Source organism: Manacus candei, unplaced genomic scaffold (assembly GCF_025592945.1).
Source record: "Manacus candei isolate 608988 ecotype Guabito, Panama unplaced genomic scaffold, ASM2559294v1 h1tg000135l, whole genome shotgun sequence".
Classification (NCBI taxonomy): Eukaryota; Metazoa; Chordata; class Aves; order Passeriformes; family Pipridae; genus Manacus; species Manacus candei.
In genome coordinates this window covers 51448-628163 of record NW_026138183.1, presented here as the reverse complement: position 1 = coordinate 628163, position 576716 = coordinate 51448, and the positions used below count along the sequence as shown (strand labels likewise).

The 576716-nt window shown below is 37.0% G+C and overlaps 7 protein-coding genes and 2 long non-coding RNA genes across 22 annotated transcripts; 3 read left to right on the top strand and 6 right to left on the bottom strand.

Annotated features, from left to right (window-relative positions):
* Nucleotides 1–209963: 209963 nt before the first annotated feature.
* On the bottom strand, nucleotides 209964–341690 carry LOC127462682 (uncharacterized). The gene is made up of 4 exons (XR_007900523.1): nucleotides 341514–341690; nucleotides 334242–334308; nucleotides 270285–270369; nucleotides 209964–210293 (listed from the first exon to the last, which is right to left on the bottom strand). It is a non-coding gene; the product is annotated as an uncharacterized LOC127462682 (long non-coding RNA).
* Nucleotides 341691–349862: 8172 nt separating this feature from the next.
* LOC127462681 (uncharacterized) lies at nucleotides 349863–355967 on the bottom strand. Its single transcript, XR_007900522.1, has 3 exons — nucleotides 355097–355967; nucleotides 354394–354597; nucleotides 349863–352290 (listed from the first exon to the last, which is right to left on the bottom strand). It is a non-coding gene; the product is annotated as an uncharacterized LOC127462681 (long non-coding RNA).
* Nucleotides 355968–356047: 80 nt separating this feature from the next.
* Nucleotides 356048–441025, top strand: LCORL (ligand dependent nuclear receptor corepressor like). 9 transcript variants are annotated; one of them, XM_051771494.1, is made up of 8 exons: nucleotides 356048–356257; nucleotides 384306–384371; nucleotides 391086–391165; nucleotides 391392–391521; nucleotides 401230–401484; nucleotides 409987–410077; nucleotides 419323–424205; nucleotides 438402–441025. In XM_051771494.1, exons 1-8 carry the CDS (start codon nucleotides 356110–356112, stop codon nucleotides 438449–438451), a joined length of 5703 nt encoding a protein of 1900 aa, XP_051627454.1. In that variant the 5' UTR covers nucleotides 356048–356109; the 3' UTR covers nucleotides 438452–441025. The 9 variants fall into 9 exon arrangements, with proteins under 9 accessions (XP_051627454.1, XP_051627458.1, XP_051627457.1 ...); XM_051771495.1 differs by having other exon boundaries at nucleotides 356124–356253; XM_051771491.1 differs by lacking the exon at nucleotides 356048–356257 and adding an exon at nucleotides 356324–357026.
* A 3455-nt stretch (nucleotides 441026–444480) lies between these two features.
* Nucleotides 444481–468530, bottom strand: NCAPG (non-SMC condensin I complex subunit G). The gene is made up of 22 exons (XM_051771506.1): nucleotides 468339–468530; nucleotides 467524–467733; nucleotides 466369–466597; nucleotides 464945–465090; nucleotides 463928–464012; nucleotides 463650–463839; nucleotides 461247–461396; nucleotides 458829–458969; nucleotides 457754–457877; nucleotides 456335–456424; nucleotides 456022–456201; nucleotides 455464–455574; nucleotides 453295–453414; nucleotides 451540–451776; nucleotides 451034–451215; nucleotides 449353–449527; nucleotides 448778–448939; nucleotides 447777–447948; nucleotides 446261–446347; nucleotides 445741–445819; nucleotides 444714–444962; nucleotides 444481–444664 (listed from the first exon to the last, which is right to left on the bottom strand). The coding sequence occupies exons 1-21, from the start codon at nucleotides 468447–468449 to the stop codon at nucleotides 444836–444838; spliced, it is 3108 nt and encodes a 1035-aa protein (XP_051627466.1). The 5' UTR covers nucleotides 468450–468530; the 3' UTR covers nucleotides 444481–444664; nucleotides 444714–444835.
* Nucleotides 468531–475053: 6523 nt separating this feature from the next.
* On the top strand, nucleotides 475054–516361 carry FAM184B (family with sequence similarity 184 member B). Of its 6 annotated transcripts, none has more exons than XM_051771484.1 (12): nucleotides 475054–475772; nucleotides 487572–488336; nucleotides 495542–495652; nucleotides 504888–505100; nucleotides 506325–506478; nucleotides 507661–507773; nucleotides 508191–508375; nucleotides 511443–511487; nucleotides 512890–513007; nucleotides 513192–513296; nucleotides 513963–514168; nucleotides 515633–516361. In XM_051771484.1, the coding sequence occupies exons 1-12, from the start codon at nucleotides 475638–475640 to the stop codon at nucleotides 515721–515723; spliced, it is 2241 nt and encodes a 746-aa protein (XP_051627444.1). In that variant the 5' UTR covers nucleotides 475054–475637; the 3' UTR covers nucleotides 515724–516361. The 6 variants fall into 6 exon arrangements, with proteins under 6 accessions (XP_051627444.1, XP_051627443.1, XP_051627442.1 ...); XM_051771483.1 differs by having other exon boundaries at nucleotides 511440–511487; XM_051771482.1 differs by having other exon boundaries at nucleotides 475055–475772; nucleotides 511341–511487; nucleotides 513966–514168.
* Nucleotides 516362–517385: 1024 nt separating this feature from the next.
* On the bottom strand, nucleotides 517386–519596 carry MED28 (mediator complex subunit 28). Its single transcript, XM_051771488.1, has 4 exons — nucleotides 519381–519596; nucleotides 519201–519267; nucleotides 518166–518278; nucleotides 517386–517730 (listed from the first exon to the last, which is right to left on the bottom strand). The coding sequence occupies exons 1-4, from the start codon at nucleotides 519531–519533 to the stop codon at nucleotides 517533–517535; spliced, it is 531 nt and encodes a 176-aa protein (XP_051627448.1). The 5' UTR covers nucleotides 519534–519596; the 3' UTR covers nucleotides 517386–517532.
* A 1325-nt stretch (nucleotides 519597–520921) lies between these two features.
* Nucleotides 520922–536240, bottom strand: LAP3 (leucine aminopeptidase 3). Its single transcript, XM_051771487.1, has 13 exons — nucleotides 536042–536240; nucleotides 535443–535558; nucleotides 535035–535089; nucleotides 532915–533020; nucleotides 531695–531854; nucleotides 528977–529138; nucleotides 527815–527973; nucleotides 526938–527062; nucleotides 525476–525564; nucleotides 524040–524142; nucleotides 522317–522396; nucleotides 521561–521673; nucleotides 520922–521451 (listed from the first exon to the last, which is right to left on the bottom strand). The coding sequence occupies exons 1-13, from the start codon at nucleotides 536162–536164 to the stop codon at nucleotides 521253–521255; spliced, it is 1590 nt and encodes a 529-aa protein (XP_051627447.1). The 5' UTR covers nucleotides 536165–536240; the 3' UTR covers nucleotides 520922–521252.
* Nucleotides 536241–539970: 3730 nt separating this feature from the next.
* On the bottom strand, nucleotides 539971–545708 carry CLRN2 (clarin 2). Its single transcript, XM_051771490.1, has 3 exons — nucleotides 544549–545708; nucleotides 540659–540838; nucleotides 539971–540236 (listed from the first exon to the last, which is right to left on the bottom strand). Exons 1-3 carry the CDS (start codon nucleotides 544799–544801, stop codon nucleotides 539971–539973), a joined length of 699 nt encoding a protein of 232 aa, XP_051627450.1. The 5' UTR covers nucleotides 544802–545708.
* A 113-nt stretch (nucleotides 545709–545821) lies between these two features.
* On the top strand, nucleotides 545822–554906 carry QDPR (quinoid dihydropteridine reductase). The gene is made up of 7 exons (XM_051771489.1): nucleotides 545822–545957; nucleotides 546072–546164; nucleotides 547163–547259; nucleotides 548062–548202; nucleotides 550455–550563; nucleotides 551981–552064; nucleotides 554027–554906. The coding sequence occupies exons 1-7, from the start codon at nucleotides 545874–545876 to the stop codon at nucleotides 554133–554135; spliced, it is 717 nt and encodes a 238-aa protein (XP_051627449.1). The 5' UTR covers nucleotides 545822–545873; the 3' UTR covers nucleotides 554136–554906.
* The last annotated feature ends 21810 nt before the right edge of the window (nucleotides 554907–576716 follow it).

Sequence of the window (576716 nt, the reverse complement as noted above, 5' to 3'; positions counted from 1 at the left end):
TCCAAAAATTTGTTAAAATATTTGTCATTTTGTCTTCATAGAAACTTGCAGTGGCATCACCCAGTGGTGGAAACATATAAGATGGAGGTAACAATCAGTAATAAAGGCACTGAGGGACAGACTTTCATACTTTCTTTCTTTCTAATGCTTGAAGGCATTACAGACTCTTACAAAGTTTTCTGCTAAGATCCTCACCAGCTAAAAAATATTAGAGCTGCCTTAATCCTTCAGTTTAATTTTCAAAATCCTTGAGTGGATATGCCAGCTACTCTGCTTCACCTGGATCGCATGACTATAACCAAAACAGTTCTCTAAGTCTGTTGCCAAGGTTATTACAGCTTACAGAAGCTAAGCTACATTCTCCAGCTGAACTTACTCCTGAACTCTTGTACTGCAGCTAAGTTTTAGCATGGACAAGCACATTTGCCTTCCATTTTTCCTTATTTCACTATATTAAAAGTGTTGCAAGAGGAGAACACAGAAGAGGGCACAGGAGAAAATATTTCATCTGTGCCTGCTGGCAGATCCACCCCCGTGTAGCTCCCAGGCTGACCCACATCACTGCCTCCTGTGCTGAGGAGGAAGGCAGTAAGCCTGCCCCTGTATGACAGCTGGTAAAGAACTGACACAAATTTTCCTCTTTGAAGTATTCTTCATACTTTCCTATCTATTTCCATTCTATTTATTTTCTTAACAAAGCGAGTAAAGCATAGAGTGTAAAGCAATCATACTTCCTGTGAGGAAGGCCTGGGGTTTAATTCAACTGTCTGTTCTGGTTTTGTGTGTCTATTTTAGGAGACCTAAGTGGCAATCATGAAAGGAAACTAAACCACAAGTGCTTGTCTTTCCAACTCACATTCAATGATATAATTTCCCTGATAGCTCAATGCCTAATTGCTATCAGCACTACTGAAAAACACCAGTTGCACAACTTCAGATATTCCGTATACTGGTATTATTTTAGGTTGTCTTAGCTGTAGACAGTTGATTTTAAGTAAGACACTCTTTAACATCTTGTACCTTCTCCCTGTTTGTGTTCATATTGGTTGGGTCAGCAGTTTTGCCATAACTACGGCCTTGTTCATTAACGTCTTTATTGTCATTGCGACGACACTAAACTTGACACTGAGTTACTCATCAACATACTGAAAATCCTGTTCTGGTGGTAGGAGAACAACCAAATTTTCAACAAAGATCAGTAAATGAATGTTAACATTTCCTGTTTGAATTCTCCAGTCCTTCAAATCCTGTTCACAAAACAAGATGAAAGAATTAATCAAAAACATTGTAAAAGCCTGATTAGAATTTATGTATTGTAGCAGGCATAGAAAAGTTTTTGCAAAAATGAATCCTGAAGTGTTTTTACATATTCTTCTGCTTACTAACATGTTACCAGAGACTCAGTCATTTTTCACAAAAAGTTTTTTGACTCACTGGAATAATTTCTGTCTTTTCTCTTGCCTTTCTTTAGCTTTCCTTGCTTTCTGACTAATTTTGTATTTATATAGTAATCTTTTTTATGTACTTAGATACATTAGTAATATACCTTTTCAGTACTTGTAGTTTGGTATGAAGTCTTCAGATTAGTTTGTTTTTTTTTTTTGTTATACATTTTTGCAGGAGTAGAAATTAGAGGCTGTCATTATTTTTGTGAAAAGTTTGAGGATAGAGATTGTACCAAAAAATATTTCCCACTCTTTCTGATGTGCCAAAATATTTTGATTTGATTGAAAATTTGATTCCTTTAATATGCCCACTTTACCCCACAGTCTTTGTTTGGGCTGTATATAGTGGTTTTAAAACAGAGTACCAAGGCAAGACCAAAGGCCAGGTCTGCAGTCAAGTCAAAGATATAGCTGTAGAACAAGGTAGGTGATTCTTCACATGACTAATGACTCAGACGCAAATATTGAAAATATTAACATCCACCCATCATTTCTCTGTCTTCCTTTGACTTCTGTTGAAAAATATCTGCCCCTCAAAGTATGTATTCCCATACTGTGAAGTATCACCTGGAGCAGGAAGGGACAGTAAGCATGAACAAGACAGTTATTCATGATCCTCTTGAAAATAAGTGTTTCTTGCAAGTTATACAGATGTAGTTACAGAGATGCCTATTAACTCTCTAGTCAGATGGGTACTGATGGTATAAAAGTATAAGAAAAGTCTAAAAAATCTCCATCCATGGAAAGAAATTACAAGATTTTTTTTCCAAATACATAAATAAATTCAATTACAACAGTTAATTATTTTCCTTGCTGATTTTTTTCTTTTTTTTAAAGAGGAACATGGATTTTTCTATGTCCCCTCTTCAAAAAACAGTGCACTGTTTTTTCTGGGGGGGACAGGGCAGTGGCAGTGGTTGTTGTTGTTAACTAAACACAGCAGAAGCAAAGCCAATACCAGTAGTCAACTTCCTGAGTACCCAAGAACAGAGTTTGCAGACTGCTCTAGGATCCCTGCAGGACTTCAGCCTCTGTTGGAGAACTGTTGCCAGCAAAGCAGAGGCTGGATAAATCTTGCCACCAAAGAGGCAGAAGGGAGTGGAGAAACACCATTTGTATTTGCAATTAATCATAGAATCATAGAATCAACTGGGTTGGAAAAGCCCTTCAAGATGATCTAGTCCAACCTTGATCCAACACCACCGTGGTTACTAGACCATGGCACTAAGTGCCACATCCAGGTTTATCTTGAAAACCTCCAGGGATGGTGAATCCTGATATGTAAGGGCTTATGAACCTGTAATGCTGTATGCACAAGGTCTATAAAGATATTTTCCCAGTCTGTCACATTCTTAACATACATTTGCCATTCCTAGAGAATTGCTGTGATTGAAAGGATGGAGTGGATGGGAAGGCTGGTAAGGGGTCTTCTTACCAAGTATTTTTCCATTTGTTGAAGATATGGTTGTTCAAATTAAGTTTTACAATAGTCTTTACTTAAAAAATAAACTCTGTCAGCTGCATTTGGACTTTCAAGCTCTCATCTCTGTTTTTTACTACTCTGTGGATGGTATTTTCCAAAGGCTGCTTTGATGGCATGGAGGTGTAGAGATTTTTGTGTACCAAGAAATTGTGTGGTTTGAGTTCATTTGGGTTGAATGGAAATAAATAAAACTCACTCCTGTGGCTGTAACTGTTGTGTTTTCTGCTTATTTCATTCATTTTCTGCTTATTTCATTCAGGAAGAAGTCTGAGGATCCTGTGAAAAAGAATATTCTAGAATTGAGAATGATTATGCAAGGAAGGAGGAAAGAAATGAGGGGCGTCTGGAGGTAGTATGGAAGTCAACATCTTGTTAGAGCTCTGCCTCAAGCAGAATAGTCTGCAGAAAACCTGATGTTCAGCAGAATCACAACAGCTTATGCTAAAAAGCATTATCCCTTAGAGCTTCGGGAAAAATATAATAAATGTCCCATTTATAAAGCAGGGAGATAAATTTTGCCCTGGTTCTCAGTCAAATAATTCTGTTTAGACCTTGAATTCTCATTCAAACATTGGCTACATAATATCTTTTTCAGGTAGCAAGATGGTTAATGACCAGCTTGGTCAATAGGATGATCAATTCTACTTCAGGTATGTATTTGTTTTGCCAAAGAGTATTCACTGTGTAATATTTGTTATAAAAATGTGTGTGTGTGTGTGTAGAAGCATACTTGGTGATCATCAAATTTCCATATACCAGAGGCTCGGGAAAAACAATTACATAAAAGTGGAACATTAAATATGGTATATCCCACTTAGACCAAATAATATTGCTATTCCAGTTTCAAATCTGTGTAATTCATGCCAAAACATGATATAAAGTTAAATGGAATTTGTCCATTAAAAGCACAGCAACAAAAGTGGAAGGGAATATTGTTCTTTTGATAATAACTAGATTTTGCCATGCTTAGTTCTTTTGCATGTATGCTGACAACACCTAATCAATACTTTAACCAAGTACTAGTCAAAAAGTACCTGATGTTACCAGTAAGTAAAATAATATTTTGCTTATTTAAATTAAGTACAAGTTGAGCTCATTTTTGAATCTGTAGAGGATGTGATGAATATTGCAAAGGGTAGTTGTTTGTTTCTTTCACACTGTCCAGCGTTCACAAGAAATACACCATCTTAGATCCATAAGATAACGTGCCATTCATAGATCCATGGATCATTGTGGAGTGCTTTTTTCAGGTTTTTTGGCTGACAAAGTAATTGTTTTCCATATGATAGAAGATGTGTGCATACACTAAGCAAAAGAATTTGAACAGGTAACTTGCGGACTTTCTAACTTGGGAAGGCATGCTAATTTTTAGGTTTGCAGAAATTAGGCAGGCAATATATAACAAAGAACCAGTTCTAGTTCCTCATTTGAGTAACTTAGAGAGTAAATGTGAGAGTACTGTTAGTTCTTACCATACACACCTTTAAATCAACACCTAAGCTATGTAATACATTATTAAACACATTTAATCAAAGTAAATATGAATCCTTGGCTGAATATTATTCAAATTCCAACACTTGAAGGGAAGGACATGCTGTGATTTTACAAAGACATTGAGACAGCTCATTCTGGCTAACCACAAGGTGCAGTCTGACATTTCAATCAGTTTTTAATCTACTTCTATTATCAAATGAAGAGAAAAAATAGGTTTTTTTTGTTCAAACAACATTTCAATAGACTCAAGTGAATGAATTTGATGAATGGTACATCATGTACGTGCTTTATTTAGTATACAGATGCCTCCAATTTTCCCATATTAAAAAAAAAAAAAAGAATAATAGTTTTCAATCTACACAAAAAGACTTGTAATAAGTAATATGGCTTAAAACCTGCAGGTTTTTGAGTGCATGTTTGTTTTACTTACTGTCAAAAGAAACATGGTAATGTTATGAAGTACAAGTGCTGTCTCCCAAGATGCCTGGAGGGAAATCTTGAACCTACTGAGATAAACAGGAATTTTGTCCTTAACTTCAGTGACTTAAGCTTATGTGTGTTTGTGTGTCAGAACAGTGACTAGAAGCATAAAATCACAGTCCCACTTGGGAGCTATCCAATAGTACAAACCTAAGATATAAGTTGAGTAAATACAGAAAGAAAAACCTTTTTTCCACAAGATATGTAAGCCACAAGACTCAGCAATCTAAACACTAATGATTTTGCTTAGATTTTTCAAGTCTCTGTGTCATGTTCAAGTAGCAGAAATAGAAGTAATTTATTCCTAAATAGATCCAGTGAGAATATTAGCCTCTTATGACTCTGATTCCAGTAGACTTTGATTGTCTGCATTGATACTATGCTAATATTTTTTATCCTCCATTAAAAATGTGTTATAATGTTAACTAAAGTCTCAGCTTTTCACAGCAGTCATTGTAAGAAACAATAGATAGGTTGCTGAAGGCAAAGCTTTAATTTACATGTGGATTGAAGGTTATGACTAGTACTTAGGTTATCTGAACACCCTAGTAGTAATGTCTCCTGAACTCTATGGAAAGAAATATTTAGTTAAGACTGTATAGGCTTAAAAACACCTATGCCATATTATGCTGTCTGTAAAGATTAGACTTCATGTTCCATGAATGGAAAATAGTGTTTAAAAACTGCAGAAAAACAAATCGAGTTCCATGTGAAGCACATTTTTCTGCAGCAATAGACATACCATAAGTAATGGATTTATGTCTGACGCCTTGCACTATGAAGCAATTCTTGACAGAGATAAATCAGCCTGAGAAAACTGAAAAAAACATGAATCAAAAGAAAGGGGGAAAAAGAGAAGGTATTAAGACCAGACAAGTACAAAAATAACTAAGTTAACTGAATAAACATTATGAAAACAAAATATAGCCAAGGGAATAGTAAGGAAGTAGCATAAATACTTCAAAGTAAGTCTTATTTTCATAAAAAACAATATTATGATTAGTCTCAGTTTTCTAGCCTAAAGGTATTTTTTTAAAAATTCTTCTGTACATTATTCATATTCTTAGTATAAAGAGCCATGTTGGCTCTGTGATGATTGGTAGCAGGATAACAACAGAAAGAGCTGTTTTGCTTTCTGCTTTGCATTCTTTCATTAAAGTGGGCTCGAATGGTAAAGTGGCAATGGAATTTGGCACTCAAGTGTCTACCTTCAGTCTCACAGCTAGAATTTAATTCCCAGCATTCATAGCATCTTTTGAAAATGATGAGTCAGACAGATGCTGGCAGACTTCCAGATCTTGGTTACATGTGTGAAAGGACACTGTTTTTCTTTTAAAGAAGAAAAAAAATCTCAGATGAGCAGCCATAGTTTTGTGCCCAGAGAGAAGAAGGATGAACTGAATTTGCATTAGAAACCCCTGCACCCAATTAGGGAGTAGAGGAATGTACAGTACCCATAAGAATTTATCTCTTGCATTTCAAATTCTCAATAGCAGAGGAGGAAAAACTTTGTAATGATGATTTTTTATTTTAATGAAAAGTTTTGTAAGGTTGAAAACAATCCTTTTAAAAAATGAATATAAAATAGTATAAGAAATCTATATCTTGAAGCTCTCTTTTCACCTCTCCCCAAATGCAAATTAACTATATGATCTCAGAGATATTTTTCTTCATTGAAACCTACATGAGCCGGAGATATTATGTGAATCTTCTCCCAGGGAGAAATAAGTGAAAAGCTTCAGGCAATGGTGAAGGTTGAATATTACCTGTACCACCAGCAGAAGAACCACATTGCCCAAAAAAACAAAAATTGAGGTGTGGAACCTGGATCCAATCTGGATTCCAAAACTCCCCCAAATTCAGGAAAGGTTGGATATGATATCTTTCATTTAAACCGAAGTCTCTTATTTCTGATGAACTAGAGAAAGGGGTAAATGGTTCAGATTCGTTTTATGCCATACACAAGGATGACCTCTTCTGGTCAAGGACAAAACTGTTGAACATTCTCCACTGATTTTTCAAACCTCTCTTTTTAGCTTAAGTCAAATTATTTCCCTCTGAAAGGAAGTACACAAAACTTCCCTTACACTGGGACTTTACTCATCAGAAAGAGGAAAAGGCCAAATGTTTCTATTCTATCAATTTGAGGTGTGCCATGATTTACAGGTATTTACATTACATTCTAAGTTACTTGTCAACAGACTACTAGGTTCTCTGATTATTATTTTTAACTCTTCTAAAGTTCAGAGTAAAAATCTGCAAGAAAAAAAAAAGAAAAAAGTGTGGAATTTGTCAACTGTATTTGCAGATGCAACTGATGTAATTGTATACACAAATATAAATTCCCTGCTGTATTTCCAAAGGATGTGGCTTTGTCAGTAACTCCTGCTCAATGTGGTTGAAAGGAACTTTAGGACCACCCCCAAAGAGCATTGTAGGCCAGATAGTGTTGGATGAGAGTCCAGAAGACTAAAGTGAAACCATGACCAACAGAGATGGCAATGGGAGGTTTGTAATCAGCTCCAGCACACCACAGTTCATCCCATGTCTTTAAAAAAATTTAAACATATTTTAAACTATTCTAAACAGACAATATCACGTGCTGGAAAATTATTTCATGTAAAACAATAAACCAATAACAATTATTATTTTTATAGTATTAATTTACTGAGATTTTCTCAGCAGAAATGTTTTAAAAGTTTCAGCAAAGCAGTAACATGCATAGACCTGTAAATGACCATTTTCAAATAATTTTGAAAACTGGCTATCTTCTTTTGCTATTCAGATGAGAATACAAATATAAAGTCTTTGTTATGGTTGGTGGTTACCATAAGACATATAAAATATATAAAAGGCTGCTTAAATATTTTCAGTGCAATGATTGAGTCTTCTTAAATATTGTAGCTGTTACAACAGATGAAGTTCCATCTGTGGTTGGTAGTAATGCAAGTTTAATTCAACATCGTGTTAAAGTCATTCTCTTGTTGATGGAGTTTCAATCTACCAGGCACTAAAAGGGCCCTCTTCCAAGGCAAAGTTAGAATTTTTTTTCCTGGGAGTGATGAAAGCTGTGAATACCACTGCTGCCCTTTTAATAACTGATATTTTATAACATCAGTTCTCAGATTCTGAGTTCTTGAGACACAGAAGCAGCAGAAAGCTAAATTAATTCTTTATTCTCAATTGCTTTTTGAAATATTCTTTGCAAAATACGTCTGTCCTTATGTCTGAAGAGCCAATCCAGCATCCTTGAGCTTCCTGGATAAACATCTTGATTATTTCTAAAGTTTTATTTACTACCTTATTATTTTAGGCTTAAAAATTAACTTAATAGAAAATAGAAAATACCAATGCTGCAGTGTTAACTGTACTTGAGGAAAAAATACTCAATCTTAGCCTCCACTGAAGATTGCTGTTAGAAGCTACCAACAGATGAATATATCTGAATTTCCAAGAGGTACAAAGGGGACAAGTTTTACTGTAGATCCAATCCAGGAAAAAATTTGATCTTAACAGACTTAGATTATTCAGTGCTGTGAACTTCAGCCCAGCTTGGACACAGATAATAGAGTTATATAACTATAATTTTATTGATTTAATTCATCTAGGATTTCTCTTTGTGGTTGAAAAGGAGCTTTAAATATATAAGGGAAGATTTGGTCACTAGGAGTTGAAATGCTTTACTTTATTGAGGAAACATCTGGAAAACTTAGATACTTTCATATACAAAGTTGGCAACATCAAAGCAGAACTCCAATCATATTCAGATATAATTGGGAAGTCACTGAAAATCTTTCCATTATAACTTCTAAACTTCCCCAGCTGCTAAGAAAAACACTGTCGCACCACCACTGGCAGTCACACACAGACCTGTTTGAGGGCTCTGACTCATACAATTCAAGTGGCTGGGAATCTCTCTGCTGCTGCAGGAAATGGGCAATTTCCAGGATACCTCTATTCAGGGGAAAAGCCTTTGTTAAACACTTGGCTTTTTGATTGAAAATATGGAGCATGGTGGGATTAAAGAAAATCAATTCAGTTGCCTAAATGAACTCTCCTAAATTTGCAGCTCGTTTCCTGGTTCCTCCTGTCTCTCTAGGGGGAAGAGAGACAGAGAAGCATTACCACTATTGTTGGCTTTTGGTTTAATTTTCTCACATGGATTAATTCATTACATTTAACACTGAGAAATAACTTATAAGTAAGATGAGCGTGTATCTGTGGCTTTGAAAAGGAAATACTGGCCTTGAAACACTGCTTTCTTTTTTTTGATACTCAGCAGAAAATCCAGGAACAGTCTGTGAAATGCCTCTTCACCCTGAAGGGCTAAATGTTTGGTATGTGCTATCAAAAGTATTCATTAGTGCTATTGTACTGTCTGATGTCTGATTTTGATGTGTAGGTGTAGATTGACTTCTTATGAGTATTATCATTTATTTTGGAAATTTCAGTTGTGCACTTAGCCATAGAAGATAGAGAAATAGAGAAGCATGGATAGAGAATAAAATAGAGAAGCATGGATAAATTGTATGGAGGAAATATAATACAAAGTCTGAGACATTGCAGAATTCACGAACATTCTGACAATCTTACTTTGCTTCAGATTTTACTATTCTACATCTGAATTTGCATTAGATTTTGTAATGCAAGCAAAAATTCATAATTAATTTTTTTTTTTTTAAGAAACAAATGTACATATAAAATGGGGCAGCATGCAATAGTATTTTCAAAACTCAGGGTTTGCATCACAGCTGGATACTTTAACAGTGACAATTTATCAATTTAGAAGAACATTCACAGAGAGTTTTACAAGTTATTTTACAAGAAAAGGAGTCAAGTTTCATTTTTTATCAATACAGGAAAAAGGATATCCAAGGTTAGGTGAAAGACAATGTCATTAAATTGTTTCTTTTCTAAATTTTGCTTCTGCAATTTATGTGTTAATTGGTCTCACCTTCTGTTACTCTAGTGCCAAATTGCTTTGTTAATCACTCTATAGAAAGCAAAACTCTTTTTCTTTGAGGCAGCATTGGTCTTCAGTCTCTTTAGGTGAGATATTGAGTTTCTCTTTTAGAGGAACTGCCATCTGAGAAAAATCTAGGAAATATTTCACCTCTTACTCAATGGAAGAAACAGGGTACTTGATCTATATGCTTAATTTTTCTCCTCTACATTAAGACACAAATGTTATCTTACAAAATGCAAAATTGCTTTTATCTTTTTACCTGTGAGACTTACTGCTCTGAAGGACTCTCAAATTTTTCCTATCTTCTTTGAGTATTCTATTTTTAAGATGCTAATGATCTGTACATGTAATTTAGTTCCATGAATTAGTCTTGGAATGATCCTATGGTCAGTGTAGAGCATACAGAAAATGCCAAAATAGAAAATATCAAAACTGAAGCAGTTCATAGAGGAAGAAGAGCAGCCAGTTCTCAGGATCTCATCATCTATTTAAAAGTGAGTATAGTTAGATAGTACCATCTGAGCCAACGATGAGACACATGAAACCTTGATACTACATTTGAATTTCACACATCAGCAGAGTCTGATATTCTGAGCACTTTTGCTTAAAGCATCGCTATTACAGCTTATCCATATCAGGCAAACCTACCACCCTTTATTTCCTATATTTCACACTTTTTCACTTAATTGAATAACCACAATTATTCTATACAAGTACTTACAGGCTTCTGTCAAGAGATGTTGAAACAAAATCATCAAAAGCTTTGTCTATCTACTGTCTTCCCAAAATTCAGAGAAAGGTAATCTCAGAATTATTTAATTTTCTTTAGATTCCTAAAGATCTGAAGGTAACAGCAGTGAGATACCATTTGCCTGAAGTACATCCCTTGAGTCTTCTCTGGTTTTAAACAAAACAGCACGGTAACAACAAGGTTCAGATCTCAATCATCAGGAGAAGTTTACAGTCTGACTTCCAAATCTGTCTCAAAACCTCAGCCACTTGGCTATTTATTTCCCTGTATGAAGAGGATTTCTCATTCATATGAGAACAAGTGCATGGGCATTTATTCCCACCTTAGGAATCCTGTACTGGCTAAAGTCCTCTGACAAAGAAGTCAATCAGGTCTAACTTCAAAGCTAAATGTGTCCTCAAAGCTAGGACATATTAGATCCTCTTTAGACCATAGATTTTTTCTTTTTTGTGAGTCTGTTGGATGAATTTTAGGTTTTCATAAAGTAAATCAAGTGTCTAAAAGCCAATAAATATCTCTGATATCTTCTTAATCACAAAAGAGAGCTAAAGTAATATACTGTCCCATTTCAAGGATTCCATAATTGTAAATTTTGAAAACATTCCCAGTACATACCACTAAACGCTTTTATTAATATGTCAGGAGGGGATCATATTAGACAATCTTTTAACTGGGGCCAGGGTTTCTGTTTCAGACAAGACTGGACTTTAGAGTTCCTCCACTAATACACTGTTATATCATAACTTCAATATATGAGATGGGTCAGTCAATGCCTACTCATAGTGGCCTCCAGAAAACTGCCAGCTCTGCCTGAGCCTTTCAAATAATTTATATACTAGAATGAAGAGGACTGTGGGTTTAGGTCATCACCTGACATTCTGGGCAACACATTTCAGATCAGAGGTCAGGTCAGCATCCACTCCTCTGCATTCCCACAGATGCTTAGATATCACATGTCATAAATCAGGTAAAAGATCAAATTCTAATACATACAGTAAACCAAAAGGTGTATTTAAAAGTCTTATACCATCCTGACCAAGATTTCCCTTACCAAAAAAAAAGATTTAACCTCTGACTTCAGATCTGGAACCTACATCATAAATTTAGCATCTATAACCTCAGTGATTTGTTCATGCAGCAAGGTTAGCTTGCATTTTCTTGAGTGTCAATGTAGGTGACATGTTGGTGTATACATAGTCATCTGCTTTTCAAGATTATCCTCTAATGTTCCTTTAGAAGTAAGTCTTCTAGTCTGATACTGTTCCTTTGATTCTTACAGAATATTTTCATTTTGCTTCTCTTTCTGCCTTTTGTTAACAAGGCCAGTCACACCCACTGATACAGTTACAGAAGAGGCATCTTGAATGCCATAGTTCAGACATGGCAGTCCGCTAAATATAAAAGAAATATGATGATTGGTAACTACTTCCCAAAATTCAGACAGTGCTATTGTGTTATGGGAAGGGAAACCCTCCCATCCTACTGCTATCCCCAGTCCTCTTTATTAGTACTAACCTGCTTCAACCCCCACCCTCCCAGGCGAAGGGAAAATACCCTAAAACCTTCCACAGTCATAAACATATATGTAAGTTTCTATGACTTTTTCTATGACTTTTGGGGCTGGAAACCCACCAGCCCTGTATGAATCCCAGCACCTGTGCATGACTTCCTTGAAAAAATAGGACCAGCTGCCTTTTTAAGGGCCCCAGAACTCCCATGCTCTGTATTACTGGAGTGGGGGAGAAACAAATTTCTTAAATTTTACTTAAGCAAGCACTGGAGTAGAAGATAAATTAGAGCTTATGAACTCATGAACAGGAGGTTAAGCTGAAGGCAGAAATAGAGTAAGGGCAAAGTTGGGAGGGAGTAATGGGATCTGCTGTAAATCAGGAAAGAACAGTGGGGGGAAAAAGAACAATAAGGCTGGAGGAAAACAAGTATTCTGGAGAAGATGTAAAACATAGGCTAGGAAGGAAAATGAGACTAACTAGACATGCATAATGAAAGAGGCATGAGGTACAGTAGAAAAAGGTAGACTAGAATTAATATAAACATAAGCAGTGTATATAGAAAGTGGAAAGTCACTTCTGCACATAAATAAGGAAAATAAGATCCCAGCTGTTGAATTACTGTGTTATATTTACTTGGTTTAGAGTGAAAACTGGAAGAACTTGCTTATAAGAAGCAGTCAACTTAGAAAATAGTTCAAAAGTAGGGTTTGGACATGGTAGACCAGAACAGCTGTTCAGAAGCCATTACTGTCCATTGTGCAAATTTTTCTTAGTTCAGTGCTTATTGGTTTAATAGAGTGCTCAGCAGGAATCCTTATGGTCCTCTCTATTAATCTTGCTGTCAGCCCTGTACAAATTCCATACTTAAAAAAATATCCCCAGCCCCTCCCCTATACTTACAGCATGACAAGAATGCAGAAGGAGTCAGACCTACTCTTCCAAAAAGAGAAGGAGGCTGCACAGTGAAGATACTGTGCACTGCAGAGGTAACAGGACATTGCTGTGCCTGGCTTCTTCTCATTCCCTTTCTCTTTATCTAAACACCTTATTTTTTCTGACTCTGTGATGCTTTTCACCAGAGTTTTCATCTCTTCCAAAGTGAAAGAGATCTGTCCCTCATCACGCTTCACAACACCAGGGACACAAGAGTTCTCTTCACTCATCCTTATCTGCCTCTTCCATTCAAAATGACCATATAAGTAGAACTTCTAGCCCAAGGACTGATAGAAATCTTCTTAATGTTTGTTTGCATGAAAGATATCTTTAAAAGGATTACTGCAGGAGATGATATAATTTTTCATTCTATTATCAAACAGAGTGTATATATATATATGTATAGTGTATATATATATATAACTTTTTTTTTAAGCTTTTGGAATGAGGCTTCATAGACAATGCCCATCTACAAGGTAGTGGGTACAGTTGCTTCAAATAGCTAGAGCAAAGGTTGCACTGAAATTGTGTGGGATTTTTTCTAAAAATATCTTCATTATCCAGTATATGCAAAATAGATCCTGAAACTTAATTAATTTCATGTTTTCCCTTCATTCCTGTGCACGATAAATTGTCAGAGAGGTTTTTTTCCAAATTAAGTAAGCTCTGATTTATCTTTGAACTAGATTCCAGGCTGGGGTAAATTTTTCCTAATTGAACTGTAGTCCCTAGAAAAACTGCAGAGAAGTGTTGACACAATCTTAATCACTGTGGTTCTGACGGTTTGTTTAGCATAACTGTTTTGAAATAGTGAATTTAGAGAAAAAAATCTGTGCATATTGCACTCAGAAAAGCACATGAAGTTCTGTGACTGTATGTAGTAGTTATTGCAAAATGCTTAACTTTCATCTGGAGTTGATTGGTCCTCTGTATATCATACATATTGAAGATTGCAATCTAGCTCATCTCCTTGTACAACCAGAACTTTGGTATCACAGCAGAGCTTTGTCCTGGATAGTGCCCTGAAGTTCATCCTCTTCTGAGAATACTCTATGAAGAATGGTCATGATTACATTAGTTTTATATCTCTTCCTTTTAAAAATGCTTTTACTTACCAGAATCTTTCATGGTGCGTCTAAGTTGTGCATCAGAAGATGAGACTGAATTTTCCAAGTGTAGTAAACAGAATGAATAAAGCAAAAGACTACAGAATGCTATGTAAATTATTTACAGGATTTAGGATGTTTGGTTATGTCTTGAATTAATCAGTATGGTTTTAATTACACTTGCTACAAATGGAACACATTTTTTACTGAAGGATCAAGGAGCCAAATTTGAAGATAACAGACTTTTCACATGTTTTGTACCTTCTGTCATGACAGATCAAGCTATCATTCACTGCATGATGTGTATTACTCTTTTAACAGTAATGTTAGTTTTCTTCAGGGCAATGTCATAACAAATAAATATAAAGCAGAAATGTGATGTCTTTATATCCTTAGCATCTGAGGTGTGAGCTCGCCTACATTAGCAACTGCCCTTGAGCTAAACAAGATAGCCTGAAAATTCAGATCTGTAGAAGATTTTACTGTTATTGTTATGGTTAAGTATTTATAGATAAAGCGGTGCCAACTTTTACTACATATGTAGCTTGGATTTTTTGGATTTTGTTCAACTTCTAAAAGCCTGTTTTGACAGCACAGATTTGTCTATGGGTAAAATAGCTTAAAGACAGCTAGAATACAGCTTCCCATGTAGTTGAAAATAACCTATCAATTTGAAAGGCATTCTGAAAGAATGATATAAAAAAACATTAACAGACAGACATGGAGCTGCTTGGAGTAAATCAGCACAGCTCTTTCAAATTCAAAGAAGCCACACTGATTTATACCAGATGAGGATCTGCCCATAATAAAATCAGTTTAAAACTTAAATATTTATACATCTGAGGTATTACAGAAAGTTTAAGAGTAAAAGACTTTTCTTAATCTTTCCAGTCAAAGTCCCATGACTTCTTGTGGTTACTGCTGTGTTTCCACCATGCTATACTTTTAACCAAGTTACTGGCTCTTAATTTGTTGCAGGCCATGATGTATCTGTATCTGTGTGTAATTCTGAGATGAAAAAATTAAGCTGAATAAAAATAAAGTTATTTATTTTTCTAAAAGAGCTTTACAATTAACAAAAGATAATTGTCCTTGAATTACAACTAGATAACTAGCTGATAACTAGAAGGGTGAGGCATGCTAACATCTAACATCTGAGCAGTGATCTCTACAAAAAAATCTAGGGAAATTTCGGTGCACTTATGTCCAGCTGAAGGTTCTCCATAAATCTGATCTTGTCACCCTTTGAATTCTCCCTGTGGGTGGTATTTAGGCCCCAAGTTCTGTGTATTGCTTTTCACAGATATGTTCTTTTATGAGGCAATGGTTTATTCTGTGTTGGAGCCCTTGTGTGTAAACTGAAGATATTTTAATAAAACCCTCAATATTAAAGGTATCTTGTTCAGGATTTTAAAGTACAGTCTTGTGTCCTGGTCCAAGTATACCTCAAAGAACATGTGATCCAGTAGTGTTAATGTTTTGTATAGTTCTTTATGCTGGTCCGTAGTCCAGCTATATCAGGACAGAGTTTCAGAAAGTTAAAAGGTAGTTCAGCATTGCTGAAATGTCAGCCACTTAGTCTTTGGTTTTGCTTTTCAGGAAGCAAACATAAGGAGTTCTCCACTGCAGACCCATTTCCAGGGCTCACTTTTTCATACAAATATGCCTGTACATTAGCTGCACATCTGTAGCTGTTGATCTTTGATATTTATGTGGGTTTAATGAGTTGCTTAAACGAGTATGCACTTTTCAATGGTCTTTTAGGTCAGTATGTAGGCTAGCCACCTTAGTCACACTATAACCAAACCCTTCTACATATTAGTTAAAATTTCCCTTTGTAATTCAAACTATGATTGTTGCTGTTCTGACTTTCCAGATGTTTTACTTGGCTTAGATTAATTTTAAAACTTTTTTTCAATACTAATATCACTAATTTGAACCATCCAGGTCCACTAATTATAGATATTTCTGAAATTAGAATGACTTCCCCACATAACATCAGTACATACATGCTTGTTTTGGTAGCAATATATGTAGATGAAAAATTAAGGGTTGATCTATAAAGATAAATAATAAAATAGCTGTATAAGCCCCCTTCTCCCTAAAAAATTAAAATGCTTGTGGCCTTTTAAAATAGTAGCTTCAGAGTTTTTGTTCAGGGTGAGACACATTAGGAAATGAACTATGTCTATATGTTCATATTTTTATTATGTAAAATTTCCTTGAATACTCTTAAATGAGGTAGAGTTCAAAGTAGCTGTTACACATAGAATGAAAATGTTTTAGGCATTGTGTACAACAGCATATTTGATGAAGGATATCTTTTCATCATATCAAAAGATTACGGCCTGAAGTTTGTTTAACACCTCAAGCATATGAGACAAATATTTATTTTAGATATATACATTTTCATGAAGTATACTTTCAGTTTTTCATATATTTTCCTCACTTGTACAATCCTATCAGATATTACTTTATTAGTGTATTAATTTATTTTCTATTAATTAAGAAAGAATAATCAATGTGCTATTGAAATTCATGGATTATACCAATTTGGGAGAAATTTATTTGAGATTACAGTCACAACAGTGCACGATTTTTTATGGTTCCTTTTGTTTTACTCACATATGCCCAGAAAAGCATAATCGTTTATATATATATATATAAAGTATGACTTATCAGATTATAGTATTATGTCATTTTCTAACCACTCCTCTATAAGGTTAACCTTTCCCCTGTTAGAGGATCATGTTGCAATAAGGATGAATGGTAACTTCTGAGTTACCTTTATTGACATCAGGAGCCCTTAAGGGTGGGATCTGCAGATGACAAAAGATAATATATTACAGAAGCTGAACATGCCTCAACTAAATGGCACAGTTGCAGCTAGTAGTGTAACAGACTGTCACATTCAGTCAGACCATAAACAATTAGGCAAACAAAAAAAAAATATGGATGAAAGGGAGTCTAGGGATTTGTCCTGAAAGATATTGCAGCTAAACTTTGACAGAAAATATTTGGGAAAGAATTTTAATGCTGCTCACCCCGAGACAAAAAGGTCTCACCAGCTAGCCTCTCAGGGTTGTATTCCAGGGTACTCAACTACTCCATTTTATGTAACTCCAGCTGTCGTGATCAGAGACCAGGGAGCAGGTGTCCCTCCCTGGAAGGAAGGGTCAGGGCTCATGGGAAAAGGGGAACAAGGAGATTTTATAAAGCCCATGCATGGAGTTCAGCTAACAGCTGATGAAGAGAAGACGTTGCAGGTAGGATGCACACACTAGAAAGTGGATAGAAGCCATAAGAATCTTTTCAAAAGAACAATGTTAAATCTCTATGTGGCTAGAAAAAGATATCATTTTGGAAGGAAAATACCTCACTAGGACTATTTTTATGTCTTGCATATGAACAAGAGGGTGTCATTGAATGGGAAGTGAGCCTGAGGAAGAAAAAAAAGAAAAATATTTCTATCTCAAATATTCAGGTTTAATCCAGGATTGTGTGGAGAATGTAGATAAAGGCCAAATCTTGCTTAAATTTACTTTGAAATATGAAAACGTTTAGAGTTCAAAATGCCTTTCCTAACATATGTGGAATCATTACATCTTAAGAGTTTTATTCAGCTATTTTTCACTTTCTGAGATGAACTTCCTGTTGTTTTTTCTTTAATTTTTTCCTTATCATCTATAATGCTTGTCAACACTTATGACCTTAAAATGTGTAATAATTTCAGACAGAATTAATTCACTCATGATACTTCTATGCTGAAGCAAATCACCAGTAAAGTTAACACTCATTAAAATCAAAAGTATTTAAAATCTAATATCTCATGGCAAACCTCTCCATTTAATAAAACCCAATTAAAATGCAATTAGCTTTATAAGTGATGTATATAATATCTAAGAAGGTCAATTGCTCTGCACTTTATAACTCTAATTTGTTTTCAGATTAGCTAGTATAATACAATTTAGAATGGTATTTAAACTTTTCACTTTTAGTATTTGTTTCTGTACGCCTCCTTTATTTAAGCATTTTTTTAAAAAGAAAAATAAGAATAATTCATTGTGAATAATTCTGCATTTATTTTTCTATTCTTCAAGATAGCCACTAATAGTAGAATTTCTAATAACAGACACACCTATTTAAAGAAATCCCTTACTTTCAAAAATGCCTAAGTAGTATTTTAATCCACATAAATCAGCATCTTCTGACTTTCCAAGATACTCAGTCAAACTGTAAATAGCTATCAATGGGAGGTTAGACACCTGTTTTATGGTATGATGGATTACTTCTCTCTAGGTAGCTTTTTCTCCTTACTGCTCTGTGAAAGATCTGAACAGTTAGCTGAGATGAATGCCTGGGTTCCACATCTCTTACATGATCTGGTGACATGAATCACCACCAACTATATGTAGTAATTTTATTTGGAGAAAATTGGTTACATTATAAATCTTTTGTACTAACTCCTGACAGCAATAAGATCAAAAAAACTGAAAGAAAAAATCTGTAGCAAAGCCAGTGTAACCAGTTTGATTCTCATACACGATATAACAAATTATGAACCAGGTTGAGGTGGAAACTAAATTCTCAGCTATCTCTTCAGTTGGACTTCAGTGTAAACTATTTAACATCCTTATTTCCTTCCTGTTCATGTTACCAGGATTTGTTTTTCTTAATTACTGATGGGCTGAAAAGATATTCTCCCTTCATTTGATATGCACCTTTGAACTTGCTACTTCTGAAGGAAGGAAATACGTTTCAGTTCTTCTGCTTTTTATGTATCTGTAAAATGTCATCTTAGTTCTATCATTTTAGAATTTCCTTATCCTCCTATTATGTTTACACTACTTTAGGTGTTTAGCTATAAATTATCTCATATATTTCTTTCTCTTTTTTGCATTTGCATGAACACATTTCCAATGCTCTTTTTTTCCCTGTCAGTTGCTTTCACTTCACTTTGAAGCCAGCAAAGTTTCAGTAAAAGTTGTCTTTGATTTTGAATTTGGTTGAGGTTAGGGTTGTTTTGGTTTTTTAAATTATTTTAAAATATTCTAATAATTTAAAATACAAAGTAATTTAAAAAAAATAAATTAAAAATACTTTGTTGTTGGTACTAGGTTTTCTTGTTTCTTAGGTTGTGATGGTAGATGTTTTATTTACACTCATAAGTTGCATTAAAGATATAGTTCCTAGCAGGTAATTATACTTTTCAGTTTTTTAATAGAGAGAAAATTGGTACATTTTCTGACTTCACTGCTAGTTTTTATCTGGGAAACATTAGGTAAAAATTACCCTCTGGCCCTATGTCTGCTAAGTTATAATTACAGAGCAAGCCAGACATTGTCAAGCTTGGAAGAATTTAAATACCTCTTGTTTCGTTTTTTTTTCTCTAAAAGTCTTGGACAAGTTATTTGGTAGCTTCAGAGATAGGTATTACTTTTTATGTGAATGTGTTTTGTTATTTCGTTATGGAATGACTGAATCTGTGTGAAAACATTTTGGATGCTCAGGTTTTTAATGTTTACATACCTTTATGATGATAATTGTAAAAGTATCTTAGGAAGTGGGATTATGTGGGTATAAACATACACACACGCATACATACATACACACACACACATATATATATATATATTAAAAAAAAGTTGTATTTTAAGCAAAGTCAGAAACCTGAACCTAGATTTGTCCCATACCCAACACATCTGGGTGCAAGGTAAGGCTCAGACATGGGTTCTGCATGTTTCTGGAGCATGACGGAGGAGGCAGTGTGGGCATTCCTGCTCTGGGCAGCACAAACATGCAAAAGAAGGCAGCACCAGCTGTTCAGAGTGTGTTCTCCATCACCCCTCACAGTGATGTCAGTCATCTGCCCCCTCAGTGCACGAGCAGCCTGTGCCTCTGGGGCCTGTAACCTGAGCACTGGGCAAGCCAGATTTGTGTCATTCAAGTGTGGGTTTGGGGCAGTGTACCCTCTTCTTATTCTAGCTTCTTCAGAGACACAACATATTTGTAATCTATCTATATTCCACGAAATGGAAAACACTGCTGAAAAGTAGAACTTGATGACTTTGAGTTTCTAATGAGATAGTTTACTTTTTTTTCTTTTATTTTTTCCCCCTGGATTCTCATGCCTTACTTTTCATGGAAAAGTTAAAAAAAAAAAAAAAAAAGAGAGGGAGAGAAAAAGAGATTCTCATTTAAAAGCAGATGTATTGAAACTGATTAATATCTTTGTGCTTAGTCTTTTAAAGAGAAAAGTATTGCTTATAAAAAAAAACCAGCTTAACCCCACCAGGAAATTAAGACATATGTGAGCAAAAAAACCTGTAAGTGATTATTACATTCTCATCTGCATAGATAACTATAAGTACTCTCATGGAAGCTTACAAATAATGAAGAAATCTTTATTATTTCTCTAATTTTTATTTATTTTGTCATTAATCTCTTTCAACTGTCTGGACAAATAGAAGCAGATATCAAACACATTTTTGTAATGTTTAATTAGTATCAAAGCAAGCCCAGGACTAATTTGTACGAGAAAAACGGATTATAAATAAGTCTAGATCTATTTGTGCCCTTGTGACTAGAGTCAAAGTTGACAGCTTATTGGAGCACTGGTATGTACAAAAAATTTAGGATCACGACTCCAGAAGAATAGTATTGGCTTAAACAGATCAGAAGTTCATCTTTTTTATTTTGGCTGACTGATACCCTTGGAAAATAACTTCATGGTTGTTTTATTTGATGATAAATTTGTAAGTCATTGCCTGTAGGAATGTGGTAGATGAGAGGAATATGGACAGAAATAAAATCCAAGCAGAACAAAAGGTCCACAGAGGGACCTCTGTGACAGTTAAACCCTCTTATTGATTGATGTAGCATTTAGTGTCTTCAGTTAGGAAATAAGTATTTGGACACTGATTTTACTGTTAGCTTTTTACACCAGCTTCGTAAAAAGAAAGAAAAAGAAATACTGTTTCCTTAGTCTCTAATTTTGGCAAGAGAAAAGAAATGGTTAAAGCCATATAGTCACAATATCTGCATGAAAATCCTGGTGATTTTCATGAACAGTGAACCTTATATGATCTGTAGTGCTTTTCCAAGAATAAGGTAGTTTATACAGTAGATACATATGAAAAGATAACATAATTTTATTAGTATTATCATTATTATCGTGGCTGATGTTTATCATGCACTGATATAGAAATGGAGTTTGGATGGCATTGCAGAAGCTCAGAAAGAAATGGCAGTTCAAACAATAAGTTGTATGACCTTTGGATTTCAGAAAAGTGGAAGAGAGAGAACTTAAATACTTCCCCTATAATTGTATATTTGATAGAAAATATGCATAGAATTAAAAAGGACATACTGATGTCCTTAAAAATGTATTCATGTGTTCATGAAGGGTAATTAAAACAGATAATATGACCTGACCGGAAAAGGGAGGACAGAGTGCATGCATGAAAATTTAATGGAATATTTAAGTAGCGGTTTTGTAATTACTGAAATTGATTCTATTTTTTAATAATTTTTAATCTATTCTATAAAATTCTCTACTGGTACCAAACTCATTTTATAGGTTATTTTAAAAGCTAAGTTGATCATGAATAGGTAGCCAGAGTAGGATTTTAAGACTGTTTCTGGTTTTCTATTATTTTTGTTTAGTATTTCAGAACCACAGAATATTAACAAAGGACAATAGGCATTCAGTCCAAGGTGTGATTGCTGTGGGGCCAGGGCTTATTTGAACTTTTAGACATCACAAATATTTTAGAGGCATTGGAGGAAACAATGTAAAGTGTCATGAGTATTTTCTTTTTCTTCATTTTGGAAGTATTGTGTAGAATCAAAGACTGTCAAGAAATGATGTGTATGTGCTGTGGTGAATGGCACCACCACTGATAAAGGGCAGCAACTCTGGCAATGTGCTACATCAAGACAAACATTTGGAAGAAGACAAGATTATTCAAACACAAAACATTGTCATGTATTTGGATAAAAATATGAACAGTATTAAGAATTCTGGTTTCTAATACTCTATCCCTATGCATGATAAACCTAGGAAACAAGTAAGAGGAGATCCAATGATCTCCCATGCCCAGAGCTCATGGCAGTTCCCAGGCCCAAATTTGTGTGAAGACAGAAAACATAGTGGCCTAAAGGAAGGAAGACAACTTATTCATGCATTTTAAAAATGCATTTAAACCTTCAGTAGGATTTTTAATTATTGTTACAGGAGATGATACCCACATACTAGTACCATAAAAATATGGATAAGTACACAGTGAATATTCATTTTGCTGTTTTTGAAACATATTTGATCTGGGAAATCAGGACAGTAGTTGAATGCCAGGGAAATATATACACTATAAAATAGAACTTGGAATTCACTAATAATATCTCTCCTAAACACACAGAGTCTAAAATTCCTGAGAATAAAAGTAACAATCTGGTCAAAAAGAAAATTAGATTTACCCTCAATCATTTTTGTGTCAGGAAAGATCTTGACTCTTTGCTTGCCATAAGAGTCACTGCAAGGCAGGCAATGCACTTTCAAAATCCAAAGCCCCTCTGCCTTTGTAGCTTATTTTGTGCCAAAAATTTAAAAGCTTCCTTGATTTCTTTTTCTGCTTTATTGTCACATTTCTTCAATTCTGTCAAACTTTTTCCTTACAGTTCAGGGTTTTCAAGCCTCATAATGACCTTTCTAGTTGACCCTGTCCTGTTCTTCATGTTTTCATGATGTGGTGTCATACTGTTTCGATGAAGTGCATTCTCTTAAGGGGTTAATGTTCCCCTGCCATTCAGCTGTTAGTTTCTCTTGAATTTCCCACTAGATGTCACAAAGGATAACAGAGATGTAATAAAAAGGTCACGCAGGTGCTTCCGCAGAACATGTTATCAAGTCCTACCAGTGAAAGAATGTGAGTAAGCCTATTTGAATGAACAATGAGGAGACAATAAAAGAAAAGTCGAATTATAGACAGCAGGCAGGTTTGCACTAAAAGAGTAAACAGGATTTACTGTATTCAAAGAGTCTGAAAAATTACACTCATTAACCATGTATCAAGTAAATCGATAATATCATTATGTGTTACAATGAGAATTAGCTTTAACAGCTATTTCATACAACTCAGCAGGGACTCACAGCTAATTCAATTTCTACTGCATTGTATTCACACTAATATTCCTTCAAAATGGTATTATTTTTGGTTTGCCCTTCATTTATCTCCTCACCTTACTCAATACACCTAAGAATATAAAATATACAGCCATTAAGAGGTGTAGCCTTAACATAAGGTTCATTGCTACTGCACTTTGTGTCAAAATGCTGAAAACCAAACCTTGGTCTTACATACTCCCACTGATGCCTTCATTAGCCAGTCAGCTTTCTATTCTGCAACAGATCAATGACAGCCCCCCATGATTCCTTAAAACAGGTCATCCATGAGGAATGCTGCAGTAAGGATCCTTCTGTCTACCTTTCTCCTTGCCTTTGTTTTGTCAGAGGCTTCCTGGATGGCTATTATTCTCAAGTGCAGCAGCTGCATGCTTAATTGCGAGCCAGCAAATGAAAACAACTTGATGTTCACACCTTTACTGTGCTGCATGGCCTAATTTCATAAACAAGGGCAGGAAGGAGGGAAAGATACAAATGGGTGCTTTGTGAGAAAATATCCAATAAATATGGTTGATGTGAATCGAAAATTCATATACTGCCGACAAAACAGAATAAAATGTAAGTAGTGAGTTGTGGCAAGGCAATATAAGAATGACATTTAAGACTTTCAGTGTGCTAAGACTTGTGCCAGAAGTTTCAGCCTTTATGTGAGAGAAATCAAGGCAAATATTCAATAAAGTATAACCAAAAAAGTATGTAATAAAATGCCAACAGTCTTCCACAGGGTCATTTCCCTTGATAAAGAGATCATAATAAATTTATTTTATTATCTAATTTTGTTTCTTTTACTCCATGAAGATTTTTTAATAGAAAGTCATAAGCAGACCAAGTTTTTTTGTGCTAAAAAAACCCCACAGATTTCCAGAGAGAAAATGAGGAAACTAAAGAGATTTAGGGAGGAGGATTGTATATCACTTGTTGCATTGCAACCATTGTTCTTCTAAAATTTTGTCCTATATCTGACCATCTATTCCTCTAGACAGATACACAAGGTACTAAAACCTGAGATATATGAGATTACTAAATCTTACACAATAGTACTTAAAGTTCACATCCACAAGCCATTTCCAGCATCCTAGTGTATGTTGCAAATTAAACATATGCGGCAAACATGCAGCCCAGATTTCAAACATTGTTTCATAATGTATTTAGCCTATGGTAAGACTAGCAAACACTTCTGAGTTGCTTCTTTTTCTGAAATTTGAGGTTACTTTCATTGCTTTTGTGATTTTTATCCAAAATGACTTTTATACCACTCAAATTAAATAATTGAAAAATCTGATATTTCCTATTTGACACCAAGTGAAAGTCTGCCAGTGATCAATTTTAGTAATTGCTCATTAGAATTTATTTATTGAATTTTTTGTTTGTGCCAAATAGCAAATAGATTGAGAAAATTATGCACATATGATTCCAAGACCAGGATATTAACTGCTGGTGATTATTTGGTCATTACTGTGCATTACAAAATAATCCTTTAGTCATCTTTGATAAAAGTATTAAACAATTACTTCTCATATTCCATACAGTGTGTACAGGTTTTATTTGAAACCCAGTTGTCCTCTCAGTTTTTTATGTATACAGTGATTTTGGGGGATCCAGACAAACACCTGGCTTCTAAACTTGCTTGTTGCAGATTTTTTGCACATGATTGTGTGTTTAAAGTTTGACTGAATAATAATAAAGCAGTTACTAGGTACTATTGGGTAGTTAAAATATAGGAACACATATGCTGTTTTTAATTGTTTTTTTTTGTTGTGGGTTTGGGTTGTTGGTTTGTGGAGGTTTTTTCCCTGAGGGAATGCCTAACTGGATGGGGAGGCACCTCTACTGCAGGCTTGAACTGGAGATTGTTTTCAATTGAAAACAAAGTTGCAGAAGGTCAGAATGGGTCACTTGTATGATAGTGAGTGTTTCTAAATTGGTTGTTTTCTTGGTGGCTTATTAAGAGCTTGGTTTAATGTTTGCCAGTCTTTTCCATGTAGAATGTTGCTGTAAGGGACATAGTATCAAAATGCATAAGAAACTGTCCTACCTACGCAAGGCACAGTACCGCAGTTTTTATTTTGTTTTCAGTTTTCATTGAACAGCATTACTCGTTATCAGAAGACTGAGTAGGTTGCCAAATACGATTTATTTATTGAGAACTGATGACATCTGTACAAGTTACATGTTACTTCAATTGAAAGTATTAATACAATCAAATAAAGATTTTTTAAAATAGACAGAAATTGTAAGAAATTCATTTTGAGAGAAGTCACAAAGCATGAAGCAAAAGCCTAGAAGCAGATGAACAGAAGGAAAGAAGAAAGAAAATAAGACCAGAATTGTCAATATGTACTGTGAATAAACCCTTCTACCACCTTGCCCTTTTATATCCAAAGTTGCTGTTTGGGACCACATCCTCCCACATACTGTTATCTGACTGTTATTTGACCAAGACAAAACAACAGAAACCCACAAGATGGTAACATGCAGACTCTGCTTCTGTCTTCATCACTCTCTAGTTTCATGCATTCATTCATTTGCAGCTGCCTTCCCTCGTCTTTGAGGCTACATCAAGGCTTCCTGCTGCTAGGCTGTGGCGAGACGTCTCATCTCAGACATCCTGGAGGCAGAATGAAGGCACCCATGAGTGATTGAAGGTAACAGATAGATGGAGTAAGTGCTCATTAACAATACGTGTGCCTATGAAAAATCTGGTGCCCCAGGCCAACTGTCCATTTGGCCCAACCCCAGCATTTAACAGTTGCTCAAAAATATTTGTATTCCATTAGTTCATTTTTCCACATATTTAGTGTGAAGGATTGCCATAATGGGTTCCAGCTTTTGAACTGGATTGACCTATCTTGTCAAAATCAGAGTCATGTCAGCAGAAACTGGAGATTTGTGAAAACTACATGTGAAGCCTGCAGTACATGATGTATTTCAATACAACTTATTTTCTCTCCCTGTGTAGGCCACTGTCTGATGAGCACAGGGTATTCTGTGAGGAATTTGTGTGCAGTGAACAGCAACAGAACACAAGGACAGCAAGCTGAGTTATAAACCATTTTATTCTAGTAGAATGTACCTTGTCTTACCTTCACTAGGTACACAAAAAGTGTTTGAATTGTTGACCTATTCCTCTCTCTTATAGCTTGTTTTTGGGGAAAAAAATCAACCTAAAACTGAGCTGTGGCATTCTCCTATTTTTTAAGACATTACTTTCTGGAGAATAACTTACAGTAAACAAAATAGTGGAGGTTGGCTTGCCAGCTAAAAAAATTAATTACATGAAAAGATATAACTAAGATTCTAAGAATGCTATAGTTTCAGAAAATACAAGCAATGTTTGATTATGTGTGAACTTCCAAACATTTTTTGATAGCTCTGCACAGAATACATGAGTATAATTCTGTCAGACTTTCATTTCTCAAATCACTTTTGTTTCTGTCAGACTCTGGGAATCGATTTTGTCATGTGTGAACTCAAGAAACTCATTGCAAAGGCAAGTCCTTCCGACAGCATTTGTCTCATCTTACCAATTCTGGGCACTGGTGAGAAGCACTGGCCTTGAGTCAGCTGCTCAGAGGACTGCTACCTACCAGTTCATGTCTCTACACACAGTTCACGCGTGTTGGGCTCTCTCATTCTCCCTGCAGGAGATGACAAAGTAGACCTTTCAATTCTGCCATGTTTATTTTCCTTCTGTGATTATGTTGGAAAAAGCAGGCTGAACAAACGAGGTTGGTGATGTTTGAGATACTACTTACTTTCTGTAGGTACTCAGAGGGTCCAACAGCAGCTTGTGCTGTAGGAAACAGCCCTGTTTCCTACACAGTCATGCTTCCTGCTAATGGAGCAGCTGGAAAGTGACTCCTCAACCAGAATATTCCTCCTGAAGCTGTGGGCAATTTTTTTATTTGCTTGCACTCAGTATCAACAGACTGTAAGTCAATATTTACTGGAAAACTGTGCAGGAAGCAGACATTGCTGTTCTTGTAATATTTTATGATGTTCTAATTAGCATAAGGAAGCCAATAAAGCCCACAAGATGAAATTTCTCTTCAGACATGGGTTTTTAATCTATAATAAATTCTGCTTGCGTCCATTTCATGATAGCAGATGTCAATGCAAGGGGAAATACTAACAGACTTCTACTACAGCTACACTTCTTTCTGAAGCTGTGGCCCCTAACTCCGTAGGCAAGAGAACTGAGTGGCTCATGTCCCTTCTTTCCAAGGTGAGTCACTCTAAAGCCAGAAGGTTACTTCCACTTGTCCTAGCTTTTAGTCCAAGTCTGTGTGAGCTTTCATGATGCCCTTGTAGTCTTATAGGGGGTTTTGTTGTTTGTGAGATCATTCCTCATGTCGCATTATAGTGTCACCCTGAGGTTGCATGGTATGTCCAGCAGTGCCACTAAAGGGAGTGTTTGGTATCCACAGCAGAAGGCCTGCTGAAATAGCCTCTCAATGCTGAAAGGTTGGAAATAGCCCAGCCAGGTGTAGCTTCATCCTTTTACCCGTGCCATCAGCAAGGAGGGGTCTCTGAAGCAAATTATCCCTAGAACTATACATAGGTTTCATCTCAGAAAGGAATGCAGACATAACTGAAAGTTAGAACGTGAGTTATCTGGATCTATCTTACAGCCTAAAGTTGTCCCATGACATCTGTATGTTACCCAAGTGTTGAGCCAAAAAATCATAGAAATGTACAATAAATTATAAAAAAAAAAAAAAAAAGAAGAAGAAAGTTTATAGCTTTGGCAGTATTTTCAGGGATAGTGCCAGAGTTCTACATTTTGTCCCCTGTTCACAGCTTTTCATGTATAGTATTATCTGTATGGTAGGTTGTATGATGGTACCATCTTACTGCAAAACACTGTGTATAAAAGCAACTGCTAATTTCATTAGATACTTTTGACAAATTTTGTTCAATTTGAGCCATCATTTGTTGTCAATATTGTCCTTTTGTCATTCTCACATCTGTTTATAATATGTTTTATAAGAATCTTTTAATGAAGCCTCTACAGCAAGGATATCGCAATCCCAGGTTGGCAAAGATATCACGATCCCAGGTTGGCACTTCCAGGGTCCTGTAAAATTACAAGTAATAGTAAATATAAAAATATTGTGTTGTAAGAGTTCTTTTTTTCAGCAAATTTATTCATTGTGTATGACCAACCTGAAGCTGATTTCTACTACTTTTTCACAACAATTGCACTTTTGTCTTGCTTATCTTTCCATTCATTCCATTCCTATTTTTCTTATAGGTCTTATAAATGCTAATATCTGATATTAAATTAAACCATATATAACAATTATTTAAACTAAAAATTTTTGTGTAGCATTCAACCAATAAATGGTAAAGCGAAAGGTAATGAAATTTAGTATTTCTTTTATTATCATAAAAGAAAAAAGAGAAGCTAGAAACATAACCTGGAATATCTGGGCTATTTCCTATCAGGTAGAAAAGCTCACCTGAGTTTTATACAGAAATTGACATTTGGAGAAGAAGGGATTGAGAAGGTAATGAACAAAGGGCACCTCACAGAATGCTGGGGTCACCTCCATCATCCACCTTCACACATCCCGGAGGACACCAGCCCTGTCAGCCACCTCCTTCCTCATCATGTATCATGGATGTACCACCTTGTAGACAAGCCTAATCCATGTCACTTACTGTTGGGTCAAAATCTGACTCTTTAATTACAGCTGAGATAAAGTGGGCAGCTGGAACAGATAGAAGCAACTTTCATTACATAAATGATCTGGAACAGAAGCAGATGAATAGAATGAAAATTTTTGCACAGAGGTGATGGACACACTAACATCTCCACTTCAGAGGTAAAATGTGGATAGTTTGGGAGATTTTTTTAGATAAGCAAATTTTTGTGTAAATATGTAGCCCTCCTTACTGTTGCAAATAGTCAGCTACCATGGGAATGCTGCATGCAAGGTTTTGTATTTCACCCCAGAACTGTATCCACATATCCTGCTATAGCAAGCCTTAGGCACCTTGAAGAAACAGAAAAGAAATTAAAGTAAACAATCCGAAGACTGTATGACATTAATGACATTAATTTCTATTTAAAATAGACTTTGTAGATATTCCTCAGAGAGCTCTCAAGAGTATCTCGTCATATTGTGAGATTTTCTAAGCAATGACAGATTTCTAATGACTGATAGAGAGTGGTATTACTTTCCAAGTGATCAGTGTGGTTTCCTTTCATCTTTGAGTTTCTATGAAAGAAATCCCTAATTTACAGTCTAATATCTTTCTTCTGTTCCCATATGCAGCAGATGGCACATGCAACTACATCCTATTTTCTAATTCCTATGTGACATTTATTATTCATCAGAAAGGAAGTTAAAAAATATTATCTTTTCAGCTTCTGGTTTGGCTAATCAAATAAATTAAAGAAAATATTTCTTGAAAAAAATCATATTTGAAGACATAAAGACTATTAAAAACATAGCATAGGGGCCACCCAGTGGGGCAGCAGTATATTGTTCTATCAAGGAGTAGTTCAATGAAGAAAGCACAACTGTTGAAACCTCTTACAACCATTTTCCACTATGTATTTTTGTGTTCATCTGATGATATTTCTTGATTAAGTACTAGGGGAATTGGAGCAATGCACAAGTACCAGTGATCATATATTCAAACATACTCAAGTTTTCTTCTATTTGTGATCACAGAATCATTTTATGAGGCTCTAGAGAAGTGCTTATTAATGCCTCTTTCCAAACTGCAGGCAAGGTTTTCACTTATTTTTACAGGTAACTATCTTTGCATGTATCTTTAATTAAAGGAAATTATTGTTGTTCAATTAAGTGAAAATCTGTATTTTTAAGTGGGTATGTCATACTATAGCACATCAGTACTATAGTATATCAGACATAAAGAGTGGAAGAATCTTGGACAGCAAGGCAAATCTGCCTGAGAAATAAAAAAAGAATTCCTTGCTGGTAGGTAATTTTTCTTTAGGCTGAAGTAGTTCTAGTGTTGGGTCATCAAAGACACTTGAATGTTTTAGAAACACAAATTTTTGGTATTCAAAAGGAATTTTTCTCCTAGTAAATGATATAAGATTTTTATTGTTTAAATTATATTGTAAAAGCAACTAGATCTTTCTCAACTCACAGGACATGAGTTCCAAGTTTACCTAACACTGATACCATGTAGAAGTTCCAACCCTGACCTGGAGTTTGTACGCTTTCTAAACTGCTTCCATTGCTAATGATGCAAAAAGAATTAGAAGTGCAATTTAGCTTTCTGTTTTGGTTAAAAAAAAAACAAACTAGATTTAATCTAGAATTTGGTGTTCATTTAGTTTTCTAAAAGCTATGCCTTCCTGCTATATCTTCTCAGCCTCTTGAGTGGAAAGAGATCAGTTCCATGGTAATGTGTTTTTTAAAATCACAGACAGCTGTTCTTAAATACAAAAGCAAGTCACTGGGTAAAATATCTTACAAAATACCTGGCCCAAGGAAAGATAAAGAGTATTTCTTATTAATTCATACTCTTGTAATAATTGTAGTAATAATAATTAAAAAGACTTCCATGTGGGATCTGTTTATCTCCATTGCAGAAGTCACATGTATCTTGCTGTGTGCAAATAGGCATCTAAAGGACATCAGTGCATGGCTTCTAACAGATTCAACATTCTTGAATTCAAGGCATATATACACCAGTTAATCTTGTAATTATTCTTCACTGTACACCATCTCTCTGAGCAATCATAGATCCAAATTTCTTAGTTATTGCTTTGATATTGATAATTAAATTTCACTGGCTATAAAGTAAGGTGTGTTTAGCAGAGGTTACACTAATGTACAATTTTAATATCAATTACCTTTGAAGAAAGTCACCCTGATAATAGCAAAAGAAGATCAGAAGAGAAGCTATAAATTTACCTTACTTCCTAGTTATATAACATCTACTTTTATCTTTTTTTTTTCTTTCTAAGCTCTGGAAGGATGCAGTTCCTGATTACTTAATACCTTCAGTGATGCTTCTCAGTGGTCAACTGAGTGATTCTGATGCAGATGGATCCAGAATCTTCAGGTCTTGGAGCCATACTCTTCACCAAAAGGCTAATGTCCTTGTTAAACCTTGTAAAAATTTCTACCAGAATATAATTACCCAAAAATAATCATAGTAAGGGAGAAAATATGAATATGACTTCTTATGACCTTGAAAGTTTTTATATAAATGTGTGGAATTCTGGGACAGCTTCCCAAAAAGAGGTATCTTTGTACAAGAATCTTGAAACATTCGGAGTCACCAAAAGAGTTTTTTTAAAAGGTAGCAAACAGAAATCAGGATGATCACATTGGGCTAAGTGGTTCTGTTGTGATCCAGGTCTTCACTCATGCTGTCTTCCCAGTGAACAAAAAGGCTCACCTATTTTATTTAAGCTTACAAGATTTTGACTCCTTGGTTGATGAAACTTGTATTAATTTTCATAAGGCTTACAAAAGCTATTTTTCAAAAATTTTATAATACATTTGAAATTGACTGCTATCTTTATCTGTAGAGTATAGCTTCTTTTTTTTTTATATTTTCAAAGTAATGTTAACCAGTAAGAATGCACAATATCAAACTTTAAGAATAAACCCCTTGCATATAGTCCTTTCAAAGTTCATGTGGTAATAACGCCTACTATTAATACTCTTTTTATCAAAGGCAGTACATGTTTTCAATTTGAATAGTTTTCTCTACCTATGTCCCCATCCAGTTCTTAACTAGTTATTAAAATAACTGAAATTTATTTTCTTCAATATTAAAAAAGCTACTGACTGTTGGATTAATGGGATCATACTCTTCAAAGCTCCTGAAAGTAATTTGCCTCTGAGAGATGGAAATAAAACAGTAATTATTAGTCCAAGGATTCTGTAGGTTAATCTAATTAAGAATCCAGACTTGTTATGTCTTGGTTGGAGTCTAGTACCAAAGGAACTAATAGCTCATTTCACTAGAATTTTTTTTTTGCCATCTGCCTACAGAAAAAAAAAAAAGATTGCTACAGTACCTACAGCTTGCATCACACTTCCATAATGCATCATGTTTTTGCTACCACATCCAGATGGGCTGCTCATTTGCTCTGTAGTTAGTAATATTCTTCAGACCTGGTCATAATGCTGGAAGAAGATTTGTAGTTTATCTTGCAATTTTTAAATGTATTGTTTTCACATATCATGGCCAGTCTTCGCAAAAGAAGATTTGGGAAAGGTCTTTACCCTTTGAGCCTGTGCAGTGGATTTTTTAGGTGAGACACAGTGTGCGCTGAACTGAGCCCACCCTTTAATCCTGAGGTTCATCTGTCGGGGTTGAGTGAGCTCGGATGGTGGCAGCGAGGTCCTCAGGACGTAGGTTTGTTTAGAGTGACCTTCTCTTAGATGGATGGCCTTACAGGGCTGACGAGCTCCATCTGCCCGGAGGGGTTCCCCGACCGGGAATCGAACCCCGGGGCGTGGCGGTGAGAGCACCACATCCTAACCACTAGACCACCAGGGGGTCCCGTGTTTTCGCATATACAGCGGCCTTAACCCTCTACCTCACACTTTCTCCTTTTCCCCAGCTCTCCCTGTATCTCTTTCTAACACTGTACCTCAGATACCACTGTCATTCATAGTCTGACAGAAGTCTTGATAGGTATTAATGGAATAGCACAATCTTTTGTGTCTTTGTTTCCAAAATATTAAAATTTTTTGTTTTATTGATACGTATGCATATAATGTTCTTACTAAATTTGATTGCCATATAGTTGCAACGCTATTTATCTGGTCAATCATGGTACTTCCATAAAATTCTCATCTGTTTGGTAATAACTGACTTCATATTTATTATTTGCTAATACTGCAGTTCCGAAAAATTAAGATAAAAATTGATTTAGTCTTTTTCAGTAGAGCCTACCTTATGAATGCTCTTCAGATACAAATAAAATAATCCATTATTAATTTGGCTTCATTTGTTTTAGATCATAGCTTTCATTAAAAAAAATACTTAGTAAGTCTTTTGGTAAAGGAAATATTTACCATGCATATATGGGTGTTTTTTCTCTCAGATTTTCTGTACACTTCCTACTCATCAAATTTCATTCTACTGACAGGTAGGGGGGAGTCTAAATATTATTCTTTTTTCCACTGATGGTAGGCTGAGAATTAAAAAAGCAGATACAAATTCCTTCAGTCATTTCTGAAAAAGCTTAGATTAAAATGTTTCAATTAAACAAGGCTAAAGAGAAGACAGACAAAATATCTGCATTTGATCATCTCCTTTAGTATGATCCCGTTCTTTGTTTTCAGTTTTATCAAAAGGAAGGGGAAAGCCTTGTTTGACTCTTCCAAAGTAACTATTACTAACAAGTAATAAATGAAGCTTTTAATGCTTGAAAGATAAATATAATATAAATGTTTTGTGTTTCATAGGTCCCACAGAACAGTTCTTTGCTTGATCAAAGCCTAGTCTGGCCAACAGACCCACTTTTTCTACAAATATTGTCATTCAGTCATTGGTAGCAGAGACCTACCGTATGTTTATGGTCCTTTTCATTTTATCCTTTGTTTTTCCCATCCAAATTAAATAATAAAGTCTTTGAGCCACAGGGGCCCTTAAAGGCTCCCTTTCTCCCTACATTCATGTGCATGTAGGCACAACAAAATCAAGGCAAAATGGATGCTATCATTCAAACATATATGAGCTTCAATTTATAGCTAGTTGTTGAATTCTCCTTCCCAGCAAGTGTTCACTTTAGGAAATGGGTGTCCGAAATTAGTTTTGGATTGGGTTATATGCTCCGTGTTTCTAGAAATATAGGTCTTTGTAAAATGTGAATTAAATTGAGAAAGGCTCTCTGAAGCACACATGCACAAGGTATCTTTTAAGTTTGATCAGGGTGGAATTGTTCACAGTAATATTGTTCCTATGTTGATGCAGTGCTCTGCATCCATAGATCCAGAACTGCATTCATGCAGATGGTGTTCTGAAGACAAAGCTGCCTTCCAAATCCATTGGGTTTTGTCCCCCTAATAAATATTCTCAGAAAGTAAAATCTAATGAAATGAAATTAAATAGTTTCACAGGATTTTGTCTTTTTATCCCAGTAATCATTTGGCCTTTCTGCTGAGGCTTTATTATTCTCAAACATAATTCTATGATCCCCATGCAGATGAAACACTAACACAGATGATAATGTAAAACTCTCCTTATTATTCCTCATAAGAACTTCAATAAATCATTATAGTGTTATCATTATTCAGACTTGTTTTGACAAGGCTACAACCTTCATGTTTCAAAATGAGTTAGGTCTGAATTTATCTAAGCCCAGGGTACTTTATGTGTTCTGAAAATGTCATGAAATTTTCGCTACCATATATCTTCATAGTGCTAATTTACCGCCAGAACCATATGTTCCTAATCTTAGATTACAGCTGCATAAAACACTCAAAATTGTGTTCATTAAAAGTACGCCTGTGGTTAGGTCAGCCTATCTATATTTATTTTAGGTATGAGGTAGAATCCTTATTCTACCGCTAGTCACTTTGTAGGGACTGTAGCACGCGTAGGAATGGCACGGAGGAACTGAGAAGAAAAGCAAACGTGAGACATTTTGTTTGGCCATGAAAGGAAAATTCATATTCTTATTCAGAGGGATGTGTATACATTAAACATTTGCTCAATCCCGAAATATAACTTAGGTGTTGGCATAGAAAGAAAATGCCAAAGGTAGTGCTTCAAAATGTGAATTCCTTTTCATAAACATTCAGAGTTATAGTTTTCATTCTGTTTAAGAAGTTGGAGAAAAATATTGTCAAGTACACTGAAGCAAAAGAGCATCCAAAAGAAAAGCATCTGGCAAAAAAAAAAAAAAATTTGAACCTGTGAGCTTATGGTTGCCTTTCCTACTCTCCTCTCAAAATTGTCCATGAAGTAGAGAGGTGCTTGCATATATGTTGTTATATGTAAGAGAATTCTTCGAAAGGAATTCCAGTGCAGTGTATGTTACGAGAAATCCCATGCAGTAATGTTAATTTATTTTTGGTGGTGTTGTTTAAGCAAGTTAAATAGATGCATAAAACTTACATGAGTTGTTGGCACGCAAGTTATTGCTTCCTGGGGACTGCAGCAAGTTACTGAAACCTTTTTGAAATGATGTCATGATTTTTTTGTAATTGAATATGCATATTTTACATGTTAGAGCCTGAAACCCACTTTTTTTGGCAGGCTCTTTCAACAGATGCACGTGCTGGGGCCCTCTTCTAGGAGGTCTTACAACATACATAAGTCAATATTTGTGCATAATTTATAAAACTGAACAGTGGAACATGGCTTTTCCATCAAATTTACACAATCATATTTCCCACACTTTGTTTTTTGCTTCACAGAATGTAGAAGCCACAAAGACATCAAGATGTGGGAAAAAAACCTATAATATAGTATGAGAAACTAAACATTATTAGCTAATTCTAGTAGAAATTGACATTTTTTTTCTGAAGGAAAAGTACAAATGGAAAACAGAAACAAAGGGGAGTATTGAAAACTTGTAATTAGTCTTTCAATCCATACTCCCAAGTCTCTGAATGTTTCTCTTTAATTAGCCTGTCTTTCAATTTCTTTCAGGTTTTGATGAAAGAGATAAGCACAGGCAAGGTTGTACTGAACAGAAACCATTTTCAAAACATGTCTGAAGTGTTCATAATATCGAAACGTCTGAAGTGTTCATAATATTAGCTAAAGAGTTGTCTGCGTATCTTGCAGCTCTTTATATTGCCTTTGTTCGTTTCAACTATAAGAAAAGGAAGACACACAATAAACATGCTTGTGAGGAAAGTGAATTGCTGTGTCTCAAACATGATGCTATAGTGACAGAAGATTGCTGAATTCAATCCACTAATTTCTGCTACTACCATACTGATTAGAAATCCATTGAAAAAACCCCATGTGTTTAATACATCATCAGTCATTTTCTATACAGATCAAAAGTCAAATAGATATTAAGATAAACAGTTTGATTTGTTTGATTGCTGCCAAATTATCAACAAACAAATCCAAGAACTGGATTATTAATTTATTTCTAGTATAATAAAAATCCTGTACTAAGTGCCCTATATATAATATCTTGATACTTCTCATTTTGGAACAAGGAAATACTAAAATATTTTTAAAAATCTGAAAAAAAGAATTTATGATTTTTACAGATTCAGAAAACATCTTTCTTTGGCTTTGTTTATCTTACTCAAATTTTATAATGAGTAAATAACTTTGCTTTGCAGTGAAAATATATTAAATCTATTACCGTTGCTATTGAGTAAAACTCTAAATATCAAACCTTTTAGAAGTCACTAAAAACCATAAAACTGGAATGAATATAAAATTCTTTCATGCAAACTAGAGTCGATATCCAGATCTTGTCAAATGCACACTAAGTTAATTGTTTGACTGAAAACTAAGAGAGAAAATCTTCAATTTCAACTTAGATATTCTTTTGGTATGAAGATTTATTTATATAGCTCTAGTTTTTAGTTTAGCCTTCATTTTATACATTGAGTAGGAAAAACCTTTGGTAACAAAGATTTATTGCTCCACAGATAACAAATGCGGCAGTATCGCAAGAAGCTCCCGTTCTTGCGTGGTGATGAACAGCTATCCTGATGACAAGCATGGACTGCCAATTTTAGTAACAGTTTTCAGTCACAAAGTTTAGATTTAGACATGAACTTTCTAAAGAATATGAAATAATCAGCTACAAGCCTTTTAGTTTTGGCTCCTTTTAATATGAGGAAGTGGAGAGTTTTTCACAAAATACTTTAGGTATTGTGTTTCTGTGCACATTTTACCTATAAGTGAGCTGATGCACATAATGACCCCAAATCACACTGCAAAAATCTATGAGTGTCCAGCATATAAACTAGCTGTTGTCATTTATTCTAGCCACCAGATCTCATTCCCGCTAGTCAAAGGACTTTTTATTTCAGGAAAGATGTCTGGAGATCGGCTCTAACCAACTGTTGTTTTAAAACAATCCTGTCTTGAAATGTCTGAAAGAATAACTGGGAAACTAGACCAAGACTTTACAGCTTTCACATTCCTGGCAACTTTTATTGGCATTCTACTGCAGACACTGCTTTTAACATCTTGCCGTCATAAATTTCAAATAAAATCACAATGATTTCAAAGATATGGTGTTAGATCTGGCATCAAGAACATCGTTTACATATACAGTGATAAACTTTCTTATATAATAGAGAGAAGTAGCTAAGAATTCAGCTTTATCAAGCATATCATAATACAACTAGAATAATGAGTCTAAGGACAATTTCCCAGTATGCAGATGTGATTAAATTGGGTGGAACATCAAGTAATGAGAAGTAATAAAGAAGGACTTGAAGCACTGAAGAAATATGCCAGAGCTAATTTATAGTAAATAGGCTTTGACAAAGACTGATGTATTGTAAGTTGCTAAAAGAAAACTCATCTGTGTGAATGGAATGGTGCAGAATTCTTCTCATTTCAGACAGACAATCCACACCTCTGTCAATACCCTATACAGTATACTTTACTTATATAAATGGCACTTTATATGTAAATATTGTTCCAATTTAACATGCCATGAAAAGAAAGACTGTGAAGCATCATAAGGAAACCAATGGAAAGGGAAGAAAAAAGAAAAAAACATAGGAAAGAGTGGGAAAAAACAGAAGTACAAAATATTTCAAGTTCTGTTGAAACATTCAGAGCTATATTCAAAGAAAGATTGAAGAGAAAAATCCTGCTTTAGTAGGAAGAGTCAGTAGATTGAATTCTTTTCTATGTTTAAATCCTTATTATTCTTTGTGAGATTACTGAGTTCTGGTTGCTTTTTCAAGTGGAAAAATGTTGTTAAATGTTACCTTTGAAAATGTAGAAGCTTTTTCCTCCTTTCTTTTTTTCTGCATTTCCTTACCTTTATTGAAAATTTAAGTCTCAACAGAAATGGATTTTGGAAGTTTAGTAAAGATAAGTGTTTCAAACTTCAGCTGCTTACCTAAAACTTAAACCAAAGTAGCCTAGAAAACTCATCGAAATAAACACCCTGTACTACACACGTGTAACAAAACATACTGGTATGTTATTCTGTGTGCATTTGGTGACTGCTAGCCCATATGTTTAGATTTCACCATGGAAGGGCTCTTCAGTCACTCTAGAAGGCCTCTCTGACCCTTTTTAATTAGACTGTCCCCAACTGCAGTCTAATTCTCCCCTTTATTTACCACAGTCACCACCCTTGTCCTGAATGCAGTCCCAATTTAACAATTTGGTTTACCTTCAGAGTGAGATAACCAGTTGCTCTCTCTCATCTCTTCAGCCTGATGTCAGAGCAATAACCACGAATGAAAGTTAATGTTAAAACTGTGCTAGTACCTCCTTCCCCTGTGTAGTACAGAGAGGCAAACAGATTCAGGAGAGCTCTCATTTTGCGGCATTTAGTGTTTTCTTCATGGTTCTGAAATGTACATTTATGAATCCAGAAATGAAATTAAATTACCAAGTGGTATGTACAATCTTTATTGGTCAATGTACATAATTCCCAAATTATTGAAATCTAATGTAAAGCAGAAGAATTACATTTGTTTGCCCATTCTATTTTAATTTCTTGATACTTGAATGCTTGTTATAGCTATATCTGTGCATTGAGAAAGCAAGCAAGTGGGATAAGTGTTAGTGCTTCAGTTTTCTTGACTATTGCAGCTGGTCATTTGTGAAATCAACTGCAAACTGGATGTTTTTGTGATTTTCTATTTGTATCAATTTCTGGAATAAGTCTGATGATATATTAAGATGAAATACAAGTAGAAAAGACCTGATCTTCATATCAACTATTGACCATAAAATGAGTGCAATGTTTAACATAATAGAACTTATGCTATACTATTTCTTGTTCTTTCTGTGCTGAATTAATATGACAGTTCTTTATTGTTTAGGTTTTCATTGTTAGAAAACGGCTGCTGTATATAAAGTAATAGAGGGCACAGAAAGCCTGCCTGTCTCATTTTCTCTGTGTCTTTCAAAATAACCTCATCTAGAAGGAAACTAGTTTCTGCTTTGACTCTCTCTCTGAAGTATACCAGCTCCAAAGGGAAGGGGAAGAATCGATATATTTGTCAAGATAAAAAAACACACTGAAATATGTTTTATGATCTTATAAATTAACTTTTATATAATCATTGAAATTATGTTTACTTGAATAAGGTGTTGATTATGCAAAGTATACAATCAGCAAATTTCCATAGTAGTGGAATGTTCTGAAACCTGTACTAAATTAAATTAAATGTAATTTAATAAAAACAGGGAAAAATTTGTATTTTCAGGAGTAAAAATTAATTTGAACTGAACATTATAAAATACCCACATATCTCACCACTATCTTCATACTAACACAATAATATTTCAGGACTTCTGTCGCACCTCAGGAGGATGAATTCACTTCCAGAAAAGCAGCGTAAAGCAAATACAACCAATCACATTCTACTGTGGTTATATACGCATTTTTCATCAAGAAATATCATAGTTATGGGGTTTCAGCAGAGATATTTTACTATCAGGGAAAAAGGGAAACTCTATAGTAGAATTAATATAACCTTGAACAAATATCTCTTGAAAGAGTCATGAGCAAAAAAAAAAAAAAAAATTTAAATTACGACAACTATTTTAGGGCTGTGCTAATACTAGTACTGCTTTTGCCAATTTTCTGTTTTCCTTCATTTCTTTCCCCGACCTCTCTGTATCTCTTGGTTAACCTGATGACACTTAGACTGTTGAGATTGTCTTCTTGCTGTTTTGCATATGTCTAGTCTGTTTCTTTGATGTATAGACACATATTTCTAACAGTAATTATTATTAGAAACAGTGCTGATTAACCACTTGTTGTGGTACTTTTGAATTTTCTCAGTCTTTTTAATAAGCAAATGTATGAAGTCAGAGGGAACAGAAGATTACAATAATTCAAAATCATATGATTTGTGTCAGAGAGGGTGCCAGTGACTGACTCTTTTGGATAAATGCCCTGACTTGTTTATGTTTGGGGTTCAGAAAAATTAGTGATGAGAATGGAAACTGAAGGAAGCCATAAGATCTCTTCATTAAGAATCATTTTTTTTCCCCTCCAAATAAACAACATTTCATCATTCTGTAAGACCAAAGATATTAGGTCCAAAGAGTTCTACTATGAGCCATTGAATAACTGAAGTTGACAAAGAGACACTGATTTCTGTCAACCAAGGACACACAATCAAGGAGTGTTCATTAGCTGCAGAAAAGAAAGTGATACAACTGACCATATACTGGTTACTTAAGTGCCATTATCTGTACAGTGCTCTGACTGTACCGTATCCATGGTCACTGAAGATGGTACTTCATAAATTATTTATAAACTTGAAGATACTCTTAATGTTCAGTTGGAAAATTAAATGGATCCTTACCCCTGTCATACTTTAATTTTCTGCATCTGAGGTATCAGTTTTAAAACACCTGACAAACACACAGATGTGCCTTTGAGCACCAACAGCAGGATTTGCTGAGATCCTTCTCTGAACTTCATGGTTACTCACTCACTTAACCACCTGACTAAATGAACACATCACTGAATGCTAGCTCTACAGCTTCTCTGTGTAACTAATGAAACAATTGTCAGTGCCAGAACCACAGGCAGATTATCCTTTCCTTAAAATGGTATAAGAATGTATTTTACAGTACAGATGTTCAAAATGTTCTTCCAAGTAATATATCTTAGCTTGTTGGGTTTTTTACTTGTTATTGTTAATAATAACAGTAATAATAATCACCACCATCATCATCATTTCTATGCTAACTCTATCAAACACATTCAACCAAATTCTCTTTTCAGATGCATATCCCTCTGGACACAATATGCCTTTGAGGGAAACCTTCAAGCAGTTCTGGTTTGCTGCATATGCCCAAAGCATATCCAAGGTTGTCTGTGTTCTAATTCCAGCATGTGGCTACTTTGTAGCACTGCAAAGGATGTTTGAGCTCAGGTAGGAGTGAGTTAAGAGGTTAGCTCCTTTTTGAAGGAGCTATTTATTTTCCTCTTTAGACACTTGGCACAATAACAACTGTCATGGATTGCTGGGTTGTTTGGGTTTTTTTGCATAATAAATATAGGTTTGTTTTGATAATAGCTGGAGGGTATCTGTCAGTTTGTAGCATGATCTTGGAAATAAAAGAAGCATCTACCGTCTTGCAAAATAGAAAATAAATCTCTGCTCAATTTATGAAGCTCCCTAAGGTGTTGGTGTTGAATATTCAAATAAATTCAGAAAACACTGAACTACAAGAGTTTTAAATGTGCCTTCAAGAGGCAGAGTCCTTGCTTCTAAATCATATTTGTTGACTGTGATAAAAATATTTCTCATCTTGCTCTGATGAGACTCCAGGAAAATGAAAATATTCAAAGCCCAAATAAAAAACTAAAACACATAAAAACTCATTATAGCACTCTGGTCTATGAAGATAAAAACAATGCTACTACTTGATGATGTCAAGAAAAGTAATAAGAAAGTTGCACAATTGAAAACCATAAACATTGCTAATAAGTGTACTTTCAGCATGTTTAATGTTGGTAATCAGAAGTTTATTGTGCTGGGATCCTTGCTAAGAATTGACATGCTTATTATTTTTGTTTGACATGAATAAGCAAAACAGAATCACATTTATTACTATCTTGTTTTTAATGACACTTTTACACTAAACAGAGATTTCCAGGAATATGGAAAATATTTTTCAATACTGGCGACTCTAGGGAATTTCAAGAAATAGAGACTTATAAGATTTACTTTCTGGTTCTTTTTTGTCTGTCTGTTAAAGTATGTTAAATTCAAAATCTCTAGTACAAAAATTTGAAGTATTAATAGCCTCAAATTATTATAAATTCTGATTATAAATCAGAATAACAATTTAATAAAATAATACAATAAGTACGATTATACAGATGAACAGTTGGTTTTAACCCACAAAACCCAAATGTATAACCCAGCACCCTGGGGCATGAACAGAGTGGTGCTCTTTGGTCCCCCTGAGTCCAAAGTAAAGGGAGAGGGGGAAAACCTGTTGGTGAGAGTGGTGGTTGTAGTCCGGTCAAGAGTGGTGGTTGCAGTTTGGTTGAGAGCGGTGAGCTGCAGTCTTCCTCTGGATCCCACGAGTGGTTCAAAAAGTCCCAAGACTCCAAGATTATGTATTCTCCAGTTCAGGCAGGAATGCTCAGTACTTCCCTCAGTGGTGGTGGGGGGGGTGTCCTCAATGGGTGTGAGGACAAAAACATCCTTCTATCTCACAGGCCTCTTAGCACCTAGTTTGTAGCCTGAGGAGTCAGTCTGGGCAGAGGGTGCAAATAGTCTATTGACAACAGTTTCTGGGAAATGGCATGGAAGACTATAGAATACACAGTTTTGGGTTACACCCATCCAGTGATGAACTGGGCCCAGCTGTTCTAACTAGGACAGTCCTTATGGAGATAGAGCTTGAGCAAATTTTCTTCTCCACACCTGACCCTTAGTTTTATAATAAACTAATAGTTTAACAAGGGATTTAACCAAAAGACTGAATCAGTTAGCATCTTCATGTATAAAAATTCTTATATTAATAATTTTGTAAAATATGAATATAAAGGACTTGCAGCTGAAACATTCATTATTAAACAAGAAGTAATCAAATGAAAGATTTACTGAGGCTGGAGTATAGCGGAAGTAAAAGGGAAACATCTAAATCTTCAACAGAATAATGAACTTTTCTATAATTTGTAACCTAATGTTTCCACACACTAACACATGCAGCTCTCTAAGTGACACTTAGAGAATCATACTTTTTCTTACTACAGTAAAAGTTTACCATCATAAGACTAGAGAAAATATGGCCACTAGTTCCCCAAGAGACCTGGAAAACCTGAAGCTGTACAATAGTTCAGAAGATGAGTGATGGCAATATCCCATTTTTGAGCTGACACTTTCTTCTTCTATGTGCATCTGTAGAGTTCTCACCAATCACAATATAAGGTGATGCCATGCGCTAAAATAGAGTTTTCCTATTGACTTCAATGAAACAGGGATTTTACCTACCATTGCAGCATTTTCTTGTATCTAACCATGATCTGTTCCAGCACATCTGGTGATATCTCTTGTGAGACATGATTTTATTCTGGATGCATTACTATCTGGATATACTGAAGGCTGACTTGAGAGCACCTGGCCCATTGAGGTCACTGCTGTGGAAAGTGCTGCTGCTCTTGATGCCTTAAGGTTCTTTTAGTTTTTTGATTTTTCTAATTTTTATAAGTAGTTATTTAGCAGAAGTAAATTTAGAAGCAGCAGCATTTCATTCCTTTACCTTAGCACAGAAACTACACGCATTCTCCAACCCTATTACCCCATTCCACGCTCCCCATATCAATTCTATCCCTGGATTCCATTAGAACATGTTTAGTCTCACTCAAAGATAGGCCTGTTCTGTTTGGAGAATGCTTATATCTTAGGCTAAACCGCAGAACACGGTCAGAAACTAGGTGACCGTGTACCCCTTGTACTCCGAAGAAGATGAAGATTGATGAAAAGAGGGTCTCAAAAAGCCCCCAGTCCCAATTCCCACGGGGTGGACTGGGGGTGGATCAGGACAAAAGCCACAGGGTGGGAAAACCTCGGATTGGACAGGCAGTATTATAAATTGTAACATCTGAGACACGGGGGCGCATGCGTCTTGTAATCTTATGCCTTGTTACAGAATTAAATCCTTTTCTTATCCCCAGTTAAATTGCTTTGGAATTTTTTTTCCTCAGCTCCTTTAGGCATCATCTTATGTTGCTCTCCACAGTGACAGGGAGAGCGATAGAGATCTATCTGTAGAGAGAGAGATGAAACTCAACAGCCACACCTAGCAAGAGCTGCTATTGAATGTAGCTATGGTAATCAGAATAAAGTTATGGATGCTGGTGCTATCACTAGCCCTGTATCTAAACACCCTAATGGCAAGCCCACATCGGTGCAAGGAAGAGAGGTCTCACTAGCTAAGGAATACAGATATGGAAACGTAGGGTATCTTATCATCGGAAGTGTATTTTGCTGCCTTCCCAGACTACCAAGACACCCTAGGCAGAGTTCAGTGGAGGTGCCACCTTCCAGTCCAGACGAGGAAGACAGCCAGTTTTGTTCAGGTGACTGAATCCCTGGATCCTTCTGGCTCTATCCCAGTATCCTTCTAAGAGCAGTCTGAAACCACCTCCTCCTTGTCTCCTCTCTTCCAGACTGGCACAATGTGCTGCCACGCTAAGGTGACTGGAGATACACCAGCATCACCACCAACTGGAGCCCATGCTAAGCTGTGTGCTACAGCACAGTGTGTGTGTAGTGGACACAGATCAGGTCACAGCAAGTGCCAGAATCAGCTCAGGCATGCTGCAAAATTTGGTAAATGAGAATTCTTCTTGATAGTGCTGTCTGTGATACACTACAGGTGCCCCAACCAGGCACTGGATCCTTGAGTACCTCCACTGGAGTAATCTCCAAAAGCAAACAAGCCTATGAAGCTTTTGCCTACCTATTTGAAAGACTACATGTATTAGATAGCCACAGCCACAATACAGAGCACGTGAGTAACCACAAAATTACTCACAAAAGTATAATTATACCATGTTCTGAATAATTTGTATCTATTGCATTTACAGCCTTTCTTCTGGGTTTATTTCTTCTAAGAGTCTTTTGGAGCAGGTAAAAAGCCAGACAGATTGAAATGGTGGAATGGGATTTTGGTCTCAAGATAGAGCTGAATGCTCCACGTACAGTATGTATCTTTAAACAGCAGCAGGTAACCAGTATTTTGAGCTGAATGCTATTTTTTTTAAATATTACATAAGTTAAATTGGAATATATGAGCTGTGACAAATATTCTATGGTTACCATTTTTAATGTTAATTTTTTAAATTTTTTAATGTTTAATATCTTAATTGGATACTACACATTGAAAAAATTTATTCCTGTATATGTTATCAATTGACCTGTCATTGAAATATGTATACTGTTTCCATAATGTTGATTGTTCATTTTTACATTGTTCTAGGAACTCAAAATAAAGATCTGGTATTTTCTATATTTCTCTTCATTGTTTCCAGATATTTCAGTGTATGCTTTTGCTATTTTGTGTAGGTTTTGTGCAGTAAAGTTAAGTATGATTCTTGTGGGTCCCTTCCAAACTCAGCATATTCTGTGAATGCTGATTTATCTGCAAGAAACACATGGAGGGAGAAGTCTCATCAGGCACCTGGGGAAGAAAGCACACTTTTCACAAATGAACTGTTAATTTCTTTCTCATTTCAGCACCCATGAACTCAGGGACTTTGGAGCAGCTGTGAGGAGAATGATGGATATTCCAAATTGATTACCATTGAACTCCTACAATTTTAAAAGGTCATAGAGTGAAGAAAATGAAAAAACTTTGTTCTGGCTGAAACAAAGTTACCCTGGCATGGCAATCAAGCCAACAAATAGCTTTATGCTCTTATCACACAAAATCCTAAAACTATATCTAAAATATTTTTCATTTTTATAAGGCTACTTTCTCTTTAATTTTTTTGAGTTTGCTTTATTATTACTGTGTTTTCATTTATCTTGTGATCAAAATTTGATCTCAACGTATTTGTATACTTCTAATCTCTTATTTACACATATTTTGCATCCCTCAAGTATCCAGGCAGCATAAGTATTCCCACACAGTCAATAAATTAATTCTCCTTTTACCACTCCTTCTTCTCTATCAGTTCTGTACCTATGACCATAAGAAAGATAATTAAGATTTTGGGTTTTTTGCAGCTGTAGTTACCTGTAAATTCTTGTTCTTTTCAGCACTAAACCTTATTTTCTTCTAGTTGTCAGTCATATTTCTGTGCACGTCTAAAGAGAACAATACTTTCAGCTAGTATCTTACATGAACATTTTCTACTCATTGCTTTCTTTTGATTATGCAGTCACAGAGCCATGAAGGTAAATATTTGCCTAACTTCTGTTTAGGCCTGACTTTCTGATTAAAAAATATCAGAATACAGACCCCTGAATAAGAGTCAGGTGCACAAATATCCTTGTGAATTTTCATCAGTAAAACAGAAATATTCTCACTGTGCAAGCTGAACAGTTCAGATGGGATTCTAAGCAGTTTCCACTGAGAGTCTGGTAAAGATCTAGTGAGTGGTGACTCAGAGGATCCTTTGTAACCTGACGTTACAAAGAATTAGTTTTTGTTTTAGTGCCCACTTACATTTTTGTTATTTTTAAGCCATAATGAGTTGAAGCTGTTTCAAGGCTCTTTGTTCCCCATATTCATACTGGCAGAACTCCTAAAGAATCCCTACCTCTCATACAGGTAACAGTACTTAGCTGCATCTTTTACTCTTCCTCTTACACACAGGAGAGCTTTTCTCCTCTTGATCAGTACAGTTGTTTGGTTTTTTTTTCTAAGAACCTTGGAGTTAGCCTTTATTGAATAAGAGTAATCAGAACTTCACACAGTATTAAATGAGGATTCACTAATATCCAGCGCATGGTTTTACTGGAAACCTCCTTAAATGATAGGATTGAATTTTCTACAGCTGAAACAACAAATATTTTGCTGTTATTTTGCACTCAACTAATACATCTTGATTTTTTAATTAAATGTGAATATCCAATATTTGTAATGAGTCTTGGACCAGTTCACTTCATAGGAAGAACATGTTGTGGAAAAGTGTTGCAATGTTCTAGTGGACGAAATGGTGACCTATCAACCTCAGTATTCTCCACACAGATTTTAAGACATGGTATGGGCATGTAAATAAATGAAGAAAATAGATACCAAAAGACCTGAAACTGGCTGTTCTTATCACAGACTGTTGTGTGATGCTAAGAGAGATATAAATACTAACAGCATTGTCCCCAATAAATTATGCTTGCCAGCTTGGTTGCACTTAACCCAGTTGGGAAGTGTAAGGTAAACATGCAAATATTCTTTCCAAGAATGCCAAGCAAGTGGAAGGATTAAAAAAAAGTTTATTTCAGATGTAAGGACCACTTTTTTACAATCTAGCATGCATTGGACCTTCAGGGGCGAAGGAAATGCTCTGCCTCCTCCAGGCTTCTTGTGTCTTCTCTCTCTCTTCCCCCACCCTCTCTGGCCCAAGGAGGCCTTGTACATGTCTGCAAACATGTCATCTCTCTGTATACCACAGAGAGAGATATCTTGTTCACAGCTTTTCCCTGTAACTTTCTTTGAAATGCAGAAGAAAGGAAAAAAAATCCAATCAGTCTGAAAAGGTATTTTGCAGTTTTTCTAAGCGAAACAAGTCCTAGCTTACCCTTACAAATTCTTGTGCAATTACACCTATCCCTACCTACACAGGAAGAAACATCCTTCAGTGACCACTGCCATCCAGATTAAACATTCATAAGGTCCAAGAAAATGGGAAAGAGTCCTTTGACAGTTTGTGATTGATTTTCATCAAAAAGGGGGACAAGATCTCTCCCCACTGTCTGACATAAATATCTTATCAAAACAAACAAAACAAAACAAAAACCACTAAGTAGCCAATTCCAATCCTTCCCTCTTCCACAGATTTGTATTTGCTTCCCTGCTTCCTGTCTTGTGCATTGCTTTTGGGATTGAGAGGAAATAAGATGATCTCAGAAACAGCTTCATATAGATCAGGAATTTATGCCTGATTTTTGAAACTCAGAGATTAGTAGGTTTTATTACTTAATTTATGTCTTTGTTGAAAGGTTTTGCTAGTAGCTAATTTTACCTGCACAAAATTAGGTATGCTTAGACTTCAACAATTAATTCAATACAAAAGTTTGCAAAAGAAACAATGTCTTCCTATTTCCAATATTTTTTGCAACTAGATCTCTACAAACCCGTATTGACTTTCTGAAATAGAGTTTGTACCTCAAAGAGCCCAATTTTCCCAAGGTCAGATTGCTGTGCAAACTCAGATATGATTTATGCATGGTAACATAGATCAAAAGTGTGTCTGAAGAAGGACATAATTATATGAGACAAAATATGAAAAAATAATGAGGTCGTTTCCTATTCAGGTATCTATATACAGGTCTTAATCCTTTCCAGGGAAAAGAAGATCAAAAACAGGGTATTTCAGATCCAATTTTATGTCTTGTCCTCTTGATTCTGAAACAAGGCTTTCAAAATAAATAAATTAATTAATTTTGGACTGCACTGACCTTTTCTCTCTGAGAAATAATAGGATATAAATTAAGCCATATATACACAGACAAATATAAAAGTATAAATATATATCAGACATAAATACAGATCCAAAAGGTCTGTATCTGTATCTGGATGAGCACAATTTTGAATACAGTAATAATTAATGAAATGTATGAAAATCTCAATCTTGCATAATCATATGAGGATAGATAAGCAGATAACAAAGGATTTTGTTAATACAACTGAAAAATATAAACTTTTTCATTCATGACACTAAGGCAATTCCTAAAATCCTGTAAGTACAGTGTAACTTTAAAATTAAGCATTAGGAACACACTAAACCTTTAAAAAGAACAAGTCAAAGACAAAGTCAGATGCAAGTTATAATAAAGCAAACATAACCTTTTAGTAAGAGAAATTTGAATATTTCCCAAATCTGAAAAAAATTATACTCAGTACTGTCACAGGTGAGGTGAAGTAAATCCATAGGCAGTGAAAATTAAAAACCTGAAAGATTGCCTTATGCCACACTCAGTTATCTGTCACACTTGCTCACTGTCTCCCTCCATCACACACTAGGTTCCCTAGGTCTCCAGTCCCCAGATGGGAGGTGGACACTCACGCAGGGAAGTGGTGCAGAAAGTTGTACCAGTATGTGCTGTGCTTGGGCATCACCAGCCAAGGTCCCCGGACATCCCCCAGCATTTGCATCCACACAGCTCACTGATCTCTGCAACCTTTCCCTACTTCCCAGATTCCTTGTCCTGCCAGGATCCACACCTTCTGCTTCCTGTACTTCCTGCCCTTCCCCCTGACTATTCCCCCCTCCCTCCCCCTCCCCAGTTACATGACTGGCCATCTCTTTTTTCACTCAGTAGATTAAGGATGTGACACTTTTTTTTAGTCCAGGTGTTATAAAAAGGTATAGCCAACCCATACCAGCTGCAGGTAGCAGCTGCACCCTTCTCAGACACACACAGCCAATTGTCTTCTGCCTGGTAGCATTCACATTTTGAGCCACATTTTTACCTATGACTATGCTCTTTGATTACTATCCTGCTGAAGTTGAATAGCTAGTGCTTCTTTCCATAGCTGTATTATAAGACCTATCCAACTTAGAAGAAAGAGTTGGAAGGGACAATAGTATTTTATATTACAAGCATCTGCTATTCTATCATAAATTAATGTATGGCACACCTAAGAGTTTGACTGTTAGAGAATAAATAAATCATATTAGATAGTATAAAATATATAGTCACAGAATGTTAGACTTGGAAAGGAAGCTCATTTGCTTACTTCACCCTCACGGAAAGCAGAACTTAACCATATATTCTCTTGAACTTTTTCCAGACATGTTTTCATATGTCTGCAGTTATGAGATTTCTCTTACTTTTCCTGAAAGATTTTCATAATCTGGTATCTTGGAATATAATTCTGGCATTTTTTTATTATAAATATAGTGAGTCTTATTGATATTTAATGTTGTCCAGTAATCCACCTCATCAAGCTTGGTTGGTTTTGGCTAGTAAAATTTATGATATTGAAAACATAAAGGTCTTTTTGAAGCAGATGCTCATTTTGCACTCAGGCACAGCACAGACAATTAGAATTGCCCTTTACAGGCTAAAGAATACAAATATCTGTGAAAAAATATGGCTGTAATCTTGTACACTGAAGAGACAAGAACCAAAAGCAAATATTTTGTGCAGAAATGACTTTTCAGACAAACTGAAAACATACTTAAAAGTTTGACACAATAATTCTATCCCATCTAGTTAGTGCTGTTGTCTTTAAATATTAAAAATCTCATTAAATATTAATATCTGAAAGTTAATCACTGCAAATATTTTCCAGTAAACTTTTCTTCTTACCTCAAGACCTTGAGATTCATGGAAGTTTTCATTTTGTCAGTTACTGGTATCAATTCAACATTTTAGCATCTAAAAATTAGTTACACATCAGGAGACTCAGCATGAAAGTTAATACTTCAAAATAAGAAAGTAATTGCCTACACACAGAAAAAAAAATGCAGAGGAATTACTCTTTTTACCCAAATTAGAGTTTCTTCATCTCTTGGAAATTCCAAGCACAGTTCACTTTCAGAAGTGCACAAAAGAGGAAAGTGCTTTTTTCATGATATCTATATGGTTAAAGAAAGTAGGAGAACTTCTTTTCCAGGCACCCTTTCCTGCTAGAGATGTAGACCTGTAATTTCTACTTCCCCAAAATGTTTACTACTGATTAGACTATTGAAAGTAGCCTGAGAACCTTACAGCCAATGAAAGATAAACAACTGAAAAAAAAAAAAAGGCACAATGAGACTGGCTCTGCATCCTTCTCTAAAACACAGAGCTGGTACAGCGAGGCCATGGTGCAGTTACCGTATGTTACTATCCAGTGGCATATGATAGGACAAGGGGTGACGGATTTAAACTGAAAGAGGGGAAGTTGAAATTAGGTATTACAAAGAAATTCTTCACTGTGAGGGTGGCGAGGCACTGGAACAGGTTGCCCAGAGAAGCTATGGATGCTCCATCCTTGGAAGTGTTCAAGGCCAGGCTGGATGGGGCTTTGAGCAAACTGGTCTGGTGGAAATTCTCCCTGCCCATGACAGGGTGGTTGGAATTAGGTGATTTTTAAGGTCTCTTCCAATCCAAATGATTTTATATTCCATGAGTTTACTGAAAAATGCATAGTCTAACAAAGATGAAGGCCCAAAACTCTCTCACAGTTAAATGAGAGATTCTACTATAAAATTTATGTATTTCTGATTTTAAAATTTTATTTTAAAAGCACTGCACACATTTATTTCATCCCACTTACTTTTTTTTTTTTACATATCCCTCACTTTATAATGGAAAATAATTTGGAAATTATAAACTTGACAAGAAAGGGGTGTTGGTAATTTTCTTTCTAACAGTATGTCGTGTTGTACAGATGAGCCATCTTTTGATACATTATCTAAAATGTGTTCTGTCTCTTAATTTCTTCTCAGATGACTTCTGCCATCTGTCTAGAGTTGTAAATATCACTTGGGACAGAAAAATAAGAAGGAGAAGGAAGAACCCTGAAATCAAAGTATCAAAATATCAAGATAAAAGTATCAATATTGAAAGATACAAGAAAGTTTAAAAGAGATCAACAGAATTTATTAGGAATATAGTTACACAGGTGATATACAGGAAGAAAATTTAAGGAAAAACAAGATTCAATACAAGGAAAAAGAAATACTGAAAAATGTATTAGAGAAAAGAGTAAAAAAGCCAAATATGTGTTCATATATTATAGGAGCATTGAAATGGATATATTATGGAAGGGGGTTATAACATCTTATCTATTATATATTTAAGACGCATAATTGCGAGAAAAATAATATTGGAAGAGATTTACAGGTAAAAACCAAACAGTTTCTACTTGCTTTAAAAATATTTTAGTTCCTAAATCCAGGTAATTCTCTTTAGGGAAATCTTACCAGATCAATTAGAAACCTTTTGAGAAGTCATCACAATAACTAAACAAAGTTGACAGTCTGCATCTTAAACCTTTCTGGAACTTCAAAATACCTCGTATGTTTGTAAAACAAGAACATATTGGCAATGGCTTTTTTTTTTAATCAAACATATCTTTGCAATTTCTGTGCCACGGCAAATCACAGCTGATTATATCATATTACAGTATGTGTTGATGTAACCATAGCAATAATTAAATTCACTCTTGGAATTTGTAGGACTCATGGATTCTCCAGACTGTTCAAACATTTGTTCTAAAAGTGCAACATTTTCTTTTTAAAAATCATTTCTTTTTAAAGAAAATTGAGAGTTTTTATGGAATGTTCAGACATTAAAGGAGTGGTTGTTAATATGCAGTCTGGTCTAATGTACTTTTTTTGTGCTAACATTTCTCATTTGCTGTTAATCAATCTGAATTAAGCACAATCCATTTTGCCTGCTACGCATGATGTCTGGCATTTACCAATTAACTACACACTTACATACTGCTTTAAGACCTGATCTGAAAGATATGAGCAGTAATTCCCTGGGGAGCAAAGAGTCAAGACCCCTCAGAAATACAACAGTAAGTGACAAATTAGATTGTTTAATTATAAACATGAGTGTAGGTTATTTGTAATCTCAATAAATCATACAACAATATCTACACCAGGTAGAATTTTAATTCACCCTTTCAGGTAAGAGGTCTGACCTATAATTTGCCTTTATTGAGCAATGGAAAGATCTGATGATAAGGCTGAAGAGAGAATTCTCAGTTGTTAATAATAAGTCTTTTATTTCACTTTGCAATGAGAATTTTTAAATGCCAGTATTTGGGACATATTGAATTGTTATACTACTCCATAGCATTACAATTGTGGTAAGGAATATAAGTATATGGGTACTTGTTGAGTAATTTTCAGAACCTTAAAGAGTGGCAGGCAAGACAACCATGAGATCTTTGGAAATGGAAATATGGGATAGCTTTCTAGAACATGGTTTAATTTGGTGGGATGAGCAAAAGAGCAGCAATAAGAATTTTGGAGTCAATTCTCAATTAATTTTGTGACCAGGGCAAGTATCTCAAGCCCAAATGTAACACTACATTTAATGATATTTTTTTCAATGAGCTTCCATATGACCAGTGGCTTAAAAAAAATCCTCATTGTGTAGAGGATAATGCAAAAATAGGACTGTCTATTCTGACCAAAGTTGACATGCAATTTATTACTTTCAAACAGTATGAAATAGGGAACACTTCAGACTGCAACAGTATACAAGTTCTTTTGGTTTTTTTTTGTTCACCATCTAGTCTGTGCATGAATATCCACATGATTTTGATCAAAAACCGCTCTGGCCAGAATTGTAAAATTTGTTTTCTGAAGGTGGGCTACTAAAATAATGGCCTAATTTCGACTTCTCATAAATATACCAAAATTCACAATACCTCTCCCTGAAGTTTTAAAGCTATAGATTTCTTTTAGCTACATTTCAAACCAGAACAACTCTAGAAACTGAGCTTTTAATACATAATAATGATAGTAAAAGAAGCTCCAAAGAAGCAGTCTAAAATTCACATGAGTGGCATTGTTACATTCAATATCTGAGACCTAGCCTTCATGTTATAAACTGTTAAAGTGATTAAAAAGTGGTTTGCAGGCAGGGCAAAAAAAAAAAAATGAGTAGTGTTCTAGAGTTAGTACATCTTACAAGGCTAAGCAAAGGAGTGGTCTGTATCCATCACAAAATGACATTATAAATCTTTGTACCTTGCAAGGCAGTGGCATGAAAAATTAGACTGAACAAGGCAGAGATGCAGTATTTGTAAGCCTCAAAGGAAAGGTTAATGCAAGTTAAATATTGACATGTCAGCAATAAGGATTATAGCAATTATAAATTTGCACTAATGCCAGCTGCTGTTTAATTATTATGTGACACTGACAGGTCAACCTGGAAGATTGACAGCTGAAGGCATTTGCCTTACAGGAATTATTCAAGATATTTGGAATAGGCTCTAATCTCAGTTACACCAGTTCAATTCTACACACAAATCTTCTAGGGTCAGGGGAGTTAATTTATATTCCCAGTGGCAAGAGCAGAGTCTGCTATGTCACATGTTATATTCCTTTTACCCAGTGTCAGGAAAGTGAATAATTACTTATCATGTAAACACACAATAACGCACTTCTCTTTTCTTTCCTTTAAGCCACTCTTCTAAGAACTGCACTAGAACATATGTAAATACTGCTAACTTCTACCAGATAAAAGGAGGGGGGAGGAGAAGGAAGTAAGAAATGTGCATTTCTACTTTAAATGAGAATGTTTTCATTAATCTCAGTACTAATCATAAATCTTGAGCTCTTGGGATATGCTCAGAAAGAAAAAATATGTAGTCAATGAAGGAGAATTTCACTGGTTTATAAGGAAAAAAACCCCAAGAAGTAATTGAAACAGAAGAGTATTTGTGGAGAATAGGGAAAGTGGTAGATTCAGCTTCTCTGTTGAAATATACTGGGTCTGATTAAATTATTCATCTGGAAAAATTAATTCAATGCCTGCCATTTCGCTGCATGTGCATTGTTCACTAAGCAATCTTGACATCTAAAAGCACACTGAAATTATGGCAGTAAATGCCTGCAAATGATCAACAGAGTGCCCATGAATCAATTAAGTTCTAATTAAATGTTAACAGACTAAATGAACAGGATTTAACTTGTGGAGAGGTCTTATCTCCACGAATGCACCATACACTGGTGCATTTCTGAAAGATTTTAAAATTGAAAATTTGGACGGTCATATCTTTTCTCTCTTAAGTTGCATGAAAGAAAACCAACCACACAATTCAATGATTTCAGTGGGAGAAGATTAAAGCAAGTCTTGTCACTTTTGAACTTTCTAGATCATTCCTTTTCTATTTTCAGTGTCTAAATAAATCAGGAAACCTGGCCCAAAGCCCCATAGAATTCCTGATAAAGCTGCAGATTTCTGACTGACCTCTGTGGTTTTGGGCAGTTTCATCTGTTTACCTGTAGTAAGACATTTTAAATAAAGGAAATATGTTGAAGTTCATCATGTAACATCCTCTTAAATACTTTGCTTCAGCTGTCTCAGATTATTTGAAGGAGCTGCTAGCTGAGTCCCAGCTAGTAAGTGAAACCGTGTTTCAGTTCTCAACAACCATTGTTGCTTCCAATCCCTCAGGAACGTTTCATAAAAAATTATGGGGTTTTGCCTTTTTTGTTTGGTTTGGTTTTTTTTTAATTGAACATTATAAATTTTGTGGAAAATTATTTCTGGAGGCTTCTGTTTCTATGTTTCTCCTTTTCTTACACCCAGTCTTACTCATTCACTATGTGTAAGGTTTAAACCTTCCACGGATTCTCTACATTTCTTTTAGTATTCCAAGCTTCCGGTCTAATTCAAATATTAAATTTAATTCCTGGTAAGATGAAACACATAAGCACAGCAGCACATGATTAAACTGTAAAATATCTGGCTTTAAGCTTGAATTGTTGGCATTCTTCTTTCTTCATTGAAAAGAGGATCTTTCACTTGTTAAAAGAAAGAAATTTAAAAGTAACCTCCAAGTAATTTCGCATGCAAAAAATTTCCTGTTAACATTTTACATTTACAAAATTAAAACGACCACAGCAAAAGGACCTCTGAACTTTAGATTTAGGTTAAACTTCTGGTATAGAGTACTCAGAATGCATTTCATATGTTCAGTATAGTATGGAAACAAGTTTACATCAAGCTCACAAAAGAAGATTATTGCTCCCTGCCCCGAACAAAAGCAGAATGAGTGGTGACAGTCAGTGTATTCCTTTAAAAAAACACACTTCTAATTCAAACTGGAACAGCAACATAGACATATCCTGTAATATCATTCCACTGTGTTCTTCACAATAAATGAAGAGATTAATTGAGACTTCTTTATGGTAATGTGATGTGACAGCATGCCATCCTGGCAGCAACTCCAAAGCAGACCAAAGAGGTGACTAAGTCAGTGACTTTTACCCAGATATTTCTACAACTTTGGAGAAGAAATACTAGAGATATTCCTACACTTCTGTAGTTTAGCAGACTATTTTAAGAGCTTTTCTGTCATCAAAGTGTAACCAAGTTTTTGTATTATTATAAAAGTTTCAGTGTCAGTAATTAGCCTAATGTTTGCAGGTATGCTGATAGAATGAACTCAGAGTCCTCTCCTATCAGATGAAAAAATAAATTAATCAGATGGCTATGGCAGTTCTTTTTCTCCTACACCAAAACTAACAGGATCATCATTTGATTTAAAACAAATATATTTATAAGTGTACTTTCAATTAAATGGAGCAGACTGTGTTTTAATTAAAATGTTTTCTGAATTTCAATGCACAAATCCAATTTGTGCATAAAACTAACAACATTTCTCCAGTTTGAGGAGTCGTAAGGGAATTACGGCACAAGTTTCAAGGACACAAACTTTTAAAAGATTGACCAATCTCAATTATGTTGTTAATTCCTGAGCGTGCTTATATGAAAAAAGTCATAACGAGATTCAAGGGGTTTGGCAACTGAGCGAGTGCTTCAGCACCTGGCTTTGTACATGCTCTGCATCACAAGCAGGCAGAAAAGTAGAACTCTGTATTTTCTGGAGCACTTCACCCGGGTATAACAGGAGCAGTAAGTGCCATCATGAACGTTCCAAGACAGGGAAGAGGTTTCATTAATGTCCAGTTTGGAAGACAATTGTAAACAAAACTGGTTACGGCAAAATTATTTTTGTATATTTTTTTGATGCAAAAGTCATTAAGCTCAAGCAACCCTAAGCATATCTTCATAGTTCTTCCAATCCCCACTTGGTTCTCTAAGGTTTAAACAGTTTTTGTTTGTTGTTTGAAGAGTTTCATGTTGTTTAAAGACTAAGTTTTCCTCTGCTATTTGGTAGTTATAGGATTAATAACTCTTTCCAAACTTATTTAAATTAATTCACCTAGAAAAAAAAATTTTTTTGCTGTCTTTGTGCCTTTAATTCCAAGAAATTTTTTTTAGAAGAGTGTAAAATTTTAGCTTTTAAAAACTAGTTAAAAAAAGGACTATATTTATACATTTCAAAAACCAAAATGGAATTCAAAATGACCAGATATATTCCTTAAGATGCTTCTTCCTGTAGAAAAAGTGCTCTACAGAAAACTGGGAACTGCCAGGCTGGTTTGTACCTATCATACCTCTAATCTTGCATGCTGTCTGAAATAGTGTCCTACACCAGTTTGCAGATGTCATTTTATCTATGCCGCTGCCATTTTCCTAAACAGATTGAATCTTCTCCTCCTTTCCATTCAGACATCACAATTCTGGGGGCTTCTGATGATGTGCCTCGGAATCGGGTTGACTAGAGACTCCCAGGAATCTTTCCTGAGTTGATGCAATGCACCTGTAGTGTGCATAGGAAATCCAAATAGTCCACTCTACTGTGGACTAATCAGTACTTTTTAATTCTGTTTGACATGCCACCAAGTTACTATTCACATAATCCTCTAATATTTTCTTTTGACTTTCTCTGGATTTGACTATTCATTAAATAATTTCAATAAAAGCTGCGTCATTCATATTCTGAACACTTACAAATATATTAACACTGGACTTTTCATGGAGATTTGAAACATTTCACTGTCAATCTGATATGACACAACCTGACCATTTACCATGTAGTTTTTTTCCTTTTGCCATTCATGGAACACCTCTGAATAAAGGTTTGTTCCTATTTATAATTATTACTTCACAAAAATGTTCTGAGGACTCCAGTAATACATCACTTATCAATCTTGTTAGATCTGATATCCTGGAAGAGATATCCTCCTTCAAAAAAGCAAAATTGTTAAAAAAAAAAAAATTCTTAAATTGACTTTGATTTCAATAAAGTGGAAAAAACCAAATTCTTAGTCCCAGATAGAAAAAAAGAATGTATCCCTGAAAATCCTTTGTGATATGGAATGAGGTTAGAAAATCATTTAACTTCTGAGCAATATCCTTAACTTCTTTCAATGTTTCCTCAATCACACTTAAATATATAAAAAACGGCTCTGAACAATTTGGTTTGACATTTATTGTGCAGTTAGAATAATTGTTATGCACATGGCACTGAAATGATGAATAGAAGAGTTTTATTATCATTTACAACTTTGAACACAGCAGAGTTTAGTAATGTCAAAGATAGGAGCTGAGCCTGACAGGTAGCTGGAATCAATGAAAGGCAGAGGCAAACCATGAGCTGAAACAGATTTTTTCAAACTTTTCATGTCCCTTTATGTGTGAAACTCTCTCTCACATGTATCATGTGTTTGCAAATTACAGGATTTATAATATTTCTGGGATCCCTGTGGAAAAATGGGGACTGAAAGGTAAGGAACAGAGTGAGTGAATTTTCTTCTTTATTGTATGACATGGTGACTTTCTGCAGAAGGCAGGGAAAGGGTTCTGTAGCCTCTCTGCTTTCTCTCTAGCCTGGTGAGGCCCTGGGGATAAGGATTACCAGAAACTTATTCTTACCAATGGTACTTTTGGAAAGCCATCTTTCAGCATTCTTCCATTAGGATTCACACCAAAGCAGGGTCAGTGGGGATATGGTATTACCACTGCCCAGTTTATCAGTGAGTAGGTTTTCTTTACTCCCCTCTTCATTCCTGTCCACTGTTTTTTCACTGGCCAGATGCTGTGTTTGTGAGGACAGGTTTATCCTGTGGGTACCCAAATACCTGGCTCACCAAAAGATCTGGATGGAGCATTTATTATCTGTTTGGCATTTATTCTCTATTTATCCTCAACAAAATGGGATTCAGTTTGCATGTCTATAATTCCTACACACTACCATAATTGTGATGATCACTACTACAATATCCAATTAATCTAACAATAAAATTATATTTGTTGAACAATATATTTCCCACAATTTTTTGTTAGTTGGCATGAATTGTTCTCCTTTATCTCCTTATCAGCAGTGAAAGTTTATCCACTTTTTCATAATTAAGGACAAGGGTTTTAGGCTTATAAGTATCACACTCGTCATACTTGTAATTTCTGAATATTTGCACAATTTAAACTGTCCTTCAATCTTCTGGATTTTTTTTTTGCTATCCCTCAGTTTTATTACAAATCAACACTATCAGGCCTGAGATGTCATCAACCAGCTCTTTTGTATGCAACTCTACCAGTGTGATTTCAAATGTTTATCACCTCCAGATGTTATTTAACATACATATGAGTTATTAATCAACAATATCTATCTAACCAACAGACATATTAATTCTTTCCTGATGTAGGAGTGTTTCTAAGCTCTTTGGCTTTTTTATTTCTTAAAACATCTTAATCTTCTCCATGTAGTGAATGATCTCTCTTTCCTAAGTCTTCTATTCTACTAATTATCTTAATACATGTATTTTTATATAGATCTTAGCACAGAATATTTCACTATTAATATTCTAACTTGAAACCATCTATTTTTATCAGTTGAAATGTGATTCTACTTTTAACATTTTTTCTATTGCCTTTACCTTTTGACTTCTGCTTTAATTTCACTACCATACAAATATTAGGCATGCAACCAAATTGACCCCTTTCTCATTTTCAGAATCATATTTTTCATTAAATAAACTCTGCTGAAACATTCTGAATTTTATTTACATGGTCTTTTGTGTTCTGACTGCTGACAGAATTCTTACTGACAGTTTGTTTTCTGATCTGGTTAGACACTAGTAGGACAGTAGATACTAATGGGTTAACATCTCTAAAAAGGAATAATACATTGTTTAAGTAAATTTAGAAGAGAAATGATTGACATGATGTATAAAGGAAAGTCACAGAGATGTGAAGGAAGGCATTATCACCTGTCAGTCTTGACAATTATGATTCCCTAGTCTAAGTCAAACCTCATATATTATTTGAATAAACCTTTTTCTGTATGGACATCTTAAATTTTTCCTGCCCAAGGCCAATGACTCGATAAGTGCTGGAACTGGTCCATATCTAGTATTCTGAAGCTGCTGCTCCACAGTAGACTGTAAACTTTGAGTTTTGTGGCATGGGGTGAAAAGCAGCACATTTTATGTGGCACAATTACATCAAAATAAATATGAACTGGCTGTAGTGGTTAGATGCCCTTCAAACTGCTCAAAACTTAGAATGGTCTATGACAGGGGGAGTCTGTATTTCGCTTTGATATCCTTAATACATATAAACTGTGCTGTTCGTAAAGGCACAGGTGTACATAGTCTTAAAATCTGCTGAAGCACTTCTGCAAGATTTCAAATTTGTAAATTATAGTCTCAGTCTTGCAGATACTTATGAGTATATTTAGTTTACAGTAAGTAAATAAACACACTAAGGATAATGAGACCCCTTGCTAATTCTATTTACTGTTTAAATATTGAAACACATGTAATGTAATAATTTTTCATGAAGTATTACTGCTAACAGTTTTCCTTTTTGTTAACTTTTCACACACAGGCACTTGTTAATAATTCTCTGCAATCTCTTTGACTGAATAGGACACGCCTGTCATACAGATGCAGTCTCAGAAATACTCTAACTTGTCTTTTCTTGGCTAGAAACATGACAAAAAGTAGATGGGAGTCAATTTGGAAATGTGCAACAAAATGTACCTGAAAATTCAAGAAGGTGCAGGTATTTAGCATGAAAATTGAATACCTGAGCTGCAACCAGCCCATCAGCTCTTTCCATAGCTTTTCAGTGTTGCCTTAGATTTCTCTTCTAAGACAACTGGAGGTGATAGGATTGCCTAGAATGAGAGAATAACTGACAGTTCTGCTTATTAACCAAAGAAGAGCAGTTTATTCCATCAGGATGGAAAGAATCTTCTCTAGACTGACTCAAGAAAGCAAGAATTTCCACAGAGTCTAAAACCTATTTCAAACAAATTTTCTACGCAATACATAGTATGCCTGAAAATAAAGTTATAGAATACTGCAGGTATTAAAGAAGTAGAAAAAAATTAAATTTGTCATTTTTTTTGCTAGAATCAATTTTAGGATAATATAAAATATATTATTTTTATGGTATCTAATCAGATTCGGAAATGGAAATATCAAAATAAGCAAATGTTAAACATAATTTGATAGTCTACATCACACTTTTAAAATATTTACAGTAATTTATTCATGTCCTTACAAAAATTAAGCTGTCCTAACAGAGGAAACTGGTTTTAAATTAATTCAGTTAGTTTAAAATCAAGCATAAATAGTGTAAAACAGTACCAAGACTAATTCAGATAAGTATTCCACTTCTGACCCTGGATATTAGCTGAAAACAAAATGGGAATTATTCATTTCTGGTAACATCATCAGAAAGGTAAAATATAAATTTAGAGCTTCTTCATAGTGCAAATCCAAAGTCTGAGATGATTCTTACTTTCTAAATGGATAATACATACAAAATAGGAAGCTGAAGAGCTCTCCATGGAATGTATAAATAAGCCTTTAATAACCTGTAAGTTAATAAAAGTATTACAGTTAGAGTAATTTGCTCTGCTTTGAACGGGTTCTCCCTAAGGCTAACAATGAAATTGTTTCCGAGATGTTCTCTCCCTTAGCACAGTTGCACATGGAAAGGCTGAGAGACACCAACCTACAAACCAGGAATCTGGCATCAGGTTCATAGTTTGCTCAAGTAAATTTATGATGCAGGCACCAGTTCCCTGGCTGATGTCAGTCAAGACAATCTTGCAGATGTTTATGGAGGGAGTATCCTGTTACCAGTGCCCAAGCACTGGTTAGGATCTTTAAGTGGTCCCAGGGCAAAAGTATGCTTCAGGAATTACAGATTTTCAGAACTGCTTAACATTTTAGTTTGAGAAGGAAAGTTTTGACTCAAAGTATCTTCTTTTCTAGTGAAAAATACATTGTTTTTCCAAGATTTGTATTTTATGTGTTAATACAGAAGCTTATTGAGCCCTTCTCACTTCTCTGTAAATGAACTTTGAGACTCTAATCTCTTTGTGCCAATCAACACAGAGAACAAGGTCCTCCTTCAGTTACTCGTCCGTACCTCAGCTGTGGTACATATCTTACATGGGTTAGTATTACCCTGAGCCTGAGAGGGAAAGAGGAGAAACTTACACTTTGAGCTGCACCCACCACTAGCCAGTTGATCTGGAGATGAAGTTGTGTGTGTTTCCCCCATGAAATTTTTATCACTGTACACAATATATGGCTTTTAAAATAAAAATAAACCCAAATCCCTCAGACAACTTCCTTATTGAAAGGTTTGGCAATAAAAATGAGTGCAATGTGATGAACGGATGTAAACACGTTTAGAAACGCGCAATGAAATGCAATTTCCACTGTTATATACCTGTTCATATGATAAGTTGTATATTTTAAATAAAAGTTTGGAGGACAATGCTTTATTGTTTTAATTTCAGATCTATTTTAGTATCTGCAACATAATCTTTACCATTTCAAATGTTAGTGAGGCTTTTTAAAAAGGATAACTAACATCATTATAGTTTTAACAAAGTGAGAATATAAGAGATTATATATTTCATAAGTTCTTATAAGATAACTTTAATTTTCTTTGTAAAGCACCTTTTGACTAGGTAGAATGTACATGGAAACTGCATTATCCTACAATGAAAACATTTTTCTCTTTATGGGAATGCAGTGATTCTTCTATTTCCCCAATGGGATTTGAACTAGTTTAGCAAAATCCAGTTTACTCATAACAGCTGCAGCTTGCACCTGTGCAGTATTTCAGAAAATCATTAGGAATTGTATATTACTTTTTCATTCCTGTGTTGTGGGGGAAACAAATGGGCAGAAAGTGATTACTTAGACCTAATGAATAAGAAACTAATGCAATATCAGTTTGAAGAGGTATTTTTTTTAGGTAGGTAACTAAATGTACAAAAGGATCAAATTTAAGGAACAAAAATGCCATATTTTCACAACCTTTTCTAAATTGAAACAGCAGCCAAGCTAGATATAGAATATTTGATGCTTCTAATTTCTTTCAAAGTGAAGTTGCAATCTTTTTTTTATTTTGTTTTTTTTTAGAATCAGTTACAAAGGTCTTCATTCCAGATTTTAAAGGTATGGACACAGAGAAGCCTGATGTGTGGTGAACCAGTCAGTGGGTGAATTAAGCTCCCATGATGTTATGAATAGTGAATCAGGCAAGGGATAGTGCAATGAGGGATTCAAAGCTTTCTCTTGTCAGATGCTGATCTTCCCAACCTACACTGAAGTCATGGTGAGCTACAAGTTCTCATTGAACTAAGGGATGTGCATTTTGTTGTACCCAACCCTGTTTGGAGACGGGGGCTGCCTCAGCATGATTCACACCAGGTCAGAAAGCACAGGGTGCACATTGTGGCTGATGGAAGGGGCCAAGAAACAAAGAAAGCTGCAATACCCACTCCCCACCCCAAATACATCCATGTTTATATCTTCTCTAATGTGTTTTGTTAGTGACAATGTCACATGGCACAAGCCATGCCTTGGAAATCCAATCCTTTCGCTGAAATCTCAGTCTCCTTTTTTGGTGACAAAAAGACATGAGACAACGAAGAAAATTTCCAACAGATTTTTGTAACACTATTTGAAGCATTTTACTATTTGTTCCAGACAACAAATAAAAATAAATTCCATCCATGGTCTGTGGCAAGTTACCCTGCAAGTAAACGTAAGTGCATCCCAGCTTCAGGAAAAAAAAAGAAGAAAAAGGACAGAATATCTCCCCATTAAGTGAAGATACAGTAACATTCTTATTTTAGGTTTTTTAAATAGCTACAAAGAAATCACTTAAAATAAAGCATAAAAAGAATGAATGCTATTAAAGACTGTCACTAGGCTTGACAAGTTAATGAGGGTTAGATTAGGAGAGTATTATTGTTTTAGCAGAGTATTATATTCCACTCAGATTCTCCTCCTGACTTCATAGACAAAACTTGCTCAGAAATCTGTGCCAACTATTACATTAGGTTAATGGGACCCTGACACGCAAAACAAGGCAATGTAGTCCTGTTGACCTACCACATGGGAAAGGGATACTGTAGCTACAAATTCAGAAGGGGCACTAAACAGTTTTATTTTGTTCTTTTGAAATGTGAGAATGAGACAAAAAGATTAAAAATGTGTCTCATGTAGAGAACACCAATTAATTAATTGTACTCCAAGAATAAACATCTTTGTGCCTAAGTGAAGTAGGTTTCTCCTGTCCCTGCAATTTGCTTTTATCTTTAAAAAAGGTAGAATACTTCCTAGAAGACCCAACAACTGAGAAAGCCTCCTAATGACACAGTTTTCACTAGTACTTTCTTGAGGATCTGAAATGAAAAAGTCTCCTAAAGGCACAGTTTTCACTAGTACTTTTTTGAGAATCTGAAAATATATCCCTTTGTTTTCCTTTCTTACCTTAAAGGACAAATATGCTTTTGAGCCTAGGCACGTGAACAGCACTTCTATAACCTGCTAATTTCATTAAGTTCTGGACAAAACAACCACAATTACTTAAGCTTTTGTTCAAAAGCACAGCTGTGGCTTTGTTGCAATTTTGTTTCATATAATCTTTCTGTGGCTAATGCGTTCCTCTTGAATGCAATAATTTACATTGAAATGTCTTCAGCCTGACAGGGTTTATAGCCACAATCTGAATTCCAGGAACTGAAAGTCTGAGCTGTCTAGTCCAAGCCCCGCAGAACAGGCAAAGTCAGTAATTTAGAAATAAGTATGTAGAAGATATGTAGGACATCCTGGGAAGCAGTACCAGACAGCAGAGGACAGCATTGCCAGTCGTGATCCTGTGCAAGGCTGGGCTGCCCTGGGTGTTCACATGAGTTAAATGGGCAATTCACTAAAGTAATTGCTATTTCAACTCTCCTCCTGCAGCTGTGGTGGATCCAGACCTCTCTTTGGTTATGTGATCCATGTCCTATGTCTAATGGAGATTTTTAATCCCTTCTTGGGCTTGCATTCGGCTGAAGAGTTTCATTCTGATAATTTTTCTTTTGGCTGCTTAGGAGAACAGATTGTAAGAAAGCCAACCCTAGCCCGTCAGACATCCCTCCCAAAAGGATGGCTACAGGATCTGTCTTTACACATCCTATTTAGGCTCTGCTAAGATCTGTTGGCCCAGCAAGGGAAGATTACTCCTCTGTACTGTCACTATTTCATTTGTGCAGAAGAGGGTGATGGCTCTAAGTGTTTTTTCCTTATCTTATCATGTTTCTTTTTCAATTGTCACCTGTGTATGTTTGTGGTTATTGTTAGTAGGATGATTTGCTTTTCTTACTGACTGCTTATAGCCTCTGTCCTTCCCTATGTGGCTGCTCTACTGCATAACTACTTAATAATACAATTTATATCCTTCAGTTTGGGCTTCATCTGATTTAACCCCTTAATCATTAACTTTTTCTCTTCTCTTTGGCACATGTCTTGCTTACTTCTGTTGTGACTGCTGCATCTATTTGAACAGCTATTCCCTTCTCCCTTTGTGCCTGGTTACACTCCTTGTCTTTCCTTTCCCTCAGACACAAGTGGGCCTTTGTTGTCTTGTCATAGTTGAGAACTAGGGACTTCAGCCAATTTCTACAGTCCTTAATCAATGACTTACAGGACAGACACTTGATTAAGGAGTGAACTTAGGATCTATAATGTCTGACAGTGCCCATGAAGCTTGCTGTATCCAGAAAAAAAAAGTTTACACTAATCTTACAGCTAACATGACTGTTTTCTGATTTTAGAAATATATGTATTTTAACTATGCATCTTTTCCTACCCTTTTGCACATTCTGGTGATTTTAAAATCTAACAAAAGAAAATAAATTATAACTATAATTTTTCTAAATAGTTCAATATTTTAAAAATTAGATATGTATCCTTCTCCAGTTTCTTTTACAACTATTCTGTACTGTACCTTATTCCTTCCATTTACAGGATGAGAATAACTCATCTTTGGAAAAAAGACTAGTTTTATGCCTGTGCATGTATTCAAATAGATTAGAGAGAGAGAAAAAAAAGTGAGTTAGAATTGCAGAAAAGAAGTTTGGCAAATGAGTATCATATAACTTTTTAAGCAAAGAAAATTATTAATGAAAAAATTGAACTACACCAAACAAAGATTTATGAATGGAACTGTATGTGTGGCAAAACTAATTTCACCTGCTTTTGTAGGAGAGTTTGGACTTTCAAGCTGTGTCTGGGCAAAGAGCCATTCTGAAAGGCTTTTAAATCATGTCAACAGAATGCAAATCAAGCAAGATGTGAAACACTGGTATACTAGGTACAGCAAAAGTTTAAGCTTTGTGCAACATTTCATTTTACCACAACACTGTGACATTTCTCACTTACCCAGAATATTTCAAAATATGCAGATGAACTTTTCCTATAAACTGCAGGTTGATCATCTTTGCCTTGGCAACAGTATTTGTTTAATCAGCCTGCAAATGACATTTTGTGAAAGACTGATGTGCCAGAGTGTCCTGGGAGTGTGGTCTCTCTGGATTTTATTCGTGTTTGATCATTTCTCAGATGTACCCCCCACCCCATTACTCCTTAAGCTATGCTCTCTGTTTTTTAACTGATGGTATTTAAGCTGACATAGCAGCCAAAATGACAAGGCAAACAAAGCCACAGAAGCCCCTCTGCTTGCAGTCAGCCTCATCCTTGACAGCTGCCCTTGTCCTGCTAATTTTAACTGTCATGCCAATTGGATTTGAGAGCCAAAGCACAGATGAAATCAGTAATACAGAAATATTGTTCACATTTTATGTCTGTGCTCCTGTTCACAAGGAGAAAAGGTAGAAAGAAATCATGTTGCCCAGTCAAATTTGAGGATATGGAGGTCATTTTGTGAGTAGATGTATTCACATGGAAAGAATACTATTATGTTTCAGTCTGTGGAATAAGCTTATCAGACTGCAAAGAATAGATCAAGGTCTTCTGTAGTAGCAAATTGTAACTGTAGTCCTATCAGCAGGAGTAGCTTCTATAAACCTCTCTGATGACTGAAACAATACACTGTGATTTGCTTCTGATAAACAATGTAACAACTTTCTTCATTACATCTTTCTCATAAATTTTCTTTTATGTTTTTTGAAAGTTTATTTGGATATCATTTGTTTCTAATCATTCTTATGTTTTTTTCAGCAGTGCCTCTCAAAGGCATCTCAGCAAATATTTTATACTAATTTAAATATATGTGTACTATATATTTATATATGTCTACTTAAAATTCAGAAACTATTATATTTCTTTTTATTTTAACATTTGCTGAAAGCTGTAAACCCAATCTAATTTTTTAATAAATATTTCACTTTTATAAGAATTATATGGATAAAATATTGAGTTTCAGGTAGGCAGATGAGGAGTAAAATACAATCTCTTTCTTGTTAAGCTTACTGTACTGAGGGAATTCAATAACTCTGTGCCACCTAACATGAAAGTGTCACTTGAGACCCTCTTACCAGAAGAAACAGGAAAATCGCTATTACCTCAAGTTAAATTAGACAGGAAGACAGTAAAAAAAATTATATATGAAATAGAAAGTAATCACATTTCTCTACATTCTGTTCTGTCTCAGCCGCCAATTTCTTCTAATTAATCTGCTGAGTGAAGTCATATTTATTCATGATAAAAATTCATGGGAAAAAAAATCTGGCTCATGTCACTGGGGACTTCCACACGAAAGTTCCTGGTTTTGCAGGAACTAGAAAATCTCATGTATCTGTTATGCTTAGAAGTTCTCACAACAAATTAGAAAATGAGGATTTTTTTTTTTTATGTTTTCTGATAGAACAAATATTGACCAAATCTAATACATCTTCCTCTATGTTTGTACTCCTATTGAGTTTGTGTTTACATATGGTCTTTCGTTCCTCAATAAAATATACAAAGGAAACGAAAACAAGCCTTGAACACTTCCTTCTCCATTTATCTACAGAGCCTCATCTCAGTGACTGACACATTCATGTGTTTCTGAAAATCCAAGAACCACACAGATTAGCAATTGCAGACGTGCTGGATATAAGAGAGATTCAGGGTTTACCTACGTGATAGTGACAACATTCAATTCAGATATGAGCTTTTAGGAAAGGTGCTATCATTGTGGTATTTTGTTTATACAGTTTTCTGATCTCTGCTGGGGACTCTTACATGAAACCACTGTAGAAATTACAAGTAATGATTCAAGCAAAGGAAAGGTGTTTTGTTGTCTTTCAGACATGCCTTTTAGAAGTACTATCATGTGCCTGTATTTAGTTATTTATGGCAGAGATCTATAGTGAAAGCTATGGATTTTGAAGAAGTGGCAAAGATACAAGGTTAGAAAAATATTACAAAAAAGCTATGACTTATATGAACAAAATTCAAATATGATCATAGTTCTGGCTGAATCTTTTCTTACAATATGCCAAATTAGGATTCTATTGCTCTTCCCTAACTCTATGGTTTTCATAACTATCGGAATCAGTGGACTTGCAAAGGTATACCAATGGTATAAGGGAGCAAAGAATCAGACTCTCATTTTCCTGTCTATACACAATCTAAAGGATTCAAGGAAGTCTTTCCTTTTTTGATCATACTTTGACCCTAACATATAAGGGGAGAAACAGTCCTACTCACTCAAACAAAAAGTGTTGCAATTCAGTTGATGATAATAACAAACTTTTCCTTTCAGCATTCTTGGAAGCAGAAGACAACAAAACAAAAAGAACAATGTAAATCCTAGGACTTTCCTATTATGATTTATTTTTCTGCAGAATACCACAGTTTCACAGAATGAAAAATTTTACTGACATGACCTATATACATCATCATAAACTCTGTATGTATTTTTCTTTTAGAGATAAAACTATGCAAGTTGAGTGGTCATGAAATTTCCTGGTAGCTCAGATATGATCACTCCACCGATCTTTTCTCTTAAGGAATCTGATTTAACTTAAAAAAAAAACAAACAACTAATCTCTTTTTTTTGTTTTAAATGCTGTCTAGTCCTTGAGAACCACTTCCCTGGGGATCTTGTTCCAGGGACCAACCCTCTTATCAGTGAAAAACCGTACCCTAATGGCCAATCTGAACTTCCCCGGATACAACTTTATTCCATTTCCTCATGTCTTGTCACTGGTCACCAGAGTGAGGAGATTAGCACCTACCCCTTCACTAACCTCTTGAGAAAGCTGCCGACCCTAATGAGGGCATAGCCCAGCCTTCTCTTTTCCAAGCTGAACAAACCAAGTGACCTCAGCTGCTTCCCATAAGTCTTGCCCTTGAGGCTTTCACCATCTTGCTTACCCTCTTCTGGATGCTCTCTAATAGCTTTATATCCTTATATTATGGAACCCAAACTGCACACGATGTTCAAGGTGAGTCCACATCAGTGCAGAGCAGAGTGGGACAGTCACATCCCTTGACCTGATGCCCCCCAGGACATGGTTGACCCTCTTGGCTGCCAGGGCACTGCTGACTCATATTCAACTTACCATTGACCAGGATGCCTAGATGTCTTTCCACAGAGCTGCTTTCCAGGCTCTTATCCCCTGATTTGTACCCTATCTCACGTGAAGAATCCATCACTTGGTGTTGTTAAACTTCATATGGTTGGTGATTGTCCAGTCTATCCAGATCTCTGTGCAGGGGCTTCATTACCTTCAAGGGAGTTCTTATCTCCTCCCAATGTAGTATCATTGGCACACTTAACTAAATGCAATTCCTGCATCCAGATCATTTATGAAAACATTAAACAGCTCTGGCCCTAAAATGGAGCCCCAGGGAACCTCACTGGTGACTTGCTACCAGCTTGGTGTAACCCCATTTACTACGGCTCTTTCAGCGCCACCTGTCAGTCTCAGTTAACATATTATGTCCTGAACAGTTTATCCAGAGAGATACTGTAAGAGACAGTATCAAAACTGCTAAAATCCAAACCCACCACATCTGCTGGCTTCCCTTCATAGAGTGGGCTTGTCTTTAAAGGAAATTTTGTTTCTCAAGCAGGACTTTCCCCTGGTGAATTTGTGAAGTTTTAAATATATTACTACTGCTTCTTCTCCAAAATGATCCAAAACTAGTGTGTTTTCTATATACATGATTTAATAGGATGACTTTAAATCATCACCGTGTAAACACATTGTTTGTGATATTGTACTAATTACTGAAGCAAGACTTTCTTTTGCATATACAGAGTTAAATTACATGGGTACTATAAAACCAGAACAGATTCTCCTTTGCATTATCTCTGCTAACTTGGGCATATTTACCATAACTGCAGGTTTACTTAAAAATTACTAGGGTGATATGAACTTTAGTGAAGCCGTGTTTGCTTATGAAAGTCATTTTTCCTTGCAAGAGCAGGAAACAACTTTACAACAAATAAATAAATATATCTACTTATAACCTACAAATTGAGGCTAGAATGACTGAAGGATAAACATTTGCTACCTATGTATACTCAGTTCTGCAGTTTCTACTACAGTAGCCAATCACAAGTAGTATAGTACTTCAGTTTTAGTTCCAAAACTTTTGAGCATTTCTTTTTTTTGTTTGTTTCTTTATTTTTCCACAGGGACTCATATCCTAGCTATTAGTTCAATATCATTACTGTCACTTAATTCCCTTTGAGGTGTTTAAGTGGGAGGAGTTATTACAGCAGTACTGTGGCAATGTAGAAGTATATACTAAGTACTTAATAGAATCTATTATCTATCATATCATCTCAATTGATAAAGTTAAACAACTAAAATATTGAGACATGAAAGCACTGGCATAATTCTTATATACAGCAGTCAGCTTTCAAACATACACAGGCTTAAGGGAAAGAATTTTAAAGGCAGACTTAAAACAGCTACAGGTTTTAGAATGTATGTTGTTTTTGCTCCACAAGAATCATCATTCAGTGATGTCACATGCTGCAATAAGATTTCCATTAGCACAGACTACTTTCTTTAATAGCTTTGTTGGTGCATTGCCTATGTCAGAGTAAATTAAAAGGGAAGTTCCATGATATAGAGCAGAACAGTTTTGTTTGATAAGCACACATTTGGGGAAAGATAAGGGAGCATAACTGTAGGAAAGAATGAGATGCTAGAATCTAGATGCAAATTCAAGTTTTGCCTCAACAGCTTTCTCAAGAAACTTAGACCTGTGCACGGCCAGTCCAACTGAATGGGCTGAACTACTGAAGTGATCTGAATGCATGTTGTGCGTAAGCTTTGTACTTTTTTGCATTCTCAGGTAAACTGTGTTTTGCAGAATAATAGTATTTTAAAATGAAAGACCTTATGCTATACAAAGACCTTAAAATGTGTTTCCATTATCATCACTCACAGCCTGGACCGTAACATGGTACCCAGGGGACTACTGCAGCCTCCTTCTTACTGTTAGACTAGCTGTGACCAGTCTTAGCTCTACTCAATTCAGCTAGCAGGAAAAACTGAGTTCATATTTGAGCCAGTATAGAATGGTTTGCAAGTAAGCCAATTATTTTCAATGACACCAGTTAAGTGAGATGGTTTTATTTTGATGTGTATTCTTGTAATTGGCCATTAGTTCTTTTTCCTAAAGCAAGTTCATAATCCAAAAGCAGTCCTGCCAGATGTTCAGGCTCAGAACACCCATTTTCCAGACAGTGGCCCACTCCTCCAAGCCTGTCTTGGGGGCCATTCAGGATTTCCTTTTCTTTGAAAACAGCCTGATGTGGGCAGATTTCGTACTCATTACATGAGCTCCTCTTTTCCTTAGACAAAGTATCATAAGTATCTGAATAGTGCAGAAATCCAAGCTCCTTGTTATATAGCATTTTTCTAACCAAATCTGCAACGAAGAGCAAAATAGGAATGTAAAACCAATAGAACAAAAGCCTCTAACTTGCAATAAGAAACCACTAATTAGAAGGTATCAAGAATACATTCTTTTGATCTGCTTTACAGAAGTACTTCACACATGAGTGTTTTATTGGTGGAATCATTCTGTCCAATTTTATTTCAGTAATAAAATATCAGATCTGTTTTCTTACCAGTATTTTTTCATAACAGCATTTTTAATTTGCCAAATAGATTTATGTACATACATTTTATAATAGATAATTCAGCACAATATAACTTTTTAATAGGCTTATCAATGTTCTAACAAGATTTTATTTACTCTGTAGCCCCAGGTAACAGCAAGAGAGTGGGGAAGGTAGTACTAAGATGGTTTTTAGCTAGGTAGTACTCCTAAGCCTTCTAAAATATTTTTGATGCAGTAATTCAAAGGACTAATCTCCTTTTGTTGTTTCTACAGTTTTTACTGTGTAAATTTTGGTTTTCATCACAAATGCTGCAAGCTATCACCCATATCACTGTAATGTACAGTAATCATAAAGAAAAATCTTCAAATATAAAACTCCATGCTGAAATTGTAAAATACTTGTTCAAAAATTAATTATAATTCTGAAAGAAACATAGCAGCAGAAAATACTGATCAAAGATTAAAAATATTAGACATGTAGGTCTTCAAGAAAAACAGAATTTTTGAAACATCAGTGTATTTAGTTTTGATACTCTGTTTCACAAATCTTGGACACTTGTATTTTATTCCTATTTATAGCTCCAAATTGACATTTATTCCTATAACAACAGCTATAATGTAAGCCATTAAGAAAAATTTGGTATCACTGAATATATTACCTTATGTAGTCTTTCTCTTTGATCTGTCACTTTAACTTCCTCTGCAAAGCAGCATTATAAAACCCCAAGTGACTAAGGGCCAAATCACCTAGGATCCAAAGCAGTACAAGTGACAAGACCACAGAAATGTAAAACTTAAGAGCAATCTTTCCACAAGTCATTTCGTCAGGGCCTGGACTTTTACAGTGTAACTAATGTGCACATGGATTGAGTTCTCAGATCCAAGATTCTTTGAGAACAATTAGAAAACAGGACTTCTTGAGAAAGGCTGATCTTTCCAGTTAAATTTTCTTTTTTCTTCCACTATTCTGGACAAAGAGAGAGACCAAGTTCTCCTTTGGACAGACTTTTGGATAGATTTTACTTAGAAAGATGGACTGAACACACCTCTGCAGAGGCAGAAAAAGACAGTGGGGTCTGAACACAGCTTTGTCAGTCCAGAGGCAACCTGCAGAGGCATATCTCAGTGGGTGAAACTTTGGTCATGTTACCAAGCCACCATTTCTGGAATTAAAAATTGGGAATTGATAAGGGGGTGAAAAAGACCAAGGCTTGTGAAGCTACAATTCATGCAAAGCCAAACATTTTACTTTGATTTTGAAGAAATCTCTGGTAGTGAAACCAATTTATACCAGTTGAGAACTGGGTCTTCTCCATACTTCTTTACTGCTTAAATGGTGCATTTTCCATATTGATAATTGCATCGAGAAGTCAGCTTTTCCACAACCTTAGTAAGCAGAATTTAGGTACATTTTAATTGAGAAGCACATGACAAAAATAAGTACTTTACAGATTTCAGTGAGATCCTGTTAGCCATTTGAAATATTTTTCTAATTAATTTTCCATGAGCTGATTACAAGAATAAGCCCTTTACAATTTCAGAATTTATAATGAATTTTTAACTGCTATCTAAGGAGCAGAATTTTAAAAGTGCACTTATTTTAATCTGTTGGGAATACCTTAGATATAAAATATTTGTAATCAGAATAACAGCAGAAAATTTTTTCTATGCCTATAAACACAATAGCTTACTATCATCAAATGTTGACACATGGAGCATTGAAAGGAAACACTACTAATAGTTGTACTACAAATATAGATTTATCATTAAATTTTTCTAATTATCTGTAATGTTCTATAGCTTTCCTCAACAGGCATTGTGATTTTTGTTTCTTCAGGTTAAAATTGGAAATTTTCCCCATCTCTGCCTGATTGAAACTTGCAATTTAGAAGAAGGAAAGGAAGAGGTGGAAAAAAAGAGAAGAGGCAAAATAAACATGAGCAGTCACCAGGTTCTTTGGCAGGATATTTATACGATTTATAGTAATCACAGTATTGATACCAGAACAATGAAGGTAATAGTTATTCCCCATAGGAGAAAAAATCAAGGTATTTTTTAGCAAGTCAATGTAACTCAGTGTTGTAGTCTACAATTATGAAAGAAGGTTAACCAGGTTAACCTGGATTCTAAGGTGCACCCTTTTTATTTTGGTTTGATTTTCTTTTTTTAACGTCTAAATCAACTTTATGGTTTTAGCATCAAGTATTTGATGTGACTTGATTTCTATGAACCTGAATCTACCTAATTTAAAATAACCATGGGGTCTTCAAGATAACAAACAAGAGAAAGAACACAGATGAAACAGGATGGGATATTCAGGTGAAGAAGACTGTACAGAACCTTCTAGAATTTACTATTTCAGTAAGGAACTGAAGAGAACAGAGATGTTGCAAAAGACTGTATATTAAGAACACTTGAAATCTTCAGAACATTTTCAAAGTGTTCCACAAGTTTAGAAAAGCATTTTATTCATTCCTTTCCACCATTGCCTCCCCAGTGAAAATGTATTTTAAACAGTTGTAAGGATTTAGATCTTAAAGCGTGAAAACTTTGGGTTGTGTTACTTACCATATTGCAAAATTTTTGGTGTCTTCATACAAATCTGCTTTTCTCTACTGCCATAGCCCATAGTCTACTTTCAGTTTTTCAGTGTATGTCTGTAAATTCTGTCTCAGTTCTTCTACCTGAAGAACTCTGAATCAAAACTCTGTTTTCTCAGATGTGATGGTGATGCATTAATTTCATTTTTTTTATTATTTGTTTGTATAAGTTGTGTTACTGTGCAAAATAGTAGGTAAAACTAAGCCAGTGGAGTCACAATCCTCACTAGTAAAGGGTATTATCCAAAGATTGCTACTGTCAGTAGGTATACAAAGGATTAAACTGAGGGTAATAACAGAGATGGAACAGAAACATATTAAATTATGGGTTTGATTCCAATATTTCAATATATGATTTAACATAAATATAACGCTCTTCATTCTCTAGGTGAGAACTGATACCTGGCAATGGGTTGACCTTTGCTGGTTGCTAGGCACCCACCTAGCTACTTTATCAACTCCACCCCTCAACAGGACAGGGGGAGAACACAAGATGGAAAAGCTCATAGAACAGGGTAAAGGAATCACTTATCAGTTACCATCACAAGTAAAACAAACTTGATCTGGGAAAAACTAATATAATTTATTGCCAATTAAAATAGATTTGGTAGCTGGAAACAAAGAAAACCTAAAACGTATTTCCCCCACTCATCCCTTTACCAAGACTCAAATACACACCTGACTCCTCTACCTCCCTCCTGCCCCAATCAGCACAAGGAAAATGGGGATGAGGAGCTGTGATTAGTCCATAATGGTTCCTCTCTGCTGTTTCTTCCTCCTCATACTTCTTCCCTGCTTAAGCAAGGAGTACTTCCCATGGGACCCATGCCTTCAGGAAATATACTCCTGATCTGGCATGGGGTCCTCCATGAACTGCAGTGTGAATACTTGCTCCATCGTGGTCTCTTCACAGGTTGCAGGAGAATCTCTGCTCCTCTCCTCCTTATTCTCTGACCTCTATGCTCACAGGGTACACCTGTTCTCACACCATGCTCTTCACTCCTCACTGCCACACAGTGTGTTGGCTTTTCTTAAATGTGATTTCCCATAGGCAACACTAGGTTGACTGATGGGATGAGCTGTACCCTGCAGTGGGTCTGTTGTAGCTGATTGGAGCCAGCTGGAGCTGGCTGTATCTCCTCACAGAGACTTCTGCAGCTCCCTGCTCTGGTGCCAACACCTGGACACAACCTAGAGCAAATACACACCCCCCTTCCGACAAGCAGGGTCCCTTACCTCTGTAATCACACAGCTTGCACAGCTTTGCACACTAACCATATTGAAGAAAAGGAATCACAGAATCATGGAATAATTTAGATTTGAAAAGACCTGTAAGATCATCGAATCCAACCCTTAACCCAACACTGCCAAATCCACCACTAAGCCATGTCCTTCAGTGCCACAGGTACACACTTTAAAATACCTCCAGGGATGGTGGTTCAGCCTCTTCCCTGGCAGCCTGTTCCAATGTTTCACAACCCTTTCAGTGAAGAAATTTTTCCTAATATCCAATCTAACTTCCCCTGGAGCAACATGAGGCCATTTCCTTTTGTCCTGTTACTTGTAACCTGAAAGAAGACACTGAAACCCACCTGGCTACAACTTCCTTTCAGGTAGCTGTAGAGAGCAATAAGGTCTCCGCCAAGGTTCCTTTTCTCCAGACTAAACAACCCCATCTCCCTCAGCTGCTCCTTATAAGATTTGTGTTCCAGAGCCTCAACCAGCTGCATTGCCCTTCATTGGACACACTTCAGCACTCCAAAATAAAAAGCACTATCTATCCAAGATGAAACCAATAACATAAAGATATGCTTAAGTTACTTTTCTCACCTCCTATATTTCTAATTTAACAAGCACTGTCCACATCTCTGATTCCCATGGCAAGAAAATGTCCAAATGCCCTATTCCTCATCGGAACCGGCAAGGCTGTTGGATAAAAAGCAGTGATGATATTATCCTTTAAATACATGTGTTTTAATATAACACATTTTGAGGCTAAAAAAAAATATCTAATCAGGAAAACCATGATTTATTAGACTCTCTTTGGAGATTATTCTGAACTTTGTGAGGTAATATTTTTAAAGAAGACAAAAGAGAAAAAAAAATCACTCAATTTAAGTAAAACAGAAAGCAATTAGACATGTAGCAAATGAAAAAATACCTAAGCGGTAGAAACCATGATCTAATTAAGGTTTATAATTAGAAATAAATTGAGATTGAAAGGGGAAAAATACATCAAGATGCTTAGTGTCAGAAGGAAATAGTTGTCAGATTAGTTAATGTATTCTCAGGGGTAAACAGGCTACCAAGCAACTAAAATAGAGTAAGATATGGATTAATTTTGCATTAAAGGTAACCAAAGGGGTAGAAGAGAGGAGTACCCTGCAGCTGTATAATCTCAAATATAAAAATTAATTAAAGACCATGCAAAATAATGAGGGGAAACAGGGGGTGAAAAAAATAGCTCGGAAACTAACAGTGGAGGACAAAATCAGAAATTTCAGCCTAACAACACAGGACACATAATGGGAAATTTCAATGATGAGTAGCAGTAGAAAATAAAAAACTTTCTAAAAGATCTCTGATGCACTCAGTGATCAGCCTTTATGCTAAATTAAAAAAAATTTCCCACTTTACTATTTTTTTAACTAATGCTTAGATTCATGGAATATTACTCTATATTTTCACATTTTAATTTAGTTTTAAATTTCACATGCTCTACTCTCTGTTTAACTCTACTTTGAAGTCAAAATTATTCGCCGATCAAAAATATCTAGAGAAAAATATACAAGAAACGGCCTTTTATCCACATACTGCTGCTTACAGTTGGGTTATGACTTTTTAAAAAATGTTTTTCACCTCTTCTTGGAATCAATGTTCTGTTGGAATGAAGAAATTTCACTGAAATTATCAGGAAACCAGGTAGACCATTTTGGCCAGGCTGACTGTGCTGGTCAGCCTCGATCTTTTTAGATCCATAAGATCCAGCTCTCCTATGCTGCCCAGCAGAATTTTATTTCCTGCACAGCTAGCTGTGCCTATAATTATTATTTATTTACCTAGTAGGCAACAAATACTGTGATCCCTCTAGTATACTACAGATCAGAAAAACTGTGGATACATACAAAAGTTATGTTTTGAAGTTATCATAATGAAAGGAAAGACAAATCAAATTCCTTTATGGAAACTACCTCAGAAAGACAACAAACACAAAGATCCGTAAGAACCGTATAAAAGATCCATATACTGGGAAGAAAAAGTGGATAGTACTAGGTGACAATGTGTCTAAGACTTGTTCCTAAATGTCAGTGTAGGTGGACTCCAGAACTGTCCTGCAAGACAGCAGATGAGATAGTATTAAGAAGTCTGGACCATGAGATAGGGTCTCAAAAATGAAAAAGTAGTGTGAATGCTTACAATTTTGATGAGTTTAAGAGTGTTTAGTCTGTTAACCACTCACAGAAATATGTGACCAAAATAATTGCATTTTTAGCAGTTCTTCACTACTAAAAATACATTTTCCCACTTAATTTATTTTGCACATACCATTCCAGATTCTGAAGCCTGCAGTTCCAGCATGCCCTGTTTCTAAAACAAAAGAATATATATGTATTCTCTTCAAGGAACTTGCTGAAAGCAAAATTATAATATAGCAAATGACGATGTCACCAATAAGGAATCATGCAGAAGAGAGATTTGACAGATGGAGAGGATGACAGACATGATGAAACCTGAGAAGGTAAAAACATTGGTTAAATATTTGTGAGGCACACGAATTAATATGCAAATACCATCCTCAGGATCTGCTCAATATAAGTGGTTTTAACTTAAGAGCTAGTAATTTAAATGGCTCTATAGTATATGCTTGAAGTAATAAATATATATGTATAACAGACTGATGTAATAACATAAATAGCTGGAGATTTTTCTTTCATATTTTGGAACAGTTAACATTTACAGTTAAATACTCCTAATACCTTCAGAAATACCACTCATTCAGGAGTATATTTTCTTTCCCTTGTATTTAGCACTTTTTTATTAAATGAGATCTACAAAGATCCCAGGTTTTCTTATATCACTAGAACCAGGATTCAGACTTTCAAACACTGGACAGGACTTGAATAAATACTAATCAGCAAATCCGTGAACCAAAAGAAAAAAATCAAACCAATCTGAATATATCTTAATCTGCTAGGAGTGAAAATGAGTTTGAGTCATTATAAAAATAATAGTAGCACTCTGAATATCATCATGAAACTCAATTTCTGTTTATTCAATACCAAGCTCAACTAATCTATGGAATTGCTGAGTGAGACTTTTATTGTCTCTTTCAATCTCTACTTTCTAACACACTTATTAAGTATTTTAATAATCATATCAGGGTTTAAAAAATATCAGTAACTCACTTGAGAGTGAGTATATAATATATAATGGATATAAAGAACTTCATCCTAAGACAATGGTGTATGCATGACATGTCCATCTGTCTTGGTGATTAATCGGGATGTCCTTGACACTAAAACAATCTATGGATCTTTTCAGGTCACACTAAATTTAGCTGATACAGAAAGACTTGCTCTTTTTCAAGTGTGTACAGCATGCTTATTGGGACAGGGATGCAACTGGGCTGCAGAAGATTATTTGTACATCCTAGTCCAGTCTCTGCATCTCTCATGATGAAGTTTGGACTATGGTCCTCATTAGGATTAAATGTGTTTCTTTGATTGATTAGCCTTCCTAAGCTTTGTTTGCTCCTAATGAGAAACCAAGAGTGCAGACAATGTTATTCAAAATGAATATTCTTCAGATGCACAGTGAAGGTAAAGGAAGAGCAAACCCAGAATTATTTTACTGAATCATTGGTTAGTGGACAATTATATCAGTAAAAAGAAAATCACAGAAGAAAAATAAATCACTATTTCTGAGTAGAAACTGTTACCCTGACAAACAACACCTATGCTGATACAACAGAAAATCCCTGCCTTTTTCTCCTAAAACTCCCTTTTTATTTCTTTTATTTTTATTTTAAAATTAATTACAGATACTCAGGATAGGAAAAATTACACTGGTGTCAAATGTTATTCTGTCATACTGATATTTAAGTCATCATCCTGAATTATCTGTAACAGGACTCAACTTCTAGCTAATATAAAATGAGTGGAACTTCAGAAAGTTGAAACAAGCTAAGCCATAATCAGGGTCATCTCTAATACGAGTGGTATTTGGAGGTTGTCCAAGAACCTGAGTCCATGTCTGGACCTTCTCTTAAGAGTGGTGTTGCTGTCATTGTTTAACCTCTTATCTCTTGTGAGTCTTAAGGAAATCAAACTCAGTCTAAAGTTTTCCTTAAAATGGTATCATTGAAGGTTTAAGTCATGACTTGGAAATTCTCTAGAAAGGCATCTTCATAATCACAGAATTTAAGGCCAGGTAAGACTATGACAGTAATTTAATTTGACCATGTGCATAGCACAGGTCATAATTTTCACTTCATTTTGTTTCTGGTCAGCTTAGAGCACATGTATTTAAAACATCTAAACGTGATTTGAAAATGCAAGAAAATGCAAGCATATATTTTAAAAGTTACATTTACTAAAATGTGCACCTTATCTCCAGCTTGGGCACTTCTTATCTTTCAGTTTCTGTCTCCTGGTTCTCTTTTTTTTTTTTCTTCTGTTTAAAGGGTGTCTATGGAGAGAAAATTTTCCTTATGTAGATGCTGACAAGCATTCTCATAAAACAGAGTGCTGGAACTTCCTGAAACCTATAAGGCAACTTATCTTTTTCACTCATAAAAGCCTGGTTATGCTTACTTCTGTCTTTGCCAAAAATTACCTATTTTGCATAGCATATGTTGACTTAGGATCAAAATTTTATGGAAGATTCAGGTTTTCCTGGAAAAGACTCTAAGAAAATTAATGATGTTTCACTCAGTAAAAGGTCTGACTTCTTGCTTCACACTGTAGGAGTTTGTTGGATTATGCTGTATCACTAAATGAGGTGAGGGTCTGAGAAACTGAAAGGAGAGGCTCATGGCTAGGATAAATTATAGGATCACAAAATAGCTGAGGTTGTCAGGCATCTCTGGTCCAACCATCTAGTCCACCCTTCCCTCTCAACCAAGATCATCTGGAGCAAGTTACTCAGGCCCACGTCCAGTTGGGTTTTGAATATCTCCAAGGAAGGAATTGTTTCACAAATGCTTGTTAATTGTATAGTCTTCATTTTCTGAAGCTGTGGGGCCCAAATGAAGAACTGTTCAATATTTTCCAGCACAAAGACAATAAGAGTAGTAAGTTGAACATACAATGTTATATGTAAACACCAACATCCTAAAAATACCAGGACACTGGACAACTTGAACCCTAAAACATCTTTGGAGCTTCATTCATGTATTGAAAAGGGTATAGTACCATCCACTTCTGGTTTTGCAGGGTTGTGAAATAAAATTAACTTTGTCAAGTACTTATGCATTACTGTGATGAGTTAAAAAGAAATAACTACCATTAATGTTAATTAAACTTTGAATATAGAATTTGAACAGTACATGTAATAACCACACTGCAAAACACAATATGGATAAAGAAAAATTTTTCTGTGAGCATGAAGTAAGCACTAATTAGTCTGTGCAATGAGTCAGACAATTCTGAGGGGAAAAAAATTACATCAAACTGTCCAATCGAAACCATAACATAATGATTCTGTAGATAGGAACTGAGCTAAATTAGCCCAGAACATTCTTCATATCAATATTTTCCATCAACCATTTTGGGGGAAAGGGTAGTTTTATTAGTTTCTCTAGTTTTTAATGTTAGGCAGTTTTAGAGAAACAAAGATTTCCTTCAAATATTTTCTGAGGTACTTCCAATTCTGCAAGAGCCTTTTGAAGTCTGAAAACCAGAATGAGATAAAACATTGCAAAAGTATGGCCTTACTAAATCTATCTTATTATGCTTTTATATAAGAGAAATGAAATAATTTCCAAGACAACATTAATTTCCAAGTTCTGTGGTTTGCATGAACACACATGTTCTGACATTCTTTGCACTTTAATTTATTCTATTAATGAATCATCCCTAGTAGGAGTCCAAGAAACAAAACAACAAATACAGCATTAAGTATATTTGCTGAATAAAGAGCTTAATTAAAAGAATGTCTGAAATAAGCTTTTTATTTGTAATGTTTGGAACTGCTGTTTGAAATGCAGCAGACTGATTTTCAAACTATGTCCAAGAAACATTGAAAGAATTTTAAGTATATGAGAAGGCTTCGGGTATTTTTTTTTAATACTATTATTTTGAGAGTAGACATTTCAGAGGATGTAGAACAAATTAGAAAGCTGGTGAAATATGGTGAAAGAAAGAAACTTTGTTGGAGTAATAAAATGTCATTTCTTCCTGGTATCCCTAATGAATCCTAAAATTACTTCTGTTTTGCAAACAGACTTGCAAACAGACCCCATCCAGAACATTAGGTTTCTCATAAAACACATTTGTTTCTCAAGCTTCTCTTTCTGCTTTCTTTAGTGATGACCCTAGAAAAAGATGATAGAGGGTGCTACCATTTCTGGGAGACATGGACGTGAGTTTACAAACATGAAGAAAGAGTTATTCACCAAAGATAAGGTTTAATAACAGCAAAGAGTCTCAGGATATTTTAATGAAGAGGTAAGAAGATGATGGGAAATCATTTCCATTTCTAACTTTCCACCACTTCTTTTCCAGTCTTATGTATTCTTTACCATATTTTCTCTCTTCTCACAAAAATTCTTACTGTCACTTGGCTCCCTGAGTCAGACAGAATGTGCAAGGGATCATTCCTGTCAAGCTGCAAAGTGGTGTGAGAAACCAATTTTCTCAGTTGCTCTGTACTTAACAAGTGATATAGAGTATTTCTTACGCAGAAGGACCTAGATGGACCTATACCTATAGAGTGCATTGATCAGTCTAGAAAATAAAGCTGTTCCAACAAGGAGCTAATTACATATATTGCAAGAAATTAAGATCTTATGAGTCAGCACTACTAGTGGTTTATAAAATTAAATAATATTAATTTATTAATAAATTAGGTTAATTTATAAAATACATTTCTCACAGTTTTCGTGTGAAAGAAGATAGGGGTTTTATTTAATTAATGAAAGAATAGATTCTCTTGTGATTATAATAGATATGTTTTCTTTCAACACTGTACAATTATCTCATGTTAAAATTTTAGGAATCCAGTAAAAATTGGCACTGTTTGCTTTTTCTCTGTTCTTCTTCAAATCAATAAGAAATTCCAGCAATACATAATCAGCTAGGCTATTTTCCATTATCAGTAAAACACCAATGACTGAATCGTTCCCCTTTTCAGGTACTCCTCAGTGAAAAAATCATATATATTTTACTACATATTTTAGTGCCTATTTAGTAAAGAAATCCTACAATATCAATATCTGTTTCCTAGCTTTTCTAGGTCTTAGTCTAGAAGCTATTCAGGTCAACAGAATTCATATCAACTTAATAAGATTCAGTCAGGCATCAGCGAACAAAAATATACAACAGTAAATAAAATACACATGTTCACCTGCACTGGCAATGCACCCAGGAATTAAAAGAAAAAAACTCAATCTGCAAACAGTAAGCTCATAGGTAATATATTGTTGCACTTCAAAACCAATGTTTCATTTCATTTGAGGTATTTTCAAACAAAAAATAGCTTTTTCTCAAATAATAGTATTTCTTTTGCCCATTAGTTTTTAAAACATATTTTATCTTCTCTGCTTACTGAAAGAATAAATTTGATTAAGCATGATGCTAACTTGTCCAAGTGATAAGACTTGGCTGCCAGAAGCAAACAAAAAAAAGAGATTGTCATCAAGATTATCTGTATATCTAGTCTACACAAGACTTCAGAAGCCTCCAGATCAATTTTTCAGTACTTGAGAAAGCCTCTATGGTAAAAAAGATATTCAGGATATTTTTCTTTGCATAGGGTATCACATCACTCTCAGTTGTGTCCCATTGGACCACCCCTAACAGAGAAAAGTTCTTTTTTTTCTTTTATTCTTATGCTCTTCAATACTCCTAAGTGACTGTTACAGTCTCTCTTAAATGATCTTAGCCAAAGTGAGGTGTGTTCAAAATGTTGCCTCCCAGCATGGGAGCAATTAATTAAATCATAATAACATGGGTAAGGACTGTTTTCTTTCCATGAATTTTATCTAGCTGTGTTATTTTAATCATGGACTGGGCATCAAATCAATAGACAGTGAAATTCACATTTTCCTGCACTCTTTTGTCTTGGAAACCTTAATGGGGGTCTAATGGGCCTTTCAATACCTTTGAGGAATTTGAGAAAACCTAGCCAGAACCTTCACAGTGGTGTCTGACAGGAGGACAAAACCAACCTGAAACCGGAAGTTCTGACTTGATACCAGTGAAAGCTTTTTACACATGAAAACAGTCCATGGGGAAAAGGTTACCCAGAGAGTTGGTATCATCTTCACTCTTGGGTGTTCTCAAGACCCAGATGGATAAAGTCCTGACTAATCTGGATTGATATCATAATTGACCCTGTTTTGAGCAAGATGTTGAACTAAAATAACCTTCTAACATCACTTCCATTCCAGGAATTATCATGCCATTCTACATGAAAAAATGCAGAAGTAATCAAGTAGGGAAAAAGAAATAGAGTAAAGCAGAAAAAGAAATAATTTGCTTATTCAAAGTTTCTGGGGATATTATTTTATTTTTACCATATATACAAATTTAAGAAGTAAAGCCATAAAAATAAGTTTTCATTCCCTAAGGGAACATCTCACCATCACTGAATAACGGTTTTAAAAAGCATTCAGGTAGAGGGAGAGAGGAAAATTTTTAGTTTTTTTTTTCTCATAATTAACAAATCATGTAATATTTCTTGGTAGGACTCTCTTAGAAAGTCATTTGTTGAAAGAATAAAGATGCAGGTAACATGTACATCTGTATGGCTCATTGGAGCATTCAACTCTCTTAGCCCTAACTATTGTTAAAACCTGTTTCAAGAATTGCAGTGTTGGGCTATTAGGAACTCAATGTAAGTCACCATTATGCCTGAACTTAGTATTCTAAAACATGCGGCATACATTCCTGGTTATGTGTGTGCATTTTAATCCAGTTTGTCTCTGTGCTTGATCAGCTATTTAAATAATACTGATGACTACAGGAATTCAAAGAACGGACCTTTTATTCTGAGAAGGAATTGTTTTATTTCTTTCCAGCAACATTTTACTGAAATAAATGTTTAATTTTTTATTTCAGTGATAAATGTATTAGAAAAGATTCACAACAACTTTAATAATTTAGAGACTTATTTTACAAAAACCTTCTCCACTTTTTCAACAATGTCTGAATACAAATACAAACAAATTTATAACATAAAAAATTATAGAGTTTAAACCTTTAAAATTACTTATTAACTTAAAAAAAATATGCTTCCTTTAGTGCCATGCTTCTGGTTACATGGACATTTCCATATCTTCTTCAATTAACTGCCCAAACAAAGTCTGTGTGATTATAAAGGTCAAGCTGTTTTTTCTCTCATATTCAGCTTTCAGTCACATACATGAGACTCTGCTGTCTGGTTGCATGGTTAAAACTGGTATACTATTCCTGCTCATACATTAACAAGGTGTACTGAAAACTTATTTTTCCTTCAGATAAATATGACCCTAAATATACCCGTGCAATAACCCCATGGCTCAAGTATTTTTAGAAGGGAAAAGATGCTATTTTTGCATATATGTGTATGCACACATATGCATGACACTAAATTTCAACAATACTCTTCTGAGAACTTCTGGTTCAATAGTTTCCAAAAGGCCTTGCCTGTCAAATGTATTAACTGATTGTCTCAAAACAAATATACAGAATAATACATCTGTCATTACACCACATACTTCCTTAGCTGACTAATAAACTGAGAGTCAGACTGAGAAACAGTCACACTGATTGATGGCTCACTTTAAAGCGGTCTTCTCCTAATCTGTCTGCCATGGCACTCAAAGAGTGAATGCCAGGAATGTGCAAGAATTTTTACCAGTGCCATCCTTAGCTCAGCACTATGGAAATGGTTCTTTAGGGAACTGGTCATTGCAAGGTGCAGAGGAAAGCACTCTGGAGTGCTTAGTTTCTGCAACTTACAGTCACCCAGATGGGAATTAAGAACATCAAGTCCTTGGAAGGCAAGCTCCCACTCACTGATGTTGTAGCTTTGACAACTAATGTACTGCTTCTGAACCTTTTATAGATTTAGAGATAAATACCTTTAGCTCAGAACTGATGCCATTATCTCTAAGGAAATGAATAGACACTGTGATTATTTCAAACTTAATACAACATGAATTCATTGGGGAAAAGCTGTTGATGTGTTTTTCAATTCTAAACTAAAGATGTATTGCTAAAAAGAGATAAAAAGTTGTGCTAGCTTCTGTAGGGAATCTTTCATATCTATAACTCTTGTGCAAAGATTTATATGCTTTGATGGTGCAATTACCCACTATGAAGGATCTGCACAGAGACTAGAATGTTTGCCTCATTTTGTGTTTCAGTTTGTACTTGAAACATAAATATGTCAAAGACCAAGGCTCTTTTCTCTGAGCTCCATTCCCGCTCTTCCCACCCCCCCACCCCGGTCTACTGGAGAGTGTCATAAGCCTATACAATAGGTCTCATTTATTAAGAATTTAGGGTTTGTTGCTATGAATACCAACAGGTCTAGTGTGAAAATCTTTGGTTGCTGAATTTCAATTAAATAATCAACTCATAAAAGCTGTTATAGAACATGACCTACTGGCCAGACACACATAAATATTTAATCAGGAGTCAAGACTTCCTTACACTTGCTCTTAACACAACAACTTCTTAAAGTAAGAAAAATGGAGATTTTTCAAAATATATGTTTAAAATACCTCATAAGTGCTGTTAAAGAATTAAGTGTTCTTTGTTTTAAAAGGATTTCTGTACATCCAGGTACTGAAATATATAATATACAAATATTATATGCAAACAGAAAACAAAGATTTAAATAATTTTAAACCACTCAATTCAGGCCCAAACTATAAAGTTAAAATTAAAAAATAAGTTCACAATAATAAGGCAACTATGAGTACATCAGCCAAGACTTTAATAATATTTCCTTAAGGAAAAGTCAGAGTGATCCTAGTGATACTGTGTTGTCTCATGCTAACCAAACACCACTGTTAAGCAATATAAATGCTCAACTCCAAGGCTCCTCAGGGACATGAACCTATAAAACTGCAACAGTTGTTATACTGTCATGGGCTATTAAAGAGAAATCATCTCTCTAATTTACTTGTAGTAAAAGGGAAGTGAAAATTTTATAAGAAAAATGAGGGGAAAATATAACCTTGATAAAATGTATATTGAATGGAAAAAATATAGACTTTCTCAAAGCCTCTGATTTTGTTTAGTAACATTTGGTTTTGTTCTCAACTGAAGTGCTATACCAACCTCAGGACAATTCAGGCAGAAGGAATTAGCTTTAGTCTTTCAACACTTCTCTTTTATTATGGAATGTGAGTTAGAGTAGTTAGGTAGTACAAACAAGTTCTAAATGTCATTAATCTTGCTGCCCATTCTGTTCCCAGCTGTGCAGTCTCCAATATGGCAATCATATTTTGCACTTAGGCAGCCACCATCTACTCAGAAAGAAGAATGATGTCTAATTTTAAGAACAATTGCCCAAATGGTAACAAATACAATATTGCTTTTACCATCCAACATCTAGAATTACTATAGTAAGAGAAGTGCTTCTTTTCCTTTTTCCACACATAACAAGGTAGGGGTGGGGAAAAAAAAGTATATCAATTTCCCTGTTTTTAGAGATCAAGAAAATTTCCAATTGATTTCATTTAGCCTAAATTAGAGAGAGGATAAATGGAACCTCCCACACAACTGTTCTAAATGTCAGCAAGGGGTTGTTGAACTGATGTATCTCCATGGCTATGACTGGAAAGGATCTGTGCTTCCCTTCTCTGCTTTGAATGTGACAGTAATCATGTGAGAAGAATCATACTAACAGGATTTCAAACCAAACTGGTAGTCACCTCATAAGAAACACTAATCTCCAGAGATTTCCCACCAGTTAAGCCAAGAAACAGTGAGAAATATTTACAAGCTTCCAGCTAACATGTGTGAGTCTAAATCTACATCCTGGGCTGAATGAGAGCACTGCTTCCCTCACCAGTTTTTTCTCTGTATGCACATGCCATGGCTGTTTCATGGCACCAAGAAGATAATAAAGTAAAACAAAGAGGAATGGTAAAAACATCATCAAAGTTTAAAATAATGACTATTAACTATCCTTGACATTTCAGAACTAGTTTATAAAAGTATAATGGAAAAGTGCTGTTAAATAAGTAAATAATAGCATGTACTGCAATATTGAAAGAGAATGAATGTGTAACAAATTATATAGTATGTCTGAAGACACTATGTTGGCTTTATATGTACTTTTAGACAAGTGAACATTAACAATAAATTGCTTTTTAATTCTTCTTAAAGCTATCTTAAAATTCATATCATCTGCAATATGTGCAGTGATGTACAGTTAGATAAATAACACACGTTGTCATTGTCAAGAAGGAACTTATAAATTATTGCATAGAGATATATGACTAAGAATCTTAATTAGAAACTGGCTTAGCTCCACAAAAGTAGAGAAAAATAAGAAGAAAATAATTCCTAAGAAATGTCTATCATTCCTCAGGTTGATATGTCCAAGGTAGCTGTCACAGGATTTTCCCAATCTTTCTTGCTATAAATACTGACCTCCAGCCTGTCAGGTCATGACTACAGCCTTGCCCCTCTATAACCCCTGAGCTTATTCTATTTGACTTGCTTGACTTGCATCAGATGGGTGAAAGGTTTTGTTTTGCTTTAAAGAAGCAACAACAAAATACCCACCAGCAGGCAAAGGCCTGTCTAAAAATTAAGTGACAGAATTGGAGTCTCTTTGTTTTCCAAGACAGTTATGGCAAATCAAGTTTGAATATTGTTCAACTAACCCCCAGTCTAGATGTGTTATAAAACCTGCTAGGAGTGTTTATTGACATATAATAGGTCAACATGAAAGATGTTTTTCTCTGGAAGAATAAATGTGAAAAGAATGGGGATAGAAAATTGAACTATGCATATCCAAAAATTAAACAGTTGTCAGAATGAAAAATTGGATCATTTTCCTGTGGTTTGTAAGAAGAAAATGCATAGACCCAGCCCACTAAGAGTGTAGGCTTGTGTCATCCACAGTGAGCAGCTTGGTTGGGACACCATTCAGCTGCCACATCAGTTTTCTCTTCTACTAGGCAGAAAAAAACCCAAATAATATCAGTATTGTAATATTTATGTAGATGAAACTTTCTTATTTTTCATGCACAAAAAAAATTAATATGTAAAATTAGGTCTATTAAATTAAGTGTATAAAGATATTTGAACAAATTTCATTAGTTAATAATCACCTGAATTACATCATCCCATATTACAACTCTCTCTGCTCTGCATTTAATACCATAGTTACAAGCAGGAGACGTGGGCTCATCTGTTTAGGATTAGCACATTGCATTGTTGCAACAAGAAAAGAAGCAGCTAAGCTTTAAGAATATTTACTTAAACAACAACTGACTCTTTAGCAATATAACACCAGCTTTCTTTGGCTTTGCTATGATTCCTTGTTTTTTCCCTTTATTTACTTTTTGCCTTGCTATAGTGTAAGCCTACCTGGCTTCACCCAGTTATTGAAATCTCTTTGGGAAAAAATAGTGTGAAATATAATCTATAATTTGGAACAGAAGTACAACATTACCAAACACTAATTCTGAAGTAACTTATGTTGTTTATGCTGATGAAATTAGAACATTTCATGTGCAAATTCAGCAGCTACTGTTATATATAAATTATATAAAAATTAAATACATATGCTCTAACCAATATGAACAAAACCAATCAACTAGCATTAGTATTCCTGAATTTCAAAAAAATGTAGTCCTAAAGGATGTTCTAAGTCAACCATCTAAAAAACAGAATGTAACCAAAAGTAGTAGCTTCTCTTAGTGCATGTGGCAATAAGAATTATAGTCTGCCACCAGGTTTCTCTACTCAAGACTCACAGTTGCTCTAACATACATATCCAATCTAATGTGTCAGCTGTGTCTCATTATAAACAAAGCATACCAACTAAACTGAAGGATTTTTCCATTCTCTATTTCTAGTCCTGCCTTTAATTCTCAAAACCTATGTTGATTTTTTTTCCCAAGAAACACATTAAAGGAGTCATTGTTTGTTTTGTATTTATGGTCATATCCAGTGAAATATTTAAAAGGAACAATACCTAAGATTATATACCTTGCAATAAAGCATTAAGCACAATTATCCTGACACCTTATACAGCATATCTAAATATCTGGACATTTTTAAATCTTCTCAAAAAAATCTTAAAAAAAACCCAAAACCAAAAACAAAGTCACAAGGCTGTGCCTGAACGACTGTGCCCCATGGAAGAGTGACCTATATTGCAGCAGTTCATGGAAAACTGTTGCCTGTAAGACGGGCTCATGGTAGAGAAGTTAGTGTAGAACTGCCTCCCATGGAAGGGACCTGACACTGGAGCAGAGGGAGGACTTCTCTCTCTGAGCAATGGCAGAAACAACCTGTGATGAACTGATTGTAACCCCCATTCTCCATCACCCTGCACCACTGACAGGGAGGAGGAGAACTTGGGAAGGAGGGAGGGGTGGTAGGAAGGTGGGTTTTTAAGATTTATTTTCCTTTTCATTATCTTGCTCTGATTTTGTTAGTAATAAATCCAGTTAATATCCTCAGTTCAAGTCTGTTTTGCCCACGAAGATATTCAGTGAGTGATCTCTCCTGGATCTTATCTCAACTCATGAACCTCCATTATATTTTCTCTCCCCTGTCCAGTTGTGGAGGGGAGTAAAAGAATAGCTTTGGTGGGTGCCTGACATCCAGCCAGGGTCAACCCACTACATATTTAAAGAAAGCATTAATCTTTTTCTTTTAAAATAAACCATTAAAAAAGGAAGAGAGGAGAAGAAAAAGACAAACAGCTTTCTATGTCAAGCAAGGGAGCTAACATGTGGTTCCTTTTCCTGCCTGAGAAGACCAGCATCTTCCTTATTCAGTCTCCCTTCCTGCTGAAAAGAGGCTGAAATACTAAGACATATTGTACTTAAATACTTGCCACCACTGTTTATTCTGTGCAGAAGAATATCCAGAAGTCATTGGTTTATAAGTAGACAATAATTAACACTTGATTTTATAGGCTCCGATATACAGAACCACATGAAATTTTTAGCCTTGAGCTTTGGCAACTATTCCCAGGAAATTTCCTGCATTTTACTTTAAGCAGTCATTGAATAAAAGTCATGAATGTATCTCAAAAGTCAGAGATGGAACACAGATTCCTTCTCCCCTCAATGAGGGATGTAAATTGAGAGAAGTGCTCCACTTTTGTGCCTCCACTGTCAAAACAGAGGTGTTGATACATGTATGTAAAGAAATATTTGGGATTGAATCTGAGAAATAACTGTAATTGAATCTGGGGCAATGTAAGGTAAAAACATATAGAATCTGGGAAGCTTGAGCAATGTCATCATCAAGGGTCAGCTAAGCTTTCAGAGGCTTTCAGAATGGCGAGTTTATAGTCGTAAGCATCTAACAGTTGCCTGCATCTCTTGTTGGATCTGGTCTATAGTTTCTTCAAGCAAACTTGTATAGGCTTGAGTATAGTTTTTATTTGAAGACAAGTCCTGGGAGAGACCTCTAGTTCTTAAGCTAGTTCTAACCTTTTCCTGTGTAAGCAAGCATGTTTCATTCTTAAATGCATTTCTATTCATACACTGTGTGAATCTCCTACTGCAGAGTATTAATGTCAACAAAAGGTTAATAAAAAAATAAGGGTTTGAGCCTTTTTTCGTGCTCTTCTGCTCCCACCTGATTTGTTTTATTACTGAAGCTGATGGTTTTCAATAGCACTTACAGCAGCAGCAGTGGAGTTTAACTCTCACTTGTTATTGAAAAAGCCAAATCAAGAGCTGAGTAATATCTGTTACTTATCTGTTCTTTTTAAATAAAAAGCAAAAGTTAAAAGCTGACAGGGTCATGGGTAAGTGTTATTGAAAGTCACAGCCAGCAAGCATTTTGCAGCTGGAAGAAAAAAGTCCTTTCCCCTTCCTTTTCTGTAGTAAGTCATCGTATTGCTATTTTTCAGTGTTTTTTTTTCTTTTCTTCCCATGCCCTTTAACCAGCACTGATGGTCTGTCTTGAAATAAAGTTCACCTCTCTTATTTTTAGATAAAAGGTAGCATGATCTAAGGTTTGTTCTTGGACCAGGGAACTCTGCAATCTGGATTTTAAACCTCGTATTTCTCAATCACTGTGCCATGACCTCAAATCACTGTGCCACTGATTTTTAATTCCCTCCCCTCTTTAAATTGCCAGTTTTAGAGCAAGAAGTAAAGGATAACAGTTCTATAGTAAAGTACTTTGATATCTACAAAGAGAAGGGTTCAAATATTATTTCTTCAAGGCATATACTGGTATTACAGTCCATAGAGAAGACAGAAAGCAAGCTTGCAGTGTGGAACATTTGGAAGTTCATAGATCATTAAAAAAAAAAGTGAAATCTATTTTACAATAAAGAAAATCTGCCAAATCTAAAATGTGTAAGATTAGCTCTGACAAAGATACTTCTCCTCACTCTTACTGCTTGTGGAGTGTTAATGTTAACACTCCTAAACATCATGTAGGATATTCACAAATGAAATAAATAATTTGTAGAGCTCATAAGAAAAGGGAAAGACAAAGAAAGACACGCAAATACTAAGAAGAAGATATGGACATTTCCCTTTCACCGAATCTGAATGTTTTAGCAAAATGCTGTCCAAATGATTTATTGTGACACAAAGTTTCAACTACTACAAAAAAGATTTTTATCTGATCTTGATATTTAGCTAATCTCAATGAAAAATCTGTCTGACTGATAGTTGTAGGAGATCCTAAATTTTAGTTATATACAGAGCTTTGACAAACCACTACTACATTAATAAATACCTGTTCACCGACTCCAGTGTATTATATGGAATTATACACATCAAGAGAAAGCTTATCTAGGAAAGAATTTAGGTCCATAATGGAAGGCATGGACAAAATGAGCTATAACTTCCAAATAGTCAGCTGATAACAATGAAACCTGACCAGTCAGTTCAGACATTTTCCGTGACATGAACCAGACCAAGTTTCAGAGGAAATTTTCATCAATTTCACTTTCCCTCATTCCAGAAAAGTGACTTGGCCAAATAACATTATGGTTAAGGCAGAATTGTACTCTGAAATCTGCTTTCACTGAAGACACAGTAGAAGACCTTATTTTCATCATGCAGTGGAAAAGGACACTACTTTTTTTTTTTTTGAGATCTCAGAAATTTTCTAATAATCAAAAAAACACTTCCCACCTCTCTGTCCTGCCTGTATAGCTTGTTAAGTACATCAGTGTTAAAAATTGAGTTTGTATTTATTCATTTATTTTTTCACAGATTGAGCCTGCAAATATTGGAATATGCAAACTGCCTAGTACTGGCAAAACATGAAAATGGAATATTGATATTTTATTCACAATTCTTTTCAGATCATCAATTACATGTGCTTAGCATCCTTCTCTTTGACTGCAAAGTACAGTTCTTTCTAAAAGAACCATGCTGTTTCCTTCACAACTTTCTGCTTAACAAGGTTGCAAAGCATAATGTTACACTTTGTTACTCTCCTGACAGATAGAACTGCCAAAAAGCCATTCTCTCTTTCATAAGATTCATTGGTGTGTCAGTCTTTATCCTCAGCTGTTCATCCTCAGTTGTTCCCCTTCCATTTACATCACAAAATGAAATGATATTTACAGAAGAGAAAATACTGTTCACATTACAATTTAATTGCTGTTGAATTAACAAGTAAATTTATTAACAAGGTTTAAATCAACATGTTTATTATGGTCTGGTGGAAATCCCCAGAATTGATTAAAGCAAGCTAAGGATTAAGCTGGTGATTTACTGACAAGAAGATAGCCACCTTTATCTACAGACAGGGATGTTTGTCTCAGCTGGAGAGTTCCCAGTGCATTTCAGCTCTTTTTTGTACACTACCTTTCTTCTCACTTCCCCCATTTTCAAAAGAAAAATAAAATGTATTTTTAAATCTGGGGATTATTTGGGGTAACTGTAGGAGTGGGAGCTGCATCTAATTGCAGGAACACACAGTTTCTTGGGCTGATGGAAACAAAGTTTAAAGTAAACTAAAACCCAACCAACAAAACAACAAGAAGAACCCAACATAACAGAAAAGGCCTTTCCAAACATTTTTTCTCTTTTCCATGACAAGCAGCTCAAAACCCAGAGGGACAAATGAAGTTTCTTCCACCAGAAAACTTGACACAGAAAAAGTTGATGCCCTCTGTCTTTGTTCAGCTAATAATTGTTTCATTGGTTTATATAGTCTGGTGGACCATTGCTCCTGAAAGAGGCATTTTAGTAATATCTGTTTGTACATCACTTAATATCCAGCAGTGGTGATTCATCAAAATGCAAATCAGTCAGGAAGACTCTAATAACAGCATAGAGGAAAGTGATTATAAGCTCCTGTGAATCACAGCACTGGGTGTCTTATGTGTGATATTTTTTACAATAATCTGTTTGACTGCACTTTGCACTAGGCTAGCTGATTTCCCATAGGCTGTGTTTCAAGGCAATATCCAATATAACCTGCACAAAAAACCAAAACAGATATGAAGGTCATTTCAAGCAGAGTAGGGAGAACTTGCAAAAGTCTGCCAGCTGAGCACACTCACTTTTCCTTATAATTCATAAAATTAAGCTTTCTCAGCTGATGAGAATAGCTTACTTATACCTTTTGATTTTCTTATAGTGACAGATGAATGAATATCTTTACACATTAAAATCTTTTTCATACTTGTTCCATTCAAAAAAGTTCTTGCTACAATCAAAACACAGAAAATATACACAAATGTCTTTCTTACACTCATTTTCAGCCACAGATTTACTTGAAATCCATATTTCACAGCTATTCTAAAGGAAAGCACAATATGGGAGTGTCTAAAGAACTCAGCTAAATATTGTAACTTCAATCTTTTCTACCAATTCCCAATTGATGCAGAACACTCATACTATAATTAGAAGAATGTTATTCATGCTGCTCTTTGTTAAGAAGAAGACTAGACTCATTATTTGAGGTAACAATCTCTTCGCAGTAACCAGATCTGTACAGCAGGAACCAGCAGGTGCCTCTGGTATCCACAGTGTCACACCTTAAAAATTAAACTCTTGTTTCAGGATATAACTGTTAAGGTGGTGAAGCAATTCCGTGATTTCACAGAACTTTCCTCAGAATAATACTGGCCCCACACTACAAGGTATTTTGGCATCACACACTGATGAGCCTTTTAATTCACTTTATTTGAAATCTCTGATAAGCAAAATATTGTATAGCTGATTTCTGAAACTCAGAGATCTTCCAGAGGGGCACCAGACAGCACCTAGAAATAATATTAGCTCTGAGGCTTGCAATCAAGAGCTACTCGTGAACATAACATCCGAGTAGTGATAAAATATGACAGCAGGGAAGAAGGATTCCAAATGGTTTCACACTTCTTGTCTTTACTATTATGCTTTGGAAACAAGGCTACAAGAGTTTTTTCCTCAGAGAATGTTTAAAGCACTCAGTTAGGAAAAATCGGACGGACAAGCAGACTCTCACTCCAGGGAGTTGTAACAACGAATTACTTCTGAAATCTTTTGACAGATAGAAAAATGTAGGCTTGTGTTGTGTTTTAGACCACTGAGTCCTCTATACGGTTCATTTCTGTGGTGAAGGTTGTGAAGTGCTTGACTCTTGCTGTTTGTAAATCCAAACTCTGCAGCAATGGCGATAGTCGTCACCCACTGATCGCCCAAGTTAATTTTCCACAATTACACCATTCCCAATAACTCAGCCTTCAAAGGATGCACCCAGAACTTTAACAAATGCATTACCCTCAAGGCAGATTGTCTTTGATCTAATCTACTCAATACAGAAATCGGGTTTTGTGTGTGAGTTCTGTGAGGACCATTTGTTCAGTACACTTGAAAACAGAAAAAGGAAAAAGGGAAAAGGAAATAGGAAAGGGAGAGTAAAAGGAAAAGCAGAGGGGAAAGGAAAAGGGAAAGGAAAAGGAAAAAAGGAAAAAGAAAAAACTGTCTTCTGATTGTTTCATAACTCAGAATAGAAGGTCAAAATCTGCAAATTCTTCATCTGATCTATGACATAAAAGAAATGTCAACAATTATGATATTTAAAAAAACAAAATATATTAAAAGTCTTAGTTGTCCACTCTGCTGGACTTTCTAAAATAAATATACATTTTTCTCTGTGTTTCTGTTTACAACATAGAGGGTTTTGGTCTTCCTGACTATCAGTACTTTTTCATTTACTTAAACTGTTTGGAAATGGAGTGTTTGTACTTCATGCAAATGGCAGACTAAAAAATTTACACCTCAGGAAACTAAGTTTAAAGTACTTAATTTCAGGCATAGAAGCACAAGGCTGTTCAAGCTTGCAAAGGAATAGCAAGTTATATTAAAACTTGCTTATTCCCTTGGACTTCAGGGCACATTTAATCATTTCACTCATAATTTTTGCCTACACTGCAACAAAAATGTATACAGTATGTCAGGAGTACTTTATTCTCTGCATTGGACTGACAATCCTGGCCACCTGTCATGGTTTGAATCTTGTTTTCCCCCAGAGGCTAGAAAAGTGGTAGACCCCAAGGGGTGGAAACCCCTGGAAGTTTTGGAGTTCTGTCCAATGGGCGCTCCTGCAAAAATGTCAACATCCCACAAGCTCACCGGAAAAGAAGAGTTGTAGTTTTGGTTGTTGTAGGAGAGGTGGCCATGTTGTAGAGCCATGAGGAAGGGGCTCTGAGCCCCTTGGGCCCTCTGGGGCCTCCCAGCCCCTGGCTGGGGGGGGCTGCAGGGACCTGGAACAGCATAAAGCTGGGCTAGGTGCCTGTAGTTATGCCGGGAGATGTTTTCTCCATGGGCACAGAGCAGCAGCTGGCACTGGTCAGAGAAACGGTGGCAGAGAGCCAGAGATAAGAACACCTGAACTGAAGGAGCAGCAGAAAACAACATGCAGCACCAGAGAAAGGACTCCTGGAAGGAGAGTCAGGAGAAAGAGAGCCAGCAGCTGAGAGACAGAGTTTGGGGTAAGACTGTACCAGCCCCCCAAAACTCCTTTGAGACCCTCTTGGAGAAGAGGGAGATGGACTCCTATTAAGGAGAAGAGTTTTAGACATGCAGCACCGGAGAGAGAGAGGAGCTGAGAAGCTCAGAGCGTCCCGGAGCTGGACCGGGACGGCCAGAGGAATGCGGGGGGAGTTGACCTGGGTTCTTCCCCCCTTGCACTGCTGCCACGGTGGCAGCCTGAGAGACAGGGCACAGAGGCCCTGCAAGGAGCTGAGTCTCCTGGAGGTACCAGACCGTCACGAAGACCCCCCTGTGTCTTCGTGATATGACGTGGTGATACGACCTTGTCTGGGGTTATGAAGCCCACGGAAGACCCCTCGGTTGGAGGCGATGGGGCCGAGAGAGGTTTGAATACCTCCCTCGTGGATGCTGGCAGAAATCCAGCTATCAGCTGCTGCATGTGGAGAAGACAGACAGACTGCTGCCTCAGAAGATGCTGCTGTTCAAAGACTGAAAGGGATCTGCCCTTCTTTCCCTCCTGGACTTTTATTTGGAGGGGAGAAGAGGTCTGATCCACTGTAAATACATATGTCATGGTAGAGATAGCTGTGATCGTGTGTATAATGTGATATGGTATTTTATTTGTACAGTCATTGTAATATATTCCCTTTCCCCCACTTTGAGTCTGGTGTGTGTTTTGTCTGGAAAAACCCATCTCACATTAGGTTGAGATGTGGGAGGGGGGATGGAGCTAGGGAATTGGATTTTGGGGCCATCTCAAACCATGACACCACCTAAGGTGATTTCTGCTTGGCATGGCAGGGCCTTTACTTCATCCTACATCTTATATTTGTAGGACTGATCAAACAGCAGCCACAAATAAGGAAGAATAGTTTGAGGTAGGAAGAGAATGGAAGAGTAAGCAGAAGTGTATGGTCATCCCATTTTCTGGTCAGATAAAATGCCCTTAATTTGACTTTTAATTCACATTTATCAATAAAAGTAGAAATGTATTTCTGTTCTTGTCATCTTTAAGACCACTGATAAGGAATAACACAAAAGGTTTGGGGTGGTGAAACAGAAGAGAATATGGTCAATCTCCTGCTTTCTAGCTAGCTACTCAAAATGTTTGAGTTCTTCCTGAATAATCATGACATGTGGGAATATACAAACCAAAACACTAGAAATCTTTTCTTGGGTAGTTTAGCGAGTGTCAGCATTATTGTCCTTAAGATTACATGACTTAAAGGCACATTTGTAACTTACAGCTGTAGTGAAAGACATTGGAAAACTGAGAAATCTATGACTGCAAAAGATGGAGCGCTGAAAAAACATGGGATTTATGCATGGCACAAAAATAGTTCAGTATTTTTTAACTTTCAGAAGAATAAGTTATATTTTATTTCATGCTCTGTAGTTACATATGCATCTGCTTGAAACATACTTTCCATATGTCTTCTGAAAAAAGACATTATATAGAGTGATTTAGATTTAGTCATGCAAATGACTAGATCCAAAAAGACTTGCAAGATTTCCTGATTACAAGTAATTTCATAATTTTTTTTACCAACACTGTTTTGAAACAAAAAAAGTTCTTTATGCCTTTATGGATTTCTAAACAAAAAAAAAGAGAAAATCTGGAACATTTGGATGCCAGAAAGGCACTTCAACAAAGTCAGGAAATATGTGACAAATACTGAGCTAATACACTACGGTTTTACTTTGCTAATTAGAACTAGAATAATGCAATAATTAAATTAAGGTCTCTACTAAAATTGAATCAATATACTAATAGATTAAGTCACCAAATTAATACAACGAGTAATCAGATCAAATTAACAGATTGACTCCACAGTGAATTATTATGCATTGGAAGATTTTAAGGAGAATATACCTCCTCAGTGAAAAGCAAATTGTTTTTTCCCCAAAAAAGCTGGAAAAAGGTTAGAGAAGGAGACTTATAGGAATTGTTGTCAAGAAGTTGTCCTCAACCTCTTGGCTGAGGTAAGAGCTATTAGAACAACAATCAACAAAACACTCTTTTATAAAACGTTTAATGATAAAATAGATATTTTTTTCCATGCTTCCATTGTTAACAGCAATTGTCTCTCTGTTTTCAGCATTTTAAAAGTATCCTGGACCTTTTAATGTCAAGGAATTGGAGAATCAATTTGAGCTCATAAGTCATGCTAATGTCTGTTGATAAAACATGAGCTGCTTTTCTATTTATCAGAATTCTACTCATAATTAAGCAATTTTCCCAGCTGTACTTAAATTTCTGCTTAAACACTTCACATGATTAAGCACCTTAGTCCTGCAAATGTTGCATCTTTCATTAATTCCTGGCAAGTAATCCCTGGAGTCCCCATTTGTGGTAAAAAAACCAGTTGTTTAGTTTTCTAATTCAGAGACACTGTTTATTTCAAAGCACTTCCTATGCAAGTAGTTACTTTCTTCAGTTAAATCATGAGATGAGAAACCCTGCTGCTCTTGCTGCCGGAAGGTCAAAGGGTTGTGTGGGAGAAAATTTACCATGGAAGAAGCAATCTTGCTTTACCTGGGTGACAGCAATTATGCAGAATGACAAAAGGAGAAGTTAAGTTACAAGATGAGAACTCTAATACACTCTCCCCAGGGTCTGCCACTCACTCAGCCATGATAAAAACAATGCCAGACTTCATTTTAGTAGTTATGTCTCCATAATGCTGAGATAGTAAAGCCTATCATACACCCAGCAGACTTTGTTGTTTTACTTCCCGGGTGTCTGCTCCTCAGGTTGCTACCCTTAGCTTGTCATTCCTTGGAAGAAACAAAGAACAGCCCAATCAATTTTTACTTTAAGTGTCCCCATGAATAGATAGTGTAGTTATAACTTTCTTCAAAAGGCCAAACCTGGGCACACCTTTAGCCTGCGGTGAAAGAGAAATGTGGGAAAACGTACGGAACCACATTCACAGTATATTAATATCCAAATCAAGAAATAGAAATATCACTGGGGAGAGGATTGTAGAGGGCATGGATTCTCCAACCCTCACAATAGGAGAGGTGCAGCAGAGGGGAGAACACATTGTCTTGATTTGGGTAGGCACTTCAGGAGAAAATACTTGGAAGAAGTACTCACCCACTCACATTCCCCACAGTCATTCCCATTAAGTCCTGAATCTAATGAAAAGTGAACTACAAATGAAAAATAAACACACCTTTACCTCTTGTGTTTCATGTATGAAAGACACCCAAAGGTGCAATTTATTTATTTGTTTTCTTAGGTTGTTGTTTGCATTTTTTCTCACGCTCGGGCATTTTTGATCAATTAAAAAGTAGGTCATTTTTTATCTGGAGTCACAACTCCATCCCCTCCCCTGAGTATATTTCAATCACTCTAGCAATACCAATTATTATAACATGTAAGAATATTAACAATAATTGTCACTATTTCCAAGCTTGAAAAAAAAAGACTCAGAAAGGTCAAGATATTGCCCAAAAAATGTGCTGGTTCCATGAAATAAACTTCACTGCCCATGAAAGAAACTGAAGCACTCTGATGTGTTATCTTGTCTCTAGACAACAACAAAAGGCCAATTGTTCACTGAAGATCACATTACACAATTACTCAGACAATTACTTTATCCCTTTATTAGCAATTATTGACTGAAGCACAGGCTAAAGCCAATGGGAAATCTAAGAAAAAAAACTTTCAGACACTTATGTGGCAATTAAACACTGCTTTAGTTTATAATGAAATCATTAGAATAATTGTTTCTATTATCAAATAAATAAGAATAATAAAATACACCTAGGATAAAAACATTTTTCCTTAGTAAGTGATTAAATAATAATACATAATAGATAGTATTAATTCTTTGAATAAGTTTAGTTTACCTTTCCTTAGCAAAAATCCTTTCTCTATACATATTGATATGTACAACAATACGCACATTAATCTTTCATAATGTGATGAATTTCAAAGGGTGAATACTCTCAAACTGAGCAATTTTATTAGTTTCACTGTTGTTTGATGGGGCTTTTTCATTCTATGTGTAAATATTTATATTGATCAAATGGGCAAAAATAATATACTGCAAATCCTGTATTTTGATCCAAATGTTTGTGTTTTGGGGGTCTTCTTCTGATAAATACTACTAAAATGTGTGTTTGACTTATTAATTGTGAAAATGAAAAGCATGTCTTTTTCTAAAGGACATTTCCTCTGTGTTGTTTTATAAAGTTAAGATATATTTTTATTTTATTTTTCTTATTCTTCATGGTTCCACTACTTATTTTCAGCAAATAGAAAATACTTCACATGGATACTTCCTTTCTCTACTTTTTTCCTCTCTTTAGCTCCTTAGGTGGCTAAATATGGAGATTGAAAACTCTTCATGCTTTCATTTTCAACTAGAAGATTTTTCTAATGACATTTGCACCTGTGTCATGGGCCATCAGAAAAATCCTGACCACAAACATCAGTAATCTGAAAGGCAAGCAGAAAACACCTGAGGTAAAGCCACATTCTCAGCTTTCATTAGAAACTTATGTTTAGACCTTCAAGTGAATGCTTCAGAAGGAATGAAAAAGTTTTCTCAGTGTTTTGCAATACACATTGCATTTAAGAAACACATTTATGCATGTGTTTTATGACTATATATGACCACATTTTAATTATGTTATGTATGTATAGGTATCATATCCATGATGTATCAAAACTTACTAGTCACCAAATACCCTGGAGGTTTTACCAGCTCCTGGAAGTAGCATCCTCAAGTCCAAGCCTGGATGGAGCAAGCTACACTCAGGAAAACACCGTTCCTGCTACAATGTGGTCTTAGTAGCTACTAGCACTGGAAATCAGCTAACATGTCACTACCAACTTAATTTGGAGTGTCCAGGAGTGGGATAAGTGAGCTAGGACTCAAACTGTGTCATTAAGGCGTTTAAGTTACCTATGAGGGTTTTAATCACCTGCTTTCTGGAATCCATATGGTTCTGGAAAGCACACCAAAACGATGAAGTTATTGGGCTTTTTCTATGACATCTGCTCTGCATTACTTATCTTGCTCCTGCTTTACCCTCTGAGCACTGTAAAACAATGGGTCATTTCTTCCTCTGATGTAAATTGCAGTTCACCACTGCCTTAGTGAAGATAGAATAAAGTAGTGGAACCACACAGATGTACACCAAGGATCTGTGTATGCCATATTTTTTAAGTCATCTTACCATGGAAACAGTCTCTCATTCCAATCTCAATGAAGATTTTAAGAATTTTCTTCTAATTTATTCTGTCCACTGAGCAAAATGGATGAATGTTACAGCTAAGAAGCAATCTCTCAAGATTTCCCATGTCTGGGAGAAAAACCTTTGTCTTTTGGAAAAAAAATATTTTTTAACTCTTGTTTTCTCAAAGGTCTGAGTTTATAGGAAAATTTATATTATTGACCATAAGGATCCAGTAGAGGATACCCATCCCTCTATTGCCCCTATACATTTACTAGGGCACGCGATATATTTCTCAAGGGGGTAAATTATTTCTAAACCAAACTGCTGTTCTGAATCATTCTTTGGAAGACACAGAAATGCACAAATATTTCTGGTCCCTATGATTTCCCCTTATCCATCTATAATAGTCAAAAAGTGGAGGAAATAATCTCCTAAGACTTCTGAACTAGATATCTAAAGAGAAAAGTAGCTGGAATATCCTGCATTCTTTCTATACTTGGAAGGTCCCAAAAATACCATGTAGGTAAATAATTTCAGGACATTTATAAAAATGTTTTTTCTTGTTGCAACTTTTAAGAATTTTATATATATAAATGAGTGAGAACAAGGTTACAAGTCAAAAGCTATGACTTGGAAAATGAGGGAGAGAACATTTTAACTTGAAGTGTATATTGTTTTCTGTGATTTGTGGTTTTTAAGATAGTATTCTCCACTACCCTTTTCCTTGAAGATGCATTTGTATAATTATTATGTTTGTAGTAAACACATGCACAGCAAGCACTTTCGGTGATATATCAGAGAAAATCATCTTGGCAAGGATATTTGCTTTCCCGGAAACAGCTAAGACTGTGTAAATATTTAAGTATAATTATGCTAAATCAGTATTCTTTTACGCCACAGTCACTCACAAAATACGATCCTATAAATTCTTTTCTAGGGATTTGTTACATGCTGGCTTTCAGGCTTATGGGAACAAATCTCCCTCACTGCTATTGATCTGTTCTTTAAATTATTCTCCCATGAGGCTTTCAGCTAAGAGCATCTTTTTCTTGAATCCCTTTGTATTTTTAATTGGCTTATGTTTGTTTAAACAAAATCACACCAGTGCCTTAGGCTGCAGCCATCAACTCATTGCATTCAAAACCAGACACACTGTACTCTAGCAGTCTTCACTTCTGTCCTCTACTGGACTCATCTCTTTGGGGATGAAATCTGTCACAAGGACAAAAAAAAAAAAAAAAAAAAAGGCATACAAAATTGCCTTTGGATTGGGTTGCCAGGGACATTGCTGGGATTTGCATAATGCTGTTAGAGTCCTAAAGATGAAAGGAAGGGTAGATTGTGCCATTTGTCTGCAAGTTCTGGCTGGCAGGTGGTGAGTAGACAACTGCCCCAGGAGGAGTGCTGGAGAGATGCTGCCTCGGGCAGCCCCAGACCTTCCTTCCCTCAACGTCTCTGAGTGTGGGGATAGGCTTTTTATAGTCTGCGCTTTTCTCTGACGTGTCACTAAGGGCTCTCTGCCTTTCACCCATCCTGCTCCCTCAGGTGAAGTGAGGCTGTCAGTGCTGCAGACTACAGCTTTTTCCTTAACTCTGTGCATCAGTGGATGAGTGGTTCCCAAGCTCCCCCCATTCAAGGGAGCACAGGAATCGCTGTTGTGTGCTGCCCTCATGCCACTGTACAAAGAGAAAGTTCTTATTTCCCCTCTACCCCTCCTTGGCGGAGCAAGGAGGTTTCAGAGCCAGAACAGAAAATAAGACAGAGAGTATGGGTGGCAAGAAAAACATTTCTTGTCATTCCAGTTTATTCTTATGCACTTCGATCCCAGATTATTTTTGCATAGTGTGAAGTGAGGCATTTTCAAGGACTTTTAGCTTTATCCCATTCTTTTAACTGTTTCCAGTCAATTACCAGCTGCTAAAGCACTTTTCTTCTTCAGTGCCATAAAAAGAAGAGAAAGGAAATACAGTTCTGCTCATATTCTACTATGTTTCAGTTTAAATTGGTATGGAGCCAAGTCTTTACAGATCATATGGGCATGCTAACTATACAGTCCAGTCTGGGCTGTATAGCCCACATCTGGGCAGTACAGACTCACTCAGCATTGTCTTCACGTCACAGTCTCTGGTAACAATTAGTCCCTAAAAACCTCCACTCCTGAGTGCAAACCTGTTGTGCAGATAATAATATTTTTCAAGAAAAATAAAAGTACACCTGGCATACTCTTCTAGAAGACACATACTTCTTGGACTGTAGGCAAGCATCACTGACTATTGATGACATCTGAACTAATAATGTTTGTGGCAAGGTTCCAGATCCTCCATGATACCAACCTCTTGGTTAGCTCCATTCAATCCAAGCTTAAGAATACTCAGTCTGCTCATTCTTATAGGAACTAACCACGAAAGTTTGGTATTGATCTATTAATCTCAAATAGTTAAGTTTATGCAAAGGAATGAGAGATAGATATTGAGTCACTAGACTAGAGGACAAAGTGCTGGGCTGTGGGAGTGCTGCACTGTGGTTTCCCATCTTGGGATTTAACCAGTCAGCATCATGTTATGGAATCACAGAATCAGGATGGCTGGGGTTGGAAGGGACCTTAAAGATTATCTAGTTCCAACTCCCCTGCCATAGACAGGGACCCCTTCCACTAGACCGGGTGTCATCAGATATTAAATGAGTAGAGAATAAGGCAAATTACTCACTGAATGCCATAGTATTAGAATAGAACAGCATTCAGTTTGATTCAGTCAACTGATTGACTAATAATAGTTAAAGGAGCATACTTCCTTGTGCAGCCAGTGGTGATGTAGAAGTTGCTTCCACTGCAGGTTGGGGAAGGTGTTCAAACCACATCAACAACAGAAAGACACTAAAGCAAACAACAGAAGATATCCTCTATGATCCTTAACCCACCAGCTGTGAGTGCTGGGACAGGAAGGACAGAGTGCCCTGCAGAGAGCAGCCAGACTCACAGGCTCTCCTCAATTAATATTAATAGTTTCCCTGCAATCTTACCTAAAATATTGAAAGGACCTACTAAAGTCACACACTACACAAGTGTGAAACTCAGACCAGCCATGCAAACTAGGAATTTTACAGACTAAATACTGACACATTGTCATAACCCAAACCATAATTCTAAAACTCTGGAATATTTGCAGATCAGTCAGGCTTTCAGTCATGAAGGGATGACAAAAGTTCTTTTCACAAATAAGTGAATCATAAGTGGCGATGCAAATTCACCATCAAAAGTGAAATTAATTGGAACAGGTTGACAAACATTTAAGTATAAGAAAAAAACTGAACTGCTTTGATAAGGTGTTTTACTTCTTGGGTTTTTTATGGGCTCTGGTGACATGAAGAATTAATAATTTTGCATTTCCTACTTAAAAAAAAAGAAGATAAACAGAAGATCACTAATATTTTCAACTCACAGTAGAATGCAGTATAAAACAAACTTTATCTCAGAGCCCTAGAAGTAAATATATTCCTGCTCTTGATTTCGTATCCTTTGTTGTGCTTCTTCATATGCTGTCCTCTAAATAAAATCATTCCAAACCTCTGTGCTGACAGGGTTGATAAAAACATTCAGTTAGTGTCAGATGTCAAAACTTAAAAGGGAAAATTTAATTGAAATTTACATCTTAAAGGTTTGGAATCTGTTTTTCCAATGGTAGAGGTAATGGCTCCCAAGATGCAAAAATCATAGGATATTTGAAAGGAGAAGCCAGGAGGTAACCATTCCATAGTTTACTTTTCAAAGGAAGTGGCAAATATGGTTAATTATTTTAAAGTCTGAATTCAGGTAAACTTTTGAAACTTACAGTGTCAACATACATTGTTTCCATCATTTCCCACTTGCAGAACTCTCTGTAAGATTGGTTATTAATTAAAGTGTGAATTCTTCCATTAAAGAAAAGTAACATCCTGATGATACAAAGTCAAAAAATTGCTACTGGAAAATGAGAAATATTTAATGTTATCATCTTAAAAATATACAGATGGCAGTGAAAATGCCTATAAATCTGAAAGTTTTGGATCACTATTATTGTTTCAGTCATATTTTTCCAGTTTATTCATTAACAGAATGGTTTCTAATGCACTTATTAAAAAATCCAATGCCTAATGATAAGCTTTACATACAGTAATGTAAATGATCTATAGAGAGAAGAAGCATTTTACAGAAGTGTAAGCTCTGGAAGTGTTTTACTTAGTTTTAAAAAGCAGTGCTACTTATCACTTGATGACTATTGAGCCAGATGGAGATAGTTAAAGTGACAAGAGGCTGCCCAGGGGTACAGTTGCCTCCCAGACAAGCGACACAGAGGGCATACCACAAGAAGCAGCACTAATGCAAGAGGGGAAAAAAAGAAGCCCTCTGGTAAACCTGTCACTGACCATTGTCATGTCCTGTGCATGTTAGTCTTCTCTATCCAATTTTATTTCCTTCTCCAGTTGCTGTTCTTATCTATACTGATGTTTACCCTTGGAATTTTACTCTGTCAGATCAATGGGAGCTGATTTAAGAGGGCATATCAATGTGATGAAAATATGCCTTAGCATTTTTGGCAGTCCTAAAAAGAAAATAGCCGATATTATGGGTCATACTGGAAGTTCAGTGGGCTAACCAACTCAGTTGAGATGTGGGACAAGCACAGGAGCTAAAGGTTTGAATTGACTTTGCCATGACTGTATGCTTATATTCACCATTATCTTAAACAATTGGCTGACTCAAGACCAGGGAATTTTTAATGCACTAAGATCCAGAGACCAAAAAATCTGTCTGAAATAAAGGCAAAGGATTAAGAGTCTAAGATAGGGGACCAGACTAGCAAATTACTCTCACACCCTTTACTATTACTTCAGTGTCGTCTGATGCAGAACATGTACTGCAACTTTTTCTCCATTTTCTTTTCCACAATTCTTCGCACTTGCTCCTTTACTAGCTCATGAATCCATCTTGCATTTGCCAAGTGGATTTTTGGGGAAATACCTGGCTGCTAAATGTGCAAATCAGGGGTACATGAGAAGTACAGCCAGGACAGCTGACCTCAACTGACCAAAGGTGAGGTCACACCTCAGTTTCATACCATATGATATCACGCTCAGTATAAAAAATTGAGGGATGAAGGAAGAAGAGAAGGAAGACAGGGGAAGTTTGTAGTGATGGAATTTGTGTTCTCAAGTAACCACTACACATGATGGAGCCCTACTCTCCTGGAAATGGCTGAACACCTGCCTGCCCATGGGAAGTAGTGAATAAATTTCTAATAGTTGTTTTGCTTTGCTTGTGTGTGTGTGACTTTTGCTTTCCCTGTTAAACTGTCTATATCTCATCCCACAAGTTTTCTAGCTTTTATCCTTCAAGTTCTACCCTCAAGCTTGCTGGTTAGGGAGTGAGTAAGAGACTGTGTGGGGGCTTGGCTGCTGGGTGGGGTTAAACCACGACAGTAGAGAAAAATCTTCCTCTCCCTAAGAGGCAGTTTTTAAGTTTTCTGTTTATAAGGGACGCTTTTAAATAAATACCACCACGGTAATGTAAAAAAAGGCCACCACTTAAAATAGAATAACATCCAAATATTAACTTGTACAAAATAAGAATATAAAGTAGACAGAAGCCTCACAGAAAATTTAGATGTCAGAAACGTGAAAATTTAGATACAGTCGCATCTGAAGCAGAGGAAATAAATAAATGCCCCATTGAAGCTGATGCAGATGAAACAATTTTTTGCTTCATATTGCTGTTCAGTTGTAAATATATTAAATATTTTTCCTGCCTTTCAAATATTATTCCTCACTAGATCAGTGTTTTCATTTTCATTGGTAGCAATGGTAGCAACTGAATAGACACAATCCACAGTACCGAAGTCTCATGCCTACAAATATCATGGACATTCAGAAAAACACTTCATCAATTCTGTTCTTGTGAAAATTATTACCTTGTGAGCGAAAGTGTCTGTGGTAACCAAGGAATCTGAGATAAACCCAATGAGACTTTAAAAGAAAAATAAATAAAATAAAATCTGTTGCTAGGGTTGAATACTGTCCATTCAACATGTATAACAATTAAGTCTTTCAGGTCAAATGAAATTATAGTCAATGGTCATCATATAGCTTATATTTTCCTAATTCTTGCTTTGAAGTGGTTTCAATTACGTACTCTTAATAAAAGCAAGTTTTAAGCACCTTCTTGTTATGTCTGCTGTAAAAGAAAAGCAGATGGAAACAGAGTATTTAAAGATAACTGAATAGGAATATTTCTTTAGACAATTATTTTTTCTTAATGGTTAATCAAACCTATCAAAAATGCTAAGGAAGACAAACATCATTCTTGGGTTAATATTCATATCTCTTTGTTGCTTAGAATTTCTAAAGGTCTGAGCACTGCACTCAGTCACTAAGAACAGAATTCACTAATGGTGTTGAAGGATGCTGCCCACTCAAATCTTGCAGAAGGTTTACACCCTCTTCAGAAGGAGGAGATGGGAAAGATTGTGAGGGGGGTGTTGTGGAAGGCGACAGAGTGCTGAGGGCAGAAGATTTTAGAATGAACTATAAAGTAGAGAGCAATGATAGGCAATTTGCAGCTTAAGAGTTCATTCAGGAAGAGAAGTAAAAATCTTTAGACAAACTTAGATAAGAGAATTATGTTTAAGCTGAGGAAGTGAGTTTATTCCAGATGTGTTTGACAGCATGAGAACAGAAATGGAAGTAGTGCTTTTGGTAAGGAGCCAGTACTGGGGATTAGTCAGGTGGAGAGCTCTGAGAGGGGAGTGAGGAGCTGAGAGCACAAGGGTGGGAAGAATTGAAAATATAGGCTCTGGCAGCAAGCAAAGGGAATGAAAACAAAGAGAGAAGGAAAGGAATTAGAGAAGCAGAGAAATCAAAGGGAGGTTTAAGAGCAAAGCCAGCTTTGGTAGAGATCACAAGGAACGAATAAAACCAAGAAGGAAGGGAGAATAAGAGCTACTGAGAGAGGGATGGTGATGGTTGTGGGGAGGTAATAAAGGGACTGGAGATGATTTGGGGCTACATTTCAACATGTGAAGATGAATCTCTCAGACTTTCCCACGTTATGCCCTGCAGAAGGGGTTTTATGATCACTGTTGTGCATATGTGCAATTAGTTCTGTTAGTCTATCTGATTTTGGCTTTGTTTTTCCTTCCATTTTGTCTTTCAAACCTACTCTCTAAGAACTTTATTTTTATAACAGTGTCGTTTGCTTATGTACAGTCTTCCTTTTTCCTACTTTTTAGCATATGGCCAATAAATGCAAGCTGTATTGTTTACATTTTTGCTGTCAGCCTACTTCTACCCAAGCGTCTCTAAGAGGCATTTAGAGGAGTAGCAAGCTCTCTACCATGGAAGAGCATTGTGATCAGAATTATTTCTTAAGGCAGAGATGGCTGACCTGGGCAATGAAGTACATATGCAGTTCACAAATGGGGAGGTGGTATGTCATCTGAATACATTTTTTAAAAAGGATTTTTAATTTAGGCAACTCATGTACCTACACCCATGTCTGTCTTTGGATAGATTACAGGACTATATTCTAAGTATCTGTCCATCAGCTTGTATGCATGCACATGTGATCTATAGGCTTTAAACTTATGTTGAATGTATTACACTTCAGGCACATCTAAACTCAAGACAGCAATTGCTTTTCCACAGAAGAGTAAACTCTGGGCTGAGAGGGAAGAAGCAGAAAATTATAGTAATATTGAAATGAGATTCTGGTGTCAGAAGAAGGGATAATTCACCCTCACCTTGGTATCTGGACACCTTGATGTCTTCACAGAAATATTAAAAATGTAGGAGATTTAATTCCACGCAAAATGTAAGTCTCAAAACTCATTGGTTTAGACAGTTGTTGACATCAGAAATAGAATAGCTTGTGAGCCCTCTGGTGGTATTTATTTTTTTATTTCTCAGATATTAGCAGGATCCTGCCATAGGAACAACATGTAAATGTACTTTGATATATGTGCAGTGGTGTGTGTCGCTGTGCATATTTACATATGCATACACATACATATATACACATAAATATAAATATACAGGATTAATTTACAGCAGACAAGAGTATCCTGGTGCATTTTAAGAGTTGCTGCCAGAGCAAGGGAAAGAAGAAATCACCTAACACCATGATCTGAGTATTTATGTGTAAGTGTCCTCTGTACCTGAAAGAGGAAACATGACCGTATACTAAGACTATTATAAGAAATTTAGGAAAATCTTTACTTTTTCACATCACAGGCTCTATCTATATTATAAATAGATAACACCTGCTGAAAGCAAAAGAAATCACTATTATGATACCAAGGAACAAAATGTAAAATTATTTCCCTATAAGGTTCCAAATGGATTGACAAATATAAATGCTTAAAAATAAGACAAATTGCTCTAGATCACAGTAAGTTTCTCTTAATGTAGTAATAATAGCAGCTTTCCAGTTAAGAGTGATAGACAGTTTCCATTTTTCCTTACATCTGCAAAACTGAAACATATCAAAAATTTTTTTCCTATACTGAAGAATTTCATAATATCACCATGCTACAGACATTCAGACATTGTAACCTTAAGAAAAAGAAACAGAGAAGAACCTAATAGAATGTCATGTCATTCTGAAATTGGTCTACAGCAAATTTCAATTAAGTTATAAATAAAGCTCCATGTTTTCTACAGTAATTCATCACTAGCTTGTCATTATCATCCCTTTACCTAACTTGTGAGGTAAAATTTACGTTTTAGGTGTTACTCTTTGACAAGGATAATAACCGAGTTTCATTTTCAGAATACTCTTTGTTGTTATAAATGATTGGGGATTCCTGGTTTAAATTTAAATTTAAATGTAACTGTAATACTTCAACAATTACTATTGACAGTAGAGATAGAAACTCTGCCATAAGGGAATTTTCATAATCCCTCTCTTTTGGATGTATTTAAGTATCATTTGTCTTTAGGAGGAGCTTTAACTAGCTTTCACATTCTTTTGTATTTTCACCTCATTAAAAACCCCAAACATATTAATCAAAAAGCAGGTGACCAAAGAGTATAACTAAGTTGTTACATGCACGTAGGGTTTGGAGGGATTTTCACTGCCATACTCTTTCATTTATGGCTTTCATTGGTAGGATCTGGAGTAAAGCATTATGCTTAAAAATTGACAAATTTGCTTGACTCTAATCATCCATTTCCTATTGTCCAGTGCAGGTGTTCCATTTTCTGGCACAAAGAAGGTTTGAAACATCAGTGCTGTGCATTTCATTTAATGCTCCACTATGTTTCACGTCTGCTGGGAGTCAGGAGTGGTGAGTAGTTACACCTCCCCAAAGAGCTCTAGGAAAAAACATCATCTCATGAGGATACCCTTGAACTTCTGGACTGCATTGCACTGTGGTGCAGCTGTGCTTTTTCTGTTTCTTTGGACGGGAAGAGAATAAATGTATTCCTGGAACTGCAGTGCCTTTGGAGCTCCTGTTCTTTTCCAGGAGGGAATATTTTATGTCAGACCATCACTAGAGGCAGCCCCCTTTTCCACCCATGCTCTACACTGTTTAAGGCCTGCCATTGCTTCTAAATACAGTGTGTTGTTATCATGAAATTAATCCAAATAAGTTTTACTATTGGAGTATGTGATGTGAATCAGCATTTCCAGATGCCATTTTCAGCCTTTTCAATGTGCTGATGAGTGTCATTGGGAAATCACTAATCTAAAGGCTTCAGTGAATTCGGTTGGTCTTTACTCTCTGTGCATTAATCAATGTACCTGTAAAATGTGTTTAACAATTCTTGGATTATATCCCAAAAAAGGCTCCCCAAAAGTTTAGTCACTCTTCTTTCAAAGTACCAAGCTCTTATTTAGTGTCGTAGTTTAAACCCAGGGAGCCGCCAAGCCCCACAGAGCCACTTGCTCACTCCCCTCTTCTTCCTTCATCCCCCAACTTTATATACTGAATATGATGTCATATGGTATGGAATGCCCCTTTGGTCATGTTGGAGTCACCTGTCCTGGCTGTGTCTCCTCCCAGTTTCCCAAGCATCCCCAATCTCCTCACCAGCGTGGCAGTATGAAAAGCTGAAAAGGCCTTGGCTCTGTGTGAACTCTGCTCAGGAATAACAAAAACATCTCTATATTAGCAACCCTGTGTTCAGCACAAATCCAAAACACAGCCCCATACTCATTACTGTGAAGGAAATGAATTCTACTCCAGCTGAAACCAGCACAGTTAGTCAAGTATGAAGCAGAAAAATAAAACATGGTTGCAATCTTGACAGTTCACACAGGACACATCTATGCTGAGTGATAAAGTTGGAAGATTCTTAGAGCAGTAGTGATAGCCGTGACCTTTGAATTTGAACTTTTGACAGATGATTTCACTGAGCTCTTGTCTCCACCACTCTTAGTGCAAGGATAATTCTGTCTGTTTCAGACAAAATAACACACATATCTTCTCAGCTCTACCTCATATAACTTAAATGTTTGAGTGTTAAAAATATATGAAGAATTAAGAACTATATTGATAGCATTGAGCAAATTTCTTTGAAATACTATCCACATAACCAGTGTACTGAATGTGACTTTCTTACAAATGATTTAGTTATTTTTGAATACCATTTGTGAAATAAATAGACATGGGCTCAATTTAGTAAGGTAGTCATTTGTCTTCCAGAGCTCCAAACTGGAAATCAAAATACAATAAAATATAAAATGTTTATTAAATCCAGATGGATCTTCATATGAAAACAAGACCTATGGTTAAGACAGCCTTTAAAGGGCACTGCCAACTTAAAAAACATAAAGCAACTGAAAATCTTTTATATCTTTTTGTTGTGAGTAACCACTTTTTAAATTTTAAAAATACAGAACGAAGGAGTTTTCTCAATGTTCCTATTGTTCAGTGGTTTTTAAATTTCTTAACAGTAATTTTTACTGTTTTTCCTCTGTAGTAACATAATTTTATTTTATTTTTCTAATTTCAAAATCTACATACTGAGATCCAATGGGAATTATATAAACATTTTAATATTTGTACAGAGGTACCTAATGGGATTTAGGCCCAGAACTATTTTGTTAAAAAAAAAAGAAAATGTCCTGTAGAAGTTCACAGTTCAAATTTTTCCAGATAACTTCATTTGTCTCTCTGTACTCACAGAACTGCAGTAGTATTCTTTACAACAACCTTAAAAGATAGATATCGAAAGTATTAATTCCTTTGTGGGATATGCAAGATACTTTAATCCTTCAATAAATTCTACCAAAAGTGCTCTCTAATAACTTTTTTTAAGAGATAATATTGTTTGTCTGATTTATTCAAATATTAGCAGTGAGCTATTTGCTGCTGGAAATGTCAGGGGACTAGCCAACAATTTGCAATGATGTGATACCACATTTGCATCCATAATGCAAAGTGACAGAAAGCAAATCAGGGGCAGGGGCATGGCTGGAGTTGGAACTATATAAACAGCTTTTGAAACCATACACTATGGTTCCATTTGTATGCATTGCATTCGAAATGGAAACATTTGTGTTTGGAATGGGTCGGTATAACATCATCATGGCAGACAGAGGTAAGTTCTCCATAGAAAAGGATTTAGAAGATCAGCTCACCTCCTCACACAAAGAAACCATCAAGATCTTCCCTTTGATATTTTACCTTAGTACCATCTAGGTTTCTGCTGAGCTGCAGTACTATTTTTTTTGTCATTTCAGGAACTGTAGAGGTGCACAAGATTATCACAAACAGATGGCAGCCAGTGAGACACATCACATCAGTCCTTCCTCCTCATTTCTCAGGATAGGAGTCCAGTAAAGAAGTCACAACTTGGCACTTCCTAGGAAATGATATATATTATACTCAAATAAAATTTCAGAAGCCAAAAAAGAGAGGCACGTAAAGATTAGGCAGACTGAACTTCCTCACTGCCACATCACTCATCAAAATTTTTTCTTTTCGTGTGTACATATTTATACTGTTAGGAGTAGAGGAATATATTAGTTACCCAGAACATCCATTTCAGTTCCTACCTTGTCTAGCTGAGGAAGTGTTTGAGCCACGTGTGGTAGACCACATCCTTTCTCTTATGCTAGCAGATGATGAAGGAACACATCTGGATTCAAAATTTCATTTTCACCCTCAACATTTTTTGTATTAGCACACTGTCATACTTAATATAAATTGGAAAACACTTAGTCCCATAGCACTTGATTTTCTGGAAGAAGACAAAGCATAACATTGTGGAGTCCATAAACAGCAGGGGGTATAATTCATAGTAAAGCTATATAATATGTTCCATATACATTGCAGCTGTTGATAGATTTTATTACATTTCAGTTAAGGGCCTTATTACATTTGCAGGCAAGATTTATTATATTTGGTTGTATTACTTCTAAAGTTCAGGATATTTTCACGTTTGTAGCTGGCTTATTTCATCTATGATCACGGAGTTTACATCATAACCTTGTTATAACTGTAGGTTATGAATAATGTCACCTGTTGTTATGACGCTTGCAGTCAGTTTTCATTACAACTGTTTCTAATACTTCACAATATTTTGCAGGTGCTGGATATTAGATTGCGGTTTTTAAAGACATATTTTGAAGTCAACGGAAACATAACAGAGAAATATCTGAAGTAAAGCCTCTTGCAATAGAAATGAGGATGCTGGTCAGTGGCATGAAAAGAGAGGTGGGAGATTTCTGCTTATACACATGCAGATTACTTAGCTACATATTTATGAACTGGAAAGTACTTCTAATTTCAGAGTTTTCAGGTATAATAACATAATGAATAGCATCCTATCTTTCTTTGTTCCTAGAAATCTAAAGTTCATCCATACCTTAATGTCCCAGGGCCTTGGTGTGGCGAAGAAGTGCTGGGGTTTTTGGAACATCACACGAACATGGCTGTTTTTTATGCCCGTCTTTACCTACCAGGTCTCAGTTTTTGCCCATTAGCACTTAATGCCTTCCAGTGCTAAACAAACACTGTAATAGTGTCTTTCATCCTGTGTCACCACTCTTAAATCCACAAATTTTAATGAGAAATAAACCACTTCATAAACAGAACTTATAAATTGTAACTAGCAAAAACATTGAACTAGCTGTGCTATACCTAAATTCTGATTGAATAATTGGAATTTATTTACATTGTTGCAGTATAAAATAAAGATTCAGAGGATCCAAGTCCCTTTCTTCTAGCTGCTTCTTTATATGTCAAGACAGCTTTTCTACCCTTTATAATTTTATCTATGATAAGATGGAAGCATGCTTGCCACAAAGGGAGGAAACAAATGTCACGTTGATTTAATGAAAAATCTTCAGTGATTTACCATGATAGTAAATGTATAGTTTCAAGAAGCATCAATTCAAACTAATGAAATCACTCTGTTTCAATTGCAGAAAAGGCAACCATCAGTTATTAACCGTTTTTAGGAACCACATTAAACTGCCTAAGAGATTCCATTGTGATTCCATTGTGCATTCACATATTGAAAATTGTTTCAGTCTTGTGTGGGGAGATAACATGAAACAGCTCTATTCTTTTGCTAATTGCTCTTTTCATTTTGCATGCTGAATCAGTTGTGTCCTTAGTATAGGAGCTTTTTTCTACCTGATGACTGGAGCAGAATATGTTGACCAGAGAGTGTACTTTAAAGGAGTCTATAAGAACTCTTCCTGCATGAGTTTAAGTCCTGTCTTGTATGATACAGAAAAAGCAGAAAAGGCACTGTGTGCACCAGATGAGTGAAATTGTACAGTTCATATCCAGGAAATTGTGCAGTTCTGCTCATCCTTCTGTACTTTTAGTCCCACATATAGCCCTTGTCCTAAACAGTCTTCAGGGGTTTAATTGTCTGATTAGACTTCAACTGAGAAGAAAGAAATGAAACTTTTTTTTAAAACATAAGAAGTTTTCTAATTGTCTTATCCTTTTAGTTATCTAAACCTGGTTAGAAACCTAGCCCTGACTGTAATCTAGGAACACTTTACAGAAGAAAGTGCTTCACTTGAAACCATATCAAAGGAACAGGATGTCAGTGCTCACAAACAACATTCATAAAGGAAAGTGAAAATCAAAGACAAAGGGAAGTTGTGATAAAGAAAGGGGATTTGGAATTCTGAAATTATACTGACTCAAATCCTGCAGAACATTGAGAAGCAAAGACACAGAGGAAGGGAATTACATATAGGTATTTTATTGATTTATCTAGAGTCTGTTTAATTTTTGTGCTAATGAAAAAGACTGTAATTTTGGTGCTATTCTTGATATATGTTAATATTTGATCTATCAGTTACCTTTGGAAATTAAAATGTCCCTGTCCTGGCTTTAAACTGAGAGGCTGTACCCAGAAATATGTCAAGAAGGTCAGAAAAGAGAAACTACATTGGTCTGGAGAAGCTTAAAACCACTTGGGTCTAATGTGATATGAACTGTACAAAGAAACGCATCATGCATCTGTCCAGAATTGAAAGTTCAGCAAATCCAATGAAATATATTTATATCTTCAGCATATTAACTTTTAAATGCAAAGCATTACTGTTTCAATCTGCCTCCCAAAACCCCAAGACAAAGCATTTAAAGCCAACTCCCATGAAATGAATAGTTGCACTAGTTAGTTTTCATCAGCAGATTTTTTCTCCTTTTTTTTCTTTGTTTCCTTTTCATAAAACTTAAATGATCCTGATTGTGAGCACAAGTTGCAATTCTTATACTTAGAAAGACAGGTTGCACTGAGAACCATTGAGTAGAAGCCCTTCAGCGTGCCACAAGCAAAGCAACTTTGCAGACCAGGCCCTTTGCAGATTAATTTCATTCACATAATTAGTGATGCTTCTTTAAAGAATCCTTCTTTTTTGTCCTTTTGCATTCATGGTTTAGGTTGGAACAGGCTTATGTTTTCCAGTTACATGTTCTCCAACAAGCAGAACAATAGAATTTACATCTGAAAAGTTCACAAAGCACTGTGTTGTAGAGTGAATTAATCAGTGACCTTTCTCTACCAGAAGTGTGCATGTCCTGATAAAGCTGAAAGCCCTTCTGGAGGCAGGAGAGGGGAAATAAAGAACATTGTAAATTAAAGGATGTTGAGACCGGGAGTCTCATTTTCTGTCTTCTGAGTTCAAAGATGACTATTTCTCACCTTAAAGACTAGTCTTAGCAGGCAATTTTTCACCATAGCCAACATATTTAAATGACATAATTGACAACATTTGTTGAAAGGACTGAAGAAACTGGGATGATAAAAGACTTTCTTGCATGACTTTGGTCATTCTAGGTCAGGGTTCAGGTGGCACAACAGAGTGTCTGGCACCCGAACTGTGAATAAATGTAACATATTTCAGCTGGGGTGTCTGGTCTTTGAAGAAGAGGTTCCACTCTTTATCAGTTTTCCCATTATTTTGTGTATGATAGCATATATCTAAATAGAAGGTACAGACGAATGTTTCCAAGCAATGAAGAAACTGTTAATGCTAAATACAATAAATCAAGATAAAATTATCTTACCTAAGCTATGTAGACTGGATCAGTGTTGCTAGGCCAAGTGGTCAGAAAAAATTTTACTGAGTCCTGTAGCAGATCTAGGACTTCATGCCTAAGCTGCAGTGTTATTAGCATTCTGTGTCTGCTCCTTTGAAATTATAAATGGATGTATTCATTGTGTCTCTGTTTAAACTTTTCAGAGGCACAGTCTTATGGATTTTACTTCACACATATGTAACTGGGAAGAGCAGGGGGAATTAAGGTAGGTTTTTTCTCCTCTTCAGTTATTCAGTCTCATCTTTTCAATTTGAATTTCCTTTTTTTTGTTTTATCCATATGTCCATAGAACATCTGATTAGTAGTTTCAATATCCTTTGCAAGGTCTACATCAATTTGGGTTCTTGTGGTTTTTTAAACTTTATCTCCAAATATCTAAAATATATCTTTTTTTGTTCGTCAGTTCATTCTTTTCCCATTCCTTATAACCTCAATATCCTTTCTGAGATTACCAGGTGTTCTGAGCAGATCTGCATCCACATAGATAGTCTTCTTTTTATTCTTTCTTTGGAATCTATATTGGAAATAGTTTATACACTTCTAAATGCCAAGTTTTTCAGTCAGCTTTTGCCCCAAGCTTCTCAAATGAATGATTTTAGCAAATTTCTTACACTGACAAATTTATTTTTATGAAATTTTGAAGCAGTGTTAGAGGATCTACTTCTGGTTTTCCATATAATTTCTGCTTAGTTGGCCTTGGACTGCTCAGTGGAGAGAAGTATGTTTACAAAGAAATTTATAATTTTCCTCAGTATTTACATAAACCACCAAAGATTGCTGGTTTGATGGCTATTTCATAACATTTCAGCAGTCACCTCTAGGAATAAGTAGGAACTAGCATTATTCTTACCATTTTTCCAAATCACACTCAGGAACTTTTGAAATATTCCAAATAATATTGTATGGGAAACATTGCTGTTGTGGGCATGAACAGAAGCACCAGGCAGCTGCTCGCTCACGGTCCCTCACCTCCCCACAGTCGGACAGGAAGGAGAATCAGAAAAATGTAAAACCCATGGGCTGAGATTTTTTAAGAACAGCTTAATAATTAAAAATGTAAAATAATAATAACAACAATAACCACAATAATAAAGGGAAAAGATGTAGAGACATAAAATCCAAATGAAACAAGTGATGCACTGTACAGTTGTTTACCACTCACTGACCAATGCCATTCCACCCCTGAGCACCAGCTCACCCTGGCTAACTCCACCCAGTTTATATACTGGGCATGATATTCCATGGTGTGGAATATCCCTTTGACCAGTTTGGGTCAGCTCTCCTGGCCATGATGTCTCACAGCTTCTTGTGCACCTGCCCACTGGCAGAGCATGAGAAGCTGAGAAGTCCTTGACTCAGGGTAAACACTACTCAGCAACAACCAAAACATCAATGTACTATCAGCATTATTCTCATATTGAATCCAAAACACAGTACTATACCAATGACTGGGAAGAGAATTAAATCTATTCCAGCTGAAACCAGTGCAGTATTCATCCCTTACTCCACACCACTTATGTCATGTCAGGTCCCACACTTTTCACTATACCATCACCTTTCCTGTCCTTTTATATATGCACACAGATATCATTCCCTTAGTTTATGGTCTATCCCTATAAGAGTCCATTGAGTTCATTAAGTTCTTGACTTTGGGTTCCATCTTCCATAAGTCTTTCAGGGTAGCAAAGATGATGTGAGGTTCTGGATTGTTGCATCCTGAAGTGAGTTCTGATTCCATCACCACTGCTCTTGTCCAGTTTCATTAAAGTTCATTCTTCATGTTCAAAATCCCAAATCTGAGAAGGCAGAGAGGTGCTGTGTTGTGATGGGCATATAGTCACCACAGAGGTGATAATATACAGTGTTATAGAGCAATTAACTTCTTAAAGCAAAGACTTTTTCATTGTAAAGTCCAATCAGTGCAACTAGTTATCCTTCTCCTAGCTTGAACTCAACACTTTTCACCTCACAGATCATTAGGCATAGAGAAAAAATAATTTAACTTATCATTATCCATTATTCTTAATAATTCATGCAAAGTTTTTGCAGTCAACTCCATGGATGACTGACATGCTCAGGAAGATGGTCAGTCACGCTGAAAAAATTTTATTCTTTAAGTGGATCAGGGTTCTGATGATCCTCAAGGGAAGGAGGAGGCCAAGTTACAGAAAATGTTACAGTGAGTTGAAAAATATTCTACCCACTCTGTCACCAAAATAGAGACTTCAGCCTTCTACAAGTAATACTGTCTAAGACCTCAGGACAGGACACCAGCCTAAATGAGGACTAATTCCTTTCCTGATTCTAAAATATCTACCTCCTCTGCTAATGTTGGTTAAATAGGTAGAGAATCTATAGTTGGAACTCTCATGTACCAGTTTTAGGATCTGTAATGAATATTAAATTTTTATAGAGGTTTCTTCTCAGCTACTGTTTAAAAATGGCTCTGCCTGAAGTCTATGTAGTTCAGGTAAGAAGTAATTTGTTTCAGTTTTCTCCAGTGAGAGATTTTTTTCATCGATAGGCTCAGCAGAGAAAATGGTAGCTTTGAACATTCAAATTCATACATATTATTGTGACCACTGATCAGAATACATCTCCTATTCACTATTCAACTAGAGAAAGAAGACTGGGAAGAAAGCAGAAGGGCAATTTTGGCATGACAGGGAGCCATAATTCTTTACAGTTATTTTTAAGGTAGCTTTAGACACTTTCTTAACATCAGCAAATGAAAGCATCAGCATTATGAACCCCCATCAACTTACCTGGTCTATCTACTTCAAATACCTTAATATTAATATAGATAATTAATTAACTTAAGTCACCATCAGTTCTTTGGCATGACTCCCATCATAACCTTCAGGTTAATAAAGCAATAATAATTTGCAGGATGGGGTTAAAATATTTCTTTGGTAATTGAAAAAAGTGCAAAGAATTCTACAATTAAATTTACTGATATGATTTGGCCTAAAAATCAAAACAATAAATTTGAAAAGAATATTTGACAAAAGTAATCAGTGCACAATCAGAGCAAAGCATATTCAAAATGAAGCAAGATGTTTCAGAAGTTTTGACTTTCTCATGCCAAAGAATTATGGTCAATACTTGCTAGATATAATTTGTTTTTTATAAAGAAACAATCTTTTTTTTTAATAGTTTGCAGCAACTCTACCACTGCTCCAAGCCAAGAAAAAGCAGTAGAGAAAGCAGCTGTACCTCACCTGAAAAGCAGCTAAATTTGCAACTTTCTCCAGGCTGAACCTGATAAATCAGTTCAGACTACTGCGAATAGGAACGATAACTTGATATGGTATTGCCATAAAATCTTTATAATCAGTCAGACCAGTACTTCTTTTAACAAATGGAATTATAGAACCAGTTTCTTAACAGTAACAAATAATTTAGCTCCTCTAATTCAATACAATTTATAACCAGCTTACTTTCCAATAAACCCCTTGAAACATAATAAAATTCATTAGTTTCCCCTAAGAATGTACATTCTGTGGAACCAGTTACACTTTAGTAGTATAAATGTAATTGCTTTGGAAGAAATTCAGGCCCCTATGCCTCATGTATCTCGCACCAATGCTTACGTAACTCTATCAAAGCTGGATGTCACCAGACTTTCCTTGTTGTATATTGCTTCTCAGAGCTATGCATTACTGAAGTATAATCTTACTGTGCAATAAGAATTGGATGATCTGCAGGAAAAGAAAAAGAAGTGGGGATAAAATTAAATCAGATGAGACATTTTTCTATCATAAGAGGGAGACTAAGGTATAGAAAAAAATAGTTAAAAATATTCACAAATTCATTCAGTGATTTCAGAAGTCAGTCATTCTGATTTCCAGATATTTCCACCAGCATCAATTTCACTCACAACTGTGCATAAAGGACAACACTTGAGACAAGGACTCCTCTTTCTCAATGATAGATCTATCCTGCCCGTTGACACCATACCCTCTGTCTTGGTGGGAAAAGTATCAAATCATCTTATGGATGAGAAACATCTATCACTTCAGCAGCTGTAGCAGGTGACACAGAAGTTGTTCCCCCTACAGAAGAGCAAGAGGTTTGGTGTTTGCCAGGCTTGGCAGGAGGCAGCTGGGTGAGGCACACACTGTGCCTTCCTCAGCCCCAGAAGCAAAGCTGGCACTGCCCCCTCCTGTCAGTTCTCGGCAAGAACGAGAGCTACAGAGCACAACTTGAGAGATGATGAGCAGGTTTGTTTCTGAGGATGTCTCAAATTAGACATCCTCAAAAATCTGTCAGAACAGGGACTGGATCCTGTGTTGATCTTTCAAGTCAGTAAACGTCACCCCCACAGTGTATTACAGCAGAGACTTTCTTCTTTTAAATTACTGCCTTTCTGGGTTTTACCGTAGAAGGGTCACTAGTCCAAAGTTATGCCACCTTTCAGAAAGCCACAAATCACCACCCTGGATGCACAACACAAGGCTTTGCCTCTGTCGGACCCACAACACATGTTCTGATGAAGGGCTTCTCATTGGGAACAGCTGCCATAAGCCCATTTACTTCACACACCTCTCCTACAGGAGACAAGGGCTGGCACTACAGATGCTTCAGTACTCTGAGCTGTCACACAGAGGAGTTACAGTAGAAGGAGAAGGAAAGTATAATTACAGGATGAGGAATAATGGGATTAACTAAGAACTAATGCCAAAGTAAAAAGAACAAAAGCTTTTATATGAGATATGAAGTTGGAATTCAGTGGCAAGGTATAACAAAGAGAGTTAAAAATGTAAGTATTTTAAAAAAGGGTTATAAGAAAAAGAAGTTCCAAAGTAATAGAAATGAGAAATATAATCAGGTATGTCAGGTACAATAAATTAATGAATTCTATGTTTTGCAAACTTCTAGAAAAATGTTGAATTGTGTTCAAAATTCGAATAACAAAGAAGCAAATATTTTGGCAACAGTGATAGGATCCTTAGAATGAGAACCTGTCTGTACACCCAAAACTCAAAAACTGAACTGAAGGCAGTATTTAGCAAGATAGAAAGAAAGGAGCATAGATCTAGATCTCAGTTTTTTATACCAACAGTAAAAGTATATATATGAAATTTGAACGTTAGGCAAAAGTATTCTGAATAATTATAGTTATATTTTCAAAATTTGGTTAAAATTGTTCCCTCAAACAAAATTACAGTTCTGAATGGTTTAGAAATTAATTAGTTTTTAAAAACAAAAGTAAATGATGTTTCTGTGAAAATTATCTTCCCTAAATGCATGAGAATATTCAAGCATTAGCTTAAAATATATAGCACTAGTGAACTACCAAGTGCTTTATCTTCCATAGATGGGAATAAACTAAGCAACTTAGTATTTTAAGTTCCATTTTCAAAATTTTTATGTCTAAAAATCACATTTCCCAATGTTTTCAAATGCTGAAGGATATGAATAAGTATCTAGTAGGATTGTCAAAAGCCTTTATTTGGGTTAGACAACTAAAACTTATTGATCTGAAGAGATTTTTCTGCTTGAAAATTTCAAGAAATTTTTATTTTGATCATGACTGCCTATAAAACTATAAAAAAATCTATTCCCACTGTACTTTTAAATTTTTATTTACCTGTTTTGAAAAATGTACTTCTAGAGTAAATTCTAGACACACATCTAGTGGTGAGGAAATCAAAATACGTATTAACAGTGAAAAATTTGAAATTCTGGTTTGGTGCTTGATTTTTCCAGGTTTTCAACATAGAAAAGTTTTTTTCAAGAAACAATAACAAAGATGTTTACTTACACAAAAAATAAGAGTTTTCTTTTTTTCCTTTTCTTTTTTTCTTTTTCTTTTTTTTTTTTTTTGGCATTCATTTTTGGTATAAACTGTCATATCACAGCTGTAAAAGGTCAAATTCAGAGTCCCGGAGGCAAGCTCTTCATTGCAACCAGAGCAGATACATTCTCTTTCAGATGGCAGGTAAGATTTCAGACTTCTGATGACTAGCAAGCTTCATTTTGTCATTCTGCAACCATTGTGCCAACTTATTATGTAAATGAAAACACTTCAGACAGGCTCAGAAAGCCATGGTAAGGACTGTCATGTAGAGAAAGCAATGTCATTGCTAACCTCTAAGGTCAAAGTAGTCTATTATCAAAGTGTTAGATATCAATGTGTTGATAAGTAGCTTAAAAGTATTACTTTATTATTATGTGAACAAAAAGTCTTATCTGAATAACTTTTACATTAGTTATATTTTCCTCTTTTTTTTCTGAAGCATTCTTTCTTCAAATCAGCCAAGAATACTAGGGAGACAAAGAGACATCTTTTTTTTGTGATGTTGCATGAACTAGTAAAAACACTAAACAATCTGTCCTTTCATGTAAGACATGACATCAAAATTAATTGTATATATCCTGATGTAATGGAATGCATTGAAACAATGTTGTATATTTTTTGAGTTTAATCTAGGATTAAATTACTCTGTAAAAATAGAAAATCCTTTTATAAATTATAGATATTTTATTCCCTTCCAATCCCCTTATTCCCTGTACCAGGTGAAATCTAAAAAGCATCCTTGAAAATGTAGAGTAGTACATGCTACATGGTAAATGTTCAAAGCATTCAAAGCTAGAAATTGCTTCTCTGGCTTCTGGTATCATTAGAACTTGTTGTTCTAATTCACAATAATTTGGGTTATGGCATTATATTCATTTATAGTGAAGGCTAAATGCATAGAACTGCATTTTACTAGCAATTATTTCTGCTGTATGTTATGACTTATATCTTTCTCCCATACCTAGGATAGGACAAAGCACACTGAGCACTTTCTTGTAATATATTTGTGCTATAGATGTATTTGCCACCTAAACAAAACCTCCTAAAGACAACAACCAAATAGAAAAGCATCATCAAGGAAACAACAAAGGGAAACAAAATAAAATTTTATATACACCAAAAGATATACAAAAACATATGCTGGACAGTATAAGAGTATACAATGAGTATACACTCATTGAAGTCTTTCATGTTCTTTCTGCTGATGTAAGTGAATTTGGCCCATGGTCAAGAGAAGTTATCTCTCTCATGAGTAAAAGTGAGAAGAAAGGCTAATACTGAGTGATTTTAATCAGATTATTCATAAATTTATCCTGACTGAAGTTTTTATGGCACAGTAACACACACTTAAGTATCATGGACCTGTTGACAATCAGAAGCAAAGTGACACCACTTCTCTCTTTTTTGCAGACAGAAGGAAAACATCTGCTTTGTTTCTTCTGTCCATTGCTTCCTCTAGATCTGTACTCGGTCACTGATGCAAGCTTGTATCAGGGGACTTGCAAAAATGTGGAGTAAATCCAAAAAGAGATTCTACAGAACACTGTAATTACAAGATAAAAAAATTATCTTTGTTTTTCTACTCCTCATTAGTTTGAAACCAGCTTATTACTTGATGGAAAAGGGGTAACAATGGCAAAGCATTTAAGAGGAGTCACTGTGGATCCACAAACTGATGTGAGTGTGTCTTGTTCTACTCACCTGCCAAGGCTGACACAAATTATCCACCCAGATGTAAGTGGGCACCAGGGCACTACAGGTCAACAATGAAGAGTAGCCACAGGTGACAGTAGTCAAATTACCTGTGTGATGTTTCTTCTGCAAAACTGGATTCTCTAGCCATCTTTTCTTAATTAGCCAACCAGGTTCAAGCAGATCTGTCTTTGCCTTGTTTCTCTGCAGTAGAGGTGGAGAACTGTGCCTTGTCTACATATATAGGTTTTTAACTAATTTAAACACTATAATAATTTTTTGCTGTACTTCCATATTTTTAATCCAGTTTCAAATGAATCCTGGTTTAATAAGCATGTCTTTCTGTTTTCCCCTGCCTGATTTACCTCAAAAGAAATATCTTTCTTCCCATGTACTTCTATCTCTAGAGTTCTATAAAAGGGGCATGATCAATGCACAAAGCCAGATACACGGAACAAAAGCTGTAATAGAATACCTCCTTTTTGATTTTTGTGAAGACCGAGCTTCAGAAAGCTCAAGATGAAATGTAAGAAGATTAACTTCCAATTATTCCTATCCTTGACCTAAGGCTGGAAAGGAGAAACTAGCATATTTTAAACATCTTTGTCACATTCAGGTCAGGATCTCACAGTTGCTTGAACTTATATTTTAGCTCCTGGGGCCCCTTATGGGTCCTGCACAGTAGGCAATAACCAAAAAGGAATATAGCCTGTCCCACCTCACCTGTGGCACACTCCTTTTTGTTTTCCTGGTCTGTCTGAGGAGCAGAAATTTTCCAATTAGTAGCATTTGCTAAATCCATACTCCAGTTCAGCCAGGGAGTATCTCTGTGCAATTAGCATCCAGTGGATATTTTTCTCATTTTATAATGATCTCTTATCTTCCTGGTGCAAAATTACACTAGTTCAAATAAGCGAGATTAAGACCCACACAATTGTACATTTTTCCTGCATAAAACAAAGGTATGGGGTCTGACTTTACTAGTCACACAACCCCATATGTATTTGATGAGTCATTTTCTAGAGAGGTGATGAAAGGAAGAAAACTTGTGAAAAGCATGCTAAAACCTACCACAGATAATTAGCTTTATTACTACTCTGATTCTTTGCAATGATGAAGACATTTTGCATATAGGACAAGTCTCCTATTTCAAAATAGTTTAAGGTCCTAGTGTAACCTATTTATTTATTTAATTTATATTGAGAATTTTATTTCTTAAGCTTCCTCAGAGCTTTAATATAACTTGTTACTTCCTCTAAAAAAGAGCCTCTGATCTTTGGTCACTGGGAAGTGTATCTGCCATATCCTTTGGTGAGTGTGAAGAAATACTCCTCTTTGAGACTTAATTTCTGACATTGATCAGAGGTGAAATTTTGACCAGTAGGTCAAATGCTAAGGAAAACGCAGTGCACATGAAAGCATCATTTTTGCAAAATCTGACAAGGAAAAAGGTAACTGCATTATGAAGGCCAGAATATATGAGACATTTTTTGCTTATTTTTTTTTTCACAGAATCAAAGAATCATTAGGGTTGTAAGTGACCTCTGGAGATCATCTAGTCAAACCTCCCAGCCAAGGCAGGGACACCTACAGAAGGTTATACAGCAACATGTCCAGGTGGGTTTCGAATGTCTCCAGAGAGAGAGACTCCATGACCTCCCTGGGCAGCCTGTTTCTGTGCTCTGTCACCCTCAATATAAAGAAATTCTTCTTCATGTTGAGTGGAACTTCTTGTATTTTATTTTATGACCATTACTCCTGTTGCTGGGCAGCATGGAAACAGTCTGGCACCATCCTCTTAGGATTTGCCTTTGAGACATTTTTATGCATTAATGAGATCCCCTCTCAGTCTTCTCCAGATCAAACAGGCCCAGCTCCTGCAGTCTCCCCTCATAAGAGAGATGCTCCAGACCCCTCATACTTTTTGTGGCCTCCACTGGAGCCTCTACAGCATCTCCTTGTCTTTCTGATACTGAGGAGCCCAGGACTGGACAGAACACTCCAGATGTGGCCTCACTAGGGCTGAGTAGAGGGGCAGGATCACATCTTGACTTGCTGGCCAGACTCTTCCCGATACATCCCAGGATATCATTGGCTCTCCTGGACACAAGGTCACACTGTTGGCTCATAGTCACCAAGACTCCCAGCTCCTTCTCTGCAGACCTGCTTATACTGCCCCCAGCTTATACTGGTACTTGGGGTTATTCCTGAACAGGTGCAGGATCCTCCATTTGCCTTTGCTGAACCTCATTATGCTCTCTCTGCTCATCTCTCCAGACTACCAAGGTCCCCCTGAATGGCAGCACAACCTTCAGGTGTATCTGCCACACCCCCAGTTTCGTATCATCAGCAAACTTGCCAAGGATCCATTCTAACTGTACTTTTTTGTTTTACTATTGCACCTCTTATTTAAAATGTGCTACCTTATTTCTACTGCTTCTTTCGTTTTCGGATGAAAGAAAACTCAATCCTAAAAATAAGTCCATCAACTCTCTTAATTGAATTAACTACAAATAAAATTCTCCTTGCAATATCTGAAGTTAAATCAACTTTATTCATAGAGAAAATAACCCAATACCAATTTCTGCAAATAACTCCTGTCTACTGTGCTGGGAATATTAATCCCCAAATACAGAAACTTGCTCAAAAAAACACAGTTTTTGTACTTTCTGATGACTGTTGAAGTCAACATCTCATTAGGGATATGTTTAATTTAATCTGAGATTTTTTTGGTACTCTTTCATACCTATCAATTTCCTAATTCATTATCAAGACCAAAGAGGTAGATAAGGTTAGAACAGACTGAAATCAAAGGCATTCAGGTGATTCAAAGACAATTGGAAGCTAATCAGGACAGACTAGCAGAAGTTGCCAGGTGAGGGGAAGCTCTCTGACAGCATGAAGCTGTTGGAGACAGCTTCTGTTGTAGTTTCCCCTCCTGGCTCCCCAGTACTGGGGAGAAAGAACAATACCAGAGCTCCTCAGCAGCTCTTCCATGGCAGGACAAGGCCTAGGGTATTTGCAGCTCTGGAGTGAAACACTCCTGGATTGCTGGAGACAACCTCATTCACTTATTGGCTGCTGAAAAGATTTGTAAATTCTGTTGTTCTTCTTTATCATGGACATTAGATGTGTGTGTTGATGTACCTATATCAAATTCTTCCATTGTCTATTTTTGATAAAGATCCATAGGTAGAATGAAGCAACTGAAAGATTAATACATAAATTTTTATCCAACATTTACCACCGAAAGATAGAGCAATGTCTCTGAATTTATTTCTCTCCTTAATTCTTGCTTGTCCTCAAATAGTGTTCTCACTGCAGGAACCCCGGAGTGGCATCCATTCACTACCTATCCAATCCTTTGAGCAACTGATTAAAACAAAGTCAGCTTCTTAGAATCTGGGACAGCAAAGGTCTAAGAAAATATGCACAGAACACCAAGTGGGATTTAGATCATGGGAAGAAAACAGCTCCCAGTAAACAGGTATTCTAAAACTTAGAGGCTCTCTACTTTTCAGAAAGACAGTCATGCTCTAAACAATAAGTATTAATTCAAAATAACATGCAGGATAATGAACCAAGTCAATAAATAAAAGCAAAAATAATTTAAAAAAATTGATCTTTGTATCAAGTCTTTAAAGTTTCACCGTTTTCAAAAATTCCTTATAAAGACAGTTTGCAGTTGAGACATGAACATCACAGATGACAACAAAAAAACCACCGCTGTGACCTTCCCCTCAATAAACAGAGGCCTCATTTCCTTGAAAAAGCCTAGCTCTTAGATTAACAGAAATTTGTGTGAAGGTTGCCATACTGAACTCAAGCCTTTAGTGCCTTATGTGATCTGTTACACTGGATGAAAGCTGTGAGAATGCTCCAAGCATTCACAGAAATTGTTTAGTACAGTTTCATTATGACAATACAAAGTGACAACTCTAGTAACATGAAGTCTCTTTACTCTGACAGTTAAGATAGAGCACAATGTAACCTTACCAAACTTTATTGCTAGGAAGAAAGAAAAGTAAAGCAATGCTTATCATCATAACTTCTCCCAATTAATGAAACCTGTCTGTAGTCAAGTTTCATTTTGTGAGATATAGGTCTTAAATGCTCATTTGAGCTCTCATGAGTCCTTTTCAAAGAGTCAAAGTATGAATTTAGTCAAGCTATTCAAAGTTTTCAGAACAAGGTTTTTCATGTTGGTATTTCCTGTCTGGGAGATGTGGTGCAAAGGATTTGATAAAGGAGTTTCATTTTAGGACAATTTCCAAATATCAGTACTTGGGAGAAGACATATGTCTAGTCTAGACTGTTGAGGAATGTTGCAAGAGCCAAAAGACAAGCATAGCACCAAATTATTCCCTTATAATCCAGGAAACATAAATCTAGGAAAAATTCATCATTTTAGCCATACCATTCTTGTCACTATTTTATTAAATACTGTAACAGAAATGTATGTATTCCCTTCACCCATCCGATAGAACACAGAGTAAAATCTAATACACTGTAGCAAACAAAATCCATACTATTGCAATCATAATCCTAAACATTGCTGTTGCACAGCTACATTTATGTTACCAGAAAAATAAAAAGGTCAATGAGCATCACTGGACAGCTGCCCACAAAAACCCCTGTACATGCAGCCCTGTAAGTAAGCAGTACATGTCACTGTTTAAACCACCTGCTACCTAAGAATACCAGGGGTGTCTACAAGCATTAACCCTATCGCACCATAATTTGTGGATTGTTTTGTTTGTTTGTTTGGGTTTTGGGGGGATTTTTTTGTTGTTTTTTAAAGTTTTTTGTGTCGAGTTTTTTAAATCAAATGCTGTTAAACCTCCTTTTATACAGTCAGGAAATGAAGCACAAATGAAGGACTTAACTAGAGAATCTTTGGCAGCAGTCAGAACACAGTCGATTTTCTAGGCCCTTTTTAAGTGCAAAACTTGACTCATAAATATGGCCAACATACTTATCTTGATTGCATAATTTTTTTTTGCTATAATAAAATTAACTGGCTGTAGCACATATGACATATGAGACATACGGAAAGGATGAAAGAAAAGGCAATCTTGACAAAATAAGAGATGCTCACGTTGCAAAATCCTGGAATTATGCCTCAGTATGATCTTTCTCAAAATTCAGATATGTTTGGACTCCAGTGTTCACTGATATTCGAAAGGCAGATCTAACATGGTTCTGTAAAAAGACAAAAAATGAAAACATTACAAAAAAGCACTTACGCATTCTCCTGTGTATAACTCTTGATGTCTCATCAGTGTTAGTACTTATTTGTTCTCTCTCATCAAATTTCTGTTTTCCTGATTGTATTGGCTTTTTTGTATACTAATTAGATCTCAATTTTTTTGAGTAGATCAGAATTTCAGAATTTGTTTCTGAACAAATACTTTTAAATTCTTCTCCAGAAGAATATGGAGGGGTAACTAAGAGCACAACACATCTGTATTCTCAGTCATGGATTTCCAGAGGTACTGCATAGTTACAACTCCCTCTGTGAATAGTTATATTTCATTATTTTCATATTTGTGAACAGCCATTTCATAGCAATATAGGTTACCAACTGACACTAGAGCCCAGTAGTGCTAGGCACTGTATTTATGAGCAGAAGAAGAAAATTCAGATCTTGGTACTGTTTGGAAGGACAAGACACAGAAGGAATAAAAGTGGAAAGAGCACAGGGAAGTTAAGTGGCTTTCTCAGGATCTCATGGTGCCAAGTTCAATGCTGTTTAAAGTGGACAACATGACAGCTCAGGGACTGTGTTTCAGTATTTTCACAGTACGTATTTGGGCTTACAGATTTCTTGTCTCACTTCTAAAAACCAGTTCCTGTAATGTGCAGAAAACTTTCTGTGGGTTGAGGTCATTCAGCACCTTGCAAGACTGACCCTGATGTTGAGAGGTGCTGAGCTCACAGAGCTCCTGTTGACTAGAGGTTCACAGTACCTCTGAAAATCAATTCATGTCTAATGGCCTTTTCACCTGTCAGAAATAATTGCTGTTTCACAGGAGCATACTAACTCAGTCACCATTTTGTTTTTAAAGGAGACTATTTATTTTTAGCCTCCTTGGAAAATGATCTACTAAGGAGAAATATCAGGAACAAATTGTGTCCCAAAGGGAAAAATACATTTTATATGAAACGCTAATTCTGCTGATAGTCAATCCTAAAAAATACATCTTTTAATAGTTCTTTCCCTTGCAGAAAAATCTGTTTAACTAATCTGATCATATAAAAAAATCTTACTTCAAACATTAGATAGTTAGCTGGGTATTCTCTGCTGGGATATATCTTTTACAGTCTAAAAAATCCTTAATACCAGTAGAAGCAGCAAAACATGTAACAGGGGATGCCCTTTCTTTAGCTGGATCAGTGCCCATGTGTTGGAGAGCCTTCTCACTTAAAGTTATTATCTTCATACTCCTGATGCCTTCCTAGCTTTAATGTTCCAGAGGAGAACACCTTAATGTATTTTTCTGTTGTTGTAAGACAGGTTGGGAAATCAAAGCAAAGCTTTTACATGAGTAAAATGTACACATCTGAAAGGATATGACAGCAGGACCACATCATAAAGTGCAAGTCTGTTCAACGGAAATTAAAATTCACCTCAGGAATTAGTAAACTGCATGCCTTGGCTGTAATAGTTAACAGACAGCTCTACTGGGATAGCATAGTGTGCACAAACTTAACAGAAAGTTCTAGATTTCATGTCCCTGCAAATCTTTCCTCACAAGGTTAAATGTGTGCATGGCTAGAGGCCTGTATTTTCAAGTGCAGAACCAAGGGGGCATTTGTCTTGTCTCCAGATCTTCAGTTCCCTTTTCTGCTAAACCCATATTTCAAGGACAAAACCAAATTTCACTTTGAGAATTTAACAAAGGTGAAGAGTTATGAACACTTGATTTTCACTTAAAGCTTTTTAGTCCAATATGTCTTAATATCTATTTATAGATGTAGAAGTTCTGAGAATGATTTGAGTGATTTAGACAGACTATGCAATGCAAAAAACCCAAGTACAGGGTTTTGATGCATAGAAAATTTTTCCATATGGAACTTCTTCACATATATTCCTGGGTAAATGATGTGGGTATTCAGATTCTAAAAGCTAGAATAGTAAATTAGTAGTGTGCATTTATCATAAGACTTATTAGCCCCTAATGTCTCCCTGCTGTCCCGGAATGTATTATAGCTCACTCCTATTTTCAGGGAAGTCAATGACTAAATGTTATCAAGGACCAGAGCTCCCTCCCTCATGCAGATGTTGGAGATTGAAATTAAGAATTACTGCACTTTGTACCCTGGAGGTTGGATGCACCAGAGCAGTAGGGCTGTATCCCAAGGAAAACAGCTGGAGACTACTGTGATGAACACTGCATGGGGAAAACTGAGCAATCTGAGTTTTTAGTATAATAGTTTTTCCTCGTGATTGTTCTGATACTGCACACCACCAGCATTCTGCATAGGCATCTTTTCTAACCTAAAACATTCTCTATGCTTCTGAAGAAAGAATATGTTTCCCTTTTACTTTCTCAATTTGACAGAAGATCACTTAATCCCCGTGGTCCATCCTTGGCCACAGTTACAAAATGAGAAAACTCCACTCGATGGTCTGACCATGCAGTTAATATGAGTTGTGAATAGGTATTTCCAGTGGTTTATCTCGATATTTTTATTTTATTTATGATCTGTTGTTTGTTGTAGTTTATTTGGGTTTTTATTTCAGTCCAGGTAATATTGCAGTGTGTAACTTTCTTTCCTGTACCTTATCACTATAATTCTTATTTTGCTTCCTGGAAAGGAAAACTATGCAGTACTATGGAATCATGATGTCTTTTCTTCCTGACCTGTGCTCTTCATCTCCCATTGCCTTGGGGCCATTATTTTAATAGAATAGTTCTTCAACTGAATTAGGAGATTATCTGTTTCATTGTTATTCTGTCTGGATGTCATTCCGATTGAAAATATTCATCTGCTTAGAAATTAACATTGAAAATGGCATTGACTAAGTAATTCTGTTATGGATGAAACTGCATGTCAACAGATGTCACTTCAGTTCCTGATTTAAACAGATGAATTTATTGATACAGTAAAAAAATAACATGCTCGTAAAGCTCTCCTCCACAGTACATGCATGCACTGCATTGTCACTTTTGCAGCTATTTTTGTGTCACAACAATATGTATCTCTTCAGCATATAGTATGAGAAATGTACAAAAATATGCATTTTTTGGTTATAAAATCTGTCTTCCTACTTCCAAGCTAATAACCCTGGCAGACAAGTATGATGAAATAGCCAAAAAAAATGGTGTAATTATATTATTTAGTGATTTTGTTCATCTGCAATGCTACATCTTAACAACTATCTGTTTTGGTACATGTAGGGTGTGTCAATTTGTGTGATATGATAAGACTGTGTGTTTCATGGCGGTATACCCTACCTCATCCTTTCATGTTACTGCAGAAATGTAATACTGGTCCACATAAAGGTCCCTTAAATGCACAGATTCCCTATGCATATATGGGAAATGTAACACTGCAATATATTTCAAAATTTCAATCAAGTAAGAGGTGTTAAACTAAGGATGAAAAAAAAAAAAGAAATTAAACATCCCCAGTAATTATTCCTTGTCCTGTGGTCCTCAAATGTCCTAACTTAATCAAAAGAAAGTATTTCTCCTATGGTCTCCATCATAGCATTTCAACAGCAGATTAAAAACAATTTTCAAGTAAAATAATACTTATAACCATTTCTTTACATGCTCCCCAACATCCAATTGCAACTCTATACTAAGAAAGATTAACAGCAAGCTGACTTCTGAAGATGAAGTGAAGATGTAGTGAAGATGTAGTGATCAGGCAACAATCTATATTTCAGGTCACTGGGAACACCATGTAGAAGAAACATTGCAGACTTTTGCTGGATTATGTGAAGCTGAGTGTGTCTCACATTAGACCAGAATTTATTGCACTCCATCTGTCAATAAAAGTGGCTAATCATCGTAGGTGAGGAAGCTCTTCCCAACAAACAATATCGTAGAGGTCATTTGATTGGTCATCCATCTTTACTTCAGCATTTCAGTTGAATATATTTGTAATTAATTTTGTATCTTTGAAAAATAAAATTGTAGAAAATTGATTTCTGGCTTAAGAAAAATGTTTTCTATTTTTACAGGTTTTGATTACTCTCTTTTGACCAACCTGATATAAAAAGAGACAATGCTATTCCAACTCAGTGTCTGTTCTTATTTTAATAAAGTCATGACTTTACATGGATTTAAGCTTGCATCAAAGCCGTGCTTGCAATGCAACTTGTGTTAGCAAAGCAGGGTGTTCTGGTTTCAACTGGGATAGAGTTAATTTTCTTCCTAGTAGCTGATACAGTGCTGTGGTTTGGATTTAGTAAAGAATAATGTTGATAATGCACTGATATTTTGGCTGCTGCCCAGTGGTGCTTACTCTAAAGCAAGGACTTCTCAGTTTCTCATGCTCTGCCAGTGAACAGGTACAGAAGAAGCCAGGAGGATCCATGACTAGGAGATCTGACCTGAACTGGCCAAGGTTATATTCTATTCCATAGGATGTCATGCCCAGTATATAAACTGGGGGAAGTTGTCCAGGAGGGGCTGGTCACTGCTTGGGGATGGGCTGCATATTGGTCAGTGGGTGGTGAGCAATTAGTGTGTGCAGCACTTGTGTCTCTTGGGGTTTATTCCTCTCTCTGTTTTTCCTTTTTCATTTATTATATTATTATTATTATTATTATTATCATCATCATCATTATAGTTATTTTATTTTACTTTATTTAAGCTATTAAAGTGTTCTTAATCCATGAGTTTTATCTTTTGCTGATTCTTCTCCCCATTGCGCTGGGGGCTGGGAATTGAGCCATGTGGTATTTAGTTTCCAACTGGGGTTACACCACAACAAAGTGCTGTAACTTGTCCTTCAGTGGGAGTCGTGTTCTGATACTGAAATAAAATTAGTTGAGATGGAGTTATAATGCTAAAAGTGGCTTATATTTTGATGAAGGTCAAATACTTCAGTGTAAACTCATTTGCCACGGTAAGAGGCAAAAAGAATCCAAAGTCCCAGAAGTAAAGCTCTCAAAGTTAAACATCTGAAGATTTGGAGTTAATAATGTAAATCAGAGGGAAAAAAAAAAAGGAATGTGATCCAACCAGGAGAGGTTATACGGGAAGAGGCCTTTTCTTAAGACTTTTCAAGTGCACGGCGTTCACTAAAGCTCAGCTCAGCACACAAAAGGAGGGGGAAACATTCTCTGAAAGGCCTGGAGTCACTTTTCCATCTGTTTTAAGGTTATAGCACAGACAAGGAAAGAAGCTTCTTGATGGTACCACTAATCTGCTTCAGTGTAAGGACGTTACACAGCTCTTCACCTTTTCAATTTGAGTCTTAGCCCCATGTATGAATGCTGTTTCCTGCTCTGAAATGTACAGCTGTAGTATCACCTAATAACTAATACAATTTTATAGCACTGTATTGTCTCCAGCAGTGAACTTCCCTCACATAGGAAACACAGGTTCAAATCCCATTCCTGAAAGCAGCTTCTGAGTTTATTTGCACTGCTCTCAGCCATGGAGAGCTATACAGGGCAGTACAAACCTTGGAGACTTGAATACAACTCTGCTGAGCTCACTGGAGAAGCAATTTCTCAAACCATTCCCAGTGTCTTTTTCATGGAAGTAAGCACCAATTACCTAACAGTAACTACAAATACACACATGTTCAAGAGCCTCAGTGGGAGTGCTATAAATGCCAAAGGATTTGGATTTCCAAGAAGAAAATAGTAATTGAAGATCTGTAGAGACCAAATCTTCTTCTGAACTCCTTGCAAACTTTCAGTTGGTACTTGGAAGGAAAGCAGAAAGGTGATCTAATGCTTAAAGAGCATTTGTCATTTGTCTCAGAATTGAAATAAGCAACGTATCATGCAAAGGTATCATGCAAAGGTTCGTGCAAAGAACACAGCAGCACAATGCAGTTTAAAGCTCCCTTTATTCAGAAATTGAACTTTTCTATGAAAATCTTAAAAAATCTATTGATACAGAACTGTTTATTCCTTTTTAAATCTCTGACTAATGTCAGTGACTAAAATCCCAAGAAAGAAAATCAATGTAACTGGTGGTTATCTGTCCTCAGGTGTTATTTACAAAGATTATACCTGTTCTTAACACTCCCTATCTAAGCATGTATTTAAGTGTCATATGTATAATTCCATCTCTTCATTTTTTGGTGATGCGTGAAAGTCAAAAGATTGAAAGACAAAGACTGAAATAAAATAAAGATTTCAGGTTTTCATTTTCAGAAGTATTCAGGAACATTTTTAGTTATAGAAAGGGGCCATTCAGATGTTGTTATGTAATTCTGACTACAGATTTCATAATGGTAACTAGGGACAGATTTAGGTGCACATGATTATAGCAATTTGACTTTCGACACATACCTTAATTTTTATTTTATTTATAAACCAGTGGAATTCTATGTAATTGGGTAGGAAATATTCATTCAATCTCTCTTGGGAGGATTTCACCTCCCCACTTTTTCTAGGGCTTGAAATATCATATGAACAGGCTTATCCAGAGATATTTCAATTTCCACACAAATTATGAAGTAGAAGACACAGCAGTACAAAACATATCAGCTAACAAAAATGAGTATATTACCTCTGAAATATGTGGTGTTTCAGACAAAGAGTCTTCCAGTTACTCAATTTATCCTACTTCGTCCTATGATGAATTCTTACTTTGCATAACATTCTAAAACTTTGTCATTTCTTAAGCCAAAGATAAGTTTTTGCATTGTTGCTCAGATGCTTTTCTTAGATTATTGCAATCTTTTTGCATATATACATATATATACACAGATATGCACATATATATATATATATACATATAAAGTTGGCAATTACTGTTAAAAATAAGGGGTGACAGAAATGCCCAGGGCCCATGGTCTTCTTGCCTTGGAAATTCTGCATTCACTTTCTTGTACAACATTATTATTCAGGTGCAATGATTCATTTCTCAGGATACAAAAGATAAATCAACACCCACTTCGAATTTAGCAACACTGAAGAGTTACAACACTCATTGGAATTAGTGGTACTTGGGAACACTCTGCCCACAAAGCCATAATATTCTACCAGTGAAAACTCAAACTGCCATATGAAAATTAAAACTGTTTGTTCGAGTCTTTTCTATCCGTACATATGTATTGTAGGAGCAAATGCTTTACTACTGACAGACACTAAAATGTTCATTAAATCAAAAACTCCTAAAACAGACTTGCAAGAAACATTACTAGTATGTTTTCAAACAATAAATCCAGAATGTCTGTTACACTACTCCAGTGTGATATTTTGAATGCTGGGCTTTTTTAAACTAGTTCTTGTGACGTAGAAGATAACCCTTAAAAACATCCAAATTTATGATGAGGGGAAAAACAAACAAACAAAACCTGAAGTAATGGAAAATGTACATCAATATCTGGTAAACTGTTTCAAATTACTTGTTTCTGGTCTGGATTGATCTAGTTGCAATGCCTACAATATTCTTTCAAACAACTAGTCTCTTCATCATTAGACCTTACAGCTCCTTTTATCAAGTTTGTGCTCTCCTTTACTGGAGAAGCTATGCAGGCTTTATCTCCTACATTAACATTGCAGATAAGATACACAGATCCATCTCCTGTTATGTGATTTTGTCTATGCACCTCCTGCATTCAGATTGCAGATACCCTTACCCCAGTTACCACCAAGGTCCCACTTAACTGTTACTGTCTGAGCTCACAGATCTAGTTCCTCACAATTCTCAGTGCCAGGTACATTTTTAAATCTTATATCATTGCTGCAGATCTTATCTGAAGACCCTCTATATTGGCAAAATATTTATCTCTTATGAGATGGGATAATAATGCTGCAATAGGCCATACTTACGTGCCAATATAGAATTAATATAACCCTACTTAATATTTTTCTTTAAAACAAACTATTTAATTTAAATAGTAGCTTTAAATAATAGTAAATAATAGTTTAAACTAAGTTGTTTAGGTCAATGTTTTAAGATAAACTGCTTCCAAGGATAGTACCTCCTCTTTAGCTGTCATGCTATACTAGAAGCCTGCATTTCACCATAGCCGGGAAATCACACAGATACTTTTTAATGCCCAACAACAGCTGCATTTGAGGACCTGTCGGTTAGATAGTTTGTCTGTTCAGTGTCTGACATGTTAATTTTGATCATGTGAGTTGGACTACACTGAGCAGCATGTGAAATGTTTTGGGACAAGGTCTTTCTGTGGTTCTTCCTGTAGGTCTTACTGATGAAGACAGGTTTTTTTCTTCTAATTCTTGCAATCTTTTTTACTCATTCTTCCTTGTTTTGATGTACTTACTCCTGTAAGAGGGCCTTGTTCCCTATAGAGAACGCTTAAAAAATTCCAAGATTCTTCTCAAGAAAGATGCAATAAATGAACAAAGTAAGTGAAAAGACATTACAGTGAGGAAAGAATGGTTGTGTGTTTGATATGCATGCCAAAACCCCACATTATGACCCTTAGAGAAAATTCAGTGAAAGTAACAATTCATGAATGCCATTCCTATGGACTTACAGTTAACTTTCAGGTTGGAGCTAACCTCCAACCTGGTTTTAAATGTCAAGAGAATTTTAATATTTTCAAATGTTTTCCGATGATTCCATAAATGTATAATTCAAATCCAATGTCAAAATAAAGATGTTTGGCTTGAAAACAGAGGGACAGAGTTCCTGTCTGACATTTGTATCATAAATCCAGCCAGGAATCAGAGTGCACTAGCCACTGAAAGCTGGAAAACTCTAACGATAAACAAGCACACTGGGAGGCACAGCATTATCGCTAAATGGATTATTTATGCTAGTTCTCGAAAAAAGGAAGGGAGGTGAATAATCCTCTTCATATCTCAAGGCTGCTGATCAAATAAAAATTTCCAAGTACAATAAAAAATTTGGCTCATAGAAATATATTGGAACTCCTTGAGCTTTTCTTCCCTCAATTCAGGAGAGAAAATTGTTCCACAGCTGCAAAGAATCAATTTTTGTTACTCCTGAATTAGGATTTAAGTTCCCTGTGGGACTGCTTAAGCTTTCCATCCCCTTCAGCTCTCTGTGGGAGGCACCCATGGTTCTGAAGAAAAGCACTTCTGAGGCCAGGCCAAGTTTGGAGCTATACAGCATAGCCAGGTGTTGAAGCCAAGTCTGTGAACCTCCATGGCACAGAGGTCCTCCAGACTCAAAAGTGGGGCAGGTCAGGGGGAAGATTCACATCCTGCTTTTCCTACTTTTCTTCCCACTTTGTGCTGGACTTGGCAAGATCTTGTCTCAGGTACACAGGGGAAGCATGTTTTTCACTTAACTTTTAGTTATGTATAACCTTGAAAAATTAGGCCGGTCACAAACCTGGTAGATTCGCACAAGATTTAAAGGTGAAATTAGCATCACGTGTACAGGCATCAAAAGCCCAGTGGAATTTGTGGGCAATTTTCCACTGAGATCAATGGGCTCTGGATTACACCCATAAAGCCTGACTAACGAGGCGTTATGTGGATTAAAGCACAGGTTAAACTAGGAAACACAGTACTTCTGTGCCAATGGGATTCTGGATCTCCTTGACTTCCCATAGACATAGCAATGAATAACATAAAGGGAACAGAAAGTCCCTTGCAAAGCTGTTGCATGCAGTCAGACTCCAAGCTTTCACAGAGCCCATGGGCTCCAGGTCTGCAGGAATAAGGACCTAGCTTGCAAGCTCACGGAGAGTGCTTTGGTGTCACATAAATTACCAATTTTTCATGAAGAATAACATTAACAGTGTTTTTCCTCCTCTCTTATGTATTTGCATCTGCTGTACATGGGAAGGTGAGATTATATATATTTTAAAATGTCTATATATGTCTAAGGTAGGAAGAGAGAAACCACATTTTGAAAATATGAGTCAATACCTGAAGGTCTTGCAAAACAAACTTATTACCAGACTGGTTTCCACAGGTATCTTGTAAAAGGTACATAATGAGATGAGATGCGATTATCTGTGGTAAGAAGAATCTTACTCCTTTATGTTTAAACGAATTTCACACATCAGAAAGGAATGCCACACTCATTTTCTACACCAGCACTGCTAAGAGGCATTAGATAGTGGTCAAAATATTTATATACTTCTCTTTCTCACTGTAGGTCTGCAAAAGCATGATTCAGGTCAGTTAGAGAACAAAGGGGTATTATAATGTCCAGGAGCTGTAAGCTTATTATCTTTATCATTATAAAAGATTTTAGTCATGTCCATGCCCTGTAGGAACAATGGTTAGGCATCCAAAAGTATCTCAATTCACAGAAACGAAGAATGCAGCTTGCAGTGCAGACCAAGAAGAGGAAGGTGGGCATTCCTGCCACCTGCAGAGGGAAAGTATTGCATTTCAGCTGTTCCCACCAAAGCCAATACAATTGGAATGAATCATAACCTTGCAAGAAGTAGGTGATTTTCCCTTCCACTGCAGAAGGCTGCAAATCCCATTGGCCTGCAGGGACTCAGAATTCTCAATCTAAAAAGTGCCAGTAAGTTGCTGGTTTGTGTACTGTCCTACACAGACTGCTGGTGCTGAGTCAGTTCTCACCATCTTCTTCTTTCTTTTCTTAACACCAAGCAGCTTGGAGAACTGCTGCCTCACCTAACTGGTTTAAACCAAAGCTTTAAACATAATATCAAGAAATTTCAATAAAATCAAAAATATCATATCTGTCAGCTAGATAAGGTTTAATAGTGACTAAGAGTCTTAATATTTTAATGCTTATAAAGCAGTTACATATCACAAGATATGCCATAATGTGCATCAAAGGACCAATCACACCCTATCATCTTCACAACATAGTCTATGGAACATTATTGAAAAGAAGACATGATGGAAGCACAAATTATCGTGCAAACCACAAAATTATCACATAGAAATAAGGACTGCGTATAAATTGATGGTTTGCATTTAGAGAATCTCATGAAGTTTGTATGTCTCTTCAGAACAGTCACAAAGCTGAAGCAACAAAAAAAGGCTGTAAGTACAACAAAACAGCTCATGAGGCAGAACTCCTTTGTTTATTCAAACTCCATTTCTTCTCTAAACAATATGAACTTTGTCTAGTTTCAATATTCTTGTACATCTAAGCAACATAAGACTACAGTGTAAAGAGAAATGCTGGTCAAAACACTGCAATTCTGTAGATAGAAACTTAAATACATCCAACTGAAGCGGACTACATAGTGTGCATTTCTGAATCTGGATCAAACTATTAAAATCCTATTGTATTCAACTATTCAAACAGCATTTGCAAACAGTGTGGCATGAATTTTATGAAGAAATTTATAAGTAACCCTGTAGCAAGAGTTCCCAAAATAAATTATTCAAGAAAGATAATTTATAACGTTGAACTTAGTTTTCCTAATTTCGTCACAGTCACTGACCACTTGTAATCAATACTACGTAAAACCTTCAGAGAAAACTACTATTTGCAGAGTTCCTTGGCCCCCTTTTCAGCGAGCGGTGCGTTCCTGACCGTACTCAGCATGGAGCATGGGAAAGCGTGGGTGTACAGTTCTCAGCCCTGAAGTCAGGAGCTACTGATGAACTTGGCAGGGATTGGGATCCAGCAGCAGCTGCTTCTCACGAAGGTCATGCAATCCCTCCCATGAGAGGCCAGACAACCTGCTTCTTCACTCCTGCTGGGTGTTCAATGAAGCAGAACCTGAGATATCCCAGTGTGCACAGAAAGAAAAACTTGCATCTCTGAATGGGCAGATGCGTGCCCTGCTGCTGAGGTCAGAGCTCACCAGGAGCTGTGATACAGGTCCTGTTGCTCCTCGGAGCAGGCTGCACTCCTGTCATGCCAGAAGAAGCTCACGGGCTGGTGCCAGACTCCTCTAATGGAAATGCCCGTGTGATTCAGATGAACAAGTAGGTCATACTGATTTCCCTTTAGGCAGGATGGACTCTCACCCAAAGAACAGAGGGATCCATTCCCACCAGAGCTTTACAAACCTCAGTAAAATTTTTATTTATTCATCTCTCTTAACTGCTACACACAGTCACAGTAAAAGGCAGCATGTAAAAAGTTTTCCCACGCATTTGCATTTTGCAGATACTGCACCTGCACAGTAGCCCTCAGTGGTTTCATAGGTTGTTCTCCAGGTTACAAAAGCAGGCATGTGGCAACTCAAGGGTATAAAAAGGGCGATCCTGAGGAATTTATAAGCTTCTTTACAAAGTAATGATCCCTTTATCTGCAATCCTTGTTCTCAGTTTGAGAAGTGTATACGTATAAGCTCTACTGAGTCATAAACGAGGACCTCTACTTAGTTCAAAATAAAGCAATGAGAAGAGAGAAGTGTGGCTGGTGTCATGCCTAGCACAGACAGGACACTCAAGTAAGCCCCACTTCAAAGCTTCTTCTGAGTAAACTTGTTCCGGGTTCTTGCATGCTCTGATCCAGAATGGACCTACAGACTCAGACCAATTTTATGTTTGTATTATCTCTATACGCACTGGTTTTAATGTTTAGTATTCTGTAGACTTTCACATTGAATTACCATCTTCCACAACAAATTTCTATTCCTGGGGAACTGAAAATAAAAATACCAGATGTGTCTGCTCAAGCAGATTGCAATTCCTGTTCTGAAAGTGTATAATTCTTTTTTCTTTTTTACTATTTAAACGACCTCCATGCATTCTCTAAGAAAAACATACTTAAGTGGTTTCTTTAAAAAAAAAAAAAGTTAAAGCTTTGATGTGATGGATGCATTGAACATGTCAGGAAGAGTATTATCAAAAGGAGAAGTTTAAAGCCATTCCCTGGGGTATATATGTTTTGATGTCCTACTGTCCTTGTCATACATGAAAGTATTTGGTCTATCTAGAAATTCATTTGACCCAGAAAAACAAATTGTTCAGAGTTAACAGGGAAAAAAAAAACCCACACAGAACAAGGACTGGGACTATGATACACTCACTATTACACTGCACTCTCTGTTTGAAGTAGATTAAGAAGAAGCAGTAATAAGTAATTAAAATGTGTCCCATTGGGCCAGTACTACTGTCCAAACACTTCTGTAATAAAATAAAATAAAATAAAAAAAACCCCACATTAAAAAAAAAAAACCCACACAACAAAGGACTGTAACTCCCAGATGTCTTGAATTGGTTTCTTCAGGTCGCTGCCTGAGGTTTCATTCATGTGGCACAAGCTTCCTGCGTGTCAATATACCTGGAAATTTTTTTTAATGAAGGCTAAAAGTGATCTAAGGACAGGATAATCCTATATTTCTTTATGAAAATATAGCCATTAACACATGATTCAGATAACAGAAAAAAAAAAGGTTTCGCCAAATGTAATTATACAGCCTCCCCAAGGATTATATGATACTATTATTTCCCTGATATTAAATAAAATATATTATTTTTATTTTTAATAAAATCAAATTTTAAGTTGCTCTTAAGCTTCTGGCAAAAGTGTTTACTCCAAAGGTGTCTTATAAAATGCAAGCTGAGAAATTTTTCCCTAGGCTTCAGATTATTTGTTGAAAACAGAGACAACTCAATAACAAACTTCAGTGCAACTTCCAGGACAGCTTCTGTGTCCTAACAGAGGGTAAGGAGAAGACTTATTTGCCACATTTTTGGGAAGTCCTGATTAAGTCCTTTTTATAGGTAGCAGACAGACTTCCACAGACTTCAACATCAGTTGAGTCACAACTTTATTTGGAAATGACACTTGCTGACTGACATAAACTTCTTCAAGAATGAGTGAACATGAGGGTTAGAGCAAGGTATAGCAAAACTGAGTGACTTATGGATAAAACTGGTTGCAGCCAGATTCACAGCACAGAGCTAGAAATAAACTCTAAAAAAACCAGTTTGGCTATGAAAGAGTGAATAGCATTTCAGGCAAACCAACAATTAGCCAAGATTAAGAAGTATTACAAGTTCAATGATATTAGAATAATTTTCTCAAAATAGCAGAACAGCAGAACTTGCCTTGTGGGCTTCGACAAGCTCTCCAATTTTGTCTTTTGGCAGAATGATGGTACAATTGGAGAAAACTTAGAACTGAAGTAAATCACAGAGATGCCCCTAGATCTGATACATCACATGTCTAAGGAATGATGAATTACAGCCCTTTAGAAAGGTTCGAGTAATGAAAAAAGTGACCTTGAATGCTAGTGATGACAATCCACCCAGGAGTGACTGCTCTGGTCCAACAGCGAGAGTCAGTCATTTGTAACTTTATCATCCTGAAATTCATAGCTCACCGCTGGAAAGAATTTGAAAGAGACAAAGCTGCAAACTTTGTAGTAGTTCCAAACATATCCCCTGGCTCTGGGCTTCCTGAGCACTTGCACATTCTCACATGCTAAAATACAGTTTTGGAGAAGTGGAACCAGGCTGTTTCAAACAGCCCTTGCTTTCAGGATGAACGGCATGAATGAATGCACACAAAAAATTCCTCAAGAGCATCACAGATGTGTCTCAGCTTGTACAAAATAAACACACCTCAGACAGACACTTTCCCACACCGTAAAAGTTTTGGTACTATGTAGAGAAATCCTAAAATACAGAATTTAGTAACATATGTACAAACCCAATATTCACATGAAAATATTTAAGTGTAGCAAATCTTGCCTCACTAAAGTGATTAATTCTTATTATCATTTTTCCTTTATGTACAGATCACAGCCTAGCAACAGACTTGACCATGAGGTGCATGGTTAAACATTGAAAATTGTGGTAATATGAGTATATTCCTGACTTGTCTAATCATAAAATGTTCTGACAAAGTATAAAATGCAAATCATGTGTTATTGCCTTAAATCGTTCCAGTTCATTTACCTTGCTATGAGCATTCATTACAGCTAATTATTGCAATAGATTTTTATTATTCATAATTACTTTTTCACATTGTAATGATCATAAATTTTGAAAATTCTGGTCATCATCTGCCAACATTCATGCTTGTCAGATCTCTTTCTCGTACAGAACATTTTGCATACTCGTTATCATTAATATGTTTGTAGGTTGTTATTATTAAAACGTAGTAAGGATCATTTAAAGAAATTCCAATACTGTTTCTTAAATACATCCTTTTAGTCCTAATGACAGACTGATGCTGATCTTAATTTAGAAAATGAAACAAAATGCCACTAATTAGATGTACAGTTTATTCCTTGCACTAACTCTACCAGGCTCATGAATGCACCTACAGTTAGGCAGAAATTATTTCCCTGTTATTATCATCCAGGCAGCAAGGCATTTTAAAGACCAATTTGTAAAATTAAAAGGCTGAAAACATAAAGCATTCCTTTCCAGCAAAAATGGAGAATGAGAGAAACAGCAAAAGAGAGAAAGAAAACTGCCTACACAGCTGTAAGCAACAAAATGTTCACAGAACCAAGAAACACTCAATAACTTAAGCTCATCAATCTGGTTCCATTTTATGAGGTAGCTGTAGATGTCAGATAGCTGTTTCGTCAGGCAGAATAAACACAGTGGTTTTATTGTTGGGACTAACATTATTCTGCAGTTGCACTTGGTTTGCTAGTTCTGAATAGACCAAAATACAAAGTGAGTACTTCCCTCAGAAGGGACTCTGATTTACTCTGCGCAGAACATCAGATATTACTGGATGATTTCATAAAAGTTAAAAAAATAATTTAGGTGACCTCAACTGGCAGATGAAGCAAGGGCACAGAAATAAAAGAAATAAACCCAACTAATGAAAGAAACATCTTGATTCACTGTGTCATTCAGTGCCATGAGAAATTCTGAATTTATTCATTGCTAACAATGACACTTTAATGACTGTACATTGCTAACATATAGTATGGTCGACAGAGAAAAGGAAAAAAATACACTGCATGTCAAAAATTAGGTGGGTCTTTTATTAATATTTCTCAAGTGTCTGAGGAAGTTACTGTGGATTGAAGCTTACTAGCTATACTTACTATTCACAGAGCAGATTAGATGATAGGAAAAAGAAAGCAATTACAAATTTCACTTTTTCATTGAGCTTGTGCATAACATGATGCCAGCAAAGTTAGGGTATATCTTCCTAAACCATTTGGACAGAACACAGTCTGGCAGCTTTAAAAGAAAATAACTGCACATGTGGTGATGAAGCTGCTGTACCTCTGACACGAAAAACAGAAGATAAGGGGGTTACCAGTCATGGTTGACTAACTAAAGCCTTCGACAGAACTTGACATTCGATGATCCAACTTGAAAGGTTATGGAACACATTCCAGACTGATTAAATGGGTCAGAGCTTTTCCTATGGACCATAGCCAGCAGGTTAAAGTCAATTGTGTCCCCTCCAATTGGCAAGTGATTAATGGAGATGTCTCCCCCGGGCACTAAATTGGGACCTTTACTCTTTCTACTAATGATTAAGAATCGGGTATTACACGGTGCAGCAGTAAAGAATATGCACGTGATGCTTCCCTCACACAGTCTCTTTTAAATCACTTCATTATAGGTCTCAAACTTTAATAAAAAGATAAAATAAATAGTTGTGCATGATTTTAAGAGTTACTAGCCAATAAGACCTGTACACTCTGTTCTTAGCTGAGCAATACAAACACAGAACAAATCCACTTATTGCATTAATTTGCTTGATTTACACAGTACAGTTGAGATTATTATCTGTGCTTTTTCCTCATATTTCTTGGAGAAATATATTAGAATAATATACAAATTCAATTAGGAATAGATGAAAATACCTCCTTTTCATTTCCCTATTAAAAACAAGCTTGGAAAAATCAAGTTAAAGTTCTATCAGCAAATAATTTAAGACATCTTTAAGGAGAAACTCCATCCCTTAAAGAGATTGTGGTACAAGCATCATGACCGTTTTTTGAAAAGTCACAACCCATGATTTGGACACACTTCATATGAAGTGATAGATAATTGAAAACTTTCCATTACAGTTAAGAAAAGAGAGCTGGAGACAACCAGATTATATGTTTCAAATGGAAATGAGCAGCAGTGTTTTAGGAAAAAGTCAAATATTAATTGAAAGAAGTCAGAGGAATCTGACATTGAACAGTTACCTGAAAGCAATTTGTTAAGCTAATTCTTCACTGATTTTGTTCATATCTCCATTTCTCATGATGTAAGTAAAATATGTGTTTATATCCTTAAGTTCCTTTCAAACTCCTGTATAGCTTTTAAACCTATATACTGGGGGGGTAATGTCTCTTTTATTGCTAGAAATAGAATTTGAATGCTCTATTTTAGAAAAAGCCAGATATATTGAGAAAAACTTCAGATAAAATCAGTCTGAGGCTTGATGTGTGTTCAAAGGACATCAGATTTAATTGTGTTCATCAGTTTAGGGAGACATAAGGAGATGAGCTCATGGCTGACTCTGAGCTAATGTGCCCACTTTTTTGAGCAGATCAAAATAAAATCACCACATATAAAATTTGTGGAAAACCTCATCAGAAGAAAGAAAAGGGTAAAAGATACATGGAAGAATTGATTGCAGTTTTTCAAACTGAGATATGACTCTTATCTAAGTAAAAAAAAAAAAGCAAACACATTTCAAAATATTACTGGATATATCTGCATAAATTTGTGAGCAGTGAATGATTATCAAAGATTATGTTTCTAATGAGGAAGAGGGTCTCAGATTTATGTTGGTTGATATCTTTATCAATGAACAATAAAGAAAAACATCACATCACTGGCAAAAATGTCTGAAAAAAATTAATGAATGAGAAAATGAAAAGGCTGAAGAGATATGGTCACTGTTTCGATTACCAGTCTTACAAGTTCACTGGAAATGTCATATCACATTTGAAAGTCTTTTCCTAAATGATGTGTCTAGTTACACAAGTAATAACTTGAAAAAGCCCTGCAGTCAGGAGGTTAGATTAGGTGCTGATAATTGTCCTTTGCACCGTCACAATCTGTGAATCTCTAAATCTAACATATTTATTTCTTCCTGTTTGTAGAGTTGCACTTGACAAGAAATGAAAAGTTTTGGGTTTGTGTTATGACATTATTATGTGAAATATTAAGAGGATAAAAAACTTGTCATCACTATGTTAAGGTTCAGACTTTTAATACAGCCATCTGATAAAATATATCAAGAAGGTAAAACAGTAATAAATTAAAACTTGTAGTAATTAATTTAGTATCATTCATTTCCTCTTCTTAGAAGCATAGAAATGTTGATTGGAAGTGACCTCTTGATCACAGCAAGGCAACTTAAACATCTCAAAGTACAGTCTGCAGCTGCTGCCCTTTGTGTCATCTGGTGCTACCAAGAAGGTTATGACTGTGCCAGCTTTGTGACTGCCTCTTAGGCAGCTGTAAGCAATCAGATCACCCTTTAGGCTCCTTGATATCTGGCCTTATCACTACCTAGATACCTGTCAAACTCTAAAAACAAAACTGTCAAATACCAAAATTCATGTACAAGTGAAAAGGGACGATTTATTCTTTTTCTTGGGAACTAAAAAGATAATTAGCTTGCAACTTTCATGTTCTAGGATGTATGACCAAGATTCCATACCTCTCCAGCCTTTTCAAAAATAATTAAGTATCCTTCCGAAGTTGCCATGACAAACCTTTCTGATTCCTAGTATCAGGCTGCTCTGGTGAAAAAACATTTCTTGTTCTCTGCTTCTTGGTCTAAATACCCAGTAATCTGGGGATCTAAATATGCTGTTAGAGGCCTGTTAGATGCAAGAGATAATACAAATGTTATATATGTGTAATATGTATATTGAAACTCTGAAAGGAAATATTTAATAGCCTTTGATGTTCTTTCAGACTCTCAGCAGCCCTCTCCAAATTATCTTGTCTGCCTTTTATGACACATCTTGCTTCAGAAAGGCACAAGTGTGAAGATGTGTAGCAGAAAATGCTCGCAATAGGATTAAACCTCAATAGTATCCCTTTTTATTGTCAAAGGACTGAATAGATATTGAAAAGGTACATCTAGAATATTCTTCAGATCAAGACTATCACTTCACTGAGTGTCTGATATTAATCATCAGACATCTTAGAAGGTTTCTTGAAGGTTAGAAATCCAGGAATTGCCAGCAGGCTATTGTAATCAATGGCAGGAAAAAAACAAACAGCAAAACAACCATAAACAAACAAACAAAAAACAACCTAGGGAGTGGCCCATCTCTTTCATCACTATTGTTGACAGGTATATTATTAGGAACTAAGACAGCTTATTTGAATAGACAATGTTTTACATCTAATATGCATAAACCATGATGAATTACATGGCATCCTTTGAGTATCTTGCCATAATGCCTACCTTAAAGGCAGCTCTAAATTGTTGTTATTTCAGATCATCTCATGCCTGAACTGTAAGGAAGAACTTGCAACCTAAGATAATGACATGAAGATTTAAAGTAGCATTGTCTCATATCTTAAATCTCTCAGGTAATGAATTAGACGGTAATGATCTCTGCGAGGCACAAGTGAAAGCATGAGACAAACAGAGTCTACATTCTGAACCGACTGCAACCTGAAAATTAAATGAAACTAAATGATTACCTAAACCAAACATACAGTAACTCTTTTTCTCTGTAAGTTCACATGGAATAAGTTATTAGATCTCCCTATTTAAAAATACTGGTTTTATTTATCATGCACTATTGAATAGAGCAGCGGAAAGTAACACAGACCTTACATAAAATATGCAAGATAGCCTTGAAAGATCATCATTATTAGTCTTTAATATCCTGTATTGTTTGTCTAATAATGTAAGCACATCTATTTTGCCAACACTGCAAGATATGCACTGCATAAATGGACATCAGTGTTACTCCTGCTGTCAGTTTGCACTCACAATGACCAGGATTGATAAGTGAATTCATTAAAAAACACACAGGAAAATACACAGATTGGCAAGAAGAGTGTGCTAGGTCTTGTACACAAAAGAGAATTCATAGTCAAGAAACCAGGGCAGAAAGGAAGATATCTCAAAAAGTATGGGGACTGTGCTTACACTTTTCCAGGGAAATCACCATCTGAAGTGCCTGTACAATAATGTACACACAACATGGGCAGTGAGAAGGAGGAATCAGAGGTCTGCTTGCCCTTGCAGAGCTACAAGTTCATTAAGATCACAGAGACATGGTGGAATGGCTCACACAGCTGGAGTGCTGCCATCACTGGGTACAGGAACTTCAGGACAAACAGGCCAGAATGGGAAGGATGGACAGTTGCCTGCATAGGGACAGGTGATGAGCCAGCTGAAAACTTACAGTTTGGGGTTTTAGACAGTGGACCAACAAGAGTGATGCTGTAATGAGTGCTCCTGTAAGTAAATCAGCTGACTTAATACAAGATAGTAGTTCTCCTGAAAAACCTTGGCACATGTATATCTTTAGACCATGTAACACTATTACTGCTTTGAGTCTCCACCATACCTTCAGAATACTGCTAGGCATTAACACCTTGGATATCATGGAATGTTTCAATTTTTCAAGAAATTTAGCTTTTGTCTTGATAACGAATGAACCAGTTGTTGAAATCTTAGTTTTCATTTGAGGAACAAAATTCTCATTTTGGGAATATGTATCTGTGGGGAACATGTTTTAGGGATGCTGGGTGATGCATCCTGGGAGAGGTAGTTCCCAAAATACACTCTAACGCACATGGGCAGTGTTAAGTCCCATGGTGGTTGGCTAAGCGAATCACATGTTGTCCAAAGGCATATAAAAGGTGCTGTTTGCTTCTAATAAACAGTTTTGGTTGTTGGAAATCCAAGCAATTGGGTCGCGTGGTTTATTTATTATATTAATAAAGCCACATGTATCAATAAATCTCAAATAGTCAGAAAACGAAACCAATTTTTGTTGGTAGAAAATGAGCAAGACAACCAACAAAGTCCACCAAAATGAAAAGCTAAAAGGTACAAGGAGTTACATCCCAAAGACAATTAATTAGAATTCTAATGTGCACTGGGTAAGGAAAACTAGGAATTTATTTCTTGATTTAGATTAAAAAGCATGGGAAGACTTAATGAATGATGATTATCCTTAATGTTAAGCTTATGACCAAACCTGGAGCTTAAGGCCACTTGAACCCACTGCCCCTCTAGAGCCAATAAAGTGAGATGCTGAGATTAAGATTGAATCTATGTGCAGTGAGAATGCAATTAAATTAACTAAATTTCAATAGTCTAGTTTATCTAACCTCTTTGTGAGGTATTTGAAGAATGCATTATTCTTAATTTGTTCTTCTTCACAATAGCACAATGCACTTTCAAGTTTACTTATGTTTCTTTGACATTTAACAAGATTTTGGATGTCACCCTAAGCACTAAACACAAACAAAGCATTAAATTATCATAATTAAGTTAAATTTGGGGCAATTGTTCTCAATCTGTACTCATTTTAAATTTGCTACTTCTCCTGCAGACATGAAGTACATGTGTGTGCATAATTGTGGCAGTGCATTTACCCCACCCCCTACCAGGCCGCACTATGATCTGAGAATAATTCTAACAATTATTCCAACATAAGATATTTTTTCTCACTAGAAACCCTTGCTTGCTTTACAAAAAAAAAAAAAAAAAAAAAAAAAGGGTAAATATTGGTGTTTAACTCAGACAACCAGAGTTCAAGATTTTAGCCTTCTTCCTGAAAGATGTTCCCTATCAACCTAATTAGATGTCATGTGCGGTTTTTATCCTTCTTGCACAGTATATACAGACAATAAGTACTTGAATTGACTCATTTCATGCAGGCAACACAACTTTTCTTGAAAACAGCCTGAAGCAAAATTTGAAGTCTTTTTATTTTTCAAGGAAGATGAGGTGTTACAACCACTCTGGAGAAACAATTTAGGAAGAAATTGTGACTAGGTGCTTAGCCAAGCTAAACAAATAAAAACAACTGCAAAGATGAGCAGAACATCCAGAGGTTAAGACAGCACTGCACCCTGAAGGCTGGAGAGATCATTCATTTATTACAGTAACCAGTTTTTGATAGTTGAGGTTGTGGACTCCATTCCCAACCTGTTGAGTAGCGGACTTTGTTGAGTGTCACTTTATTAGCAACCATGATGTCAACTGATCCTCCAGCACCTCATTAAATCATTAGATAACCAGAGTAGCAGCTCAAACAAAGCTGAGGTGCTCCCAAATATTGTAAAGAAATTTAACATGAAAAGACACTCTGCTTCCTTGGCCAGAGATATTTCATGTAAGAACCTTAGGTATCTGTATCCTGATTTTTCTTGGTACACAAAGATGCTGAGCGTTTCTCTTATTAATGTCCCACATTCTGCCAGCTTCCATCAGGCACTGACATGGCATAGCACTGTCTACTGGAGCTGGAGACTCCACATGACAGAATCTAACCAGACAGTAGGTTGACATTGTCAGTGAGTCCAACAACATTGCAAACACAGTGACAATGTGTCTAAAGTGGTAAAGGTCAACACTAAAATTTTTAGGTGAACTTTAAGTTCAGATGCTAATCCAAAGCTACTTGGAAGTTACACAAATGTGATTTTGGTTTTGTGCTCCTTCTCCAGGTCACAAGTTAGCAACATTTCTTTTAAATTAGTCCTCAAAATAGTCAAATTCTTACCCGGAAGACATAGAAATCACTTGTAAATTATTTCTGTGAAATAAAAATAGATTTGCATCTTCATTTATTTTATCCTCTTCTAAGGAATTTTTCCTTCCCAGAACCACAGTTTGCTGATACACTCATCCTCAGCTCTGTATCCTCAACACTACTGGCCAGCTACTGTACTCAGATCTTTAGGGTCTGCCTGGCTCAGACACTGTTGCAACCACCAACCTCTCACCAGTCCAGAGAGATGTGTATCACAACATTTTCACCAGTCAGAAATCATCTTAGTCATTGCTCAATTTCTGATTCAGATTTCTATCACCTTGCCCATTCTAACTTCCACCACCACTATCTCTCTACTGCCTTAGCCACGTTACCTCCTATACAGAGAAGCAGGAACCAAACCCAGGACCCAAAATGAGTGGTGTATTGTGTAAACACAAAACACAGAACTGTCTAGCAATGAATCTAAATAACTGTGTGTTTGTAAAGGGTAGTCAGACGAGTAACCCACAGAGAACATACATAATATAATTTTGGTTCTGCCTACAGCAAAATGTCAGCTGCTCTAATTGTGGCACATCCCAGCAAATATTGAAGGTGAGATGATAAATACAGATCAGCTTGACATCAGCTGTCACAAGGAAAACAAATGAACTCACAGTGATGGAAACGGTGGAGAATACCAATAACATAGGCAAATTTAAAGGAAATAACAGTGTCAGATCTTGCCTAGTTGTTTTAATTGAAAATTGGACAAAAATACCGTGTTTAAAGAAGAACATATAAGGCACTCAGGAACAATGACAGCATATGTCTATCAAGCGTAGAAACTTGCCTCTGAAAACAAGGTAAATATACAGTGATATCTCTCCAGCATACACTCACAATGTCCAACAGACAGTTAAATTATATGTCATGTAATTAAAATACATGGGGGCTGTGTTTCCAGCCTTTGCTGACATTTATAAAGCACCAATTCTTGGAGTCTCAGACTGTTTCAGTAGAAATACTGGCTCCTCTGATGTTACCCACTCCTGTTTGTGCACCATATTAGCCTTTCAGTTCTTACAGCAAAACCACTTCTATGCTTCTGCTGAGAGCAAATCTGGGCAATCACTCTGGCTTAAAGTACACTTGGGAGAGAAGAGAGAGAGGGAGAGAGAGAAAAGTGTTTTCAAAGCCAAATCAGTTTGCTGCAAGCTGTCAGTGTGGGTGCACAGACATTTGTGCCAGCACAGCTAAGAGACCCATTCATCACAGCATGATGAACAAGCAATTGAGAGTGTTTCTACCTCTTGTGATTGTTGACAAAACCTTGACAATGGAGGGAAAGAGGCTCAAGTTTGTTATTTTTTAAATCTTTCCCTTACAGATGAGGAGATGGCAGCTAACTCACAGGACAGGAGCTTTTGAAGGAACTGGAAGTGCCAGTAAAGGAGGCAGATTTAAAAGCCAAGGGAATCCTTAAAACAAAAGATACTGAAATAATTCCTTGCTGAAAATTGGAATGAGTACTTGTAACTGTGGACCCTTCTCATAGCAGCTGGTCTGGAACCACTTTTCTTACTTTTTACCAAACTTTTCAGGCCATCTTTACCCTGTCTTTCCCTCACAATTGTTGAATACTGCCTCAGTCATAAAACAGACACAAAGCAGGTATACTGCAGCACTCAAGCTGTGCCTGTTTTCAGCCTGTAGTTTTCAATTTTTCATACAATAAGCAAGTACCCTTTCCTACTGAGATACTTTCAGTTATAAATGCCTCCATTGTAGATGGTGCTCTGGAGGGAACTGGTTCAGATAATGCAATGCTGAAAGGCAGGGGAACATTTTTCCTAATTGGACTCTTGAGTTTGGAAAGTCTTTCTTTACTGGCTGGAGGAAATACTTCAGACTCAATGTCAGGACAAGAGATGATATATAAGAAAGGGAGACGGAAGGAATCTAAGGTAGAGCCTAATTTATGACTCTTGAATAAATCTTTTTTGATTGATTGCATTCAGTCTGTTTCTGTGCTCAGTTGAAACTCCCTTAAACAGCAGTCCTGTCTCTTTCATTTGCAAAGAAGTTAGAAATATGCCTCTCTCTCTTATCTTTGGTGTTCAAATGCCTGTAAGCATTTTTTCAGTCTAAGAGTACTGGTCCATATTAATTCCTGGTTTAATACTGTGGCTCTGTGCCAGAGATCATTTTGACCCATTATACATAACATAACAAAAGAAACACTGTAGAAGGAAAAGAGATTTAAAGAGCAGAATGAAGACTTGCAGCAGTAGCAAAGGATAAAAATAGTTAGGTGAAAAACACAAAGGAAGGAAAACAGTCTTGAGACAACACGTAGAAAACTGCAGGGCAATAACCCCACTGTTAGAACAGTAAACAACCATTCCAGCTTTCATTTGAAACACTTAGGAAAAACTTGAGAAAAATAAGCTGACAAAGCTAAAGAAAAGATGAAATTTGCACAGGACAGTAGATCTAACATCAGGCACAAAGTATCTACTCCTTCTAATTGCTTTTCATCTTAACATATGGAAGGTCTATGTTAAGTCCAAGGTTAAATGAATATTCTTTAAGTAAGTCTAAGAAAATAACCCCAGAAGTCCCTATTTTGGTGACCACTAGTCTTAGGAAAACTCAGAAGTCAGTTGGTACCTGCCTGAAAATTCTGTACACACCTAAATAGCATACCCGGATGTGCACATCTTTCTGATTTTTTAACATTCTGAATGAAGGAAGATGAAGTAATCTGGGCAAGTTAACTTGGAAGAGAGAGAATGGCAGGAGGAAAGTACTTTGATGCTGTGTTTCTTGCATTAAAAGGACTGACTGTGTTTCTTGCATTAAAAGAGCAAGGGACCACTTCAATGAGAATATTGTGTGCGTATCAATCAAATCTTAATTCATGTAGTTCAATTGTAGAATTTGTTGCAAAAAGATGTCTTAGAGGCCAAAAGGGCCACCAGGTTCAAAACAGAGTCAGGCAAAGTCACAGATTATTTTACTTTTACTGGTGGTTCTAAATGCAAACTTCAAAAAGCAATCTTCCAAACTGGAACAATTATATACCGTGGGAGGATTGCTCTATATTGCTAACCATTTTTGTTCTAAGTGGAGACAGTATACTAGTTTAACAACTCATATGTTGAAGGCTGCTTTCCTTCAGACTATCTCGTAATTTGATGATTAGTATACTGTGAAGAGAAAAACTAACAGCACACCCCTCACGACAAGTCAGAAAATTCTTCCAAGATTTCTACTTCTGGGTAAGTCATCTAAACATTAGTAATACTTATATGTACATGTATGTGTGTGTATATATATATAGTGGGAAAGAGCACTGCCTATAGTTGCAGGCATTTTTAAATTTCCCCTCTTTAAAAGAAAGGCAAATAGATTTAGGACCCTGAGCTTCCTACTTAGCAACAATATGTGGAGATCGGAATTATAAGAAATACTCTAGTGCAAAGTATGCAGACAGCCCACGCATATATCTTGAAACTACCCATTTAAAAAAACTAAGAGAAGCTTAAACAGATAACTTCTTTGAGTCTTATGTGCTTTTCAGGTGACTGTACCTTTGATTTTGCTTCCTGACTGTGCATTTTGTATTGTCTTCTACATGATGTTCATTTATCCAACCTAACTACTATTTTGCTGCTCACATTTTTTATTGTAACATTGGTGAAACTTCACCAAAATCAACATCTTATTTTCCAGCTAATTATTCATACACAAATTTTGTGTTTGCTGCAAGGATATAACTAGTGAAAACAATTAGTATTACTGTGTCACACAATATTATCATTATTTGAGTTCCATAACTGACATGCACTAGCCAACAATGCACATGGTTTTATTATTTTTTTACCCTGACCAAAGACTATCAAAGGATGATAACTGAACAGAATTATTTAAAATTTTTTGTCAAAAATTAAATGCTATTTAATGGAAATTGTTCAAAAAGTTCATCAGTTTCAAGCCTAAAATAAGTGAAGAAGAATTTTTGACTGTACAGTGGCTCAAAAACAATGAGCTGGATTACTTCATTAAAGAAATCCAAAAGCAGCCAGATTCAAAGTTCTCTATTTGGAAACTAAGAATGCAAGCTATACCACAACAATTGTTTAAATAACAAAATCACAGAACGGACTGGCTTGGAAGGGACCTTAAAAAACAGGGACAACTTCCACTAGACCAGGTTTCTCAGAGCTGCATTCAAACCGGCCATGAACACTTCCAGGGATGGAGCATCCACAACTTCTCTGGGCAATCTGTGTCAGTGCCTCACCACCCTGACAGTAAAGAATTCCTTCCTAATATCTAATACAAACCTACACTCTTTCACTTTAAAGCCACTCCCCCCTTGTCCTGTCACTACATGCCCTTGTGTGTCCCTCTCCAGCTTTTCCCACTTTGTCGCTGACAAAGATGTTCAGCAGGGCCCATCTCAGTACAGACCCCCGAGGAACAACATCACTACTTGTCACTGGTCTCTACTTAGACATTTGGCTGTTGAACACAACTCTTTCAATATCAAATCCCTGTCTTTCCTGTTTAGGGACAAGGATGTTATGCGGCACAATGTCAAATACTTGGAAGGCAGTGATTCAAAGGAAGACATATGAATTACTGCAGATAATTACATCAGCACAACTGTCAGAGCAATCTGCAGCACAGAAAGCTAATGTAACACTTATGGGCACAACCTGAAGAACATCAAGTAGAAACAGGGAAAGTTTTACCTCTGATGTAATTTAGCAGACCAGACTACCTCTATGTTTAGTTTTGTGGTCCACACTTGAAGGATATGGAAAATACCAGGTCAATAAGGCAAAGAGACCAGGATGATGAACAGAAAAGAAACATTTCATAACAGAGTTTATGAAGTCCATCTAGCAAGTTAGGAGGCAAAATAGTATTCTAGACTCATACCTGAAAATATAGAAAGAAAGTTTTGAATATTTACTATGCATAGTGTTAACCAAATTAGGTTGGTGCTAACTTGTCCAAAGTTACTGAAGTGTTCTGAGAATTAAATTTGCCCAATTCTTTTCATACAGAGAGATATCAGACAGATGTTTCACAAAGGTCAATATTTCACAAAGATTTAAGACTTTAACAAAATTTGCATATTTTGGATGCTGAGCAGTGAGCAGACAGCAGTGTACTTACATGATCACTCACTAATGGACACCAAGATGTAATTGGGAGCTAATATATTGAGACAACCCATATTTTTAATGTGCTATACATCTACAGAGAATGACACTGGGAAAAAAAAAAAGGAAAAATATTTCAAATAGGAGTTAACTGGAAAGCATAGAGGAAAGAAACCACTGCATAGTGTCTGGCTTGGAAAATCTGTTGTGCTACTGGTGAAACAGTATTAATGACAGACCTAGAAAATTCAAGTGCACACTTTAATACTACTTTTTTGCAAAAATCTGTGAGTGTCTAGAACAGCAAAATAAAGATCCAATTTAGTGTGGTGAGAGTGTCTCTTGTTAGCCTTTTTGCTTCCTGCAAGAACCATGACAGCACCCAGAAAACTGTGGTTCCTATCAGTGAACATTTTAAATGAATAGACAAGTATCTAGATCTGACAGGTGAAGTAGAGAAACACAGTGTCAAACGGTGCACAAAAAATTCATCTAAATTCAGGCTTAAGAATAAAGAACCTAAAATTATAGCAAAGGTGAAATTACATGACAGTTCTTCTATAATGCCCTGTAAACATAGGCAAATGAATGTAATATAAAAGGAGTATTTTCAAAGGTGCTCTGCCTGCTATTTCCTTCAATAACACAACAACTAAGGCAAGCAACCTTCCCCCTTCCCTTAGTATTGACCTAGAGCTGTCATTGTCGGTATCCATGTACTAAACAAGACATTTTTAATGTAAACCCATCTCGCAGTGTTCAGAAAATTGGTAAAAAAATGTATAATGCTTTGCAGTAGACTTGTCACACTAAAGTACTACTCTTAAAAATTAAAAGCCTCGCAACCCTGGGCTTGAATAAACACCAGAGCATCTTCAACATCAATGAGAACAGAGTGGAACTATAGATACTGAGAGCAAAGAGTTCAGAATTACATTTTTACTCTGTTTTAAACATTGACTCACACATACTTTTTGCAGATATACATCTATCAGATGTGCATTTGTACATCTTAGACATGCAGTTGTGACACAAATGTACTGTCTGGCCCTCTAAATATGTATATTTCACAAGCTTCTGATGAAATGCTCTGTACTGTCATGACCAGCAGATTCAAAGCTCTGTGAGTTTACTAACTAGTAAAGAACAAATGTGAACACACCTTATGAATTTAACCTTTATGTCTTGCATCTTTCAGAATCAAAACTTAGCACTCCAAAAGAAGTATTGAAATAATCATAAGTGTGCCATATTAACACTTGAAATATGCAGACTGATACTGAATCATCAATGCACTCTATGATATTTTGGAATTTAAAGTTTTAAAATGTTTCTTCTTGGATCAAATGGCCTACCATAATCCATAATCATTACTTCACATTTTTCTAGACAACATATTATTGTTGTTTAAAGGACTATACTCTGATGAGACATAAACCCTCTAACAAAATTGTTTGCATAGCAGTCTATAGCAGTTTGCATAGCGAATGGAGGAATTCAGGAAGCTTTATCTTAAACAACCAACTTTGCAATTAGATGCTAACTTAAGAGAGATTTGGATCCAAAGAACAACAATTAATGAAATTAATTTGGCAAAGCGAGTAGTTCCAGAGATTTGCCTTTTACTAACGAGGCAGCATTGATGCAAGTGAAGTTTTCTGAAAAACTCTGTGATGGTATTTTAAGACCACATCTACTCACAGAAATAGCATTTATTGGCATTACGTAAGCAAAATTACATAAGTGCATTGACACTGATCAGCCTTCTTGATTTTCCATGAGAGATGAGTTCAAAATACCTTTGAAAATCTCCTGCTGTGGTTGGAAACTTTATGTCCACTGCATCACTTAAGTAATTCAAAACAGGCCTGTAGCTGCACTATCTTAGGCTGTGATCCTGTCAGATTTCATAAGGTGAGCAATACCAGGCATTGAAGAGGAGACTTCTTCAAAGCAAAACCAGACAGTACAGGAGGTGGTGCTGGCGACTCAGTAATTGACATGCTTCCCTCTGAGTCAGAGCCAAGCTGAAGTTTCCATGTCCCAACATGGTGCTAGAGGTGCTGTCCAGAATCCTCTCTTTCAGATTCCGTGTGAATCCGCATCTGTGGCTAGTCCTCCTCCTTCAAGGTACAGCTTTAAAAAATCCAGGGCTGTCAGGAGAGGAAAGGAACTAGTTTTTAACAAGAACAAAGGCGGACACATGCTTTTCCAGATTAGGGAACTGATTTCACAGATGCATCTTCCTGTATATCTGATGGGACTCTGTGCAAGTCTGAAAGCGCAGGGATTTTGCACAAAATGTAAAATGTGCATTTCCTTAAATAAAATAATCTGTTGGTACCAGTAGCCACTCTCTAGTGGAATCACTGTATTTCCATTCAAGTTATATTTAGAGGTTTTTTCACAAAACCAGTGAAGTTTATGCTGTTGATTGGGTCCTACATATTCACATTACTTGCAATGCTTCTCTAGTACACTTGCCCATTCTTGGGGCAATGCTTTTTTCTACTTTTTTTGTTGAGAATATAATCTGGCTTGTAAGGAACAGATTGTTTCAAAAATGTACACCCTGAAAAGGCTTGTGAGCCAGGTAATTTTCATCACAACAGCTTCACAGAGTCCAGTTCCAATGGCTCTTTGTGGTGGGTCTGGCTCAGCTGGAATTTATTTCCCCATAGTAGCTCTGCATTGGTAGCTAGAGGAGTGTTGATAACAAACCCACGTTTTGGCTGCTGCTGAGCACAGCACTGCAACATTCAATCAAGGGCGAGATCCTGGGAGGGGACACAAGTAGGCCAGCTGGCCCACACTGACCAAGGGGATATTCCATACCATATGATGTCAACCCAGATATAAGAGCTGGAGCAGGAGCAGGAGCAGGACAGCAGGCACTCATTGTCTCTGATGGCTGCCTGCTGACAACGTTGCTCGTGCTGGAGCCCTGCTTCTCAGAGAAGTGGCCGACCATCGCTGCTGATGGGAAGTGGAGATTAACTGCTGGCTTCTGCTTCGTGCGTGGGCAGCTGCTTTTGCTTTCTTTTTTTTGCATCAAAACTGCCTTATTGCAACCCATGATTTGTGTTGTTTTCTTTTCCCACCTTACTGTCTCCCCTGTCCAGCTGAGAAGGGGAGAGATAGAGTGGCTGGGTGGGCACCTGGCGTTTAGCCAAGGTGAACCTACCACACTCTTGCAGAACTGATGTTGCAGACAACAGCTTGGAAGCATACTAAACCCTGGTGGCATGCATAAAAGATCATTGCTATAAGGTGTTCATTACTTAGATGCCCTCAATCCTTTTCTACTAACCAAAATAAGAAACTGATCCTCATTTGTTCTTCATGTTCATTCAGGTGAATATCTACAGTGAACGCCACAGATGGCAGCCCGGATGGGAAAACATTTCTTTTACAAAGTCCACCAAGCCCTCCAGAAGCCCAAAGACTAGAATAAACCTCAAGCAGTCAGCAAATACAAAGCCTTGCAGACATGTAGTCAGAAAGAGAAAAGATTAGTCAAGAAGGGTCCAATATTCTTAGATACAGCATATGTGCTGTCTTTAAAATCTGAGGTCAATTTTGATGTGGTTGAAACAACTTGTCATTAGGAATTCACTAACATAGCCATATATAGCCATATCCATTCATGGACAATGCATTCATCTATTAAAAGCATATGTAAATATCACAAATGTTTTCCTAAGTGATCTACTATTGTTTTAGCTAAAGGTAGTTAGCCCTTCAAAGCAATGTGGAGTTTGACTTTCAGAACATTTGTGATAAAGTCTTTCCTTTTCAGCTTCCTATAGTGTGCTTTTCCTGAATCACAAACAGGCAGCATGAAGGAAATAGTGGTGATAGATGCACTAAAATTTGTTCTGGAATTGTCGACCTTTTTTTCTGGTGTCCTTTCTTTGCATATGTGCCCCAACTGTGTATTGAGTAGAAAATTATTCCTATCTAGAGAGCTAATCCTATCAGCCTTCTAAATTATTTCTTATAACAGTTTGTTTTCTTTCCTCTATCCTCAAAAAAGCCTAAAAAGCCATGCACTTTCATCACATGGTGATTACAATTGGTGTAAAAGACTGGAAATGCACTATGAGTAACAGATTGTGTTCTGTGTTAAACTAATCCTCTATTGAAAACTAGAAGAAAAATGCTATCTCAAATCATAAAAATAATCAAAATCTTAAGAGATTAATTGATGGCACTTTAGGCCTTCCCTGCATTTAGCTAATTCACTCCTGGTTCTTATTTTGTGTAAGGCACAGACTCTTTTATTCAACAATTTTTAGTCTGACACAGTGATATTTCTGGTTTCCATGGACTTGCATTTTATTGAAAACACAAGGAAACAAATGCTGCCTGAATGATAAAAGGATGGAAACAATGCCAATGAAGTATTCAATCTGAAAGCACGTTTTATAAATTTCCCTTCTGAATATCAAGATTGGGAACAGGGATGAATATTTTATCTTTTGAATTGCGCTTTAAGCACTGCTGCTTCTGGACTACACAGGCATTTATGGGATTTTGCTCTTCTTACAGTAGTATTTTTACAGTCATTCCTAAATTTTTCTTTGTCCTCTCCTCTGTAACAGTTGATGGGACATTGGATTTGTTTGTTTGTTTTGATAAAAAAAAATTTCTATTCACCCCACATAAATCCACTAATCTCCTCAACTCAGGGTTTAAGTCTCACTTACATTAAGAAAATAAATACAGCCTTGATAAATTCAGGTGCACAGACATTTCCACAGAAAGCTAAACATAACCTAATGTGAATGAAAGAAAGAATAGGCCTTCCATTTTCAATTAAAAACAATTAATTTTTAAGCTTCATAGGAAAGGTGCCAGTTGGCTATGATTTTTATCTATCTGATCATTTTTCTAATATATTAGAAGAGCAAAATAGAATTTTATTTCCAAAAAACTCTCCATTCAACAAATATTTTATATCACTGGTTGACTACTCAGCATGCCTGCCTTTTGTTAACATCATTGACAAAGGAATAGACACACGTCTGGGGTACCCAACTGTGTATTATCTACACTACAAATCACCCGTCTTCACTCGTTAGCTCCTGCATTGAAACACACAAGGGAGCTCAGGTGTTCGTATCACCAAGGCATGAATTCTTAAAACTGTTTTTTCTTAAACTGACTGGTGAACTACCATGGATGAATGGGAAAGCCAAAGCAAGAACTGGTGTATTTGAAACAGAAGTTGACACTTACAAAAACAGAGATTGAAAGCCTAGCTGCAGTGCTGTTGTTCTGTATCTGGAGTCACAGCAAAGGCAGAATGTGAGCTGACATCTTCATTCCATTTATGCTTAAGGGCAGAGGGCAACCCCTTCTCTTTTTTGATCCCATCATCTTGCAGAAGCTCTGCAGGACTTAGGATGTATCTCTATCTACAAATGTATTTATGTTTTCATTTTTTAACTATGGTGTGTTGAAAATCCATCCTGTAATTTCAATAAAGGTACTGACATCACTGTTCTCTCTTAAGAGTTCAAGAACAGTTGAACAAAATACTACAAATTTTCTGTTTAACTGATAACAATGTTGTGTATCTTTTCTGTCTAGTGTACACAGTAGGCAAATAACAAAATAAGGCTCATGATCGTCTTACAAGCATTGATTTCATGTGTGACTTATTCAAACTAAAAGATTAGATTTTACTGAATTACTCAAATTACTTGTTAGGTAATTGTCATTCTCACAAAATCCATATCCTCTCATTTCTCAAATAATTGTAAATGGTCAATAATAATAGAGCTCCTAACATTCCCCATAGTAGTCAACCAATTACTGAATTAGATACAGCTGAACAACATACACCATAACTGCATTTGATACTATCCTATTTGTCACTTTGTAATCTTTATAATATTTGGAAGTTTTTCTATAAAAATCAATGACAAAATAAGCAAGTCCAGTATATTTAAAAAATAACATAGGTTATCTGCCAAAAAATAGTGAATGTCATCTCACATTGTACAACTTATTACTTGAAGATCACTTATTTGACAATGTGTTGTATACTACACAGGTGTAATGCAATTCTGTTGCTGTGTGAAATTCAAGTGACTTTTCCGTGCACTGCAATGGAAACTCAGAGGAAGCTTATGGCATCGCACGGGCAAACTGATTTTGTTTGGGAACTGCTTTACTCCACTTGTGCAGTGCAGCTCTTAGAAACACAGTTATAGGCTCTTTTCCTCCAAGAAGGCCATACAAGGAAACTCACACCACTTTGTGGAATATCATATTACCTTAAATCATTCTTCATCTGAGCATATAGGTTTTACTGGATGTCATCTACAAGGAAGCATTAAACCACCAAAAAATATTTTTAAGCTTAAACATGCATGTGGTTGTGTTGAAGCCTTCCAGATCACTCACATGCTTAAACCTCAGTAACTGCCTAACAGTTTCATTAGTGGGAAGCCACAAGAATCCGTTTCTCTTATTATTTCTGGTAGTCTTCCACATAGGTACAAAAGAAAACAAACCAAACAAAACAAAACAAAAGAGTGACAAAAGAAAAACCCAAACAACAAAGAAACAAAAAACAGGAAGTCATCATGATCATCTAACCACAAAAATCTGGGAAGATAATTTCAGAGCGGTTTGGTTGTTTGGTTTTTTTTTATTCATAGTTTGATGCTGACTTGTTTCTGCCTTTCTACCTTTAAGAGTTTAGCTAAAGTTTCTGTTCCTTTGTTTGCTTATTTTCAAAAAATTCTTTAAACTGTTTATCCAATTGTTGTGAGCTTACATTTCACACAAACTCACACACAGAGATCCCTGTTTGGAAGTTACAAATCCCCTGTGTTGTATGTGGATTGGAATCACATACTATAACTTTGCACAGGACAGAGAGACAGTGGTTACTTGACATGCAGTTCTTCAATACTTTCTCTGTGCTTTTCAATATGTATCTATAGGCCTTATTTATTGGACAGTATTCAAATCCTCCTTGTGGACCCAACCACTCATTTTCCCAGGGGCTCTTCAGTCAGGGTCTCAGTACTCTAGAATCTGAATACTTTCCAAACCTTAATTAATGTATTGTCGCAGAGCCCTGTGAGAAAAGAGGATTATAATATCCAATTAACAAATAGGGAAACGAGAAAACATAGGTAAAAGCATCCATTACACAAAATGCCTATTCTAGTATACCTACATCTGTTTTTCTCACAGTACTGAAGCTTAGACAGCACTATGTATTCTTAAGGCATAAGCTTCCTGGATTTAGGTATAGCTAGGAGTACAAGATTAAATGTTTTCAAAACAAATATGTGTTCTAGAAAATGAAAATTAATATGTGAGTATTCTGGTTTAATTGGCTCACTTGCCATTGCAAAAATTCAAAGGTAGTTAGAGTTCATTTTTTTCACAGCAGCATATTCATTTTCTTCAACTGTGAAGATTTGCTTTCCATTCCACTGGATTTCTCTTTCAGATGTGGCAAATCTACCCACTTCTGTAGTAAATCAGGCAGATATTATACAGACAACAGCTCCTCTCTTACTAAGCTGCAGAGAATCTTTATCCAGTGAGGTAGGAGCAAAATATTAATTAAATCAATTGATGATGAGACAAAGTGTTTGATATATGCATATATACACTGTGATGGCATAGATTTTAATTTCAAATCCATCAAAAGGTGTCTCATAAGCTCTAAAGATTGATTTCCAGTATAGTCAATTCTAATCAGTTGTCTTGCCACAAGTTTTCACCTGAGATATGCAATTGAATGACACTATCAAGCACTTAGGCAATATAGGTCAAGTGTAGAGGTTGTAACTTATTACAATCTAATTTCTTGATTTCACTGCTGTTTGACCTTGCACAGGTGTCAGTGTCTACACAGATAGCAAGGCAGGTGGGGCAAGGAAGGAGGCACTAGGGTTATGTCTGTTAATTGCCTAGATACATTAGGAACAGAAATCACTGTCAGTAAATATGCAGGAGTTCTGTGAACTAATTTGCCTGGATGGCTTTTGTGTGTTGTTTTTGCTGCAGAGGAACATTTTCTCTTTGTTTGGGAGCTGTGAAAAGGATGAAAGGAGTGCTCTCTCACCAAAGAGAATAGACTCATTGATGAAGGAAAGAAACAATTTGATAACCCAAGACAAAATTCAGCCCAACTGTAAATCTCGTGGCTCCAGCTGTATTATATTAAATGCACCATTAATATTAAAATTCTTAGTTTAGCAAAATGAAAGATATTCTAATCTTGTATACCTGGAAAATGGCCACCAAAGAAAATATTACTACACGTGCCAGCTAACTGTCATCACTCAGACAACCACTGGCACCAGAACTCCAAAACCTGAGTTTTTCATTTAATTTCTTGGGCTTTCTTTTTCTTCCATTTGTTTCTAATGTTGTCAACTATTTTTGTATATAAACTACAACTGAAACAGAACAAAATGGGGAAATTAGTAGAATATTTTATTTCTTACTTTCGTACTGGCAATCTTACCACAAATCCTGACATTTTTCTCAGGTTGAAGCAGAAAATAAAAAGCAACTTTTATGACCATTACCAGAATAAATTCAAAACTTCATTCATTTGAATCATGAAAATTATTTGCATATTAACCAAAAACAGATTATGTTGTTTTTCTCTGAAGTATTGTATCACTGTTTCATAAATAACATAATTCTCATTATACTGACAGGGTGGGAAGAATTTGTATATTTATACTCTATATGGTACAAGTACCAATCTTTTAAATGTGTACAGTTCAGCAATCTGTGTGTATTGACCTTGTCATTCTGATTCCACTGAGAAAGTGGGAACTGTATTTTCACATCTTTTATTTACTCACAGGCTGAAATTAGTTCTATGGCCTTTGGGCTCCCTGAAGCTACTTCTGTGATTCACTGAATTGCTTCTGCTGTGTTATTGTGCATTAGAAATGAAATAACTACCAACAGCAGTTGCTTTCTGACCAATACTGCAGGCTAGATATACATATATTAAAACATGTTACAAGAGGTGTCTTCAGAACAAAATGATTATTACAATGTTTAACTAGCCATTGTGGATGAGAGCAAACTACACTTGAGTTGTATTCAATTCTGAGCCCAGGAGAAGGTTCTAACTTAGGTTTGGAACTGTTTTTATTAACTCTGTCAACATTATTTGCCTGTATCTTACTGGAACATTAAACCACTTTAGCCTGAACAACTTTGAGCCATACTTGAATAAAATAATTTACAGCTGCTCTTTAGAATACATTTTAAAGTCAAAGTGATCAAAAATGTAGCAAATTAGAGTATAACAATCCTGTGGTATCCAAGATTGTTTCTAAAATCTCAGAGAAGGTGCACATGCAGCCATATCCCAGTCCTGGCCTAGGGTGAGTGGGAAACCCAGAAGAGGAGCAGAGCTGAACAGACTCCCAGGCAGGATAGCCATGCAATTAGCACTAAACATACATGTCTCTGCACATAACTGCAGAAAAGCATCCTAAATAAAATCTCTGAATAGCGGTAAGTCAGAAAAATATTTAAATGTTTGCTTAAAGACAAGTAAGTCCACATAAAAAGGCTTTTCTAGATCAAGAACTCCATTGGTACCTGCAAAAATTTCGCAAATAAATCTGTACTAGGGAAGGGTGTTTTGACTTCTTCATTGACATGGACTTGCCAATGTCACAGCATTGTCCATTTCCATGAAAGCACAGTGTATTTATTTTTTTATTTTTTTTAATCAGCTTATAGTAGATATTAATTTAAGCTTTGTATGCTGCCTGTTTTAAGTATGCCCGTAGTAATAATAATAAACGTTATTTGGTTAAAGTAACGTTTAGCACTCTGGAGCTTCTTATATTTATGTGCACACACAGATAGATAAAATACCACAAGATGCACCATTATTTTTAATGGTCATCACTTGCAGTGATTGCAGTCCATTCTGAACACTTTGAAGTGAAATGCTAGCAAAATATTTTAAGTCATTTCAGATTGAGAAAGATAATACAACTTTCTGAATCAGTGTGGCCATTTTCCAATGTCAATAAATTCTCATTTCTGTAACTCATAACCCTGAGCCACACAGCCCCTTAAGTCTCAAATTATTTCATGACAAATTTGACATACTGGGTTTTATAGGCCTAACACTATTTGAAACACAAAAGAAATAACAACTGTGATCATTTTTAGAAACACTTAACACTGTCACAGCTGTTTAGGTCTTGTCCTGCTTGCAAAAAGCTTTATTTTTCAAATTTAATGCAACAATCATGGAAAATATCAATAGATAGTAATATTAGTAAAGGTATTATGTTAACATATAATACATTTATGTCACATTGGCTTCTCAGAGATAGTAAATCCACCAACACCAGCAAAATGAAACAAATATTATGATATGATCAGTTTACAGATCTTAAAAGTTGAAAACAGCAAACCTTGGAAGCAAAGTTTTACCATTAAGAATTTTTGACCATTGAAAGTTAGTTATGCCACTCTATAAACACAATAATCATGTTTGTGAGATGCTACCACATGATTTGATATCAAAAACAAAAGTTTTAGAATAACTGTAAAAGGTAGAGCTTTTTTCCCCAAAGTTTAAAATTGTCTTCCATAGTGACTTTAGCTGTACATGAAAGAAGGGGAAAATTTATGCTTCCAACACATAATAAATATTCAGTATTCTAAAGAAAAATTACTTGGGGCATTTTTGGCAAAATTACAAACACATTCTCTACTATTGAATCAAAGCTTTTATCATATGATTCATTAAAAGTGTGAATTAACAAATGCTATATTTGGAAAAAAATAATTTACTAAAGTTTATATACTCCTAAGATTTCAACAGCAATAAACATCTTCTTATTAAAAAAATGCTTTGTGTAAATGAAAATATCTAAGGTGTCAATCTTCACAAGAATTCATCAGATCTTATTTTCAATTCTTGAAATAAAATACTAATATAGAACAGTCATATTATTTTATGGCTGATTGTTTATGACTTCTGTATATCGAAAAACAACACTCTGGAGAAATGTTTGTTAATGCACTGGCCCAACTCCTCTAGCATACCTGGCCATTGCACAGCTCAGAATTATCTACAGAGCTCCTTCCTTGTGCTCCAGCTCTCTGGCTTTCATCTATGAACACCTGAAAGCCACATAAAATTTGAAGGATCAACTCATTTCCCTCAAGATCTTCTACACAGATCTTAAACAGTTATGGGCCTTTTCTCCCTTTTTTTGGCTTACTTTGGAAAGGGTTCACACTTTAGCTCCTTTAATTTGATGTCCCAGAAAGAGCAAGTCAACTTCAAGCCTATGTTCACAATCTCCAAACAAGGCTGGAAGAAAATATGCTCACAGAATTCTTGGTCAGGACAATGCAATAACTTGTGTACTGTTTACAGTGTTATCATAGAACCTGAATATCATATCAAAATGAATATCAAAAGAAGGCATCATTAGGCCTTGTAACACTATAAATTACATATAAATTAGCCATTTTCCAAAGAGTTTCCTCATTATTTCACTGACTGATGAAACTATATATAAAAAGACCAACTTTCAGAGCAGCTTATGCTATTTCTCTGAGTTATGCTACTAAAATGCAACATGAATAATTGCCTTTGTTCTAGTTCATGGTAATAGCAAGGTTTGCATACTGATTTTCTGCATATGTCTTGGCACAGTGCCTGCACCCCCCAGACAACGTCACAGAGAACACTGGACAATTAAATCATCACAGGAACAGTGAAACTAAATGGACATTTCAATACCAAAAAGCAGTGGTTTTTTCATCTCCAAGAGGTGGGACAGCGTCCAGATATGCCAGATTTGGTCTGTGGGAAGTTTCCAAAAGTCTTATTGGAAATCTCTCTACAGTTAGTAATGACTATTGGAGAATGTTCATCTGTGGGTGGATGAGGTGGCTGTGATGGTGTTGAGAAACAGTTTGAGCATCAGTGGAAAAACACCTCTATCTACATAAATAAGATTTCATTTACATAATGAATAAGAAATGATGTAGAAAATTTGAAGATATTCATCATTATGGCAGTGGCAAAGTCCTCTCTATTTCACATTACTAGAGTTTGCATGAAAAAGACCTGATAGATTACCGACCAAAAAATTTTAGGTCAAAGTCCTGAATTGTTTAAAATGTTTTTCTCCAGGGCAGAAATTAAATCAGCATAAGAAAGGGAAAGTCAGTCACATATACTATCTGCATGGGTCCTGGTAAAATAAATAAATAATTCTGGGGGAGAAAAAAAAAAGCAAATAAAAATCAGTTCTATCTTTGTCCAAACTGGGAAACAGATTTCTCAGGTACATAATTACTCAACAGAAAACACACAGTTTGCTCCTTGAGGTCCTATTTATACTGGAATACACTGAGGTTTGCCATATTACATTAGAACATTTGGTTTCTCTAAGCAAAACTTTGTTGACTTGCTTTTGTTAGTACTAATGTTTCCCATAAATGGCCTACAAGACAAGGAAACAGAGTACAGAGAAGACATAGGTCTCCAAACCATTTAAATCATATGCTTGATTTTACTTCATTGGACTAAAATGGCACCCTAAGATGAAGAATATTCATTTGGCATATAAATACTTGGAAGCATATTTCCTATAAAATTAAATCTAGCTTTTAGTATGATTTTGGCAATTATTATAAAATTAGGTTGCATCTCTAAATCAACAGTTCTGGCATCATACCTCAGATCTTAATTTTATGCCTCCAGAGAATTGGAGAAAATGAATAAATAACACCGTGTAGTTCCAGCAGCAGGAAAATAAAACTTGAATTCAAACACACTAGTATTTAAGTTAAGGGCTTTATATATATATACCAGAAGTATATTTGTAATAAAATTCACCATCACACAAAAGAATGTGTTCCTCACCTTTTTGTCATGAGAACAAATCAATAAAATGAATAGTAACAAATCACCAAAACAACATGATATTCACCTATGAGTTAAAGAAAGTCAAATATGAAATTGCCAGATGATTAATGCTACTGAAAGCCATCTCAGGGCTGAGAGAATCAATGGTTACAAAAGTAAGCCATTTCTACTGACAGGTTTAGAAGAAAATATGCCTGAGTAAATCAGAAAAAAAAAAGAAGGAAATTAAATGTAAAAAAATGGTGGACCTATGGAGAGATATGATATAATGAGAAGAGTTAACTCAGCTTTTGTAGTGTATTATTGTGCCTCACAAACCTACTGGAGCTCTTTGAAAAATCGAAGAGCATAGTAGCATGGGAGATGTGGCTGACAAAAAGGTTTTAAAAAAGTTCCTTGCCAAGGGATCTAATAGACACTATGGTACTTGGAATAATAGGACAAATATGGAAATCGATAAGATCCTTGATCCATTAGAGGATAAGACATAAAGAATAACAACTTAAAAAAAAAATTCTTGCATGAAGGGAGTTTTCTAGAAAATACCGACAAGAATGTGGATATCTCTTCTATTCAGAGTTTATATGCAGGATCTGAGGCCACTGATGAAAAGATGACAAATTTTGCTGACAATGCTAAATTATTTAGGGTTATCAAAACAAAAGCCAGCTGCAACACGCTACAGAAGGTTATCGTAATAAGGAGTGTTTGGACAAGAAAATATCTGAGAAATATCAACATCCATTAATACAAATCAGCTTTTACTATGATGAGTCTAAATTAGCCATGTTCACTCAAAACAGAGTTTTGTGAGTCTTTAACACATCTATGCAAGCTTCAGTTCAATACTCACGAGAAATCATGAAAGCAACTGAATGGTAAACATAGTTGAATAAGAAATACGAAATAAGTCTTGTTGAATATTGAATGCAGTTCTACTTCCCCACATCTGAAAAGGGACTCTGGAGAACTAAAGAAGGTACAGAAAAGTGTTCCTAGGAGGACAAAAAGCTGTTATTTGAAGTAGAGAGATGAAAAAGTCTAGGTGGAAAAGAAATGTCCATGAGATTAATATGATGAATACTTATAAAATATTGACTTGAATAGAAAAAGTATACAGAGAACTGTTCCCTCATTCCCACCATGAAGGAATTTAGGAGACTTAATTATCAAGTGGCAGGCTTAAAGCAAACAAAAGGAAACACTTTTCACAAAGCACATAATTAAACTGTAGAACTCATAGTTACAGGATGTTGGAGATGTCAAAAGCTTAGGTGGGTTAAGAAGTAATTAGAAAAAATTTATGGAAGAAAAAATTCTTCCAAGGCTATTATATAACACACACACACACACACAAAAAAAAGTTTCCCACTCACAAAGTCCTTGAGTTACGGTTTGACAGAAGTCAGAAGCCATAGCAAGAAAATTTTACTTTCTGCTTGGCCTGCTCTATTATTCTCTCCCAAAGCTTTATCTATGGGCCACTGCCAGAATACTGGTCTACTTAAATCTTTGTGTGTGTTCCTATATTTATGGTCATCACTTTTTTTCACAAAGGATTTGCCTTTGATCTTTGATATAATAACTTGATAAGAAATAAACTTACTAAAATAAGAGCAAGGATTACTCTGCAAACATATTTCTGCTAGAGGATCTTGGGGAAGCCATCTTTTGCTTAAACTAAATATCTCGCAATTCGCAAGGAACATCATTATCATTTCTGGTGGTCTCAAGACATCTTTCCTTAACAATCTATATCAAATAGAGGTCATTGCCCACTCATCCTGTAATCTGCATTTTTCTACAATCTGTTTCTAGGTGCATCTCCAGGCACTGGCTCCTTGTTTCACAACAAAGTAATTTTAATCAGTCCAGGAACTTCAGCTGGTAAGCTTGAGTTTAAACAAATAAAGCTGCTCTGAGGGATCTGCCCTCAACTCCTGAAGAACTTTCATGAATTCTGTATTCACATGCTTTCTGAGCTGACAGTTGAAAATAATCAGAACCTTATTAGGCATTTTTCTCTTGAGCACAATGAATTATCATTTTGGCATTAAAAAATAAAGCTATAAAGCACTGTGTCGGGCCTTTAAGAAAGAAGTTAATGTCACTTGGTATTGTCAGGCTTCCACAGATTTCCCAAGAGAGGTTGCAGTTAATGAAATTCACACTAATTTGCATACATTTCACAAAAAAACCACTTTTGGTATGAATTTCTAAACATTTTACCAGTACCTGTTTAGCAGCAAAAATTATGAGAGAGTATGATTTCTAAAGTTTTTCTCAGATGCCAGACCAAAGCTATCTCATATAGCTCATATAGGGTAGCATTACATAGTATGGGTCAATATTCAGTTGATGCAGAAATAATCCACATTTTGGAACTACACCATTCGCACTTAGAGACAATGTAACTCAGTCGTTAGCCTGGCAATGCATGTTAGAATTCATCCTTTTATATTCTGTCACACGATTAATACAGGTATTGATACCCAGATGCTTTGAGGCTCTTTCTTCCCAGAAGGATGTTACAACATGCCTTGTTTGAGTAACATCTAGAGCCCTTAAATTGATACCAACTTGACAACATGAGACATCTGAAGGAAGCTGCTATCCCAAGCAGCACTGAGTCACTGACTAGAAATAAAATTCAGATTGCTTACCTTGTTTGTCCTCAAGCGAATGATTTGAGGAAATACTATTGCACATTGACTCTGCCGATTTTACTCAGTGAGCAACATACACAGAGAGCACATTGCAGGTCTGCTCTGTTGCCTGTGCTGATCTGAAAAATATTTTTGATGCTATTTTAAGTTGTTATAAGTTGCTAATATTTTCTGCAGTACAGGGGTATAAATTTATTTACACTCTTGAACTCCTTTTCTAACCATTCTCAAAATCAAACATTTTCTGTATCAATTCTTGCTTTTCTGTGCTTTGGGCATTGTGAACCAGAGAAGCATGTGGGTGTTCTCCTGATTTCAAGACTCTGCTACTAAGTGGAAGGAATAAGAACAAATAATCCAGAGCCCTTTAAATCAACTGGCAACAAAATTCATAAAATCATAGATTCATAGAATGGTTTACATTAGAAGAAATCTTAATGATTATCTATTTCTAATCCCCCTGTCACAGGCAGGTAACCTTCCACTAGACCACTAGAAAGACTGTGGATGGCCCATCCCTGGAAGTGCTCAAGGCCAGGCTGGAAGGAGCTTTGAGCAACCTTGTCTAGTAGAAGATGTCCCTGCCCATGGCAGGGGACTTAGAACTAGATGATCTTTAAGTTCCCTTCCAACTCTAACCATTCTGTGGTTCTTCATGACTATATGAACCTGTATCATGATTACTACATTAGGCAACAATTTAGGAAGTCTTACTGAATATCCTTGTGTAAACAATTTAATGGTTTCAGACATTACCTTACCTAACTTGCACCTTCCTCCACAATCCTTTCAGATACATAAATGAAACATAATGCATTATAAAGCAGAGAGAAAGAACTCTGCAATTTTAAGTACCAAGGACTTTTTGCTATCAGCTCTACTTCCTATATATTGCTATGCCTCCCCAGAAAAAACCTACATCTAAAGTGAGTAGAAAGAATGTTGTCTGTAATTTTGAATCATTTGTTATCATGAAAAATTTGAGGTTTTTTTTGTCCATTAACTGTTTGTTTTCCTTCTTTTTCTGCTTTTGTATGCTGTGCAATTTTTAGTCTGAAAACTGCACTGAAGTCATGCAGAACCTGAACTATATAAAAGTGAGTTAAGTTTGAGATATCCAGCAAGATTAAGATAGCCAGGCTAGCAAGGAGATGAAAAGTTCATGAGTGGTGCACAAAAACACAGGCATAAAATAGCAGTGTTCTTAGCAGAATGCTTGCACAGAGCTCATTTGTCGACTGCAGACAGATGTTCATCTAGCAAAGAACAATGACAATTAAAGTTATGAGCAACCCTAAGAGCTTCCTCCTGTCTGTTCCCAAGAGCCTGCCACTGCTGCAGCTTCTTGGCACAACGGATCATATGAGAACCCCAAAAGGAGTCTCACTAGTATTAATCAGCTGACCAAAGCAGTCTGAAAAGGGAACTGACTTTGCCTGAAGTGGATAAAGCAAAGCTCTCAGACTGCTTTGTCTGGCAGAGCTGTGGGAATGGCAACTTCCAGCTGGCAGATTATAGTTTGGAGAGCTGAGCACAGTAACATCCTCATTCAACACTGCTACATCTAGAAGAGATCTCATGACCCTGTGTAGATTAGACAATTAAAAATATTTAGAGACTTACTTTTTTTCATGAAAATATCTCAGTGAAGCAGGTGGGGGGGAACAAGGAGTTTGGATGTATGCCTTTTTGTCCTTTTATGATATGTAAAGAAAGCTCGAAGATTTTTTCTCTTCTCTTTTCTTTTAAAAATGAGAAAATTCAGTCTTTGCTTGTAGACTAGAAGGAATAGTAAAACAATCATTTCACAAAATTCAGAAATGTGTCCAGAGAACAGAAAGTATTATTCATGTAAAATCTAGTATTTTAATATTTTTGATAATTGTACAAAAATTAGGTGGCATTTTTCCATATTATCAACAAATGTATGTAAGATTGCAAAAAGTAATAAAAAAAGATATGCCTGTTTTCATGAATTCTCTGTAAATCACACAGACTTCATCCCTTGTGTTTATCCCAGATCTCCTTCATTATCCAGTCTCTACAATAGATGCCAAAACATTCTGAGGAATTTGCTTAACATCATTTGGTCAGCATCTGTTATCACATTATAAAACTAAAGTATCTCAGGAAAACAGAGTTTCTTTTACAGTAGTACAAGTCATATTAGTCCCTAAGTTATTTTACACTTAACCTTCAAGCCACCATGCTCTAAGATATAAACCAATCATCACTGACAGAGATTAACAAGAAATTTCCTCTACGGGCAGAGTATTTCATAAGTGCTCACTGCAGGGTTTCTTGCACTTTCCTCTAAAGCATCTGGTAACGGCCATTGTCAGATGGAATAATAGCATAAGCAAGCTGTTTGGCTGATCTGGAATGGCTTCTCTTATATGCTAAAGATTTCGTCCCTGATCTGCCTATATATTTTCCCTGAATTTTGAAAGAGACGATGCAGATAGCTCCACAATTATTACCAGTTACCTACCAAAATCTTTTTCTTATCCTTGCATACTTTGGTAGAAATGTAGCAACCGTCATTGCAGAGAAGCATAATTCATGTAAGCTATCATGGGCAAACTCCAGGTATTCCTCTGGACTAGCTTTTGGAAATAGTGTATTAAATAATGAAATTTAATTTAAGATTCATCTTCCAAGTGTTCCTGGAATTTTTACTGTTCCCAGAAAGAAGACATTACATAAATATTTCTTCCCTTGAGAGAACAGAAGCAAATAAACAAGATTAACAATAAGAATGACCTGCATACAGTCTCCTAAGCTTTTGATTTCCATATGTTAAGTTAAATAAAGTGTAACTTGCTTCAGTAGATACCTGAATCGAGAATCAACATTCTTTTAAAGCAGTGGTCCATATCATTAATTTTCCTAGGAATGAACTAGTTCCTTGAGGAATATCTCGTATCAGCATGCAGAAAAAGAGAGATGCTAATTTAAAATCTCATCATGTAAAAGATGAAAAAGCACGGTGAGGAAAACTACAATTCAAAGGTAGCCCATACACATATGTGGACATATACATAGATATATATTAATATCTATGACTGTTTCTGAATGTAGTTTCATATTTCCATGATTGAAAGAAATAGGCCTACATCACAGATCACATTTGATAATAGATATTAGGCAAAACTCTTTTCTTACTTATTGCAGCTCAGTTCCTAGTTTACTGAGGATTGCTAACATATATCAGTTTCTGAAATACCCACACTAAAATATTCCAGCAAAATAGTTTTTAAAAACCATGAAAAATTATGAAGATGAATTCATCAGTCACAGTTCAATGAGTTTGTTGTTCTGATTGCATGCCAGCATTGAGGGGTCTTTTCAGAAACCTGTCTGGGAAAACCAACTTATTTTGCAATCTTAGTCCTATGGAAAAAACAGTATCACAGATACTGCTGTGGTAAACCCTGGTATCTATACAGGAACTAACACTGCCACTGACAAACAACAGAAATTAATGATGATTTTACAATGTGGGTACAAAGATTACTCAGCAGTGGCTACAAGAGAACTCAGCTGTGTTTTGTGCTCTTTGGCACTGATTTGCTACTTAAGTACTAATGGAAAATCTGTTTTCATAGGAAGAAATAAAGGAAAAAACTGTAACTCTTGTTTACGGAGATTCCGAGTCCAGTATGATAGATAGTCTTGGTTCAAAACATGAACCAAGATCAAGGGCTGTGATCTTGAATATATGCTGAGTTCCAACGATTGCTCAGAACTATGAAGGTGGTGTTGACACATAACTTGTTACTAAGTTTCTTTTTGTATCTTCCCAAATGCATCAAGATTTGCACATATGAAGCGTAAAATAAAATTACCTGGAAAGGACAAAACCTAAAGCAGATATTGCCTCTTTCCTAACATCCAATCATTGTATTAAAAATATTAACTCAGTGCAGTTATTCTGTAGTGCATAAAAGGTCATTATATTAATTTTATTCATTACATTCAGTTTGAATAAGTTGCACTAGGGGATTTGTCTCTATAAAAGTGTTGGTATGTTATTTATCTTAATCAGCCTGGCATGTGACTCTCTTTCACTGTAATTTATTAAAATGCGTTGGGATTATGCAATAACCATGCATTCCATATACATTAAAACAATAAATCAAGATATCAGCCATGAAATATCTCAGATTAGAGATGTTCTTTAAATGGTACAGATTATACCAGAGACAGTCATGCACTGCTCAAAGAACTTAATATTCTTCTTTATATTATTACAATTAGGACAATGTGGTGATATAAATATCCACAATCTAAAAAAAAAAAATGGAGAGCAACATTATTATTTCATAAGTTAAAAATTTAGTGTAAATTCTTAAAGTTCACTGTTGTAGAATTCTCCACACAGTGGATTTTCAAAGTCATTTTCTCTATATTGTTTATTGTGTAATTGAGTAAGTTTTCTCCTTTCAAGAGGAATATACTCCCCGTATTCACATGAGAAAAGATTTTATTTCCTACCTATAATCAGTGCATTAGCACTTGTTTTTGATATTAAATATAAGGCAGAAAAATTTCTGTTTGTTCTAAAAATGTACCTGGAAAAAGTTTCAAAACCCCTTAGCTTTGGCCTATATTCATTGGATGCCAATGGCAAAATTCCCTATGGTAAACATTTATGAGTCAGGTCACAAAAAAATTCATTGCCTTTAAAATAAATATGTTTAAAACAAAAATATGTGAATTATTTTGATTTTACAAATCCTTAGATCTTTAGATCATTCATTAATCTATTTTCCAAGTGTTTCCTCCCATGTTCTCCAGTCCCAGAAAAAATATTTTAAATTAAAACTGAAATTTCTGGATATTTGCATAAAACATGGATGTGATTCACGAAGAAAGACACAATATTATGAATCTCATACCAAAACATACAGAATTTCCACTTTTGCTTTCCTGTATAGAGAGGTCCGCCAATACCAAGCCTTCTTAAAGATCCCACCTTGTTAAACTATGTTTTAAAAGAAATGCTTTGAAAAATGTTAAACAAAAGTATCTTGAATTCTCCACTGTACAGAAGAAAATGTCCAGCTGCATCTGAAAATGGGAGTTCTTAAATGCTAGTCAAACTGCAGCACAGCACCAATGGGAAATATTTTGATTAATATTTTGCGCAAATTTCAGAAAATTTATATGTCTTCTCCATATTTCTCAGTCTACTAAAACAACATAGACTGATACCACTTATTTTGAAGAACTGTATTTATTTTTTAAAGCATCATTTCTAGTAGGATAACACATGTCAGAAAAATTACAGTATTACCTATGATGGAGAATAGCATGGCTAAAAAACATATAGAGACAAATGGTATGCAAAAACAGCCTTCTCATACATTCCCCTATTTTGCAAAATTGAAGGGAAATTTGGAACAGGATTACCTATGGAAATAAATAAAGTTCAAGGTAAGTTTTTTTAATTCTATGTGCAACTCTACTAAAAAATGTCAGGTTTGAATGGGAATCCTGCCATCTTGTGGTCATAGGTTTCTCTACGATACTCCATTTGGCAAGTTAGTGTTGGATATAAATACACATAGCTTTTGCAAAGACTCATTTAAAAGAAATTTATGCTTTAACAACTGCAGTATTATTTGATAAAATTTAAATATTACCTAGTCATAATAATGCCATTCAGGTCAGTGAAATTCTGCACATTATGTTACCTATAAAGATAATTTTATACCTCTTGCCTGTTTATTCTACACATTTAGAGGATATATGTAATTTTTATTTATTTAATGTTCACTACTTGAAAGTCGTTCACTACACTTTTCTATGTATTCCATGAGACATATCTTGGTTTTATTGATATTCATAAATAATTTGCTATCATGCAAGATGCAAACTTCCAAGCCAGCTTTGCTGTAAGAAGAAGGCTCTGTTTTGAGATGCAATAAGTGAGGGTGATTATAGCCTACGAGTTCTAGTTGCAGGAAGATTTGTCATCATTCCCTATTTTGATATAGCACAATATGTTTCTGTACTTCTCCAAAGGAACATTTACTCACAAATAAGATCTAAATGGGATGATGAACAGAAACACCTGGTGACTTTCCTGGTGTTCATCATGGTAGTCTTGTGACAGTTTGTTAAAAATGATTACATAAAAAGTTCCGAAGTAAAAAGCCAGAATTCAATCACCATTAAAATAAAGGCTTTTAAACTTGCTCGACCACACAGAGTTCACACATCAAGGTCGTCCAAGAGAAGACTGAAGTTCTTTGGAAGAGCGATTTTCCACTCCATCTATCCATTTTCCCAAACTCTCCACCATCTGCTCCCCCAAAACACACTCACCGTGATGGTAACTCCTTTCCTGACACCCCAAGAAATTCTCACTCCAGGTTTCCTTTTCTATCTCTTTGACTACCTCTTTCTCAGCAGTTCACTTCCAAACTTTTCACAGCCTGTGTCTTTCTTCTTGCTATTTATACCTCCTTTTTACATTTGTCTCTGCATTTCCCCCAGATTCCTAAAATGGAGTGAATGAGTAACTGCAAGTGTGAGGCAGAATAAAACATGAATTAGTAGGTGACTGAGTCGAACAGGGAAGAGACAGAATGGTGAATGAAATAAAACCACATATGTGGGTGATTGTTAGTGTGAGGGGAAAAGTAAGTCAAGTAAGTGGGTGGATGACGAATGAATAATCATAGCTAAGCTGAAGAAGAGCAAAGAAAATTAAGAAACACTGTGAGGAAGAACAGAGAAACAAACATACTCAGGAAGGTTTTGATGGAAAATTTGGAAAAAGGAAGAGACGGAATTCAATGTAAAAGGAATATAAAACCAGACCAAAAACCACTGGGTCTGAATAAAAATAACAGCAAAAGGCTCAAACTAGGAAATACTACGGAAATACAAAGCATATAAATAGTAGGGAAAAAAAAGGAAACCAGAAAATTAATGACACGATCACCCCTTTCTGTATTATAAGGCAAGAAACTGAAAAAAAATAGGGACTTGGTTGGGGAAGGTGATGACAAAGACCCTTATATTCCTCATGTTATAATTCATCTTCTTATACCCCTCCACATCAGCCTTTCTATCTACCTCCAAATAAACCCTATACCACAGACTGAGTCCATTCGTGGCATGTATCCTCATTATTCCCTTGAAAATCCGGTCGCTTCATGTTTGTACTGACTTTTTAACCCACCAAACACCATTTTTTTTCAGGAAATTCCTTGATATTACATCCTTTTCATATATTAGACAAAATATTCAATTTTCTGTTAGGTAGATGCTGATTTTGAATCTTTATTTTCTTGTTGGTTTTCCATTGCTCTTAATGCCGTTGTTAAAGAAAGGATTTATCCTGTGCTTTAAATCGACATGAAAAAAAATTGATAGACTCCATTTCATTTTTTTTACAACCCTATCTGTGAACAGAAGTGGCAAACAGTAAAAAGCTAGCTTTTTTTTTTTCTCACTAAATGGATACAATCTGTTAGATAGATTTGGATGCATGTCCACAGACACACATGCACATAGAGAAAATCTGGTGACTGCAAACATTTCTCTTCTTTAGGTCATAGGTTATGACCAGTTATCTCCAGTAATTATATCATTATAATAAAGTGGCGTAGGCTTCAAAACAGTCTGCACAATCCTGCCCATGTGTAAGAAATGGTTTCATTTCTTACTCTTTTTGTTGTTTTCACATTGACCAGTTTGGTGAACAAAATGGCAGACTCTGTCTTCAACTCCTGGCGGGGGTGTCTTCATCATCCTGAGAGGACATTTTTAGATATACTTGCCAGCCCCCCTGGAGAGTCTAGAGCAGAGAAAAGTTACATTTTCCTGCCTCAACAGAGCCAGCCTGCCCAGATACCGACGGTCTAACCAACCGGCAGTGTGGAGGAGTCTGCCTGGAGGCAAGTCAACCAATGAGCATCGACCGTGGGGTATTTAAGACCATGCCCAGTGTCATTAGTAGAGAGAGTTTTTTGTTGGTGGTCTTTTGTTTTGGGGGTCCAAGACAGCCTGAGTTCAGTTTTGTTTGGGCCCAGTCTACCAGGTTCCAGTGTTCCAGTCTGCTCCGATCTTGGCCCCACTCCTCGCTCCATCGTGCCTGCCTCCATCTCGCTTGCCTCCGTTCCACCTCTCCCGCTCACCTCCAGCTTGATCGGGTTCAACTCAGGGTCCAGTGTTGGCTGCCGACCCCCGCACCCGCTTTTATCCATCTCTCTGAGCTGCTGCTGTCCCACCTACTCATCCACCCTGCTCACCACCTGCCTCCATTCGACGGTCCTCCTGCTGACTGCCTGAGTTCATATGCATCCAGTTTGTTCCCTCACTGGTGGTGGCAATCTTTTTGTAATTTAATTTTGTAGCTTTTCCCCTTCCTTATTTTCCTCCCTTCTCCTTCCCCCTTCCCTCGTTTTTATCATTTACTTATTGATAAAAATAAAGTTCATTTTCTATTTGGGACCTTAACATTTGGATTTAGTGCCTTAATCTCATCTTTGTAGTATCCATTTAAAGAACCTTGTTGCAGCTGCTAACTGGACTGTAATACCATGACCTTTGGGTAATTATTCAATATCTTTGTAGCTACTCTGCCATCATCACTCACACTAACTAAAAATAAGCAAATTTAGATATCTTCCACACATGCTGTAATTACTATGCACCTAGGACAAGGACACAATTTCTAGGCTTTTTAAAAACAAAATTCTATTTAAGAAAGGCAAAGAATTTAACCAAATTATTTCAACTGTATGTTAAGACAAATACTGAATTAAGAAGCTTTGATTACAGTACTCCCCAGCCTTCTTCAGGTCATAATGCATTTCTTATCAATTTGACATGCAGATAGACAAATTATTCAATGAAAGCCCCATATTGGCAGTGAGTGAAGTGGTAGAAATTTCTACCTGTAAACTGAACTCAAAATAAAGAATAAACTGGAAAAAGAAAAAATTTGCCTGTTTATGCATAAGTGAAAAGCAATCGATAGTGCAATGTAGTCAGAAAATACTAACTGTAGAAAATTTTTACTTACTTTCTGGGTTAGGTTACTTAGACCACTGGACTCTGAGAAATGTGTTTTACCAGAGGCTAATGGGATCCCTCTCTCAGAGAAAGGAAAGAGCATTGGCAGTCATAGGCCACGCTGGAAAAGAGGGCTTTGAACTGAAGCTGAAGAACACACTGAAGGAAAAGGGGTAATGCCTTTGAAGTGATGAAAAGGTAGATTTAGATTCAATATCAGAAAGAAATCCTTTATTCTGAGGGTGGTGAGACACTGGAACAGGTTATCCAGAGAGGCTGTAGATGCCCCATTCCTGACAGTGTTCAAGGTCAGGTTGGATGAGACTGAGCAACACGATCTAGTGGAAGGTGTCTCTAACCTTCGCAGAGGTTTTGGAACTAGATGATTTTTAAGGTCCCTTCCAACCCCAAACATTCTGTGATTCTATGATAAAATCAATTTTCTAAAACTAATATTTATAAAACTGTTTCCATAAGGACTATTAGCAGCTACAAGTAGCCTAACCTAAGGGTTAGCTCTAATACATATGCGCAGCAATTCAGACTAAATAATTTTACCATGTCAGATTATTAAAGAATAGCATTTGCATTTGTAGTAAAAACAACCTAAATTATGAATGCATGCTCAGACAGGGTAAAAATGTTGCTTTTAAATTGTGTCTCATGAGGTCATGTTGTTAAATAACCAACTCTGAACATCTTCTACTCAAGGACATCATGTCAAACTTATTATCTGCTAAATGTGCCTATTAGAGTAAATGTATTCACTTACATACTTTAGATGTTGCAGTGGGGTGAAGATTTAAAAATAACAGTAAAGGTACATCAGCCAAACCACTTCAGGTACCTTGGAACATGTTTTGAAAGCAAATAGAGAGCTAGCAGAATCTGTGAGCTAAAACATTGAATCTGTAATTTGCCTTATATTAAATCAAGCTAGAAACATATTCTGGAGTAGGAATGATTAAGAGAAGCAGTTTTTAAAAAATCACCTCTTTACTACAGTAAATTTTTTAACAGAAGACGTCTTTTGTCTCCATTATGAAACATTCATGAGCATTTAAGATCTGTACACTTTGAATCATCTTTGTGGGTAAAAGTGTAACTGGCTATTTATGCAATAGTATCTAACGACAGGACATGTTAGGAAATCAGAAATCAGATCTAATTTAGACTGAGTAATCTTGTTCAATGTTGTCTGCTTAATAACAAATACTGAAGCCAAGTCAGAGGTTATTATGTGTAGTTCACTGAAGAAAGAAGTGCCATTAAAATTAGGAGACATCAGTTCTTTTCTGGGCTTTGTTACTGAGCCAATTTTGGGACTTGAGCAAATAATTTACATATACATTTATATTTATATGTATATACATATATATATATGTATATAAATGAGTGTAGTTATAGATCCAATATGTTTTTGCATACACAAGATGTAAATACAAAGTGCGGAAAATGTGAATACTTTAGAATGCTGAATGATCTTTTTAAACCCTTTCAAAAGAGATCTCAAAGTACAAAATATTTCAAGGAATACAATATGCTACTTACCAGCTGAATGATGAAAGAACCTCAAAGGAATTAATTTATCTAACTCCAAAATATTTTGTGAATCCATAATACACTTAGGTAACAGGTAAAGAATAGACTGACTGTAAACTGAATACAACACAGTTAGATTTCCTTAGACACGTATCTTGTAAGCATAAAAGCTCACACATTTTTTGTTTGTTTATACCAAAGTTATAGAGATGAACAACTTTAAGCTCAGGTCATTTTTGGCTACTCTTTTATCTACTTGAATGCAGTCTGAAAATTCAGTCTTCTATTTCCAGTTTACCAGGTCTCATATCTATATGTGTATGTTTCCAGAAGACACCCAGAAAATTTACTTTGAAATCAATATTTCAAAGCACAGTGATTTGTCGCTTATATTTTCAGTAAACAAATACTGGCACTGATTTGCATCTGAACAGGAGGAAAGGGGGAAAGTTAACCAAATGTGACTTGCAAGTAGAAAGGTTTTTCTTTTCTTTTTTTCAGTTATATTTTTGTGGCCTTCCCTGGAGTCTATAAATAAAACAGAACAGTGGCTCTGCAAGGGAAAAATCAGATTTCAAGAAGGATTCAAGATCAACAGACTGCTATTTTGTAGATGAAGCCTGGAATATTAGTCCCAGAAGGCCAATATATATCTTTAGACAGAACTCCCAAGTTTTATTTTCTTCATACTTAAAGCATTTATGCATACACATGATACTGCCAGTTTTAAAAGCATTAAATACGATGTCTATCTGTATGGATTAGGAACACGTCTTTGATGCTCTTCAGTGAAATAATACAGAAGATTTCAAGTACTTAAAGAACAAAATTCCATACAAATATTCACTGTTGTGAATACATACAGCATCAAAGCAGGGAGTAGCATAACATCCACTAAACAAGTGACACAGAAAGCAGAAGAGAAATAACCGTGATTTAGCCTGTTTTCATGCCCACAGATAAAACAGAATTAGAATCCACAAATGCCAGGTGCAAACTCCACCTGCCACACAACACTTCTGCATGAGAGAAGTCCATAACAAACCTTTTTTCCAGGACATCACAGGCTAATAAACCTTCTCCACTACAAAGAAGGCATCTGAATCTGTCTAACACTGCCAGAGCACAAGGGCTTCCATGAGATTTAGTCTTAATGCAAAGGTTTCCACTGGAAACTCTTCGGAGCACAGCACTTGGAGACAGAAAGTGCCATAATACTTTGCATTACACTACTAGTTGATTTTGTCTCTAAATGTCTTATCCTTGGTGTGATGTGGTTCATGACTCCCTCAGTGAAAAGGAAGACATAAGAGGATTTTAGTCTTTGTTGGGGCTGCTTAAAACTACTAGAAAATAAATAAAACGTTAAAAAGGCATCTGTGACTGCCGTGAATCAACAAGCGTTTTAAAGCACACTTAGCATCTCAAAAATTCAAGTTGCTGATTGCAATGAGTGTCTCTGTTCTAGCTACAGTAAGGTGCATAAGGCTAAATGGGTAGGAAAGATTACTAGTAAGCTAGAAAAACTTCCTTTGATCTCTAGAAAATTTGAGCTCACTTGCTATCCAGATCTTTGCTTACTTGAAACTTGCAATTACCATATGGAAGGAGATTATCTAAAGATAATTTTGGGATCAACCAGAAAACTAAAGATAACAACAAATATTACTTCACTTAGGTACCAACTGAGTTTCATTATTTCAGTAAAGACTTAATTTGGAGACTCTTCCCTCAGCACTGATAAATCAGGTGTAGTGTCTGTTGCTGTTGGTTAATGTATTTTGTAATAAACAAGAATGACTGGACCTCTGGGCAGGTATCTTTAGGTATTGTTCCAATTAAAGTGTATTGAAAATGGAATAAGCTATCTTTCATGTTGATACCATTATTGACATTGTGATGTTGCAGTTCTGCAGGCCTTTTTAACATGTGCAGATGGGTCAAGCACTTCCACTGACAGACTTCATAAGTATTGCATACAAACACAAGAATTGATGGGCAAAGAACAGAAATTACAAGAGAAAGTTTGGATTTTTTGCCATTATGGATGATATACAGAGTTCTATCAAGACACATATTGTAGTATGAGAAGCCCTACCATCGTCACTTGAATGTAAGCTAAATGATTAGGGCAACTGAAACCTAGGGCTTACCTAGATTACACACTGCAAGCAGATGCTAAAGTTCACTTTAGAACCAGTACTACCAAGAGGCAAAGCAAGGGCTATGACATCATTTGATGTATGACATGCTATAGGTGAACCTAGTCAAAGGACAAAATTATCTCAGGCATGCTATATGACCTTGTGTCATGGTTTAAGCTCAGCTGGCAACCAAGCCCCACACAGCTGCTTGCGCTCTTCCCCTCCTGGAATGGGGAAGAGAATTAGAAGGTCAAAAGTGAGAAAGCTCATGGTTTGAGATAAAAACAGTTTAACAGATAAAGCAAAAGCCGTGTGCACACACAATGCAAAGCAAGGAATTCATTCACCATTTCCCCATAGGTGGGCAGGTGTTCAGCCATCCCCAGGAAAGCAGGGCTCCATCATGTGTAACAGTGACTTGGAAGACAAGTGTCATTACTCTGAATGTGTCTTCCCTTCCTTTTCCCCACAGCTTTATATGCTGAGCATGATGTCATATGGTATGGGATATCCCTTGGGTCAGTTGGGGTCAACTGCATCCCCTCCCAAATTCTTGTACACCCCCAGTCTCCTTGCTGGTGGGGAGGTACAAAAAGCAGGAAAGGCCTTGGGTCTGTGTAAGTGCTGCTCAGCAGTAACAAAAATATCTCTGTATTATCAACACTGTTTTCAGTGCAATTCCAAAACATTTCCCTATAGTAGCTACTGTGAAGAAAATTAACTCTACTCCAGCCAAAACCAGCACACATTTTCAACATCTAAGGAAGGACATTATGAAAATAGAAGTTTCTTTTCCTCATTCTCATGTCAGATGGACCTATAATTCTTTGTAGTAAATTCCTTGCTGCATATTAAACAAACTTAGCAGAAGCCTTGTCCATTTTATTCAGTTACTGACCCAGCTTTTTGTCATGAGTTCTACTTGCATTATTTATTATAATTAATTGTTACACTTCATTGACTATTGAGAAATTTGATCCAAGGACATGCATAATCCTTGAGATTCATATATCTTGATATTACAAGGATCATAAACCCTAAATTAGGAAAGGACGGACTAATGCACATAAATTGCTCTCATGTACTTTGGGAAAAGCTTTAATTGTCTCTACCAGAGTGATGGTATATTTCTGATATCTGTCTATCTGCCACTGATGCCCTTGCTCTTAGCATAAATTAAACAAAACTGTTTATTTCTATAGTTGTTATAATTATGAATTATCCCATGCAAGAAATCATTTCAGCATAATTATTCCTCGAAAATTAGAGAACTTGCTCAAGAAGGCTAGGTACAGAAATGAGCCTAATTAAATTCCTGCTTTTAAGACAGGAAATTCCTTTATTTAGTCTTCACTTAGTAGATTCATTTGAGGAATACAAAATGAACAATTCTGCTTCACTGTTCTATTGATTTCCTCTCATTGTAAAACCTTATCAGTTTCAGCAGAAAACACAGAAATATCAGAAAAAAACCCAACAAACAAACTATAAAATACAGAAATCTTGAGTTCTCATTTTTTTCATTTGCAGTGTTAGCCAAGCAGCACTGCTTACAGTGTGCAATAAACACAAACATAAGAGACAATGCTGCTGAAAACATTTAAAGCTCTACTTATTTTTGGTTGGACTTCAGCTGAGCCTTCAACTGCCTGCCAGCTTCCTTGAGGATTGGCATTTGAGAAGTGAGCTGTACCTGCAGAAAACACAGATTTTAGGAATGTGTTTAGGAACGGTTTTAAAGACAGACTATTTTTGTTAATTCACTTTTAAACTTTCCTATATGAGATAATGTTAACTAAGCATTTCAAGCAGGACCTTCTTTGGCTCCAACCCTACTGGGCAGAGCGTTACATTCTTATCATTTTTTTCATTTGAAGACAAATTTCTCCCTAGCCTCTGAGACCATTTCAAAGGATATGAGGACAAAACCCTAAGGAAAGTAAATAAATACCTTTCCCAGTACTTCACTAGATGATAAAGTAGCCTAGAGACAAACAGGTTGAATTCAAACACTGTTACATGTCAGCAGAGACATTATTGAAATATTAAGCAGCCACAATGATTTCTAGAAATTTCTTTTTTTCTGCTAAAAAAAAATTTGAAAAAAATAGTTATAGATGTTCATTGATTTCATTAAATTTGCAGAACTCAGTTTTCCTATGCAAAGTTAATTGATTCAACAATTTACAAAACTATATCCCCAAGAACTCTCTTCCAAATTAAAAAGCTAATCACACCACTTCCGTCAAACAAATCTGGCTATGTATGGCTGGCAGTACACCTTGCATGTTAGAAAACTAGTGCTTTCTTCTGTCAGAACACAGCAGGGGTTTGTTTATAATGGGTCACCTACAGATGCCCTGCTGCACTCCCCACACAAGGACTATCTCTGTTGAAAAGGCTCTAATTGGTCTCAACTGCCCGGGCTTGGGAAGCTCACCAGGCTCAGTATCAAATCCATCTCCTAAGTGCCCAGACTCAAGCCTCCTCTCCATGGGGCCCCAAGTGGAATAAGACACCTCTGGGGCCCCTGACTAGCTCAGGTACCAGAGGCAGGGTGGCATTGCTCATGTAGCTTTCTGCCAGAGCTAATCTGATAGCTGTTCTTTCTTTGCTGTGTTAATCCACATACTCATCAATATGTTCCTGAAAAATGGGGGTTTGGCAGTACAGGCAGGAGAAAAGAATAATTCCAGCCAAAAAAACCTTTTCTCCCATATTTTGATATTTATTTCTCCTTGAAAAACATCTGTCTGAGCAAAAGGAAAGATATTTTTGCAGTACTGATTTTAATTTGCTATTCTCTCTCTCACACTTACATAAACACACTGCTTTAAGATACTGTCCTCTGACAGCAGAAATCAATAGACTCTTCATATTTTAAAAGCCATCAGGTAACGCTTCAGTGATTAGGGGATTGATTCTGTTGGGTTGTTTTCGTCTGGAATAACTGAACTGAAACCAATGAATTTATATTGCTGTACGATCACAATCCAGCCCCCTACCTAAGATGTTTCCCTTTGCTTCCCAATCCTATAGAAAGAAAAAAAGGAAAAAAAGTATCAACAACATTGCATATGTTTTATTTATAGTTGATACACCAAAAGAACATCTTTCCACAGAGCAAAGGGCTTCAGCAGAGTTCTCATTCTCACACCTCTTTCTCTTTCAGCACATGCATATGTATGTAAGTATATATGATATTTCTACATGTATACTGATACGTCACATATAGAACACACATATACACCTGTATAAGCACACATCCATAGATACACAACCATTCACATATAAATATCTGTCATAGAAGACAATGAATATGTAGCAAACACATCTTATCTCCTCTCTTTCCTTCCATTTTTTTAAATACTTTTTTCACTCTTCTGGAGCTCCATGAAAAGTTTAATATTTTCTTTGTATACAGGACTCTGCTCCCCCACTACTTACAAGAAACCATATTTTTATTTAAGCAAATCCCCTTTTTTCCTGGACTTTCAGATACCTTTTAATAAATAATTGTCTAAAAGGGAATTTCTGGGAAATATCCAATCATCCAATACTAAAGTTAAAGTTGTAACTGCAGATTTCTTGGTTTAGACCTTCCAAAGAAAAATAGGGTCATAAGTCAGAAGGGAGGAGACATACTGTCTGGTTAGCTAAGCATGGAAGAAATAGAAACTAGATTTCATATTGTCTAAGGCAGGTCAGTTCCTTAGCCCCTTGAGTGTCTTTTTAGTATCCAACCATCTCATATTTTTTACTTACAACTTTACTTATCACTCTTATTCATCACTACTAATTAAAAAAAAATTAAAAAAAAAAACATTCTGGCAAGTCCTCGAGCTTCCACCATGTTGCCTGCAATAATCTATTTTTTGCCTTGAATAATTGGCTCTAGAGCTATTCAAAATAAAGATGGAAAAGTTGTTAATCACTTTGCTCCAAAAGGGCTTATGTTTGGTCGCTCAAATCTGGACCTTCTGCCTCCTCAGTCAGTCTCAACTTCCAATATGGATAATAAGGTAAAACGCACTGTGAAAAGGACACCTGCTTTATCCCCCCTTCCCTACTTGGTTTCAGTTCATCTGCCCAAAAGTCAATGAATAGAACATGTGAAATTTAAGGATGTTACCATGGGGCAGCCATCTGTTTTATGTTTTATTCTTTTCAGAATACAATTTTATATTTCAGCTTTATGTGCATTGGTTGAGATTTATGACATTTTTTGTAACTGTGACCCATCATGATGAATATTACAGATGATGATAGGCTCGTTAAGCACATCTCATTTTAGTCAAACTGCAAGTGGCATTTTGTTTATATGGTTCATTTCACCAACAAATTAGATTTCAAATTGATTGCTTTCTGGAATGACTTTGTTCATCAATTTCTAGACTAGGCAATTACAAAGACTATACTAGTAATTAATAAGCCTCTGTATCAACAATGTTTTTAAACTGCTTGACAGAAGTAGTGAAGTTTACAGGAATTCAGATGTTAATTTTAAGGGTCTATCACAGCTTCCAGAATCTGATAAAAGAATACCGCACATAGGTAAATTTTCATAGTGTGAAATTCAAAGCCTCACATCTTATACTGAGACAATATGCTCTTTTCCCCTTCACCTTAGCTAGAGAGGAAAAAAAACCACTTCGCACTTAATTAGGTTGGATATTAGAAAGAAGTTCTTCACCCAGAGGGTGGTTGGGCACTGGAACAGGCTCCCCAGGGAAGTGGTCACAGCACCAAGCCTGACAGAGTTCAAGAAGCATCTGAATGATATTCTTAGGCAAATGGTGTGACCCTTGGGGATGGTCCTGTGCAGGACTAAGGGTTGGACTTGATGATCCTTGTGGGTGTCTTCCAACTCAGTGTATTCTGTGATTCTGTGATTCTGTAATTTATGAACTATTCAAATAAGAAACTCAGTGTTACTTTTTTCAGGAATAAGTAAGAAGAATGATAGGACCTTGTGGAGGAGCAGGAATCAGAATGGGAACGGTTCCAGGCGTGGAAAAAGATATACAGCAATTGAAAGGACTTTATTATATGGACTTTACAGTTCTTATGTGTTTACCAATATGCACATTGTATGATTCCCCTACAGTTGTAATACCCGGGTTTGCCCAGGCATGCCTCGAGGTGCCTGCTTCTCTGCTTCTCCCTCTGACTGCCTGAAGAAGCTGCAGTGTGGAGAGAGCTACCATTTGTCCTTTCCTTCCCCGGTTCCTCCCCAGCTCCTCCCCAGTTCCTCCCTCTTCGCCCAAGTCCCTACCCCTATTCGTTTCCCTGGTTGTCTGTCTCATGCTCCACCCCATTTTCTGGTGCATTCCACGCCAGAGCTTATAAAACCCCCGCACACTTTCACTAAAGGAGCCATTGCACCTCAAACGTCGCTTGAACCCCGTTGTGCAGTGCTGCGATCCTTCACCTCTCCCCCATGGACCATGGCAGGACCTAGAATTAAGTTTTTATTTGCCAGGGGATTGGTGAATGACCCTAGTCAAAAGTCATGGATTTGTTTACATATCAAAATTATCTCAGAAGGAACCAGTTCAAGTCAAATGAGCTTGGGCAGAATTCCTCAGTGAAATCAGCACTCTGATCCCTAAGCTATCAAAGGCACCTTTGAATGGTACCTTGCAGAATGCAACATAGGTGACTTGCCCAAAGCCAGCTGTGAACCTCGTATCAGAGTGAACTTTAATCAGTGTTTCCGTTCTTAGTATGTTAAATAAGGAAAACAGCATTTTCTATCTTACAAGATTTAGGTATGTAAGGTAAGTGGTCATGAGGCTATTGGACATCATAGCCGTGTTCTCTCTCTAATAATTTAAAATTCATATTAAGTCTTCTAATATCAGGTTGTACAGGCCTTGACTGGGACAGAGTAAATTTTCATAGCAGTAACTGCTGTCGAGCTATGTTTTGGATTTGATAACAGAGAGATGTTTTAGCTGTTCCTGAGCAGTGCTCCCAACAGCATCAAGACCTTTTCTAATTCTCACACCACCCCACCAGCAATGAGACTGAGGATGTACAAGAATCTGGGAAGGGAGAGAGCCAGGACAGCTGACCCCATTGATCCAAAGGATATTCCATACCATATGGTGTCACACTCAGCATATAAAGCTGGGGGAAAAAAAAAGAGGGGGGACACATTCGGAGTGAGGGCATTTGTCTTCCCAAGTCACTGTTACATGTGATGGAGCCTTTCTTTCCTGAGGGTGGCTGAACACCTGTCTACCCATAGGAAGTGGTGAGTGAATAGCTTGTTTCAGCTGTTTGTGGGCACAGGTTTTGCTTTATATGTTAAACTGTCTCTTTATGAATCAATGAGTTTTCTCACTTTTAACCGTATTCTCTTTCCCATTCCACTGGGGGAGAGTGAGTGGCTATGTGATGCTTAGCTATCAATAAGGGTTTTTCCACAACACAGGTCAAATCTAGCCTACACCACAGACCTTTTTTCCCACTATCTTCACAAAGCTTCAATTTTACCTGATGTGCCTCAAGATCTCAAAAATATCTTCATGGGAGTCTCCATGTGTAAGACTCCCACTCCTTCCTCTGTACTGACCAATATCACCTTCTCAGTTGTGGGCCCAGGTGTTGCAGGATGTTTCTAGGGCAAGTATTCCACTGCATGGGACATACCAGCTCAGAATGAATTATATCAGGTTTCTGTCCAAATGCCCAGATGATTTCTAAATTAAAATTTTGAAGGGCTATTAACCCAGAACATGAAGCAGAGCCTTTGAGATTCAGGATAAAAATTAGGAAGGGAAAGGTAAAGCATCAATTTTCTCACCATTTAACAGAAGAACAGATATTAGCCATCAGTATTTGCTAAAAATGAATGTAAACAGTTAAACTCCTTGCAAACACTGAATATTAGACTGCGACAGCAAACTATGTAAGCTGGCTTACAGTGTACATCCCTGAATAACTAAAATGCCAGAGTATGGAGAGGAGCCAGCACCTGATGAAAATGGAAATAAAATTTTAAAGGACTCTAAGGATTGTAAAGGCCTGAGGTGAGCAATGAGGTGAGAGAGTAAACCAGCAATAACTCTAGCCTAATACGCTCTAAAAAAAGCAATAAAAAGAAAGAAGCCAGCAGAAAATGGAAGCCTCAGATGTTCAAGAATTGCAAAAAGTAAAGACAACTGAAATGCACTCACTTGTATCTCTGATGCTATTGAAGGGGTTCAAATCTGGACATTGAAGATTACAGTCTCAGCAACACTGTCAAAATCTGTATAAAACAGATGATTTAATGTAAACAAATGCTATTAAGCTTAGCCTATTATGCCCTACTTCCTCTCTGGACCAGAATTTTCCATTGTATCCAACAACAACGTAATGGCACATACACTGGAATTATCTGCTGATTTTTCAAACTCCTTCCTTATAAACTTTGAAGTTTAGCTCACTTTAGGATAACCAAACAGCTTAAGCCCCTTTTATAGCTGCTATTTCAGGAAAAGAAATGTCATTTTTCTGACCATTGTTCTTTCTTTTAATAGTTCAGTTTCATTGAGAAAGTCAGTTCCAGCATGCATTAAGTACCTGAGATATCTGTCTAGCATTCAACTTTTGCTTTTTTCCAGGAAAAGTGTTTTGAATCCTCCCTAAATAACTAATCAAAAGCTAATCAATGGATTTCTCACTCCTTCAAATTTTGTTCTAGGTTTGACTTTTAGGTAGATTTGCACCTTATACTAATATTATCTCTAGGCTAATAAGCTATAATAAACTACATCATCTTTGTCAACCATAGATATGATCCCCAGTGATTTATGCATGAAACACTACTGACCAACAAGAGAAATCAAGATTAGTTACTATCATTATGCAAGAATTATTACACAGTTTCTTCAACCTTAACTTAAAAGGACAATTTCTGCTTAAAAACAAAATTCTTTTTCCTCATTAGTAATGACATTCAGGTTTATACAAGCTAAACCCATGACTATTACAGCAAGTATTACCAAAAAATATATTCCACTTGGCCTTAATCACTTGGGTCATGTGGAAGACATAAACCAGATTATGAAGTAAAATGAGTTCAGTTTTCACTTAGAAGAGAATGTATTTCCTACATCAGAAAAGTTTATTTTGCATGCTGTATTAGCTGTTTAAATAGACTCAGTGCATATACTGTAATGAATCCACATATAATACACTGAGGAATTAAAGGCTCAGAGTACTGGAATTAAAGGTTCCATTATTTTTCAGGTAATTTATTTTGCATCACTGTATTATAAGATTGAGGACAGATGCTTTGGCCCTTTGCCTCAACTCTACAGACGGTTCACCTTATTTATGTGAGTACTTCCTATAAATCCAACAAGTCCCAAGCGTGTAGTTAAACATGTACATAATATTGCCGGATCAGAGCCCTCATCTTGATTTGCTAGGCTTTTTTTTTTTTCCTTTTGCTGTCAGACTCCTTGTTTGTTAATCATCTTTCCAGATGATTATTTCTGCTTTCCAAGTCCATCTCTGTGTGGGGCCACATATACACCTAGCAGGTAACTCTTACCTATTTCTGCCTCATTCCATAAGCTTGTTGCTTCAAAGCATCCAATAGGGTTCTCAACCTGGAACTCGACTTTCCTGAAACCCCCAAGCTATTTCCTCCTGCCCTCTTGTCTGATTTCTCCTAGTCCTATGCAAAATGTAGACAAATATTTTAATTTGACAATAGTGAGTACATTAACAAGGATTTCAGCAAATTTTAGATGCAGTGGTATCCTTGTTTACTTTACCAAGATTTTTCAAAGTCCTTTTAATTACCCTTAAAACTTATTACAAAGTCTTGTTTGGGCATCTGGGGAGTTTGAAGAGTAGAAAAAAGAAATAGAAGTAAAGGAATTGTATGCTATTTCTAATCCATTTCCTCATACATATTGTCCATCCCTTCATTTCTGTGCTTGATAGGTTTCTAGCCACTTCTAAGAACAATATTACTGTAAATAACAGGCAGATGCATTGTACATATTCTGTCTGTGCACTATAAGCATTTTATACATCATTTAATTGTTGCAAAGACTCAACAGCTTTCTTTGATCAATATATTTTTCTTAAAGTTAAGAAACTGATTCTTTTTTTACCCTGATAGACGGTTCCATAGTGTTTGCAGGGTAGTCCACTGGCATCAGGAAACTGTCACAGATTTCATTTTTATTGTGCTGCATTAGCATCAAAGTCACATACTTTTCACTTAGTAAATGAATAAGAAAGAACTAAACTTGTTTTAACCTTGGCAATGTCTGGTATTTCTGGTTAAGTGAAACAGCCACTGTCTGTCATTTTTTGATGCAATATTAATCTGAGGCCATGAATATTTAGAGGCATTTAGTTTTCCAAATAGCTCTGCTCACAAACATAGTGCAATAGTCCCTGTGTCCTGGCCATACTCAAATAAAATTGTTTCCTCCTTTTAACTACTGAGTTCCAACCAACTACGTTGTTGCCCATGACTATATTTTGCCCAAGGTAAAAACATTTCATCTATAAATTGTATTACTAATGTTACATCAATTCACAAATGTTACACTTAATATTTATCCAGGTAAAATTAATAAGACACTTGCAGGGAAATCACTAGTTAGCAGTATCTACTATCCAAACTTATTTGCCCCCAGAAAGTAAATAATGCTGAACAACAGGGCTTATGAAGATGAACATTTTGAATATTCTTTTGCTTTTGGAGCATAAGATCAGAAATCAAGAAAGACACACAAGAAAGAAATTAAATTCATAGCATAGCCACACAGAAAACTAAATTATCATTTAAGATACTGTATGTAGTCAGACCCTGTTCAGAATTCTAGACATTTTGATTTATGTCTCTCTTCCTCCAATTTTCAGGCAAAACAATTGTTTCATCTACCTATATCTTAAAGTTATATTTCCTCTGGTAAAACATTTTATCTTTATATTTTATTTCATAAAATCTTTTTTTAATGATTTATCATGATTAGGAAATTGTAGATTCTATTAAAGAGATTAAGATAGATTGGCATCAAATCCCTTAAAATTACAATGACATATCAAAATCTTTCCCAGAGAGAGCTAGAGAACCTATAGCTAAGTTAAAAGCTGCCTTAAGGATGTAAGTCTGCCTTCAGTCTAGACAACATAAGAGATATTGAATATAAAAAGTAGACAACAATTCTCTTAAGAAACTAGGTTTGATAGGTGCATAGTATATATGAGCTGGAACAATTCAATAAGGAAAACAAAAGCATCAACATTTCAACTGAAAAAAGCTGATAGATCACAGAAGTAAACATTCCAGTGGCTTTTTTCATCATGCAACTCCAACATTCCATGAAGGAACAAATTAGTGTTCTTAAGTTGTTCCTCCCCAGTGAATACTAAATACAAGGCTTAGGATTTATTGATTGCAAACATTCAACAGGGTAAGTATGCTGCTCAGTGTGCCCAGAAGTCTTAGTTTTGATTGATCCAGTCTGGGGAACATATTGAAGCACACTGTAGATTTCTCTTTGGCTATGCACCCAACTTTCCTCTTTGTATTTGGAACATAGCCTAAGTGCAGAAAGTACTTGCTTAACAGTCTAGACAGAGCCAATATCAGCACTTTCTGAAAATAAACATAATTCTTTTATTTCCACTCAAATTTGCAAAGTTTGCAAGGAATTCCTGAGCATATATACCAGGAGATCAGAGCAATCAGCTTTGATCATATAGGAAAAGGGACATTGGAACTGTATGTAAAAGTTGAACAAATTCAAAATAAAGTGTTTCTTTTTTGAAAGTCCCAGGGGCATTTACCCTTTGGAATCGGTTACATGGGAAAGTGATAATTTCTTTATCACCTGACAGCCTTTCCTCAATAATAAACATCTTTTTCAAAGATAAGCTCTCTCACAGATAAAGCTTGAATTTGACCTTTACTAGGAGAGTTTCTGTCATCTGTGTAATGCCAGACCGAGGCAGTGCTACTGCACAAGTCCCTTTGGCTCCAGGTTTACAATGGTAAGAACATCTCTAAGAACTGTGGACACTCAACAGTGGTCATGGTCAAAATTTCACTTTCTCTCATTTCCTCTTTTTTCTGTGACTCTTAACTCTGCAGAATACAGTGTGTTTCAAGAACTTTAAAAATGTACAAGCAGCTGTTAAACATTTTACTTATTCAGAGCCTGAAAGAACTATTAACTGGCTGAGGTAAAAATTGTCTTACTGAGCATCACACCTAACAAAGCAAGCTGTTGTGATCATTGCTCAAGGCACATGTGGAACATTCAAAATTCTTCTGTTACTTACATATTCTGAACCTGCACATGGAGAGAAAAAAGATCTTCAGAAAACATCTACACCACAAACTTTTACTCTCTACTTTCCATTTACTGTATTTTATTTTATTAATATAGTTGTTATTACCATCATAGTTCAAATGCATCTTGGGGGTGCTTCATAATGCATCTTGGGGGTGTTATAATTAATCAGATTATAGGTATTGTATCACAATCATACATATTGACTGATAAGACCATGCAGCCTACACAACTAATTTTAAATCAAAGACGGATATGTGGGAAAAAAACAATTAATCCAACCCCTATCACTTAAAACATTATTGTTTAATCCCTATAAAGAGTGTGAATAAATAAGAATTATTAAGAGTCTTTGACTTATTTTTTCAGAAGATGCATACTGGAATCCACACTTGCCTTTTATTGTGTGTTGAAAATGCCTATACCTCTTCTGTATTTTAGAAGCTGGAATTTGAAAAGTAGATTTTCCTATTTTCCTCTTGTATTTTTTTGAGATGTAAATTATTTTAAATATAAATCACTTTATCACTTATAAATCACTTTATAGAATCTAGTAGAAAAGTGTTGAACAAGAAGGGAAAACAATTTTAGAAAAAGCTGTTAGCATTTAAGTAAGAGGAATGTTCCCCTTCTAGAATACAGAGGGAAACAAATCAAAAGAACCATGCAAGTGACTGGATGGGACTATATGGACTTGATAGCAAATTGTGAGCCCTTACTTCTCCCCATAAGATCAGAATAGCTCATGTACCTTATAAAAACTGCATTAGATTTTAGATCACTGATTTCTGTACTAATAGAGCCTGAGGAATTTCAAATATGTTTCTGATCTTTTGAAACTTTCGTTGTTCCGGTTTTTTTCCATTCTCCACTCTCACTGGGTCTTCTATTCAACCTTTTTCCACAATATTTACTGCCATACACCCCAAAGCTATAAAAAGTGCTTTTCCAAAGAATGAAAATTTGCCTCTTTGATGAAACATAGTAACATTAGCAAATTATTTTCAGGAATGAAAAACTACATGGAGAAATGGAAGAAAGTAAAATTGTCATGTTAAAAATTTACCACTGTGCTGGACTATTCTCTGTCTGACAACAACAGGCAATGAGCACTGCAGAGGACAATGAATGGGCTCAGTGCTCATGCAGGAGTGTTTTTCAGTAAATCACACATTGTCCTGTAGAGTCTAGGTTTCATGAGCAAGACTTTTATCCAAGTGTTTCCTTGGTCCAGTATATTGTAAGGTATTTCATCTAACTTACTTTTGGTACATGAGAAATGCAGAACATTAATCACATCTCCTTTTAGTTTTCTTTGCGATTATATAAAGCTGTAAATCACAGGTAAATTTACTGAATTACATGAAATCTACTGGAACAAGCTGGCATTAGTAAGGGAAGAATCAGGTTCTTTAATTCATTGTTCCTGCTTTCTTTCCTTTCCTGCATCCCATCATTATTTTAGCCCAGAGGTAACTAAGGTCAGTATATTTTGTTTGCAGCCTTGATCATGGTTACATCTTCTCTATATTTATAGTGAATGAGACAGATCAAAGAACTCTAAATCAGCTGCAGAAATAGCTAAAGCTTGCTTAAACAAGAGCTGAAAAACACTTTGCATGCACCGTTTGACCTAACCTCAACTCTGCCCTCATGATGGATGAAGAAATGCAGCTTTCTGGCTGAACAACAAAAGCAGTGGGAAACATTTACCAGTACAAAATGTAATGGTAGATGGACTACCATCTTAATTTATTAAAGAGCACAGTTTTAAAAAAATTCTGTTTCAAACAGAAAGAAAACATTAAAATTCTCGACTTGAAAAGAGACTTTTTTTCCCCAAGAAAATGCAGATGACAACTGAAAATTGTTGTGTCATTCAGGTAGCACCACTAGCACAACTCCAGAATATCTTAAGTGTTTCTAGATAATAATGTTTTAAGCTCACTTTCTATCTCAAGAGCTGCTCTTATCCACACACATAAGAAAATGAAACAATCAAAGCTACCCTCCATTTGAGATGCATGTGTGAGCAAGCCCACATCTAAATATTTGATTGTTGTCACATTCAAGTACTTCGGAAACCAGCCACTCATGCACTGTCATAAGTCAAAACATGGAGTCTTCAGAAAGCCTTGAGTCTACTTGAAACGCACAACAAAATTTCCTGTGGAGTATTCTTGGCTTTCAGGAATATTTCTGCATGATATGTCTCACAGGATACGCTTAACATCATATATATACACATTCTTCTCAAATCCTATAATCCTTCTACAGAATATAACAATAAAAGTATAAGATGACAGCCTTAATCATGGATTTCCCTTATTTTTTCAGATTGATGTTATTTAAGATTTTGAAGTGTTGCCTAAAATCTAAGAAAAATTCTCTGGACAGTTTGTTAAACTAAGGGAGAGAGCAGGTCTTTATTAAGGCCTTAAGGTGCATAAAATACATCTAGCAAAAGCACACAGAATAACTTTTACAATTTTATAATACTGGTTAATCATCATATCTAACTATTACATCATGGTTACACCTGGCCCAAAAACTGTCCATCATGTGGAGTGCCCTCAGGCCCTTCCCTAGGCAAGCCTCCCTGAATTGGGTTGGTGGTGCCAAGAAAACAGTGCTTTATCCCTCCTTCATCTTCATCATCCCTCTCTGTCCTGCTTGACCCTCTTTGAAGGATCCTGTGTCTTTAATAGTTTACTCCAAAGTGATATCAAACACTGTGTATATTATATTCTCTAGGTACATCTCCTACAGATTGGATGTTCTTGCTAAAATCTTTCCTTGAAAAAGAACATTAAACAGAGTTTCAAGAATTTAGCATTAAAGGGCGGTTAGTTATGAAGTGTTAGAAGCTACATACCCACAACTTTAAAATTCTATATAGTAAGAGCTTAAGATCTTAAGGATCTTAATGCATCAGAAGAAATATCTGTTCCAGAGTAGAACATGTATAGTCTGTAAATAATTTCTAGATTTGTAACAAGTGTCTGAGAAGTGCAAGTGCCAAATAGATATTCTTTCCCAAAGAGATGTTCCAGCTGGTCAGATCCAAGTACGTCTGTTGTTCAAAGCAGGGAGTTGACATTGCTAGAGCTATGTCATCTAATAGGTAAATCAAAGACATTCTCCAGTGGTGAAAGCACTTGGCACTTTTCTTATGTATAGTTGCAATTCAGTTATTAAAGAGGGATTATTTTTTCTGTATGTTTCATTACGCATCTTCAGCACACAGAAAAGTAAGCTGAAACCATCTCCAGTGATCTTTGATTCACCATGTGCAGGAACTTCATCATTAGTACTTTTCTTGCCAGCAAAATCACACTGTTAGACATATACCATACGTCTTTGTCTTGGGATCTGGGAAACAAGTTTAAGGGGTTTTCAAATGCAATTCAAAGGGACTTAAAGTCTGTTTGCTTAGCGTTTGAATATAATCATGCAGTTCGACTTCTCATTCAATTTGCAACTTCACCTTAAAACATTACAAAGGAAAACAGTTTCTGGTTCCTATCTAGTTCTCTTGTCTTCTGTGCAATGTTTTATATTCAGAGAGCAGTCATCTGATGACAGAATATTAATTGATTGTCTCTCTCTTTCATAAGAGTCTTTAGGATACATCTGAATATGACACAAGACAAAAAAAGTAGGAAAAGAAAATGTCTCTAAATGAAAATGAACCTGTCTAATAAGACAAAGTCTTTAAAAACCAGAAAATCTCACCTTCAGGCCCGGCATCTTATCTGCAACAGAGCACCCAAATTTGATTGATTATAGTTAGCTTGGTTTTCCAGATCAGACTCAGCCAGCATGCGTTTAGGAAGGGCGGATCCTGTCTGACCAACCTGATCTCCTTTTATGATCAGGTGACCCGCCTGGTGGATGAGGGGAAGGCTGTGGATGTGTCTACCTGGACTTCAGCAAAGCCTACGACGCCATCTCCCCCAGCACACTCCTGGAAAAGCTGCAGCCTGCGGCTTGGACAGGGGCACTCTGTGCTGGGTTAGGAACTGGCTGGAGGGCCGGGCCCAGAGGGTGCTGGTGAACGGGGCTGCATCCAGTTGGTGGCCGGGCACTAGTGGTGTCCCCCAGGCATCAGTGTTGTGCCCAGTTCTATTTAATATCTTTATTAATGAGGGGATTGAGTCCACCATCAGCAAATTTGCAGATGACACCAAGCTGGGTGGGAGTGTCAATCAACTGGAAGGCAGGAGGGCTCTGCAGAGGGACCTGGACAGACTGGAGAGTTGCGCTGATTCCAGCGAGATGAGGTTCAACAAGGCCAAGTGCTTTTTTAGGACTTCTGGACTGCATCAAAAGCAGTGTGGCCAGCAGGTAGAGGGAGGTGATTCTGTCCCTCTGCTCTTCTCTGGTGAAAGCCCACTGGAGCTCTGTGTCCAGCTCTGGGGCCCCAACATATGAAGGTCGTGGACCTGTTGAAGTGAGTTCAGAAGAGGGCCATGAAGATGATTATAGGGATGAAGCATCTCTCTTATGAGGAAAGGCTAGGAGAATTGGGAGTGTTCAGCCTGAAGAAGAGAAGGCGCTGAGGAGAGCCAATTGCAGCCTTCCAGCACCTGAAGGTTGCCTTTAAAAAAGATGTGAGACTTTTTGCAAGTGCATGCAGTGACAGGACAAGGGGAAATGGGCTTAAACTGAAAGAGAGTATGTTTAAATCAGATATCAGGAAGAAATACTTTACTCTGAAGGTGGTAAGGCACTGGAAAAGGTTACCCAGAGAAGTTATGGATGTCCCATCCCTGAAGTATTCATGACCAGATGAGATGGAACTCTGAGCAACCTAGTCTTGTGAAAGGTGTCCCTGCCCATGGCAGGGTGGTTGGAATTAGATTGTCGTTTCCAACTCAAGCCATTCTATGATTCTATTATTCTATGAAAGACATTGTTTTCCTTTCTTTAAGGAACTATAGATGTTTAGTAAATGAACTCAATAACTGTAAGAAATCATCAAAAAAATAAAATTCTTCAGTTTTCTCTTGTTGGATGCTACATTGCATAAGTATCATATTATCTTCAGAGTGTCAGAAGCTATAGAGATATCTTCCATTTTGTGTGTCTGAAGAGTGCAACTATTTGCCCCTTCTGTGAATGCATAATTTCTTATTCTTCCACTTGTTAAAAAAAATCAATTTATGTGTAAGCTCACTTCCTCTTCTATCTCTTATAGCAGGATTTAGGTCTACCGTGTCATCCTTGTGATTCTAGGCTTGAATTTTCCAGATTTCAAATAAAGTATTTTTCATGGCAGATTTTTTCTTGCAGGCCAAGGCTTCTGTCACAAGTCCATCAGAGCATCATGTCAAAAGGTATAAACCTATCCGATTTGAAACACTTTTAATTTACCTTTACACTCAGGGGAAACAGGAAATAAGATTTAAAATGCAGGGGAGTCTACAGGTTTCATCAGTAGTTTGGTTTTTTTCAGACATACAGTAAGTACTACAGTGTGCAGGTGCCAACATAAATTGCTAAATAAATAACTTCAAATGTTTTAGTCTGCATGTTCATTTAAAAGGAAACTGTACACCTTTCTCAAAAAACAAACCAGTTGCTTGGTGTCTGACAGCAAATGAAACAGATTATATGCAAATCCAGAAATGTGCTACTCTGGCTTTAATCCTCTTTTGTTTGTGGTATGCAGCTGTAGTCTTAGGCAACCTGATGAAGAAAATGGGCCATGCCAGATTTGGTAACAAAAATAAAATGCTTGAAAAATATTTATGGTAAATTGTTCAAATGTTCTTCTACCATCAAATGTTCAGAACATTAAAGTATTTCAAATGTTAAATAGTTGCAAGTGCTCAGGATGTTAAATCATTCATTAAAGTAAGTGAGTGAGGTCATCTGAATGTTATTAATTATGGGATGGATATAGTGATATGCATTTTCACATGATTATTCTTCAATTATTGGCCACAATCCTGAGTAGGGCTGAGCACTTTCAATTCATGCAGTTTACTGAAAGCTGAAGCACAGCAAGTTATGATGATTCTAGGAGTTGTTCTGGTTAGACCATGTTTTCTCTAGACTTGCCTGCACAAGGACCTATTCAATATTGTTTGCAAGAATGTCAGAAATACTGAAATAAATGCAATTGCAACATTTTGCACAAATAATGTTTGAAATACCTTGCATTCTCATCATAAGTAAACTTTATATTGGCTTTAGTAAGAAAACTTAAAAGAATTGCTACATATAAAAGATCTTGTTTTCACATCTCTGTTTGTAAAAATATACCTCTTGTAAAAGAAGTATGGCCAAGTCATGTGCTGCAGGTCAGACAAGGTCCACCTTAACACACTAGACATACTATACACAAAGAAGTTTAAATCCTACCTTTCTGTTCAAGTTCTTGCATCCTTTCTATAGACTGGTCTAAGCATCTGGGAAACAGCTACAAATTAAGTCTGCTAAGACTTCTCAGTGATTCTGTGAAGTGAAATAGGTGAACCTCTCCATGCCAAAAAGAAAGCTTCACAGATATTATTTTTCGAATTTCAAGATTTTCAATCAATTTAATAATTTCAGAATCAATTCTATCAACGCCCATGGTGCTAGCCATATGGTGGAGAAGGGCCCTGAAAGGCTCTGAAATGTCCCTGAAAGGCCCCCAAAGGCCATGTCACCTTTCATGAGTAGTTGAGTATCAATTCTGCTGATACACATGCATGAACCAGCAAGAGCATAGAGCTCATCATGGACTGTAAGAAACATTTCACATACTGAGTATAAATTTAGGTGGCTGGCTCACACTGAGCATCCAGCTGCTCTGTGCTGTACTGCCATATTTATCCCAGTAGATAATGTAAAGCTATTTCAGGAAACATGAATTGCAGCAACTGCAATATAGGTATAGCTACAAAAGGTAGCATTCTTCATAAAATTCCTATTTTTGAAAAAAAAAAAAATAAATTCACACTCCTCATTCTATCAGGTAAAATTAGATTGCATTGGAGCACCAGCTTCTCTCTAATGAAGTAATAGTGTGTTGGCAACATCGTGCTATTACATGGTATCATCAATAGCAACTCTCATAACTCACTGGCAGCACGACTATATTTTGGAATGACAATGCAAATACAGAGTGGATAGAAAGTTCGGGGTTTAAAAGGCACAATGAAAAGAAACAATTAAAATACAATAATTATCATAAATTCTACAAGTGTGTTTGATAGAAAAGGAACTTGTGGCACAGCAAAACTTTCCTTCACAACAATACTGTGAAAATTCCAATTGTTCACTTCAGTATTCATTAAAATTATACAAAAATATTTATGTGTCAATTATGGAAAATCCTGTATAGAGGTGAAATTTAGCAATTGTAAAGATCAAGAAGCTTTTTTGTGGGATTTTATTTTGGTTTTTGTTTGTTTTTCAAACAGAAAAGAATCCAAAGAGGCATGGAAGTGGAGCTTCCTGAGCTGTATGCCACAGAAAAGAATCCAGCAGACAAATGTAGAAACCAAATGTGAATTTTTTCCCATGGATGAAAGAATGGAAAAAAGAGCAGAACCATATTAGCGTCTTTTGTGGCAGTCAGGGGAAGGGCAGGGCAGTAGGAGAAATACTCTTTGTGTTGGTTTCACTCAAAACTGATTTTCAGACACAATACTGGTGAGATTTGATCTTGTGGAGCTGTGACACTCAGTATGAGTATAATGATGTGTTTCATAATATTAGCAGTATAATGAACAAAATGCAGTAAAGTTTAAATGACAAATCAAAACCCATGTGCCAAAAAGCACACACTATAGTGGAACACACTAAAGAAAATAGTCCTTAATGGGATAAGAAAATATAATACTATGCAAAAGGGCTGCAGAGAGAAGAACTATACCTGACACATAACCAGGGCATATAAATAATTCCTTGAAATAATAGTTTTATACCTTCCTACTTCTTAAGGATTTATTGTGACATTTCTGAGTTGCTTTTTTAAATAACTTTTGTATAATTGTCAAAATTCCAAATCACAGTCCCTGTTTGGGAAGAAAGCAAAGTTTTAGAATACTTCAGAACCTTATGATCATTCACAAATTTAAGACAAGTCACACAAAGTCCAAACTTATTCTGATTAGTGAAGATGGTAAACTGCAGCAGTGTTTAATTTCACTTAATGAATCAACCTGAACAGTGAAAGAAAGTGTTTGTGCAGTTGAAGGGTCTCTTGGTGGCAACTGTGTACGAAACAAATTGGAAAGATACACTGTAATTGAATCAATGCCTTGTACTGATGCTGAATGACAAAAATTGCAATGAAGCAATGGATTGGGGGGGTTTTGCCTTGCACTTTTATCAAGAGGTTAAATTAAAACTCTTGGATATGTCTGGAAATATTGAAATAACTCCCAGTTTTATTTTAGGAAGAAAATCTCAAGAGAAAGTGTCATTTAGTGGTAAGAACAAATAGCAGAAACCAGGATACTTAAATTTTGTTCTCATGTTGAGGACACCCGATGCAAGCCAATCTTTACAATTTTTTTAAAAAGTTGCCAACACATGATATAGCTCCAGAGAACTCCAGTAGAAATTTCTTACATCTTGCTGCTTGGTCATTCCTCATTGTTTTGGAAACGTGTGGTCTTCTCCTTTGTATGCAGTTGTTGTGGGGCACTCTGCTCCTAAGTTTTGCCTTGAGCTTTGGTATGGGTAATGAAATAAAGTAATCAAAGAATAATTAATATTTATTAAGTACTCCAAAATGCTTTGTATGAAAGTTGTAAAGACCCCCTGAAATAAGGAAAATAAAATTGTTGTGGAGAAAATTTTGGCAGTTGTGAGGATATCTTTATTTTTTCTGAGTTGGAATACTAAGTGAAAAATTACCAGTGAAATTAAGGTAAAACTTCATGATATCTTCTAAACTACTCTCATTGTTCAGTTCAGAAAAATCATGATTGTCTGACCAGAAACACAGGAGCAGAAACACAAATGAGCAAAGAACTCTGGAAACTGAATCTGATATAGATGTAGTATCTGAATTGCAGTAGTAGAGCTGAGCATACAGTGGAGCTGTGTTCTGTGCTTTGTGTAGTCACATGAGGAGCAAGGATTTGGACTCCATGATTCTTATGTGTCCCTTCCAACTTGAGATATTCTATGAGCCTGGAATCATGAAAAACTTCACAAATTCCCAAACATTAATCAAATAAGATTGTTCTGAATCTGGATGGATATTTTCATTTAACTTAGTTTTATTTCATAAAATAGATTAAATCCTCCTAAAAAGAAACGCCTTAATCAGTAGTCCTCTCACCAAATATGGAGTTGAAAAGGAGTCCCTGGGCCCACAGGCAGTGGGTGTGGATAGAGGTCCCACGGACAGATGATGAGGCCATCAGGATCGTTAATGCCCTCGGGGTACTCACAATAACTATATCTTATTCAGACTCACAATTATAATTTCACTATAGAAATTTTTAGAAGACCAAACATAAAGAAAGAGATGCACCAATTCACTCAATGTTACCACTGCTGCACAGTCATCCAAGGTTTGTGAAACCCACACATTCAGATTCAGTTGCTCAGTTGTTTTATATGTCCAAACTGTTTGTACAAACCCTTAATGAACTTTGCTTTTTCTGTTACAGAACATCCACTAACATTTTATAGTCACTGTTTATAGAATTATTTAAAGGTCAAGTGTGATTCTGCTGAAATGCATTGTGTCATCATTTAATGTTGTTCAGAGTATAGTAATCCATTCATTTTGGTTAGTTTCTTCTGTATGTCTGCAAGGGTCATAAGAGTACTGAAGGAGCTATTTTCTTGAGTTCTTTCAAAGTGAGGATTCTTTTCGTAGGTATATTGAATGGAAAACTGCTGGAGGAAAAACCTGTGCAAGATCCCACCTCTGTTAGATTCCAGCAGGCAGCAATCTAGTACTATATTTCCTTCAATAATTTCCTTAGTTCCTGGGAACTGGCTCATTATTTTACATTTTGGCACTCAAATACAGGCTGGAATATTTCTCTGAGATAACTCTTGCACCAGAGTTGTTGGCTAGTCTCTGTATTTCTGGTAGAGGTCTAAACACAGCAGTAAGTCCCTGAAGTACTGAAACATCCATTTACTATGACTAATTAGCTCACATAACCATGATAACCCAGTTTACAAGGCCAAATATATCTCTCTGAAATCAGAGATCTGTTATGACATCACCCAGATACTCTGATCCACTTCCTATTCCAACAAGCCAACTCAAAATGTCATTAGCTAATCAAGCTTGAATCTTACTTCAAAACTTGAAGCTATTTTACAACAGGATTTGATTAGAGGAGAAATGGAATTGCTTAAAATCTCTTTTTTTTTTTTTAACTTCATGACAACTGAATCTATGTATTTCATGACCACTGATGCTAGACAGTATACATAAAAGTTTTTTAGATTTTTTTTTTCTCTAGGTATTTTACAGCCAAAGTCTAAAACTGCTTAGGGAATTAATCCTGTCAAATTCAAAGTACTGACTCATTCTCTAATACAGCATGAATAACAATTTATTGCAGACCTGATGTAGATCCAGACAAAATCTCATCAGGACAACTCCAGTTTGTGTTTCAACAGTATTACTGGATTGTCTGTTACATATTGACAAAAATGAAACCAGAAATAATCATGCTTTTTTAAACAAATTAGGAGCATAGTAAAATCATGTTATAGCTGGTAATTTCTTTGACACTTACTTATAACACAGAATATGGAAAGAGGTGTAAGGTCCATTTTTTATTAATATAATCCAGGGTAACCATGTGGATCTGCATATAGCAGATGTACATTAACTGGTAAATTAATCCATTTTCCAGTTTAATACCATAAAAGAAACAAAATTGTCATGAGTCAATGACACTTGGCTAAAATTTCAAGTCTCTTCGACTGAAAAGGAGTATTTCTATGTAAGCCAGAAACTTCCAGCATAACTGTAGTCTGTATTTTGGGCCAGAGGCTTTTCCCTTAGATAAAGTCAATTGAGAACTGGATTGGTGAAGAGTCAAAGTCAAGATGTGGAAGGCACTGAAAGCACATGATCGTTTGCACCAATACCTTTCCCCAGTTCCTTTGAAACAAAAGCCTGTCAAAAAATGATAGGCTACAGTACAAGAATACTGTCAGCTCAGTTACTGCAGATCCTGAAAGGCTGCCTAGCTCCAGGAAATAGAATTGCCTCACTCATAAAAGTATGCACATCTTGAATTTCCAATATCTGGCATTTCAATAAGCCGGCTAACATCATAAATGCAGAAAAACAAACAAACAAACAAAGAAAACCATGCAACACACATCATCAGAATTAAGGGAATTGTCATGAAGAGCAGGCAACAAGGTTTGCAGCTGTTTGGACAATGCAATCTATGGCAAGGTACCAGGATCTCCATTACTACGACAAGAGTTGCAACAAAGCTAGTGTTCATTAAAAGCAAATCAAGTTAACATAACAGTTGTAAGACCATATACAGATTATTACCATGGTCTTTAGGTATCATTCTTAGGACATCATTTCCACTGCATTTTTCCACTGTGATGAGATGTCCTCAGCTGCTGTTTTAATGGGGTTAATGTTAAGCTTGCTTTCATCACTTATCCATAATTAGGATGGCTGTTATTCTATGGTTTCTGTAGAGCCATATGGTTATCTAATGCTAACAAGACCTGCAATGCTTCATTTTCTGTATATTGCTTCCTGTCTGGCTTCTGGTTTCCTCATTTTCTGCAGCATTTCTTGGGTTGTCTATAAAAGGAAGGAAAAGGAAATCAAAGTCTGTGTTTATTGTGCTTCCTGGAGATTAATATTCCCCTATGAATAGGTTTGAAAAGATTTCAGCCATGCTTGTCTTGTTTTTTCTGCAAAAGAATATACCCTAGGAGCTATAAGGAAAACTGTTCAAACTTGCTTCCATGTATTTGTCAGAACACTATTTGTTTTATTTTACTGAGTTGCATCAAGGGAGTACCAGTTAACATTCCTCAATCAATACTGATACTGTCACTACAACTACAGATTTTTTCTTTTTTTTTTTTATTTCCTAATGTTTTTTGTTGTTGGTTTTTTTTCAGTGCTACCCAGAAGGAGTTAAGCATCAGAAAGGTGTAAAAAGAAAAGACACTTTAAAATCTGAAAAGGACAAGACAAGCATGAGGTCAGAGAGGAAGTATGGAGCCACCCAGGAGGTGATAAGCCTTGCAGTGGTAATTCAGTGTCTAGTAATACACTGGTTTGACTTTTAGAGGAGAAAAACTCATAAGACATTTTGACATTCTCTACCAAGGTTGGCAAGGTTTTGCACTGAGAGAACAGTTTCATACAGGGCTTTCTTTCCCCTCAAAAACCAGAACTGAAGACATATTATTATAAATTCTCTGTTTCTTAGAAACAAGCTTTTCTCATTTTACTCCAAAACTCGGGTTTACTTCCTGTTTCCTTTGGGTCCAGTTTTTATTGCTTCAGTGCAGCAGTCTCAGTGCCAATGTCAACAAAAAGACAGGAGCATTTCCAGTTTATGACAGGTCTGACAGTCATGTTTCCAGTGTTTCTATCTGGAAGTTGAACCAATGGACCAGCCCAAATGTTTTTGCAATGAAAGCATTGATTGAAGAAAGAAAACAGACATCTTGGACATTAACAGGAGCCTGGAAAGCAAACATCTCACATGAGAAATAACCCAGAAAACAACACCATTACAGAACTTGGTGAGTCATAGTATTTCAGAGCAGAAATAACTGGCATTAACCATCCAGTATGTTAAACCATTCTGAGTTTGGTAGCCATCTAAAACTGCACAATGAAGCTGAAGATTGGGTGGAATATAAAAATGGAAAGAAAAACGGGACAGACAGTCTTAAGTAGAAATAGCACAGCCAGAAAACCCTTTGTAACATATTAGACTGGATGTGCAGTTACATAAGTAGTCATAAATATTCCAATATAGATCTCATCAAGACTTCATTTCACTGATTAAAATAGATTTGCTTTTGAAAAAAAAAAAAACATGGGAATGCATAAAACCAAGTTCTGTTTACCATCTTTTTGCTAATTCTTTATATGTTTAGAGTATTTTCAAAGGAGAGTAACAGAATTTAGTTTCCACTGAATGTCAGTGAACTATGAACTTCTGTTCCTCTTGTCCATATTGCTTGTTTTATGGCTACAGTAGTTTTAGGAAGATTGATTAGAATAAGCACATACACATGCAACCATTGTGCTCTACAGAATAGAGATTCCCTCCATCACCACTCCTCCAAATATATTGAGTTAGATATCAATTTTAGGTACTTTGGTCTACTTCCTACCCCATAGTACAGTAACACCTGTACTGCATAACATTTATCCTTGCAAGTAGAGCAGTCTTACTTTTTCCATTTTGTAAGTGGAGAACTCAGGAACAGAAGAATTAAGGTACGTATCTTCAGCACAGACTGAGATGTCTGACTGTTGGCACTGCATTTATTTGAGTATTTAAAAGTTATCCAAGGCCACACAGGACATCTTTAAGGCCAGAAACTGAACTTGATCTTCTGAAGTCCAGGCTAGAATCCTTACCTTTCATCCGTCTTCCCTCTTAAGTCCTGACTTTAGGCTCAGATGTTTAACAGTTGTATTAAGAGTAGCAGCTAATCCTCCATCTCACACAAAGGGGACTTTTGCTACAAGACTGCTGTAGACTGTATGTGACAGTTGTTTTGCCAGTGGAAAATAGCAGAAGGGATGGATTTCATCTCCCCACATTTCATAGAGAGACAGATACTAAGAGATTGTTCAGCAGAAATTTATTTTTAACATGAAAACCAAAAAAAAAAAAAAACCACCCTTAAAAATTAGTGTCTTTACATCAAAACCACAGAAAGTCATAATTAGATACCATGTGTAGTCAAGTCAGAGTGATTTATCTCTTTGTAGAAATTTAGTAGTCGAGACTGTCATGGTTGTTGACAACAAAATCAAAGAACAATAAGTAATCAAACACTTGGACAAATTAAAAAACAAGAATATAATTCAGGACATTTAGCAGTAACCTGACAAGTGTACCACTCAAAAGCATTTGCACTGTGAAAAAAGAAAAATTCACAGTTTGAGTGAGTTTCTAATCTCTAATCAGCCTACTTCTTGTGCATCAGACCCCTTCAGTGGAGATTAGAATGATGTAATTTATAGCATTGCTGCCATTAAATTTATCCTTACTTTAATTTGAAGAGAACAGGTTTTAAAAAAACTTTTTGTTTCTAAAAAGTGATTAAAAATCCTACAGATTATTGAGCGCCATCTACTGTTTCAACAACTCTCCATACAGTAGCTGAGATTTGGAGCTGCACAGTCGAGTCAAAATTGTATTCAGCAACTAGAGCAGAAATTCAGATTTGGGGATTTATTTAAAAATTGCATTGTATTGTACTCAAAATCTAGTGCTCTTTTTTTTCAAGCATAGAATGGGTTTCACAAGCATTAAAAAGCAAAGCCATTAATTAGAAAAAAAAAATAATTAAAGCTTAAGGTTAGCATCAGAGTCAGTCTCCTATTTATCTCAAATATTTTAGTAAGGAGATAATATGGATCTGTGATCCTTTTCACATAACTAAATAAATGGAAATATTTGGTACTGGCTATACTTGGGGGAAAAATTAAAAGAAAAAAAAAAAGAAAAAATGCCTAAAGACTAATCTACCACATATTAAGCTAACAATGGTTGTATTCCAATGATTATGAATATCCGGGTATCCAGGATTTTTTTTCTTTGAGAGAGACAATAGGTTAGTTACCTAAGCATAGTGTGATATCAGATGTAGTTCAGAAAGGCTCCTCCTTGCCTAATTAACTAATTTATGAGTAGTTATTCTTCAAGTTGTAGTGAATTTGCATAAAGAAAGAGATCAGATGAGTGTGAAGACTAGTGACCTGTATGGATCAATTTTTCATGCTCTCTTGCACCAGTAGTTTCTCTTTGGCCTTCATGCTTGTGAAATTGTTTATAGAATTGCTGTGTCTCCTTATGATGTGAGGAGGAACACTAGAGCTAAGAAAAACTAAAGCCAAGACAAAACAAAAGAAATGCCACTAGGCTTGCTGGACATCCAAGCTGTCATTTGCCTGCCTATTCTAGCAGTTCAATATCACTTTTGATTATCTGTATGGTGAAAAACAGTCTATGGTGGGCAGCATTCACTGCTTTGCACTCTTTAGCTTACTAATGAACAAATCTGAGGAAATTAAATGTTAAAAAAAAATTAAAAATTGGAAGTGATACTGCGTCCTAGAAATATCACACTTCACTAGTTTTCATCTCCCAGTTCAGGGCAGGTTTCAGTTCTTGTGCTAAAGTTGAGATATTTACTCACAGCTAATAGTCTTACCTCTGAAATTAATAGAGGTGGGTGCTTCTAAAAGCTAATATATCTTACACTAGGAATGGTGCTAAAGATACATAATTTTTTTTAATTGAGTAAATTCAGAAACACTAATTAAAGGCTTTTGATTATATTTAAGATCATAGATGGGGTATTAGCCACATTAGTCATCCTTCTAGGCAATTCTCCTCTGAACAGGCTGACAACAATAAGGCATGTTGTCTCAAGTTTTAGTCCTCTATCACTTAGAGCCAACAGGGTGAGGAGCAACAGTTGACACAAAACTAGGAGGAGCTGTTGACTCCCTTGAAGGCAAGGAGGCCCTGCAGAGAGACCTTGATAAATTAGAGGACTGGGCAATCACCAAATATGAAGTTCAACAAGGGCAAGTGCCAGATTCTGCACCTGAGACAGGGCAACCGCAGATGTACGGACAGACTGGGGAATAAGATTCTGGAAAGCAGTGCCATAGAAAGGGACCTGGGGGTCCTGGTCAATGGCAGGTTGAATATGAGTCAGGAGTGCCCTGGCAACCAGGAGGGCCACCCCTGTCCTGGGGGGCATCAGGCAAAGCATCACCAGTCGGTCAAGAGAGGGGATTGTCCCACTGTGCTCTGCACTGGTGTGGCCTCACCTTGAATATTGTGTGCAGTTTTCGGTGCCACAATGTAAGAAAGATATTCAGATATTAGAGAGTTTCCAAAGGAGGGCAATGAAGATGGTGAAGGGCCTTGAGGGAAAGCTCTATGAGGAGCAACTGAGGTCACTTGGTCTGTTCAACCAGGAGAAGAGGAGACTGAGGGGAGACCTCATTGCAGTTACAACTTCCTTGTGAGGGGAAGAGGAGGGACAGGCACTGATTTCTTCTCTGTGATGACCAGTGACAGGACCCAAGGAAATGGCCTGAAGTTGTGTCAGGAGAGGTTTAGGTTGAATATTAGAAAAAAGTTCTTCAGCTAGAGAGTGGTTGGTCACTGGACCAGGCTCCCCAGGGAAGTGGTCACAGCACCAAGCCTGGCAGAGTTCAAAAGGGCTGTCAAGCACATGGTGTGATTCTTGGGGATGGTCCTATGCAGGGCTAGGACTTGGACTCAGTGATCCTTGTGGGTCCCTTCCAACTGGGCATATTCTGTGATTTTGCAATTCCGTGAAGAGATATGACAAAATATCAAGCTCTCATGTCCTGCTATAAAGATGAGCATGGGTCTTGGAAATAGTGTGGGTATGGTAAGCACTGCAAAGATCACACAGGTAATACAGGAGTGGCAGTGTGGCAAGGCTGAGAGACAGTCTTTGGCAGCTCAAAGCCACATAAACAAAGTCATACTATTTTACACAGGTTAACAGCACCACTTAACAACTGGTGGTGATTCTAGCTTATGGTCCATTCACTGCACATGGCAGCCACTCCATCTTGCAGTCTCATAGCATCCCACCCTGTCCTTCACTTTTGAGAAACCTTAAATGGGAACTGCAAAGGTTAACCAGATTGTCATGTTCTGAGGAGGGAAAGAGCAGTTTGTGTCACCCTGTAATCTCTAACACTTCATTTAAAGGCATAACACAATTGCCAATGTTCAAGCTGAGCTTTAAACTGTGACTCTGAATTTGGACTTCAAGTTGGGTAACTTTTCAATGAATTCACTTTGCATGAATACAAGTTTTATGTATGAAATAGAAAGCACAGTGACTGCAGTATTACCATTCCCAAACCTTAAGTGTTCATGAGTCAGACCTCCCATGAGCAATGACTAATCTAGAAACTAATGTTTTTTTTTTTTCTTTTATATATACAAGTAATTTGGTGTTTTCATCTACCTTTTGAATTATCAGGAGATCAGTCAGGACACAGCATGTTTCTGCCTTTGGCTTTTGCACTGGGCAGAAAATTCCTAGAGGGGTTCTGCACTGGCTGAGATCCCAGACAGCTGGGAGCTGAGAGGCTCCAAAGGCTCAGTAAGGGTAATTTGAACTTCCATGCTGACCTCCTGATCTTTCAGCTTTACCCAGCCAGATGGCTTGGATATGAACAGGTAAGAGGGTCCTAAAAGAGCTTGGAGCTATTTTAACTCCATGGCATCATGAGACACAGCGGCGGCTACTGGCCAGTAACTGTTCAGGCTATGAAATGCAAGACTAACTGGGATGCAGGAGGAAGGCCACTACAGCTCCCAAACTCTGCATGGACATCTACAGAATCTTGGCAGTTGCCAAGTGAAGAATGAGCCACAGGGGGATCTGAGAAACCATTTCAAATTCCAAAATCTCAGTGGAGGTCATCTGAAAACCGGCCTACCAATTTCCTGTGTAATCCTATCCAATAAGAAGCAAAGCATCAAACCTGCTACTACCACCACCACTTGAAATTGTGAGGAAGAGACTGTAGATAATATCTTTCCCTAGAACACCACAAAAAGCAGAACTTTTTTTTTTGTGAGAGAAATTGAAGACATCAGAGAATCTTGCTATGAACTGTAATGTCTTGATAGAAGAAACAAATTACCTGACCTCATTCACAGCACGGGATATTTATCAGATAGAAGTGATCATTTCAAAACCGAGATCATGTCAAAAAGATGATGTGCCTTGCTCCGTACATCTGGGTGGAGAATAAAAGTTGTTCCAATACTACTGGGCACCCCTTACGCTTCAGGTTTATGCTGAGTAGCTATTACTTACGATGGACATTACTGCCACTAACAATGCTAGCACAGTCAAATAGATAGATAATGATAAATACATAATTTTCATTTGTGGAAATGTTTAGTTTAGAATGAGAACGCTTTTTGCTATTTAAACTCCTGGAAACACAGTGTAAGAGGAACCCAAAGCCAGTACTGATACCGACCCTAGCTGCTTCACTATGGACCAAATTTCCTCTTAGGTGAAGATTCAATCCTAGGGACAGTCCAAACAATGGAAACAATATTTTACTAAATACAGACACCTCAAAAAACAACTGTCTGGTTTTTTGACCCATTTTGTCCTGAAAACTTTCCCTGAAAAGACACAAGGAAGGGGTTCAAAGAGGAAGTGCTCTATAAATCCTCCATGGATGTTTCATTGTTTCACTAATAGCAGAGTTAAAGACTTACTCTGGCATAGTGGGTTTCTGTGGTGGGATTTTGGTAGCAGGGGGGATACAAGGGTGGTTCTGTTAGAAGCTGCTAGAAGCTTCCCCTCTCTGAGACCCAGTGCCAGCCGGCTCCAGGATGGGCTTCCTGCCACTGGCCAAGGCCAAGCCAATCAGAAGTGATAGTAACACCTCTGTGATAACATATTTAAGAACAGAAAGTTATTGCACAGATGAAATTGCAGCCAGGGAAGAGCAGAGTGAGAACATTTGAACAACAGTGTAGACACCGAGGTCAGTGCAGAAGGAGGGGCAGGAGGTGCTCCAGGCACTGGAGCTGAGGCCCCTGCAGCCCGTGGTGCAGCCCATGGTGGAGCAGCTGTGCCCCTGCAGCCCATGGGGGACCATCGGGGTGCAGAGACCCACCTGCAGCCTATGAAGGAGACCCACAGCAGAACAGATGTATATCTGAAGAAGGCTGTGACCCCATGAAAAGCTCATGATCGATCAGGGTCCTGCCAGGGACCTGCAGCCCATGGAGAAAGGAGCCCATGCTGGAGCAGTTTTTTCCCAGGCAGGACTCATGGCCCTGTGGGCAACCCATTCATGAAGGACTGCACCCCATGGTGCAGTTTCATGAAGAACTGTTGCCCAAGGGATGGACTCATGCCAGAGAGGTCCATGAAGGACTGTCTCCCATGGGAGGGACCCCACAGGAGCAGGGGAAGGACTCCTCTCCCTGAGCAGCAGCATAAACAAAACTGACCATAACCCCCATTCCCCGTCCCCCTGCATCACTGGGGGCGAGGAGGAAGAACTTAGATGGAAGGAGAGGTGAGGGGAAGGTGTTTTGAAGATTATTTTACTTCTCACTCTTTTGCTCTGGTTCTGTTAGTAATAAATTTAATTAATATCCCCACTTTGAGTCTGTTTTGCCTGTGAAGGTAATCAATCTCCCAGCTGTTATCTCAACTCATGAATCCTTCACTGTTTTGGTTTTTTTCTCTCCTTTGTCCAGTTGCAGAGTGGAGGGAGAGAGCAGCTCTAGTGAGCATCTGGCATCTAGCCAGGGCCAACCCACTACATATGGTAAAGTATAGTCAGAGAGTGTGTTCACACTAATGGCAGTACAAGTTTTGGGAGGCAATCAGGGTTTTGATTTTTTTAAGGAAACACTTTACCCAAAATGCCAAATCTATTGCAGCAATGTTTGGCTTTGTCATCAGTCAACTTTATTAATGCGAGAAATTTCAACTGAAACATCAGACTTTGAGATACACAGAAAGTACTGCTCTGAAGTTTCTTAGATTTATGATCTTAGCCAGTGATGAAGCCAAATGTACTGTAATATGTTTTACCCTGAATTGTATTTCCAATTCTAAGTCAATTTTTCAATCTAAGCATTTTCCCCTTCCTTTCTCTCATATTCTGCCTAAAAGCTTATGGAAATAAAACATTTGAAAGATCAAGAGTCATCTTCTCTGTCTTCTGTGGGAAGTTCACACACCCACACAATTTCAATTGTAAGGATGTTATTTAAATAAAGCTTTCTCCAGAAGTTAAAAGTAAATGGATATGAAAGTAAAAAATGTTTAATGACACAAACCTGAAGAATGGACTAAGGAAGTAACCTTGAAAGCATAAACAGCCATAGAAAAAATTTGTTATGGTAAGCATTTATTCCTGGTGACAAGCTTTTATTCCAGTTAGGTCCCTCATATATTTTCTGTGATTTCTATTAGGACTTTCTCTGCTAGTACATGTTTTGTTTCATGCACTCTTCAGTTTCCATTCTTTCCACTGTGACAAAAAAGCTTTGACATTACTGTATTGTTTTCCAGCTAGTATATTAATCCATGGTGCCTTTATTTGCATAAGTTTACTCAAATCCGAGAATGAAGCAGCAGGAGGCTGAAGACATTTCTTTAAAAGTAATTGGCACACAGAAGATGCCCTTAGTATGAAACCAGCTTTCTGGAAGGGAAAAAAACCAATTGTGTTTTTTTCTATCAGAATTCTTTTTCCCATACAAGGCACTGTTTCTTCCATACGGATTTCAATTCCAGTACATTCCTGGTGGAGCTATCCAACTTCTACATGGCAGGAACCGACAAAGAATTAAGGAAGCATTTGTAAAATGCTATAGCTACAGTGAAAAATGTTTCCACCACCAGAATGAATTGTCTTAATTGCTGTTCAGTTTTTAGTTGTTGAAACTGCAGCTTTTGACAAGACAATAAATATTCTTAGGAGTATTGTTTCATGTGCTGACACACAGAAATAACCAAAGTATGGAAATATGTCCCAATATTTGAGCTGCATGTGGAAACAACATCTGTTAATATTCTAAATAGTAGGGTTTACTGTTGTTTAACTATCTCCCTTATAAATTAGTTGGTTAAAGATATAATGACTATTACAAAATGCCCAAATATGTTGTATATTTTATACAAATGCCCATACATGCACATACAAAAGCACACACAAAATAGCATAATATAGTCAAGGTATCATTAGCAATAAATAAGTCTTGTGCACTTTCACAAAAGTTAAGCCTAGTTGTTAAACAAATTAAATAACTTACTCAAACTCTACAAAGCAATCCACATCTTGCCTGCCAACACGGTATTTTCCTCGCCAGTGCCCATCCTACTGCACCAGAAGGAAGCTGGGCAGCCTGGAGGCTGTGACCCAGCTCTCAGACAAGCCCGTTGGTGATAGCACATGGGCCTATGGGTGTGCTCAGCTCTTTAGGACCCAAGGGCAGGCAGGGCTGTGGGAAACTGTAGACCAACCCTCTTGGAGCATCACTAGGACAGGGACTGTCAGGCTTTGGGGGCTGAATCACAGAGTCACAGAATATGCCATGTTGGAAGGGGCCCAAAAGGATCATTGAGTCCAGCTCCTGGCCCTGGACAGGACCATCCCCAAGAGTCGCACTGTGCATCTGAAAGTGTCATCCAAATGCTTCTTGAACTCTGCCAGGCTTGGTGCTGTGATCACTTCCCTGGGGAGCCTGGTCCAGTGACCAACCACCCTCTGGGTGAAGAACCTATTTCTGATATCCAACCTAAGCCTCCCCTGACACAGCTTCAGGTCATTCCCTCAGGTCCTGTCACTGGTCATCACAGAGAAAAGATCAGTGCCTGGCCCTCCTCTTCGCCTCACAAGGAAGTTGTAACTGCAATGAGGTCTCTCCTCAGTCTCCTCCAGGACAAACAGACCAAGTACCCTCAGCCGCCCCTCATACGGTTTCCTCTCAAGGCCCTTCACCATCTTACTTGCCCTCCTTTGGACACTCTAACAGCTTAATATCTTTCTTATATTGTGGTGCCCAAAACTGCACACAATATTCAAGGTGAGGTTTCACCAGTGCAGAGTAGAACAGGAAATGGGGTCCCAGGCCATGGAAAGACTGTGGAAAGGCCCAGCGAGGGAGTGACAGGGATAGTCAGGGATGGCAAGAATTGCAAAAACCAGGCACACACTCAAACACTTCTTCAAAGACAGGCCAGGTTTTGAAATATGGGACAACAGGTGCAAACATGAACTATGTCAGTATTTTGAAACTTGCTAAAATAAATCTTTCTAACACCTTGCTTCCCCTCTGAAACCACGGCACACCTCTGGAGAGCCATATCTTCCCTCAGCAGGGTCACAAGAGGGCTTAGCAGTGGCAAGCAATGAATGACTGAGTGAATAAGTTCCAGGTGCTGTTATTGAGCAAACTGACAACAAAAATGTTTTTTTTCAGAGGTTACAAATGTTCAAAGGGTACAAATATATTTGCATTTATCATGAAGCAAGTACAACGTGAGGAAAAATTGCATGCTTCTTGACTGAAATTTGACTGAATGATACCACCTGCTTCTCAGTTCAAATCTGTGTTTGGCGGCAAATATGGAGGAGTGCAAACACCTGCTGTCTTAGTTTATTTGCAATTCATGTTTTATGTTTTGTTTAAGAGTAAACAGCAAGGAAGAAGTTATTCTGCTTATTTCATCATAGGTCAAGCAGAACCTCTAGAGAGATCTAGCACCACAAACAACTAAGTATGCTAAAGGTGAGAGAAACTTCTCAATTGGACGATAGAAAAAGTCTGTGGGCAAAACTAGTACTTTCTCTGAGTGAAACAGGGAACTTGGTTGTTAGGAGAACAAACCCAGAGTCAAAAGAAGACAGAAAGAAGGAAACTTTCCCAGGGTCCAAGACAGGGCTGTATATAGTTTGCTGCAACCAAGGAAGTCAGAGAAAGTTCCTGAACTACAAAGTCAGACAAAAGGGGAAAAAAATACATTCTACCAGGAGAGAGCAGAGCAGAGAAGGGGTCTGTTTTCAAAACCTTTCTTTTAAACATTTCCACTCAACAGATGCAATCTGTCTTTCATGTAACATATTTCAGCCTCGAAGTTCAGATGCCTGTATTTGATATCTTTTAATACACTCACTTTAAGCTAAAGCTGAAACAGACTTCTGGCTATTACCAAAGTCCTACATCAGGATGCTGGACAACTGAATATTCAGCAAGCAAGAAAAATATAAGCTGTCCTCTAACAGATGAGCTTTGCCAAGTATATATACAGCTAGAGAATTCTGAACAGTAGTGTGCTAGTAACAGAATCTCACCAGTCCATGTTCTGAGAGTACTGGGCTCTTCAGGAGGCCATAAAGTATCAGTTCCTGTGAGTCCAAAGTGTTAAGAAGTTCAGAGTAATCCTTGGACTTTTGTTCTTGTCATCTTCTGTAGTTTTGATCATTTATACAAATCTGTCACCATGTCCACTGATCACTTTTCATGCTCTGATCTGCAGCTTCCATATACTAAGGTCTTTATGGACTTGAACTTCTGAATTAAGATGTGTGCCTTTGTTTCTAAATTTCACCTTAGAGTGTATAAAAATGCATTTACTAGAGGTTTTTAAAAGTAACAATAACTCTCACTGAACAAAATGGGTAAATCAAATCATATATATGCAGTGTTTTTAAATAATTTTACATGTGCTGCTTAAGTCCCAGATTCTTACACTTCTGCTAGCAGGCACAACTGATTACTTCAGATTCCACTTCATTACTGCATGTAAGTCATTGGGCTGTTTCAAAATTTTTTCTAGGGGAGCAAAATTATGCACCTACATAGATAATAGAATAGTTAAACCACTAAGTATTTCTTAGAGTTTACTGGATTATATCATAAATAGCTATTACAAGATGACAAAGTGTGACCAATCAAATAAGTAATGAGATTCCATGATTCTCTTGGATCCCTAACACTTCCACAAGCTGCAAAATTATGTAGCTACTACATTTGTAAGTGAATAGAACAACTTGTATTCAGAACTAGTATAAAAGGTAGTACTGATTCATCAAAAATAGAAATCCTCTGAAAGCTTAAACATTGTCTGGTCTATGAATCTGTATCAATTAAAATATTTAAATAATTTAATTCTATGTTATGAAACAAGATTAAGTATAACAGTTTGCCGTTTTCAGGGACTTTAGTGCTTGCTCCTTATCTATTCTTTTTGTTCACATAGCACCTGCAGGATGAGAATGTGCTCAAAACAATTACAGTAGACTGAAATAGGACACAGAATCTCTCTATGGAGTTTTGAATTTCTTCTCCAGCAAGTATCTGACAAAGAAGAACAAAATATAAAGCAACCCAACTTATTGAAGCATTCTTCTGCAAATGGGCTTCAGCCAGGTTTCATTTATTTTTCCCGCCATGTTTTTTCTCATCTGAAAGCAGAAAATGTACCCAATTCTGCAGCTGCAGTCACAATGATAAATACTTTTGTATAGGAGGACTCATTCTGCTCACCTGTAAGTGATGCATAGCATATACGCAATTTAATTCTCTTTGACCGACTGTTAAATGTAGAGATTGAACTCAAGAAAGGTTGAACTCAGAGGCTCAAGCTTCATTTGCCTAATAACAAATGAATGCCTTTTGATTTGTACCTTTGCTATTTCCCATCAAAATCTATCAGCTGTCTCTGTCCACACTCAGAGATTCATGTCTGTTAGCCAAACTATGGTAGGCTGAGATCCTTACATAATCTTGTAATCTTCAAGGCTTCCTACAGATGCAGACACCGTAGAATAAATGCTAAGAAGAATCCAACCCTCCTAACCCTTTATCTATTGACTCATCAACTGTTGGACTGCTTGAAAAGTGGCAATTCAAATGGCCCCTGTGTGACACCATGACTTCTCTGACTCCCAGCTTCTGTGCAGCACTTACAGGAACCAGAGAAAACTCGAAGTGTACCTTCCTTACACAGTCTGAGATGAAAGGGGTGTTACACTTGCCTTTTATTCAACATCAGGACTACTTAATAAACCTATGATATTGCATTGGCAAAAGACTAGCAGCACAGACATAGGTTCCCATAGGTTTTATCTGCCAAACCACAGAACTTAATCCATATGGCTTATTCCAGCCACAGAAAGGAGAAACACACTATGCAGAGCCAGGATGGATACAGCCAAATTATGGATGAGAAAAATTTGCCAGACGTGCAGTAATTGCAGCATCCCAAAAATCAGAAAATACATACTTTACAGCAGAATATGTAAGTGGGCAGTTGTAGATCTTTTAAATCCTTTGCTAAATCCGCACAAGCAACAAGTCAAATTTTGCCACAGTATTTTAACAAAAGGGGTTTTATGCCCTAGGCATGTCACTTACATGCCACCCTGTCTCTGCAGCTGCGTTAGCAGAGATTTGTAGGAAACTGAAAGTTGATTTTTCAAAACTCCTAGAATAATGCAAAACTTCTTCAATAAAGTCCTTATTCAATCTTGAGCCAAAACATGGCTCAGATGATTTCCAGAGTTCCTATCCTCCTCCTATTAATTATTTCAGAGATTTAAACTCTTAAATTTTACCAAGTACCCCATGTAATTCATTGAACTTTCAACATCATCGAACTTTCAGAATAAATGCTTCATTTCAAACGAGAAAATTCAAGTGCTTTTAAAACGTTCCCTTATCTTCTCCTACCTCTCATTTGGAGATGTTAAGTATGAGGAGTAAAGGAGAAGAACTTAAGATAAAACTAGAGGAGATCACCTGATCCTTTAAAGTTAGTCCTTAAAAAAAAGAAAACCTCAAATTCTGCTTAAATTTCTCATTCAAATTGTAAAAAGAAATATCATTACAATTAATTATTCCATCCTTTCCCAAACGTTTAAGTCAATTTATCTGTTCTATCCTTCAAGAGTCTTCATAGAAAAAAATTGGGAAAAAAACCTTTTTTTTTTTAACTGTTATACAAACATAGGATTCAGTGTCTCAGTGTCTTCAACTTAAACATGTATTACATTTTCCTTAGTGCTGATATGTGAAGACAGGATGCAGCCTACTATTTAGAATTATCAGTTCTCTGAGCAGCAGGAGCAGCCCCTATAGGATTCCTCAGCCTTCTGGATGTATGGCTTGGAGCCCACTTTCAAAAACCCAAGGTGTCAACATAAGCCAAACTTTCAGTATTTTTCACTTCATCCAGCATGCCTATGACCTCATTAAATACTGTCCTCATATCCAAAAAGGCATTCTTCTTTAAAAGAAAAAAAGAAAAAAAAAAAAAAGAAACAAACAAAAAACCCCAAACACTCAAAGCACCCCACACAACAAAAAACACCCAACAGAACAAAAAACAACTACTGTCTAATCTTAAATATCATAGCAGTTTCTCCCAGTGAGTCTCTTTCAAGAGAAAACAGTATTTGCCCTGCTCCTATAGGCTGCTTTATCCTAGTAGATTTCAACAGATTTGCAGGGAATCTCCTTCAATGAAAGCTCAGCAACTTCAGTAGTCCAAGTGGGATATACTTTCCAATTAAGGATTAGCGTACTTAACATGAGGTTGTCTATTTCAATTGGCATGACTCAAACTGAAATGTCAACCCACTTGCCATCTGGTTTATACACATCTAGTCTGGAAAGCAGCAATGAAACAGCCAAAAGACTGCTACCATAGAAACAGTACACATACAGTACACATACCTAGAGATCTTTTAAATTATTACAAAGTCTTCTAACAATGACCTTGTATTTTGCATTTGCTCCTTTGGACAGAGACAATTTTAGAAGAGATTTAATCTGAAATGCAGTACATTGAGGCAACTAAGCTCTAGAAGAAAGGGACCTGAAATAAAAGCATTCTAACTAATGAGTCCAAAGGCAAAAAATTCGTACATTGGTCATATATTTATTTGTTACAAAGATTAAACAAGCCAAGACAATATGTTGGTCTCTTTTAAAGGAGTCAGTCAACCTTCAGTAACCCCTATTTTATATGCATTTAAATACAGTAAAAGGATAATTCGTAAGAAAGAATTGCCATTATTTGTATCAGGAAAGGACTTTTGTACCTGTTGTGACACATTGCATAGATTCTAATCATAGAATCATTAAGGGTGGATAAGACCTCTAAGGTCATTTGGTCCAACTATTAACCCAGCACTGCTGTGTTCACCGATAAACCACAACCCCAAGTGCCACACCCACACATGTAGAACTCCAAACCCATCATTAACTTATTTTGCTCAATAGGACTGCCTAGAGCCCCACTGTTGAACCATCCACATCACAATGTCCAGCACCCAGAATGACCAATGCTTTGAAGAGATGTTAAGAATTAAGGGATATGAAAGAAACTAGGACTGGACAGTAAGGTTTCATATATTTTAGATAATGGGGAATGAAGAAGAAATCAAAGTAGTTGGATGACTTTTAGATCAGCAGACACACTCTAACCAAGTGCTCTGCTGTGCAGTACTGGAGCACAGAACATGAGCACAGCTAGTCTCATGAACCTAGGGTGCTCTCCATCATACAAGAAAAATTGCTGCAGTTAAAAAAAAAAGCAAGCAATTTGGGTTTTTGAGACAGAATTCCATCCACTGTTATCACAAGTCTCAAATTCTGAGATGACTCAATCTTCATCTTGCGATGACAAACCATAGGTCTGGGGGGGTTCAAAGCAATGTACATAAACTGAAAGGGTTCTTCAGCCTTCAACCAGAGTCTTCCAATCCACTCCTGACCTATTTACAAGCAAAATTCAGTTGCCAGAACTCCTATTCTATTTCCTATTTTCCTATTTCTTCTGTTGGTTCTTCCTTCCCTCTGTATTTAAGAATCACAGCAATCCTTCAACCATAAAACACTCAGAATCACATATAATCAACCTTGCTGACACCAACTCTGTCAAATCCTCGCTTTTCAGATGGGCTCCATGCTGAAGGATTTAATGCAAAGCAGGTACTCCCTACTCCCTGGCATACTATGTCCTTTCTGGCAGTTCAGTTCTTGTTTCTTTTTTGACTTGATACTATCAACATCCCGAGAACAATATTTTAAGTTTAGTGTCGGAGGGTTAAAGTTTGACCTGAGCTCTACCACTTAAAAATTTTAGTCCTTGATGATTTGAATTCCTTTCTCATTTATGCCATATTTTGTGGATTAGTGTGATCAGCATAAGGACTGAATTAAAAGCGGGGTTTTTTTTGTTTGAGAAAAAAACAAGATTTCAAATCTACAGGAAGAAAAAAAATTTAATATTTATCCTTTAAATGTTAGAAGCCAGCACTATAGTGAGAGTACTCCCTCCAAAAAAATCATTATTTTCTTCTGAAGTAAAGATACTAGTTAAATAGAACACCTTATTTTGAAAGATGTCACTGCTCCAAAGCCTCTAGTTTTCTCTTGAAAATATTGAAGATATTAATGAACTAACCAAGAAATTTTATGGATTGAAGGCTTCATTGGGACTGGGACAACAAATTGATTATCAGTGACAAAAGACATATTACAGAGACAAACAATAGGTGCAATTAAGACAGGATCATTCTTTACTTGGGAAGAAATTCTTTAGCCCATCCTTGAAAATGTTCAAGGCCTGGTTGGATGGGGCTCTGAGAAACTTGGTCTAGTGAAAGTTGTCCCTGCCCACAGCAGGGAGGTTGTAACTAGATGACCTGTAAGGTCCCTTCCAACCCAAACTATTCCATGATTCTCTGAAATAAAATTCACAGCTAACAGAAAGCATAGACAGAAATTAAATGCACATTTTTCCTTGACAGGAGATTGCTGTGGTAACTAACAAACAAAATTAACACCTACATTTTTGTATTCTACCAAACTGCACAGGACTCCACTGAAATCAATGGAAAGGTATCACAAAGACATCAGCCCTGCATTATTGCAGTCAGTCGAAGTTATGTATTCAAGCAGTCTGCAGGAGATCACAGGATGTATGAAAGATAAAAGTTGTTGGCTAAGACCAAAGAAGATAATGTGATCCCTTAGCACTGGAAATCTGAAACCAAAGGCCTGAACTTTCTAAAATAAAGTGTAAAGAACTTCTAAAAACTTAAAATGCCTATTTGTCTTACCTAAAACCTGCAATGAACTAGCATTCACAAATATTCCCCAAAAATTCCATATAACACACACAAGCAGCACTCTTTATGTCCAGTCAGCATGCTCAAACTGTTTGTAGCCAGATGGGTGTGTAAACTCCAGATTCAAAAACCTGACAGTGATATTTTGAATTTAGCAGTGCAGCATAAAAGTCATAACCAGATGAAAACTCTGTTTATCTGGAGAAGTTCTTCAGTCATCCCAGTTCCGAAGTCTCACAGATTACCTATTTTTTTAAGACTCTAGTTTTCATGAAAGATATTTTTGTTATTATTATTGACACAAAGCCTGACCTAAGAGGCAGGTGAGGAAATAAACATTGTCTTTTCCAGTTGTTGTTCGCCCTTCAGCCACAAGATAGCAGTGTTTTCCAATTCTTCCTGAAACATTCCTCAGCAAAGCCAACACAGTTGCTATTTGAGAACTGCTGGATTCTTCAGAGGGAATGGATATGGAAAGCGATGCTAATCATACAATCTCTGGCTTCCTCTACTCCCCTAAATATGTTTTTTTATCTATCATAGCAGGAGTTTATCACAGTTCATTGTAGCGGATAAGTAGTTAAAAAGGAAAGCCTTTCAGTAAATACTTTGAAAGTGACTTCAGAGAAACATGTTCACTGTGAAGTACTTCTGTCCTCTCCCATGTTCTTACTGCTCTTTTTCAGTCTTATGTTGATGATTTCTCTGAAAAGTTCAGTTGCAAAATCTGGTTCAACAAAATCTGTAGAAATAAAAGCACCAGAAATGTTTCACTGTAACTGAGAGGCCAAGGTTATGAGTAAATAGCTCATGCATTTCTAGTACAGGCATTGACTCAGGAATGTAGAAAGGTGATTCTTCTCTCTTTTCCTCTGTCTCTTCTGTCTTATGTGTGTGTGTGTTGGGGTTTTTTAAGTATTTATGTTCATGCAAAGACGAATTAAAGATTTCCTTAGGGTTAGGAAAAAACAGTTTAATAAGAGAGACCTTTTAAATGTGTAGAAGCATCATATTCACATGCATGTGCCTACTGGGCATTTATTCTGCTCATTTCTTAGGGATCTAAATATGCAAGTCCTTCCCTCATTAGAGGTGTGCATTGGAGAGGCTGACTGCTACAATAGCAGGGGTAATCATATTTCCTAACTTGAGGCACAGATTGTCAAGAACCTATTTGTTATTTAATAAAGACAAACAGCTCCAATGAGAAAAATCAGTGTATCTGTTTTAGATTCACATTCCAGATCACCTTAGAGAGAAGTATCTCTTACTCTTCTTTTCTTTATTATTAAAAAAAACAACCAGAGTACACTTATCTCATTAAGCACATAAGCAGCATAAATTCATTCCTCTTCTTAGATCAAGACCAAAGAGTTTCAGTAATTGTGTATGAATTTCTGGAAGTCTTCTCATAGCTCTAGAGACCTGATTTGCGGGAGGAACTGCTTACGGCTGCCATACACAATGTCCATACAAAGATAGCTGTTAACTCTGGAAGCAGAAGCTGCAAAGGCCCTTTCAATGAGCTTCCTCAATATTTCCTTTTGAGGCTCTTTCCTTTGCATAAATTATTAAACATTCTCCAGACCAGGTACTGGAACTCAGGTGTCCTAACCCACAGACCAAAATGTTATTCACATCTGACACTGTCTGTTTTAATGAACATTAAAATATTGTGTGCAAAATGAAAAAGTAACACAAAGGAAACACGCTGTTGAGACTCTGCAGCCCAGCGACTACAACACTGACATGAGAAAGCAAATTCAATTTCACTTCCAGTTTATGCCTACTTTCTCAAACTCATGGGGATGCTAAATGGGAGTAACCAATATAATCTGTGTCACCTGACCTTCAAATTTGTTTGGTTTGTTTTTCTTACCAGTTTCTCTAATAAAATATTACGTTTTGGTGAATATAACATTTGACACAGCAAGACATTTCATTCTGTTTATCTGTGAAGAAGCATACAGCACAGAGCATAAGTGAGCTTTTTTTAGTCATAACCATCCAAACAAACAGAAATGGTCTGATTTAAACAAAATAATATCACAGAAAATCTTCACAATATATTTAATGACCTGTACAAAATAATTTCATTATATATTCTTAATATACATATAAATATAACATATAAAGAAACTAAGACATATTGAAGCAAATTAAATTACTATTTAAATTCAATTTAAACTAAATTTACATTTTAATTAAATTTAAATGCTATTTAAATTAAAATATAGCTGACTAATAAATAAAATCTTACTAAATACTAAAAAAAAAACCCACAGTGAAAGAATGATTTCTACTCATTCTAAAACTGAAGTCAGGCTGAAAGAAGAAATGAGAGCTCAGATTTTCATTTGTAATGTTTATAGATTGCTAAGGAAACCACACAACAAACAAAAAGAACAACAATTCCAAGATCAAGTTTATGGTTATACAAATATATGTAAATATTTTGATACTAACAAAGCATTCTAAAACGCTTCTTTTCGCATTTTCATTCACCCAATCCAGTGGATTGCTTCAATTTACAACAAAGAAATTCATTCATCATGTAACCACACTAAAAAAGCAACATTTCACAGGCATTTTTTTTCACATTTCAAGTGTAAGAGTCTTTTATTATGTATCCGAAGACTTAAAATGTTAGTTGACCCTGCTGGAGAGGAAAAAGGTGGTACACAGAGAGTTAATCCATTTTCCATCTGAGATACAAGTGACTGCATAATTAGTTACACTCATGCTTCGATTGTGCATGTGATTGGAAACAACTGGCTCTCCCATTTCACCAATGAAAGGCTTCCACATTAATTTATAATGTGAACAAGTATGTGTGAGGGTGAGAGAGTGTGATCATCCATTTCTCCATGTAGATTTGCTACACATGTAATAGTGAATAGATCTTTGCTTTTTGTTCTCCTTTATTTTAATGGTTATGTTTTAAATTAAAACATATTTTAGGACTTAGTTACTTTTGCTTTATATTGCAGCTTAAAATTTTTAAAGTTTAGGTTAACTAAAGAAAAAAATTGCCATTCAGAAATCGACTCAAGCTGTCATTTTTTGCCAAACATTTTCTATTGTGATTCTAAGCAGTTCATAACAGCAAGCTAAAGACAGAACCAAGGTAAGTCAACTACTGTAAAAAACAGTTTAATAATATTTTGAAGACACAATTTCTTAAGTAAGTAGCATAATGGCTTTTAAACAGCTGCTGTCTTGAAACAGTTTCTTTGAAAGTGCAAAATCCCATACCTGGGAAAGTCACAAGCACAAAAGGAGCAAGAGACATCAGGGGAGAAGCAAACAATAAATATTCTTTTGGTTCCTGCCACACAATAGTTGTTGATTGTTTATAGTTATTTCTTATTGTGTAAATGTCAGCTCTGTGGGAAGAACTGCAACCAGCACAATAGAGTCAGACCTGTCATGGTGTACCATTATCCATTCTTAATAAGCAACAACTACTAAGCAAGCTAAGCATGAACTCCCTCTCCACAGTTATATCAATCAAACTGACAGCAGACAGGTATGAGAAATTCTGCCTCTCTGTCTGCAAGGAAACAGAACAGGCACTAATTTCCAAGGATCCCTTTACCTGATTTTTATCAGCAGCTATGGAATATTTAAAGGTAAGGTATTCTTTGTTCCTCAAAAGTCACGAATTGTCGCTGGTCCCTGTAACTGACTTTCACTGACTCATGACAATGATTTACAGAGAAAGATGATACTATATATTTTTAGTTACTTCCATGCCGCTTTTGCTTTTCTGCTTAAAAGCCAGTTGCAGTGTGCAGAAACTTTCTTCTGCTTGTTCATTTTCTTTCTAATATCCTTTTAGTGTATTTCCATAAAACACTTGAAATCACATTCACTTTTTCTCTTGTGCTTATTTATATTTAAAAGTTATAGATTATAAGTTACTATTACCTGATTCTCTGCTGTGGGTGCAAATATTAATCATTTTGCCCTAAAACACTTTACTTTCTCTGTTGGCATTGCATATTCTGCTACTATTATTTCATAAAAAGACTTGTCTCCAGCAAAATGCAGAGACTGTTCTTTTTTCCATTCTACAAGGGGTGACCTTGGTATGATCTGATGTCATCAGTGGGTGTTACAAATTACAGCCCTAACCATCCAACTCTTTCACCTTCTCAAGGCTTGAGGCTCTTTGCTAGACATTATAGTATCATGCCTAGGCTCAGGCCCCTTAAGAGAGGCATGGTAAAACTAGAGCAGTAATTCTGTAATGGAGAAGCTATGGCTGCATTTTGATCTGAAGGACTTCCCACCATAGTACATCTATGTTGTGCCAGTACAGCTCTTTTTAGAAAATTGAATGAATACACACATCTATCCATCTATCTATCTATCTTTATATATATATATTATATATATATTTATATATATCTATGTATACATGTAGAGAGAGAGAAATGTCCATGCATATACACACACTGATATGACAGAGAGAGGCAGGTCTTCCTTAAAAGAGCATTGTTTCCAAGGCAATCATCACTGCATCATAAATCATTTAGGATCTGGATTATTATAACTTTCAGACACCTGTGGAACACACCTATCCCAAATTTAGACTGAAATTTAGAGTTTCACAACAACATGTTTAGAAATAAGGTTCTATATATTACCTTATCTGATAAATATTTCTTAAATATATTAGACCTCCTCCCACCTTATTGAACCAATATATATTCAAAATAATTCTACTGGGAAAGGGCTGATCTTGCAGACTTTTACAAGCATTTATTTTTGAGAGCAGTCCCATTGGAATCAATGGGAGTATTCATAGTGAAATTAAATGCATGTAAAAAGTGCTTCACTACAGAAAAATGGCATTCCAAAGCAGTTTTTAAAGCATTTTGCTTAATTCTTGATCAGAGTGCTGTGGTTAAACTGTTTCTGTGATTTTGCTGATAATTGCATGGACAAGGCCTCTATTTTTTAGCTTCAGGGGTATAACACAACCACTGCACAATGCAGAAACTTTCTGCAAGCACGTGGTCCAGCTGTTCACTACACTTTTCCTGGGCTAGTTGTAGTATTCTCTTATTTTCCTTTACACAACGCTGGCTCAGCCAGCTAATTTCTGTCAATATTAAATGCCCAAAGAGATCCAGAGAAATTATATGCATTTCAGCAGGTAAATCACTGTGCCTCATGGAAGCCTCTTCCTAGAGGAAAAGTCATGATTTCCCAAGTAAAACAATCATAGTTAGTGCCACTAAGCTATTTCTTCATTTTCTTTTTAAGACAACACTCCAGAGAAAAAATAATGGCCTTTCAAATATGTTTATTTTCTCAAGGAATATTTTACAGCTCCCTCCAACATCAGCAAACTCAGAACTATTTTGTCAACCTGTTTATTGACAGTTGAAGTCTCACACCAATAACACTGAGTCACAAATTGGAAATAATGTTCTTTTTCATTTTTATCCCTTGAAAAGTATGTTTTCAGAAAGCTTTTTTTCAAGTTGAGTGGTAGAAATAAAAAACAGTCCAGTGGCAATTTCATTCCACTAAGGGAAAAATGTTTTATTAAGTAGGGGGTTGTTGGCAGGATGCAGCGTGCCAAGATCAGTCAGCTCCTCAGTCCTACCCTGATCTGAGGAGGCCCCAGCAAAACCCCTTGCCAGCAGCAGGACTTGCACTGGCAGGACAGCCTGCTCCTGGCTGCTCCTGCACAGATGTGAGGAGCACCTTGGAGAAGTGACTGGTCAGACTGTGTATGTATTAATCTGAAGATTCATAAATCAGCTGTAAATCATATGCCTCAAAGACAAGTTATGGCGCTGAGAGGAAGAACTTCCTCTACCACAGGAATAAGGTTCAGAGGAAATACCAGATTTCAAAGGTCTGCTTCTTCCTGCAAGGTAGCTTAGCCAGGTTCCACCAGTTTTAATCAAAATGTCCTCAGCAGCAGAATGGCTGGCTGCTGATGCTGAAGTCTAACACTGAAAGCCTAAAGTCCCAGAAACATTGTCCCTGCTCTTTCACACACATAGACACAAAAATACAGATGTCCAGAGATTTTAAGTAAGCAGTGTTGACCAAAAATTCTTTGCAGGACAAAAGGAGACTAGTTTAATTCTCTTTGCTTAATTTGCACTACATATTGTCCCTAAAAAGGACAAATATCCCTTATGAAAAGTTGGTCTCAGCATTGCAGAGCTTTTGTCTTCTTCTGCTTTTCCCCACTTATATCTTCCAAATATTCCAATGATATTAAGGAAGTGAAGTTGTATTTAATGTACAATAATATAATATATATATCTTTCTCCTTCCTCTATGTTACAAAAGTTTAAAAAATAATCAAGTAGCAGTTCTCATTTTTGTTGTCATTATCTATTTCTTTTGCGGTTTATACTGAAAAAGGATAAAATACAGAAAACTGAATAAAAATAAATAACAAAAATCTTTGCTTCATTAATATTCTAGATTTCTCTTTCCACAGCTGCAACCAGAATTTTTAATCCCAGAGAGCTATTTCAGTACAAAGTGTAGTAATTAGCTCATAAATGATCAGAAACAGATCCATGTCTAGTGTTTTAGCCTTTAAAATAACAGGGGGAAAGTGAGGATTTTAAATATCATTTTTGCAAGCCTGCTGAGAAAAAATTTTTTGCTTACTTTTAAGGGCAAAATTCCCTTACTGTGTGGCTTGTCTGTTTATGTTATTTTAAAAAGTTCGGGGAATGGTAATGTGTGAAATAAACCCTACCAGGAAAGCAATTCCACTAGAATGTATATTTAAATTAGATCTGTTTACTATCTTTTACTCCCCTTCAATTGAAACCAGACAGTCAAACCAGGTCTGCTGTGATTTGAATTAAAAACAATTTAAAATAACCTTTCCATATATTAAAGAATAATTCATGAGATACATAAAATCTGTTAAAAGAAAAACAAAGCTGCAGCGTTGAGCAAACTAGAAATTGCAGAATTAGATTAATCTGAAAAAGTCATTTCACCTCCATTTTGAATAGGCATTAATATAGATTTTTAATTACTCAATAGCAATTTATTACTCCCTAGTCCCAAGACCTTCCTCAGCACACCCTGCTGGGGGACCAGAAGAGCACATCACGGTGTATCTTTTCCCCAAACTGTTCCAGTCTCTGGTCCCACCCTGGCAGCTAATGGATTCTCTGGCTTGCCCTTATTTCGGACTCTCCTTCCAGTGCTCTCATCACCTTCTCCCACTAGGTCTTTTGTCTCAGACAAATAAAATTCAAGCAGCCACTCTGAAATGTTCAACAGCAGAGTGAGGCAGAAAGTTCCCAATTCCAATGTCTGGACTCAGGTGACCATTCAGGATCGTAGCTTTAGCCAATTATGTAGTTTGACCAGATTTGGCACAGATCTACTTTTTCCATTAATATTTCATTTCCTTTGAGATCTGCTCATTTCAATTTGTTCTACAAGAAACTGAGTTAAAATGCAAGAGTTTGAAATGTAATAGGAAGGTATAAATGCATGAACCACACTTTCTGCACAGTTGATATTACAGTTGCTTTCAGTATGAATTAAACATACTTTTATCTTCAAACTGCAAAGGAAAAACAATTCCTATCATTTAGGTAGTCATGCAGACTATTTAGGGGTTTTTTTCCACACCTCAAGTCTGACTTTTATGTGTAAAATGAGAGAATTAACATTTGTACCTACATCCATTTCAGCAACAGCACTTTGGGCACTGAAATATTTTGAAAATTATTTTTTTAGGACTGTTTAGCAAATCATTCCTCATGTACCTTGTAAGAGCTTCTCAGTTAAATAAATTACAAAAAAAATGGTCTACACAGTAATGGAACAGTAAACTAAGTAAAATGTTTCCAAAAGAACCAAGCATAATGTAAAATATTAAATAAACATAGCATTAGAAACTTAGTTATTGAAGCATATTTTGGCTCTTTCTGATCTGTGATTTCCTTCCTGTTTGAATCACTTTTTTTTTCAAGGTCAAGCTCAGATAAAGTGTGAACCTTCCATAAAAGAATGTTGTAATATGTTCTTAGTTATTTCACTTAGAAGCTATCAGCTTCTGAGTTTCCTTCTTCAATTTACGAAATGCCCCATGGCCATATTTCTTTGTGATGATATTACAATTATTCATGTTTTTAAAATCACAAATTTCTCATTCTTATGGTTGGGCTTCGCTAATGAAGATTTGGGAAGGGCTCTACCCTCGTTTGTTACAAATGCACTGGTAGCTAAAAAGGCCAATACGAGATAGACACGTCTGGTTGCAGAAGGCACAGCAGAAAGACTCCTTAGGTGGTATATTCTGCAAGACACAATTCTTTCTGCGTTGTCTTTTCTCCTCAAGAGTGAACCTGCGTGCTTTCTTGAAAGTGTGCCTCCAGACATCCTGATTGGAGGCCAAAGCAGACCAGTCATGGTGATCAATATGGCCAAGGCTGAGATGTTGTTTCAGGGAGTCCTTGTATCTTTTCTTCAGGGCTCCTCTGTTGCAGCAGCCGGTGGCAAGTTCACCATAAAGCAAGATCTTAGGGAGGCAGTGGTCCTTCATCCTGGAGACGTGCCCTGCCCAGCACAGCTGTGTTCTCATCAACATGGCCTCAATACTTGTGACTGCTGCTTGCTCTAGAACAGATGTATTGGTCACATAATCTGACCAGTGGATGTTTAGGATTGTACGGAGGCAGCGTTGATGGAAGCGTTCTAGAAGATGCAGGTGGTGGCGGTAGATGACCCATGATTTGGAACCATACAAGAGAGTAGACAGCACTATGGCTTTGTAAACACTGATCTAGGTACTTCTCTTCAAGTGTTTATTTCGCCAAACTCTTTTATGAAGCTTTCCGAAGGCACTGTATGCCTTTGCTAACCTGTTGTCTATCTCCCCATCAATGTTACCAATCCAAGGAGATGAGGCTACCGAGGTAATTAAACTGTTGGACTGATTTGAGCTCTGATTGGCCAATGGTGATATGGGGATGATGGAAGACTTCCTGAGGTGCGGGTTAATAGAGAACTTCTATCTTCTGATAGAAGCTGACTTCCAGCCCAAAGAGCTCAGCAGCATCTGCAAAGCAGGATGTTAAACGCTGCAGATCTGCTTCTGTGTGGGCGACAAGGGCGGCGTCATCAGCATAAAGCAGCTCCCGGACAAGATGGTTTAAGGTCTTGGTGTGGGCCTTCAGTCACCTTAGGTTGAATAGGCTTCCATCAGTACGATATCGAATGTAGATACCGTCCTGATCATTGAGGTCTGCCGTGGCCCTTTGGAGCATCATGCTGAAAAAGATTGTGAATAGGGTAGGAGCGAGAACACAGCCTTGTTTCACGCCATTCTTTATTAGAAAGGGCTCAGAAAGTGCATTGCCATATCTGACTTGGCCATGCTGATCCTCATGGAGTGAGATGATCATTTTAAGGAACTTGGGGAGACAACCTGAGCATTCCAAAATCTGCCATAGACCTTTTCTGCTCACAGTATCGAAAGCCTTGGTGAGATCAACAAAGGTTACATAGAGACCTTTGTTCTGTTCCCTACACTTCTCTTGCAGTTGTCTGAGGACAAATACCATGTTCTGTTGGCTCTGAAACCCCATTGGCTTTCAGGTAGGATTCCTTCTGTTATAGTGGGTATCAGTCTGTTCAAGAGTATTCTTGCCAGGATTTTGCCAGCAATGGAGAGCAGAGTAATACCATGGTAATTTGAGCAGTCTGATTTAACTCCTTTCTTATACAAGGTGATGATGACTGCATCACGAAGGTCTGATGGTAGTTCACCTGGTTCCCAACAGCACACCACAAACTTGTGAAATTTAGCATGGAGTGCACGGCCTCCATGTTTCCAGACTTCAGGTGGAATTCCATCAACCCCAACTGCCTTGCCAATTTTCACTTGCTGTATGGCCTTAAAAATGGCATTTCTGAAATTCAACCCGTTTAGCAGAAGTAACTCTGAAATACATATAGACCTAAATAGAGCACATTTTTGCCTAGTCCTACTGTTGTTTCCTAAGTAAATTCATAATTGGCCACATAGCATCACTCTAATAGGCAAATTTTAAAAGCTATGTGGCACAGCACCAGAAAAAGGTAGAAAAGGAAAAGGATATGCTCTTTATTCTTCCAGGTTGCACCACAATATTCATAGCAACCATAGCACACCTGCTGATTCCATAGAGGTTTGAGAAAAGAACATAAGCAGAAGCAGTGCAGATATTATGCATTGAACTGTCCTATTACGTACTAGTTCAAATTAGATGTCTTGATGGTTAAAATTACATAGTATATAGAGCTAACTCTCTTTCACGAAGTTAGCATATGATGCTGACTACTCACTGATTATCCCAATACCCCTATCCTCAAAGCTATCTTTATTCCTGAAAGATTCTGTCTATTCAGGAACATTTAATTTTACATAATATTTATTATCTCAAGCTTCCATTGGCATCAATGCAAAGGTGAACCTTTGTTTTAGCATTTGAATGTCTGTAGAGTATAATTTTTTCCCTTACTCTAAGAACCAAGAACCCAGTCCTACATACATATAGTGTGATATTAGCAATATCTCAGGAAGTATAGACAGAATCACAGAATATTCTGAATTGGAAGGGACCCACGAGAGTCATCAAGTCCATCTCTTAAGTCAGTGGCCCATACAGGGATCAAACACATGATCTTGGTGTTATTAGCACCATGCTCTAACCAAATGAGCTAATCTCAGGGTCACTGTATTATTACTCTAATTTTTAAGGTTTAATATATTCTAGTTGTATTTGTACAGAGCTGAGAACCTGTAAAGTCATTTCAATACAGATATGTATCATCACTCCAGCAATGCACAAGCCTCAAGGAACTGAAGCAGTGCGCAGCCTTTAAGTCCATAGGAAACCCCACTGAAGTTCTGAGAAAAAAGACTTCTGAAATCAAAGGGACTCTCCATGTTGACAAAATGAAGCCTGTCAAAGCTAAGCACCCTGTGGACACAGGTCATGGTACAGCCATTAATCCCACATTGCTTTCATTTCAGGCAATGTGGATGAAATGGAGCCCAGTGCTCCACTGACAGGTAAACCTCATGTCCTCCCTCAATCATCACATATATAGTGCATAAGCCTCAGCACATACGTGAGATCCTATAGTGATTCTCTGGCCTTAGTATAGGAATAGAGAGAACAAAAAAGACTCTAGCCATGAACATCATTAAAGGAAAAAATGAAAAGGCAATTATCTTATGCCAAGGATGAATTAGCCAGCTAACTTGCTCTCTCTCCTCTGTTAACTGTGGAAAACCATTACCAGTTTTGACTTTTCCCATCTGTTCTACTCCAAGCTTGCTGAAAGGCTGATATTCTGACAGCAATCTGAAGCACAGTTTTGCCAACTGTTTCTTTTTGACAGTCCATGTTCCATATGTTCTTATTATGCTTCTTTTTATTGCCATGAAATTACACAAGTAACTACGAAGAAAAAAGTTCACTGTTTTCTACAACTATGCTAAATATATTTTTTAAAAAAAGTTTATGGAAGAGATCATCTAAATACACTTTTCTCTTTTCCCATAAGTTACATCCTAGTCTTGTCATAGTGTATATTCTTGTCACATATAATAATTGCCTGTTAAACTTCACATATATTATGTTTTATATTTATCACATCCCGTCTCTACAAAAAAATTAATTATTTAGAACAGGTATTCAGTAGAATAGGAGCACAGATGGGGTCCATCTCCTCTCTTACAAACAAGAGTTCTAAATATGTGTTGATTATCAGAATTTAAGAAGAAATATATCTATTTCTTACACATGGGAAGTGTTTCCACCAGCATTCCTAAAACACTATCACCTTCCAAGTAGTGGGTCTTTATCACAAGAGTATAAAAAGAAAAACCCTTGAATTCTAACCTCAGTGATAACCATGCAATCCTATGTAATAGGAAGCATGATCATAAAATCTATGCAGCCCCATAATCATTAATGTTAACACATTAGTACTGATTTTATAGCCACTGAGCTCTCATCAATCTGGGGCAAATCTCTGCAGTTATCATACAGCACTATAAACTAGAAGTAACTGAATAAGCCACCAAAGGAAATCACTGGGGTTTCATACCCATTTACAATGGTTTGACTAACTTGAGGCCTAAAATAAAGCAAAATAAAACTGTTGGAAGAGCATTTCAGTGTTACAGGATACTGAGGATAGCAGGCACAAGCTAAGCTTTATCAGTAAAGGAAAAACCATGGAAAGGGTATGTTATGTTTGCTCACCTGATTGGTTAAGAAATGAAGTTTTACAGCTCACAATGCCTTCTTTAAGTCTGAAATGGAAGTATCATTCTTCAAAGCCGAGAAGCACAGAATTGTGTTGGCAGGCAGGGACTTTCATTATCATGTAGTACAACATCCTGTTCCAAACAGAACTACTGCCAGCAGGTACTACAGGTAGGCCAAGGTTGGTGCAGCCAAACCTCAAATATATCCAGAAATGGAGATCCCATAACTGGTATGGTAAACTTGTTCCAGTCCTTCATCTCCCTGCTAGTGAAAATGTTCTTCATAATGTCTGAGATATATGTGGCCATTGCCCTTGCTACATAGTCCATACTACCTGTCATCCTCATAGCTACCCTTGAATTAGCTGTAAGCAGATGTTAGACTGGCTCTTAGTCTTCTTTCCACCAGAGTAACAGACCCAGGTCCTTCAGCTTCTCTCCAGAGCTGTTCTTCAGGTACCAGAGCATCTTGTTAGCCCAACAGTTGAATCCTCTCCCATTTTTTATGTATGTTTTGAATGTCAGGGCTCCAAATGGGAAGAACTTTTCCTGAGTGGTCCATCTCCTCAAAATTCAGCCCAGAACACTGCACAATTTATTCCCAGGGAGAATATGCTGCTGGCTCGTACAGCCTCCCATGACCTGTTACATCCCAGCCCTATTCTGTAGATCTCTCAGCCAGTCACTTCACAGTCTTCACAAGGTAATTCTGCCAGTGAAAAAGAACTTTTCACTTTTCCATGTTAAACCCTACAAGTTCTCTGTAGGCACAATTCTCAGATTATTTGAGTGTCTCCAGAGTAAGGTGTTGCTACTCTCAGTCAGCTGCTTTCCCGTTACTGAGATGCTGAGGATACATTCTGTGGCACCATTCATAACACTGCTGAACGTCACTGAACAATATCAGTTCAACATCGTGCCCAGGGTATTACAATCATTACTGACAAGTAGTCAGATCTCAAACTGTGCATTATTGCCCTTCAAACTTGTTGGTCCAGCCAATATTCTTCTAACAGTCCCCATGCTTCCTCAGCTTACAAAGAAAAATGCTGTGGGAAATGGTGTCCAAAACCTCATGAAAGTCAAGATATATCATATTCACCACTCTTCTCTCATGCACAGAATTAGTCACATCACTAAAGAAGGCAATCATCTTGGTCAAGAATAATATGTCCTGGAAAATCTGTGTTGAGTTTCTTGACTATGTCTTTGCCCTTTAGGTGCTTGGGACTGAATTCCAATAACTCCATGATTTTCCCAGGAAATGAGATTTCTAGGGCCTCACAATTGCTCCAACATAATAATCACCTTAACCAATTAGGTTGTTGTCCTATTCCAGCCAATAGTCTTACATTTCTCTGCTTGAAAATACTATCCTTTGCTTCACAGGTACCAACCCAATCACCTTTTCTCTCAGATAGCCTAATTATTTAATGGAATTATGTTAAACTAAATGCAGTTATTCTCCAACTATATTCAGCTTGAAAGATTTTGCTTCAAATTCAGACTTGGAAGAAAAATTTATATGGCTAATAAAGTCTCTTACAGCTGTAACAAGTGTGTATATTTGACACATATTTATTTTACAATATTAATGTAATTTATTTATTTTCATTATCACAGGTATAACAACAATATTACTAATATATAAATATGAAGGAGCATTAATTCACAGTTTGAAACTAAGAGGATCAGTTTCCAGATTGTTAACAAGTCTTTAGGTTGTTAGTTATAAATAAGTAGCCAAATTCTGTCATCATTATAATTTTTACATAGTAATATTTTTTCTATTTCTAATAAATTAGCATTTGGAGTTGCAAACCTTACAATCCTTTTTTTATACTAGTAACTGCAAGCTCTCAGAGAAACTAGTTGGTGTTTTTTCCATGCAAAGCATACTGCTTTCTGATGCTTTGGTGCAAGACAGAACACCACCTTCAAAGTGAGTTTCAAGATTTGCTTAAGATGCTCTAACCTCTGACCCCACCTTACCTCCCTGCCTGGCTGCTTTGTTTGGGCTGTGATGTTTCTGGTGTGAACCAGTTCAGCTGATTTGTGCAAACGAGAACATTTTTCTGGTAAGATCGGTTTCCAGTCAGAGCAGAAAACTAATACAACTCGCCACAAAACTCCTGAAGGTAATGCCAAGGAAAAGTAGACAAGGGTGCCCAACTCCTCTTAGGAGTAATACAGCCTTAGAAGTCATCTCTGACACTTATGTCTCTCAAGACATTTGTGAAAATATTCTGTTAACTGTAAGCTTGAAATTGGTGTCACAGATAACTCTGTTTACACTAATGGAAATCTGCATAGTTGAAAATGGCTTTCCTGAAGGGAAAGAAATAAGCAATATCAATAGCTTTCATTTGTACTTCTTTATATTTTCTTCATTTTGATTAATTTAGAGTGACTGACTTCTTTCTCACTTCCATTTACTCATTCTGACATGTACCCCAACTTCACACAAAACTCACGAAATCATAGACAGCGAAAATCAGAGAAGAAGGATTCCAAGACAAAATACGCATGCACACATATAACCTGGACTGTAGATGAGCTGAAGGGCACTGTTTTGTTCTTAAATCGGATAATTCACTTCTTTTATGACTGGCCATAATGCTGATTATGATCTGATTAATGGCCCATTTCATGATGAGCATATTATTCAAATGTATAGCCATTTGTTTGTAAAGTGGGCTATGAGAAAGCTTTGATCTTAATTATACTGATGCTTTAATTGTATAGCTCTACAACACTGATTGGAATTGTCAGCTTGTGAATGTGATTATTGCACATTAATGCTAAGTATATAGTAATATTCTCCTAGTACAATACGAACAAGTTGTGTTCTCCCTCTTGATTCTACTGTATTTACCTATTGTTAATATATTCTTTATTAGAATCAAATGGGCTGTTCAATAGAAGCATTTCTGTACTGTGTCCCTCCACCTATCACAGCCATCCAGACTGTGACAATGAGTTAGGATTGCATTATTGAGGCTCTGCATGTAGTTACTGATTTAAATCCAATGCAGTGTAGCTGGCTGCAGTGGGGATATTCAGGATTTGCAAGAATGTTCCAAGAGCTAAACAGCAAACAAGAAATTATCTTATTAATGCACTTGTTGGTATACATTGAGCAGACTAAAAGCTAAACAGTAACTATGGTAAGACCCTCTGCTCCAATCTAACCTTACAGCATCAGTATTTGGAACCAATTTCATCTGACCTTACTTTCAAAGCATGTATTTAACCTGTGCATTTAAGTTCCTTGCCTTCTTATCTGTACTATGCCAAAATGAAAGACTGTTCAGATAGCTACTGTGGCTGCTGGGTGACAGTGCTGGTACCAACCACTATAAATACTTGCTAGCACTAACCATTGTCAGTGCTACAGTGTAGGCTCCATTTTCCTTTTTTAAAAAAGTTTGGTACATAAGGACCCCAAACTAACTACTGAAGAGTACTTAAGTTGTACAAGGGAGATGTTTCCCTTGAACAGGAAAGATTAGCCATCATGACTGACTGAAGTATACCCAGGAGGACTGGCTTTCTCCATCTCATGTTTGTATCTGCTGTACATTAATATTACCACCTGAGAGCTCTATTTGTGAAACCAACAGAAGTGGCTTCTAAGATGCCACAAGGAAACTGCCCACCAGCACTGCTGATTCATTTCTACTTGAGATCCTGGTCCAAGGCTGAGAGTACAAAGGTTGTGACACAATACTCAATAATTGAAAGAGTTGATAAATCTTGTTAGTGAGAGAAAGTAGTTTCCAACTGCTCTTCTTCCAAAGACCTTTATTGCAGAAAGTCATGGAGAAAACATGACAACACATACTGGGTTTTTGACAGCTTCAGCATTATGGGGTGCTACCTTCTCTGAAAGCACTGGGTTTTATCTCCAGGAGCAGTCTTTACCAGCTTTCATCAGCCCCAGATGGTAGGTATCCACGTCCCTATGCTAGCACAAATATTTCAGCAGAATGTAATCTTTCCCAAACACATTAAGTTGCTTTTTATAAATAACCGATCAGCTCAGTGTGTGCTTATGCTGTTGGATGTGGAAAGCCGTGGGCTGACCCCACACCCACACTCCAAATCGTCTGGAAGCAAGCCACTGCCTGTCCAAAAGCCATTTAGCTACATTAACGCAGGACTATGCCTGAGCTAATAAGGCCTGCTGAGAGTCCTAGTATTAGTACAATTATGTTTTCACAGCAGCTTGTTTTTTCTTTTAGTCTAAAATATCAGATCACACGGGCTGGTGATTTCGTTATTTACTTCGGAAATGAAGTAGAGTTTAATATGTATAGGGAGAATTTATCCCAAACAGAAGCTTAAATAGCCAATATAAATCTTCTTCAAAGTAGTAATAATGGATTTAGCAGCTATGTGGTAAACAGAGAATTAAGGATTTCATTCCACAAGTCTTTTATTTGCCTTTAAGCTGACACACAACATAATTTTGCTGTTCACAATAACAAACCTTAATTGATAGATTTCTTCTTAGTATTTTATTGTAAAAAAAATTAATGTTTGCATTTAATATCATGCTGCCATTATTTTGTTTCTTCCACAGTGAAAAGAGTTGTCTGCTTTCTGCAGGTGCAGAGGACCAGCTAAATACACAACACCCCCCCTTATCCTTCCTATCAGCATACACAATGATCACTAGTTATTATCCATGATTACACAGTTGCATGTATTAAATGTTGTTATACTGCATGACAGCATTTTTTAACAGTAGGAACTTACATCTCAAAACTCTTATAGTTATTTTAGTCATATTTTGAAAAGCAGCAACTCTTTCCTGGAACAAAATCTGGTTTTAGCACAAGTTAACTCATCCAATGAACAATATGAAAACATAACTAAATAAGTGCAGAAAAAAAACCATGTTTTTCTCTTTTTTTTTCCTTGTGTGTTACCATCTGGTTCACTGGTAACCTAGAAACTAGATTTATCAGCTGCTAACTACCTGAAGGCTTGGGAGTAGCTGAGAGGGAAAGGAAGTTTAGCACTTGGTGTTTGTTTTAACACAATATGTTATAGGTGCACTAGAACTAGTACTGTAAAGTTGTATGCAAAAAAAAAAATTCAAAAGAGCATTAACAGAATAATTTTTAGTAATATTACCAAATCAATATTTATTTTAAGAGGAATTACTATTCGGAGGGCCAAGCAGTACGAAACTTGAGATGCAACTTGAAGTTTCCATCTGTATAATATGGAAGATTACTTTCCACATGTATTTGCTGATACCAGGAAATTCTAAGTTAAGAGTGCACATGAAAGAAAATCAAATATTTTAAAATGTGTAAACATCTAGACATCTTAAAAACTAAAACTAAGAAAACCGAATCAAAGAACTAAGAAGGTTTTTATCCATTAATTATCGCAGAATTTCAACCAGCACTTACAACCAGTAAATACAGTCAAAGATGCCCACTATATCCATGTGCTTTGTCTTGTCACAAATTTTAGTGGCAACGAGGAAGCGTTCTCTCAGCAGGGAAACTGACTGTGGTTCAGTTGAAGGCTCTCCCTTGCTTTTAATGGCTGATGAAAGAGACGGCGGTAAGACTGCCGTCAAACTGCAGTGCAGCACAAGCTCTACGACAATCTTCTAGTCACATTGCTGAGGAAATAACCCAACTAGAATTCCCTGAATGCATTCTCAAAAATCCAGCTTATTACAACAGGTACTACCAAGAGACTTTTCAGAACAAAACAAGTGAAACAACAAGAAAAGGTAACCACCGAAAATTAAGGCTTTGAACAGGATTTCTGTTTAACGTAATGAGATATCTTTGCATGTTCTTACGCTCTCACATTTCACTTTAAGCTAAGTATTTCCAAATATAACAATACACATTTAAAACTAAAATAATCTCTCTTGCATATTAGCTATTGATTGAAAACACATTTGTCCCTTTCTTTTTTTCTGTTCTTTAATCTCTCTACCCTTGGAACAGATTGTACGGGGTTCGGATAAGATTGTGTTACAATGCAATTGTAAACTGACACCTTAAAAAATGGGAACACTGCCAGGTTACTCACAATTAATATACCCAGAGTTCACCAAATGTTTTCCCCTAAATTGAGAAAAGTATCAAATTATATGCCAGTTCTATTATCTACAAATATTTATGCAAGATTAACTGTTCAGTTTTATATTTCAGTAAGCAAAACTGCAAGGACCAACTGCTGAAAATGTATGAAGTCTCTCACAATATAGAGGAAAGTGGGTTGTACAAGAGCATTTACAAGAGCGTGCAGTGACAGGACAAGGGGGAATGGCTTCAAACTGAAAGAGAGTAAGTTTAGATTAAATAATAGGTAGAAATTCATTAATGTGAGAATGGTGGAGCACTGGAACAGGTTTGCCCAAAGAAGTTGTGGAAACCCCATCCCTGCAAGTGTTCAAGTTTGAATGTACATCTGAACAACCTGGTCTAGTGAAAGGTGTCCCTGCCCACAGCAGGAGGGCTGGAACTAGATGATCTTTAAGGTCCCTTCCAACCCAAACCATTGTATGATTCTAAGAGTTTGTAAACCTTAAAACTCTAGTGAGTTCCCCAAATAGAGAAGAATCATGTATTTTAAAGTGAATATTATAGCAAGTTAAAAGTGGAATCAAACCCTGAAAACTAATCTATATGCAGTTCCTTGATATATATTTACACATTTTTATAGATAGAAATATAAGAGCTCTTGAATCTGCTCATTGAAGTTATTTTTATACAATTATATTTGGTGATTGGCATTAGCTATTCATTTTAACTTCATTTAATCTTAGGAAAAACATGTTAAATCACCAGAATTCTGCCTCCAATTATGCTACCGACTTGCTGCTAAAAGCAAAGAAATCTTTTATTAAAATTGTAGATTATTTATCTCAAATGCTTTTCAATTTCTTATGGGTTTGCTTTCAAACATTTTCATGAATTCTCAGTATGAATGCTCAAGAAAAGTGAATTTTCATTTAATGCATTAAAAAATATGTGTAAGATGAATTTACCATTCTTTTCCTACAAACTTACTCAGCATAAACTGGATTGTATGATTTACATCTATCTCACCAGAAATCTGAGGAAATAAATTGTGACTGTCATGACCAGTTCTGTAAAGAAGAAACAGAGCTCAAATTTCAAGCAGTAAACCAAACTTACTCAAACTGTTAAAGAGAATTGTTTTGTATATATATGTAAAGAATATTTTTACAAATACTGTTTACACACTTTTAAAATGCAAGAATCAATCCTATGTGTAATTGCATACTTGTTCACCTCAGAAATTTGTCCGCAGAAATGTTTTAAATCTAGAAAATTTCTATTAAAAAAAGTTCTCCTCCTAAACACAAAGACATCCATAAATATCTAAATGAAAATATCCAAAATTCAGATTTGGCTTATCCTCCAGTATTTTTCAAATTCTAAAAAGTCGTAATTTGGAATATTGGAATATGTTCATGTCATAATATTTTGATTACAAAAACATTTCGGACCATTTCAGAGAGAACTGTGAAGCACCTTTCATTTGCATTTGGGCCTCCACTGCCAACAAACACATCACTGGTCAAGGGAGACATATCTCAGTCATTATCAAGAGTGCATGATACAGCTAGCTCACTGGAAAAGCTGATATTTAACTTATATCAGCTACCTAATCTAATCAATGAAATACTCACAATACTAAATACTTATTAATTATAGAAAACAGCAACAAAGCTGGGAAATCTTTCCTAAATATATCAATATATATCAGAATTTTAACTTTTAATTCCCAATAATTTTAATAGTTTAGACTTCAAATCATAAAATGAACACTCTGAACATAATGCAAAAGTATTAGGAGATGTTTTGGAAACACCAATTGTCTAAGAACTTCAAATTTTGTGTACCACAAGATCTTTGCTAGCTTAATAAAACACATTCAGTTTTTCAGATAGCAAATCACAGTAAAATTTTTAACCAAAAATATACATGCCAATAAATATGAACTCTAAATAATTTTGTATCTAGAAAAAAACCTAGGTCTTCTATATTTTCTCTAATTTCTGTGATTTTCACACTCTATTCTTTCATATCTTTCACTCTTTTTTTCCTCACTGTTAGTTTGAGTGAATGATTCATTGCAAACGGTGTGAGCTATTCATACTCCTACTGCATGCTGATATCCACCAACAGATTGTAATTTATTTGTCATTTTAAACTAGCCATGGTTTTGCAAGATTCATTTTTTGGTTTTCAGGGGTTTTTTTCTGTACAAGTAGATCTCAAAAATCTGAGCATTGGCCACTTAACATTTCAAAATTCAAACTATGTTGCCATGCCACAGAAAAGAAAGGAAAAGGCTTTTGTTTCTATTCTTGGATCTTTAAAATATAATCATACACAGGGTTGAAGAAGCCAGACTATTTGGAAAAGGAAGTGTTTAGAGAAAGATTACAAAAAAAAAAATAGGATACAGGGGATATTACCAAAAAAATTAACCATTACCTTTCCAGGCTACATTGACATATCACAGGTAATTCAAATAATCACAATAAATATGAATGGAAGAGATTTCAGATCTTCATCTATTTACCTCAGTTCTATTAGTCTTTGCATTGCAAATATTTGATCACCTATGGATTTCTTTTAAAAAGGATTTTGAAAAGCAAAAGAAGAAATGCAAGTCAGCTGTTATTATGCTTATAATTGCTATGTAGGGATGTGAAAAAGTCAAAAACCATATAGAAACTCTCTATAAGCATTTCCACAATTCCTTCTGGACAAACTTTTCCAGAAAAATAGATAAATTTACATATATATATATATATACATATATATATATATATATAAAGCACATTTAAAATACATTACAAAATTTAAAAAAGCATCTCATAGTTCAGTTTGAACCCATTATTTGTTGCCTGTCCATGATGGCTGACCCGAAAACAGAAAACCCTAAGCCAAGCCGCAGACCTCGCCTTCCCATGGAGCTGCTCCGTGAATGCCAGTTCCATTTAGCAGCTGTAGGGTCAGGGGGAAATGTGTGGTTTTGGAAACACAGTATGTCAGTGTTTCCAAAACATTTTCTTGGAATTTTTTTTCTGGAGAAATTTCTCTTAAAAAAATGGATTTGTTCCAATTTGAAACTAAGCCAAATTAAAAAGAAAAAAATCTACAAATCTGTGAACTGTGAAGTCTGTTATTCAGCCAGTCCTAGTGCCCTGGCAAACTGTTTTTTTCTGAACACTCTGGTGCAACCATGATTTGATTCCTATTCTTCCTTTCCCTTGAGTCTTCCTGTTTCATTCAACAAGACTTTCCCCCCCCTTACTGCTCTTGAAGTTTCATATTAGGCAGTTTTCTATTCCCTTAACCACTCTCTGCTGCCCTTATTCTTTGTTGGTGTCCTGTATTCTGTAAATTAACCTCAGCTTCACTGGGGAGAAGAGAAGATTGTGAGATCATTAGTGGGGATTGCTTTATTTTCATCCGTGTTTTCCTTTACCCGTTGAGAAAAGCAGCACAAATCACCCTTTACTGAAGTGTTACATAAGCTCTTACTCACTTGTCATAAAGTTTATTATTATTACACAGGATTTCATGTTTTCAGCTTTTCACTGGGGTTTTCTGGAATCCCTGTTCTACATGAGGAAAGATTAGGTCACAATGAAGATAATAACATGGTGGATGTTTTGGATATGACAATATATCTGACTGCAGAATCATTAATAAACCTTCCCAAACTCTCCAAATCCTGCAATAAAATAATTACAATTGTTAATACTGTTATTTTCCCATCTGCTGAAAGTCACTTTTCCTGAAATAGTTATACTGACAATTTAGTCCAAGCTTTTATCTTGAAATTAATCACAAGAGCAATGATGCAGCCTGAGTGCACGACTATGACAAATTTAAATAGAATAGGGCAAAGAATTGTTTCTGACTAAGCAGACAGATAAGACAGATCATTGAATTATTGAGCCCCACTGTCATCTGAATTCACATAATGTAGGAATTTTTTTTCTATTTCAAGTATATTGCAGGGATGGGTTTTAGTGACAGGTAGGTATATAAGTTCCTTCTGTTGCTTTCAAAACTCCAGCCCATTTTTCTCTCTTTATCTCAAGAAAAAAGCTATAGAATATAGAGAGAAAAGCATCTGAAAACAACAATCTCAGGAGCAGACAACACTGGGCACTGTTTTACATGATATATGCCCTCAGACTGATGAACTTTAGTTTTCAGGCGGGCAAGGACAATCCAATGTGAAATTACCAGTTGAAAATGATAGTACACATGATTTAAGACAGTATTTTATGAGGTTGTACTTCATAATGCAGTCAACTAAAAACCATCAGTCAACTAACTTTCAGTTAAAAATCACTTTGCCCAAAACACTAGAAATCTGCAACAGATGTTAAGTTTCTGCCCATGTCTTGTTCCACTGGTTGCAATTCCTGTAGTCAGATGGCTCTCTTTCAACTCCATTCATACGTTCCAGCAGGTCGTACTTTGTGAAGCCTCTAACAACTAATTAAAGTTTTATTTCAGACCTCTAATAGCTCAATGAATAATTTAGGGAGAAAAGAAAACATTTTCTGGGAAAGCATTAGCATAAGATTCAGTGAAGCTGTATCAATCCTTCTGGCCATATTTAATTTTAGCAAGATGAAAGAAGAGAAAACACAGTATAGCTTGCCACCATACAATTTTTGTTGCAGTGTCGGTTTTGTATCTTGGAACACTTCTAAATAGTTTTTCTGCTAAAGCAGAAAATCTTCTCTTCCATTGTACAAATAATAAAGATAATACCAGTTGATAAGATGAATAGCCGTGCTTGAAGAAACCAGCCAGGAGTCCCCCACTCCTGTCTGTGGAGCAAAGTTATTTCAGACCTGATTGTGCCTGGCAGAAATCTGCTGTGTTTTGGACAGTATGTTAGAAGTTAAGACAGTGAGCTCTTCTGCTTGTAGTGTGTTGCAGAGGCTGGCCTTGCAGAATCTGTAATTGGCAAAGGAGAGGATCTCAAGGAAAACCTCTGCTGTAAAACTAAATTTACTGATCTTAGAGGCCTCATATATCCATAGGTTCTAGCTGTATGCAAAAGTTATCTACCATATGTTTGGGTACATGGAAGGAATAAGTTCACAATGTACTCTAAATTGTATAAACAACTGAAAGTTTTTGTGTTGGGGTTTTTTTAAACAGACTCCAAAATGTCTTTCTTTTCCTGCTTTGCTTCCAAGATTCTAGTTTCCTGGATCCATTTTTCTTCTGGGCAGAGGAACCAGACTATTGGACCTAGCAATTCCTTAGATCACCACATAATCTGGAATGCACAACATCCTATTGAGTATTATACAGGAGATATTAATTACATAGGTCTTAGACTAATTTCTCTGATACTTTTTATTTATTTTTTTTTTTACAGACTGAAGAGTTCTGCTGTTATTTATGATTATTTGGCATTGCTGCTGGAAAGAAATGGGATGTTGGCAGATCCTATACATAAATAGACATTTCCAGCACAATGACACTTGAAATCCTGATTTACTCCAGAGAATAATCAGTTCTTAAAGCAGCTTCTATGTGAATAAAAGATCCTCAGAGTTTTAACATGCATATGTCAGCATCATTTGGAATTTTCATGCAACACAACAATAAAGAAACTGAAACAAGACAAGGACAGTAGTCACAGCACAGTCTCTATGTATATATTAAGCAATTCCCAAACAACTAAGTATATAAATTTTACATAGGTGGTCAGTATACTGAGGTTCATTTCAATAATAACATTGCAAGGAACAGCACAAGGAAGAGTTTTTAAATTCCATATAAAAAACTGGACTTTGTTAATCCAAATTGAGCCAGATTTTTTCCAAGAACTTTATCAAAATATGCTTCTTTCAAAATCTTGCTCACTTGAGAAAATGTTTAGAAAGCTTCCGAATACTTCTGCCCACTGAAAAAGTAATTTGTTTGCTTACAGTTTCTGAAGATCAGTCTCACTTCTTACTTCAACAAGTGCTTTTGATATGAAGAACATTAGAAAGCCACCAGGAACAAGGTGTTTAACCTGCTTTACCATGGACCTTTGTCTGACATAACGCAAACATAAACCTAAAACGCACATGCTGAAACCTGATAGTTTTGCTTTTAGTTTCTTTCTTTAAATAAAAAACAAACAACAGCAAAGATTATTAAGGCTTTAAACAGATTCTTCATCAAATTTCCCAGCTTACATTAGGAAAATAACTAAATCAGGAGCACTTAGTAGTTTCTGCTTCAGTAGCAGTTAATTATAGCTGTATCTTTACTGAGGCATACCAAGTGTAGAGCAATATTCTACATGTATTTTTGGTCCTTGACCTCAGCAGTTTAGGGACTGATCAGAACTTGCTGAAAAATTTTCAAGTAGTAATCCTAATTGGACTGTTGTTATAAATAATATACTTGTTATAAATAATATACTTGGCACAAGTAGTGTAAAACAATCCACTTACATTTAAACTGTATGAATAGTATTGTTTCAGATATGCAAAATTAAAAATACCAACAGTAAGACTGGGAATGTAAAAGGCAACTTCATTATTCATAGTTGTTACATGGGGTTTTTTTTAACCCGTGTACCTGAGAAGCCCTATTTTTCTTCAATCTAAGGGCAAATAATAATGCTTTCTACTGGCTGGTTCTTTACTGCCAGGTATTATCTCATTTAGTCAGAAGACAGAGGTCAGCAAAAACCTGCACACAGCAACTGTCAGCCATGGAAATCTTTCCAGCTTTAGCATGACGGCCCAGGCCTCGGATGATGGCTTCTTCTGGTTCACCTCTCAATAAACAAAAAGCTATTCCATTTGCCTGATGGCATTATACACAACGGCTTCTCAAAGGTCACTGACTGAAGCCACCATGAAATCCCTTTGGTCAGCAATATTAATTATCATAGCAAACAAGACTTGAACTTTTAAGTCTTCTCTATTCCAGAAAACTTAGAAGAGTAATGTTGGGTGTGTACTTAAAGTTCAGTAGACATTCCTGATAATTTTATCCATAAACACTAATATTTTGGGACCAGTGCCTTCATTCTATTTAGCTTAATTCACTGTTATTATGTCAATTTTATTTAGGTCACTCTGTGATTCTCTGATTCTATGATTTGTACATTTGCATGAAATACAGTTTCAGTTACTGAGTCCTTTTCCTCAGTGCTGCTCTCAGTGCATTCTCCACGCGGTCTGTATTTGTGCTCAGGATGGCTTCAACCCACAACCAGGACCCTGCACTTTGCCTTGTTGGTTCACAGAGGCCCACCATTCAAGCCCATCAAGATCCCACTGGATGTCATGCCTCCCCTTCAGCATGTTGACCACACCACCCAGCTTGGTGTCATCAGCAAACTGGCTGAGGGTGCACTCAATGCCACTGTCCACATCATGACAAAGATGTCAAATAATGCCAGTCCCAATACTGAGCCCAAAGGAATGCCACTTGTCCCTGGTCTCTACTTGGACAGTGAGACATTGACCACAACTCTTTTGAGTGTAAACACCCAGCTAATTCCTTATCCAGCGAGTGATCCACACATCAAATCCATGTCTCTCAGGTTTAGACACTTGCAGAATGGTGTCAAATGTTTTATACTAGTCCAGGTAGATGAACATCAGTCTGTTTTCTCTTATCAAGCAACACTGTAACCTCATCATAGAAGGTTACCAACTTTGTCAGGCACAATTTGCCCTCAGTGAAGCCATGTTGACTGTCACCAATCACTTCCTTATTTTCTGTGTGCCATGGAAATATGCCACGATATAAATTGGAGATTTTTTTTTTCAATTGCTTCAATCAAATTCCAAGGACATAATGCACAATAGGTACTATACAGTGGTCCTCTCTCAAGAAAACACTTTAATTATAGGTTGCTGGCAGAGAGCCAAAGGAAAGCTGGCTATCAGTACTGGCTCGAGGCTTTCATCTAGCTAAATTCATAAAAAGTAATGCAAGGCACACAAAGCAAAGTAATTACCACTATCAGAAGGAAATACAACAATACTAGAGCTGGTCTTTTCTCTCCAGAAGAGATGTGCTCTTTTGTTAAGACAAAGGTCTTGACTGCTGTGTATTCACACAGCTAGGTCAGAGTATGTGTGAATATTTAGAAAACTTTTCTTTCTTGACAAACAATGCTTAGCAGGGCAAACATCATATGTTCAATGTCTCTCATTAGCCATAAATTTGAAGAAAAACACCTGCCTTTTAGTACATATACAATACTTCTGTGAGTATATTATCTGTATGAACTTCAGTATCTCATCTGCATGATATCAATAAGAGAACCTTCATCTGTTGTTTCTTAATGAAGCAGTTATTTAACCTAGTACCATATGAAATAAATTGGGTGAGTGCTGTAACCAAGTCTCCACTATTATTGTGAAATAATAGTAGCACACATGCAAAACTCGTATAAACAAGTTTATATACAACAAATATTAGCAAAAAAAAAATCCCTGAAAAATTTTAATTTCATGCAAGTGAAATGTTCCTCTCTCTTACCTGAAGAACACACTGCATTTAATCTCCTGTCCCCTATGATGCTAACTGGTGAGAAAAGAACTAATTGCATGAAAGTTTTCTTGCCATTTAATGAGCGTGCCTCCAGAGCTGTACAGAGACATTTCACTGCCTCTGGAAGGACTTCCCAAACACAGCCACTTTATCAGCTTTATATAAGCTTTTAAAGGCATCTCTCAGAACATCATCCTACAACTGATGACTACTGTACTGCCAGATGGGTCCAACTTGAAACACCCTGGCTGAGATACTGGTGCACAGTCAGTCCCTCTCCTCCAAATAACACAGTCCTAAGCAGGTGAAAAATGCCACAGAATTCCCATTAGTAGCAATTATGGTCTACAAAAAAAAAGGAGATGAAGACCCTTCTCCCAGCACTGGGTGGTTTGGACTGCTCTGTGCAATTTTCTTTTGCATAGCCCTTACAAAGACCATAGAATCACACTGGTATGTGTTGCTTTCTGAGATAGTTGGTGCATTAAGCTGAAATTCCACACAGAAAAATGGTTTAGCCAATAAGAAAAATGGTGAGGTTTATCCCTTATACTTCCGAATTACGTATTTCATTCAGCATCTGGAGAGACTTTTCTCAGATTAATTTGTGTTGACATGGAAAAAAAAGACAGAAAAAAATTGGAGCTAGTGAATTTCAAAATGCTTCTACACCTCACAAATTTGGCTTTTCACATTGCTGGCCTCAGCCACCACCAATTATGATTGTAAATTTTCCAGTATTGTTTTATAACCTGTTAAGGAAATAAACTTCCTGTCCTACAGGGAAAAGGAATTGAAGCAATTCAATGCAAGGAACACAGTACTAGCCAACCATTCCTTGCAGGAAACTGAAACTCTGAAGCTCTCTTTGAAAAATAAAAACTCTATTTCATGAAAATTTGGTGGATTTTCATATTGCTTTATGGCTATATTATTTCTCTTCATGCTTATATAATTTAAGATTTTTTGGAAACATTTTTTTTATAAATCAATTTTCTGATGATTCCATAGGGGACTGATAGATATTTGAAACATTGTGCTTCATTGCTTTTTATATCGGAATTTTGTAATGCTTTAGTAGAATACAAATACAGACATGTTTTCATTCTTTTTCAAAATTATGGGCCTTGGTGAATCCTTAGCATCATCAGGCATCTTTCTTAATTAATTTTCAAGGAGAGAAGAATCACTCTTTGCTGTGAGTTCATGAATTATGCATTGTATTGGATACTATGCTCAGTCATACGATTATTAATATCTCTCACACAGTTCTTAATCATTCAAGGTTGTCTGTTTTCTTAGGTAGATGAATAATTTCTTCTATTTCACCTGAAGGTTTTGTTCTTCCCTGTAGGAGTTTGAACTGTTCAATATTCCCTTGGGCCTGAAGATGAAGGTAGCCATCCAGCCCTTACTCAGCACCTCCTAGGACTACTAAGGTTCCTTGGGATACTGAGGAGTCACCCAGTCACCTGCTCTGACTGTCATTGATGCCAATTGTCAAGGAAGTGCTGAGTGCTTCCAAGGAAGGGCACAGCAATTTGAAGGATTGGGCCCAAACACCCAGAGGGCTGGACACTTGTGTTACATCTCTTTGATTAAGATACCAGGAATGTCCCTCCTGGCTATCATAGATATTGGCAGCAGTAAGTGCCCTATAAAGAGCAGCCAGAGCTAATTACCAGTCTTGAAGCCCATCCTCTTTTTCAGCTGTCAGTTGGGGTGACACTGGGAAGCAGAAGTTCCCTTTGCCATTTGCATGTGTTCCACAATAAGACAAAATCTCCTGTCCCTCAAGGCCCTGGGAACGCCTGGGGTGATGCTGCAGTAGGGGCAGAGCCTCCCCACCCTTCTCCAGGACCAGCAGTGCATTGCTTCTGGTCCTAATCACTCTCACCTTGCCCACCCATCGTTCAGGCACTTTTTCCATCTCAATCCATGCCAAATTACAACCACAAACTTCATTTATCTTCACATGTTGCTGATACAGCAGGCTTTGGGACATACTCCAAATAGGCAAATAAATAAGAAGTGTAATCTCTTTTTAAGAAATTGTGTGTAATGCGATAATATTTAACTCAGTGTATCACCTTTATTAGAATTGAAGACTTCAGATAAGAAACAGGGAATCAAAGGAAAAGTGTTATTTCCTGGCTATTTTTGTCTCTCAAAATCAGCAATGAATCATTTTTTCTGGAAATTTTTTTAGGAGTGGGACTCATTGAAAAAATTGATAACTTTCCACATTTTGAGGCCCCATTTAAAGTCTAGAGTAGTAGCATATTTTGCTTACTGGGAATATAGCCCTGCAGATATAAATTAGGTTTATATTAAAGGAACACAAAAGAAAATATCTGGGAATTTCAAAGAAAGTTCATGCACATGGGAAAATAAAAATCAGTATGGTAATAGAATTCATGGCTGATTACTAGAACTGAGTAGAATGTGAAAACTCTGGGGTTTTTCCCCCATTTAAAGATTTTGAAAGATTTCCTTTCTTCAAATAATATCTGGACAAATTTTATTTTTCACATTTATTGAAAAACCATCCTTGGATGCAATGTTTATTTTGTATTAGAATTTTGCACACCACATCGCTCTGAACCTCAAGATTTGAATACAGGTGTCTCACACTACTAATTTGTTAATCCTCATGCAGGGCAGTGAGTCTCGGGCTCCCATTTTTGTTTGACTTCAGCAAAATGACATATTCTGACAAATCAACTAGCTCTATTAATCAGTGCAATGTAGGACAAATTGAAAGGAACATTTTGATTTATTTTTCGTTTTGCTGAGTTTTAAAGGAACTACAGACAAATACAGAAAATAGAAACTAAAACGGGGCCTGTAGAGAGCATTCTGCATAGTGGGGTGAGATAATCCACATCGCTCCCAGAGAGGGAAGATGATGTCCTTCTGCAAAGGGAAGTTCCAAAGACATTGATATACATCCTTAATCCATGGCCCTCTTGTGCCAAACACAACCTTAATAAACTGACTGATCAAACCAGAGAATATAGGTGGATCGTTTACTGCATTATGAATTTTGTCCTGTAACAGAAGCAAGATCTGTGATACTGGAATACACATAAACTTCATACTGATAACTGACATGCTTTCCCAAACTCCTGAACCCAAAATCAGGAACCACAGGATGTTTCTAAAAATATCACAACAGGGAGTAACGTTTGGAGACCTGATCTCTGCAAGGAGAATAAACCTTTCTTCCTAAAAAATTACAAACGAGTGTGGATGTTACACAAAGAATTACAAACTATGTGTGATGTGTGGATGCTGTTGCACTCTGGCAGAAATGGCCAGTACAAGATAGCAGTGAAATAATGGCATAGTGTGACAACATTGTGTCCTGATTCAGCCTCTGACCTCTCTCGGTCACCTCTGTGCCCAACCACTGTTCTGCAGAAAGCTACATCTCTGTCAAAATTATAGGATCCCGATGTTATTCAGGCTCTATTTGACACAGCACTGGTGGACTGAGGAACTTGCTATTTTCACATTCCAGTCCAGTTGGACTGTAGGAATGAAATATTGACTTAGCCAGCAAATAGGCCATTACAGGGAGCACCCGAGGCTCTTGCCTGACCAGAGTGGATTTTGACAGCTACAGCTCTGCATTACATTTTGTTTCTGTCCATTGCTTGATCAAGGACCTTTATATCTAAGTCTCTGTCGAAGCTATCAGCTTATGAAATGGGCCAGATAGTTAGGAAATTCATTACAGGCACTGCTATTAAGTGGCTTACCTCTGCGAAGTTTATGCATTCTATTTAGTGCGTGCTTCCACTTATTCCATTAAATGTACTCTACAGAACTCTGTGCGATGGTCACATGGCAAAAATACAGCACACCATTTATAAAAACATGATTTCATTAAACAGTAATAAATATGAATCTTTCAAGGAGAAAGATTTTAACTCCTTGGTACAGTTATTCCATGGTAATTTTCATGGTGCAAAACTCCCCTGCACTCAAAAGAATTACTTTGAAAAAGGTTAATAGGAAAAAAAGTCAGATCATCCCACTACTGAGCAAAGCGTGCACTTGGAAGAGGTTGGTTTGCCTCTTCCACCTTGACAGCCTCCATTCAAACTCACATTTCAATAGCACTGGCTGGGATGTCTCCCTAAGTTTGATACAATAAGCATTGCTCCTATATAAACATGGTATTTTCATAAACTGATATCATGCATGTCACTGATTATTGAAATAACTTCTAGAAGTTTTGTATATCTCTGCTTTAATGAGAAGTGCCATAATTTTAGAGATATTTTCCTCTTAATGGAGGCAAACCACTTGTTAATATCATGTATGGCATCATCTGCAAATAGCATAGTGCTGAACTAAAAGGCTTTAATGTGTTAGACCAGTGGCCAAAGAACCAGTCTCCATGGCAACTATATATTAAGTTTCCTTGCTACAACAATTGTGAAGACTATTCAATCACAATTCATTTCAGCTGAATTCTTTTATATTTCTAAATGGCTCTCATAAATATTTCCACTTCCGACATTTTGTCTTAATTTTAGGAGAAAAGAAAAACACAGCAAAATGAAAGGCCAAAAGAAAGGCTGACTTTGAAAGGTCTGCTGTGAGTCCATTTTACATCCCTGGGCTAAATAAAAAAAAAAAAAGTAAAAAGAGTGTAGAGTGTAAAATGTTAGATACAGCACCCATCCACAGAGCCCTGGCAGAGTGGCTCAAGATTTTATCAGATCACTTATTCATCTCTGAATTTTCATCATTTACCTGGGGGCAGGTTCTTCTCAACTAGTAAAAATATTTTTTTTCTCTTATCATTGAGTGTCCATACCCACTTGTGGACAGCAGCTTTCTTATCATATACAAGCAGAGCCATCTCTCAGATTGCTCAGCAGCTAGCAGGGGGTCAGCAGCTGAAGCAGTAAAGGGAATAAAAAAAGTGGAAAACAACTGGTTCCAACTATCTTCTGCACAGTGTCCCTTTCTCTTAAGGAATTCTCCTAAAAGGTTTTCAAGTCCATTTGTAACTGAATATCTAAACACATGGCTCTTTCCCATTTATGGGCTGACCAGAGCTCTTTGCTGGTCAGTTTTAGAAGTAGTTTGACTGTTGTGAATAGCCACGTGTTTGATTCTTGTGCTCAGTTACTGCAACATGTAAGCAAAGAAAGAAATCGCATGTTCCAGAGAAACATCCACCTGATGCAACTGCCCACCAGCTGAGGCAACCATGAGAATAGCACAGCATGGCTCGAATCTCTGCACTGATTCCCCACTAAAAATAGGCAAATGCATGATGCCATCCCAGCTAATCGGAGTCTGTCATGGGACTGACCTTTACAGTCTCTGAGATCACCTCTCTGTCTGGGACTCCTGCTTTCTATAGCTGCTTCTTCCCACTGGAACCACAAGTCAATGGCTGACAAATACAAACTTGCCACAATGAGAACAAGGTTTTTCTGGAATACTAGGTAAGACTTTGGACATAATTTCTGAAGAAAATGAAAGCAATCACAGAAAGTCCATGCTTTCAGAAAGGACAATGCATTCCACATTTCCAAAATCAGTCATATGAAATTTAAAAGAAAGAACCGACCACTCTGTGGAAACAGCAATATAGAGAGGGGAAAAAATTACTCCTGAATATACCCTGAGTGGCTCAAACATACAGGCCTTGTAAGAGAGCATACACAGTAATACAGGTGTACGATATAACCTCCCGCAAAACTCCTGCTGTGATTTCAATCACCCCTGTTTCTCAATGAGCCCAAAACTTCAGAGCAACCGCTGAAGTGGAACTTTCCATATTTTGTGGAAATAACTTACTTATTTTCCACACTATTAAAAATACTAAAGCTCCCACCCCTTCTTATACTGGTACACAATGCTAAGAATTAACACAAATATTGGTGAAATTGTGGGTTACTGTAGCAGATTTATTCCTGAGGTTAAAGCCATATATTAATTTAAAGCAGGAATCAGATCAGAACAAAAGATCTGAGAGCTTTAAATCTATTCTAATTTCTAGTTTGCTTATAAAACATACAGGCAGGAAAAGAATTTGTGGTTTCAGGTATCCATGAAAATACTTAGCACATATCCATTTGAGCTTATTAAAAAAACCACACACTTTAATCTGACCATCTCTGAAACACATAGGTGGGATCTTTTTAGTTTCCAGGCCACATCTACTTATTTTAATGAATTGGTACTATGAACAGCAGTAAAAACAACATCCTGAAACCACATCAAGCATCACACAAAATTAAAATTTGAGCTCAAATCATTCTGCTTATCATTACTGATCTACCAGTCATTAAATGTAATTCTCCTTAATCCTTCTTTCCTGTAATATCTTGAGGTATGATTGCAATATGGGGGTAAAGTAATTTAAAAACATGAGACTCCAAATGAATGTCTACAGGTAAAATGTCTTAGAGCAATGAAGTGTCCATTTATTTTAAAAGCAGCAAGGTTTAATGGAACATTACTGAAGCTTTTAATCATTACTCAAGATATTTCAGGCCTTTTCTCCTGGGAGCCTTGTCTGCAAGGATCCCGGAGCTAAACTGCAGGCAAGATGGTATTTCAGAAAGGGTTGAGGTATTTCATGCTTAAATTAAATTGCAGAACTGTCGTAGCAGTAAACTACAGTTACACAAAAAATATCTTTACACAAAAACATTTGTCTTTAATCTCTTTCAACAGAAAATTAGAGGTTTAATTATAGTAAGCTGGGGCAGGGTCAAGCCCACTTCCACTGGAGTTAAAGTGGTTTCAGAGGGACCAAAACTTTGCCATGAGCATCAGACCAATACATTTCAGTAAGGCTCTTAACCTCAACATCTCCATGTTTCACAGACATTCCTCCTAACAAGCAGAATTTATTAGCTTGGATCCACTGCTCAGTGAGTATGTCTACATTGCTTATGAATCAGAAGGGAATCACGTTCTCAGAGAACAGCCCCATGAACAATAATGTTTGCAAATGCTTAATTAAACACATCCATGATCTACTTTGTATTTGAGGTACAGGTACATAAATGTAGCAAAAGCACCTCCTTTTCTCTACTTAGCAGCTCCTAGGAAGCAGTGCCTTTTCTAAGAAAGTAGACTGTGCCTATGCTAGTCAGCTTAGCTAAAGTCCAGATCCTTTTCTAGTTGCAGGAACACAATTACATGTACTAATAAATTGCTATAATGGTCTTTGGCATACTACTTCTTTGCCAGCTAACAATTTCCCAAATAGTTCCTCAGCACAATTCAAGAGGCAGAGCTTTCCCAGGGCCATTCCCAGGAAACACCACAGAGGCATTTAGCTGCAGGGATGCAGGCTGTGCCCCTCCCCTCAGCCACCGTATCCAGAGCTGTTCTCAAGTATGCTTCGTTTGCTAATACAGATGTGGCCTCTGAGACCACTCAAAGCAGGTTACCAAGGCAGGTCGTTGCACTGAGCCAGGCTGGTCACTCTGACCACTGAACAGTGTCAGGTCTCCTGGAGGACTCTTCTTTCTTGCTTTGAGCACAAGATTCTTCAGAAGACCAGGTCCAAGCATGTCCCCTTCAGCTCTTGGCTGGGGTTCCTAGGGTCATGTCAATAAACCAGGACTTCACATTCTCATGGCATCTACCCAGAGAAAAGCCCAACCTTTTGTGAGAATAGCCTGAAACCAGGTCATTGTGTTTACAGCTGGGGCCCATAGCCATATAGATGTAGTGTACTCTTCCTTACAAAGATTCACGGTTACCCTGTCCCTCTTACCTCTGCTACATAATTCCAGAGTTTCCACTTAATTCAGTATGACTATCAGATGGAAGACTCAGTCACACCTGGTTTTCTGTGAGTGAGGACATACAGTGATAGAGCACTGTAGCACTAATTATGATGTTCAGAATGTTGTATTTTTAAATAAAGCAAGAGAAATATCTCTACTTATAGCTAGATGTTATAAGATCTTTCATCATTATTCACGGTTTTTTAAAATATGACTATGGGTGTTTCTTAGGGTTCAGCTGTTAGCACTCCACAAGCTGAGTGTTCTACAAGCAGTTTTAAATAAAAGTCCTTTGTCCTGTGAAACAAGTGATTAGTTAATCAATTGAAGTCAGCACATCAAGAATATTTACTAAGCTTACTGAACAGTAGTTTTTAGGAACTATATTTTAATCACTAGATTGCTCCAAAAGCAATTTACTACAAAGCCAGTAAATATAATTACACAAATAACTATGAGGTAAATTAATACACGATAACATTCACAAATGTTATTTGGATTTGAACACTATAGTATAACTCAGACACACAGTGAAATTACCTAAACTAAGTAAAGCATTGTATATCTGCACCTTCATTTTTATTTCAATCCCTCTCATCTCCCCCTAAAGCCTTCTATAATTTGAAAATGCACTTCATGATCATAACACTGCAAATCACAGGTCTTATATGGTAAAAACAGTTCTTCCAAATGCCCCCACAATTCTTGAGATCATATGCCTAATGTCATCTTATTTTCTCGGTGAGGAAAGTAAAAAATAAAAAAATCAATTTAAAAATTATTGTTCAAAATCCCAAAGTAATTAAGAAAGCAATACAGAACCTCTTATGCTCATGACAGAATGCATATATATTTATATATACACATAGATACATATCATACAAGACTTTTTAAAATTATCAAAATACATGAGATCATAAAATAATGAATAAGCAGTTCCCATGACTATAAGGTCTTTGGGCACTGAAGATGCAGAGTATTTGCAGCTGCAGGGGAAATCAGTGGAGGACAAACTTACACATTTCAGAGGAGAATGTGAACACTTCAAAGACTACTGCAGTCAGGAAAAATGAAGATCCATGCCTTTTTTTTTTTCATAGGGTACTTCAAAAATGAAAAAGGAACAAAGAAACATGAAAGCCTGAAATCATTTTTAGATGCTTTGGGAGAGCCTTTAAGATGCTGAGAAATACTCAGATTGTCTATTTAACAGTAAATAACGAGTGGTAAATACTATTATCAATGTGAGCAGTTGCACTGCATGTGTATTGGTCATGAAACAATTAAGAGCACACCTCATCTAAATATCACTAGAGAGTGAGAGTCAAAGGTCAGGTGGATGCAGGATTGTCTAACACAGAAGTGACCCACCACCTTCCTCAGAGCACCTGAAATCACAGGGGATGCAGCCCCATCTGAACTACAGGAGACCCACTGCCTCACATGGGAGTCACTAATTTGGGCATACTATCGAGATACCACGGTTAAAAGAATTCCAAGGCCAAAGTGGCTGTGTTGAAGCACAGGCCAAGTAAATATATCACTGATATTTGCACCATCAAAGTAGAGTAATATAGATTTTATTATGTAAAGATTAATGTATAGATCCTCTAGCCTTTCCTAGTATGTGAACAATACTCTACAGTTTACTGAAATGGGGGTCTTCATTCTGCTGAAAATCTTCCTTATTTTAACAGCTCTTTATAGAAGAGATTGACAGCAACCTAGACTGAGGAGTCCACTCTAGTTTCAGTGTGGGTATATGCACACGACCAGTCACAGTTCAGACAACACCTAGGTAACAGGTTGAGATAACCTTACTTTTACAGCTTGAATTGGTTCAGAGACCAATTTAATTTAGCTTTATGTATTCCTCGCACATGTATTCTTACTTTGAATTCACTATTCCTCTTTTCAGTTTTGTTTAACCACTAAATAAAAATCACCAGAAAGAAATGAACAGAGTATTATTCATCCAAAAGAATTTTTTCATACAAAGAGAATTTAATTAAATTAGATTCTAATCCAGTTAATTAGTGTTCAAACTATGCTCAGACAGGCCTAAAAAGTATTTGTTCCACAGTCTGGGTATCTATTTAAAAGCATATCATAAATCATTTCATTTTACTTGTCTTCTAGCAGTAATAATTACAAAACCAGAGCAGATTTTTCAGGCTGCTATTAATACTCTCCAGGAAAAGTAAGAATGATTATCCCCATTTTACAGGTGGGGAAACCTATTTCCCATTTTACTAATGATCCCCTCTTTCTTTGCACTTCATTAAGTCGTTCACAGCAGTATAAAGGGAATACAAAATAATGTTGTGATAGTATTTGTAGGATGTGCAGTTTTTCATCATTTTGCCCTGGACTGACTAGCTTCAGCAAAGTATTGGATCAGCTCTGAGGACTGAAATACTGAGGTTTATTAATGATGTTCATATCAACATGTGACTAAATACTACTCATGTAGAAACCCTACACTGAATAAAGCCATAGGGAGAAGTTGTTACTAACTGAAGTCTCATGAATGACAAGCAGTGAAATGTCAGCTATTTAATTCATAAGACTTCAAACGGTAAATGAGTGAGAAAAACAATTTATTCCCCAGAATGCTTTACATTTTAAAAACTACCTCTCAAAAAATTCCAAACTCTTAACTTAGTGTCTAGGATAAGAGACTAGATAAAGAAAGTGCAGTGTTTAGCTGATTGCCCTCTTACACAAAGTAAAAGGTCTCTCCTGGATTCAGCACATAAACAGATATGCATCAATTCCAGGAAACAATATTTTCAAATGATATCTAAATCACAAAATAAATTCACCAATTGAACTTTCTGGTTATTTTAGGTCTTTTAAGCAACTGACTTGCTACCATAGCCATTGTAACCACAGCTAGTTTGTGTGTTATTTCTTTGAGTGACAGCTGTAAAAATGTCATAGAATGAACGTGAGAATATTGTAGAAAATAAAAGACACTTAAACACAGAGATTGTTTTGGATGGATCCATGGCAGATGTCTTTGTGCCTCCATGCTACTATTTACAACTACTGTGTGTGTGTGTGTGTGATTGTGCCTGTGTGTCTGTGTGCCCACGTGTGTGTCTGTGGTATTAGATTTTCCTTCAAGCCTCTTTCAGTTTGATGGCCAACAAGATGTAGCAGAAGAGTCAAGTGCTGTTCAGAAAAGGGGTGACTTCAGTTCCAGGGAGCGTGTTAAGGAATACACTCCAGTCTGCAGGAAAGGATAGCAGCAGAGACACCTCTGAAGCACCTTGACATTACAACGCCTGCCGAACTGCCTTAGTGGCTTTGCCCAACGTCCACTCTGCTTCCACATCTGGCATTCTTACAATCTGTTTCTCATGCCCCTCCAGCAATTCTCTAATTTATACTAAAGGTTTTTTAACAAATAAGATGAGAAGAAAAGTACTTAAAATTTCCTGTTTAGAATTACATTCTGTATCGTCTTTCCCACTTTTAGGCATACTGTGTCACAACTAGGAAAGAAACCATTTGAGGCAGAGACTGGGTTTATGATATTTTTCATACAGTATTTTGCACACCTATAACACTTTATGCAAAACTCACAAAAGGCTTGTTGTTAACATAGACCACTGATGGGATGCATAAACATCTACCTTTTGGGGGTTTTTGAATTTCACAAAGCTCAAGTTTTGAGAAGTCACATTCTTATTCTTAATAGAGAGAAATTTGGCAATAAAGGTATACATTTTATTTTAAAATGTTTTAATGCCACAATAAGGAATCCCATATTTAATTAGATAATATCTTCTTTTTTGGCTTTTTTTTCCCCATTCTAAACATTCTGAAATCGTATACAAATTTTTTTGACAACACTTTGCATTCTTAGAGACTTCTTAATTCCTACCAGAAAGGATTACCCTATAGTCAACATTACAAAAGCTCTGTAGTGGGAAAAGTAAGAATAATTAAATTCAGTTTAGGTCATTCAGTGGCAACAAACTGCTCTCAGAAAAGAGAATGTCTTCCATAAATTCACAATGTAATGCAAAGGATGCACTGGCAACAGGAATGAACACACTTACCTGTGTGTTTAGTTTCTTGCTGCTGTTTCTACAATTATGTGGTGCAGAGATAGTTGCAAACATATAAATTGATAAATATCATTAGTAAAATGCAGCATAGCTACTAAAAATTCCAGAGAAGCACTGACAGTTTAGATCCAGCTGTTAGAGCACAAATTACCTTTCTAGAGCACTTCTCTGAATACATTTATGATCCATTCTAATTGTAATTATAAGAGTAATTGTTGTTTAAGTCTATCTATTTGAACTATAATTTAATCATCTTTTAGGAATTAATGATAAATGTTTTACAGAAGAGAAATAATACATGTATTAGACAGGATTTTACTACTCTGCCACTTCACTCATGAGAATTTAACACTTTTCTAAGCAGCATAAGAAAAATTTCCACATATTTCCACATACGGCCTCATAAATGGAAGTGAGAGAGCTTGCTTGTACCTGCCATCTGTTCTGCAAGTCAAAATCCTCTTAATGGACTGAGATACTACCTTCTCTCTTAACCCATAAGTATCTCACTGTGTTGAATTAGTCTGGAATTATTTAGAAGAAACATCAGTTGCTAAAGTCGATCCCACTTCCAATACATCACTGTCACCTCTACAAACAAGAGAATTTTGGAGTCACAGAAAAACTTTCTGTGGGAAGAGTTAGGAAGGAAGAAAAGAGAGACAGAAAAATTCATATTGGGAGTAAAATGAGCAAAGATTACGTGTGAGAGGACCAGTCAGCATAAAAATGGATTGTGACAGACAAAATAAGAGGAGGAGAAAGAAGAAAGGAGGACAAAAATGAGATTTAGAAAAGGAAAAGATAATGTATATAGTTGGAAAATTGAATTAAAAAACAAATTAACCAGAAAGAAGGGAAGACATATTTTTTGTCATTTTACATGTTTCATACTCTCTCTTTAATTCTATTAGTCAAACATTTAGCCAAGCATCTAATTGCTGGGAAAAAAATTGCCTTCTAGTCTCAGTCAATTTAGATTTTTAATTTTTTTTTACATTTAGTTGAATTTTACTCAGTAAATTCAAAGCTGCTAAAAAGAATAGTGTCACTAATCATACAGAAAAGTTCAGCTTTGAAAAAATTTCTTTCAGATCATAATAATTTTTCTGTAAAATGCATAGAAATTATTCAGTAAAAATATATTCATTTCTAGCTAGTAAGGGAATGCAAATAGTTTTATATTTAAATTAGCTCTTAATTTTAGTATATAGTACTTAGCATTAGTATTCAATACTTAATCCCTGCATGAAGTGAGTCAGTAAATTATTTTCAAAGCACTCAAGTCTGAGGATTTGCATTTGGACATCACCCTCTTCCCATTTCATTCCTCTTCACCTCTCACCCACTCTGTCTGCAACTCAAAGGTAAACGGAATTAAGCATTTTCCTGTCTTCCACAGTTTTCCACAAGGGAGTACAAAAATGTTTTTATCCTTTTGCTATTGTTAAGGATTAAGATTAGGAGATCCAAAGGGTCATTTTGTTATCTCTTTTTGGTTTTTTTTTCATTTGGGTGTTCACATCTCTTACTAAGGCACTTCATGCTCATATCAGCTGCAAACATTCAGTAGCACAAGACATAAGAAGCCACTATGGACTATTTATAAACTTACTTATTAACTCTGTGATGGTTTAAAGCCACATTTTAAACAAGGTAGCCTAGTTTCACTTAGCTATTTACTCATATAAATCCTAATCATGTTTGAATTGCACTGAGCAAAACGTCTTAATTAAACTTGTAATGATGGGCTAATTTTATGCCATACAAATAGCTATCTTATATCAGGCTTATTTTTATAGCCCTTTTTATTGTCACTGAATAGGTTTCTTTTTTTGTTCTCTAACAGTGTTATGCTCTGCATAGCAATACTAATCCATGCTGTTACATAAATCCAGTAATTTGTGGCCTCTAATTGGAATATTTGTATAACTATGGACAGCTTCATACATAAGTGCTTCATCATCTTTAATGCATTTTCTGTTAAGCTCCTGGAAGTGTTATGTGTGGAAGAACTTTTATCTTTGTTTACAAAAGGAGAACCAAGTTTATGTCCTCATCATGTCAATCCATGTTAGGAAGTCGAACATATTTGCAGCCATTCTACAGCAGTGCATCCATGCAGACAAAAACAGTTTGTGTTCATATTTTTAAATAGAGGTCCCACAACAGCTGATTTTTAGAAATGGTCCTCTGCCTGTACTTGCTCCCAAAGCAAACCCCAGAGCTGTTTAGAAAGATGCCAGTTAGCACAAACCAAAAGCACAATAGGAAATACTCAAACACTGCAGTGAGTTAAGCGATATTTTTTTGGCCCTGGTGCTGTTTAAAGTTTGCTCATACATCATTAGCTGAAGAGAGTAGGTTCTGATCTTCACCTTAGACAGAAGGAGGACAGGATTTTATCCAAGATTACCAGTTCAAGAAAGCCAAATTGATACTGCAAAGGATGAAAAGCAGTCTGTTGCTGTTGCTAAGAAAAAATCTGGCTTTCCCTTGGGACAAGGGGCATGAGCCCTGCAAGCAAGAAATTGGCTGAGAAACCAAGAGATATGCAGGATGTTATTCCTTTCTCCCTTGATTAAAAGCCTTCCAGTATAGGAAAGCTGAGTGGTTAAAGTGAGAGCAGCTACTTCCTTCAGAGGTACCTTAAGTGCTTTGACTGGAGTCACATCAAGTTCCCTCTTTTGCTGAGGGTAACACAGCAGAGCTGAGTTTCTGCATTCCTCTTTTTTGCTGGAAAGGTACATTTCTCAATTATAAACATCAAAAGCTCCAGTATTTGGTAACCTGGCTAGCAGGTCTATAGCCAACCTATACTACAAAGTTTTTAATTCATAATGATTACAGACTGTCCTGGTTTTATTCAGTATTTGACTAAAAGTAAATTCAGGTTATAGATACACCTTTCCTGTTTTCTTAAAAGCAAAAGCAAAACCTAGCTTAGGTGAATCAGTAGCTATACTGAAATCTGGACCTAGGGCCCTAGTCACTGGGTCATTGGTGTGTCAATGCATATATATTCTTCAAATAAATGATTCTAATCAACTGTTGCCCCAAGAGGAAAAATTCTTTTCGTACCTCTGAGTCTCTTTTTAGATGTCACATGGGAAAGACAGGTAATACTCTGAATAAAACTGAATCCTCTCTTATTCCTTTATTATAAATGTCAAATGACACTCTAATAGATTAAATGTTTACCCTATAACCAACAGAAATGATGAGCAGAACCTGACAAACACAACAAATCAAAAATGCCAGTAAGACCTGGAGCAAGCCCAACAAAACCCGACTTAAAATAAAGTTTACTTGGAGAGAACATTGAGAAGCCTGTTACAGAGCAGCTCTTCATCTGCCAGTGGTCAGCCATGTCATGGTCACAGGACTTTTGAGGTAGAATTGTAACCTCAAAGCCATTTGGTCAATGGAAAGTCACCTACTAACTTTAGTCATTTATGGATCAGATTTAAGTATGACTAACTAAAGACTCAAGAAGTTGATCTAAGTATTGGTCGTTTGTATCTCGTTTGAAAATGTCCAGAATCTCATTAAATGTGATGCACTGAGAACATGGAATCTAGACCAAGATGAACTACACAGAGACAGATTGACCACAGCTCCAGTGAAAATAAAACTGATCTTTCTATTTTGTAGAGGAGCAGTGAGCAGTAGGATAGCTATGGTATGGACTTTGTTTCAAAGCTATGTATTATGAAAAGGTTCAGGCTAAGCATAGACCATATTCATTCCTCTTCTCCTACTGAGTTTTATTCCGAAACTAGCATTAAAAAGAAATAAGGAAAGTAACTTGTCTAAAGCATATGGATAATTTCAATAAACCAAACAATGATACAAAAAAAGAAAACCACTTCTACTGTAGAGGTATACAGGCACTATATAGTCACACAAAGTCACAAAGAATGAAAATACATTCCAATTACTTTTTCTTTAAAGTCTATTCATTTGAGATACGTTACATTTGGGCTTTCAGAACTAATAAGGCTGTATACCCTGTGCTACACAAGTGGGATTTGGCAATATGCTATATTGCCATCTGGTTTTGTTTATCATGTATTTTAACTATTAAACATTTATTGAAGACCTTATTGGTTAAGCCATTCCTCAATAATTGTGGTTATTACTTATTAATCATAATACATCTACATAATTAGTTAGGGCCTCCTTCTGGTATCCTTACTCATACTGAGTAATAATTTACCCCATGATCTACACCAATAAAACAAACCACAAATCTGGCTGACACTTATCACAAATTTGGGAACCAAAACTGTTTTTCCTGTGGCATTTGTACAGTGTATGTGAAGTTAAATGGACTGAAGTATGCACATGTGCACGTGTGTGTTCCAGCCATCTGAAGAGATGTGTGAGGTTCTGCCTAACAATTTCAGTTTAGAGGTGTGCATTTGCCAATCTCTCTGAGATAATCAGTTGGCAGGAAGGACATGTCAGATCTATCACTGCTAAGGATTTGCTCTGTGTTATTAATTCAAATTCTAAAAGACAGGTGATGTTCTGTTTCTTAAGATACTTTATTTGATATCTTGTTTTATACCAACCACTATCTTTGTTTATTTTGTAATAACCAAAGTCTAATATTCACAGATTTTTTTCAGAGAAAGGGTACAATTTTGTATAATTTGAAGATCTGAACATTGGATGGTTCACTTGATTTAATCATCCCAAGCTGAAGAGCACAACCTGTCATTAAGACACATGTTAACTAGTTTCAAGGAAACTGCTATTGAGCTTCTCAACAAAATCAGATATGTCACCCAAAAACTGTACCAAACAGTTTCACTTAATATAATCAGAAGCTGAATAGTCTTCAAAGGTGTTTTTGACTAGTACACATGAGCCAATGAGAGTAAAGACAACAATGCATGTGTTCAGGAGGAAGGGAGATTGACACTGCACAGATAATCAAGGAAGAGATTATTTTGAGAAAACAGCATGTAACACAAAAAAGGGCCCCTGAGAAACAAGACATCAGGTCTCTGCTTGACATTTGTGAATGAAGAAGACATGTCACACTCCTAATGAGTCTGATCCAGACAAAAGATTAAATAACTCGTTTTCTTACCTCAGGTTGGGAAAACTGTGAAGGCCAGAACACCTCAGCATGTTTACAGCAGACTAGATTTGTGTTGTCATGTGTAGATGAAAACCTGCAGTGGTAGAAAAAAGGCAAAAGTAAGTTTCTTTTCCTACTCTGTTTCAGTTCTCAATGATGAAAATTATGCTAAAGGTCTTTTTTTATAGTAAACTGATTTTGTTGTTTTTAGCATTGGCTCTGCAATTCCCATCTCGACAGTGTTTAAAAATTCCATCAAAAAACATTTTAAAGGGATAAATGTCTAATTGAGCTAGATTCATTTGATTTGTACATATAATTAATATCTATGTGGTCAGAGAATTAGGAAGAGATGTAAACATAAAATTGAGCTTGAAGGGGGTTTTCCGTACTCTCTAGGAAGCGCAGTAGTTGGAACTTTCTCTACATTTAGAAGAATTGTGACCCTTGACCAAGGGTTGCTTAGGTGGAAATTAATTTAACAGAAGCATTCTGGAATTAGAACAAGTAGATGCTGAGATAATAGTGTGCCCTTTAAAATGTCCTTTTGTTTTCAAAGGTAAAATTAGTTTTTCTTTCTTTTTCTTATTTCACCAAGTCATTACTCAAAAGCATTGTGTGTGCTCTATTAAGATTACAAGCTAGGCTTCCCTGTCGTGATTAACACAGATGGCAAAAACAAAAATAAACAGAACTCTCAGGGGCTGTAAGTACACTTTTAGTATATTTTAATTCATTCTCCTCAGACAAGGAAATCTTAATCACAAACACAAGAAATTTTTCCTCAACAGAGAAGAATACTCCAGTGCTCAAATAATATCAACTTGTTGCGGCAAATTAAAATGCACAGCATAAAAATACTACAGCACAACAGATTTAAACAGATTTGACTCTCAATCAATTCTGATGCACTTCTGTGATACAAATTTCTCTAACAAGTTTTTTTTACCTCATTAAGCCATCTGACCATATAAAATATCATTGGCCCTTTGTGAAAAAGTAAAGAAGATTTTTGGAAGGAAAAATTCTGCAGTAACTTTATGCACAATTTCATACTCTTTTTCAAACTCTACATAACATTTCTATTCTTTGAGCCTTTTATTTTAGTATCTACTAGCTATAACAAAGAACCATTCAGTTACATGAGAGCAAAACAGAAATTTAACTTTGAAAGTCCATTAAACCTTAAAACCCTTAAAAACGGTATCTCATAATTTCATGACTACAAGCAAATTCAGTGAGCATCTCTATAGGCAAGATTTATGCAGTCCTGTCTTCTCAATAATCTCTTACGCTTGGCCAGTGCACTATAACTTTCATTCGAGCATGCTGACTAGCATTATGCGTAATGTAGTTGGGTGTTACTAAATCATATTTTATTTAGTTGAAAAGGGCACAAGAATTGAACTGATTCTACTTCATGGGATTTTTAGCAAGATACAAGGCATGGGGTTCATTTTTAGTGTTTAATGCTCAGTGTTTCAATTTTATAGCACGTGAAAGAAGAGTGTCCCGTTGCTAAGCTTAACAGTCTGAATTACACAGCCCTGGTCTTGCATCCTGATCAGCCATAGGCTTACAGCATAACTTTGGGCAAGACTCTTTGAACCAGGTTGAACTTGTTTAAATTCAGATGCTGCAAAGTATCCAATCTATATCAGATACCAAGGTTTCCTCCTAACAGTGCAAAGAAAAAGATATGCATTTCCAGAGAGAGATTTATTTTGTTCTGAAAGAGATTTCCACGAGAGGCAGCAGTGGTACTGCCTGACCTTGTACTCCTGATGCCTGTAGTGGTACTGACTGCAAATGGAGCCAAGAGTTTAGGATTTTGCAGAGCTTTGAATAGTTTGAATAAGGTAAAATAGATTTATCTGTGCTAAGCACTCAAGCCACTAGCCCAGGCTGGACTGCTAGCGGAGAAAGCAACCTGGGTCGTAAAAGCTATCAGAGAAGGAAGGATGGACAACTTAGCATGGGCCCAGTGGCACGAGGCACTTCTTAGTATGGACTAGCACCTGAGAGAGGATTCTTCTCTGACAACTTGCCCAGTCCAGGCTGTTTTCCCAACAATCAGTGCCCATCATGTCTAGTACTTAAACACAACTTGTTTATATGTTCTTGAGCTCCAGCTATGTCAAGAACATCAGTGAAGAAGGCAGTGTGAGTGCTAAAGACATTTAGGAACCTATGTCTTTGTGCTTTATTTCTCCATCTCACAAAAGGGAGTAGCACTCCCCTCATTTAATGCATGTTCTGAATACAAAAATGTAAAAAAAAAAATAGCAATTAGGACACACAGTAATTACAGTAATAACATAGTGGTAATAACGCTCAACAAAATCCAGCTTTGTTATAGCATTTTTATATAGAGACATTTCAAGGAAAGATTTTTTCCCATTATTAAACATGTTTGTTAAAAATTAAATAAAAACCATCTAAAATATAAATTACAAAAGAAGAACTTATTCTGACAAGTTTTTTTCATATATATATATATATATGTTCTATTTACCACAAATATTTATTTTAATCATACTTTTCTACTGCAATTTTTTAACTCAGTATTTAGACCATCTAATCTGTATAGAAGAAGGGAAAAAAAGGAGTACTGCAGTAATCTTTGTTTTTCTAGCTAAAATTGAAACCTATGGGATGTTTTTGCACTCTATTATATGAGAAATTGTTGAAATCATGTAATTAAAGACTGTATTGTAATCCATATACACCAGAGGGCAGAGTAAAGGACACTTAACTTGGACATTTCCTGGTTTGGAGTGCACAATGCAGCAACAGGACAGTCCAACAGAGAACATAACACTTTTTGCATTTAATAGACTATTTATAATTCAAGTCAGCATTTGCATCTTCCTAATTGCCTTATTGCCAGTTGTCATCAGATGTTAAGCTAAAGACGGAATGATGTGTCACAGAAATGTGCTGCTGCTATAAAAAGGAACAGGAATTTCCCTTTGCTGTAACTCAGTAAGTCAGAGCCTACAATGAAGCTCTTGACTGTACCATACTCTATTCAAGACTGTCTCAGCAGAGTGAGGACTGCAGGAGTCTTCCCAACAAGAACACCACTCTTTTTTTTTTTTTTAAGAGAAAAGTGTGTGGGGAAAAGTTCAGGCTGTTCCTGAAGTGTTATTTCCCAGCTTGCTTCCAACTCAGACTGATGTTTAATACTTGATAGAAGATCGATAAGCTAATATGACTGCAGATATCAAGGTTATTTTAAAATTCATATTTCTAAACAGGTTTGGGTTAGCCTCAAGTTCAAATCAATTGACTTTTTTGCAATTATTTTTTAAATTATGACCCTGCTCAGAGAAAAATTTAAGTCATTTTATCTTTATTCTGTTGAACATTTGTATTCTTGAAAAATTAATGGGAGTTATTTAGGAAAATAAATAGAACTTAGAAGCAATGGCAGAAAACAAAGAAATAATATCTTAGAGTATTATTAAAAAAGTTATGCAGTGTTTACCTGTAAAATTTAAAATAAAATTTAGCTTTTGTAATTCTCTTAATACAAGTCTATCTTTCAAAAATGGCTACCTTAAGCATTGAGGGAATAAGAGATGAACTGTATTTTCAGAGAGAATCTGAGCTGTGATCTGAAAGTCCCAGTTGTATCCTCTCCTTATAGCTGATAAAGCAAAATCTTACATCTGAACGCACTTTATTTTAGGACTAGCAGTTTAGTGCTCACAGCTCTTCATAAATATTAGTACATGCTCCTCCTTTCTTCTCCTGGATAATATAAAATTGAATCTGAACAATTAAAGGTGTTTCCTAGAGATGTAATAAGTTCATTTTAAAATCATCACATTTTTCTGTTACCTCAGTTGTTTCTAAGTTTTTACTAATGCAAACTGAATGTTCTTGGCATGACATTTCCCCTGATATACACCTATTTCTTAGAGGCACCTGGTCAATTATTTAATTGACATAAGTTGTATTTTACTTAATAGGAAAGAACATCTCTGCTGTCTACTGTCATGTTACATCAGGTAATGTGTGAGAAGTGGGAGTGATTTCCTTAGTTGTGCAATGTTTTTTCATGTTTCATCCTGCTTTTGAAAAGCATAATAAACTCTCTAGGAAACATTAAGAAGATGAGAAACATTATGTAATGTTTTGTGTATGTGGGCAAACATGCACATGCAGAAACTTAGTCCAAACACTAAGTTGGCTGTGAAGCCCATTGAAATCAACAATAGTTTATGCATTTTTTTCAATTTCTTTGTAACCAGTCCTATGTAATTTGTTCTGTTACAAAATTGTGACATTCACAGAAAGAGTGATCTCTTAGGTTTGTGTGGATATGTTGCTTAAGACCGCTATTTTTTATGACAAGATATAAAAGGGTTACACAGAATCTCCCAAACAGTGTAAATTATCATCCTGCTGTTCAGACCTCATAATAAATACTGCTGGCTCTCCACTGAGAGTGTAAGCTAAACTGAATAAGGTCTCCATGGGGCACAATTTAGAACAGTAAGGATGTCTTACTCAATAAATGGTCAGTTGATTTAACAAAAGGGTGCATGAGATCAGAATGATAAAATTATTTGGCCTGAGTGAAAAGCCCAAGTAAAATGCTTTTATTTTTCTTTGTAGAATAGAATGGCTTGGGTTGGAAGGGATCTTAAAGATTATCTAGTTCCAACCTCCCTGCCATGGGCAGGGACACCTCCCACTAGATCAGGTTGCTCAAACCTTGAACACTTCCAGGAACGGGGCACCCAGAGCTTCTCTGGGCAACCTGTTCCAGTGCCTCACCACCCTCACAGTAAAGAATTTCTACCTAAATCTCTTCTCTTTTAGTTTAAAACTATTCCCCTTGTGGTATCAACATCTGTCCATGTTAGAGGTTGTTCCCTCTCTTTTTACTAGGCCCCTTTAAGTTCTAAAAGGCAGCTATGAGATTTCCCCAGAGCCTTCTCTTCTCCAGATTGAGCAACCCTAACTCTTGCAACCTGTCTCCATAGGAGAAGACCAGAGCCCTCTGATCATCTTTGTGGCCTTTTACACTAAAGGAAAGGTATAGGGACCTCATCTTTTCAGTTCCTTTACTTTAAATGCACAACACCCCTACACAAATTTTGCTTTTAAAACTTTACAAACTTTCACAGGTTTCAGAGGAAAGGTCAGGATTACATTAGAGCCGAAAGTCTTCATAGCAAGTACACGATATCGAAAACAGAAACTGTGCACATTCTTCTCTAAGAATTTTTCCTTCCACACAGTTTCACAGAAAACAAATACAGCACCAGAAGGCAGAAAGAAAACTTCTCCCAAAATCTGTTGTTCTGCTCTGATAAATTTTGCCTGACAGTTTTCTACAGAAATATGAGAGATGTTGAGATTCCATACACTTAAATTCAAAAACGCATCTTAAAGCAAATATTTTTTTTTTTTAATTAAACCAAGCAACATTAATTCTTTCCCCCTTCTACCTTGTTTCCCAGTAAAGGAAAGCTATATTTCAAGGTAGGTTCGGCATAAGATAACATACAGCTTGTTTCTTTTCTTGCACAGTTCAGGAAAAATTTACTTTATGGTTGGGCCCCACTTTGTATATGAGTGTATGTTTGTGGACTTGTGGTTTTTTATCTAAACACAAGCATTGTATACATAATTTTCTTACATCTTATGTGAACCACAAATTGAAAAACTGGTCTCAAATAAATCACTAGCGAAAAGTGCAGTGGTATGAAATTCAATAGGAAGCACTGCTTCTTTTCATAAACCTGCAGGCTGAAAGTAGAAACAAGAAAGGGGGGAAAAAAAACCCAACCAACAACAAAGTGAATAGCACTCACAGGACTCACAGAGATAAGAATAAATGAAAAACAAAATAGCCTAGGCTGCATTTTAGCAATATATCTCAGTACGTGGAAAGTGACACAGTTATTTATAGCAAGCAGTCCTTTTCTGTTTTCCTACAGATTTTAAGACCGATAATTAAAGTACATAATCAAAAGTGTTGAACTCTCACAAAGCACGAGTCCAGACCTCAGAAACAAAGTACACTGTTAGTTTACACAATGGCTACGTCAGAGGCTGGTTTTTAGGTATATTCCAAAATTGCAGGATGAGAATCAAGCCCTGCTTTCTAGAACTTCAGTCCATTCCACCACCACTTCCGCTATTACATTAGGTTTTCCTGGACCAGTGGTTCCCATGGAGAACCTAGAAAAGTTGAGAGGCAGCACCATCTCCTTTGTATGTGCAGTCTGCCTCAGTGTATGTGAAGGAGCCTCCTCCATCTTTAACCAATTTTCAGTCATTTAAGGAACACAATTAAAGCAGAGATGGCTGGGCAGGGAAGAAAAAGAATTTATTTCAAGCTCTCATGTATAATTTCGATTGCACCTTAAGCCTACTTGTCACCATCCTTCCGCCTTCTGCAACATTGCTGCACAGGTCTACTTAGCAGGGAAGGAATATCAAATGCAGAAAAGACTCAAACAGCAATTTCTACAGCAATTTCCCCCTAATATCCCATCACCAAAAAAGAGAAAGCCTATGGAAGGCTAAGTGATTCTGTTTCGATCTACTATAACCCTCTGAAATGGTAACTCCCAAGGAGCCAGTATAACAGGAAGTCCTTAGGGAGTAAGAGAGGCAAAGGGCACCCAAGTGAATGTTTAATTCTTCCTTCAGGTTTTCTGATATCCAAATTTACCATATGAGTCCGAAATCTCAGATGTGTTCAACTTAGAGACAGATGCAATAATTTTCCCACTGAAAAAAAATAACCAAATAAAATTGTAAACACTCATGGAGCAAAGAATCACTACTGTTTATTCAGAGAGGCTTATGGAATAACAACAATATCTTGCTCAGCCTTAAGAACCCCCTGCATTCCTCCCTCAAGGACATTAGCAAGAGATGAAAAAACAATGATTTTTAGAGACAAGAGCCAGAATATTCTTGGCAATTACAGTAAAAGTGGGCAAATTTATTTCAAGTGCACAATGTAATTGTATGATTGCATTGATTATAAATGAGGCTTACATTATTTTGTCTTTAATGTATAATCAGTTTATATTTAGGCTGTGGGTAGGAAGGAAATGCAACCTTTTTGTAATGTCATTTATTGAATAAATTCATTGCAAAAGCCCAGCCCAGATTCTGGCAGCCCTCTTAAAGGTCAGTACAATTATTTTTAAAACAATCACAATATTTATTGTTAGCACCACTAAACTGAGAATCAGATTTGTTCTCTCAGTGCTCAGTATCTCAGACCACGTCTCCTCAAAGGAAAAATAAGACAAGCTTTGTACATGGCTGACAGGCTAGTGAGCGGGGGAGCCAAGTCTGAAGCCTTGTTCTACATCTTCAGGATTAACAGCACCTCCTCTGCCCTATCAGGGTGGCAGTCCATTTGAAAGTAGCAATAGCCTGCAGGCTATTGCTATGAACAGCATGTTTCAAACACAGATTTCAAAGCTCTTTACAAAGGATTACCATTATCTGCATTTTACACACAGGAAACAAAAACATTTGGGAAGGAGATATTCTCTAAGGATGAGAACAGGAGAAGAAACATCACCTTCTTAGTTAATATCCATACATTTTCTGTTAGGCTAGTAACATGAAAGCTGCTGGAAGCCCAACAAAAAAAAAAAAAAGTGATTGAATGTTTTTAGCAAACACAGTTTCTAGCATATTCCAGTGCTGCAGATGGAAAAAGAGCACTGAGTTTAGTGAACTCGCATTAATTTACATGAGTGAATTCAACTGTTATATACAAAAGCTAAAGTGGTAATTAGTTATAAAAGTTTCTTTATATATAGTTTCTCTATAAAAGAGAAATATTGTCCCCTAAAATCTACCTGTTCTAAAGATGAAGTTTTGTTCAAATATAGTTACTGAAAGTGGAAAATCATCTTTATAAGAAGTGTCTGGAGTACACCTTAGCTTTGGATAGATAGTGCCCCCTGTAGCAACTTCAAAGAAATAAACACCTTCCTGAAGACTAGCTTTAGGTCTAACCTGAGGAAAGAAAAAAGCTAACTATGAACATAACTTTCTCTTGGAAAAAACCTTGACAACACAAAACTTTTTTTTGTGCTGGAGAGGTAATGCTTTAGGTGGCCTCATAAGTCTTTTCCACCTCTAGCATCTGTGCTTCTGAGAATTTCCAAGGAAACCAGTACTTCAAATAGGCCACAAGGCCACAGGAGCCAAAAGGAAACTGAGTTTGTTTTTTTTTTTTTTTTTGATGGAGTGAGCAAGATGCCTCATTCCTTACTAATATTTCTAATTTTTTGCCTATTTAAATTTTTCTGTATATAGAGAATGACTTTACAGTCTATTGACAAAGTTAAGCCAAAGTTAAGATGCAATGCATATTTTTTGCACATCTATTTAGCACTGAAGTATGTGAACAGTAGTAGTATGTTTCACTCTCTTTCTTTTTTCTGTTTTACCTTCAAAATAAAAGTGCGTTTGTGACATTACAGCTGCCATAATGGAAAATGACAGCACAGAGGCAGGAATGTCATTGTATTACCATGGCAATAGACAAACAGTGTTTATTACTGGTAGTTTTAGCTTTTCACTCAAATATTGGAAGCACTTTTTAGTTCTTTCTTCTTAGGCAAACATATTTTAGTGATTTTTGGCTGGCTTAATACTTGCTGGCTCAATCAGGTGCAAATTAAATGGCAGTTCTGTGGGCCAGGAAGGTCTCCTGCTCCACTTAGAAATAATCACCTTGTGATGACAGATTTCATTTCCACTGCCACTCCTTCCCTCAGTCATGGCACAGGATGGTATCTTTATTTTTGGTCCAAGGACCGTATGATCAAACATTCATGTATCACTCTCCTGAGTCATTCAGGTTTATGAAAGCTTAAAGCAGAGGTGAATTTACTTCCTTTACTTAGCACATCTGACAGTATTAAAACTTTTAGTAAGTAGTACTTTGGCTAAGTTTTAATTAACATACTGTCCAAATCAAGACAGATGCTTATTTAACATACTGGTATCTTAAGTAATTACTTGATCTTCTGAATTGCCTATACTTACATTGATCACACTTAAATGATTTTCTTAAGTGAAATGTAAATTATACTATAATTACAATTGTGAGGATTTATCATAAGAATTAGAGTAGATGTAAGAGCCTTGGAAAAAAAATGATCCTACTGTAAGGCAGTCAAATTAATTAGGAGACCAAACAGTGCTGTGATTTGACTTTGATTCTGTAGCTAATATTCTATTAATATTAATTTCTCTCTAAGAGATATTCCTGTTTTATTTTTACCAAAGGCAGTAATGTTAATTATTGGACATTTAACACCTATAAAATAAGTTCTAGTTTTAAGTGTTCACTGGACTAAATTAAGCAATTAAATACCATACAGCCATTCACTCACTTCTCCCACCCTGGTGGGGAGAAGAATCAGAAAGAAAAGGTAAACCTTGTGGATTGAGATAGAACCATGTATTAATTGAAACAGAGTATTATTAATAGTAGTGATAATATTATTATTGTTGTTGTTGCACTATTATTGTTATTATTGTTGTTGCTGTTACTCTCATCATTGCAGTTGTTGTTATTCTGATAATATTATTAAGAGTAATCATTGTAATTATAAGGAGAGAGAGTAACAGACCCCAAGAGAAACAAGTGATACACAAGACAGTTGCCCACCACTCACTGATGGATACCCAGCCCATCCCCAAACAGCAATCAGCCCCCAACCAACTCTCCCCAGTTTATATCCTGGCTGTGATGCTCTGTGGTGTGGAATATCCCTTTAGCCAGTTTGGGGCATCCTGTTCTGGCTGTGCTCCATCCCAGCTTTCTGTGCATTTCTTCATTAGCAGAGCATGAGACACTGAAAAGGCCCTGACTCAGGGTAAACACTTCTTAGCAACAACCAAAACATCAACATTATTCTCATACTAAATCCAAAAAACACAGCACTGTACCAGCTACTAAGAACAAAAGAAACTCTGTCCCAGCCAATACCAGGAAAGGTTCTTAAGGTAAATTTTGCCTGCATGTATGAAGTCCTAAGGAAAGGAATGATACAGCATCACTTATTATAGAAACATCTAATAATGGAGTTGAAAGAAGTCTCAGAAATTTAGAAAGCATCCATGACCTCAGCCATAATCCTATCATGCCTGACCAGATTGCCCAGCCTGCTCTTAAAGTCTTCTAGTGATAAAGATTCATTCTAGCATTTCAGAGCCTTGGCAAATTCATTCTAATACCCCATCTGAACCCCTCTAGCTTGGGATTCATCTCATTTCTGCCACTGTGGACACAGAGCACAGAAAACCCTCTTTTTCTCTGCAGTAGCCTTTATATATATAGAAGATAGTTACCATAGTCCTCCTTTCAACAGGCCAAACATCCCCCACGTGTTACATTTGCATGGCAAGGTTTTGGTAGCAGGAGGGGGTGGAGGGTGGAGAGGTGGGTGGGAGTGGTGGTGCTACTGGGTGGCTTCTGTGAGAAGATACCAGAAGCTGTCCCCATGCCTGATAGAGTCAGTGCCATCAGGCTCCAAGACAGACATGCTGCTGGTCCAGGGTGAGCACATCAGCAATGGTGTTAGTGCCTCTAGGATAACACAGGAAGAGGGGGGGAAACAACTGTTCAACTTCAGCTGGAGAGAGGAGTGAGAATATGTGAGAGAAACAGCTCTACAGACACCAAGGACAATGAAGATGGAATGGGAGGAGGTGGTCCAGACAGCTTGGCTTCTGCAGCCCAAGGAGGTCCATGGCGGAGCAAAGATCCACCTGCAGCCTGTGGATGACTTGCTCTGGTCTTGAGCAGGTGGATGTACCTGAAGGAGGCTGCACTGGGAAGTATGGGAAGCTTCCATCCTCCATGGAAAGCCTGTGCTGGAGCAGGCTCCTGGCAGGAGCTGTGGACCCATGAAGAGAGAAGCCCATGCTGGAGCAGGTTTGCTGGCAAAACTTGGCTTGTGGGGAAACAGATGAAGCACTGCAGTCATGCCATGCCTGATACCAATATCTCAGATGTAGATCATGACCCCTCATAACCAGTGGTCATGCTTAGCTGCAGCAGTTTGATTTCTGCTAGGAGGTAGGGATTAATTGCTGAATAAATTAGGACTGTGTTTTGACGCAAGGCCAAGAATGATGCATCCTATCTCTGGCTTCAGCACAGTGCCTTTGGCTCAGCTGCTACTTCAGGCACTGAAGCTGGTTTCATTGAGTTGTAATTTGTCTAGAGCAAGATGCTCTAAGATGTACAACGGGTTAGAATGACCCTTGAAGGACTTCATGCCAGGAATAGCAAATCCTTCCCCACCTCCCTTTTGGAACTCACATGCCCTCAGATCTGAGAATTATGCTCCCTTTGTTTTTTAAGAGAGAAAGATTTGACAGAGAGACCTCGCCTACTTCTAGACACCTAACTCTACTGACATTTTGTAGGTCGTCACTGGGGGGAAGTATCAGAAAAATGTTTAAAAGGGAATTGGTCGTCAGAAGGATACCACAAAACCTTAGAAGCAGCATTTATTAGTTCTCAGCAGCTCATTTTCTTCAGGGCCAGGAAAGCGAAAAGCCTCTGTAATTACTAACTACAAATGTTTACATTACCCAGGGAATTGCAAATTCCCTTTAATTGTTGATAGTTTAGATACTTGAGGTAGAGGAAGCAAAAAGATAGAGAGAATAAGATCAGTCATTAGAGCCAGCTCTCACTCTCTCATCCAAAGGGAAAACAAGCTGCTGTGAACACAGGGGCAGTACAAGGACAGTTTAGCTAAAAGCTAAAAACTTTCGAAAAGTTGAAAATAAATCAGCATGTTGTGGTACCAAGTTCATTTGAAAAATTATGAAACAGCACCACAGGTTTCTATAGAGCAGATTATAATTCATCTATGTATAACCAAGTGGTCTGGTCCACAGAATAAGTATGCAGGCTCACCAGGTAAAATTTCATGTTTGCAATGAATTTACTTTCCTTGAAAATCCTCTTTGCATACAGACTTTGGCCATACTTCTGCCATTTGCTTTCTTCTCCCTATGAATTGTTAGGCAGACAAAAGCCCAGCTATGAACTAATAACATATCTTCAATGACTTAGCAAAACAAAAGTCACATAACTACTGAAATTAATTGTTCTGCTTCAAGAAGATATCCTGCACTTAGGAAAGGCTATTACATTTTACAACTAGAAAACAAACCAAAGCACCTTGAGATGAGTCTTGTGGAAAAGCTAGGAGTTAATATCAGTGACCAAAAGTAGGCTATAAATGTAGTTATGCTTGTTACCAGTACTGGAATTTTTCTTACAATACTCGTTAACCATTATGTTTATCAGAGAACTTATATGTACTGAACTCATGGCACCCTGTGAAAGATTTCCTGAGGATAATTAAAACCTGAAATCCCAGGGTGATTAACATCAGTAATTCCCAGCCCTCTAGTTCTAAGGAATTGTTCTGAGGATTCCTAGATGCCCTTTATATAGTCATTAGTGTTTCAAGCTGACAGTTTCACGTACCATCCAAAATGGCCAGTTTGTTCACTTTTGTCAAAGTGAACAAAAGTAAAATGAATTGGGAGCGTGGTCAGGCCAGGTAGTGAAGCATTTGACCTTACACCATTGTTCTGTTCCATTGTTCTGCTTCTCCCCAGCATTCAGTCACTGGTCAGGTCATAAGGGCAAGTTTTAGTGTGTTTGCTTTATTCTCATAGGGCTCTTTCACTCAACTTCCTGCAGTTTTATATATATGTATATGTGTATGTGTATGTGTATGTATATGCATATGTATATGTATATGTATATGAAGAGAGTGTGAAAAAATTCCATATAGTAGTAAAAAATCTCCATGACAAAGATTTTTGGAGGAAGCAGGAATATAGTAAAAGCTGAGGGACTTACACACAGGCCATTTGGTCTAGGAAAACAGGAAACCACACCCAGGATAGGTGTGCATTTTCCCATTTAAAAGAACCACGTGCCAATCATATTTTTTCACTAATGGTAACTACCGGTATAGAGTATGGTGGGAAGCTTGCAGTGTAAGAAGGACAATCCTAGAGGTAGAAAAATTGACAGATGGTAATTTTCAATTTCTAGTGACACAAAATGACCAGGTAAGTGGGAATTCCTCTACATTCCTCCTCTGAAACCAAATTTGGCTAACGTAAATTCAATGGGTTATGGACGTACTGACATAATACTCTTGCTCTCTACCTCATGGATGAACACAGGGAAGACAGAGCCAAACTCTCCTTGTAGAGGCACAATGGATGGATGTGAAACAACAGATACAAGTCACAGGAAAGTCAAATCTACAAGGGAAAAAAAGAACTCTCCATGAGCAAAGTTGGATACTGCAACAGGTGATCCAGAAAGGTGGTCTCTGTCCTTGGAGACATCTAAAACTCTTCTGGATATGGCTCATGACAACCTGGTTTAAGTGTAAAGACCTTCTTTAAGCATGGGATTGTACCTGGTGACCTCAGAAGTCATATTCTGTGATGCCGTGTGAACTATGCAACCTAGAGAGGTACAGAGCCATTTGCATAAAAGCAGCGATTTTAAGGAGGCCACCACAGCTGAAATGTATGAGTGACTGAGTTCAAAAAACATTAAAAAACACCCCACTCATATCTCCTAAAGTATTTAATAAACAAAATGAATTATAAAATTCTGATTTACAAATTAGTTGTATTTCTGAAGCATACATAAAGTAAGAAAATAATTCAAACAGAGTTATGAATTCCAGAGTTCTCTGGAACATACAGTAGAAGCAGAATTCTCATCTGATTAAGGTAGCAAACATGAGGGTGGAGAGAAACACTAATTAGCTCAGTTAAACTAATTCATGTGGGACTGCATCACATGAGTTGGTGAAATAAATGTTAGTATTTGAAATGATGGAAGAACTAGTAAACATGTGATCGTTTTAAATTCATGTCTGTGATAGGTAACCTGAATTTGTAAAAGCTACAACAAAAATGAGACTTTAAAAGAGATGAAACTGGACCAACCTGCATATAGCCTATGATTTATTTTCAACAGCATTTAAATTGACAGTGAAATCAATGTAAAAGAGTGAGTGTAAAGAGAGAAAAAGAGTGTAAATAGCAACTACCAACAGCAGCTCCTAGGAATTTCTTGGTAAAATGAAGCAATAATAATTCAGGAGGACAAAATATCATTTAATTACATAGAAAACCAAATAAAGTCAATAGAATTGAGGTGTTTGATTATACCAAAAGGGAAATAACTTTGACATTAAATAATGATAATAATTAAGAAATTCTACTCCAAATCTTTACCAGGTGTAAATCCTACAGCTCTAACAAACTTGGGGGTAGATCACAGCTAGGTAGATCAAGGCTAGGGATCCAAAATTCGAAGTTGTTTGCTTTGGAAGAAAGTAAGGTACAACTCATACCCCTCTTTTCACATGGAATAATGTTTTGTTCTTCAGAGAGCTCCCATAATTCTAACAAATTACTTGCAAAACAAAATAATATTCAAAGAGCTGAAACATCAATGTTTAGAAGAAATCAGCAATTGTGAGCAAACCTGATAATAGAAGGTCAGGTTTTGTGCCTATAAACAAAACTGCTGCTCCTCTCTATCTCTGAGGTCTAAAGAATGTGCTATGTACACTGTGTATAATTCAAAAGCTGTTAACACATTATTTTCACCTGGAAAGACAAACACATGCTTCTGCATCTTTGATAAATGCCCTAGTTTACTAAATTAAATAAGAGCATATTGTCATAAACAGGTACTTCTAGGATAGGCAAGATGCATTACTATGAAAAACTGGTTGCGTACACTGTATATGATTATGTTTAACTTGTAGAACTTGTCCTCTGAGAGTGGTTTTAGTCATTTCTTTCAGAGTGTATTTACACAAAATGCAAGTGATCCCATCAGAATTTGTAGGTTAGCACTAAGGATACCAGCCAGTCTTGGTATTCGAAGTGAAATTTTTTCTCTCCTGCACAATTGTCACTCTGCAACACTGCATAAACAAGAGATCTGTATTTTTTGAGAGACCAACACAGAGGTTTTGTGATAATATTGCAAATTTTGTTAGAAATTCAATGTTTTTGTAATTTATGGTTTAGTTAGGATGTCTTTTAGAAAGACCTCACATCCTGATTTTGAAACTTTGGGTAATGGAGAATACATGACTTATTAGATGATCCCACAGTGAGTTATCTTCAGCTTAAGAAAAATAAATCTACATTTAAATAGGGACTGAACTTCAGCCTTTGAAGCAAGTAATTCCATTGTTTTGGGCTTCCTTTTCATCTGCTCTATTATTGTTCACTTAGCGCAGATTGAACCAACATGTTGCCTCCAAGCAAAATTCATCCTAAGAGATTCTTCCATCTCCCCCACAATCCCATTTTCCCCCATGAAAATAGCTCTTGTGTGGGTGCGTGCATAGGACCAGTGTGAACCCCACTGCTACCTCACCCAAGGCAAAGGCAAGGCAGGAGGCAGATTTTGCCTTCATAGGACTTAGAGTATTGCTGCGTCTTAGAGATGGCAAAAAGTACCACAAGTTACCTTCCTTCACCTTTCTAACCAAAGGCACAGAGGTGTGTGGCACAGAAAGGAGTGACACACCATTGCACCACAGCACCCACAGGGATTTGGAGAGGATCATTCCTACATGTAGGGTTATCTGCATGTCCAGGCACATCGTGGAGGTAGGGAAAGGAGCATCTGCCATATAGGCAGGTGTGTGTGAGAGGTGAAGGAGGAGGAGGGAGATGTGCTTCCTCCATGGGGCAGCCTCAACTGCAACTGCTGCTGTCATCACCTCAGTGAGCAGAGAGGGCCCAGACTCATATCTGGACTGCCATATTTCCATCACAGCCTTTCTGGGAAGGGAGACTTCCTTTACCAACACTGCACGGTGTCTACTATAGTGTCTATTATGGGTAACTATAGCACTGTGTCGCCCCAAAGGAGGGAAAAGTACTGGTGCTGATTTGCAAGTGGAATAAATTCTTACAGTTGTTTTCATAGCTTGCCGTGATTGAAATTCCTACTCCGTGTTTTTTCTGGCAATTTCCAATGTGTGCATTCAGGGAAAAACGTTTAGATGGCTTATATGGGTAGGAAACCTCCCACTTTAATACTTTCAATTATTTACTTTCCTAGCTAGATCTTTTTCCTTTTATTGCTCAGGTAAATTTCAAACAGCAGTTTTGGCCTGCACACAGCAGATAATGCATGTTGACTCCACTTCTAACAAATTAATGATGTATCTTTGGTAAGACACAGTTTTCTGAATATTCATTTTCTCAGAGGGATTGGATTCTTTCTGCTGATTTCAGCAGCCTTTGTTCAAAACCACCAACTACACTATTATCATCTAGTAAACACGACATCCTGAAGCAAGGGTTTGATCAATTCTAACAGAATTCTGGCAACACCCAACTGACTGAAAGAAACTCAGGGAGATACATGAGATGACAAAACATTTTAAATGTTAGTAAATTGGGACCTTAACAGGTCTGCTGCTATGAAGAAAAACGCCATGTCTAAATAGCTGTAGAAAAAAAAAGGGTGGGTGGGGGAAGGTAGAGCTTCACAAGTGATAATTAACTTAGTGAACTAAATCCCAAACAGTATTGTAATTTTGTAATAGATCTGAAGCAGAGAAAAAGGTAACGTGTAAAATCTTCTTAATGAGCATTTAAATACAGAGTCCCCAAAGCAAGAACTGCACTGACAAGGGCAAGTCTCACTGAGCCAAATCTTACTGACACCTTGCTGTCTCCTAAATTGAGGTGACAAGCTGTCTGCCCCAGGGAGAACAGCGAGCCATGAGCTGATGAAAGGGGGTAGATGTACTCAGATATGACTACAGCCACCATATTCTAATCTCTTCTGCTGAGTATCTCAGCTCTATACCCCTTGGATTTGCACAGGTGGCCCTAATTCACAGCCTGTTCAAACGCTGCCCTTAATGCTTCTTTTGCTTTTGATTTTCAGGAGTTTGTAGTAGGTCATATGGTTATGATGAGTTATTTAAGTGAATTGGTATTTAGGCGCTTTGCACCATAGAAACATGCTCTAAAAAATTTTCCAAAGCACTTACACAGGTAATTGCCAATGTCTGCTAGAAAGCATGAAGCTTTTCATTATCTTGAGACCTATATATTTCTTTTAAAATCTGGACTATATGCTTAGTGAGGTCACTAAACACCACTCACAGTGAGCTCTGTTTGAGGAATTAAATCTCAAATGGGCTGTATTTTTTTGTAGCTGCAACAATACGAGGGAACTGGATGCAAGACTGAAATAGAGATGCTAATGAACCTCCTGGTGATAAATCTTTTAGGCCAGCTGGTCAGTTAGTCTCATTTCAAGTTGTTCAGTAACCTTTCAAAAATAATACAAACAGGACATGTTTTGAAAATAAAGACATATACTCACCATAGTAGCCTTAATCCAGCAAACCTTCTTGCAGCCTAGCACACCCGTGGGCTCCAGAGCTATTGTAAATGGAAACCTCATTCAGGTATAAGTAAGCCTGACCTGTCTTCAAAGAATAAGCCTAAAATTCAGTTCATACCCATTCTCCAGGTACTGATGCTGCAAACTGTCTCCTAATGTAAAGGAGACAGTGAAATAGTCCAGGGAATTAGAACCACTATTCACTAGACCACTGATTCAAAAGCCCATGAAGATTCAGCAGGATGAAAGAATTAATAACTTTATCTCAAAAGCTGGTTTTGACCACAGTTGTCTACAAAAGCAAACCTTCAAAGGCAAATATTGGAGTATTTCACATTTTTTAATCCCTTATAAAAACGATTTATGATTTCAATTCCTATTTCAAATGTTTAAAAACGCTCATTATGAAAATAAATATAGCTCAGCAGGATTCTTGCACAATATGTTGATTACAATTCTATGGTATTTATTTAAGACTGGGAGAAATGTCCCTGGCGTATTGCCAGTATCTTTCACTACTGTCTACAGTCAGCACAGAGTCTGCATAACTGCAGAGGTTAAAAAGGCCAAATTTGGGTACATTTACTTGCTGCTTTAATTACTGGGGAGAAGACAGTTGGTCACTAGTGGCTGATAACATTCCTACTGTTAAAGGCCCTTTTATCTCCCACAGTAATGAGAGACTTAGCTTTCTATATAAATAATTATCTCTATATAATGCTAGGGCTTTTACATATGCCAAATTTTGTATTAATTTTAATTAAAACCAAGTAATTATAATACCAATAGAGTGACTACACAAATATGATAAGTTATAAAGTATTGATAATTAAATAGTACATGTGAAGGCACTTGAAAGCATTTATTCTTAAAATTAACAATAATATGAAATAAAAAGAGGTGTATGACAAGTCAGACCTATTATTGTACTAAAATTGTCTTCTTATAAGCTCTAGCTTTCTCTCAAATGATTCATATAAAAGTTTATAATTAGATATTGCAATATTTAATTTTTTTAGCGTAGGATTGGTAAATTACAAGCATTACTTTTGGTATTTTTTTGCATTCTTTTTGTTCTGACTGATACAGTACACTCCTTGTGGCAAGTAACTGAAATTTTTCAACATTGTGCTTTACAGTTCTATTAGTAGCCTGTTAATTGAATAGTTTGTGCATGTGTGTGGCTAAGCTGTTGTGGCAGTTCATCACCTCAGTATTTTTAAAATTTTTTTTAATGATCTCTGATGTTGAGAGATTTGTAGGGTTTTACAGGGAAAATTAAATATGAGGAAATCTGGGTTTTATTGAAAATATCTTTTGACAATATTTTAGTTTTAATAGTCATAAAATTATCTCTGAGTTTACTTGAATGAGATCTAAGAGATATTTCAGATTTCAAAATGTCATGCTATAAGTTAAAGTGTAATGAATTTTGCTAGATTGATGTGAATCTGATTTTTCAGAAATGTCGAGTGCCAAGTCACACCAGTTCAAGTTAATGAGACCACACAAGCCGTTGCTTTTACGAAAAAAAAAATCAATCCGTTATGCAGATGTGCATTTTGAAATGAAAACCTGTAGAAACCTCATAAAAGCTCAAGATTAAAAAAGAACATGACAAATTGAACTAATTCTGTTAGCTAATTTTCAGCATGGACTTGCATTGGTGCTACTAGCAGAAAAAAAGCTTTTAGCGTCAAACAGTACCAGATCTTTTTTTATTTATTTTAGATAACACACTTGTTAACAGCTGTCATGTTGCAAGTGAAATGAGTGAATGTGTGTATATGCATGCATGTAATAGTGTTCAATAATAAAGATGTAATAACTCTGTATGTGCTCACATGCACAAGGTAGGTCTCACTACCTTTGTTTGAAAGGCAGCATGGCTCCTTGCTTTTGAAGCTGCATAGACTCTCCCTTTTTTCATTTTGCCCTCTCTCTCTAGGTTGAAGGACATGAGGGCATGTATATTGGTGACAGGAAAAACTCCACTTAGTGAAAATAAACCAACCTAAAGATTCTAGAGGAAGGATACCTCAACACTGAAATGATATGTATTTGCTTTCTGTGCATTTTAGCACCAAACAGATGAAACACTGGTGCCAGCAACTGGAGTGTAGATAAGAAACAGATCAAGAGCTTTTCGTGTGGAAAGATTGCATTAGCCCAGGGAACAATAGTCTCCAGATACTGCTGAGCCACCGTGTAAAGAGGAAATGTAATTTAAACAAGTGAGAGCAGGTATATATTATTCAATGACCTACTACCATGGTTCTCATTTCTTACCCTTTAAAAGGAAACATCTATTTGTTGGAGGACAAAAAGAATGGTCCTGGTATAAGAGAATGTGACATACTTCAATACACAGTAAAATATGGTGTATGTTTTTAGAACATTATTCACACGTGAATATGTACATTTACAGAATCTGCCAATAACAATTTTGTTTTCTTACTTGAAAATAATTCAATTTAGCTTAACAAAGCTAAAATATTTCTATTCAGGGGTTTTAAATGCATGTTTCACACAAGTGAAAAAATCTTTCCAATTTTGTAAGTGATATTACATGACCACATAAAGGTCTGTAACTGCAGGCACCCTTTATTCAGCATTACATTTTATCGTCATTGTGTGAGTTTTGCCACTGTGATTCTTAGGGTTCATCCCACTTCTAAGCAGCCATCTCCCTGGCACAGTTGCACATTGCTACAGAGATCACTCTGGACACTCAGGACAGCAACCTGCAGGAAGAGCAACTGGGGAATGGGTCGGCCTGGCCCAGCAGCGTTCAGTTAGGTGAATTCCTTAAAATTTTCCCACAGAAGTTCAGACCGTGTAAAATTTTTGCACACTGAGATTATCTCATATAGAGAAATATATTCATGAGTTGTGTGAGCTCTCTTACAGGAAAACCTCACCAGAAGACGTAGCTGAAGGAAAGGCTGCTCCCCTCAAAAAGCAGCCAGGGCCTCCAAACTCCCCACAGTCTGAGCAGAAATGCATATTTAGAAGCCAGATGGATCTAAGCATGGTGTCAGAACAGACCAAGCTTTGAAAAGAATCCAAGACAAAGTTATTACACTATCTTTTGGAGTTTTAGAGATAACCTCTTACTGATATCACTGCAGAAAGTGGTTTGATTGTGCCTCAGTTTTCTCTTTCATTATGTTCAGTTTTAGTAACACTATCACTAGCTCATCTTGCGAGGATTTTAAAGGAAATAGTTATTATAAAAATAATAAATAGGCAAAGAGCATTAACCTGAAACTTTTGACATCAACAGGTCTACTTGTATGCATGAATATTGCACACCACAGAAAATTTTTAGTCAATATTTAAACTATCATCAATATGTCACATTAAAAGACTGTTACTGCAAACCATTTGTCTTAAGATATAAATTTGTTTGCTTGATCTCCACCTCATTCTAGAATGACCACTTTGAACTAATCTTCTTTCAGCACCATCTGCTACCAGAAAAAGTAAGTAACATACATCTATACTTTTTCAAATTTCATATGCAGTTAATACTTTCCCTTGGTACTGGTATCTGTGGTATCAGTCCACAGATAGGACTTGTTCATGTTCAGATCCAGTTCAAAAAGAAGAAAACCTATAACCTGGTGAATTTATTGATGCAATTGAATATTTGTTGGTAGCAAATAAAAAGGTATTTACTGAAACTTATGCAATATTTAAAATAACTAATTTAATTATGTACTATTCTAGAATACTAGTCAGGAAACTATATCCATCCTCCTAAGATTAAAAACAGTCCTAGTCCTCCTAAGACTGAAAATATCATGTAAAAATATTTGCCTGTGCAGTAACCTACCATTTTTGCCATCTTTACAATTACTGTTTTCACAACACGGAAACATTTGGCTTCCCAATGGGTTGTATTATTCAGCACAAGAAAAGATAGGAGAACATGACCTGAGTAACATGATTACCTAAAGGCTGATCCTGGTCCCACTGAATGGTTTCACAAACTGCCAGGGAAGTGGGACTACATATTTGACTTGACCTATGTTCCTGTCAAAGATGCAGCGAGAACTCAGCAAATTCCAGACATATCCACCTTTCCTAAGTCAGCCTTTTGTTCCAGTGTGTATCACAGCTACCTCATCCACCATGGAAATTACACAGCTTCTCTACTGGAATCAAATACAATTAAGAACAAAGGCTGTTTTCAAAGTGACATGTTTAAAAAATAGCACTTTCAGTGTAATTAATAGAGCTGTGAATTAACATCATTATTTTCCTTCTCAGAGCAAATTATACCCTGAGATAACTATACGTTTTTTCCAGTGAATTCTATAAACAATGTGCTTTTACAAACGTGCATGCATTACTTAGTGTTTTAGTAAAGCAGCCATGTTTTGTGCCCTTCTGTCACAGCCTGATCTTACATCTAAATTCCAAGAGACACAGTTTTGTCAGATTATTGTATCTCTCCAAGATGTTTAGTAGAAGAGTAGCAACAAAACTACCACCTCAGTTTTCTCTTCGTTCTGTTAATCCAGGTTTTTCCAAATTAACATGAAATGGGAAAAATAAAAAAAAAAAAACCTGGAACAGTGGAAAACAGTCAAGGGAAAAAAGCTTTAAAAGTTTTGAAACCACTGTGCCTTACTTTATTCCTTTCTCTCTTATCTCAATGCTCATCCTCATGTGTGGTCTACGGAGAACGATATTTATGCATTTAAAATGTGGAAGACAAAAATTCTCTTTGCTGTTGCAACACAGTAGAACCAAACATTAATATCTCACAACTGTAGGTCACATTGTATCCATGAACATGGAAGGACTGTGTGCAGGTCCATCAGGAAACCTGAGGGCACAATTTCATGGTTTATGTTTTTACAGTCCTATGGAGCCCATCCGAACTGGCACTCCTGGAGTGGGCAGTCCCACTCCCAAAACACCTGCCTGTCTGCAGGGATATGTTCCTAAAAATTGCCTTGGGTCTGACCCTGAGACTGGGCAGCCACATGTAATGAAGAAAACAAAAATAAGGTATGATTTTGCAGGATGGTGTTCTGCTGTGCGAACTGCAGTCAGCTGCCCCTGCAGCTGAGTAACTGCAAAGAGGCCAAAGACAGAAGGGGGAGGGGGACTGCTGCTTTCAGAGCCACTCTCTGTTGATGTGAAACCCATGCTAAGATATAAGAACTACCAGGGTGTGGCATACTGGCAGTACCCAAAGCTGGTACAGGTCTAGCTCTTCAGCCTCATGACCAAAGTGCTCAGAGAAAAAACGACAACGTGAAATTATGAGGGGTTGAGAGGACCAGACCAAATCTATGCTTCAGGTACCTAGGGCATTTCTGAGTGGAGATGTCCTTAATGGTTAAATGCTCCCTGAGCTGCAACCTTAATGAACTTCAAAGAACAAAGGCTATGCTGGGAAAGGAAGTTGAGAGAGCAAAATGCAGAAAGAAATTATGATGTTGGGAAAATAAAAAAAAAATTTTAAAAGCCTTTCTATTCCTCATCTTCCTCAACAGGGGAAGGGAGGGAATAAACAATCCACATTTCCGGATTTATTGCCAGTCATTGACTGTAACATTTACCATTTGCAACTTTGTACTGGGATGGCTGTTGTGCCTCAACTTTTCAGAGCAGAAAATGAAGAGTAAGGACTAACACAAGTATGGTTTCCTCTGTTCTTTTCCTCTCCCTTTCCCCAAACACCGATACACACACCAAAGACAATTTAACCTGTATTGTTCATTAAATTAGTGTATCCACTACATTTTTCTGCTCTAATTATCTGCTCTGTTTTTTTCTGCCTCTGATTGCCCTCCTCACCAGATCAAGTCTATTGTCATGTACCATTTGCAATTGCTGGAACACAAAACACTAGCATACATTTCACAAAATTATATATTTACAGTATATGTCCCAGCTTTTTAGCATGGGTGACAATGATGTACTTTAGCTACAATCGAGAACATCAACAGATTGTACTGCAATCTGTCACACATTCTCAGGAGGAAGAAATTGGCAACTCACTACACTGAAGAACAGTAATCAAGCATCTGGAATATTATAGTACAAGTAGATTTTATATGATCTGACTAGTTGAAGCAATTTTTAATAATGACTTTTTAAAAATTAGCTTGCCAACAAGAGGTCTCCGTAACAAAGCTTATGCTCCTATTGATACCAGCATACTTAATGCATGTGTCTCTTTGATCAATAGTATCTCTCATTTATTTTACTAATGACACTGGTCTAAATTATTTGCACCTGAAATAGATGGATTTTAAGGGGAAAAAAACCCCCAAACCAACTCCTGGTGCTCATCAAAAGTAATATCTTATTTTTATGGATGCCTAATGCTCAGGAAGAACTTTAAGAATGCTCAGTAAGCAAAACATTTGTGTCATTTTCTGCACCATTGGCAAGTAAAACTTAATAACTGCTTTCTCTCATGTGAGAAAAATGATATACTGAACAACCCGACAAAAACAGAAAAGCTGTCAAAGAGTAATCCAAAGGGGGGAGAAGAAATGTCCTCTGGTCTCTGCCATGCTGAGCTTGGACCATTACAACAGTTCCTTTTGTTCAAAGGAAACCAATAAGAAAAGGATCAAAGGAACTGTGAATATGATGTTTAATTCCTTAAAGTAAAATTTATTAATGTTCTGAAGTTAAATGCTCAATATAGTAGCATATGCTGATGGGGAACCCAGTCCAAAAAAGTGCTAAGCTACTTCTAAGGTTGTATCTGTCAATCACCCACACACAATAAAGAAAAGACAAACATAAAGAGAATGTTTTGATGTTCTTTCAAGACAAATATTTTAAAAGAGAGACAAAATTAAATTCAGAAGTACCCTATAAAATTATTTTAAAATTACTTATGCACTATTAGATTTTTTCAAACAAACTTAGAATTATTCCTATCTTCCCATTCCAAAAATATGTATGCCAAATTGAGACTTGAAACCAAAATTTCAGGGCAGTCCTTAAGAGGGATACAGTTATGATTAAGGTATAGGGTTAAGAAACAAGGTTTTACGACACTTCAAACCAAGAATACTTATGAAATATATAGTAAGATGACTTAGGTATATTTCTTAATTAATTACAGTAATTACAGTAATTAATAAATTATTTATTGCCAGACTTTAAACCAGAATAGCAAAGCACAGATTTCAAGAGCCTTAAAGCCACTGTGTGATCCAGTTCTAAAAACCAACGGCACATGTGCAGCCAGAGGACTGGGAACAGAAGAGGATATGAGTTAAATGAAGGATTCAGACTAGTCATTCATTGTCTTGCTCCTCGTCTTCCTTCTTCATCTTCTTCTTCTTGACCCCAGATCAACTTCTCCAGCCAGTCAGGTTACTCCTATACATGAAAATGTGTGCTGGGCCACATTGGGCACAAGAGTAGAAAGCTGCTATACTACTCCTTCCCTCATGGTCCAACAAGCGAAGTAAACTTTCTCATCGCTTCTGTTGGTCATACAAGGCTGAAAGAGAAAACTAACTTAGATATGTAATTTCCTCATGTCCATACTTGGCAGTGGCAAACCTGGCAACAGACATACACACACACACTCGCTACAAGATTACAGGCATCTGGTGTCTCTCAGGATCAAGAAAAACACCATCTATAAGAAAATCTTCACATGACTGATGACTCTAACTCATTCACAGCTCACTGCTGTAGAAGACCTGGGAAAGCAGACGTGCCTCTGATCAAGAGGATGCCTTACATCCAGCACCTCCCCTCATAGTGTACATGCTGAATCCTGCAGACCCTATCACATTCATCTTATGGCATCTATCTGTTGATCCCTCCCAAAAAGTCACTGGATCAGTCTCATCAATTGTTAGAGCTACAGGAACACTTCTGAAATCCTCTCTTGCTTTTCTTGGTGTTCTTTTGGTGCTGATGAGGGGCTGCTAAAGACAGATGCAGCTCAAGAGGTAGCATAGTTTTCCAGGACAGTCACCACTGTCTCAATTGAGTTTAGCCCAGCTCAACCTTATTACTTAGCTAAGCTTTGTTAGATTCCACTCTTATTGGCAGATGATCCCAAAGAGGCAATGGAAACCCTAAAAGCCTTATGAGTTATCAGGCTGAAGTTGAGAAGACTTCAATCCTAACACTGAGTGTAAAGGAACAACAGTGTCGGAGGTGATGTGATGTACAGGAATGAAGACGTATAAGCTCCTTTGTGTTCACACACAAAGCCTTAGGAGCAGAGAAGGATCTCTCCAGAGTATCTGGAGTTATCTGGAGTACAGACTCCTGTAAAACAGAGTTAAAATCTGCTGTTAGGACTTGTTTTGAACAAGGATAACATCCTGGAGCTAGAAAAGTAGCAACCCTTGGGCCTTTCAGTTTAAACCTGGTTTTTGCATATTAAGGTTGGCAGACAGCCTGACTAGCTGCAGGTGCCTTCCTTCTGAACTTTCCTCCTCATGTTTGTTGAGTACCTGCTGTTCCCTTTAAAAGTGTGACACAGTCAGTTCAGGCCCAGAACACCCACCACTTACTCTGATTTGGAGATCTTACTGCCTGCAGACCTCTGGGGTGCTCTGTGGAAGCTGAGGGAGGGAGGGAGAAAAAGCAAAGCAGCAGCACATGGATGAAATCTGTGGAGGCATAGAACAGTTATGCTGACGGAGGAAAGAGGGTCACCACAGCACATTTGGGGAGAGCAAACCATGCCTAGGGGCTTCAAAGTGACTGGGTATGACTCCCACTATGAACACAGACAATTTGAGTGATTTGGAAAATGACAGGGGAAATGATAAGAGGGATCAGGCAGTGCCTAGGGCATCAGCACCTGGGGTGAGCACTACAGAGGAGGTTGGTCCCAGGAAGAAGAATGAGGCACTGAATTCCTGGCAGAGAGCAATTGCTTTAACATCAAATGTCGAGTACTACAGTAGCTCCTTTCTTTGTTGTTACAGTCTGTAAGGCTCCACAGGGGTAATGCCTGTTTTGCTTCCTTGCCAAGGAGGAAGCCCAGCACATATGACCTCTGATACATGCTTCTTCCCTGCTGTAAGGTAACCGTGGAAAAGTGTTTGTCAGGCTGGGACAACCCCAGAGCCATAGCTAACCTCGACACACACGTAAAAGAGTTGACAGCTCCCTCGAAGAAAGAACTTCATAGAGGAAGCCTGAATAGCTGCTTGAAGAACAGAAACACATAGAATACATTGATGCCACTTCTCTAGGCTAAAACATGGCTGATAGGGTGGTGTCAGCAATGATGTATACAGGCAAAGCTGCTGCTTTTCTGTTGCTGTTCTGCTTTTGAAGCATGAGGAACCAAAACTGGATATTTCCATTTATCCACAGAGGACCAAACAAGGACCACAAATACAGAACTGGAATATCAAACATGGACCAAAAAATAAGTGGAAATCTTGGGCTAAGCAGCAAAAAAAATGTCATATGTAGAGTTCTCTCAGTACTGAGAGCAGTACTAGAAGAGTTAGACCAGTCTTATTTTGAGGCTGGGAGCAGAAAAAAAAAGACACAAAAAGGCTGCTGAGAGATGATGGAGCAATATGAGGGTCTTCACATTAAGGAAGGAATGAGCAGCTGGGGTTCTCTCTTTTTGGGAGAAGAGGAGAAAAAGCAAGGACAGTTGGAGCTTGAGGAGTGTGACAAAAAGGAGAGGGAAAGATTCATGATCCAGCTCTCTGATTAGGGTTTTAATGCTGTGCTTTCTATGGTCTTGAACAGATTTTAGTGGGCTGAAATGTTGATTCTGATTTTTCAAAGCTAGAACTTCCTGATAGGGTTTTCTGAAGTCAACAGAAATTGGTTCACTAAAACACAGCAAGCAATTTTAAAACCCAAATTGGCATATTCATTTATGTGGATTTTATTATATTTTATTGTAGATTAAAACTAGTGTTGTTCAACTTTATTTGGAGGCAGTCCCACTGCTATTAATGAATTTCTGTTGCTAAGTGTACTGGAACCAACTTAAAATATTCTATCATACCTCAAAAATTACATAAATATTTTCCAAACCATTTCATTAGAGTTTAGAGGAAAAAAATACATAAATATAAATTCATTTAAATTCATAGTTAGTTCCTTAATAGTCTTTCAGTAAATGACCTCTAAAATATTTTCTGTATACAACGAATTCTTCACAAGCTAAAATTTGATTTCTGCATAGTGCTGTTATTAAATATTCACAAAGAAGGGGGAACTACTTTTTTAATGTACAAGTCAGTAAAGTGTGAATATGAAAGACTCAACTCTATGAATGTATTTGTTGTTTATGGGAGGGACAGAAAACCTGACAGAATATTGCTTAAGAAATTGGCCAAGGAGTTATATCTTTTGTTCATTTCATGATGTATTACTTCATTCAACAGCAAAGCCAAAAGCAGAATTGTTAACATCTATGACATGATTTTTCAAAATTACTTTAGAAATGTGAGCTAAATGTGGATATTGTAAGAGTTTTTTTCATTATGTATGAGAGTACAGTACAGTAGTAATAATTTTTTTTTTATTTACACAGTAGCTGAACAATCCTGCTTAGACAGGACATTTTCATCCTGTTCCATTTTTGACAATTGCAAATATAATGCTGATTTTGCAGCTGATATAGCAAAGGACAAGTCACGTTCAGCATTATGTCAGCTAGATATGCTTAAATTCATTGAGAACAGAGCTTCAGTTGGAGGGTATGATGTGATTACTACCAGAACTTGTCCTTTGCTACACTGCCTGAAAAATCCCATCAAGATTTGTAAGGTAACTTGAGCAATAAAAACTGTATTTAAGGATTATAATATTTGCACTCTTTCAAGCTATAGTTCTTTTACTCAAACAGGACTTTCTTCACAAGAATGATTCACTAAGTTTCAGAATGAAGCATTTTCTCATATCATCACAATTCTCTGAGATATGAACTTTTGTTGTTGTCACTTAAATTCCTTCACTTTGCTACATTAAGCCCCTGTATCAATTGAAAATCACAAAAATAGAGCTACCTCACCGTTCCTGTTGTTATTTCATTGTCCATTCCTCCCTCTCTTCTGGTCATGTATTCCCACTGACATCCCTGAATGTTCAATGAGGCACATGGGTCTAAAGCTTAGTGTGCTGCAAGTCCTCCTGGTCTCTAGCTTTTGCTCTGTCTTCATCTGTTGCCCTAATCCATTATCCTGGGAAATCTGAGACAAAATCTATTCTTAGGGACAGGAAGGTAAACCTGAAGCCACCATGCTGTGAGTGCTGGCTCACCCTGCTGTTGTCCCCAGCTGCCCTGTCTCAGCTGGGCATCGCCCTCGCAGCAGACAGGGGCTGGGGTCCTGTGGGGCAGGAACCGGCAATGACTCGCAAGGACAGTTGCTCATCAGCAACACACCCAGATAACTTCATTAGTAACTCTGTGAGTCACAGCAGAACTGCCTCAGGATGCCAGAACAACAGTGGGATCCATTTAGCTGCTGTAATGCCTAAAACACTGAAACAACAGAATAATTTACCCTAGGTCTTTCTGCAACTAAACTGTGACTCCTACCTAAGAATAAAAGAAAACAGCAAGCATCTGGAACAGTGGCTCCCAAACACTTTAATAACAGACCACTGCCTAAGTAGTTCTAAGGGCTTTATTATACATTTCTCATATTCTATGTTGGAAACGCTGTAGACAGTAAGGTTGCCATAGCCAGTGATTGCATTAGTGGTCTGAAGAGGACAGATACTAGAATACATATATAAGCAATGTAAGTGTCAAATCGTCATAGTTTTGTCCTTGTTGTAAAAAGACCCTCTAAAAACAGCAGTGGGAATCTTTCAGTTGCATATATTGAAACAGAAAATACCTATTCTTTCAAACAGGAAAGAACTGACCTTGGATAATCTGGAAATGACATAAAAAAAGTTCAGAAAACATCAAAACTTTCATCATGGTGCTGCAAAATTTTAAGGTTACTTTTCCTGAGCCAAAAATAAGTTAAGAAAATAATAAAACAAAATATTAAAAAAACCCACCACAGTCAAATAAAGAAGAAATATTTTAAGCTATTAAATAAAGCATTTCAATTGACTCGAGCTGATTACTTTCCTCATTTTTGATTATGAAGATTCTTTGAGATTTTGATATTGCATTCCTTTCTTGAAAAGGACACATTTCAGACCCCAAAAATGACAAAAACACAAGCAAACAAACAAGCAAACAAAACAAAACAAAACAAAACAAAACAAACAAACAAAAAAACCTAACCGAACAAAAAAATCCTTCCTACCCTAAATGAAAATTCATTCTCTAAAGAAAAACCTTGTAGCTCTGTCTCCTTGGCCTGGTGAAGGACTACCAAAACACTCTGAAGTTCCATTGTACTGCAGTGTTCAGAACAGTTCAGCTTTCCCTGACTCTTATTTTTCTGCCTTCACCATGGAAAGCTCTCCAGTTTCTTTGTTTAAGACTACTTTACAAAGCAATTATAAAGAATACTGGGTTTGTGCTTCAAGTATTCTTCAGTCAATGAAGGTTACGATAATTTTTTCTTAACACGGATGCTGAGCAAAAGGCTTAACCTTGCTGCTACACAGCACTAGAAACAATTGATCTGCTAGTTCTCTCAGCAAAGGTGCAGCTAGCTGAAGTGAATGTGCTATCACATGGCTTAGAGATACAATCGACTAGTGCATACACCATATGTGTGAGTACTTAGCAGACCACAGCCTAGCGATGATTAATGTATTAATCTCACAAACGTGCTAATGAAGATGTCTAAGTAAGGATAAGTATTATATAATGCTAAACAACAGGTTGACAGAGATAAAAATGCATCCATCAATGTATATGCAAAACTGGAAGTTGTCTTGGATTCACATTGTGAAGTTAATCCAAAATAATGAACACAACATTTACAGTAATTATTAATCTTAAAAAGATCACTAGAAGTGGGACTGAGGAGGAGTTTTCTTGTATCGTGGAGTCAAAAGCCACTGAGATATTTGTTCATATGGAATGGGTTTTTGGGGGGGATTATCTGGAAAGATTATTTAACAAACATCTCCTGCTAGTGCACTGAGAATGACCACAGTGTCTCTTGATCTCTTCCTGTGGAAAATTTTAGCTACAGAGCTTGTGATTTTAATGGGATGCAGAAATGTTTTATGGCCCATGAGATGTACAGATAGTGTGTGGCACAGATGATAGTGTGGACCCTTCAAACTTGGTATGATTTAGTGAGGATTACAAATAATATATCCAGACCTATATTCCTGTGCACTTCTCTTTTCACGTTTGATCTGTATCTTCTCACATCTTTTACTTTTGTGGAAGAGATGGCTCCTCATACAGCACTTTGCTCAGTTTTAGGGCTAAAGCACTTATCAATGAAGGAGGTCTTCAGTACAACTATCAGAGCTGCTGCTTCATTTTTCTTTTCCCCACAGTCCACAGGGACAGATTTCACAGCTATGGAAATTAAACCAGTAGCAGTTGACTCAGGACATTCAAATTTGATCCTCCAAAATGCTGAACGGTCTAGCCCTTACCCAGCAATTTATAAAAATAACTGCTTAACCTCAAACATGTTAGTAATCAGAGACTTGGAAGAAAGCTTTACTTTGCATATGGATATAAATTATAGTTTTAATTTAGTGAGATCTGCATTGTCTATTGAGAATTTGCTTGTTGCATGATAAAGCCTGTAGCACCCATCTAAGTACTGATCTGTAAATTTTTAGGTGATCATGCCAAGCCAGTAACGAATCTGGTGGTTTAATGGAAAAAAAAGAAAAATCATTTACTTAAACCAGTGAATCTCAGCCTTGGAGTTCAAGACCTACTCACTTTCCTGAACTCTATTAAATTACGTTCATTGTATTTTTCAGATTTTCTGTCTTCTGAAATTGAAAAAAACATCCATTTAAAATAACATGTATAAATGTAATGTGTGGGTATGTATACACATATATATACACATATATATGTATATATATACACACATTATATATATTATATATATGTATGTATATATACACAGATTATATATATATATGTTATATATATATATATATATACATATATATAGCATGTATATAAATGTGTGAGGCATACTTACCTGCTACATCTGTAGGTATTTCACTGAATTCTTGGCAAAACAGAAAACTACTGGTCAAAATGCACTTTAACAATTCATTACTTAATTTTTTTCATTTTGTAAATTGTTTTCCCTAAAATGAGAATTAATAATATGCTCTCAAGTACAGTATAACTTGGTAAGGTTTTTGTATATGATATGCAAGTATAAGGAAAAATACACTGATATTCCAGGGAAGCCTTTAGTGATATAGCACTTCTCCCATGGCACTCATAATCTTTTCCATCCATCAAATTAAATAAATATGTGCCAGCTCTACATAAAGAAAGCTTCCCCTGCATCCTAGAGAGAACGGTCTACCAGAGAAGCTATATCTTTTTTGACCCTTGAAACTAAATTTGTGTGAACTTCATGCTTCACAGTCTGTTTGAAAATGTAGGAAATATGTTAGAGTGCTGAGCAGAAACCAGTAAAAGAGGTATATGCATGGTTAGAGTAAATGCTATCAATGTCATGCAGGACCCAAAGATTTGTATCTTCATGCTAAATTTCTAGTCTAAACAGCATTTTTAGATTTCCTAAAGATAAAAATTGCTTGTTACCTGTGAATTATCTTTGCAAATAATTTACGTCATTCTCAAGAGAACTACTTTTGACAGAAATATATGGAATTTGTAGCTGCAACTTTCAGGTTGGACTCAACTATAACATAAAATATCTAAGGGAAAAATAAGTGTAAACATATGTCATAAAAATTAAAATGCTTTTAAAAGGGAAAGTTCCCTGCATAAATTTATATAACTCCCAAGAATAAAGCAAGCCACCCTCTCTAGGTGAAATGACAGCAATAACTGTATAGTTCCAGAAATCTCCACTTGTGAATGATTTTTGCTGAAGAAAAATGTCTCATAATATAGACATTGAATAATTCACTATTAAATATTCTATAAAATGCAACTGTAAAAATATCTAATATAATTCATTTATTTTTGTTTTACATCATAAGCCAAGTCTTTCAATAGTCAGTACCTCAAAAGTCCTTCACTCAAACCTGATTTGCAAAGAATCCTGAAACAGTCACATTCTTAGTCAAGTGCACACAAAGGCTATTATTTCTGCAGACATGAATACATAAAAACAAATTAAACCAACAACCCATCGTTCTGTATTAGGTGGAAAATTACTTCCTGGGAATTTTCTTTTAACAATTATAAAAGCTTTGAACAAACTTACTAATCTCAAAAAAAACCCACTGTCTTTAATCATATCCTCTCAGCTTCTCTGTTAAGCTTTATGTGAATTTTTTTCTCTTTCTCCTCCTACTTGTCTTTTACAGAAATGACATATCTCTTCGCACCTTTGCCTACTCATTTTTACCACAAACACAGTTTTTAATAAAATTAGTCACTACAAGATTACAGACCCAAAGAAATCATCACCTTTACCACTCATCAGGAACCAGCTTTGTGCTGGTCTTTGGTCATTTTCCCCACCTTGACCTGATCATTTTTAGAATTTTTCCATTGTATTTATAAACTCCATAAGTAAACTTATGTTCAGTAGATTTAAAACTTCTCTTAACAAAAATATATATCAGAAATTGTTTAGCTCCGCCTTCTGTGCCTTTAGACAACTAATTTGGATTTGTTTAGACAGCAGTGATGAGCAATGACTTTCCTAATTGTCTGAGGTCCATGTGGTCGAGGGCTTACAGGCACATTCTTGCAATTCTATTGCAAATAAAGACAGTGTTTGGAGCTGAAAAACATTTTTTTCTCCTTCTTATGAATCTAAAATTTTCAGATACCATTTTTCATAAATGGTAGAGAGTAAATGAATGTTTTCTAACTTTTCCATCTCCCACTTCTATAGAAACACTAGGTAATATCTTTGATTAACAGAGTTTTGCAGCTACTGTTTTGTAAAATACACATTGGTCAATGTCCTCAACATAAAGTCTTTGAATTTCCTCACAGCTTCTATGCAGGATCTGCATCAGTTTTCTACAGGTCAGTCTTTTTACAGATATTCACGGATTCTTTCCATTTTTTACCTCTGCCTCGTAGTGTGTGGAACAGCACCCACATAAAGACTTAGTGGAGTAATAAGGCCACTAATTAGATAGTCTGACATACAGTTCACATTCCTGTATGAGCCTTGGGCAATATTACAATTACTGTGAACTCAGAGCCAAATCTGGCAGTATTTGAAGGTAGAACACACAAGTTTATCTGCACTGAATCTCCAGAGACTCTGAACAATTAATAATAGTGATTGTATATATAATTTGCAGCAGAGTAATGTCTTACTTTTCAAACATCTAAAAAAATCACAGAAGTTAAAGCCACCCTACTATGTCTCTCCCTATTATTTCCTGGTTGCCCTCCCTCACTGGAAATTATCAAGGCTTTAGGCCTTTAGGCTTTAGGGGAATCCTTCAGAGACTCATACTTTCACTGACTATGCCTCCTGCAGCTGAGCATTCCTTGCAGCAAGAAGGGAAACCATTGGGAGCCCAACTCTGCCCTACTCTACCTGCTCTACCTTGCCCCACCCTGTAGCATCCATTTGTCTCTCAGGACCTGCACAATGCCTCATTGCCAGCTCCTGCCAAAGCAACTTCAAACACAGAATTGTTATAAAAAGCCAATATGAAGGATGCAGTCAATTGAAACAAAGCAAGGATAGATCTGCTATTATATCTATCAATACAGTGGGAAAAAAACTCAACTTTTAAAACACAGATTGCTTTCCAATTCAAACTGAGATTTGGTGTTTGTTAGAAATCCAAGCAGACATCATTTTCTGTAACCTGATAGAGAGTTTGTTTTTACGAGCATGGATATCATATGAATTTGCTCCTAACATTCAACATTTTGAAAAATTGAGTCATTCACCTTTCAACATTTCAAGTCTTTTGTTTTTTTTAATTAATTTGCCTGCACTTGCACATATCATCATCATCATGGCTAGATTTGGGAAAGGCTCTATCCACATTTGTTACAAGTACGCTGGTGGCTAAAAAGGCCAATACTTGCACATATATTATATTTATAAATATAAAGGCCACAGTTTGCTCATGTAGTTCACATTTTCTGCTACAGAATTCTAAGCCCATAATCTCAATTACTTTCTGAGTATGTCCTAAACTAGTATAGTGTTTTTCAAAAAACTTTGCATAATATTAGACAGTCACCAGCTAACAGAAAGAATTTGGAGCAGCTGTAATTTGATGAGCAATTGTTCTAACGTACTTGTGTTTAACAGATTTCAGTTAATTCAGGCAGAGGAGGATAGCTATGAAGACATGATTTTGAAAAGTGAGTTCTGCACTGTCACATTAAAAGTAAAATTAAAAATAAAAAAAAATTTATATGTTTTTTGTAATAGTTCAAAGAATAAGGTAAATAATTTTTTTGACTGATATAAACCTGAAAATCTAATATTGCAATTGTGGGAGATGGAGCTTCTGCTAATATAAAAAAAAATAATCATAATTTTGATCTGGGATATAAAATCTGTGGAGTGAGATTTATCCTAAAATAGCAATTAGAACTTGCTAAGCAAAGTCACCTAAATCAAAGTAAAGTTTATGAAAGCTAGATGATATTCTTATGTTATGGAGAACACAAAATACTGCAAGCAATGAACATGGAAGCAGACAAGCAGACATACTTCAAACGAGTCTTCAAGAGCTACATTAAAGCCACTTGGTCAAAACAGTCCAAACTAAATTATGACTCAATATTTGGAAGAATATGTAATGGAGTAAAGGCAAAGAGAAAAAAGATCCTAGCTTAGAGATCACTTCATAGGCATGAGGCACAGAACTGCACCAGCAAATGATACTACAAAGAGTCTTGTTCCAAAGATGTGCTGGTTCTCAGTCAGTGCCTTGGCAGTATAGTGACAAACGTAGTTAAGACAGTTTCAAAAAAAAAGTCTCATGGTTTATAATTACTATTGATATCACTTCGGGTTATAAAAATACAGTGCAGGTTAACAAAAAATATGAACTTAATCAGAGAGAAAATAAAGTGGAAAAGATGGAATTTGCAGCAGTACATAAGGGAAACTATCTATCAGTATATATTTAAATGAACAAGTATGTCTCCTGAAGGAAAAGGGCGCTAAAACAACTGAGGTATAGTTTGATGTTACTTTCCAGGTGGATATTTTTCTCATCAGATTATAGAACATAGGTAGTGGAGCCCCAGCTTTCACCTTGTCCCAGGGGAAAGGATGAGTATCAGAAAAGGCTCATCACTCCAGAAATCAAAGAGCAAACAATGTATTGTTTATGTTGAATAGTAAAATATGAAATTTTAGGGTATTTTCCGGTACTTTAGAGAGATTTTTTGAGGGAAGGCTAATTTTTCTTAAATGTAAGAAATATACTGCATATATGCTTGCAGCCAACCTTCAAAAAATACCGTGTACACCTGCATATGTTCAATTTACCTTTTAGGTGACTCTTGCACTGCTATTCCCATTACATTCCATAGTCAACAGGCTGGAATTCCGTGTGTGTGTATGCATGTACATTTCATCATGCAGATGATACTAAGATCCTTACAAGAAATATTTTTGTGCATGAAAAGTGGGAGAAAAGCATGGACAAAAGATCTGAACATCTATGAAAAGGACTAGAATTGCTGGTCTAAACTTATAGATACAGAAATGTAGAATGTGTTAGGGTTAAATTCACACAGCAAAAGACACAAGACTGAAACTATCACCTATATACACTATTTTCCAGGCCAAAGTTTCCTAAAGTCTTGCCTAAAGTCTCAGTTCACTGATGTACACTGTTCCATATAGTACACCTGAACAGGAGCATTCATTGATTAGTACCAGCTAATCAAGCAATCCAGACTTCTCTAAACAACCACCAAATCTTCAGTGTTGGGTACATTTCCATCCCCACATTTTATCGTCTCTGATTTCATATTTGCTTCCTCACATCATTGATGAAATGTTGAAAAAACATCGAGCCTAATACCAATCTGAGCAGTACCTCACTAGGAAACCCACCATTTGATGATGATTCACCACTGGTATGCATTTGAAATCCATCAGGTCTATTTGACATGATCTATTTCCTCAAAGTCACATTAACTATGATAAATTAGATTTTTTTTCTTCAGTGGTTTTCTCAGATAGCACTTTTCACATTATTTCACTTGGCTTTGTTTTCAGGATAACCGGAACATCTTTCACCCTTTTGCATTACTGATATAAATAGGTTTGGTATTCAACTCTATCAAACTTCCTCAGTATTCAGATATTTAATAAGTTTAACACTAGCAGACTAAGTATCTAAGCTAGCTTTTTTCAAACTCTGGACTCCAATTATTGACATCAGGAATGGTACCAGCCCTGCTTCCATGAGCAGGCTAGATAGCTTTTCCTTGTTCTTATGTAACTCCTGTACATCAGCCTTTCCAAGCAGGGAATAGGAACACTTGTTGAACATTTCCTGATAAATTTTCTTCATTTTAGCCATGTCCAATTTCATAAAGGTCTATGCCATTAATACAATCTCCTTTGTTCCCAATGTAATTGGAAAAAATAAATTTATATTACCCTTTTTACTGGCAGACATGACTTTTCTGCAATTCCTATTTTATTACCAATTCTCTGTTCTCTAGATTGAAGCTCATTTCTCTCCCTTTTGCTTTCCTTTGATTTCACAGACAGTTTTTCTATTTCTGTTATCTTCATTGCATCACTGAAATAGGGTGGGTTTTTAAGAAAGTTAGTCTCTTTCCTGATACAGAATAATAATTTTGAAGATTTTCTGATAATTCTCTAGATTTAATCAGAATTATTACTTTCTAATAATTCTCCCTAAAGGAGTCAAATTTATTAAACTTCCAGTTCAGTCAAATTTATCCATTATAATAAGGTTCAAAATATTGTTGCTTCATGGTGAATTTATGCTGCTGCACTTGATTTTAAAACCTCTAACAGTGTTTAGAGGCTCTTGCTCCACACATTCTCCTACATTTGCTTTAAAAAGTAATTATACTTTTCCCCCTACACACTTTACAGTCAGATGTTTTCTATTTTTATTAAATGGTCTTTAATAGATTTCCTTTTGTGGCCGTATTTGTTAGCACTTACATGGAGTTCTCTATACTGTGCTAGAGGTAAACTAAGTGTGCCTATGTGAATTTAAAGAGTACTTCAAGTGGAAAGCAGAGGAAAAGAGGTTGTGTGCGAACTCAGCAGACATTCTCAAAAGTTTCTATTACCGAAAACTCTGCTACCATACCACAGCTTTCAGATATGGATGCCTCAAATTCAGCACCAGAATAAAGGATGTAAAATGAGCCAGGCAGAAATGAGATTATTTTATTGGAGGCACTGAGCAGTAACAAAGGATTTTTATTTTTTCAGGTGCCTGAATATGGTTTTCAATGCTTATTTTTTAGAATATTATATTAAAAATTGTAAGCAGTCATTATGAAACTGTTCACTTCAAGGTTACAAAATTTGACATGGGCTTGTAAATATTTCATGTTGTTTTCTAAGGGAAAATGAAAAATCATCATGTCGACAGATTGGAAATCCCACATTATCCCATGCGTTATCCCAATAGCTTTGCCTTTGTCGGATTTTCACCTCAACTCCAACTATCCTGGTTCCTTAATGGAGGGAGAATTTAATTCTATGAAGTACTGAAGAAATTTTAAGGGAAAAAAATCTTCACTGAGAAAAGGGGTAAATATGATTTTAATTGGACAATGCCCCTCCCTTACGTCTGGAGAGTGAAGGCAGTAGTCCCATATTTTTAAATACATTTTCAGAACAGTTGAGGAAGCTTATCACAGCTTGTATCCATCCAACAGTTATTTATCATTAATTTTAAACACAACTTAAATAATAAATCTGGTGCAGAACAGATATATAGATCACAAGAACCATATTCCCTCTTAGGCAGAGAAAGGCAAGAAAAAAAGTTTGGTGTCACTTCACTATAAAACTGAGGTAAAACAGGTGGTACAAGGAGATACCCTATTAACAGACCTTGTACAAAAATAGAATGTTCATTACAATTTTATTTCGCGTTTCTATTTTTGAAGAATCTTTCTGGGAGCTCATACTGAGGGCAGAGCTTGTTCATCATTTGCAGGAGAGTACAAACTTTTTATTTTTTCTTCACCTTTTGGCCTCTGCCAAAAACTATAATCTCGTGGAAGGACAGAATCTCATTTATTTTTTTTAATAAAAGTGGATATTGTGCACAGTTTTCTTTGTACATGTTTATTAAAAACTGAATGCCCTGATAAAAGGTATAGTGAAAGCCCCATATGTTCTTGTTTTCACCTGCTTGATTTCAGCTATCAATTAGATTTCAAAGAAACAGCACGTCTTTGGCAAGTATGACACAGAATTAAACTGTATGATCTTATTCTAATGCTTCTCTGCTCTTGCATGCTCCCATTTTATTTCAACTAGCTATTTAGATTTATAAATAAATGGCATGTCTTCTCCTCTCACACCAGGCAATCAGGTAAACAAAATCTAAGCTTAATTATGCTGCGCTTTCCTCCTTCTGCAAACTCTTTTAATCATTCCCATTCCAAACTCTAGTGCTATGAGAACCTGGGTAATAAAAGAAAATGGTTATGTTGTCATATTTTCTGGACATTTTCTCAGCTTTTGATTATAGATCCTTGGAAGCATATTAAAGACTATTGAAACAGCAACTATTGAAAACAAGGCTGAGTTCATAGAGAGAAGGACTCAAAATTATAACAAACTTACGTACTTCACATTTTAAACATGATTATACAAATTCCACTTACACTCTTTGATGTCAAAGAAGAAGGGTGAGATCACACTATGGTTTAGTCTAATATGGTTAAAAAGTCTATTAACTGCAAGATACAAACTTGTTGCAAACTAGACTTCATTAGTTCCACTGTTGAAATGGAACTGCTTGTTTAAATACACAGTCAACTGACATTTAACCAGATTGTGAGCTATTGCTATGGATGCAGAACTTGCTGGTACTAACAGAGCTTGCTGGCTCAACCTCAGACATGACAAAACAGATACACTAATCCCAGGACAATTCTTGCCCAGAAACTGTTCAACTTCTTTCATGTGATACAAAGGCTGAGGCTGCAAACAAAGCAGCCCTAATTTTGCTCCTGGAGAATCACCTCAGTGCCTCAGGACTGCACTTCGAAGCACTCCAGCTCCAGGAGAGCTTTAGATGGGCACAGTGTGAACAGCAGGATGTGAGCAGGTTTAAGCCCAGCATCCAGGTTACCCAGCAGTATGATCAAAAGACACCCAATGCACAAAGCCAGCATGTACCTGGAAAGCCAATGTTGACCTTTGGAGTTTGATAAGCTTTAGTGAGCTCAAAGTAAATTCCAAGTAACCACAAAAATTCTTTTTCTTTTCAACCATATTCATAATATTCATAACATACAGATTTTTCCACTAATCAAGAGCTTCTTAGCCACATTTTAAGCAGTGATATGTATTTGTCAAAACTATCCACTATTTATTTATATTCTGTATTTTTAATAAAGCAGAAGGAGATGTTGCATCACATATGATGTTAAATATGCAATAAAAATTTACCATCTGTTGACAAAGAAAGATTTGAAGGAGCATTTACTAAAATTAATTATTTCAGTTAAAGCTGAGCATCTGATATCCAAGATCCCCACAGTAAGTAACTGAAGCTCACTGGAATAGTCTAGAGCTATTCTTTTTCAGCATGATACTCCAAAGGGTCATGGCAGACCTCGATGATCAGGACGGTATCTACATTCGATATCGTACTGATGGAAGTCTATTCAACCTAAGGTGACTGAAGGCCCACACCAAGACCTTAAACCATCTTGTCCGGGAACTGCTTTACGCTGACAGCGACGCTCTGCAGCGTTTAACATCCTGCTTTGCAGGCGCTGCTGAGCTCTTTGGGTTGGAAGTCAGCTTAAAGAAGACAGAAGTCTTCTATCAACCTGCACCTCAGGAAGTCCCCCATCATCCCCATATCACCATTGGCCAATCAGAGCTCAAATCAGTCCAGCAGTTTAAATACCTCGGTAGCCTCATCTCCTCAGATGGTAAGATTGAACGGAGAGATAGACAACAGGTTAGCAAAGGCATATAGTGCCTTAGGAAGACTCCATAAAAGAGTTTGGAGAAATAAACACCTGAAGAAAAGTACAAAGATCAGTGTTTACAGAATCATCGTGCTGTCTATCTTTTATATGGATCCGAATCATGAGTCATCTACTGCCACCACCTGCATCTCCTAGAACGCTTCCATCAATGCTGTCTCTGTACAATCCTAAACATCCACTGGTCAGATTATGTGACCAATACATCTGTTCTAGAACAAGCAGCAGTCACAAGTATTGAGGCCATGTTGCTGAGAACACAACTGCGTTGGGCAGGGCACGTCTCAAGGATGAAGGACCACCGCCTCCTTAAGATCCTGCTTTATGGTGAACTTGCCACTGGCTGCTGCAAGAGAGGAGCCCCAAAGAAAAGATACAAGGACTCCCTGAAACAACATCTCAGCCTTGGCCATATTGATCAACATAACTGGTCTACTTTGGCCTCCAATCAGGAGGTCTGGAGACACACTACCTGTAGCTGCTGATGCTTTTGAGAAAGCACACAGGATCACTCTCGAGGAGAAAAGACAATGTAGAAAGAATTGTATCTTGCCGATACCATCCAAGGAGTCCTTCTGCTGTGCCTTTTGCAAATGGATTTTTCTATCTCGCATTGGCCTCTTTAGCCACCAGCACACTTGTAGCAAATGTGGGTAGAGCCCTTCTCAAATCTTTGTTCACGAAACCTAGCCATGATGATGATTCTGAAGGACTGAGATACTCTTCCAGTGTCAAACATAGTCAAGCTAAAGAATGAAAAAGGGACTGAAGGCTGACAATCACTCCTGCAGCACAGAAGGGCTCCCATGCCCGGATGAACAATGGCTCTCATTGCCAGCAATGTGTAAGCAGGAGTTTAAAGTACAGACTGCTCTGGGAGTGGTACAGATGCCTCTGATGTGCTCCAGTTCCTTGTGTGCTTTGGGACCTCTTGTCATCAAGGGAGCACAGCAGGCACATTCCTCCACAAAGTCAGTGTCCCAGGAAGCAGAAAAAAGCCAAAGCATTGCGCATGGATTTGTGACGGGAACAATTGGGAGGAGAGTGATCTGAATGAGGGGCTGGGGTCACTTTAGTCCCTAGTAAATCCTCACCAGGCAATTTTAAAATGAACTGGACAACAGTAATGTTGTTCTGGCATTCTTGAAGTATTTAATTTATCAAAACTCATGCCTCAGAGATTCACTCAGTCCCTTAATTATATTAGGAAAAATACCCTTCCTTTTCTTTGTACCACACAGCTGAGAGATGCATTCAGAGGGAGAGCTTTTTTTTAAGACTTATATGATATTGGTCAACAGAGAAGGGACACAGGAGAGGTGAACTGGTTTTCTTTGCTACTGTACAGTCGACTTTCTTACCATGTCTGAATGAAGTATTCAGTTCACATGATTGTATCTCTATCACTAGATTTGGAAAGTGCAAACTTCTGCTGTTGCTTGCAACAGATCAGCCAGGACAACCAATATGCCACTGTTTAGTCTCCTGACATTTGGAATGATTTTCACTAACTGAAATATTTGGATTATAGGGGAGATAAGTATGTGATGCAATAGCCTTTGACACACAGAAAGTCACACTATTTGATTAAACAGAATTCTTTGGCAAGCAGATCTGCTGAAAACTCTGACTTGCATATTCCCTGCTTAAAGGAATAGATATGAATTTGACCCAGCTGTGATGGAGTCCTGGGCTTAGAGATAGAATGAATGTTCCATAGAATGAATTTCACAGACCACAGGATCACTAACAGCAGCAGATAGTCAAGAGAAAATCTAATTCAAGAGATAAGCTTTATTCTGTAAAGTAGCAGACTGAGAAGAATTCACCTGCCTAAATATAGGTGAAAATTTTAGATGGTGTAGAAACTGAAGTTATCCACACTTGACTGGCTGGTAGACTCATCATATTCTGCAGTTGTAGTCAGAAGCAACAGAGAATCTAAAATGAAAAATGTGTCTGGACACATGAATATCAATAGCTATCAAAAGTCCTTTTAATAGTCATAAACTGTTTGGGTTCTTAATTCTTCCTATTATTTGGCAGGAAGGAGACTAGAAATGTATGCTAGAAATGGAAAAGGTGTAAATATTCTCAACATTGGTCTTTATTTCCCTTGATTTGGAGTTTCATACTGAAAATCAATATTGGTTAAATTTAGATGATGAAATCTATGCATTGAAAAACTGCAATAGGCTGCCTAAATTAGGGCAATAGGTTGGGGGATAGGCCTGGTTTAATATATTGAGATAAATCAGTCAGACATCAAAGGACATGGAATTAAACTGGACTGATGTAGCCAAAACAAGAAATCAAACATTTTTTTGGGTTTTTGTCATGGACTTACATCTGCTCATAGAGCCAAAATTTCTGCAAAAATGTGGTGATGCCATACTAGTAGGCCAGATTAAATCAAAAGACATCTATGCCTTTCTTTTCAGCGATATCATGTGCCCCTACAACCAAACATTCTTCACTGCTCCTGAAAGTTTAGTGTACCGGGTTAGTCACAAGGGAACAGAAGGAAGCCTCCATCAGGAAGTTATGATCTCTCTTTTTTTCTGATTAGCTACTCTAACAAATCGCCCTGAGAAATACAACTACCACATATGACAGAGCAAAAGCACAATACGATAAACAGTGAGTACAACAGAACCAGAAGGTTAAGTTAATATCAGTCATAACCAGTAACAAAGCTTAGGTAGCACTTTCAGGTCCTGGCATGCTGCTGTAGGAGACAGAGTATAACAATGTGGGTGGTTGATAATAAAGAAAGAAGATATAAGGCAGCCCATTATTTTCTGTATCTGTATCTAGTTTCTTCCCTTCCACTTACAGGGAAGAGGACAGATAAGTAAGTCAAGCTTGACAAGTAGTCAAACAGACCATTAGCCAGTTTTCTGCAGCTCTGTCTACAAGTTTGTGAGCAGGTAGGGAAAGGGCACTTTAACTATTTCCCTTTATGCCTCCATTCCTCATATCTCCCTCTCAAATATGCTGCATATCAAAGGAGTCTTCCTATCTCTCTGGAGCTCTCAAATTAGATTTTCTTCCTTCTTCAGTACCTCTGGATTCTGGAGGAGAGAATTGTCCCTCCTTTTAATTTTTTTCCTCCAGTTTCTGCTCTCTAACTTTAATGTTGCTCCTATCAAGGCCTATGGGCTTCTCAGGAAAGAAGAGTTTGGGGGTTTCTGCAGTGCTTTCAGACCAAAAGCTGAGCAACATCTTTGTAATCTGTGCCCTAAAGTTGCATAAACAACAGTTTTAACCTGCAAATGCAAACAAATGGTTCATGTTAGCATATAATACGTATCAGAAACAGACCCAGCATAAAATCATTTGTTCTAGCCAATATACGCATTATCTTTTACTTTTTTTTTTTTTAGACAAAGTATTTGGCAAGGTAAAAATAACATTCATTTAAATTGTGATCATGGAAAATAGTTTTCCATGTGATATGGTCAACCTTCCCATCAAAATATTAATTAGGAAATGATAGCAGTAAAATTTCAGGTATGTTTTTAATACTTAATTTACACATTTCATGTTCTCTGAACTGTAGTTTACTTTGTAAATATTTGCTAATCTAACAACACATGTACTACCTGCCTCAGGTCATAATTCATGCAGATAGCAAAGATGACTTCATGCCATTCTATAATGTGACTTCTCTATTTAATTGACTCCTTTAATCAATTAATATCAGACTTTTTTTCCCCTAGCTCTTTTGGTTTTGCTTGTGTGACTAAAAAGCTCTGTGTACCATACAGTACAGGTCGGCTTCCTCCCTCTCTCATAGCAACAAAATCCTGGTTACCTCTGAAGTGGATATGCTAAATGAGAGATTTTTCTCATCATCTCTTGTCTCCCTGGCTTACATGCACAAAATGCCACAGTTCTGCTCAGAATATTTTGATGTTGATCAGTTTGCTATTGATGACAACAACTTCTCAGTAATAAAAATATGTCAATAATATAATTAGTCTGTTTCATGATGTATGGTATATATAGGCATTCTTTTCCTAATTTTTTAGTTTTCCACTAGCCATGTTCTAAGAGCACGAACTTTTACAAATACACTTGCTACTCTTGTTTAAATAAGAAAGCCACATTCTTCTCTGGATGCTTCACTTAGAAAAATACTTGATGCTAGCAATCTCTCACACCAATACATTAAGCACTACGTTGAACATTGCAGCCAATTTTTTCTGACAGAATTTGTACTTTTTTGCTAACACAGGGTCCAGTCCTGTAACCCTGATTCAAATAACATCATGGGAATAATCTCACTAATTTCAGTAAATCTATTTGCATTGGTGCTGTTCAATGTTCTGTAAGCTTGCCGAATCAGACCATCAGCAAAGACAGACAAATGTATTCAGCCATAGGCAACTTGTATTTCCCTGTTTTGAAATAAATGAGCTAGTCGTGTAGCATAAACACCTCTTATTTTCCACAAGGTTTTAAAGGAAAGAACATGGTCAAGATTAAACTCTTTATTATGATATCTGTTATTTTTTCATTATCCATTACTGAATTTTGTTGCGTGCCCTGCAATCAGAGAATGTTTTGTTGATTAGTTCAGCAGTAAAATGGATTGTTTCTACAAGGCACAACTGAAATATCTCTAGACCGATTCAATGAGCTTCTGTGCTCCCTTCACTTTTAATGAAGCACCATTACTTATCAATCTTAGAGCATTTACTATCTGTTGATAGCATTTAGTTCATCACACTGTTTACGACAGCAGAACGAAAAGTGAGTACAAGCATGTGCAGGGTGACAGCTCTGACAAGAGGTTCTGTGAAGAGTATTGCTAACACAACACCTTACTCCTCAGAGCAAAGGCATGGGATGTGGCGCACTGCTGACCAAGCTGCTCTGTTAATGCTAGAAGAATAATTGAAGTTAGAGGGATTTTTGACATAATGGTGAAAGGAAAAACTAAATACATTTACCAGTTTAGTGTAGTAATACTGAAAAAATCTGTTTACTCTCATTTACATTAGTGTAGTGATGTTTCTCTCCTTTTATCTAAATCAAAATTCTGTTTTGATAGCTTTGTTGGAAGGGAAATACGAGAAACAGACGGTCTGCTGCAGCTGAAGAGAAAAGGAAAGATCAGGACCTTCAGTGTGACTGCAATGTGCATTGCCTGAATTTTCCTTTCCATCTCCTTGGACAAATAAGAGTGCTTCTAGTCTAGGTTACCATAGTTTCTGGTTTCCTTAGTAACCCTTTTGAGAGCATTCATATGTTTGTGTCAGTAGGCAAGAGTGTGATGGGGTCTAAAATGGAGTACCAACCTCTCAATCTTGGAGTGAAAAAATCCCAGATTTTCTCCTAAACCAACGAGAGAAAACCAAGCAGTCTCATTCAAAAAGAAGTAAAATAACTATGAGTGGGTATGATTTAAATCATGATGTGATGAAAGGGTAAGTTTGTTCTCAAGTCAGAAGCATTTAGGGTCTTCAGGGTAAACCTGGAAATCCAACAGAGGAAAAGCACAACTACTATCCTTGGGATGGGAATTCAGAGTTATGAACTCTCACTAGCAAGAATGCTTCCTTTCTAGAGTTTTGTTGCATAGTAGTTACAAAGAAAGCAGCTACCCACTTGAGGGTAACGCTAGCAAACAAAAACAAGGCCAGGAAGATTTATTTCCAGTAGCTTTGTGTAAGTATAATGGAAATGCTGTAATAATAATACACCCAGTAACATTTTGTACAGCATTTCCTCCTCCCTTCACCCAATTGACACTAAATATCAAAATAATGTGGTTTATGAGTTAATGGCTTGATCTTGCTTTTTTTTTTAAATCTGAAGTAATGGATATGCTACTTAAATACTTGAGAGTTTAAATATCTATTTAAATACAGAAACTTATTTGTGTTTAAAGAAGACTATTTTTTACTAGTAGCCTTCACCGACCTTTATTATTTTACATCTGTCATTTTCAGTAGACTTGTTCTATTGCTCTTGTTCTTGAGGAGCCCTTTTGGGTTTGGAAGCTGTGAGACACTTAACTGAGGCAGGTCTAAGCTAAATAGGATAAAAAATTAATATAAGAAAAAATATTTTTACTATGAAGATGGGTGAACACTGGAACAGGCTGCCCAGAGAGGCTGCAGAGTTTCCATCTTGGAGATATTCAAAACGCAACTGGACACAGTGCAGGGCAACCTGCTCTGAGCAAGGGAGTTGCATTAGATTTCCATAAGTCCCTTCCAATTTCTGCTGTTCTGTGACTTCAAAATTCTATGAAGCCTGTAATTATTGGGAAACTGCATAAATACATATTACTGAGAGATCCAGAAAAAGTCTACAATTCATGTAAAGAAGCACATGCTATATCACAAATTTAATACTTTTTAAGATAATTTATAGTATTTCCATATTTTAAAAAAGGAAAAAATATAATAGTATATATAATATACATATATAAAATACAATTTTGGTAACTGTAGGATTTTATATTACAGGAATTTGGGATAATTAACAACATTTGAAGCTACAGTTGGAAGAGTTTTATTTTTATATGAAAAAGGTACAGTTCTTGTCACGTACAAATGTGAGAAAGATAGAAACTAAGTGCATAGACAAGAGTAATGTGAAAAATTAAATTCTGTTAGAAAGACAAGAGTATAAATTTTTTTTTCCTTCATATTTTCCATTCTTGTCCCTAAGTTGTCATTCCCCTGCTGTGTTGATGGCTTGCTGTGTTTTGGAAGCAGTTATGGCAAAGTTGCTGATACCACACTTCTAATTTTTGGCTCCTGTGCCAATGTTTTTTAACTTACAGTAACAGACTGCAAAATACGTTTGTTGATATTTGTCTAATTGAATAAAAAATAATTACATAGGTCAGCAATGAATGGTTGAGGTTTTTTCTGTGACTTTCTTCTCAGAAGTAGTTTGAAAGGAAATTGAAGTTTTCATATACTGTTTGTGAATGAAGCATTAGTAACAGCCCTTGTTCTGTATACAAGACATTACATACACATCTTTAATCAGCTAAGCAGTTTCAGTAGGTGGCTCCTAATGAGCTATTTGCTACATTTCAGAGGTGATTTATTGATTGGGTTTCCATTAATTACCAGTAGGAGTTCTGCCCTCTGGTAGATATGTCTCCATTAGCCAGTTTATTATCCCTAAACTGTTCTCTGATCTACCTTTGTTCAGTGTTTCATTGCCTTGAATCCTGCAGTATATCCTCGGCACAAAGAGGAGAATCAGAACAGTAATGTTTTGCGTCTGTTTTGTTGAGACGAAAGTAACTACCTATTGTTCACATCAGAAAACAGTCAGGGCCTTTTCCTTCAGCTAAATGCCCCTAAAAACACATGGGATCACAGTGCATCACTTAAAGGTCTGACACAAATCTCAGTAAAATCAGTGGGAATCTTTCTATTTAATTTAATAAACTTCAAATCAGATCCGGAATAGCTCTGGCTTTTATTAGAGTTGAAGACATCTCTTTCCTCTAAGAGGCTGAAGTGACTCCCTAGTGACTTCTAATGCTGTTTTTGAAAAGTAGAAAACTGTCGAGATGAGACTGCAGAATAACAAAGAAATAATTGAAAATACCATTACCACATTTTACTTCTTAGTTGCTGACCACAAAATTCAAGATTCAGCTGAATTGAAAAAAAAGAAACAAAACCCAAAGCAAACAATCTACAGGAAGGACTGTAGGTTATATGTGTCCTAATTCCTGGTACCATTTCTCTCGTCATACTTAAAGAGTCTGGACTATAGGGGCGACTTAAAATTTGGGCATCATTCTTGGTTTGTAGACTGAAAATGCTCATGTACTAAGCAGAATTCTTTTAACGTAAAATAGTAGTATAACATTGTAGTGCTAAAGTTAAGACTAATATTTTCAGAAATATATATATTATTACATATTAATATATTTTCTTCTTAGTAAAGTGGGTTCCTTCCAGATGTTGATATTTAATATTCAATAAGAGGAAACAAACAAGTGTCACTGTTTCCTTTCATCTTCTCATTCCATCTTTTACTACTGACATTCAGGTTTCATATGAATAAAATAATAAGCATTCTTAAATAGACAAAAAATCACTGATGCTTGATTCACCTATTCGCAACTAGCTGTCATAATAAAAATAAGTCTTTTCTGACTCAGAAGCATACATAAATATGATAGTAAGAAGTCATGAATTGGATCACATACTTATTACAATACCATATATTGTACTCATCACAACCACAAAATCATATATGAAGTACTCAGTGCAGTATGTTACTAAAATGCCTTTCTTATACAGATAAGGTTATACTTGAAAAATTTTTCTTAAAATTCATTTCCATAAAATCTGTAATCAGATGTCTCGAGGATTAGCAGATTGATGCCTATACTTTCAGTTTCAGGTACATGATTCAAGTGTCAAAAGGTCATAGTTACCATGTTTTTACCATTTGATGGTGTTCAATAATTCATACAATCAAGGTCACACTTCACTTTCTTGTAGCAAATGATGTTCCCACCCACAACAAAAAGAGATACTAACTGACACATTTGGTGACAACCTCAACATAAGGCTTGAGTGACAGAGGCTTTAATGATCTCTGAACATGCAGGGTGCTACCCTAAGACAGAGTTTAGGTAAAGTGATACAGGAAATTTTTCATTAAAACTGTCTGGTATTGAAACTTGATCACAAAAATATCACATTACCATGAAAAAGATCATAGGGTATAGTCTTTTTTCTATACATGATGGCTGCTTTTAGCAGTTTTTATTCTTGAGTGCTAGGTATAGGGATAGGTGCAAAAGTAAAGGGCTAATCTTTGGCTATGAAATTAAAACAGCAATGCTGTATTATACTGCTTTCAGCAGAGGATGTCTCTAAGGTTGTTGCAGAACCAGTCAGAAAGGGGTCTCATTCTGATTAGACTGCTTGTTTCAAGTAACTTTGTAATTTGTTCAGGTTCAGAGGCAAAGAAAGAAATTCGTGTTCTTTATTTTGACCCCAGTAACCAACTGGCTTTGTGTGCTTTTCTTTCGGAATGAGAAGCACTGAATTTCCAAGGTACTATTAAATAGATGCATTGTCAGTAACGCTAAGAAAATCCCTACTCTTATGCAGTTAATTAGTCTTGTTACATTAATTGAAAACCATTCAGGACTCAGAACTGAATGGAGGGCGATCTGGGAAAGCGTCCAAGCGGGGTTTTATGGAGCGATGCACAATGAACGCGCCTCTCCACAGGCTGCTGGAGGCAGGGAACGGGGCCTTCACAGGCACTGGATTCGGCTACACTCCTATTCAAAAGTGCTGCCAAGGACCCATGTATTTTTTTTAAGTAATCACATTTAGTAGTGGTTATAATAATGAAAAAGGTGTAAAGGGAAAGCTTTTTAAAGCCTTTCAGCAATTAAGAAGCAAGGAAGGTATCTTCTTCCACTGACTGTACAGTGTCATTGATACTGGCTAAATGCTTGTCAGGAAATAGTTGTGACCTCTTGAAGGTGTTTGTAATCCTCAGAAAACATTTTTGTGTCTTTTTTTTTTTTTTGTTATTCCCTCTTTGTTTCTTTGAATGACAGAATGTTAATAAAATAATGATAGAATGTAAATAAAAACGGTAGATCAAATGTTCTGTTTACACACAGAATCTGAACTCTTCAGTGTAGGTGTAGCAAATAGAAAAAATAAGACTAGGATGAAAACATTTTTAAGAGCTGGATGACTGAATGTGAAGACATGTTTGCTCAATTCTTTCTGAGCTTCCACCCTGGAAGAAAACATAAAATACAGTAACAAAGTACCCTATGATGGATTTCTCTTACTGAAAGAGAACAATATAGAGAAACAGAAAATAAGGAATTATACATACATTTGCATTCCAGTTTATGGAAAACTGAATTACAGTGCACTTGTTGTCAGAAAAATAAATGTTTTTGTAGTGGGTTACCACTGGCCATTGACCAAGGTCTCACTCAGCTGCTCTGTCACTTCCCGGTTCAACAGGCCAGGGGGAGAAAATAATACAGAAATACTCCCAGTCTGGCATAAAGACAGGAAGATTGCCTAACAATTTGCATCATGGACAAAAAAGGACTTGACTTGGGAAAAATTAATTTTTTTTAATACCAATCAAAGTAGATTTTGGTAGTGAGAAACAAAGACAAAAAGTGAAACAACCATCCCATTTTTCTTAAGTATGTTTATCTAGAGGCTCCCCATCTGTGCCTGAGTGGCTCATCTGTGCCCTGCTATAGGTCCATTGGAGCCAGATGGAATGGGCTATGTCCCCCTCACAGAGGCACTTCACCAAGCAAACACAGCACAGGGTTCAGAAACTTTACTAAATTTAAATATGAAAGAACATGACTCTTCAAAAGGAAAACCTCTTGTGTAACCTCTGGAGATAATAACACAATGCTCTTGGTTTGCTCAGCCTAGAGAAGAAAAGACCGAGGGGAAAACTAATTGCAGTTACAACTTCCTCGTGAGGGGAAGATGAAGAGCAGACTCTGATCTCTTCTCTGTGCTGACCAGTGACAGGACCTGAGGGAATGGCTGAAGTTGTGTCAGAAGAGGTTTAGGTTGGATATTAGGAAAAGGTTCTTCATACATAGGGTAGTTGGACACTGGAACAGGCTGCCTAGGGAAGGTGGTCACAGCACTGTCAGAGTTCAAGAAGCATTTGGACAATGCTCTCAGGCATATGGTGTGATCCTTAGGGCTGTCCCGTGCAGAGCCAGGAAATGATCCTTGTGGGTCTCTTCCAATTCAGGATAGTCCATGATTCTATGATTTATAAAGAGTTGTAGGATATTTTTTATAGTCTTGTGATACAAGCTGATCCAAATTAAATCCAATTGAAATACAATGAAATAGCATTACTATTGAAATACAATAGTAATAGCACTTGATTTTCTGACAAATACATAGCTCTTCAAAAAGGCAGATCATTTGTTTTCTGGAATATGTTGCCAAACTGCTAGAAAAGATTCAACTCTTTTGGGAAATAATGCTTCAAAACAGAAAGGTGTTAAAAGTCTTGAGGGAAAGAAAAGGCATGCACCTGAAGGCTCTTCTCTTTTTATCATACTGCGGTTGGACTAGTAAGTGTGCCTTTTCTTAAAAATATTGCTTTTTTAAATCACTACAGAGTTCATTCCAATGTCCTGAATACCATCAGGTTTGTAAGATGCTTTAGTAATTGAGACTGTCATTAAATGCTGTAATTCATTGCTAGAGTGTATTTTTTCTCTATTATCCTCTCCCTTTTCCTTCCATATCTATGCCATAAATTACGCTAATTCCAGATACGTTATTAGAGCTATCCTTATTCAGTTGTATGCATTGTCTCTGACTTTTTTCTACTGTGACATTTTTTTCTTTTTTAACTACAGATCATTTTGTGACCTGAGTTCTTTTTGGAATAATAGAAAAAAACTGGGATCAAGGCATGCATTTTTAAAAAATTGATGCTTGAATTATTAAATACAACTCTATTCCCATGTGCAGTGAGAGACAAGTAGAAAATGGAAGCTGTCTATAATTTAACCATAGTACATACAATAATAATCAGTTGTCATCAGGACCCTGATTTTCACTGTGATATACAAACAGAGAAATGTCAAATTCACAACAGTGAGGTGTTGTGATACTTACAGCTCAGACTGGTCTTTTTTATGCAAAACTGGACATTTTATTTATTTCTAGTGCTTATTTTCTGGCGACAGTATGTTACTCTAAACTCTTAATTGCACACAGTGAACACATAACACTAACAAGTATTATAACATCTAGAATCCATATCTTACAAATTATTTATTTTTAATGCGAGTCACAATAGTTGGGTATATTTTAGAAAAGGAATCAGAGACATTATTCTTATGGCTAAGTGATTCCTGCCTAAATTGTGAGCTCATAGTGCTATTTTGAAATTAAATGCCACAGTCCCAGCTCTCTAATGATAGAAATTTGTTAATTATTACAGATCTTTAAGCAGCACACAGACACATACTGAAAAGAGACCGATAATGCCAACTGGATAAAAACTGGAAGTGTTAAATTCTGCTGCCAGTTTCAGATGCTGTGAAACACTTCAAGAGTAGGGTTCTGGTGGCCCCAGATTATAGACTGTGCTAAGCACTGTACCCATATGTAACAATAGGTCCCTATCTCATCCAGCTTACATCCAACACGGAAAAAGAGTCCTGTTGACCAGATCAATACTCAAGTGACACTGGGCAAAGGTCATTAACACAATGATATGAAGATATGAAAAATTCAAAGTCCAATTATTATGGCTGTGCAACTGATGGACTGGCAGAAAAGATGTCCATAATCTGTTGAAGGACAAGTGAGACTCTGCTTGTGGCACTCTGGAGACAGACTTGCAGCCTGGAGAATACCAGAAATAGCTTTCAAACATGTATAGCTTATACTGAACATGTGGTGCTACTAATGACTAGATTTTATGTACAGGTTTTGCATGTTAATAAATTAAGTAGCCAATTTTAAAGGCACATGATGAAAATTATAATCTGTAGGGTTTTGTTTAAGCAACTGATTAGACATCTATGAAGGACAGGTGTAAGCTTGATTCAAGTTGCTGGACAACTGATGCTGTGGTGCTGGTGATAATTTAGCAACAAAGCTGTCTCAATGTTTTTCAGTTGCCATACAGCCTGAATAAAGAAACCCAGGAGTTGAACCAGAAGCTGCTTCAGTCATTGTGACTGAGAAGGCTGAGCAAATCTGGTTCCTATGAGATCTGGGTTTCAAGGCAAACACTGGTACAGTGAGAAGTACACTCTGTCAGAGCCCACAAGCCCTGTAGCACCTGGCAGGTCAGGGTAAGCCCCTGTAGTGGCTTATGTGGACACACTCAGCCCCTCTTTTATACCCACCACCAAACATACGGAATCTCTATAAGAAACACCTTAATGTTCTATATTGCATATTCTGGGGGCTTGGAGCCTTTATTTTTCAGTTTTCACACTCAATAGAGTCCCAAATCTGCACACTGAAAATGGCCACTAGCTCCCAAAGAAATGAAGAGATACTGCTTTTCAGGCTAGCAGAGTTTTCCCATTCAGTTGAAGAACCCTATTTGAGACTACCTGAAAAATATACAAAACCCCCCCGTCATATTCAAGAGTGCACCCCACTGCTAACATACAATGGTGTTCACAATATACTGCTTGCACAGGGGCTTAATTGCTGACAATTGCACAGCCAATTTTGCCACAAGTCACAAACTTTCAGTACAAGAGGGTTTTGTAAGGCCTTAGCACTCAAACTGATGACGTGAAATGAGACTTGCAGCTTTCATGTAATTGAAATAATGATTTCAGGCTGCCATAGTTGCAAGCATACTCTTGAGTGCAAGACTCGGGTGCACCCTGTGGGTTTAGAAACCAAAATGTAGACCAGTTACCTACAGACCTGCCTACCCTAGTGCCAGTGTCATATACCTGAACACCTTCTTCTCTCCCTCACTAGATAAAACTGTGGTCTGTATTCTTAATAGTGCCTTGATGCAGCACTAAAATGAGGAATTTCTTACCATTTGGGCTAAACCCACCAAGTCCAGTGTCTAGAAGGAACCAGCACATTCCACTCACGCTTACGATGACAAAGGATTTTGCCCCAAGTAAAGCAGAGAAATTATTCCATGCCTACTCCTATTTTATTTAATGGATTTTCCACAGTATTCACCTACTGAATTATACATATAGGCTGTGCTATCACAGATTTTTTTAAAAGGTTACAATTTTTTTAATTTGCTTTCTTCTTCTTATAATTATAAGGGCTATCTAATGCATTTGGTAACATAAAAGTTTTGAACTATCTTTAGTAACAGCATAGTTAAATCCTGTAGGCAAGACCTGAGCTCTGCACCACCCTAGACTTTCTCTGCTTAAAAGGAAGAGAATATTTACTAGTAAAAAGACAAATATGCAAGCATTTCACTTCTGGAAAAAAAAAACATTTCAGGATATGTTATCAAGGAAAAGCCCCTCCTCTTTCAACCAAAAAATTTGGTTTTACACCTGTCATGCAGGACTAAATATAGCCTGATTCTGTGCTCATCCACCATATGTTGCCAGTTTCTGAGTGCAGCAAAAGTGGTTCTAGATTTAAAAGGTTCTATGCAAATTCTAGCTGATAATGGCACCCATTTTTATGTTCAAAAGTAGTTAACTGTTTTATGTAGATGTTTTATTTCTACTTGTAGTTACTTAAGGTATATTCAGACATCAGATTGCAGTTGTCTAAATTTTAGATGGTATATTCAATCTGTACACTTGTGAAAGGTTCTCGAGAAGAACAAGGTACAGCCAACTACTCACAGAAATGTTACTTCATGTTAATCAGCACGTTATGAAAACACATAAGTCATTGCTTAACCTCCTAGCCTCCATATATTCAGTACCTAAAGATTACATCTTCTCAAATAGAATTAGAATTATAGCTTTCTTATTACACATTTCCACAAGCAAATGGGGTGTTCTGGAAGAAGGTTAAGGGAAGCATGCCTTCCAATATTTGCAATAAGACCCCTGTTCATAACCTGTACATGCTAACACTTTTAGGTCAGGCACAAAATCAAATCCATAAGCAAAGACTACTCTGCACTCGAAGAGTTAACTTTTTCCATAGTAAATGGAAACTGTGATAAGTTCAGCAGAACAGCCCTCCAGTGAGTCCCAGAGAGTGGCAGCAACAGAAGAGAGCATCTGTGGAGAATTAAAAATGCTAAACCCCTAGAGAGCACTAACACATTATATAAGGGCACCTCATCCCACTGTTCCCCACAGGAAAGGAATCATCCCTTTCACACCATCAGTCTGACTCCAGGACTCATGAAAGGGTTGAATCCCTAGTTCAGTTATCCAGATCACCAGACCTACCTCAGTATCAGTTCTATGCTTTATTTCTAGAAAGTTTAGACCAGGTGGAAAAGTCTGGCTGTTGTTTTGTTCATAGAAAAAGAGTGTAGAAAAAAGTTGTCACTACTACATCTCATAATAAACATCTCGATTTTTTTACTTCCAGTTATCTCTAGTAAGACTTTACAACACCTTTAATAGGTAATAACCTCTCAGAGAACTTTTGTTACTCTGTAGACACTGAACAAGGAAAACTCTTACATGCAATTCAAGTTCATATTTATTTTAAAGTGTCCTCACACCCTTCTGGAGCACAGTGTTTTCTCCAAAGCTGTGTTCAGAGCAGAGAAGAGTATTTAGAAAACCAGTATGACCTTCTGATATCTTATAATCTATATTTTCTATAAACTAACAATCAACACCTGAAACATATGGCAATTCAAAGTCAAATTGTTGATCGGTATGTTGAAATACTAATTAATCATTTTCTTCAGTGATGTGGAATTCACTAGTCCAAAACAGCAGCTATTAGGCCTCATGGAATGCACACCTTTTTGTCCTGCTAAAATGTAATGGGCAGAGCAAACAGGAGAAATGCCACAAGCTTAGAAAACTGATAGAATACTCAGAAAAAAAAAATCAAGTTCAAAAGCTGGTTGATTGTACTTTATCTTCAGAAGCCCAACTTGAAATCTACCAAGTGTTTTTTATTTTTGGGAAGCCCCAAGCTCACTGTCTGAAGACCTGATCTGTAGGACAAGGCATTTTGGGACTTCCTTGTCCAGTATCTGCCAAAGTTGGTTTCAGTTTTTCTAGCTCTTCAACTAAGCCAACAAGCTGTCAGTTGCTCTTCTGATAAGATATATTGCAGGATGATTTGGGGTTGACTTTTCTTGAAACTCAAATCAGGCTCCAGCAATGAATTATATAAAACTGTTAATCCAGAGCTTGTATAACTAGTGTGGAACTATTAACTTGTGTAACATGTAGAACAGTTACATCATACTACTTTGCATCTGCCTTTTTCTATTTTGTGCAATTAAAGACAGTGACATGAAAAGACCATCAAACAGGTACAGGGCAAGTAATGATAAAAGGTTTTATAGCCATGATTCTGGGAAGAGTATGTTCCTTACAAAGAATTACACAACTCATTCTTAGAAGTGACAATAAAATCTTTATTCCTCTCCTTCCCCACCCTTTCCCTTCCACACACACTAGCACAAATTTTTATGCTATATGTTGGATAAATGTATTTTATTACATTTTCAGACTTGGAGCCTGTTTGTCACTCACCTAGTTTATTCACTATTCTGTATCTGTGTGATGCTTTTGACAGCTTCATATACGTACATAAATATGTGTAAATTTCTGCTTTATCCTACCCCTTTGTTAGGTATCAGAGAAAACACTTCTAAAATATTTTAGGTTGAGTCTGGAAATATTCACTGCTAAGTCATGCTGTTCTAAACATAACGTCTTGTAAAAGAGCATAACTGGAAACTTGCAGATTATTGAATTAGACTACCAGGATTCCAGTCTCTCCCAAAACTTTTAAAGCATTTGCAATAAACCTCCTAGCTAGAGTCATCAGTCATATAATCAAAACATGCATTTTTAGAGATAATCCTTTTAGTCTCTTTTGAAGTTTTGCATTTCACAAAAGAGAGCACAGGATGATCCAGTAAAGCAGAACATAAACAGCTGAAATGTGCTGCAGATTTTGTAGGGATTTCTTGTGTCAGAGCAGGCAAGTAGATTTCTGTCACACACTGTCTCACTCTGTAGTAACGAATCATGGTTTCTCCCTTTCACGGAGCACTTCAGATTTACAGGCTAAGTGCTTTTTTCTCTCTCTCCCCACCACCTCCATGCCCCAAGAAGAAATAAAAGTCCCAAAATTAAAACTAAAACTGAGAGCATAAAGTCACAAACTGACAGTATAAATCACACAACTTAAAAAATCCAAGAAAGGATTAGATATTTAGGGACAGTGTTTCTAACATATATTAATTAAAGATACTCCAAATATTTAACTGAAAGATCTAGGCAAAAAACTAAACCCGTGGTTTAAACCAGTTCCAGCGTATAAGTTAGGATGGCACTTAATGTATGGGGAAAATTTTTACTGTAGCTGCTTGTTGGAGTTTTTGGAATTGCCTTCTTCAGTCAATGTTGCTGATCATTGGCTATTGGAAAATTCTGGTTGCAGGTTTGATCCATTGTGTCAATTCCAGTGTACATATTCTGTTGTTTATTACAGTGATAAAATACTATAGTTTCACAAATTAAAAAGACAAAAGAGCTACCTAAACAAATTAACAAAAATGAAAAAAAGCTTATTCGGTATTTCTTAGTTACACTGCTAGATTACGTGCAGTATTGGTGAATTCCTCTGAGGTGGCTCATAAATTTGAGACGAAGACTTTGCCTCCTATAAAGTCTGAAAGTTGTAGGTGCCGCCTTCTGTAAATATTAATAATGGCTGTGGAGAGAGTGCTACAAGCAAAGGGCACTCGACCACTCTGAGCCTGCCCAACAAAACCCTCACTACCACAGAGACTATTGCTTGTTCTCTGAGCTGCCTATAGGATTGAAAATGTAAGGAATTTTTCTGTATATCCCACAACCTCACGTGGGTTAAAGACTGCAGTTACTCCTACACTGCTACGTGCATTCTGAGCAAAGGATTTAAATATTTTTTTGCAGCACTTGGGAAAGCTTTGATGTGCTTTAGAGCACTTGCAGTGACTGACCCAACTCAAAGTACATGCTTACCCCAGCCAGTCTTCTCTAATCACATTCTAAAATGTACTCTACAAATGTAAACTACTTCAAATGAGACTCATATAATCTCTTTCAGAAATTAAAAATTTAAAATAATAAGTAAATCATGGAACTTTTCAATCACTGTAAAAGATAACATCCTAAATTCTGCTAAGAACCTGACAACCCGAGTGGGTTCCCATCAGACACCCCTTGTGCCTTGATTCTCTGGGTAACATGGACACAGGTTCAGGAACTGAGCACAAACCCCCACCAGGAACAACACAAGAGCCTTTCCACTTTTTTGTTGCTCTGCCACTTCAAAATATCTCACGAGTGTCCATTGCCTCAAAAGTGGTTTGAAAGAAGCAAAAATTGCCTTGTGTGCACTCTCCTTTTGAATCCAGGGCAGATCAATGACTGTTTATTTATCCTGAGTGAAGTAAGTGATGGTTTTTTCTCCAAATTCTAGCAGAGAACACTCCCATTACTGAACCTGGCACAGTACGTGTCACACAGAGCTTGGAGTGGGCATGGGACTGGAGCAGGTTAGAAACCGGCTGCCTTGGTCACTGAGGGAGCACAATCACTTAATGACAGCAATTTATCCGTTTTACAGTTTGCAGTGCCAAGGAAATATCACTTGTGACAGTGGAAACAAATCAAGCCTGAAGTAGTTATTCGGCACAGAAAATCAGAGCTAGTTCTTCTAACACTGAAAATCATGGAATTTATTTCAGTGCTTGATTAATGTTTTGGAAGCCCAGTTCTAAATACATTTGCTGAACAGTTTGGGACACCAGTCCTTTCACATAACCAGAAATTATAGATAAAACTGTCTTTGCTTCTTCCAGTTATTAACTTGATGCTAGATTTTTTCTAATGATTATTCCCTGTGTGCCACTAGTCTTCCAACTGTGAGTGTTATTTATTTGTGCTTTTTTCCTAAGCAACCCTGCTAATTCCCTACTGAAAGATCATGCATAAGCATGGGGCTATCGAAGCCAGCTGAAGTCTTTCAGTGCACAAGGAGAAGACATTAAGAAAGAAAAGGGTTATTGAAACCACTCAAGGCAAGATTAATATCTTCACCTTTCTACATTAAATGAGTGCTTTTCAATCTTGTATAATCATCTGTTGTAATAGGAGTTCATGGACAGGAAAAAATATGACTTTTTTATATTTAAAATCACTTAAGGAGGAAAGACAGGAAGGGATTTGGTTTAACAGGTAATGAACTCACAACAATCTTCAGGAATAACGTCATTGGTGCACAGGAGGGGAAATCCCAGCTATATGTATTTTTCCCTGTTTATGTACAGCTGATGATTTCTCAGGTTAAAGGAAATGAATGAGAGTCAAAATGTGAAAGAATCAGTAATTAAACTAGGGGGTTGGTTTTGTACTAAAAAAATTAATTAGCCCAAAAACGAATACTAAAAGGTTTTTACAGTCAAATAGGTTTCAGACCAAAAAAGACTAGAAATCTATCATTGCTTTCTGACCTACTTTCCATGGTCAGGGCTAATTCGATCTTCTTGCCTTTCATACCTCTCTGCCTCTGCCAACAGACAGATGAGCAGTGGAAGAACAGAAGAGGCAGGTTGGGTTAAGAGGCCAGATCAAGACAAATCATAACAAAGAAAAGACTGGAAGGTTTCAGAGAACTACTCCCTAAATAAGCAAATAATTACTCTTATTAGGATTAAGTCAACGGACATTATTATCACAAATACAATATTTCTCATAAATCACCAAAAAGAGTCCATGTAAATGATCTAAGCAAGGATAATGTAATGCCTGAAACAATTATTTTACCACTTACAGTTTCAAATCTAAATGCTACAAAAAGTTAAACAAGGAAATTGAATAAATAGTAGATCTGTTGAAAAAAAATGAGACATCAGAAATAGGGGAGCAAATTGGGTACATCAGGCATTTGCTACAAGAGTTATTGTTATTTTTGTTTAAGAACTATGTATTTGTTTTGAAATAGAAACAATTTAAAAGGTGCAAAACCATCTCAAAAACACAGAAATCATACATTTCATTTCAATTCAACTATTTCACTTGACCTGAACAACATAAAAGAATGCTTTTCAAGCTAATTGGATTTTGCTTTTTCCCCTAAGAAACTTTTCATGTGTCCCAGTTTCTATCCTGAGTTCTCCCACATCAATTTTATTCTGATTTTCTATGTAACTGAGGTTTATGTAACAGTACTGTCAATTGTCATCTGTACTCTATGCCTTCTAATGATTTTTCATCCATTGACCACTTTAAAATAGATTGTATGAAGACAAAATTTCTACAAATGTGTCTTCTAATTGAAAGCTGCTTGAAGAAGGCAGACCAAGTTGTGTGTCCTTATTTAAAGCAAGACTGTAACTTCAGCAGTTTCCTGTTTTACAGGCAGTGTATACATGGATTAAGCCAGCCTCTGCACGCACTGCTGAGTGCCCAGCCAAACATGGAAGTGATTTAGGAGCTAGAAGAAAAAGAGGGGGAGAGGACTGGAATAATAGCACGTCAGCATGTTCTGTGAGATGAGAAAGAAAAAATTAAGACACTGATCAGCCAGAAGCTACTCTCCACTAGTACTGTTCACATGACATTTTTTCCCCCTCAAATTTTTCAGTGTATCCCCCAAAATGAAGTAGTCATTATTTGCACACTCATAATTAAATATTAATAAACTGGTGGTACAAGCTAGATGAAAAGGATCCAGTATGTAAACTTCAGATATACTTGTCATCTAGTAACAAGGCCTTGATTCTGAGGATCTGCATCCACTGACCTTGGCCAAGTGTAAAACAGGCCACCAGCTGCACTGATCCATGTCTACAGTTCCTAAGGGCAACTACCATGTCTTTTCATGTTTGCTTCTAACAAACACAAAACACATTGCCTATAGGGATTAATTGCCTTTTCGAGATGAACAGTTTATTCCTTATTGAAAATTATATTTGGGCTGAGACAGATGTAAAACTGGCAGGAGTGTCAAGTCTCTCTCTCTAAGAACATGCAGATGTCTTCTCAGTCCCATGGTATATACACACCTCTGTAATCTTGTTTTAAAGAATGTATTGATTTTTTTTTTCAGCCTTAAAGAGCTAACTGGATTTTGTGGATTTCAGTTATGACCACAGAAACCTACAGGACAAGTTTCAATCAACTGTTCCAAGCTCTACTCTCTTATACTGAGTATTTTAGCAGAGCTGCACGCTCACCACAAAATAAAAGCATCTGTACTATTGTTTTTGTAGTTTTGCAGAAATTGATTTTTATTTGTTTGTTCCTGCCTGCAAATTTCCCTTTCAGAAAGCCATTAATATTGGATAAAAAAAATGTTCCCAAAAATGCCACTTTCTCATTTACTGTATTCCTTTTAAAATCCCTTAGGAAAACAAAAGCCAACATGCAAAAAAAAAGAAATCACTCCAAAAACCCAAAAAAATCTGTGGAACAAAAAATTACTAATTTCAATGAAACACTTGTTTTCAGTTGGAAAATACTATGATGATGCTGATGAATTTTTAGCCAACTCCAGATGACAACAGAGAAAGTAGAAATATAGAGATTGTTCAGCTCCATGATTAAGGCTGTATGGACTGTTAGGTCTTCAGTTAGATAAATACACTTGGTTTCACAATTTTATAATCACAAATTTAAAAAGAATAATTCCTCAAAAGATGACAAAATTAGATATATGACTTTTTTGTTTAATCTATGACTTTAAAGTATAGACACTGTATTCTGCAGTGTTCTGGCCACACAGAGAACAGGTAGGGGGGAGGTAATTTCACCACAACTTTCAGTTTCAGGATTCACTAATAAAATGTATTTCTTTCAATTCAAGAACTGGAGCCACTGCGTATAACACTGCTAAACACTTTTGGTAACACATTAAATAATTAACAGGAAGTGAACAATTTACCGTAAATTTATTTCTTTATCCTATAAAAGATTAATACACCTAAAAAGATAGTAAAGTTCCAATCATTTAGGCAGTGAAACTTTCCAGGTCATCTAATAAATCTAATTTAATATTTGTGCCTTTTTTTCTTTTTCTTTACTTATAGCTACCTGAACTGTGAGGTAAAAGTATGTGGGATATTGATAAAATATTATATGGCCTAATGACTGCAATTTTATCTATGTTGAGTAACCAGCTGATACTAAAAGATATTTAGTTATTCTGAGTACAGTTGTTCACAAACATTTGCAGAATACCAGCTTGCAGCATGGTGCTCTATTTCAAATGTGCTTTTAGAAAAGCAGGTTCAGCTAGGGAAAAATATGAAACACATTTGACAGACAGAAAGTTCACCTTTGAAAAAGGAGTCTTTCATAGTGCTTCTTAAACCAAAGAGGCTTTTTTCTGCTGCTATTCAGAAACAATAAGTATTTTATAATTTTCTTCTTCCATCTCTTTTTCAAACCTTTGAAGCCATGCTTTTGTAAGAAAGGAAAAAAATTTTTTCCCTCAGGATAACAGGAACAAATTTGTTACGTAGTAAAAGTCCAAAGTTCAAGCTCAGAAAAATATGACAGATGTTTATATATTTATAATATTGTACCTTCTACCTAACATGGACTAAAAATATCCTCAGAGGTCTTTCATCTTTTTAAACAACAGAAATTGTTCACATGCTGTGATATTGCTACAGTGGTCTTCTAAAAACTGTTTTAGAACTTCTGTTATAGTTAAAAATGACACATATTTTTATAAGAATGTAATAAAACATCTTGTACAAAATCCTACAGTTCTCTACTGAAAGGAATTACGAATCTTCAAAGGTCAGCTATAAATACCTTTTCTAATGCTTTTGTGACTGAAAAGAGCTTTATAACAATGAGTATAATCTTTGTCTGTGCAGGTTTTTTTTTTCAAAGAAAACACAATTTGGTAATTTCTACTTGTTCAATTGGTTTCTCTACCTCTCTTCTTTACAGGTACTCTGCAAAGTTTTTCCTTTCATATCAAAGAAGAAAAAAATAAACCTGTTGGAAGGGAGTAACTGGTATCCTTGTAAAGTGGACTGAGGGTCTATCTTTAGGGTAGACTTCAGGAAGACAGACTTCAGAGAAAAAAGCTCAGTTAAGTTTCAGTGTGTGATACAAAGTGAAACGATTGTGGAATATAGAGAAACACAGAAATACCAGATTAACAAGTAGGATTGCTCTTTTCATTGTTTCCTTAGATAGGCCTCACCCATAGTTGTTTCCAACACCAGAACAGATACAAAATAAATCCTGAAGGGCAAAAGAAGTTCTACTGAGCTCTACTATGTTTCACAATTACAGTCTTCAACAGTTTTTACATTAAATCTATAATAATATGAATGGATAGTGAAGACGTTGCAGAGTTCTCATCCAAGTGCATCTTATCTGCCATTTTAAGAGATTTCATGGAGTCTGTCTGTCTTTGTTTATTTAGTGTTATCCTTAATGCAATAAACCAAACAAGACACTGAAATATGAGCTGAATAAACCAGTAAGGTCCACTGGAAATACAAGAACTCCTAACATCTAGGGTTTGGAATTGTTTGGAGTTTTTTAATTATCGTCCCTTTCTTAATACAGAGTGTAAAAGTGTTATTTCATGGAAACTAGCAGAGAGAGAAATATACTGACCTTTGTGGAACAAAAAGGTTTACCATGATGGAACTAGCCAGTAATCTTAGTGGTTACCTGGGCTTTCCTGCAAAGCAAAAATTCTTTCAGAAATATATATATATAAATATTCTAAGCATTTTCTATGTATCTCAAACAAATACATACATATCCCATGTCCTTACCTGAGATAACTATCACCAGAAGACAAACTACTCCTAGACGTTTCTTGATGGCTCAAAAAGAACACCTCTGAAGGTTTTTATAACCAAGAAAAAAAAAGAACCTATGCAGGTAAAAGTGACAGAATTAGGAGCCTCAGTGTTATTCAAGCTGACACACTTAAAACAGTTCACTTAGTCTGTATGTGAAGACATGGAAGAACATAATTTTTTATGCCTCAACTACTTAGCCTTTAGACCCCCAGGATACCATGGTCTCTTTCATGGCACTGGGTCAGACTTCTCTGAGACTAGGTATCACCCTTCCAGCAGGTATGATATGCACATTCTACAGCAACAAAATGAGGAAAGAGAAGATTTCAACCTTTTCCCTTCAGAATAATAGGGGTGCTTGCCTTTTTTTTCCCCCAGAAGTAGTAGCAAAAATCATGCTTTTGATGGTGTACTAGCAGCAAGTGGTGCTCAAAGGCTGTATAACAAGCCAGATATCAGCTTCAACAACCTGCCCAAGGAATAACATGAATATACAGCCAGAAGCAAGATAATACACCTCAAAATAACACCCAATGCAAGCATTGTAAGGGCTGAGTGAGTACTGACCACCACATGATGCCAGACACAGAAAGAAAACTCAGCTACAAGTGGATCCCCAGCCAGAGCCAAAACTCTGGACATGTAAGAAAACAACCAAGGAAGTGCAAAATACTGCTTAAGTTTTTAAATACAAGCAACAGAGTCTACAAAGTAAACAGACTAACTGTTCCTTTTTTTCCAGAGATGGTTTTGAGACATTCAGTTCATGAAGCTCTGTTACAGAAATCTGAAGATTATTTCATGTCCAGAAATTGTAAGGAACTGAAAAGAATAGTAATTTTAAAAGACTGCTAAATACTGACATTTCCAGTGCTTAGATCAATGCAGTAATAATTCATCCTGTCTGAACTGTTGCAATCAGGAATGCAACACGACCCTTTATGTCATGATTCCCCAATTACTTTCATTCAGTTTAGATCCACACTACTGCTGAAGGAGTTAAGCCAGTCTCCTTTCCCCCCTTCCCAGTTCCTTTCCCCTCTCTTGTGCTAGCACTAGCACTCAGGAAAACACATGGTGCACCCAACAGGGATCTCATATCCATGAAAACTACAGTTGGGGGTTTAGTTTCTAACCAGACCATTGCCAGACCCAGTTGACCTTGCAGTTCCATGAATGTTCATGTCTGTTCAAGGGAAGGGGCAAGAATAAACAACTAAAGCCATGCCCTTCAGTAGCAATGATGATTTATCCCAGTTAAACTGCTGTCAGACCCCATGTAATGGTTGCCACAGAAAACCTTAAAACGGAGCAAAGAGACTGTCACCTACTGTAGCCTTGCATAGGAGCAGTGACAGTGATTTCTCAGCTACCTCTTACAGTTTCTTTTTCTGCCTGGCACTTCATTTATTTTTCTGTTATTTAAGCAATTCAGTTGCAGTAATAATAGTTATTCAAGGCTCATTAGCTAATGAGAATAATTGCCTATTGTCATCTTTATTAAATCCCTCCTTTTTCTTTTTCTTTTTTTTTAAATAGTCATGGTTCTTACAGTACTTCTTTCCCCTAAGTTGAATAGGACGAGTTTATTTCCATAGCATCTGCTAGAATAGGATGTTGGTTTAATAATTATGGATTAAATCTCTGTACAAATTAAATCAAAAGCATCTCTTTTATTGAATTGCTGCTTCAATTAACCCATTGCCATTCAGATGCAGGAATTCTTCTAGAAGAACTCCAAGCCTCTGTTGTTTTCTGTCTAGGAATCAGCATCCTTACTTGTGCTGTAACTTCCCTGGGTCCATGCAGATTTTACAGTGCCTCTGACCTGCTGTGAAGGGAGTTGTATTTCCCACCCCACAAGCACACAGATCTTCCCTCGCTGCCCTTAGACTAATTTAAGGACACGTGGAGAATTTGGCAGACGCTACTGCAGTGAAGTGAATGGAACCATTGTAGTTAGTAAGGGTTTCATGAACAAGTCCATATTATAGTGTCATAACACAAATATATAACTAATTAACTAAATAATGAAAGGGAAACATAAAAACAGTTTCTGATGCCTGGGGAATTACAGAGCCTAAAGCTCAAACAACAGCTTTAAATAAGTATTTCTTTGGGTTTTTTTAAGACAGGTTGCTTTATTTTAATACACATTGTATATTAAAATCAATTATAATCTATATTGGATTTTGTGGTTATAATTTGTATTTCTGCTTTATGTGTCACTCACTCATTAGTTTCCTAAATAACAGAGAACGCACTTAGTCAGTTGGCATTTTCCAGTGTTTTAATTGCCTGCTGTGATATAATTATTGTGACATTTTGGGATGTTTTTAACATCCTGAATTAAATATTCTGACATCCCACAGAGCACTTCATGAAAACAGTCAAACTGTATTCAAGTCATTAGGAGTCTACAGTTGTCCTTTAATATTAAAATTATTTTTGACACAAAAAATGCAGATAAAATTAAAGTGTTTAACAACTTATATCTTATGTCAGTTTTCATCTTTAAAATTTTAAAATGTTAGAATATAATGAGTAAATAGGGAGCTCAAAATACAACATTAATTTTTATTTATTTTCCTTTATTTAAAGTAGCTATCAAAGAATGTTACATATGAAATCCTATCTACAAAGCTTAATTTTTGGTGACTTTTCACAGCAAAATATGCTACAATTATTTTAAAGAATAAAATAAATTATTTATTCTGATCCTCCTTTCACAATGGCTGTGAAATATTGTACATCTTTAAAAATTATTTTACTGGCCACAGAAATATTTTATGGCACAACACAAAATGCTTTGACCTCCAGATTAGACTTCATTTCTGCGAACAGTAATTACTTAATGGATTAAACTATGAGAACGATGTATGTAAATAAAATGTTGTGAATTAGTTTCTAACAATGTGCAAGAATTCCTAAGATAAATTTATATAGTACACAGCCATTTCTCTGTCTTGTTTTTTTCAGCCCCGTTTTGCAGATAGTTCAAGTTTCCTGGTACGTGCTAGGAGAGCACAGAAGAGGTTTTGGGAACCACAAAGCCAATAAGGTCAGCTCCACTCAGCCCTTGCAGCCCCTCCTGTCTCTACCACCACTACTACAAAAATGTGTAGATCTTGTCAGGGATAGAAAGGGAAGTTAGGAGACTGATGGAGGTGCTGTAGCCCACTGGCAATCTCCAGTTTATACCTGGTCCCTAACAACTCATATGCTGGTTTCTGCACAGCACTATACTAAATTGCACTATAGTCAGACTAGAAAACCAGACATAACCTGCCACTTACCCATGTGAGAGTATGGCTCTAAGACACAAACTGTGCAACTCAATATTTTAATATATTCTTAATGTTTCAGTTATACTTAGCACTGATACCCCAAAAACTCGAACAAACTCCTCAATTCATATTCTTATTAAATAATGATTTCTTTTTATCTTAACTGCAAATTTAGTTAGATTATGACATTAATTGTTTAAATTTCAAAATATTACATATATTTTCCTGTGATACAGTTTACAAATAAATGCAACCCTGTAACACTGAAATAATATTCCACAAGTTTTAAATGTAATTACCCATGTTTATACAAAAATATATTGGGTTATTGAGTGACCAAGGTCCATGAAAGATGATTGACAACACTTTATAGCTTGTGTGGAAAGACAGTAGGTGGTAGAAAACCAGAACAGAAAGGTGATGAAGCAACCCTATGCTATGGTGGCATAAATTTAATAGCAAGAATATAGAAAGTGAAGTTCTTTCTATTTCTTAGGCACAATGCAGAAAAAAAATCTTCTAAATCAAATCAATTATCTGATACAAGTGAAGAAGATGACAGTACTACTGAGCACAGCATGTGAAAAATTAATGTCCATTGTAACTTTAGTGAGAACCTGGAGAGAGAGATAATGGAGATACAACCAGGGGACAAATTTGCAGCAAGAATGTTACTTTTATGTATTACCTGTCTCTTCTGAGTTATAGCTTTACTTATGTGAGTACTTTTTTTTATTTACTTTATATCTTTCTGATGATTCATATTGACTTGAGTATGCCCTAGTGTACTTACTACAATAAAATTCACTCAAACAATCCCAATTATATGATCAAAATCTTCAATAACTCAGCTGACATTTAATGCTGCCACTCTGTCCACACATCAGACTTCTATGCAGACTTGAATGTCTTTTTCTGTTCAAATCATGTCTTCACTTTTTATATGTCTTTAAAACTTTTAAAATGAGTTAATTATAATTCCAAACAGCAGATGCAGGGTTTAAAGGCCAAAGGGTTTGCACTAACAGGATATCTAAGCAAATATCCTGTTAACTTAAGTGAAACTAGCTCTCTTGCCAATCAGCAAGGATATGGAACCAAGAAATAAGAGATTAAAAATAACATGGTTAAAATTAAACTCACAAAAACTCTGTATTTATAATCATGAGCAGATCACCACTGGTCTTATTTTATCCTATTTCTGAACTACTTTTTAATATGTTATAAGATCATGAAATTCAGTGAGACCAAGTGTGAGGTACTGCACCTGGGTCAGAGCAATCCCAAGCACAGATACAGGCTGGATGGATAATGGATTGAGAGCAGTGCTGAGGAGAAAGACTTGGGGGTGTTGGCTGATGAGAAGCTCAAAATGACCTAGCAATATGGGCTTGCAGCCCAGAAAGCCAACCACATCCTGGGCTGCATCAAAAGTAGTGTGGCCAGCAGGTCAAAAGAACTCTTATGTAACAGAAGCAAGATTTTAAAAAGACTTTCAAAAAGTTTTAGGGGATTGTCTTTTTCTTGCAGGAATATCTATTCAATATTTTTGTGCTTATATGCTGAAAGATGCTAAAAGACCATCTCCTCCTCCTCCTTCTCCTTTGTTAGAAAATAAATATCCATTTAACAAAAAAACCCTTATTTCTCTAATCATCAACTTCATCACTTGCTCTGAGGTAGTATGGAGCTACTGTGATATATTTATTTACATAGTTCTTTCAGATGTATCAGAGTGATATCTGAGGTCCTGAATAAAATCATGCTCACGTTTCAACACTATCAGTGTATCAGGTATTTTGCTATTCATAAATTGGATCATTATCTTTACTGGAGGAATATTATATCAGATTAGCATTTTCATTCAATCAAAGGTTACTGTTCTCGAGCGTGTCTCCCACTTGTTGCCATGTACTATGCTCATCTTCACATTATGGAACTGGTTTAGAGTGCAAAATCTGCATTATTTTCAGACAAAACTAAGCTAGAAGGTTCCAGAAGCACAGGTAATAGTGTCCACTCCTGGCCAGACAACTAGGACAGGGGTCAGACTGCAGCAAGTCCAAAGTAAACCTCCAAAAAGTATAAATAGCAACTTAAGACACGATCACCAGGGCATAAGTCTATAGGTTCAACAAGCAAAGCCACTTGCTGATGTGAACACAGCCTTTCTGTCCAGAAAAGCGCTATAGGAGGTTTGATGTTTAAATGCACAAATCACTCAAAAACAAGATTTTTAAGAGAAATCATAAGCACTATGGTGACTGAAACAGATGACAGGAAGTTTTTCTCTTCTTATGAGGTATATAATGATTCGGCGGAACATCAGCCCTTGCCAGTGGTTCACCTTTATGTGTTTCCCAAAATATCCAGTGATAAGCCATCCTTGAGACTTAAGCTTCCAGGTTATCTCTAACAAATCCCTCCTGACAATGCATCTTCACCTCTTAAATAAGAAACTCAACAAGATGATCCATACTCCACTCTTGGTTCCATCTGCAGAGATTTAAACCTCTCCCTCTAAGAAATATCTATAACCATGAACCTCTGGGTGATCTGGGGGAGAAGGTGCCTTCTATCCATACTACTGACACTGTGACATCATGGAGAAAGGTATTTGTCATAAATTGGATAGGAAAGAGAGACCAACTTCAACTTATTGATTGCAACATTTCTGTTTAAGACAGGAATACTCAATAACACTGCAGGTAGTTGTATCTGCCATTGCAGAAAGTGATCCCAAGTACTGGTTTAGAAAAAACATTATAACTGCATTTTGTCAGGGCCTAATCCTGTGTGCTCTGAGAATACCTCCCAGATGACGTTGCTTAGAGGATTTGGTAGAAAAATAGTTCCCAGATCACTGCCAGACTGAGGCAGAACATAGGAAAACTTCAAGCAGCCTTGGACATGCACAAAAACAACGGTCTAGACACATTTACACATTTAAAGACAAAGAAACAAATAAAGTAGAGAGTATTTAGAATGAAACAGCTACTGAGTAAGGTCTTTTTGGATCGTACTTTAGGCTTCATAATCATAAGCCTTTTATTTGATCTACTACGCAATTCCTCTGATTTTGAGGTCTATTAGTACTTTTCCTACAAAAGAAATAGCAAGACCTTGAAATAATAAAGAAAGGCAACTGCTCTGCAGAAACCAGAGCAGATGAAAAGAAGGAATCGTATATACTGCAAACTGCATGACACAACAGGCTTTATCAAGGCAGTTTGAGCACTGGAGGTAGGTCAGTGAACTGACCCCGAGTGCCCAGCAGCTGCGGTTACAGACCATTTCCAGCCCCTGAGCATACTCCTTTCAGACTAGCTCAGATAGCTCTGTGCTCTGCTGCAGTCAACAGGCACAGCATAAAACCAACCCAGGAAAGAACTTTTGGTATGCACTTAAGTTCATACTTAGGAAAGTGGGTAAGTGGCTTGAAGTTAATCACCTGCTTAAGTGCTTTCCTGAATTGGAGCCATATGCTGGTATAACCGATAACTGTTATCTTTATGTAGACTTCGTTTTATAATTCTATACAGAAGTAGAGAAGGAAAGTATTCAGGTTAAAGGAAGGGGAATGAAGCTGAGTAAATTCTATTCATGCTAGTTTTGTTGACTTTTTTCAATGCTGTCATACCAGTTTGATCTTTATTTAGAAATCTGTTTGATTTTTGTAATTTGAGATTGATATGTTTCTAAGCAATAGCCTAGTTATAAAAACATATTTCCTCATTTCCCCCTTACTTTTTGTTTTCCCTCATATTATAACAATTTGTACCATTTCTTACCTCAATTGCTAAATAGATATGGTTGTTAGGTTTGCAGTAATTCCAGCCATAACTGTTCAGTGTATACGGCAGAGAGCTGTTTCCTGTCCCTCACCCTGGTGAACAGCATATCTTAGTAAATATTTACAAAGAAATAATTTCAGTGCAGTTTAATTAAAATGTTCATTTTTAAAGAATTGGAAATATATAAAGTTGATATTATTGAAGCAATTTTAAAAAATCAAAACAAATAAGAAAATGAGCTAGAATTAGTATAGTCCTATTGCTAATTGTAAACGACAGGACATTTATTCTTGGAAACAATGATTCAGCACAGAATATTTTATGTTCACTGAATTCAGAAGAAAACAGTTCCACACCTTTGTGTTTACTAAACATTTTCCAACATATGTCATAAAAAGTGAAAAAAATATTGTTAGCTATTCTGAAAAACTCCTAGGTTTTCATAAATGTAATTTATTCTGCTCACACAAGAACTGAGTCAGATGCAGTTATAACATCAGCAAGGGCATCAATCAGTCCAAAGTTTGATCTTTGCTTTCTGAAAATTGTTGTTCAGGTTTTTAAATACTCACTCCATTTCATTTCAGGGGTAGGAAACTATCCCTGCGCATATTATATTTCAGACTTGGTGTTACACTTTTTTCCAGAACAAAAAGATACTTTATACAGCTTCAGTCTTGCATAGTTTAAACCAAGCTTTACTAAAAATTCACCTGTGAAAAGTGGCAAAAAATGGTTACAGAATGTTACAGAAATAATTATTTTGCAGATATAGAGATGAATAATGAAACAAGAATACCAATATCTTCATTTTTTACTTGCAGTCGAGTAAAAAAAATGGAATTCTTTGAATTCTAGGATGGAATTTTTGGACCAGCCAACACTTGTCCACATGAATTTTCTTACAGTATCAAGGCTTTAAGTTACACACTAAAAAAGAACTCAAATTCAGCCAGAAGCATGACATTAGTTCACTTTCCCCTTTTGTAAAAGATCAGTTCACCCAAAGATGCTATAGATTCATAATCCCTAGAAAGAAGTTCTTTTGGATAAATAATAAAGCAGAATAAACTATGCCTGTAACTAGAGCAAATTCAGAAATATTGAGACATGTTTATAAAATGGCCTGAGAACAAACCTGTCCCCTACCTGCTAAGGCCCTAGAGGCTGTGACTTTCCTTGCAGTTCTTTTTCCTTACCCCAAAATTTCCCAAACTGAATACACTCTGTACAACCTCCTCAACAAAGACAACTTTTCTATTCCCTCTGAGACTTAACTATTTGAGCATTAATGGCACTGTAACTTAATCCTCTTTTATAAATTTGTTTCCTGTAGAAATTCACTATGTCCTCTTCTTCAGCCTCTTTCTCAATCTCCTAAAAAGGCAAGAGTTTTTCTCATCATGTAAGAAATCACTTATTGTAATTATTGTAATAATCCTATTATTTTACACCTACACCTTCTCCCGAGTGAACATGGTTAACTTTTCCTAGGGCAACTACCTCCCTCTCCCCTGTGGACTTCACCTGAGTAGAGTGCAACACCCAGAGCAGTACACACAGGTAGTTGTTCTCTCTGTGCCCAGTCACAGCTTTATTGACAAAGTATAACATAGAGTAAACTATGTACAAAAACTTCAGTTGACTATCTGATAGACCTGGTTATAGCTCTAAACTTGGGTGATTAGGTTAGCTAAAAATAGCCTTTGTGTTTTATTTTCTAATCTGAAATGTATCTCTTGTAGAAGAAAGGAAAAAAAAGAAAAGAGATGTTGATTTATAGCCCTCATTTAGGGAGTGATTAGCTTGTATTTTGCATTTCTCAGTTCTTGTACTGTGTAATTATTTGAATATACTTTCCTTTGCTCTGATTCTTTTGAAGATGGCACATTACAGGTTTTTTTAATTCTGTTTTGGGTTTGCTTCATTGTTTATTGGGGTTTTTTGGTGTGGGTTTTTTTTTGTTTTTAATAAAAGATCTGCTGGTACTGCCAAGAAAGCCCACAGTATGTGCTGAAGACAGAAGCATTGGTTATGTTAGAGGCAAGTCAGCAGATCTTCTAGGAATCTTTCCATAAATTCCATGATCTCCTCAGGGAGAGATGCAAGATGACTACCAGATCAGTTAATATTTGAAGAAAGATGATTTCTAAGTCATCATTTCTTAAACAAGCTACATCAAAATTAAATGAAAGCTCTCTAAAATGAAACTTCTAGAAGCTTATGTAGCTCAGAGGTTTGTATAGCTTGTACCAAGCGGATTTCCTTACAACCTCTTCCTCTAGCTACTCTTGCCTGTCACATATATAGAATCAACATTTCTTCTCAATATGCAGTAGGAAAAACTTGTGGTAATGGCCCTTTCTTCACATACTTTTGCCTCATTGGTAAGACCACATTCAACCATCTCTCTAATTCTGCCATATTTATATAAGATGCAATGTGAAGGAAGAAAAATGTGTAACAATATGTTTCAGTTTTCCTTTATATTGACTCTAATTTTCATATTGAGCTTTGCTTGCATGACAAAGGACTGCTACTGGGTTTTGTATATATATGTGGCTTTGGTTCTGAGTAAGGAAAATCTGTTGCAGGTGATCTAGATTCTGCACAGAATTGAACTGTTTCTTCACTTTTAAGGTTTGTTTGTTTTCAATGCTATAAACTGGCATTTTAAGGAAGCATATTGGCTCTAAAAGATTTGGTTTATGTGCATTTCCCTGCTCCAAGGCATGTTATTGCTTGGCTGAATACCTCTGTAACTAAGAGGAAATGTCTTTCCAGATAATCAAAAGGGTGATCATCTTCTCATGTCTAGAATCTCCACCATCGTTTAAGTTTCTGTCTTTAGATAAACCTACTACATCATCTTTTCTGCCTCTAGTCAAAGCACAGATGTGCTTCCAAGAGTAAATTCTAGTGTAGATGATACAGCCAATTCCCATGTTGGAATTATCTGACCATCAGATACTATATGGTAAAAGTCACTATGAGGTGTACAAGAGAAAAACAAAATTAAATTAAAAGTGGTGCCTTAAACACCTCAAGTATACCAAAACTTTTTAGTAAGTGGTAGAGGAAATAAAGGGAAGAAGAAACTTTACATATCTTTACAGGAGAAGATCTTGACAGATATTGAATAATTTACCTCCAGAAGCTCAGACTTTCAATGGTGACTGAAATTTTGTGTGTTTTATGTTAAAGTATTTTTGGACTCTTTTACATTTTGGAAATTACTTAATTTTTTTTTAATTACTGTTCTCTCTACATTGAGCCACATAAAAAGTTATTGACTGCTGAAACAATGAGGGAATAATTTATAAATTGTGGCATTCTATAGTTCTGCATTTGACTTTGTCTGGAGTGACATTATTTTATTAGAAATATAACTAAATATTTTTAATCCTCATTTGAAGATGACAAGGTAGTGGTCAAGAGGGAATCCTTGATGAGTAAGTTTGTTTAGCATGCATCAGAAAATGTCGACAGAAGACTCCAACAGTATTTGGTACTTCTAAAAAATGGTTTACTATTTTGTAGTTTTCTTTAATGATCTGAAAATAAACAGAAAATCCAAAATATGAAAACCTGTATCTAATGTAAAAATTGCTCCATTTGTCAAGGGCAGTGAGAATGAGCTTATTGCATTGCATTCAGTTGATTACATAAAATACGGGTCTTAGTGTAGCCAAATGAAAAGCATTTATACGAAAAAGAAACAGGCATTTCCTATAAAATACCATATTCTAGACGTCAATTGTCAAAAAAATCCAGAGACAACAGCACAGGCCCAATGAATTCCTCTAGAAAGAAGACTAATGTGGTTCAGAAACTTATGTTCAAACAGAGAAGCAATTAGCATGCTTTAACTGAAGTGATTTCACTTCCAATATCTCATTTTTGAGATTTTAAAAACATTCTGTTGCCTGTTCTTGTTTTTCCTTTGACAATCCAGAAAACAGGCCAGCAAGAATCATAATAAAATCAAAATCAAACTCTGGAATATGGACGAATTTGTGACTGCAATGTAGAAACACCTCTTTGTTTCCTCTCTCACTTATGACAGGCTCTCACTTATTACTCTCAAAGTATTTCTGAGGCACCTATCAACCCTGACTTTTTTCCTCTCATTCACTTAATAAACATGACTTCAAAATATAAAAAAAATATATTTCATTGTGAAGTACATTTCTTAAAAGAAAGTTGCCATTGCTTACTCATTTAAAGAACATGATTTTGAGGACTATCTGGAAAATCTCACAAATGTTGATCATATCCATTGAGTATTTTTGGCCCAAGTGTGATGATGTTCCTGAAAGGATGCCATCATGCAATAATATTGAACACAATGTTGAACTCTCTTCATATCAAGACATCCTTGGGTACCATTGATTTGTCACACGTTGTGTAAGAGTTTATGACAACTTTGACCAGAAGTACTCAAATTAAGAAACAACCAGGCCACAGCTGGTAGTTAATCTAGTCTTTGACTATATTAATTCGTTTCATACTTGGGTACACATGGAGCTCTTTAAACATTAAGCACAGGGCTCCTGAGGAATCTTTCACGAGAAAAAGAATGGCTGTTTTAACCAAATGCTTTGAGAAGCTGAGAATAACAGGAGAGTGTGTGTCATAGGGAATTAAAACAGAATGCTGTGACTGTATTTTAATTGGCATAGACAAGAAACAGCAAGATGAGAATTGGCATGTTTGGTTAAATTTGAAAAATGTTTTTTAACTGCACAGAGGTAGTAACCTTGTTACTGTTATCCCTTCACTGGGCACAGAATTAGCTTAAGTGTTTAAGAGAGAACATGTTTTATCAGTGTCCCCTACATTTAACCAGCTGATCATCCACGTATGAAAAAAAGGGAAGGAGGAGTTTTAGTTTGTAAATGTGCAACATTTCTTGTGCTGGAGTGTGAAAGTCTTATTGAAGCTCTGACACATCTACCCAGGGACCTTTTGTGGGGAGAATGGTGATAACTAGGGTGAAAACATGACAGCTGTGGTAAGGGAAATCTGATAAGTACCAGGATACCAGTGAGTGGGAATTTTGCACTGGTGAATTTGTACACTAGCATAGCACTCTATACATAAAGATACTTGAGCATCATAGCAAATTGTGCTGACCTGGACTGGTTTCACCTGATGGGCCAAGTCTATCTCAGCTCATCAGGTAGTTTTGGGGAGATAATTTTTCACATATGCACCAGTTTCTGTCTATCAACCTACAGAGCCCTACAGAGCTACACAGGAATTCCCCAGTAGCTGATGAAGCTCCTGTCTTCCAGGTCAAACCTGGTAAGGCTATACCAAACATAAAAGCACCTCCACTAAAAGTCCTAGTATCTCTGAATGCAGTGAAAATTCTGATACTCAGACTCTACTTTATTCTAGTTAGTGTATTCTTCTCATACTTTCCTTTCCTAGAAAGGAAATGCAAGATGTTTTAAAATATAATATTTTCCCTGATAAGAAATACTGATCCTAGCAGTAAAAAGATGTTATTTCCAATAATCTGTTGCTAATAACCATGCAAAACAGTTGTACAAGGTCAGTGTTGAAATGGAGCTGAGATTTATTTTAGAAGTAGCTCTCCATGCATAAAAGGAGCATTCACAGAGGACAAAGCCACTGCTAAGGAGACTAATGAGTTCTTTGCATCAGTGTTGGAGGTGGGAGAAGACAGGGAGATCCTTATGCTGAGCCCCTTATTCTGGGAGGAGGGAACTTGGCAGAGGCATTGTCTGAAATCAAAGTAGCTATGGAACAAGTTGATAAAATAAACACTAAAAATAAATCACCATGACTTGAATATTTGAGTTCTAAAAGAACTCCAGATTGAAATAGCTCAATTACTAGTGGAAGTGCATGAGCTCTTACAGTTTTTTGGAAGCTGATGTAGAAGATCTCTAGGGATGGTATCTTCAAAATAAATAAAAATTGGGAAAATCAAAACAAACAAACAAAACACCAAAAACACCACCAGCCCTAAATCAAGACCAAAATTACTTTGGATCATAAAAGCTTATGCCATTTCTACAATGATTTTGTAGCTAAAGCTACTCCACTTCCATAGTCCTGTAGGTACAGTGATAAAAGACTAGAGCCCACCTAAATCATCAGCAACTGATCCTGTTGGTTTAAGACATTCCTAGCACCTCCTTTGACCCTCTAGTCTAAATGACTAGTTGAATATCACTGGAATCTATATTAAGGCAGCAACACCTGATTGATAAATGTTGAGGAAAAGCTGGTTGTGCAAATACATTAAAGGCTAACAATATGAGAAATAATCTAAATAGGAAGGGCTTATTACAAGAGTATGAAAAGTAATCACTATGAAACCTTGTCAGCCAAATGACAATGAAGTGATGGTACAGCCTTGGCTTATAACAATATTTGTGTAACACTTAAGTCTGTGTTGTTTTTTTTTATTTTTAATATTAAAACACTACTGTTAAGATAGAATTTCTATCTTAAAAAACAAAGCATTGCTAGCTGTCACACTTGCATTACAAATTTTGCTGTGTCTTTAAGTCCAAGACTGTAGAACCCCTGAAGACAGGAGCCTCTTAGCTTTTCTTTGAAAGAAATTGCAAACATAATAGTGCAGAAAAGATTGAAAACATACCTTGATTCAAACCTAAGCAGAAGGGCAAGAAAAAATGCAAAATGGAAAGTAATAGGATAGAGAGACTGAATGAAGAAGGAAAGGATGTGAATGACTGTGGCACTATGCCCAAACCAGAAGGAGCAGGATCCCAGCATTGCTCTGAATTGCTCCACACCAGTTTCTTAGCCATCTTGCTCTGTACTGTGGGGAGGTATTGCCAGGGAATATAGATATCTAGCTGTGGAAACATCCTTCAAGGCAAATGGTAGGAACTTAAACACTTAAATTTTTAAACAAGAGGAGGAAAAGGAAGAAACAAATGTTTGGGGTTTTAGAGGAAGTTGCCTTGTTTAAGGTAGAGAAGGAAAAGATTAGTTCTATTTGCATCTGAACCCATGTATAGTTGGAATGAAAAAGGCTTTTCCAAGGATGATCAACTTATGGGAAAGGACAAGAGCAATGTTATGCATTTTCTTATGATGATCTGCAGTAGATCTTCTCTGTTTCCTTTTCTCAGCGGGAGTCCAATGGGGAATTGTTCAGTCTGTCATATTCAGCCTAGTGTGACTTCATTTTTTTATTAGCTGAGAGATTACTTCATGTAGTCCTAAAAAGGAATACTTAATATGAATCTATAACTGTTTTGTTAATTTGTTTGAATTGACCTAATACAAAAATAATCTTTAAAAATAATGCGAAAATGGTCAGACAATGTAAGAAAATAAAATAAATTTTAGAAAATTACTTGAGAAATAACATGAACAAAAAAAATTCCATATGTTTGATTTTAAAATCTAAGTATGAAAAAAGGGACAATACAAGAATGTCTTGGTCATGTTGAATTAACTGCCTTTGCAAAATAGAAATGTTATTTTCAGTACTTTTGCAGCACTACTGAAATTGATTAAAATCATGTGAAAAGATACCTATTGAGAACCAGAAGACAAAACCCAAACATTTTAAGCATGCAGTTATATGAAGCAACATAATGCCACAGCAAATTAAAACCCACAACACTGATCTAGCTACTAAAAGAGTTGCATTTCAATAATAACCAGGTCCTTTTTTCAAATTATTTTGTGTCTGAGAAGTCATGTTGCTCTCTATTTTGCTAAAAGGGTGGTGAATTTCATCCACAATGTTTCCTCTTCTCTCTTTCTTCTACTTTTTTTCAATTCAAGATGTTTAGCTTGAAAATGGAAGATTGTAGGAAAGGAGGGGAAGGGGAGCTGAGTGGGGGATTCAGAACATAACCTAAACCAAGTGCAATTCAGCTAAAAGAAAGTTACACATAAAATTGATAACACGTAATAAAAATAGTTGTCCTAAATCAAACCATGAAAAGTTCTACTTCAAGAGGCAATAATTGTGCAAGTGATGTTGCAGGAAATAAACTGCTCTACCCAAGTGACCCATGAGCTGTTCGGTCTTGTTTCCCACCACCCATGGTGGATACTGCTTAGGCTGGTTAAAAAATTGCAGCCTATACTGGAAATTGCAGCTGGAAAGAGGTGCAAAGGATTCAAAAATATGAATTTCTGCAGTAAAAACAAAAACCTTTTACAGGCATATACCTTCCTCCTCAGAGAATCACACACACATCCTCTCCTGGGGAGATCCTAGAGACCTAGGAGGTGGTACACTATGCTCTGCTTCTTAGGCAAAGATTCTCTTGGAGAGCAGAAGTCTTTGTCTTAGCTTTAAAAAGTCCTTGTCTTAGCTTTAAAAAGTTCTTAGCTAGTGTAATTGTAAAAGTCATTCATGAAGACAATAAACAGTTCTTTGTCTTTTCAATAATAACATAATTTTGGATTACCAGCGCATGCTCTGATGGCTGGCTCAGTATTTCATGTCTATCTCTAATATTAAGCTGCAATTAGTGATCTATTCTCTCTGGGTTTAATAGCAGTATATTTTCAGCTGCAGAGTTGCTCTGGTGATGGCATACTTAAATTACTTGGCCACATGGGAAACTTTAGAGAGAGTGAGTGACATTACTCAGCTGTGTGGAATATAGGATAACAGTTTAAATGGAAGGAAAGACACAGCCATATTTGATAGATAGCGCTGTGCAGGCATCACTTAGGAGTATATATTGGATTTTACCTTCCCCCGAAATTTAATTTTAATAATGAAATAATGACATGTTAAAACAGTGGTCTAATCTATACAAGAGTAATTTGTTATTTTTTGGCATTTCAAGCTGACTCCTTTCACTTACACACCTTTTTCTGCCAGGCTAGTAGTGTAACATAGGATATATCACCCTCATAAGAACACTTTGAGAAAAATAAATGTTTTAAATTAGTACTGAACAAAAGTTGATAGTCTACTTGTTTTTTATAAGATAAAACCACGGAGCCTTTCAGATAATAGCATATTAACATTTGATTTCACCTTACAAGCCTATATTGTTTAAAGCCCCATTTTTTTCTACCTCACCAAAATGTAGCTCTGCTTTGAGGAGTGATTCTGTTAAGCAACACGATTTTACTCTGATCAGATGTGCTCAGCTCACCATAAAAGTTGTGATTGGTTTTCTAGCTCTAAGGGTTTGTCTAAATTTAATGTAGCCTTCATACATGTGTGCTCTTGCACAGCACGACACCCGCGTGATGAGACCGTGGCCCTTTGGCCCCAGTATCACCAGACTCTTGGTCTCCAAACAGAAGTGATAAACAAAGACCTGAAAACAACCTATGAAAACTTCACTGTGTATTCTGAAATGGTATAAACTGAGACCTCTATTTATGTTTTACTTATCCATGTTAAACCAAGAGCGTCTATTTTATAAACACTGTAGAGTTTCATTATAATGCTTGCTTGCTACAGACAAGGCTAGTTTGATGTGTGGAAGTGACATCTCTATTTAACTATACTCACTGATATAAGTAGACAGGACATGAAGAATACTGGTGTTCTTGAAAGCCTGCCTGCTTTTCGCTAAGTTAATTAGATGATGTGATAAGAATGCATCCGCTCAGATACGAACTTTGTTTTACCTCTTTAGATGTTCACAGATTTAAGAGCACTAATGGTAGAACACAAGAATCATTTTCCTATCTTTTACCTTCCTATACAAAGGACAAGGATATTTGTAAAAAATGGTCATCTGCCTCTAATAGTTATGTTTCATATACTTAGAATTAGGTCAATAGCAGGGGCACAGCACTGGCTTGGTTGGCTTAGTGCTGCCTTTCTATCTGAGGATAGCTTCACTTCATGAATTTCCAGGTACTTTTCTCTAGGTAGAGAGATTAAAGGAGGTTTTGGCTAAAAAATGTTATTGTGCACTTAGAAATTCACTTTGTAGAAAGATACAGTTTTACACCTGCGTTGAAGGGTACTAGTATCAGCTAATTCTGATGAGATTCATAAAAGCAGCCCCCATAATTAGGAGACAGCAGTACTTTTAATTGTATATTCTGCTGAAATACGTAGTCACTGAACACTAAATATATACTCTATATGTGTGGTGTGATTTTTGGGGTTGTCCTGTGCAGGACCAGGGGTTGGACTCAAATATCCTGTGGGTCCCTTCCCACTCATGATATTCTATGTACCCTGAGATTTCAGATGTAAACAAGTGCTATTTCTTTCTTCATCTGTAAGATATTAGACATTAAATTATAGTCTCTCTGCACATCACCATTTGTAAACTGTTTTGAATTTTTTATGAGCACAGGGAGATAAAAAGTCTAAACCTGGAATGCTTGCAAATCTTACTTCTTCCTGGTGATCCAAAAGCTAATGAGCAGACCAGAAGCTGCCTGACTCTTCTAGCCTGTGAAAAAGCTCATATTTTCACCTGTGTTTGAAAGGGAAACATTTCCAACTGTTTCTATTAGTTTCAGCTTTCATTTTCTCTTTGTTTCCCTTCATTTTCATTTAGAGATTATGACAATGCAAGGAAATGTTTGGGGGTTAAGTTTCCAGGCTCAGAGGGCCCCTACTGTAGATGTCAGTAACATCTGGATTTTAAACATATTTTTATGTATCTTCACATTGACTGAGGTTGTAATGAAAATTTGAAGTCTAAACTTTGGGATAAGCTTTTTACCCGGGCTGTGCTGCTTGCCACCACAGGCAGGGCTGGCCCACTTCTCACAGCGTTCTTGCCATACCACAACACAGCTGGTCCAGTTGTTTCTGCTGAAGGAAAAAGAATAATTTGTACATCAAACTTGGAATAGCAGAGGTATCTTCTGTCTGTGTTTGTATTTGCAATCTAATATTCACACTAGTTACTAAATAACCCTTACTTTGTTAGATCCTGCATCTAAATGACCATGTTAGTGTTTATGGTGAAATCTCCTCTAGTGTCATTAATTTTACACCTCTCTTTTCTGTTGCAGTATATTTTTCAAGTATCAATCATTATCTGCAATACTCATTCATAGAGTTATCACACAGTTCATCATTTAACCCTTTCTATTTTACCAAGGTACTGACAATTTCAAGGTTTACAAATTGCATTTTTGTGAGAGAAGGAGCTCATTACCTCAGATAGCATCTGCAGAAGTCTTGCTACAGGGTTCTGTTCAAGTTAGACTGCTTTAATTACACTTTATCCTTGCCCCCAGTTTCCACAAAGCAGTACTTATGTGACAAAGAGCCATGTAAAGCTGTCTGTACTGGAGTGAATTTCACCTTTGGGGATTAATTATAAAGAGGTTTCTGTGATGAACAATTTTGCAATGTTTCAATAAGATAGTTAAATCTCCCCAAAGTGTTCAAAAATTAATTCAAAATGTCAGATTTTGAAGGGGTGGTGGTATCAAACCATAAGCATCCATGACTATTTTAATTTCTCTTTACCCACAAACTGAGATAAAACATACAGGAAGAACAGCACTAATAATTCCTGTAGCTTGAAACAAAATTGTACTGGACTTGGCCTCCAGAGCCGTTTCTAAGTAACTGATACTCTGATCCCATAAAAATTAGCTAGGACAGGCAGCTAAGATTAACTAAATCAAAACTATCCCTCGCTGCTCCAGCTTCTGCCCTCAATAAGCTTTGGGGTTTTGATCCAACCCTTGTTCAGAAAAGTGGAAATGTTTCTATAAAATCAAGTACAAGTCCACATCAGAAGTAACCTCTTTTCTGGGAAGTAATTTTTGTAGAGAAGAAAAACCAGTACTGTTAACGTAAAAACAACATCTCTGAAGCAGGATCCTTGGGTTACCTGTTTCAGTTTGATGTTTGGAAAAATGAAGCATCTCAAAAGGGAGGGATTGGTTCAAAACTAGTCTCTACAGCACATCTGATTTCTAGGTAGTATTTTCAGAAGGACTAGGAGTTCAAAATCTAGGCAAGTATAAAAATTCTGTGGGAAATGCTTTCTTTCCCCTTTCCTCCACCCAGTCTCTGAAATCTGCCCACCAGCTCTGTTAGTTTTGTTACTGCTTTTTTCTTTCATGCCTGGAGAAGTCTCTCAAACAGGAGGAACCTTAAAATTGCAACAAAAAGTATCCTAAATTTGCAAAATGGAGGAGGGTGGAGAGATATTTCTCCACTCTTTATTTAATCATAGACATCTCAAAATAAAACTCTTCAGACTCAGGGCATTTCTGTCCCTACAAAACTGATTCATGTCCCATAACCTCAGGGATTCAGTTAAACACTATTCATTTAAAATTCCTGTGTGTTGAATTCATTAAGCTCAATTAGCTGTTTTACAGAAGTCACATAGTTTATTTTTATGATATTTCTTCACAAAAAAAGATGTGATCTGCCATCTGTTACCAAAGTTTTGTTCATTACAGTGGAAGCAGAACTGATCTTCAGGGTTGTGCTCTACAAGCAACCCCTGAATATATCCGTCACCCACAAAATAAAAGAACATCTTTATGAAGTTCAGAAGGAAATATCCATCATGCAAGGCTTGCAGTAGAAGCCAATGCATGACAGATTATTTTTTTTTAAGCCAGTTTTATGGCCAAAAAAAAAAAAATCACTGGATGGTATTATTAGTTTGAAACTGATGCATTCTATCCAAATAAGGTTACATTTTGGTTTGTGTGGGTTTTGACAGCAACTTCCCAGAGTTACCTTGGGTTTTGCCATTTCTTTGAGGCACAGCTGACCATTTTTGTGGCTATTTGGAAGGCCAGTGCAAGTAAGAGACCCAAGGTACTCGTAGTAGATTTGAGGTGAAGAAGGAGGCAGCCAGGAGACTGGTAATCTATGCTTGCTATTTATTGCTGGCTACCATGCTGAAAAGCTAGAGGAAGCGATAGGCTGCCTTTTTACCTGCACTTCCAGTCTTGCCATTCTCCTGAAATTCTCCAGTGAAAGGTGGTAAGGGCTCCATTCCCAAAGAAGCTCTGTCTGTGACAGTCTACACAGATACACAGAGGGATGAATGAGTGGGGAATGGCTTCCTATTCATTGTTTAAAGTTGAAGCTCTTCTGCAGCTTTGACACAGTATTGCTGCTGTTAATTCTGCTCATACGCTAGAACAAGAGAAGAAAATGGATATATATGGCCTTACATGGTTCTTTCCACCCTTGTTTCTTCAACCCATATGGGGTAGTAAGGGGAGAAGCAACATTGTCTTGTCTTTTCTATGGCCTTATAAAATCCTGTTTTCTATCACAACCTGCAAATAAGCACACAAAACATAATTTCTTGCTGAAGCAACACTGCTTACAAAGACTGTTATGAGAAGGGGAGAGTGGAGGAGGAGGAGGCACTCAAAGATGCACCAGGATGTGAGAAAACAGCAAGATTTTGTTTTTTCTGTCTGGGCAATTAAAATCTGCTAATTGCTCTTTTGCAAGGCATGGGTAGCAATTGTCACATTAGACTGATGTGGAGGGATGTCTGTCTTGTGCTGGAGGTACAACCCGAAGGGTAACTGTGTGCAGAGCAGCACAACCAATCGTCCAAGAGGTTGTCAAGTGCTCCAAGTAATCCAATGTGACGTTTGTGCGTTAACTTTCTTGCAGTTACCTTAATCTGACTTTAGTTCTGAAGTCATTCATAGGTTGATAGTAAGTCTTCTCAGGCGTGTTCCCAGATACTGAACTAAACCGACTTGGCTCCCACTTTCCACGCTAGTCTTTTCCAAAGGGAGGGTGGGGGATAAGGCTGTGTGAGGTCAGTCCCCAGCAAACCTCCCTGTCCCGCTCTACATGACCAACACCCCCATAAAAAGTAGGCTGAAGGCAAAGCCGTGGAAAACAGCCTGGTGAACCGAGCAGGAGCTCGGAGAACCGAGCAGGAGCTCGGAGAACTTTGAAAATCTCCGCACAGAGTGAATCTGAGAAGCTGGTTCAGGAGGCACAGCGCTGTGCGGTGGCGGCAGGGCCGGAGGGAAATCGGGCTGGAAGCGGTACCGGGGGTAGGGTGGGCGAGGGGGGATCTGAGCCAGGAACAAGCCCTGCTCCAAGCAGCGTCCGGGGCAGCCCAGGGGATGAAGAAGAGACCTGCGCCGCTTTTTGCGATGCTCTGAGCGCGAGGCTGTGAGGCGCGGGGCGAGGGCGGCCCTGCAGCGCCGGGGCCTCCGGCAGGGCCGCCGCGCCGCTTTCCCCGGGGAGCAGCCTCGGGGGTGGCGCCGCTCCCCTCCCTCATGAACTACAGTTCCCGGCGTGCCTCGCCGCCGCCCGCCCTACCCGGGCGGGAGCGGGTGGCGCGCTACCCTGCGGGAACTGTAGGCCGGGGGACATCGATGGTCAGCGGGGCGGTGGCAGGCAGGGAGCGGGTGTCGGTTCTCGGCCCGGCGACCGGCCTGGCCCGCGGTCCGCGGTCGAGAAGCGGGTCCCGGGCGGGGCGGGGGCGCCGCGGGGACGCGCGTCAGTCCCCCCGCCAGGCGGCGCGCGCGCGCTCCCCGCGCCGGATGCTGAGCGGGGGGGCCGGGGGGGCGCGGGCGCGCGCTCAGCGAGGCAGAGGGGGGGGGGGGGAGGGAGAGGAGCCGGGGGAGCGCGCGCTCGTATGTAAATGAGCGGGCGTGAGGTCAGAGGCAGATGGAAAAGGGAACAGAAGGAATGGCCGCCGCGGCTCCCGCTCCTCCTGCCGCCGCCTCCCAGTGCCGGAGCCCCCGCTGCACGGCGGAGCGCAGGGGAGTCCGCCGAGAACTCGACTCCTGGCGGCACCGGCTCATGCACTGTGTGGGTAAGAGAGGGGGCGGCGGCGGAGTCCCGGCTGCCCGGCGGGACCGGGGGGCGGCGGACGGGGCGGCGAGCGGGCTCCGAGAGAGGGACGGGGAGCGGGGAGCGGGGGCGGGCGAGGCACCCCGAGCCCGGGGCTGCCGGGTGGGCGGAGGGGGGGAGCGGGGATGGAGGAGCGGCCCCAGCGGCTTTCTTGGAGAGCGGGAGCGGAGACAGGGGCTGCGAGGGGGAATGAAGGTCCTAAGCCGCCCCCGGGCAGCGGAGGGTGGGTGTTACGGCTTTGGCTACGGCCGCTGAGTCTCTCCTTTCGCCGCCGACCGAGACCCGTTCTCAGCTCGGGTCCTTTTGTCTCGGCTCCTCGTCCTTGGCGCGGCGAGCGCCGGTGGCTGCCCCCCTCCTCTCCTCCTCCATCGCCACTGCCTGGGGGGTGGAGGGGGGAAGGGAGCCCGCCTCTGTGTGCCTGTCTGTGTGTGTGCGTGCGCCTTTAAGAGGGAGCCGCTCCTGCACTGACGGTTGGGATTTGAAGTTTTCCCTCCCCCTGGAAGTTGTCATGGCGACGGCAGCTCTCCCCCCGCCCTCCCCGCCCCGGGGCTGTCCCGGTCGCTCTCGTGCCGGGAGCTTCCCGGGCTCACGTGACTCCCCCCGCGCGTGTCCGGCGGGCGGGGGCGCGCGGGCACCGGCGGCGTTCCCGCCCGGAGCAGCCTCGGGAGCGGGTCTGCTCCCGCTCCGCTCCGCCCGGGATAAGGCAGCCTCCCCTCCCCGCCCCTGCCCCTGTAAGCGCTGGCACTCCGTACGTGTGCCGCCTCGATTGGGGTGGGTTTTGTTTGTTTCTTTCTTTGTTTGGTTTTTTTGTGCGTGTGTGTGGGGGGGTGAACACTGATGCCAGGAACTGCTTTATTTGTATTGTTTCAACAGACCTTTCCCTTCTCGGGGAAGTAGATAAGATCCTTGGTCTCCAAGTAGCGCGTTAGTGTCAGTGCCTATCCTCCCCGATGGCTGAGCAGGGAAGCACATCCAGTGTGGCTGGGAGGGTTCATTCAGTGCTGCTGAGTGCACTTGAGATCAAAGTAAGAAGTGAATATCTAAGTAGGTACACTTACAGGCAGTTAGCTTTGTTCGAGTGGGGTTTTTTTTACATTTTTCAGTAACCTGGTGGCTGCTTCATACACACAAGCTTCTTGATCTTGCTGTGTTGCCCCGATAACTCTTCTAAACACCTGTTATAACACCTGTATGATATCGTACTTGTATATGCTTGCACTGTCCTTTTAATCCTCCAAGTTTAATCCTCCAAGTACAATATTGTATAGGAAAGCAATGTTTATGTATTTCCTTACACAACTACACTAGATTATACTTCTTGCTGAAAGAATGCAGTTTAATTGGAATATACAGGGAGAGCCAGTTCACTGGCGTAGATGCTGTGATAAGCTGTTAAATCTCATGGACAGATATCTCTGCCAGTATGTAAGTGGCAATTTCGGTGGTTACCCGTTACTTAATGGCATTTCTCTTACAAATTTAAATTAAATCTCAAAAGTCTGCTTGACACAGTGGATGACTGAAGAAACACTGGGGTGGTAATTGCATACTGCCAGATTTGTTCAGGAAATGCAGTTGTGCAGCACGACCAACAATGAGAAAGAGAGTGCAAAGAAATATCACACCTTGGGTTCTCTGCTGGGCAGATCTGCAGTGTTTGGGGAACTTCTTAGAGTTGCTTCTTTGGTTGTCCTTTCACTGAGAATTGTAAAGTGCAAAACTGTCTCATAATTACTGATATTTTACACTGATTGCACTCTAGTGGTGCTTCTCATTCAGCTTTCTCTTCATTGGAATAAAACTTATTTAGGGTATGATATCTTTGTGTGTTCATGATGTAGAATTCAGTTAATTCAGAAGGGAACCCTGACATGACTAGCAACTGCTAAGGAGGAAGGACATTGATTATGGTTTAATAGTTAGTCAAGAGCTATCTCAGTTAAGAACTGTTACTTGGCATGCCAGTTGAGCAGCTCTTATCAGAAAGTGTCAACAAAGTGGCAAGTGAGTAGTCCTGATAGTGGAGGTAGAGTATGCCTAACAGGTTTGGGCTGGTTTATTTTTTTTTTTTTACCTCCTTCTTTGAAATCCTGTTGCATTAAGTTCTATAAAAAAACCTCCCACAATAGCCCAAAATAACTTCCAAAGTAAAAATGGTTCATTGTTCTCACTCACCCAAGTATTCCCAAGGATTTGAAGAGTCTAACAAAGTATTAATGGGAAGGTCTGAGTGAAGGTCTGAACAGTTGCTGGGTTGATGGCTGAAATGGCAGCATGGTGGAGGGAGGAGTGATGAGTATGACAGATTTGGCATAACTTACTTTTTCTTTCTCCACTTCTTCTCTAGAATCATATTTGTAGTAAGGCGAGAAAAACAATGTGGTAAGGCAGTAACCCCCCAATTCTTGAATTAGCTTACTGTCAATCCTAACAAACAAAAAACAACAACAAAAAAAGCATCACCAACAACAGATCATTCTACCCTTAAAATTCTTTTTAATTTTGAAAAAAAATGTAGAAGGGTGATATGATTCTGTGGACTATCATTTGTGAAGGATTATGGTCAGAGAGCAGAGCAAGAAAGTACAGACTCCTTTAACAAGTCATACTGTTTCTGCTACATTCTTCAGATATTCAGCAGTATTTTGATGTCTTGTATCACTTACCATATTGATATTAAATTTTATATTTGCATTTCAGTAGTATAATCCTTTATCTGTCAAGGATTCCTCACCCACTTTCTTTATGGAAGTGGTAAACTGAGTCAGGGATAATACCTCCAAGACAGTGACTGAGGCTCACAGTTGACATTTTTATCCACAACAGTAGGACTGAAATAATATTCAGTGGAGGGCCAGTGGTGGTTAGGGACCTCTGCTCAAAGAGCTTAATTGCTGAATTGTTTGTTGGTCAAAACCTGGTTGCAGACTTAACTCTAAAGCCCATGCATATATTTAAAAGCTTGGGTTTTACCGACCTAATATGTTAATTTGTGTCCTGCAGAATATGATTTAAAGTCTCATGTCAAAATGTTCAAGCGCTTAAAGAATTTGAGAAGAAAAACAGTGATAAAATTTCACCGATGTTACTGAAAATTTGCTTATTTGATATCTAAACATATTTGAAGGTACAAAAGACTTCACACTGTAAATGAATGGAATATATTAACAGAAATTCGAAATAGGTGTTCAGTACAAAATGTCTGTTGAGCTGGTAATCTTTGTGTGTGTTATGTTGAGCACTAACATTCCTAAGATGCCTAGACTTGTGCTTATTGGATGTTCCTAACTCTTGCATGACTCAATCAGAGTTCAAAACTAGATGCTCTTTAAAGGCACCTAGAGATCTCCATTCTCTTGATGTTCTTACATCATGCATAATACAAGCTAACAAGTACTGTTTATAGCAGTGCTCACTGCTATGTTATGTCCTAGGATCAGTCTTTGTGACATAACATGTAAAGTTCTGAGTTTATAGAAAAGTGACAGAAAGCTCAGATTTGAAGTACCTGACTTAGCCAGTATCTGAGTTCTGTGGTGGTTTAAATTGCAAGGTATTTTGTAGATGTGATATCGGAATGGTTAAGAATTGCTCTTTGGTGCTCTTTGATTAAAACTTTGTAATGTGAATCGGTTAATTCTATTCCATTGGATTGAGAGGCTTTGGCAAGTCTCAGTCTTTTGTAAGTCTAGGTTTGTGGTCAGCCTTAAGAAAAAGGATTTATGCCATTTTTTCCAGCAATCATTGATCCTACTGCCCAGTTTCATTTCAACTTTACAGGTAGAGTGTTGGCAAGTACATTGAGTTCCCATTAGTTTCATGAATAGGCACAGAGGAAAGACCAAATAATTGCTGGGGTGCAAGAAAAAGCTTCAAGCATAACGCTGTGCTTTTACTACATTATCAGAGTATCCTAGGGGTGAAGTTTGGGGCAGTAACACAAGGCTTTTTAATGCGAAGTGCCAGGTAACTCTAGTCATGGATGTTGAAATCTTGCTAGGGCCTTGCAGTGTGTCATGAAAATATAACAGTAAAATTTTCATTTTCAGTGAAAGATTAGGTTATTATTGCAACTATTTCTTGGAAAAAAAATACATTGCTATTTGGGGGAAGGGCAGAAGTCTTACTGTTCTGCTGCAGCTCAAGGGCACACATTTGACAGGAAATAGCCTTGGTATTGCTTTCTTATGAAAACTGAAATTTGATCAAAGCAAAAATCCATTTTTGTGAAATCTAGCATACAAATACTCCTTTACTCTTGTTACATTTTTTCAGACTTTTTTCCTTCAAAACTAGGATATTGGTGCATCTAATTCTATTTTGATAGGTCTAGACCTTAAATTTTTTTTTAAGTGTTTGAACTTCTGCTCCAGCTGACTATTTTTGAACAAGCTGTCTTGCAGGTGCGCTTCCAAAGAAGAGGAATTTCCCCCTGAAAAAAAGATTTGTAGCAACTGCATTTATTGGCATCCCCACTCTTGCAACACTCCCGCATTAAGTACTTTGTATCTTTATTCCCACAACACTTGCAGTGTTCTCACTTTCAGTGTGGCTGTAAGTACTTTGCAGCAGGTTAGTGTCACTTTTTTTTTTTTTTTGGTAACACTGCTGCAGTTTTAGGTGATTTTCTGTAGTTGCCACAGTAGTAGTGGGAGAACTTTATTTTACTAGACATCTATAATGTTCATGAGTATCTGCTAATGATCTTTCTGGTGGCTCAATGCTCTGTTACTTGTCAGGGTACTAACAAACTGTGCAAGAATGATTTCAATAGGATACCTGCTTTGAACTCTTTTGCTTCTCTGTCACTCCAGCATCTTTAACCAGTGAACAAGCCTGCTGTAGTGCCATCATCCATGTGATGGACAGTAATACTAGTGTAAGGTGTTCCTGTGGATCTGTTGTGCTTTGAGTTATTCCAGTGTGAAACAGATCAAGGAAGTAATCTCAGTGTTGGAAGAAGAATGGGCATTAAATCTAGATCAGAATCACAGCACAGGTTCACAGGCAGTTTTTGAGGCAATGAGGGTAGATGATATCATGTAAGGGAACAGCTCAAACTAGTATTACAAAGGCAAGTGTGCAAGTCAGCATTAGCATTGAACACTTATTATGAAACAACAGTTTAAGAATGCAGTGAAGTGCCATTTTGCATCAAGTCCTGTTGAACTGTTACCAGACTGGAGAAACTGCAATTCTGACTATATGTTCATACTCCTTGGATGCTTGCATCAGCACTCATCGGTCCCTTGTGTGATCTGTTGTAACTCAATAGCTGATCAGCAGGCTGTTGAGAAGTTGGGGGATTGCAGAAAAAAAATCTGGATGCTGCTGTTAACACAAGGATAAGGATAGAACTGTGTAAAGGAAGCAGGATGGGTGATAGCAGAAAGGAACCATTGGATTGGTTTAACTGCCTGTGGCACTGTCAACTGCCAGGAATGGAACACAGCCTTAAACATGCAATCCCAATTTCCCCTGAACTAAGCAGGTTAACAAAAGAGGAAAAAATGGTCAGTGTGTGTATATAGGTCAGTGGAAGTTGATGTGGTATATGTATCACGTTAACTGTTTTGAGATTGAAATAAGAGAAAACACATGGTGTTTGTTTTACTTGTGTTGGACTATCTTTGCTTCAAATATGTAGTGTTAAATCGGCTTCTTTTCCGTATTCTCTCACAGTTCGTTTCAACTCGTCAGCTTTTCTCTCAGAAAAAAGTAATTGCCTACTGCTGTCATTATGTGTTTTTGGAGGGATGTCTTAAAATTGACCCTTGAGAGAAATCTTTACATGGGAAACAGTACAAGAAAAGTTAGATAAATGACACCCAGAGGCTTAAGTTTAAAAGACAGAGGGAGGAAATTCTGTGTATTTAGCAGTAGATGCAGCACTAGTTCACTGATCCCTTGTGAATCTGCAATTGCAAGGATGTATGGAGCATAATTTTTATGAAAGACAAAACTGTACCTGCTACACAGACTAATCCATGGATTGTACCAGATGCAAGCAGTGCTTTATTTGAATTCTTTGCACTTGGAACAGAAACATGTTGCAGAGCATGCGAGTAGATACACATATTCAGTAGTTGATAAAACCTGTGATTGTTTTTGGTGCTCCCTATGTCTAGATACTGGTATGTGGAAGCAGTTGAATTTTTAAGTGTTCCAGGAACTACTGTAATCTATGTCAGTGTTTTTAGGCATAGCTTGAACTTTCTTATTGTATGTTCTTATATAGTAGCTGTTTACTTTTTATGTGGCTGATAGTGAGCTGAGAAATTTAAACTCTGAGAGTCTTTCTACACTGAGTTTCCTAAGCTGGAACTTGTGTAAACCAAAACCATGGAGTGCAGATAAAGTCACTGCAACTCCATCTCAGTTCTTCCCTTGGTTTGGCATTCAGTAACTGTTTAATATTTGAGGTTGGTAACTTTCAGGGGATTTGTTGTTGTTGTTGATGCATAGCACAATTTTATTGTTTTTCTTTCTGGACTCACTGTACCTGCCTTCAAGATTTATGTGGACTGGTATGAGCATTCATTTATTAAACAGTTCAATAAACTAGACTGTAAAACTAATCTAGCTTAACACTGACCTAGAAAATAGGAGAGGAGACATGGCAGGAGGATGAAGAGGAAAGAAAAAGTCAGATCTAGTCTAACTTGGATCACTTTTCTGATCAGATTTACTATATACCTGCTTTTTCTCCTGAATCAAATGTAAGTAGCTTTACTGATTTTTAGCAATTCCTTATTTTAGCAACAGTTTTTGTGGGTTTGAAGTGAGCTGAAAAACATAAGTTGGCTGAAGAGTGTCCTAAGCAACAAAACTGTTGATGAGAGAAAGAATATAGTACCACTAACAAGATCTTTCCACTTGATCTCCCTTTGTAGTGGAACTTGTCTGGTGTAATAGTGAACTACCCTTCTGTTTTAAGTTAGTCTGGGAGGCCTACTGTGAATTTTTTTGTTGTTGTTGCTCTGGGTTGGTTTTCTGTTAGTTGAACTGTCTTGCTGTGTAAGGGAAATAGTAATATGAATGTGTCATGCTGATCAATTTGTCACATCAGTGTAAGTGGTTGAGGAGCTATATTCCAGCTACTAGCAAATAGACAGTGCTTGTGCTGCCTATGCTAAAATGGGAAAAATTAGTGCCTCTTCCCCTTTTCCATGCTTGCTGTTATTTTTCAGCTGTATTATATGGGTGTTTTGAATAGATAGTTACAATGGATCCCTTCTTCTTGAATATGACTCAAGTATCAGGGCTTCAAACAAAGTTATTATTCTAACCTTTAGAGTTCAGTGTGTTTATGTAAAGTGTAGAGGTCAGCCAGAGCTTTATAGACTTCACTAACTTAAAATTCTTTGTCCCAGTTAAAACCACTGTCTTTTATGTTATTCTTGAACCTTGCTCTCTTCAATGTGCTTGGTGGGAACTTTGATAAGATAGGTTGGAACATTAATAGAGGTTGGAACAGAACTGAATTAGTGTGACTCACATGTCTAGTATCTAACTTCTGAAAAGTAGGATGGCATTGTAAATTTAGCTCCCATACATTAAGAAGAAAACCCAGAGAGCACAAAAGCAAACAAAACCAAAACCAAGCACAACCTTGTTGGGGGAGTGATACATCTCTTCTTTTACCACTGCTAATCTATCACTTCATCCTCCCATTCTCTAAAGGTGTAAAGAAGACAGGAAGAAGGGACGAGAGAGTAGGGAAGGGAAGATGGATGGTAGTGGCTCGTCTGTTTGACAAGCCACTACCCCCCTGTAAGGGGGCAGAAGATGTATTGCAAAGAGCAGGGAACTCTGAATCTGTAGAAATGCCTTGAGTGGTAGAGATTGAATGCCTTTTTGTGGGGTGTGGTCTGCAGCATGTCACTCTGCTGATCAAAGAGCCACGTGTCAGGTTTTTTTTTGTTTCCCCTTTGGCACAGACCAGGTTCCTGCCGTAGTATCTTGAAAAGCTGGATTAACTCCTTCTTAGATAAATACCCTATTCTTCGCCAAATTCTTGTGGAGTCTCAGCTACTGCTCTTGTGTTTGATTCTCAACATCCATCCAGGCTTATATCTCCATTGAAGCATGTGTTGTATTGCAGGAGTGAGTATTGGGTAAATGTTACTAAATGTGATTTCTTTGGGGTTGTTTTGTTTTTTAAATTAGTTGGTTAATGAAAGCTCACTGAATTTGTGACATCTTTAACTATGCTCCTCACTTTCAGTTTCTGTATAAACTTGCTAGGGTCCTGGTATCCAATTATGAGACACCCTAACTTTTGTGGCACCTGGGGATTGACTAATCTATGTTCAAAGTGCTGTTCAGTGGAAAAACAATTTTTGTTTTCAGCGCTTTATTCTAAAATGCTAGTAACTTCTTTTAAAAATGCTTAATTTTCAGATTAAAAATATTTATCTTCCCTCTTCCACCAATTCTCAACTTTTTCAAATCATCTTAACTACAGGCTAGTTAGTCTTACTTATGAATAATAGTTCTCACTGTCATAATTCCACTGCTTTATAAACTAGCTATAGTGCATTTCTAGTCTGCTGAGCCACTAATAGGTCAGAGAGCTGTTTAATTAATCTAGGGTTGAATATGCTACTGCTTTTTGTAATTATTGTCAAAAAGCTTTGCACATCTTATTTAAAAGTTTCACTTTCCATTCTAAAGGCACTATGCCATTTAGGAATGCCAGGTTAAAATATTCCTCATGCAAAACTACTGGATGTCTTTTGATTAACAATGAATTAGTATTGCTGCCATATATAATGTAGATTATAGAAGACTGCTTTAAAGGACTCCTGCTTTAATTCAGCTGTCAGTTTGGCTCACAGGACAGAGACTGTGCTGTAGCAAGGCCCAGTTAAATGCAAAGATCTGACTTTACCTAAGTGTAGCTATTAAGCCCCCTAATCTGAAAATGGGGGAGGATTATCAAATGGCTACTGTTTTGTGACCTATAGTTCAGATGTAGGTCATTCTGGTGTTAGCCATCTGATGAGTGGGGGAAGAAAAACAGGATCGACTTAGGTTGTACTGCTGTCTTAAACTGTTCTATGTAAGGGTTTAGTGCTGTGACAAACTGTTTCAAACGTTTGCTGTGCTGCCAACTGAATAATGCAGTGATGGTGGACTTTCCTGTGATTCTGGTACATACTCCTTCAATTTTCTTATTCTTCCTGGACCATCTTCATCCCTCTCTCCATCCTTCAACTTTCATAAGTAGTATTTAACTGACTAAAAAAAAAACTTCAAAGTGATACAGTACAATGGCTGTTGGGAAAATATGGTTTATAAACTCACTTCTGCCATCTTGAAAGGTGTGCCTGCCCATGGCAGGGGGACTGGAACTAGATGAGCTTTAAGGTCCCTTTCAACCCAAGCCATTCTATGGTCTTACCTATTTACTTTGGAATTTCACCACCTGTTGCATGTTCCACTCAATTGTGGTACCTGGCTTGTGAGGTTCAGAGATCTTCCGGTGATGTTTAGAGAGTTTTACTGTAAGGAAGAGATTCAGAAGGTTTTGTTTCAAAGCTCTCCTGATTGAAGTCTTGCCATACCTATTTCTGTTGATGCCTAAATCTGAGAAATTATTCATTTGTCCTGTGATCTGTCAGAAAACGAGATTCTTTGGTCAAGTAATTTCAACTGTGCAGCTCCTGATGGGTTCTTTACTTGTTTACAGGTGTGTTCCTGCACATCATTTAGTTAGATGTGAAATGAAATGTCATGTGTTTATCTTTGAGACCTATATCATATTCTCTGCTGCTGCCATCAGTCAGAACTTCAAGTGTACTTCTTTTAATTGTTGGTTAAATGTATTTAGCAAAGTAGAACCTACTCTTAAAGAAATTTTATTCTCCAGGCTGGACCATCTCCTTCAACATTACTTGTTGACTTCCTCCCTTTTTGTCGGTTCCATGCCTATTTTACATGAGTTGTGCAAATTCCTCTCAGACTTGACAAAGTTTTGTCTTGAGATGCCAATTCATGTTTAAATCGGTTAAACCATCACAATACATCTGTCCTAACTCCAACTGATAAATGTGCTATAGGCACTTAATACCAGTCTGCTATAGCGGTGTACTGAAACATGCACTCCTAGTCCTTGTCACCAAGTCCTCACAGCTTTCTAATGAGGAGCTCAGAAATGTGAGGTAGCTTTTGATTTTTGGCCTTTCCCTTTTTCCTTGGGTGCCTTACTGTAGTTTGTTTTAATCCCTTACTGCTTTTTAAATAGCAACAACAAAATCTCCCTAAACTGATACTGGCCTTCTCTTCTGGAATGCCAGATGTTAGTATCTTCTTAGAAAGAGTTTCTTCAGCAACACCATCAGACTGGTCAGGATATAGTGAAAAGTGCCTTTATTTCCCATCTGCATCCTTGTCAAAGTCTACTGACTCCTGAACAAATGTGTTCTGCCCCAATGAAATAGTATTTAATAAGAAATGCTCAGTTTAGAATTTGTGATGTGGGTTCTTATCTTGAAATGTTGGAAGTGTCCCGAGTGCCCTGAGCTTAGTGCTGATGTGAAAAACTGCCCTTCAGCACTGACCCTAGATCAACTTCTGTGCACAGTCCTCAAAAGCAATGGTAGACAGTTGAATCCTGGATACTTAGTACCTCGCTATGTCACTTGCACAGAACAGGGTGTTTTCTTAAAGCTGGGGCTTTGACAAACCATGAGAGTTTCACTGGAGAATTCACATTGGAGAAACCTTTTAGTAAATCCTAAAATACCAGACTTTTTTTTATGTCTGAATTACTGTTGACATCTCTGGCAAGCACTCTGTCCCTTCGAAGAGTGAAGTGAAAGTTTAAGAGATCATCGATTTCTTATTAAACTAGTCAATGCTTTCTGCAGTTACACTGCAGGATAAAAAGCCAAAATCCACTGTAGTGTATCTTGAGGAAGCTTGTGTGAAGATTTAGGTTATTGAAGTCTGTGGTGTTACTTGCTACATTTCTGTTAATTGGTGACTTAATTAATACTTGTCCAGTGGTCCAGGAAGGGGGTTTGCTGGCCCAAGCCTGACTTTGTAAGGCCTTTATTTCAGGTTGTCACATATAGTAATAGTTTGATTGCTGCTACTTGATATAACTTGAAGTAATTTCTGGCTCCTCCATGTCTGAAGAGAGCCTGACATCTTTTCAAAATCTGTCTTCTGAGGAATCGAATCACTTTGAGGAGACCAATATTAACAGAGCGTCTGAAAGGACATAGGGTGACTGCTTGTTTTCTCAAGGCCTTTTTTATTAATTTCCTAGATAGGGACAATAAATTGCTTACCTTGTTTGCCTCGTTCAACCACCAGCATCACAAACTCAGAAGAGCCAGAACAGCCTCTTGTACTGTTGTCTGAGAGCATAGTTACTTGGTAGTGATTTGGGTGGTGTATTTGAAGAGCTGTTAACTGTCCTTGGCTCTGTGTGCTGCTGCACTTCTCCACCTTGCCCTTAACTGACCTGATTACGTGGTGTACAGGATAGTTGCAAACTGGATATTTGACAACTTCGTGATTTGTACATATCGAGTGGTAATTGGGCATTTTCTCCTCTTTCCTTCTCAACCTTGCTGATAAGTAATAAGTGCTGTTTTGCTCTTTGTGTGAGATATGAGTGATCTTGACCTATGAGACTGATAAAGAAGCTTACCAGATAAGTAACTTTATATGAAGTTTTCCAGAATGCTGGAACTGAGATTTATCTGGTTCCTGCAGAAGTTTCCCTCTTGCTGGAAATGCAGACTCTAATCACACCTTTCTTTTAAGAAATTCTATTCATGTATTCTTGACCTTGCAGTTCACTTGGCTTCCCTAAGTGGTTGCTGTTGTCTTTTTAAATTGGTTCATTAGGAGGAAAAAGTACCTTAGTTAGAGATCAGCTCAAAGTACTGAAGTTTCCTGTTTTGTCTTGCTTGAAATTTGTGGGAAGCAATGGAATATGGCTGTCTTGGGTCAAAGAAACTCACTAAAATGTGAATGGAATAGTGAACTCTGGTAAAGACTCTACCTTTTCTATTTATAATTCATGGTTCTTGTGAGGAAAAAAGAACAAAGCCAAAACAACTGGTTCAAATGCCTTTTTTTTTCTGTTTAAACTTAGTACAGAATTTTGCTGAGGAGTTGTTTGTTTTAGGCGCGAAATAGGGACATTAACTTTTTTCCTTTTTTGCACAGTATAAAGTGAAGAGGTATCTCATTGTTTTTAAAGCAGACTAACAAATTTAGAAGCGAGAATCACTGTCTGTCTGGAAATAATGAATGTTTGCTTCTGCTAAGGAAGAGACAGTGCTGGAATACAGAAGGAACAGAGTGTTTCTAAGACAGGATAGCTACTGTTTAAACCCTTCCGCCTTGCGTAAGAGCTCTTGTCTGTTCTCCACATGATTCAAGTATTCAGAATCTTGCCACTACTTAAAAAAACGTGTCTGGTTTTCCTTTGTGGAGTTCTACGTCCTGCTTGCCAGCTCAGGTTGGACAGTTGATAGTAATGTGAGCTTTGTAGAGGCTAATCAGAAATTCATTACAAAACTGTTACAAAAATCTCCCAGTAAATTCTCAGATCTAGTATATGGTTTCAGTTGAGTACTGTATGAGTTCTTTTTCACAGCAGATCAGAGTGTGAGTCCCACACTTTGAATCTTACCGTTTTGTGCTTTATATTGGGCCTTTTAATGACTGGGAGAAAGTTTATCAAAAGTTTTTACAGATGCATGCTAATTGATTTAACTTCCCCAACTCCCCCTCCCCCCCCAAAAAAAGAAAAAAACCAACGAAAAAGCACCCCTTGACAAACCAGCCAAACAAAGAAAAAACCCACCCAAACACACCTTCTTAATCTTTGAATTGTGACAAATGCTGAAAGCAAAAGCCAGAGACTGTCTAACTTTTTCTTGTTCTCTTCTTATATGTTTTTTATCTGATGAAAGTGCCTAATGTGAGACTAAAATTCGTATATAAAGTCTGCATTTCTATACTTCTGCTTTTCCAATCTCCAATGGGAAATGAGGGAATTCAGCCTCAATCAGATGTTAAACAATTAGAAACCCGTGTCTGTTCTTTCCAGTATATTATGCAGGTTCAACAGATGTTCACTTAATGATGCAGATTCCAGGTTGTTTGTCCATGACGTGGAAGCTGAGATACACTGCCTGCCTACCTTGAGCAATGTCGTATTTTCTTTTAAGCACTGAGCATGTTTAAGAACTGATTTGAAATCACAGTTTATCTGAATTTAGAGTTCTTTGAACCTAACTGGAGCATCTGAGGCACTTGCAATTTTAACCCTGAGTACCGGAAAATCTTTTAGAGAAAGTAGGCATAGTTAATAATTTTTATTTGAAGTTTTCACATAGATGAGATAGTCCATTTATTGTTAACATGTTGCTGGCTCTAAATTTTGTCTAATTTGCCTAACCAAATGGATTAAAAAATGATGGCTGTTAGAGGGGTTTGGGGGATTTGTTTATTTTTTAAAACAAGGTATTTGTAAAAATAAACTGTAAATTAAATATGCAAATACATGGTGTAGGTATTATGAAGTGCTTAAAAGTGAACTTATGACAAATTTAAGAAATTACCTGCTAGTATAAAGGTATGTTCCACTCATTTAATGGTAAAATTGTGGTATTTCTAGGATTATTAAAATGTTTTTTAATAATATGATTTCAGCATTTGTGTTAATGATGTATTTATAAATATTTTGAAGAATGCGGCATTGAGATTTATAGGGTTGATAGTCTTATTATTTGGCATCTAGACACAAGATGCCTTTCCTTCTGTAGCTTCAACAGATAAGAGAAGTGTAGATTGATTTCAAGAACCCTATATTAGTGAAGTCTAGTTGCAGGATTTCAGTCAAACTTGTTTTTTTTTTAATGATAGAAACCAGTAAATAGTTTCTGAATAACAAACAGTCTCTGAATATGAAGAAGTTGGATCTACTGGGAGAGAAGAACGACTTTTCCCCAGTTCATAATTTCAGAACCATTTGTGGGGAATAGGCAGGTTGTTTGAGTGACATAGAAATTATAATTGAAAAGAAACCTTCTGAAAATTCCCATGAAACTCTGATTCTCTTCGGAAATTTCTCATACTTGTAAAACTTAATGTCAGGCATCGGTTTCATGGAGTGCTCTGAAGGCTTGCAACTTCACTAGCTTGCAGTAGACACATAATGTAGTAGAGAATCCTGAACTTCAGTTTCTCAAAAGCCCATCAGGGTAGGTATGTTTTGAAAATTATTTTTTTTTGGCTCAATGAACTGGTGTTTTCTGATAACTGTATTTTTCTCTAACAGCTTTTCTCTGCAGAAAGGTAAATGTTCTTCAATTCTGATAACCCAGAAAGTGTGCCAGACCAACTTCATTTGTTAATTGACTGCTAGACTTTCTCCCAGATGCTGGTTAGATGTCTGATACATAGATGTCTGATACTGCATAGTAGTAAAACAGTGTTGTGACCTATTCGTTGCTACAGATTCACTGTGGACTTCACTTTTCCATGATGATTTAGTGAACGTCTGACTAGGCCTTCGTGTAGAAAAAAAGTCTTTGTCTAGCAATTCTAAACTTTTTAGATAAAATAGCCCAAATTTTCAGTCTTCTTGTACATCTTAAAGTTATGATTAAGAAACAAGAACATGCTTCAGGCACATGATCTTCTGAAAGTGACAGTTGTTCCTATGTTTTACTCTCGGGCATTATTTTCCTCATGTTGCAAAACACTTAAATTGATATCAAATGAGGAAGTCGTGAGCATTTTTCCAAGCTGGATGTAATTCTCTTTTACTGTGAGTTCTTCTCCCTGAATTTTCTTCTCTGAGGGTCCAAACTGGTCAAATTATTGCCAGCACTTTCCTGAGTAACAGTTGGTATGTATAGCTAGCTCTGATGTAAGAGTCTTGAAAAAAGAAAGGCAGTAGAATAAGCTTAAGAGCCTGAAGAACACTGATTTTCACACCAACTCCATATTGCATTGTTCCTGTGTGGCAACTGGGATTGGATCACTGTTCAAAGAAAGAATTTTTTGAGAACAGAAATGAAGTTCTGGTAACTGTCACTTGGAAGCGTTTTTCTCTCCCCCTACCACAGAGCAGCAGTCACTTCTGAAGTGTTTTTCTTATGTCTTTTAAATTATAAATAACACAAATCTCTCAAAATATCTTACCACTACTACATTAGAAATTAAATCTTCTTTTAATTTTGACAGTGTCTGGAAGGTACAGTAAGAGGTGTCATGTGGGCCTTCCTATTTACAGGTCTGCAAGGACACATTCTTATTGGCATTGATTACTTTGGAGTGTGGAGATGCTTCCTTTCTTATTGAACCTCATTTTTCTTGCTGTGATCTTATAGTACCCGAATGCAGAGTTGATGCCAATTGCAATCTTTATTTAACCCACAAATTTTTTTTTCCCTGTTGGCTGCCACCCTTTTCTTTAAAATTGTGAACAACTGGGGGGGAGACACAACATTTCCTCATTTTGTTTTGCCTCTGAGGTATGGCCAGTGTCAGTCTCCCTCTTTGTATTCTGCTTAATACTTTTAACTGCTTAATGTTATAGCTAGTTCTTTTGATGTACTTATTAGTTTTTGGAAACTGTGTTTCATAACTCTTTTAATTCCCACAATAAAGCACAGCATAAAGTGTGAAAACAAAGATTTTTATCCTAAGTGAAAAGTAACCAGTTAAAACTGGAGTTGTTCTGTAGTCTCATTTCAAGTTTTGGTCCTCCTGTCTCATTGGCAGCAGCAGTGTCCTCAACTACATTAGTTCTTGGAGTCAAGATTTGCAGAGAAGGACAAGCATCTTTTTTAGCTATGGTTTGGAATTTGTATTGGAGTCTAAATAGAGGATTTCCTCCCTTTCATTTTGGAATCTCTGGTATGTTGGTTCCTGTTTGCTTAGGGAACTGAATCAATATGGTAAAGAAAATGAGTGTTTTAAGTTAAATGTTTAGAACTTTCTATTATAAGAATACTTTTCTTTTTGGTGCTGTAAGCAAGAAATGGATTCAAGTTAGACAACATATTAAATAGAAGCTCCCGCCTTACTCCACTCATATGCAAAATTTTCTTAAATTAAGTCTCAAGAATTTTTCTGCAAGGAAAATTGGCTGCTTCTTACCTGAGAATCTGGCCAAGATTCTATCAAATAATGAATTTTAGGAATAGATATTCTGTAGTGATATTACAAACCGGAAAAATAAAATCTTTGAATAAATATATATATATTAATTTTTGCTTCTGTTGTCATGCTTCATGTCTTGAGTATTCTGTCTAGCAAGATAGTTTATTTTTTTCTTGCCACTTCTATAAATAAAAAAGGTGATTGTTTCCTTATTGTTTTGTATATTTTATTGGGTTTTGTTTTTTTTTTTAATCTCAGTGCTTCATTTGTTTCATACCACGGTCAATCCTTTCCAGATTGTTGCGACAGCAGATTTTTTTAAAAAATTAATAGAACCAAACCAAAACAGACCACATCAATAGCAAAAACTCTGTGACCTGGAGAATTATGTCAATATGTCAAGACTAAAATTATTAATCCATCTGTGGCTGGGGGGCAGAGAGGACAGCTGCTGAACTGTGGAAGGAAGGGAGAGGCAGAAGAAACAGCTAGAGATGTTAACACTTAAATTTTCTCTGTTAAACACACTGCTCCACTCTTATAAAATATTAAAATAACTGTCTTCTTTACAGAATATTCTCCTCTAACAAGTTGTACAGGAGTTGCTGCTTGTATCCTAATGGTGGGATAAAGATGACTAGGTGTAGTAAAAAAAAGGATGTAATTATTTAATACTTTTCAAAGTTTTGATTCAGTGCTACAGAAAGCTCATAAAATTTTTTCTAAATCAATTGAGAGTGGTCTGTTGTATCAAAGGAACTTGGTGATCACTGAGTAGTAAACACAGGTCTTCTAAGGGTTTTGGCTTTCTGATGCAAATAATTTTATTTTCCTGTCACTTGGAGACAGGAGACCATGTCTTTATTTGGAGACAAAGAAATGCAGTTCAGAGCAGAAAACAATTTTCCAGGAAAACCAATTGCCTTCTGTAGTGGCAGATACGGTGGACAACAGATTGCAAGTAGCACCTGTAAAATGAAGGTGTATACTTCAGAAGATTGTAAGTTAATATGATCAGAAACTGAAAGATGACTGAACACGAGCTCCAAGTCCTTTTCCTATGAAAGGGATAACTTGTAAGAAAGGCAGATGACTTTTGCCTTTTTAAGTAAGACAAAATACTACTTCCTACTCTTGCCCCTGTATTAATGATAAATAGTATTTATCAATAAATATTGAAGAATAAATATTGAAGTACAATCCTAAACATCCACTGGTCAGATTTTGTGACCCATACATCTGTTCTAGAACAAGCAGCAGTCACAAGTATTGAGGCCATGTTGTTGAGAACACAGCTGGGCTGGGCAGGGCACGTCTCCAGGATGAAGGACCACCGCCTCCCTAAGATCTTGCTTTATGGTGAACTTGCCACTGGCTGCTGCATGAGAGGAGCCCCGAAGAAAAGATACAAGGACTCCCTGAAACAACATCTCAGCCTTGGCCATATTGATCAACATAACTGGTCTACTCTGGCCTCCAATCGGGAGGTCTGGAGACACACCATCTATAACACAGCTGTCTCCTTTGAGAACACACGCAGGATCACCCTTGAGGAGAAAAGGCAACGCAGAAAGAACCGTGTCTTGCAGAATACACCATCTAAGGAGTCTTTCTGCTGTGCCTTTTGCAATCAGATATATCTGTCACGTATTGGCCTCATAAGCCACCAGCGTGCCTGTAGCAAATGTGGATAGAGCCTTCCCAAATCTTCGTTCGCGAAGCCCAGCCATGATTTATCAATAAATATTGAAGCACTATTCACAGAATAACAGAATATGCCAGTTGCAAGGTACCCACGAGGCTCATTGAGTCCAACCCTTAGCACTGCACAAGACCATCCCCAAGAGTCACACCATGTGCCTGAGAATATTGTCCAAGCCCTTCTTGGACTCTGCCACTTCAAGGCTTGGTGCTGTGACCACTTCCCTGGGCAGCCTCTTTTAGTGCTCAGCCACCCTTTGGGTAAAGAACCTTTTTCTAATATCCAAACTAAACCTCCCCTGACACAACTTCAGGCCCTTCCCTTGGGTCCTGTAACTGGTCACCACAGAGAAAAAATCAGTGTCTGCCCCTCCTCTTCCCCTCACAAGGAAGTTGTAACTGCAGTGAGGTCTCCCCTCAGTCTCCTCCAGCCTGAACAGACCTAGAGAACTCAGGTGCTCCTCATATGGCTTCCCCTCAAGGCCCTTCTACGGCAGATTAGTGGGATTCAGGAGACCTCCAGGCCTTAGGATGTTAGCCCCATTACCTGAGAGGTGAATGCCATTCCCCCCCCCCCGCACGTGGTCCGGTGACCCCGCAAGGAGCACACAGACCACTTGGGAGGGACGGACGAAAGAGGAAGTTTATTGTGGGGTTGGGGTTTATAAGGCTTTTAGGAGGGTCAGAGGGGACCAATCACAAGTTCAGGGTCACACAGAAAAAACCATCAGGTAAAGGGTCAACAGCCAATAGGAAGGGGTTAACAAAGGACTAATGAGAAACACCTCAGGACACCTTCCCAGGACACCTTCCCAGGACACCTTTTGTGAGACAATAGCTTCACAGGGGGTGTCGGGAAGAAGGAGACAGTGACACTGCAGAAAATACAAAAAGCCATTTTGAAACATGTTTAAACCACAGTAAAAACTTCTGTTTCTATAAGGTTTGAGCTGTTTTCCTCACCAGTCCATCTCTGACAGGACTTTTTCCATCCTGCATATGGCAAATCCATTGCCACACCCTTCACCATCTTTGTTACCCTCCTTTGGAAGCTCTCTAGAGACTTAATGTCTATTTTATATTGTGGCACCCAAAACTGCACACAATACTCAAGGTGAGGCCACACCAGTGCAGAGCACAGTGGGACAGTCCCTTCTCTCAACCGCCTGGTGATGCTTTACCTGATGCTCCCCAGGATATGGTTGGCCCTCCTGGCTGCCAGGGCACTGCTGACTCATATTCAACTTGCTGTTGACCAGGACCTCCACGTCCCTTTCCATGGCACTGCTTCCCAGCATCTCATTCCCCAGCCCATACGAACATCTGGGACTGCCCCATTCCAGCTACAGAATCCGGTACTTGCCCTTGTTGAACTTCATATGGTTTGTGATTACCCAGTCCTCTAATTTGTCAAGGTCTCTCTGCAGGGCCTCCCTGCCTTCAAGGGAGTCAACAGCTCCTCTGAGTTTTGTGTCATCTGCAGACTTGCTTAGTATCCCTTCCAGTCCTGCATCCAAGTCATTTATGAAGATGTTGAAGAGCACAGGGCCCAAGGTGGAACCCTGTGGAACCCCACTAGTGACAGGTGGCCAGTGTGATGTTACCCCATTCACTATTACTCTCTGTGCTTGACCCATGAGCCAATGGCTCACCCACCACATGGTGTGTTTATCCAGCTGTGTGCTGGACACTTTGTCCAGAACGATCCTGTGAGAGAAAGTATCAAAACCTTTACTGAAATCCGAAAAGATTACAACTGTCTTCCCTTGATCAACTAGTTGGGCTACCTTGTCATAAAAGGCAATCTAGTTTGACAAGCAGGACTTTCCTCTCGTGAAGCCATGCTGGCTGTGACCAATGACTGCATTTTCTTTCAGGTGTTTTTCAATACCTCCCAGAATAATCTTCTTCATAACTTTACCCAAGCACTTGAAGAGAAGCAGTTTTTCTTTCAGAGAAACTGTGACTGGTGCTTTGTCTGCCTGGGGTACTTGTTAAAAAAAACCTAAAAGCCGTCCTAATACTTGATGAACCTAACGAAGCTGAATTTTGTCTGTGGTATGATTGTTTTAATCCAAGTTCTCATAGCTGACTTAGTAGTGCAAACTACAAAACTTCCTTCAGAAGTACTCTTGTACTGGGCCAAACTTAATAATGCAGTAAGGAAAATGTATAGAATGGAGAGACGGAGAACTGAAGTTTGTCATTTAGATATAGTAGTTTTCTGAATTACATGTTGTTTTCAGAAGGGATCACTTTTTAGGTAAGCAAAGGAAAGCAAACTGCCAAGGCAAGAGGGGGAAATCTTGTAAGTCATTGCTCTGGTGCAGAAGAACCAAGCTTAATGTTTTTAATTGCTTATATATTTTCATATATATACATATAAACAATATATATATATGAAGGGAAATTTTTACTTCTCATGGTATTGTCAGTTATGTCAGTGAGTTTTAGCTCAGAACTGTGTGTGTTGTACCTTGTCATGAAACAAATAAAAGTGTATGGGGCAAAAACCTCCTAGTCATTAAGGAGGTTAGCCCACTAGTTAGGGCAGAAACCAGTGTGCAGGATCTGTCTTTCTGTCCTTACTTGTGCATAACCCAATGTGATTTTAGTTTCTGAAACTCCTCATACAATTTATGTAATAGTCCTCATAGATTAAGAAATACCACCTCAAAATATGGGTTATATGACTTCAGAATGGGAATAGAGTTTATATGAGAACTAGGTAAGTGTTCCTGTGTTCAGAGGCAAGTGCAGAAACAGGAACTCTTAGTTCTTATCAAATCTAACAATTAAGTGAAGTAATGGTAACTATTATCACACCAAAAAATAAAAGAAGGTAGTTTCATTTTAATGCCGTGTCTGGCAGTACTCTGCCCAATCTCATTAAATGTAATCCTGTTCTTTGGATTTTCCTAATTACATTTTAAAGACCATTTATTAAATTTTAGAGCCTTCTAAGAATTGAAATCAGCAACTCTGAACCTACTTTCATATTAGTTTTGATTTAAAAAGCAGCCTTAATGGGCTAAACTCTACACTACTTAGAATGTGCAGGTTTTTTCTGTTTAACTTTGCATTGTTTTCTCTGCTAAGATTATTGAATAAACTCAAAAAGCAAGGAAGATACATACAACTTCCTTGCTGATGCTTGTTACTTACCAGTGTCTCAAATAGGAATAGGAGCGAGGACTAATTTTACTTAAGAAGCTAAATAACAAGTGTTTTGGACTTCAGTAAAAAAACTTGAACTACCATAATTCAGATGTGATTGCTGGTATAGTAAGCCACAAACTGGAGGGTGATGAAAGTTTCTGAGATAAGTTAATTTTTGGACATGCAGAAGTTATGAAGATTTCAACATACACTTCTGCTAACTTTGTTAGGTGAGTTAACAAAGGTATGTTTTACAGAGTCTCAAGATCCTTTTCTTCATACCTTGCCTCCAGAGGCTGTAGTGCTTAAAGCTTATGTCTTGTTTCATTGTAGCAAAAATACACCTGCCTGCCCTGTCCTTCAAAGTGGTGTGCAGCAGTCTTACCCTGTGCCTAATTCAGGATATGCTGGAAAAGAGGGAAGAAGCAGAACTTAATTTGCTCTCAGAATTTTCCAAGTTCTTTAACAGGTGTCCAAAACGTAGTTAGAGAGAACAGTAGGATCTCATCTAAAAGGTGACCTTTCAGCATTAAGATGAAAACTAGAGCAGTAAATATGAATAAGATAAGCAGTATTGTTAAGCATTTGCCTCTTCCATTTCAGTTTTTTCTATCTGTGTGAGGAGCATTCATCTACAATTTCTGGTATGCATCCAGAAGTATGAATAAAACAGTCATTATGGCTCAGAAAAATATCAAATCAAAAGTCAATTTATTTAGAAGTATTTTCGCTGAAAGCTTTTATCAGTTCATCTGCTCATACTTTCCTAAACTGGAAAAAGCTGCTGCAGATCAGAGAAAGGGAGAGCAGGTATAAGTGAAAGATTTTTCTAGGTGGCTTATTGTGAGGTCATTGACGTGATGACAATCTGAATTACAGTGCTTTTAATAGGATTTTCCATCACCTTTTTTTTTTCTTATTTTAAACTCAGTGGTTACATGAATTCCCAGTTATCCAGTTACAGGTGCCTAGGCAAGTACTCAGTATGGCCCTTACAACAGTTGTCATTATTATAGTTTGCCTAAGTCTTGTGAGGCCCCTCCTTGAGATTTAGTATTATTGTATTCTAACACTGAGTTAAAGAACAGGTAAAAAGCTTCTAAAAAGAAACAAAACTAAAAAATACTAAATTTTAGTAAAATGTCTCGAATACAGTAGACTTAAAAAAAAAGTCTGAGACTCGAATTACTTCTGAAATAGAAACATGGAAATGGGAAAGGAAAGAAAAGATTACTTGTGAAAGAACGAAGACTCAAAGGTTAATGAAAATATATTTCCTTTTATGAAATGGACTTGCATTTGAAAAGAACATGCAAATACTGGAGTTAATATGGCCATATACAAGACTAGGAGAATCAAGAAATTAGTATGACATACAGCATACCGAGCCTATCAAAAGCTTTTTAATACAACCTGTGCATAAACTACTCTTCTCTTCCCAACTGTATAGTAATTACCCTTCCTATCTTCAGACCCACCAAGTGGTGCATTTGAAAGCAGTACTCAAATGTCAGCTTGCACTTATGACATGATATTTATTCCTTTTTTGGCTATTCTCCTAACACACAATTTGAGTCATTCAAATTTGTTGAAAACATACTTGCAGTCTCAGTTGTGATCACCTAGAGGATGTGGGGAGGGAAGGAGGAGACAGGCAGTTTGAGAAGGTGTTGAATTCAACTCTGAGGTTGAAGTAACTATTTCGTCTCAGAAACATTATGGAGATAAAGCATTTGGAAAAACAGTAGCCAATGTATAGCTAAACCTGTCTGACTTCAATTTGTATTTTATAATTGTTCAATTGCTACGTCTGTCCAAAATTAATCTAGACCAACCTTGTATTAAAATTTCTAAGTGTACCTCATGATTTTCTCTAGACTCAGTGCAACGTAGAATATCGATAGCTTCCATGGAGACAGGGACCACTGGGCTATTTACTAGTTTCTGAATGGAAGAGGCTTTCATAATAAACAACCACACTGCTCCTGCTGCTGAGGAGTAGAATGAAGAATGGCACTATCTGGTCATGCAGTGAAGAAAAGAGTCCTTGTGTGTTCCTTGAGTACCTCTAAGTGTGTATAACGTGCACAATCTGGGAAGCTTCCATGGAATGTATACATTTAATTATTACTCTGTTTTATTCATTACCATGAATTTTACAGCCTGTACTGTTAATACATGGCAACATACACTCTCTAATGCAGACAGACTTTTAGGATGTTTCAGACACTAAGCAGTTTACTGTGATAAAACATTAGGGGAAACTTAAATCATAAAGCTCTGTGAGCAGCTGAAAGGTAGCTTCTCTTTAAGAAAATTTTATTTTAAAGTTGTGAAGGCTTCCTTTGGATTTAATAATCATGTTTTAAATCTAAGTAAACTTGTAGAGACACTTAAAATAACATACTGGAATTAATTCACAAAGTATTGGTTTTTAAATTACTCAGCAGTGGTAATTGCTCTTCACTTTGCAATTTCTCTGACTTTATAAAATAGTTAGTAGGATAACTCAGCAAAAATGTTGCCATAGGCCCTTGGCCCATTTAAGGCTTCCCTGGTTTAGACAAGATAGTACAGCATCCTACTTCTAGTTCCACTGCAGTCCCCCTGTCCTGGGGGAAGATTGTAAATCAGTGACCACTAAGCCCAGGGAAATTATTCAGCTACTCAGGTTCCTCACTTCCCTTGGGATCTTAAATTCCATCCCATGGTTGCTGTGACCAAGACCACTGTTAACTGTCACATCACTGATTAACTCTTCCTTAATGATGAGTAGCAGCTAGCAGGGTGCATCTCCTGCTGAGCTTGTCCACCCCCTCAGGCAGGTTTGTCCGCCAAACACCAGAGAATCTTCTGTGTTGCTGGTGCACTACCATGTTGCATTTCCAGCATAGGTCTTGGTGACTGATTTTTTTATGGGAGCTAAGGCTGGTGATTGTGCAGCCTTTTTTCTTCTTTAGCCTTGATTGGCAGTCTGTAAAGTCTGTAACATGTTCACCATGATGTTTGCCTGGTTGAATCCTGACTGGTAGATTTTCAACTGTCCTGTAGCCCATTCCACACTAAGGCTCCATTTGTTCAAGTTCTTTGTATAAAGTCTGAGCACTGTCCTTGACTTTCTCACTTCTTCTTTCTTAAACTGCAGTTGAGCAGTTGTGTGAACTCTCTCACTCTACTGTGTACTCCCAGTAAGATCATTATGTGCTCAGTTTTATAATCCCTCATGCTTGCTTCCTGTGCTGAATGCATTCATATAGAGCTGCTTAAGGTGTGTCCCTGCTTATGCCAGTTGTTCAGGGGGACTGTAAGGTCCTCATTGTGTCTTGTCCTGTGCATTTACCCTTTCTGCCATTCTCTTCCTTTCTAGGCTTCAGTCTCCACTTTCCTGGCAAACCTAGGTTGAAGACCTCATTATGAGGCAAGCCTGTTAGCAGTGATTTGCACAGTCAAATGGATCCTGTCTTTCTCAAGCTTTCTGTTTCTCAGAGCTGTCTTAAGAGATGAAGTCCCTCCTGCAGCCACATAGTCAGATGTTGATCCATGGGATGTGTTTTCCCTAACAAAGTGTTCCCCCTGGATCAGCACTTGGGCTCTGTTATTTATTATATTGACACCTGGCGTCATTCACCATTGTCCATGTGCTCCTGTAGTTAGCTCTGATCTGCTGAAGATCACCTTTGGCAGTATCACAGTGGCCAGGTAGATGGGCAACAAATGATAATATTGCAATGGCCAGATGAACCATAAAAGTTTCTCTGCAACATTCCATGTTTGGACCACAGGCAAACAGCTGAATTTGTAAGACATCCAGTCCAGCTGCTGTGCAGAAGCCTCATGGGATTCTGCAGTTACTGTCACGTGTTGCTTCCTTTTAGTGACCTTGGCTGTTGACCCATGGATCAGGCTTAGATGCCAAACCTGATGGAACTTGTTCCTGGGCTGTTCACCTTTTAGGCACCTGAATAGCTACCTATGGAAAAAGAGAACCCCCTTCCTGTTGCTGGAGATCATAGCTTCGTCCTCCCAGCTTCTGGGAGTCCCTGTGAGGAAAGAGTAGAGTTGGTAGAGGGGGTGGTGGGGCAGGGTGAGAGTTAATGTAGAGGATAAAAACCTGTTCACAACTTTGTTCAGAGAAGCAAACTATGGAAACTTGTAACTGGGTTAAGGGACTAGCTGTATCACAAATTTCTGCTTATGAAGACTGTTGCAGGAGCCTGTCTTAGATCTTAAAGGGTTTGAGATAATTAAGAAAACTGATCTTCTTTCTATATGAAGATATGAGAAGTGAGACAACAGAAGAAATTTATTAGAGATAGGAGTTGGGCAGATTGGAATATTGCAAGTTAATAGAGCCAACAGTGTTGCTTTTCAGTTCAGAGCCAGGAAGTGTCAGATCTCAAGTAACACTTTTGAAAGGCAGTTTGGAATTAGAGAGGCAATCAACCACAAAGAGACAGAAAATTCTGTAAAATTACTTTGGAGAAGATTTTTTTTGTTAGTGAATCATGAGAGGTATAAGCAAAATGTGTTTCTGGCTGGTTTCTGTAGGCTCCTCAGGTTCTGAAGAGTTCCAAAACTGCTACTACTGTTTGCATATGCATATTGACTCAAGAAGGAGAACAAAGGTTTATTGAAATGCCTGTGTTGAGGTGGTTACATTTTATGAAACAGTGCCAGCACACATTTATCAGTAGCTGTACTAGAAACTAAGGTTGAATCTTCATGCTTAGGCTAAATTAAACTTGTATCAATCCTACTGAAAGGCAGCCTAAGTACTTTGTGGAGTGTGGAAGTAATACAGGTGTTTTCTGGGAAAATTTTAGAATAAGGTGTGGAAGAAGATTCTCTCGATGTTGTTAGATTGTAAAACTAAATGTTCTTTTAAAAGAAGGCGTCCAGTATCCAAAGGTGAGGAAGCAAATGATCATGCAGAGTAAATCTATTATGGCTCCATGGAGAAGTTCTGCAAGACTTGGAAGAGAAGCAGTTGGGTAGGATGGAACTAAGTTTGGTGAATTAACAGAGAAGTGGGTTGGTGTGTCCTTTGCTCAGGGTAATAAAAAAATAATGTTTTTGCGTAGATAGGAGCAGGCAGTAAGGCAGGCAGATAAGGACAAAAGTAAAGGCAGAAACAAGTAACACCCTCCACGGGGTGGGGGGGGTGGTAGGTGTCCAATGAGCAAGGAGGTTTTGGATGCTGGCTGGGATGGTAAACAACCTTCCTGTTGTTTGATTGACAAAGTACTAAGAAATATGTGTTGGTGTTTGCTCTTTTGAAGTAAGCAGAACTGTCTCTAAGAGATGCTTCATTCATTTCTTTACCCAGTGACAGTAATTTGCCAGAACCTAACTAGCTGCTGACCTAAAGTGGCTTGTAGTTTATAACATTATTGATCATAGCAATGCATAATAGTGTGTATTATATTTCTAATCTGTTATGTCTGGAGAATTGCTATCTTAACTTCAGACTTCACCTCTCTTGCTTTTTTTTGTCCATAATGCTTTGAAGTCAGAAGAGAGAGGAATTTGTGCAATGCTAATATGATGTGAATTTGTATTACATTGATTCTAAGAGTCGGTGGATAATGCTTTAAGGTAAATTTTAGTATAAGCTTGGGCCTTGGATTTTTGCTTTGTGGTTTTTTTTTACTGTTTAAAAAATGTGTGCATATATATTTGTGAGTGGACAGCAGGTTTAACATTTAATTTGTGTCCTCTCATTAATATAATTGTATAATTGAGTATAATTGTAATTGATTGAATTTCATAATATATAGTCCATATGTTAAAATTATTTTATAAAGCCAATTTTAACAAAATCTAACCTGTCAATCTGAGCAGCTCCAATGTGTTAAGATAGCTTCCCTTTTCTACTCAAGATATGGTACTTACTTACTTTTCTTATACTAGTGTGCAAACGGCCAAAACCAAAAAGATAATGTAACTTTTGATGAGAGAGCAGGATGTTGTGTTGTCTTAAAAGGCATCACATGATGAGTAAATTTTGTGATTCTAAATGTTCTCTGTTGATGGTAGTTGTTTCCTGAAGATTTTGGTGTCTTTTATGTGGTGTGATGATAAAATAGTCTTGCAAAGTTCTGTTAAATAGCTACATATATAATACAGACAGGCTTTTAGAACAAGAAATGAGAACCTTCAAATGCTGCTTTGAATTATCCTCTTATTTTCAAGTAAGCTTATTATTTGGAAGGAGGAGAAAGGGGGGCACTTGGAAACTGTTTCTATATTGAACAAAACTTCTGTTATATTGATGATGTAAATTCTTACCATATTTCATCAGTTGTCATGCATCTCTTTTTTGGTTTTTTTTGGTTGTTTTCCATTGGTTTTTTTCCAATAATTTGATTTGCTCTGTGTCTCTTCTCCCTTATTGCAGTATGTGATTTTTACCAAATACCTGAACAGACTAGCTGGTAAATCTGGAAAATAATTGGATTTATCTAATCCTCAATTTTAAAACATTTTTGTATGGATACAGAGGACTAGGGAGTACTGTCATGGTATCAGAAGCAAAATAAGCTTGCTTTTTTATATTTGTAGGAATATTAGCCTACTCAGATTATGTAATTTCAGGAGGTCGTAAATGAGAAATTTCTGATATTGAAGGTTTCCTTTTTTTTTCTCTTTCACCTCTCCATGCATGACTCTGATTCCCAGTGTAAGAGAGAGACTACTTCACTTGTATAGAGCTATGAGGCTAATCCTCCCACCTTTAAGATTCTGTGGTAGTTATTTTAAGTCTAATGAGGTTGTTGGGGCACGGCTTAATAGGCTGATTGTGGGCAGATGGCAGTTGCCTTGTCTTATTTTTATCTCCTAATTCTGTTGAGTAGTACTATAGTGGAAGAAGTAAATATTCGTGTCATAAATGTAACAATTTTGGGGATTGCTCTCAGATTTTGAGAATGTTTGTTGCCAGTGCTCTGGAATTTGCTTTATTTGAAGAAATTTTGATTGACTGTTTTAAATGTTTCTTTTGTCTCCAGGTTTTGAAAGTATTTTAGAAGGGCTTTATGGACCAAGGCTACGAAGAGACCTCAGTTTATTTGAAGGTAAATGAGTCAGCTTTTAGTGCAATGACCTTAACTTACTGGTTTTTCTTTTAGCTGAAGGTAGTTTAAAGTAGAAATTGAATTCTAAAAAGGAACTCTTCCTGTGCTTTTCTTTCCAATGTTCATTTCATGATCTTGTCAGTACTGTGCATAAGCAAAACACTCGGTAAAATGATACCTGGGTTTTGTTCCTGTATAGGGAAGTTTAAGATTAGCTAAGTTTTCCTGAGAAGTTCTCATGAGAAAGATTTAGTCTTGTGGAATATTGCTTCTCCTACTTTGTTTTTGAACACCTTTTAGAAAGGGAAGACAAGCTATTCAACTTCCTATTGACATTAACTGTGAAAAGGAAGGTAGTGGATGCTAGTTTGGTGTTTTAGTGGTCAAGAAAGTCTAGGCTTTTTATATATATATGTGTGTGTGTGTGTATAAAACGTCTTTGTTACATATAAATCAAAGGTTTTATTTTTATATATTTTATATATATATGAAGTCTTATCTATACTGAAGTGTGTTTATATATATACCTTTACCATTACCCTTATAAGACCTAGTCTTAGGCCAAATGGGTTTGATTTTGCTGGAATAACTGTCAATAACATCTGAGTCCTTGGTTAAGTATGAAATGATTTATCTCTCTTTGACAAGATGAGGACTATCCAGCAAAAAATTACTTTGAAGTGTTGAAAAAAGTGTTTTGTCAAGTTAATTTTTTGGCTTAAAAAAAAGTTCTTTCTGTATTCATACCTTCAGAATGTTCCATCTCATTTCTTTACAATTCATTATCTGATAGGGTAATTTCTAAAGCATGTAACTTATGTAGTGCTAGTACATGAGGCGGAGTGGCGTGTACTGTATATCTTTCCTTAGCAGAGTTTTGGAATGATTGCTTTAGCTTGGTTATGGTTTTGTCCTCTTCATAATGTGCAAGTTCCTTGGCCTGTATCATGTACATAACACAGTATTTTCAAGGGGAAAGGGGAGAACTTGAAATACTACTTTGCTGATGTTTTCAGAATATTTTTTTCCTGTCTCTAGCTAAGCATGCTACTAGTAAGACATAAAAACATTTAAGAAATGTATAAATTTGGATTAAAGCTTGTTTTCATGAATAGTACTCCCATCTGCTGTGACAAGCAAGCACATTTGAAAAGGGAATAGAATATTGTTATGTGTGCACTATCTTTTCTCTTTTTTTTCCTGGTTGTATGTATTGGGCTTTAAAGTGATTAGTGATCAAAGTTTTGGGGATTTTTGCATCAAAGGTTTCACATTTTTTTAAAATAGTGTGCTGATTTTTTTTTTTTTGCAAAATCTAACTGCTACAGCTAAAGGAACCTTATACACTACACAGTAAAGTCTTATATTGCTCCTTCAGAGCTCATGAATGCTTGTATTTGAGCTGTCTTATGGGAAAAGTTTTAACTTATTTGTCTCACACTGTTGAAGATTTCTTACCTATTTAAAATCTGATATTTCCATTGCTTGCAGATCTGTGATATTCGATGCCCCTGTGACTTTATCCTGCAAATTAAATTCATGTTTATCTAAAATGTAAAGTTTCAAAGCTTTTTTCTTCCAATTTCTAAGAATCTGTCAGTAATGTGCAAGAGTTTTTTAACAGTTAAAGCCTATTTCCGTGTTTGATGCATATGTAAAGTTGATTTTACTTCTAAAGCAACTGCAGAGGAGATAGATGGCATGTTAGTTTGGGATGCCCTCCTTGCCTTACTATTTTTGGTTCATTTTTATAGATACAGTATCTGTAACTTCAGTAATGCTGTGTGAAATTGTTTGTACAAAACACAGCACAGTAGAGGTCAACTTTATCATCAATATAGGATGCAATGCTATTTCTGATTTGAGATCTAACTTTTCATATAAAAATTAACATAGAACTCTCAAGTAAAATTTGTATAAATCTTTCCACTGTCATAAGTGCCACTTTTCACTTTACAGATAATGAAACTAAGATACAAAGTAAATAATCTGCCTTGGTTAAAAAATACAGCTGGTAGAATCAGAACCCAAGGTTTTAGACTCTTAGCAATGTGCCTGAATCACTGCATCTTTTAAGATGTTCATTTTTCCTCATCATAACCACTAAACTAATACTGTCAATGTGCAATGTTGTGGCTCATTGGCAAGAGTATGTTTCCTCAAACGTACCTCAAGAAATTATGTGGCTTTCTTGTGCAGAAGTGTGTGAGAATCAGCTGAAATACATGCTGCTTAGCTACAATAGCATTTTTTCTCTTAAATTGTTGGCTTTATCAATTGTGACATAAAAAAACCCAATAATGTGCATAAAATGTAACATGATTGATATATTTCTTAGTTTTGTCTTGAAATAGTATTTGATCTATAGATTAAATTATTGTATTGTAGTTTCTCAAAGTTACTTGAGCAAATAATAAATTTTAATGAAAAATTTAAATGGTAAAAGGTACACTTCAGTTTTAATAAGTTTTTATGCTTTTCAAAGGAAATAACCTTTTTTCATGTCTTGAAATTCTTGTATATGTAGGATTTGTTTTGGTCTTGCTTAAATGGTTCTCATTGTCACCATTGTTCAGCACCAGGTTTGTCTCCTGACTGCTTTGATAGTGCAGCTTCTGATTGCAGAGGTCTCAAGTTCTATATCTTGGCATCTGACCTTGGTCACGCTCTGAACTGAGGTTTCTTATGTTATTCAATCTTTAGGGCTTTCTAATCCTTTGCTTATACCCATTTTCAGCTAAGTAGATTCACATGTAAATTGTTATTCTTTACATTCTACTTATGGATATTTAGCTAAACTGTTAGAAAGCTTTTCCTCTAATCAGCTGGTATGTGTGTACTTTCTTTTTTTGGGGATTAGGTGCTGGGGTTCTATTCTCTTAACCATAGAGTAGAAGCAGTGTCCAGTGGGAGAAAAGCAGCTCTCATTGTTCTTTCACTTTATACAGGATGAAAGGTTTGAGAGTGTGTTTTACTTTTCCATATATTGTTCTGGAGTATTTATAGTAGTGAACAATTATGTTAGAAACACAAATCTAATATAATTTGAGTATTTATGAAATTAAAAATGTAAAGGAATATGATAAACACCTCAGATGTTTTAATGTACTTACTAGGAAGCAGTAGTGCTATGTAAACAGAAAGAGGGTATTTTGTTCAGAATTGTCACAAATAGCTGGAAAAATTCTTGGGATATGATTATAATCAGAAAATGCTGGAAAGTAAGGGTTGAATTTTTTAAGCTATCTTATATTCAGATTCACTAGACAACTGTTTCATATTTTAAGAGGTAAACATGGAATCTGTTCAGCATTACAGATGTCTGAATTAATTTGCTTAATTTGGCATGACTCCTTGGGAAAAATGGTTTGGGGAAACAAAGGTTTGAGTGCCCTAAGAAGTGTAAAAAGGTAGTATTTTTTTTGTCAAAATTCACCGTTTTATTCTTAAGAAATGGAAACAGCTTTGTACTAAGTGACTTTGGTTTCAGGTAATAATCTGTGCTGTGTTTAGTATTAAAATGCTCTTTGCACAGTGTTAACAACTTTTTCTCGTGGGCTGACAAGCACTGTAGGTTGTCTGCACATCTCGCATCATTTGACCCCAAGCAAGATAAAATGGGGCAGAATGATCGTCACCCTAAATTGAATGCAGCCAAGGAAAGTTCTGCTTCAAGTTCTGTCTGTGCCTCTGATCTTTTGAAGATGCCTATCTGTAGTTAAAAACTTAATACTGATCTCAGTATGTTTCCTGTGATGGTGACCTGAGACTGTTAGATGTCTGACATTTGATATATCTTGTATATATCTGCTGTCTGATGTCAGTTTTGCTTAGCTCACTGGCATACTTGATTTATACTACTACATGATTTATACTATCCTACATGATTTATACTACTTTGAATAAGTTTAAAGTTATGTAGAGCTGATGTTTCTCAAGGTTTGCTTTTTTGGCAGTACACAAGGATCACTCTTTAGTTTGACTTTTAACAGTGGAAATTCAGGATTCCAAGGCAGAAGAATTTCTCTGAAAATATGAAACCTGTCTTAGAGTTATGTGTAGAATCCCAAGGTTCGTAAATAGATTTTTCATGGTTGCAAGGAAAACCCTGAACTTTGTATGAAGGAATAGTGCCGTTTTTTTCATCTGTGTACATCTTAAAGGAATAACTCTAACAGGCTGCAACAGCTAGATTAATTCAGCAAAAATAACTCAGTATCTCTTATTACTGTCCAGTCAAGAAAAATCCCATGTCTGTTTCTTGATAATCAGTTGTCCAACCTGTAGAAACTGCTGACTTACATCCCTGGAAGCATATAACATGTTAAAACAAAATTCTGTTCTTAATTAGTATTTTAGAGTTGAGTAAAATAGATTTTAATAATAATATGGAGTTACTTGGGTTGTGTTCATACTCAGCTGAAGAACCTACTTTTTTCAGGCTCATTTTATTTCTGATGGTGCCTCTGTAATAACATCTTTAAGAAAAAGTAAAAGCTCAGCAGTTGTGAGGGGAAGGTGGGGGATGATGAGCAGTGGGAAACCACCCTACCAACAGCAAGGTCAGAGAAGGAAGAGGGGAGAGAATCTGCTCCAGACGCTGGAGCAGAGATTCCCTTGTGGCCCATGGAGAGGACCATGGTGAAGCAGGTAGAGCCTGCAGCCCATGGAGGACCACGTTGGAACAGATATCTGCACTGCAGCCCATGGAGGACCCCACACTGGAGCAGGTGGAGATGCCATGAAGGAAGCTACAGCCTATGGAGAGCCCATGGAGCAGGCTTCTGTTGGGAATTGCAACCCATAGAGAGAAGCCCATGCAGGAGCAGGTTTTCTGGTAGGAACTGTGGGCCTGCAGAGTGATCTCTTCCTGAAGGACTGTGCCCTGTGGAAAAGACATGCTAGAGCAGTTCATGAAGAGCTGCAGTTGTGGGAAGAACACTGGAGCAGTTTGTGAAGGCCTGTAGCCTGTGGGAAGGACCCTAAGCTGGAGCCAGGGAATAATGAGGAAAAGGAATCAGCAGAGAGGAACTGTTATGAGCTGAGGACAACCTGTTTCCCATCCTCCTTGCACTGTTTGGGATGGGGGAGGAGGGGGAAGACTCAGAAATGAAGGAGTGAAGCTGAAGCCTGGGACGAAGGGGTGGTTAGGTGGTTTAGTGTTTTCCCTTTCTCATTATGCAATCTATTTTTATGGGCAATAAATGAAATGGATTTTCCCCAAGTTGAGTCTGACTTGCCTGTGACAGTAATTGGTAAGTGTAATCTCCCTGTCTTTATCTTGACCCACAAGTTTTTTCGTATTATTTTCTTCCTCTTATTTTCTCCCCTACCATCTTATTTCCCTACCCCTACCCTGTTGAGGAGGGGGAGTGACAGCATCACTGGGTTGGGGGTTGGCAGCCAGCCAAGGTCAGCTTACCATCATGTGCTATTGAAAGCAGATAATCTCAAGAACCTGCCTAACAAAACTGTGATTGTAATTTAGTGGTACAGAGAAAAGGAGGAAACATACTTGGTAATTAATAATGGAGGATGAAAAAGTTGTTTAAGTTGTAAGTGCATGAACTGGAAATGAGCAGGATGGAGAGGACCTTGGTGTATTAGTTAATCATATTTGTATTCACCTACCAAGACTCTGCAGCAGTGATAAAAACTGCTGCATAACTAGGCTACTGTGGGAAAAGTACTGCCTACAGTTTAAGGAAGTCTGATCTAAATGTAAAAGACATCATCTTGAGATCTTGGTCACCCCTGTTCAGGAAACAGGTGTTCAAGTGAGACTGGTGCAGAAAATGTGGAGTTGAATCTCATGAGAGAAAACCAGGTAGACTAGATTAGCTGCAAAATTAAATGTAAAGGGGATAATGGTATTCTCTGTAAATACATCAAGGTGCTAAATGCCTAAAGTTATTGTTCATGGGTATAAGAATAATGTTGCCACAAAACCAAACTGCCATGTGTGTTAATTTTAAACAAGAAATTAGAAACTTAACTTTAACTATTAGCACTGTTCATTTGGGAAAAGCTTTGAAGCAATTCCTGATTGGGAAGAGAAGAGTATAGGTGGAAAACTTCTTAATTTTGAAATGAAGCTCAATAACTTGTTTAAAGGAAGTAGTAGATGGTGTGTTTCGATTCAGTAGAAGGCTGGATCTGATATAGGCGATGTAGATTTAAGTCCTGTATTCCCTCTAGACCAAAGTACATTTTCTGACAAAACATATAAAGTTATTTTTTCTAGATAAATCAAGTGCTAGAAGTGAGTATATGGCTTGGGCTTACCTATGGTGATGGTGTATCAAGTCAATTAAAATATTGTGAGTAAAATTCATGTAGCTCAAATGGTGAGGAGTTCATATCCTAATTCCTAGCTTAGTTTACTACAAGTTTGCACGCTTTGTTAAAAAGAATAATGTCTGCAATTCAGCACTTTATTTACAGTATTCAGATGCCTTCAGTAATTATGACAGGTAATCAGTTGAATTGCATGAGTTTGCCTTTCCTTTTAAGAAAGGTGCTCTCTGCTATTTGTAAGTTGAGCTGTACAAGTCATACAAGACTTTGGAAATATCTGAAGAATAGAATAATACTGAATGCATTGTACCAATAAACACATACCAGATTATTGACAGAATTTACTTAAGTGAATTGTAGGATGTGTATTTTGTTTTTACTTGTTTAAAACATCTAGCTTTCTTTTCTTCCTTTAAGACTGTGAGCCAGAAGAGCTAACTGACTGGTCTATGGATGAGAAATGTTCCTTTTGTAATTTACACAAAGAAACAACCAGTGTAAGTATGAACATGATATTAAACATTATTCCCTAACACCCATTTTTTTGGTATGAAAGTAAGAATCAGAGAATTTAATTTTGCAGATAAGTTAATTCTGCATTTTGACTCAAGATAGAACCAGTAAAATCAAACTATTTAATTCAATAGCTCAGTAATTCATTGTATGTTGCACTACCAGCAGAGTAACTTCTGAGAGATGTCATGATCTTCATATCTTTTCTAGGATCGTGCATCAGTTATCGGTTCTTCACAGTCAACGCCTACAGAGGAACTGTCATCTCAGGGCCAGTCCAACACTGATAAGATTGAATGCCAAGCAGAAAACTATCTAAATGCACTCTTTCGAAAGAAAGGTAATAAAAACATGTCTTTTATATTAAGAAATATGGTGAAAATCTAGAAGAATCAAATTATTCAGGGTTGATTTTGATTCTTAAGTATTTTTTTATTTATCTATTGAAATAAATGTTTCTGCTGTTTCTTTTTCTTATTCCTTTGGTTTTCCCTAATCTTTTTCTTTGCTTACTAGAATCACCAGATGAAATACTTCTCTTCCTACTTGCCATTCCTCTTAGGCTTTTGCATTATGTGTTATTCTCTTGAATCCCTGTTCATCAAATTGTATTGGTTTGGGTTTTTTTACCATGAGCTGCTACTTTGTCCTCATGCAAACTTCAGGTGCCATTCTCTGGAATTTTAAGTATTTAAACATTTTCTATTCCTAAATTCTCACTTCTGGTTTTCAAAAGGAAAACAGTTTTAGGTGAGAAAATGTGTTTTGCAGATTGCAAAATGGAATTTGGGATCTTCTTGTACAAAAGCTGCTCCTTCAAATACATCCAAGTTGGAGGTTGAAACTTGTCAAAATATAGTTTTTAGTGGCTCATCAATTCTTTGACTTTTCTTGTTCTTTGGAACTCAAAAAGTTATAGCAGTACATGGGTGACTGACAAGTCAGCTTGATTCATGAAAGTTACTTGGTTATTCACCGTCAGCGGCAGCAGAAATACTCATTTTCTTCCTTAACTTCCTGTGAATGAAGAAAGGTGAATGAAGCTTTACTCAGTAACTACAATTTTCACAGGTTTTTCTTGGGGTTAGTGGGTGTACTTGGATGTCAGAATAGCTGAGTATGGCTAGGGTGAAAGCCCTCTCTTGCTTTTAACAAAGAATTAGACACACTCTCTTCTTTCACATAAGTGGGAGAAAAAACCAAAGTTGGTTTTCTCTCTTTTACTATGCTGTAGCAGAAGAGATTATTATGCCCTTGAACCTGGGGTGTATGTACTGTGTGTCTATTCAGTCTACATTTTACTTTTTTGCATTTTAAAGAACTTTATGTGGATTGCAACAGCATTTTGAGTCTATCTTTGTTCCTTGCCTTTCTTTAAAACAAGCTGTTTTCCATTTGAAACAAAATGTCCAGTGAAATGGCACCTCATTACTTCTGAAATTCTTATTATATTTTCATCACAGGCCCAGTTGCATGGCATCTCCCTAGGCAGGTATTTTAATTCCTTAGTATTTCTGCTTTCTCAGATCTCTTCTTGGTCTTGATGTGTACAGTGTTTTCGAATGTTTGCCTGCTTTATGCTTCTGCTGGAGATGCTGCCTTTTGATACTCCTTGAGAGGAACTTTTATCATAAGAGAAGTGAAACTTGGCATGACCTCGCCTTAGTGAAGTTTTTCACAAAGAACATTTGGCTTTTAGCATCTTCCTTAGGTGTTTTGATCTGCCAGGTCAATCATGCTACATGAAAAAGGTTTTGTCTATTAAAAAACAAAACCAGTCTTTTCCAGTTATTTTTGTGATTCTCTGGAGGACTTCTGTATTCTTGGTTAGGAATTTTCCAAGAATATTGCTTCAGTTCAGGTCTTAACAAAGTCTTTTAAGTTGTTTAAGTTACAGGAAGTGAAAAGCAAAAAATATTGTAAAGGGCATGTGAAACCAATTTATGAGGTATTCAAGTAACTGTTTTGGATTTTAGGAAGGAAGATGAAGATTTTTACTAGAGAAAATCTCACGTCTGCTTTCTGAATTTATGCAGGTTTTTGAGTTCAGCTATCAACTTAGGAGAAAAGGAATCAAAAAATTTCCAGTAACTACTTAGCTAAGGAACAGATCTTATACCTGGTACTAAACCAGATGTGCTTTCATTGTCAAAAAAATTCAGAATTCTTGGTTGGCTGTCTTTAAAATGGAGTGACACTTGTTTGGATTGCAAACTCCTCAAGATGATCTACCCTCTTACTATTATAACTACCACAGTTTCATTTAGGCCTCTGTGAACAACTTCTAAGACTAGTGAGCAAATTTAAGAGTTGAATTTGTTGGTCTCATTAACCTTTTGTTTTAGAACAAATTAGTATATGACTGGATTTTTTCATTTGCAGACTAGTTTTGGGGCATTTGGTTGTGGTCTTGGTTTAGGGTTTGTTTTTTTTTATATCAGGAAACTAGTTCAGAAGGTCTCAGAACATGCAGCCACGTTATGTGATTGTCTGCAGCATATAGGCTTCAGACATTCTTAGATGACAACTTGTCTGTAGAATCTGGGACAAGGGATGATAGAATTAGTGCCAAGATGTGTAAACTCCAGAGATGCTGTAAGTGACAGTGTCTTCCTATTAGCAACCTAACTTCACTGTGTGTTAGTGAAAGTCCAGTTTGGTAGTTAGTTGTCTGTAGAAAAGTCCTATGCTCAGCAGACACCTCAGCAAAGCCAAAATGATTCTTGTCGTCAAACATTGATTGTTCCCCTTAAAAAATGTATCTGAAACCCAGATGCTTTCTTCCCAAGTATAACATCTCTCTTTACCCTTTTGGTCATGTAAGCACAGTAGACTGTGATACTTTTCCATTTACACGATGTTAAAATACAACTGTTTTCTTTTGTTAAGGAATACATATTAGCCTTTTTTTTATAATGAATATTGTAGAATGTGACGTGATCATTGTTTTATAGCAGAACCTTGGTTGTTTAAGTACTTAATCAACCATTTTGTTCATGGACTATTAATTTTCTGGGTTTCTAGTATTCCACATTGTGTGTTCTTAGAAGCTCATTTTTCCATGCAGTATTAATGTGACCTCTTTAAACAAAAACAAATTAAAAAGAAAGGGTTATTTGCATGGTAGTGAATCAGATTCTACCTTCAGGACATGATCCACCAAGAGAAGACTGAAATATGAGAAACTCATGTAGAAGTTAAGGAATTATGGCACAAAATTACAGGGAGAATGTTTGGGATTACTTGAATCTTCCCAGATTCTCTTGGCTGCTCTGTCAAGTATCTTCATTGCCACATTTCCCAGATCAAAATAATTTCCCTGTAAGCTTTATAAAAGTTCTTTATTAATAGTTTCTAGCTATCTATTTCATGTTGCAAAATATTTCCATTCATATATATGACTTTCGTACATCATACCATATCCCTGAATTTAACTTTGAGTTCTCCTGTTCTTTGCATAGTTCTGTCTTAGTTGCATAGATGTCATAAACTGGTTATGCTTCTTGGACAATGTATATATAATTTGACAAACCTATGAGAATGTAATTTTGCACACATAATCTCAGATTTGGAAAAAGTGTTACTTTCTGAGTTGGAGTTTTGAGATGTACACACTGCTTCATCCAATGCCTGCAGTTCCTTTTTATTAATCATTTTAAGAAATCTAATTTGTCCTTTCAAAATCTGCAAGGTGTTCTGTAATCTCTGACATAGCTTGTGCAGTAAGCTTATATGACAGCCTTGCTATTCCTCTTAAAGTTCTTCAGGAAAGAATGCATAGCAGGGTTTCAGCTGCTTTCATAAGGAAGTAAAGCATAGTTTTTGTGTTGACCACCTGCCTGCCAGTGTTACTGTCTTCACTGACTCTGAATTTCTTGGTCATTTTCAACTATATTTAAGAATATTCTTAAGAGATATGACTGTATATAGAGTAATGAGAATTGCAACCTGAGTAGAGGAAGGAAAAACGTGGAATGTTTACAAGAGCAGAAAACTAGAGTGGACTTGACCTTTATTCCTTCTGTTTGTTGATCAGTCAAGTTAACTAATTGTGATACATGGCTCAGAATAAATTGTTGTATTCTGGTTTTAACTTTTCAGTGATCTGACAGTGACATGAACAATTTTATGAGTACAGCTAAGAATATTGCTGGGACAGTTTAGTGGCTGTTGAGGCGGGGTTGTTCTAGAAAACATGACTTTTTTCTGAAAAGAGGAAAGGCGGAGTGAATGCAGGGAACACGCTGATAAACAACCAGGTGTTCTTAGTCCTGTTACTTGCACAACAGCCTTGTAAGGTACAAAGAGGTGATTCCCTGCTGCTTTTCACTGCCTTTTGGTGTTGTATCAAGAGAAAAATTAAGTCATTAGTTTGACTTTTTAATGAAAAATTACGCATTTTCAAGAAATAGAATACTATTGTGGAACACTGTTTTGGGAGCTTTTAACTCCTTGTTCGTTGTCCTGCCAAATACATGTGTAACTCTGAACTGTCAGTCACATCAGTCATTATATTGTACATTGCAGTTTAATAATCACACATAATGTACGGAGTAGTTAAGATTATGAATTCAAATAGTTACAAGCTGTTGCAGCACATAGACTGAGTAAGTATTAATCCTAAACACGAGCTTTGAATTAAAATAAATCATTGCAATTAGTCATAATTACATGATGTTTATTACTCTTCTCTTGCATTCTGACTGTAATCTTGAAAATCACAAGCAGAAAATATTATAGTGTACAAATGTGTCATTTAGCCATCTTTTATCCTAATAACATCAGGTTACAGTAATCTAAGAGAAAATGGAGGAACATCGGAGCTACTTTTTACTCCAAATCTTTAGAGTAAAAGATCCATGGACTAAATACAGATACCTTGTGTTTGAAATCAACTATGAAAAATAGGAGTTTAAACAGATGTAGGCATGTAGATTTAAAACTTTTTAAGGACCTATAATCATGACTCCTAATGAAACATCTTAGAATAAAGACTCTTTAGGTCATATAAAGTATATCTGGTGCCATCTGCTGATAATAATTAAGAAATATTTAGTAGTGATACGAAGGCCAGAGATCTAATGCCTCTCTTTCCCCAGAATATGTTTCATTGCATTTAAAAATTTTATATGACTTATTACAAATTTCTCATGTGTAGCGGAACTTTGCCATTGTGAATCACAGAATGGGTATGGTTAAAAAGGACTACAGTGGGTCATCTGGTCCAAGTTCCCTGCTCAAACAGGGCCATCCTAGAGCACATTGCCCAGGTTGCATCCAGATGGTACTTGAATATCTCCAGTGAGGGAGACTCCACAACCTCTCTGGGCAATCTGTTCCAGTGCATGGTCACCTACACAGTAAGGAAGTTCTTCCTCATATTCAGGTGGAACTTCCTGTGCATCACTTTCTGCCCATTGCCTCTTGTCCTTCTGCTTGGCATCACTGAGAAGAACCTGGCTCCATCCTCTTGACACCCTCCCTACCAGACACGTATAGATAGTGATGAGGTCCCCTCTGAGGCTGAACAGGCCCAACTCCATGTCCTTGTAAGAGAAATGCTCCAGGTCTGTTTTCATTGCAGACTTACAACCACTGAAGGCAAGTAATTAGACTTTATGTAACCTACTTCAAGTGTGTATCTTTTGATAACTTGAGTGTTACATTGATAAAATATATAAAAGTTACCTTTACCTTAGTCTTTTTTTTTTCAGGAATGTACAGTGTATAAAAAGAATATAGTCATGAAACTGTATAACTTTCTTCTTTCCTTTGAGATCTTACAGCACTCGTTTGTGTTCTATAACATTTGGAGAGCTGCAGGAAATTATTTCTGACTTCAAACTGCTCAAAATCGCTTCTTCCTCATAATACAAGTTAAGCATCCACAGCTTCATTCTCCATCAGGAAGCAAACCAGCATTAATAGTAATGGATCAAGAGCAGATTTCCAGCAACTCTGAATATATATGCAGACTGAGGAATGAGAGGCTGGAAAGCAGTGCCACGGAAAGGGACTTGGGAGTCCTGGTCAACAGCAAGTTGAATATGAGTCAGCAGTGCCCTGGCAGCCAGGAGGGCCAACCATGTCCTGGGGAGCATCAGGCAAAGCATCGCCAGGCGGTCAAGGGAAGGGATTGTCCCACTGTGCTCTGCACTGGTGTGGCCTCACCTTGAATATTGTGTGCAGTTTTGGGTGCCACAATATAAAAAAGACATTAAGGCTCTAGAGAGCTTCCAAAGGAGGGCAACAAAGATGGTAAAGGGCCTTGAGGGGAAGCTGTATGAGGAGCACCTGAGTTCACTTGATCTGTTCAGCCTGGAGGAGACTGAGGGGAGACCTCACTGCAGTTACAACTTCCTTGTGAGGGGAAGAGGAGGGGCAGACACTGATTTTTTCTCTGTGGTGACCAGTTACAGGACCCAAGGGAAGGGTCTGAAGTTGTGTCAGGGGAGGTTTAGTTTGGATATTAGAAAATGGTCCTTCACCCAGAGGGTGGTTGAGCACTGGAACAGTGAATTGGTCACAGCACCAAGAGTTCAAAAAGCATTTGGACAAACTCTCGGGCTCATGTGATTCTTGGGGTGTCCTGTGCAGCGCTGGGAGTTGGACTCAAGGATCCTGATGGGTCCCTTCCAACATAGAGTATTGAATGATTCTAAGACAGGGTGAAAGCCTTTACAATGGTGCATAGCAGGATAGTGACAGATTACAGACAAGTTGAAATTAGAAATTCTTTTTTGTGTAAGGAAAAATGAGGCCAGGCAAGCAGGGGAACATGCTACCCAGAGAGGTTGTGCAGTTTCCATCCATGGAAGTACTCCTGACCTAACTACGTAAAATCCAGAGAAACCTGATTTGACCTCATAGTTGACCCTGCTTTGAACAGGCAGTTTTACTAGAGATCTCCCAAGGTACTTCCAACATGATTTACCATTTAATGATTTACATTATAGGAACAGTCAATGTGATAGCAACACCATTTGCATTTATGGCAGTTAATCTTAGGCTACCTGAGTCTCACCCTGTAGATTGAATTTGCATTAGCAGCAAGAGCACTCCAAGATGCATCCCTGGAGCACGTCTTTCAGATCATATGCTCAGATATACACACATCCCAACTTCTGTATTACCTTTTTAGAGTAAATTAACTTAGAATCTGTAAACTACCAATAACTATAGCAGTTGAATATATGAGGAATTCTGCTGCATTTATTTTTCCATAGGAAATATTTGGAAGTTAAAAAAAAAATAAAACCTAACACTAAAGAACTTGTTATAAGAACAAAAAAAAAAATCCTTTCTTATTCCAACTAGGTCAAAAGATGACTTTGCTCCTAAAGGAAAAGTTGACTTCTCCTTCAAGTGTCTAAAAGCAATATATGCTTGGCTATTACCAGTGTGAATAGTCTAAACTGGAATAGGAAGGTAGTAGAAGCTTGACAGTTCTGAATGAGTTTTGTTGTGCAGTTTTGTAATAACTGATGCAGGGGATGGTGATTAATAAGGAGAAATTTGTTCCAGGTTTTTGTGTTTTCCAGCTAATGGCAGGTGTGCCTTGCACTCTATGGTCTTTTGCTTGTTACATCCTGGTATTAAAATAACTCTTCTCTCCCATTTGCAGTGATGGTCCCCTGTTATCCAGAAGCCATCAAAGTAGTTTTTCTTGGGTGCATGCAAAAAACTAATTTCTGATATAAGCAGGGTCATTCCAGACGAGATATCTGGTAGACTATTCAGTATAATAGTGTGATTATATTATTCTATATAATATGATAATGTTTTGTATAATTAATTTTGTATTAGTTTCTTGATTACAGACTGTCAGACTTTTGTTTTTGTTTGTTTTGGTGGGTTTTTTTTAAGCTAAGCTATTGTCTAGAACTACCATTCCCATCATGCGAACACTTTTGTTCCTAGATAATTCAGTTATTCAATTTTATCTCTTAACATTCCTTGTTCTTTTGTTATATTTTATATATACATTAGCACTTTTACACCTATTGCCTTATTGCTTCAATATCTATTGAATTTTTTTCTTTACTTATGTCTCTAGGATGATAAAATTCCAGTTGAACATTTTCTGGATCCATTATTTAGGATCAGGAAATAACAATATAAAGAAAGAATACTAATGCCTGGATGTTACATGGCAGGGAGAGACCTTTCTCTTTTCTCCATCATTTCGAATTTTACCTCATACCTCTCTTAAAGAAACGCCTGTCAATTTTAGAAATTGTGGTAGAGATCTGGTTGAAAGGCTGTCAGAAGATAGAGCTTTAACCATAAGCAGACTTGTTTTGTTATGCCTTGGATAAGTTCTCTTGAACCCAAGATGTCTAGCATGTACTCAGTCTTTGGAAATCTTGGACCTTCACTTGTACTTCATAAAGCACTACTGAGAGGCCAACCAAAAGGTCTTGAGAGGAAGCATCTGAACAGTCAGCTGCCCTCTAATGTGCTTCACACAGCAGATCTCATAGGTTTGTGTTTGTAATTCCTTGCAATGCTCTGTTGGTGAAAACGATCCTCCAAACTATTAGGAAACGTACACTTTGCATGCAAACATCTCCCCAGTCCAGGCCTTTCAGTTTCTCCATTTCCATGAAAACAAAACTCAACTTATCATCTGTCTTATCTGTTTCAGACTAACTTTAGTATCCCAGTAACTACAGATTCATGTCCTTTGGTATTCCTTTCAGGCAATCAAGATGAACCTAAGAGTTAATTCTCCTGTATCACATTCACACTTTTAAATCTTTAAATCCCTGTCCCTTCTGGATTGAAAACTGCTTCACTCATTACCTGTGAACTCAAGGATGGACAGGGTTAAAACACTGAAAAGGATATTTGGTGTGAGGGGTGTGTATGTGTGTAGAGTTGAAGGAAAGAAAGAAGAGTGGGATAGTGAAGTGAGTACTACTACTGCCACTTCAAGGAAGACAGTGGCTCAGATCTCTGAGCATGGGCACTTTTGCTTGTCTTGGGAAATGAAGTATTGCAGTCATCAGTGTAGTTACACAGCTTATTTATGTTAAGTTACACATCTTTGTTTTGTTCTATCTGGTGCTTCTGTTAGGATTCTTTTCGCTGATTCTCAAATGTAGTTTCATCTATGTTTGTTAATAAGAGGTTTAACTTTTTTCTAGCTGACAGATAACATTAAAATAAAGTCACAGGTATCTCATGTTTGATCCTTTAATTGTATTATTGTTGTTGTTTCTAAAATGAAATACTACTTTCCATGGGACTGTTACATACACAAGCAAAAAATAGAGTACACCCAGTGTAGAAGAGGAAATAAAGCTTTTCTTACAAGTGTTTTCATTGATAGCACTTAGGAAATATCCTGAAAATCCTGTAAGATTTTACAATAAAAATTTACGGCTTTATTTTTGTATTCAATTGCTTGTACTACCTTATATTGTATGGGATATTTTAAGGAGCATCATATCAGTTTTGACATTTCAATCCTGAACCTACAGTGGGTATTATAATCTAATATGAAGGTGAGATAAATCTCTCTTCTTATTTTTTTTTTCTTTTTAAGGTCAATTCCTCAAAAGTCCAAGTGTTCTATGTTATGTTACTCTATAGAACTACACTTTACTACACATTATTTTGTTATGACTGTTCTTTGAAAGTAACTTCTTTCTGTATTAATTCACAGCTCATTTAACTTTCACTGGTTTTATTCAGAATTCTTTATTTTCAAAACAGGAAACAGTCTACAAGTGAAAATTCAACTTATTGCCAACAGTAAATGCACATTCTGACTCCCATAAATAATGCAACCCGCATAGTCTTACTTGCATGCTATGATAAAGGAATATGGTAAAAATTACTGATCTGTGCTAAATATGTTCTTCCAAGTGACCTCCAGTTAGGAATGCTCATAAGAAAAATTTATTGGGCATCTGAATTATTATGTTCATGACACGTGTACTTGTTACGCACATTTGTGTGCTTATAGGAAGTGTTAATTACAAGAAAAATAATTAAGCTTGACTCTTAATATATCTGTTGCCTATGTTTTTTTTATTCCTAGATCTTCCTCAGAACTGTGATCCTAACATTCCCCTAGTTGCTCAGGAATTAATGAAAAAAATGATCCGTCAGTTTGCGATTGAGTACATTTCAAAAAGTAGCAAAATTCAAGAGAACAGAAATGGTTCATCGTTTGAACCAAGTCTGATGTGTAAAAGTGTCCAAATGAACCAAACGGAAAACTCCCTTCAGGAAGAACAGGATAGCCCTCTAGACCTCACTGTGAATCGAACTCAAGAACAGAATACTCAGCAAGGTAAATTTCTATATCTGCTAATCTGTGTTTTGCTGTCATTTGTTACTTAATGCATCTTATTCTCTTAAAAAATAAACGTCAATGTCTAATACGTGTTTTACCTTTCCAAAGTAGTAATCAGTATACAGGAGAAAAAAAATTATCCTATGTGTTTAAAGAAAGGTTGAAGGAAAATTGATATGGCATCAACTTAACACTGAAATAAAGTTCATACATTTTTCCCTTAAACACCAGGAAAAGTGTTATAAGAGAACTGTGTTAAAAAAAAAAACAAAAAACAAACCACACTACAAAAAAACTCTCCATTCTTTCTAGAAACATTTTTCATAGTGTGTGTTAGCAGATAAATATTCTCCTTTCTGAGTGCCTGGGTTAAATAAGTGATATTGGAATTTCACAGCTTTGGAATACTGAATCCAAGTCAGCTCACCTGTGGCTGTCACAGGTAACAGTGATTCTGTTAGAAGCCTGAGAAAAGCAAGGATACTAGAATTTCAGAGAGCAGATGTCATTCAGTCTGCATCAGCCCTTGGACACTTTGATTCTTAAATACAGGCTGGTTAGAATGATGGAAAGAGAAGATTAATTTGGAAGGAAATTTCCATACTTCATAGTTTAATCATTATAGATCAGTGCAGCTTTCTTAATTGAGAGTAAAGCTAGAGAAATAAAGTCTGTCTCACTATCATTTTCATAAGGGAAATGATTTCTTTGCCTCAAGGAATATTGCTATCCAAAACTGATAACAGTATAATCACAAGAGTGTTTTGGACTTTGAACTAGATTTGGATTAGCAGCAGTTTTCAGGAATGGTTGTGACTGTCATGTGCAACTGAAAGCAGTGGCGAAAGCAGCTTTTGTCTTTTACAGATATAAGGGTCTGTGTTAATCCTGTAATACTGCCAACCAAAGGGAAAAGTTGACCTTTTGTCACTTACCATACTAAAAAGTTTGAAAGAAGGCAGAACTAAGTGTTTTGGATTTCATTTGGTTTGGGGTTTGTTTGGTTTTTTTAATATACATTGTCAGAATGAGAGCAGATCTGGTATGTGTGTGCCTAATGATGCAGTCTTTAATTGGATGACATCCTTGGGGGAGGGAAGTCTGACATGGATTTCTCATGCTAAGTATACCTATTCTAGATGAAATTTCAAACATCCTTTCTCTTTGACAGCAAAATCATTAAGAAATAGTGGAATTCCTGCTTTTATTCTGTGTGGTTGGCCACAGTTAATGCCAGGGTTTAGTAAATACCTTATGCAGATTAAATCCTGAGAAAATGTCTGTTGTGCTTTCTGCTATTGGTGAATTACCAGATTTTAGAGATTTATAATTGGCCAGGTTGAGGCACGTTTCTTTTGCAAGGACAACAAAAAACACTTTCCTGATACCAGCACTATTGCCTTTTGCTTGCTTCAACAGCTGCTTATAAAGAACTGGTTTTAAATGTCCATGAGGGAGCAAAGTCCCCAATGACAGGTTCTGGTTGTTGCTGAGCCCAAATAAATCTTTGAGGAATGAAAGGGAAGGCAGAGAGTAAACAGAGCAGGGACAGGAAGAAGGTTGTGCTGCCACCCTCAGCTGTTTGAAAATCCATTAATCTTTTATCTAAGAAAAACCTGAAATACAGAGAAATTAAGTTATTTAAATCTTTTTTTTTTAATATCTTTGGAGGTTTTTTTTTACAATCAGGCTAAATAACAAGTTTAGAAATGTGCACCTTCAGTGAAACAGCTTAGGCTAAAATAGTTGCTCAGCACACAGAATACAACTTACACAGTAAACTATATAAGATACTGTAGATTCTCAGAACTTAAACTGCTGTGTTTGCTGGAGCACTATGCACTAAAGGTACTGGTCTTGCTGTGAAATTTAGAGCTGCTGATGAAATAAGACTGTAGTTGGAGAAAGGTGGCTTGAACATCATACCTATCAGGAAAGTTGTTTTGTGCTTCCTGTTTCCCATTAACATACCAGTTTTGAGCTATTTTAGCTTTTCACTGTAGTGATGGCAGCACGAGCAAATAAGATCAAGACGAAAAAAGTCAGCTTCCTCATTTTATTTGCATTGTGTTCTATGTGTAAAGATCAAAGAAAAAGGTATTTCAATTAGCTTTTTTTTGTTATTATTCTACCTATCTCTCACTTCTGTATTTGCCTGAAGGAAGCTTGTTTATAATGAAGTGTCACATGCTTACAGTAGGAAATTATGAAGGTTTTTTAACTGGATAATATATTTTTAAAAATATATAGTTCTGTATCTAACACAGTATACTTCTTCAGTCTGGAGACTTATAAAAGCTATACCAGGATGCCCTTCTTAGTAGTATCATTTAACTGTCATGCAACTCTTTCTACCATTTGCTATTTGTAATTCCTGTTAGGATTTCCAAATGAAGTGGCAATAACAGAGTAGGAAGTTTAAATTTGTTCAGATTTGATGGATCCTCAAGGTTAAAGTCTTTTCGATTCAAATCCTGTTAAGCAGATAATGACTTAAATATAAATGCTTTAGGTTCATTTTCTGTTTAGGCAGCTGCTTTGTATTTACAGTAGTTGCCTTTGAAATCAATGATCTAAGTAGTAAAACAGTCTTGTTTCTTTACTATGGCAGTGATTCTTGCACTTGAGAGGAAGGTGTAAACTCTTTTCCAGATTACTCGAAGCAGTTGCTTTTGCACCAAGCTGAGTGCTAGCTCAACACTGAAAAAAGGTTCTGCCACCAAAGTTCTCCACTGAAGAAAGCTTTTTACTTTCCTCCAGTACCTACAGGCCATCTCTGAAGCACTCCAAAAAAACCCTCACATCTGTCACGTCCAGATCTGATACCCCTGTATGTTGGGCTTGTATGACAAAGTTTTAGTAGTTGGGGAGCAGTGTAGGGTGGCATCTACAAGAATGTGTCAGGGCTTCCCTGTGCAAGGCACAGCCAGCTCTGCAACATAGACCCAAGCGGAGCACGTCAGGGAGAAAGGGAAAAAATGCTGGACAGGCAGAGGAGTGAGAAACAGCACAGTGAACAACAAGATGAGAGAAAGGGGAAGGGAGGTGCTCCAGAAATCAGAGTGGGTATTTTTACCATGGAGCACAGCGAGAGGGCCCCAGTGAAGTGGGTGTTCCACTGCAGCTTATGGAGCAGGTATTCGTTCACACTGCAGCCTGTGGAAGACTTCACATTGGAGCAGCTGGATATTTCCTGAAGGATCTGTGGCCTGTGGAGAACCCACAATGGCAGAGGGGAAAAGTGTGAGGAGGAAAAGGCAGTAGAGAGGAATTATACCCATTACCAATCCTGCCTATGCCAACTGGGGGTTAGGGAGATAGAGGAGCTGGGAGTTAAGTTGAGCCTGGGAAAAGGTGGAGTGGGGAAGCACTTTAATTTTTGTCCTTTTCTCATTATCCAAATTAGTTTTAATTTGCAATAAATTAATTTTCCTCAAGTCTATTTTGCCTGTAATGGTCATTGGCAAATGATATCCCGATATTTATCGTGATGACCTTCATCTTATTTCTCCCTCCACTGAGAAGGGGAACAGAGAGGAGCTGAGCTGGGGACTAGCTACTGGCCAAGATCAACCCATTGCACTCCTAGTACTGAAGCATTTAGTACTGAATACTGGTATTTAAGTACTGGTATCCAGGTATGTCAGTTTGGCACCTGACTTGTATTGGAGTCTCCAATTATCCTCTGCTTTCCTCTGCATATGGAAGTGGTAATTTAGCAGGATGCTTTAATTCCTGTGCACCTTAGTGGTAAATAATCAGGCAATCATCTGTAAATTAGCAGCAACTTTCTCCAGAAATACCTGTATCTTGCTCTTTTTTTCCTAATCTGTGTAACTCATAAGACTGTCCAGGCCTTGAAAAGAATATTCTGTACAGTGCAAGAAAATTTGTTTTTCATGCACTGCTCCTAACAAAAAAACCAAAATTGTGTACTTTTGCAACATTGCTTGTCCTCCAAACTAAGCCAATGAAGAAGCAGTTCACAAAGATAAATTGTATGAGCTGTAAATACATTCAAGAAACAGTTTAATACTTCTGCACAAAAAGGGCACCGTAAAGAGGTACATTTTTGAGGCAAGTAGGTGTATATTCCTTGGCTGCCAGGGTGTCTAACAGCCAAATTCCTATTAGATACTCACTTACTTGCTTCCCACACAGTGGCACAGGGGAGAAAATGGGAAGAACAGAAAGGAGAGCGTGTGAGTTAAGAACATGCCCACTGCTTACCACTTGCCATTGTGGGCAAAACAGACTCTGTTTGGGTAAAATAACTCAAATTATTGCTTATTAAAATAAATATTTAATTATTAATTCAGGTAGTAGAAACAAAAAGATACATTACAACACTGCCTTTCCTCTCTCCCAGGCTCAGTGTTGCTCCAGGTTCCCTTGTGACCACCCCAACCCGCCCCTCTGGTGCAAGGGTAGTGGGTGTGCGGTGTCCAGTCTGTACCTAATGGTTTCTCTCTGTCTTTGGGCTTTCCTCTCCTATTTCTTCATTCTTTTGGTTCCTGTTTTCTCTGTCCATCTGGCACTTTTTCCCCTTTCTTAAATGTGATTTCCCAGAGATTCAGCCCAAATGGCTGCTGGGCTCAGCTGTGCCCTGCAATGGGTCTGTTGGAGCCAGCCAGGACCATCTGTGTCCAGCACAGGGCAGCCCCTCGCCTGTCCTGACAGATGCTGCCAAGACTGTGCTGTGGACACCCAATACTTGGCCATACAGTTTTCATCTAGCAGTTTTTCATGTTACAAGATACCACATCAAGTCAGCAAAAAGGTGTTAGTCAAAGGTGTAGTTAAGAATTAATAAAAGGCTTTGATGTTCTTACTGACGGTTCCATGAAAACAGTTTCTGTGTGCAGCAGCACAGGAAATAACCAGCAAAAGGCAAGACACCATCAGAAAAGGTATGGAAGGCAAGACTGTTGCTTTGTTGCTACAAAAACCTTTATGGTGTGTGTGGGCAAGGTAAAGGGAGAGTTGTTATTTACTAAATCTCACTATATTAGAACTAAGGAGGGCTTGCTGGAACTTCTTAGAGGAGGAAGCGGGTTTGTAAACACCTGCAGTTTGTAAACACCAGGAACTGCTGTGACAGGAGGTTGTGAAGAGGGACAGTGTCAGTGGGTTCACAAAGAACCTTAGACAAGTTCACAGCTAACAGAACCAAGGGCAGAAACCAAAGCTAGAGTAGGCAGGGATGTATCTCTGAGATCCCTAAGCCAGTGATAGCAGCTACTAGGAGAGTAGGAGAGGAAGGAGCTGCAAGTGGTGGCCACACTAGTAGAGTGCTTTGCCATCTCTGGATACTGAGAACTCACTAGAGTAGGTTATCTGATCCAATAAGAAAGTTCATAATAGCTAGTGAAAGATCTCCTGAAACCCAGAAATTTGCTGAAATCAGTGCAGAAATACCAATTGTAAGAACTCAAGGTTGACACATATGGTTTCTGTTGCTTCCCCTTCCCCTCCCTGTTTCTCTAGCATCACTAGTCTGGAGGAGTTTCAAATGATTGTAGTCCTGATTATTTTGAAGATGAACTTTGATCATACTTAGTTATGTCTTAGTTACCTGATAATCTGGTGCTGAGAAGCAAAGGGCAGAGGTTGAGCCATTTCTTTGAAGATCAAAATGATTTAATTTGCACAGAAATAACTTCATTAGAAGACCATGAGTAGCATATCTGAAAAAATCTAAGAATTTTTCTATATTATCCAGTGTTACATAGTATTGTTTATGAAGACTGTCATCTTAGTAGTCATGGCTTTAGCTAAGAGTGGAAGTAATTTCATGTCTTTTATTAAAACCACTTTAGAGAGTGTTTTTTCTGTTCCTGGTATCATTCAGTTCCTATTCAGAATCTTGTTTTAATACCTATTTTGAGTGATTTGATAAGAAATAGTAAAAAGTTTTGGCTCAGTTTAGAGAAAAGTACTCCTACCTTGCAAGTAACAAGTTTTCAAGTTTCATTGTCCACATGCAGGATGCCCCTTCGCAAACTTTTTGGTCTTGTACCTAATGTACCAAAGTGAACTTTGGTATTACTGTGTATATATACATACATTCCTTTCATTAGGTGGGATTTTATTATATTTTAAGGTTTTGTAGCAAATGCTCTCACTTTCCTACCAATTGGAGGTGGTTTTTTGTGAGGGTTGTTTCGTGATTTGGTTTGGTTTTTGCTTTCTGTTTGTTTTTGGTTTTTTTTTTAATTCAAGTGAAATCACTGAATAAAAATCTGGAATGCAGTAACTTTATCTGATATTTTGTATGGATATCAAATTTCTTTCATGGTTCTTTTTACTGAGTATCATCTTTCCATAAAGCATTGTCTTCAGGGAAGTGTCATGTACTTAATTAATGCATTTGCTGAGTTGGAGGAACTGTCTTGAATCTGAAATTACTTCAGTTCTGCTTACCCTTTAGAGGCCCAAAATGTATCTAATTTTTGGTTTCAGAAGCCTGCATTTTCAGTACTGTGTTCTTTTAAGTAAGTTTTCAACTTATTGCTAGCCTTGTATTGTCAAAGCCAATTCTGAAAGATTGGAAATGAAAATTATTTTGGTTAGATTTCATTATGGAATTTTACAAGAGCCTTTGGGTTTTGTTTGTTGGGGCTTTTTTTTTCCTAGAAATCTAGTTCGCTAGAAATTTTTTTTGTAAATTGGTTAGAGATGATTAGCTCTTCATTACTTTGTGAGTTATCAACTTTGAAGTAGTTTTTTCTCAAGTGACTTTCTCCAGTGATCTCTTCTAAACTTTATCATATTGCCAATGAATATCAATTGCAGATGGGAAAACTGTTGTGAAAGGGAACACACAAACACTTAAGAAAGGGAGATGTACTTTGTATGACTGACAGAACACAGCAGATAAAATCTGTCTTGCACAGGACTTGGGGACACTGCAAGCTTGAGTATTTGGTGGGCCAAATAGTCCCTGTAGAGTATTTCTGTAGTGTTTTTAATTGGCTTTTTCTTCTTTAACATCACTGCATCAGAGAGGTTGATTAACATTAGTCCTTCCTTTAACATTCTTAGGGCTAAGGAAGGTTTTGAAAGGAATGTATTCAGAAGAAAAGGAGCATCTTTGACAAGTGGCATATTTATGAATATTTTTCTCCTAATGCTGACTCATGATGTTACTTTCTCTACCCTTCTTCCACAAAATAGTTGCGGAAGAACAGTCAGAAAGCAGTCCAAAACAAATAGTTGGCTTTGATTATTACACAGAACTCTATTTCTTTGCATTATTGGTAAAAAGGAGAGGTACCCAAACAATTTTCCTGACATCTTATTCTGCTGTTCGCATTTGGATTCTTCAGCCAGTGCTTCATGTCTGCATCTGAGGCTGTGGGAAAATATATACAGTTGATTGATGCTTTAGAAATAATAAGCAGTAACATGAAAATGACACTGTAAATGTAATAAGGGGTAGTATAAGGGTGATTGTAGAGTTGAATGTTGAGCTACGTGTTGAAACTGAAAATTGAATTCGCAGAGCTCAGGCACACAAAACAGCCCAAGTTTGAAACAGAGAACCAAGGAAGAAAGGTATGAAATTAAATATATTCAGGGGATTTAACTATGATTAAAATGTGATTTTTTTTTAAAGAAAAACCTTTAAGCTAAAAGTAATATTTCAAGTGCTAATTAGTTTCTTTAGTTTTCAATGGTTTTAAATACTGATTTTTAAGAAGTATGTTTTCCTGTTTCAGTGCTTCATAGACTTCAACAGCCAGCTATAAATCTTGAATTTAGCATTTACCAGCAACCTAACAGAGCAGACTTCCACCCCAGACTTCCACCTCTTCCTATTTCTCTAATTTCATTATTGCATATATGTGGAGGCAGCAGGAGGAATCTCTATAAATAAACTGTTAAAACCTTTAATGGCATAGGTCTCATTTTCTTAAAACCCTGTACTGGGCTCAAGCTTGCTTCTCAGTTGCTGGAGTACTACCTGCTTATCCAGTTACCTGGTCTGGTCTCATAGCTGACCCTACTCTGAGCAGGAGGATGGTCTAGAGGCCTCCTGAGATCCTTATTAACCTGAATTGTCCTGTAAGCCTAGGATTTAGTTAGGTGAATTTTAACTTCAGCATCAGACTTGTTTGTTTACAGTATGTAAATATGAATAATAATAGTAATATCAAGTGCATTGTTTTGGTTGCCTTGAAAGTAAACAGTCCAATATAGATGCATACATGATTTTAAGGAAAGCAGTCAAGTTTCTGTTCAATACAGATTCTTACAGATTTTATTCTCTCTGAATGGGTTTATTTTTTATTTTTTTACGTATTTTAAAAAAGTGTTTTTCCAAATGAAATGTACAAAATCATTTGCTGATGGCTGACATTGTTAACGGAATATGGTGTCAGAAATTTTAAAAAATAAAGTAGCTACTTGAAAATTGTGCCACAGGTAAAAATTATTTGCTAACAAAATCTTTGAGATCCTTAAACCACTGTTATCATCACTACTCGTTCTTTGCAGGGGATGGAGTGCTAGATCTCTCTACAAAGAAAAGCGCAAGGTTGGAAGAACCAAAATATGATCCATTGTGTTCTGAAAACTCAGTGTCTGGGTAAGCAACATTTAGGACTCTCTTTGGCTTATCTAAAAGACAATCCGGGTTTCTCTTCTCTGGTCAGGTTTTATGTTCATAACATACTTGTATATACTGGCACACACATGTGGTTCCTATTTTGCTTTCAAAAGAATTTTTGTCACTCATAAGTGTGTGTCTATGTATATATCATATGTTTCATTTGTCTTTTTCCTTTTTTTCTGTTTAAAGAAAAGTTATCAGAACAATCACCAAACTTTAGTTCATGTTACTAAAAATTACCTGAAAATTGATTACATAACACATTAAAAGTAATAGAATAGTAGAAGAAAATGCAAATAATTCTTTTAGAGTTTATTTAGGAAACTTCAATTTTGGACAAAAATGACCATGTTAATAATTAGATGTAAAATGTTCTTCAACTAACATGAACAAGTTAAATGACTATTATCTATAAAACTCCTTAATAAGAGAGAGAGCAAGCGCGTGAGAGAGAGCTCTTAATCATCATACTTAAACTTACATCATGGTTCTGACTATGGTGTGTGGTGGCAAATGGTTAAATGTCTTTATTCAGCATGGAAATGTTATTGCATCTGCTGAAAGCTACCACCAAATTAGTGAAATGCATTGTTTTGTTGGATTTTATGATCTTGGCATCCTCCCATCCACTAGCCATAGCAGGACCCTTTTTGTCACCTGTACGTCTTACCAAATAACTTACTGCAAATAGGACTACAGTAGCAGTATTTGTTGAATGATGTAGAAGTGCATTTTATTAATTTACTCATACGAAGAAGTTTGAAAATGAGTATGACTTTGTAACTAGTGAGCTGTAAGTAGTGACTAGAAGTTTTTTAAACTGTGTCTTATTTTGCGAAAATGGACTTGATTGTTAACAACAGCACTTTATCTTACTGTTGTAGAAAGCCTAGTTTTGTGTAAGTCTGGGATGTTTGTGTGTAGTTATGTACTTATTGCTGCAAATTTTCTATGAGGGGGTTGACTCTTTTATTACTTGTTTAGCGGTAACGTCACGTTTCTACTAACAAAAACTCCTTCAGGATTTGGGTATTTAATGGAACGTTAATTGTATAACTAAAATTATAACAGTGTTGCTCTGCAAGCATGTGAACAAGGGAATATAACAAGCACATGAGACTATTATCAAATACTGAGCTAGGATATAAAGTTCTTGGAAGGGCTGCTGTAGAAGCCACCGTATGATTTTTGACGCACTGTCCTACCAGAACTGTAAGTTTGCTAGGATAATCATTTAACTACCACATCTCAAAGACTAAAAAGTATCAGAAGCAGTGATGTTACCGAAGCAAGGAGTATAATAAAGGAGTGGACCCTTCCCTTCCATAGCTGTGTGAGAGTCTCTCATACATCAGTTTACCATCGTTTCATTCCATCCATCCAGGAGACTACACAGAAACAGAGAGGACTATGTGGAAAGAAGTGCTGAGTTTGCAGATGGTTTGCTCTCAAAAGCTTTGAAAGACATTCAGTCTGGAGCACTGGACATAAATAAAGCAGGCATACTTTATGGCATACCTCAAAAAACTTTACTTCTCCACTTAGAAGCCTTACCAGCAGGAAAGCCTGCACCTTTTAAAAATAAAACTCGAGATTTCAATGATAGTTATTCATTTAAAGACAGTAAAGAAACTTGTGCAGTCCTACAAAAAGTAGCCTTGTGGGCAAGAGCTCAAGCAGAGCGCACAGAAAAAAGTAAACTCAGTCTACTTGAAACCTCAGAATTAAAATTCCCAACAGCTTCCAGTTACCTCCACCAGTTAACTCTACAGAGAATGGTCACTCAATTTAAAGAAAAAAGTGAAAATCTACAATATGAAACTTCAAGTCCTACTGTACAATTAAAAATTCCTCAGCTAAGAATAAGTTCTGTGTCCAAACCACAGTCTGATACTGCTGGTCTTCTGGATGTTATGTACCACGTTTCTAAAACCTCCTCAGTCTTAGAAGGATCAGCTCTTCAAAAATTGAAAAATATCCTCCCTAAACAGAACAAAATTGAATGTTCTGGACCTGTAACTCACTCAAGTGTTGACTCCTACTTTCTGCATGGGGACCTCTCTCCTTTGTGTCTTAATGCTAAGAATGGGACAGTAGATGGAACCTCAGAAAATACAGAAGATAGTTTGGATCGTAAAGATAATAAGCAACCAAGAAAAAAACGTGGCCGCTATCGGCAGTATGATCACGAAATAATGGAAGAAGCAATTGCAATGGTAATGAGTGGGAAAATGAGTGTTTCCAAAGCACAAGGAATTTATGGGGTACCTCACAGCACTTTAGAATATAAAGTAAAAGAAAGATCTGGAACATTGAAGACTCCACCGAAGAAGAAACTCCGATTACCAGATACTGGCTTATTTAATATGACAGATTCAGGGACTGGCAGCTGCAAAAATAGTAGCAAGCCTGTGTAGAATAATTGTTAGCGAATTGTTGTGTGTGTGTGTATGTATGTCTGTATACACACACTACGTGAGAAATACATATGCTCACTCTGACAGAAGACGTGAAACTATACAGTTCAAAAACCACATACATGCCTTTTGAAAAATAGTTTTATTCAGGGTTTTCACTGTGGACAGAATTATAGAGTTGCTCACTTAATTCTGATAGTGTGTATTTAATATAATCCTTGTATAAATAGGTGAAAAGATTCAGGTTTTATTTAGTAGTCAATAGCATAAAGATGTTTTGGGAAAAGAAGTATTTGTCATGTGAAGCATAATTTTTAATTGGTGGAGAACCACTTTACCCATTCAATTATCCATCTTATTATGGAAATACACAACCAAGGGTTAGCAGACTTTATAGTTCACAGAATACTTGCAATAAATTGTAAGTAACTCAGATTATACAAAGCAGTGGATTTTTAAAAAAAAAAGGCTAGTTCCTTACAAGGAAGTGGATTTGTGAAGTATTAGTAGGATATAGTACATTCTGTGAAAAAAAAAAAGTTTATCGTTACTTAAATATCCAATACAAGTAAGAAAAACATTTCATTACTAAAAATGTGTGTTTAGCAGGCATAAACTGCATTTTTTTATCATTTTAAGAAAATTTTGTTGTTTGTTTAGAAAGAAATTGGTGTTTACAAAGTGTACACTTATGAAATCTGAGAAATTACTGTAGTTATAGAATTATTAAATATGAAATAAGATGGAATACTAAGAGCATAAAATAATTTAAACTTTAACATAATTTTCCTTTTTAGTTTGACAATTAAGGTAACTTGTAAGGTTTAAAAAGAAAGTTGGAATGCAACTTAGAGCATGTTCATAATGTGCACAGAATGAGCTTAAGAATGGTTTGGGTTTGTTTGTTTTTTTGTTTAAACGTGCTGGTTAGTTGATGTTATGACTACTTAAAATTTATTTAAGGATTGTGTCACACTCCTATTGAAAAACCTCACTGTAACTGTAATGTATTTGCTGCTGTGACATTTCAAAACATTTTCAGTTTATCAAAATGAATACCAAGTTACATTATCATTTTGCTAATAACCAAATTTGCAGTTCAGGGTCTTGATAGAAATACAAATATTAAACAGTGAAGCTGTTTTGAACTTTCAATAATATAAAGTCTTTATAAATTTGGTAGTTAGAAGTTAGTTCATTTTAAATACGTAACTTTTAATAGAATTTAAGGGAGACCAACTACCTTCATATTGCAGTTTTTACATAAATTTCAAAGTATTTACATTGGACTTTTTATCACACTTAATTTTTTTTATGTAATATCAAAAACATGTCTACATATGAATGGGGGCTTGCTTCATACATTCACTACTGAACATCAATGCCCTTTTCCTCTCAACATCTATTTTTTTCTGTATGCATCTAATTTGGCATAGAAAAAGACTTTTCTCCAACTTTTATACGTGTCATACACATGCACATATTTTTTTCCCCACTTAAATTTGCGTGTGTATGGGTTAATTATATCAATGAATTGGTACATTGGATACATATGGGCCACATCAGGTAATTTTATTTATAGATAAACTTGCCATTAAATTCAGTGGAGAGCATACTGCAATACTAATGGTAAAATCTAGCCCATATCTATTAACGCTACTAAAAAATAACAACTTCCATTTTAAAACAGAATAATCCTTTGAAACTGCACAACCAATATCTCAGTTCTTTGGTCTCTCAGATCTACACTGAATCTCCTTCAGTCATTAAGGTTTACTTGCATATTACAGAATGAATCTCTCAGGCACATGGTGTGATTCTTGGGGTGTCCTGTGCAGGGCCAGGAGTTGGACTTGATGATCCTGATGGGTCCCTTCCAACTCAGCAGATTCTATGATTTTAAGATTTTAAGCAGAAGTGTACCTGATAAAGAATTTGCAGAAGAGCAGGTGTCAGGGTCATCTTTCATTTTAAAAGAATTAAGCCATATTTTGTGAGGACCAGAAGGAATAATTTGTGAATATATCCCCACTGAAAAATGCAGTTGAAAAAACGTAAATGTTTCAACATCTGTCTTTATACAGTTTTACTTGCAAAAATCTGGGGCTTCAATACATTGCCTACTATTTGTACCATACTGATGTTTTCTACTCCTCAGACAATGTTAGAAATTTGAGTCAGAACTTTATATTGAAGGCAAGTAACAGTACTCTTTTTATATCATTTAAAAGATGACCTGACCAAAAATTTAACAGGATTCATAAAATCAGGGATCATTTTACTATTGACTTAACAGTACTCAGTAGTTTTGTATGTAATATTATAATTAATTTTCAACATTTTAGTACTTGTATTTATTTTTTGGTCAGAAATAGTAATTAAAATATTTTTTGATAGTTTATAGATGATACTCAACCTGTAAGTGTTTAAAGGAACAGAATTATTTGTTTCTAATTATTAGGCTAACCTTTAATTACACAACTAAGGAAAGGCAGGGAAATGTGTAAATTCTCCTTCCCCAACCCCTATGTATTTCATTAATTGTCATTTAAATTATACATTTTGAACTGTTTTATAAATTCAGTTACCAGTCACTACTTAGTAATTGACAATTTCTGAAAATTCCTGTTTCAGCAGACTTTTAAATGAAGGCGAAAGCAAGCCCTACATGCTTTCTACTTATTTGAATGTTTCTCAAGTATTTTATATTAAAAAACAGTGCCTCTGTTTTTAGAACTACTGCTCAGTAAAGCTGTTTAAACCATTTCTGGTAGCTAATGACAATTTTATATTAAATTGTATATTAACTTTAGTGAGACTGATTTTTTTAGTTGTTTACAGTACAAATACTTGTATTTGTTTTTTAATTGCAGTATTTCCATTGTCGCAGTAATTTAGTAAAACTCTGTGGCTGCCTTGATTTTTGACAGATTTTTGTTAACAACTGATTTTTAGGCAATTAGTTATATTTATGCATAAATCAATTGCACTATAATTCATGAATTATTTATTACAATATTTTCTAATGAATTCCATGTATTTGTCTTGTGTTGTAAATGTACTGTAATTCTGTTTCTTCTTTGTGTTGTTATATTCCTAAATCTGATTGTATGAATTTAATTGTTTAGTTAACGTGTTTCTACGTTGTAATTTGTAGTAAAGCACTTCAATGCTTTTGCACATAAATTTACAACACTGATGTGTGATTGATTTGCTCATTCAGTAAAAAAAAGAAAGAAACAAAAACCTGTACACTGACTTATTTGACTTATTCCTGAGGCACAAGTTCATTAGCAGTGGCATAAGATCAAGAACTGTACAAATTAAGCACATAATTACTAACTTACTATGAGAATTTCATCAGAAATAGTAGCTTTAAGGAAAGGTGGTTTCTTTTCTCAGATTGATTCATTGTTCATTAAGGAGAAGAAATTCAGAGAACTAATTTTCTAACAGTTACCCCCTTTAGTTTGCAGCTAAAAATTATACATTATGGATAAGATATAGCTTTTTTGAGGTATTTATTTACTTAGTAAAGTCAGAAAACAAACATTTCTGTAAGACAGATTTATATTTCTATAATAGTTTATACCATTCATATGAGTACTTGAAAGTATGTTTTCTGTTCCGGTTTTGTTGCTGTTCCCAGTCTGTAAAGAACTTGCTAGATTGATCTATCTTATCTCTGGCTCGAGATGACAGAAGACAGACGTCTAGGGTAGGACCTCTTTTGGGAGTCATCTGATAGAGCTCTTTGCTGGTAGTTTTTGTGGAGCAGGCAAAGTTTTACTTCTTCTATACATAAAATAATACATTGAAAGGCTGGTAATGAACCTTATCATGTCACCGCCTTTGTACCAGTTTTGGACTCCAGCCAGTCCCCGCTCCGTGTCACTAACTGCCCCTGTCCTCCAGAAAGGAAATAGTGTCATTCCATGTTAACCCTTGTCTGCAGTGATGCCTTGCACAAAGGTACAGGGGGAGCAGTGCATATTGGTCCTCTCACCTCAGCCCCTCTGTTTCCTTCCCACTCTCTCCAGCCATCTTTCTGTCTGTGATTTGGAGGAGGTGTAAGACAGTTCTGTGAAGGAAGCGTGCAGTTGTGAAAGTGATAGCTCTTCCCTCTATGAAATTATTGTTTAAGCCTTTTATCCTGAGGATAGTTTAAACTACTGTATGACAATGCAAATTTAAAGCACTGTAGGAAGGAATTACAGGAGACTGAAGTATAATTACATAGTTTTATTGAAAAACTACTAATAATGAGTTTAAATATATTGATATCTCTTCAGAAAGACACTTCAAGGAAAATGTATTGCTTTAATGCTTGAACTTGTTTGTGTAGTAAGCTCTCCTCCCAGATGGTGATTGAGTAAGGGCTTGATGTGTTTCCACAAACTTGGAAGATCATGTGGAGTGTGGTACTATTGCAATAGAACAGGTGAAGTTAAGTTGTCTGTCAGCTTTAGAAACTAACTCACGCTAAGGGAAAGCAGATCATAGACGTCACACGGGGTAGATAACCAGGAAAGATTTTGTTTTAGAGAAATGTCCAGTATGTCTGTGATAACCAGGATATTCCTTTATACAACAAGTTAATCTTCACATAGCAAATGCAAAGCAGTTTTGAGGCCTGTGGAAATTTTGGTTACTGACTTTGAGAAGGTTGTAGGGCTCCAGAAGTTTCTTTCACCACTGAACAGACTTTAAGTAGCAGTTATGGATACAGGTTCTCTACAATTAAAGCTCTCCAGTGAAACTATAGACCTACCTTGCAAGTCTAGACAGACAGAAAGGTACCTGTTTAAAGATTCATTTTTAAAAAGACTGTACGGTAGCTGTCTTGAGCAAATTAGTACTTAAAAAATTTACTCTTGATATACAAACAAAATATTGAAGATGAAGACCTGGTACCATGTTAATTTTTCTAGCTGGCCTTTCAAAGCATTGTTTAATTAAACTCATGGTGGTGGGGAGGGCAATCCTTTTTATCCTTTGTTGTATTACTAGAATAAGCTTTGTTTTCACAAGTGTTGATACATTTCAGCACCTTGTGACTCCTGAATTAGTTAAGAGTAAGTCAGACTCTTCTCAGAGTAGTGGTATTCAAAAACAGTTAAATCCTGACAATGACATTCCCTTGAATAATGCTGTTTCTACTTTAGATTGCAGGTGCAAAGAGGATTTTAAGACTTAATGATTTCAGTTTAAACATAATCGCAATTTCAACTAATACCAGCACAATTATCTTGCACTTTTATGAGTTAGTATCACCTAGATGCTTGATTTTGAATATATACCATTTCATAAAGAATATTACAGGAGAAGGAAAAAAACACAAAGAATTATTATGTAGTGTTGGCTGGTTTTAAGCTCTAAACTTTAAAATCTGTGTAGGACAATAAAAATACAAATTTGTACATAATAATTTCTATTAAGATACTTGATGCTAAAAGTTATTATTGATGTAATAATTCTGGGTATGTGTTAATTAATGAATAGGTAACTTTATGTAAATACAGCACACCAAATTTTAAATATGTTCGTTCATTGATCAATATAGTTGTAAACCAAATCAAAACGAATTTTTTTCAAAGTATAGGCTTAAATGCGAAAAAAATTACAGGGGATAATAGGGAAAAAAGTTAGTGTCATGTTCAGAGTTTGGTGATATGTTTAAATAATATATACTTTTCTAAAACAGAATTCTTCTAACATTTTCTGCTCATGCAATTGATTTCAGTAAAACATTTGAACTAGGTGTTAACTATCTGTTGATAGTTGCTATCCAGCATAAGGATTTTGTATTTAATTGAAGAAATACTTGTATTAATTTCTACCATGGAAAATTTTCAGCTTTTCAATATAAATGATTGATTAGGTAAGTAGTGACATTAGTTTTAATAATTTATAAGAGCTTGATTAAATAGTTAAGATAGTATTTTATAAGTTATTTTATTTTTAGTTAATATCTTTGAGAGCAACTGCTCAAAAGTCCTGTCTAGATATAGGCCTACCCTGTATTTGAGCTTTAAAGGATATTAACCTTTATCACAGAAGTTACTTATTCTCTGTTTTTGTTTAACAAAGGAATCTGTGTGTGTGTGTGTGTGTGTGTGTGTGTGCACGCGCACGTGTGTGTGTGTATTATATTACAATTAAGAGCCTGTGATGCACCACTGCAATTTATTTGAAAACTGGAAGTCAAACTTTTACCTTCAAAGAACAATAACAATAGCAAGTGGCTGTTTTTCCCATTTTCTGTTAGCTCGTTAGGTATTCTTTAAAAATAAATAGAGAAATAAAAATGTCCTTAGAAATATCTTCAAGTGTATCCTGAAGAGCACTCAATACACTTGGATATTTAAATATTTGAGAGTGGGATTTGGAAGAGATGGATCCATTCTTTCTTCTGCCACAACCTTGACCTTAGTCATTTACCTTCTCTGTGCCTCAGTTAGTGAAATGGGAGTAATATGAAGCTCACCAGGTTCTTGATAAGGTTTTCCTTCAGTAATGGCTAAAATAGTTTGAAATATCAGAAAGTTAACATTATTGTAATTATATATATAGTTCTTTTTGCCCCTAATTTCTTCCTGATTATTTTTCTTAATGATAGTGCTGTCACTGATAAGGTACACATCATTGCTAGTGACACTTGCAAGTGTGATTGAATAGTGCAAATAGAGCAGAACTGTTTTGTAAACTTCAGGGTTTTAGGTTTGAGTTTAACCATTATAAAAACCATTAGATGTGGTGTTTTACTGTAATTTATATTTTGTTTTGATTTGTTTTCATTTTCAGTTCAAGCTCAACAGCTGATGCAAATTCAGAGGAAACAGCTAATTTGGAGAAAGGAAAATCAACATTAAACAAAGTTTTGGAGTCTTTTTGTTCATATCACTGGCAACAGACTCTGGCTATGTTAAAATTCTTAATACAAGATGAAAATGTTCCTATAGTTTGCAGTTGCAAGCAAACACATTTGGTCCACTCTGAAACTCCCAGTTCCCTTACTGAAGAGGATGTTCACGTTTCATTTTGCAGTTGCGATGGACATGTGCTGACGAAAAGGTGCTGTTTACAAAATCAAAGGCCAAACACTTGTTTACCACCTCTGTCTGTTTGTATTAAAGATTTCCATTCTTTGTCATGCCAAGCTGTAACGATTGGATGTATTAAGACAATGGTGAACAAAGCATGTAGTTCTCCTAAGTATTGTGCTGACCAATTGCAAAATTATAACAGGCATTCTGTGAAAGCAGCAGCATGTACATATTCAGCTAAGGACTGTGATCTCTTAAGCAGCATTAAAAATGCAAATAGATCTCGCAGCCCATCACCACCTCCACTGTCACCTGTACACAGCAAAGAATTTGAATCACTGGAAGGATCGGTTATGGATTTTCCAACTTTAGACAACAACAAGCTTGAAATATCCATCAACCAGCCTCCATCCCTCCTGCCAGCTGAAGGAAGCAAAGAAGAATTTGAATATGGAGGTAAAACATGCAAAGGAAAAGAGACCGAATGTTCGGATGGGATATGGATGTCAACAGACACCCAAAGCAGTGATGATTACATTAGTTCTGAGAAGTCTGAGCAGGGTGAACATTCCGCCATTTTTCAAGGTTTAATGGACCGCATTAATGAAAAGCTGAAATCAATAGACACTACAGATTTAGCAACAAATCTTGTAAAACTTTCTAGCAGTGACAGGGCACCAGAAAATGATGTCAAATTGGGAGACTTCGTGACGTCTCTTTTGCATAATGCTAAGGCAAGTGATTACAGCTTTATGGAATTACTTCGCCAACACGATAAACAAATGGAAAATAAAATCATCCAGACAAGATTTCGCAAGCGTCAGGAAACTTTATTTGCAACATATAATTCTCCTGATTCACCAGTCATTCGACGACAGTCTTTGCAAATCAAGAGAGAGCTTGCAAGCCTTGATGAAACTCTTGTAAGGAAAAAGTCAATTTCTGAGAGAAATGCAAAGAAATCTACAAAAAAATTCGATAAAATACATCCAAATAAAAGACATAGTTTTACTGTGATAGAAGATGAGGCTTTGCAACATCTTGAAAGCAACCCATGTATGAATTGCCAAACCAAACCAATGTGCTTTCCAGTACACCAAACAGAGTCTTTCAAACTACCTCTTACTAATTTTCAAACCAGCTCTGGCTTTTTAGTTCTTTCAGAAAACAGTGGTATTACAGCCAGCCAGGCAAAACTCCCAAATACACAAGGAGATGATACACCCTTACAAGAGACTGGTCAGATTCCTCTAAAGGATGAGAGTAATGAAATCTTGGGCAGAACTAAACGTAACATTGTGCCTCCTGGATGGTACTCTGTGTATGTAACAAACAATATCATGTTTAGAAAGTCATCCAGTGCAAAAAAGTCCTTAGAAAGTTTGGAAAACATTAAAATAAATGAAGATGCTGAAAGATGCAGTGACATAAATATAAGCAAAATTGTGAGAGACACAAATCTGCAAGTTGTTGTGGAGCGTTTAGAAGATACATTAAACTTAGCCAGAAAGAGTAACAACTCATTACTGGATAGTTACAAAATAAGCCAAAAATTAAAAGATAATGCATACGAACAGGTTATGAACCCAGCTGCTAGAAGGGGCTTACCCTTCGCTCTGAGTGAAATGGGATGCACGGGACAAAGCTTCCTTTCACATTCACATGTACCAAGCAGCAGTAAAATCAGAGCAATTTGTGTCACAACAAACAAACAAGAAATGGTTATAGATCAAGAAATTAATGATGACCTTTTGAGATCTCTGACCTTTAATTCATCCAGCTCAAATTCCAATAATGAGGACTTGGATGCAACACCTGAAGCTGGGGAGATCTCATCTCCCTTAAACTACTCTAGTCCTGTTAAGCTTATGTTTGTCTCAGAGGTCAATAGTCATGAAGGGGTCAAATACACTTTGACATCTGCAGCTGCATCTCCTAAAGGAAGCACAGATCTCTGTTTGTTTCAAGGGCACACGAACACTTCGTTAGACAAACAGGCCACAGGAGACCTTTCTCATGCAGTCTGTGTCAAGGACTGTGATTGCAGTGAAAATGATACCAAGGAGGAGTCAAGTTGTGTTTATGCAGAAGCAGTTACAAGCTCTTGTCCAGTTGGTCAGACTAACGTAAATGACTTGAAAAAAAATGATGAAGTTGTGGAGAAATCAAGCAGTAGCAGTGAATTGGTTTTAAAAAGAAAACCGGGTAGACCAAAGAAAATAGGTCCTCAAGTAGTTAAGCAGGTTAAGAGACCTATTGGACGACCTCCAAAACCAAAAATGGATATGAATGAAAGCACAAAAGCTAGACCTGAACTTAGCAGTGGTGGTAAAAGCATCAAGTCTGATGCAGCAGTATTGGAAGAAGCTAACAGCAACAAAAATATTACTGTGACAGTTGTTTTTGGAAGGTCAAGAAGAACAAAGAGACATGTTTCTGAAGGTAATCTAAATGTGATTAGTGTGCTACCCACACAACATATTGATTCTAATTTTGCCAATGACCCCAGCAAAGTGAGGCACAATACAGAAACTGGAAATGCTTTGACTGAAATAGTAAAAGCCTTTCAGAATCCTGCTACTGAAAAGGAGGAGGTCTCTGGTTATGACTATGTCAGACCTATCAAGAGTAACCCAGCATCGCCACATCCTTGCAGCAATGTCATTCGGCAGATTAAGAAACCATTAACCACCATTCGAAAACCTGGTAGGCCAGCAAAAGTAAAAATTTCTGGCATATCAGTGACTGTTAGTAGACTTTCACCTCAGGAAAGAAAAGTAAGCATTAGCAACGGCTTGCCTCCTTTACAACAGCAGAATGTGTTAGAAAAAAACATACCACAGGAGAGAAAAAATCAACTCTGCAATAATATGGGTCAAGTAAAGAACATGCAGAAAGATTCTAGAGAGGATGGATCACCCAATGTTACTGCAGCAATGTCAAGAAAACGTGAAATTCCATCAAGACATTCTGCTAGAGACAGAAAACCCTCCCTGCATTTTTTACATTCATTAGCATCTTCTAGTGCATTTACTTGTAGAAGTGCCTTACTACATAAGTCTTATAAACTCCATTTGAAAAAAGCTAAAGAGCGAAAGGAAAAACATGCGCAGTCAAATCAGAGCACAGCATCCAAAGATACCTCAGAGCTGAGAAATTCGGGAAGTGCTAAAAAGGATCTTAAGGATGGTGAATTCGGACGCATTAATGAAGTATCATCAGATCCCATATTTTCATCAAATCCCTCTCTCAGGTGGTGGCCTACTTCCACTTCGAGTGACACTTTGTTGGAAGAACTAAATAATAGATTTGAACAGATAACTAATACCTGGTTGCGCGTGGGGGGAAGTGAGTCTGATAAATGTGTATGTGAAAAAAGGGATCCCATTGAACAAGACTGTAATACTGAAATGTCAAACCCTTTAGACTCCTGCCTTGTAGAACTTGAAACATCACCTGTAAAAATGCTTTTCCAGAAAAAGTATAATATGAATGAACTCTGCACCTGGTTTATGCAAACTACAGAAACACAGTCTCTCTCTCTAGTGAGAAAGGCAAATGCTCGCAGTCCCTTAGAAGTAGTTAGTACTAGAGAGACAAAGACAGAAACTAAACAATCTGATCTTAGTACTTGCCCTTTCAGAAAGCACTTTAAAAAGTTTGCACTATCCTCCCCTTCAAAACCAGCAGGGAAATTGCAAATATTGCATAACATAGTGAGGTCTCCAGTCTTAAACATGAAAAGTAATTTCACATTAACCAGATTAAAAAGAAATGAATTTAAAAAGTTGCAGCGTGATAGTTGGGGACAAACAAAAAAGCTCTATAATGCAGCTCCTGGAGGCTGGAAATCAAAAAAGAAAAATTTGCAGTTATTTTGCCAAAGCCAATTGTTTAAAAGTACAAGTGGGGAAACCAATGATGAAACACCCAAGCTCCAGGAAAAAAGTATGCTAGAAATCCAGCCCGCTCAGACTTTGTTAGAGTCTCAGAAAAGCCTCTTGCCAACTGAAAATGAAGCCAGAGATGCATTTGTTCAACAGATGATGGGATCTTCTGACTTTAACCCACATCCTGGTATAGCAAGTATACTTAAGTCACATCCAGAGACGAATGGAACAATTTGCTGCCAGCAAAATGTTAGAAAAGAACAAAGCCAAGATAAACTGTTTCAAAATACTTGGAAAGCTAAAACCTTTAAAGACTGTAGGATATTTCTGAGAAAAATCAACCATATTGAGCAGCACAATTCATTTAAGCTAAATAATGTCATTTATTCTCCTGAAGCTGTTGAGAGTAAAAGCACTCAGGCTTATATGGAAGAAAAAAGACATCCTCTTTTAAGGTCCCATTCTACTAAGCAAAATGCATTAAAGAAACAAGAAAATGAAATGGAAACATCTAAAGGATCTAATTCCTCTAAAGTGACTGAAAGGCTGGATGACCAGTTTCACAGCAGAAAGTTAAATAGCAGTGTAAACCAGGACAATAATCCTACTGGTAGTTCTGAAGTTCTTATCAGAATAAACAAAAGAAAAAGTCCACAATGGGAGACCACTGATACAAATTTAAGAAAAAGGCATAAGAGACAATCATGCAGTAGTGGACAAATGGCACCTTATTACCCAAAGTACCAAGTAGGTAAGTTCCTGTTCCCCGCTTCATCTTGAAATTGAAATCTTAAGGAATTGGAGAAGTCAAACAACTAAGCACTTTGAATTTTTTTTTATTGCATGTCATTCATTTGAATTTCAGATAAGCCATGAAATTAAACATTATATAACATCAGAATAATGCAGAAAGTGCAATTTTAAAATGTGCATAGTATTTTATAACACTCTTTCAGCTCCAATAAGCTAACTAGTATAGTTCAGACAAAGAAATCAAGCTCTGACATTCTGAAGTCAGTCAAAACTGGCTATTGCTTTCAAAAGGAGCAGAATTTCATTCCATTGTGTCGTTTCTCATATTGTGAGGAAGGGTAAATTCTGAAATGAAGCATAAATTCAGTGTTATTAGCATATAGCTGTTTTTTAAAAAATTGTCATTGAATGATTTCAATTGCAAATCTGTAATGGTTTTATAATTATACAGTAAAAGATAGTACTTTGTACTTTTGGGAATTATTCATTCAGAGATCCGTTTTAGTATCTATTCAATGCCAGATGAAATCTGCTGACTCTAAGGGGTTTGCACATTGAATCCTTACAGAACGATTTCAAATGCAAAATTATTCTTGACAAGTACAATATACAGTTACTATGCTGAATACCTTGGCTTGGACCCTTTTTAGGCTAGTGTGAAATAAAATCAATTTTTAAAGCTAGATATTTATAATACAACTGTGATCTCAGAAAGTCTCAACTCATTTCAACAAAATAAGGTGTGAAATATTCACAAAATAAAACTTTTGCAATGTGATGTAAACGACTGCAGAAGTTTTCATTTGTAGAAACAATATTATATTAGCTAGTCTGATACACTGCCCAAAAAACCCCCCCTATTCAAAATATCAAAGTCATAAGTCCTCCTTTGTATTCTATATTGTAGAAAAGGATCTCTGATAATAAATGGAAAAGTTAATTTAAGTTGTAGTATAAACAGTATTATGGCTCTTGTATGCGTTATTTCTTTTGTACTTCATGTAGTAATATAGAATTCTTCATATTTAGCTCATTTGGTGTAACCCTGCTTTCCCAAAATACAGCATTCTTTTATCTTTAGACTACTATTTTGTATTTTAATTCACTGATTTCGGGCCAAGTTTAACATAAATAACTTGTTTTGAAGAAGATCAAGCCTTGACACAAGATTGCTGTAAAAAAAACAGAACTAGAAAAGGAAATGGGTAGCATGTATCTGTTTCTATTTTGCAAATGAAGAAAGAGCTCTCTCATACTTGTAACTCATTGAGAAAATGTTACATTCCAATTCTATTTATCTGTAAACATTTTGTTTCTACAGCAGTGTAAGACCTATTACTGTGATTGGTCTCATGTTAGTTTTAATTGGGACTCAATTTTATTTACCTGATAACTTTCCTCCTTTAGTTTTGGATCTTTAGGAAATCTGATAACTATTTTGATATTTTACATTATTTCATTTACAGTTTTTGTTATTTTCCCTTTTGCTCATAGTTTCTCATATCTATCATTGTCTTTAGAAAGGGTATGACAGAAAGTTCATTGATAAAGGAAATGTTAAAAGACAAAGAATGATGATTTTCTCCACGCTTGTAACCCCAAATCTTTTTTAGGGGTACTGTTGCATTACCAGGGGATTGTCTGATACAGAAATGATGTCTTGTTTTGGCACGTTGATTCAACATTGTGTATTCTTCACACCAGCCAAGGAAATCATACAACCATTTTTAGTTGGAGTACAGCTACTGCCCAAAAAGAAGGAACATGATTTCCAGCTGTGCGTGCGTGTGACTTTAAACATAATTCCTGCATCTGGAACTTTAATGCATATGAAAACATCATTATTTGTTCATATGTTCTTTGGATTGTATTTTTGTTGATGTGGTACCATAAACTATATCATTGTTCTGTTGTCATGCTTGAAATGTTGTTGTATACGCATTTATGGTCAATATTTGAAGTTTTTCTTCAAGTTTTACTGATCTTGGGGTCTTACCAAATGTTCTTGAAAAAGACAGGGTTTGTGATGATGTTTTATTGTGAAGCATTGTGGCAGGTAGGCAGAATGTTGTTACCAAATTTTTATATATACTCAGTTTTCGTTGTCATGTACAAGCGGGAATAAAGCAATTGAGTTCTTACAGGTCAGGGCAGTATCAAGCAACCATGTACTCATTGTAGCAACAGAAGAGAGTTAATCACTTTTTCACATTGCCTGTTGTGTTCAAGATAAGGTGGCTGGTAGACACATATGATATTTGTTACTACTCGACTTCTGAACCTTTGCTTCAACAATGCATTTGATGTGTTGAGGAGCAGTTCCCTTTTACTGTAAATCTATGTTCTGGCCATTTTAATCTCTTCAGCAACACTGAAACACTGTTATTCTCTATGGTGGCAAAGAAAATTACGTAAGCATGTTTTTAGGAAAGCATTTCTGTCTTCTTTTCATGAGAGCAGTTCACTCTTTTTCCTTGTAACACTAAAGGTCACATTCACGTGCTTTGGACTGGGCCAAAAGGCTTCAAGAAAACCAAGCTAAAATAAGAGAAACTGTTATCCAACAATAAAAATGGATAAATAAAATACTTCATTTTATGATCTTACAATGTACTGAATAGTTTAAAAATCTGCTTCAGGGGATGTGGACTTTAAACAGATGCACAGGAGGCTGTGGACCTTCTATGGTAGCAGGCAGTGCTGTGCTGACATCACCTACCTGTTCACTTGCCCTTCATATCAGGACATAGAAAAGCTTTTAAAAATAATTCCATTCACTTGAAGTTAGGCTATTTTCTTCATCTAAAATGAACTTTTTCATTTTCTCCCGTTCATTTTGGCTTTTCTTCAAGTAGTCTGGAGTTTTAGAACAGAAACCTGTAAGATTTGTCGGCAGAGAATATGAATTTTCAGTATTAATTTTTCATCATGTTTGAATGTGGGTTTTAAATGCTATCTTAATGAAATCAAATTAGTGCAGTACTTGAAATGAGAATTTGCTGATTTTTATAGTCATTTCAAAGTTGACTGCAAGAGTTAAGAATCTTAACTATGAAACTTTGTGAGTCTAATTGATCTCTTCATTGTGCACATAAAATAACAAGGATGTTAATATTACAGACAAACCTTTTCTTGAGCTTGACTCCCATTACCATAAATTTTCTTAAAATTGGGGGGGAAAATTTTGTGAACTCTTTTTTACACATCTATATTAGTATAGCTATAATATTCCAGTATTGTTGAGTATTTGTCACAGGGTAGTGCAATCCAGTAGTGATAAGGCTACAAATGGGAATCACTTCTCTACTACTGTGGAAGAGAGCCTCACACCAATCATCTTGTGACAAAATTGATTGTCTTTAGCAGGGCTGTTCAGCTTTCTCTTTCATGAAGGAGCAGGTTCTACAGTCCTAATTAGGGACAACTTTAAAATAATAGGTTAGGTAAAGTGCAAAAGAGACATTGTAACAGCCTTTAAATCTGTTGATTTTGAGAAAGCTCTTTTCACAAAGGCTCTTCATTGGAGGGTTACTTGACTCTAAAATAAATTTCACCTGTGATGCAGAGTAAGCAAATAGAAATTTTCAGAACTGTAGTTGCCGGACAAGAGGTTACTTTTTCACAGTCAGACATTAAACAAAGTAAGAACATTAATAGAAACGTAGGAAGAGTATGAAATGAATGACTGTTCTCATAACTGGGCCATTTTTAATGCAGATGTATAAAAGCAGAAAGGTAGACTTGATAAATAGTTGACTATACATGTACAATAAATCCTGACTCATTTAATGAAAATGGTCTATTGCTTTATTCCCTATAATGCAACAACAGCAGCTTCAATACCACAGTTTAATGCTCCATTTTCTTTTACACTCTGGAATTCTACTTGCCAAATACAATTACATAGAGTCTTTTCTTCCTTTTTCTTTTTCTCATATCATGTGATCTGGTGTAGAGTGTAAAAGTTTTTGATGCTATTTACTTTTAAACTGTAGTTATTTACATATTGCCTTAGGCTATGCTGTTCCTTACGTTCTTTTGAGGGTTCTGAGCTAAGGATTTTTACTTTTGCTTCTTTGAATGATAAACTTCTTTCAAAGAACTCAACTCTGAAATCTTTAATTTCCTTTGCCTGCTAGGAACTGTCTGTAGTTTAGTGCCATGATCAGTAAGCCTTTGTGTAGCATTTATATACCTAGTTTTATACCCAAGTTGGGGCTTTTTTGTCATTGTATTCAGTATTGTTTTGTTATCATCTTTTAATTTTTTCTCTTCAAAAACTGAGGAACTCATACTCATGCTTTCCTATTTGTCCTCAGTCTTGAGGAAATGAGCAAAATTTTCAGCTTTCTTTAGGGAACTGGTAATACTATATAAATAAAGACCAGCTTCCATCTTTCTGCTTAAGTCTTTCTCTAGAAGAGAAAATAGCGGTTTTTCAAGGCCTGCTCAGCACTTTTGAAAATCTGACAATACGTATCCTTTTTAAAATCCTCTTTTCTCTTAAGAGTTTACAGCCTTAAAGCAGAGCTTCAGTTGCTGTTAGATAGAAAAGGATAGAGGTCAATCAATGCAGCCTGTGAAGATGTAACTTGTAAATTAAATATTAATGTAGTCTGACCATCACAGAGCAGGTTAATTATGCTGAGACACTTCTGCCTTTTGGTGTTGAGCTCTGTGAAAATAGTCCTATTCAAGAAAGGTGCTTTAATTAATAGAGACCTGTGTACTGTGCCTTAGTTTGTACTCCTCTATTGTTTATATACTAAAGCTAATGCTGCTTTTTTTTTCTTTCATCACATATTTGTCAGTGTCTTAAACTAGAATCATCAGTTAGTTACATTCAGAAAGTGCAGATTCTGATTCCAGAATTGAGGGGGGGAATTTAAATGACTGAGCTGTTGTTTGCATGTATTCTTGGGTAGATTTTCCTTCCCTAATTCCTCCTTCATTCATCAAAGGATAGTTTTAGTCTGACCTTTGATGATTTGAAACCTTCTACAGATTTTCAAGCCAAATATAATGCCATGTATTTATTCACTGTTTATCCTTTCACTAGCAGGGTCCTTTAAGTTTGCTATGATTACACAATTGTGCCTTAAAGGTATTGTTTAAATAAGCTTTGAGACTAATAGAAGTGTTTTTTGTTATTTTAAAGTATCTTAGGAAAAAGCCTAAACATTTGTTTTCAGGGCTATACAGAGTGGTGCTATTTCTTACTAAGTTACCTAAAATTCTCTTTCAAATGTAGGTTAACATTTGGTGGCTGTTAGAAATCATATTTCATTTTTTATGTTCCTTTTTCCTTGTGTTCATTTGGTAACTGTATATTAATTTAATAGAAATATGATTTTTGCCATGTTTTAAGGGCACCATTTTCTTTTCATAAGCCTTTTTTTCTCTGGTGTTTCCTGTGGTCAACATGAAAATGAAAGGCCCTCTAAAATGGCCTTGAGCCTTGGGTGTTCCCGAGCATAACTGAGTGTTTCTGAAAGCTGTTGACAGCCTTCAGGTTCTAATTAAGACAGATATTTTTGCAGTAATCAACAACTAATTAGATGGTTGTATCTGAATGGAAAATGCTTTATATGGGAAGCTCAAGATTTTAAGAGCAGCATTTTGCATTCACATGCACACAGCACAACATCACAGCTTGGTGTCGTGCTTCATGTTTTCAATGAAATATAAAATATGATGGTCTTCTTGGTGTGTAATGCAGTAAAGCAAATTTATGGAGTCCTCATTAACAATGTTTACTTCGTACTTATTTAAAAGATTTTGTTATATATTTTAAAATAAATCAGAAGAAAATGTTTGGAAATCAACATCATGGTTTTTACCAAATACAATTTTATGGAAACGTATGATTTATAGACCTGTACCTGAATATATTTGTAAGGGATATGTGCTACCAATGAACTGTGAACCTTTCTAAGGTACAACTTTAAGAGAAAATCACTTCTTTGAAATACTGCAAATAGAACTGAGATTGAGATCCCAATTGAGAAGTTATTTGGAATTTTTTAATTACTTTATTGTTCACAGGAGTTTTTTAATAGTGCTTTATAAAAAGCTAGAAAAGAAAATATTAATTATTTCACTGCTAGTAAAAGAAAAGATTGAAGTTACTGTAACTGAGCAATAATTAAAATGTGCTCCACACATTTTATTCCTAACCAGGTTATGACTTGATGTTTTTGATTAGTTGCAGTATACCTTGATAAAATAATGCTGTTCTTGAGACACATCTCTCTCCATCTTCTTATTTTAATGCATAAAGTATCACCTTGAATTGCTGCAGTTTTCCTATCTCCTCCGTCTGTTATTTCTTTTTTCCCCTTGTTGGATTGCCAGCTTTCAGCTGCATTACTTGTTTTCTCGTCTAAATGCTCACTTTATATTTCATTCTCAATGTATGATTTTTCATGAACTTTATTAATTACTCACTTTAATAAGTCAGATGATCTATGTTGTCCCTGCAGTTTCCTACCTTTTTTCCTTTCTCACAGAAGCATGGGCAGTGTGCACACTTTTTGATGAGCCCAAACAGGATGTCAAGCCACTTCATATCGGCTCAGCTCCTGTAATGAAAATTACACCATTGCCATTGGCTGTCTCTTCCAATATTAGCTATCCCACTGCTTTTTGTATATCATGATACTTGTATTTTTACAGCAGTATAGCATTGACTTGTGCTTCATCTGTGATCCCCAGTAGCTGCCCACCCTTTGTTACAGAAGTGCCCAACCTACCCTGGTGCAGCGCCACGGTCCTGCAGAGCTGCTGTTTATTCCACACCATTGCTTTTATTCTTTTAGTTTATTCAGAGCCATGTCTGAACCACTGTTCAGACCATTTAGACCATTACACTCTGGTTTTTGCACATTTATGTGCATCCTCTCTTCATACTTTACTCTCCCTTAGTACCAAACTGTAACTAATTCTCAGATCACTCATCAGCTTTCCTTTTGTTTCAAGTATAAGTTTGTGAGTGCCAGAGGATGCTCTGCAGAAAGTGAGTGCAGCCTAGTTTTATTCCTGTTTTGGTTTTTACTGCATATTTCCCATTGTGTACTATCGGTGGTCCATACTGTCTCTTACACCTGATAAGAGATTTATAATACTGTGAGCAAGATTTCAATGAGCCTTTGTCAGATTTCTTCAAACCCAGATGTGGAAAATCCTTTATAAGTAGCCATACCTATTTTGCAATCCTCTTTTTCTTACTGAAGACCAGGTAACTCAGGTTTTTTCCTACAATGTAAAGATACATGTTTTTTCCAAGATCAGGATATTTAAACAGATTTTGTCTTCCCAGCTCCATGCTTTTGGGCCAGCAGCTCTGGATGCTTTATAACTCTAGACAAGTTACTGTTTCCTCTCCCGTATGGCAACTTACACATTCTGTTCTTGTGAAACAGGTCAAGCAATTTTTGTTTCTTTGCATTTTTTTCATAACTCAAAAATGGTTTTCATGACCATTTTCTGATGCTGATTCCTTTCATGTTCTAGGCATCAGTAAAGGCTGCTTAGATTATTCTTCAACTTCTTTAGTGTACAAATAAGGGTTTCTCTTGCTATGTGAGAAACTTCCTGATTTATGGAGATCTAGGTGACGCACTTTTTGCTGTATTCTTTTGTTTAGTTTTGTCAATCTGACAGATTATACTGTTTGATTTTTTTCTTTCAGCAGCAGAAATTCATCCGACTTATGTCTGCATTCAGATTTATTGGTTCCTTACCACAAATTAAACTTAGACAGACATTCCACAAACTTTTCTTTCAGTGGCTGTGCCAGCTCACCTACTCTTCATCCTCCACTTCCTGCCACATTCTCCTTTTTTTCTCCATGTCAAGGCATCCATAAAAGGAATCAGTGCTTCTGTCTTTTATCGTGGTTTGTCTGTAAGGGGCAGGTCTCTTAACTTGGCTGTAGCTCTTTCTTCAGCGATCAGCTTTAGATCTGCTTCACGCTTACTGGTAGAAATGGCCTCAACATTAACTTAGGACTTCAAATACTTTCAAAAGCATAAGTCTATGCATTTCTACCTGGTTCGGAATGTTTTATGTCAGTTGTCAAGCCATCACTGAGTAATGTGACTATGTTCATGTTTTTTATGTATTTCATGTTTTTCCAAGCAGATCTTATGTAGGTGTTATTCTTTGTTTTCACTTTGTGGCTCAGGGAAGAATATTGCTAAATTGAGGTCCTGCTAGGAATTACAATAATGAGACTTACATTTCATATTGAAATACATGCATACATGAAAATTCAGATGCTTAGAGAAGTCAGTCTTTTCAAATGGATCTTGTCACAGGTTCCTATTACCTAAGGTGTGGATTTCACAAATATGCAGAGGTTATACTTCATGTTTTACTGACACAGGCTTGCCCTCAAAGCTCTCTTATTTACAAATGTTGAAATCTTTGTTTAAACAATGGATTATTTCTCTGTACGTGAAATGGAAGCAGAGCTGAAAAATTCTTGTCTAGAAGCTGTAAGAATGCCTTAAGACGTTTTTCTTAATTAAAAAAAGTTCTTGTTCTCACTTAGGTTGTGCTCTTTTATCTATATGTGAAGTTTTCCATTTGGAATAAAGGGTAAATTTTAGCGGGGGGGAAAGGGACTTAAAATTAGGTTTCAGTATTTTTATTGGGGAACTTAGCATAAATTTCAAACAGTTCAGTAACAATAATTTAGTTTTAAAATTTAAGAAATTGCAAGTAAATAGTTAAGAGCTGTACTCGAAGTATCAATTCTTGAAATTGTGCATTTTGTTACCTGTCTTCCTAGTTTGAAGTTCTAGAGATGTGTGTTTGAAGAAATTCCCTTGTGTATCATATTTGTTGCTGACATTTCCTATTTATCAGTTTACTACTCACAGCTGGTTTTAAATTTTATTTAAGTAGTAGAAATCTCAGAAAAGGAAATTACTTATTTGCAAATTGCTGTTTGACCTTCCTTAATTCAGAAGTCTGGTGGGTTATAAACCACCCAGGGACTGTCTCATCATATTTCTGAGATGATCTCTCTCCATAACATAATTGCATTTATAATGTGAAAAAACTATTATGAATTAAAGATTTGAGCTTAAATGACAAGATTTCCATAGCTGCATTCATCACAGCACTGAGATGGGGGCATTCTGCTTCCTCTGAGAGCAGCCTGAACCAGCAGCATACGTAGTTCTGAACCTCCAACCTTTATCTTATTGTGCCTCATTCAAAACCATTTTTAATTATGATTAGGTAGAATAAAGATAGCAAAACCTTTTTTTTCTGTTGTGGTATATTTCTAATGCTAATACAACAGTACTCATCTGCACTACAGATGTTTAGGGGATTTTTAATTTGTTTGCATGCTTCTAACTTCTAGTAATGACTGGAAATTAGGCAGTTTCCTTTCATGGAACTGATGGTCAGAGGCAGACTTGTTTCACTAGATGCTAAGAATTCATTATGTCTATCATAAAATGAATGATGCTTCCTTTCAACTGTTAGACTCTTAGCTGCTTTCTGTTTCCAAGATCTTTTAAGACAGAGTACTATGAATGATTTGAGGGATAGAATTATTATTTTCTTTATCAGATTATATACTATCATCACTAGTAAATTATGCTTCAAAATTTTATGGCTTCTTCATGCCCACCTCAGTGACAGTTTACAGTAATATTTTACTTCCTTGTTCTTCAAGAAGCCTGTGCCTTCTGTGGACTGCTAAATAATCTATATTAACACAAAACATGAGTGATTCTTGTCAAAAAGATCACTGTTCCATATAACTTTCTCAGGCTGCTTCAAATAATTATAACTTTAAAAGGGGGAAGCAATGTTGTCTATATTTAAACTTGTCAGCATATTCCAATCTGTCCTGTATTTCAGGGAGCCATCCGGACAAAGCTCTGTACTTCCATGGCTGCACAAGTCTGATTAATTTCTTTTGTAAAGCAGTTTTAGTTCCCAATTTTTGCAATGAAATTGGAATTTAAACCTTTTATGTTCTCTATGATCTGTTGCACGTAAGGAAGTGAGAACATTTTCTGAGGCTGACTGGTTTTGGGCAGAAAGTCATGTTATTTCTGTAACTGTACTCTGAAACTGTTGCCATCCATTCCACTTGCCAAAAGTTTACCTGAAAATGCAACCATCTGCTGGTTGGTTTATAATTTTGTCTCTGTGCAAGTTAAACTTAAAGCTTGAGCAGTGTGTGGATATCTCAATATATAGATTCAGAAAATAGCAAACCACTAAGTAATTCTCTTTCACTGACGTGCCACAAGCGCTCTCCAATTCCTGCTTGCCTCATTTTAGCTCTCTTTCTCATATGTTTTGTATTTCATTCCTATTTTCTTTCTTCCTATCCCTTTTATTTTTTCTCAGACCAAGAAAACACTTCTGAGTTTGTCCGAAGAGCAAAATAAACTTTCCACCGTAACTTCAGTCTGGGATTATGGCTGGTTCTGACTTCCATCCCTGTCTTTCTGTCTCTATTTAGTTCACCACCTGTCTTGGTACTCTGTTGTTTTATTTGTCTTAGTATTCCAGCTTTGTTAAACTCAGCTCTTATGTCTAATTTTTAAGACTCCCTGAATCTTGCTTATCTGCCCAGCTTGCTTTGATCCATTTCCAGGGCATTTCTTTCTCTCTCTCAGATTTCCAAATGGGATTCCATCCACTCAGCTGAAATATATTATTACAATGAGAATCCATTTGGTAAATGGAAATGAGATACTAAAATTTTCCTTTGTAGATTTTTTTGTTATTGTATTTTGGCATTGTGGAAAGAGCTTAAATTTTAGAGACAATCAATCAGACTCTGCGTGCTTGGTTTAATTTCATTTCAATATATGTTGCATTATCAAATCAATCTCTGTTAGAAATCATACTGAGACTACTCTAGTCATTGTAGGTTTTTACCTGATGTATTCCACTATTTCTGGTTTTGGGAAATGTTGGAGTACTCTACAGAGAAAATTTTTTTATGCTCCTAAAGTTTTACTGTTTCTACTCAGTATTTTGAAGCCTGTAAAAGCCTCAAATCAGTGCTTTGTATCATGGATGCTCTTATGCTTTCCAAGCTATCGATTTACACATCACTGTTGGTGGCCTTTAGCAAGTACAGTTTGCAGAATTTTTGTCAGACAGGAGGGTATAAGAACCAGTTTGACCTTGCTTTCAGCTTGTTCAGCAGGAGACGTCTTTATCTGTAAGTGTTGCAAAAGATTTAGAGAAACAGAACCCTACAGTGATACTTTCATAGCCGTTTTACAGCATACAAAGACACAGCAATAATGGTAATCTCTGATGGGAAATGCTGAGGGATCACCTAACAGATGAGACATTTTTCCCTATTCCCACTTCTTATTTTTCCTACTTTTTCCTTTTTTTCTTTTTTTTACATGCTGTGACATGTCGTAGACACAGATTAACTCAGCAAATGTATGGATTCAAGCTAGCCAGATTTTTTAAAAATTCCTGGTTTTCCTGAACAATGTGGCTCCAAACTGCACAGAAAATACACAGCTCAAAGAAAATTATTTTTGTTTTGTGCTTGGCAGCCTGTCAGCTTCTCCTGTTGTTCTCCCATCCTGTATTAAAAATCTATTTCTATTAACACGATGATTTGGGTAAAACTAAATAAAGAAATGCAAAATTTCCCAAAGAAATATCTGTATTTGTACAGCTTTAGCAGGAAGTGTAGAAAAGAGCAGGGTTTTCTTTTGCACTTAGGAGCATGGGAAGGCCACTTGTTGCTTGCTTTAGTAGAAGGTTGAATTCAAAGACCTTTCTATTAAATTCTTTTTGCTTTAATGATAGCAGGAAATTTTTGAAGGGAGAGATGATCCTTTAAGACCCTAGCGGGCCTGTAAACATAACCACAGACAGAGTTGTCTGCTTAGCCAGGGAGAGCAGATAGGACTTGAGAGGCCATCGGCAGTACTCTGATCTGGCTGCTGTGATTTGTTAGAGTAACAGGCAATTAACTCTTTCTTCAGCACTGTTGAAACAGAGTAAATTCAGAGGTGATTCGGTTCTGGTGATATGGGAACTTACAGTTGGAACACACAAAAACAGACCCCCATGGAGTCATCAATGACAAGTTTTCTGGACCCACTGGTTTAGTGTGCAGCAGCATCCAAAGAGAGCCAAGGGCACAGGAGGGCATCCTCAGCTTGCATTTTTTTGATTGCTCTTCTTTCAGATTAAAAAATACAGTCACATTTCCATATTCTTTTTTCTCTTTACTTTCTAAGAAGAGACAAGAATGATCAGGTGAAATACGAAATCTTTAAAATGAAGCAGTAAATATGTGACCAGCACTTCAAGACTAGAGGGAAGGGCTAGTAGAGGATAGTGCAACTAAAGATGGAGAAAAACATGTGAATTTTCAAGAAACCTCACTAGTTTTTCATACAAAGATTTATAAAAAATGGAGCCTGTTTTCTTTTTTACTGGGCTTTTAGCTCAGTTGGCCTGTCTTCAAATTCCCTAGTGAAAACAAAGCTATTGGCTATGCTGTGGCTGGAGTTCCATGTCACAGGAGCACCTGTAGCTGACTTCCAAAAATCACATGCATGGAAGCTGATTAACTGAGTCAGTCTCAAGTGAATAAAACCAAAAAAAGATAATCATTGTTGGAATGGTAAACAGATGGCTTCAGAATTGGAAATTCTAACCTTTTCAGAGACCATTATATAAGATCAGTAAATGTCTGCTGTATTGGAAGTTGGAGACCTCCATCCTCTTACTGGTACAGGCTTTGGTAAAGAGAACTCCAGGGAGAGGTAGAGTAGGGATACTCTACAGCCTTATTCCAAGCTCTACTGAAATAGGCTTCATGGCTTCTGGTAGCATCAGGCTGTAACCTGCAGTTCTTCCTGAGAGGAGGGTTGCTGTGTGTAACATCTCTTACAAGGAATGCTTCGTGCACTGTGGAGCTTTTGCAAGCAGAGTGGAATAAAATTTAGAGTAGAATCTATTGATGGATTTGGCTGGAGAAATTTAACTGCTTCTGTTTAACTGTATTCCTTTAATTACATTCTCTGATTTCAAAAAGGTTTTCTTACCTTGTTACGTCAACAACTAGAAAGTAAATCACTACAGGTAAAAGAATGAAAAGTAAAATGAAAAACTAGGTTCTTCTCAGTTAACAAATATCTTAATGCAGATCTCTGACCACATTTTCCACTTCATTTTTATCAAGGTAAAATTTTCTAAAACAGTTAAGCTTTTTGTATTGTACTGGGAACTGAAAAAAAAATAACATTTTTCTATTCCTGTTTTTATGCATTCTTTTCAAAAGCAAAGTCAAAAGAGTTCTTCTATGAGAGGTAAATAAATCACTGCATGACAATTATCAGCACATACTTCAGTTTTATTTTTGCAAATTCAGTCCAGCCTTTTACACCTTGTACAGAAACCTGTAAAAAACTCTAAAAGATGGAGAGTAGGACAGTTCCTCACAGAGTTGACTGCTTGGAAGGTGCTGTTTGGTACTATTATAGCACTCAGCATTTTCTTGGGAAAGAATGATGGTCCAAATTCCACCAAATCCTGGTAATATACCAAGGTTGTACAATTCCTAGTTTATATACAGAAGTAACATGCCAGATCATATGAGAAGCCCAAACCTTTAGGTTTTTCTGTCTGGCATTTTCCCAGCATTAAACAGAGATTATCTGCCTACTGCTTTAGACAGTAGAAATAAAACCAAAGAACACCACATACCAAAACCACCCCAACCCTCAAAAAACCCTAAACCAAACACCACCATTCATGCCCTTCTCACCATTTAGCTATTGATTAGTTGTTAGGAGTTTATGTTTTGCTGGAAAGTACAAAATCAGTAGGGGATGAGCAAAGCTGCAAACTTGAGAAGTCAGCTTGAACACAATCTCACATATGCACTCAATCCCATGGTCTTGACAAAAAGCTTTGGGTTTGTCCTGAGCGTAGAGGAGAAGAGGCACATTAGCCATGAACAGGGATGCCAGTTCAGAGAAAATCCAGCTCTGGAATCTTATTGGTCTGGAGCTGTTTCTGAAGCTTCATGGCTGCAAGGTGCTTCTGAAGGGACTGGCACAGGGCGAGGGCACTGCACACAACCTCAGGTTTATCTAGCTTTTTTTCACGAAAGCAACCTTGCTGGCTGAAGCTGTCTCCATCACTTATGCTTGCATTCCATTTCCTACAGGAAGGAAAAGATCAGAGCAACCAGAGGGAAAGAGTACAAGGCAAAAATGAGACAAAAGATAGAGGCTGAAGAACAACACAAGGAAATGCAGGGAATGGGAGCCATACACCAGTTACGGAGTGTTGCGAACTAGGGTTAGGAAATGAGAAATGCCTCTTCCACTGCCATGTCAGAAAGGCAAGGACACAAACCTTCTGGAGAGCATACATCAAAATGTAAAAGAATTAAAGCCATGTTTCAGATGATCTGTGAAAAATATCAGTGAATTGTCACTTTAGCTGTTACATAAGCTGTCTTCCCCTCTTACCAGGACAGAGGAAAAGATTTAATCAGTCAGTCCATGGTATTTAGCAATGCAAGCCAATATGTTTTAGGTTATAGCCCTATACTGACTGTCTGTCCTCAGCTACCCTGCACACTCATGTGAGCACTACACTACAGCAGATTCAGTCCTTCAGAATTTGCACTCGAGTCCTGTTTCCTTAAATGCAGCAAGTAAAAGCCATTAAGGGATATTTTTTCTGTTTAAATATTCCTTTGATAGGAAACTGTGTTTGGACAGTTTTTAGCATGGTGCTTACCTCCTACCCCTAATTACAGTACTTAGGACATTATTTTTTAGTATCTCAGTAATTAGAAATATTTTTAATTTTGTATCATTCTTGAAATCTTTGAAAAGGATGGTGAAAAATGATGAATTGCACACAGCAGGTAAATCACTGCAGGAGGTAGACAATAAAAAAAAAGTAGGGATGGAGGGGTTTGAAATTAGGATTGAAATTGTCTTCTGGTTGTGCTTTATATGTGAAGAAAGACATTCTTTATGATGAAGATGGTGAAACACTGGAACAGGCTGCCCAGAAACATTCAAGGTCAGGCTGGACGGGGGTCTGAGCATCCTTATCTAGTTGAAGATGTCCCTGCTCATTGCAGGGGGAGGTTGCACTGGACGGCCTTTAAAGGTCCCTTTCAACCCAAATTATTCAATGATTCGATCCATATGTCTCTCCTAGTCTGTTTAGTAACCCCTACAAAGGGCTGGGTTTCTTTGCCTTCTTGTATTACTTATTTTCCTAGATTTGAAACAAAATACTGTGTATGTGTTAGACCTTTCATGGCTGTACCAAATGAACATTGTCAGCGAAAAAAAACAAGCCCCAAACTTTTGCCCAGGTCCTGCTCTATGCCTTTACAGTGCCAGCTGGAGATAATTTAAGCAACAGAACCCTGTTATTGCACTTCTGCAAAGGAACAGTGTGAGCAGAAGACTGACGTGGGAGGGGCTCTGAGATCCCAACACAAACAAGCCCAGTCTACTTTACAACACAGAGCACAGCACAGTCAGGTTCTAATCTCAGTGTTTCTGGAACATAGTGCAGTAAAACAACAAAAAAGAAAACCACCAGAATGCACAATCTGCCACCACCTCATCTTGCCTCTTATCAGCTTGTTTGCAGGGGAAGAGGAAAGTGTACTAAACTTTTTGTCATTTTTTTCCCCCCTCTCCTACCCCCACTTCTTTTCTCACAGCACACTACAAGTGAAAGTCTCGGAGCCGCAGAATTCAATAGACATGAACACAGAAAATGAACATTTGAAGTCCATAAAGATGTGCCTTAATCAGCCCACTGAGTGGAATCTGAGTTTTTCAGCAGCATCTCTCGCCAGCTGTAAAGTTTTTAACCAAAATCTCAAAACTGATGAGAACAAATAGATTGCAGCTGTTCTTGCACTATTATTTTGTACATTGTTTCTGATTTTTTTTTCTGCAAAATAATAAGCGTTTATTACATTGATCTTGAAATGATCTTGTGTGATTTGGCTTTATATACTACTAGCATTATTCAGTTTGATGTACTTTTTCTTTTTTTAAATACAAAGTTTCACATCTGACCATCATGAAATTCTCGCAGTACAAATTTATATCAGAATCGGATGTTCCCCTTTAATAGTATTGTGATTTTTCTATGTTCTTTAAAGTTAATTATTTCCCAATTTTATTTTTGTGCACGAAAGTTAATATATTATGTAATTTGTGGCATAGGTCACCATGTAAAGATTTATGGTATTAATTCAAACAAATCTGTAACAAGTGGAGACCGACTACCTCGAAGCAAAGCAGTACAAAGGTCAATTACCTGAGGAGATCTCCGTTACCAATGGATTGAAATGTATGGAAGCACCAGTTTGTTTCTGCAGTAGGCTTTCATCTTCACTTCCCTTGAGAACTTCTGTGTGACAGTGTTTAATGACTGTGATGTCTAAAAGACCAAGCCTGGTGGAGAATCTCATGAGATTGTCATTCAACAAATCTGTATCTGCACTTTTTGAGGTTTCTGCTAAATGGTCTTTCTTCCCCATTCGTTTTTATGAATTCATGCCTGCCACCAATTAAAATGGATGTAAATGCTCTTCCTATTTCATTTTTTCTGTGTACTTTGGAAATGCAATGTAAAATCAAAGTTTTAAACTCTACTCAAAGAAGTAGTAAATGGTTGTAGCTGACTACATTGTAGACATTCCATGCTTAGATGATCTTTAGCAAGGTTCATGTACTTCATTCATCAAAACTTTATTATTAATAGAGCTATAACAAAAGTGTTAGAATAAAACCATATGATATATTTCTCTTTTCTGGAGTCATACATTCAATAGCTAGAGTAGAGGTTTCTTAATTCAACTTCATAATAAGTTCTCTGTCCTTTGCTTGCCAAGAACAAATCTTCCAGAAGGAAATTTCCTTGGAAGACACTATATTTTATAAAACAAAGGTTTTAAGGATTCACCTGAAAGTGAAGATGCAGCTCCTCTTTACAGAGGTTTCTTGGTTTGCAGGTACAATCCAGTAACTGAAATAAAAAGATTGTTACGAATTCTGGTAAGTCTCCCAAAGATCCTAATAGGATATTGAGGCACTGAAGTATCACACAGTGCAGAACATGATTAAAAGAATAAACATTCATCATCACACTGCACTGTCTAGCGGGTCTTTATGTATCTCAGCTATTTAATGCGTGTGGATTCTATGTGGCAAGAAAGCCAAAAGGGGAATTAAACTTCCCAGGGGAGAGGCACTGACTCAGTGCAGCCCCACCAAAGCACAAGGAACAGTAAGGAGTGAGGAGGGACATCAGAGCCAATGCAGCCGGTATCTTATTCATGTGCCCACAGGAGGAGATGCCATGTGGATTTTCTCATTTCAAAGACCCAGTAAATACCAGAACTTTTCTGGTTTGGACATGCCTCCCTCAGCTCCAAGCAGCAGCCCGGTTTTGTTAACTATCAGCAATTATTATTATTTGAATCACATTGACTTTTAATTGGCTGATGACACAAAAGTGGTCAGAGGGGAGTCGGTTCAGGCACAACCCAAGCTCCCCAGGCACTGCTGGAAGTCAGACAAAAAACACCACCACTAGAAAAACAAACGTTCTTGGTGCAGCCCTCACCCTTCAGCTTGGGAGAGTGACCAGCCAAAGGCCTGTTCTCAAGAGAAAGTGTTTTAGGGTGTAGTCTGAAGAGACAATCACAAAACTGGTTTTAAGAAACAGAAACCAGTGTGGGAATAAACAGGGGGTCGCTTTAAGTTTGACAAGTGACCACTACTATTTTATCATTAATAGGGAATCAAGTCTAGGTCTAGTGTGGCCATGTTTCACACCCTGCTGTGTTTAACCAGCAAAAAGAGAGAAGTCACACTGTAATTGGTTCAGAGCAACAAAGAGGCTGTTTTTAAACCAATTAGAATATTTTAGGGATTAAAATTTTACTCTTTAATTAAGCAGCCAGGAAGTTAGGTACTCAACCCATAGAATTAAAGTAAATAACATTATTTTAGTAAAAGGAGTAATGCATATGAAGTCAATATTTTTTTCACTGCAAGTAGTAAGATACTTCCAGACTTGGGTCCTTGTCACCTTTGGATGTACTTTTGCTACCATGTGACTTTCTCAGAAAGTCAGCTGCATGCATTTAAACTGTGATTATCAGTTATTGTGAGCTTTGAAGAAGACAGCAAACATCTGATCATCCCATCCTGCAATTATGCAGCTACCCTCTCCTCAGTAAGTGAAGTAATTTTGCAAGAGCACACCACGTTTTCTATCGCACAGAAATCCCTTCCCTTTACAGGGAGCTGGGCAGGTGAATCACCCAGAGGGGCTGGAAATTCAGTGCCAGTTGCTGGTCAGGTTTCCAACCTGAAAGGATCACAGGGTAATTCAGGCATAAAAGGACATCACAAAGATCCTGCTAAAAAGGCAGACAGTTGTGATGACTTCATTCAGTCTTGTCTTAAACTAAGACAGAGCCTACATGGCCGTCCCAGGCAACCTGTTCCAGCAGTTCTCAGCCTGTTTCACTGCCTTTTTCACCTTATATTCTGGTCAGTTTCAGTCTATACCCATTGTTTTTTATCCTCTCACCATATGCAACAAAGAGCCCAATTCCACCTCTTCATCAGACTCCTTGCAAGTAACTGAGGATCCTCCCAGAGTGAACAAGCCCAGGTCCCTCAGCCTCTCCCCATAGGGCAGGCACTACAGCCCCACACCAGCCCATGTGTTTGCTGTTTGCCAAAGGCAAACTCTGTTTCCTATTAACACACACCAGTGAAGCCACATCCACAGCACCTACAAATAATGCAGGCACCACTTGTTGTAAGTGTATTAGTGGCTGAAGAGCAAACCACTCAAGAGAAGGAGGATGAGAGAGAACTTGTAACTGAAAAAAACCAAAACAAACAAAAACCCCAAAACAAGCAAACAAAAAACCAACCAACAACACTTGAAAGCCCCAAGGAAGCTCTGACTGACAATCAACTGAGAAAAACTGAACTATATACTTTGCCCATTTGAATTATGTTCAGGCAGCATTCAAGGGGAGAGAGAGCATCTCTGATCTCAAGTGCCTGCATGTACACAAACACCCTACAACACAATTTGGGGATTTGAAAAGAATTATCAAAAGAGGGAGTTCAGGGCCTCAAAATTTTGTTTAAAATTACAAATATAAATAATTTATCACAGTTACAGAAGCTTCTGAATAGCAAATGTCAGCAGAAAAGCATGTTGTGGCATTTTGCAGATTGACAAGTTTTCAACAAAATCTGCCAAGGAGGAAAAGCAACACAATCCTGTCTGTTTCCTATAAGCAAGCTTGGAAATAACATAATAGTTTGGGCATTACACTTTGGGAATGCTACTTTTCACTTGTGTTCCTAAGTAATTTTTGAGAATTACCAAAGATCTTTTATAGTGTATTTACCTATTTCAAATGCAAGTTCCACAGAAAGCTGCATTTGGCATCAATAGTTGAGATGCACCTGTCAAGCAATCAAGATTAAGATTTCTCCCACTGCCTCTGAAATTATCCATAATGGAACACAGACACACATGACCAAGTGTTTCCATCTCCAGAGTGAATCTGCTCAGCCACCAGCGACTACTACATGCAGTGTAATCTTCTGTTGTCCTGTAAAACTCACGACCATTCCTAGATATGTCGTTAGAAAAAGATTTTGAACTGCAAAGCTACAAAGAACCCATAATTGGATGCTACTTTAAAAAGACAGAACATGGACCTTAAGAGTATTTCATTTTTTACACCTCTCTGTACTTAAATATTCCTTTCCTTATTGGATCTTATTTTGTACAACAAATGTTTTTATGCTTTTCTAAAAGTACATCACTGATTTTATATAACAAGGTGAAGATCAGTAGGAGACTTCCAGAGTTCAGTTTATAAAATCAGTTACTCAGTTTTACCACTTTTACATTTTTCAGTAAAGTGGACACATATCTGCAGGAACCAGAATTCACAACTAAGATCAACTCTATCTTACATTAACATGAACAGTAAATATGTGCATCTGCTGACCAGGTTTTATTGTTATAAAACCTTATAAAAATTAAGAAAGTGGGTGCCACAGAGGTATGTACATTCAAAATTGCTGCCATCACAAGCAACCACTACAGGTCAAACCCTCTGCTAATGTTAAACACCAAAACAGCTTTAACTATTGAGTACTTAGCACCCACAGCAATTTTATCTGCAGATAAGAAGCAGCATTTTCTTTAAAGTAAAAGAAAAAACCTCCAACTTTTGTTCAGGTAATACTTTATTATGTTTTTAATATATGAATGAGGGACTTATTGGGAAAATAATAAAAAAATAATAAAAAGCATTGCTTAAAAAAAAACTAATCTAGAAATCTAAAGGGACTTCATATTGGGAAAATAATAAAAAGCATTGTTTAAAAAAAACTAATCTAGAAATCTAGAGGGACTTCATACTGCATTGTTTAAAAAAAACTAATCTAGAAATCTAGAATTATCAAAGGAGTTAAATATGACTAACAAGAAAAAAAAATCTCATTTTTCAAGTCCGATGTTAACTACCAGCATTGGCAAAGGGCACTTTCTTTCCTTTTGTCTTCAATTCTCCACTTCCTCATTCAAAAGTCTTGAAAGATTCATTCTGGTTTTTTCAAGTGCCAATGTTTTTGCTCGTCTTGGAGGCCTTGAACTTGACATTGGGACCGATTCCGGAACTTCATCACAACTGAAATGCAGAATATTTAAAAGTAAGGCCAAAAAGACTAACCAAACTCAAGAGTTTTTATATTAACAAACTTGAAACATGGTCTTAAAGAACAAAAAAACTTCTTACCAATTTTAAACTTTTTATTTTTTGAAAAGAATATATTGTTTTCCAAGTGATATAGCAGTTGCAAAATAAGCATAACTCCCACAAATTAGGTGAAATCAAAATAAATACACCAAATAGGCAAAAGGGAGTGGACTGACCCTGGTGACCCTGAAGTCCATGGATTACTTGCTTGAGAAAGAGTGAGCACAGCTAAAAATTACAAAGATAATGTTCTTTTAATTCTCATAACCTATGAGATCACACAAGAAGAAATCCATTGTCTATATTCACTTCTCAGAAGTTTATCAACACATGTGGGGAAAAAAGCAACAAAACTGTGGAGAGGGAAAAAGAAATAAAATTTACTCCTCCACAGAACAGATTAAAAAAGCAGAAAAAGTGACTGGAAGAAGAGCAATAATGTAAACCAAAAATCTAACGTCAGCTGGAATATATGTTGACTTTACACCCCAAAGGTATGCTACAAAAAGGCTACAGGCTCTTTGACAAAACCTGCCACTGTTTCAAAAGTACTAGTTCAAAGAAATTTTTTTTTCTAAAATATTCTAAAATCTGTGTTTTAGGAACAGAGGATATCAAAGGTAAAAGTCTGGGAAAGAAAAGCATTTGAATTAAATTTCCTTGCTGGAAGGAACATCATGGTGTTGATGGTGAAGAGTCAAGGACCTACCTTTCAGTACGACGTTTTACACTTGTGCCAGCTTTTCTTCTGCTCACAGACCTCCCTTCTGCTGCTGCTTTGCGCTGTCCTAAGTATAAGCAAAAGTCTCTTTTCATATCATGATACCATTTGTTTTCTTAAGCTAGTTTTGTATCTTTCTTCAGTGTTTGATATTGCATTGAAACACAGAAATATGCAGTCAGCACAGACAGAATGTGATTACAACACAAAAGCAACAATAAAAAACCCACAATTTACCACTTCTCCCAGAAACAACTGTTTGTTACTGTCAATGGCTGTGACCAGGTTCTCTGGAAATCCTGTAGTCACTTTCCTTCTTTTTTTTTTTAAATCTGTGTTACTGGGAGAGGCTGAGAGCACAAAAATTTCCACAAAACAGACTACTTTAATCTTTTAACAAATAAAACTGTAAAAACTACAACGGAGTATGAATGGTTTTTATATCAATACATTCATAAAAAGCATGAAATTTTTTTATTAAAAGCAACTCATATTGTTGCCCGTGTACCTTTGCCAGTTTTGTTTCTTGTGGATTTTAATTTTGCCATTTCTTTAACTTCATTAACTGGAGTATGAAGAGCATCTGTGTTATTTTCTGTTAAAGAGAATAGCACAAACAGAAGTCATAAAAGTTGATTATCTTAAGTACTAGTATTTTAAATTTTGGCTGTTATATAAAAAAGCCACACAATCTAACCCCACTTTTTCTTTAAACCAGAAACTAGATATTAAGGCATGCACTCCCACTTTTCTGGGAGAAGAGGCCAACCCCCACCTTGCCTTTCAGGGAGCTGTAGAGAGCAATAAGGTCCCCCCTGAGCCTCCTCCAGGTTGAACAACCCCAGCTCCCTCAGCCACTCCTCATAGGACTTATGTTCCAGACTCTTTGAAAATTTGAAATCCCACAGATTTGAAGCGGTAAATGCTGCTTAGTTTTTAATGATCCCAAATGTATTGAGGGAGGGGGTGGGAGAAGGAAAGGGAACAATGCTTTTCTCCTAGAGTCTGCTTTTAAAAAGTGCTCAAAAATTCTTTTGCATGACAATTTCACACCAAAAAGGATTATCAGATGTTAGCCAAAACCATTGCAACTATTTGCTCAAAGCATACTTCCAACTTCCCATCCAAGAAGTATTTGAAGATGTAAACATAGAAGATAAAAGAAATTAAACTATTTGGCACTTCTGGAAAAAAACCAGAGTAAAGCCTTTAAATAACCTGCTAAAAATATAAATAATTAAAAGAATGTAAAAGAGCACATGATCTGCTTCAAACAACTGCCTGTCAATACTTTTGCTTTGCTTCTGCAAGCAAACTTAGTTTCATCCAACTGCTTTTCTGCTGACTAAAATATTCTCCTTTGTGAGCCCCAGCACACCGTACACTGCTGAGGCACGTGCAGCTGCGCACGCTCTGCTGGCAGGGCTGAGTCTTCCAGCTACTTCCACTTCACACTCTTAAACAGCAATAGAAGGAAATGTGGCTCCCACAGATGAGTTGGCAACAAGGACAGACTGGAGTGAACGCTGAAGGTATCAGCTCTATCCTGCTGTAACACAGCCTGCAAGAACCACGGGCATGATTCTTATACTCCAAAGTATAAGAACCCCACCCAGCACTTCTTTCTTCCTCCCAGTTAGCAACTCTTGTTCTAAAGATGAGTTAGTCAGCATCAGTATTTCGCAGGCACAGGAGTGTGCCAGACATTTAAAACAAACCAAAACATCTTAATACTGTTTTTGGTAAAAAGAAAGAGCTGCAGGGCAGAGCTTAGGATGCAGAATACAGCACTTTTCATACCAGAGTAATATGACAGAATTTGGTCAAAAAGCACTACAAAATGTAAAATATTTCAGTACAAGTATTTTAAACTGCCTGCATATTTATTACTACATGTTACCTTTTCCTGTTTTTTCCAAAAAGTAGATTAATTTAATAAAGGAAAACTAAAACTCATTTTCATAACATCCAAACAATTCACTGAACTGTACACCTGCTACTGTACTACATGTCTTCTGAATTACCTTCTTCATTGTGAACACTGTTTTCAGGCAATGGGATGTCAGTGTCCTGTGTCCTTCCAGAGAGACCTGTTTCCTCCGTTTGTCTGGAGTGGTTTTTGCCCACATTAGGATCCTTGGTCAAGTTCATCTTGATCTTCTCAATAGTTTTTTGACACAGTTTATCTTCCACTTTCTGGAGAAAAGACATTTAATGTTAAATGCTACTTAATTTTACAACTATTTATTTTATCCATTAAATTTACCTACTAACAGGATTGTTTAAATTTACTGCACAAAGGATACAATGTGTGACATGAAAATGATCAGTCAAGCTGAAAGTAGAAACACTTTCTCCATCAACATCAGGCACTGAAATCCCACATTTTTAAATTTTTAATAATTTTTTTAAAGGAAACCTGAAAAACATTAAAGCAACTGGACCTGAAGTATAGCTACCTCTGGATGATATACCCATAGTGGATTTGGCATTCTTTTCAACATTTCTATATACCATGGTATTCATCTGTCATACTCCTAAATGTTAATTTTTTTCCATATTAATAAAAGCACCGAAGTAAAAATTCTTGTAATCAATCCCTTCCCACTTCATCTTAAATCAAGCACCCTTTTCATGTTGGCTAATGATCTTCCAATTACATCAGAAGTTTAGGTATAAAATTTCAGCTCTTAATAATTAACTAGAGAAAAGCCATCCAAACTGCAAAAGACTTAATAGTGAATTTTATTTTAACTTAAAAAAATTAACTACATCACAAAGATCTCACTGTACCACAATATATCAAATTGGGCACACTGTTGCACCCTGGTTATACTGTCTACAGTTTATGCAGTGATATCAGTTTATTTTGTAAATTACTCAAAAATTAATTTTCAAAGCCTGGTTAAAAGAGAAATCCCAGTCACATCATCACAGTAAACAAAAGGCACTTCATTTGTAAGTGTATCAGAATATTAGATTGCTAATGAATAAAAAGGTAAGAACCACGTTATTTATGTACTACCTCTAGAATCTCATTGAGCAACACCAGAAGATTCTCTGTGGAAGAATTACTGAGTTCTAGTGAACTTAAAGCTTTTGCATAAATACGGACATCTGGTGCAGTTGGGTCCGTCAGGATTTCATTGCAAATCTTCATGGCTAAACTATCATGCACTGTTAACTCCTGTAAAGGAAAGAAATTAGATATCAGACATTTTGTTGGGAACTATTTACAAGAGACAGTAGTGAGAACATTCCAATTTAAGCTGTTAATGCTCTTATTTTACAGAGTAAACATCTTCCTAAAATGCAGTATTTTTAGTATGTACATCAAATGATTTTTATAAATACTTTTCCCAGTATAGACAATTAGCCATGGTGCAAGGTCCTAGTAGCATTTTTTAATTGTAAGAGGGAGGGCAGACTGGGGGGGAAGGAAGTGGGAGGGAAAGTGTCAAGCTATAAGATTTCATTACCTCATTTAATCCAACTGCTGGGAGTCTCAGAGGCCCAGACAGGTAGCAGTAAGCAAGAGGGAGGGGCAGCTCTTAATCTCTAGACACAAATACTATTTTCCTACAGTTTAACACACTGTACCTGGTAGTCCTGAGACTTTTTAGACTGAAGTTTCAGTCCACTTGGTCTTGTCAGGTCCACTAACAGCTCAGAAACATTAGTGATATCTACTTCAGACAAAGGTGACGTTGCAGGAGCATTTAACAGTGTTTGCAGAGTTGGAAGATAAGCTTCTTCAAAGCATTCTTGGTTAGACCTGTTTCAGTGGTATCAAATATTAGAAGCGTAACAAGACAAAACTGTTTTCTCTTCCAGGATGAAAGTTCTCCGACCCATTGTAACACATCAGTCAAAGCAAAGTGGGAGCAGCCAACCTTAGTAGCAACAGCCAGCAAGATCAAGATATCAAAACTTGCTTCACAAAACCAATTAAAGTTTTAGCACATGGTATTTCAAGCAAGTTTTAAGTAACACTTCCTGCCTCTGAAGAGTTTGAACATTCAAACTTACTACTGAAAACCTAACTGATATGTCTGATATATACAGACATATTTGCTCTTAAGGACAAGAGAATACATTTACATAAATACATTTCTCTCAGTTTTTTTTTTTTTGATTAATCTTGTCTTCTGCTCATTCCTCCTTCCCGCTAGCCTTTTTCTTTCTGGGTACTTTTCATTGTGTAAGAAAGCAAGGAAGCCTGGCAAAAAAAATATGCAGTGGCTAACAAGATTTTTGGAAGAAATACTCATGCTTTTTTCTCAGAAGAGTTCATCATTCCTGCTAAGCAAGCCTAAAAAAACCATGCTGCACTCAGTTCTGCAATAAGTTGTCTGAAAGTGTAGTTCCACAACATTTTTCAAAACAATTTGAAAGACAAGGTGTTGCAAAGTACAGGGTACTAACTGAAGTGAAGCCTTTGCTGTTTCTGATATTTATTAACTTTTGCATCTCCAACAACTCCTGTTTGAACTACACTCCTTAATGTAGCAATGTATTGGCCACAAAAATTTAATTCAATTTGGCTGGAAAAATAGATAAGGTAACATATAATAGAAGCAAATTAAATATTAACCATAAAAACAACCAGATAAATACTCAGTTTGTTCTAAGTCGCTCAAACCACTGCCAGCAAATGTTAAACAATTTAACAAAATTTAACAAAAAGTTAAACAACTTTTTCATTCAGCAGGTGAAAGGAGATGAGAGTTGCTGTTTACATAAGCTCTCTACCTCCTTTGTCCACTACCAAAATAAACAGGAGATTTTCAATCTGCTGTGAATTTAAATTGGAGTATTCTTTGGTTCAAAACCAAAACAAAAACAAACCCCAAGCCACAGCCCACCAGCCTGCTTCTTTGATATCTGCTGGGCCCTGATTATTTTCTTTTGAAGCATTCCTGCTAGCTACTTTTTAGTGACTCTTCAAAGCCTACCTGTAGTGCTCAACAGCATAAATAAGTAAAGCACATCTTTTAAATTAATATTTTATTCAGTATCTTGGAGAATAGTTTCAATTATAGGCTTAGGAAAGAAAAAAAAAGTGGAAGGCCACAGGGGTAAAAGGGAATTAATGGAAAGGCGTCAGAATAGTCACAGGTTGAGATTATGTACTTTCAAAAGCAATAGGCATAGGAGGCTGAATTAAACCTTTAGGTCTAACTTGCATTTCTGCAATTTCTACTTGTGCAAGACCAAAAAAGGTTCCTAAAGCTGCTAGATCGATGTATATTGTCACATCACAAATTCCAAAGACCATTACCTGTTTGCATACGCAAATAAAGGGAAGAATACTCCTAGACAGTGTCGAAGCCGAGTGTCCTCTTCAGTCACGGGGTTGTACCACAACAAAACAAGGCGAGAAAGGAGCTTGGCACTGATCAGCCTCCCAGAGAACATCAGTTTGGCAATGCCTTCTGCAGCTTCTGTCCTAAGCTCTGAAAACTGAAGGAAGAACTCATCACAAACACAACGCACCAACCACAGCCTTTTGCACTAATACTTTCCAGTAATAGTCTACATCCTATCTTGCCAGTCAATTCTCTACACTCCTATATTTGCACGTGCACAGAATTCAAAGCCAGCTCAAGAGTATTGTAAGTCTGTACCAGTGAAAAACTTGTAGTCATTTCTAGGACTATTTTAACATAAGACTATTGATTTCAGTTACACATCACGTAGTAGTCATATACAACCTAATGGGATGATAAGCCATCTGCAATAATAATTTTAAAACAAAACTAAGGCATATTTTATAGTATTCCTTACCTCACTGTCTAAGAAACCAGAAAGTAGCTTCAGAAGGCTGTGAACTGTGGCAGCATCTTCTTCATCCTCTATTGTTTTGCTTTCATCCTCGCTATTTTCAGTTCTAATGTGTGCACTTTCACTTTGAGAGTCATTGTCTCTTCTGCTTTTAAAAGGCTCAATTCCAAACAGCATTAGTTGATCAAAGATTGCCTTTAAAGCACTGAGCTTTATCTTTATATTATCTATTTGTAAAACCTAGGTTTAATAAGGAAAATACATACATCATCTTCCAGCAGATCACCAATGTTAAAATTCAGCATAAGATTTTTTGCTCTAAGACAACTATTAATTTGGGAAACTTTCTATTGTACTTGAGACAACTTTCAGATTTTAGGAAGATGTGATACAATTTTAAACCTGGATTTATAATACAGTCTGGGAAATAGTTTATCAAGGTATCTATGCAATTTGCATTACATAAAATCAACTGAAGTTCACTCACAGAGTGAGCATGCATGTGTGAGATGTAATTTTATTGTTCAACTCATAAAGAGACGCTGGACAAAGTCTGTTTGCCTGTAGTAGTTCCAGAGTGTTAGGCACTACAGAAACACAGCTTAAAAAAAGTACAGCTTAATTAAAATCAACAGTATTTAAAAAGACAGCAGGAAGCAAGATAACAAAGTCAAAGTTGCATAGGTTACTACATGTATTAGAGTTCAAATTAGCATTCAAGTAAAACCATACATCATGGGTGGGTTAACCTAGAGATTCTAGATCTGTTTAGCCCCTGCTTCTGATAGCAGGGGCTTCTGATAGCAGCCTACAGAAAGATTGTGGGGTTTAGCACCTATAGAAATAAGTACTCAAGTCTAAAATCTAAGTTACTAAAACAACTGAATCTTCCCTAAACAAACTTGTTTTCTAATGAGACATACTCAAAGGCAAATTAAAAACAATAATATATGCTAACTTTTTAGCAACCCAAAGTTCTCCTACTATGGTGCCTGACAGCTCTACCATCTTGTCTGAGCCCAGCATCTCAGCTCAGCCTCTGCTGACATTTCTCAAGTGTCTACATGAACACACCTTTAATAAAGCACAATGGCCACCTACATGACTCTCAAAGCCAAGGTCAAAAAAGTTAACAGGTGTCATCTTTGATACAATTAGTTCATCATGAGAACATGTACCACAAGGGTGGGAGATGCAGGTATTATGGCATCCGACATGTTCTATATCCATAGATGTTTGGCCATGCTATTGTTTCTTGGCTTTAATATTGCTTTATCCTCTACTTAACAACTCTTTCTTAATCCATTAAAAAAATAGTAATTCAGAAATTATATCAGACACCCAAGATCACAGGTAAGTGTGTGACAGAAATGTGAAAACAATCACAGTCCCATTTTTAGTTTGGTTTCCCAAGGAAGGCTTAAAGAATACTATACCTTCTCTTTTCTATATCAAATAACAAATACATGACTGATTATAACCAGATTTGGAAAAGAAAGTGAGACCTTTCAGATAAGGAATTCCTAGAAACTTTCAAGACAACAGATGACCTTACAAAGGAAAGGCATGCTACTACCAAGGTAAAATATAAGCTTGAATATTATTAGACATCAGAAAAACCTAAATGAAACCACACTCTCCAGAAAATCAGGCTCCACTGGTTCTCAAAGACCATTACTACATATAATAGCTTGTTATGGATACAAGACTAGTTTTATTTACTAAGTTACAAAGACCATTTCTGATCAGACATTTTACCTGTAACAGCAGTGGAAGATGGTTTTGGGCAAATTCTTTGTTCTGAAGGGTACAGCAACCCAAACACAGAACTGCCATATTTCTCACAGCTGGATGAACATTAGTTACGCCAGGAAGTATCTGGAAAGAAAAATATTACACTTTATGGTTGAAATATATCAATTGAAAATAAAAAACTGACTACTAAAATGTGTTTACCCTGAAAATAAAAATAATTTAGTTTGATACAGGTTTGGAAAGTGGCAACTACCAAATACTCTGTTTATCTAGATATAAACAGAAGCAGATTGGGTATGCTGTTCGAAATCAGCAATAAAATACTGGCAAAAGTCACATGACTGTTTTCCTTTGTGGGTGTTTTTAATAAATATTTGTTTTCAAACAAAATGGAGTTGATCACTCTGAGATAAAAAGACAACACACAACAACAACAAATCTACATATTTCTTTATAAAAGACATTAGCATTCTTGCAGAGAAACTGTACCCAAGTTACCAAATACAGATGCCACTTCGATGTACTTGGAATAGCTTTGAGAAGACAATTGTAAAACTCTACACAATAAAAAAGCCTGACTAGATACAGTGGGAACACCACATTGGCATCTTTTTATATTTTTGCATTTAGTAAAACACAAATAAGTATCCCAAATCACTTAATACATGAAAATCCAGCAGGAACATCAATACAAAAGCATGATCTTGGACAAAGAAAAGTGGAATAAACAACAAATGTGAAAATTAAAGAAAGACCAAGTTAAAAAAAAAAAAGGTTTCTGGGATGCACAACATTAATTAGGACTTCTAAGAATACTTCTATACATCTGCAACAAATCAGGTGTGGTTGCACTACATTTCAGCAAGTTTCATTGCAGCTGAATTCTAAGAATTCCCATTCTGAGGTCGTCCAGTCCATTTTCTCCCTATCAAAAGATCAAGTTCAAATTCCTATGAAGTATTACATAAACAGACTAAATAGATACGTCCTAAGAATTCTTGTCAAGGTCCCAAGAATTTGCAGCTGAGATAGGAATAACCGAATCATTCCGTAATATTTATTTTTCTTGAACTTGCTCAGTCTTCCTTGAAATTTGTACAAGTGTTCACCATCCCACGACAAGGAATTCCACAGATCACACTTAGGTGACGAAGCAACTCATTTCATGTTTTGAGCTTGCTAATGAATAGGTTCACGGGGTGATCAACCAATCCTTACTCACTTTCTCCAATGTCTTACGACTTCTGCCCTCTCTCAAGCCCTACCCTTAAGGTTACAAAGCAGTAACCTATTTAAACATTCTTCAATAGAAGCCATTCCATACTTTTCCTGGTTGATCTTATCTTGACTACTTCCATTACAAACTTCAAATATAAACTGTCTAAAAAGATAAGAATCGCACAGAGTATTCCCATGTGGATACATCATTCATACAATGGTGTATTATTTTTTCAATTTTTTTGTTTGCACTTTCAGTAACAGTTAAAAGGCTGTGATATTTAGAAATGTTAATCTTCAAATGCATAGTCTTCAAAATGGAAACTAGGAAGTATACCTTGTAGACTACAAGAGGCCAATAATGCCACTGCTTTATTTTTGAATACAAAAATATTTTGCTCTTCAAAGGTGCTAAGAAAACAGAGTGGGGAATCTTTTCTTGTACATGGAAGGAAAGAAAGAAAGGTCTATATGAGTTCCAGTCTTTCCGAGATAAAAAGCTTTTGACTAGAAACAAACTAAAAGCCACAACAACAACAACAAAAAAAGTCCCAAAACATTAAAAGTTCTCTATTAGAGCTCTCATAACTTTGGCTGATAGAAAATCCAAGTAATTAGAGGCAGTAAGCAGACATCTAAGGACTCCACTTGGCACAGTACACCTCAGCCCTGTCCAGCATTGTCATATACAGTAGTCAAATATTTATTATATTCTTACTGTATTTTAGTATCTCTCTGCCACAACCAGTTCTGGCATAGGAGCTCAGAATAGCATTATCTGCACTCACCTCCAAGACACTGGATTCTCAATAGGCTTAAAAGCACCAAGCACAGCACTACAGATACAGCAAAGTGATTGTGAAATAATCACAAACCACCCTGCCAGCATCCAAGGGCCAGCTACAATGTATCCATTTTCATTATAGTGTAAACAGTATTTTTATTCCTACATACCAGAGATTGAATGATTTCAGTTATGGTTGGACTGATTCCTTTAGGAAGGGACATGACCTTCAGAAGCTCATAACACATCATCAGACACTTCAACAGTGTTTCAGGATCACTCTGCAAGTGGGTCAGGGAAAAGAGAAACATTATCAATACAAATGGTGGGTGTAATAAGAAGAATGCGGCCATTAATCATAATTTGTCCCTACCCAAATAAACATGTCCACTACACATTTGTTGTGCAAGAATATTAATCATCATCTGATGATGAAAATAGATCCCTTTTCATGTTTTCGCCTAGTCAAGAGTAAAAGCAGTAAGAACATGACCCTTTTAGAATTCTTTAGTTATTTAAGGACAAAAGAACAGTTTAACTGCAATTAATTTTTTTGCTAGGGCATACCATCAGCTTCTATACTTGCAGAAAGAGAATACTAATACCATAAATGTTTGTTTTCAATATTAAAAATGTAGATGAGACAAGGCCAAGCTACACTTTCATTTAAAACTAAGAATAAATGTTAAAACATAACCAGCACTTAGGAATACAGGAAGGGAAGAGACCTTCTCCACATGCATTTCTTTAATTTCACATTGCTCTCCCGCTTTTATCAGATCATTTTTTGTGTGTTCCAACTCAGTTATTTGCTCTTTTAATACTGATGCTCTATTAAAATCCTGCAGAGCAATGCATTCTTCCAAAGCTTGCTTTGCTTCAAAAAGCTTCACTTTTATTTCAGCCAACTGAAATACAAAGTAAAAAGAAAATTAATATAATAACCTTTGTGGTATTAGCCAACAACACTCTATTGACACTACTATATAAAACTCTAGATGCATAAGCTTAAAATAATATTTTTTTTATTAACTAGCTTACCTTAAGCTCCCTCCTTCTTATTTCATCAGCACTAACAGGCTGCTCAACTGCAACAATTGGCTCACGAACTTCTGATATAATTTCTGCAATCTGTTGGTACAAACAGTGTATTAGTGCCACTAATTTCAGCTCAGCTGTCATACACTAAGCATTTAACTTTTCCAAATTTAAAACACTATCCTTCTGAAAAAGTATTGCACATCTGTGCAGCTTCTCTTAACAGCTCATATTCCCTGCAAATAAACCCTCAATTTGACAATGTGACCATAAGTCTGGTGTTTTCTTCCAATCAGCTGGGAAAGCAAAGAATGAGAAGACCACATTATCCATGAAGTCCAGCTGTTTCTACACCAACAGTTCTCTGGCACTATCTTTCTCCTCTAGATATGAACACAAGCTTTAAAAAGAATTGCTGGTAACAAGAGTAGGGCTTTTCATCAGCCAAAAGAGAACACCATCATTTAAAGGTCTATAAACAACCATTTGAAGTAGAAGAAGGAACATCAGCTATTTAATTTCAAGCCAAATACGCACACAGAAGTAGAAGCAGAACTAGCCTGAGAGTTTTTCAGTGGGTTAGGGGCTTCCTTCAAAGTCAGTCCCATTATGTAAATACAAAATGAGATGAAACATGATGAAAACTAAAGACTGAATGAGACAGGATAGTCTTAATTTGATTTATCTTGTATCAGATCACCTAAGTTTAACCTTCTCTCAAGCTGTACTAAATCAATGGAATGTATCAAATCAGTGTATTTCACAAGGATATCAGAAATGCACACATTTACCATTACAATTGTATCATAATGCTACAATTACCATAGTTCTTCCATCGTAACCATGGAACAGACCTATATCCATATTTACCCACTGGGCTGAGGATTTTCCAAAATTATCTCTGTCCTCAAGTCCCAAGTTCATTTAAAATATTTGAGTAAAATCAAGGGTCCACTTTTCCAGTGTCAAGTTTAAATAATTGCACTACATTTAAAGAGACTACTATATAAAATACTTTTGTTATATGGGTTTTTAGTACCTATCTGAACTACCAGGAGGGAAGAGAAATACGAAACCGGAAAATCTACATTATCCTCACTTTGAACGTTTTAGTCAAAACACTTTGGATCTAAATACAATAAGGTATTATGGAACAGGCTGTTGAAGTGCAACACTTTCCTAGTTAGAGCATTACATTTACAACACCAGTCAAATTTCCAAAGATAAAGATCTCTAGACAACCACAAAATGCAGGTATGCTAAAAAAAAGAAAAAAAAAAAAACAAAGGGGAGGGAGACATAAATGCTTTTCCAAGCTAAAATATTTGAGCTCCCAATATTTCTGTTACAATGTTTCATAAAAGCTGTTTGATATGTGGGAAGGCAGAGCCTAGAACACTATAAGCTTTTAGAATTACTTACGATTTGAATCCTTGTGTCATCACCCTTAACGATACTGAGCAATCTTTCAACGAGCAGAGGTATAAGTGCTGCTGAAGTTGCAGGTAGAATGAGAATCTTTTGTACAATAACTAACAGATGTTTTCTGCATTAGAGAAAAAAAGCACAAAAAAAGCACATTTTCTTGCTTATTCAAGAAAATGGAAGACATGAGTTAATATTACCAACTTCAAGCTAGTGTGATGAAAACTTTATAAGACATTATGAAACTTCTCCATAGCTATATCAGCTGCTAAATATATTTTTTTGCTTAGCAATGTTTGTCTTTTCCTGATTTTACCTAACTTTTCTTGATTAGAAAATGTTGGATTTTTTAAACAGGTGTCACTACTGTTCAAAAAAACAGCAGAAAACAGTCAGAATCAATACTGTAGAATGCTTTCATAGAAATTATCTGTCTGAAAACCCAAAAAAAATTACAAGTTAAACTATCCTGCCAGTCTGGCACACATATATGCATTCCACTGAGAGCTTGGAATTATTGCTGTGTTTATACTATCATAACTGCAATTTTTCACAAAATGCCTGTGATGGCATGAATTTCCAAATTTATTCACTCTTCTTACCTCACAGCAAAAGGCTGTTCAATTATAGAAATGACTCAGTTAACACAGTCCAATTTAGCGTGGCATCTAAGACCCTTTAGGCCTTAGCAGAATATAGCTTAAAAACATATGAAACAAACAGGCTACTTGCTACAAGTCATCTGTTGCAAAGTAATCCATTTTTATCTTTTATTTTTTTATACACTATGCTCCAAATAAACAGTCTTGTAACTTCATAATCTCAAGAACACTTTATGAAAACAACTGAATTTGTTCTCCACAATGTCAAATCTGCATTAAAACTTACTTTTCCATAAAAGTAAGCAGACACCTTTTGACCAATTCCATTAGAGAGACTGTGCTTTTTTTTCCAGCTAGCATGAGGACTGTATTTTGTCTGACTGATTAGGTTCATTTCCCAGAGGTTCTATGCTTGTACAAAGGCATGAGTGTCATAAGCTTAATAACACAGATTCAATATTTAAGTTTACCTTCCTCCCTCTTCCATGGTATCCATGCAGCCAATGATAAGAATCAGTTGCTGGCCTATAAATTCTTTTGTCATCAGGTTTTCAAAACAATTAAAGTCTTCTTTTTGTTCTTCAGTAAGAACTGGCATGGTTTCAAGATAACTGAATCCAAACAGAATAGATATACTTACATTCAGAATCACTGTTGGACAGTAAAAAATTAAAAAAAAAAAAACACCCCAAACAAATCAAAACCAAATACCCAAAACCACTCCTCTCCCTCCCAAAAAAGTCCCACCACTTTCTTGTCCTGTATGAACAAGTGGTTACATTAGTTACAAACCTTAAAACTTAATGTTTGTGTTCTTTTCCTAGATTACTATTTTCAGAAAGCTATTTATACCAAATAATTTACAGTTTAAAAATAAAGCACTTCATTAAAAAAAAATCCCTTTTGTCAATGTTAAACAGTAAAAAACATAAAATGACAAGTTATGCTTCTGTGTGTGATTTCAGTTCTGTACTAATGCATAAAGCCAGCATCTTGGGAATAAATGTACAGATGTAGCATTTTTCTTATTATTTTTCTGCATATTTAGGTACTATGTATTTTTTTACAAGTTCAGAAGTGTTATATTGCCTGCAAGACCAAATACAAGAAAATCATGAAAGCATACATGATCAAATATGTCATCCCAGAATAACAATCTGTTATCATATACACTCAGCCTTATAGCATGGAAGTGTAACCAGTTTGTTCCATTTCTTTATTTTTCTAGAATCATTGTTCTCTTATCAAAATTCTATCTGAGTTATGCACGTTCAGAAAATCAGGAGGGAAACATATAATGTAGAAAATCCAGTAACGAATAGAATGTAATAAAATGAAATTTAAATATTGATATGAGCTGAGAAAAAGATGCTTTTTTCTACCCCAGCTTTACAGATACTTTTCAGCAGCAGCTCATTATTTTTAGCAAATTTTAAAAATTTCTTCAAAGTTAGGACATCTGAAATGAAAGTAAGTGTTTCTGATCACTTAACAGTAACGTCACCTGCACCAGATCACACTGAAATACCTAAGGCAACTTGCAATCCTGCATTTTTTCCTAAGTACCAGTGACTTGCATTTTCTTGCTCCTTCTGATACTCACAGTGCACTGCACAACTGGACACCAGAGGACTGCAGAACTGCAAATCTTACCTGAAACAACTAGTAGCAAACTCAACAATGAACAGTTTTTCAGTTGATACCACAAACAAGTTCTAGCAAACCTAATTAACCTTACTCAGCCTCACCCTGAAGAGGAAGGTAACTGAAGGCATTTTAAGTAAGATCAGATGGAAAGAGAACAAATGTTCTCTCTTGAAGAACAAATTTTTTGGAGAACAAATATTTTACGGCCTGTTAAATTAATTATGAATGAATTTACACCCACCAGACTGGATACACATTTCAAAATTAAGCAAGCACAGATGCTTCATTTATCAAATATTTATGAAACATGTTAACACATTCCCCATTGAAAAGTAGCAATGATTTCTGTAAGTACCACTAGTATACTACATCCAGTGACGTGAGAAAAGAATATGCATATTTTTAATTGCAAACATCTATCAATACAATGCATTTTTCAGCAGATACAATTTTTAATCATTTCAGGAAGCTTCACTCTATGTTTCACAAGTACAATAGCTCAGTTAAGATTTCTCAGCATTCTCCATGCTCACAAATGTGAAGTCTGTTCAAAATTTATGTTAAGACTAAAGAATCTCACCAAGAAAAAAAAAATACCATCCTTCACTTTGGGGAAAAGACTGGCTTCATAAAACGTTCATTTCCCCACACACACCCCCCTCAATGAAATAAATGTTCTGTAACTGGCTCATTTGGCAGCTCTGCCACTGCCTTCAAACATAAGTTTTTGGGAAGCATTCCTGCCTGAGCAGGCAAAAAAGAAGGGAGGTTTCAATTACAAAACTACTTCTCCTGGAGAGAGCAGACATATTTTACTTTATTTTCACAAATTACAACGAAAAAAGTATCAGTTTCTGCAGCCTCTAAAAATCTTTGTGCAAACACAGTGACCTTGATAATAACACGTACACAAAGGATAGCTGCATATTTCAGAACAATGATTTTATTATCTTAAATAACACAGAATTATGTGCTATTGATCTAACAGTCCCATCTTGCTGATAATTCAGGAGAAAGGGCTTTCCAAACATTGTTTTTAGGCTACAAATTTGCTGTTTACAGGTTTTGTTTAAAAGAAGTAAATCCTCTCAAAAGTCTTTTTAAAAAAGGGAAGAAAAATTAAAATCATTGTTCAAGCATGAATTTGGGTTTGAACAGTTTGAATAAAAGAAATATTCTTTGCTTAAAAAAAAAATAAATCGATTTTAGCGGTAAACGATTTATTTTTAAATGCAACATACCTTAATAAATAATCTGCATATACAGCTGGTTCTGGTAACATCTCCTCTAGTAAATCTTCACCTTCTTTACCTTTTGATTTCAGATTTTCACAAAGACATCTCCAATGTAACACATTCTCAGCTGTTAAGTCTTCCAGTGGAATCAGTTTTCTAAACAAAAATCAACAAACAAATACAAAGAGATAAATAAAATAGGGTCAAGGACAACAAATGCCCAGAAATATTAGAAAACTAGAAATAAAGATTACTTCCTAAAATGAAAATAAAATCCTGTCAAAGGTATTTCCCACAGAATTACTTATAGATTGACAAAAAACTTCCTCTCTTAAGTGAGGACACAGAGCTCCCCAATTCTCTTAGTACATTGCCCTTCTCAGTGTTTTAACTCAAGACTATTCATATCAGTTTGCATAAACATTCTGCTCAACCCTTCAGACCAACTACAGCAACCACCCGGTACTTTAACTCTAGGAAACATTTTTATCACTGTACAAGTCTGGAAAACTGAACACCATTTATCTGCAGAAATGCAACGACTGCATTAAAATGTTTTTCAGCTTCTGTTTATGAATTGCTTCTTCCATTCTTAATACAAGACCTTCACTCAATATTTGAGTAGTAAACATAGTATGTCAAACATAAAAAGTAATACAAGTGCTTCTCAGCATATCTCTAAGCTCATCCTCCATTTACTAGTCACAGGACCCCACTGCTCTTTAGATTCAAGTCTTTTCCATGCCAAACATGGCAATTAGTCTTCATTTTCAGAAGCAGAGCATTAAGTTGTGCACTAATTCTATCTCAAAACAGAAAGGACAGTATCACTGCAGTGGTACTTTTCACTCTCTTGAATCCCATTTTACTGGCAAACCATCAACAAAAATTTTGGTTTTGTTTTAGGTCCCTCACATACAAAACAAACAAACCCGTGCAATATGTAGATGAAAACCGATCATTTGATGGCTTCTCATTAGTCTGAGAGGTCTTTATTTAACATACAGAAATCACAGAACTTCAAAAATCTAACCATTTATCATACTGATACTGCATCACTCAAGCTATTTTCAGGAACATCACACAAGAACAACCCTAATATTTTCCATAAATTAAATAACTTCATTATGAGCTGAATAATTTAACTTCTCAAATTGTCAATAGTCTAACAGACCTACAACTTAAAATTCTCAGACAGCCCAGTTTTTCAGAATGGAAGCCTCATTTTGTGCAGGATCAAAGTCAGCCCGAGAAGCCCATAACTATATGTAAGTTCTCCTTTGAACCTCTTAAGACATTGGCACATTTCCAGAGGCTGTAAGAAAGTTATTTCATCATCACTGATTCTTTTAAAGGCAAACAGGCCCACACCTATAGCTTTGGAGTGCAATGCATAGAGCATCTACTGATTTCAAAACATCTGTCATGCAACTACTAGAATGCAAGACACTTCATACGATCATATTATACATTTAATCCCAAAGTTCAAAGATTTTGTTATCACTTTTTAATCAGTGACAATTTCTCATTTAATTTTATCATCTGACACTAGACTCCTACCACTGGTCATTCCACTCTCATTGCCTCAATTAACACAAGACATTTCTTCTCACACCTTTTTGCCCCCCTTAGCAATTTCCTACAACTTAAATTTCTAGTTTTCTTCCCCTCTTCATTTTTGCTTTATGGATCTTAATATGCATCACACTATCTTCTTCAAGGCTTAGGATCTCAGTCAAATTCTACCAAAAAGAAGACTAAGCAAATTCTGTCAAGCTCTTAAAACAAGTAAAATACCTCCAAAACAAGACTGACACACAAGTCCAGTAATTCCATTCCGACTGATTCGCCAAACAGGTCATGGATAACTGAACCAGTCCCAAACTGTGCTGCCTCTTAGCTCAGCAAAAAGCACAGCAGGAAGTCAAAGAGTAGGAAATGTGGGAGAAAGACTAGAAGCATTACTAAGAGGGAGAAAGGAAACAAAGGAGCTTTTCAGTATCCCATGCTAAATGAAGAGAGGAAATCAGAGTTGTGGGTGTAAACTGGAGCACTTAAAACAAATTAGACTCTAAGCTGTTACTCATATAAAAGCTTTTTTAACTGATTAATTTACTGCCTACTTTTAGAATTTGACAATGTGACTTTTGGGGTATTCTGGAATTGAGAAGTCGAATATATTTTTCTCTTTTTTTTTTCCTCTTGCTTATCTGGGCACAGATAAGCTGGTGAACACAGCTGGTGTTTACAGATCTTTTTTTAAAAGAAAAAAAGCATATCCAAAACACTTAAGCATACCAACAGAGCTTACACCACAGTATCAGTCTTTATCACAGGCAGTAGTTACTCTGCTCCCCATTTAGATATAATCCTTTATATTGTTATGCAAAATATTCGTCTTTTGGATACCTGCTGTCAAGGTATTTACATTCCTGAACAACATCATGAAGTGGAGATAATGAAAACAGAGCATTTAGTACTGGGATGGCCACTTCTGGGCAGTTTTCTACATCCAGCCGATGAAGCAGTTCTAAAACATCCCCTTCAGTGACTCGTAACCAGACTTGAAGTAGCTTCTTCATTACCTCCTTAACAGCATCTAATAATACAGGAATTTAAAGGGTTTAAAACAGAGGTCAAAAAATATCAAGTTTTCAACATATTTTCACAAAACAATTTGCTCTTACCAGATCTGTCATTAAGTCCTTGTTGCAACAATTTTACTCTCTGTGCTATTGACAGAGCTCTCATGTGAACTTTTTCTGCCAAAACCTTAAAAAGAATTAAGACACGAAAATACATTTCTACGAATGATAACAACTGAATCCATTAACTACATGTTGTTTTATATTCTCACTTTTATCCACCCACAGAAATCCTAGGTCAATAAAAGTCTGTAATACTTACACCATCAGCATTGTAACAATACATTAACAAGTAGACCCTTGTGCATGGAAAACAATGTAAAATAAAATAAAAAGTTAACACACAGCTTAGAAGCTTGTCAGCTCTGTTTGAATGCAACACCTGGATACAAAAACTATCCTCTCCCTTTAAAGCACCAAGTGCAATAAATACGTGCAATAAATTACTGAAGTATGTACTTTTCTTAAATCCTAATAACATGGATTCAGTTAAAAAACATAATTTAACCTAAATTAAGAAAGAGCAGAAGATTGTTCTGTGTGAAAAAGTTGAACATTTTGTTTCAAGATCTTGCCTAAGATGCCTGCTCAAGAAACAGACAGGTTAGCACACCTTCTTGCCCCTACTCTACATATAAACAAGTAATGGTTGATACTTGTCAAAATGGGAATAGCAAAAATATGTAATTTTTTACTACTGCTGTGACCTTATATTTACTTAATATCTATTATGTAATAACAGAGAGGAAAATTTGCTTAATAAACATCATAAAAAGCATAGATAGAAAACAACAGATTGCATACATAATTTATACTTCTACTGTCTGATCCTCGAGAGACGAGTTCTATCACAAAAGTAATTTCTATCAAACAAGTTCTGCAGTCAAGTTCAGGGGTTTTAACTCGAAAACTTGTATTAGAGCACTGCCCCTCCCAATTTTTGTAAATGAAAATAAGTTATCTAACTGTTCTTAGTGTTTAACAAGTAAAATACAAAAAAAGGCTTTAGAACTTTTATTAAATCAGGCCTTGAAACTAACATTAAGTGATCCAATTTACCTCATATGCCAGCTTCCTGACAGCTTCCTTCACATCCATAGTGCGGCCTACAATCACTGGCAAAGTCCGTGCTGAGGGAGCAATACATGACAGCACTGCACGTCTCACTTCTGAGTTTGAATCATTTTCAAGCAATGTGGTGTAAACTGAAAATAAAATAGTAATAATAATGTTTTTCTAAGAGTTCGAAACATTATAGGAAAACAGAAAACACTAACAAAACAAAACAAAAAATCAGCAGCTGTTATTAAAATGCCTCTCCTGCCTCTGCAGAGCTGATAATTTAGGAAACAGTTCAGGGTCACAACCCCGAGATTTCAGGGCAATTACATGCTGAGCTATGATCTCAAAAGAAATAAGGTTTACAATTGTAAGTAGGAACCTCAGTTAATAACTCCAAAAATTGCTACTCCAGATCCCATCCATAAATAACCATTTTGTCATTTACTGGGGAAAAAAATTTTCCAAATGTTGGTGCTTTAAGATCTCTACTGATTAGCTGTATATCCTCATTACCTTTGAGGCAGTTGCTCAAATTTTCCTATAAATGGAAAACTGCAACCTCCATTAAGCCTACCAAAACTCATAGAGTAAATCCCCCTTGCAACTTTCTTTTACTATATTCTTGACCCTTCCTCAAAATTAAAAGCAACTATAAAATTAATTTACTCAGAGTATATATGAATTCATCTTCTTGCTCTGTGAGACAATGATTGACTATGAAATTTAGGTACTCCTAAACAAGCAACCTATAAATAAACACTTAGAAAATAAAATATCAAAGAAGGTACCTTAACAACAGAAAACCTCATCTAACTAAGTTGTCACAAAAGACAGCATGTGAAGTTTAATGGGGGCACAATTTACATAACAGCTGTGCTGGTACAAATCTACACTCTGTCTACCTGGAGGCAACAGAAGTAGCAGCTTAGTCAAGAATCACACCATATACAAAGAAACCCACACACAGCATCAAGACACCTGTGCTGCAGAGGTGCTGATCTCTTACAGAAAGTGATGATAATTAGAGGTAATAATAGTTTTTCTTTACCATCCCTACTGTTTCTTAGAGCTTCTTTACTAATTCAGTTCAATTAATAGTACCAAAGGGTCCTTAGAGGGCAAGAACTGAACACACTATTTTCACTATCCTATTTCTACACTTAGTTCACAGAGCAGCCCAAGCCCAATACAATTGTCTAGAAAATATCTCCTTCAAGCAGTTCTGTCTTTTCCCCTTGAACGTATGCAACTCTTGCATGTACAACCTCCTCTGGTAAAGAGTTCCAGTTCATGAATTATTACAAGAATACTCTCTAATATTCATTTACTTGATGCTTAAAAACAAGAAGCTTAAAAATGCTTTAAAGTAATGTAAATAAACAAATGTTCTTAGAGAAAAGAAAAAGACCATTACTACTTACTATTAACAACAGGACAGTCTTCATCCTTAGGATCCTGAAGTCTCGCCAGGGCCAAGACAGCTTGAATTCTCACATTCGAAAATTTGTCTTTAAGTCTAATCAGCATAGCTTCATTAATTTTATCAAATAGGTCATCATCAATCTGGGCATTTTCTGGCATATTTCCCAAAATCTTACTAACAAGCTGACATGTTCGAAATCTAACTGCGTGGCTGTTCGCATCATGAGACTTAGGAAAAGAAAAAAAAAGTATTCTCATAATCACTCTTTCTCACATCCAACATAAAGGTCCTAATACACACATGTAAGTAGCTAATATTTTAATAAAGTAAATGAAATATGCACTTCTATGTTTCAAAAGCTTTTCCTACTCATTTTTAATAAGACTAAAAAGTCACAGAACCGGAAAAAAATTATGGCCCATCACCTGTATCAGTGGCTCTTTAGAAAATCAGCACTTCCTTCACAAAGGAAGCAGCATGTTTACCATTCCATGAAACCTGCAGTGCACTAGCCAACTTACTGCTTTGCCTCCATAAACATTAGAAGGAAAAAAAGATGTTAGCAACGATAACTAGTGAACTTGGCCCGATCAGTAATCTTTCCATGACAAAACATTAGTCTAAGAAAATGTAATTCTCTTAATTACATTTCTATTTCTCACATTTCTTAATTTTCTATTTCTGTGTTCATGCTATTGGAACCATTGATTTTTCTATGTAACACTTCCACTAAGCAGAAAGGAATTAATACCTGTCAGCCTACTTGTATGGAAGATCTTTTAATATTTTTCTATTTCTGTGTTCATGCTATTGGAACCATTGATTTTTCTATGTAACACTTCCACTAAGCAGAAAGGAATTAATACCTGTCAGCCTACTTGTATGGAAGATCTTTTAATATTTTTTGTTATCAAAGAAACAGTATAAACTCATTTCCACACCACCTCCCCAATTTCATGCTTATAAATGCACCTATAGTGGATTTTTTAGGGTTGGGGGAGTGGTGGTGGTGTTACTCATATAGCACTATCTTTGCCTTGCTTTCACTTTCTAAGTTCTAGTTTGTAAGTATCACCTCGAGCACCAGCAAATTTTCCCTACTGCAGGAAGTTTGTTTGTTATGTCAAAGATTTAATAATAATCATTACTGTACCTCAAGCAGAAATTTAAACACATAATTCAGAAGTAAATTATCTTCTTCTCCCTCCTCACTATCATCTTCTTTCTCGGTCTGATAGAATGAAGTAACAAATTTAGCCACAAAATTGATCACTTGCTCCACTGCTGGTTCCCGTCTGTAGATTATCATAGCATACTTGAGGAAATGAATGAATTTTTCATGAAAGTCTTCTTTATCATCCATCTGGGGAAAAAAAAAATCAAACCACAACAAAAGATAACTGCCCGCTTCATCTTTCAAAAGCTGTACCACAGAAAAATAAAATAAATGTGCTTATAACTGACAGCTTCCACTTAAATTTTTAAAGAGCTGCAGCCAGCAGTTAGGGCACACCCGCTGCCGTGCACCCCTCACTGAGGATTTTGCTTTAAGTGCACAGCAGGCACGTACCGACCACTGGGCTCCACCCTGGAGTTCACATTTACCTGCTGACAGGTTTCAGGATGGCAATCGACACCCCCATCTACTACCACCCACATCTCGGGGGTCACATCCACATCTCGAGGATCCAAACACCATCAATTCCTGCCGCGGGCAGTTCTCACAGCCGCGTTCGCGGGAGGCAAATGCGTAGAATAATTCAGCGGCTTGGTTTGGGTGGGGTTTTTTGTGAGGATTGGGGGGGGGGTGTATTCCGTTTTTTTAAGTGGCAGGGCTCTCCTTAGGCACACGGGCTTCATTTTCAGTGGAGCACTGCGGAGAAGGCCCTCGCCCCCGAGGGAGCAGTGGAGCAGCCGCGGAGCATCCCCAGCTCCCCCCGGCCCGGGGCCGCCCCAGGGCAGCCGTACCTGAGTATAGGTGCCCTTCAGAGCCACCACGAGCTTCGCGTGGTTCTGGTGAGGCTTCTGGGCCAGTTGGAAGGCCTCCTGGACCTGCAGCGACTTCTTTCTCACGCCCATGGCCGGGTGGAGGCTGCGAGCGCAGGCCCCGGGACCGGCCCCTCACACACAACGGCCGCGGCGCCCGCGCGCGCGGGGCTTCAAACCAGGCGCGGGAGCCGCTCCCGATCTCGCGAGAAACGCGGGCGCGCGCTCGTGGCCGCGCCGGTGGCGGGCGCGGCGGGAGGCGGTGGTGAGATGTTGTCGCCATCTTCGCACAAACGCGGAGCTAGTCAGGCTGGGAAAGAGTCCCGAGATCATCGAGTCCAACCCGCAATCAAAGCCCACTATGTCAGCTGTACCGTGACACTGAGTGGCATGGCCAGTCTTTCCTTAAACACCTCCAGGGACGGTGACTCCACCACCTCCCTGGGCAGCCCATGCCAGTGTCTAATCACCCTTTCTGTGAAGAAATCCTTCCGCATGTCCGAACTAAACCTCCCCTGGAGCAGCTAAAGACTATATTCTCTTGTTACTTTTTACCTGGGAGAAGAGGCCTATCCCCACCTGGCTACAACCTCCTGTCAGGGAGTTGTAGGGAGCGATAAGGTCTCCCCTGAGCCTCCCCCAGGCTGAGCGCCGCCAGCTCCCTCAGCTGCTCTCGTAGGACTTGTGCTCCAGACCCTTCACCAGCTTCATTGCCCTCCTCTGGGCTCGCCCCAGTTGAATAAGCCTGACGAGCCGTGGTACTGCTTTCAGCCACTCTCCCAAAGTCCTCTCCGGGCGCGAGTATCTGCGAAAATGAGTACAGTCGCATTTTGTAAACAGGAGCCTTACACCAGAGCATGTGGGGCATCAACCCGGAAAAGCTCAGCCGCTGTCAGTAAGAAAAAATAATTAAAACACCTTTCTTTTTGTATCCGCTGTGAGGGGGGCTGAAAAGACACATAGTATGGATAGCTGACTTGTTGGAATGTCTATTTGGGCTCCTTCCAGACTGAATCTCTTACTAGTGGAAATTTTTTTCCCAAATTTTCAAGCATTTGTTGTGAACCTGATGGTTTTTTTCCCCAGATATCCTTTAACTTAAGACTAGTAATACATTCTGAATCTCATTAAAAACTGGCAAGATAACTGAGCTCAAACTCCAGAGCTGTGTCACTGCTTACAGAATGTATGAAGAGCATTTAATGACACTTTTAATGAGAAGCAAGGCCACAGATGATTAGCTGAGGGGAAACGTTCTGAGCATATAGTAACTACAGAGTTATAGACAGTATTCAAAAATGTTAATAGAAGTAAGCTGTGGACAGTAGGAACTTAAGGTGTTTGTTGTCCATATGTGTTTGGCCTTTAAAAAAATAAGGTGTCTGATTACCTCAAGTGATGAAAGCTATTTAGTAAGCACAGGTGACAAACCATCAAATGACAGTAGGTCAAATAGGCAGGACCCGTGCTTATTTTTTTCTAAGAAAAATAAATAAAAACACATAAAATAGCAAAACACTAGAGGTCAGTCTTGTTTCAGATCTAAGTTTTCCCAGTGTTTTCTTTAAGAAGCAGATTTTTATCAACGAAATAATAGAATTATTTTCTCCGTACAATGGTGTCAAGGATTATGGGATATAAGAGCTGGATGTGAAGGATGGAGGGCAGCAGCAGGAGAAAAATTATTATATTTTATAGATAAAAATAAATTTTAAAATAATTTAAACATGAGGCAAAGGGTTTTTTTCCTGACACATTATACTACCATACATCTGTGTATGTTTAAAACAGATACCTGCTTTTTAAGGGTGAATCGTTTGTATTTTGTATTAACTTTTAAAACATATAGATGTGGCCTAATCCCTTTCTGCTCCTAGAGAGTGGGAAAGGGATTCTATATGCACAAGTAGAATAGTAACATAGAATCTTACATGTTAACATTTTCCTAAAAGTTTTCATTTTATGTTAAAAAAATAGTCACTCTACAAAACCACTATAATCATCAGCAAATCTTCAGTGAGTTTGCATTTTTTAAGGTTATATTTTCTAGGGAAATACAATGTGTAATAATTTTTCTATTTAATATATTTTTACTGGAAAGTTAACTTCATCTAGATTTTTTCTGCAATAGGACCCTGTTTGTGGAGAAGAAGATGGAAACAGCAAGACAAGAGCAAATAAAACTTTGTGATTCTTGTTGCATTAAAAACCCAGGACTTTTATTTTAAGTGAAACTAATAATGCAAACTGAATTATTTTTGATTCACATATGTTTAGTAGCCCATTTGTACCTGCTTGTGTCTCAGGTCTACAGATGAGGATCTTTCCTGGTGAATACCTTATAGTCCCTTAAATTAGATTTCAGCTAGGATATGAGATTTATTTCTTCCAGCTGCTTTAAATATTTCTGCTGGGCTTTGTATTTATATGAAGAAATAAAGATTCCCAGTATAATTGATAGTTAAATAACATGCTGAAGTAGGATCAAAAATGCTGGCCATCTCTTTGTGATACCAGATACCTTGTTCAACTGATAGAAGTGTTGCTGTCATAGTTTTTACAGGTTATGTTTCAATGCCTTGACTGCACTAATCAACCTTAATGAGCCCTGACCAGCCTCACCTGGGCCTCCAGGAGCCCCATTCCAGCTCAGCCCTGAGCTTTCAGTCCTTTGCTGAGCTAAGTCTCAGGGCTCAGTGAGGACCAGCTACTTCCTGAGGGATGGATATGATGACAGACTAGAGGAGCAAGGCTCTCTCCACCAGTGCAGGCCCAGAAGTTGTGGCTAGTGGGTTTCACAGTTCTGTCTGAAAAGGAGAAGAGTGATGAAACTCAGAACTTTGGATGGTGCTCCAGGCTCTGGAGGGAAGTGCACTCTACTAATTAAAGCTTTTTTACTTGTCCTTGGAAGTAGTGACCTTATCTGCTATGGTCTGCTTCTGAATCACTGTTCTAGATCCCTTCTCTTTCCTTTGTCAGTCCTGTAATGTGAGCAAATACAGTGGCACTGGGTAAGCCAAGCTTGCTGCATGCCAGTTCCTTTGTGGAAATATTGGATGTAGGTCACTGGATAAAAAACAGGTTACAAGAAATAGAAGATGTTGCTAGCCCATTTGTTAGGTGTTCAAGGGCTTTTATTTCTGATGCATTTTGTTGGTTCCAGTTTCCATATTTAAAATGTAAGCATAGTAATGTTTCATTCATAATTAGGCCATTGTTATGCAGTAGTAATCAGAGGTTCTCTTCACCACGTTACTCCAAAACTTGCATTTATATAAGTCAGCTGGAAAATTGTATATACATTTTTGAATAGTTACTGTTTTCAGTCAATGAGGAAATTGGCAGCAATTCTAGTGGTTTTGGAATCCTGTTTGCTTTATGAGGTGAGAAGAAATTAAAATTATAAAGTAGTTATATATAATATTTTTATATATAATTATATGTACCATAGGTAATTACTGAGGATGTAGCAGTGGTAGCACTTTATACTTGTCATTTTTCTTGTGTTCAATCCCAAACCAAGTTTTATTGGAAGTAGGATAGCGAATTAGGTGAGCAGGATAACTCTTACAAGTCTTCTGACTACATTTTTTTTATCCTTATTTCCTTTTTTTTTCCTCCTCTAAGAAGGAAAAAAAGTTCCGGAATTCTCTATTCTGGGGCCAAAAAGCTACTCTGGGACCAAAGTGAGTGTAAGTGGAGATCAATGAGGGTAGTAATTTATGAATTAAATTAGAATCTCACTTAGGATTGCATCTTCCTTTGTTGACACACCAACTTGAGAAGTTTTAAATCAATTTTAGTAATAAGGCTTTGTCATTTGAAACATAGAATCGTTGGAAGGGACCTTGAATATCGTCTAGTTCCAACCCCCAGCCCAGTGCCACCATGGGCAGGGATGCCACCCTCTAGATCAGGTTGCCCAGTGCCCCATCCACTCAGTTCTGACATAACATGACAGTTAATGACTTACTGAATTGTTCTACCATTTCCAAATGCAAATTTTATTGGACTGTAAAACAGCAGTAGAGTGTAATCTGGGAGACCAGTTTAACTTTGCACTCATGTATTAAAAAAGAAAAAATCCCACTGACCTTGGTAGTACTGGTATTCAGACAGAGTAAAAGAATTGGGCTGTATTAATTGTTTTGGGAAAGCTGTTTGTAATGTGTTAAATAAAGGTGCACACTTAGGTATTAAACATTTGCAACAGAAATATCTTTTTTATCTTGGAATTTTGGGGGGAGGGGGTGACTCTTTTAATAGTAGCTAGTCTGAAGATTTCAGATGTTATATAGTCTGCATATTCAGCAAACAGGAGGCACCAAAAATGGGAGGCTTATAGTCTTTTATGTATGTATGTCTTATCATGTATGATTTGTCTTTTGTAATAAAAAGGTTATTTGTTAATGCACCTGAGCAGCAATATAGAATTACTCACAGACTTTTAGAAAGATGGTAGTGACATGACCACCTTCTTTCATAGTTTAGTGAAAACTAGTGCAGTAATAATAATTCAAGCAGAAGTTTATGTATTTTCTGTTTAGACTTCTAATTTTTATTTTAAACTGTCTTTCCTGTTTACTGCCCCAAGTTTATAAACATTCTGTAATCCAGCTATGTGTTCCATGTCATTCTCACAAACCCCTCATTTGTGTACTACACATTTATATTATGGTTTGTGATGTCCTTGCTTTGTCATCTTATGTATAGGTGATCCTTAGATCAATGAGAAGAAAAAAAAGATGTTAAATGCTCATTGAAATGCTCTGGCATTATCTGCTGAAATTCTGTTATTGAAACCAAGTGGAGTTTTGAATAATGGGACTAATGAACTTGAGTCTTCCGTGAATTTATGTTCTGTGGTTGCATTTTCTGGTGCATGAGATCTGACTGAAAGTTTTCCAGTGTTTGAAGTATTGTCTGAAAAGTCTTGTCTGGACTCAAAATACTTTACTAGTGACAAATTATGTTCTGCTAAAACACCACCTTGTACCAAAGCCTCAAGTTCTTCCCTCTAACCCCTCAAAATACAAAACCAGCTTGAGATATCTCAGTGGTTTATTCCATTTACACTGTCCCTGATGGTCTGTGCTCCTCTGCTCTGCCTGTGCCCATGTATGGGTCTCAAGTCTCTGTCCACCTGTGCTTCCAGGTCCAGTGTGTCCTCTGCTGTTCAGCTGAACAACCACACACAAGTAGAAGCCTATGAACCTTCCACTTTTGGTGCCATGTTACTGTCCACATAGTAGAGCGATAACACAGGTAACTTATGGTGAGTACTTTTAAGACATTTTGCATTTTCCTGATTTGCTTTCTATTTTCACTTAATTTTGGTGGGTTTTTTTTTCCCCTGAGGAAACAGGGTGCTAGGATATTGCTGCAGCTCTTGCTATTCTCTTGATTGTCCTAATAAGCTTGCCAATTTAATCAAAATTTTACATATAATTAAATTTCTACACTTTTTCTCAAATTGATGACTGTGTAGAGAAGATATAACCATATTAACTGAGTTAAATTTAAGTGTCTTATTAGCTATCAGACAATTGACAATGCCATATGCCTGTGCCCTAGTCACAGAAGAAGTTCCAGCAGCACCTTGGACATTTGTGTCAGTGAGTGAAGAAATTGTACTTTGGTGTTCCTTTGTGCAGGGATCTGTTTCTTACCTTTTCTTACTAATATTCTGTCTGGGCTAAACTTCTTTTGCCTGCTTAGAATCTCCCAGCAACTGTGATCATCTTTGTTTTCTCTTCTACATTGCATTTCTAAGTCCTCATTTCCTCTCACTCTGGAGTGAAGATTCTTCTGCCTCTGGATATTTACAGCCTCCCCTTTTCTCCCAGCAATTCAAGGGTTTGGTTTTCCTGTCCCGAGGTCTTCTTACTTCTCCCCACCGCCTGTAGGCATTCCTCTTCTGCCCTGATCCTTTTCTTCTGTGTTATTCTTAAAAGTGCTTTATCTCTCCTCGACCTCATCAAGGCTTTCCCATTTTCCTTTTATCCTGCCCTTAGCCAACACCACATAATCCTCCTTTCCAATTCTAATAGTCCTCAGGAAGCTCTTTTTTCAAACCCACCACTAGCAAAGCAGAAGCTTCTTGCCCAAGAAGGATGGCAAGTACTACCAGGAGGTGAGACTGGAAAGCTGCCTTAGCTGCATGGGGCAGGAGGAGGGAACAGGCTCACGAGTCCCTCTGGCTGCAAGACAGTGTGAGCTGAGGTGGAGCCCTTGACCTGCTCCGTAGGGTCTTGTGTACTGGCTAGTGACACATCAAAGGGGTGTTGAGCAGCTCTCAGCTTCTCTTACCTGTTCTTTCTCACTTTTCCTTTTCTCCACCTCTCTGATTTCACCCTGCTTGGCCTTCTCCTCCTTCCTTTTTCTCTTCTAGACTTGTTTAAACGTGTTAACTAACCAGTTTATTCTCATGTAACATTTGAAGCATTCTTTTTTAAAATTCCATTATCTTAATAGCTTGCCTCTTTTTTTGTGCCCTTTTTTCTGCCTTTTCTATCCTTTTATTTATTTTACATGTACAGACCTGATCTCTTTGAAACAATGTGCACATTAAAAAAAAAAAAAAGACCTGTAATATTGTCGGTTTTCTTCAAGCACCTTTCCACTGCATTTAGTGTAACTGAGGGGAACTGAGTCGCTTTGGATAAAGCAGGCAGACCGGATCCTGGACACAGCTCCAGGGCTCAGCTGTTCTCGTGTGCCTCTTGGCTCCATCCTTTTTTCAGTGTGGCAGCAAAAACTGAGCAAAGGTTTTCTTCATCACTTAAGTGGTCTGTCCAGACTTTAAAGAGTCAGAGCCAGAATAACAGAGCTTATGAAAGGTGCCAACACTGCCTTCTCTGATGACTTCTGCAATGCTCTGGCAGCCCAAGAAGGCAGCATGATTTAATCTTCAGACGATCTATGCTCTAACAGATCCCCGGCAATGCCTGTGCTGCTGCCTGTATGGCTGGCTCAGTGTCCCCGCTGGGAAATTTGTAGCACCCAGCCGCTGGCATCTTCTCCTGGCGGAAGCTCAACCATTTGAAGAGAAGGGGAGGGAAAAAAATATCCCCATCAGGATGTTTGCACATGTTGTTCTCTGCCTGCTCGCCTGGGTGTTTTGCTGAAGGACTGGGACATCTGCAGAGAAGGGAGAGCGGCGGCGGCTGGAGCGTGCCCTGTTTGGGGCTGAAGTTCCTCCAGCGCCGGGGGCGGCGAGCAGCGGGGACGGGATCGCGCTCCCCGGAGCGTACACACAGACCTGATTAAAATTCAAACCTAATGGCCTCTGGCATAAACAACGTTCATCAGCCCGGGACTTGCAATGGATCTAAAGCCTCTCGCAGCGGCTCGGCAGAGGAGTACAATCGGGATATGCACATGAAAATGTGCAAGAAGATTGCCCAGCTCACTAAGGTAAGTCTCGCTGTTGCAGCCTTCCCAGGGAGGTGAGGCTGCCCTGGCCGGGGCGGCGGGGGTGCCTCGGAGCTGTCTCTCCTGATGGCCCCTGTCTGACAGGAGGGAAGGGAAACGGGTCCTCTCTCTTAGGGCGGCTACTGAGAACATCAGTGGGTTCAAACTTCCTTCCAAGCATTTCCCCGCGAGGGTGCAGCCCAGCCTTGGGGGCTGCCTTTATGGCAGACGATAGATGCCTCGCAGTTAAGTGCTCTAATTACCGTGCGACCATAACGAGAAGAGCTCCAGCTCTGCGAAGACACGGGGTTTGCCCCTGAACTGTTCGGAGGGATTGACAGTATCCGGGTTCTCCCCTAGAATTACGAAGACGGCAAGTAGTTTGCATTTTATAGGTTCACGAGTAATATTGTTGCAAAGCTGCAGCCGAAGCGAGGTACTACAGTACAACAGTACTTTGACTCGTAGTTAATTGTCCGTGATGTGCCTAAGTAGCGACACTTCAAATGACGTTGGTAAAAGGTAGGAGTTGGAGAAGAGGCAGGACTAAATTGCATAGTATATTGTACCTAAACTTTTGGTCAAATACTGAACTGCACTATATTTCCCACACCATGTTAAGAAATAAGAGAAGATATGTAGGAGATGGCAGTTACCTTTAAACGTATGTGTCTTTGTCAGCGAGAAAAAACTATTTACTACCCCTGTTTACTAACACAGCTTTTGCACCTCCTGTAACCTCACTGCAATTGATAGAGACGTTTTAACAATGAAAAAACACTGACAAAACACAGGTCAAACAATAGGAAGTCATTCAGATGCTCAGGTTAGAATGGCTTAGTAGTTACAGTGCCATCGTTCTCATCTCACGATAACTGTGTGTGATAATGTACATCATGTGTATCAATACATACAGAAGGGCTACTGTATATGCTATAGTATACTCACTGTACTATACCAATACTTATTTTACAGGTGCTTTGTTTCTATCTTTGTTAAATAGGATTTGTACACAATATGATCCTTACTTTTTGCCTGTGTTGCAAAATTTTGTTGCAGTGTTTTTTCAATTTTTTTTTTTGCTAAATTTCTACTGTTAAAATGTGAGAGGGTTGATTTCTTTACTTTTAATAGAATTTCTCCTCTAGACACTTTTCAGTCATCTGAAAAAAAAAGATTATTTATATCTGGAGCTCAAAAAAATACGTCCAGAAAGCAAATAATTCTGTTTTGGAATGTGGCCTTTAAGAACCAATTTTCTCTGCAATAACACTGCACTTATAGAGAACTCACGGTAGAATTGGAATTTAAATCATGTGCTTTCCCTTCTGAATTCTGGGTAGACTAAATCTGAACCAACAGTAAACAGTAAGAAGCAAAATATGACACCAAATTAGCTGAAAACAGGCTATATGGAAAATTTGTTGTAATAATTTTTGGCCTAGGAACTTTGAGAGCTGCCTTTCAAATCACTGTTTTCTTGGCTATATTGCAGTCGAGATGATGATAATAAAATCCCTCCTAAGTTTAAATGGCTCATAGTGCTTTCCTTTCTTGTTTCTAACCTAGTATGCAGTAATGCTGTTTGTTGTTGCACAGCTGCAGCTTCCTGTCTCAGTGACTTTAGATTTTCATTGATGAGGAGATGATGATCTCATTACTCATCCACTCAGTGTTGTGCCAGGTGAGATGAATACAAAATGTGTAAATTAGGTGTAGGATACAGATCTTGACTTCCATTCTGTTTCTTTGTTACATAGTCAGTAGTGTTCTCCTCCTACTCTCAAAGGCAAAGCAGGGGCGTGCAAAGGTATCAATGAAGACCAAACTGGGTGAGATTTCCATTGTTGCATGTAGTGGTGATTATGTTGTAAAGGCATTGGTTGGTGCAGGGAGTCTCCTCAGGTAATCTGGAGCCAGAGATCTTGACAGCTGCTCCCATTCTACTGCCCTGGTATTTCTGCTTTTGGAAAGGTAGGATATAGGAAGGTTTCATACCTTCAGTCATGCATTTTTCTGTTCTGCACATTTTTGGCTGTAGCAGCAAAAGTAATGTTTTGTTTGTTTTGAGCAGCAAACTACTGGTTTTTGTAGCCCATTTGTTTTGAAGTCAACCTGTTCATATGATTGAAGCAGCATGTATGACTTTGTACTAGTAATTCAGTGTTTGATGGAGAAATTTAAACTTGACTCTTGGAGTGCTGTTTTCTGCTTGATGGCTCTTTGTAGAGAATAATGTGGAGTTAAAGTGCATGGTGATTTTTATAAGACGCTTTGGGTTTCACTCCCTAGTGTCTCAAACTACAGATTTCTAACAACCATTGGCTATTGCAGGATATGCATGTGCTTATGGATTCTTAGGACAGTCTTTTTTATTTGAAATAGGATGAAAAATGCAAATGAACTTTTGATGAATGTTGAGGAAAGTGGATCAACTTTTATTGGCGAGGTGGTTCGGGAAGTTCTGGCAAGAACTAGATATGCTGCAGATATCCATGTTATTCAGGCTTCTTTTCAAATCTCTGGCAATGGGACTCAAAGTAAATCTGCTGTTCTGGACTGCAGTTCTGGAATCAAGCCTAATATGAATAACTGGGAAGGTGACATTACCTGGTGATCAGACAGCTACCTACGCCACAAAACATTTCTGTTTCCTTCTTAGAGACAAATTCCTGGATACCAGTTGAGGGATTTTTTTTTTTTTTGCCTTCGAACCCTTCTTTTTCCCGAGGGGTTCATCTGACTCTATATTGTGAATTTGAGAGTCTTATTGTAAGAAGCATGTTTTAAATTGCAGCATTATGGGTCAAGTAGATTGTTAGTAAAAAAAAAAATCGAGCAGTTTGGCAAGAATTTTGTGTGTATATGTTGGATACCATGAGTCAACAAAGGAGGAGAGTGCTGATGCAAGGAAAAGTTAATTGCTGGTAAAATGCACTTATGAACCCTTTTTATTCCTTCAGGGGAAAGAAATGTCAAAGGGAAGCAAATGTGTTCCTCTTCTAGAAGCAGCAGCATAGGCAGATGTTCCTGAATGACTCTGTGTGGAGCAGTTCAAAATGTTACACTCTAACTGCTTTTCACCACCAGTCATTAGAAGGTTTAGCCCCTCAGCTCAGTCAGCAAGGTAGAAAATATGAACTTTATATAATAAGCTTTGGTGGAAAATCAGCTAGATAAGCAAAACCCACTTTCCTTAGTTATTTAGGGAGGGATGGCTGACTTTTGCATAAAAAATGTATGTTCATATTAATTCTATGAGCTTTCACTCAGTGGGTGGAAATTTAGCGAAGAATTAGCAAATGACCTGGCATGTGTGTGAGGGCATAGGCTTTTTACACCACTCCAGTGTCTGTAGCATGGCTATATATTAGATCTTTTAACCTTTGCTGTTTTATTTGCCATAAACATATCAGCTGGTTTTTGTTTATAGGAATGAAATATGATCAAATTCTAATAATTTATTCTGGAAGTACCTAACAGCTGAGCAACTGTAACAGAGCACTTCTGTGGTCTGCTCATGTTCCTGTTGAAATATGTTGCCTTTTTCACATTGTTTAAGATAAGTTTATTGACCTTATTTACTGTGATGTGTTAACAGTACTCAGTAACCAATGCTTAGAGTGGTTCAGCTGTTGTGGATTAGTTATTATGCTGCCTTGGCTCTCCTGTGTGCTTGAGGCTTTTTGATCTCAGTTCTCTAGAGAGGTATTCAATATTCTACAGAAATTAAGCAAAATAGAATAGCATAAAAACTAGGATCATTCTTTTGGAGCAGCAATATTTTTCCTTTGGGCAAGGAGTATAAAAAATATTTCTATATAGGTGAAGAAAGAGACTTTTTATAAAACTGGTTAAATTATGTGCTAACGAGACTAATAAAACCAGCTACCAATAACTCCATGTGCTTTATGATGTATTTGTTTTCATGATTTTTGAATACAATTTTCTATCAGGATTTAAAAGCTAGCATTATCTGTGCCTATGAGCTGACAAGAATGTGCAGACTGAGATTTCTTAACCTGTCCTCACTATGTTTTCCTTACAAAACTAAAAGGGAACTTCTGGATCATTAAGTATATGAGCAATGTTATATAATTGTGTTGATGAACTAGCCAAAAGCAGTCTTAAAGCCACTACTTCTATTAGGAAGGAACCTAGAATCTTATATTTTAATAGATAGAAGTTATCATTTAAATTAATTCAAGGTATAAGAATGATATCTCTGTGCTGGAATTACCTCCTTATCATACAAATTTGTCACTGATTATACCAATTTGCAGAAAATCTGACAGCCTTAGTAATCAACAACTCAAAACTACTTTATAATGGAAAGTACATAATAGATTCAAGTCTCTTTATCAAGGAACCCTAGATAATGTTTTTATACAAAATGTTATGCATGTTATTAATATGCATATTTTAGGCAGTAGATAATAAAATATCTTATGATTGTGTAATTTTTATATTTTTTATGATCTGTCTTTTGTTTGCGGGTAATATTTAAAAATATCTTTTTCAGTGACACTATAACTGTACTTCTCTCTTAACATTTCCTTTAACCAGTATGTAGATGCCAATGTTTTACAAATGTGTAAAATTATACCCCAGTTAGAAGTCAATGCCAACTCAGTTGAAGACATTCTCACATAAATATTCTAAAGCTGTGTATTTTAGATTTTTGAACGCTTCATCATTGTGTTTTATATATAAAATACTTTTTTTCCACAAAGTATCATGTTCTTTTCCCCCAGTCGCATTTTCATTAGATAAAACAGTGTTTATGTTTTATTAAAATATCTGTACCACTAAGGTAGAACTCCCTCTGTTGCCACCTTTATAGTCACATCTTAAACACATTAGCTGGCTCACTGTAACAATTCATTTGTTTTTTCCTGCCTGTACACAACCAATCTGACTTTATGTGGTGCCAAAGAGCACTTAACCTACACTTCTAGTAGACACAGATAAGGCATATGAGGGTTTTGTTTTGCTGTGCTTAAAGCCATCAGGGAGTGTGAGAATGTAGTTAGTACAGTAACAAGACTGAGTTAATTTATCCTACCTCCCAGTGAGGCACAGGAGCTCAAACTTTGCTGTGCTGGTTCAAACTTGGCATTTTACTTAATGTGTATTCATTTGTCTTCCAAAGGATTTGGAGACAGCAGAATACACATAACCCTATTACTGAGAAAATACTACCTTTATTTTATAACGAAACTACAAATTGACTGACTTTTCAAATAGAGATTTTTTTTTCTTAAGTTAATAACCTTGATGAAATTCCGCTGAAGTAACATTGCAGCTTTTTAATGTAGTAGCCATTCAAAACTTTGTATGACTTGGTTCTTAGGCACCTAAACACAATTTGAAGTTAAAACAGTTTACTGCCAAAGAAGTCTTCTGTTTTCATTATCTTTAGAAGCTACAGCATCTGTTTTTGACTATGCACAACTAGTTGTAACTATATAACTCTCTTAGAGGATTACAGAAGAGCTACCTTTAGATGAAAATATGAGATTACAGTTGAATATATTTTGCTTTTTTCATTCAGGAAGAGAGAACTACTAGAATTTGATAACAAGACTGTTAAGAACTATAGCTGGTAATTGTAAATGTTTTTACAGTGTTGAAATATTTTTACTAAGATGCTGATATACCTTAGTATTTCATAAAAATATTGAATTGTCTCAAGACTGTGGGACATTACAATGCAACTACAGTGCATTGCCACTGCAGTTGTCACAGACTGTTTGCACTTTTTCTGGCAATAAATGCTAGTTAAGTTTTCTTGGGTTTGTGATCATTCATACAATCCCAGGAGATATCCAGCATATGCTTAATAAGAATGCCTTCCTGAAAAGGGAATGGGAGTAATGGCTGTATTCAGTCTAGTTCTGCTTTACAGTTAGGTGTATTTGGGTAAAAATTTCATGGATATATGAGTAATAGTGTAGTATTATAATGTGTACTGTTATGTAGTCCTGTAACTACATAATAATATGTTGACTCTGGCTCCAACAATGCTGCTTTGAAAGTGAGGGGAGAAGCTGAAAGAAAAATATCTTTTAAAAAGCACTGTATGTTGAGGTCCATCTGGGCCAGTAGCTTGGTTCTGATTGTGCCCAGTGAGTTACAGGAATATGATGTGCCTCTAGTGCACTTGTGTAAAGTATTCTCACTTCCTCCAGTGATCTGTGAGATTTTCCAGAGGCGGGTGAAGTATCTTAGTATTTAATATCTCTGAGTGGATTTTTATTCAATATGTTTCTCCAGTCACTTCTTGAATTCATGTGACCTTTTAGTTGAATTTGCTTACAGCAGCAAGAACTTAAATTTTGGTGCATGCAGTAGTAGAAATTGGCATTATTAATTCATGGATACCTGAGGGTTCTGATGGTTTCTTTTCTTAATTAGCAAAGTATCTAGAATATATAAAGAAGTCTTATTAAATTTTCAGTAGTCCTTTATGTGATTTTTACCTGCAAACTACAGGATAGTAAGAATTTGATTCAGTCTTTATGATCCTTTATAAGGTCTGTGTCAACTCAGAAGAAACAGCTCATCTATGCCTGTCACAGATCTACACTGAAGGCAAAACATAGAGATCAAACTTCCAGGATACAGACCTATGAGTTTTAGATATGTAACAAAAAACCAGCTGGCTAAATTATCAGTGAATTACATGGCAATAAGGCTTTTTTCCCCGTTCTGTTCACACAGAATTGTTGACTTGACTTCTGTATTAAAAATTCTCCTGGACTACAATAGCAACAATGCACAGACAGGCCATAGGTCAAAATGTGGCTCATGTCAAACAGATTTTCTATTTTTTGCACATCACCCATCTGAAAGAGCTTCATGAGATAGAATTGAACTCATATAAGACTGTAATAGCCTAAGATTTGTGGGGATATTTGAGACCTTAAGCAGTTATGCAAGAATTTCACCAAGACAGATTGCTAAATGTGGCAAGAAAATACTTTGAAATCAAATAATTTGGCATTTCTGCTTGCCTACATATGTGTGTTAATTTACATTAATTGTCAATGTTTAAGCATAATGTTTTAAAGTATTTTCATCTAGTTCTGTGGTTTTTAAGAAGCAGAAATTTTACCTAATCTAATTTTTACTGAAAAGTAATGTGATCCTCTGGCGATATTTTAATAGAGCTTAACCTGATAAATACGCTCAAGATGGATTTGAATCACCTCAGGGAGAACAAAGAAATTGAAATGTATTTCATGTAAATGTCATGCTGACTGATTTTATTTATTCTAGTTCTTAATTGCACACAAAATCTAAAAAAAAAAAGTAATAGTGCTTTTGCTATTTAAGTTTTGCAAAATTATTTCTAAGTTATGTAGAAAAAGGTTTTGACAGATAAGATACAACCTGAGTCAGGAACCGTAAAAAAAGTTTAAAACATCCTGTTGTGTGGAGTCGAATGCTTCAAAGATCTGGGATAGATCTTGCGTTATTTTGCATATTAAGTAATGACCTGGAAGTAAAAATAAACAACATATTAAAGTTAATACATTATACTAATTCAAAGAGAGTCATAAACATCTAAAAAAATGGAGATAAATAAGGAATATAGATGGAAGATTAACTGCATTCAGTTAATAATCACCCAATATCTGTTTTGGTTTGTAAAGTGTTGGTAAAACAGGATGAAGTGGGTGTACAGATATGGAGTCAATATAAAGTTTGGATGTTCGGAGTGCCAATTTTTTTAAAGCTTCTCTCATACTACCCATTTATATGTTTATGTTATCAACAGTTGCTGAAACTGTTTGGACACATAAAATTATTCTTGAACTTTCAGGAAGCAAAGGAAAGTTCATATGTTAGAGCAGTGTCATTCAGCTGAAATCAGCATAGGTGTAAAACAGGATGAGTTCTGTAGGTAATCATAGCCTAGGCTATTACCTCAATTAAAAGATGTTCTTCTTCAGTGATAGAAAAAAAAAGAGAGACTTGTTAGAGTATTAATTAATAAATTGTGGGGGGTGGTTTTATTTTCTAGCCTGTAGAGTTAGTGACAGAGGAGGCTGAGGGATAGAGGAGCCATTCATTTAAATAACTGAAGTTACTTGTAATAATTTCTCTGCCCTTTGCTTTTAAAGAGACCCTTTTAAGACTGGCATGTTTATAGATACCTTACTCTGCTCTCATCTGCTTGGGAACTAGATGAGTTCAAAGAAACAAATTCAAGTGCCAGTGAAGACAAGATGCTGCTGCCACTAGTGAAAAGGAGATGACACAGTCACCAGTCATCTAGCAAACTATAAATGAAAGCTTGTCTCCTTCACTGCTTTGTTTAGAGTGCTGTCAGGAGAACCCTGTTTGGCACCCCCATCTGGGGCTTTTTCTCCATCTTGTGTTTCTTCTTTTTTACTTCTAGCCCCTTCTCCATCAGGAAGGATTTTTGTCCACTAGCTTGGGCCTGAGAAAAGAACACTTATGATCTTTTGCTTTTCTTTGATTCACCTTAGCATCCTCACTCCTCACCTTCCATACCAAATTGTCTTCCTTTCTTATTCAACTAGTAAAGCAACCTGCTAGAAGAATTTTTTTCATTATGATAGTCAAGTTCCTATAAGAGTATTTAACACTACTGTAGGAACAGAGAACTGTCTTTTTTGGTTTGAGTACTTTAGCTTTTTTTTCACTGATGAGGTGCAGTCGAATGTTTTGGGTGTTTCTTTTTGTTGTTCTATATCACTGTAAATAAAAAGGGAAAGGAAATGCCATTTATATTTACAGCATTTGGAGGATAGAATAGGGCAAATAAGATGTATTCATATTCACTGCACTATTAATACTCAAGTGTATGTGTGTAATAGTGTTTATATCAATCTGCCATACAACTCTCAGGTGCTATAAATTCAGTACAGTGTTTCCCAATCCATTTGGTTTTGGAGAATTGTAAGAAGGCAGTAGCTATTGGTATTATGCTGGCAACTCCAAGAGTATTGAAGTGCTCTTTTAATTTGAAAGAAAATCTGTCTGTATTGTCATATGGTCAGTTTTAGAGCTGCTTTTAAAAAACTGTTTATCAACACAACTGTTAAGGGATTTATACCACATTACCCAGCTGTGTGTACACTCACAAGGTACAGATGCTGAAATAATTTTTCAGTATTTTTCCTTTCAGCACATAAAGACCCACATTTGTCCCATATAACTCCAGTCTCTAAAATGAGGTATCTTGAATAGGAATATAGTAGCTATATTCAGTAATCTGAGCAGCTTAAATTTCATGAAGTACAGAGCATCAGCCATGTAAAAATTAAATCTCTTAAGAAGGTTAAGATACTGAGGAGTCAGTTTCAGCACTCAAGCTTGAAGATTAAATTTAAGGTCATGCAAGTTAAAGTTCTTCATTGTGGTTCTAACCACTATTGAACAGAAGTGTAGGAATCATAGATAGAGCAGAGAGGCCAGTTTCTTCCATTCTTTTAGATAACTCCCTTAAGGTGATGGTGGTGGTCAAATGCTTAGTGGATTTTGGGAAATCTCTATGATTAAGTCAGACTGTAGAGGAACCCAGATTCCATTGTCAGCCTGAACACAAAATAATATGAGACAGGCCATGGTGATTGACTAGATAAATTAACCAATAAGAGCGGAAGACTGAGTCACAAAGGTGGTGGATGTTCATTTCTGTTTTATGGATGGAATGAAATACAGAAATATGATCATCAGCATCTGACCTAGTTAATTGAAGAATTGCCCAACCTAGTTACTGGTCATTCAGTGTATAGAATGTGGGCAGAATTAATCTTCTCCTTGTAGTTTTTATGTCTGTCTCCTGAGCAGTTAAGAAGTACTGTTAATAGTTAAGAAATCACTGTTCATGGAGGGATTTTAGTTAGTGAAGGAAACTGCTCAGTATACTACAACTATTTCAATTTCAAGGAAAAGTGGTTAAAAATAACAGAGAATAATTAACAACTTGTAATGTAAGGTCCAAAAATATACATATCTAAATGTAGACAATGACTTCTTGTCTGACATTTTTCAGGAATATAATGCTGTTTTTCTCTTTTGTCACATATTTATCCAGAAATATATCCAGACCACATTTTTCATTTGTGACTTTTTAAGGCTTCTCTACTTAATTCATTACTGCCAGGGAGAAAGTTGACTACACACGAGATGTATTTTTGTGTTTGCTTTCATTTATGGTTGACTGAAATTCAATATGTTATTCATATACAGATAGCACAAAATGTGGTTAGACATAGATATGCCAATTCAGTAGTTCTGGAGACATCTTTGGGGCTTATACAACACATTAGAGGCTTGTGACACTTCGTGTGGTCAAGATACTTATTGGACTCGCAATTGAGGCTTGCCCTGAGGAAGGCTTGAAGATTACAGGGCCAAAATTCTAGCATAATTAAAGAATTAGCTGTGACCTTTTTCCTGTATTCATTTATTTATTTATTTACTTAAGGCTATGATTTTCTCAAACATTGTCTAATCTTTTGATTGACCTCTGTGGGCTCAGGCCAGACTGAATATATCTATCATAACTTGTGTACAAATTCCAAACCTAGTTTTGTAGACCAGTAATTTATCCCTAAAAAAAATGTAACCAAACAAATAAGTGGAAAACCTTCACACATGTTAATACACAATGTGTAGTTCTCCTTGAGTTAGATAACTATGTTCAGTAGAAACTGGATTAGTCCCTGTATGTCCTAATGAAGGTCTGAAAAGACAAATGTATCTTTTCAAGGCAGTTACTATGTTGTGCAATTATATGTAACTGTCTTGTAAGCTTAACTGCTCATTTACTCTTCATTTCAGGCCACTCCGGGCTTCTAATAGCATTTTCTTTTCAAAACAATAGTAGTGTGCTTGTACACCAGCTTCCATGAGAGGTCTTTGGTGTATGTTATGGGTAACAAAGCCTGCTATGGGTCATAACTTGTCTTACAGCCAAAAGAATTATTATTCTGCATTTTGTAGAAAAAAAATAAAACATCAAAGGATTTAAAACAGTTGTTTGGAAAAATTACTTCTTGTCATCAGAGGGGCACTTGCATCTGCTAAAAGCTGTTTTCTGAGATTTATGACTATTACTGAAATGTGGGGTAAAAAAAAATACATTGCCTAAACACTTCTCAGAATCAAGCCAAAAGAGGCTTGCAGTTGAGTAATGCTTACCATACAATGCTGACCAAACTAAGTTGCAAGGCATGTGGCTTCCAGGAATGTATCTTCCATGGTGTTTTAGTTGGAGTGCGGAATTTAATCCACCTTTCATACTTTACTTTCCTTTACATCACAAAGTGATTTTGGTCCACATGAACTAGGTATCAGGACCTCAGATTTCACTGCACAGATCTGCCACTACTGGTCCCCAGCACTTCCTAATGCTAAAGGCAATGTGGCAGGTAGCCCTCCTGCGCTGAAGGCCAGGTGAACTGGACTACAGATAAGAAGTCATTTAGATTAAGAAGGGACCTGATTCCCTTCCTTGCATTAGAGATCCAACTACAGGCATGAAGTGACAAGTTGCCAAGAATAAAAAGGAAATTTCTGACAAAAAGTAAAAAAATTATTTCCTGTCACAGTATTGTCTTCCTTTCCTATAAGGTTTTGCAGTGTAAAACTGTCCCTTCTGTTCCTAGTGAAAAAAAAATGAAACAAAGAACCACCACACACACACACAAAATATTGATCTATTGTAGTAATTCTCTTTTATTGTTTAACACCTTGATAAATATAGTAACTGGATGCATGGCTACCATTCACTAGCTACTTTAATTTTCTATTTTTCTACAGGTGATATATGCCCTAAACACTAAGAATGATGAACATGAGGCCAGTATAGAGGCTCTGAGAGAGGCTCACGAAGAAGAAATTCAGCACATTCTTGCTGAGACAAGGGAAACGATTCTCCAGTGTAAAAGCAAAGTTGAAGAAGAACAGTTACTGAGAAAACATATTCAGGCCCTTGAAATTGCAGTAGAACAACACAAGAGATTGAAGGAAGAAGCCTTGGAAGAGTTAACACTGTGCAAAAAGCAGGCGGAAGAGAAGGAGTTGAGAACAGGAGTGAAACAAACACAGGCAGTCCTTTCTAAAGACATGGTAGATACCAATGCAGGCTTTGAAAATAAGCTTCCACATTTAAATCAGGAGTTTGATGAACTGCTAAATGAATGCAAAGCATCTAGAAGAGAAAATCTGGGTAAAAAGGTACATTTAGATGAGAAATGCAGTGTGGAAGGACACACTCTAATAAATGAGGTGGAAAACCTGAAGAGCAAGAACCAGAGAGCAACTGAAGAAACTACTCAGAAAACATACAAACTGCAAGTCCCTTATGAGAGAGAAAAAGAGACTTTGAGAAAAGCTATGCATCAGTCTGTGATAGAAACAGTGATGAATTGTCAGCAAAGAGAAACAGAGCAAAGGAAGAGATCAGAGACTGAGGAAGGTTTTTTGCTGCAGCAGGTAAAGAAGCTGGAGGCAGACCTAGAGGAGAAAAGCCAGAAGATAAATGAGAGGAAGAAGCATTCCCAGAAGCTGAAGGAGAGAATACAGGTAGAGTATAAGATCATGATCCCTATCTCTGCCTATAAAAGTATAAATCATCAATTCTTTAAAATTTGGGGCAGGAGGGGTCTTTTACATATCATATTGAGTCAAGTGCTTTTTAAGCAGTAAAACAGTTTTAGAGACTTAGAATGGAAATAGGAGAGATATAGTGCTGACAATTTTAAAGACAGAGTTAAGATGATTAGTAACTCATTAGGAGAACACTTTGAACACTAGACTTTGTATTCCGTGAGGGAGAAGTAAGGTCCTGAACAGAATTTTACCTTTCCTGCCCAGAAATGTGAAAAGAATAGCAAACAGGCACTACTGCTAGCCACGAGTGTTTACACAGTATATTCTCCTTTTCCCTTCCGGTTGCCAATAGCTCAGTGCATGGATATGAACAAGATTAGATAAGAGACCTGAGCTGGCAGGTTGGGAATCAAATGCCTTGTATGGCTCTTGCAGCAGTGGCTTGTATCAAGTGCTATTTAATAAAGTGTCCTTTACACCCATGAAGTTTTATGTGCTGAGCAGTGAGACTTTCACCACTAGTTCTCACCTCACATTTTGCCTGTCTACCCTCACTGCTGTGTATCTCATACATTTGCAGCACAGCTCTGCAGCCCCCTTTAATTTCTGTGTAATTGCATCAAGTGTCAGGTGCAGTTCGAGAGGTTGGCATGTCATGGGCAATTTGCCAACCAGCTGCATGTGGTACATAAGGTCAGAGTGCAGGAGAGACACTGATGAGCTGTGCTGAAGTTGAAGTACCCAACCATGCTCTGTGCTCAGCAGTTCGACTTCCTTCTAATGGTGTTGGTCCTTCACGTCACATAAACTCACCTACCAGACCTGCCCCCAGCCCTATGACAGCAGTCCTGCATATTAGATAAGAAAACACCATGAAGGTCTAGGCTTGGAATATTACAGAATAACAAGAATTTTTTTCTAATGGGAAAGATTTATTTCTTTTAGAGTAAGAGAATCCCGGAATTCTGTAGAGAGCAGGGTCAGCCCTGTCAGCTATGTTCTTCCAAGACAGCTCTTTACTGGTTTTGCCATCTGCCCTCACATCTTGCTTACTGGTATCATTTTGTTGATGGTGCAGAGTACTGGGCCTCTTCTTTGAGGATGATCTTTGAGGGAGTTCAGCCTTCAGTAGAGTCACTACCTTTTTGTTTTGCAAGATCAGAGGACTACTTGAATAAACCTTCCCCAACATTATTCAGATTTCATTCTCTCTGTGTGTAGATCTGTAGCAGAACAACCTCTATCTTCTACAGAAAAGTGGAGAGGATATAATGAATGACAGAGATGCAGATAAGCCATTTTTTTAAATTGAGTCGCAGAAATCTGTAATACTCGTTTCAATAACAAAAAGTATCCTGGCTCGTAGAAGTTAGAAGTGATAGAGGGGGAGAGGGAAAGCAAGATCCTGATTTTTTTTGTGGGTACTTGAAATAACATCCAGGAAAAATGAAGAATGGACACATGAAAATTTATGCACATGGTTTACTCCTGATTTATTGCATAAGAAAGGCAATCTTTTAGAAATAAATAACGTAAAATATGATAGGAAATGGAAATAAGAAGGTGGTGTCATTAACAATTTATTTTCTAAATTCAGTATCGGCTGGATAAAACTGAAATATTTTCTGAAGGACATATGCTCAACTCATACATTACAGATCCTCTAAGTCTGTGGAATGAGGCTGATTTACATACCGCTGGAGCATATTGCCTTGAACCTGTGAAGAGATAGCCTCAGACTAGGATAAATCTGGAAGAAGGGAAAGAGACATGATGTTATTTTCTGTTTCTTTCCAGTTTAAATAAAAAAGTAAAAGTTTCTCCTTTCTAAGTTGGGTATTTCTTATGCCACCATTAAACACTACATTTTTTTCAGACTCATGTAGACAGTGCCAGACTGGGAAATAGAAACATGTTTTTAATCTGCAATACCTCTGAGCATTGGTAAATACTAGCAACAAAATCTATTATAAGGCTTGAAAGGTGTAAGGACTGTTGTTTAAGCAAGATGAATTTTCTGTTTTCTCCTTAGTGTATGCCTAGAGGTTTGAGACTTTTAGATGAAAAGCATCGCGTTAGTGCACATTTATTGTTATTACTGTAGAAGAGACAATGCAAAGGCTGACAAGTCATTAAGTCTGAGCTGTTCAGTTTAGTTTCAGAAGAATTTTGGCATATGCCAGAGGTAAAACAAACAAGCTTATCTTGAAGTTCTGAGCTACAGAGAGTGTTAAATATGAGTTAGTTTTAACCTGTAAGGTTTCACTCAGCATTCATCTAGGAACAAATGGCAATTATAACTGAGCAAATATTTCAGTATTATGCTACCCATCTGAAAACTGAAACTAGAACCTCCAGAAATAGAACATTAAATATGGTTCAAATTTTTGCCTTTAGTTATGGACAGTCAATTCCCAGCAAAGTTCATAGGAGCCAATTTTTTCTAAGTTTAGGCATTATGGAGTATGTTACAAACTGTTGTATTCCAGCAACTTAAAAAATTTCCAAACTAATATACATTAACTTTTAGCATACATTGTCATGAAATTACTGGAAGTATAACCTCTTTCAAGTTTAGGATAATCTCAGACATCTTTTAGATGATAACTCTTGATGAGTGTTCGCTTTACAATGACGCTTACTACATGGGAGGGAATGGTTCCACATTACAAATATTCTGGCAGCAGAGACAGTTGAAGGGTATGGAAGAGCCAAAAATGCATTTAAATCAGCTCTCTAGGTGAAAGATTTATGTTATGGAACTACACCAAGAGAGAAAATGACCATTTATTTCTTGTGACAAGAAAAGGACATATGTAATGAACGTGGAAGTAATGTCATGCATATTTTAGGATTTGGAAGTGTAGCTTAAGCGAACACAGCAAGAAATTCTGGGATCAAAAGGTATAGTGAAAAAAGTGGAAGAAGATCTAAGTGTAGTCAAAGGCAGAAATACACACAAGGAAAGGAAATCCTGCATAAAGCAGGTAAGATGCTCATTAATGTCATTCTAAAGTATTTCCCCTGTTAGTAGTCACTTATATTGGAAATTCTGCAAGTTATTTATGCTATTTGAAATGTAAATTTTGATACTGCAGAAGATGTGGAAACTATGTTGAATTTCCAAAGCAAAGCTGTTAATACAGTAGATAAACTGAAACATCAAATAACACAGCTGCAGCAAATGACTTGTCCCAAACAGAGTAAGAAAAAGAGCAGCTCTGAAGATGTGCAGGAGCTTTAACAGGTGTTTTGCTCTCAAATATTCAAAGGCATGGCATACCAAAAGTACTGAAATCAGTGTAATTTTTCTTTTAAAATTAATGGCTTTTGGATTATTATACAGTAGTCAATCCTGTAAGATTCCCAGATCTCTGAGCTCATTCAGTGGCACAGTGACTCGTATTCATAACCTGAAGTACATAAGTTGCTGCAAAGACAGCAAAGAAACTATGAACATCCTTGAGCTATACCAGGGCTGAGTGTTCAACTGGTGCTATAACAAAAACCTTAAAGAGAACAATGTCCAAGGCAGACTTTCTCTGTTGAGGTCAAGTTGGAATACTGATTTATTTATTTTTAAATATATAAAACAGTTTTTCTGAAAAGCAATGCAGAAATAGTACCAGGAATAAACTCAGTGCAATGAGGAATGTGGGTATCTGGAGAGTTCCCTCTGTACGATGTCTCCCCTTAAGCAACTGTCCAGCCCTGAATCTTTTCTATACTTTTTAGTTCTCTAAAACTATTGTTATGGTACCATTCCAGAAAATATGACATGGCCTCAGAGACATAAGAAAAAACAAATTGTCTACTGTACTTTTCCACAGGACTAAGGTTGTCCTTGAGGAAGCCTGCATGATTGGAAGCGAGTTACATAGCCAAGATCAAACCAGAACAGCAAAAACCCCCAAACTATTACTAGACTAATGGAGAGGCTTATCATCCTGGATCAATACAGTTCTGTATTGCCAAGTAAAATAAAGCCAGTATTTTTCAATGGAGTATTTCCACCTAAATAGCATATTCACTACAAAATAGACTACTGCCACCCCAGAATTCTACCCTCTTGGGGATTTTTTTCATATCTATATGATATGAAATAGGATATTCACTACCAAATAGACTATGGAAACTGTAGCTATTTACAAAGAGGGTATGAATTAAAGAGAGAACTGTCTTTGTAAAGTCAAGGCTCAGTCCCATAAGGAAAAGGCTTGTCGGAAGGAATAGCTGTTGAAAGGGCTGGTAGATCTTGTAATGAAGGATACAAAGGAAATCAGGGCAGTCTAAAACTTCATAGAATCTGAAATAAAAGAAATGCAGAAGGTAGGAATGTTCTTTTATATATAAATGCTTTAATTCATCTGGTTTTAATCTTTTTGGTCACAGTGACATCATTTGAATTATGCTCACTGTGGGCACTTTGAATTAACATAAAATGCCAGGATTTTATTGCTATGGTCTTACTGAAGAAAAAGAAATTAAAAAAGGTCAGACTGATGTATTTCTGTGAAAAGCTCTACAGACAGGAAGGTGAATTTATCCTTGATGTGATAAACGGCCTTCTTAGCAACACTTATCCTTGCATGCTTTGCATGTGGCAGTTGGAGTGATTTATATAAGAACCCTCCTGGAGGAAAATGTATTGTGGGTGTTATTGTAATTTCTGACTTAAATTTTCATGAATCACTGCTGTGAAACACTCAATAAATTGATTTAATCAAAATTTTGCATTGTTTAGGCAGAGGATCTAATTCTGCAAAGAGTTGGTAAATTAATTCAGAGCGCATGTGTTACCAATGAAATTACAACTATTTACAAACAAATGCATGCACACACACACACACATGCATATATATGTATGTCCTTATTTAACTTTAGTCAGAAAGAATCCTCATCTTCTCATGGATCCAGACAGCTTACCCGAGCAATACCTTTTTTCAACATGCTTTAAGTGGCTGGGCTGTAATTCTTGTTGTTGATATGCATTAGCAGCAATTGGCTTAAGAGATTTCTCAAAGAATTTCACTTTCATGAGAACTGCTATCTGTGACTGAATCCTTTGGCTTTAGGAAGTTTGCAGTCTCTAATGTTTATGTGCAGTAAGAACCTGAATGTGAGCTGAAATCTATTCAAACAGAGGAGGACCTTGAAACACGTTTGCCTTTAAGCATGTGCTTTAGTGCTTAGTGAAGCTTACAGCCCAGTGCATGTCCAAGTGGTTTGCCAAATTTGGGCATAAACTAAGGAGGAATTTAGTTTCTGACTCCTAATGTACTTCTGGGTTTGTCAGACATCTTCTAGACAGAAAAAAAGATTAATTGGAACAGTATGTAGAATTGGACAATCAGACTACTGGTCAAGTGTTCTTTAGACCCTTCTTGGTGCTAAAAATATACTTTTACCCATTTTTTGCAGTTAAGACTAATATAACTTCCCGAGTTTAACATTGACTTGAGAATAATCAAACCAATTGCTGTCAAGTTGTGAAGTCATAAAAAGCACACAGCTGCTGTCACTAAATGTTGAGCTTCATGGTACTGTCCTGATTTTGGACACTAGAAATTGTGTTTACTGCTCATCAGAAGAATTAATTTCCTTGAAATTGTTGGAGTTTATACATTTTTGCAATCTTATTTCTCAAAATGGAGCCCATGTGACTAAATTATTTTATCTCCTTGTGAAAGGGCTCATGTTTGATCAGTATGTGAAGATGCAGTGCTTCAAGGTACACAGTTACATCATGAAAATGATATTGCCTTTTTTATAGTGTATTCTTCTTATTATAAGTTTGTACAGGTATACTTAAAATTATGCCAGGATGAAGCTCTTCATGTGAGTCAAATCAAATTTAAATATCAAACATCCATACTTTAGAAAAAAGGCATAGCAGTAGTTATTTATTGCTTATAGGCAATAAATACTGTTGCTTGTAATCTTCTCTTCTTAGAGGTTCATATTAATTAAATTAGAAAAATCTTGAGTTAGTAAAACTTAAATACAATGACAATATTTTTCATTATTAATGCTATTTATATCCTCTGATTCAATTAAGGTCTGTAGCAACTGCTTGAGAAGTATTATATCTATTTTCCAGATAGAAAAATTTAGATGTAGAGAAGAAAGTAAGTTACCAGAGTTGTAGTGGGAATGTTGCACCTGATCTTCAGGTTTTAATCAAAAAGACTGTTATATGCTCTTCTTTTTGTGCAGGCAAAAGTAAAGCTAATTTCTCCCTTGCAGTACTCACACATCTGTTTAATTTCATCCTTTAATTGCTACCTAGATTTTAAACAGAGTGGGATGTGTGAGAAGGGGCTGTACAGGACGGAAGAGGTGTTAAATTGCTATTTTTTTCTCTGTTTCCTCCATTTGTAGTGCCTGAAGTTATAGAATATTTTTTTGAGTCAGGAAATTGGCACAAATAGGAAGAGCAAGTGCACTAATAAACTTGTAATGCATATCACTTCAGGAGGTTTCTAGAAGTTGCACATTCTGTCTTTCTGCAATAAACAATTGCTCACACTTGCTGCAAACAATTGATACAAACTCTTGGTCACTGTCTTGCAACTGGGGTTATCAGTGATTTTTCAGCTATTTCCAGCAATAAGGTGGAATATTGTCCTCAATTCTTTTTCCAATTTAATTTAATTTTAATTTAATTTATTTTATTTTTACTTCCTCATTGTGATTTTCTTTATGGATGCTAGCAGGTAGTGCTTCCTTTGATTCTCTTTCCCATAAATTGCCCCTTAGTTAATCATCTTGTTATTCATATGGCCAAGGTATATTTATGTTTTTTAAGGTCTTGTGGGTGACTCTTACATACTAAATTATTTTTGAACACTAACACCACTTGAGGCAAAATAGTCTGACTCTTCATGCTGTACAGTTTTCCTCCATGGGGAAGCTTTCAGTAGATTAGGATTATGTGAAGTGTATTGTCGCACACTAGTATTAGAAAGAACCAAACTGTTAATACTTTTTAGTTGAATGACACAAAAGTGACATTCAAAAACAGTAGCATGTACTATTGTGTAAACTGCTCTGTTATCTAGGGTGATGTAGATGAAATATGTTCTTTCTTTTTCATGCTGCATATTTTATTCCAGCTGTTGCATGCTTTTGTCTCGTTGCTTCTTTCTTTTCTTTTTTTTTTTTTTTTTTAATTTTAGGAGCTCCAGACACAGCTAGATGAATTTCAAAGAAAATCAGAGTGTGAACTAAAGCAACTAGAGAAAGAGAAAGAAGTACTAACTGGGAAACTTCAGAACTCTTCACTTGAGGTAAACTGAGCATAAATGTAACCCAGTAATAAAAGGGTGCTTCATTTTTCATTCCATCTGAGAGATTCTGGATTAGATTTTAATAGTATTTGTTGTGACTTTCATTCAAGAAAACATGCAGGGACTCCAGAGAGAAATAACTGCTTCTAAACATCTATGAAGATTTTGACAAACCTATTTATTTTGATAAATTTCATATATCACCTTTTGGAGATATACTAAGGCTTCTGGTGAGGACTTCAGCTATACCAGGGTTGCATGGTGACTGACTGTACAGTAAGTACTAAGTGAGATTAGAATCTTCCTTACAGCTCTTGTTGACTTTCTGATTTTTTTTTCTTAATGTTTAGAGATCTAGAAGGGGCTGCTTGTTTGCTTGTCTGCAAGAGAATTCAGTGGTAAAAAGGTCAAACAGATCATTGTTTCTGTTCTGCCTGCTTACTGGTAAGGTTGCTAACTGGAGGAGATTTGAATGTGCAATAATTTAGTCTATATTAGTAGTTAGGTATGCCTCCCTCTATGTTCTGAAGGTCAAGAGTGAAATAGGGAAAACATTGTGACCCTAAAGTAGGTTTGAGGGTGTCATGGTTTATCCACTGTTCCGCACTCTGGTTACACCTAAGTCATAGCACAAATCTACAGACATGGATTAATCTGGAAATAAATAACTGAGCTGTGTTATTAGATTATCCACCTGGACCATCTGTAATGTATAGTCAGTTGCAGGCCAAGTCATGCAAATTTTCCAGATTAGTGCATCTGCCAAGATATTTTTACGGGTAAGTGTCATTATTTTAAAAGCCAAAAAGCAGATTGGCTAAACAATTTTATGCCAAAACAAAATCAGAACACCTACAAGGCAATTATTTACCCAGGAAAGCAGTGCACCTTTAAAATTTCTGACAGCTGTGAATATATGTTTTCTTCCTCTCAGATGTTCCCCTTTTGTGTTGTTCAATTCTTTTTGGCAAATACTATCTACTTTAAAATGTTATGTACAGGATATTTCCCTTTCTTCAGTGTGATCGTGTGAAGTTTTTACCTCTGAACATTTTGATACTTCTATCTCATGGATAAGCTACAAAACAACTGCTTTAACAGCACTGAAATCAGTGCCCTGGTGAAAAGTTCTGATGATGCTCCATGCTGCATGTATTTTTCTACTCCCAGTATAAAAGTGCATTTGGTACCTTTTTCAGGAGAAGAATGAAATTATTCATGATTGTCCATTCTGGGAGATTATGGGTTAATGGAAATGTTTCCATCATGAGAATTTGTCATCTTTTTTTTTTCTTTATCTGCTGATGCAGGTTTTGAGGCTCCAAGGTTTTATTAAGCAAAATGAGAATATTCCCAAACACAAAAAATTTCTTCAGTCTAGCTCAAGAAAAAGTAATGAGCCATGAGAATTAGGTAGGTCATGCTGTGGAACTACTGAATTACAGGTAGCCACTGATGTTCTAAGTGGCTGTCTGTAATTTGCATTGCTAATTCTAACCAGTTTCACTACCAGCAAGTTCAGCAGGAGTTTGCATGGTGACATCTCCACAAAAGCTCAAGAGCTAGATCTTCCTCAGCTGATATTTGTAGACTCTGAGTGGCCATAATAACCTCTTGTTTAGTTTTTGAAGACAGAGAAATGAGAGATAGGCTCTTCAGGGGGCTACGCAGGTTGTTGTTCTCCCTCTACTGCCTGTTTTCAGTTTCCCACATGCCATCACTACTGTTTGGTGTCCATGTTCCAGCAATCGAGGCATGTGTTGTGCACATTTACTATATGTAACGCCTGCTTTTTCTCCCATCTGTGCTATACTAGCTGTACAAGTTCTGAATGCAGCATGGCCTTTTCTCTTTCATTTCTGCCGTAAAACAGATTTGTACATTCTGTTATCAAACAGTGGCATTCTGACTCCATTTCCCAGTCTTAGACATACAGAATTTAAGTGTAGTTCTTAATGTTCTGAAAGTTCTGGCTAAATCCCGTTTTTAGGTTTCATTACACATTTCTGCATGCCACTGTTTTCTCCAGGTTCTTGTCTGAGACAATTTCAGGTCAATCCAACATCTTTTGACCTATCTGGAGTGACTTCTACACATGTATTGCAAAACATGGGTTCTCAGAAAGCAATTGTCTTTATTAATTTTCATATTCTCTGAAATATACTTTTTTTCTGACCAAATATAATCTATTCAAAGATGAAAATTTACCATGATATTCTGGCATCCCTGGGTAATGCCTGAAAGTTTACACTGATTTGAGGCGTGAGGAAAAGAGATGAAAGGGAGGAGTCCTGGCACACTGTATGATCTCACAGTATTGTATATATTCATGCAGGTGGTGCATTCCACTGAAAGGTCTCAAAGAAATCGAAAGGTTTATAGCATGAAGCAATTATTCTTCAGGTTTTTGCAGATAAAAAAAGTAAGGCAGTGAGTCATCAAATTACTTTTCTTGAAGTCATGTGTTCAGGACAGAAAAATATGAAAGAAACCTGTGTTATCTAACTGCTCATCCTCTCGTATCACAAGATCATGGTAAATTAGCAAAGAGTAGTAGGAAATTATTGCCACTATAAACATAAACATAAATAATATAAAATATAAAATAGTATGTATGTGTTATGTTCACAACACCATGTTACATATAAACAAATACTTTAAGAAACATTTTATTGTGTCTTAGAATCTAACAGTGCTCCCAAAAAGGAGGAAATGCTCCATCTGAAGAGAAATTTTACATTTTTCTTGATACTCCAAAAGTTACTTTCTGAACTAATTACTTGGCAGTATTGCCAGGGAAGGGAAGTAATTTCAGCTTGTAATAGTTTCCTGCTATAAGTACATGAATATTCACAGCCAAGAAAGAACCATTTACTACACAACATTATGTTTCACTGAGGGCATGATTGCCAGCTGGGAACCTTTGCAATGCCTCAGCCCAGAACTTCCACCTCAAAGGTTAGGCAATGTGCTGTTACTAATCTAGTTCTAACCTGGATACAGTTTCAGATCTAAAAATAGCTTCCTTGGCTACATAAGACCCATTTTTGGTTGGGCAAACATAGCTAGAGCACTATGCAGAGTAGGCAGAAACATGATAATTTCATCTCTCTGGTGTTGCACTTCTAAGTGGCAGTATTTCTGTATTAATGAGATTTTTCTGGATCAAGAAATCAGATTCACATCTGTTTGGTCCTTTGGAAGGAAGAATGGGAGATCCTGTGTGGGTCAAATGCTAATTCATTGAGGCCCTCCAGTTCCTTGCTTTTGCACTACAGGATCTCTTCAACATGTGTTAAAGGGTCTTGGCACCACAATATAGGAAAGATATAAAGCTCTTAGAGAGCTTCCAAAGGAAGGTCACAAAGATGGTGAAGGGCCTTGAGGGGAAGCTGTATGACGAGCAGCTGAGGGCACTGTTCAGCCTGGAGAAGGGGAGACTGAGGGGAGACCTCATTTCAGTTACAACTTCTTGTGAGGGGAAGAGGAGGGGCAGGCACTGATCTTTTCTCTGTGGTGACCAGTGACAGGACCTGAGAGAACAGCCTGAAGTTGTGTCAGAGGAGGTTTAGGTGGAATATTAGAAAGAGGTTCTTCCCTCAGAGGGTGGTTGGGCACTGGAACAGCTCCCTAGGGAAGTGGTCACAGCCCCAAGCCTGACAGAGTTCAAGAAGCATTTGGACAACCCTCTCGGGCACATGGTGTGACTCTTGGGGATGGTCCTGTGCAGGGTCAGAAGTGGGACTCAATGATCCTTGTGGGTCCCTTCCAGCTCAGCATATTCTGTGATTGTGTGCTTCTATTCTGGAATTACAAAATACATAAAATCGAAGTGCAGACATCACCTTGTCATATAGATCTTTGAACAATACTAACACAGCAATGCCCAGAGTTTTGATGGGTCTTGGAGGTACCACCAAATAGCAGAGTACCACCAAATAGTAGAGTGTGTTCACACCCTTCCATCTGATCAAGAATTGCCACAAGTTTAGGAAGAATGGAAGGCTGTTTAGGAAGGCTCTTGCCTGTGAACTTAATTGACCTAACTGTGAAAAAAAGCCTAAAAACCCCAGTAAAATGAAATTTCTTTATTTTGTTTTTACTTCTTATACCATATTACTGTTATGATGTAATAGCATCATAGTAGGAGTGAAACCCTGGAGCATTTGGGGGCCTTATGTTGACTATGAACAACTTCTCAATTGCAGTGGTTTTTCTATGCATCAAAAGACAATTTTAAGCCTTTTATAAAAATCTATTCCCTACAAATGCACTGAGAAACTGTGCTTGCAAGCACAGTGAATTAAAATAGTGAAGTAGAAGTCAAACAGGGGAATTGTGATGGCATTCAGAGCCTTATACTTGCCAAGTGTTTTTATCCACGGACTATCAAAGTCTGAGAAGTACTTCTTCAAAAGAATCAAGCAATCCTTCTCAGAAGAGGGACAGTAATTATGGTTAGAAAATAACAAAACTTGGAAGACTTTTGAAATATTTCAAAACTCATCAGTCATCTTTTAGTAAGAATTGTTCATTTCTTTCTTTACATGGAAGACAGTTGGAAGCAAATTCAGCTGTTGTAAGAAAGATCCAATGCAAATGTAACCCTGAAATTTTAAAAGAATTTGGCAGAGCCTAAAAAGATACTGTTGCCTTGAGTTTATACTGTACTGTTTGCATCTTTAAGATCACTTTATGCAATTCTGGTGGATAAAATTGAATCAGTAGTACAGAAGTGAAATTTTTTCAAGAAATTTTGTTTTGGAGCAGGAAGACATTATAAAACACAAAATCCCAGAGTGCTGTTGGTTTGTTAATAATAAAAGTATCCAAATAGATTCTGGACTGATGTGAGTTGGTATAGTTTCATTGGCTTAAATGTTGCTTTACCAATTTAAACAAACTGAGGATCTGGCTGTCTGTTTTGAATTAATGAAGCACAATAAAATACTTGGGCACTGCAAATCATTCCAGAGAAGGATTTTCACTGGTGGATTTGAAAGCCCTTTTAATTGAAAGATTTAATTTCCATCCTGATGGGATGGAAACGTTTGTTTCTTAGCCTCTAATGTTCTCTTCATGAGAAAGAATGTGTTTCTGTGCCTGATACATTTCTGTAGGGTTTTTTCCCGTAATCACTGAAAAACAATGTTTCTAAGACTAGTTTTCCATCTGATTTCTTACTACATGGTGTTCTCTTTGTTATCAATTTACTGCTTAGCTTATTTTTAGTTAGTATGATCTTTTGTTTCATGTTAGAAGTGCTTTGAGCCAATAATTGTCTGTGAAGAGTCTGGAAGGTTTATAATGTTGTGACTGCAGATGAAGTTTATATGTGCATCTTTTCATCCTCCTGCTGAGATGACTGTTTAATTTGCTGAAGAAGTATTCTCAGTGACATTTTTCCTGTGTCCAGTTTTTCTATTAGAAAATATACAGCCTACTCCTCTGACACATTCTTTTTACTCACTTTACTTTAAGGAAGCAAAGAAAAAATGCATACTTGAGTGTAATAATGCTAATGCATACTTCATCAGCTGATAGGGGTGACTCTGCAGCATTAAGTGTTTCACATCAAAGATTAGTTTTATAAGGACCTGCAGTACCAAAAGACTTCAGTGTTTCCTTTCTCTATATAGGAAAACACTGGCCTGAGTTCAATAGGTGTGAAGACAAAGTAAATTTTTTACCTGCAACTAGAAGCCAAAGTGCCCCTTTTCATTAAATCTTATGATTTACCATATATTAAAAAAAAAGTAAAAAAATAAAAATTGCAGCAGCTCTGAAACAAAAGTATGCTTGGCAAGTGGCTCTGCCATTTGCCTGTTCTTGGAATGTATCCAGGCCACAGATAGATTCCATCACACAGCCACAGTAAAGACAATTAATATTTTTCATAAAGAATAGTATTTGGCAATTATTCTTTGCTAGCTTGTTCAGACAAATATTTTTTTGTGTGTTTAATTGGATGACAAAACAGAAGAAGCCAAGAAACAACTGGATGACTAGTTAACTGAAACTCAGAGTGGAGGCAGCTGAAGCTATGTGCTCTTTGAAATTAAATAAATCAATTTGGTTGGATAGCTTCAGTGAAATTCAAACATACCATGTTGGTTTGAAGTTGTTTAAGAAGTGCTTTCCAGCACTTAGAACAAAATAAAGAACTTTATTCGCAAAGCACTGGAGGAAGGAATTTTTATTTTCTTCTTATCTACCAACCTGGCATTCCCATGATTTGTGAGAGGTCTGGGCTTGTTTTGGTTTGTTTCTTTGTGTTTCTTCTGTCAGCTTTCTCACTTATTTAAAGAGTTTATAGGATAAAATAGAGTAAGCTACAGTGTCACCTGTTGCCATTTCTTCACTTGTATATAAAGTTGTCATTGGACAGCTTAGGCCTTCATCAATCAGGTAAGTGTCCCAATTACCTTCATATGCTCATGCATGTACTCTTGTTGTCTTCTTTTTTCTGTGCCTCTGTTCTTCCTTTCTTTCTTACAGAAACAAAACAGAACCATCACTGCTACCTCTTCTTTCCCTGTGTTCTATGAATAAAGCGATTTTTCTTCTTACCAATTTTTAAATAATTTAAGTTTTAAAAACACCAAATTAATATTTGAGGAAAAATGTTAAGTTTTCAATTTGACCTGTACATTTAAAAATGTCTCCTTTGGATTATTTGACCGGAGGTTTTATTGATGGCTTGGTTTGGCCACCAAGAAGGAGGCAGTCAACTACCTAAACTGGTAGATCTGCTAAAGAGTTTTTTAACAAGGTTTTTCTCTGTTTGCAGATTTCTGTCATGTCTAAGTTACAAATGCTGCTGTAGATCTCAGAACATGTGAAACATCAGTAATAAAGCTGAGGAACTTTGAAATTCAAACATAACACACTATCTCATCTGGTAAAGGAAATCCATAGTAATGTGGCCCTTTATGAGCAAGCTGTTGGAAAGGATTCAGAGGGAAACTGAAGTTCAAGATCAGTGAGATAAGTTATGGCTGCCACCAATTAATTGGAAAAAAGGAGTTTGCCTTGTGGATTTTCAGTGAAGAACAAACTGTTATGTAAATGGAAGGAATGCAATATATTGACTTGTGTATAGGAACAGCAGTTCTAATAAAAAATGAAACAATAATTTATTTTTGTAGCTGCTCAGAGGTATAGAATCCAGATTTAGTAAAGGAAGTTCTGTTGTTCTCATGATATATGTGTTTGTTCAAGTAATAGGTTTTGAGGTATCTCCAAAGCATATGAAGTTCATAAACATTTGTGTTTCAAATGAACAGTGCTTACACAGAAAGAAATCATCTTTATCTGATAGTCTGGAAATGCAGACTTTTTACTCAATATTATAAGCTACCAACAGACCAAACACAACAAGTTTCTCCAATGTTTTTGGGGGCCTACATAGTTGCAGTGTAGAAAAAAAAAACAATTAAAATAGGACAAATTTATCAAGTAGAAATAATTCTTTCTAAGCTGTATCTCAAAAGGAAAAAAGGGTTTAAATTAATTTTTCTTCTTTAATATCAGGGTTCATTTCTGGGACATAAAGACTTGTACAAATTCTAGAGAGAATGGAGCAGATGCCAAGAAACAATAAAAGCAGAAATCAGGACTAGAAGTGAAGACAAGGGACAATGTATTTGGAAGTACAGAATGTCCTTTCTCCAGAAGGAGTTGAAACCCTGGGAACTGATTCAAGCTTTGTGGTTTGCAGCATTACGAGCCTTCAGAGCACAGTTCTGTGCTAGAAACCTATGAGAATACTAGAGGCTTAGAGAGTACTTGAGTAAGGGTTGTGATCCATCTGGGAATGGAGAAGGGCCTCAGGAGAAGGAAAGGAGAAAATGCATCATTTGGAGGAGAGGAGCCAACATGCTCAACAAATGTGAGAAAGAACAGTGCCCTGAGCTAGCAGGAGTACACCATCAGAAAGGTTTACTGTGATTTGGAGAGATCTGGCACAGTTCACCAGTATCTCCATTTGGACAGTGCAGCACTGACTGTGCCCAGGTAGTTAATAAGAAGCAAGGTCTTTGCATATCGTGCCTTCTTTTCTCCTGTGTAGCTCAAAATGTACTGGAAGGTGCAATGTGAATAAACCGTGGAATGAGAGAGACACCTTAGCCCATTTAGTAAATCTTCATGTAGCTTTTGTGGTGCTGCATCAAAAGGGGACACAAACAAATATTTATCTAGCTAAAGCTACAGTGATTCCTCAGCTAATAGTCTGTCTACATTATGCATGGAAAAAAATAAAGGCAACACGGAAGAGTAAAAGAACATGTATTAGTGTACAGGTAAGAGTAGGACACAGGCATAGGCTATAATCCATATTGCATCCAAATTGCAGATGTGAGTAACATCATTTCAATCTCTTTAAGTCACATGAAATCATAAGGATGCGAATTACTTCCTTTCATATTTTGATTAAGACTGAAAAGTACAAGTATATAGAAATGAAAAACAGACCATCCTCTTTCACATATTCCCCAAAAGAAAAGGCAAGAGACATAAGGGTATTCTGACTTGGAACTCAGATACAGCAGCAAAACCACTAATTGGCCTTATTAAGTATGCATGTTCCTATGCAGAAGGCAATTTTTCAGAATTTCAAATACAAATTTTTGCTGAAAGTTGAGAAAACCTACCTACTAGAAAAGACAACAGACTCCTCCCTCCTTCCCCACCAAAACAAGCCCCACTAATTTATTCTTACAGATGGGTATTTTTTGTTACTTTTCCGTCAGCCGTTATACACATCTACTGTGTTTAGTAATTAAGATAGTAGAAAAGATAAATCTGAAGCTTGATGTGCAGAATTCTTGTTTCCATTGGTTCTAATCTACTGCTTTATGTAAATGGATTCTGCAGTGTTACATCTCCAGGACAGCAAGAAGCACACTCTTAGGCCTGCCTCCAAGTTTGTGACATAATAATTGTGCAAGTTGAACCATGGATTGCATGTATGAAGTGGAGGTGATTTGAAAAGAAATAATTTTTAAAAAATACCTGATAAGCAACAGACAGTATATACAAAAAGGTTGTTATTTTTCACTGAAAAAAACAGTTCCTTGCACAAAATCCGCATCTTTCTATTTTTTCATGTTCGTAAAGTTTTCATTGTTCAAGTTCAGTTTTCGTGTTCACAAAATATGTTCAGTTTTACGTAATTCCTCTCTGTTGTGAATGCAGCCATTAATCCAACTCTGCTGACTTACTTTTCTGGAAGGTAGCTCAGCTGAAGCAAATATTAGACCAACAAGCAAATAATTTCAAGGAGTCGCTGAAGAAACATAATCTGCAGTCCAACAAAGAAAAAGAGAAGCTTTTGCAGGATCTTCAAAACACCATTAAAGAAAACCAAAATGTTAAACTGCAGTTGGAGGCATCACATCAAAAAGTCTTAAAAATGTTGGAGAAAAGCAAAAATCAGGAACTAAAGGTCAGTTTACTACATACTAATGTAAATATATATATATTTATGGCATAAACCATTTTAATGACAGCTGATTATTAAAACTCAGTTATCTCCAGCTTAGTGATGGGTTGCTATTGTTGCACGTAATGAATTATTCTGTGATTTTGGAACCTCATCATCATCAGACTGGGTTATTTGTATGGGGTTTTTAAAATAATTTTAACTTTTTAACTTGGACCACAGTGAGAATTAATGCTTCATAAAATAAAATACTCTACAGTTAGGCTGTAATGAATACAAGCACCTTTATCTGTGCTGCTGCTTCAGAACTACAAAGGAATTCCTAAGTATATTAATAATAGGACTCAGTTTTATTATTTTTCATCCATTATTAATTTACACATAAATACTTCAAAAGCATAATAGACATGTATAATGATGTGTATTGCCTTACATACCTTCAATCAATTCAGTAAGTGGATAAAGGTTTGAGTGGATTTATTTCAGTGACAAAATGTTAATACAATATACTAATGTTCTAAAGACTTTTGCTGTTTGAGAAAAAATCAATTTTAAAATGTAAATGTGATTGTGACATGGAGTTCAGATGTCCCTGTTGATTCACACAGCTTAGAGAACCTTATAAAACATTGGTAATAAAACCACCCTAAGAAGAATTTAATATCTTATTTATATATTCAGAATAAAATTCGAGTTTAAACAAAACCAAGCTGAAGGCAGTAAGTTGGTAAGAATGAAACTGAGGACAGGATTTTGCTTTCAGAGCCGCTGCAGGGCAACTGCTCCCTCCATCATTTACAGCATGACAGCAGTACTTCTAATGACAGTGGAAGTTTTAGCCAAGAATGATACAAGGGAAGATAGAAGACTTTATCTGATACACTGTGATAAGTAATGAAAAACAGGTCAAATCTGGGGGCTTTGTATGTTAGATAATAAAACATCTTTCTAATGTCAAATAGTGCAAAGATGTCAGTGTTATTATTTCATCATGTACACCAAATCTAAGAGGTGATATCTTGATAATTTATCTTGTATGTATTAAGTCTTAAATTTTAACTTTGGCTCATTTTTATGCTTTCATTGATAAACTGTCTTGTAAAGTGGTGATAAAAATAAAAGTTGTACAGTGGAAGGCCAGATTCATCCTGGCATTACAAGTAAAACAACAAGCTGATAAATAGACTCCAACTGCTTTGTTTTGGGGGGGGGGACTTTTGCTTACAGGAGGCAGAAGAACGTTTGAAAAAGGAATTTAATGAGACTTTCAAGATCCAACATCAGTCTCATAGGCTGGAAATACAAACCTTGGAAGAGAAAGCAAAGAAAGAATTACAAGATGAACTTGAGCAGATACAGAAGCAGCAAACCCTGTTGCTAGGTATAGTGTCTCATGTCATGCACAGCTCCTACTGCTTGATTAAATATATGCTGAGAAGCACTGACTTTCATCCTATTCATTTTCTTTCCCATCTTCTGGGAAAACTCAGGTCTTTGTGAATCTCCTTTTTCATACCCTGAAATTTCAGCAATACAGTCAATATTCTTTGTTAACTTGGCCCTCAACTGTCAGCAGCAGAATGTTGCTGAGAGCGTGGTCTGATGTACAGCATTCAAGTATGCATTTTCAGGTATATTAAATTGGAAAAATGTAGTTAGTGTGTATGAATTTCCTCTTTTTTTTTTTTTCCTATGAGAACAAGAATTATTCTATGTTGTTCAAGTCTGCTCTGTTGAGTCTAGCAATGGAGATCAGTTGTTCCCTATGTATTGTTTAGTCGGTTTCAAAAGTGCCCTAAATTGTTCAGAACTAAACACAACACTGCATTAGGAAGGTGTGTAATATCTCCAGGTTTAATCTCATGTTATTAAAGCTCATCTATAAAAGGTTTTTTAATTTAAGAATAATTTGAAAGTATATTAAGTACAAACTGGATTCTCTTCTTGCTTGTTTTTTTTTTTTTTTTTAGAAATTCAAATTTGCTAGAAAGATTTCTTGCTCTCTAAAGTTTGTGTGTTCAATAGACCAATTCTGTTCTTCTTCAAGAATAATTGTAGGGAGACCATAGAGAGAGAGAAAAACTTTTCTCCTTGTACTTGATCCATCCCAAAACTTGTACCCAATATACACAAAAGTTGCAGTACATGACAGGTGAGCTTACATAAGTGTTTTACTTCTTTAACACGACCAGAGCTCTCCTCAGTCTGTCTTGTGATCCTCTATAAAACACCCGTGGACTTGACAGGGAAGCTCAGGGGTGCTCCAATAAAGTTCAAGATGAGAAGAAGCAATTACAGTGGTGTAGTCTGCAATACAACTGCCACAGAATTGCCTCTCTGATTCTGACATGGAATCATTGTTACTGTAGCTCCACATCATCTTACTGTTGCTCAACTGAGTTACCTCTCTAGTAATAGAAGGCCATTATGCCTAATGGGGAAGGAGTTGAGGAACAAAGCAAAATGTAGTAGATCAATGTTTTCATCTACATTGCCTATGTCTACCTTCCCCATCCAGCTCTCCTCTGACTGCCCAAATGATTGTCTGTCTGATTGTTACTAGGATCTCTAAGGATGGAACTCTCTGAGCAACAAACATCATGCACTAACCTCAAGAAACAAATAGAAGAACTGCAAATGGAGCTGAGGAGTGTGAGGACACTGAAGAAGCAACAGGCAAGAGACCAGTTCCTACTTCATTGCCATGTTGTGTTTAGCAAAAGCAATAGTATCACATTTGTCTCTTTAGGGATAATAAAAGTGTGCAGTCTCTTACAGAAATTGAATGTGTTTCCTTCCCTTATTTCTCACTTTAAATGATAGCATTGTTTATAATTTCCTCCCTATGGGCAGGCTTTTTTTTCCATTTAAAGATCAGAATCTACAACAGAAGTAAATGAATGTTACAATAAAATAAATTCTATGGAGACTAAGTATATTCAAGAAGTTTTGATCACAGGTTTTGTCTTGCACACATCATGGCACATATAATTGATAAATCAGAACACAAAAATTCAATGCACACAATTCTAGCAAGATCTTAACATTAAAAAATAAGAGTCTGTGAATAAATAAATGTGGTCTTTTTCTTAGGAAGGAAGTAGCCAAAGCCAGATCAGATCTCTTCATGATGAACTGGAAAAATGTCAGAGTGAAATTTCTGAACTCAAGAAAGAGAATTTACTTTTGAAGGACACAATGGAGCTACTCAGTGCTGAGCTGGAGTCGCAGAAGCAAGAAGCTGCACAGCTTCAGGATAGAGATAAACAGCACAGAAGGTTTGCCTTAAATTCAAACTTCACAGTGCTATCTAGAGATTCAATAATAATGTCAGCATCAGAGGTGTTCTAAGTGCAATGCATGTCAGAATCTTTCCTTTCTAAAGTACTAATTTTAGAGGCTAGGAATTTTGTAAAAGCAGTAGTTCATTTCACATTTCCCTCCAGCCATAATAGAAGCATCTGAACTAATTGCTCATTATATGGCTCAGAAAAATATGTCTAGTGTATCCCCAAAGGAGTAACCTGAGAAAATCTGCATAATGTCAGCCTTAGAAAGGCATTGGAAGACATAAACAAATCCTAAACTCACCCAAGAACTATTAAAAAAATAGAGAAGTCTCTGAGAATAAATATCAAATTTTTATACATACTCTCTGTAGCTGAAACCAATGTTAACTCCAAAGGGGACACTTGGGAATGCTGTGTATACTCCATGAGAGTTTGCTTTGGTTGTAGCAGTCAGCTTTGCACTGAGGGAATAAGGGCAGTGACAATGGACACTGACAGCATCTCTGGGCTGATGGAAGCCTGGAGCTGTGACATACTGTCAGGGCACAGGAGGGGCAAGATGACTTGTAGTCTTGTAGAAGGTGAACCACATCTTCTTAGTGTAGCCACAGGCTCGGCACACATGGTGCATTGCAGTAAAAGCAGTCCTCCCATTTATGTACAGAAAAAGTGCACAATCACAGAATCAATTAGGTTAGAAAAGACCTCTGAGATCATTGAGTCCAACCTATGACCACCTTGTCAACTAGACCATGACACTAAGTGCCTCCAGGGGTGGTGACTCCACCACCTCCCTGGACAGTCCATTCCAACGTCTAATCATCCTTTCTGTGAAGAAGTTCTTCCTAATGTCCAACCTATACCTCCCCTGGTGCAGTTTACATGGGAGACAAGACTGAGTTCACTGCCCACTGCATTTTTATGGTTTTGAATACTTGGAAATTTCTGGATGAACATACTTAACACATTCTCTTGGCAGAGGGATATGGTGTGTGGGTACCTTTCAGTTTGTATTTGCAATGATGTAGAATGTATACTCCTAACTGCACAAGTTGTATATATAAAAGGATTTCTGAAAAGTATGCCCTTAAAAGAATCTTTAAAATTATGACCCATATAGTCTAGGGAAAAACACTCAGTGGACAGAATGTCTCTCTGCAGACTGTCAGAGTGGTCAGAGTAATTCCATTCCTGTCTACCAGTCAGCAGATATTCAAAGAATGAGAAACGTTTTTTTTGCCCTTGCACTCTTTTGAGAGTTACTTCAAAGTGAATTTCATTTCAAGCTTTTGAAGCAAGATCAACAGAAAGAACTGCAAACCAGAGTGTTTCATCAGTGCCCTCCAGCTACCTTGAAGGAATTTATAGCCTCTGTTCATGAAGAGAAGAATTATTCACGTGTCAGTGATGAGGTCTAAAGGGCCTCAGATGCTACCATGGGAGGACTTGCTTTACAGGGAATAAATGGTGTAGCTCTACTACAGTAAGCATTTGAGAAGGAAGCATTAATGGAAATTATGTAAGCAGAAATTCTTCAGATAACAGGAGGTAGGACCAGAGAGCTGAAGTGGACACAGGCACCTGCTATAGGCTGCTCTAAAATTAACCCATGGAAGACCCGGAACATTAACTTGCAGCTCTCGTTTTGCTTTTGCAGGACTAAAAGTTTGTGTAAGGGAATAGTTAAGTTGGTGACTGCATATAAATAAGTGCTATTTTTACTTTAACAACACTGACCCTGTCTTATGCCATATAGTTTTTTCTGATTTTAAAGTTGATAGTGGCTTGTTATTTGCATGTGATAAATTTTTTAACAAATTATTTAAAATTACTAGTTCTACTGTTGCCAAGTAAGTGAAATCAATAATCTGCTGGAAGTAATAATTCACATTTCCATTCTCTTGAACTGTGTGAATTCCACCTCCCGTATGGCAAGCTTTTGCAAGGATTAGGATGAGAGCAAAGGTATTTTTATGGGAAGAGTGGACAATTTCCAAAATGGCTATTCTGAAAGAGAACTTTTATTCTACCCCTAAAGATCTATTTCAGGGATTTTGCTCCCTTTTTTACCCTTATTCTTCTACTTCTTATCTTATGCCAGTCACTTGCATGGCTGCGCTCTAATTTCAAGGCATAAACCTTTTGTGGGCCTTTTGGCCTTTCCTGAAGCCTTTCAGAAACAAGTGAAACAGGTTTGGGAGTACATAAAAAAATAGGGGAAAAAAAATTTAAACTGAATATCTTTTGTGAAAATTACAGTTGTTAATCTGCTGAGTTGAGCATCTCTATTTTAAACAGTAAACCATAGATCATGGACTCTCCATTGAGTTAATGAAAAAGTTTCTCCAAGGTTTAACAAAGCATTAGCAAACAAAAGACAACAAACTAACTATGATTCTTCAGAAGATGTCTATTGCTTTTGGAGTTGGTTTTAGAAAGCAATGTTCTGGTTAGGCTTGAAAAAACGTTAGGCATTTTTTAGTTTTCAATTATTTTTTTTTTTAAATTTTAGGATGATGGTATGCAGTATTAAATGTTCTAATACCATGATGTGGTAAAATAAATCATCAGAGCCTCATATTAAAATCCCAGAGATTTCAACATAATTTTGCTTAATGTGAGTGAGGTATTTTATTGTCATGTTTTATCATTAAGATTAGTGCACAAACTAACCCTAGACAGAATATCAATAGCATCATTATATGGAATATTCCATTTCCCGAAGGGTGAAGGTCACGTACTTTTCAAAAAATTTTCCTCTTTGTCAGCGTTAGGATGGTTCTGCTCAGATTGCTACCAAAATGTCAGTCAAATCAGTAGAGAGAAGCCAGCTCTGTGCCCAGTTAACTACCTTTGCAGTCAATAAAAGACCTCAAAACTGCATGCTTTGATCAATGAAAATAAACTAGTATTGAAACATGATAATTCAGACATATTTTAATACCAATGGAAGGCTACTGGTTGAAGACCTCAGTATCAAGCATAAAAAAGAACTGGACATACTGAAACAAGATCAACAGAAGGAAACTGAAACCATATTATCTGATTTCAGCAGCACTCAGGCACATCTTCTAGCAAAGATTTTCTCCTTAGAAACTGCGTAAGTAATTTAAATGAACTGCTGCTCATAGTGGCAGTGAGTTCTGTTTGAATTTATGGTTCTTAGTATGTATAATTTTTGTATTAATCATACATAGAGTGTTGTAAGGATTGAAATACAAGTGTATTTCCTTTGCAAACCAAAAAGACCCAAAGCCATTATAACAAATTCTGAATATTGGTTAATCTAAAGCACTATACATAAAGTTTTACAATACTAAATTAAAACTTGCATGTAGTATCTAGCAATTTTATGAAGTGTAAAATAATCTTTGTCACAGATAATACCAGAGGCCTTGATCCATGATCTTGTACTTAATTTTGTTCAGCAGAGCAGCATCTTTGAAGTTAAGAAGCTCTTGATCATTTTTAATCCATTGAAAATTTCCCAGGACAGCCCCCACTAACTCATATAAATAAATGCACTTTGCAGCCCCCTGTGGAGTTGTTGTGGTGCTTCAGATTGTACAGGAGAGGCCACTTAGAATTATCCCCTTTGATTATATATCCTTTTCCCTTATCTCAACTGTGAGCAGAGGACCAGAAGAGAGACCTTGCATGTAAGCAGGCCTCAAACCTTTCAGATGTTAAGATTTATCTTTTTATTTAAACTCTGACATGATAAGGTCCGATGGTGGTCCTCTAAAAAATACTTACCCCCCCCCCCCCCCCAAAAAAAAAAACGAACAAGAAAAAGGTTGTTTGTATTCTGTAATACATTGCTCAGTGTGGGTCCTGGTTATGGCAGGTGAACTTCATAGAACTCAGTTTCTCAAACAGCAAAATTCATGCACTTGGCTGATTGAAAGAATGATTTGTGTTCTCATGAGTCAATCAAATGTATGTTCCCACACCATATCTAAGAATGTGTAATTCGCATTTGAATCTTTTCCCCTGATTAAGGAATTTAAAAAGCTGAACTCAGACTACAGGTTTTGACTTAGAGAGTTCATTAAAGCAGCATGTATATCCAAGCTTCTCTTCATGAAAGTTATAGGAATTGAGTATTTCTGAGGGTTCTAAAGTTACTGGGTCAGAAAAGAGAACAAATAGATTAATACAGGTATGTATAGATACTGTGATGCAGATTCTTTTCTTTGGGAAACTAGACTAGCCATGCAATGTGCAAGCTTCTTATTTTACACCAGGGGCTGGATTTTATGCAGACAGGTGTTGTGGATTAACCCTGGTGGCAATTTATTTTGGAATTCCACAAGATTCTATCCTTCTATGTAAACCATGTATAGATGCCTATTTTTTTTTTTTTTAAAGGATGTTTAATCAGAAAGGCCTGGTTATGCCCCTGTATTTTAGGTTTGGAATTTAAGGCAGAGTACAGCCCAGGTATCTCTTGAACCTGATCTGAGGAAGTTTTTTTCCAGTCTGCATTTTCTTTGGAACAGATTTAAAGAATTAGAAGAAAAGTCAAGAAAATGGGAGTCCAGGTCAGAAGATACACACCTTGTAAACTGTCTGCAAGACAAATTAAGTGAGAGAGAAGAAATCATCAAGCAGCTGGTGGTAAGACTGCCTTTTATATGCAGTTATGTATTTTGGAATCTATTGAAAGGCTCTATTCAGTGTTTCGCACATTGCTTCAGACTGGTTGCTTCTTTCTGTTCTAGAATACTTTGACAAATGTGTGTTTCCCTACCAGCTTCCAACAAATACATGTTTCTATACATGTAACTTTCTTTCCCCTCAGGAAGGAAGAAAATGTCAGCATTCACTTTCAGCCAACACTGAATCCTCCAGGAATCGGTCATTTTCTTTCAACCCTAATACAGCAGGCTTGACTCCTTCCATCAAGGTAAGATGGGCAATGCAATTAAAATCACAAATCATGAAGTTTTGTTACTATTTGAATCATACAGGTGATCAGGACAGTAAAAGTGCTATTAATTTTTTATGATAATGTTATTCAGTAGGATTCTTTCCAGTAAGCCAACTTAGTCAGGTGTTGAGTATAACATAAATTCAGTAGAAGTATATGTGCAACATGAATACAGGTTTTTAAGCAGATGTAAAACACTAAAACTCCAAAGGCATGAGTCTTCCACAGCGATAAGCACAGCCATTGTTTGCAGATTTGGGAGTTACTAATTGGGATATTGCATGCATTAAGGAAAATTATGAATCTGTTTGGGTTGCTCAGTATTTGCTCTTTGCCATTCCAGCCCCTCTGCATGATACTGTCTATAAATAGCCATTAAAAGAGGGGAGGTCAAGTTGGTGGAAAGCACCTTGATCTGTCTAAAACCCCAAGATCGAATACACAAGTTGTTTTAATTAGATGGGACCAAATCCATGGATCCTCACAGCATACTGTCAGAATCTAAATGCCTACAGAAAAAGATGGGACCCTTCCTATCTGAGGTTCCCTCACAAGACATCTAGGAATGAGGTATTGTTGAGGTTTTATAGTATAAATTGAAAAAACTGTGTATGTAATGAAATTTTCTGTTACAATAAAAAGCAGCAGAAGAAAACACTTGAGGTGCCCAGTCGTGTTGTCAGTGTTCCGAATTTAGCTTCCTATGCAAAGAGCTTTTTGAGCTGTGACTCGAGATCAAAAAGAAGTGCTCCTCAAATAACAAAATCTACAAGCTTAGACCGGAGTCCTGGCTGCCTCAGGGTGGGCTCTCCATCAGCACAGTCCTCAGACAGCAGTGCTGCCACAAGGTATTTATCCATTTTCTAAGACAATAAATGAATTTATGTTCAGAATCTTGTAGGCAAATCAAAATCATTATACATTTGGAAATACACAACAATGTGAGGTTTCTGCAGTGCAGTGAACTCCGTGTGTTCAGTTCTCTGCAGACAGACTCAGAACTTTACTGCAGGTGTAGGCTATAATCCCTGCCCAGCAGAGCTTACACTTGCAACCCCTTCTGGTGCTAAAAAACAAGAAGAGTTGCAAGTACTTAACTAAGAATGCAGTTAATAGTGAATATGGCTGTTTAAAACCTTGAGCATCTACCAGTGGTTCTAATAAGGATGTGTCTTCTCTCTTATTTTTGTTTCTTCACCTTGCACTTGGTAGATGTAGATGACATATTTTTATTTTTAGGAGGTATTTCAATGAATCTAGGCTAATCATTTCACAAAGGGTTTAGAGACTTAAAAATTGATTAGCAGACACTTAAGTAAAAACTTCGTTTCATGTTTTCTCTCTGAAGAACTTGCATTCTTCAGATTTAGGAGTTATTTTAACAATGTTTGGTATTTTATAAACATAGCTGAACTTAATTAAAAATACATGTAGCTAACATACAATTATAATGATAAATATTAAAAAAAAACAAAACCAAAAAAACCCAAAAAACAACAAACCCTACCACTATGTTTCAGGACCAAATCCAGCCTTCTCACCTATCTCCTGGTGGAGATTATTTATCCTGTAAATTATGTGCTAGAGTTCTTTACTTCAGGGCAGATGGTGCTGACTGCCGACAGAAACAATAACCTGGGACTCAGGGTTGGATCCAGTTTGGCAATTCCCACATCTAAAAGATAAAAACGTGCTGTGTCATGCCAGATGACTGCCAAGGCAAATCAGATTTCTGTTTTAAAGGGAAACAAATGCACAAGGAGACTGAGGGTAGCTTGGCTGCTACTTACTTAACTCTTTTAGGTCAGTCAATCATAAGTCAAGTCTTATTTGCTATCATTTGTTAAAAAAAATCCTGAATGATGGAAAAGAGACAAGGTAATAGGGTTGATTATAAATGCCAGATAATGTTCAAATTAATCTTTCAGTGTCAAATAAAACTTTTACCCAACATTTTTAATACATGTCATATTTCATATTTTGAAGAGTGAATTGCAGCTGCCATTCTGATTTTCAAGACTTCTTATCCTTGAAGCATCCCTTTATTTTTCAAAATGTCAAGTTAAGAATTATGTTCAAACATTTCTCCGTAGCCGTTTAGCTCTGCGTGTTACGACCAGGCAACTGTTCGAGTTACCTGACTAGCACAGATCCCACTAGTGTTTTGTAGCTGGCACCTTTTGGCCTTATCCATTCATGTGAGCACAGCACCATGCATAGCATCAGGATTTTTTCTGGGAAAAGAAGTATTACATATTAATGAGATTGTAAGTAAGTAGGCAAGTCATGCTAATGCTTATTTGTTTGTACAGGGCACATGGCAGTGAACCACCACAAACCAAAGATGACCAAAAACAAGACCCTCAGCATCAAGAATGGTTTACTAAGTATTTTTCATTTTAAAGCAAACTATTTCCATATTTCTCAGAATCACTACAAAAGCCATTCCTATTTTCTTTCAGGAATGATAATCCAATATATGATTTAAGGAAAGAAAATAATAAAAGTAATTTCTAAGTAAATGATGAGGAACACCTGCACTCTTACATCTATTAACTATGGAGTTACAGGCACAGATTTCAAAAAAATGCATTTTTTTAACAACCTCTGTAAAAAATGAAGAAAAAGCAAAAATACTGTTATAAGACTTTTTATAATCAAGAGACTCTACCACTCCACCATTTCATTAAATATGCAATTGGGACTCTCATACATCCTATCAATCTGGTACCAGCTGAAGAAAGGTCTTACTTCTGTACATTTATACATTTGATTCATCAGCTGTTTAAAGTAAGTTATGCATATAATGATGTGATTTTTTAAGTTTTTAACAGTTTTTGTTAAACTAATCTTAAGCTGTACAGCATGTGGTATACCTTCAAGAATAGCATGTTTATAAGAGGCTGGTTTAGAAATAGTTTTGGGTTTGCTTAATAAACTGTTTTGTATAGTCAGCATTGCAATATCCCTATTGCATTTCAATACATGTATCAGCCTGATTAAGTAGGATGATGTGTAAGTATGAACATTAAAGCTTGTAAATGATCTATTTCTGTGTTTTACAAAAGACTGCTACGTTATGCTGAAGTGTGAGTCAGATTGATACCCTGAGTTCCAGAGTGATGGGAACCGCACACATGTACCTTTGATGCCCACCTAAATGTAAAGTGGAGGAATGACTACATTTATTAGATCATGCTAACTCACTGCTGGGAGGAAAGACACCTATAAAGAAATTTACCCTCAGGTAATTAACTCATCAGTAACTGTGGAAGGCAGGGAGGGAACTGTGCAACCAGCAGCCTGATGTTTAAGATAGGCTAGCTCCTCTTCAATTGCTGTACAGTTTGAATCCCTGTTTAATTTTGACCAGCAGGGCCCAGCTATGTTAGAAATTTTCCGTGAGCGAGGTGTACCTCCAGCCTAACCTCATCCTCTCTCCAACAGCCAGCAAGAGCTGTTCCAACAGATGCAAATAATTAATACAAAACAGCTGCTGCACCTCACTGGTGGTGAAAAGGTAGCAAAAAGGGCAGAATGCTTCTACAGGCTAATACTTTTTATCCCTGCTATCTAGCATTTTCTCCAAAAGGAACTGCTTGATTTGGAAAGTGACTTTGGCACTAGATTTGACAAAAAGACACTTTTTATATATGTAATTAAGAAGATAAAACAGTGTGCAGTAAGTAACACTGAGTGCCTTGGTATCTATGAGCAGATCATCCTGTAACAACCAAATTTGTATATCCCAAGACCCCTTCTGTGAGCTGAACAAAAGTCTGGTGAAGAATGACAATTCACTTCAAAAAAGTACAGTCAAATCTAAGAGTGTTTCTACAGTGGTCCTCGTGGATAATTACTGGATCACATAACATTCAAATCTTCCAGTAAAATCAAACACTAATCTTTGCAAGTATTTTCATCATACCAGCAAAGACAGAGGGAAAACTAGGGCCACCCTCTCTAGAAGGAACAGGATGCATTCTAGGAGACACACGTCTACCAGAAAGCATCGTGAACAGCAAATCTGAATATTTTCCATTGAAATATAAAACCAGTTCATACTTTTGGGAAAAAAAAAAGAAGATAATTTATTTGGCTTATCTTAACTATTTATATTTGTAGTACAAATTACATTATACAAAAAGCATAGAAAGCAAGAACACCACTGCTTTGCACCGTTGAAAATACTGAACTATGTAAAACTGAAGATTATGTTTGCTTCATTGGAGCAGGAATATTCGCAGAGGCTTGTTCCAGGTAAGCTAAAGGACCTTGAGGCATTTCTGCAGGCTTTTTGTGCTGTACACTGATGTCTTCCAGGACCTGTTGCCAGTGTCGCAGTTTACTCAAATGCTTCTGAATTAATGCTTCTTTTCTCTGCAATTCATTTCTTAATTCTGAAACATCCTATGGATGAAAAAAGCGTATTAGTAAATAGATGGTATTCATATGAGCAACCACCTCACATAAAGAGCATCTAATTTTTTTAGCTTGAGTTTTCAAGCTGATCTTATAGTGGAATAATGGAAAAGTGTCCAATGAAACTGCAAATGCACTAGTGCCATTCCCCTAAATCCCATATTTCAGAGATCACTACTGCCAACAAAATCTGACTAACTGGTTTGTCTCTTCCAATGAAACTACCAGCTGTGCTCCAATACTCCACAGAGCAGCAGGCATCCACTTTCTCAAGGATCACAGTGAGAGTTACGTTAGAAGTCAAGTTCTACCAACTTAAGGTACAGCACTATGTTGAAAAACCCAAAATTAATGTGAACAAGGTGACTGATGTGCACAGTTTATCTCGTCTAGCACAAGACAGGTGAATTAATTTAAACATACCTCTTTAATTACTTGTTCTGGTTTCTGAACTGATAGCTGCAGTCTTTTTTGTAGAAAAAAGCATTCAGTTTGTCTTGCAACATCCAGAAACTTTTGGATACACTGATCGACACCTAAACATATATAGCAAAATAGAAAGAACAGATTCAAAAAAAATAAGATATCAGGCTGATAATAGTAGTGATCTGCATGCTATTAAAAATACTTTTCACAGTACTTACTAGAAAGAAAATCTTCAGAATATCTAAAATTTCTTATTTGTAAAATATATTTATTAATGACATATTTATAAAACCAGGATGTGCATTAAGTCTCCATATAAGACACTGCTCTGCAAACTTTCAGAACTTCTTTTAAAGCTGCAAGACAACAACACTTCCAAGTTTTATTACCTGTCTGACAATAACAAGGAATAATAAAATACTTCATGGAACTTGGTTGAATAAAGAAAACATTTCTGCATGCTCAAGCAACAAGCTCAACGTAGGGTTCTCAAATATGAGCATATTGAGGAGAATTCCTGTATCACACACTGCTGATTTAGTAATGAAAGCTGTTCCATCCCAGCATACGAATATGACCCAACATCCAGAAAGGAGTTTTCAGAAGTATTTATGCCGTTTTCGACACAGCACTTAAGAGTCAAGCTTCAAAAAATTTTCAGGGACAAGCACACTTCCAAGCAGTCAAGGCCACTTTCCAATCTCTGTTCACACCAGTTCAGTATTTATTCCTCCTCCACGAAGGTGGGTCAGTCAAGCCTTAAAGCACCGCTACGGAGCAGCCTGGGCCGTCCCTTCCCTTCTGTTACTGCTCCATACAGCTTCTCAGTGCATCACCCGAGCTCCCTGCATTTGGAACCATGCACTTCACTGTCCGTCAGTCTAATCCCACACGACGCCCGGAGCCAGCCGGCACTCGGACCTCCCCACCAGACCCCGCTCCTTCCCTTCCCGGTGGGTTCCTTTCCTCCCACTGCTGTGAGCAGCGTTCTACCGGGGAAGGGGCGACCCTCAGCTCCCCCCCGGGGCTCACCGGTGCGGATCTCCTCCTGGTCCGTGCCGTTCACGTAGTCCTGGCTCACCAGCGAGGCGAAGCAGGCCTGCGGGACAGGGAAGCACCGTGCTCAGCGCCTGCAGGGGGGCGGCGCCGGGAGGGCAGCGCCCGCCCGCCCGCCCGCCCGCGGCTCCCCCGCCCGCGGCTCCCCCCGCTCACCTCAAAGGACGCTTCCAGCTCGTCCACCAGCGTGTTGTTGGGGTTGCGTGGCCCCGCGGGCGGCGGGATAAGGCCGGGCGGGCCGGGCGGCCCCGGCGGCGGAGGCGGCCCCGGGGCCTGTGAGCCGAACATGCCGCCCAGCGCGCCCGCCATGGCGGCAGCGGCGCATGCGGCGGGGGCGGGCCCGGCGCTGCCCCGCCCGCGGAGCGACCCGGCCCGGGCACCGGGCGGGGGGAATCCGCTCGTGTTAATCACAGAGTCGTCAGGGGTGGAAGGGACCTCTGGAGATCATTCAGTCCAAGCCCTCTGCCAAGGAAGGGACACCTTTTCACACAAGAACGCGTCCAGGCCGGTTTCGAGTGTCTCCAGAGAGGGAGACTCCACAACCTCCCTAGGCAGCCTGTTCCAGTGCCCTGCCACTCTCAGCGTAAAGAAGTTCTTCTTAAGGTTGAGGTGACACTTCTTGTGTTTTAGTTTATGTCCATTACTCCTCATCCTGTCGCCAGGTACGACTGGAAAGAGCCTGGCTCCATCCTCTGGGCACCCGCTTTTGAGATGTTTATATGCATTAATGAGATCCCCTCTCAGTCTTCTCCAGATCAAACAGGCCCAGCTCCCACAGTCTCCCCTCATAAGAGATGCTCCAGACCCCTCATCATCTTTGTGTCCTCCGCTGGACCCTCTCCAGTAGCTCCTTGTCTTTCTTGTACTGAGGAGCCCAGAACTGGACAATACTCCAGATGTGGCCTCACTAGGGCTGAGTAGAGAGTGAAGATCACCTCCCTTGACCTGGTGGCCACACTCTTCCCAGCAGACCCCAGGATACTGCTTGCCTTCCTAGTAACAAAGAGCAGAGACAGCAAAGCCATCCTTCCCAGCAAGACCCTCCTCCTCCAGTCTCTGCCCTGCCCACACCTCACTGCCTCCAGCCTGGGTAAGCACCGGTTCCACATCACTTGTTACAGACCACTGTTTAACAAAAAAACCTGAAAAAACACCCTAAACCAAAACAACCTCCCACCCTCTGGGCCTGAATCCCCCAAATTGTCAAGAAAACATCACCCCATGATTTTAAGTGTCAAGCCTGTTTGATGTTTGAACTGATTCTGGGAATACTGTCCCTGCTGGGAACCCAACAGTCTCACACCAGGAAAGGGGGGAAGCAATAAGATGACAAAAAGTATGTGAGATGGGGGCAGGTTCCCATAAAAACCCCCATGAAACACTAACTTGCATTCATTAATTTTTCTGAAAAACAGTTACAAGACACACTCATGCTGACATGTTTAGAACTAACTATATAATTCTGTGCTGAAGTCATGCTAATCATGCTAATTGCAACAGCCTAAAATGTCTGATGCAGCATCATTTCTGCCTCAATACACACCAAGAGCAGGTTTAATTTTTCTAAGGAAAAATGGCAAAATGGCATTTTTATGAACAACTTTGCAGAGCTACCTTTCACATCACCCAGAGTGTACTCAAAACTGAGGCACAGCTATGATCTCCTATTGTGCATTCTCTCTCAATCAAAACACATATCCAAATAAGGTATTTATTGTTTACAATAATTATGCTTACTTTATATATAAAGTAGGAGTCCCAATGTTTTCCATTATCATGTTTTGGTATTAAATATCTCAATAGTTCAAACAGAGTATTTTTTATTTTAAGATGCATAACATGGGATGACAAATCTCAAAGCTGAGATAATCTTACCCAAGTAATAATTTATAAAATGCATTTTTAGTTAATTAACATAATGAAAATATGCTTGGGGCATTCATTTATGAATAGTACCATTCATTTATGAATAGTACCTTTTAAGATTTTTTTCTTAAGGCAGAGTGGATGATTTTAGAACAAGTATTTTTATTTGGCATTGTGACTGTCTTGACTTAACCGAGCTGCAAACTCTACGAGGGTTCTCGTGGGCCGCCCTGCCATGCCCTTCCGAAGGTAGGGCACCTCATCTTTATTCGACATCACACCAGCAATATCCAAATGAGCCCAGTGAGAGGCAGTCACAAATTCCTTCAGGAATGCAGCAGCTGTGCATGCTCCTCCAGATCTGTGGGAAGTAGAAAAATGTATTGTTTTTAACAGCAACTCCAACAGCACACATATTAAATAAATACACTCAAAGAAAGGGGCACATAAAAGATATTGGTTCACCTTACCTGCTGTACTTTCCAATGTTACTCACATCTGCAAGAGGACAGTCTGTTACTTGTTTTGTGTAATGTTCAAAAAGAGGCATTCTCCAAACTCTGTCTCCTGTCAAAATGCTGGCCTGAAAACGGAACAGTGATAGTTTGGGCAAAATTCTTTTTGCTTAGGTTTGACCAGTCTAAAAATCTTCAGTCCAATATAATATTAGGTATTTGGGAATACACTGCAAAACAAAACAGGAAGTCTTACTTTTTAGGTAATCTAGTGTCAGTCAAAAGGTGACGTCAAAAGGTGACATCCAAAGACCACATTTTTTTATCTGTTTTTTCTTTTTCCTGACAACACAAATCTTTACCCTCAGAGGCTTCCTTGATCCATCACACTTCAGTTACCCACAAGGCCTCTGAATTTCTGTCTCAGTGTTGTTAAGCAAGATCAATTATCTTTTTAACATGAACTAATTACTGTCAGTAGTCCAGAGCTTATGCATATGCAGTAAGTTATCAGAACATGCAGATCCTCGAGATGATCTGCATGCTGTTTGGTGTATGATATCACACCTCACTGAAGAGATGGTAATTAATAGTCAACATTAATTATTTTCAATTAAATACAGTACTGACACCACTCCTACGAAATTTCAAAATGTAATAATATCTCTTTTAGATTTGCATAAAGCCTTTCAGTAATGTACTAACTTTTCAATAACATATATCACTGAATTATTACTACTATGATTTAATAACATAGGTAGGATGGCCTACCTCATAGAGGTGAGTCCAAAGCCAAGATGAATTTGTGAACACCCCAGTCGCAGCAGATCCCAATGCAACATCCATGGCACCTACAGAAACATACCTTCAAGTTTATATGACAAAGGCAAAGGTGGACCTGAGTTATTCCCTGCATCCTGACTCCTCACAGAACTTCCCCTTTTCAATTCCCATTATCAGTAATGGGAACTAATCAGACTGCAAAACCTAAAGATTTTAGTACACTTGTATTTTTAAAAGTTTGAACATTTTTAAAACATTTATATAATCTCACAGGACAAGAAATCATAAAAATTTCGTTTCTCATGAAACTAGATTTTTTATTTCAGCTTGATGTTTCTTAGTAATATTTCTAAGATAATGTATTAAACAACAATATCCTCTAAAAAAAAATCTAGATATTATTTCCATCTAGAAACTGAGTGGATTTTTTCCAGTTTATAGACCTTTACAATTTTCGAGCTGGTACTTTCCCTTTGTGAATTTCATTTGCATAGATTTTTACACAGTGTCTATGAATTTACTTTAAACTAAAATAATCCTTATCAAAGTACTAAACCATGCCTAAAACTGAGGGACTACATGCATATTTGTCTATTTGATGCCACAGAACTGCTTCTCTAATACCAACACTCAATCCTCAGTGAGATAAAAAAAAGAAAAAAAGTAGTTTAACAAAATGATATGTCAACGAAATTTCTACAGGAGCTCTCCTCCTTCCTGCTTGGTGCACAAGGATCCCAAACAGGAATACTTTTATACAAGGCAACAATCTTAAAATCAGTTTCCCTTCCATCTACTGAATCTTCCACAGAATTTGAACTGGTAGAACTGATGGAACATAATTTAAAGCACTAGCAAAGAATTTATATAAAGAATTATTTTGCTTAGCATATTCATTAAGTAACACAGTGGACTCATGTCTGAACTACTCTTCTATGTTTGCTCTCATTTCAGCTACAGTCACCTCACCCATGACAGCCTGTTACTGTGTGCATGAGATGAATACACAATGCTCTTTTAAAATTTAAATTTATAATTTCACTATTATGCAACTGTAGAGACAAAACAATTAAAACACATTTCATAGTGCCTAAAAAGCATGCAAACTGAACACAAAATAAGAGATACTTCAGTCAAACATGTTCTTGGGAAGATGGTGACTCTCCTGTTATCTACCGTCACGGAGACCTGAGCTAGCTCTCGTAGTGGGAGAACTGGTGCTGGCTAGGTCAGAACTCAGGCACTCAGCAGGCCACTCACAAAGAAGCCATTTGGAGTGTTTGGGCTCCAGCATGGCCCTGACATGTGGACCAAGCAGGATCTTCCTCAACGCCACTGTCTCTGCATCACACAGCCCTGGGAGCTGGGAGGGCTTAGCTCAGAAATGGAAGCACAGGGAAACATTGAGCAGAAACATTAAAGTCTGTGTAGGGTTTCCCACTTTTAGTTCCAGTTGGGCTGGGCCAGCTGAGCCCAACTTCATAGACACTGCTGAGCACATCCCCTCCATGCCAGTCCCTCCCCACTCCCAGAGACACGGTGCAGGTTGTTAAAGCACAAGCTGTGAGCGCTGTTCCTGCAACATGTAAAATCATTTCAGTTGCCTTTGAATTAAGGCTGGGTTTATGTATACAGTGCAACTAATCCACAGCCCACCTAATATGTAGCAAAGAACTGATAGCAAACTGAGCAGGGAAGGGAAACTGCTTACCTGTTAAAGTTGCAGCATTCACAATAGCCCTTGCATTAAAATTGTGGGCGTAACAGAGAGCATCAGCTAACAGCAATCTTCCTTCTGCATCTGTGTTATCTACCTTCAGAGGTAAAATTAATAAAAAATAGAAAAACTACTGTAAACATTCCTTTCACTGATGTATTTCTTACATATTATCTTAAATAGCTATAGTGGATACAGGCTCTAGGAAATTCAGGTAATCAAAATTTACTCAAACTACACTAAAAAAAAGAAAAAGTGTTGATATACAGTTATGTTTACAAAATAAAAGCAGATCTGTAGTTGAGGTCAAGTCATCTTTCAGCACTGCAACCTGCTCTGTATGCTGGGCCTCTGTGCTGCTGACTCCTTAGAAGAGCCTGGAGAGGTACCCCAGTGGAACACACAGGCTGGCACACCCAGCAAAGCCCCAGGAATCCCAGAGGCTGAGGTATTGCCAATGAAAACCACAAAGGAGGAGAGGGTACCACAAAAAAGCACCGAGACATGACTGGAAACAGTTCCTTGTTATACTGCTTTCTCTTTGGATCTCATAACTTCTTCCCTCTAAAAAAAATAATCAATTTGCTCCTTTCCCCTTTCACGAAAACTTCATGATGAATTCTGCAAGATTAATTACATGATGTGCTCTGAGCTACTACCACTTTCTTGCAAATTTTTCCTGGTTGGGGAATACATGCCCAGTCTTTTTCCCTCAGAGCAGAGGGTGACTGAACTCAGTTTTGGGAGATGAACCTCAAAGAACTGGAAGGTTCAGCAAGTCAGGAGGGGCAGAATCACAGAAATCCAGACAGAAAGAAATATTTCTGAATTAAATCAGTGATCTACAGCACAATGACTTTCAGTGCAATTTAATCTATTAGATGAGTTTGGAACTGTTGGTAATAAATATGAAATATGTATTTTGGGTAAGCTCCGTTGAACCAATAGCCCCTATGACTCAGAGTTCTGAATGTACAGAGCAGCTTGGCAGTGTAAAGACCTTGGTTACATCAGTAGGAAATTAATAATCTTATGTCTTATACAGATAGCAAGGAATTGTCCTGAAAGGTCTGTTGGAAGCAATTAATGTTATTCATTTAAACTGAGAGCCTATATTTACAAGCATTGTAAAAACCTCTTGTGCTAAAATGAGATTTTCCAGCATGCTCAGTAAATGACCTTACTTTGCAGCTTTTCCTAGCAGTTTATAAAACATGTCTCATCTCTTCAATCTAAATTTATATTTGAAAGAATCCTATGATAGCAATTTCTAGTTAATAACATGTTTCTTACATTTTTAAAAAACTGTATATTTGCACTACTTGTCTTTTTAAAGGGTTTTTTCAAACGTGCTCTGATCGCAGTCATATAACTTGGTTGATTAAACCAATTCACTAAAAGTATTCAAAATCCAAGTTTCTCATGCATACCTGTATTGTTTTTCCATTTTTGGCTCTAACCACATCCCCAGGCTTGTTTGCCTTACCACTGGGCATATTTTCACAGAGGGGTGCCAAACCTCAGAGACAAAAAGAAAACTACATTACTTGTTTCCTTCTCAGAAAAGATGTAGAAAAAACCCCACTCAGATAAACACCAAACACCTCTTTAAGAAAACAATACTAGTCTTATCTTGAATTTATGCTCAAAAATTATGCTCCAAGTTTTTTCTGGTTACTGAAAGACAAATGGGGTCTGGTTTTCAATCAGGAAAATTCCTCTGCATGATGCACTACCACACTCTCCCACCTACACCATTTTAACACTAGGATTTACTTGTACTTTATGCTGTAACAAGTGACATTAGAGAAACAATAAATATCATTTTATGTCTCCCACATATAAATAATAGGTCACATGTAAAGGGATTTCTTTCTGAAATGAAAATTAGCACTTCTCAAATTAACACTGTGAGCCATTCAAGCTCTGCTCATTATAAATAAACATTGTGTAATGTCCAGAGTGGTCCAAGGAGTTGTCGTGTAACTCCAACTGTAACAAGAGCAACTAGAGATGAGCAAAAAAGAGGGTCAGTGTCAAAACTCCAACTGCAAATGGGATCATGGGACGAAATGCACTCCACCACAAGGTCCACAAGTGGACCACCTCTCTCGAGCTAATTTACTACAGACTTGCTCCACTGACAGCCCTTCCCATCACACTTCCAAGTGAGGAATGCCGCGAGGATGTGTGTGTGCACCGCTGCCCTCTACTGGTTGAAACATGGAAGTAACTAAAATATCAAAGTCGAGTTTTTCAAACGTAAAACTTATCCCAGATCTGGTTACAATGTCATCACTACCTGGTTTTGCCACGATTCCTGAATAAGCTCATTTAATTTTAGCTCTGCAGGAAAAATAAGCCTTTTTTCCCGAAAAAAAAATAAGCATTGCTCATACTTAACAGTATCAGCAGACTGGGTTTTTTTGTTTTAGTTTTCTGCTGAGATATTCACCTGAGAAAATAAGAGCTCACCCCTCTTCCTGTTCAACTGTGGCAAACACCCATGGAGGTAGCTCAGCTAACTCCTTTTAATTTTAATTGCTTATACAGACATCCACATTCCTTCTTGTAATGAAGGATCAACACTTTGAAAAACTCATTGAGAATATGTTTATTGACAATCATTTCTCTCCTAAGGTCTAAAAATCCTGCCTTCAAAATCTTAATTCAGTGTTGCAATATTTTATTCAAGCAAAGCTAGTTGGTTCAAGCAAAGATATATTTTTTGATATGCAAATAAAAATGGAAAAGAGGCTGAGCAAGGGAATGAGAGAAGTAGGTCTGCAAGAGCCCAGGATGTTTCTACAAGGTCGTCACCACTGCTGATACTAGAAAATTACAAAATGTTGTAAAATTAAGATTTTTGGGTTCTCTGACAAACACACTTACCAATTATGTTTAGAGGTAGATTTAAAGTGGCTGCTGTCACAATGGCTGAACAGACAGTTGCTGCCCCCCCCATATCTGCTCTCATGGCGTCCATTCCCGATGACGGCTTCAGTGAGATGCCACCACTGGAACACAGAGCACAAGTGTCACCCAACGTGTGCAAGTTTGATGTTGCATATTGATATAATAATATTGATGATATTCTGTCCACCAGTATGCTTAACACCAAGTATCAGTAAATGCTAGACCTGGTGTTTGCAAATACTCCTGCAACCCTAGTAAGTATACTGAAAGCAAGGTATCTGGGTTTTCATTTCAATGTCCCTGAGATATTTCCTCATAATTAGGAGACTATAAAAATCCATGTAACCTGCAGTGGACTAACTCAATGGTCTTCATAATAGCAGAAGTGCACAAAACAAGGACAAAACAGTGCACTTGGTAAAATCAATCTATGGAAGGGGAATAGACTGGTAAATTCTTCAGTAATATGTGACATGGAAAGCAGTTATAAGGAACTATTTCCTATTTCCTTAAGCATCACCTAGATGTCCAGTGGCATACTGCAATTCCAAACATGTAAATTCTGTACACAGAGATTTGCTCAAGACAACAGAAAATAGCATGTTCTTTGAGGTTTTTTCCCCTGAATTTCCATTTTCCCCTTACAAGATGATGGCATATCAATTGCTACAATTCCTTTGTACAACCAATCTTGTTTCATCCCCAGAAAAGGCAGCACAAGCTACTATCTGAGGCAAGTTCAATGGAATGGCATTGGAAGATGTCCTGAGCAAAGAAAAAGCATCTCCCTGTTGAACATGAATAGTAGGAAAGCATTTCCTCCCTCTAGTCATTAAAATATTAGCATACATACCTGTCAAATGTAACTCCTTTTCCTACAAATACCAATGGGGAGTCATCTGTATTAGCAGCCCCTAAATAGTGAATCTCCAGAAAGATGGGAGGTTCACTTGAACCCTTAGCTACACTCAGGAATGCTCCCATCTGTTCTGTTGTTATCCAAGACTCCGGCCTGGAACAGAAATATATATTAATTTTATTTTTTTTTTTGTAGTTGGACACTTTGACCAAGGTGATTGTTTTTAAGACATAACAAATCTTGAAGGTTCGTACAGAAACCATTTCATTTTAGTTAGTTATTTTGGAAACTGTAATTTAAATCCTATTATTATTACCTTTTGTGTGAAGCAGAAAAATACTTCCTCAAAGTTGTTCCTCGATCTTTGTTTTGCCTTGTATAAAAAGCAGCCAAAACGAAACAGCAGAACAACAGCTTGTCTACAGCTGCTGCATCAGAAACTTTAAATTTCCACTTGCCTAGTAGGTGAAGTAACAGTATCACAGGAAGTTACAGTTCAGCTTTCTACTAGCAACACAGTTAACTATAGGCAAAGTTGATTTCCCTCAGTCTTTCGCTTGTCAACAAAACAGCCTCTAAGACCTGCACAACCACTTTCATTTCCACTGAAGAGCAGAAAGTAGATATTTAGGGGCAAGAAGCACTAGCTGTGCAAATCCAATTGCAAGGGCTTTTATAGCTCCAACTCAACATTTTTAAATCTTTACCCCCAACGGTAACAACAATAAATAGAAGATGTTTCATTGCCACAGAAAAAAGCGCAAAAAAAAGCGCAAAAGTATGTTTAAAACCTAATTGGGAAGAAAACAAAAGGTACCTAATATTTGCCCTCTATTCACTGAGTCTTTATCAGGCTGCCTTTCACAGCACACGTGTTAATTAAGCAGTAATTGACTGCATGAATAATTGACAGTTAATCATTTTACTGCATTACAGTATTGCTTCCTCTGCAAACTAGCATCTCACCTTCTAATCCTGAGAGTAGATTGCAGTCTGGGCACCCCTCATGCTTTTTTCCCAAACCCTCACTGCTTTTGTCATTTGAAGTAGCAGAGAGAAAATAAGAGACAACTGCAGCCTTGAGTAACCTGGAAGGTATCTCATCTTACAGTCATGGTTCTCTACCCTGTAAAGGAGTTATTTCAGTGGAATTTACCTTATATGGACCTTCACATTGCTGAAACTTCTGAGCTTCTGTTCAATATGTTCAGCAAATTTGATTGGAGTTATATAATTAGCTGGAGCCTCCATAAGGTATCGAGCAAGGTTCTGACCCTCAGCATAGATAACCCCTTTTTGCCAGGCTTCACTTTCAGCACTAAACAACACACAATAATCAGGATTATACTCATTTGCAAAAGTAAGATGTTGTCCGCATTCATATATTCTCTCCTTTCTGAAAATGCAGTATCATTAATTTGGAGCAATTAAGAATATCATAGTTATCTTACTACAAGGAATTTAGTATGAGATTCAAGGTACATCTAGTCCAGTAACTCATCCGTGGTTCTAGTCAGTGCCAAATGCTTCAGAAAAAAGTAGAAAAATCCTGGAGCAGACAGATGTAAAATTATCTGTCTGATAAATTAAGTCTTGTCCTAATCCTCAGTATTTAGAGATAAGCTTAAATCCTTAAGCATGAAGATTAACACACCTTCCAAAATTTGTAATCACATTATTTGTAACAGCCCTAAAAGTTTTTATTTACCACATAAAGCCTCCAATTCTAGTTTTCCATTTACTGAAATATGATTATGCAATAAGAGTGGAATTTGGATCTCATTTCACAGCATACTCAAGGCATTTCACTAACGAATGACAGAGCAAACGTTCACAAAGTTGCCTGTACAGGAAAATGGGGAAGTCACTCTGGTTACTTTGCAAGACAATCAGTACAAAACCTTTCATTCTACTGAGACAGAGCTGAAAACCTGACTTGCTTTACAGGACATCACAAAGCAGGACATTCAGCTGGATTCCACCTCTCAAAAGAGCAGGACAGTGATGGAGGAAACCAGGAGGAATATGGAAGTATTGCCTGGATATGGAGGTATGGAATTAAGAAGCCAAATCTCAGCTGGCAATTGAAATTGGGAAGAAGTGGGAAAGGTAACAAGGGGACTTCAACAGGTACACCATCAGCAAACATGGCATTATGGGGAGCACCTGAAATGGGGAAGGTAAACCACCATTCACAGGGGCCATGACAAGGTGGAGTAACACCCCAAGGGGAACACTGAGAAGTCTAACAAAGACTGGGGTAAAGTCCTGTACCTGGGACAGGACAGCTCTACACAACAGTCAGGCTGGACACTGACTAAGCAGAAAGCAAAACTGCAGAAAAGAATCTGGGGGTCCTGGTAGACAAGTTGAACAGGAATAAGCAGTGCATAACTGCAGCAAAAAAGGCCAACCACATGCTGGGGATTAGAGCCAGCATGCTAAGGGAAATAATTATTTACTTCCTTAGCATTTGTGAGGCTGCATCCAGCTATGTCCACTTTTGAGTTCCAGAATACAAACCCAACACTGATAAACTGGAGAAAGTGCAAAGGAGGGCCTCTAAGAAGGGCAGGGAGCAGCAGCACATGGCATATGAGGAGAAGCTAAAGGAACTGTGTTTGTTTCACCTAAAGAAGAAAAATTCAGGAAAGAGCTAATTGCAGTCTTTCCTATAATCTTAAATAGGATTCATAGAAAAGATGAAGACAGACACATCTCAGAGTTGCACATTAGGACAGTAACAGACAATGTTCTCTAGATTCAACATGGAAAACTGCAACAGCACATAAAGAAAAAAAATCACCGTGAGTGTATTTAAGCACTAGAACAGATGGCCTAGTGAGGTTGTGGAAATTTCATCTCTGGAGATAATAAAATATGGACTAAACAAAAGCCTGATCAACCTGACTGAGCTTTAAAGTTGTATGTAATGTCCAGGTTATCCCTAATTCGAGTAGGAGCTGGACTGGATGACCTCCAGAAGTCCTTTCCAACCTAAATTACTATATACAGAAATGACTTCCAGTGTCTTAAGTGGTGATAGGACCATCTATGTTTTCAGGCAATGTTTCTTTGATATAAACATAATTGGCTACCAAACTATCTGCTGTGTTACAAAATGGGAATAGTGTTGGATGTAGCTTATCAAGACACCCTTAAATCAAGACATTTTTATTTTAATTCACTAACTTTTTCATAAGGAAGGACTTGTTCCTGTTTAAAGTATACACAGGAAACACCTCTCCTCTGCATGACAGAATATCCAATACAGAATGTCCAAAGTCCACTCTGACAACTGTTCTAAAACCAAAAGCTCTGATTCTACTTTCTGCTGTGAAGGAACAGTGATGCCTGTTTAGAGACCAGAAGCGTCCAAGCTTCTCGCATTGTAGTCTGTGAATAGAAATGTAACAATTGAACTGTGTAAAATATCCATCGTGACATGGTCTGGTGTCAATTAGCATTTCCCAATTCTCAAAAGGATTTATCCATTCATGGGCTTTAAAATACCTCTGCTCCACAATTTGGGCACAGAGTACCAACAAAAGTCCTTGTATGTTACAACTATGCTTTGAGCAATATTTTACTTTTATTTTTATCCTGGGCCTTCTTTTCTACGAAGCAGCATTTATTTACCCTTAACCTTGCAACATGACATACTAACAAAACACACAGAACAAATACCATAAATATACTTGAGATGTTAAATACTTCAGGCAACTCAAATGAGTAGGAGGAGTTAAGAGGGAAACTGTTGCTGGTCTTATTCTTTCAGTTTTGTTTTTCTCCTGCACAAGCATGCCATGCATACAGTTCTATAAATAAACAAATAAACAGATAAATAAATAGGCAAGCTTTCCTTTGCCATCACCTTCCATGAAGCTGAGGAGTAACTATAGGTTTCTTTTTTTGCTTCAGCTCATTATATTCATGCAATCCAAGGACAGCACCTTCTGCAGCTGATTGTGCATCTCCACAGGGGTCTACTTCAACACAAGGGATCTCCAGGTCTTGGATCTGCCTACAGCCAACTGAAAAATACATTACAGAACTAGTAGTCCAAGCACAGAACAGCAAAACGGTGTCCGAGACGATCATTGTGACATTTTAAGGAAAAAAATAATTGTAACTCAAGATATCTGAGTTTGTAAGTCAGTCAATTAAAGAGATCGTGCAGTAGAATAATTGAAAATGCTAATGACATATACTGACAAATATGACTAAAAATATCTGATGAATTATAACGATTCAAGCATTTCACAAGAATAAAAAAGAAAGTTCACAGTTGTTCACAGCTCATTCTATAGCAAAGCAAAGCTCTATCATTCTGGAGTACTACGAATTATGACTACCTACAGGTAGCAGAAATTTGCCATAACTTATATTTTTGCCAAGAATATGACTACTCTTCCTTCAAGATGAGTTTACATACATTTTTATAAACAAACAAATTCCATAAATTCTGTTTTGTACCCAAATAATTTAACAGTCTTTTGGCAGCTACTGGCTAGTGATTTGGACATAAAGCTTTCATCCAGTCAGAGATTATAAACTCTGTAGTGAGAACTCTTTTTATTCTTGTTTTATACACGCTTAGATGCAGCAGTCATCCTTGATTAAAATAAAGGCCTCCTCTGCCTATGACAGATAACATACTGAACCATACTGCTGCTGTTGTGAAAGATATTAGCTTAAAACACAAATATCTTAGTTATGGACTAAGCAGCAGAAGTAAATGTATGTGCATATTTAAGTACAGAGTCAGCACAAAGTGAATCGGTGATGCTCTCAGGCTTCAAAGTAGTAATTAGACAAGTGCCTTTTCAGTATCACACTGTTTAGAGAAGTTATTTGATACAAATAACTGCAGTTACCTGTCTGCAGATTTGATTTACACGCGCCATAATTCTTTGCTCACTGAGGAAAAATTTACATGAATATCAGTGACAAGTAAATGCATTTACCAAACGAGGCAGTAAGTTGTACAGTTCAAAACAAAGGCATATCTAGACTGGCTCTTCAAAAATGGAGCATGCTGCACCACTGCAATTGTTTTATAGACAAAATGCTTCAGAAAATTTAATAGTTAACCTGCAACAGCGGCACGAATATTTTCTTTGCCTTCATTCCAGTTTTCTTGGTCATTTACTCCAGCATTCTTCTTACCCAAGCCAACTACCACCACACTCGGAAAGTCCTAGATGAAGCCAACACACAAACAGATTTGCTTTCCTCATTGTTACAGCAGAGTTGTTATAAAGACTTTACTTTCCAAATCAAACCAAGCACAGCATTAAAATACATTCAGTACTTTTTCTACAGTAGGTGCGTTTCATTAAGAGTGCCCATATGGTGCCACTGTCCCGTGCTCCCAATCATTTTCCACAGGCATGCAGCCAGTTACTCTGTTATCCAGTTAATAATTATGTGCATTGCAGCAGACTGGGCTTTATGCTCAACATGTAGTAAATTTGGTACTCATAAAAGTAAGCAAGCTCAAGAGTCCTTGGAAAGCAGATCCAGCTTTCCAGCTGCAACAAAGGCCAGAACTGAGCTGGAGAATTGTAACCTTTCTGGCATAGTACTATGTTCAAGGAAATAAAACCACTTTGAAAGCTGAGTCTGTTAGCTCATCTCAGGAGCCGTGCTGGCATGATTTGACAGGTAGCAAACCAAAGCTGCACAGAGGTACAGCTCTTTGGAACTCAGGAAAACAATGTAGCATAGAAGACTAAATGCTTGCCTTATAAGCTGCTACTGGAAGGCAAAAAGGAAGAAGTAGCAAAGATAAAAGCAGCCTTATAAGAAGGAAGTCAAATTTGTATAAAACTCAAATTTGTATTAAAAGTTTTATATATGAACGTGTATATATATATATATATTTCCACAGCTCTGAAAAGAAATGAAGTTAGTCTTTCCCTTCCATCTCTGTCAGCCTCTAACAATGAGCTTTCAAACTACTACACGATAGTAAAATCTTTTAGTCCACAAGATGCTGAAACTCGTGTTAACTTTCCAGAAGGTCAGTGATTCCAGTTAACACTGTTTTAGTTACCACTATTTTACAACACACTTAGAAAAGTGTGTAAGGCCAAATTCTCCTGTCTTCTCTTGCAGATTCACTACCCACTTCAGAGCCTATCCAGTATGCAGAACAGGGATAATGGGATCCTTAGTGCATTCACTCAACTTCCATGAAATTTCTGAGAGCCTTTTTACTGAGTCCAGTGTCAGCTGCATGGGGTGTCTGCACAGGAATTTCTACATGGTAAGTAATACTCTCTACAAATGAATTTATTTAAGGTTATTTAAGTAGCCCTAATGTAAGATTCGGGTACTTAGACAGGGACACATAGTGTCATTACATGCCTGCCTAGGCCTAGCTACTACTCTAAAAAGGCACAAATAGTATCATATTGGCCAGTTTCACATGCATGCAGTAAATGTATTAGGGCTTCTCAAATGGCACCAAAAGCCTGATTCTGAGCAGATGACTCCCCATCTCATACCTCTGTGATCCACTATGTCTGTGCAGACAAAGTCCTGCTTGAAGAACACTCCCATGTCTTGTTTTCAGAGGTTTCAAGCACACAACTTTGACACCTCCAATGAAAGCTTATGATAGGACTACCTTGAGTTAGAACTGTTATATGGAAGGTCTTTGCAGCTATTGGTACACCTGCAGGCACTCACTCCTCCCAGATGCGGGAAGCACAGTGGAATCATAGAATATCCTGAGTTGGAAGGGACCCACAAGGATCATTGAGTCCAAATCTTGACCCTACACAGGACATCCCAAGAATCACATGATGTGCCTGAGAACATTGTCCAAATGCCCCTTGAACTCTGGCAGGCTTGATTCTGTGACTACTTCCCTGGGGAGCCTGTAGAAGTCAGATCCAAAACTGCTGTGTTTCAGCTCATTCAGTAAGCAGTTATTCAGAGTAGAGTACCTTTGGAGCAGACTCGTTTACATCCTCTCAATTTGCAACACACCAGAGGGAGTACAGGACTTTGCAAAAGGCCATGCAAACATGGGTAGTGCAGAACAGGAGGCTTCAATAAGAACTACATTTTTGTTGAGAGAGGCAAGAGGGGGGAAGAAGAGCAGGCCATTTATAAAAGCACAGCAGTGAACTTAGCTTAAAATTAGATGTAAGGGCAAACTTCACACATTAATCAACTAGCACGCAAAAATGCTAAGTTCATACCTGATGCAAACCATGAAATACGCGTGTTTTGCCTTTCTTCAAAGGTGGCCCACATCTAGGACACAAAAAGATTCCTTCAATACGAAAGTCCTTACTGGTGATAAATCTTATGGAACTACATTCACTCCACAACTACACAGTATGCCACACAAATGTACTGGGATGCTTGGCTCAGTGCTCATTCACAGTCAGGTCCCTACAGAGGACAGGTCCCCTGAAACATCTTGCACGTTTCCTCAGCGCTTAGTTTTATCATGGGAATTCCCCTCCAAACTGTTTGGCCTGGTAGAAGCAAATATCAGCCTGACAGTTACACGGACACAAACACTAATAACGAAAAAAAACCCATCATTCCCATTGGTGTTTGTAAGTACTTTAATTCGTTTCAGAAGCTTATCACACACTTACAGGGACAGAAGTTCTCTCAGCTTTCCAGATACGAGTCTATCAAAAGCATCTCCTGCAGCAGTGAATTGGGCAGCACCATCATCCTTTTCACTTGAGTAGACTCCCAGAACAAGACCCTGGAAAAGGACACACATTAACGTGAACAACACAAAATTTGGAGACCCATCAGAGGCAGCAAGCACACTGTTCAAACCATTGCTACTTCTGCATATATTTATCTCATGTTATCTATTTATCTAACACGATGCACAGAGCAACACCTGGTAAACCAGGATCAACTGCTACAACTACTTTCAAGTGTGAAAAAAGAAACTAGATACAACATAACTAAAGTTATAATAATTTTTCCGAACACATAGAGATAAATAAAGACAAAACCTCTTCTAATCGGTAATTTTAAGTGCAAAAGGGTTTCTCCGCCCCGCTCCCCCCAAAGCAGATCTCCATCCAGGGGCACCAAGGAGGAGCACAGGGAGTCGCACCCCTCCTGGCTCAGCTCCGGGGGGCACAGCGACCCCGCTCAGCCGTGAGCCGCAGGACCGAGCGGGAGGAAGGGACCCGCTCCCACCGCCGCCTCCTGCCCCGGCTCAGCCCCTCACCTTCCCGCCGGCCCCTCGGCTGTAGCCCCGCGGAGCGGGACCCTGCGCCGGGCAGCTGCAGGCCAGGGGCAGGTCCCGGCTGAGGCGGCGCGCAGCCACCCTCCGCACACAGGGCAGCAGCATGGCAGGGAGCAGAACGGGAAAGGAAAGGAGGTAAGCAGGAAGGCAGCAGCACCGCCCGGCCCCGGCGCGCCCAGCGCCTCATCAGCCGGCGCCGCGCGGGGCGGTGCCCGCGGCTGGGAAGGGCCGGGACTGAGAGCGGGAGGCGGGAGCGCTTCCCGAGTTAGTACCCGGAGCGGCGGGAGCTGAGGTTTCCTGATTGTGTACGGGAGGTGATCAGGATTCTCGTAGCATGCTCTAGATGGGTATGCGCGCTTCTCTTGGGGGTTTATCACAGAGTTAAAAAAATCAGCCCTGGTCTGCTTACTGCACGCTTAATTTGTGTACTGAAGATTAAAATGTAAATTACTTAGGAAAAAAATAAAGCTTTATTGCAAATGCACATTGTTTTCTAAGACAAAGCAGTACAATCCCAGATTGAAATTACAAGGGGAAAAAAAAGAAGAGTGGTAAGTGAAAATAAAATAAAAAAACAAACAGTAAGAATGACTATGGTTATATTTTATCAGGAAAAATTACACTGGAATGCTTGGTCATCACTGTAATGTCAGAAGTGGATTTATGCTTCTCTAGTAAAAGCACTGTATGGAAAAGAACTCTTTGGAGTTTGCTGATCATTATTGTATTGTCAGTCTGAAAGGCAATGAACATGCACTGGACTTTAACTTTAGGTGATCCAGATTTCTTTTTGTTTCTTTCTTTCTTTCCCTGCCGCCAAAGTGTGAAACATAATAGTAATAGATAATAAATAATTCATTTTTATATGTGAGAATGAATCATACACCTTGCTACACTACGTATAACAATGTTTGCTTTTCCGTACATTTGTAACTGGAGTTATGCTGTTAGACCAGCAGAACATGATGAAGAAGGAGCTGGGCCTGTTCTCTAGAAGTCCATTGAACTTCTCACCTAATAGCTTTTTCCATGAAGTGGTACAGAGAGAAATAACATGTTTTGTTAAGGACAGCGGCACTCAGAAACAATGATTGAGGAAATTGCATCCAATTTGATTTGTCTTGTAAAATTTCATTTTTTAACATTAAACCATTTAGAGAAGCGAAGTGGTAATTGGTTTTTAACTTCATTTATTTTGGCAAGGCTCTTGGATGCAATGAACAGTTTCTTAGTCCGTTGAAGGATGGCTCCATAGTTTCTCTACATATTTAGCACTTCTATATATTATTCTGCACATACAAATTAAGTGGATATTTTTGGGGTAAATGAAGTCGTCTTTAATTTTATGGAAAGATAGGATTGGACCCATCATCTCTTCAAAATTCTAGGCAGGTATTGCTCATAAATGTTCTCATTCAGGATTTCAATTCTTCCAAATTAAGAAGTGCCTCCAAAGTATCAATTTCCACATGTCAAGCGTGACTATGATCAGATACACTATGTGAAGTGTAACTAAAAGGTGTGTAAAAAAAGTAAATCACACATATAAGCTGAACATTTTTGAAAGTACAACATTTTGTACAAGGGAGAGCCGAAAAGGTCTAAGTGGTAGACTTACCTATTGTTACCTCAAGGTGTGCTTTGTAACTGTACATCTTAAACATGTATGATTGCATTTAACCTCTTTTCCCCAGACAAAATTTCCCAGAGCAAATATTCTATGCATTGTCCTCTCAGTGCGTCTTAGCTTGAACTGAGACAACCTGTGCAGCTGAAAGGTTAGTTTGGCCTTACATCTCTTACATTCAGTTTAATTAATGCATGGCAATACTTCTGCTCACTCTGAAGTGAAAATACTATCTTCTCATAAGTTACAACACAGTCATTAGGTGATAATGGTATTCGGTCATTCAGCTCGTGCAGCTGCAGTATCCCATAATCATACTTCCTCATATCTGCTGTGAGAAATCTTTTTGAAGTATATCTCACTGAATTCATTCAAACCAAGAAATTACAAAGCTGATCAGCCCAGCCATTCCTTTTTAACTTCATGTACACAGTGTACTCTATGGGTTTTTTCAGGGCTACCGTGACCTACCTAGGAATCCACTCCAACAAATCTTTAATCTTGTCCTCACCTAAGTAGTTCCATGGGTCTTATTCAATAACTAGGTTGGGTGTGGGGGGGAGTTTGAGGGGCATTAAGAAGTTCATTATTAGGATGAAAAATATGTTGTAATACATGCAATATTAACACTACTGAAAAGCATTTCCAAAGTGATCACTTGAGGATTTAAAGATCTGCTTTCTTTTCACTTCCTAAAGAGAATCATATTTAGTAAATGTTAAGTTACATTTCACAATATAATTCTTTGTGTAAAACAATTACTTCTAAATTATATATGTTCATAGAACAATTACAAATTATAAGTATTACATTTTCTACTTGCATAATTATGCTGCACTCTTAAGTTCTTCTGTTTCAGAGCCACTCAGAGTTTTCTGGAAGAGGAAAGTGGTGGTACCCCAGAGGCCTCTGTGGGAAGTTTTCTGGGCAATACTGTGCTGTTACCATCTAAGGCACCTTCGTAGACTGGGTTTGTCTGCTGCCTATCCATGTACTGGGTATTGTACCATCTTCCTGGAGTTGTGGCCCAGGGTATAGACTGAGTGAAAGCACCAGTAAAATTAGAGCAGTGAAGTAAGTAGTTGCTATAAACTAGGAATTACTTTTTCTGCTTTATTGAGCCTCCTTTATGCTAAAATTGTAACAGTGCCCTAGACTTATCATAACTTTCCATCTATCTCTTAAATTTTATGTGAGTTTAAAAAAAATAAATCAGTGCTCCTAAAAGTCTCATGGGTAATTCTGTCTTGAAGAAGACAGGTTATTAGGGACTATTGCAGAGGCACCCTCATAAATTTCTGCTTCACTCATGATCCTGCTAGCCTTGAAGAGCCAAAACCGAAGATGGTAGAGGCCACTGTAACCATGCTTAAGGGCGTGTTCTTTACTCAAATATATTCTTTCCTCATAACCCATGAACTGGTCGAATCCCTGTCAAAATTATGGTACTTCCTAAGAAAGTAACTTTTCCATCTATTTAACCATTTTTATTCATTTTAATACTGTTTCATCATACATCACTTTTACCTAATTTCAGACAAACTTAAGAATTGACAAGGTTCTGAAGATAATTACTCTGTCAGATCATTATTTTCTATGTTATCTAAAAGCACTATTACTTAAAACCTGTTTACTTTTCTTCCAAAAGCTGCCTTGGAACCTTTATCTAGCAGCTAAAATTTTTTTTTTGTAGACTAATATCATCCCATAAACTTTACATTTCTCACTTCTTTGCCTTGTGGGGTTGGATAATTTCTGTTTTAAAAACATTTCATGCATACTTTGCCTGTCCTGCCTCTTAGCTTTAGCCTCACAGATGATGTTTTCTTTTTCAATATGGTATAGCATCATAAAATATATTTTATATGTCCTTCTCAGCATTTTCTAGATAATTAGGTGAAAGTAATTGTCAAATGTCTATTCTTTCTGTTTTGAAACAACCTTTCAGAGACTTGTGATAACAAATTTTCTTCTAAACAAAGAAGAGACTTGGTTTTGATGAAATCATATTTTACCTTAATTTTCTAAAGGTTTAAAAGTGTGAATTTTCTAAAATCTGAGAAACAGCATATATTTACTGCAGATAGCAGTCAGTTTTGAGAATAACAATATTTATAGTATTTGTGTTTTTCTTTTTTCACAGACATGTTAATTGCTGGTATTGTAGACTGACATCTTTACTAAGTTGATAACTAAACCATCCATCCAAATCAAAGGTGGAAGAGCCAAGAAGCTGTTTCTTTTACAACAGTTCACTTAACTGAAGTAGTTTTGTATAGATTTATTAGTACATGATATCTTCTGCTGTAACATTCACTTCTTCTGTTTTAGGCTTAATTTTAGGAAAATTAATCCCACTGATGGCTATTAGCAGCAAATTCACTGCGTGTGCTGTGGCACTTGCCACACAAATCCAAAAACAGTCTTCAAAGCGTTCTTCTAAGATAACAAATCGAAAAACATTTTCCCGAAAATTGGCAATTCTTTCTGTGAGGTGATGAAGTTTCACAGCAGCCATAAAGCTGGTGACTGCAAGTACTACAAATCCACCTGCAACAAAATGAAAGAAGTATTCACCCTTGTTATATAATCAAAACAAGACAGACATTTTGATTGTGCTTCAAAAGACTTACTGAATGCCACAGTGAGCAATATACAGAGTAGGGATAGACATAGGCATGGCTTAAACACCTTATTGTATGGGCAAACATGATACCAATGTTTGTAATAAAGTCCTTTTATCAGTGACATGGAACCTAAAGGCTGGCATTCATAGCTCCTGTTAAATGTTGACTAGACACCATAAACGAAGATGCCACCTGGCAGTTCTGTTTAGATAGATGAGAATTCACTGTTAACTTCATTTTATTTACAAGTACTTGAGTCAACAAGATATTTAATAAGGCAAGAGAAGGAACTTTTACCATTTTGTATGAATGTGACTAGTAAAAAGTGCTGGTAAATAACTTTACCTGCAAGGAAGTTCCAAAGGCATACTCCTGCTGGACCTTTAATAGCCCGGTAAGGAACTTTTATTGCATTAAGAATGCAGAATCCAAAACTGACCAGAGAAAAGCAAATGGCCACACAGAGGAACATTATGATCATCACATGCAAGCCTGTATTCAACTTTTTCACCATGTGTGGGAAAACTGTCAAGAAAAAAGAATCACATATTAAGTATGTAGATTTTCTTGATGACGGTAAACATCACACTGTGCTGGTGCTTCAAACTCAAATAATACTACTTTATGTTTTTTACAGAGGTGTTCAATTCAGCTAGTTACACACATCTCTAGTTCATGATGTTTTATTTTTCAGTATATCAGACAAACCAAGGATATTCTGCTACAGGTATAATCCTTTACATAGGGTCTGTGAATAAGGATTCAGGCTTAAGTCTTGTTTATTTATCTATCTGTGTTAATGTCTTTATCACCACTACTGTATTGTCTGCTCTTTTTCATCTCTGTTCCTCAAACCAAACTCATGGTTTTGAGCTTCCCATTCCTGTCCCATGCTTTCAGTCTTATCCCTTTGAAGTCTGACAGTCCCAGTTTCCTTGTTCAGGCCCTTGCTGCCGTAAATAGTATGACTTCTTTCTGTGCTTATTTTCTCATGTTCTTTCTCTCTCTCCCTTTCTTCACTGTGGCTCAAGTGAGATCTGCCCTAATTTCACACTTCTAATCCCACAGGTTTTCACTTTAAGATTCCGATTCCCTTCTTGGTTTCTCATCTAGTGTCTATGACTCTTTTATGCCTTTCTGGGTGTCTGGCAGAGCTTTAGCTACATCTGTAGGAAGCTTGTAAAGTACTGAAGTCAGATGGGCTTTCAGTGAAGTGCTCACATGTTCTGCTGTAGGCATGAGCTCTCCCTCAGCAGCCTGTCACTCATCTGTCTCTAAAGAGTGATAACTTTCTTGGTTTTGTCTTCACAGACTCAATTACTTAATTGGGGGGCCAGATTGGCCAGCAGCAGGGAAATGTGCACCTGAGTATTTAGTTTATCCTGCAGCCCTTTAGTAAGAGAATCAGAAGAAATGTGAGTAGGGAATTGTAGGTGACATGCTGACTGACAGGAAAGAGAGAGGCTGATCGAGAGGAACCCTAAAATACAAGGTGATCAAGAAGAGACCTTCAGGTGGTGTAGCACTGCACACTCATACATGTTTTGAAGAATTTACTGCTTAATTACTAAAAAGCTACTAAAAGGAAGGTACATTGTGTTATAAACCAATAAACGGATTGCTTTCTGTGCTTCATAACTGAAAAAAAAGTCTAAACAAGCCACATAAAAAGTAAGCAGTAATAATTGGTAGATGTAACAGTGAGCATCAGGCATACAATCTGGTCATGCCATGACGGAATTCTAGTAGATTATGTAGAAAAATTCATACTGTACATATTCCATACAAAAATTCAACAGTTCTACCTCTTCAGTAGCTCATTCTTGTAGGTGGGCCTGGTATACATATGAGCTACAGAAGAGACTCCAACAAGAAGAAGGGAGGGAAATAAATGAGAATCAGAAGTACATATGAGACACGGGAAGCCAAAAACTAGCTTCCTATCTGACTGGAAAATAACTGGCAGTGTAACAACAAGGCACATAGAATTAAGCCTTCCTACAAACCAGCAGAGATTTTTGAGTAATTGTAAGGATTATTTGGTCTCTTTTCTGAGGCTCTCAGCCAAATCCCAAAGACCTGACCAGGGAGTCTGGCTTAGTATGCAGAAATAAGAATCCTCAGGAAGGATATTACCATTTCAGCAGTGTTTGCCATGCATAGGCAAAATGCCTGGCTTCCCCAGCTCGTTCTCAGAGCTTGATTCAGCTGTCAAAACATAAGCATTTTATGCCAACTTAGATGCCTGAGGACTATCATAACAACCACGTGGGTCTAACATACATGCTGCATTATGTATGGGACACCTTCAGAAGTAGTAGCTGGAGACCAGATGATACACCTTGAGGAGTACAAAATAGTACTGGATACCTATTACGGCAATTGAGTCATACTGTCACTGTCCCAGCTAAAAAAGAGTGTGCCAGCCATAAGCCTACTCTAGTTAACACAGTGAAAGGCATTGTACTAGTAACAGTAAATTATTGCAAATTCCAAAGTGTCAGAGCTACTGCAGTACTGCAGTGTTTGAGGTGCTAGCCTTGTTTTGCTCTATGTGATGTCCATTTATGTTAACTCATTCCACAAGAAAAGTCTCACAGTTCTTGCTCCCCAGTAAATTCAGAATGCTTGTAAATTAAGGGGGACATTCAAAGCGAAAACTCAGAACCCCCAGAGTGAGTTCTGCTCACCCTTGTGCAAAAGTATTTAACAGCTTTGTGTACTGTTGTTTGAAACCAGTACTGTGAAAATATCAAACCTGATAGTTATTAGAATATTTAAAAGGAAAAATCTCTGAGCTGCTTGTTGACCTAAATGCATATTTGTACCCATTGCACTTAATGACCCAATTTTAGAGTTCTAACAGGGAAAATTCTTACTAGCTTCAGTGACAGCTTTATTAAGGAGTATAGGATCATGTACTCCAAATATGAATCAATATAGTTCAGAGTGATGGTGGAACCTTAGGCCTTCCTCTCAGGTTACAGAGTAAAAAATCAGAAAGTTTATTAAAGAGTCCAGAAGGTTGTACAGAGATTTTTTTCCTCATTCTCTTTGACAGGATAGGATGAGAGAACTGAGACTGAATGACCATGACTATTATATCCATGTCATGAAGTTGCAGCTGCAGTCAGAGCTTGAGCAAGAACTTGGTTATTGCAAAAGCAGCAAGTCCAAATTTATCCAGCTTAACAACTGGTCATGCTGATCTAAGCAGAGGTTGCTCTGGTTCTTTTCTCCATTCCTTCTGAAGTCCCACAGTCCTACCTGCCTTCAAGTTTTTATAGAGGTGCTTGTGCAGTTGTGTAGTCAGCCGCAATCCTATAGGAAAACAACTATTTTTTGGTAGGTTAATTTTTTTGGCCATCTTAACTTCTGAACTACACCGCCATAACTACCAGAGACATTGCAAAGGATAGGGCAGGACAGCACTGCTGTGGGCTAGGGAGAGGGTGAGACTGCAGCAGCTTCAACTCATATTGGTTTAAGTTGCAGTCAATCTGCACACTGAACTAAAAATCTTCAATGCAAATTATCATTTTCTCTACGGCACAGAGTGAATGAAATTTGGAAATCATCCAGAGAACAGCTGAGTGCTTTTGAGACCTCAAGAAAATCTTTTATATTAAAAGGAATAAATTTATAAGAGTTTCTACATTTTTTAAGAGTTCAGCATTTTTTTTCTCTCCAAAGTTAGCAGAAAAGAAGGTAAAAATTTCTTCAACATGTTAATAAACTTAGCAGTATCTGCTATGGCAGACATTTGCATTAGAACAGCTAGAGAAATACAGTGATGTGGCCAAGTAAATAAATCTCTGTTTCCTAAAGGGAAAAAGCCTCAGAGAAGTTCAACAGAGAAGGTAAGGACAGACAGATGGCAGAGAAACACTTGGCATGGAAAGAGTCAATCAAGGGGAAAGTGTGATTTACAGGGTCATCTCCAGATGCCTTTGACTCCCTTCATGAGGCTAAAAGGAAACTCTCCATTTAGCCTTAGGGATTTTTTTCCCCATCTTGATTCCAGGATTATAGAACATAACTGGGAGCAAAAAGTGTGCTTGAAATGATAGGGATTTTATATTCACACTCAGACACCGAACCATAATGACCACAAGTCAGCCACAAATTTATTTAATAATAACAATTAGCATTCTACAAGGTCTGTAAGCAAAAAGAATAGAATGCTATATTTGAACCAGACATTAAACAAAAAATTCAACCAAAATTGTACTTACTTGTGAATTTGGAACGCCTCCCGCCCAACCCACACTGGCGTATTTTGCCGCCCCGAAAGAGTCCATAGTAAATTTCTCCAATGAACTTGACCAGCTCTGGATCTGTGGCATTGACCAAATCAGCTCCTGTTTTGCAAAGAATCTTTCCTGTCATCCACTTTGGGGTCCCCATTGCAACAACAATTAAGATAAAAGACACAAAACTTATTAGAGAAGCCAAGGTAAATAACGTCTTTTTAAAGCAGCCAGGCATCCTGGTGCTTTCAAGGGATCATCTCCAAGGCCTCTCTGCAGCAGTCAGGCATATTTCCCATTTTTTCTCATGCTCCGAAATCCACAGTTGAATAGCAGGCATTTCAAAATACTTCTCTTTGTATTTTGAAGCTCCAGCAATTAATCTGTACTGTTAAAAATCAAAGTCTAAAATACGTTTTGCTGCGACAACATCCTGAAATGGCTGCAAGTAACAGCTTCATTATGCTGTAGTGCAGTGATGCTTCTTTCTGCAGCAAGTAATCCTATCTCTATCGCCTGGCTAATGTTTCATCAGAGGCTTAATTGTCATGTTCAAATGACATCAAGTTCTTTACTTTACTGTAACCTCATGTAAAGAAAACTAAAAGAATCCAGTTTTTTAGATTGTTTAGAAAAGCGAGTAAACATCTGTGTGCAAGGTGCAAAGCATTAAAACCAGATAATTTGGCCGGAGGATTCGGCTGGCACCTCAGCCAGCTACGTTCTCCCGGCCCTTGCTCTCACCCAGCCTCTAAATGTCACAGCTGTCACAGCTCCCGCGGCTGTCCCTGCGCTCGGAGCGGTGCCTTCCATCGCTAAAGCCTGTTAGCTGAGGGACAGATGTGATGTCTATGGAGTGCTCTGAGTGACAGTGGGGCGCGCAGAGCCCCCCGCAGCCGGGGAGGCCGGGCCAGCCGTGCCGTAGCCCAGGTGCTCGGGGGCTGCAGCGGCGTAACTCAAGCTACAGGTGCGATAAAGGAGTGCTAAAGGAAACCGGCCATAATTGCCAGCACTTCTACGGTTACCGCTACTCGAGCCCTGTGGGGACCTTCACAACCACTAAGTAATTAATTAACCCCCGCAGTAGCCCTGGGGGCGGGTAACAGAGTCCGTCGCTGTGGCTTGGACGAGGTCCCTGGACTTCTGCTCCCGGCTCGGCACAGTCCTGGGCGGGCAGAGCCGGACCCGCCCCTCGCACCACCCCCGGCCGGCGCTGCCGCCCCTCTCCCGCCCCGTGGGGCGGCCGCATCCGCGGGCGGGGCCGGGCCGGGCCGGGCCGGGCAGCAGTGGAGCCGGGTGTGACAGCGGGCATGGCGGCGGGCAGGGTGCTGGTGTACGGGGGCAGAGGGGCGCTGGGCTCCCAGTGCGTGCGGTACTTCAAGGCCAAGAACTGGGTAAGCGCCGGGCCGGGGGGTGGCGAGGCGGGGGAGCCCCGCCGGGAGGAGCGCCCCTGCCCCGCCGGGCCGGGCGCTGCGGGGCCGATAACGCGCCTTCCTCTCCCGCCGCAGTGGGTCGCCAGCATCGACCTGGCCGAGAACGCGGATGCCAGCGCCAACGTGGTGGTGAGGGCCACCGACTCCTTCCCCGAGCAGGCCGAGCAGGTGGGTCGGCGGCGGGCGCGGGGCTGGCAATGCCGAGTGAGGAGGTGGAGCGATGCACTCAGCCTACCCCCGAGTGTGTGCATCCCTTCTCCCGAGCGATGCTCTCAGCCTCCCCTCAGGTGTGTGCATCCCTTCTCCCGCGGCTGCGGGAGTGCGTCCGGCCTCAGGCAGGAAGCAGGAGCCCGGCCGGTAGCGGTTCTGCAGCCGTACCGCGAGCCCCAAGGTCCTTATGCTTCTGCTTGTCTTTTTCTTTTTCTCTTTTTCTTTCTCTTTCTCTTTTTCTTTTTCTTTTTCTTTTTCTTTTTCTTTTTCTTTTTCTTTTTCTTTTTTTGTAGTTCTTTTTAACTGCACGTATTTGCAGAAAGATCCTGGAGACTGGAGGTTCAGCACATAAGGCAGTTTGGTTTGTTTTTGTCTTTGTGACTTTAAAAGTTTCAGACTGAACCAGGTGACTGTAATGAAGATGGATAAGGACATCCTAAAATGCAATGCTTCTTTTAAATATCGTATCTTATAAATGCACTGTGTATAGGTAGATGATGTGCTCAAAGCACCAAGGGATTCCTAGGGAATGCACAAAGGTAAATATGGGAGACTGAGCTAGCCTAAAAACTCTTTTGCTTTTTTCTCAACATATAGGATCTATTTTTTGAATTTTAACTTTTGAACCTATTTCTCTTACTGATAAACTGAATCTCTAGACAATATGCTTTCATTATAGCTATACAACTCTTAAGGTTTTTAAAGAGTAATGTAGAATATTTGCAACACAATTTTCTATGCACTTTTTTGAAAACCAGTAGACTTTTGTTCTTTTATTGAGAGATGAATTGTTTGCTGTCCACTTAGGCAGAGAAAGTTCATGGCCAACAAATTCATTACCAGTTTTGAGGTCTTATGTTAGAAAGAGAAAAAGTAACTTTAAGGCATTTGTGATATATACTCCTTTATCTTATTGATTCAGTGTTTTCAGTATGTTTTTGTTCTGTGTATTGAAGGTGACAGCAGAGATTGGAAAACTTCTTGGTGAAGAAAAGGTGGATGCGATCTTGTGTGTAGCAGGAGGATGGGCTGGAGGCAGCGCCAAAGCCAAATGTAAGATTTTGGTAGATATGTGCTGATGAAAACATGAATGATATCTGAAAGGAATCCTTAAAAATCGTGGTAATAAAGGTATTTGAGATTATCTTTCTTTCCAAGTCCAGAAGAGGACAAGAACATAAAAGTACAAAATAGCTTAGTCACAGTGCTTCTTAGTGCTTCTCTGAATTTTCTTTGCCTGTTAAATTTGCACAGCACTTCATTTCCTTAGTGGTGTTTGTTGACACACCAATTTTTATTAAAATGGAGGAGTTTCAGCACTGTTAAGCTGACTTTGCCAAGGTTACATGTGTCAGGCAAATTGCGAAAGACAGTGCTGAGTAGAAACATCGATGTTTCCTGATTAATTCCTTTATGAATAGAAGCTCAGTTGCCTCCTGCAGTTCTCTGAGCTGTTGCTGTGCAATACAATATTGGAAGGCACTGCCTAGTGACCCAAAATCATGCTACAGACAAAGCCCTTCAGATTAAAAAAGGCTTTTAAACATGTAATGTTCAGAGTGAAATTTTATGCTTTACCCACTACTGTAGAGATACAGGAAGAAAAATAACCTTGTTTTCTGTCTGGAGTAAATCTGGTAAAATGTGTCCTTCTCTTCTCCCTTCCGGTTCAGACCTTACAGGCTCAAAGCAAAAGAAGATACAAAAGACATAAATGGATATTTTACAATGTGAAAGTAGAAAATGGTAGAAAGCATGTTGTCATAGTGCTTTTGCACTCTGTGGGACGCTAAGAAAACTGGAATTAGAGGTCTTCCACCTTTTAGCTAATCTCACTAATTCTCTTTCTAATCAGCTTTATACAAAAACTGTGATCTGATGTGGAAGCAGAGTGTTTGGACATCGACTATTTCCAGCCACCTAGCAACAAAACATCTGAAGGAAGGCGGTCTCTTGACTCTCACAGGAGCTCAAGCTGCTTTATCTGGAACCCCAGGTAAAATGCAATGCATGATATCCCTGCACCATGGCTGCAGGGACAGCAGCAGTTAGAGATACCTGTTCTTCTGAGCATTCTTGTTTGTGAAGCAGCGGTTTCTCTCCCCAGTTGCTTGACTTCTAGTACAAATGGAAAATTGCTACTGAAGTACGTAGGGAAAGTGTAATTTTATAGTTAGCAATACTGAATTTCTCAAAGCTGGAGTGCAAACACATAAAATCAGTATTTAAATAATATTTGACATGATTTGGTGAAATGTACTTGGCTAATATATGATATAGGAAAAAAAGTCTGGAAATGAAGACTAGAAGCACACAGCAATCTGTAAGTCTTTAGATTAAGTTAATTTTCCTATTTGTGTTCTGAAAGACAGAGTCCTTATTTGACCAATTTTTCTGTTGGTGATGACTCAACTGATTCTGATTACTGTGCTTGTCCTGTTCATGTTCTGATTCCAGTCTACCTTTGCTTCAGACATAGATAAGCTTGTTGACTGTTGGCTTTGCCATCTGCTAGCTATTTACTATGAACTTTATTGGATTTTTAATCTCACTCCTTAACTGTGTTGATCTGCATGGAGGAAGAAATCTGGGAGCAATTTAAAATCAGAAAAAAAAAAGGCACTAACACACAAGCCCACAGGCAGCAAGAGGAAAGTTTAAGACAAATACTCCTATTTCCCAATCTTTTATTAGTGTCACTTCAACAATATTTTTATGAGACACAAATACTAAGATTTTAAAACATATGCAATATATGAATATAAAACTGTTCAGGAAAACTGAATTTATGAATATAAAACTTTTCAGGAAAAATATGCTGTATTTTCTAGTTAATGGTTTATCTTCTGTGTTTACAGCTGCATCTGTTATAGTCCAAAGATAAAAGGCATAATTTCCAATGTACTGCTGACTGACCACATAAAAATGAAAAAATGTTAATTCTGGCAAGCTTTCATGGTTTTTGTTTGTGTGGTTTTGGGAGGTAGGGACCACAACACAGGAATCAAAGAGATTTGCTTTCCCGTTTTGAACAAGCTGGTTTCAGCTAGTCTGGATTTTTCCAAAAATCACAGCAGTGCTTAGGGCAAACACATGCAACTTATTAACTTCAGGAAGAATTGGGAAAGAGTTGTTACTCAATTTCTGCAAATATGCCTTGCTAGGCTTGTTACTACGAGCTGTTCTGGAAGAAACAATGTTTTTCTTGTTTGCTGTTAGTGTTACCTTTCTTTTCCTATGAGAAAATGTTGTCTCAGATAATGCAAGCTGAAGAACGCTGAAAATCGCATTAATAGTTACAGTAGCTGTGTGATAGTGATGGCTAAGAAATGTATTAAGCATGAAAAGATTTAAGAAGACTTAGAGTGCTTGGTTTAGACAAGATGAGAATATGATAGAGTTGCAAATATTTTTATCATGACAATAAAATAAGTTAGCTAGTGCTGTCCGTGATTCCCCTAGCAGAAACGGGTCCTATACAATTTGTCTAAGTGAATATAACAGAAATATTTCTACAATGCAAAATGCATCTACAGGAACACTGGAAAGGGGCTGTATAGCTATATAGATTGGCAGAAAGAAAGATAGAAAATACCTGACCTGTGTGCCTTATACTCTCATTGCTGTTGCTCTTGCAACTGCTAAATACCATCTGCCTAGAAAACAACAGTGTTTAGGAAGAAGTTTGCTTTCCCTGCAGGTTATTTAGTAATTTTTCTACCATGAGGATTGTTTTGGGTTTTTTTTCGTGGCTTTCCCTGAAGGCCCTGTCAGACCTGGGATTCTGACCAAGTGAATTACAGTTCAGGAGAGAAGTGAACTGTATATATTTGGGTCCAAACCTGCAAATACTTTAGTCATATGATAAAAATTAATGGATGATCACCTTAATAAAGTCTATGAGCATCTTCACACTTACTGTTACATTTGTAAGCTCAGCCCTGTAGGTCACATCCTTCAAAGCATGTTTTGGTGCATAACTAAATGTGCTTAACTCAGTAAGCTGCTTATTTCTATAGTGCTGAGTAAACTGAGTTCCTGGATGTCTAATGAATGCTTTTTGGGTTTTTTTCTTCCATTTTTTTGCTTTTAATATATATGTTTTAATATGTTTCGAAAGTCTGATTCTGTTCTGGCTGTGGTAAGTGGCCTTAATATTCACTAAACAGTCTTGAGTTTCTATCATGTTACTGATGATCTTGAGAGCTGTTTTGATTGTGCTCTAATTTGCCTGTTTTAAATTGTTAGGGATGATTGCCTATGGCATGGCCAAAGGAGCAGTGCATCAGCTTTGTCAGAGTTTAGCTGGTGCCAGTAGTGGCTTGCCATCTGGTTCTGCTGCTGTTGCCATTTTACCGTAAGTAGTTGCTTAGTTGTCTCTGCCTGTGTTGTTTTATTTAATTACTGCTGTAACCTAGAGCCACATAGATATGCTTGTAGTGTCCTGTTCACAGTACACAAACAGCTTCTCAGACCTCCTTACAGTTTCACAGAGAAAGGGGGTAATCTTGAAAATGTGAACAAAATGATATCCAAGAAACCCTAAACATGGTTACCTTCCTTTCCGTTCCTTTGCAAAACTCTAGTGGATGTTGGGATTAAAATTTAATTCATTTTCAACCAGTTTGACTGTAGCCATGCATTAAAGTGTGATTTCTCTTTTTTTCAGTATAAATAGAACTCTAAAAATGATACGAGCTATTCAGCACAGTTTTAGACTTAGCTGTGTGATAGCAGTAAAGCAAAGTATTACTAGGCACATTTTCACTTGGTTAAAGATGCTTTTTCATAAGGTGCTGCATATCTATGCGTGATTAGTAAAATTAGGTCACTTTGAGGATCTGTGAAAAGAAAAAGTTTAGCTTGTATTTGCCTGTCACAGTTTTCTTTTTGATGAGGAAAGCTAGTAAGAAGTGGATGGCTTAGTAAGTCTTCACTATGTCTAATTTTATCAATTCTGCTGCAAAAATTAGAAGTATTTTTCTTGCTAGGTCTGTTTCTAAATCAGGACCCAAAAATAAAGACTAAAGAGTCCTATATGGGAACTTCAAACATTACCTGAATTCTCCCTGCTTTTGTTTTCCTCACACACATGCACACTCTTAGTGCACGTGTCTTTAGGTCAGAGAGTAATGGCATTAAATGTGTTTGGATAATTGACAGCACCTTCCACTGGCATGCAGACTCCAAGATCACTGGATTTGTGCACATGCTGCACTTGTGTAGTTCTCATGCAAAATTCTTCCCTTGAGTGAATTTTTCCAGAGTAAATATATCTTGGATTGTCAACAGCATCTCAGTGAGGGAGCTGTGAAAAGTTCACCCCTTGATATCATTGTGCCTAGTGTAAATATATATAATCAAAGTCAAAACTTCCGATGTTTGTGCGCTTAATCGCTGCATTTGCAGCTGGCATGAGGCTGTCTGAAAACATGGATGTAGTGCACATATGCTGTGCAGTGCATGTGAACAAGCATATTAATGCCATTCCCTGTCTGCACGAGAGAGGTGGGAAGGGAGCTGTGGACTAAGTGATTGCCCTAATGGGCAACTCCTCTGTGAGCCGGAAAGGTGAGAGATTATAGGTTGGAGCCTTGGATAAACGTTGAAACTGATGACTGTATGCTGGTAACACGCTGGGAGGATGCAAGAGAAATCCATACCATGTGGTGTAAAAGTCAAGCATATGTTACAGCAATGATTTGAAGCAGGTGGTGCTCATCAGGAAAATGATTGTGTAAAGAAAAGGTTTGTCTTATCTTTTTTAATCACAGGGTTACTTTAGATACACCGGCAAACAGGAAATCAATGCCTGATGCAGATTTCAGCTCCTGGACACCCTTAGAATTCATTGCAGAGTGAGTATCCGTGAGCAATTCCTCACTGAACCTCTTGAGGCTGCACCTTAGTGCATGTTCTTTTTAAATAGCTGCCTTGGATTTGAGTGGGGTTTTTTCCTCCATTGTCTCCTCATTGTGTATGTTTCTAAATCACATTGGGTTTTATTGCACAGGCTTCTGAACTGGAGAAAATTAGCCCAACTCCATCAAATTCAGCTTCTCTACACGAGTTATTTCAGCAAGGGAGATAGCCTTAAGGAGTTGGAAGCCAGAGAATCTCATAAAGCCTGTAAACAAATTAAATTGCAGACAGCAGGTGCAGGAGACACCTGTCTTAAAGATAAACTGCAAATAGGCATGTAAACTTGGGTGGGATTCTTTTTCTTTTAAACACTCTTTACTGCCTGGTTTACAGTGTGTTAGTTCAGTTCTCTCAACTGGCAAAATTCCTGCTCTTGTTTAGAAAAATTCAATAAAGATATCTTTTTTCATCATCTACAAAGTCTTGTCTTGAATGATGTTGCAAAATGCTGAAACTTCAACTGTAGCTTATCTAATGGCAGGCTGCAATTATCTGCTTTACTGTTCTCATTCATTGTTAGAGAAGGTGCAGCATGAGTACTACCTTCTACCCTGTGATGGGGAGTAGCACACATTCCACTGAGGGTAAACTCTCAAAAGGAAGAAAATAAGGGTACAACTGTCTTGCCCCTTTGAGGAAAAACAAAGTTGGATATATGTTCATTTTTTACAAAGGGATTTACTCTTACACATTTTTAAAGTCTTTTAAAACTGATGCTGAAATTGGATTTACCTATTGCTAATTGTTCAGAGAGTAGTTTAGTTCTGACATTTGATTTCCTGTTTTATGTGAACTTTTTTAAGGTGGATGCCAGAGTCAGAAATGGTTTTGGTTGCAACTGTTTAGTTGCAGCCTATGCAGCTGTCTGATGTGGCTCTTTAAAAGGGCCCATCAATTGAATTTAGTTAACCTAAAAAGGTTCATAAAAAGATCTTTAATTTATTGTGCTTTAGAAACTGGAGCAGAGTCTCTGAGAGGCTGCTTAGCCAGATGTTGTAGTTCTGCAAATTAATTTTTTTAAGTTTAACTTTTAAGTATTTTAACCTCCTAGGAGAATTAGGTTGATTGATTTGTTTTGTTTCTAATTCCCTAAACTTTAACCCCAGCTTTGAAAACTGAAAATCTCATTGTCTGTGCATCAGAAAACATCCAATGTTGTTAAAGTGTTGGTAACATCTGCATCCTGGGTAGGATGCAGGAAATCCTTTCCATCATGGCATTTGAATTTTGTGCCCTGGAAGCTGTTGTCAGATAGTAGAATGTTCCAACATGGCAGTTGCTATGTCTGCATTATTGCAAGGGTTGATGGACCTTTAGAATATACTGCACTTTCTGTATTGCATTTTGATAAGAAGTGTTCTGTGTTCTACCTAAAATGAATCCATCTTACTCAGCACTATTTTGGATGTCTTAAGGCGTTTTGTACTTCTGCTGTGACCACTTTCATAGTTAAATATCAAAGTGTTATAATGGCCTGTTGGCAGAGTAATGGGTTTAGCAACTCTATCCTAGCCACAAAACTGTGTTTCTAATATATATGTTATAAAGTCATCTAAAGCGGCGCATCTTCCACTTTCAATTTTTTTTTATCTTGGAAAAAACCTCACCACTCTGACATTTTATACTCCTGGTCTTTTCCTCTGAGATATTCTGAAAATCCCCTGTGTGTGCTATAAAGCCCTAGGGATTTCCCTGCACCTCTGCTCAGCTTTGAGGGTCTGAATCCAGTGATCACATCACTGGTTTACAGAATGCATGGAAATCACTAGAGAGCGGTAGGAAAAGAAGGAAAAGTAAATAGGCTTTTATTTTATTTAATGCTTCCTGTCACTATACTTGATAGTAGTAGGGATTTTTTTATCCTCCTCAACCTGTTTTATCCATTTGTTTTAAAACAGAACCTTTTATGACTGGATAACAGGAAAGAATCGACCAAACTCTGGGAGTCTAATCCAGTTGATAACTACAGGTGGGAAGACGGAACTAGTTTCAGCAGCACATCTTTGATGTCAATCACTTAAGGTGATGTAACTTCAGTGAAGGAGAAGCTGTGGAAAATCTGTCTACCAGTATAATTGGATGGTCTTCTGTATCCAGTGATTGTTATAGTTATGCCATTAATGGAACGAGATTTCACATAATATTTCAGTGCTGTCAGTTGTGAGCTATCAGCTTTTGTTTACCAAATAATATCAAGTACTTGTCTCTAAATGAAAGTTGCAGGCTTTAAAGTCTGTAGATGTCGTAATTCTGAGCATTATATGTCAACTTACCTGTTTTCTGTGAAATGGGAATAATGCTTAATGATGTCATGTGATCACATACATGGTTGGATTTTTTTTCTCTGTCAGTAAGTGTTTCTGGTAACTTACTGTGAATCTTTTAGTACTCTGTCTTTTTCTGTCTGACAATATAATGCCACTGCTGTGTATTATGTTGGCTGTAAACCATAGGAAACATTGGAGTCATATATCCTGTCCTAGTTGTGAAACATTTTTCTTGTGAATGTTCCACTTGAGTTAATGGAACTGCATAGAGATTAGTCACTTGAGAAGGAGTTCCTAGTTTGCCTTACAGTTCATAAGCTGCTCTCAGGCCTACAGTTGTAGGATAAAACAGTCATTCTGTCAAATGATTAGTATGTCTTTCTGTTAGTTATGATGGTTCTTCACTTTTTTAGAAACCAAAGTGCCGTAAAGTTGTAGAAAAAAAGCATGCATGCACTTCTATTTGAATATGAAACTTTTTGTGCTAAATAAATGTATATTGTTTTATATACTGGGCCGTCTCTGTCACTGTAATCCCAATATCTAGATAACATTTTAATCAGTTTAATTGAACATAGAGTTCAATTATGACAAAGGACTTAAGTTTTTACTTATTTCATTCTGATCATGGTGCATAAAATATATTTCTGTGGTAATGATGCCAAATATCTACTAGCCATGCATAAATGTTTTCTTAAATTCAGCTACGTTACATGGAAATACAGTTCAGACACAGAGTGAAAGCATTGCCTGCTCTAAGCCTAGACTTACATGGAACCAGTACTGTCAGATTTTTTTGGAACATCTTGAAAACAATTGAATATACTAAATTGTGTGTATGTTCTTTCTTTACACTTTTTTGTTTCTCAACTGCAGGGTTGTGTTGGGGAAGGATTTACTGCCATGAGTCAGGAAACCTTTTGCCACTGGGAAGGTTTATGTACCTGTGTCAATTTTAACATGGCATGATTGCCTGTTTTGGTATGACTGTCACTTTGCTTATTTTGTTTTGCTGGATGTAGAGGTGGAGAGGGAGATTTTTCTGTCTTATCAAACCAGTCCAGGACTGTCAATTTGTAAATATGCTTTTGATTTTAAATGTAAAACTCTCAGCCATGCTATTGAACCAGCAGTTTATTGGCTGAGAGTACAGACAGAAACTGCAAGGCACTGGTAAGGAATCAAACACTGAGGTGTTGCTTGATTATCCTGGAAAAGGGGATATCTACATACTACAAGCTAACATGATTTGAAGGCTTCCCTTTGCCAAGCTAGCTGAAGCAGTGAATAGTGTGAAAACATAATTGTGAATGAAAGACTTGACTGGATTAACTTTCATCAGTTGCAGGTATGAGCAGAAAGGTACAAAACCAACATTACTGAAGCTTGAGAGTGAGGATGAACACGAGTGTGTGACAATGAGGCAAGTGTATATCAAGCTTGCAGATAAGAGTGAGAGATTTAATCTGAGGAGTTTGATGGAAAAGAGGCTTTATGTGACCAGTTTCATCCTGTATTTCTACAAATATTATTTCGGTTAATTGTCTAGGAGAAGAAGCTGCCCCAACACTGCAAACAGCAGGGTTGCCTGGCACCTTCAGCAGGCCCAGAGATATGGTGGTGCTGCAATGAGGAGGAGAGGTGTGGCCTGTGGGAACTGCGAGGAGTTAATCCATGCTGAACACACACAGAGACACAACTGGAGACTGCAGGCCTGTTGTGAAGATTTTCACAGAATTACAGCATAGTTTGGGCTGGAAAGGACCTCTGAAGATTATCTAGTCCAACCCCCTGGGCAGGCAGGGATAACTTAACTGCTTCTTACAGAAACAGTACCTGATGAGTTTCTACTCCAGTGTTGATGAAAATCCCTGAATTGTTCATATTTTGTTATTTATATGGCACAATTAACAACAATGTAATACTGCAGATGTTAGAAGCTTATCTTCCTTTAATTTAAGGAATGCAATATTTATTAATTTCTTATATATATATATATATATTAAACACCTGGATTTATCTCATTTTTTTATTTAGAACTGTATAAGTTTTATACTAGTTTAGTAAGGCACTTTTCTATACAATCTCCTCTCAAAGATCCATACTACTATTTTCGAAAGAATGAAGTTGGTGAGGTCTGGGGAAAATTAAAACACAAATTGTGCCAGATCAGTCTTGCTCTTACACTCCAATCTGTGCTCAGTGTTCTGGGTTTCACAGGGGTAATATTGTTTGTCAAGGGATATTTCCAGACCTGAACCAACGGGCCTTTGAAAAGATGATGCAATTGCATGGTATATCCATACACACCATTACAATCTCCCCAAACTGGAGTGGCTCTTGCACATGGCATGACATACAAATTTGCAGAGACAAAAACATGGCTTTGTCAGAATATCAGGGCATGAACATTTTTTTTATTCTGTACAAATACTTTTTTCCTACAGATTTAGAGAAATATTTTAATAAAACACAAATAAGTGTGAAAGAGATTTTTACAGTAGGATATCAGCAGTATCATTACAAATCCAAAGACAAGAAGCTGGTTTTGACATTCCAGGTGTTAAGTGGGTGAGAACCTGAGCTGCAGTCTGGAAAGAGGATGTTCTGTGGACCCTGACCCATGCAGGGTCCTGTTGCTGTCCACAACCTTTGGTTCATTGCAAGACTGAGTCTGAAATCTTTTTGGAGTTCACTGGGAAGTGAAATTCACATATTTTACCAACAGGTTTAATTTGTCTTTCAAAGTTATATTTTCATGGGAAAATTAGTTGTCTACCAATTATTTAATAACAATTGTCACAAAATACAGAATCATGCCCTGCATCCAAAGAAAAGAGATTGAAAGGTTTCCACATACGATGGTAACTGAGTCATTCAGCAGTTGTAGTTCTACACTAACCCAAAATTGCACTTTGAAAACTTTTGTTGAAATAATTAGTTATGCTAAACAAGCATGATTTTTTTTTTTAATGTAGTGGAATGAAAACCAACACCACAACAAAAAATAACATTTATTATCTTTCTTCTTCCTTGTATTGGCTCACTGGAAGAAAACAGATGGGGACTGTGGAGATGCTTCAGACTAACCCTCGCAGTGTTGAACAAGGTGAGAAGTAGGCAGACATCTGAAAAGCATTGCAGGAGTCAATAGCAAATGTCACTTGACATTTAGATCCCTTGTCAGACACTGTCATTCTTGCACTTCCTGAAACACCACGTTCTGAAGGGTTTGCTCTATAAATATGGCCAGTCTCAACGTGGTCTGCGAGGACTCTCGGGGGTATGATCACGGACTCCCACGGCTGAGCCAGGCTGATCTTCAGGAATGCCAGTAGAGGGCAGAGACTTCCAATGCATTGGGGAGATTTCTCTACTGCTAAGGAATATCTAACTATGTTCTTTTTATCAGTGAGGATTTTAGTTGTGCCCACAGCCTCTATTGAGAGGCTCATTCCCCTTTCTTGCTTTATTGCTCCCAATCCAAGCTTTCTGGCCTTTCCTACACCAAGCACATGCAGCCTATTCCATATACCACTTCCAGAAACAATTCCATCAGCTTCAAACAAAACAGTCCAAAAAATGACAACAAACCCCAACGAACAACAGCAGCAACAACAACACACAGACACATAGAAAAAAAATACAAAAAAAGAAGCCAATGCTGTGATGAGAGTCCCGCTGCAGGGTGTAGCATTACTATTGACATGTTATCAGCAAGTGGAGTGTCAATCAATATTCTGTAACAGAGATTTAAGGGCTTGGACACAATAGGAAAAGAAAGAGATTATTTAATTGCTGTACTGCACATAAGGATTATAGGAATTTCCTAACCATACCAAAAGAACCAGTATCTGTTCAGGCTGGACTGGTATTAACAAAGAGACAGAATTTGGAGACAAGGGATTTTGAGTATAAAAGTTTTAAGTCCTTTGCCTGTGAAATGAAGGAATGGATAATATTTTTAAAAAATGCTATTTAGGAGGTTAAAAGAAGTAGCAAGCCCCACGACTCATTTCTATATTCATTATCCAGTACCTTCTGTAGATAAAAACTAGGCCACTAATCATAGTATTTTCCTTGTATGAACTTCTTCCTGAACACTGTTATTAAATAAAAATTACAACATTCTTACAAATGGAAAGGATAGAAAAGCCTTAAGATTGGAGGCCTGGGTTTCTATTTCTATTCCTGCTTTGACTAGTGGTCTGGTGGAAGAGTTTGAATACATCTCTGCATTTGCACCTCATATCCCAATATATATGAGACCATTTTAAAGTGCTTTGAGATCTGCTGATGAAAATCAGAACATTTGAATGAAATGCAGTTATCTCAGTGAGTACAATAATAGAAGCTCAAAATACCTCTTTTGTTCATTGAAGTTAATGTAAAATTTTGACCTCAAGCCAAAGTCATATCACTTTGCTACCAGTCATGTTTGGTGATTTGCAGAAGAAGTACTATGCCAAGGACTGTCTCAGCCAGGAAGTTTGTCCAAACTGTGTATCTGGTAGTAGACAGTTGTATTTTCTCTCCAGTACAACAGGTGTTAATTTTTAATGACTATCACAACTGGAATTTAAAAATACAGTGTTGATTTTCATTTTGAACAAACCATTTGCTCTTTCTATCAATGTACCTCAGTGAGACAGGGCTGAGGAAATTATACAAATGGGCCCCATATTAATTCTGGATCCACATGAATTAGTGTGATGGTTAACTTTTTTATTTAAGCCAATACACAAATATTACCTGAAAGAAAAGAGTGTCTTTGGCCCCCAAGAAGTTATTTTTTCCCATTGTTGCGGTTCTTCTCTTATGCTCAGACACACAGATTTTCTCCATCCTCCATGTGAAGAATGACCAGGCTTTTAAAATGCCAGCTGCTAGTTATCAAAATCAGTGCACACTATGCCATGCAGCAGGGCATAGCTATGTATGTCCTAAGTAAATACCTCATGCATACAATTTTGCACCAATCAAATAAAACAGCCCATAATCCAGCAGAGGTTAATGATCTACTTTATCCACATTACCTGATAAATATCTTTCATGTGGCTAAATTTTGTTAATAACAAATTTTCTTTCTTCTTACAACCCCCCAAAAAACTTCTTATTTGCAAATTCAGGCCCATCTTCAACCAATGTGTTATCCTGCAAGGCTTTACACCATCTGTATAGTTAGCATGTAGGAAAACCACGCTATTAGCAGTATGAGGCTTCACAGACGTGTAAAAACATGTATCCTCCCCCCTCCCCAGTCTCAACTTCCCTTGTTTTCCCTGTGGATTACAGTCTCTCAGCCCAAATTTGCTCAGAGAGGTGTCAGGCAGTGTAGGAGGTTGAAGTGCTGTGCTCCTAATGGTTTTCTCCTCCACTTTGCCTCCTGGTTTTCCTACTACTCTGTCCGCTGGGGCTCCTGCTTTTGCCATCTTGCCAGGGGGTGGGTTGAAAGACTTGTCTGATGCAATTGCAGGCACACACCAAGTTCCTGCTGTTGGAAGGGGTTTGTCATTGTGCTGGTAGGAAAGAAGAGCCTAAGCCATGCTTAGCATACAAATATCTTGAGTGCTGTAGAAAAAGGCATGTGCAAGATACATGGAGCGGGGAGGACAGGTTATTAATGATGTTTAGCTGGCATGCAGTCATGAATTCACTTAAACATTTTTTTCTTGGTGGCTATTAGGAAGGGCCAAGTGGTGTTTGCCCTTATAGTCATCAGATGGTATAAAATACTGTTTGAAGAGGCAAGGACAGTTTCCCAGCTCTTTCTGTGGCTGCTCACTGGGCACTGGGTACAGCAGGCACCTGGGCAGCCCTGCAACATGCCCAGATATGTGGCTTCTGTAGACCCTGGTCACCAGGGCTAAACAAACAGGTGATTTCAAAACAACAGAGGTGGATGAAAGTATCTTTCTGAGAGCAAGAGTTGAATTTTCAGGCATGGGAATAGTTAATTGTTTCATGAGGATCTTACTTGAAACACTGTTTAAAATTGAAACAAAACAAGAGTTGTCACTCTTGAAGTGTCCACTATTCATTTCCAACTGGGAGCTGAGTTTTCAAATTAACATCTCCTTAACTCTTGTGCCTTTAATTAGTAACTTGCCAAACCCACTGGATTTCAGATAAGGGGATACACCTCCTGTTTTTTTAACATCTGATTTTACAATTCTTAAATGGTTTAAGTCAATACTTTCTATTCAAAAAAAGATATTAGGTTCATCTGCTGTTACAAACATCTGCTACAACAAAATTTCTTGGTAAACACCTTCAGGATTAAGGCTTTCTTAAAGCTGTAGCATATTTGAGCTACATTTCATCATTTCATGTATTAATTTCACCTGAACCATAGTCAACAGGGAACAGATGAAGACAGAGCAATTGCTTTGTGCATGGCTGCATTATGTGGATTTCATGCAGAGAGTCTGAATGTAGCTAAACATGTCATAATTAGGAAAATTCCTAATGTTTAGGGGTTTTTTCCTATAATGATTTTTCACCCAGGGTGGTATTTACAGGGTAATTTTGAAGTTCAGCAGGAAAAAAGAGGGATTGATCTTGAGTAGTTTTGTTCCACTTACTCTTTGTTAAACTTATTATTCTTTGTTCTATTTTTTTTTTTTTTTGGATCTCAATCAAAACCAATTTAAATGAGGCATGATTACAGCCACTGTGATTATAGGTTCTTTGGATTGCTGAACAAAGTGGGAGTGTTAATAAAAGATGGTCTCTGATGAGGGTGAACTCATGCTAGAGCTTTATACTACAGTCTATTCTGGTGCAGAACAAGTGGGAACAGTAGTGGAGGATCATGGTGATACTGAAGACTGAGATAAAACGAATGAGTGAAATGAGAACACATAAGGATATGAGGAAGAGGGGGTTGCTCTTCAAACTAAAAGTAAAGATACAAGCCCATAACACCAGCACATAGCAAGAAGTGGAGCTGTGCAACACTCCTGTTCTTATGCTGAGTAACAAAGCAAAACTAGCATTGTACCAACGCTAATTGGCACCACTAATTTGGTGTGGTGGTATCAACATCATACTGAAGAATCAGCTTTCTAGGCAAAGAAACAAATCATGGATTTATGACCAAGAGGGGAAAAACACTTGAGAGGTGAATTCGAGTTAAGAATTAGCTAAAGCAGACATGAATATTAACAAGGTATTTTCTTCTGTTTCTTGACTCTTTCCATATTCAGGAAATGTGTTCTTTATGCAGTCATGAAAAATATAAACTAACTTGGAAATGTCCATTATAGGAGAAATTATCAACCAGGTGAAAGAAATGTATCTGTTCCATCAAAAAAGATGAAATTTTAACCCCTCAATTGTATTTCCTGAACAAACAAGTCTATCCTGTGTTGCTAACCTCAGAAAACAACCCTCTGCTAGACTGTTAGATAGATAAGAAAGTGGTTAGATGGTTATATCCATAGGGAAAAGTGATGGCTTTGGGGTGACCTAATTGTGGTCTTCCAGTAACCGAAGGAGTGTTCAAGTAAGATGGAGAGAGACTGTTTTCAAGAACATGTCAAGGACATGTAAATAAAACAAGGGAGAACGGTTTCAAATTGAAAGAGAGTAGGTTTAGATATTCTTCCCTATAAGGGTGATGAGGCACTGGAACAGGTTGTCCAGAGAAGTCGTGGATGCCCCAGCCCTTGAAGTGTTCAAGGCCAGGCTGGATGAAGCTCTGAGCAACCTGGTCTAGTGGAAGGTGTCCCTGCCCATGGCTGGGGTGTTAGAACTGTGATTCTGTGATTCTGTAACTGTATGATCTTTAAGATCCCTTCCAACCCAGGTTGTTCCATGATTCTGTGATTCTCGTTGTGGTAATGCAGACCTCCTAAATGTGTGTCATGAATTACAGTCTGTTTTTCATACATAGGCAGAACAGCCCACTATTTTGATGGGAGTCTTCGTCAACCATACAAAATTAATATTAAAAGACTATCAGGTGCTTAAAGGTGGCATAAGTTGCGATTTGGATGAAAACATATAATATGGTTTAAATGAACCCAAGGGAAACAAATAGGTTTTCATTCTACAGCCTTCTGCTTGTACCAGGAAATGGAACATCTGTAACACCACTTCAGAAATTAAAAATGTGGTTCTTTTCACTGTCAACATCTTCTGTTTCTCTGAGCAGTTACAATTTCTGTGGGGAAACTAGAGGCAAAAGAACAACTTAGTGGAAGGAGTGGATGAGACAGAAGATAATGCGTAAGATTGGGACATTGTGACCTATAAAGTTAATTGGCTAGTGGGAGGGATGTAGAAAATGGAAGACAAAGTCTAGGATCATTCTGCAGCTGGAAGTCAAGTCCACCTCTACAATTTTCCACCACAGCCTTTTACCCACTCTTCTTATTCTCGGTTACCTCCAGGCTAATTTCAATAATAGCAGCCTCCCCACTATGTTTCCTGCTATTGCCCTGCTTTTCTGCATCCCTCTTTTATTTTAAGGAGTGTAAGAGATGAAGTTCAGTCTCCGTTCAGTTCTTTCCACTTTTCAGAAGTGTCTCAGTCTGAAGAGACTAGAATGTTTACTAAAGAGGATGAGTTATGAGATAGACCAAACTCCTCTCTCTCAGCAATTGTAAATTCAAAATTAAGGGGCTTTAATCGAGGAAGTGTGGAAAAAAACAGAAGAAATAACAACTCTTTATTAAAAGATATATGTATGTTGGCAAAAACAGTAACAGAACACAAAAAAAACTAGACAGTAGTCCTAGATTAAAAAAAAAAAGTCTGACTGAATACTTCTCTGTCCTTTAGCGCAGTCCTAACTGTGACCTGCAGGGGGCACTGTTGGATCACTAGAGGTCACCATGTGGGGAGAGGGGCCCGGGGGGAAGGGAGGGCGGTCCCGGAACGCGGGAGAAGCCGAGAAGGAAATGGGGGACCCTTCCCTCAGTGGGAGGAAAAAGGGAAGGGAAGCAGTTCACTCCCACGGGACTCACCACTGTCCCAGGTGACGGCGTCTCAAAACTCCTCCTTTCTCTCCCGTGGGCACGCAACTCTCCAATGAAACACAGTAAATCTGGGGAGCGGGACAGCCAGGCAAGTCGAAGCCAGCAGTCCGAGCTGATCAGGATGAGAAGCTAAAAAAAAAAACAGACCCCCAGTCTCTCTCCCCAAATGCCTGCACGCAGACCCCCGTCTCCCTCTGAGAGCCAACTCCACTGTCTGACCCTCCCCTCTCCGAGCAGAGCCAGCCACCTCCCAACCTCTCTGATGGGCCATCAGCGAGGAATGCAGTCTGGTGAGCTAGTTCTTTTGTAAAGCTAATTACCTCCCTTCCCCCTTTTCCACTCAAACTTTGTCTTTCCTACAGTGGGGGGGGGGGGTAGGGGAAAGAAAAATTCTCCTGAATTTCTAACCTATAACAAGAAGACATTCAGATAGCTTGCCATAACCAGTATGAAATATCACAAGGGGGAAGACTCTGAATGTAGCTATCAATGCTTCAGTGCTTGCCATTGGTCATGAGACTGGCCTTTTGAGTTTTAGTGCCCTGAGGAGAATGTTCTCTACTGTTTCCAGCTTAATAACCTGAAGTTGTAAAATGTTTCACGGCAAGTGCAGTGAAAATGAAACTACAAAATGTCCAGTTCATTGTTACTCACAGTCGATCTTACCCTGTCAAGAGCCCCATCTCTGTAGCCATTTGAAGCCATTATTTGAAAACCAAGTTGTCTTCCATTCACTGAAAAGTTAGTGTTGGAAAACTAAACATTTCATTGGTAAATTTTTGGCTAATCAGATGTTCCTTGTCAAGTGAACTAGTGTAAGACAAAGTTGGTCTTACAAGTTCCAAATCAGATTTTTGCTGTGTTAATGTAACATGTGTGATTCTTTTTAGCACTGATTTTAGGCATGCCAAATTGAAACAACTTAAAAAAGGTATTTCAGGACCTTTACAAAGTCCTGAAATCCCTATAGATCCTAACCCTGAATATGGCTTAGTGGTCTCCACTGTCACCCAGTCCAGCCAGATATTTCTGACTGTAATACAGACTGGTTTTAAATTAACCCAGGTACGGCAAAAGTGCAGGCATCATAGGTCAAGGTTCAGCCTGAGCTATTTACTCTGCTTTAAAACAGTTAAAAAGAAGTCATAAAAATGCACCTGTCATCATCATGGCTAGGCTTCATGAACGAAGATTTGGGAAGGGCTCTATCCACAAGCACGCTGGTGGCTAAAAAGGCCAATATGAGATAGGCACGTCCAGTTGCAAAAGGTACAGCAGAAAGACCCCTTAGGTGGTATATTCTGCAAGGCGCAATTCTTTCTGCGTTGTCTTTTCTCCTCAAGAGTGATCCCGTGTGCGTTCTCAAAAGCATCAGCAGCGTTATAGATGGTGTGTCTCCAGGCCTCCCAATTGGAGGCCAGAGTAGACCAGTTATGTTGATAAATATGGCCAAGGCTGAGATGTTGTTTCAGGGAGTCCTTGTATCCTTGTATCTTCTCTTTGGGGGTCCTCTCATGCGGCAGCCAATGGCAATGCACCTGGAATCTTACCTAAAATGCCTCTCAGTGTCTCGGACTGGTCAGAAAGGAATAGGACAAAAAAAATATGCTTATTCAGTTCATTTTTATTTTGGGTACAGTTGGACAACAGTGTCTCAATTAGTGTCTCAAGTTAGCATGCCTGTTTCTGTCCCGCTGTACCTCTTCCTTGCTCTTCTAGTGCTTGATTCTAAAATTCTTTCCCAAAATGCTCTCTACTGCTCACTGTTGGAAACAGAACGCCAAGACAGATGGACTTTGGCTGTGGTGTAATACACTAGTTCTTATATTTTTTTTGCATTTTTACAGCTTGCTACTATACAGACAGGTCGAACCTGGACATTAGAATAAGGTTCCAATCATTAGATCTATGAGATTTTGGAAAGCCTTCTCAGTGGGATTAGAGAAAGGCAAAATACTGTCCTGTCTTCTAGATGGAACTTGTTAAATTTATAAGTATTGTGTGATGTGACATGAGGGGTAAGCCCTGCTAATCATAGGAGCTTTCTTCATTCCAATGCTTTTTTTATTTAAAACACCCACAATATTCTGCTCCTTAGGAGTCTCTTTTGCACCTCTGGAAACCAGGAATAAGGCTGTTTAAAGATGATGAGATGAGTGCTGGCAGTGGAGATAGCAACAATCTGCCTTTCTCTTGAGAGTAAAACAACAGGATATATTGCCATTTGATGGCAGATGTCAAGAGTCATGGAAATTACAGATTAAAAATAATTTATGTAGGAAACAGATTTTACATCTCCCAACTTCTATTTTGAAAGAGTGTCACATTAAAGTACCATCACATAAATGCATCAGGGGAACAAAGAATATGAGAAAGACTGTGCACTAACAGTGACCTACATCCCGGGGCATACCAAAGCCTCAGCAACATCAGACAACATCTTCAGAGTGGCCATTTAACTGTCAGCCACATGATTTGTAGCTGGCTGCAGTAAGGACTGAAAATGCAGTATGTTAGGCACACATATAGAGGGGAAAAAAAAGTGAAATAAATTGGCATCACTGAAGTTTTAATTCAGATTTGAATTTGAAAAGGGGGAATTCCCACTCACACCACTCATTTCTCTAATTGTGAGTTGTTTGTTAGGAAGGGCTTGGTTTTTTTCTCCTTCCACTGAAGGAAAAAAAAGTACAGATATGAAACACAAGTTCAAAATAAGTGCCACATAAAGGGGAGCGCAGTATCTCTGTTGCCTGTAGACTATCAACTTAAACAGACAGAGATTAACTCTGAGCTAAGGCAGGAGTCACGGCCTATGAACCAGTCCCGGCCTTCGAGAAACAGCAGTTTTTTTATAATTAGTGTCTCTTCCATCTTTAAACTATTTGAGATTCTTCTTGCTGATTCTGCTCAACTGCATCAGTATAAACCCTATGATCACTGGCTTTCAGGTGTCTCTTCAAGCCTATCCCTGCAGTGCCTTTCTTTTTGTGGTTCTGCTCTTGCCTTGTGGAGCGTAGGACAGAGTTGTGCAGGACAGAGTTGTGCAGGGAGGGGGAACCAGCAGCATGGAAATGTGTTTCTGGCTCTGCCTCCTGAGGAGAGGGAAACTGAAATTCTGATATGATGTAACATCAGTACTGGTTTTCTCTTTTCAGAGGACACCTGCTCTGTGTTCAAGAACGGTGGGGGAGCAGCCACCCATATGCCGGCAGACACTTAGGAGTTGGGAGCACAAACAGCTGTTATGTTGAAGATATCTGTGGGAGAACTTGAAGACCACTGATTCTTGTAGACTACTCTATGACATTTCTATGATATTTCTGTTGCTGCAATTGTTGTGGTTGGTCATGCAGCATCTGATTGTAACAGCATGTCTGCTGTGCCCATGGAGTAAACAGCTGTATTGTATTTGGGTAGCGTGTCTTGTCCTTGACAAAAAACACTGGTTCAATTAGTTGTTTCTCTAAGGTCAGGAGATAGGATTCAGAAAAAAAAAAGAAGAAAAGAAAAGCTTCAGTACTTAGAAAAATCCAAGCAGATGTTATTGCATTTCTCCATGAAATAGATCTGCTGTTGCTGGTGTTCTGAATGATGGCTTACAATCATGAAGAAAACTTTAGTTTAGATCACAGGTGAAGAGTGTCTAAGTTCCCTACCTTTAGTCCTTAAAACCAGGAGCTGCTCTGTTACTTTACTGGCAATTTTTTAACCATCCCTCCTATTATCAATAACCTGAGAGACAAGCAGCAAGCATTTTCTTGCCCCTGCCATGCACAGTTTTTTCAGACACAGGTAAATATAAATTATAACCTGTTCTGTGAGCCTAAAATTTCCCTCTAGCATGGCCCTTTAAACCTTTATTCCCCCTCAAACTGAGATCCCTAAAACACATGTATAGAAATGAAACTGCTGAGGTGACAAAACCACAGTTCCAAACAGCCTTTATGTTTACTTCATGATCTGAAAATCTTGCTTATTGTCTCTTCAGGTGAATAGAAGGAGTGCTAGTGTGAAGACAGGATGAGTTTGAGGATGCAATGAGCTTGAGGAGTGCAGGAGGCACCATCAATAGCTCTTCTGTTTAATGATCAGCTAGCACCAATTTCTTTTCATGGAGTTCAACAGTAACTTCCTCTCTTGTTCCAGATTAATCATTTCAAAAAACTACTTGGTTGGAAAATATAGGATTGGTGGTGGATAGATTTTAATCTTGGAATTTTTTCTTACAGACTTACATGGCTTCACTCTTCCATCCACCATGTACTTTTTCTTCTAGGTGTACTTTGTAATATTTGCATGGACACAGTTTTTACTATAAACCTTCTTGAAATGATGCAGAGGCCAAATCCTATTTGGATACTATAACTTTGTGGGAAACTTAAATTTTTCATTACCTTGACAGAATCACAGAGTTGTTAAGGTTGGGAGAGACCTCTGGAGATCTAGTCCAGCTCCCCTGCCAAGGCAGGATCACCTAGAGCAGATTACACAGGAACATGTCCAGGTGGGTTTTGGATGACTCCAGAGAGAGAGACTCTATGATCTCCCCGGGCAGCCTTTTCCAGTGCTCTGCCACTCTCATTGTAGAAGTTCTTCTTCATGTTGAGATGGAATTCTTGTGTTCTAATTTATGGCCATTGCTCCTTGTTGCCTTTTTTGAAGATGGGAGTAAACTTGGCATTCCTCCAGTTGTCAGACATCTCTCCTGTTCTCCATGATTTTTCAGAGATGATGGAGAGTGGCTTAACAACAACATCTCCAGCTTCCTCAGCACCCATGGGTGCATCCCATCAGGGCCCATTGATTTACAGATGTTAAGTCTGTCTAGGTAATCTCTAATCCAGCCATCTACAACTGAGGGGAAGTATTCCTTTCTCCAGCATTCTTCTCTTGCCTCCAAGGTCTGGGACGACTCAGGCCTGGCCTCAGCAGTAAAGACCAAGGCAAAGAAGGAATTCAGCAATTTCACCTTCTCTGTGTCTTCCAGGACACCCTTTTGATTCAGCAGCAGCCCCATGTTTTTGCTCTTCTTCCTTTTGCTGCTGATGTACTTGTAGAAGCCCTTCTTGTTGTCCTTGATATCCCTTGCCAGAATCAATTCCAAGTGGGCCTTGACCTTCCTCATCACATCCTTGAATACTCCGATGTTCCTACAGTTTTCCCTTGTGGGCTGTCCCCTCTTCTACATCCTATACATTTCTTTCTTCCCTTTGAGATTTGGTAGAAGCTCCTTGCTCACCCATGCAGGTCTCCTACCCCCATTGCTCAATTCCTTTGTCATGGGAGTACCCTGGTCTTAAGCTCTGAGGAAGTGATGTTTAAATACTGACCAGCTCTCTCTGACCCCTGTTATCTTCTACAGCCCTAACCCATGGGATTCCTCTAGGGGTACTTATTATTTAGTTACTGATGACTAAAATGAGCTTTCATAGAATCATACAATGGTTTGGGTTGGAAGGGATGTTAAAGCCCATCCAGTTCCAGTCCCCAGCCATGGGCAGGAACTACCACACAGCATAAGGAAACTATGGATTTCATCTGCTAATGATCAGATGTTACTGTGTAGGTATGTATTTATCAATTAAAAAACCCCAAGGCACCAGTTTATATATCATGGCAGTAAAAACATGTGGGGAGGCAAATAAAGCAGGAACAGGGATGTTGAGTTAAGGGTTAAGAGGGATCTTCATTTACATACACTAGGACAAATATACCGTATTTCAAAGCAATAATTCATGACTGAAGGTTCACTGGTTGTCTATATGAGAATCAAAGTAAGAAGCTTTCTTCAAAGGTATCTTAGAAGTCCAAGACAAGAAGTCTTTGGGAAGGATTTAATCAGATCCTACAGCAGGGTGGTTCTGGTCCAAGTACAAAAATAAAATCACTAATTTTCATATAAACAACCACTCTCTAAATAAGTTTAACATAATAGCAGAGTCTCACATGTATTGAAAGATTTCAAAAGTGAGATGGATCCATGTACACAAATTGACACAAAAAAATTCAAGTTTTATTTTGAAGATTTGATTATTTATCTCAAATGCATAATGGAGGTTCTGCTTTGGACATCTCTTTTCTGCAATTGTGTTCACAAGTTAACTTGATCTACCAAAGCCAGTTATCTTTTTAGAGGTATTGCAAAACAGTCTATTTTAAGAAAGAGAGAAAGAAAAGGCAAGAGTAGGATCAGATGCTTTTTAAAAGCTCATTTAGGGAAAAGAAAAGGTAATTTAATACTTTGTAATGTCTAAAAGGCTTGATTTAAGGCAAAATTACTAGCCAGTTTAGATTATTTTAGCACTAATGGAATGAAATTCTCCTTTTTTTTTATAGTTAAGTCTGTAATGAGGAGATTCAAGCTGACTTAAAGTAGTAAATAGATTATAAGTGCATTTTGTGAAATTAGAGAAAAGATACTTTATTTTTATGTATATTACATTTAACTATCAAACTGCTTTCAAAAATTCTTCTTTCAGATAAGGAAAAACCTGTCCTCTGCCTTTACTTCTACATAATGTTTTTGATGCGTAAATGTACATAAAAATTGGACAACAATACGAATGTATGTGTGAGGAAATTTTATTGTACACTCTTTTCTTCCTTTATAAAAAGAGAGGAAATCGGGAAAATGCAGTAAAAAAATGCAAATAGTTAATGGGAAATTTAATCGTGACTAAACCAAATTTGGTTTCCTATAAGAAACATAGATGGAAAAAATTACCATCTGTTTCACTGAGAAGTGCTGAAACTTGTCTTTTTAGCTAGTTGAAAAAATAGCTTGAAATAGTTGAAAAAATAATAAAATAGTCATGTTCTTTATTTCAAAAGATTAATCATCTTTAGGATGTGGTTTCCTCCTTTCATGGCATAGGAGGAAAACGGCGATACTGCTTAATGTCAATACATAGGATCCAAATGCTCTTCTAGTCTACTGTGTCTTTGAAAATACACTTTATCTGAATGTTGGCAATCCAAAGATTGCATGAAATATTAAGTTAATGTGGATTTACAGTCTGCCAAGTATAAAATAGAAGAAAAAAATACTGAATAAACATTTTTGTTTGTATAATAGAAGTACTGTGCCAAATTACAACAAACTTAAGAAAGTCATTTAGTCACACTAGATAAAAGAATTATTTTTCTTATATTCACCCAGTGGCAAAATGATATGTAATCTCTGTCTGGAAGATCTATCAACTTGTGTTCCAACTCTATGCATTCCTTTTTAGTACTTTGTACTAAACTCCTGTCAGTGTTTATGTGAACCTTTTCCAGTATCATCAACATCAGTGACATTGTTCAAATAGCAGCAATATCAGTACAGTTATTAGCAGGTTCCTTATATTCACTACATACACATAATTTTCTTTGCTGTTCAGTGCTGTCAGCCATAATCTGGCAAAGATTGCAGATTGATGCCACAGAGTTTCATGAGATATGTTTTTTATTTCACTCATTATAAAATCATTTGTCTTCTCATTGACTTGTGTTTTCTTTTTGTCTATGCAGAGTTAGGACTAAGGAACGTGACAAAAGGAGAAGAGAGGAAAGAATGGATGGGAGTGGATACTGGGGGGTTGTTTTTCAAGTGGGATGGATTAGTGGAGTAAAACCTCTTGTAGAATCTCCCTAAACAAAAAAGGATTCATCCACATTACACCACAAGAATTTCCTCCCCACTCGGCCTTTCGCTCCCCTACAAATCTTCCTTCAATTTGCTTAAGAAAGGAATGTTTTTTTGCTTTTCTTTTGGTAGATATGTGGATCTATCTATGTATGGACAGCACTATTTTATACTAAATTTCAAAAAGCTTTGGAATAGGAAAGGAGGGATTTTAGCCAGACTTAACAGGCACCATTCAGCCAACAATAGAAAACAGTGGTTTAGAAAATGAACAAGGCTGTACCTGTCCAGCACATGGTCACAGAACAAGTGAAGTGCACCAAGGAGTCCTGATTCTTCACAGGGAGTCTTGGTTCTTCATTAGCCTTCATTTAGGCATAAACACTACTTCTGCACTTATAGAGCAAGAGGTGTTAAGTTGCTAAGGATCATGTTGGGATACTGTATTTTATGGGCTTTAACTGCCTTTGCTGGGAGTCTGTATGTGCACAACCAAAAATAACCTTGCACCCTATACTCTTAATTTAAAAGGTTTTCTATGCATGATAAAGAGAAAATAATTCCTGAAATATTTAATTAGAATAATATATTTTTAGAAAACAAAACCAAAATATTTATGGCATTTTCTTATTCCTCACAACCTGTGGGCAATGTGCAAGTAGTACGTGACTGAATATTTAATTGCTGGCATATTAAAAAACTTTGAAAAAGTAGAGCTTATCAGGGAATGGTCTATAAAAATTATTTTAATTTGTGCAAATGCAAGGATTTTTTTAACTGTTTAATAGGGTAGATTGGAGTTTAATATAGAGAAAATGCTATTTTCATTCTCCCTTGTTATTAAATGGTGTTGTCTCTCTTCCTTCCCATTAAGCTTAGTATGTTATTCTCTGTTACATTGTAGAAATCATGAAAATATCCTACTGAAACTACTCCAGTTTTTTTTTTTTGTTCGTCATGACTATGAGGTCAAATAACACCAAAAACGTGTTCAATGAGCAATATGAAAACCTGTTAACGTTAATTCAAGGAGACAGTTTAGCCTGAAATGTATGAGACAAAACCATTCATTTTGCCACTCTAAAAATTGCACATTTTACTTGTTAATGTACTTTATGCAGGAGATGTAGCTATAGAAGTGTTCAAATTCTTAATACTCTTTCTGGCTTTGAAATGTAATTAATTGTTTATTAATAATTAGGCACCCAAAATAAAGTAAAGGCAGAACAACATGTACAAAAATCTGAGAATCTTAAAATAATCACAAGTAATAAATTAATTTGATAGAACATCTTTCCAGACTTTTAATTGCGTTTATAACCTGTTTACAACAAAGGTATAATGTTTACTCAAACAATGGCAGCAAATCGCAATGCTGATTTCACAAACATGGGAAGGGTAAAGCTTGGTTTTTTCCCTTGGCTGCCACTTGGGCTTGTCTGCTCTTCTGCTCAGTTTGGGGAACAACCAGTGGTGTGCTACCATAAATGTCTGAAGGAACAGCAATGGTGCAGGTTGGATCTGTTACATACATAAAGGGAAGTTATTTTCTTTAAATTTGACAGTCTTTGAGGTCATTATGGGAACACGTGTGTGCCGGTCTGCCAGTACCATGCTAACACTTTTCCTGTAGTATCACCAACCTTTATTTTTTCCCTCTTAGGTATACCTTTGATTTATGATTTTTCAGTGTTATGTCAAAATTATTTCAATAAAAGGTCCTGCTGGGTCCAGATTGCTTGCACTGTGCTCTTCTGATTTGACATAAACAGACATTCAGGACTGAATGGCTTTCTTGCCATCACTGCAGGCTTTCACTGTAAATATAACAATTTCAACAAGGGCTGAATTACTCTTCCTTTAAGCACGCCTGCTTTCTATTTCATGTATTACTGACAATCTACTAAGGAAGAAAATTGCAGTCAAAAATCATGGCAATTCAGGTTGCCACAGGATAGAGAAAGCAACCATATAAAACGTTAATTATCACAGTACGTGGAAGAAAAATTTACTCAAATTTCCCTCAAACTGAAGAGTAATGCCTCGCACAGTGTTACTTCTGGGCTAATGCTGCAATGAGCTTTGGAAAGTAAATCAATGAGTAAAGGCATAATACAGTAGATTTATGTATGCTGTCAGTTTCTAGGCAATATAATTATTGTCAGTTTTCTGCCTCTAGCTACTTTCTTAGCTTCTGGGAATAATGAGAGAATGTGTTCAGCCATGTGACATTCTTTCCTTTGCTGAGCTAACCGCTGTTTCCCTTGTGGTGAATCTTGCATTTTAAAGAGCTCTCACATTCTTCCTTGAGAGTTTTGTAAAATACCATGTGACAAAACCCCATTTTACAATATTGTAGCTAAAGTGGCTTTCCATATCACATAGGCTGCTGAGAAATCAATGTCAAGCTTGGATCCACAGCAATGCATCGCCTTAAATAAACTGCAAGTCAAAAGATGCAATTCCTCAACTTTACAGAAAGCTGCAGAATGACCATATGATAGATGGGCTTGATTCATCATGACAATGTGCTGCACAGTCAATCCCTTCTGAATATTATTTATTAGGAATGTTTTTACTTTGTTCCCTTTCTGCTTGTTGTCCTCTCTTTACACCATTAGCCCAGAATGATCCCAGATCCCACAGTTTAAATGACTCTCCTTAACATCAGTCTTAATCTGACTATGAGAGCTGATGAAATACCATAATGTGAAGTCTGTAAGGTTAGCAGTTGTTTAGTCTGTAACTGTTTCAGAGAAGAAAGAGTGTTTTTTCCAGTTTGTAGACTTGATCTTGGACAAGAGAAGCGACATTTTCTAAAGCTTTTTTTATGCTTCTTTTAAATTAAATGACAGTGAGGATTGCTCTTGTTTTGTAATTCTGTGGCACTGTGAGATATGACTGGTTAAACCCTTGGCACTGCAATTTGAATGTGCAGAGTCGTATTGGTAAAAATGATAAGTAGCTTTCATTATCGCTGCTATGTTCTGTCTTGCCTTTCTTATAGGCCCATGCATTTTGGATCAAAGTATTCACAGAGGTGTATGCCTAACTAAAAATGCATCTTTGTATTAGGAAAAACGTTCAGGCCTGACTGCTGATTCTTCGTAAGAAAGGAAAAGCGATATATCTTTTGTAGTCTGGGGTTTACTGAGCACAAGGGATGTGATCAGTAACATCTGAGGTCAGACTAACTGGTTTCAGCTGCTGACTGTAGAATTAATGATGTCCCTGTTTCATGGGAGGGAGGCAGGGGAAAACCAACAAAATTACTTGTTATCTCTAAGAACTGTATCTGAGAGAATTTTATTTGAATCTGGATTTTTTGTTTGTGTGTAAAAGAGATTGACTTGTCCCCTTTCACTCCTGCTAAGAAGTGACTCTATTGTCATTTTAGTTAATTTATGTTACAAACTAGGAATGCAATGAAAACACTTTGGGAAATGGAAATGCGATCTTAAAACTTTCTTTCAAATTTTGTGAAAAAGAGATTATGTCTCATTAACATTTTTCATATTTGTGACTTAATGGGAATTAATAATAATTTCTATAAATGATAGAACTTAATGAAAATTAAGTGCTAAAATGCAGAAATTTTCCAAAATTTTTCCTGTTGTTTTAGTAAGAGCTGGCTGGAAATTAAAAAACTAGGTCAAAATCAGGCAAAGTACCCCAAAGATTTATTTAAGCTATAAAGTTATCGTTCTGTAGGATAAATGTGCAGAAAAGTAGCCAGTTGGTAGAAATAAAGCTTTTACGCTTTACAGACTAAATAAGAAATAGTTTTACCTATGGTGTACCTGTAACACACTTACACTTGGGGTGCAAACATGGCATCAGTGCTCAAAAAGTCTGTGATAGCTTAACATAGCAAATGTAAAGTTAATGTTGTGGGGTAACATTCCACAGAAGTACTTGATGTGTCAGTGGATTACTGCATTGGAGATTAGACAAGGTTCTTAATTCTGGTTAACAAAGTAATTAATAGAATTTCTTTTCCTTGGTAAAAGGGCGTGTTAAACCAGGATTAAAATGTGCTATATGTAGTAATTTTAAGATATTTGTGCAGTAGTATTACAGAGACTAAGAATAATAATAAAAGGATAAGTTTCATTTTGTCAGCCATGCGAGATGAAGTGTGGGTTCATGTGTTTTCATGAGAAATAGACAAAGGTTTCAAGGGACTATAAACCAACATTTAGGTGACTACTGTAATGAGCAGTGCATAAACAGCCCAAAAACTCAAGAGATATCTAACCTGGGCAGAAGTTATTTTATAATCTCTCTGAATTTACTCATCCCTGTGAGTTCTCTATATCAGAGTTGCTGTGGTGGGTTATTTAAGGTGAACAAAGGACCTTGACAGCTACTTAATTCTCCATTGTTTCTGATAACACTCTCAAGGCAGACAAAAATCAACTCTTCAGTGCCATGTTACCTGTGCTGCACAGGTATATCCAAAAGATATCTCTCTGCCTTGAGAGTGTTATCAGAAACAGTGGAGAATTAAGTAGCTGTCAAGGTCCTTTGTTCACCTTAAATAACCCTCCACAGCAACTCTTAACTGGTTGCAAAAGCCAGCCTACAGTGTGTGTTCTTTTCTTTTGTCAGTGTAACCCAGGCAGCTTACAGAAAAACGAGAAATAGTGAGGAATACATTATGGTATTAGACAATAAGCTACTGAAAATTGCCGAGCTAATTAAAACTTCACAAAGTTTTTTAAATGTCTGATAAGGCTATTTTTGTATGTCATATTAAGACAGCAACAAATTATTTGAAAACCATAAAATTAAGCAAAATTTATATTTTTAGATTTTTTTTTCAGTTCCTTACTATTTTTTTTTTGTTAACATAAAAAGGCAATTGATAGAAATCCAACAATTTTAGACTCCAAAATTAAATTACATTACCTGTTGAAGTTCTTATGCAATATTATTCTATCATTACTGCTTAGAAGTTTTACTGTAATAATAAATTTCATGTGTATCAGTCCAAGATGCTGCTATGTTTGTTTGATTACTACTGATGCAAAGGGTTTGTGGATTATGATCCTTTCATTTTTATTAGTTTTTTTTCTGAACATGCAGTGTACTGTTTTGTTTTTGGAAATTAGTAATGAAAAGTGTTTGTCATGCACCTAGAACAATTAATTATCTAATAAAGCTACTCACATATCTTTAACTATGCTAAAATTTAGCTTATTTCTTGCACATGGTTTTTTCTTTATATATTCCTACTGTGATTGCAGTAGCCACTGGCACCTACCATGTATGGCAAAGTCCTCCTGTTAGAAATGTCACACGCATCCATTTTTAGGATGGGCTAAAGTTCCTTACAATGTCAAATCTAATAATTTCACCCAATTTTTGTTACTAGCTGACGTTAAATCATAACCTTTATGATTTGTACTTTTAAATGCAGGCTTCCTGCTTGTATGGCCATATCATTTGTTTTAGATCCCAGTTTGAGTTCTCCCAGAAGAATCTATGATCCTCTGAGCTCCATCTTTGAGAAACTTGTCTTCAGTGTTATCCAAACCTGATTTTTATGTGTCTCTGGAGACAGTTCCATGATGTCAGCTGTCTTATTGTAGGACATGCAATTTTATATAGTTACAGAAAAGTATTTTTGGTAAATAAAAAACAGTGTTTGTCATTTGGAAGATAAGAAATCTAGAAAACTCATAAGGAATCCAAGGACAATAGG

What these genes read in the sequence shown, in the direction of transcription:
- LCORL (XM_051771491.1), top strand. Translation starts at nt 356,804, where the DNA reads ATGGCGACGGCAGCTCTCCCCCCGCCCTCCCCGCCCCGGGGCTGTCCC. An exon ending in CCCTCCCCGCCCCTGCCCCT is followed by an intron (nt 357,027 to 384,305) that starts GTAAGCGCTGGC and finishes TTTTGTCTCCAG; the next exon opens with GTTTTGAAAGTATTTTAGAA. An exon ending in TACACAAAGAAACAACCAGT is followed by an intron (nt 391,166 to 391,391) that starts GTAAGTATGAAC and finishes TATCTTTTCTAG; the next exon opens with GATCGTGCATCAGTTATCGG.
- NCAPG (XM_051771506.1), bottom strand. Translation starts at nt 468,449, where the DNA reads ATGGGCGTGAGAAAGAAGTCGCTGCAGGTCCAGGAGGCCTTCCAACTG. An exon ending in TATGCAGATTATTTATTAAG is followed by an intron (nt 458,970 to 461,246) that starts GTATGTTGCATT and finishes GTTTGGATTCAG; the next exon opens with TTATCTTGAAACCATGCCAG. An exon ending in GTAAAACGTCGTACTGAAAG is followed by an intron (nt 444,963 to 445,740) that starts GTAGGTCCTTGA and finishes TCTGCATTTCAG; the next exon opens with TTGTGATGAAGTTCCGGAAT.
- FAM184B (XM_051771481.1), top strand. Translation starts at nt 475,638, where the DNA reads ATGGCCTCTGGCATAAACAACGTTCATCAGCCCGGGACTTGCAATGGA. An exon ending in ATTTTCTCCTTAGAAACTGC is followed by an intron (nt 511,488 to 512,889) that starts GTAAGTAATTTA and finishes TCTTTGGAACAG; the next exon opens with ATTTAAAGAATTAGAAGAAA. An exon ending in GCTTGACTCCTTCCATCAAG is followed by an intron (nt 513,297 to 513,962) that starts GTAAGATGGGCA and finishes TACAATAAAAAG; the next exon opens with CAGCAGAAGAAAACACTTGA.
- MED28 (XM_051771488.1), bottom strand. Translation starts at nt 519,533, where the DNA reads ATGGCGGGCGCGCTGGGCGGCATGTTCGGCTCACAGGCCCCGGGGCCG. An exon ending in CCAGGAGGAGATCCGCACCG is followed by an intron (nt 518,279 to 519,200) that starts GTGAGCCCCGGG and finishes ATATATGTTTAG; the next exon opens with GTGTCGATCAGTGTATCCAA. An exon ending in CAGAACAAGTAATTAAAGAG is followed by an intron (nt 517,731 to 518,165) that starts GTATGTTTAAAT and finishes TTTCATCCATAG; the next exon opens with GATGTTTCAGAATTAAGAAA.
- LAP3 (XM_051771487.1), bottom strand. Translation starts at nt 536,164, where the DNA reads ATGCTGCTGCCCTGTGTGCGGAGGGTGGCTGCGCGCCGCCTCAGCCGG. An exon ending in GCCGAGGGGCCGGCGGGAAG is followed by an intron (nt 535,559 to 536,041) that starts GTGAGGGGCTGA and finishes GTCCTTTTCCAG; the next exon opens with GGTCTTGTTCTGGGAGTCTA. An exon ending in TCTACCTCTAAACATAATTG is followed by an intron (nt 525,565 to 526,937) that starts GTAAGTGTGTTT and finishes TTTGTCTCTGAG; the next exon opens with GTTTGGCACCCCTCTGTGAA.
- CLRN2 (XM_051771490.1), bottom strand. Translation starts at nt 544,801, where the DNA reads ATGCCTGGCTGCTTTAAAAAGACGTTATTTACCTTGGCTTCTCTAATA. An exon ending in GAGGCGTTCCAAATTCACAA is followed by an intron (nt 540,839 to 544,548) that starts GTAAGTACAATT and finishes TTTTCTTGACAG; the next exon opens with TTTTCCCACACATGGTGAAA. An exon ending in CCTTTGGAACTTCCTTGCAG is followed by an intron (nt 540,237 to 540,658) that starts GTAAAGTTATTT and finishes ATTTTGTTGCAG; the next exon opens with GTGGATTTGTAGTACTTGCA.
- QDPR (XM_051771489.1), top strand. Translation starts at nt 545,874, where the DNA reads ATGGCGGCGGGCAGGGTGCTGGTGTACGGGGGCAGAGGGGCGCTGGGC. An exon ending in AGGCAGCGCCAAAGCCAAAT is followed by an intron (nt 547,260 to 548,061) that starts GTAAGATTTTGG and finishes CTTTCTAATCAG; the next exon opens with CTTTATACAAAAACTGTGAT. An exon ending in TGCTTTATCTGGAACCCCAG is followed by an intron (nt 548,203 to 550,454) that starts GTAAAATGCAAT and finishes TTAAATTGTTAG; the next exon opens with GGATGATTGCCTATGGCATG.